Here is a 562,301-nt window from a genome sequence, read left to right as displayed (position 1 = left end):
GACAGAACCCCTTCCCTCAAGGAGCTCGCAGAGACCAGATGACTTGCACAGCAGTGTGAGGTAGGTGATACGATGTACAGCAAGTCCCCTACATGTGAACCTTCAAACTTTCAAAGATGCAAATGTGCCCAGGAAAGGATGTAGAGAGACAAGAGGAAGAAGAAGTAACTGAAGAACTGAACAGATTCACAACTAGGAAACAGCAGGGGATTTTCTTTATTTGAGGAACCACTGTTAGTTTTTGAGGCACAGAAGTCCATGAAGGTTGTAGCAGCAGTTCAGAATGCAGTCCAGTGCTACCATGTCATCTATGACGAGAACCAAAGAGCTACTACTCAGACATCACTGGATCGTTTTTAAGAAGGTAGATAGAATTGAATCCAACAAAGAACCAAAACCTGTGCTAACAATGTCAGGTGTGAGTGACATTGCAACTTACCCTCTGTCTCCTATTGCTGACAGTCCTTCAGCTCTACCATCTCCCACCTCCTCTCCGTCCTCCAGTCAGGAACTCTTCTTTCCTGTTCACTTGATGCCAGCCCCTATATGCCAGCTGTTGTGCTGTACTGCTGTGCTTTTCAAGGTACTGTACTGTAAGATTTAAAATGTTTTCTTATTTTTTGTGTTTTCTATGTCTTATGTATGTGAAAAGTATTATAAAGCTATTATAGTAGAGTGCTATATAGCTGATTGTGTTAGTTGGGTACCTATGCTAACTTTGTTGGATTTATGAACAAATTCAACTTTAAACGTGCTCTTGGAATGGAACTCATTTGTATGTAGTGGGGCTTACTGTATTAGGGATGGGTCACTGCTGTCTATAACAAGGAACCCTGAGAGTTCAGTGCCTTGACACAATGAAAGTTTATTTTTCACTCAATGAATAGTTCATAGTTCTGTCATTTTCTTTGTTGTTCTATAGGGACCCAGATGCCTTCTATGTGTGCTTCCATCTTCCTCTTGGGCTCTAGAGTTTTCTCTTTTTAGCCAGTGTGTGGAAGAAAGAGAGAACTGTAGAGAGGATACAATTTCTCTTCACACTTCACTTATATGTATATTTCATTTCCTGGAATTCGGTTATATGGCAAGACTTAACTCCAAGGGTGAGTGGGACATGCAGTATAGCTGTGAGCTCAGGAGGAAAAAGTTGTGGTGAGCACAGCATCTGTCAGATGGCACAAAGCCAGGTGGCTCTGAGAACGTACAGGCGTGCATGCTCAGTTGCTAAGTCCTGTCCGACTCTTTGTGACGCCATGGACTGTAGCCCGCCAGGCTCCTCTGTCCATGGGATTTCCCAGGTAAGAATACTGGAGTGGGTTGCCATTTCCTTTTCCAGAGGATCTTCCCAACCCAAGGATCAAACCCTCGTCTCTTGCATCTTCTGCATTAGCAGGCAGACTCTTTACTATGGAACCATCTGGGAAGCTAGAACATATATGATGAGCATTTAATTCAGACTGGTGATCCACGAAGGCATCATGTAAGAGTCTCAAAAGAGGGACAGGTGTTAACCACGAAGAAAAGGGTGTTCCAGGCAGAGGGAGCTGTGTGTACGAAGGCAAGGCAGGAAAGGAGCAGGCTATCTTCTGGGAATTAACGATGGAGTGAGTGGAGGGGAGGAAGTGGGCACCAGGCTGGAAGAGAAGCCCTTGTATGTCCTGAGAAGACATATAAAACAGAACCCTGCAATTACAGCCCCTTTAGAGATCTAAGCACAGTGAATCTAAGTCACTTCACTAGTATTCGAAGAATGGTTTATATTCTCCCAATTTTTTTCCCTACCTCCTGGAAAGGAAATGCCTCACTGGAAGAGTGCAAACAAGTGTTCCTGACATGAACCAAGCCTGCTAGTTTAATTTGTTACACTTTGGGCGTCTGCTTGGACAAAGAACCAAAGCTCAGAACACAAGGGTCTAAACCCTGGTAGACAGGAATCCTACCTGATCATGTGAACCTTTATCTATCCTCAACTCTTTCTTTTGGAGGGGAGATATCAGGGGCCCAAGGTGACAGAGGTGCAAGCCCCCCTTTTCTTTAGCAAGAAGGCTTATTAGAGTATAGAAATGAAGAGTTTGGAAATGAAGCTGAAATATCCAGTTCCTTTTGAATAAGAGTTCTCAGTTGAGTTTATTTAACAATTCTGAAAAATCCCTGAGTCTGGGAAAGACATGCTCCAAGTACAGCATCTTCATGGCAAACTGCACCTTCAGAGAGCCCTGCCATATTGTTTTATAAATATGAAGTGCTCTGTAAGTGCCAGGATAAGTGTTTGCAGGTATTGGAGTGGTTTTTCCCTCACTGCATTTTCTTTGAAATGCTGAATAAAAAGTATCTTTGAGAACAAGATTGTAACCCAGGTATACCTTCATTTATTTGCCCTGAAATCCTCTTAATAGATTTGGCAGAAAAAAGGAATTGGCACAGACACTGTAATATTTTCAAGATTCACCTGTGAGTATCCTGTGGCATCATAAGCAAAAGCTACATCAGCAGAGGACATAAATATTATATGTTTGTGTGTATGTGTAAAATATTTATGTTATCTGCTATCTTGCTTATGATATGTAAACATATACATATTAAAAATAAATACAGTAACCATTTAGAACATAGGCCAGGAGAATTTTGGGGTGGGAGGAGGGGCATTTTATCATAGACAAATGTCTGAACAATTTTGGAGTGCTGATGCATGCTGATAATAAAAGCAGACTGACTTTTAGTCAGTTGTATTAATGTTTTGAAATTTTCTAACAAGAATGCACCTTTTAATTTTGTACCTGTGTGAACCACTCCTGTCCTTGGTATCTCAGTGCTGAATAGGGCACAGGTCTCCACCTCTGCATTAGACTTCATCAAAGCTATGAGGCTGAAAGAAAGCCAAGGGGAAGAAAGATAATGCTTGGGGAGTAAAATAAAGGGAAAGCAAAGCAAATGAAAGACAGATACAGAGACTTGTGATGCAGGACCTTTGAAATGCAAATAAAATTGGCTTGAACCTCCATGCATGTGTGGTGAGAGTCTGCATCTTGATCTTTCTGGAGATTCTGAGAACCAGAGGTAATGGTGGAGGAATTGATGTTTTTATTCTAGTCACTCCTGGCTTTAATATACTTCCTAGGAATTAGTTTGATGGAAGAACCATCTAGTTCCTCCCCTCAGCCCCCCTTCCTACAAACATGAGGCATTTGTGCGTGTGTGTGTGTGTGTGTGTGTGTGTATGAAGGATGGGGTAGGAAGGGAAAAGGATAGAATTTGTAGACTATTTAGAAGGATGAGAGCTTTGAAATAGTTTATATCTAGGGCCACACATCATACAACACTAGAGGACATCATTCTTGTAGTTTCTGCAGAAGATGCCTCTTGGAGTTTGTGAAGCTGCTGTCCTGCTCACAGCTTCCCGCAGCACTGTCTACTCTTGCTCTCTCAGAGTCTTCCTCTCCCTTTTTGGAGATCTTTTGTTCTGCTGGCTGAGGGAAAGTTAGTAGGTGGGAACTGTGGGGGTCCTGCCCATGTTCCTAACTCAGGTCTCCTATCCCCTACACATCTCTCTTCCTACCTCCTGTTTCTGTTGTGGGTCTAGGCCAGCAGTTTTCAACTGGGTGCGATTCTGCCTCTGTCCACAGGGAACAGTTGGCAATGTCTAGAAACGCTTTTGGTTGTTTCAACTTGGGAGAGCACCTAGTAGGATCCAGGGATGTGTCCAGGACAGCCCCCATCACTCAGAATGATCTGGCCCCAAGTGTCAGCAGTGCCCATAATGAGAGCCCTGCTCTAGAGCACCCCCTCCATCAGTTATCCAGAGCTCTGCAGCCTTATCACCACTACCAGGAACACTTCTTCACATGGCCAGAGCTAGTTCTGCTAAACTAGTCTGTCTGTTCCCATATGTCCAGGGTCCAGGCAACAAGGTAAATGAATGAAGTGAGTCCAGAGTAAGAGGAGAGAGAGCGCTGGCCTATCTGCCTTAGTGGTGGGGAGTAGTAGGTGGGGCTTGTGACAGGTTGGAGCTTGCACACTGTATCTAGAAAGGCAGCTCTAGACTATTGCCACCATACAGGCTCCTGATTTCTGAGTGCTTGAGAGAGGTTCAATATCTCATCTCCCTTAACCCCTGGAGGGTCCCTTTTTGTTATTTTAAATTGAGGGTTAGCATCTATACATACATACATGTACCAATTTTTAATGTCCATCCCAGTGAATAACCAAGATAATCTTGAGGCAGAGCGGATTGGAAGACTTATACTACTAGATTTCAAGACTTACTTGAAAGTCACAGTAATTGAGAATGTGGCGTTGTTGCAAATATTATATGAATAGATCTAGAGGCCAGAATAGATGAATAGAGAGACCAGAAACATCCACACATCCACGATCCCTTGATTTACAATAAAGACACTATCATAATCCAGGGGGAAGGGCGTTGGGGAAATAGCATTTTCAATAAATGGCACTGGAACAATTGGATATACACATGGCAAAAAATGAACCTGGATCCCTACCATGTCCCCAAATTATTTCAATATGGGTCCTAGATCTAAATGTGAAAGGTAAAACAATAAAGCTGCTAGAAGAGAGCATAGGATAATAACTTCATGAATTTCATAAAAAGTGTTTTTTTAACAGGGCATATGAAGCAGTCACCATAAAGGAAAAGATTGATACATTGGATTTCATTGAAATTAAGAACTTCTGTTTATCAAAATTCATAAGAGAGTTTTGGCATGCTGTGGAACAGTAGAAGTTATTTACAATACATCTGTCAAAGGATTCCTGCCTATTTTTGAAAATATGTTGGCCACTATTTCCAATTTAAAGCATTGAGGGGGAAAGAAAACCCCACTGTGCAGGCTAACATTCTGTAGGCCAAACAAAACATGTCTGTGAGCCAACTCAGACCCCAGCATGGCCAGTTTGCAACCTCACCTTTAGCAGCATAGAAGAGTGAGACAAGCGTTCACATTTCCACATTTTCTCATTCTTTCCTTGCCAGCCTCTGTAAGGGAAAGAAACAATGTAGAGATATTCCTCATTAATAAGAATTTTTTCCTTTGATGGCAGATTGGCTGATAATGAATTTAGCTTCTAACTAACACTTCCCTCTGCCCGATAGACATAATAATTTTAAAAAATATTTAAAATATAACTTGGTCAAGCTTTTGAAAATTGAAACATAGTTGGTTTACAATGTGTGTTAGTTTCTGGTATATAGCAAATTGATTTGGATACATATACATGTGTATGTATATATACACACATGTATATATATTCTGTTTCAGATTCTTTTCCATGATAGGTGATTACAAGATATTGAGCATAGTTCCCTGTGCTATACAGTAGGTCCTTTTGTTGTTTATTTTATATATAGTAATGTATATATCTGTTATTCTCAAACTCCTACTTTATCCCTCCCTCCCCTTCCCCTTTGGTAATCATAAATGTGAGCAAGAATTTTTAATTGGCTTCCACTCTGTGTTCAGTCTGCCAGGTTCTGTGAAATCCACAGCTGATCCATTTTTCTGTCTGCTCTCTGACTCTGAAATTTCTCAGCATTCCTGGAAGTCAGCTTCAAGCTGCAATGACGCAGAAGATATGGAGAAACAGAGCTTAAACTTACAACATTTTGAGCTCATTAATGTCCAACTTCCTTACTTTCAACCTTCTTCTCTAACTCTGGTTTCAGCCTCCTCCTTTTATTCTCCCAAGCACCATTCTTCCTAATTCTCTGATGGTCCAGTTGGAGGCAGTAGAATTGGGTAGGAGTGTAATTTTCTCTTGTCACCTCTTCTGACCACACTGTTAGAATGAATAAGAAGAGGTAACCTGAAGGATGGCACTCTGGCAGCATAACATAGTGATTTAAAGCATGAGATCTGGAGTTCAGCTTCCTGGATTAAAAATCCTGGCTCCATCTCTCTCTCTCTCTTTTATTAACATTCTTTTCTTAAAAAAAATTCCATATGGTTTATCATGGAACATTGAACATAGCTGTCTATGCATACAGTAGGACCTTGTTGTTTATCTCTTCTGTGTATAAAAGTTTACATCTGGCAATCCCAACCTCCCAGTCCATCCCCCCCCAAGCCCCTCCCCCTTGGCAACCACCAGTCAGTTCTCTATATCCATGAGTCTGTTTCACAGATTGGTTCACTTGTGTCATATTTTAGATTCCACATATAAGTGACATCATATAATATTTGTCTTTCTCTTTTTCTGACTTACTTCACTTAATATGATTATCTCTAGGTTCATCCATGTTACTGCAAATGGCATTATTTCATTCTTTTTATGGCTCAGTAGTTTTCCATTGTATATATGTACCACATCTTTATCCATTCCTCTGTTGATGGACATTTAGGTTGTTTTCATGTCTTGGCTATTGTGAATAGTGCTGCTATGAATATAGGAATGTGTGTATCTTTTTGAATTATAGATTTGTCTGGATACATGCCCAGGAGTAGGATTGCTAGATCAGATTTAAACTAAAAACTCTGTTTTTAGTTTTCTGAGGAAACCTCCATACTGTTTCTACAATGGCTACACCAACTTACATTCCCATCACAGTGTATGTAGAAGGGCTCCCTTTTCTCCATACCCACTCCAGCATTTGTTATTTATAGAATTTTTATTGATGGCCGTTCTGACTGGTGTGAGGTGATAACTCGTAGTTTTGATTTGCATTTCTCCAAAAATTAGCTATGTTGAACATTTTTTCATGTCTGGTTCTGTCTCTTAATACCTATGTGATCTTAAGCAAGTTACTTGCTTCTCTGTGCCTCACTTCCTCATCCATAAGTTACCAATAATAGTGCCTATATGTTAATATAAATAAAAAGTACTTAGAATACTGCCTAGTAAGCATTAGACATGTGTTTGTTAAATTAAAAATTGACAGTTGGTAGTTGTCAGGCCTTGGCATTGTGTCCCGTGTTGGGAAGTAGAAGACACAGGAGCCCCTATGTCAGAGATCATCTCAGAGCCCAAAAACCCACCCCTGGTTTCAAGTCAGGCAAACAGGTTGGCCAAACTGCTCCCCGCTTCCTTGAACTGGCCAAAATATGACCACTGGGTCATTTGATGACATTCTTCTTGTGGAGCCTGGTAATGGCTGAAATCCAAAGCCAATAGGAAGATGGTTAAAGTCATTCTATGGAGGTTTCTCTCTCCTAAAATTTAAAACTACAATTATGCAGACAAAGTTTTTAACCCTAAGAAGTGAAGTGACTTACCTAGGACATGGCAACATGATAGAGAAAAGCCTAGCTTTCCTTGACCAGACTGTTAGTTCAGTTCAGTTCAGTCACTCAGTCATGTCGAACTCTTTGCGACCCCATGGACTGCAGCAAGCCAGGCTTCCCTGTCCATCACCAACTCCTGGAGTTTACTCAAACTCATGTCCATTCGGTCGGTGATGCCATCCAACCATCTCATCCTCTGTCATCCCCTTCTCCTCCCACCTTCATTCTTTCCCAGCATCAGGTCTTTTCCAATGAGTCAGTTCTTTGCATCAGGTGGCCAAAGTATTGGAGTTTCAGGTTCAGCATCAGTCCTTCCAATGAATAGTCAGGACTGATTTCCTTTAGGATTGACTGGTTTGATCTCCTTGCAGTCCAAGAGACTCTGAAGAGTCTTTTCCAACACCACAGTTCACAGACTGTTAGTAGAAATATGGATATTAAAGACTTCTGATGGGGACTCAGAAGGATTAAGGACAACTAAAGAGAAATCCTAAATCACTTTAGAGAAAGCCTAAGTACCATAAAGAAGCTTAGAAGGAATCTGGACTTGGAGGCCGTTTGGAAATGGATGCATGTAGAATAGATCCAAGTCATGGGGGCTACCAGAGGGTAGATTGTCATAAGCAGAATGTTGGACCACAGGGTCTTAGTTGTCTGATATTAATCCTGAGTTTACATTGCAAAAGGGACTTTGCACATGTAATTACACTTGCTAATCAGCTGACTTTTAAATAGAGGGATAATCCAACAGGCTTAATATGGTCACATATGTCCTTAAGTGCAGAAGAGGAAGATAGAAAGACATGAAGCATGAGGACTTGCAGGTGGAAAGGGCAGTGTGATAAGGAATACAAGTGGCCAAAGAAGTTGAAAGAGGCTTGTGGCTGACAGCCAACAAGGAAATGAGGACATCAGCCCTGTAATCACAAGGAACTGATTCTGCCAACACCTTGAATGTGCATGGAAGTAGATTCATCCCCAGAGCCTCCAGAAAGGAATACAGCCCCGCCAACACCTTGATTTTGTTTTTGTGAAACTCTAAGCAGAAGACTCACTTGAGCCTTGCTGTACACAGACATCTGACCTCCAAAAGTGTAATATTATAAATTTTTGTTGTTTCAAAACACTAAATTTGTGGTAAATTATTACAGCAGTGATAGGAAACTAATTCAAAGTCCTTATTCTACCAAGAATTTTTGAGTTTGGGGTAGGAAGGGATAGGGGAGAGGCCAAGAGATAAAAAGCTGTTTCTGACCTGTCTCAACACTCATGGTTTATATGAGGCTATCTTGAAAAGTTTTAAAAAAGTAATAAAAGTACAATGGGTTCTTCTAGTGGGTTTCTAGAGGAGATTCCGTTCTTATCTGCATCAGTCCTGCAAGGTTATTATTTACTCCATAGTTCATGAGCCTGGCCATGAAAGCGGCATTTCTTAGCACAATTATAAATAGAAACTGTAACAATGACTTTAGAAAAGCAAGCATCAGATAGCCTGCAACATGGGGGTGGGAGTTAGAAGTCCCTAGAGACTCAGAAGTTTTTCAGAGGTGAACTCTAGGGTCAAGTACTGGCTTCTGGGCCTAGATGTCCAAAATAGAGACAAGAAAGAGAAAAGGCAAGTGGTCTGGGATCAGAAAGCCTGGCTGGAGGTTTGAGGATCACTTTTAGGCTATGACTGTGTGACATTCACTTCTCCTGGCTTCCTATCTTAAAATGAAGATGAGAAGACCCACCTTGAGGAACTGTTGTTGTTGATTAGCTGCTAAATCATGTCCAACTCTTTTGTGACCTCATGGACTGGAGCCCACCAGGCTTCTGTGTCCTTGGGATTTCCCAAGCAAGAATACTGGAATGGGCTGCCATTTCCTCCTCCAGGGAATCTTCCCGACTCAGGGATTGAACCTGTATCTCCTGCATCTCCTTCATTAGCAGGTGGATTCTTTTCCACTGAGCACTGTAGCCCCAATTAAATAACATGATACATGTAGAAGCTTTTTGTCAGCTATACAGCATCGCATAGGTCACCTTGGGATTTGTGACAACTGTGATACACAGAACTCAAGTCAACAGACATCAGTTGAGTTCTTCATGTAAAAATGTCTTGGAGAATACAAAGGAGACCATGCTTTGACTCCTGTTGATGGCAGATGTGGCTGCTGACATGGGACTCCCCCAAAAATCTTAGCTCCAGTATCCTGGAGGATTGCTACCTTTCATGGATTCAGTGTAGGGCAGGGGCAAGAAGTGACAAGCTGCCTCCCTATCTCTTTTCTACTTCCACCCAAGGTGGTTTTCTTATGAGGGCTGCGAGAAGGTGAGGTAGAACTACACTGAGAGATTTGTGGTTTCTGAGTGATTTTTCAGATAAAAACTATTTCTCCAGGAGCATGGTTTCAGGTGCTGTGAATGTATGCATGCATATACATATCTAGTGGTGAGACTGGGAAGGGGCATCCATACATATATGGAAACACTGAAATTAATTGACGTGAGATTGGGACTAGAAAGAGGGATCTCTTCTGTTGAAGGTCAGGTTTCTGCTGACTGGGGAATCTCAAGTGCCAGTGGACTGCAGATGGGATCTGGATGTGATGCACCTGTGTGCTGTCCTACCTTGGCCTCTGATTCTGGGAGAGCTGGAGTAGTCAGATTCTGTAAGTCGTTAGGTTCACGGGCTTGCCTTTTATAACAACAGCAATGGCACATGTTTGGTTTCTGCAGGTAAATAGAAGTGTTTTTAAAAGCTGAGGTGCCTGAAAATGATTATGGGAGTATCTGGAAATCATTCAGGGAAATTTACAGAAGCCTGCCAGCTTCCAGGCAGCAAATATAAATAAAAGGGAAAAAAATAAAAACATTTGGTGGACATTCCATCCCTAGGATGTCTTAATAGGGGAATTTATTATCTTACAAAATAAGAAGTCCTGAGCAAGAGTGGTTTTGTGGCATATCAACTGTGTCTTGACATCTCATCCAGAACCCAGGTTGCTTCCATCTTTTTGCTCTGCAATCTTTAGAAGGTTGTTATTCCTCAGACTTGTTTCTTCCTGACCACAGGGTGGCTTTAGCAGTCCCAACCACTTTATTCTTAACAACAAGATAGGAAAAGCTACTTTCTGTCTTGTGTTTATTTTTTTTTTTAGATTAAAAAAATTGAAATAGCCTCCAACTAATAAAAATAAATGGAAAAAAAATTTTTAATAAAAAAATTGAAATAAAGTTCACATAACATAAAATTCACCATTTTAAAGTGAAGAATTCAGTGGCAGTACACTCACAGTGTTGTATAACCACCACCTTTATGTAGTTACAGAACATTTTCATCACACTGAAAGTAAACCCCATACATTAAATGGGGTTTAATTGAGTAGTCATGGCCCATTCCCCCACCCCAATCCCAAGCAACCACTTAGCTGCTTTCTGTCTCTGTTGATTTGCCTATTCTAGACATTTCAGGTAAATAGAATCATACAGTATGTGACCAAAGCGTTTTATTTTTTATTTTTTTGCCTTGCAATATCTAATAGAAAATCTCTTGAGGAGAAGTAAAAGACTGGTCAGCACGATACTGGATTGCCAGTTTCACATCATCTGCATAAACAGTAGCATTCTTAGCATTACCTGAATGAAACTTTGCATCGTCTAGAATCATGATTATGTATCGGAAGGCAAACTCCAACATCTGATTTATAACTCTTGGCTTATATCTATAATACCCGTATCCTTTAGGACTTGTGCCATCATGAGTATGTTTTGGCATGCTCTTGGGAAAAGCCATCATGATAGCACTCCACGATATCCAGTGATCAGACATTTTGAGGTGATCATTAAATCACCCATGTTAATGTATTTCAGTTCTGTTATTGGTGGAAGCTTTTTGCCTGGTGAAATTGTTATAGTCCTTGGTGTACTGGTGAACAAGATGTTCGGAAGCAACCCAGTCCTCACTGCACTGGCTCAGGACGCCTCTGCACATGCACCCTACATGCAACAGGGAGATGCCAACCAAATTTTTGGCTCTTGAAGTTCTTGGTAGCTTTTCTATTCAAGAGAAGTATGTTCCTTAGCTATTTTTTTCTAAGAGATGCTCATTATTCACTAAAAGTGCCCATTAAATATTTGTCTTAGTTTGGTTTCCCCCAGAAGCCAGCCCTGAGACAAAGATTCAAGTGCAAGTAGTTTATTTGGAGGTAAAGGAAACACCAATAGGGAAGTGAGGAAATGAAACAATTATGGGATGGCAACCAATAAAGGATACATTATCAAGTCAGGTACTTCTGTAGGCAACTAGAGAGCATAATCTTGTGGAACTCTGGAAAATGGTGTGGAACACTTATTTCAGTTACTGTACCCAGAGGATGAGGAAGCTGGGTTATTTATACACCAATCAGTTTCCTGCAGAGATGGGTTGAGCCATCTGGTTGAAGGAAGTTGCTCTGGGGCCATTAATTTGCTAGCACTTCTGGCCAGACATATGAGCAGGCAAACTCGGCTTCAGTAGCCAGAGAGATCCATCAGGCAAATGCAGGTGCTAGCTGTTGGAATTTGGAAGTGGTCAAGGTGAGGGCATAAGGGATACTTGAATTATAGGTATTAGGACAGTTCCTCTGCCTACAGAAGGTTGCCTTCTCTACTTGAGTCAAGCAACAAATTGACTTTTCATTGGAGAATAAAATGCATTAGATTAATACATTTTCCAGTGATATTAAGGTATAATTTCCATATAAGAAACTGTAGATATGTAAAGTGTATAACTTGATGAAATGGACATATGGATACACATCTATGAATTTTGCCTGCAGCAGTTATTGCTGTGGTGTTCTAAGGGTGTGGTGTTCCCTTATTCTTTCTACATAGGTTAATTAAAATTCTTCTGTAAGGAATATTTAATTTTTTCATACTCATTTATTATTCAGTCATTTATTTATGTTTTGGAAACAAAATATAATCCTCCACAGCTACATATATATTGTGAAGCAACAACAGCCATTTTTTTCTTCCACGCCTTTTGCTATGTCATCTCACTTCTGCCCAAGATTGTAGGCACCCTTTAAAAGTGAACTGCCTGGGAATAATGTCATTGGGGTGTTGAGCAAGAACATCCAAAAATTCTCTCCTCCATAAAAGCAGTAAGAACACTGGCCTAATGATCAAGATCAACTGTTTCAGAACTGTGGAATTACCCAGAAGCTTACAGCAATCCAGGGAGCTATATAGTAGCAAACTTTTTGTATACCAGTGAGATTAAGTTGGTATTAATCCAAACTAGACTGTTATAAGTAAAGATATTAATTATAATCCCCAGGGCAATCACTAAGAAAATAGCTCAAAAATATAATAAAAGAAATAAAAAGATAATTAAAATAGTATAATAAACATATCTATTTAACACAAGAGAAGGCCATAATGGAGGAATATGGGAACAAAAAACCCCCATAATTCATATAGAAAACAAATAGCAAGATGGTAGATGTAGGTCCTGTATTATTAGATATAAATGGATTAAACAATAAAAAAGCAGAGATTGGAAGAATGGATATTCTAAAAATAATCCATGATAGTCTATCTACAACAAGCATACTTTATCTTTTTGAAATAGTTATTTTCATTAAACAATAGTATTAGTACACCTAATAATAATTTTACTGCTTCTACAATTACTATCACTGCTTTTCCCAATTTTAGCAACTTGTGGAAGCTAATTGGTGGAGAGAACAGGACTTTGAATAGAGCAGAATGTATTTGTGTGTGTGTCACGTTTATCTGAATTAACTTTCAATTGATTCAAGAGTTGGTATTGCCATCTGTCACCTTATCACTGCTCAAAGCTTGGTTTTCCATTTCACATAAATATTTTTTCTTTTTTATTGAGGTATAGTTGATTTATAATATTATATGAGTCTCAGGTAGACAATGTAGTGGTTCACAGTTTTTAGAGGATAAATTTCATTTATAGTTATTATAAAATATTGGTCTATTCCCTGTGCTGTTCTATGTATCCTTGTAGCTTCTTTATCTTATACATAGTGGTTTAAACCTCCTAATCTCCTGTCCCTGTCTTGTCCATACCCACTTCCCTCTCCCCACTGGTAACTATTAGTTTATTCTCTATGTCTATGAGTCTGCCTCTTTTTTGTTAAATTCACTAGTTTATTTTGTTTTTTAGATTCCACATATAAGTGATATTACATAGTATTTGTCTTTCTTTGTTTGACTTATTTGACTTAGCATAATGCCCTCCAAGTCTGGCAATGTTTCATTCTTTTTTATTGCTGAGTAGTATTCCATTATATAGACCACATCTTCTTTATTCATTCGTCTCTTGTTGGACACTTAGGTTGCTTCTATATCTTGGCTATTGTAAATAATGCTGCTGTAAACCTTGGGGTGCATGTATCATTTCAAATTAGTGTTTTTGTTTTGGGGGGGTTAAATACTCAGGATTGGAACTATTGTATCACATGGTAGTTCTATTTTTAGTTTTTTTAGAAATCTCCATACTGTTTTCCAATGTGGATGTACTAATGTACATTCCCACTAACAGTGTGCATGGGTTCTCTTTTCTCCACATCCTTGCCAACATTTATAATTTGTGGTCTTTTTGTTGATAGCCATTCTGACAGATATGATATCTTATTGTAGTTTTAATTTGCATTTCTCTTCTGATTAATAATGATGAGCATCTTTTCATGTGCCTGTTAGCCATCTGTATGTCTGCTGAAAAATGTCTATTCGAGTCTTCTTCCCATTTTTTAATCACGTTGTTTGTTTAATGTTGGGTTGTATGAGCTGCTTATATATTTTAGGTATTAACCCCTTATAGATCATATCCTTTGCAAATATTTTCTCCCATTCAGTAGGTTGTCTTTTAGTTTTGTTTATGGTTTCCTTTACTCCACCAAAGCTTTTAAGTTTAATTAGGTCTCATTTGTTTATTTTTGCTTTTATTTCAATAGGCACACTATAAATTCAAAGACACAAATTGGTTAAAAGTTAAAAAAAATAACATGAACATGTAACCAAAAATAACTAGAGTGTCTATACTAATAGACAAAATATACTTTTAGACAGTCATTGGTACTGGAGACAAGGTAGGATATTTTATAATGACACAAGGGTCAATTTATCAGGAAGATAGCACAATTATAAATATATGTGCATGTAACACCAGACTCCCAAAATAGATGAAACAAAAGGTGAAATGGAAGAAACAGGTAAAACTGGGATGCAGCTCAAGCAGTGCTTACAGAGCAGTTTATAGGTATAAATGCCTATATTTTTTTTTAAAAAATGATCTCAAATAAATAACCTAACTTTCTACCTTAAGAAATTAGGAAAAGAAGAGCTAACTAAACATAAAGTAAGCAGAAGGGAGGAAGTGACGGAAGATTAGAGTGGAATTTAATGAAACAGAAAAACAATAGAGAAATGGTGAAACCAAAAGCTAGGTCTTTGCAAAAATCAACAAAATTGACCAATGGTTATCTAAATTGAGGAAGAAAAAAAGAGAAGACTCAAATTACTAAGGTGAGTAATAAATGTGGGCACATTACTACTGACCTTATGAAAATAACAAGGATTAGAAGGGAGTAATATGAACAATTATATGGCAACAAATTAGATAACCTAGGTGACATGGGTAAATTTCCAGAAAGATACAAGTACTGAAACTGTCTCAAGCAGAAACAGAAAATCTAAATACAAGTAAAGACATTGAATCAGTAATCAAAAAACTTCCCACAAGGTAAATTCCATGACGATGACTTCCCTTATGAATTCTATTGTGTTTAGGGAAGAATTAACACCAACCCATCACAAACTCTTCCAAAAAATAGAGAGGAGAAAATATTTATCAACTCATTCCATGTGGCCAGTATTACTCTCATACCAAAACCAGAAAGATATTACAAGAAAACTATAGACCAATATTCATTATGATTATAGATGCATAAACACACACCAAAACACTGGGAAACCAAATCCAAATATTAAAAGGATTTAACACTATGATCAAGTGTATGTATCCCATGTGTGCAAGATTATTTCAATATATGAAAATCAATCAATGCAATACATCATATTAATAAAGAACAAGAACCCTATGATAACCTCAATAGACAAAGAGAAAGCATTTGGCAGAACTCAAGATCTTTTCATGATAAAAATACTCAACGAAGTAGGAATAGAAGGGAATTTTCTTAAATTGATACAGGGCATCTGTGAAAAGCCCACAGCTAACATCATACTTGTGACTGAAAGTTTCTCCCTAAGAACAGAAATAAGATGAGCACGTCCACTTCTTGCTACTTCTATTCAGTATTTGCTGCTGCTGTTGCTGCCAAGTCGCTTCAGTCGTGTCTGACTCTGTGCAACCCCATAGATGGTAGCCCACCAGGCTCCCCTGTGCCTGGGATTCTCCAGGCAAGAACGCTGGAGTGGGTTGCCATTTCCTTCTCCAACTTATGAAAGTGAAAAGTGAAAGTGAAGTCACTCAGTCGTGTCTGACACTTAGTGACCCCATGGACTGCAGCCCACCAGGCTCCTCCATCCATGGGATTTTCCAGGCAAGAGTACTGGAGTGGGCTGCCATTGCCTTCTCTGATTCAGTATTTAACTGGATGTTATTGTTAGAGCAGTCTGGCAAGTAGAAGAAAAGGTATCCAGATTGGAAAGGAAGAAGTAAAACTATCTTTATTTGCAGATGACATGATCTTGTATATAGAAAATCCTGAGGAATTCACACACACACACACACAATTAGGGCTAACCAACAGGTCAGAAAAGTTGTAGGACACAAGATCGGTATTAAAAAATCAATTGTATTTCTATGAACTAGCAATGAGGAATCCAAAAATAGAATAAAATAATTCCATTTATAACAAAAATAGAATAAAATGTTAGGAATAAATTGAACAAAAGATGTGTAAGACTTGTACTCTAGAAACTACAAAACATTGAAAGATGTTAAAGAAGACTTAAATAAATGGAAGGACATCTCATGTTCATGGATTGAAAGACTTAATGTTGTTATGATTATAATATTGATCTATAGATTCAGCACAACCCCTATAAAAATCTTAGCTGCTTTTTTTGTTTGCTAATATTGACAAGCTTTTCCTAAATTCACATGGAAACGCAAGCCCAGAACAGCTAAAACAATGTTGAGAAAGAAAAAGTTGGAGGACTCACACTTTCCAATTTCAAACTGACTTCAAAGCAACAGTAATCAAGATGGTGTTGTACTGGCATGAGAGTAGACACATGGAACAATGGAGTAGAACTGAGATTCCAAAAACAAACACTTACATTTATAAGCCATTGGTTTTCTATAGGGATGCCAAGACAATTTGATAAGATATGAATAGTCTTTCTAATAAATGGTGATGTGGTTGCTAGATACACATATGCAAAAGAATGAAACTGGGCCACTACCTCACATCATATGCAAAATTTAGCCTAAAAATGGACCAAAAACCTAAATGCAAAAGCTAAAACCCTTAGAAGAAAGTATATATATTAAACTCCATATCCTTGAATTAGTGAATAGTTTCCTAGCAATAATAGCAAAAAAATAAAAGAAAAAATAGATAAATTAGCCTTTATCAAACTAAAAACTTTTGTACTTCAACAGACACTATCAAGAAAGTGAAAAGACAACTCACAACATTGGACAAAATATCTACAAATCATTTATCTGATAATGGGCCAGTATCCAGAATATGTAAAGAGCTCTTACAACTCAAAACAAATAACCCAAATTTTTTAGATGGGTGAAATTTTTTAACAGATTTTTCTCTAAATAAGATATACAAATGGCCAACGAACATGACAAAATGTTTGACACTATTAGTCCTTAGGGAAATACAAGTCAAAACCATAATGAGATACTGCTTCATACATGCTAAGTTGGTAATAGCAAAAACAGAAAGTAAATTTTACAGTAATGTGGAGAAATTGGAACCCTCATACAATGCTGTTAACATTGTATAATGGTGCAACTCCTTTGGAAAACAATTGGGCATTTCCTTAAAGGTTAAACAGAGTTACTAAGTGACCTAGAAATTCCATTTCTATACATATACCCAAGAGAACTGAAAATATATGTTCATGCAAAAACTTGTACAAAAATGTTCATAGCAGCATTATTTATATTGGCTGAAAAGTGGAACCGTCCCAAATATCCATCAATGGAAGAACAGATAAAGAAAATATTGTGTGTCCATACATATTCATAGAAAGGATGAAGTATTGACAAATAGGCTACAGCATGGATAAACCTTGCAACATTATGCTAAGTGAAAGAAGTCAGACACAAAATGCCACTTTTTAAAATTGAAGTATAGCTTATTTACATTGTTGTGTTAGTTTCTGGTTTACAGCAAAGTGATTGAGTTATACATGTAAAATATGTATTCTTTTTCATAGTCTTTTCCATTATGGTTTATTTTGTATGTGCTTAGTCGTTCAGTCATGTCCGACTCTCTGCGACCCCATGAACTGTAGCCCACCAGGCACCTCTGTCCATGGGGATGCTCAAAGCAAGAACACTAGAGTAGGTTGCCATGCCCTCCTTCAGGGGATCTTCCCAACCCAGGGATTAAACCCAGGTCTCCTGCATTGTAGGTAGATTCTTTACCGTCTGAGCCACCAGGGAAGCCTTTATGGTTTATTATAAGATGTTGAATATAGCTCCCCATTCTATACAGTAGGACCTTGTTGTTTATCCATCCTATACATAATAGTTTACATCTGCCAATCCCAGACTTCCAGTCTTCCTTTCCCCTCCCCATCCACCTTGGCAACCACAAGTCTATTCTCTATGTCTGTGAGTCTGTTTCTGTTTCATAGGTAAGTTCATTTCTGTCTTATTTTAGATTCGACATATAAGTAATATATGGTATTTGTCTTTCTCTGCCTGACTTGGTTTACTAGTATGAAAAGTTATATATGACACATATTGCATGAGTCTCTTTATATGAAAGGTATACAGTACCTTTATATGAAAGGTATACAGTAAATCTATGAGGCAGAATGTAGAGTAGTGGTTGGAAGGAGAGGTAAATAGGGAGTGACTGTTGATGGGTATGGAGTTTCTCTGTGGGGTGATAAAATATTCTGGAATTAGATAGTGATGGTTGTAGAACTTTGTGAAATAGTAAAAATCACTAAATTGTCCACTTTAAAAGGGTGAAATTTATGGTATGTGAGTTATATCTCAATAAAGGTTAAATAATAGAAATAATGTGCCTTTTCTTCTCCACTTTAAACTTTCTCTTGGTCTCCATTCTGTTGGCTTGATTGTGGATATCTTATTTTGAATGACTACCAAGATGGACAGTTTGACGGATGCTACAGATCACCCCACTCCCATTCCAGCCCTCTATAGCACACCTTACTACATGGTAGGGATTTGAAAGCTTGAGTCATTTCTCAGTTTCTGTTACAGCTTGGATTCCATATGTGTCCCAGGTTTTGCCTCAAAGATACCCTCCTGAGAGATTTGCTAAATGGAAATGAGGTGGATGCCATACTTCTCATAGCACACCCAACTGTAGAGTTCTGTTCCTCTGAAGCGGCATTCACAGTGGTCCCTGCTTGAAGCTCTCCCTTAATGAGTGTTGAGAGACAGATCATGGGGCTTTTGTTTGGTTGAAGCTGTATGGTACTTGAACAGGAGTCAGCAAACTTTCTCTCTAGAAGGCTGGTTTGTAAATATGTTTGGCTTTGAGGGCCATGTGGTCTCTGTTGCAACTACTCAACTCTGCCATTGTAGCATGAGAAACTGGCATATACGGTACCTAAATGAATGAGCATGGCTGCTTTCTAATAAACTTTTATTTACAAAAATTTGACTCATGGGCCATAGTTTGCTGACCCCGTGTCCTGGAGCAATACTTGTGGTGATGGTGGTTTTATTATTGTTTATTAGCTTTTTTGTTGCAGTATCCATGCATGCTAAGTCGCTTCAGTCGTGTCTGACTCTTTGTGACTGTATAGACTGTAGCCCACCAGGCTCCTCTGTGCATGGTATTCTCCAGGCACTAGAGTGGGTTGCCATTTCCTCCTCTAGGGGATCTTCCCAACCCAAGGATCGAACACACATCTCTTATGCCTCCTGCATTAGCAGATGGGTTCTTTACTATTAGTGCCACCTGGTTCCACTCTGAGATTTAGGAAACTCCAAGAAAAAAGGCCAGCGCTCTGCCTGAAAGCAGACAACTGATAAACCCAGCCCACACATAAAGAACTATGAAGTTGGCTTTTTAGTACCTTAATAAGAATTCTTAATAAGAATGGATGACCTTTCCAACTTTCTGAGAAAGCCTTCAGAATGGGAGACACAATCCAAAATAAATGAATACAACAGGAAGTTCAGTTCAGTTCAGTCGCTCAGTCGTGTCCAACTCTTTGTGACCCCATGGACTGCAGCATGCCAGGCCTCCCTGTCCATTGCCAACTCCTGGAGTTTACTCAAACTTATGTCCATTGAGTTGGTGATGCCATCCAACCATCTCAACCTCTGTCATCCCCTTCTCCTCCTGCCTTCAATCTTTCCCAGCATCAGAGTCTTTTCAAATGAGTCAGTTCTTCACATCAGGTGGCCAAAGTCTTGGAGTTTCAGCTTCAGCATCAGTCCTTCCAATGAATATTCAGGGCTGATTTCCTTTAGGATGGACTGGTTGGATCTCCTTGCAGTCCAAGGGACTCTCAAAGAGTCTTCTCCAACACCACAGTTCAAAAGCATCAATTCTTCGGTGCTCAGCCTTCTTCATAGTCCAACTCTCACATCCATACATGACTACTGGAAAAACCATAGCCTTGACTAGATGGACCTTTGCTGACAAAGTAATGTCTCTGCTTTTTAATATGCTGTCTAGGTTGGTCATAACTTTTCTTCCCAGGAGGAAGAGTCTTAATTTCATGGCTGTAGTCACCATCTCCAGTGATTTTGGAGCCCAAGAAAATAAAGTCTGTCACTGTTTTCACTATTTGCCATGAAGTACATGGCACTTCATCTATTTGCCCTTAAGTGCAAATAATGCAGGAAATAGTAAAGATATGAGAAAAAAACCCATAATCATCCTCATGAAAATGAAACAAAAAAGATATCTTAGAAATTAAAAGATACAGCTAAAGAAATTCAACAGAAGAACTAGATGAATAGAAAAAGGAAAATTACAATACAACTTAGGGAAGATTTTTAAAATTAGAGGATTTTTTGCAGTAGACATAGGATCTCCTTCATCAGTCATGTAGTATGTTCTAAACAGTAGACTATCTTTTAGTAGTTGCTTTAGGGATTGCAAAATGCATAATTTCCATAGTTTATTTAGAATCAGCGTTTTCCTATTTCAGTGAAATTGTAGCAACCTTACTACTATATGGATCCATTTCTCCTCTTATGTTATAGTTTTATGTATTACATTTACATATGTTGAGATCCCCACCAGTGTTATGTATTTTGCTTTCAACCTTCACATATGCTTTAAAGAACTATACCTATATTTTTACCCTTTCTGTCTCTAGTTAACTTTTGCTCTTTCCTCTAGCTTCTAGAATATATGTAATACAGTTATAACAACTGTTTTAATGATTGCGTCTACTAATTCAATCATTTGTGTCATTCTTGGTGAGTTTCAATTGATTGATTTTCCTGCTTCTTTGCTTTCCTGGTATTTTTAAAATTTGGATTCCAGACATTGTGAATTTTATCTTATTGAGTATTGGACATTTCTTTTAGTTCCTCTAAATTGCTTTCCCCTTTTATGGGGTATGGTTAAATTACTTAGTTTGATTCTGGTCTTGCTTTTAAGATTTGCTAGGCAGGAGTGGGCAGCATTTACTTTAAGGCTCATTATTTCCTACTCTTGAGTCAAAAGGCTTCTGAGTACTCTACCTGATGCCCCATGAAGTCTGAGGCTTTTCACTCCACTTGGTGGGAATGGACGCTGTATCTTGCCTGATGTGCGCTCCGGGTCCTCTTGTTTCTGATTTTTCCCTCCAGCTGCTCTTCACTCTCTTGAAAATGTCCTCAACTCTATGACCTCATTGTCCTATAATTGCACTTGCCTGACAAAACCCCACTCTGAGTCAGTCTGGGGCTCAGGCTCATTCAGTCTGTACCTGTGCCCATGGGAAAAAATAAAACAATGGCACATACAAAGTTAGATTGTCCAAGTTAACTGGGGCCTCAAAATTGATTTGCAGTCATTTTCTATGTCCTTAGATCCTTCTCCCAATTTCTACCAGAATTATTTTCAGCCTTCTCCATTTTCTTCAACACTGCCCTCCACCAACACACACACGCACACACACACACAGACCTGCACTGAATTTGGAGGAGATGAATTTGTCATCATTTTCATAGAGAAAATAGAAGGCATCAGATGGAACTTCTTCAGCTTCTGACCACCACACTTACTAAATAGCCCTGGTTTACTCCACCTGAGGACAGATCCGGTGAGTCAGTCAGACTGGGAGAGAAGCCTTTGGCAATGACTTTTAAAAACAATCTCTCCACATTTAAGTGAGGGGTGGACAAACCAGTTGGGAGAAACTAAGGGAACATGGACCTTTGCCCACTGCCACCAACGGAACCAGATTGGATCCTGGCTGCCTCACTTGGGATGGACTCGGAGATGAAGTACCTATTTGTTTGCTTGGAATCTTGTTCTCCTCTTGGGCGTTTAAAGTGAACCCAACATTTTCATGTGACTTTACCTCTCCAATTCTGTTTCAAGGGCTGTCACTCTCTCTTACCCTCATCAGTGGGGATTCTGGTTATGACCAAGTCTGCACCCTTGTGAATTGTCCGAGAGAAGAGTGGAATGTGTTTTCAAACAGACTATGCTTTGGAAAGTTCCTTGGAGTCTGACATTAGTAATGCTCTGGCCTCATGTTGAAACGTGATCCTAGGGAGATGGTTACTCATTACCCATTGACCTCCATGCTTGTGGGGGGTGGTATGGAGGGAGGTGAGCTTGGGTCGAGGGAGGAAATAGAGCAAACTGGAGAGAAAACTTATTCCTCATGGAGAGAGGATATGCCCTGTCCTTATTCTCAAAGAGAAACGATGTGTTGCTGTATGCAAGTAACCTGATCCCTTCTTACAAAAGTGTATTTAGACACTGAGGTGTATATGAGCAAAAGAGATGTTCTTTTTTTCCCCTGTATGCTTCATTAATTCTTTCTTTTAATTGAAAAATTTTTATTAAAAAATATTTATTGAGCTATAGTTGCTTTACAATGTTGTGTTTGTTTCTGCTGTACTGAAAGACAGCAAGTGAGCAAGCTGTGATTTCATCTAATGTTCTAGTTCTGCAATTCCTTTAAGCCTTCTTGATTGTTACACACACTGTTTTCTAATCCTGTACCAGCTTTCAGCACAGGAGGAAGGTTAAGTGATTCCCAAACTCTATGTTGTGGCTCTGCTTCTCACCCTTGGCATGGGCGATAATGGCCGTGGAGGACTTGGAAGTGGCTGGTGGAAAGAAAGGTGAGGGAGGTGTTACTTTCTTTGTCACCCACAGAGGATCTGTGAATGGATTTCTCCTCTGCTACCTGAGGGTTTGTGTTGCCAGAAGAAAGAGAATCACAGTGACTGAGACACAGAGAGCTTGGTCTTCCCTGTGACTCCAGTGACCATGGACTACTTCCCAGGAATTGCTTTGGTTTCCACAGCCTGCTGTTCTGGGGGAAAATAAGAAATGAGCCCAGAATGTTCTGTTGGGTTTTAGCTCATTTACTCGAAAGGCTAAGGTATAATTTCCCTGAGATTTTTATAGGCATGACCATCTGCTTAGAGGAGCCTGCAACATCTGCAGCACTTTTAGTCATTCTTTGCAAAGCACCATAAAGTTAATAGAAAAATGAAGCCACCCAGACATAGAGGAGACCTGACCGAGCCACCTTCTTGGCTGAGAAGCTGGTTATTTTGTCTTGGGGCACAGGCAGCAGAACTCAGGGAGCCCATCCCCAAACACCTGAGGAAGAAGACAGAGTCTCCCCATACCCCAGTCACATGTCCACCCAGCCTTGCTTTGGGGGCCCCTGCTGCATGCAGGGAGATATCTCATGTATGTTGTCACCTTTTAACCTTTCACGGTGACTCTGTTGGCAGCCATGATCTCTCTCCAGACCAATGTTTGCATATGGAGATGGACAATTTTAAGAGCACATACTGATTTGGGAAATCTGAAGCCCCAAACATGAGTTTCTTGTCTGTACTTATAGTTGTGTGGGGACGAAGAGGTAAATAGAGGCAGTGATGTGAGGAAAGAGCACTGGGTTAGGAATGGGGGACCTCCATTCTGGTCTCAATTCTAGGGCCTTGCTATGTCCCTTGATTTCTTTGGGTCGTCTGTTTCTCATTTATATAGTGAAGAAGTTGGGCTCATTTTTCTCCGTCTCTTCTGGCTCTTATGCTAAATAAACCAGGAGTGACTTCAGTCATGTAACATAAATGTGTAGGAGGAAGGCGAGAAGGAATTATGTCAAAATGTTTTCAGTGGATACCTTTGGGTGTAGGATTATGAAGGAGTGCTAGCTCTATTCCTTGTTCTTTTTGGCTCTTCTATAATGAGCATGTATTATTTTTATGGTCAGAAGGACATTGTAAAGATATGGAACCTTTTGGTGAAGATGGTGCCTCCTTTTATTGCATCATCTCCTTCTTCAGCTCAGCCTTCATTGTGACCTGAAGACCAATAAACCCCCTCCATTGAGTCTTCTCTGCATAACCATCATCAACCTAGATTATGTCCATGGCACCACCTTAGACATGCTTACTTTTAGACTTTATGGTGTGTGTGTGGTTTATATACCCAATTAAAAAATTTTCAAGATTGGGGACAGTGGGTCATCTGTTGGTTTTTGTTTGTTTTTTACACCCCCTCTAGCACTGCACATGGCAGGTAGCTGCAGTTACTTGTTGAAGGAGTGTTTGAGTGAAAGATGACCATGTCTTAGATTTAGGAGTTTCTTCCCTTCCTCAGCCAACAAAACCAATAGGACTTTGCAGTAAAGGCTAACATAGGAGTCTACAAAGTTCCATCCAATGTGGCCACTGTCCTCCGGGAGCTTGTAGTCTAGCAAGGGAGATTATACACATATATGAATGTCTGCAATTAGAAATAGTATATCATTGGCACTACAGAATGATGAGAGCATAGGATCCCTGAGAAGGGAGCATTCCCCTCCAAGCAGACATCAGAGAAATTATACCTAACCTCTTTGGTACCTCACCAAACATTCTCTGGTCTCTGAATCCAGACACAGCTGTAATGGATCATTCTAGGCAAGCTCAGGGTCCCAGCTGACAGCATCCCACTTCAAGCCTGCACAAATATCTTTCTGCCTCTGGTCTTTCATGCTATGGAGTTGACTTGGTCCACATGCAAGAGCAGCCTGAAAGTGAAGGGAAGATACTGCTCCCTGGGGTCACCCTCCACCAATACAAATGAGAACTGGTGAATAAAGGCTCCATCTTCACGTCTCTGAAGGGTGGACAGTTCTGAGAGGCATTCTGTAGCTGAGCAGATCCCTATGGAACCAGCTTTTATGCCCGTAGCAGTGATCTCAGCAAAGCATCCTGAATAATGGCTTTTCTTGCATCTCTCTTCTACTCCCCACACTTCTTCACTCAATATTTGCACACAAACCCTTGTCTCAGACTCTGTTTTGGGGAGAACCTAAACTCAGGCAGAAGTCACTATGAAATAAGAGGCATTTGAGCTGGAATGGTCCACAAGCAAAGACAAAGAGGTGGGGGAGGTTTTAGGTAGATGGCACATGGAGACTATCACATGTATCTGGTGGAGTCACTTTGAAGCTCTTTCTATCAAGAGGTGGAATCTATTCTCTACTCTTTGGATCTGTACTCTAATTCTGGCTTTTCAAGTAAAGTGCTGCAGAAGTGAGTGAGTTTGGATCATGGGCCTTGGGAGGCTCTGCCCTTTCTTCTCTCACTCTTCCAAGCCCGCTGTGTCTACGAGCCTGGACTAGGCTGCTGGAGGATGTGAGACCACAGGAAGCAAAGGCAGGCCAGCTGAGCTGAGGAACCCTTTAAACCCAAAGCCCTATCCAACCTGGCAACTGACCACAGACACATGAGTAAGCATTGCTGAACCAGAAGAATCTCTCAGCTGAGCTCAACTGAAATGGCCAATATGAGGAATTGTGAGCTAAATAAGTGGTGGTTGTTTTAAGCCACTAAGTTTTAAATGGTTTGCTTTGCAACAAAAGCTAACCAATATGTTTGGGGGAAAACTAGGTCATCCTGACTGGCTAAAAGATGGTCTTCAAGACTAAAATTGGGGCTAAATTGAATGCCACCCTAAAGAGTTTGAAAGCAATTCATTGGGCAGAGAGATACTGTGGAATAGATGGTTGACTTATGACCAAACATTTGGGTCCCCTGTTGCACAGTATTGAGTTGCAACAGGCAGGGAACAGACTGCCAAGCCAGGGACTGTGTTTTCCCAGCTCTCTTTTCATATGACCTGTTCTCTCCCATGGGATGTGAGCAGTAGGGGTGTGTGTTACAGGTTGAGATGCCTAGGTATTAAGTATGGGATCCTCCATACTCTCTCTCTGTCCTGTCTGGTAGCTGGTGATATCAGGTCAGATTTGAACACACAGGATGGTAGAACCTCAAGATGGATACATCCTGGATTCCTGAGTCCCCCCATAGAGGAGAATCATTTGGCAGAGTGGGCTTTGCATGAGTAAGAAATAGACTTATCATGTTTTATTTTACTTTATCATGTTAAGCTTTTAGATCATTGAGATTTAGGGGTTGTTTCTTACAGCATCTGGCATTACTCACCCAGACTAATGTAGGTACCACTGCAAGCTTTTGAGTGGAGGTATTGGAACCCTCAAAGCAGTGATGTGGGTGTTGGCTGGGTTTAGCAGCCAAATGCAGGGTAAAAAGGCTTCTGTAGTGCTCTAGATCTAAGAAGACTATGACCTGGGTGTGGCCTTGGCCATAAGAGCAGAAAGGATAGCACTGAAGTAGACAGTCCTTTGATGTTAGACGCCTTCCTTCTGGGGAGGAAACTTGTTAAACTGTGGACATTCCCACATACACAGGAAAAATATATATCTAAATTGTTTTCCACCTTGGTATTTCAGGATTAGAGTCTGTAAAGACCAGTTTTTCAAAAATAAACACATCAGAATTTTTTTTTTTTTTTTTAAGGATGATGATGGTGATGGTGATGAAGCTTGGCCCACCAGAGAGGTTCTATTTCTCCTTTGAGTCTGAGGATATGTGGCACCTTCCTCCTCATTGTGACCAAGCTTCTGATTTAAACAAGAAGGAATGCACCATTCTGCTGCTTAGTTCTTCGTGAGAGTGGGAACAGGTCCTCCTGAGGAAACATGAGGATCCTTCAGGAGTTTTCTTGAGGAAGATTTAGATGGATTTCATTTTATACCCTGTTCATCCTGGGAGTAGTTCTATGCCTGTCCCTGGAAGTGTTCTGGAGCCACATGCTTCTGAGGGAGATCCATCCCTTCAAATTGCTCTGTGGGGCCACAGGCCGTCCTGAGCATGTCACAGCTGTGCCACTGCTTCCAATAGCTTGGCTCACTTGCCCTGTCAGTGCTTGGCCTAGCCTCTGCCCACCCCTCTCTGCCAGACTCTCAAGGCCAGGTCTGTCCCAGGCAATGAAAACTTGGTAGGACGTCCCTGACTCCATCTGCCTGTCTGGCTGGCCATTTGCCTATTGCCTGTGGCCACACAACTAGATACCTGACCTGTAGATCCCCTGATGTTGGCTTCTCCCCTGCTTCAGTCTGTTTGTCAAGTCTCCTTGGCCTGGCCTGCCCCAGCCAAGCCCAGATTTTGACATTATCCCAAGGGCAGCTGTAGCTCTTCAGCTGTGCTTCATGGTGGCCTTGGAATGCTTCCACCTCCCACCCAGTGCCCAGAGGCCCCTGGAATGTTGAGAGAGAGCTTTGACCTAGAGCTGGCTCACCTCACACCGTAGCTAAGCAGTTTAGTGTAGCATACAACCAACCTCAAACCAGCTTGACTCAGATTCTTAAAGGGTCAGTTCCAACCACCTCATGTCACCCAGCAGAGCATAATGGTAATTATATATAAGAACCTCTTTCTACCATTGAAGTAGGCAAAATATGCCTTCAGGAACCCACAGCAACCTATAGAATCCACTTTAGGTCTTTTAAGGGATGTGATATTCCTTTTAATATCTGTATTAATATGCTATCATTATAATTCCTATTTTTTTTGCATCTATCTTGAAAACTGAACCTAAGAACAACACAAGGACTGAAATATACTGCTACCCCTACAATGGCTGGTTGGTTAATAATAATAATGATGATGATGGTAAACATTAACATTGATTAAACACCTATTGTATACTAGGCTCATTTAAAAATAAATTATATACACTGTCTTATAGAATCTCCATGATATCCTTACTTTATGAGGTTGATATTATTATTCTCCCATTTTATAAATTAGGCTAAATACTTTGCCCAACTTCATAAAATACAACAATTGGGTAGTCCAGCTTGGAATCCAGGTCACATGGTACTAGAATTTGTGCTGAAAGCTCTAGGTTATTCTGGTATGTCTGTGCATGACAGACAGACTCTGTGTGGCTAGTTTCCCCCTGTTAATTCAATCTGGGAGCAATGATGGTGGGATTTTTTTTTCAATAATCAAAAAAATAATTGGGAGTTATTTATTTTGTTTAATTGCACCAAGAAGTGTTAGCTTTTCAAAGCAGAAAAATTATAATAGCTTTCTAGAATTCTAGAACATAGAATTCAACCACAATTTTACCACCCTGACATAACCAGTTAATACTTGAATATATTATTCAGTGTTTTTCTTTTCAATGTTTTCTAGTCTTATATTAGTAATGCAAGTAATTTTATAAGAAACAGAATTGAAAAGAAGGAAATAAAAGTCCCCAAGTTCTACTATATTTGCTTTCCAAATTCTATGTTTCTGGTGGGTGTGTTGGATCATATTGCTTTATAATTTAATAAAATTTTGTAAATGTTTTTCATGTAAGAGAATATTCTTCCATAACACCTTTATAACTTTCTATTTCAGTGTAACAAATTATTACATACTGAGTGGCTTATTTATTATCTCACAGTTTCCATGGGTCAAGAGTCCAGGCCTGGTTTAGCTTGAGCCTCTGCTTGGGGTCTCACAAGGTTACAGACATGGTGTAGGCCAGGCTGCATGCTCATCTAGAGACCTGATAAGGGAAGAATCCACATCCGAGCTCATTCAGGCTGGTGGCAGAATTCACTCTCTTGAGGCTGTGTGTCTGAGGGCCCAGCTTCTTCCTGGCTCTTGGCTAGGGACTGCCCTTAGGACTTAGAGGCCAACCATAGTTCCCCATCACATGGCTCTCTCCTTTGGCAGCTCATAGCATGATGGTTGTTTCTTCCAGGCCAGCAAGAGAATCTCTCTAGTGTGTCCTGACAAGATCAGTGTTCTACCTGTGTCTGTATCCACATCTACATCTCTATCACTAGAATAATCTAACCATACACCTTTGCCCTATTCTATTGGTTAGAAGTTGCAGGTCCTACCCACACTCAAGAGGAGGGGGTTATGCAGGGTATGAACATGAAACCACCCTAGAAATCTGTTTGCTACACACTTTGTAATTTATTCTAAATTTATTTTCAAATTTTATTTTATTTATGCTTGTTAACGATTTTATTTAAGTAATTAATCAGTGAGGGAACCAGGAAGATGGTATAACCAGTTCAAAAGAAAATCCAAAGAACAGACATTTATAGATCAAGAATATTGGCATGAATGTGTGAATGGAGGCAAAACTAGCCTCTTCCCCAGTGGGGGAGGGCAGTCATTTGAACCTCTGTGGGACAGGACAGGGCAGGATTTGCGTGTCTCTAAGCAAGAGGTGTTCACATTGCTATCACTTATAATATTTCAAGAGTTGTAAAATAGCTCCCATGGAATCAGAGTCAGATAACATGAAAGGGTGTGCCATACACCATTTAAAACTGAGCCATGCTAGTTCAGTTTTTTGATGTGCTCTCATTTAACAAATCCCTTATATTCAAACATTAGTGTTTCCATTTTGTCATTATAAGAACTACAGTGATCACCCTTGTGTTAATTTTTTCAAAGACATCTTTATTTATTTCCGTTGCATGACTTATGAGACTTGGCTTGGTCAAAAAGTTCACACATTTTAAAGGCGATTGCTGGGGCTGCTAAATTGTTCCCCAGAGCAATTCTCTGCAGGGGTGTAAGAAGGCACAGGGGGCTATTTTAGTGAACTTAGCTGAGTTCGTATTCTTGAAGTGCTAGAGTAGTGCTGAGCACAGTAGAGGGCCGTATGCAGATATAAAGTAAAATAAAGAAAATTGAGTTGTTTCATCTTCACAACAACCCCGTGAGGTAGCGTATTAATGATCTTATCATTTTATAGAAGAGAAAGATAAGGCTAGAAGGGTGAAGAGAAAGATGACTGAGTTAAATACCCAAAGGCCCGGGTTGTATGCTGGCTCCTTTGCTTACCAAGCACATGACTTTAAGCAAATGATTTATCCTGTCTGAGTTTATTCTCTGCTCTGTCAAATGGGGCCAACCTCAAGGGAACTAATGCCTGAGTGAGAACTAGGAGGCTGTAGCCCAGTGATTCTTGCCCTTGGCTGCAAAGTGGAATCACCTGGAGACCTTTAAAGTCCACCTCCCCCAATTCCACCCCCTGATGCCCAGGTCCCAGCCCCGGAAATATTGATGTCATTGGCCTGGGTCATGGTCTGAGCAGCAGGCGTTTTTAAAACTCCCAGGTGATTCCACTCTGCAGCCAGGGCTGAGACCCACGACTAGAGCCACCCCCACTCTCAAGGGATTGTTTGTGTCTACAGCCAAAGAAGCAACAGTCAGCTCCTGCTCTCCGCTCCAAGCTGTCAGGAAATAGCCTGTAAGGATCAGGCCGGAATCAAACCTCTGTCTTAAACTTCAGAGTCAACTCAGTCGGCTAAGTTAGTTTGGAAAGCCATCAATTACCTGCTGTTTTACCCTCCGGTGTGGGTCCCCGGGCAGCGGGGCGTCAGCATCAGACGTGCTGGCAGGGCTGCTTTCCAGTGGAGCCTGCTGCTGCTGCTGTTTTTCTAGAAGCCAGAGCAGATCTTCAGCTCCCTGCTGCCTGTCAGTCACAGCTGCATGACTGAGGCCAAGGGACCAGACGCCTGGCTGCCCGCCACTGGAGCTGGGTAGCAGATTTGCTGAGGTGTCCTTGGGGCAGGGCCAGCCTTCCAACTCTCTGTGAGGGCTGGGGATGAATTTCTCTGAGCTGCCAAACGACGCTCGAAATGAACGTGATCCATCAGTGGAATGAAAGCCTTGGTCCAGTTCCTCTAGCATGACACAGCAGGCCAGCACCAGGCCCTGTCTTTCTCCTGCACCTGATAAATTGCAAGAGGTATGTGTTTCAGTGATTTCACTGAGGTCAGACACCACCAGTGATTATGGGGGGAAATGGTAGTGTGGAGAAGTTTCCAGAGAAAGACAAGAGAATGAAAATCTCCTATTTAAGGGGGACACTGGGTGGACACTAGACATGTCATCTCGTTGAATCTGAGTGTTACAACAGAGCACAGAAACGAGATGTGCTTCTCTGTAGCTTACAGGTGAGAAAACTGTGCCTTAGAGGTGAAGTGTCTAGTTTCGAGGTCACACAACTAGCCAGTGAGCAAACTAGATCACATGTTGGCTTGTCAGCCTGCATAGCACTTGGTCTTTGTTCACGGCTTCTCAGACTGGCAAGGAGACTTTTGGATCCAAGTAGCTAGTTTTTTTGTTGCTTTGTTTGCTTCTCAGGATTATTGTCTGGGGGGCCTGTCCTTGGCCCAGTGGTGAAATATCAAAGTTTGCTTTAGTCCTGGTTCAAATTCCATGGTGAATTAATTGAGGTAATGTCAGCTGCTAAAACAGAGAAACCCATTAATGTCCAGCACTTAACAGTCGACCTTGGTTTCTGGCTCATACACAGCCCAGCTGGTGGTGTGGGGATGGATGTTCAGCTCCACTGGGTCATGCAGGGACCCAGATTCCATCTACCTGCATCTCTGCCCTCCTAAGGGCTTCACTTCTGCTGGCTAGATTTTCTGTCTCTGGAAGGCAGGCAGGGGAGGGGAGCATGGGTGCTCCCGGAGGAGGTTCTGGGGCTCAGGTTAGGACAAGTAGACCACAATTCTGTCCACATCCCATTAGCAAGAGCTCAGTCACTTGTCAGTGCCTAACATTCTTGCCTGGAGAATTCCATGGGCAGAAGAGCCTGGCAGGCTACAATCTATGGGATCGCAGAGTCGGACACGACTGAGCGACTAACACACATACACAAAGCAAGGGAGTCCGGGAAATGGATCTCGCTGTGTGCTGGTGAAGACAGGAGAGGGAGTGAGCAAGCATATGGCAGACCTGGCCATAGCCCTACGTGCCCCTGGGGTCTCTTCCTGCCTGAGTCCTCTCCCTGTTGACTCTCCACACCCTCTCCTGAACCCCATCTTGTGCTTCAAGTCTACTCTTTGGTTGACAAGGACCTTCTACTGAGTTTCTACCCAGGATGCATAGATCAAGGCAGGAGCCCCAGGGCTTCCTGGCCATGGCTTTGCTAAGTCTTCGGGAGGCACTGGGGCCACAGTTTGTGGGCTTCTCACCAGCTACTGGCCCGCCTTCCGCCCGCCCTCCAAGGAGGTAGCCAGTAATGGAGGTTGCCGACCCTTGGCTTAACTCTTCATTTGCCTAATGATGATGAATGTCGGCGTCTCTGAATCTGAAAGCCCTGGCTGGTTTTCCTGCAGGGTCTCCTCCTTGCCTTGTTTTCTTTTTCCTCAGCTCTGCTGGCTTCGGACCCCAGGGGGAAGATGAGTTTTGCAGTGATGGACGGTAGGGATTTTTCACACCTGCCAGTTCTGACATCCCGAGTCAGCAGGATCTGTGCTGCCAAGAAACATGATTTAGAGGCACTCCATTCAGACTAGAAATGTTCCTTAGTGCATTCGTGATCCTCTGTGGTCAAGGACGCCTCTTAACAGAATTTCCTTCAGAACAAGCAAAGGCTCCAAGTGGACTGAGAATTCTTTGGTTGTCTCCCCTCCCCCGGAGAAGCGCTCCCACAGGATGAGTGATCAGGACTCAAACTTTTGTGTTATCTCCTTGTCACTTTGCAGAACCATTGGGGCTTGCCCGCACAAATTTGACTGAGGAAGCTCCTTCCGATGGCTTCTAGGAAACCTATTAACATTTGAGCTGAGAAGATCTTGGCCCAGAAAGTTTGGTGAGCTTACAGTACTTTGTCAAGATTGGGGAGAAACAGGGTCGTTGGTGAGGGGAGCCGGGCCCTGGCACCGGGTAGTGGGAACAAAGGCCAGAGACTTTAAGCAGTCAGCTCCCCCCTGCTCCTCCCCGAAATCAAGCCAGTGGGACCAGCAGCCACCCCTAGTCATACTCACCTTTTATCTTAGGCTGGGTTCCCTGAAAGCAAACTCTGGCCTGAGGCTTCATGGGACAGCACTGTATTTAAAGACCAGGCAGGGAGTGGGAGGTGGAGCTGGGGAGGGGCAGGAGCCCAGCGAGGGCAAGGCAGCTGGCAAAGCCCACGGGGGCGCCTGGCTCAAGCCTGCAATGATGCTCTGGAGTTTGTGTCTGCATTAAGGGACAAGGAGTGTTTACACCCTATACCCATCAGTATGTCACTGTCCCTAGGCAGCTCATGGTCGACGATTAGAGTAACCCACCAAATTAGACACAGACACCATGTGCCAAAATGGGGAATGGCCCTGAGGGGCTCTGAGGGGATGACTGATGTCACTGACTTTGGGCCCATGTGGTGGCTGCTTTCCCTTGTGGAACAGCCCTTACTAGCAGCTTTGTCCTAAGAGCACAGAGTGAGTTTAGCCTGGGTCAGGGAGGTGCTTTGTGGTGAGTGTGGGGCCTCCCCAGCCCCTCTCTATATAGGACAGTGGTTGCCACTAGATAAATTGAATGCAGACTAGGGTGGTGGCCTGGCATGTGGTGCTAGGCCATTAGAAATTTAGAAGCATTTTCAAAGGAAACTTCAATGTAAGTCACATTCCTTTCACTGTGGGAAAGGGACTGGAATCTCAGATCTGACACTTCACAATCTGTTTTAAGCTGAGCTGGCACTCTAGGGATGGGAATCTGTGTGTGTGTATGTGTGTGCACATACGCATCAGTAATCCACATTGATGATGTCTAAGCTGGCGCTCATCTCCATTCAACCCCATCTGCAGAGCCATTGGCCTTCTGGATCCAAACCCTATAGTGTCCCTCCTCAGAACTCCCATAATGCCTTACAAGCATTTCTGTCGTCATGTGAACCACATCATTTTACAGTGATTTGTTTATATGCCTGTGTTTTTTTAATTGTGGTTGATTTACACTGTTGTGTTAATTTCTGCTCTACAAAGTGATTCGGTTATACACACACACACACACACACACACATATATATATATATATATATACACTTTTAAAAAATATTCTTTTCCATTACAGTTTATCACAGGATAGTGAATATAGTTCCCCATGCTGTACAAGAAGAAGACCTTATTGTTTATCCATCCTCTGTACAGTAGTTTGCATTTGCTAACCCCAAGTCCCCAGTCTGTCCCTCCCCAACCTTCTCCTCCCTCTTGGTTGCCACAAGTCTTTTCTCTGTCTGTATTCTGTTTGTGTTTCCTAGGTAGGTAGGTTCATTGATGTCATATTTTAGATTCCACATACAAGTGATATCATATTTGTCTTTCTCTGTATGACTTACCTCATGTAGTCTGATCATCTCTAGTTCCATCCATGTTCCTTCAAATGGCCTCATTCTGTTCATTTTTATGGTTGAGTAGTATTCTGTTGTATATATATGTACTACATCTTCTTTGTTCATCTGTTGGTGGACATTTAGGTTTTTTCCATGTCTTGGCTGTTGTGAATAGTGCTCCTGTGAACATATGGGTGTATGTATCTTTTTGAATTATAGTTTTGTCTAGGTATATACCCAGAAGTGGGATTGCTGGATCATATGGCAACTCTTAATGTTTGTATTAATCAGGCTAAGCTTCTTGAGGGCAGAGCCCATGTCTTAAATTTATCCAAGTTCTAGCCCCCAACTCAATGTCTGGATGTAGGGTAGGTGCTGAGTGAACAAACTGTGAGAGAACTGATGAGTTAACCAAGGAAAAAGCTAAGGTCATGAAGCTAGAACCCTGACTGAAAAGGAAACAAAAGGATTGTAGGAACTGGAATAGATAAATCCATGAGACAAGGATGTGGAACAACAGGAAGCCTCACCTACTGTTTGCTGGTGAATGGTTGAATTTAGACTTTCATATTACCAAGTAGAGCTGCCCATGTGTACACTCTACAAAGCAGCAATTCTGTTCCACAGGGTATGCCCTAGAGAAACTCTTGCACACATATACTAGGAGGTGTGTGCAAGAATGCTTGTGGATGCATAATAGCTCCAAACTGGGGGAAAAAAAACAAACCAGTGTCTGTCAACAACAGAGTGGATGTTGTGATAGTGTAGTACATATAATGGCATACTCTACAACAGTGAAAATGAGGGAACCACAACTATCTACATCAACATGGTTGAATCTCAAAAATTAGACGTTGCTGGGAAAAAGTAAGTTTCAGAGGGAGTCATACAGAACAATTACATTTGCATGAAGTCCCACAAAGGGGAAATGAAAAAATTGTTTAAGAATAACTGTGTATATGATAAAATAGAAAGCAAAGCAAGAGGGAGATTAATACACAATTAAGGGTAACCTACCTCTGGTGGGGGTGGAGAGGATAGTTCAATTATAGGTGGACATAGGGGGTGCAGGGGCTTCTGTTGAATGATAAAGTTGAGATTCTTAGGCCGTGTGATGGTACCTTGGTACATTGCTATTCTGTGGACTCTACATATGTTTTATAATTCTTTTGTACATATACATTTTATTGATACTTTTATTTTTTAAAAAAGTAAATAAAAGAGAGTTCTGAAGCATCTCTCCTCTCAAAAATTTCACACAAAAAGAAACTTCCAAATTGTGAACAGCTCCGTGAAAAGCAAGGGATATTCTACAAGAGCTCTCAGCTGCTAAGAAGCCAACCTGCTCATTTCTCTAAGAGTTATTGGGAATTTCTCCCCTTTGAGAAGCTCAGTGGAAGCATGGGTGGGAGGGGAGATTGGGATAAAATAGTATTGTTTCCATGAACGCATTCACCTTACCTTTTGGTAAACCATGGCTTGGCAAATTATGGCTTGCAGGCCGTATCCTGCCGGCCATCTGTTCTTGTAAATAAAGCTGTATTGAAACACAGCCCTGCTCACTCATTTACACCTGGTTTGGGCTCCAAAATCACTGCAGATGGTGAGTGCAGCCATGAAATTAAAAGACGCTTACTCCTTGGAAGGAAAGTTATGACCAACTTAGAATATTAAAAAGCAGAGACATCACTTTGCCAACAAAGATCCATCTAGTCAAAGCTATGGTTTTTCCAGTGGTCATGTATGGATGTGAGAACTGGACTATAAAGAAAGCTGAGTGCCAAAAATTGATGCTTTTGAACTGTGGTGTTGGAGAAGACTCTTGAGAGTCCCTTGGACTGCAAGGAGATCCAACCAGTCCATCCTAAAGGAAATCAGTCCTGAATATTCATTGGAAGGACTGATGTTGAAGCTGAAACTCCAATACTTTGTCCACCTGATGTGAAGAGCTGACTCATTTGAAAAGACCTTGATGCTGGATGAGATGGGTGAGATGGTTGGAAGGCATCAGCAAACATGAGTTTGAGTAAACTCCGAAAGTTGGGGATGGACAGGGAGGCCTGGCTTGCTGCAGTCTATGGGGTCACAAAGAGTCAGACACGACTGAGCAACTGAACTGATGGATGCTTTCACTTCATATTGAGAGTACTCATTAGTTGCCGCACAGACCATACCTGACCCACAAAGCTGAAAGTATTTACCATTAGGCCGTTTAGGAAGAAGTTTGCACATCTTGCTGGGCTTCCCTTGTGGATCAGCTGGTAAAGAATCCGCCTGCAATGAGGGAGACCTGGGTTCCATTCCTGGGTTGGGAAGATCCCCTGGAGAAGGGAAAGGCTACCCACTTCAGTATTCTGGTCTGGAGAATTCCATGGACCGTATAGTCCATGGGGTCGCAAAGAGTCGGACATGACTCAACGACTTTCACTTGCACACCTTGCAGGCAGCGGGTCCCGAGCGCGCATGCGCGGTGTGCGGGTGGGGGGCGGGGGGCACAAGCATTACTGTGGACGGGAATCACTTGGGGGCGGGGCCGGCGCTGCTGCAGTTCCGACAAGCTCCGAGGTGGTGCTGATGAGCTGCTTCCGGGACCGGGACACGCCTCCTGGCTCTCGTTCATTCTGGAAACTTTTGTTGAGTGTCTGCAAGGTACAAGGCCCTGGAGATGCAGAATTGGGGGAAGTTTCTTCTAACAGTGGAGGCAGAAACCCTCCAAAGTGACTTAATAATTCTGTATTAGCAGCCAGGGCAAAATGTAGTGTGGGGGAGGGAAGCATCTTCCTGGCGTTGCTTCCTTGATGAGGTGAAATTTGTGTGGGGCTTGAAGGAGAAACCATGCACTTGGAAAACAGTTGGAATGAAAGGAAAAGCAGGTGAGTCCATGGTCATGGGGGGCAGAACTGTTATAGCATGTTCTGAGAATGTCGAGTTCAGTTGACGTTGGGTGAGCCACCGGAACCCCCCAACCATTTCTAAAACTCGTGGTAACTTCAGCAGGGTTCCTCACCTTCCCCCCACTAAGCCTTTCCTGAGAGCTACCACAGGAGGCTGGCTTCCTGTAGTTTGCCCTCCCTCGGATGACAGAGACACTAATGAGCCCTGAAAAGTGCAAAGTCGCTGATGAAGAAGGACAAGCTAGAGGGCCCAGGCCTGAGGCTGCAGTTGGGGAAGTAGGGGCCTTCAGCTCTGCCCCAGAAGCGAGGGTGAGGGGCTGGCCTGAGGGCTGCCTCCAGGCCACAGAGAGGCAGTGCAGTCCACTTCTCCAATTCTTTTCAGCTCTGGTGGCCTCCTGCTATGTCAGGATACAGTCACAGAACGTTAACCTTAGGAAGTAACATGGAAGATCATTTGGCTCACCCTCCTCCTGATGCACATGATAGACTTCAACACTTGCACAGAGGGTAGGCCAAAAGTTATTATTTGATCCTCAGTGAGTCTGCTAGGGCCCCACTTGCTTGTTGGTGGGCAAAAAGTAAATGAAATGTCCATTCTGGTTTTAGCACCATCAGTTGTGATAATATAAATGGGCCTTGAGGGAGATATTCAGACTTTGATTTGATGAAAACTTTGTCTCTCAGGGCACTTTCCCACTTCCAGGAGAAGAGGAACTTAGGTAGGTTCCTCAGCCTCTTCTGGACATGAGAGAGATGTCTTTTTTGCTGGTGCAACTTGGGTTCGGACCATTCTTTGGATGTAGTCAAGGCCTGTGGCCCTCCCAGGATGACCAGGCATCCCTGGAGTACCTGCTGAGGCCTCTGTGCAGCCCCCCGCAAGGTGAATTTGTCCTGCCAAGGTGGGCTTGTGGTGGACCCTCCAGCTCTAAACCTAGGTGTCATACCCTTCAGGGACTGAAGGCAGCTTGGGAAGACCAGAGACCCCTCTTGATGCCATTACCGCCCAGTTGACTTTGAGGTGACTGAGGTTTGGGAATTCCCCAGTGGTCCAATGGTTAAGACTCCACACTTTCATTGCCAAGGGTGTGGGTGCCATTCTTGGTTGTATAAGCCATGCAGTGTGGCCAGAAAAAAAAAGTGACTGAGGTTTGTCTTAGTTTGGAAAGGTGCGCTCAGGAGCTACTCCTGTGACTGTTTCCTCACCTCACAGTCTCCTACTTTTCGCAAATTCTTGAGCTGGGAAAGGGGTGGGCTTTTGTTTCCCATCTGTCATATTTCCTTCTTCCTATCTCCAGCTATGCCTTCACGGGAAACAAAGGTCTCCCCTTTTCCACCAAGAAAATACTCAGGAGCGGAGTCATTGAAGTTCATTTGCTGAGTGACTCCAAGAGGAGACAAAGTATTCTGGAAAATCCTTTCTGAAGATCATCTCTTGGCATGCAAGCCCCTTTCCTGCTGCATATTTCAATTTTGATGCCAAAAGCCAAATACTACTTTCGTCTTTTCTTGCCACATTCCCTCTATAGGAAAATCTCAATCTCTTACCCAGCTCTACCCATCTCCTGGAAGACGGAAGCCTTGGACTGACCAGGGCGAAGTCATGTCCTTGAGAAGGTACAGGAAAAATGTACCCTAAAATTGTGCAAAACAAATGTCCTGGTGGTCTATGTGTGAGACAGCTGAAGATCACTAAGTTTGACTGCTTTGCCCAAGGTTATTGGTAGGACCCCCATTTCTCAGCCACTGGGAGTTTTGGTTGATAACTCATAGCTGCTCTGCAAGCTCTGCCCGTCCCTTACTTAAATCTCTACCCCAACCCCCCTCAATTAGTCACGGACTGGCATGGGGGTAGAAAAGCCTTGTGGAAATTTGACTTACTTGCTGGTGCTATTTATGATCCAGAGCTCCTCATGGGATCAGGCTGAAGCTAGTCTCCAGTAGAAACCACATCCTTGGTTAGCTTCTCTCCTCTCCTGCTCCTTCCCATCAAAATCACTTGCACAAAAATCCTCCACTCAGGTTCCACTTCTGGGGAACGTGACCTAAGACCAATTTTCTCTTGCTGCCTTAAAAATGACCACAAACTTGGTGACTTGAACAAGACAATTTTGGTATCTTACAGCTCTGTAGTCTGTACATTAGAAGTCTGACGTAAGTCTCCTGGGCTAAAATCAAGGTGTTGACAGGGCTGCATTCCTTTCTGAAAGCTCTGCTGCTGCTGCTAAGTTGCTTCAGTCGTGTTCGACTCTGTGCGACCCCATAGACGGCAGTCCACCAGGTTCCCCCGTCCCTGGGATTCTCCAGGAAAGAACACTGGAATGGGTTGCCATTTCCTTCTCCAATACATGAAAGTGAAAAGTGAAAGTGAAGTCACTCAGTTGTGTCCGACTCTTCACGACCCATGGACTGCAGTCTACCAGGCTCCTCTCTCTGTGGGATTTTCCAGGCAGGAGTACTGAAGTGGGTTGCCATTGCCTTCTCCGTCTGAAAGCTCTAGGAAGAAATCAATTTCTTCAATTCTTTTTAAAAAAATTTTAGCTTCTAGAGGCTACAACATTCCTTGGCTTCTGGACCTCTTCTATCACTTTCAGCATCACATCTCTCTAATCATTCTTCCTTCCTGTCTCTCCACAATTGGAAAAGATTTCCTACTTTTAAGGACTCATGTGATGCTATTGGGCTCATTTGGGTAACCCAGGATAATCTTCCTATCTCAAAGTCCCTTGGGTAACCTTAATCACATCTGCCAAGTTCCTTTTGCCGTAATGTAACAGATTCATGGGTTCCAGGGATTAGTACATAGACATCTGTTGTGTGTTGAATTATGTCTCCCCCACAAAGATGTGGAAGTGCTCACCCCAGTACCTATGAATGTGACCTTATTTGGAGATGATCAAATAAGGATAAGGTCGTTATGGTGGGTGCTATTCTTATATGACTGGGTCCTTACAAAAAGGGGAAATTTGGACACAGGCACATGCACACACACAGGGAGAACAACCATATGAACCCAAAGTAGGAAATCAGGGTAATGCATCTACCAGCCAAGAAACATCAAAGATTGCAAGAAAATATTTTCTCCCATTCAGTAGGTTGTCTTTTCATCTCGTTGATGGTTTCCTTTGCTATGCAAAAGGTTATAAGTTTAATTTGGCCCCAATTGTTTGTTTCTGCTGTTATTTCCTTTGTTTTAGGAAATGGATCAAAAAAATATTGCTGCTATTTATGTCAGTGTTCAGCCTGTATTTTTCTCTAGGAGTTTTATAATATCCCAGCTAACATTTAGATTGTAAGTCCATTTTGAGTTTATTTTTGTATATGGTGTTAGAAAATGTTCTGATTTCACTCTTCTTCATGAAGCTGTCCACTTTTCCCAGCACGGCTTATTGAAGAGACTGTCTCTTCTCCATTATATATTCTTACCTGTTTTGTTGTAGATTAACTGACCACAGTGCATGGATTTATTTCTGGGCTCTCTATCGTGTTCCACTAATCTATATTTCTGTTTTTGTGATGATTGTAACTTTGTAGTATCGTCTGAAGTCAGGGACAAGGACTGTGATTTCTTCTTTCTCAAGATTGTTTTAGTTTTTTGGGATCTTTTGTATTTCCATACATATTTTAAAATTATTTGTTATAGTCTATGAAAAATGTCATTGGTAGTTTGATAGGGATTGCATTGACTCTGTAGATTGCCTTGGGTAGTATAGTTGTTTTGACAATACTGATTCTTTCAAGAACGTGGTGTATCTTTCCGTCTGTATGTGTCATCTTCAATTTCTTTCATGTGTCTTAGTTTTCTGAGTACAGCTCCTTTGCCTCCTTTGGTAGGCTTATTCCTAGGTATTTGATTCTTTCCCATGCAATGGGAAGTGGAATTACTTCTTTAATTTCTCTTTTGCTAGTTCATTGTCTGTGTATACAAATGCAACGTATTTCTGTATATTAATTTTATATCCTGCAACTTTACCAAATTCATTGATGATCTCTAGTAGCGACTTAGCAGCAGCAGCAGTAGTTTTCTGGTAGCATCTTTAGGATTTTCTATGTATAGTATGTCATCCACAGTGACAATTTTGCTTCTTTCCCAATTAGGATCCCTTTTATTTTTTCTTTTCAAAAAAATTTTAGTTGAAGTATAGTTGATTTACAATGTGTTAATTTCCACTGTATAGCAAAATGACTTAGTTATACACATATATGCATTCTTTTTATATTCTTTTCCACTATGATTTATCCCAGGATATTGGATATAACTCCCTGTGATATACAGTAGGACCTTGTTGTTTATTCATTCTGTATGTAATAGTTTGCATCTACTACCCGCAAACTCCTACTCCATTTCTCCTCCTCCCCCTCGGCAACAAGAAGTCTGTTCTCTGTGTCTGTGAGTCTGTTTCTGGTTCTTAGGTAGGTTCATTTGTGCCATATTTTAGATTCCACATGTAAGTGACATCATATATTTGTCTTTCTCACTTAATGTGATAATCTCTAGTTGCATCCATGTTGCTGCACATGACGTTAATTTGTTCTTTTTTATGTCTGAGTAGTATTCCATTGTGTGTGTGTGTATGTATATCTTCTTTGTCCATTCGTCTGTTAGTGCATATTTAGCTTGCTTCCACATCTTGGCTATTGTGAATAGTGCTGCTATGCACATTGGGGTGCGTGTATCTTTCTGAATTATAGTTTTGTCTGGATGTGTGCCCGGGAGTGGGAGTGCTGGATCATATAGAAATTCTATTTTTAGCTTTTTGAGAAACCTCCAAACTGCTTCCATAGTAGCTACAGTAAATTACATTCCCACCAATAGTGTAGGAGGGTTTCTCTTTCTCCACACCCTCTCCAGCATTTGTTTTATACACACACACACACACACGCACACACACAATGAAATATTGGAGGAGGAAATGTCAACTCACTCCAGTATTCTTGCCTGGAGAATCCCACAGACAGTGGAGCCTGGTGGGCTACAGTCCATGGGGTCGCAAAGAGTTGGACAGGACTGAAGCGACCTAGCACAATGAAATATTAATCAATAGAAGAGATGGAAATTTTGCCATCTGCAGCAACATACGTGGACTGGGTAGGCCTTATGCCAAGTGCAATAAGTTAGAGAAGGACAAATACTATATGCTATCACTTACATGTGGAATCTAAAAAATACAATGAGCTAGTGAATATAACAGAAGAGAAACAGACTCACAGATTTAGATAACAAACTAGTGGTTATCAGTGGGGAGAGTAGGGGAGGAGCATTATGGAGGTGGGGGAGTCATGGGTACAAATTATTGGGTGTGAGATAGGCTCAAGGATATATTATTCAACACGGGAATGTAGCCAATATTATGTTACAACTGTAAATGGAAAGTAACCTTCAAAATTGTATAATTTTTTAATTAAAAAATAAAAAGATTGGCAGAATGCCACAGAGGCTAAGAGAGAGTCCTGTAACAGTTTCTTCCTCACAGTGCTAGCAACCTAATACATTTTGGGGTTGCTAATATTCTACCTGTGCTACCAGGCCCACGAATTTGGGAATCAACTAGAGGGCATCCTAGAATCAAGTAGTGTCCTATTTACAGCTCACAAGACTCTGAAAGGATATCAGGAGTGGGGGAGATGTTGCCATAAACCTTGGGCAAGAATGTGTCTGCTGTCAGAGTCTGGTCTAAGTTCCACAAGCCTAATCCTCCTGAGTGAAGAAGGAACTGAGATTTGGGACTCTATTATGGGGTTAGCATCCACGCTGTTGGGGGGTGGGGTAGGAGAATGAAAGATGGGAGTGGGGATTGTTATTTGAGACAAATCGTTCATAGTGTAGTTAAATGCTCACCCCCAAATAGATGAAGGCTGTGGCTTGTGTTTGGGGTAAATAAATGAGGCATCTGTTAATAAGTGGAAGAAATAAAGGACAATTTTTAAAGATAATTTAATATTCTGAAATGCACTCATGGCCTCACTCTGCACAAGAACACACTTACCTCTTGGGCTTTGACCATGTATCCATGTCCATTTGTGGGCTAAGTAGCTTTCCTGCTCCAGCTGATCTTTTGTTCCTTTCATCTCCTGGTTTGAACTGCTCCACTCTGTCCAAACAAAAATGTAAAAAAGAAGAAAAACAAAAAGCAGAACTGAGTTATTTTACTTTTTCGCTTATGGTAGTATGAATGTGTTGAGGCTGAATGAAAACTCCCTTCTGGGGCAAGTGGTAAGTGATGAATGGGCGCAGCTGTGCCAGACTGCCATCCTCTGGGTGGGGCTTGGTTGCCAAGACCATTCAGAAGTCCCTGTTGGTCCTTAGCAACCTTGTCCTCAACCGTGGTATGCTATAGGCAGAAGGGGGCTTTTTAAGTCATTGGATAATCCTAGTAGGTTATTTCCATAAGGTTTAGTTCACACTTGGCCCGTGTTCAGTTTTTCTTTGACTTGATTGCATATCCCAAATTCAACCATGCAAATGCCACTAAAACACATCACATTATGAAATGAAAAACAGACCAAGGTTTGAATCTTAGTTCCATTACTTATTAGCAATGTGATCTTTGGTAGGACTATATTTTCAAAAGATAGGATGGCTGCAACAATATCTTCCAGCCCACATTCTCTTCCAAAACCTTGCCCTCCCCATCAGAAGATCAGAAGGTAGAGTCTAATTCCCCTCCACTTTGATCTGGGTGGACTTGTGACTGTTTCCACAAATAGAATGTGGTATAAGTGATGCTGCATGACTTCTGAGGTTAGGTTATAGAAAGATAATGTCATTTCTGCCTAGTTCTTTTGAGACACTCATGCTTATAAGCCAGCCACTATGCTGTGAGGAAGCCCAAGCAGCCTATGGAGTGATGGCCCAAGTGGAAAGGAGTTAAGGCCCCCGACCCACATGAGTTCCTAGTCAATGGCTGACAACCGCTTACTAACCCTGTGAATGAGCCATCTTGAAAGTGGATCTTCCATCTCCCAGTTGAACTGACCCAGCTAATCCCACTGAGAACAGAGGCGATCCATCCCTACTGATTCCTTCCTAAATTGAAGATGGTTTGAGGTCAAAAGGTAATTACTGTTATTTTTTTAAGCCACTAAATTTTGGTATGGCTTGTTGTACAGTGATAAATAACTGCACCTTTTGGGACCAAAAAAACCTACATTTCAGAATATATTCTATACATGCACAATCATTGGTATATAAGTAGATCTATAAAGATTTATTTGTGTAAAGGCTATAGGGGGAAAAAACCCTGGAAGTAGCCACAACACCAGTCAACAGAAACATGGCTGCATGAATTGTGTATCCTGTTGACAGTGTGTAGGCTGTGCAGTTCTTACAAAGAATTAATAAGATCTCTATTAATTGCCTTAGAAGGATGTTTGTGATTTATTGTTTTTTTTAATTGTATTAAACTATAGTTGATTTACAATGTTGTGTTAGTTTCGGGTGTACAGCAGTTATATGTGTACATATATCCATTCTTTTTTAGTCTTTTCCCATAGAGGTCATTACACAATGTTGAGTAGAGTTCCCGTGCTCTACAGTAGGTTATTATGAGTTATCTACTTTATATAGAGTGGTGTGTATATGTCAATCCCAGTCTCCCAAATTATCCATCCCCACTCAACTGCTGGTAACCATAAGTTTATTTTCTACATCTGTGACTCTGTTTCTGTTTTGTAAATAAGCACCTTTTTTTTTTTTTTGGTTCCACATATAGGTGATATCATGATATTTGTTTTTCCCTGACTTCACTCAGTATGATAATCTCTAGGTTCATCCATGTTGCTGCAAATAACATTATTTAGTGTTTTTTATGGCTGAGTAATATTCCATAGTGTTTATCTAGCACATATTCTTCATTTGCTCTGTCAGTGGACATTTAGGTTGCTTCCATGTGTTAGCTATTATAAATAATGCTGCAGTGAACATTGGGGTCCATGTATGTTTTTGAATTACAGTTTCCTCTGGATATATGCCCAGGAGTGGTGTTGCTGGATCATATGGTGGTTCTGTTTTTAGTTTTTTTGGAACCTCCATAATGTTCTCCATAATGGATGTACTGATTTACATTCCCACCAACAGTGTAGGAAGATTCCCTTTTCTTCATACCCTCTCCAGCATTTATTGTTTGTATATTTTTTTATGATGGCCATTCTGACTGGTGTGAGGTGATAACTCTTTGTACTTTTGATTTACATTTTTATAAGTAATTAATGATATCGAGCATCTTTTCATATGCTTTTTGACCATCCATAAAGAATCTGCCTGCAGTGCAGGAGATCCAGGTTCGATCCTGGGTCAGGAAGATCCCCTGGAGAAGGTAATGGTTACCCACTCCAACATTCTTACCTGGAGAATTCCATGAACAGAGGAGCCTGGCAGGCTACAGTCCATGGGTCACAGAGTTGGACACAACTGAGCATCTGAGGACATGTCTTCTTTGGAAAAATGTCTGTTTAGATCTTCTACCCATTTTTTGATTGGGTTGTTTGTTTTTTAATATTGAGCTGCATGAGCTATTTGTATATTTTGAAGTTTAATCCTTTGTCAGCTGTATCATTTGCAAATGTTTTCTCCCATTCTATAGGTTGTCTTTTCATTTTATTTATGATTTCTTTTGCTATGTAAAATCTTTTAAGTTTAATTAGGTCCCATTTGTTTATTTTTTAAATTTTTCATTACTCTAGGAGTTGGAGCAAAACAGATTTTTCTATGATTTATGTCAAAGAGTGTTCTGTGTTTTTTTCTAAGAGTTTTATAATATCCAGCCTTACATTTAGGTCTTTAACCTATTTTGAAGATTTTTTTTTTGTATATGGTGTTAATGTTCTGATTCTTTCTTTTGCATGTAGCTGTTCAGTTTTTCCAGCACCGCTTATTGAAGAGACTGGCTTTTCTCTGTGTATATACTTGCCTCCTTTGTTGTAGATTAGTTGACCACAGGTGTGTGGTTGTATCTCTGGATTTTCTATCCTCTTCCATTGATCTATGTTTCTGTCTTTGTGCCAGTACCATATGATTTTGACTACTGCAGCTTTGTAGTATAGTCTTAAGTCATGGAGCCTGACTCTTCCAACTCCATTTTTCTTTCTCAAGATTGCTTTGTCCTGTATTGTGAAGAGAAGCCATTTGCAGATTAATTTATCATACAATTGAAGTTTTGTAAAAGTTAGTAAAAACAGTTAATGCCCTCTATACATGCGTCCATATGTTTATAGGAGTAGAGAAATGTGGAGAAAGATACACATCATGTTGATAACGTTGATTACTTCAGTACAGTGGAGGGGGGCAGCCAGGGACCATGGTCATGATGGGTGATACTGAGGAGAATGGGGTCCTAGGGTAAAAATACTTATACTACATCTTTGGATTACAGTAAGCTCATATTGTCTTTGAGATAAAAATAATGCAGTAAAGGGAAAAAAGCCTACTATTAAATTTAAGAAAGGAAGGAAGGGCATGGAACTTGAACTCTGACAGATCTAGTCTTGAATCCTGGATCTGCCACCTACTAAGTAACCTAGAGCCACCCAGCTGACCTCCCTGGACTTCTGTTTCCTATGCTATGAAGGAAGAATAGCACCTACCTTACAGAATGATTGTGAGGATAAAATGTAGAACATCATTTTCTGTGAGTAACCCCAGTGGAAGCCCAGCTCTACATCTCCAATCTTGGCTGATGTCCCACTTGAAGAAACACAGTCTGGCAGACAGAGAAGAAATAAATACTTCAGGTTTTTGTTCTGTCTTTCTCCAGGATATGTCAAAAGGGAATTGGGGGCAAGTGAAATTTTACAAAACTTCATCAAAATCCTCTGTCCTATCACTTCCCCTCTGAAACCTCCACGCAGATGATGGTGACTGTGATGATTCACTGACCCTTGATGATGTGCTGGGAACAAGTGTTTTACATGCATTAACACATGCTAATTGTTATCCACGTAGTCTGGCTGCAGAACCATTCTTAACCATATTGTCTCTCAGTAACACACCAAAATTCACTCTTTCTCTACTTTTCATGTCCTTGTTACTGCTGTGTTTCCCCCTCACTCTTCTCTTACTCATAATTTTTCTTTGTGTCAAAATATGCTGCTGTCATTCCAGGCTAGAGGTGACCCCTGGATGTCTCTTTGTGTCTGTGGACCACATGGGGCTGCTCTAGTGTGCTGAGCTATTCTGGAGACGTTCTTGGTCCTCCCAGGCTCTCCTCAGGTGAAGCATAAGGAGTCTCAGCATGGCTCTTCTCTTACCATGTCCCACTTCTGTGAGAGATGATTGTGGGTCTGGTGAACAAAATTTGACTTCTCAGGCTGCAGTAAAGCTGCAGAAAATGACCACAAATTTTTCCCTTCCCTGTGTCCCCACTCCTACAACATTTGTGGAACTTGTCTGATCCTGTGACTTAGTTGGGACCAGAGGATGATAGCAATCATGACATAAGCTGCTGCTGCTGCTAAGTCGTTTCAGTCATGTCCGACTCTGTGCAACTCCATAGACGGCAGCCCACCAGGCTCCCCTGTCCCTGGGATTTTCCAGGCAAAAACACTGGAGTAGGTTGCCATTTCCTTCTCCAATGCATGAAAGAAAAAAGTGAAAGTGAAGTCTCTCAGTCATGTCCGACTCTTAGCGGCCCCATGAACTGCAGCCTACCAGGCTCCTCCGTCCATGGGATTTTCCAGGCAAGAGTACTGGAGTAGGGTGCCATTGCCTTCTCCGCATGACATAAGAAGACACTTCAAAAGTGCTGAATAATGGGACTTGCTTCCTATCATATAACCAGAGACCAGGTTGGGGAGAATCAAGGTACCCAAACCAACAGTTGGCTAGCCTCAGCTGATCTGGCAGCTGACTGCACCAGCCAGCCCAGCTCTCTGCCCTGCTGAATCTTCTGCAAATTGCCTTCCTGAAGAATCAGTATTGATCCACAGTCAGCTTTGTGTGAAGCATCCAGGGCATAATATGTGTGTGTGTATGCTCATTTCGCCAAATCATGCCTGACTCTTTGCAATCCCATGGGCTATAGCCCACCAGGCTCCTCTGTCCATGGGATTTCCCAGGCAAGAATACTGGAGTGGGTTGCCATTTCCTTCTCCAGAGGATCTTCCCAATCCAGGAATCGAACCCATGTCTCCAGCATTGGCAGGCGAATTCTTTACCAGTGAGCCACCAGGGAAGCCCCAATAGGTACTCATAATAGGTGCTCAATAAATGCAACTTTATTCTTTCTCTTTCCCCTGTAATCACTCTTTCTCTTAACCTGATGAAAGCAGGGCCATTCGTGTAAAGCTACAAATTAAACCAGCTCAGGTGGACTTGTGACTTTCTGTTCCTGGTGGATATCATCTCCTGGGCCAGCAAGGTCATGCTTCAATTGACTGGCTCTTGTCATCTGTGCCAGAGCATATTTTCCCCAAATAGCCATAATATTTCCAGTCCCACATGTTTTCCCAGAACCTTCTCAGTCCCTCATCCCAAAGGTGGAGTCTGTGTTGCTTCGCCTTGAATATCCGGTGGGCCTGTCTGACAGTCTCAACTAGTAGACTACAGTATTAGTTGTGACTCGTCTGTGACTTCCAAAGCTGGGTCATGAAAGGCAATACAGCATCTACCTGGCACATGTGTGCTCTCTCAGGTTCTCTCTCTCTCCTCCATGCCTCCCCTGCCCTCTTCTCCTCTCCAGGCACTGTTGGCGTCCTGAGCTACCATGTAAGAAATCTGGGTACCCTGTGGCCACCATGTTGGAGAAGCCACAGGGAGAGATCACAGAGAGATAGAGATGCCTGAGGAGTCCCAGCTGGTCAGGTCCTCCCAGCCCAGGCACTGAACATTTGATTGAGTAAGTCTATAAGATGACCTCAATCCCAGTCGCTCTCTAAGTGCAACCTCAGAGCTAGCTTTCTGACCACCTCCTTTGAAGAGGCAACTTTTCTGCAGCCATGCCATCTCTGGCATAGTCATCATGCAGTGTGCTATAGATGTGGTTGTCCTTAGCTCTGCAATCCACAGTTGAGAACTCAAGGCTGGTGCTGGCCAAGTGGACAGTGAGAGTGAGAACCAGGCATAAGATGACAACATGTAGTCAGAATTCACAGACCCAGAAAATTAGGAGGGGAATACTGGATTAGGGAAAAATCTGAAATATGATTTTCTGGGGGTAATTTTTAAATGAAATGCGATTCTCCACCTTTCAAATAGTCACACCAACAAAGACATGTAGCCCAGTGGTTGGCATCCTAAAGTCCCCTACTGTGTACCAGAGCCTATTCTAAGCACTTTCTGTGTGTGAGATAATTTAAATAATTTAATAATCACAACACCACCATTTGGGAAATACTGTTATTACCTTATTTTTAAAAACTTGCTAAAGATCACTTGAGTAATAAATTGCAGAGTTAGAACTTGGACCCAGCAGACTGGCTCCAGAGTCCATGATTTTAATCACCGAACTCTACTGTTTATCAATAATTGTCAAACATGTTTCCAAATTAATTTCTAAGAAAACTAACATTTTAAGGAAATGATTTATAAGCAAACGTTTATCTTGGGAGACGATAATGGGGATACTGGTTTAAAATGTTCGAAATGATTTCTGAATAGAAAAAATTTAATTCTGTTCACAAAATTGTGAATATAAGAATTATGAACAAATACTCCATTCTGTTAATATATACAACCAGATGTTGGATTTATGTTTCATCCACTTTTAATTATAGGGAAGACCTCATGCACCTATTAATAATTAACAATAAAAACTGGTATAAAATGCAAGTAAATTTAGTACTTATTAAAAACTTCTGAATAAAATTTGTGGAATAAGCACATGGAGAGTAAAAGCAATACCAATGACCTAAACTTTATTAGACATATGGCTCAAATAACAAACTTTGGTTTCAAGCCAGTATATGTGTTTTAAGGATGCTTTCCCTCCAAAATAGTTCCAGGATCTGACTCCTTCCCCTGACTGCCACGATAATTACCTAGTCTAAGCCAGCTTCTTTGCTCACCTGGAATTTGCAGTAGCCTTCCACTCTTGGCACCGTATGAGCCATCCTTCACACCCACACTGTGGCTGGAGTGACCTTTCAAAGATGGGACTCAGATGGCATCTGTCTTCTGTTAAAACCCTCTCATGGCTTTTTGCTGTTCTTTGCCGACTTCTTTGACTCCCCTGGCCCTGTTTTCATTCTCTCTCCAAACTTCAGCCACACTGGCCTTGGTTCTCTTTCTTGAAAACACACCTTCGAGGCTGTGCTGACAGCTTCCTCTGCCCTCAGCTCTTTTTTTTTTTTTTTTTTTTTTTTAGGAATTTTTCTACATTAAAAAAAATAGAAGTATAGTTGATTTATAATGTAGTGATAATTACTACTGTGCAGCACAGTTATTCAGTTATACATTGTTATTGTTGCTCAGTCACTAAGTTGTGTCCAACTCTTTGTGACCAAATGAACTGCAGCACTCCAGACTTCCCTGTCCTTCACTGTCTCCTGGAGGTTGCTCAAACTCATGTCTGTTAGAGTTGATGATGCCCTCCAACCATCTCATCCTTTATCACCCCCTTCTCCTCCTTCCCTTAGTCTTTCCCAGCATCAAGGTCTTTTCCAGTAAGTTGACTCTTTGCATCAGCTGGCCAAGCTATTGGAGCTTCAGCATCAGTCTTTCCAATGAATATTCAGGGTTGATTTCCTTTAGGGTTGACTGGTTTGATCTCCTTGCTGTCCAAGGGACTCTCAAGAGTCTTCTCCAGCACAATTCCAAAACATCAGTTCTTCAGCACTCAGCCTTCTTTATGGTCCAGCTCACATCTGTACATGACTACTGGAGGAACCATAGCTTTGACTACATGGACTTTGTCAGCAAAGTGACATCTCTGCTTTTTAATATGCTATCTAGCTTTGTCATAGCTTATCTTCCAAGGAGCAACACCTTTTAATTTCATGGCTGAAGTCACCATTCATAGTGATTTTGGAATCCCAGAAAATAATGTCTGTCACTGTTCCCACTTTTTCCCCATCTATTTGCCATGAAATGATGGGACCAAATGCTGTATTCTTAGTTTTTTGAATGTTGAGTTTTAAGCCAAAGCCAGCTATTTCACTCTCCTCTTTCGCCTTCATCAGGAGGCTCTTTAGTTCCTCTTTGCTTTCTGCCACTAGAGTGGTATCATCTGCATATCTGGGGTTCTTGATATTTCTCCTGGGCGTCTTGATTCCAGCTTGTCATTCATCCAGCCCAGCATTTCACACAATGTACTCTGCATAGAAGCTAAATAAGCAGGGTGACAATATATAGCCTTGACGTACTCTTCCCCAACTTGGAACCAGGCTGATGTTCCATGTCCAGTTCTAACTGTTGCTTCTTGACCTGCATACAGGTTTCTCAGGAGATGGGTAAGGTAGTCTGGTACTCCCATCTCTAAGAATTTTCCACAGTTTGTTATGATCCACGCAGTCAAAGGCTTTAGTATAGTCAATGAAGCAGTAGATGTTTTTCTGGAATTCCTTTGCTTTTTCTATGATCCAATGGATGTTGACAATTTGATCTTTGGTTCTTCTGCCTTTTCTAAATTCAGCTTGTACCTCTGGAAGTGTTTGTATATATATGTGTGTGCATATATGTATATATAATAAAATACATAATTTTTTCTTTTCCATTATGATTTATCACAAGATTGTTAAAAATTTTTTAATTGAAGTATAACTGATTTACAATGTTGCTTTATAGAGTTTTTTCCCATATTGGCCATTGCAGAGTATTGAGTAGTTTCCTGTGCCATATAGTAGGTCCTTATTAGTTATCTGTTTTATATAGTTTGTGTGTATCAGTCCCAATCTTCCAATTTATCCCTTGCCCTTTTACCTGCTGGTAACCATAAGTTTGTTTTCTACATCTGTAATTCTATTTCTGTCTTATAGATAAATTCATTTGTATCTTTTTAGATTCCACATATAAGCAATATCATATAATATTGTCTTTCTCTGTCTGACTTACTTCACTAAGTATGATAATCTCTGGGCCCACCCATGTTGCTGCAAATGGCATTATTTCATTATTTTTTATGCCTGAGTAATATTTCATTGTATATATGTACCACATCTTTTTTATCCATTCCTCTGTTGATGGATGTTTATTTTAGGTTGCTTCTGTGTCTTAGCTATTGTAAACAGTGCTGCAATGAACATTGAGGTGCATGTATCTGTTAAAATTATGGTTTTCTCCATATATATGCCCAGGGGTGGGACTGCTGGATCATATGGTAACTCTATTTTTAGTTTTTTAAGGAACCTTCATATTGTTCTCCATAGTGGCTGTACCAGTTATTGTAGGATATTGAATATAGTCCTCCGTGCTATATAGTAAGACCTTGTTATTTATCCATTCTACATATAAAAGCTTATATCTGCTAGCTCCAACCTCCTATTCCATCCCTCTCCCAACGTCTTCCCCCTTGGCAACCACCTGTCTCCTGTGTCTGTGATTCTGTTTTGGTTTCATAGATAAATTTGCTTGTGTTATATTTTAGATTCCCCATGTAACTGATATCATAAAATATTTGTCTTTCTCTTTCTGACTTTACTTAGTATGATATCTCTAGTTGCATCCATGTTGCTGCAAGTGGCACTATTTCATTCTTTTTTATGACTGAGTAGTATTTCATTGTTGATATGTACCACACCTTCTTTTTCCAGTCATTTGTCAATGGGCATTTAGGCTGTTTCCATGTCTTGGCTATTGTAAATAGTGCTGCTATGAATATATGAGTGCATGTAAGTTTTTGAATTATAGTTTTATCTAGACATATACCCAGGAGTGGGACTGCTGGATTAAATAGTAACTCTATTTTTAGTTTTCTGGGAAACATCCATACTGTTCTCCATAGTGGCTGTACCAACTTACATTCCCACCCACAGTGTAGGAGTGTCTCCTTTTCTCCACACACTCTCCAACATTTGTTATTTGTAGACTTTTTGATGATGGCCGTTCTGATAGTGTGAGATGGCACCTCATTGTACTTTCAATTTGCATTTCTCTAGTAATTAGTGATGTTGAGCATCTTCTCATGTGCCTGTTGATCATCTCTGAGTCTTCTTTGAAGGAATGTCAATTTAAGTCTTCTGTCCATTTTTGGATAGGGTTGTTTATTTTTTTGTTGAGTGGTATGAGCTGTTTGTGTATTTTAGAAATTAAGCCCTTGCCAGTTGCATCATTTGCAGGTATTTTCTCCCATCCTGTAGATTGTCTTTTCATTTTGTTTATGGTTTCCTTTGCTGTGCAAAAGCTTGTAATTTTGATTAATTTCCATTTGTTTCTTTTTGTGTCCTTAAGTCTTCACCTTGCTTGCTCTGTCCTGTCATTTGGGTCTCAGCAAAAATGTCACCTCTTTAGAGATATCTTCCCTTGACTACACTTTCCAGATTTGTCACACATAGTCCTCCATTACATGACCCTGTTTGCTTCCTTTATTTTTCATGTCACAATTTGTATTATCTTGGTCTTTTAAAAAGTTTTTTGCTTCCTGGCTTTCTGTCCCCCACTTTAGTATTTTGTTACGAAACAATCCACCCCAAAACTCAGTGATATAAATCATCACTTATTTAATTGCTCCAAACTTACTAGGCTGCCAATCTGGTCTAAGCTCAGCTGGATCATTCTTCTGCTTGGGCCAGACTTTTTTGATCTAGGCCTGGCCTTTCATGCTTCCACTGTCAGCTGCTGGGTCAGCAAGGGCTGGCTGGTTTATAAGAGCCTTCAGTGGGAGGGAGGGCACTGGGCCTTTGTCTCCAAGTGCTCTCTTGTCCTCCTGCGGATTAGCACAGGCTTGTGCCCATGATGGTTGGAGTGTTCCAGGAACTTTAGAGTGGGAGTTTCAAGGCTCCTCCACGTCTCAGCCAGGCGTCAACACAGTGTTAACTTCTATTGCATTCCATTGATGAAACAAGTCACAAGTCCGGCCCAGATTCAAGGGGTGCAGGAAGGGACCACCTCTTGATCAAGGGAGCTGCCAAGTATGTCAGCCTTTATTCCATGTGACCAACCACCCCCACCCCACCACTACCAGATTGCAATTCACTGTAACTGGGGCCGACCCTGCTCCACAGTGTTTGGAAAGTACTGCTCAAAAGCCCAGGACTGTGCTAGCTACTGGTCAGTCTCATATTCAGTCCTCCCTTTGGTTTAAGTTATTCAAGATGTGGCCATTCTGCCTTTCACATTAACCCTCTCCGGAATGCAACCACCAACTGAGAAACTGGCACTTTAGAGAAAAATTACCCAAGCCGGAATGGCAAGAGGAGAGGGGGGTAATATGAGAAATTTCAAATGAAAGAGTGAAGCCGAAAATCTGTCAAGTTCTGTAAGATAAAAATCTTCTTGAAAGGGCACCTCTGCCAAGATTGCACTTTCACAGGCAGCCTTGCCGGGAAACGAGGTCAGAGGAGCGAGTGTCCTCTCTGGCAGCCAGGCTCAGGGAAGAGGGGAGGGATTTTGATGTGAACTCAGTTGCATCCTCCAAGGCCCCTGCTCGGTAGCCATATCAGAAAATAAAGAAAAGAAACCTGCTGAGTTGGCGAGCAAGGGCAGCCTCATCCCTGCTGAGGACTTGGAATTAGGCTCCATGGAGTTTCCTCTCCTCTCACCTGGAAGATTTAAAAGTAGATGCCAGTGGGGACTTGCCAGTAAGTCCAGTGGTTGGGACTCCACACTTGCACTGCTGAGGGCCTGGATTCAATCCCTGCTGTGGGAACTAAGATCCCGCAAGCTATTCAGCATGGCCATAAAACAGTTGGTGCCACTGAAGTACACCCCAAGTTTCCGAAGTAAGTCATTGAATGAGTCAGCCCATCTGTAAGTATTTAGAGCAGACCTTGTATACTTGCTGGTGTCCTGTGGACACCAAGAAGCAGAAGGTTCTGCCTTCAGAGAACTTACTAGGGACATCCAGGCCCCAAAGGCAATGACATTGCCCAGCCTGCTGGCTATATTCCTCATAGTTGGGGCCCTGAGGCTGTCTTTGAGAGAGGATTTCAGGTGCATGGCTCCATGTCTATCACAAACATAATTTATTGAGTAATTCAAATGTGCAGGCATTCTTCCAAGTGCTTCATGAGATCACAGTTGAATTTTGACAACCGGCCTCTCTTGAAGGGGGTACTGTTAGTATCACCATTTTATCAGTAGAAATTGCAGTCCAAAGTTAGTGACTAAGCCACAATTTCAGCCCATGTTTGTCTAAATCCAAGCTGGGAACACCATCTGGGCTGCCCCCATCTCAGATTTTCAATGGTAAACATAAATATTAATATTCATTCTGACTATGTGCTAGGCTTTACATGTATTATTTTACTTAATCCTCACCATAATATGTCTATGTCACAGATGGGGAAACTGAGGCACAGAGAGACACAGCTCTTGCCCAAGGTCACAGGGCAGGTCAGGGTGGCCCTGAGTTTCCTCATAATTTCATGAGCTGATGGTGACCCCGCCACCCCCCACCCTGCACCTTCTTGTTCTGGGTGCTGATCTGGTTCAATGGTAGGAGAGCTGCCACCCACCCACCCACAAGTACCTTTAAGAACTTTCAAATGGGAATCCTGGCTCTTTCCAAGAGACTTTCCCATTGACCCTGGGCACATTCAGAGTAGGCCTGTTATGAATTCCATTCCTCTTGCTGCCCTCAATCCCCTCCCAGCTGGAATCCTTACAAGGCTTCCCTTTTGCTCCTTTCTTGTTGGAGGATGGCCCTGTGGAAAGCTCTTCCTTCCCCCTCCCCCTTCTGTCATGGTCTCTCCTCCTAGGCTGGCTGCAGGGCCCAGGGTGCACAGCTGATGAAGGGGAGGAGACTTGAGAGTCCAGGCTGCCACCCAGGCCCTCTTTGGAAGCTTCTGAGCAGGTCCCATGGAGGAGTGGCCCTGGGTCCAGCTGCCTCTTGTCAGCTTTATTTCAGGCAACAAAAGAGGACTGCAGAAGAAGGGGGCCAAAGACGTCCAGTCCAGCACATTTCTGGATGTAACACCCAGCTTCTACCTAGAGGACTCCTGCTGGACAGGCTCCAGACATGACTGCAGCAACCCTCTCATTCTATGTAGGATGGGGCCAACACTCAGAGAGGTCATGGCTATCGCAAGGTCACAGAGCTCTTTAGTGACAGAGCCAGGCCTAGCACACTGCTTCTGAAGTCATTGTTCTCACCACTCACCTTATAGCAGAGTTTCCAGCCTGTAGCCCTTTCAGGATCGTCTTGACAATTTTTGCCACGGCTGTGTGCCATCTGTACCATTGATTGCTTAAGGTTTTCTTGAAATTTCCTACTGTTTTAAACAAATAAAATGGATTGAAAAGGGAAGCTTCAAAGCTCTAGTTTGTTCCGGATTTACATTCTGCTAATCAGTATATCAAGCATGAAATAATTTGGCACGCTGCTGGCAGTGTGCCTTCCATATCTTGGAAAACAGGGTGTTAGAGGTAACTGTGAGAAGGAGCTCTGAGTTCAAGCTTCTCCTCTGTTACTTACCAGCTTCCATGTCATGGGCAAATCTCTTCACCTTTCTGAGTGTGTGTTTCATTGTTTGTGAAGCAAGACTGACTGCAATCCTGACAGCGTTGTTCTGAGAGTCAAACACAGGAATACACCCGAAAGAGCTTTACTTGCACAAATGAGCTAAACCATGAAAATTTTCAAGTCATTCTACTTATGAGATTTATTATTTTCCTGTTTACACTAGAAATAGTTCTTTAGTTGCTCATCTTCAGGGAGATGTGGAGGTCTCTAAGTGCCGGCTCTGCCCTTTTCCTGAAAGAGTGTCTTGGGCCAGATATCTTGCTGTCCTGTGGGGCTCTGCTCCTCCATGGTACCCACAGTAGCCCCAGGTGGGTGATAAAGGAAGGTTTATTTCCACACAGCTTGGTGGAAGGACTCTTCTAGACAGAGATTAGGTATCTGCAGTCAGAGAGAAAAATCTAGAGAAGGCTGAGGTGGTCTAGCCCTGGACAGGGAAGGGAGAATACTGACTTAGAGCTGAGCAGTCTGGTCTGAGTTGCTGGTTTTGAGTGGGAGGAAGAGCCCTGCTCAGCAAATATTCTCAGCCCTGCTGAGCCCTGCTCAGCCCACTGCTTCCTGGTCAGTGGGGGCAGGGAATGTGGGACTTTGTCAGTCTGCAACCCTTGCTCACTGGAACCAGGGGTAAATTTCACTACGGATAAGAAAAAATAGGTTAGTAGTTATCTAGTGTCTACATTAAAAATCTCATGGATCTAAAACTGGTGAAAGACTTGTGTGTGTGTTTGTGTGCATGTGAACACAGTTACCATTTATAGTGCTTATGTACCTGACAATACTCTAGAGTTTTACAAATATAACCTCATTTAATCCTCTCAACGCCCTATGAATCAGGCACTGTTAGTTGCCTCATTTTATGGATGAGGAAACTGAGGCACAGAGATGTTAAAGTGGCTTATCCAAAGGAGGCTTCCCTGGTGGCTCAGTTGGTAAAGAATCTGCCTGCAATGCAGGAGACCTTGATTCGATTCCTGGGTCAGGAAGTTCCCCTGGAGAAGGGGTAGGCTACCCACGCCAGTATTCTGCCCTGGAGAATTCCATGGACTGTACAGTCCGTGGGGTCACAAAGATTTGGACACAACCGAGCGACTTTCACTTTCACTTTCATGAAGTGTAAACATATTGAACATCTGATCTGTAACATCTTTCAAGGCTTAGTTTTAAAGATCCCTGTGGCCTGGAACCTCACCTGGAGTCTCTCCTGAGCTCATAGAAGAGAAACCTTGTCTTAACTCCATGTGCCCTTCCTCTGTACTTGTCTAAAGGGGCATACCACTTTCTGTATTGTAGTAGAATGATTTTTATGTGTTATCTGTGTGTGTGTGTGTGTGTGTTTATGCCTCAGTAGTCATTAGTGCTCTTCACCAAATACTTCTGACTCTCCACTTCCAGTTATGTGGTAGAATAGCATTTTCTAGCCTGCTTCTGGTGGAGTGGCATCATGTGTCTTGTTCTGGTCAATGCTTTGTGAGTGGAATGCATGTGATACTTCTGGACTGACCAGCGAATATTCTGTGAAAAAATTTCTGGAATTCTCCTTTGCTCTGGCATAGTCACAGGTAACATTTAAGACAGTGACTGGTCTATCTGCCTGGGCCCCTGAGAGGCCATGGAGGGTATAGTACTCCTGTCAACCAAGAATGGATATATACTATGAGCCAAGATTGTACAATTTTTTGTTGTAAGAGATGTTTGTTACTACAGCAAAACCTAGCCTATTCAGACTACTATACTTTAGTGGTCCCCAGCTTTAGTTATTAGCGTAGAGTATATGAGAGAGGCAACATCTTAAGAACTGCAAAGTTTGGCTTTTGGAAGGGAAAAATTTTAACCAGCCATGGGATTGACCTTAAAATGCATATGTAAAATGCCTCTAAATTGGAAAGGAAAAAAATAAACTTGTTTATGTTTACAAAAGATAACATTGTCTATATAGAAAAGTCCCAGAGAATCTACCAAAAAAACTCCTAGAGCTAATAAGTAAGTTTAGCAAGGTCATAGGATACAAGGCAAATATATAATAATTGTTTGCATTAACAATAAACAATTGGAATTCAGAATTTATAAACAGTGCTATTTACAATAGCAACAAAAGTATAAAACATTTAAGTGTAAGTATAACAAAGCACACATAGGATCTGAATGCTGAAAGCTATAATGCACTGAAGAAGTACGTCAAAGGAGGTCTAAATAAATGGGAAGAGATAGCATGTTCATGGATTGAGAAATTCAATGGGATTTAGATGTCAGTCCTCCATAAACTGATCTATTGATTCAATGCAGTTCTACTAAAAATCCCAGGAGATTTTTGGGGGTAGATGTTAAACTGATTCTAAAATTTACATGGAAGAGCACATGGACTGGGTTAACCAAAGCAATTTTGAAAAAGAACAAAGTCAGTGGACTCTATAATTTCAAGACTTACTATAGAGCTGTATTAATTAAGACAGTGTGGTATTGGTGAAAGGATAGAAACATAGAACAGTGGAATAAAACAGTCTATAAATTAACTAACTCAAATATAGTCAGTTGATTTTCATCCAGGTTGCAGAGGCAAGTCAATAAAGACAGTTTTTTCAATAAATGGTACTAGAACAATTGGACATCTATATGCAAAAAGATGAACCTCAATCTAACTTCAGAACTTATACCAAAATTAACTCAAAATGGATCATATATACAATTAAAAAATGTAAAAATAAGGCTAAGATGTTTCTAGGAAAACATAAGAGGAAAGCTTTGTGACCCAAGGAGTTCTTAGATATGACATGAAAATGTTGATCCATAAAAGAAAAAAAATGGATAAATTAGACATTATCAAAATTTAAAACTTCTGCTTTTTAAAAAGGTACTCTTAAGAGAATGGATGGACTGGTTGGATCTCCAACCAGTCCATCCTAAAGGAAATCAGTCCTGAATATTCATTGGAAGGACTGATGCTGAAGCTGAAACTCCAATACTTTGGCTGCCTGATGTGAAGAACTGACTCATTAGAAAAGACCCTGATGCTGGGCAAGATTGAAGGCGGGAGGAGAAGGGGATGACAGAGGATGAGGTGGTTGGATGGCATCACTGACTCAATGGACATGAGTTTGAGTAAACTCTGAGAGTTAGTGATGGACAGGGAGGCCTGGTGTGCTGTAGTCCATGGGGTCGCAATGAGTCAGACATGACTAAGCAACTGAACTGAAGAGAATGAAAAGACAAGCTATAGACTGGGAGAAAAAATTTGCAAATCATACTTCTGACCAAGCCCTGATATCCAGAATATAGAAATAATTCCCTAAATTCATCATTATTGCAAATAAACATCTCATTTAGAAAATGGGCAAACGAGTTGAACAGACCCATTATCAAAGAAGGTAAGGTGAAAGGGTTAGTTGGAAGCCCTTCAAAGAAGATATGTGGACAGCAAATAAGCACATGGAAAAATGCTTACCTTCATTTGTTATTAGGGAAATGCAAGTTAAAACTGCAATATGCTACTATATACTTGTTACAGTGGCTGACATTTTTTGAAAGTGAAAATATTAAATGTTGGCGAGGATGTAGAACAAGTGGAACTCTCATGCATTGCAAGTTAGAAAGCAGTACACGCATTTTGGAAAACTGTTGGTGTCTTATCAGGTCAAACCTATACTTATCAGCAATCCCACTTCTAGGTATTTGCCTAAGAATCTAAAACGTGTGTTCACCTGAAAACCTATATGTGAATGTTTGTAGCAGCTTTATTTCATAATTACCAAAAACTAAGAGTAACCCATATGTCTTTAATGGGTGGTTAAACTGTGTTCCTTCTATACCTAGGAATAATATTCAACAGTAAAACGTAATGAACTATTGATCCACACAACAACATGGCTGATTCTCAGAGGCCCTATGCTGAGTGAAAGAAGTCAAACCCAAAGGACTCCATACTGTATGATTCCATTATGTGATGTTGCTGAAAAGGTAAAACTGTAGGGACCATAGGGCTGGAGAAGGGATGAGCATTGTTGATGTTGAGTGTAACAAGTAGTTGATTACAAAGGGGCACCTCGAGGGAATTTTTGGTGTGAGAGAACCATTCTGTGTCTTAATAGTAGTGGTGGTTAAACAACCATATGCATTTGTTCATATGGTTGTTCATTTGTTCATGCATTTGTTACTCTTATACAACTATGTGCTATGAAGAGTAAATTTTACTGCATGTCAGTTAAATAAAAACGATAAATGCATACATTGTGTGAGGTTGACACACCCTGCTGATTTGTGTTAAATCACTATCTCTCATTTTAAGTATTTAAATCCTTCTGGAATCAGTGCCTGTCAGAAGTAGATCCCTCGGTATGTGTGTGTGTGTGTGTGTGTGTGTGTGTGTGTCCCCAACTCAAGTTTCCAAGGGAGCGGAAATCATCCGTGCTCAAATAATTCCTCCATCTCCGCCTCAGTGTGAGTCACCCTTTTGTTCACGGGAGACAGGAAAAGTCTCTGGAGGCATTTTAGCATGAAGTGCTTATCCTGCCTCCAACTGCTGTGCCAATCTTTCATCTGCTCTCCCACTAATTATGCCTAATATTGTATCAATTTGGCTTCCCCAAATAATCCATTGGGTGGAGCAGTCAGCTGGCTCTGTCACACATGTTGGTGTCCACCAGATCCAACGATGAGGTGGAGGAAGGCAGGAAAGAAGGGCGGCCTGGTCCAGTCTCCCCTGAAGTGAATGGGGAGCAACTCTCCCTTGCATTTTTTGACTTCTAAAATTTTGGCAATATTGTTTATATAGTGAAAGGCATAAAGTGTACAAATCTTGTCTTCTGCTTGATGAATTTTTAACAAGGTATATACTCAAGCAGCCACCCCCTAGATCAAGATGAGGCACCCTAGATGGCTTCTCATGCTCCTTTTTAGTCAGTTACCGTCTCCTATTCCCTCTGGAAGTAACCATTTTTCTGACTACTGTTGCCATAGTGAATTTTGCCTGTTCTTGAACTTCATGTAAATGGTATCACACAGTATGTAGTCTTGAGTTCAGCCTCTGTAAAGTTCATCCAGGTTGTAAATATCAGTAATTGTTTTCTGCTCTTTAGTTTTCTGTTGCACAAATATTCAATACTTATTTATCCATTGTCCCGTTGCTGGACATCTGACTATTATGAATAAGTCTGCTGTGAACATTCTTGAACATGTCTTTTGGTGGACATGAGCATTCATTTCTTGAATTTATGCCTAGGAATCAATTGCTAGGTTCTAAGAGATGCATATTGTAGTTTTAGTGAAAGTGAAGTGAAAGTGAAAGTCACTCAGTCTTGTCCAACTCTTTGTGACCCCATGGACTATACAGCCCATGGAATTCTCCAGGCCAGAATACTGGCGTGGGTAGCCTTTCCCTTCTCCAGGGGATCTTCCCAACCCAGGAATTGAACCCAAGTCTCCCGCATTGCAGGCAGATTCTTTACCAGCTGAGCCACAAGGGAAGCCTTTGGTAGACGTTGCCAAACAGTTTTTCAAAGCAGTCGTCCTGTTTTGTGTTCCTATCAGCAGTGTTTGAGAGCTCCTGGTTGCTTTACCCCTTGCCAGCCCCTGGTATTGCCAGTGTTTTTAGCTTTAACCATTCTAGTGAATGTCTGGTCGTCTCTTACTGTGTTTTTCACATCCCCCCTTTATACATACACATGCCCCTGACTGTTGTCGCAATTTCTGATTGGAATTGTTCCCGTAATTTAAGAACTTCTGATTGATTTCAGGGGTATGGAGTGGGCATGGCAATTGTATGTGATGGGCTGATGGGAGAAGCACTTTACATAGGAGAGAGGATTGAGGAACTGCCCCAGTACTGAAGTCCAAAAGGGGTAACATCCATGTGCCTTTTTTCCCAAAGGCTGTTCCATCAGAGAGCTGACTTATTATTGACAGGCATACTCATGCCTCCAGGAGACTCACTTGAGTTGTGACAGGCACAGTGTGTCCCTCCCCTGGGCAGATGGACTGCTCTGAAGCTTTTTCTGGAACTATCTGAGCTGGCGTGGCATTTCCAGTCATTTGTTTTCAGAATGACAGTGTGTCAGCTTAACCACCACTCCCCTGATACCTTTGTCAATTGGCGGAGAAAGTGGGAAAAGAGCACAATAAGCAGTTGATTCTTGATCAAGATGGGGGAAACCAAATCTCACCTTCATCTCGTTACTTGGTTTGTTGATGACCCTCTGAGCACAGACAGGCTGCTCTAAAACAGAAATCCATCGAGCAGGTGAGATACCAGGCATTTCACTGCCCAGTTCCCCAGGCCTGTCCTGATTTATGGTGGGAAAATAATGAAGAAACCTGGGGTTGCATAAATAAGCCCTAAGTGCTCTCACTCTGAGCTCATTATGGCCAGCCCCGGCCCTGATACCCAAGCTAGCCCAAGGGAAGAACCATCAAATCAACTGGCAAATAGCACTCATGTGCTTGGCCCTTACAGACCTGATTATGAATTCTGATAATGTCACTTACCATTAGTGTGACCTTAGCATGTTAATTGGCATCATGGAGCCTCGGTTTCTTAATATATATTATAAAGGCAGATATCAATATTTATTTCACAAGGTTTTGGGGGAGAAAAGGTTAGTTGGGACAACACATATGAAAGTACCTAACATATGTAGTTCAGTTCAGTTCAGTTCAGTTCAGTCACTCAGTCGTGTCTGACTCTTTGCAACCCCACGGACTATAGTACGCCAGGCTTCCCTGTCCATCACAAACTCCCGGAGCTTACTAAATCTCATGTCCATTGAGTAGGTGATGCCATCCAACCATCTCATCCTCTGCTGTCCCCTTCTCCTCCTGCCTTCAGTCATTCCCAGCATCAGGGTCTTTTCAAATGAGTTACAACATATGTAGTAGGTGCTTAATAAATATTACTAATTTAACAGTCCCATACTGGAAACAGTTCAGGTGTCCTTCACCAGGTGAGTGGTTAAACGAACCATGCTACGTCCATCCCATGGAAAACCACACAGGAGTGGAGAGGAAGGAACTACTGATACACTCAAAACTTAGAGAAATCTGCAGAGTATTATGCCAAGAGAGAAAAACCATAAAAAATTATATAATGTATGGTTCCGTTTATATAGCACTGTGGAAATGACAACATTTTAGAAATGGAGAGCAGATCAGCAGTTGCCAGGGGTTCAGGATGGGGTTGGGAAGTGAGAGAGATGTGAGTGTGGTTATAAAAGAGTACCAGACACCATTGCAACAAAAAGAATAAAATACTTAGGAGTATATCTACCTAAAGAAACAAAAGACCTATACATAGAAAACTATAAAACACTGATGAAAGAAATCAAAGAGGACACAAACAGATGGAGAAACATACCGTGTTCATGGATTGGAAGAATCAATATTGTCAAAATGGCTATTCTACCCAAAGCAGTCTATAGATTCAATGCAATCCCTATCAAGCTACCAACGGTATTTTTCACAGAACTAGAACAAATAATTTCACAATTTGTATGGAAATACAAAAAACCTCGAATAGCCAAAGTAATCTTGAGAAAGAAGAATGGAACTGGAGGAATCAACCTGCCTGACTTCAGACTCTACTACAAAGCCACAGTCATCAAGACAGTGTGGTACTGGCACAAAGACAGAAATATAGACCAATGGAACAGAATAGAAAGCCCAGAGATAAATCCACGAACCTATGGACACCTTATCTTTGACAAAGGAGGCAAGGATATACAATGGAAAAAAGACAACCTCTTTAACAAGTGGTGCTGGGAAAACTGGTCAACCACTTGCAAAAGAATGAAACTAGAACACTTTCTAACACCATACACAAAAATAAACTCAAAATGGATTAAAGATCTAAATGTAAGACCAGAAACTATAAAACTCCTAGAGGAGAACATAGGCAAAACACTCTCCGACATAAATCACAGCAAGATCCTCTATGACCCACCTCCCAGAATATTGGAAATAAAAGCAAAACTAAACAAATGGGATCTAATGAAACTTAAAAGCTTTTGCACTACAAAAGAAACTATAAGTAAGGTGAAAAGACAGCCGTCAGATTGGGAGAAAATAATAGCAAATGAAGAAACAGACAAAGGATTAATCTCAAAAATATACAAGCAACTCCTGCAGCTCAATTCCAGAAAAATAAATGACCCAATCAAAAAATGGGCCAGAGAACTAAACAGACATTTCTCCAAAGAAGACATACAGATGGCTAACAAACACATGAAAAGGTGCTCAACATCACTCATTATTAGAGAAATGCAAATCAAAACCACAATGAGGTACCATTACACACCAGTCAGGATGGCTGCTATCCAAAAGTCTACAAGCAATAAATGCTGGAGAGGCTGTGGAGAAAAGGGAACCCTCTTACACTGTTGGTGGGAATGCAAACTAGTACAGCCACTATGGAAAACGGTGTGGAGATTCCTTAAAAAACTGGAAATAGAACTGCCATATGACCCAGCAATACCACTTCTGGGCATACACACTGAGGAAACCAGATCTGAAAGAGACACATGCACCCCAATGTTCATCGCAGCACTGTTTATAATAGCCAGGACATGGAAGCAACCTAGATGCCCATCAGCAGATGAATGGATAAGGAAGCTGTGGTACATATACACCATGGAATTTTACTCAGCCGTCAAAAAGAATTCATTTGAACCAGTCCTAATGAGATGGATGAAACTGGAGCCCCTTATACAGAGTGAAGTAAGCCAGAAAGATAAAGAACATTACAGCATACTAACACATATATATGGAATTTAGAAAGATGGTAACGATAACCCTATATGCAAAACAGAAAAAGAGACACAGAAATACAGAACAGACTTTTGAAGTCTGTGGGAGAAGGTGAGGGTGGGATGTTTCAAAAGAACAGCATGTATACTATCTATGGTGAAACAGATCACCAGCCCAGGTGGGATGCATGAGACAAGTACTCCGGCCTGGTGCACTGGGAAGACCCAGAGGAATCGGGTGGAGAGGGAGATGGGAGGGGGGATCGGGATGGGGAATAAGTGTAAATCTATGGCTGATTCATATCAATGTATGACAAAACCCACTGAAATGTTGTGAAGTAATTAGCCTCCAACTAATAAAAAAAATTAAAAAAAAAAAAAAAAAGAGTACCAGGAAGGAATTTTGTGGTCTTTTTTTTAATTGAAGTATAGTTGTTTTATAATATTATCTTAGGTATTCAACAAAATGATTCAGTTTTATATATATATATATATACACACACACACATATATATATAAGTATGTATATATATACACACATACATATATACATATTCTTTTCCAGATTCTTCTCCATTATAGATTATTACAAGATACTGAATATAGTTCCCTGTGCTATACAGCAAATCTTTGTTGTTTATTTTATATATAGTAGTATGTATTTGTTAATTTCATGTTCCCAGTTTATCCCTCCCTCCCTTCCCCTTTGGTAACTGTAAGTTTATTCTCTATGTCTGAGAGTCTTTCTGTTTTGTAAATAAGTTCATTTGTATTATTGTTTAGAGTTCATGTGTAAGTGATATTGTATAATACTTGTCTTTCTCCGTCTGACTTACTTCACTTAATATGATTGTCTCTAGGTCTATCCATGTTGCTGCAAGTGCCATTAATTCATTCCTTTTTATGACTAATACTTCAATGTATATATGTACCACATCTTCTTTATCCATTCGTCTGTTGGTGGACATTTAGGTTGCTTCCATGTCTTGGCTATTGTAAATAGTGCTGGAATGGGTGCATGTTTCTTTTCAAATTAGTGTTTTAATTTCTTCTGGCTATATGCCCAGGTTTTTTAAGGAACCTTCATATTGTTTTTTAGTTTTTTAAAGAACCTTCATATTGTTCTCCATACTAGATGCACCAACAGTGTAGGAGGGATCTCTTTTCTCCATGCCCTCTCCAGCATTTATTGCTTGTAGTTTTTGATTATGGCCATTCTGACTGGTGTGAGGTGGTACCTCATTGTAGTTTTGATTTGCATTTCTCTAATGATTAGTGATGTTCAGCATCTTCTCTTGTGTCTGTTGACCATATGGTGTGTCTTCTTTGGAGAAATGGCTATTTAGGTCTTCTGCCCTATTTTTATTGGGTTGTTTGTTTGATATTGGGTGTATGAACTGTTTGTATATGGTGGTATCTTGACTGTGGTGGTGAATTCATGAACCTACAAATGTGATAAAGTTGCATAGAATTAAGCAGACACACAGAAGTACTAGTAAACTGGGGGAATCCAATTAAGATTTGTGGATTGTATCAATGTTAATGTCCTGGTTGTGATATTATACTATAGCTTTATACAGTGTCACCATTGGTGGAAACTGGATAAAGTGTTCACAGGATATCTTTGCATTATCTCTTATGACTTTGTGAAAATCTATAATTATCTCAATTAAAATTTCAATTAAAATACTACTGATCTCTAAGTATTACATGCCATGGATTATAAGTATTATTTAATATCAAGCTCAATTTAATAACTTAAGAAAAAAGAAGAAATACACTGCCTCATTAAATCTATGTATAGATTGCAGGATAAGTCCTGAGGAGAAATTATTAAAATGTGTGAGAGAGGGAGAAATGAAAACTTAAGGGAATATGATAGTTTCTAGCAGCTTCTCTACCTTCCCCCAACTTTCATTTTCTATTTCTCTTTCTTCTTCCTGATCTCTCTTCAGACACCCAAGGTTCTCATTGAGCCTAATTCTCAAAGGAAGGAAAACTGCTGGCAAGATAGTCACACTAAGGTATTGGTGACTTAATTGATCAATTTGTTTTTTGCTTCTCCCTCATCTCTTCATCCCTCCATCCCAACTCCTCTTTGCACCCTAGTATAGTGAATTGTATATAGTGCTCTTTAAATATTTGATCACAATAAACTGTGGAAAAATCTGAAAGAGATGGGAATACCAGACCACCTGACCTGCCTCTTGAGAAATCTGTATGCAGGTGAGGAAGCAACAGTTAGAACTGGACATGGAACAACAGACTGGTTCCAAATAGGAAAAGGAGTACGTCAAGGCTGTATATTGTCACCCTGCTTATTTAATTTATATGCAGAGTACATCATGAGAAACGCTGGGCTGGAAGAAGCACAAGCTGGAATCAAGATTGCCGGGAGAAATATCCATAACCTCAGATATGCAGATGACACCACCCTTATGGCAGAAAGTGAAGAAGAACTAAAGAGCCTCTTGATGAAAGTGAAAGAGGAGAGTGAAAAAGGCCTGGCTTAAAGCTCAACATTCAGAAAACTAAGATCATGCCATCTGGTCCCATCACTTCATGGCAAATAGATGGAGAAACAGTGGGAGCAGTGGCTGACTTTATTTTTTTGGGCTCCAAAATCACTGCAGATGGTGACTGCAGCCATGAAATTAAAAGATGCTTACTCCTTGGAAGAAAAGTTATGACCAACCTAGACAGCATATTAAAAAGCAGAGACATTACTTTCCCAACAAAGGTCCGTCTAGTCAAGGCTGTGGTTTTTCCAGTAGTCATGTATGGATGTGAGAGTTGGACTATGAAGAAGGCTGAGCACCGAAGAATTGATGCTTTTGAACTGTGGTGTTGGAGAAGACTCTTGAGAGTCCCTTGAACTGCAAGGAGATCCAACCAGTCCTGAATAAGTCATTGGAAAGGACTAAAGGAAATCAGTCCTGAATAGTCATTGGAAGGACTGATGCTGAAGCTGAAACTCCAATACTTTGTCTACCTGATGTGAAGAGCTGATTCATTTGAAAAGACTCTGATGCTGGGAAAGATTGAGGGCAGGAGAAGGGACGACAGAGGATGAGATGGTTGGATGGCATCACTGACTCAATGGGCATGAGTTTGAGTAAACTCCAGGAGTTGGTGATGGACAAGGAGGCCTGGAGTGCTGAGATCCATGGGGTCGTGAAGAATCAGACACGACTGAGCAACTGAACTGAACTGAAAGCTCATAAGGAAATTTTAAAAGAGACTTGCTGATTTGGGTAATTCTGAAGTTAGAGGAATACCTCTCTAATGGTGAAATGTCATCACCTTGGCACCTGGTTGGGGAAGATAGTCAGGGATGGAGACCTTCCCTGGTTCTGTTCAAATAGCCCAACAGAGCCTCCTGTCCACTCTAGTCTCATCCACACACAAAACTCCTCTTTTCTGAAATACGTGTTTTCAGGTTAAGAAAAAATTCAGCCTAGAAGTATAACAGCATGTACGCATTGGAAATCAGACTGTCCTTAACCCAAATGTGACTTCTGGTGAGTGTTCAAGGCCTGAGATGATGATGATGAGAATGTTGTCTTCTAAATTCATCGTCTCACTGCTTCTGTCCTGAGAAGATACTTGTCAAATGTTGTACCTGGCATATTTCAGGTGATATTTAAAGATGGAGAACCCTCTGGCTTCAAAATTCCCCCATGGATAATGACAATTAACTTAAATTTGGATTTATACAAAATGTGATAAAAATAACTTAGTATTTTAATTATTGGCAAACCTGTTTTCAGTTTTTAGAGTAGATATAATTTAAAATAGAAGCCAGTATGCCACAACTTCTCATGATGTTACTTTTCCACTTAGCTTATTAATAGATAGTAGGAGAATATTTTAAAATACCATCCAAATGTGTTTTCTTTTTTTTTTCCAAATGTGTTTTCTATGTTTGTAGGTACGTTTTATTTAAAAAAGAGAGAGAGAGAGAGAAAAAAAAAAAGAATCACTTGCTGTTCTTCTCTCATGAAGATCATGCCAGGAGATGAAGGCTTAGTGTCCTGGGAAGAAGTGGGTATGGTAGAGGACACATGAATCATTGCTTAGCTTGACATTTCATCTAGACTTTTAAAAGCCCTTCCTGGAACAATAATCTTGAAAGGCAGACTAACAAGGGAAAGCAAAGGCTTTTCTCAGGATTCCAAAAGTTGGGCTCTCATAAAATAGAAACCAAAGCTTAGAGGGTTGACCATGGTAAAGTCATAGTGTAGGAAGGATGAAGAACCAATGTAAGGAAGGGGAGCCCCTACATATGAGAGAGGGACCACCCTGCCAGTTCAGGGAGTTGAAGCTAGAAGAAGCAAGTCCCCACCCTTCCCACCTTCCAGATAAGACATGGGGGCCAAAGAAAGGCATGGTAGAAGCACCCACTTGGGCTTGGGAGAACCTGAAAGCATCGGGGTAAGTGACCACCTCACCAGGCACATCCTGAATTACTACGAGTATTTCAGGAACCTGCGACAGCATTGGCTTTCATCTTCTGGACACAGAAGTAAGGTGATGTCAGTCTCACAGACTTGTGTTCTCTGGAAGGAAGGGGGCAGTTCCTGGGTGCCTGACTCAGGCATGGAAGCACTGGGAGGGCAGAGGTACTTGTGAAGGCCTGTGGGGGCCTTGCAGAGTTGGGGGACCTCCCAGAAGAGGCAATGGCAGCAGGGGTTGCCAGCACAATATCTAAAAGACCAGGCACCCCTCAGTGGAGACCAGGGCAGGATGCCACGTAATCAGGTAAGCCAAGCCACCTTCCACGTTGAGAACAGCAGGAGGACCAGGCTACCTTCTCCCAGCCATAAAAATGCGCCTAGTCACCATATTAGAAAACAAGAGAAGGAGGAATCTTTGATAAGGAGGCAGAATTTGGAAAAACTAAATAACTATCCCAAAAAACCAATGAAAGCTAGAAGAAACTGAGATGTCTATAATTAGCACCATCAATGGAGGTAGGTGCTCAAGAACAAGAAGTAAAGTTATATTTCTGTGCATCTCAGTTTGTAAGTTTTCAGTGTTCAATCTGGTACACTTTTTTTTTCTTGTGGCCATGCCATGCCGCACGTGGGATCTTAGTTCCCTGGCCAGAGATTGAACCCACACCCGCTGTACTGAAAGTGCAGAATCTTAACCACTGGACCTTCAGGCAAGTCCTAAGACTGGTACATTTTTTTTAAATAAGCCTAATTTATTCAAAGAAGCATGGGTATCAGAGTTGTGGCAAATGCATGGGAATGAAGAAGAGTGTTTCAGTTTGAGGGCTACTCCTCAATTTCTTGGCTGATTAGTGCTGCTAAAACAAGAAATAAGGAGAAAAAATGCAGATTGGCAGAAGGAGAAGCTGTGGCCGTGAGTCTGCAACAAAGGTTAGAGATGCTACTGGAATAATGAGTCGGAGACTCTGAGGAGTCAGGGCCCTTCTTGCACTCTGCCTGACTGATGCGACCACCCACTGTTTCTGGAGTATGAGCTGGGCTCAGGAATGGTGACAAACTGAACCTATTGTCCCTACACATTTGAGCTTCACATTCCCCTGGTAGGCTTCCATCCACTGAAAGCTTTTCATTTCTCCCTAAAAGACACCAGCTCAGTTTCCCCCAGCTCTTTTTAGGAAGGCTTTCCTGCTCCCCAGCCTGGTTGTTATAGTCATCTATTGCTGTGTAATAAATTACCCCAAACTCAGTGACATGGAACAACCACATATTATGCTTTTGCATTCTGTGGGTTCTGTGGGTCAGGAATTTGGACAGGGTACAGCAGGATTGGTTGATCTCTGTTATATGGTGAAACCTCAGAAGGTGATGATGACCTGGCCTCATGGTGCTAGAATCCTCTGTAGACTTGTTTACTAATGTGTTTGGGACCTTCCCTGAGGTTGTTAGCCAGAACATCTACACATGACTTCTCTGGGTAGCTTGGGCTTCCTCACAATATGGTGGTTCAGTCTCAAGGATGACTATCCCAAGAAAGAGAGAAGTGGCTAGAAGATATGTTGGCTTTTCTAATCCAGAAGTCACACATCACTTCTACTGCATTCTATTTGTTGAGGCAGTTACAAAATCCCAACCAGTTTCAAGAGGAGGAAAAATAAGAGTCCACCTCTGGATGGGAGAGTGGCAAGTTTCTGGAAAAGCAGATGGAGATATTGTTAAGGCCATTTGTTGGAAAATATCATCTGCCTCACATGTCTATTCCCTTTCTCAGTACAAGAATAGAAACTATTAGACACCCTTCAACCCATTTCTTTTTCTTCCTGTCATTTTACTGCGGTCTTATTCCACATTCTTTGCCTTTCTATCTTCTTCCAAAATGAGTGTTACTCTGTATCATCAGGGGTTTGATCCCTTGGTTGGGAAAATTCTCTGGAGGGAGAAATGGCAACCCACTCCAGTATTCTTGCCTGGAGAATCCCATGGACAGAGGGGCCTCATGGGCTACAGCCCATGGGATCGCATGGAGTTGAACACAATTGAATGACTAAAACAACAGCTATATCTTCAGGGCTCACTCCCCCATACATTCCCTTGATCCATCACTGCCCACCCCAGCCTGCCCCTGTTACTCTCCTATAATGAAACCTGCCTGTGTATACAGGTCCCACCTGGTCCTCTTCACACGCCTCTGTGAGACTTGAGGCTTGGGAAACTGATGGGAAAATGCTGATAATCTGGCTACTATTATTCCTGTAAGAAACTGTCCATCTCTGACCCAGGAGTCTGTCTTCTACCAGTATCCATAAAAGCATGGCAGGCTAGCTTGGTAGTTTGCAAGCAGGCTGGACTCTTAGGCCCTTTACAGTTCTTGACACCTGCTTTGTGCCAGGTGCTCCATATACAATATGGGTATTATTCACAATAAATCTGTGGTCTAGATGTGAATCGCCCCCATTTTCTAAATAAGGAAATCGATTCTAAGAGGTTTAGAAACTTGCTCAAGTGAGTGGCAGTGTCTAGAGTTGAACTCAGGACAGTCTGTTTGCAAAGCTGAGTTTCCCACAGTCCTGGAGCAATTCTGCTTCCATAACTTCTTTTTGCTTCAGGGAGACAATGAATCTTGGTTACTTAATCACTGGCCAGTGTCCCAAAGATTATTCACCTACTGTAGAGGGGAACAAAACTATTTCAAGATTGCCTTCTACTTGACTTGTGAAGTCTTTGGAAATTCAGGGCTATTTGAAACAAAAATATGAGTCTTCACTGTATTTCATTTCTTTGTGGCTTTTAACATATATTTTCTCTCTTTTACAAAGCTCTATGTGGAATTTGAGAACCTGGTAGTTGGTAATTTTTCTCAAGGAAGAGAAACATTGAGACATTTGTTCTTGAAAAAATAAATCCATGTATGCACATGTATACCCACACATATATACAATGGAGCAATCTATTCAGAATTCATTTTTATATAGAGGACTGCTGTTATGCAAATACACACAGACCCACTCTATGCCTTAAAGACATTTGGTGTATGAAGAACCAAGAATGGCAGGAAGGAGAAGGAGGCAGAAAGAAAGAGACAGGATTGCAGAGACACACAGAATAAATCTCCCTTCTCTGGGCTCTTAGATGTCTTTGGAATAAATACTGTATGGTGACTCGAAAGCATATTGAATATTTTAACCCTCCCTTTAGAAGTGGCTTCTCTGGTGGCTCATAGAGTAAAGAATCCACCTGCAATGCAGGAGACCCGAGTTCGATCCCTGGGTTGGAAAGATCCCTTGGAGAAGGGAATGGCTACCCACTCCAGTGTTCTTGCCTGGAGAATTCGATGGACAGAGGAACCTGGGGGGGCTCCCGTCTGTGGGGTCGCAAAAAGTGGGACACGACTGAATGACTAACGCTTTCACTTCACTTTAGAAGTAGAGCTCCACGGGCTGGGGAATGGCTGCTGGGGCTCCCTCAGGCCCACATGCCCATAATTCCCCAGTAGCATCCACGCCCCTTTGTTGAAGAAATTGAGTTGAGGGACTTCCCTGGAGGTCCAGTGATTAAGACCCCACACTCCCAATGCAAGGGTTGCAGGTTAGATCCGTCTCTGAGGAGCTAAGATCCAACATACTGTGTGGCACATGTGCCAAAAAATAAAATAAAAAAATAAAAAATAAACTGAGTGAGAGTAGCAACAACATTTGAAGCACTCTAGATCCCAAATCCAGTTTTGATGCCCTTCTAGAAGGATTCCCTCCCCACCCACCCCCCAGCATTGGTGATGACAGATCAGGTTAATGGCAATGGCATATCTTGCTGTTTGCTACTCCACATTCTGGGTGGACTCTAAGTGGCTTCCATGACCCAGGAAAATAAAAAGAAGGGTGGGGGCAAATTGGCCTCATACCTAAGCTTTGAATGCAAAAACAACTAATACTGTCTCCATGTGCTTTCCCATCCCCCTTCAGCCTGCTGACTTGGGGCTGACTTCACTGGGTTCACCGGAGCCCCCAGGTTTAATTAGCATAACTGTGGCTGTGAGAGCACATGGCAAAGATTAGGGTTTCCATGACCTCACTGATTCTGGAGAACACTGATATTTCTGAAAATAAATATATTTTTTCCTTCTGGGATTAAGAACAAATCTAATAACACAGGACGCCTCCTCTGAACCTTCTCTTACCGTCTCCCCAGCCCTCAAGTACAGATCCTCTTATTTCCTTATCTGCAGCCAAGTTTAAGAATGTGTTTAAATGAAGTCAGGGTTGAGAGGTACAGACATGGGCTGCTTATCAACACTCTACCCAGTAGTGTGGTCCTTTGTCTCCTGCATCCCCCATTTTGGAAATGACTGTACGAGGCCTAGTCTGTAATGTACAGGACATATAGTCCCTTTCCCCAACAACCGCATTTGGACAGGTAGGTCCTTTTCTCCCCCATTTAATTCCCCTCTTGGTGAGCTGCTGTCATAGGAATCAGAAGTTGCTTCTTAGCAGACTCTGTGGGTTCCCTGTCCATAACCCTTGAAGTCTGCCATGCTACAGTGTTCCCACTGGTTTACATTTGGCAGCATCTACATCTCTTTGCCACATGGCTTTTTCTGGAACAGTGGGGGTCACCATGCTCTTACGTGTGGCAGGCTTGAAGTACCAAGGAATTAACACCCCTGAGAGCAGCCTTCAAACAGTGAATCTTGGTTGTTGTGTTAGAAGTACCTCAGCAACCTTTCTCCTCATGTGGGATAAATTTGAAACTTGTGTTTTATACCATTTCCCAGGCTTCTTCATGGGATTCATTGCCAATTACCTATTGTGGATAGAAGACTTAATCATGTACTCCTTATTGGTGGATGCCTTCTCTTTTCTGAATCACTTGTCCACTCTCCTCTTTGTTTTCACTAAACCTCCCAAAAAGACTATTTGTACTGAATTCTTGGGGGGAACCCAAACTAAGACACCCTCTAAATATTATATAAGACCATTAAAGAAGCTTCCATTAACCCTTTATCTGTAAGGGTAAGGAAGCATGGGCTCATGATCCCAATAGCCTTAGAGGCTTCAGCAGAGGGGAGAATCTTTGGCTAAGAAGTTCCATGTGAGCAAATGCATTGGTCTGTTATCCTCAAAACAGGCCAAGCAGCTCCAGTTGAGTATTTTCAAATACTTGCTCATTGGTCAGTTTTCTTTACCCAATTTCATCTCTCCCAGTGGTAAAGTCAAGATTACTTCTGCGATAAGAATAGTCCACTGCCTTTATAGGTTGGGGATCTGGGTTTCAATCCCCTCTCTCCCATTTGTGGTATAATTGGACATGTTTTTAAATTCTTTTGAACTTTAGTTTACTTATTTCTAAATTCAGGACAAAAATACTTATTAGGTAATTCATTTAACAAATATTTTTGTGTTAGCTCCCTGAGGATATGGTCATGAATAGTTATAGTTTCTTCTCTCATGATACTCACTGCATAGATGTGGGTTATGGAGTCAGGCAGCTTGCCTTTAAATTCAACTTCCAACTAACTCATTGACCTCACAAAACCTGTTTTTCTTTGTAAAATGGGGCCAATTTTCTCACAGAGGTGTGAAAAATAATATCTATGATCAAGGTAAAAAACATAATACATTATTCTCAGTATGCATAAAATGTTTTATTAGTCGGTAAGTCATAAGAAGTTTAGAATAATTAATATTTATTGAGTGTATACTACATGCCTGTTGTTGTTCAGTCACTAAGTCATGTCTGACTCCTTGTGACCCCATGAACTGCAGCATGCTAGGCTTCCCTGTCCTTCACTATCTCTTGGAGTTTGCTAAGATTCTTGACCATTGAGTCAGTGATGCTTTCTATCATTTCATCCTCTGCCACCCCATTCTCCTTCTGCCTTTAGTCTTTCCTGGCATCAGGGTCTTTTCCAGTGAGTCAGCTCTTCATATCAGGTAGTCAAAGTGTTGGAGCTTCAGCTTCAGCATCAGTCCTTCCAGTGAATATTCAAGGTTGATTTCCTTTAGGATTGCCTGGTTTGATCTCCTTGCAGTCCAAGGGACTCTCAAGAGTCTTCTCCAGCACCACAGTTTGAAAGCATCAGTTCTTCTGCACCCAGCCATCTTTGTGGTCCAACTCACATATCCGTACATGACTACTGGAAGTGATGTCTCTGCTTTTTAATACCTTGTCTAGGTTTGTCATGGCTTTTCTTCCAAGGAGCAAGCATCTTTTAATTTCATGGCTGAAGGTCACCATCCACAGTGATTTTGGAGCCCAAGAAAATAAGATCTTATCTCTCACTGTTTCCACTTTTTCCTCATCTATTTGCCATGAAGTGATGGGACTGAGTACCATGATCTTCATTTTTTTTGAATGTTGAGTTTTAAGCCAGCTTTTTCTCTCTCCTCTTTCACCCTCATCAAGAAGCTCTTTAGTTCCTCTTTACTTTCTGCCAGTAGAGTGGTATCATCTGCATATCTGAGGTTGTTGGTATTTCTCCTGGCAGTCTTGATTCCAGCTTGTGAGTCACTGATTAAACATTTTAAATACATAAACTGATTTAGGTCACCCAGGAATCCTTGGACACTATTCTTAGCCATTTTTACCATTCCCATTTTACAAATAAGGAAGTGCAGGAAGGCCAGGTAGCTTGTTAAAAGTCACACTGCTGATATACAGAGTCAGGGTTTGAACCCAGCTGGTCTGGATGCAGAACCCACACTCACATCCTTCCACCTTCACTTCTCAAGATGTGGTTCTTGGAGGAGCATGTTAGAAATGCAGAGTCTTGGACCACCCCAGACCTACTGAATCAGACTCTGCAGTTTAACCAGATGCCCGGGTGATTCACTTGCACATTACAACTGGAGTCCTCTATTCTGTCCCATGCCAACTGAAGTTGTTGAGTTGGGGGCTAAAGTCTAGAAAGGCCTGAATTGAAGAAAATTAAGTGAAATACAGTGTGCTTTATCTTAAAGTCTTTGTTATATAGGTGCTTAATAAACACACACACACACACACACATGCATATACAAACACATCCACAAATGTACCGCCATTGTGAATATGAACATGTAGCAGTGACTGGTGAAGGCTTAGCTTCCTCCCCTACCACAGCTGCCCCCACAGCTGCCTCTGGCCCTACCTCGTTCAGCCACTAGGCATTACTGCGATAGCCCGAGTCTCTCACCTTGCCAGTTCAGGAAGGAATTTGCATAGGCATAATTGGCTTGTTTCCTTCCCTTCTTTGTTGTCATGGTTACTCAGTTCATTTGCAAGCTCCTTTCCTATTAACCTGAGAACCACTCAGAGAGTCTCCTTCCAGGGGGAGGGGAATCATACATGAAGGTTGAGGCAGAGTCCTAATTATCAGGGATCTGGGTGATGATTTTAGATGAAGATATGTCCAAAGTAGAAACAATTTCTAAGATCCAGCCTGAAACCAGTTCATCTGGAGACCTCTTCTTCTGATTTGGGGTGGAAACTCTGTATCTTAACCTGTGTGCAGAGTATGTGTTCTGAAGCAGAAAAGAAGTCATCATTGTACTGTGACTCAGCGTAGAAACTCTAGGCAAAGACACATTTCCCAGGGCAATTCCATTCTTCCAGTTAGTTGCTCAGGGGGAAAAAAAAGTTTAGCTCATTAAGCCTTTGCCCTGAATGACGTGAATCACAAAAGAAACTCAAGGTACCCTAGTCATCCCTCACTTACTTACCCTAGACCCCAAATGACTGCGTATCCCTGATTCAGCCATCTGCTATACACACACTGGGGTTTCCAGGTGTCGTAGTGGTAAAGAATCTGCCTGCCAATGCAGAAGACGTGGGTTCGATCCCTGGGTTGGGACAGTTCCCTGGAGAAGGAAATGGCAACTCACTCTAGTATTCTTGCCTGGAGAATGCCATAGACAGAGGAGCCTGGAGGGCTACAGTCCATGGGGTCGCAGAGTTGGACACGACTGAGCATATACCCAAACCACTCAAAAATTGAATGGCTTAAAATTTGTTGTTGTTCAGTTGCTGAGTTCAAACTCTTTGCAACCTCATGAACTTCATGCCAGACTCCTCTGTCCTCCAATATCTCCTGAAGTTTGCTCAAATTCATGTCCATTGAGTAGGTGATGCTATCTAACCAACTCTTCCTCTGTTACCCCCTTCTCATTTTGCCTTCAAACTTTCCTAGCTTCAGGGTTTTTCTAGTCAGTCGACTCTTCGCCTCAGGTGGCCGAAGTATTGGATCTTCAGCTTCAGCATTAGTCTTTCCAATGAGTATTCAGGATTGATTTCCTTTAGGATTTATCTCCTTGCTGTCCAAGGAACTCTGAAGAGTCTTGTTTAGCACTACAGTTCAAAAGCATCAATTCTTTGATGCTCAGCCTTCTTTATAGTCCAACTCTCACATGTGTACATGACTACTGGAAAAAAACATAGCTTTGAATATACAGATCTTTGTCATAAAAGTGATGTCTGCTTTTGAATACACTGTCTAGGTTTGTCATAGCTTTCCTTCCAAGGAGCAAGTGTCTTTTAATTTTGTGGCTGTAGTCACCATCCACAGTGATTTTGGAGCCCAAGAAGATAAAACCTGTCACTGCTTCCACTTTTCCCCCTTCTATTCGTCATGAAGTGATTGGACTAGATGCCATGATCTTAGTTTTTTGAATGTTGAGTTTTAAGCCAGCTTTTTCACTCTTTTCTTTCACTCTCATCAAGAAGCTCTTTATTTCCTCTTCAGTTTCTGGCATTAGAGTGGTATCATGTGCATATCTGAGTTTGTTGTTATTTCTCCTAGCAATCTTGATTCCAGCTTGTGATTCATCTAGCCCAGCATTTTGTATGACATACTCTTCATAGAAGTTAAATAAGCAGGGTGACAATATGTAGCCTTGTCTTATTCCTTTTCCAATTTTGAACCAGTTGTTCCATGCCCAGTTCTAAATGTTGCTTCTTGATCTGCACACAGGTTTTGCAGGAGGCAGGTAAGGTGGTCTGGTATTCATGTCTCTTTAAGAATTTTCCACAGTTTGTTATGATCATCCACACAGTGGAAAGCTTTAGCGTAGTCAATGAAGCAGAGGTAGATGTTTTTCTGGAACTCCCTTGCTTTCTCCATGATCCAATGGATGTTGGCAATTTGATTTCTGGTTCCTCTGCCTCTTTGAAACCCAGTTTGTACATCTGGAAGTTCTCAATTCACGTGCTACTGAAGCCTAGCTTGAAGGATTTTGAGCCTAACCTTGGTAGCTAGCATATGAAATGAGTACAATTGTATGGTAGTTTGAACATTTTTGACATTGCCCTTCTTTGGGATTAGAATGAAAACTGACCTATTCCAGTCCTGTGGCCACTGGTGAGTTTTCCAAATTTGCTAACATACTGAGTGCAGCACTTTAACAACATCATGTTTTAGGATTTTAAGTAGCTCAGCTGGAATCCTGTCACCTCCACTAGCTTTGTTTGTAGTAATGCTTCCTAAGGCCCACTTGATTTCACACTCCAGGATGTCTGATTCTAGGTCAGTGACCATACTATTATGGTTATATGGGTCATGAAGACCTTTTTTGGGTAGTTCTTCTGTGTATTCTTGCCACCTCTTCTTAATTTCTTCTGTTTTTGTTAGGTCCTTACTGTTTCTGTCCTTTATCATGTACATCCTTGCATGAAATGTTCCCTTGATATCTCCAGTTTTCTTGAAGAGATGTCTAGTCTTTCCCATTCTCCTGTTTTCCTCAAATATCAGTCTCTTTTTTTAAAATTGCACACATTTTAATGGGTTGATTGAGCCAAGCCAGATGGTTCTTCTGTTGCAGGAGAAGGGGGAGCGAGAGAATGGTTGTATTCCAGATCTCATCCAGGCTGCCAACTGAGGGTTCTTGGCTTCACACAGAAAAGAATTCAAGAGGGAGCCAAAGTAGAGTAAAAGTAGATTTATTCAGGGAGATACACACTCCATAGACAGAGGGCAATCAGTCTCGGACAGCACGAGAGGCCCCCGGGGTATGGGATGGTTAGTTTTTATGAGCTGGGTAATTTCGTAGGCAAACACAAGGGAGGACTATTCTAACTATTTTGGGAAAGGGGCAGGGGGGAGGCGGGGTCTCTTGGAATTGGGCCACTGCCCACTTTTTGGCCTTTTATGGCCACCCTTGAACTGTCATGGCACCTGTGGGTGTGTCATTAACCTGCTGATGCATTATAATGAGCATATGATGAGGCTCAAGGTCTACAGGAAGTCTAATCTTCCACCATTTTGGGCCTAGGAGGTTCTAATCAATTTTTTCAATTATGTTCACTTTTTTGATTGAGGTATAATTAATTTACAATATTATGTTAGTTTCAAGTGTACAGCAAAGTGATTCAGTTATATATATACACATGTATATGTGTATATGCATATATACTTTTTCAGATTCTTTTCCATCATAGGTTATTACAAGATATTGAATATAGTTCTCTGTGCTATATTTGTGGAATCTTAAAAAAAATGATACAAGTGAACTTATTGACAAAGCAGGAATAGACTCACAGACATAGAAAACACACTTCTGGTTACCAAATGGAATAGCAGGCTGTATGAGGAGGTAAATTAGGAGTTTGGGACGTAACCAGTTTTTGTCGTATCCCATTTTTCTCAGTGGCTATGTCATTCTTTTAACAGTTGTGCCCTTCTCCCTTTCTTCCTGTCTCACTTCTGCTGATGAGGTTAACTGGGGCAGCAGTCCTCTGGGTGCTTGATTGGACTGGAATAGCCGACATGACTTTCTCAAGTGGCTGGCAGTTGACACAGGCTTTTGGCAGAAAGCTCCAGTGGGTGGTTGACCAGAGTTTCTTGGTTTCCGTCTGTGTATCGTCTCGATCTAGCTGGGACTTCTCACAGCACAGTAGCTGAGTCCCAGAGGGTGTAGCCCAAGGAAAGCAGTACCCTTTGGTCAAGTGACAGCAGTTCATGGGGAGAAGAAACAGGCTCTCCACCTCTTGATGAGCATGCTGGGAAGGCAGGACTTATTGGAGTTCCTTGGATACTAGCTCACATACCTGGCTTCCTGACCTTTTTGTCCACCTTTCCCCAACTCTTTAAACTTTTCTACTGTGCCATCTGGAAGTCTTGGTCAATGATCAGTAAAATTGCTTCTGTCCTAAATCTCCTCTGTGAATACTTCCTTTATCTTCTTGCTCTCCATGAAACCTGACTTTGTCTTGAGAACACAGCTTTTCATGCTATCTTCTCAGTGGTGGCTGTTTTCTCTCCCATGTTCCTCATATCTCTGGACTGGACAGTGGAGTAGGTACCTTTCCTTGCTATTTGTTTCTTAATTCCCAGACCATTTTCTCTTCTTCCTCACTAATGCCACTTCTGTCTCCATCTTTGAATGTACCACCCACCTCTCCTGGTTACAGTCATCTGCCAACCCTGGGTCACTTCCTTCTTTCCGCTATGATTTTACATCCTCCTCACTGTCACTCTTGCTGATACTACTCCAGTCCTGATTCTTGGGGACTGTCATATCATGTCAGTGACCTTTCTAATAGGTCTGCCTGTCTGTACTTTGACTTTCCTCCTGCAGTGATTTTGTTTCTCCCCTCTTTAGCTACACTCTCCTATAGTCATATTCTGGAAGTATGTCCAGTTCCTTCATCTCCTTCATAATCTCTGTTCTTCCAAGGCATCAGTCCAAGCAGTTGTTTGGATTCTGTATAAAACAGAACTGGGACATTACAAAATTACACACAGTACCCTTAATGTGGGATGGCTTTAGCTAGTTTATTTAAGAGCTGCTTCATGGAGATGAGCCATACTTACCAGTAGCATGTTCAACACTGGAATGAAGAAACTTGATAAATCTGCAAAAAACGGTGTGGGGCACTCATGGGGCATTTAGAGGCACAAGGGCTGGATTTGAGATCCAGATTTGTGTCTTGGGTATGGTGGTTTATTGGGTGATTCACTTCATTCCTGTGAGTATCAGTTTCCTTACATAAAATGATGAGTCTACCTCCTAGGATTGTTTTGAAGATTAATTAAAACATATATGGGATACCGTACATTGTAAATGTGTAGAGAATGGACTGGAGGGGCTAGTAATTAAGGTGAGCAATGCTGAAAGTTTGTGGTAGCTGCAAATAGACATGGAAAGATAGAAGTGAGATATATGAAGAGATTCAACAGGATGGGGTGATGAGTGGTCATGAGGCTTCAGTGAGAGGGAGATGTGAAGGGTACCAGGAATACCTAACTGGTTTCAGCCCTGTATCCCTGGATGAATGTTGTGCTGCTCACTGAGATAGGAATAGTGCACAAGCAAGGATGAATTTGTTCGGACTCTTAGGAGTTTGATTTGGAAATGCTTGGCTTGGGGTACCCTTGGGCACCCATGAGAAGGTGTCAAATAGGCCACTGGTAGAGGTCTGGAGTGTAAAAGAAATGTGTGGGCATCATCATACACATATCTGAGGCATAGGTGGGGATGAGACTTTTTTGGGAGAGTGGGAACAGGAGACAGTCAATGTCCAAGGATTGAGGAGCTCCAAAATCTAACAGCTTGTTAAGAGGACCAAACTGCCCCGGAGACAGAGAGCCCAGAAAAGAAGGAAGAAGACCAGCAGGGTCTTCACCACTGAAGCCAAGAGAAGTCAAAGTTGTGAAAAGTAGTGAGTGGTCCATAGTGGCTACGGCTTTTGTGAAATCAAATCAGAGAAGAACAGAAAAATGTCTCTTGGGTTTAATGACATTATCTAGTAAATTCTTCAGAAGTATGGGACTGCCTCTGCCCACGTATTTTTTTCTTAGTTTTGGAAATAAGAAACTGAATTACAGTAACAGAAAAAGCTGAACCAGGTTGAAATCACAGAAACCTGGAGTGCGTGGGACCAACTTCTGGTCTGGAGCTTCAGTGTCCTGGCACCTGTGGCCACAAGCTGAGCTCATGGCCCCCTCCTCTTCCTCAGGGTCCAAAGGACTTACAGGAAGTGCGGGACTCTATGCACAGTTGACACTTAAGAAATGTTTGATGATTGATTACATGCACAACCCAGACATTTCTTCCTGCCATGTATTCATCTTCCCCACAGGAATTGGCAGTTTTTTCCCATTTACTGCCTCAAGGTCCTGAGTCATAATCAAACAAAACTTCTGTCCTACTCATTGAAGTGTGCTTTTTAAAAAACCACAATGGCTCTTATGTTCTCACATGCCCGAGAGATTATTTTCTTATTGTGTGCTCTTGGTCATTTCCTTCTTATGTGCAAAAATGTTTGGGAACGGTTCTTTGTGTAGACAAGATGAAAAGTTTGTTTGTTTGCTTTAATGGGAGAAGATGTTTTCACTGTGGGAGGGACAGGAGGCAGGGCACCAGAAGTTTGCGCTCTCTGCCTGGCTATGAAAAATCATCATGAACTAGCTTCCTGCCAATTGCCTTTTATTTTTGAAAAATGGGCTCAGGGTGGTTGCTGCAACTGAAGGCAGCAAAGAGAAGTTATGAAAAGAAAATGAAGCTCTGTGCATGGGTATATATGTGTGAATAATGTGGTACTTTAAGAATGAAGCAGATCCAACAACATTTTCATTCCTACCCTCATGCACATGTGGACGAGTTATGTACTAGAATGTTCATAGCAGCACTACTGCCAGAAGACCCAAACCGAATGCTTGTTCTGTCAGTTAGCTTCTGCTGTGTAACAAACAATTCCAAAATGTAGCAGTTAAAATAATCACCTGTGATTCTGCAGGTCAGCAATTTGGACTGAACCCCCCTGGGTGGTCTTTCTGATCTGGTCTAACTGAGATCAGCCGAGTCTGGCCCAGATCAGGGAACTGTCCAGAAGAACATAAACTAAATACTGGTTGTTGTTATATGTCACTACATTTCAGGTGGTTTGCTGGACAGCAGTGGATCAGTGATACAAAGCTACCTCAGTTCATAGTCTAAAAGGGTATAGGAAAGTTTCTCAAGTTCTTGGAATAAAAGATGTAGTGATGATTCCCCCCCACCCCTAACCACCACCAATTTTCCATTCTCCTTTACTTAAAGATAGATTCATGTTCTTGGACACAGGGCAAAGATGGTAACTGCTGAAAATTTCCTTAGTGAATTTAGTTATAGGCTGCTCTAAAATCAAATGGTTTTCTTAAATATAGTGCCCGGCCAATTTGAACAACCACCTGGAGCTTTATGCTGCTGCTGCTAAGTCGCTTCAGTCCTGTCTGACTGTGTGACCCCATAGACAGCAGCCCACCAGGCTCCCCCGTCCCTGGGATTCTCCAGGCAAGAATACTAGATGGGGTTGTCAGTTCCTTCTCCACTGGAGCTTTCTAAACATCTTTAAATCAGAGTTTCTCATCCTCAGAACTGCTGGCACTTTGGACCAGATAATTCTTTGTTGTTTTTTTGCATAAGGTGATGTTGGGCAGTATCCCTGTCTCTACTCACAAGGTGCCAGTTGTGTCCCCTCCTCCAGTTGTGACAACGAAATGTCTCCAAACACTATCAAGTGGCCTCTGGTTAAAAACCATTGCTCTAGAAAAACTGTTTAGGGAACAGCAGCTGGGGAATTGCTCTGCAAACTGAGGAGGGTGATGATGAGTGGGCACCAGTGAAGCAAGTAAAGAGAGAGGGAGAAGAGGAATGCACGTTTATCCACCCCCCCCCCACTGTGTGTCTTTCTTATGTGGTTCACGTCTCACAACGCCTCGCACAGATGAGCTGGAGGCTTGGGGACAGAAGGAACATGTATCTCTGAAGGTGGATCTTGTGATCCAGTCCAAGGCTGTCCGACTCTAGTACCCATGTGCTTTCCACCAAGAACCCAGGGCCACCTCCCACTGTGGCCAGGAAAGGGCAGAGACGCTGAGTAGCAGCCACCCAGTGATGGCTGCCAGTCCCAAGGAGGGGGCACCGGCTCTTATGAGCTCAAAGCCAGTACCCAAGGTCTTCTGGGAGAACAAGACGCAGACAGGGTTACAAAGTAGGACGGCACTGACCATCCCAACTGTGGGTCACGGGGTGTTCTCTAGGCCTAGATGTAGGATGTGGAGGACTGTTACCAGCATAGGAGGGGAAGCATATGGGCATTTGAAACCCACCAATAATACCCATACCTCATTAACCTCTGTACTGCTCCTTACAAGATTTTTTAATGCTTAAAAACTGAATTTATTATTTAATAGATAAGGCATGCACATAGTACAAAATTTTAAAGATGCCAAAAATGAACAATAAAGAGTAAGTTTCCCTCATATCTTCATCCCTCAGATCCTTATCTCCTATCCCATAAGGCAATTACTGTTAGCGTTTTTGATATATCCCTCCAGAGAGAGTCTGTGTATCGTCAAGCAAACATATGTATTTTTTTTCCATCATGGCAGCACAGTATATACCTTATTGAGGACCATAACACACACACACTCTCTCACTCTCTCTCTATTGATCTGTCGATCTACCCATCTAGGAGCACCTTTCCTATCAGTACATGAAAATCTGCCCCATTCTTTTTTTTTTCTTTAACTTTTTGGCTGCACCAGATGGCACGTGGGAATCTTAGTTCCCTGACCACGGATCGAACCAGTGTCCTCTGCAGTTGAAGCACAGAGTCTTGACTGCTGGACTGCCAGGGAAGTCCCTGCTTTGTTCTTTTTAATGGTTGCCTAGTATTTAATATTAGGAATGTGTCATAATTTGGTCAACCAGACTTTTAGTGATGGACGTTTACATTGTTTCCACTCTGTTGCTGTTACAAATAGAGCTGCAGTGAGCAGCTAGTTCTGTATATCCATCACCCCCTGACCACCACCACATATGTAAGTCTGTCTGATCACTTGATTTTGTTTCATAACCTTTCATTTTCCCCTTCTGCCTGTGGTGTCAGTGTACTGAGATCAGTATAACTTTAGAAGCCAGGAAAGGAAATAGAGCATCTGAATAAAATATCAAGTATACAATTAACCATGATAAATCAAGCCTCAGAACTAAAAATAGAAAAGAGGTTGATCACACGTGGTAAGTTAAATATTGCATCAGCTGGCTTCTCAGGCCCCAGATAGCTCATCTAGAAAGTGCTCAAGTAGGATGGGACCATAGATACTTTTTAGTACATCCCTCCCCTCCCCTGTGTTTTTTGAGGACATTGGCATCCTGAGATGCTTGTAAATAGTCAGGCTTGGTTAGATTGAAATGTAGGTCTTCCAAGTTCTAGTTCTGTGCTCTTTCAAACACACTATGACAATATTTTTGAAACTGAGGAAAAGTATTATTTAAAACCCAAACTGACTGTATCCAGATCTGCCTTCTAAAGTGGTGGCATAATCCACAGCAATAAAGAATGGAATGTCTCCTCCCTTCCGTCAGAGAGTCTGCAAAGTGAGGCACAAGTCAAGCGTGGGTAGTTCACTGTCTTTGCCAGTGGAGTGTTTGGCCCATTGTATAATAAAACATAGAACAGTGATGTGTGGAAATGGCTGTCCATCCAGTGGAGGTGTCGAGAGTTCAGTGACTTTGCATAATACTATGAGAGGAATGGGGCTTTTGGGGGGACCCTGAGATGATGATCCCTAAACTGGGTAAGCAAAGAAATTTAGAAGACAAGCAGCTGGGCTAAGGAACTCAGAGGGTTGGCCAACATATTTTATAAAGACAAAACTCATAGTCAGTTTTATGTTGTTTCACTTTGTTGTGGTGTAGACTCAAAGCTTAAGTTAGCTTCACACATAACTGTGTCTGGTGGATGGCTCTAGGATTGTTTCTTCAGCTGTCTCAGGTCAGAGTGCTGGTTTGACACAGTGTGATTCTCTTGATGCTTTTCTCCCTCACGAGATGGCTGCCCTAGCTCTATTCCAAGCAGTGTTTAAAATACCTTAAAATTCAAGGTAGGAGGACCAGGATGGGAGAAATGTGTTCTTTTAAGGGGGAGAAAAATCTTCCCCAGAAACTGCCCCCACCACCCCCAAGAGGCTTTCCCTCTCTTTGACCAGAACTGACTCTCATTGCCATCCTTAGCTGCAAGGTGGGCTGAGAAGTACCCCAGTCTCTCACTTTATGATTTTCATTCAGTCTTGAAAGCCCTGCCACTGAGTCGAAAGCTATTCATTTTTTTTAATTCATTAATTTCTGTGGGAAAAATGACAATTTAGTCTGTCTCAATCAAAGATACCCAGATAATTTTCATAGATAAAAAATATATCGAGTGAAGGTGAAGTCAAATTTTCATAAGAAATGAAGAACAATGTGAAAGTAAATAACTGATGTTTGTACACAAAATATAATGTAGAAACACTAGACTTTTGATAGGAATGGTGGTGGAGAGAGTGTGTGAGTCATTCTTTGGAAGGTGAATTCTTTTGTCTCCACCACTTGTTTCTCCAGCTTTCCAACTTTAGAGAGGGAGTTCTTGGTTATTTTGTTCTTAAGTGCACTTCAATATGAAGTTACAGCCTAGAAATAATCTTTAGTCAAAATAAAAAAAAAATAAACACGAGAGTGGTTTGAAGCTTGGGAAATTGCACATGCACAAGGACTAAAAGAGATGGAGCTGACACCTCTTCATCCCTTGCGCTTGGTTTCCATATGCAAAACAGAACATTGTGGACTCATTCAAACATGATGCTCAATCCAAATTCATTCCATATGATATGCTCTGACAAGTAAATATATGTCGAGTAAAACTGGTGAGCGGGACTCAGCCTAAGACTGCAATGATGTCATATCACGTCTTACAGCATATTTGTTTAGTGTGTTTTGGGGTGGAAAAGGTCAATCTGTTGGGGGAAAAAGGGAGTCATTGTTCACAAAGTGGTGCAACTTTTCAAGAGCCACGATAGCAAAAAGTCTGACTGAAGACTGAGCAGTCGTTATGTGAGGTAAAGCAGTACCTGCAAAGGGGGGATGGAATTATCACAATTGTTTTCTCATTTATCATAGTCACCCTTTAGGCCTGGGCCCATTGCCAACCCAAACCAATTAGAGTGAATGTCTTCTCACAGAGAAGGATGGCGGGAGTGGGGGTGGGGCGCAGAGCAGTGGATGCTGTGGGATAGGCCACTAAGCATGTCTGCCAGTGATGCATCTGGTCACTTCCACGTTGCTTGAAAAATGTGCACTTTGTGAGCAGTTAACTGAGGTTGGTAATATGACTTGAATATAATCTTAATCCTGGAGTTAGTAGTTATTGTGGTTCTTAGAAATACTTCACTAACAAGGAACTAATGGCCAGGTGCTGGTGCAGAGTCCTCAGTATCATAGAGACAGGCAGTAGCCACCCTCCACGTTGCAGAAATGGAGCATGGGCACTTGCACTGAAATCTGAAGATCTATTTGCAGCGTTGTCCCTTTGGCTCTTCAAAGTGACATGCCCCGTTCTGCTTAACAGGCTTGCTGGTGGCTCTGGCAACCATCTCTTAGTACCGTTCATTTGTCATGGGTCTGAAGCATACTCCAAATCTCTTTCCAGATGATCATATTTGGAACTTTCTTTTCCTTGTTGACTTTGAGTTATTGATTCAATGACCATTTGCTGAACATCCATTCTGGGTTAGGCACTTTTCTCAGTCCTGTGGAAAATTCAGAGACAAATCAGCCATGACCCTTTTTCTCAAAGAGCTTGCTGTCTAACAAGGTGATAAAACATGAATAATAATTGTAAAAAGTGTAAAGTACTATCTATACTGTAAAAGTGGGACAGATGTTTCTAAGTGCTTTAAAAAATTAGGACTATTTATCATTATCCTTGAATTTTGTCACATCTCTTGACCTAGTGATTGAAATATATTTAACCTAGGGATTCTTGGACCCCCAGGAAATCCACATGTGAGCTTCAGGTAAATTTCTATGAAGTGTATGCATAAGTGTGGGTCTATGTTTGAGTACATTATTCTGGGAAAAGAATCCTTAATTTTGTCTAATTCTCAAATAAAAGTGTTGTTTAATTCATAATAATACACTTCTAGAAACCCATCTTTAGAAAATAGACATGTAGAAAAAGATTTATTATTAAGGATATTTATCATAGCATTATGTGTAATAGTATGAAACTGGAAACTACCCAAATATGGAACAACTGAGAATTACAGTACATATGTACATAGAATTTATGTTCATGTTGAAATGAGACATCAAAAAATTAACATGAAAATATGCTCATAATAAAATGTTAGATTAAAAAAAACTATATCCATAGTATGCTCTCAATTATGCTTTAAAAAAATGGAAAAGGCTAAAGGGATAACAGGAAAATATTAACAGTGATTATCTCCTCTTTAATCTTTTCCATATTTCTCAACTCTTCTACAATAAGCATGGATCACTTCACAATTAAGAAAAAATGAAAGTTGTACAAAAACTAGTACAGATGAAGTCTCACAGCAGTTCTGCAGTGAGATGTCTTTTATTTGGGATATCAGAGGGGCCTCTTAGAGGAGGTGGTCTCATAATAACTTTGAGTCCTGGTCACAGTCTTGACTTTCTGTGGGGCTGGGAGAGGGCAATCAAAGAGAGTGGTTAAAGATGTCAAGAGTTGAAGGAGAGATCTCCATGTCAAAGTTGAGGTGTGGCAGTGACCTAATCCCTCTCCCCAGAAGTCCTGGAGCAGGCAGGGCTGGCCTGCTTCCTGGCAAGCAGCAGTTTGGAGTGCAGACTGACTCCAAAGGCCTCTCAGAACCCCTGAGATATAGCCTATAACATCCAGGGACCCTTCCCATTCTGTGCTAGAGAGTTCAACATGGGGTTACACTGGATAAATGATGGAAGGATAGGAGTAATCAGAAGTTTGGCAGGTGGACTTTTTGGGGAGGGATTAGCCAAAAGTTGTGAGTGGGATTGTTAGACTCAGGGAAGAATGGTGAGAAAGCTACACACACACACATGTATCTTTGTGACTTAAACTGTTTTGAAGCCAGATGTCTTCGTGTGAACCTATACTTTTTAATCCCTTATATACTCAGAGGAAAATAAAAGCTAGTAACAGATTGATTAATGCCATATGGTGTAAGATTATTCTGTGTAATGTTTATTAGTACAATTTGCTATTCTACATTAGCTTTAACAAGACAGTATCTTTTAAGGAACTGATTATGTACTTTGACCTATTAATTCTTTGGGAGAATGACACTGAAGAAATTGACTCAAAAAGAGGGAAAGTAGATCTTCGCAACTTTGTATGGCAGTGGAAAATATTAGAAATCCCCTTGTGTAATTACAAACTCAAAGGTGCTTACATATATTAAATAAAAGAAATATATTATTACTATGAAAATGATCAATTTATGGGTTTTGAGAGTTATATGGCTACATCAGTAAAGTTGGGTTAGGAAAAAAAGAGCACAAAACTAGTATGTATAGATAGATTGACTGCATTTTGTTACAAGATGTCCATACACTATGGGATCACAGTCTTAAGAATACTGCATGCTATAAGGTTAAGACTTCGGGGTCTGTGCTAAATGGTTTTATTTTGACAAGTATTCATCCTCATTTCTTTATATGCTCTCCCCTCTACTGAAGGTTGCCAAGACTAGTAGCTACATCTTCTAGAAACCCTTGCCAGCCAGCTTTCATAATAAAGTCCTCCAATGATAGGGATGTTTGCAAGATTTGAAAAGCAGAAGAGAAGCAGAAGTTATTAGAATGGCAACAGAAGTTGTGTGTGCTTTTTGAGACAATAGATGTGAGGTTTGCCAGCAGCTTCTAGACATTCTTTTGTAGATTACCCATTTCAGTGTTGATCTCCATGAATGGGAGCTTTCTACAATTTTTGCCAGTTCCTGTTTTCTTGGAAGCTAGGGACAACTTTTCCTACCATCATTTCTTGAGCCCTTCCAATGGTTTTGTAAACATTTAATTTTATGCATTAAATCTTTTCCTTCTCAGAGTACCTAGAGTGGTTTCTGATTTCCTGACCAAACCCTGACTGATGTATGATATGCGTGTGTATACTCATCAGCTAAGTCGTGTCTGACTCTCCGACTCTTTTATGACCCCATGGACTGTAGCCTGCCAGGTTCCTCTGTCCATGGGATTTCCCAGGCAAGACTACTGGAGTGGGTAGCCATTCTCTTCTCCAGGGGATCTTCCCCACCCAGGGATTGAACTCATGTCTCCTGCATTGGCAGGCGGGTTCTTTACTGCTGAGCCACCAGGGAAGCCCCCTTTTGCACTCATACCACCATCATTTTTGTCATCTTTGGCATATGTACCTTACACGAAATAATAGACTGGATCAACATATGTTGTCATAAAAGTAAGAAAGTGAAAAGAAAATCTTATCACTTCTAAATATTTATTACATAGCTTGAAAATATAATGAGTTTGTGTTTGAGTATGTGTGTATTTTATGGGGATTATATAGATCAGCTTACAGATTGATGTAAAAACTTCCTATCAAATGAAGTCAAGGTTGGGAGCATTTATTTATTTGATAGACATTATCAACGCTGCTTTCACATTCAAACAAAAGAGGTGTCCAGACTCTGTACTAGCATGTGTCATTATCAAAATAACACAGTCTGTATGTGTATATACATAATTTCTCTGTGTATATACATACATATAAGATATACATATGTGTGTGATTTTGTTCTTGTAAAGATATGGAAATGTAATTGAAACAATACCCTCTGGCAACTTTAAGCACTTCACATCTTTTCCTTTGTCTCCTCCAAACCATTTCATTTTACCGGAGGCAAAGCATGAAACATGGAGTCCAACCAAGCCTGTTACACTGCCAGCCAGATGCAAAAGAGTCCTTGCATGGGCTGCTGTCTCAAACAGCAACAGGGCTCTGGGAAATTATTTGCAAAAGTGGCCACAACAACTCTATCTTCTCCTACATGCACCCCTGTCATTTTGCAGTGTGACTCAGCAACAGTTCCTACCCAGGTATGGAGTCAGTTTTTCCACCCCTTGAATCTCGTCTTGACCTTGTGACTTGTTTTAAGCACTGGGGTATTAGAAAACATGGTGGAAGCAGAAACTTGAGAAGTACTTCCGCACTGAGGTTGTCCTCTCTTGATGCTCCTGGGAATCCTGAGAGCTCTATCATGTGAGTAAGCTGGGGCTGGCTGGCCAAAGATGTATGGCTCAATTACCCACATGGTCCCACGTAAGCGCCAGCATCAACCACCAGCCGTGTGAATGAGTCTACCATAGATGACCAGATTCCAGTCAGTCCTTTAGCCAACAGCAGCTGTATTCCTAAGTCTAGATGATACTACCAGAAGAACTGTCCAGTGATCTCAGGCCAGATCGCTGACTCGCAGAACAGGAAACTAATATGTGCTGATTATTTTGAGCACATATTTCCTTTTAGAGTGGTAAGAATTAGGCCCAGTATAAATTTGTGAGCCTGGGTCAGATCTGGAGACCTCATGTTTTTTTCTTCCCTCTACCAAGCGAAATAAAGAATGAAACCAAAAAACAACTGAGAAGGTAGCTAACTGCATAAATTTATGACCTCTGCCTTAGAGGAAAGCAAACGAGACAAACCATGTTGAAGACTCCTTTCCTTTCTGTGCTAATTAGAAAATTCTGACAAATGAGTAGCTCATCACCGGATTACCATCAAAACTCAATGAAGTGAAAATGATTTTGATTCATGGAGAAATGGAAGGAAATTGAAATGAACCAGAGTCGGCATTCTCTCTTCAGCAAGACTGCCACACTTTTGCCTGAAAAGAGTCCATCAGTCAGCCTTGCCGAGCCTCTTGAGACTTGCTCTCCAACCCCACTTTCTTCACAGTTAGACCACAATAGCCCAGGTTCACGGTTTTGCTTTGTCTACCAGGTTCTGTTTCTTTGCCAGTGATGAGTAAACTAGAAACAGAAGAGAAAGGGAGCACAGTCTGTGGTGATAGTAATAGTCTTCCCCTCACCTAGGTCCGGAAGACCCCCTGGAGGAGGGCATGGCAACCCACTCCACTATTCTTGCCTGGAGAATCCCATGGACAGAAGAGCCTGGCGGGCTACAGTCCATGGGGTCACATAGAGTTGGACATGACTAAGCACCACCACAACCTATCATAGTTTTTTCCCCACCAGTCCATCTTGGGAGTTACATAGCCAAAGATTCAAATAAGCCTCACTTCTATAAACCAGGAGTCACTTTCTTGGAGTAAGCACAGAGGTCTTCCCAAGTGGTGAATTAGTCATCTGTGTCATTCAAAAAAGGAGCGTCATGCCCAGTGCTGGTGGGAGGAAGGGGGCAGGGTTATCTCCCCCTGGCCCCCAGCTCCGAGGCCTGACTCTGCCCCATTTTCACACGGTCATCAGTGTGAGATCCCTGCTCAAGGTTGACGATCATATTCCACTTTTTCTCTTTTTATAAGACCCACACATTTTCTTGGTCTTCTAGCAGGCAGGAACCTGTCACTTTGTTTTGAATTCTGCAGGGTTGTCTAGTACTGGTCCAGCTCCAGAGGGGAGAGCAAAGACGCCATTGGGAGTTCCTAAAGGCTGAGAGCTGGTTCAGGAACATAATTCACAGTGGACTGGTTATTTATGATGCCTTCAAAGTAGCAGGTCTCAAAGATGTATTTCTTCTCACCCCATCCCTCCATCAGTAGATTTGGAAATTTACCTACACCCAAAGTTGTCTCTGGAGATAAAGGTTAAGGGATGACTGCAGTGTAGACAGGCTTTGGGTAGATTTGCTTCAAGACATTCAGAGGATTCCCCTCACAAAGGAACTTCACAATGTATTAAATAACTGGAGACAAGCTTGGGGGTGAGCTTGGGCAGGGATAAAAGGGGAAAATGGAAATATATTCCCCATGACATTGCTTGTGTTCTTGCCTGGAATTCTGATCTAGTGCTTGTGTAAGTATTTAATTCTTACTGATCTGGTGTTTTTTTTTTTTTTTCCTCATAATGAAATTGTGGCTTCCCTGAGGTTAACAAACTTACTTCTTTCTTCTCTGAATCCTTCATATGACTGAGCACAACATAAGCTAGATAGCAAACTCTGTGAAGACAGGTGATATATCTGTCTTGTTTACAATCATATCTCATATGTGGTAGAATATCTGGCACATAGTAGGTACTGAATAAATGCTGAATGGATGCCTAGGTGTAGCCATCTGATAGCTTATAACAGCTGTTGATCGAAAGAGTAAACTGACGAATTGAAATCCAGTGCTGGTCCACTTGGAAAGCCTGGAGGTATGCATGTGATTGCAATACAGCCCCCAGGATGCAGGGCTACTAAAAGCATACGGATGCTTGTATCACTCATGTACAGAAGCCCATGATTTTCATTGCTTCCTGGTTATTAAAAATTGCTTCAATCATTTTCGATTCATTTCAGTCCTTTGCTTAGCTTGTCTGCTTTAGGGTTTCGTTTCCCACTAATGGGGCTGGCTGTCTCTCGGCTCGATGTGACACTACTCTGAAGACCTTGGAACAGTTTCCATGGTTACTTCTTCTGGAATTTTCCCTTTGGAAACCTTGTGTTCTTTCCTTACCTTTAACTTCTATCTCAGAAATTTAAATACATACCTTAGGGTTCTCGGGAGTGTTCGTGCTTTCCCTGGAAACATTTCAAACCACAGAGCAGAGAATCAGGGCCTGCACACTGCCTTTCTTCTGTTCTGTGTGGAAAGGGGGCAGATGGTTTGATGCTGAAACTCTTCAAAGCCCAGAGATCCAGAAATTTCCTGCGAAAAACACACAAAAGACCCCCCAGGTTGCCAAAGCCACTGTCTCCTTATTTCAGTTGGATTCTTATCACAAAAATGAGCATTGCCACCATAATCAAAGCCTTTTCTTCTTTTCTTTTCGCTTTTTAAGATGAGTCTTCCTGCTAAACTAATTTCTGGTGCGTCTCGCCTTGAAGTGCCTTAAACGCATGTTGGTGACCAAGAAGAAACTCAGAAAAGAGGAAGGCCTAGTGGAGATGCGGAGACAAAGGTGATTGCTTTTCTTTAAGAGGAACTTCAGAAGCAAAACAGATTTCTGAATTACATTTTATTCTGTGGAATCCTCCACTCTTTCTTCTCCTGGGATTATTATCTAAGATCTAGACAGAAGGAGACTGCTAGGGAATCTAGTTCTGAATCAGACTCACTTGGGTGCACCTGGGATGCACCTGTGGCTCCCAGGGGGATTTCAATGTAAGCGGTATGCAGTCAACAATGCAAAACCACCCCGGGGGAGCAGCCTCCTCTTTTCTGGCCCCCTCCCCTCCACATGTCTCTGCCTGTCTCTCCAGCATCCTCTCTGCGCTCTCATCTCCCCCTCACCACCCCTCACTGTTTCTTCAAACAGCTCCCAGCAAAGTCTCTTTCCAGCTTCCAAAGGCCCAGACATCAAACATGAGAAGGAACCATTCCTGATTCTTTCCTGTGAAATCCAGTGCCCTGGTCTGTCATACATGTGTATCCCAGAAGACTCTGCAGCCAGACTCACCTCCTGGCCTCAGCACTTCCCAGCGCTGTGATCTTGGGCAAGCTGCTTCACCTCTCTTTACATTTGTGTTCTCATCAGTGAAGTGGGCATGATGGTTATCCTGGTGCCTGGCCGCTCCGAGCACCAAATGGGCGAGCTGTGTAAAGAACTTCGTCTGTGTGTGGCATGTAGTAAGCACCTGAAAGTGTAGTCTGTTATTATTATCCACGTCAAGGCTGCTTTTCTTTGTGGGCTGAGGACTGCCTCGGTCATGGTCCTGCTGCTTTGGGGCAGTGTAGTTTTAGGGCACCTTCCATGACCTATGTGAGCCTCAATTTCTCCAGGACAGTTGGGAAGGTTAAATGGCTACTGGGAGTGCAGGCACCTGAAAATAATAATCATATATTTTCCTTCGTACTCTTTATAATCAAGTCTGGATAACATTCACATCTTCTTTCTCTCCTGTTTTTTTTTTCTATCATTTTTTTCTTTCCTTTGTTCTTTGATTCCCTTTCTCCATCTCTGACACTCAATTCCTGATGTTCCTTTTTCCTACTTAATCTCTTATAATTCTCATTTTATAAAAGGGGCCTGAATAACCCTTGAAAACCACTTTCTAGCTACCCCCTACCAAACCTTACTTTGGTGAGAGAGAGAGTGGCTGAAGGGAGGAGCCCAGTAGTTATTCTGGGGTGCAGATCACTCTAGTGAGGCCAGGGGCAGCAAGGACCTAGCATAGGGCTCTTATTTCCCCTCTGCTCACTGGCCGCCCATCCTCCTCAGCCTGCTTGCTGACCACCACTTCTGGGGCTGTTGCAGATCCTTCCCATGGTCTGGAACATGATTTTACAGCAGCTCTGGTCTTCTTTCCTGCTGTCTCCACCATATACGACCACAAAGGATGTTGGTGCCAGGGAAAAAACAGCCATTGTCTTCCCTCCTGTATCAGTTAGCTTTTGCATAACAAACTATCTCCAAACTTGTGAAAAAAGTGAAACTATAGTTACTCAGTTGTGTCTAACTCTTTGCAGCCCCATGGACTGTAATCTGCCAGACTCCTCTGTCCATGAGATTCTCCAGGCAAGAATACTAAAGTGGGTTGCTGTTCCCTTCTTCAGGAGATCTTTCCAACCCAGGAATGGAACCCAGGTTTCCCACAATGCAGGTAGATTTTTTTTTTTTTTTACCATCTGAGCTACCAGGGATCTTAGTGGCTTACAACAATAAGCTATTTACTCAGTTTATAGGGTTGGTAGTTTGGGCTGGACTCAGTGGGGTGGTCCTACTGCTGTCTTGACAGGACTCACTCATGTGCCTGCAGTCAGCTGCCACCCAGATGAGTGTTCTGCTTCTGAGGGTTGATTGTACAGATAAAGGAGGTGACTGGATAGTATGTTTCTTATCCATCAGGCTAACCCAGGCTTTTTCATATGGAGGTGGTGGCAGGGACTCCAGTAACAGTAAATATGAGGGAAATAACCAATATCTGAGTATTTTTCAAGTCTCTGCTTCTATCACAATTGCTGTTGTTCCTTTGGCCAAAGCAAGTCACGTGGCCAAGTTCAGAGTTAGTATGGGAGATGTAAGGGCTAGATTGATATAGACATATAGAGGAAAAAATTGGGGGTCATTACTCCAATAGTCGACCATGTCTCCTGTGGCAACTAGTTCCAAAATCTCCTTCACATATTTTTTTCCCATAGGGCCTAAGAGCCCTCGTGAAAATAAGGACATCTGGTGTGACATATGAGAATTCACAAATTGGATATGAACATTGGTTCCTCAAAATAATACACTAGCCCTCTGTCAGCTTGCCTTCAAATGCAAGAGTATGCTTCTGTAAGAAAATCTAGGCTTTGAAAACATCTACATTAGCAGTGGCTCTTAAGTCGTGTATATGTGTGTAGGTAGGTAGGAGGGCAATTATAAATTCCTTTCAAAACCTAATGAAAGCTTAGTTATTTTCTCAGAGAAATTCACATTTACACATAGAATGTTGCTTCTAATTTCATGGGATTCACGGATTCCCTGAAGCCAAATTCCAATTTAAGGAATCACTCATCACAGGGAGAATATATACTTTTATAATAAAATTCCTCTGAACCCAAAAGGATTTGCCATGGGCTTGCTTATTTAAAGGAAGACTTATTGTTGAAAGTGATTCATAAGCTATCATGACCTCAGGTTTATCCAGAACACTTCCATCTAATTTAGTTCACTTGCTCTTCAACATAGAAAAAATTCAGTTTCCACACGACTTTTTAGGAGTTGTATTAATTAAAGGCCAGATGGGCTCATTTAGATGTGCTCCTGTGTCTCTCCAGGCTCATTCTTACAGACATTACATGCATAATGACGCTATGCTAGAGAATGTGGCCAAGCCCAAGTGAAATATATGGGCCATTAAGAACATTTGTGAATTAAAATCATTCTCTCATAAGTACTTTTTTAAACAAAGTTCTAAAGCATAAGGACTTTATCATATCATATTGGGCTTAAACAATCTGATAGGTTGGCTCTAGGGTTGGTGGAAACAGTGGCTCAACAACACAGTGACCCTAGTTCATTTCTTTCATGTTCTGTTGTATTTTCTTCATGATTCCAAGAGGATTATGGCAATTCCAGATGTTTCGTGCAGGTAACAATGTCCAGAAGCAGAAAAAAGATCCCTTTTCATGAGCAAGGCCTACCTTGCCCTGGGCATTCCCCAAGTCTCCTTGGCCAGCGTTGCCTACCCAGGCAACGTCTAAATCAGTCACATGCAAGGGAAAGGCTAGCCCCTGATAGGCTTAGACCCAAAAGTACTTCTCCTTTGATCTTGACCTGTCTGAAGAACATGCCTTTTTCTGAAAGTTTAAAAAAAAAAAAATCAGTGTGTTCCTGATAAGAAGGGGATGGAATAGCCATTGGCTGAGCAATCCACAGTGTCTGCCTCAGTGCTCTTTTCTTTAAGACTCATTTTGCATGGTAACCTGCCCTTTCATGGAGCAAGAGAGAAATGGTTTTGCTAACATAAGTCATAGGAGAAGAGACGTCTGAAATAGCACAAAGACTGACTCCTGAACAATTGGAAGTTGATGATCGCTAGAGAGTGGGAAAACAAAGAGTAATGACTGCAACATGAGGGAACTGAGGAAAAGATGTTGGATAGTCATATAGTTTGGGTGAGAGAGGAGAGGGGAGAGGACTGTAGTGCGGAAAAGAGATGAAGAGTGATGCATCAGTATATAGAATTTATACAAGGACCTGTATAGTACAGGGAGCTCTACTTAATATTCTGTAATGGCCTATATGGGAAAAGAGCCTGAAAAAGAGTGGATATATGTTTATGTATGACTGAATCACTTTGCAGTCCACTTGACACTAACACAACATTGTACATCAGCTATGTGCGTCTGCTCAGTAAGTCATGTCTGACTCTTTGCGACTCCCTGGGCTATAGCCCACCAGGCTCCTCTGTCCATGGGATTTCTCAGGCATGGATATTTAAGAGAATAATGCATCGGGATTACAGCAGAACATGATGATAGAGAAGAATGGCAAGTGCCTCACACATTGTATTCGGCAGAATGGCGGAAGAGTCTTTGATGGGGGATGGTTTGGCACGGCAGCAAGAGAGTGGGGCCAAGATACTGAGTGGCACAGGCTGGCTGCTGAGAGCGGATGCTGTTAACACCTTGCTCATGGTCCAGGGTGCTGTTGGGGCACTCCGGCCCCCCTCCACCTGCCAGCATCCACATCTCCAGGCTGGAGGGGCTCATTCCTGCCCCCTCCAGCCCCCACAGCTGCGCACTCAGGGAGTGGCTCTCAATGAATGACTCGCAGGAACTGGTCCACAAATAGAGCAGTTCCCTCACTCTTTGTTTGGGGTGATTCTGAGCTGAGGGCCTCATGCTCATACTGTTTCTGCAGAATGAGGTTCCCACTGCCCACAGTGGCGGCCAGCTTAGCAATGCACCCTGCCGTGGCTGCCCTCCCTTCCCAGCTTTAGTCCTCCTGCTTCCCTGCCCTTCTTGTCTCTGCCTCCTGAATAAACTAGTGGCATCTGAAGCCTGGGATCCTGGTCTGCTTTATGCACATTATTTTGTTCAGTCACTCTAGCAATCCTATGGGTAGTATGTAGTATCAGCTCCCACTGATGGATGAAGTCACAGACTCAAGCCAGTCAAGTGACCTTCTCAAGTTCCTTCAGCAGGTCAATGGCAGAGCTTAGAGTGAAATCTGGGTCTGTCTGGTGAAAACTCTTTCCCTGATAACTATTTGTATCTTGGTACTGTTGGACAAGAAAATGCAAAGATGGGAGGGCCTGGATAAAACCAAGAACTGTGGGGCTGTGGCACCCCGTGTCCACAACCTGCCCTAGGTGGCCACTAGTTGCTTTGGGATTTCAAGCTCTTAGGCCTTGCCAGGCTAAAGCTCAAACAGCTCATGCAGTGTACCTGTTTATGAGCATGATGACATGAAGCATCTCAAAGGCTATAATCATCCACAGTGATCAGGGGTCCATAGAAGATGTGGACCCTGGCTTCAAATTACAGTCTGACCCAGAACTGATAGGAGAACTCAAGCTCTGCCGACCGTTGCCTGGTAGTGCTGACTACATGGAAGAACTTGACGAGTGATACACTTTATATGTGTCTGAGCTATTGAGAGAGAGTATAGATGGACAGGTTAAAAGATGGACTTTGGAGTGTGGCATGCCTGGACCAGAATCTTACTCTACCACGTTCTGTTTCCAGCATGCTGGCAGCTTCCCACCTCAAGAGCCCGAATCTTCATTTCTTTGCTGTGAGCAGTCTCTGACACCACTGAGGTCTGCTCAGCCACAAGTAGGTACAACCCAGAGCTGTGGATGAGTTAACATTCCTGAGGACTCCTCAACCAATGAGGAATTGGAGTCAGTATAAATGCTGCCACCTCTCCATCCTCAGGTGGGATGATTCTGACATGTGTTTCACGTGGTTTATCAAAGGATCCCCATCAGAGTTGAGGTTCAGTTGCCTAGAGCTGTAACCCATTCATTAATGAGCTCTTTAATTGATTTTTGTCCTTTCCCTGTATCACTGTCACCACATTCCTTAATTTTCTTAAGCCTGTGAAATTAGGAAAACATCTTCATCGTGGGGTTGTTATGAGTATTAAATGAGCTCCTCTGTATAGAGTGCTCTCTACATAATACACGTTCAGTAGGATCATGGTGTTAGTTAAATTATTCATCCCTTCTTTTCAGCCTTTAGGCTCCATTGCTGCAGTTCCAGTTCCTCCACTAGGTGGCAGAATATCAACAGTCATCATCCATGGAAGGCATGCCTCTTAGAAAGAGTAAGTAAAATAAGTAAATAAGAGATCCCAAGGGACGATGGTCAGTGTGACTTGAGAAGGGCAAGCCTATGATTAAAACCCAATCTAAAGAAAGAAAGCAGTGCCCTGAAATTCCAGCCTCAGTCAGATTGGTGTCTGATTCAAGGCTTTGAAAAGTAGAGATTGTTGGATGAATTCCCAAAGCAACATGGGGAACCTGTATGAGAGAAGCAGGTAGAGTCTGTTTGCAAGAAATTACTGGGTGCTACTTTCCCAGGCCTGGGGTAATCCTAAGTCATGGGAGATGACTAGGAGGTGGAGAGATGGCAAGGAGCCAGGGGAAAAACCAAACAATCACCTGAACAAAGTAGATCTTGATAAGATCCTCCAGTCAGCTTGAGACAGAATCTTTCAGGATTATTTGGAATTCTTTTTGTTAAGATGTTCACAGAATTGGACAAACCATACCAGCTGGGGGTTCATCAATTCTGGTTTGTTGATGGGGAGAATGGGGCATTTATCTGCTGGCTTCAGTCCCTCACTGATTGTGGGTTTACCCTGTGGCATCAACTCCACTTGACTTGCCAGGAGTTAAGATGCCGGCAGTCGAAGCTGTTTGCCTGTTGGAAACTGTCTACCGTATCTGCTGATGAATTCAGGTGGGCAAATGAGATACGGCATGAGGTCATCCACAGTGACTGCTACAGCAGTGCTTCTCAGATTTTAGTGGAGATACAAATTACCTGGTGTCTTGTTAAAATGCAGATTCTGATTCTGTAGGTCTTGGGTGGAGGCTGAGATTCTGTAATCTTAACAAGCTCCCAGATGATGTTGATGCTGCCGATCCATAGATCACATTTTGAGAAGCAAAGGCTATGTTGTTCTTTAAACCAGTCCTGCCATTTCTTTCATCTTCCCACACCATATTGGAGGCACCAGCATCCCTGAGCCTTGCTCTTCACATCTCTGGACCTCAATGTCTTCATCTCTGAAATGGAGCTCTTGGATGAGATGTGTTTAACTAGGGTGGTGGATGTGGGGAGGAGTGGAGGGAGGAGTTTTGAAATAGCCTTTCAGTGTTTAGAAAACATTATGATTGTGGTGTTTGTTTTTTTTTTTAATAAAACTACCCCAAAAGCAAAGTAGGAACAAATCTGAGCTGGGTAAGATCCACAGAAGCCAGCCAGCTCCATGTTCCTAAAATATTCGTATCTTCTGGGAGTGGGGGATAGTGTTGTGGTTTCCTGAAGGGTAGCCTAGAGTTTTTGTTTTTATATAAAAAGGAGGTATTGGTTCTGAGAGACTGACTGGATTTGATAATCTGTGAGACCTCATCCAGGTCTAATATCTTTCAGCTGAATTTTACATTAATCACTTCTATTATACTATCAAATTGCTGATTTGTGTCTTTCTTCCCTACTGATCTGGAAGCTTCTCTAAACAGGGACTCATTTCCATCTGTCTCACCCATTCTAGTGCCTGGCACCCAGCTAATGCTTAGTAAATCATTGAATGTATGGGTGAATCTGTAGATTCCTTCCAGGTCTAAAAAAATTGTGACAGCATGAGGTTCAACTGCACACTGGCTTTTTGAAAGGGCTTTTTAAAGAAATATTTTTGTACCTATATAGATGGGGAAAAAATGGAAACAGTGACGGACTTTATCTTCTTGGGCTCCAGAATCACTTCAGATGGTGACTGCAACCATGAAATTAAAAGACGCTTGCTCCTTGGAAGAAAAGCTATGACAAACCTAGGCAGCATATTAAAAAGCAGAGACATTACTTTGTTGACAAAGGTCTGTGTAGTCAAAGCTATGGTTTTTCCAATAGTCATATATGGATGTGAGAGTTGGACTGTAAAGAAAGCTGAGCACTGAAGAATTGATGCTTTTGAACTGTGGTGTTGGAGAAGACTCTTGAGAGTCCCTTGGACTGCAAGGAGATCCAGCCAGTCCATCCTAAAGGAAATCAGTCCTGAATATTCATTGGTAGGACTGATGCTGAAGCTGAAACTCCAATACTTTGGCCACCTGATGCAAAAAACTGACTCATTTGAAAAGACCCTGATGCTGGGAAAGATTGAAGGCAGGAGAAGGGGACACCAGAGGATGAGATGGTTGCATGGCATCACCTACTCGATGGACATGAGTTTGAGCAAGCTGCAGCCCATGGGGTCGCAAAGAGCCAGACACAACAGAGTGACTGAACTGAACTGATAGTACTGTCTCCTTTGAAGCTTTATGTAACAGAATTCTAGCCACATACAACCCCTTGTCCAGTATTTAATAACCCTGTTAATTAATGTGAGCTCCTCCAGAGCAGATACATTTCATGACATCCCAGTGATGATTCTTTGGCTGGAGAATTGTTGGAAAATGATTCTTTGGAGGAAGAAACATCTGCCCTGGTTTGCTGTGGAAGAGGATTCTGTGCAGTACATTTGGATGGGCTCTGCCTGATTGAGCTTGCCAGGGAGGGGGCGGAGGCACCACTAATTACATATCCTGCATTATGAGTTGGAAATAGATACACAGAGCAAATGTTCTGGCCCACAAAGCCTCAAAAAGCGATGAAAGCAACATAGACTTCAAGTTCATTTTCAAAATTCCCAGCATTGCAGAGCAGACATACAGTTTTTTCTCTTTTTCACGTGGCACTTAAGACACAGAAGAGTGAACCAACAGAGGATCTGGAGATCTACTTGTAAATTCAGAAAAGAAAAGAACCCACAGTGGCAAAAAGGATATAGAAAGTGACAATGTTAACATGATTTTCACTGGAGGTATTAATTAGTAACTCCCTCAGGCCCTTGATATTCTTGAAACGGGTCAGCACCCTTGCTTGACTTAGACAAATTTGATTGCTCTCAGAAATTGCTCTTCTCTAGGTGGGTCTTAGTTATTTAAAGATCACAGAGACCTTCCTACAAGGAAGGCGAGTAGTACAAGCAGCGAGCAGAATGAGGAGCCCTGCCCCTAGGTTCAGATGAGGAAACCTAGTATTTACAGGACTGGGAGGCCATCCTGGCAGCAGCCCATTAAGATAAAATCTTGTAGTGTTTGGGCAGCAGCAAGCTTAAGAAAAACCATCAGTGGGATGCAGGTGGCCAGTGGCTAAATATCTGGGGCAGAAATCATTGGGTTCCTTTTCCCAGCCTCCTTTGCAGTTTGGTGTGGCCATGGGACTGAGTCCTAGCTAACAGAATGTGAGGTGCTCTGTTTCCTGGCCTATAAATGCTGCCCACACACAATCCTTTAAGTTCTGTCCCCTTCTAGCTTGATACTGATAGAAAGGGTGACTTTTGGACTGTAGAGTATGGCAGAGCCACAAGTTGGAAGGAGCATGGGTCACCAGTACTTGGAGGAGAGAGCTACCTGTCAGTTAGAACTTTATGTGAGTGAGAGATAAACCTTTATTGTATACAGAGGCATTGAGATATGGGGGTTTATCTATTCCTTAGTTTGATACCTAGTCTTTGTCTTTATTAATAAAGGGATTGTAGGGAAAACAAAGGAGAGTGTTGCTTTGCTGTTCTTTCCTGGAAAGTGAAGTTGCTCAGTCGTGTCCAACTCTTTGCAACCCCATTGACTATAGCCTACCAGGCTCCTTGATCCATGGGATTTTCCAGGCAAGAATACTGGAGTGGGTTGCCATTTCCTTCTCCAGGAGATCTTCCCAACCCAGGGATTGAATCCTGGTCTCCCACATTGTAGGCAGATGCTTTACCATCTGAGCCACCAGGGAAGTCATGACCCTATAAGAGGGATTTTTGTCAAACTGGAACATGTACATAAACGAGAAAGAAGAGCGACAGCACTGCCCCAAAGTGGAATGGCCTTTCTTACCAAGTAGAGCTTTGTCCATTTTTAGTGGGTACTGTTGAGTTACCACTGAGTATCCATTTGCCCTGCTTTCCCAGTTCTTGGAATACAGAACCCCAATTTTGTCAAAGTATCGTTTGGTATATGGCATTCTCTTAGTAGTTCTTACTGGTCTAAGAAGTTGGTATACCATAAGCTTGCCCAGTCAGACCTAAAGGAAGGTCTGTATCTCATGGTTGGGGAAGAGATTTTCCTTGTCTACTGCTGGACATGCATCAGGACTCATTAGCCTGGGTTGTGAATAATCCTGGGAAGGTTGACTGCCAAACCAGGAATGTGTGTATTGGACAGTTACATGCCTGGAGAATACACTTCTGTTGTGTTAAGCCGTTAAACTTTGAGGTTTGTGATAGCACTTAGTATTGCCCGACTAACATATCCCCATTGGGCATAGTTTTAGTAGGAGGGCAGTAGCTATCTAAGCCTCCTGCTGATGGTCTGATTATAGAAGGCAAAGGGGACAGCTCCTCCTTCTGTCTTACCCCTGGTCCTCTAAGGTTTAAATAGATGGTTAGACACTTGCTCCTGGGAAATTGTTGTTCTTCACTTGTTAAGTCATGTCCGACTCTGGGACCCCATGGACTGCAGCATGCCAGGCTTCCCTGTCCTTCACTATCTCCCAGACGGAGTTTGCTCAAACTCATGTCCATTGAGTTGGTGATGCCATCTAACCATCTCATCCTCTGTCCCCCTCTTCTCTTGCCCTCAATCTTTCCCAGCGTCAGGATCTTTTCCAGTGAGCTGGCTCTTTGCATCAGGTGGCCAAAGTATTGGAGCTTTTGCTTCAGCCTCAGACCTGAGATACTGAATCCTAAACAAGGGCACAAAGATGTAGGAAAACTTCGGGAACAGGTACATAGCAGTGATAGCAGAAACAAAGAGAGTACTGTGCTGCCCGCACCTGGGCTTCAGCTATAGTTTCTGTTACTTCAGCAGCAGCTTTGTATCCTGCTGGTTGTTCCAAGCCTTCTCCTCCAGCTTCCCATTGGTTCTGTTAGCCCTTGATAGCCTGCTAATTAATTCCTTCCTTTTGCTTAAGATAATCCTGAGTTTTTTTCTCTTACATGCAGTCACATGGAGGATTGTAATTTTTTTCCTGAAAGAGGCCTGTCTCAAACTTAGGCATTTTATTTAGTTTTGCCTTTCATAAATGAAGTATTTCTCTTAAAAAATTCTGTATTTATCTCGGCATTTGCCTCTGCTTTATTATCTTAGATTCATGATCTAACAGCCATTGATGCTGGCATCCCTCAATTTCCTCCTTGTGTTGACTGCCTGTCCAGATAATCAAATAGTAGTTACTTACTTTATCCTTTTGTTGATGGTTTGGTCTCTGTCCTAGCTTTCACAATTATTTTCCTCTTGTCTCACTAACAGATTGTCCTTACCTTTACATTTATGTGGCATTTCTACTCATTAATAATTTCTGGCATTAAACTGTGCCATCCAGTTATCAATCTGTAATGTTTTTTGATGAGTGGCATAGTTGGTGGAGAAAGCACTGGATTTCTAGTCTCAGACATTTGCTTCTGTTTCTTATAAGATATGTGACTTTGGGTGAATCATTGAACTTGTCTCTCCCCAAGACTTGTTTTGCTCAGTAATGAGAATGGGTGAATACATGAAACTCTCAGGGTCAGTTACAATGACAGCAGTTAATTACAGGCTATGTGACTAGAGAAATACAGTTGGAGGGGAGGTAGGAAAGTCTGAAGTTAGGAGATCCACAGCCTCTTCTGGGAAGCCAGGCTGTGTGGGCTGTGAGGCAGTGAGGGGCTCTTGGTTAGTGCTTGCAGGCCACCAGCAGCTGATGGGAACCACCCACCTCCTTTTTCTTTTTCAGCCAGTTTTATACTTTTGGTTTGTTTTCAAATACAGTCATTGAAGAGAATCCAAACAAGGCAGTGGGCCAGCTTCAACATTTTATCCAGTCCTCCCTCATCATGAACACAGACAGATTTGACACCCTTTACCGACCATTTATATAATGCAATGTAATTTCTCCATGAGCAACTCTTCTGCACCTCTGATCAGCTGTCTATATTTGTGACTGAACTGCTTTAGGAACTTCACTCCACCTCCCAAGGGCGGTACTGGGGACCAGATTTGGGGACTTCCAACACTGGGCCTCAGTTTCCTCATCTGTAAAATGGGGTGGCTCAACTGATGCACCCAGAGTTGCTCTCCAGTCCCGGCCCACTATGATGCTAGAAGGTAGTCTTGTGACCCCTCCCTTGAGTGTCTACTGAGATCTCTGATAGAGTTAGCTTTCTTTCCCAGAAGCCAAAGAACACATCTGTCTGGAGCTTCTTTCTTTTTGAGAACCTCCTCCTCCATGGAGGTGGAGCTTGTTGTCATGGTAACCTGCAGCCAAAGGCTCTGAGGACGACACTGAATCCAGCCTAACGGATTCACACCCATGGCTTCAAAAGGTCAGAGCAAAGTATTTCTCCAAACCTGATGATTCATTAATAGGAAACAAAGTATTTAGCTGCTCTGATACCTTTTTCACAAATTTTTTCCTTTTTTTCTTAGTGGTCACTTGACAGAATAAAAGAGGACTGAGGCCAGTTTGGTTTAATTTGCTTATCTTTTAAAATATCCTTGCGGAGAGATGCATTTATCTTATGCCATTTTTGACTTGGAAAAGATTCTCTTAGACTAAAACATATTGAATGCTTGAATTTGAGCCAAGGAAAGAAAAAGACAGGGAGCACAAAGTTAGATAATCATATTCAGATAATAATAATCAAATCTTATTTGATAACACTGAAATCAATATTCTGTGCAATATCATCTCCTCGCACACCTACACACACACACACACACACACACACACACGCACGCACGCACACACTCTTACCTGCCTTCCCATATAATGGGATGAAACTTGAAGAGTAACATCTCCCACAGAGTTTGAAAAGTGCTGGACTAAGTCTACTTTCTTGATCACTGCACAGAAGTCCAAGGCCAGGTAGAGAAGCAGTTGGTTCAGATGATGTGGTAACAGAGGGGAAGTGGAGGGTTATTGGAATGCCTGAGCCAGACAAATTCATTTCACATGGAGCCTCTAAACAAGGAGGCTGAGAATATAGGCATATCTGCCCTTTAAGTGCCACCAAGAAAGATTAAGAGCAGCCCAAGCTCCCAAGATGCAGGCAAGCTCTTCATCTGATACTTGGAATAAAACGCGTGTTGCCAACTGGGACAAAGTGGGAAGGATCCACGCACACAAGAGATGGTGGCTGGGTTGTCAGGCTGTATTTGCATCTGCCTGAACTGTTCTGAAAAGATCCTCCATTTCTGAATTGCTGAGACCCCCACAGACAATAGAAGGATGGAGTAGCGACGCGCCCTGTGCTAAGCAACAGATTGGCGATGTGGGAGTGGAGCCTTTCATCTCAGTTCTGTTCCTAGTAACTACCCCTGAGCCCAACCCTAATGGCCTTGGCTTCCTCGGCTCCTGGCGTGGGAGGGTGAAGAGCCTGGGCCATCCCATCAAAGATGGTCCAAGACAATAAATCACCACTGCAGCTCCCTCTGCTCCATGCCTCATCTGGGTGTCTCCCTGGCCATCTCTCATGGGCTCTCAGGGCCTGTCTTCCACTCTTGCCTCCCGAGAGCTGCCTGTTCACCCTCTCTCAAACCAGAGCAGGCCTCTCAGAATCAAGTGAAACTGAGTTACCCTTCTCAAAACCCTCTGATGGCTTCCCGTTATTTTTATTCTGACCTACCAGGCCCTGTACAATCTGTCCCTGACTCCTGTCACCTCTCCAGCCCCCTCTCCTGTGGCTTTCCCTCTTGGACTTTGTTCTAGAGACCTTGGCCTCCTTGAACTTGCTCTTTTTGTTTCCACCTCTGAGCTTCCATTGCACTTGCTGTTCCTTCTGCCTGGAAACATCTTTCACTAGTTCCCAGCATTATTTGTTGCTTCACCTCATTCAGATCTTTGCTCAGATGCTGTCTCCCCAGCGAGGGCTCCCCTGATCACCTTATTTGAAACTGTGACTCCTCTGTGCTGTCAGCTCTTACCAGAATTAGGAAGCACCCCTAAACTCAGTGGCTTACAGCAAGCACTTATTTCCATACTCCTGGGGATTGAGCCTTGCTTGCTCTGGGGTGGGCTTGTCAGCTCTGCTGTGGGGCTGGGGTTCAGGTCTGCTGTTTGTGTGCTTGTGTGGAGGCCCAGAAGGAAGGGGCAGTGGTTCCCCAGGGCATGCTCTCCTCCTGATCTGTCACCAGGGTCCAAGAGCCAATGCATGATCTTAGCTTGTTTCACACTCCAGGAATATTCTGTTGGTCAAAGGAAATCACATGACCAAGTCCATCATTAAGGAGTTAGGGAAGCAGACTCTGCCCACAGTGGGAGTGGGAAGAGAGAATTTGCTGATCAATCACCCAGACTTTCACACTCTCTCTCACACACACACCCCAGCCCTGCTTGCCCTCCTCACCCTCCAGTCGTTGTGCTTTTTCTCTTCAGGACTTATTGTCACCCTACACATGATATTTTATTTATCTTTTTCGCTTATTGTCTGTCTTGTTGGCTGAAATACAGACTCTTTGAGAGCACAGAGTTTCATTGGTTTTGTTTACTGCTGTATCACCAGCACCTCAAACAGAGCCCAGAACAGAGTGGATGCTGAATGAATACTTTTTGAATCACAGAATAAGTCCACTGAACATTGGCAAGACTCAGTGAGGAGGTTCAGAAATGAATTCTAGGATCTTGCAGCCTTTGGAACAGAGACATAATCTCTGCAAGAGACTAGCCTTGTCCCTATATTTTACCATATCACCATGCTGCCATTGTTAAGTGACTGCCTTCACTGCCACCACCATCATCACTGTCACCATTACCATCCTAATCTCCATCAACATCACCACCATCGTTGTCAGCACTATCACCGGTACTCTTAAATACCATTACTGTCACCGCTCTTGCCACGTCAGCATCACCAGTGTCTCTACCACATTGTCACGGTCACTCTTCCGGCATCATCTCCTCTACTCTGTCATCATTGTCACTGCCATCACCACCCCCGCTTCCACCACCATCCCATGCCTACCACCATCACCCTCATCACTCTCATCTCCAGCATCAGCGTCACCGTCGCTGCCACCCTTCTCTCCATTAGACGAGGCTGATTGGCGGGGGTACTCATTGCACAGGGGTTGCAATGAACCAACTTGCAGTACAGGAAGCAGAAGGAACAATCACTTCGTCCTGGTGGGCTAGCTGCCATGACAAAAGCTCCATCTGAGAAAATGATCCCAGTTAAGAGTCCCAGAGTAAACCTAAAGCAGTAATATGGTCAGCGTTTATGGTGGCTTCTAAAGGGCTACCCACTCTTTTGGATCTTCAGAAATGATCACACCTCAAATCTTACCTCCTAAAAAGTCCTGAAATGTCTCTAGCTCTTCTTCCTCTTTTCTTCTTAGAGGGGAAAAAAGGTTTGTTTACTAAGCCATTTCTTTCAGCACTTACTTATAAGCCCATTGCTTCTTGTTGCATAATAAGACACCCCCTGACTTATTGATTAATTGTTTCCATCCTGAAACCAAATATTTTTTTGTGAATTGCTGTTGCTTCTCTAGTTCTTTGTAAACATTGCCTGATAAAAATGTTTGGGTGCCATAAGGTGCCCAGATGCCAGGGGTAAGGTTAAAGTCCATCAAATCTCCACTCCAGATTGATGCTCCTGCTTGTGGAGCAAGACAGGACAGTCTCTCCCACCTCTATTTGGTTGGTGTTTTTTAAATTCTTCTCTAAGGCCAGATTTCACCTTCATTTTTACCTGGTCTGTGACTCTAAAATGATTTGCTTAAGCCCCCACTTTATTTATTTTTGCTGAAGGCTTCAAATGCATTGATTTAAAACATGGAAATATTCAAGATATTCTACAAGATGATTGTCTTCTTCAAATAATGTACCATGGGTTGGGGAAGGGTCTGTTGAAGACGGTATAAGGAAGGAGAATTATGGTTAATTCTTGAAAGCAGTTTTTCTTTGAAAGGGAGAAATTGCCACTGTTTGGCTTTAGTCCCAAACCTGCTCTTACGATGAAACATCAAGAGTACAGTTTATGCTATCCTGATGTCAAAGCATCTGATTTTGATTCTATCAAATACAAAGAAAAACTTGTATTGCTTGAGAAAGGGATGGTTTAAAAAGGAATGGAAGTGTCTCCTGAGAAGGCTTTCTTTTTTTGTGGGCGTGAGAGAATGTTCCACAGACAGAGGGGGAAAGAAATGAAAAGGCCTACATGACTAATGAAGAGACGTTTGCACAGTGATACCCAGCCAATTGCATGACTGGTGTTGGATGTTTACTGCTGCATCTGAAGTGACGAGCTGGCGGACAGGTCAGGGTAGAAGTGAAGGGCCTTAGCTGCCCTAGCTATGAACTGAAAACCAGTCAGGTCACACCTGTGCCTGAGCGTTCCCATCATCTTAGTCCTCTCTGTGATTCTCATCTCTGCTGGGCTCGGGGCTAGACTAGCCGAGCTCTGCCCAGGGGCAGTGGGGGCCATCTCCTTCACAGGAATTGCAAAGCCATCCCCAGCTGAGAGGAGCCCCGAGTGGTGGAAAACCCAAGCAGCAGCTGGTCTGTGCCAGGGGCCTCTGCCGAGCTGAGGGTTTTGCTGTATGAGGCTGGGATTAGAGCTTAGGGTGTCTCAGCTGTGAAAAGATATTGGAAGCAGGCGCTTCCTGTAGAGGGATTTGGTTTTAACTACACGGTGTTCAGTTTACAGTTACTTTGGCCCAGAGAGGGAATTTTCATCTATTTGGATTGTGATCGTTAAACAGGGTGTCTGAGTAGGGATGTGAAGATGTTTCTAGATGAGTGGGCAGGAGTGGCGCTGGGGAACAGAGGGGTGTCTTGTGAGTGAGATGGTGGCCCTGTCTCCTTATGTTCTGGGTGTCTTTAGTGAAGACTCAGCTCAGATGTAGATCTGGTCTCCAACAGGCATCTGTGTTGTATGGCTTGGGTCTGAGAAGCACACGTCTCTAACAGCGGTTGGAAAGCATTGCCTGGCCTGCTCCCCAGAAAGCAGACTCTGGTGGAGAGATCAGTCTGCTGAGTGTATTAGGGGCGCTCTTAGCTTCCCTTGTAGCTCACTTGGTAAAGAATCTGCCTGCAGTGCAGGAGACCTGGGTTCGATCCCTGGGTTGGGAAGATCCCCTGGAGAAGGAAATGGCAACCCACTCCAGTATCCTTGCCTGGAAAATGTCATGGACAGAGGAGCCTGGTGGGCTGCAGTCCATGGGGTCACAAAGAGTCAGGCATGACTGAGTGACTAACTCTTACTTAGGATTAACACCCGGGAGAGAAGAGAAAGCAGTGGAATGAGGCCAGGGAGAATTTGAGCTTCAGTGCTGTGGCCACATAGGCCTCTGTTGATGCTGGAGCAGGGAGGACCTTTGCAGAGTTGTGTGGGGGTGAGGACGAGGGCCCAAGTCTTCATCTCTCTACATGGACCCTCAGGAAGGGGTACAACATTGTTGAGGCAGCTCTCTTCCATTAAGTGGGGAATGCTGGGTGCCCAACACTCCAGTCAGGGAGCTGGGAGTGGAATGAGCACTCCAGTCCTGAAGGGAGGACTGGAGAGGCACAGCATGGCCTCCACTGCATTGATCTAGAAACAAAGGCAAAGAATTTTCTTTAGAAGGAAGCCAGCGACAGGTGGACATGCTAATTTGAGTGTTCACTGAGGTCTAGTCACTGGATATGCAAATGAATAAGACAGGATTCTTGCCTTTGAGAGACCCATGGTTTGGTGGAAAGACAGATGTATCAGAAATTAATCAGAACTCGACATGATGATAGAGACATTGAACAGGTAAAACGGGGTGCAGAGGAGGCTGTCAGCTTAATGAATATGTGATCATCAAAGTTTTGTGCAGTATTATCCTACTGAGCACACAGCACCAGATAAAGACATTATAATTTAGAAAACAACCATTTCATGAAGTTTCCTTTGTCCCATTAATTATGGAGGAGAGATTTTCTCCTACTGAGTGGCAAGGCAGTTGTTGATAATGTCAGAGAAGCCAAATTATTTCCAGAAACATTTAGACTTCCTTTTGGATAAATAAATGTTTGTTGACTGAAATCTTTAAGAAAGGAAGGAAAAAGGGAGATGGATGACAGCAAGAGGAGGAATAAAAACAGAACATGTCATAGCCACTGTATGGAAATAGAACTAAAACTCACATTTTCTCTCTTTTGTTCAGCATTCGTTTCCCCCCTTTTCCAGCACTGAATATAATTTTCCCCCACAATAGCTTTCCTTACATTAACTGATACTCTTTTTTGCTAGAGTACCTTCTGTATGCTTGGTTAGACAAAGCCTCCTGATGATCATGGACTTGATCCCCTCTGAGAGTCACCAGCCTTCCTCTCTTTTCTGGCTGCAAAGTGCCGTTCTTGTTGAGATGGACTACTGGACCCACTGCAGAGCAAGACGAGAAAGGGCAAAGAGATCAGCACAAACAGATTAACAAGACTCAGGTGGAAATTCAAATTATTTATCAGTTGTGCAGCACCGCAGCCAGCCATTCAGGCTGAGAACAACTGGTCCAGCCAAAGCTATTGCAAACAGGCTGAATACTAGCCTGTTCAGAATTACTTAGAAATTGCAAATGCTTATCTTTTAAGATTAATTTCTGTTTATAAACAACATTGTTGTTGTTGTTCCCATCTAACCACTTGTTCTTCTAATTTACTGAGCCACCGAATTATAGCACTGACCAGAAATTTATTAAGGGTGAATCCCTAGAGCAAGGATTAAAGTGTTTCAGCTGTGGACAAGAGGTCTGGAGAAGATGCCAGACTTATTGATGGGACTTCCAGTGAGTCTTTAACAGCTGCAAATCTGAAGCCCCTGTTTCTTTACCTCTTTGTTTCTTTGTCTCTATAAAATGAAACCAACAATATTTCTTGGTTATATCTTACATTCATCAAAATGATACTTCTGTGGATTTGCAAATAAGCTTGTTTTTATTCTTTGAAAAATGTTATAAATTTAAAGAAATAGAGACAAACTTGAGTATAATGTAACAGATACCTGTGGTCTCACCTTCTGGAATTACACATCCTAACATTTAGTAATTTTTTCCTTCAGATTTTAAGTAAAGTTGGTTTTCTCCTGCTAATTCCATGCTTTCCCCTCCCTCTGCAGTGGCAGCCAACACTGATTTCTTTAGTCTCCTTTAGGCCCAGTGGCTCTTAACCCCGGATACACATTCAGGATCACCTGGAAATCTTTTAGAAATCCCTTGTGCCTGGATCTCAGCCCAGACAGATAAAATCAAAAAAGAGGGGAGGGAAAGAAGGGAAGAACTCAAGCATCAGTTTTTTTCCAAGTCAGAGTAATTTTTATTTGCTACTTCAGTATGATTTTCCAGAGTCCTAAGCATGTTTTTGTGTGTATTTTGAAACCCCTATTTAGTGTAGATGTGAATAGGTCTTAGTTTTCTTTCTTGAAACTAGGGAGTGCTAGGTGGCCAAAGAAAGGACTGTAGCTTACTTTCTTCTAAGATAGCCTGCATCAGTAGCTTTGAAGGCTCTTGAGTGGGTTCCACGGTGCAGCCAACACTGAGAACCAAACCGCTGTCTAGCTCAGGTTTGTATGTTTTTTGGTACATATCTATCTATCTATGAATAATGTTTTTCATTGCTTATGTGTGTGCATGCTAAGTCACTTCAGTTGTGTCCGACTCTCTGCAACCCCATAGACTGTGGCCTGCCAGGCTTCTCTGTCCGTGGAATTCTTCAGGCAAGAATACTGGAGTGGGTTGCCGTGCCCTCTTCCGGGGGATCTTCCCAACCCACGGATTGAACCTGCGTCTGTTATGTCTCCTGCATTGGCAGGTGGGCTCTTTACCACTGGCACCACCTAGGAAGTGTGTGTGTATTTTAGAAGAACATGTAAACAAACTCATAGTGTAACATTCTGAACTCTTTTTAATTCAACATTGGCTCTTTTAAAAATTTCATTGAAATCATTTTAGATTTACAGAGAAATTGCAAAAATGGTGTGATAATATTAATTGATAAAATACTATTAATTAGTCTATAGGATTTATTTAGATTTTTCCAGTTGTCCTACTGATGTCTTTTTCTGGTCTGGGATCCAGTTCAAGGTCCTACATTATGTTTAGTTGTCTTGTCTCTTTAGTCTCCTGCAGTTTGTGACAGTTCCTCAGTTTTTACTTGTCTTTCATAACTTTTGTACTTTTGAAGAGTTCTAGTCAATTATTTTGTACAGTGTCCTTCAATTTGAATTTATCTAATATTTTTTCATTTTTTAAAAAATTGAGGTTTGCATTTTAGGCAAGAATTCAACAGAAATGATGTTGTGTCTGTTGTCTCGGGGGTTCATGATGTCAGTGTCTTATTACTAGTTATGTTAACCCTGATCACTTAGTTAAGGTGGGATCTACAGGGTCATCCAATGTAAAGTTACTAGTTTAACCCTTCTAGTTAAAAAATGTCTTGCAAGGAAAGACATTGAGATGATGTACATATCTTCTCCTGATAACTTGTGCACACTAATTTTATCATTCATATTAGTCTGCTAGGGCTGCCATAACAAGATACCATAGACTGAGTGGCTTAAACAACAGAAATTTATTTTCTCATAGTCCTTGAGGCTGGAAGTTCAAGATCAAGGTGTTGGGAAGATTGGTTTTTCTTGAGGCCTCTCTCCTTGACTTGTAGACGGCTGCCTTCTCACTGTGTCCCCACATGGCCTTTTCTCTGTGTATGTGCATCCCCCATGCCTCTTTCTCTTCTTGTAAGGATATCAGTCTTACTGGAATAGGTTGCCATTCTTATGACTTCATTTAACCTCAATTACCTCCTTAAAGGCCCTGTCTCCAAATACAGACACATCAGAGTCAGGGCTTCAACATATGAATTTTGAGGGAACACAGTCCACAATAGCACCCATCAGTGATTCTTACCTGCAACAAGAATAACTGTGGTCTTTGCCAAGTAGTGTTTCTCAGCTTCCAACATTTCTTCTACATCTATTGATTGGAGTTCTACTGCAAGGAGTAGCTGATATTTTACTTATTTATACATTTACTTATAAATATATAAAAATATCAGTATGGATATTTTTCCTGTGGGTTATAATCTATTGCTGTGATTATTTCATTGGTCAGATTGTCCCAGATTTGACCCTGGAAGCTCCTTTGAGTTGGTTCCATGTCCTTTCAACACAGTTCATCATTTTCTGAGCACTTCCTTACTTTCTGGCACCATAAAATATGCCAGGTTTAACTTATATTTTCCCTATCCTAGCTCTGAAATCACCATTTTTCTAGGGAACTTTGGTTCTTTTTATTGAAGAATGGTATTTAGAAACCAAGATGTTGGGATAGGTATGCTTCTTGCTACTGGGGTGTCATTACTTCCCCATGCTCTCAGTAAATGGAAGTAGAGAACATATGCATGTATGCTCACACCTGTAACACATACCTGTATTTATTTCTCTTCATCTCGTCATGTACATGTGTTTAAAAAACCATGTTTTCCTATTGATATTTCCTCCAGTCCATCGTTACAGAGTTCATTCAAGCTTTCCTCTTTTTCTTGTTTGTAATTCCTTTCCCCAACAGTGAGAAATCTGTTTCTCATTATCCATGATAAATTTATGTACTTGCTTAGTCCTAATACACACATAAAGTAGTTTTGGAAGTGCTAAACTAAACCTCCATGAAAAACAATTTACTAACTAGAGAATAATATACAGTTCTTTATGTCTTTAACTGTAAGGTATATAATAAAACTTCTGTTTAAAATTTTACTTGGGTTAGTTATTTTCCCTTCAGTGTGGTTATATTGTTCACTTGTAACAACTTACACTTATTTGTTGCCAGTTGCATACCATCTTGAACTCCTTTCACATCCTGGTTTTAATCATTTTTTATGGTAATCAAAGCACTAACAAGGTTCTAAACGCCAGAACTAAACAAAGATGTATACTCATAAAAATGTCACTTCCCTCTCATCTCTACTACCCTGTTCCCAGTCCCCCATTTTCCCCACTCTGTTCCCTCTTATCGCCTATAGTTACCCAGTATCCTCAGTCTCTAGTTTATCTTTTCTCCATTTCTTCTGCACAATTGAACAGATACAGGTGTATTTCCTTTCTTAAAAAAATTATCCCATGTTTTCTAGTTTGAGTCTTTAATTAATTATTCTTTGACCGTGCAGCATGAGGGCTCCTAGTTCCCCAACCAGGGACCAAACCCATACCCCCTGCATTGGAAGCACGAAGTCCCAACCACTGGACCACCAAGGAAGTCCCCATGTGTATCTTCTTCTTCCTCTTCTTTCTCACACAGAGGGGAGCTTACTATGGGTACTATTTTGTACTGTGCTTTTTTTCTTTTCACTTACCATTACATCTTGCAATTCATTCCAAGTCAGTTCATAGATATCTTCCTCATTCTTTTTTTTTTGCATCTGCATATAGTACTCCATTGTGTCAATGCCCCATTTATTTATTCAACCAGTCTCCCATGCATCAACATTAAGGTAGTTTCCAATATTTTGTAATTACAAATAATCTTATACATATGTATTCTTGTATTTTGGGATGTTTTTCACAGAAGAGAGATTGCTGGATCAAAAGCAAACTTGCATTTGTAATTCTGTGCATATTGCTAAACTTTGCTGCAGAAGGGTTGTACCAGTTTGTGTTCCCACCAATAATGTAGGAGAATGCCACTTTCCTCACAGCCTTGTCAACATAATAAACTTTTACCAATCTGATAGTTTAGAGAGCATTTCTTAATATTGCTGTATCTTGTATTTCTCTAGTTATGAATGAGTTTCAACATTTTTCTTACATTTAAGGGCCATTTTAATAATTTCTTTGTGAACTGCCTGTCCAAATATTTTTCTGATTTTTCCATTAGGTTTTTTTTGTCCTTTGTCCTTCATTTTGCAGTGATTAAAAAAATGTTTATAGTGGTTATATATGTGTGTATGTACAGTAGATATAGGGGCTTCCCAGGGGGCTCAGTGGTAAAGAACCTGCCTGCCAGTGCAGGAGAAGCAGGCGACATGGGTTTGATCCCTGGGTTGGGAAAATCCCCTGGATGAGGAAATGGCAATCCACTCCAGTATTCTTGCCTGGGAGATCCCATGGACAGAGGAACCTGGCGGGCTAAAGTCCATGGTGTTGCAAAGAGTCGGACACGACTGAGCACATGCACGTGCAAAGTATATATAGACATACATATATATAGCCATAACACTTGCATTTTATCCATTTTAAGTGTACATTTCATTGGCATTAAGTACATGCATACTGTTGTGCAACTATCCCCAATGTCTATTTCCAGAATTTTTCCATCATCCCAAATAGAAACTCTGTAACCATTAAGCACAAACTCCTTAACACATCCTTCCCCAAGCCCTTTGTCCCCCCTCCATTTTCAAGAGTTATTTGTATATTAGGAATAGTAATGTTTTTTTTCTATGATTTGTTTAAGAATTTTTCTCTCCATTTGTCAGTTGTGCTTTGACTTTGTTTATAGTATCTTGGGGCATGCAAAATTTTGTTTTTAAGTAATCAAACTTGTCAAACTTTTCTTTTACTGCCTCTAGATTTTGAGGCATAGTTAAGGAACCTTTCCCTACATCCAGATTGTAGAGGATTCACTTATATTTTCTTCCAGTATGAGTGTGGCTTTTTTTTTTTAACATTTAGATCCCTGATCCACTTGGAATTTATGCTTGTAAGATAGAGTGAGATATATATATATAAAAAGTTCAAATGAGCCACACTTGTACTGGGAGAAAATATAAGTGAATTCCTCTACAATCTGGGTGTAGCAAAAGGTTTCTTGTGTGTGTGTAGGCTTCCCTGGTATCTCAGTGGTAAAGAATCCGCCTGCAATGCAGGAGACACAGATGTGGATTCGATCCCTGGGGTTGGGATGATCCCCTCGAGAACGAAATGGCAACCCACTCCGGTATTCTTGCCTCAGAAATCCCATGGACAGAGAAGCCTGGTGGGCTACTGTCCATGGGGTCGCAAAGAGCTGGACACAACTGAGTGACTAAACCACCACCACCACCACTATATTTAGAGGCACCAATTCATGGTAGACTAGATCTTGTTGAACTCAGCCCCGTCCATAGCTGCCTATAGTCCTCAAAAGCAGTGATTTGCTCCCCCAGCACTTCTGTTCCAAGCTTGTTGTCTTCATCTACACACTGTATTGGAACTTTTAAAATTCCATAGCCTACTGAAATTAGTCTAGAAGAGCCCCAGAACAAGCCATCTGCTTGCATGCTTCTGACACAACCCTCTAGTTTTGCTGTTATCTGTCTCATCATCCCAAGATTTCACATCTAATAAGATGGATGACTTGGCAACAAGTGCTGGTCTTTTGGCTTTCTTTGACTCATACTGTCTGAGGCGTTCTTCCCTTAGCTTCTTGGCTTCTTCACTTTCCTCCTCATCAGATCCCAAGAGATGAATGTCATCAATCTTCACTCTGTGTAGCCCCACTTCCTGTGGTGTCTTCCATACTAGCAGGGCCATACTTGCCCAAAGCTTTCTTTACTCCTCCACCAAGTAGTTGTTTAACACCTGGAGGCTGGTGGTGCTTTCTGAGTCTCTAAAAACCCATGGTGACAGCTGATTTGGGAACTAACTAGGTGGAAACGGGAGAAAAAGAGGAGTGCAGGTGGATGAGCTGAGTGCTAAGAGGAAAAAAGGGCCAATACTATTTATTAAGAGTGTCTGCTTTCTCTCCTGATTTATAATACCACCTCATTCACATCACAGGATTCTATAAATGCTGAATTGTGTCTAAAATTGCATTGATTTTACATACATATTACCAATTTATAAAGTAATTGAAAAGAGGTAAATAGTTTTCTAGACTCGAAGAAATTTTTTTTATTGAAAGGGCTCCAGAAGTCACCCTGGTAGCTCAGCTGGTAAAGTATCTGCCTGCAGTGCAGGAGACCCTGGTTTGATTCCTCAGTTGTGAAGATCCCCTGGAGAAGGGGTACGCTACCCACTCCAGTATTCTTGGGCTTTCCTAATGGCTCAGCTTGTAAAGAATCCTCCTGCAACACAAGAGACCTGGGTTCGATCCCTGGGGAAGATCTCCTGGAAAAGGGAATGGCTACCCACTCCAGTATTCTGGCCTGGAAAATTCCATAGTCCAAGGGGCCACAAAGAGTTGGACACAACTGAGTGACTTTCACTCCAGGTGCCACCTCGGTCAACCTTCAGTGGCTCCTCACCATTATCAAGATAACCTCTCTCCTTAGCCCAAGAATACCTCCTGATCTGATCTGTGCCTGCCTTTCCGGCTCTGAATGCCATTGCTTCTCCTTCTCTGAGCGTCTTAGCATTCAGATCTCATGACACTGCCTTTAGGAAGCCTTCCCCAACCTTTCCATCTGAGTCAGAACCCCTTCTCCTGCGCTCTTGCGGTTTCCAGGGACACTCGAGTTATGGCCTCATTGTACCATATTGTAGTCACGGGCCATACTTTCTTTGTTCCACTAGACTATGATTCCATTGAGACAAGGGAGAGTGTCTTAATCTTCGTGGTTTTTTTTTTTTTATTTCTAGATACAAAGAGAACTTGATAAATTTACAGCAGTGTATCTAGGCTTGACTTGAATTCTTCAAAGAACAGTTTGCTGCCCCAAAAGGCAAACTGTTCCATTGTTACGTTACTTGAAAATTCTTGTTCACAGCACACTAAACTGCCTGCCTGTAATTTCTGCCCACTTGTCCTTGTTATATCCTTAGGAACCAAGTCTCTCATTAAAGGGTGGTGATCTGCTCCCAGAGCTGGGCCTTGGCTGAGGATGCAGCTATGACTGGTGCCTCTTTTTGCAACAATTCACTGCTGCTGTTTGGGGTATGAATTCTTCCCTGAAGATTTGATTTAAGGTAAGAAAAATCTGAATTTCCCAGAAAGTGCTGCTGTTTGTTATGCCATTTTAATGTGTTCCCACAGACGGCTTCCCTGAAAGTCTTCTGCATACTCACATTCAGCGTGTTATTTATCACCTCAGTGATGACATTTGCCCTTTCTCTCCATCTTTTCATTGGGGACTCGATGGGTTTAATCAGAGTCTTTGTTCTCTGTTCTTCTGGGTCGTCTGTGGTGCTGACTTGCTAGCAGTTATGGGCACCATTACAGTGCTACTTGATGCCCCCAGCCTTTGGCTTCAAAGGCCTGGCCTACATCTGCCCATGAGTCCCAGGACCACATCTACAATGTTCTAAGAAAACTCTACCCCTGCTACAGATTAGAGTTTCTCAAAGGACAACATGAATTGGAACCTCCCAGTGAGTTTGTTAAGGGTGCAGATTTCCCGAGTCCATGCCCCTGATGTTCCAGATCAAAATCTCTGAGGATTGGGCCCTATGATGTGCTTTTTAAACTAAAGCCTGTCTGGATGATTCTCATTCAGGCTAACATGATGAATTGCTGCCCTAGGTGTTTGCAAAAGAATCACTGTATACACCGTCATTCATCTGTCCTGGATGTTCATGGAGAACTAAGCAGACTCACACCTTGATCGGCGGCCCATGTACTGCTTTTCCTTTTCCCATTAGCTATAAGCTTGGGGAAGGCAGGGATTCTACCGGGTTTTATTTTCATTGCATTGCCAAGGCTCAGCACAATACATGGCACATAGTAGGTGCTCAGTGAGTAACTGTTGAATGAAACCAAAGGGAATGAATGTTTCATTCTCCCTTCCACTGCCCTCATCCTTGAAATGTGGAGAGAGGCTGTGGTGTAAGTGAAAGGAGAGGCATTGGAAGCAGGAAGAGTGCTGAAATGCACAGGAATGCACCCCTTGTGTCAGAGGCAGAGCTCTGAAGAAAGCTGTGCTTGCAGCTAGCTCCCTCATGAGTGAGAAGTTCTGTAGGTGCAGGGTTATTAGGCAATTCTCTCTGACTATGACAGACGAGGCAGCTAGCATCTGAAGAGACAGGGACATCGGTATGAATTTCTCCCTTCACGCAGACCTCAAAGTCTATGAAGTTTTGGGAATGAAGGAAGAGCAAGAAATGGTAAAGGCTTGTATTATCGCGTCTCTACACAGTAACTCATTAATGAAGGCCTCAAGGACTCTTAATAAGATTGACTGTGACAAGTACCCCGGGTAGCTAGTATGTGGAGTTGCTGTGAATCAGACAGCCTAGTTTCATATTCAGATTTGTACTAGCTTACTTTCTCTTTACTCAGTTTCTTTATTGGTAAATGGGAATAATTTAAATATATAATCCCCTTGCTAGTTAAGATAATGCTAACTACCGTTAACGGAGACCTTCCCATACTTCAGTGGCTTTACACAACTGAAGTTTATTAGTTGAATGTGTGAAGTCCAAATGGATATGATATTTTCATATGGTGGGTGGCTCTCCTCCATGTGGTGATTTGGGAACCCAGGTTCTTTCCATATTGTGGCTCCACATCCCCTATGGTGTTGGTGTCCTTTGCTGGAGCCTGTGCATCCATTCAATTGACAAAGGAAGAAGAAGCAAGAAGGCACACCAGCTCCTAAACTGCTTTGGCATGAAAGTGACACATGCCACTTTCTTCTCACATTTCATTGGGGTGAACTAGTCACATGACCAATTTAGGTGCAAAGGAGCATGGGAAATGTTGTCTAATTGTGTACTCAAGAAGAAAATGGCTTGTATTACAAGTCATCGCAAAAGCATAGTGGTTGAAAACCACCATCCTTTATTTAGTTCGTAATTCTGTGGGGCAGCAATGTGTCCTGGGATCTGCTAGGCAGGTCTGCTGATCTCAGTCAGCCTGCCTGCTCAGCTGACTCATAGGCATGAGGTCAGCTGCTGTGTTGGCCTGGGGCTGGTTGGGCTAGGGTGACTCTAGCTGGGAAAGCATGGCTTTGCTTCGTTTGTCCCTCACTCTCCAGTAGACCAAGCCAGGTCTGTTTACACAGCAGCTGGGCTGACTCCCAAGAGTAGCAGCAGAAGGCTGCACCATCTCTCGGGTCCCAGGCTCAGAACTCACACAGTGTAGTTTCTGTCATGTTATATTAGCCAATACCTGGAATCCAAAAGTTGAGACACAGAAGCTGGGCTAGTTTTGTAACCTGTCACCTAAAGGAAATACATTTGGTTAAACAGGTTGTCTGTTAACATGCTTAACAGAATATCTGACATCATAGGAAGTGTCCAGGAAACATCTATCATCATTATGAATATCATTTGTTGAATACCTACTAGGGGGCAGATTCTGTACTGTACTAGGCAACTCACATGCATTGTCTCATTTCATCACCACAACTATCCCACTTTATAGATGAGGGGACTGAGACTCAAAGAGAGGAAAAAAAGCTATTGAAGGTCATTCACCTACTTAGCGGTGGTGCCCAAGCTTATTCTCGTACTGCCTTGGGTCTTAGCTTTCCACCCCAAATGTTGAAGGAGAAACTAAGCTTGCATCTGGGATGCTATTAAACCTTTAGGAAAGTCTAGGTGATTATATGAGAAGACAGACCCTGGCCAGATGACCTGAAGTATGAGAGGCAGTTTGGGCAGATGACCCTCATGTTGATCACAGCTCATCTCAAGGACAAAACAGTGATGATTGTCATTACTCCCCTGCTGTCGTCTGCTGCCTGGTTCTTTCCCCGTCAACCAAGGTTGTGAGATTCCTTCCGGACCAATAGAAACCATGTTAGTGTTAGAAGAATGAGGTTTGAGGGAAGTGGGTAGGGGAGAGAGAGAAATTCAGCCTTAGGGTAGAAAGTTCCAGAACAGAAGAGGAGTTTGAAATGCCCTTGACCAGATGTTCCCGTTCTCTTTTGGGAACCAAGATAGTGATAAGATAGCACTTCATTGATCCTAGAGACAAAGTTTGGTAAGTGTATGACTTAGCATCAGACATTTTTCAGTAACCTCACAGGCTCCCAGGAGTCCGCACCAAATGCTGGGAACCAGTAGTCTAGTTCAGAAAAGTGGATAGGTTTCATTTTGAGAGTCAATTCTGTTAATTTGGTAATGGTCACTGGAAGCCCTGTGTTGAGAGGGACTCAGAGAACACTAGATGTTCCTGTCCAGATGTTACAGGAAAGATCGCGCTGACTGATGATTGATGTATCTCAGTGGCCTGGACAGAGCTGTTGGTGTCACATGTGCTGTTTTTGCCATCTGCGATCCACTTACATTCTCATAAAAGGAAACTGGAGCCCAGAAAGATGATGTGATTTTTCTCCATCTTACATGGTCCCTTAATAGCAGAAGCAGGTCTATATCCTCCGTCCCTCAATTAGTGCCTCAGGCATGTATTACTTTTTTAGTTTTCTTTCCACATTTACCCATGTTTTGTCCTGGAAGCCTGCTTCCATGCCAGATATGGTATAGTTTGCTTCCTTCATTTATGAAAACAAAACTAAACAAATCTTTTTGGGGGATTTGCCTGCTGAATTCAATTGTCTGTTGAGACAAGGCTTTCAGTTCTGCTCTATCTCCACATCTGTTCTCCTTTTCAAAAACATTTGTGCCCAAGCATGAGATGTTTGAAATCAGAGGGCTAGTTTATTGTTGACCTGAAATCTGGTGCAATTCAAGATGACCTAGTGAACGCATTCCACCTCCTGTTCTCTTCTCCAGCCTCCAAGGTCTCTCACTCCCTTTCTATTTTCATACTTTTCCAGCATCTGAGATTAATTAATTTCTACTTACTGGTCTGCTCACCCACACACAACCCCATAAAACTCCTGGGTCCCCTAAAGCCTCATTTCACCAGAGCTAGAAGGGCCTTGGGCTTCACCTGGGCTATTTTCTGAGAAGACCAACACTCAGAGAAGAGCTGGACGTTTTCAGGGTGGCAAAGTTGAAAGCCAGTTTCCCAGAATCCAGCATTGCCAACTTGCTGAGTGGCCTCCTCCCACTAATGGCTTGTTCTGTGAACTCTTTTTTTTTTTCCTTAAATTATTTATTTTTGGCTATGCTGGCTCTTTGTTGCTGCACGAGCTTTTCTCTAGTTGTGGCGAGCAAGGGCTGCTCCCTAGTTGCAGTGTGCGGGCTTCTCATTGCGGTGGCTTCTCTTATTGCTGAACACAGGCTGTAGTGCAGGAGATTCAGTAGTTGTATCGCGAGGGCTCAGTGATGCATGGGCTTAGTTGCCCCTCCTTGGCATGTGGGATCTTACCAGATCAGGGGTTGAACTCACGTGTCCTGCATTGGCAGGCAGATTCTTTACTACTGAGTCACCAGGGAAGCCGAGTTCTTTTGTTTAGTTCTCATTTTGTCTCCACTTTCAGGAATATTTCATCTGCTTCCACCCCATCTCCCTCCTTCTGTAGCTGTGTGAGCCTGGGGAGAAGAGAGAGACAGGGGTGGGAAGAGCATGAGAAGACTAGAGAAAAATGTGAATAATTTTATTGGCGTTGTTGTTGTTCAGTCGCTAAGTCATGTCTGACTCTGTGACCCCACGGACTGCAGCATGCCAGGCTTCCCTGTCCATCACCAACTCCCAGAGCTTGCTCACACCCATGTCCACTGAGTTGGTGATGGCATCCAACCATCTCGTCCTCTGTCTCCCTCTCCTCCTGCCTTCAGTCTTTCCCAGCATCAAGGTCTTTTCCAATGAGTCATTTATTAGTGTATCCTCTATTAATTATATAAAAAAGGCTGTGTATTCAGGATGTATTTTTGAATAAGGCTCTATTAATGAAAGATATTAATAAGGGAGATTTTTATTTTATTTTTAAAAATTAATTAATTTATTTTAATTGGAGGCTAATTACTTTACAATAGTGATTTTTGCCATATATTGACATGAATCAGCCATGGGTATACATGTGTCCCCCTTAAGGAGCATATTTTTATGACTACTTTCCTCTCATGAGTCAGGGTAGGAATAGGTTTTCCCCAAGTGTCTTAATCTTCTCTCTCTCTGTCCTTCAGTCCTAGTGGCATTTCGTCATCTTCCTTCAATTCCCTCCAAACAGATCCTTTCCTGCCACAGCCTTTGCACTTGCTGTCCTCTGTGTCTTGACCACTCTGCCCCCTTCTAGCATCCCCATCTTCCTGGCATCTTTTAAGACTCAGTTAAATGGGCCCTTCTTGTGAGGCTTTACCTGACCACCTAATCTGATTGTGCTCCTTTAGCCCATGTGTCGGTTAGCCTTTGCCATGTGACCATCCGCCAAATGAGTGGCTTAAAGCAACCATTCATTTAACTCAAATCCTCAGACATATGAGAGGGCCAAGCTGAGATCAGCTGAGCTGACCCAGATAGAAATTTCCTTGTCAATCTACAGAATTGTGAGCTAAACAAAATATTTATTGTTTTGAGCCATCTTGGTTTGGAGTGGTTTGTTACACAGTGAAAGCTAACCAGTATAGGGGCCTGGATTAAGACCCCAGACTCAATCAGGTAACAATATTGGCCCTCTATGTTTAGATCTTATAGCAGACAGTTACAGTGCCCCACTCTTAGCCCTTGATGTCTTACCATTTCTGTCCATATTGATCTGAATTTCAGCTGCCAACTTATGCCTTTCTTTGCTTGAAGGCTTTCTCTGTCTGCCAGATCCCACCCTGCCTGCCCACACAGTAGAACAGAGTTTCTGGAGGATTAACACCACCATGATCAGCCTTCAACCAGTGACCCTTGGGAGTTGGCATATAAATGCCCCAGTTTCCTCATAATTTGGGTGGGATCCCATCCTCTCTTCCAGAGTTCCCCAGTGGGATGGAGCTCTGAAAAAAGAAGTGAAAGTGTTAGTCACTCAGTCCTGTCGGACTCTTTGCAACCCCATGAACTGTAGCCCACCAGGCTTCTCTGTTCATGAAATTCTCCAGGCAAGAATACTGGAGTGTGTAGCCATTTCCTTCTCCAGAAGAGCTCTAAGAGTTGGTAAAGAGCTTCCATCATCTCCCTGCTCTTGTCTTTTTCATTCATAGCCTGACCTGGAAGCATGTAACCCAAGGTTGAGCCTAGGATGCTCATTTCGGTGTGTCTCAGGTGAAGCTGTCCGTTTGCACCCAGCAGATTTGGCATGGTGGTTTTGACGGATGGTGAAGAGCTTTTGCTACAGTTATCTGAGGTGGAATGGAGGTGAAGGCTAGATGAAGCCAAGAGGTATAAGTAAAGAATGAGTTTGGGAAAAATCTGCTTTGTAACATCATGTGGAAAGAAACAAAAGCTACAAGTTTAATGTATCCATTTCCTCTGTAATAATCTTTTTTCTCCTAATGCCATTTGTGTGTGTGTGTGTGCACTCAGTATGTGTGTTTGAGGTATAATTTACATGTTGTGAAATACACAGTTCTTCACTATACTATTCAGTGAGCTTTGACAAATGTATACAGGCAACCCTAACCTCACAAATCAAGATACAGTGCATTTCACTCACCCTGGAATGTTCCCTTGTGCCCATTTTCAGTCAGTCCCCACCCCCCCGAGCAGAGGCAATCTCTGCTGGGATTTCTCCCATATATTTGTCTTACTTCTAAAACTTCACACAAATGAAGTCATTCAGTACGTACTCTTTTGTGTCTTGCTTTTTTTTTCACTCACTGTAATGCTTTTGAGATCATCCATGTTGTTGTATATGTCAGCAGTTCATTCCTTTTTTAAAAGTAGATGTAAAAAAGCATTTCTTGCTCAACACATTTTCTGGAGGTCAGAAATTGAGGAGCTAGTGGTTTGAACTCAGGGTGTCTCGTGAGTGTCTCTCATGAGGACTTGCTTCCAAGCTTACTCACATGACACTTGGTAGGAGAATTCAGTTCTTTGATATTTGGTACTCTTCTTTGGGCTGCTCATAGCACAGCTTCTCCTCAGTCAAGTGACAGGCCTACTGGAAGTCATAGATTTTTATAATCTCAAGAGTGACATACCATCATTCGTGCAGTGTTCTGTTGTGTGCACAGAACAACTCTAGTCTGGTACAGTGTAGGAGGGAACTATGTACAGTGTAATACCAGGTGGCAGGTTCATTGAGAGCCATCTTGAGAACTGACTACCATATTTGTCTTACTTTGTTCCATGCCATCTTGTTATAGGTAGCCTTTGGAACAGTGATATGGCCAGTTCATTCCTTTTTATTACTGGATCATATTCCTTTGTGTGACCATCGTGTAATTTATTTACCAGTTCCCATCACATTGGATATTTGCAGTATTTCCTGTTTTCATCTACAATGAATAAGCAACCATGAATATTCATGTACAAGGGTTCTTACAGGCATATATTGTCATTCCTCTTGAGTAAACATCTAGGAGTGAAATTGTTGGCTGGTAGGGTAGGTGTGAAGCCTTTGCTCTGGCTGCCTCTATGGCTGGCTCCATTTCCCCAGCCCTGCATCTGGCTTGCCTTCCTCCCCCTCTGGTGGATCTGGTGGCTGAAGCTCCAGCACATATTCTGTCGAGGGGCCTCATGTACTTCCTTCCAAGTTTCAGAGCAGGGATTGCAGCAGGAGGGAGCATAGGGCTAGAGGTTGAGCCCAAGTGGCTGACAGTCCAGGGTCCATTCTTGGTTCTTCATTAATAAGTTCCAGGAAAGTAACTTTCCGAACTTTGGTTTTCTTGTTTGTTGCTCTTCAGGATTCCTTCCAGATGGTTCTGTCTTGTGAGTACTTAGTAGCTGTTCCATTCAAACTTGTTTTCTTAGGCAGGACAGAGACAAACATTAAATTATTTCTATTCCTCCTGACTTCAAAAACATGAAAATTGTTTCTATTTCCCTGATTTTCCTGCCTTGTAATAAGAGGTGATACTAAGGATGGTCTTTTGTTTTCTGTGACCTGGATATCCTACAGGAATACAAATGGGGAAGGGGATACAAGAGAGCTGGGACTAGAAGAGGAGGGAGGCTGCAGAAGAAGAGAAAGAGTAGAAGGGGGAGACAGACCCAAGAGGAGAAGGCGGAGGAGGGGTATGTGTGTGTGTGTGTGCCTATGTATGTAGCATAAGAGCAAGAGAAGGAATGAGATACATACACACAGAAAATGATAGTTGCCAGGGAATAAACTTTGAGGAGGAAAAAAGTTGTTCTGAAGCAGTTTGACTGAGTCACGTGCAAGGTCGGTACATCCTATGCACATATACTGCCCTCTAAGCCCCCGTGAAAATTTCAGGGAAAACAGCCATCATTCTACAGTCTTTTCAGAGTTCTATATATATTTTGATTTTTTTTATCCATTAGTATTTAACTTTGGCCTCATGGTGACCTTGAGACCAGAGGAGAATCTCCCATAGGGGCCCTACAACATTGAGGTTGAATGAATGAAAGTATTAGTTAAGGCAAAAGGCTAAGTTGTTGTCACAAAGAGACTTAACAGCACAGTAGTCCACAGAGCCAAGAGGTTTATTTGTCTTTGAGGTAGAAATTCAGAGGGGCCTGGTTCAGATAGTGAAGCAGCTCTGCTCCCCAGTCAGTCAGAAACCCAAATTCCTTCTACTGTGTAGCTCTGGGATCCCCTGGGGATATTGTTGTTAGCTGTTTGGTTGAAGCTAGGTTGTGGTGGCTTCCAGGTGGTGGGAGTGAGAAAGATAACATGGAGGAGGCATGTCTGCTGTCTTAAACCCCAGTTCTGGAAGTGGCATTGCTTCCTTTCACATCCTACTGGCCAGAATTCAGTCGACATGATCAAGCCTTATGGCAAAGGAGACAGAAATGCAGTCAAGCTCTGTGCCCAGGAAGAAGGGGACAGTTGGATTGTAATAGGCATCTGGCAACCTTCATCCCAAAGAGCAAGCCCTGAAACTCCCGGTGGGCTACTTGGGGAACTGCTGCACCCGTGCTTTGAGGGAAGAACAACATTCTTTAGGTCTCAATGAGAATTTTCTCTACTCTGGCCTGCTCTTCCCCTGGCCTGTGGGCCTGCTCACACATGGGCTTTGCACAAGAGGGTTATTTGCTAGTTCTTGAGCAGTCGGCTGATCCCAAGTTAAACTATGTTTCAGGAGCTGAGTAAAAACAGGAGAGGAGTGAGCTGAAGGGCCCTGTTCCTTCCCCCGCATGTTTGTCTCACAGCGGGGAGCTGAGATTCCTCTCAAATCTTTCTCTCTTTCCCTGGAAAATCCTCCCAAGCCAGATGTGCCCTTCCCCACCTCTGTTCCCCAATAGTCTTTTCTCTGCCCTCCTCCCTCGCAGACCCCAACAGTGTTGGCTGCCTATGACAGTATGTAATTGAACACAGCATCTTCCCTGTGATTAGTCACACTTAACCCCAGATGCAGTTGAATCAACCCTTAAAAAGATGCAGCTAAGGTCTCTGGGCTACAAATTCCTCCTAAAGTGCCAAGTGCTGTGTGCCTGGGTGTTGCTCCAGGGTGACAACAGAGCCCGTTCTATTATTTGAGACCTTCCTCTCTTCTCACTTTCTTCCTCCCTCTTCCCCTCTCCTCTTGCAGGACTTGGACACTACCGTCTTTCTTTCCTTCAGGCCCACCATGACCTGGGAGCCAAATCCACCCTGTCAGCAGGTTCCTTGGCATGTCGTCCTGGATTTGGCTTGAAATCGGACTCCGTTGGGGGGCGGGAGGTGGGGGGGCGCGTCTCCATAGCAGTCAGTAGCTGCTTAGTCAATAGCTGATTAGGGCAACAGAGAATTTTCTCTTCAAGAGAAAGAGCTAGAGTTTAATTTATCTCAGGGCAAAATGGCTCATCTCAAAGTAAATGATATTCTCTAGCTGCTAGAACAGCTATTGAGCAAAACACATTCTCCAGCAAGTGAGAAGAGTGACAACCTGCAGATCTTACATGAGAAGAAAATTAAAAAACAAAACAAAAACAAACAGATGCAGTAGAGTATATGAATGCTAGCCCGCAATACTTCCCCTGCCCCTGGCATGGCAGCTCTTTGCATCCAGAGGTGGAATCTGTTTCTTCTTCCCTTTTAGTCTAGTCTGGTTATGTGACCGGCTCTGACCAATGGGAAATTAGCAAACATGAAGTAAGCCAAGGGTTTAAGCATGCTTGTGCTCTGGGGCGTGCTGTCTTGTGGCTTCTGGCACCCTGAGACCCAAGATGGCCTGCCCAATGGTGAGAGACATGTGGTTTCCCCTGTTGCCCTAGCCAATAACTTCCCGATTCTAGACACGTGCATATGGCCGTCCTAGATCACCCAGCCTCCAGGTTAGCCAATTGGCTGCAGGCAAGTGAGAAAACTCAGCCCAGACCAAAAGAACTACCTGGACAAACCTCAGAATCATTGTCTGTTTAAATGGTGGTTGTTTTAAGCCACTGAGTTTTAGGGTGGTTTGTTCTGTAGCAAAGGCTAACTGATACAACCAAGTCACTGGTACATGTATGTGTGCCTGTGTGTCTTACATCGTTCTCCCATAGGGTTGCCATTTCCTTCTCCACAAGCTCCCTAGAAGTGTGCTTATATGTCAGATGTGAGTACTGGTAGCTAAAACCACAGATGTGGCTTTTGTGGGGGAGTCTTCTTTGGTTAGACAAAGCCTTCATGAGATTCTGTCTTTCATATTAGTTTTATGTATTTGAAGAGGCATAGTTTGGCTTCATTACTCCTTATCTTGTATCAAATATATTGGTTTTATTTTGGAAGAGACTGTAGTAAACATAGTTCTCATGACTCTAAAAGAAAGTGAAACGGTTACTCGCTCAGTCGTGTCCAGCTCTTTGTGACCCCATGGACTGTAGCCCACCAGGCTCCTCTGTCCATGGGATTCTCCAGGCAAGAATACTGGAGTGGGTAGCCATTCCCTTCTCCAGGGGATCATCCTGACCCAGGAATCGAACCCAGGTCTCCCACATTGCAGGCAGATTCTTTATCATATGAGCCACTAGGGAAGTGACTGGCAATAGGAATCCTTTGCTTCATGATTTTCCTGTTGTACTTATTTCTGTGTTTCTCTTTTATACACTTGTTTCAGCTATGAAAATGGGTTTTCATATTTATTGAGGCATAGTTTGTATACCATAAAAGTTACCTGTTCAAAATGAATACTTTGGGAAATATAGAGAGACTTACAGCCATTGCTATGATCCAGTTTTAGGATATTTCTATTACCACATATATTTCTGTCACTTTGGGCCCATTGCAGTCAGTCCCCATTCTCTCCCTCAGTCCAAGGCAATCACTAATCTACTTTCTGTCTCGGTAGATTTGCCTATTCTGGACATGTTATATACATAGAATCATAAAATATATGTTAGCACTGTTTTTGATCAAGACTTAGAATAGTTGTTTTCTATAGACATAAGAATATTCACAAAAGCTAGTTTTCCTTTGAAAAGTTGATCCTTGAATAGGAAGAAGATGCCCTATATTGATTGGGGTTCCTTTAAAGCACAAGCCGAAGCAAGGACACGGGACAGGTAGTTTAGTTGGGAGATGATCACAGGAAGCAGAACTGAGGGAGCAGGGAGAATGAGACTCAGAGGGGAAAAAATAACAAAATAGTTAAAAGCATGCAGTGAGAAGATTAGCACTGTGAACAATCAGGGCTCAGTCCCACTGAGGGTTGCCTGAAGAGCCACGTGGACTGTGCTTATGCACAAGCTGGGATATTCATCCACCATATTAGTTCCCTAAGGCTTTGTGACTAGTTACCCTAAACTTAGCAATCCAAGGCAACAATGGAAGTTTATTATCTCTTACAGTTTTAAGGGTCAGGAATTTGAGGTTGGCTTAGCTGGGTGATCTGGCTTGGGGTCTCTCATAAAATATCAGATGCAGTTACCTGAAGGCTTAATTGGGACTGAGGATCCACTTCCACGATGGCTCAGTAACTTAACTGACAACCAGTGCTGGCTATTGGCCAGAGGCCTCAGGTCCTCAACATGTGGCCTTCTCCATAAGGCTACGTGAGTGTCCTCATGACATGGCTGTCAGCTTCCCCCAGAGAGATCCAGAAGAGAGCAAGATGGAAGCAGAAATGCCTTTTATGATCTAGCTTTAGAAGTCACACACCATCACTTCTGCTGTACTACATTGCTTACCCTGGTTAACCACACTCATTGTGGGAGGTAACTACACAAGGGCATGAATAGCAGGAGGCAAGGTTCATTGGGGCCATCCTGGAGCCTGGCTACCTCATCCATTGCCTTCTGTCCCACTGTGGTTGAGGATTGCATTTTGTGGGTTGAGCAAGCTTGAGGATGGGTAGGTGAAGACTCAGGCAGAGGGTTTATATGTTTGTGGTAAGAAGCTACCAGCCTGCTGGGAAGTATTTGTGTGGCTGTAGGTGAGCTCAGAGGTGGGCCTTGGGACTGTGGGACCGAGCCTCACTAGCATCTGCTACGTGCCCCAAGGCTGGCATTAATGGTATGGTTTTGCAAAAGTGAAAGTTGCTCAGTCCTGTTCAACTCCTTGCGACCCCATGGACTACACAGTCCATGGAATTCTCCAGGCCAGAATACTGGCATGGGTAGCCATTCCCTTCTCTAGAGGATCTTCCCAACACAGGGATTGATCCCAGGTCTCCTGCATTGCAGGCAGATTCTCTACTGTCTGAGTCACCAGGGAAGCCCAAGAATACTAGAGTGGTTAGCCTATCTCTTCTCCAGTGGCTCTTTCTGACCCAGGAATTGAACCAGATTCCATTGCAGGCAGATTCTTTACCAGCTGAGCTACCAGGGAAGCCCCCTGATTTTGCAGGCCCACCCTTAATAATGAAGAGAGATGTCTTCCACAGGTCAGGCTTACAGGTGCAACAAAATGATAGCTTGTTGGTGAGGTATTTATGCTTTGGTACACGCTCTAGGTGACTGCCAGATCAATGAGCTTTGGGCTTTTAGGACCCCTATCCTCCCTGAAGAAGAAGCTTCCAGAACAACAAAGCCAGCCTGCTCCTTGTATTGCTAAGGAGTATAAAATCACAGGGCAGCCCCTGGGCAGAGGCCCAGCCACATTGTTGAAATATGGGGAGGGAGCTGGAATCAAAAGCAGGAGGCAGGATTTAGAGTCTCTGTGTGGTGAAGGTTCTTTTCAAGGTAACCTGGAGTAGGAGGAGGTGACGACAGTTCAGTGCCTGGCAGTGCTGCTGAGTGCGGGATTTAAAGCACTGACATCAGTGGACTCCATCACTCAGACCACCCCACTCTGCTCCGCTGTAAAGGAGCACCAGCAGGATGACAGTGGGGGTGGGTGGAAACAGAGTCACAGAGGGAGGGGAGGAGGGAGCCTGTCAGCTGAGGTCCCTGGCTGCATGGCCAAAGCTTAGAGGACCCATATGACCCAGCTGGCCCAGGACAGTCCTAGCTTCTCCTGCTCTTCTGGAGTAGTTATTTATAGCACCTCCTCTTACTCTCAAAAGCATCCAGGTTCAGATGGCAATTACACAGTCATCCTACCCATAGCACATTATACTGCCTCTCACATAACCTTCCTCACACAGAATCATAAATGTTGGACGTCTGTCTTGTCTACTGACCTATAATTTTGGGGAGGATGGGGGCCATGTGTGACTTTGGCATCGCTGGAGCATTTGTGAGGTGCTCAGTGTAGACTGCCGTGTGGACTGAGTGAGTGAGTGAGTGACTGTGTGGATGAATGAACGCACTAGGTCTGTTTGAAAAGGTGTGGTGTGGTTGGAATGACCGAAGGGGAAAGAAAGGGGACATCTTTAAATCTCTAATTCCAGAAGGAGTCTTAGGAGGTGAGTTTTCAACCCCCACGTCAAAGCTCTGTTCAAGTACATTTCCTTCAGTTAGCTGCAGGGCTCTGGGGCCAGATGGTGTATGCTCACACACAGAGCCACCACCGCTGCCGTGAGTATGGGGTTGTCAGATACTCAGAAAAGCCCTGAGTGTGAATCAACAGGCTTGGCATCTCTCTTCTCCCTGGCTCTGCTCTGTCAGCAAGTGGTCTGCAGGCCAGGAAATTGTCCTCTCGACAGCACGGTGACCATAATGCACATTTTCTTCAGTATTTCCTTTTTAGGCAGAGGGAGCCAAGTATTTTGCCACCAGACAATGGCCATTTATGGACGACTCGGTCACATTTGCTGAGAGCCGCTGGGACTGCCACGTGATCTTAAGCATAAACCTTAGCCCATCTCCTGGAGCCAAGAGCACAGGCTCAGTGCTCGACAGAGCAGAAAAAATGAAACCGAAAAGCTGAAGCCAGAGTTCTGCACAGACTGTTTGTTATATGGTGGCTCATTTAAAAGGGAGACTTCACATCTCCAGTGGTGAGGCTTGATTTATCATCCCCAGCTTAGCCAAAGCTACTAAAAACGCCTTTGCACTTGGGTCTTAAATTCCTTAACAGAAGATTCACTTTTTTGTTGTTGTTTTAGATCTTAGAAATTGAGTGAGGACATTTCTTCAGGAATGAGACATTGGGTCATAGTACCTGGCTTCTTCTTGTTGCTCTGCCATTAGGTAATTTGGTGTGGCTTTTTCTTCTAGGATGGGGATTACTAGGCTGCCCACATCATTATAAGACTGAGGCCCTGTAGTCTATTATTAGGAATATTTACATTCTCCCTTCCACTGCTTTCCAAGCATGATTCCAAAACATACACTTTTTAAAAATCCCCCCTGAAGTAGAACACTTCTTAGCCAATGGTTCAATATTTATCTAGCATTTACTATACTTAGTTGCTCAGTCGTGTCCAACTCTTTGCAACTCCATGGACTGTAGCCCTCCAGGCTCCTCTATCCATGGAATTCTCCAGGCAAGAATACTCAGTGGGTTGCCTTGCAAAAGTTTACCCCCTTCTCCAGGGGGTCTTCCCAACTGAGGGATCAAACTCATGTCTCCTGCATTGCAGGTAGATTCTTTACCATCTGAGCCACCAGGGAGAATACGTGTCATTTTAGTGCATTAACAGCAGGCTAAGACAGTAGATGATAAGCAGTAATGTTGTAGCTGAAAGATAGAATATGGACAGAATTTAAATAGGGGAGCAGAAGAGGGAGCCTTCCAGAAACAGAAGCACCATTGGCAAAGTCACAGACCAGAGATTGGCAACAAGCAGCTGTTGGGCCAAACCTGGCCTGCTGCATTTTTGTAAATAAAGTTTTATTGGAGCACAGCCATGCTCATTCACTTACATGTTGTCTATGGCTGTGTTCATGCTATGACAGTAGAATTGAGAAATTGTGAACAGAGACTGTACTGCCCCCCAAAGACTGAGATATATTTATTACCTACACCTTTGTAACAAAAGTTTACTGAGTGCTGGCTTGATGAACTGGATGGGGTATTCAGAAAAATGTAAGATTGAATGGGAGGAATAGAGCTTCAAAACCATTTGGTAGGAAATCGGAAGCAGGCTCAGCCCCAGACCCAGACACTGAGAATCAGGGAAAATGGAAACTGCCTAAATGTATCAAATACACCTATCCATCTACCCATCCGTTCATCATCTTACATTTATCCATTTTTACAGAATCATATTGTTACTTAGGGCTTCCCTGGTGGCTCAGATGGTAAAGAATCCACCTGCAATGCAGGAGACCCCTGTTCAATTCCTGGGTCAGGAAGATCCCCTGGAGTTGGGATAGGCTACCCACTCCAGTATTCTTGGGCTTCCCTGGTGGCTCAGATGGTAAAGAATCCACCTGCAATGAAGGAAATCTGGGTTCAATCCCTTGGTTGGGAAGATACCCTGGAGGAGGGCATGGCAACTCACTGCAGTTTTCTTGCCTGGAGAATCCCATGGACAGAGGAGCCTGGTGGGCTGCAGTCCATGGGGTTGCAAAGAGTTGGACACGACTGGGCGACTAAGCATAGCACAGCACAGCATTGTTACTCAAATATAACATGGCTATTGTAGGGAAAAAGATTTTTTTAAATATAGAAGACCCCCCTGCCAAAGGAGCAAAACCAACCATAATCCCACCAATGTTAAATAACCATGGTTACATTTTGTATGTGTACTTCTTATCTTTTTTTCCCTACACAGAAAAGAAAGTCTTTATTGAGTGCCTCCTACATGCCAGGCAGTATGCTAAGTGCTAAGGATACAAAATGCTGGAAGCTTGGTCTTGATCTCACAGTTGGAGAGCAGTGACCCAAAGCTCAGTGACCCAGTATGGGGTGAGAAGTGCAGTAAGTGCCCTAAGAGATATGAAAAAAGCAGGGCTGAAGGAGGGAGTGCCTCTTCTTGGCCTGTTATATTCAAGGCAAGCCTTAGAGGGTGCCTGGGGATCTGCCACGAGAGCAAGAGTATTCCAGACAGTGGGGAAAGTAACTGATGTTTCCCACATGCCTATGAGGTACCTAGGAATTTTATAGAGAATATCTCATGTAATTAGCACAGCAACTCTGGGAGGTAGATATGATCCTTCGCATTTTACAGATGAGGAAAATTGACACTCTGAGAGGTCAAGGCATTCGCCAAAGCCCACACAGATAGCTCTAGGTGGAGGCAAGATTTGTCTATTGCCCATACTTTTTTTTCCTATTTGATCATGCAGTCTCCCCAGGATAACCAAGTGGCCACCTTCATTGAATTTATTTAACATATATTTATTAAGCATCCAGTGTGTGCCAGATAAAGAATATTTGAGGATCGTGTCCTCAAAGGGTCCTATAGGACCTCTCATCATGTGTGTGTATGTGAATGTGTGTGTTGGAGGAGTCTGTGTGCAAAGTCAGGTTGTGCTTTGGCTTCAGACAGAACTTGAAACTGATCTAGACCCCAAGTATTAATATATTCATTGAATTTTTCCCTCGGTTGTAGGACTCTTGGCCCCTTCTTGGAAGACATAGACCAGTCATGTTGCATTGTTTGCCAGCTAGAGTGAAAGTCACTCAGTCATGTCCAACTCTTTGCGACCCCATGGACTATACAGTCCATGAAATTCTCCAGGCCAGAATACTGAAGTGGGTAGCTGTTCCCTTCTCTAGGGGATCTTCCCAACCTGGTGATCAAACCCCGGTCTCCTGCATTGCAGACGGATTCTTTACCTGCTGAGCCACAAGGGAAGCCCGCCTGCTAGAGAGGCCATATCAATTATGGTGATTTGAATACACCAAAGATGGAGGTTGCCAATCATTTGGTAGATCAGTCAACTGATTTGCAGGGCTTTGATGGAGTTGGGCTAGATATACGGAGGAGAGGAGGAAGCAGTAGAGGAACACCCTTCCCTCATTGCTACTCAAGAGGAATGGTTGTCTCGTGGCCAACAGAAGACACAGGCTTGACAGTCAGTGAAGTAGGAGTTCTCGGGGAGGTGCCTCTCAGTGCGCAGAATGAATTAGAGGTGCCTTCCTGGAGCGGCTGCATCTCCTGCATTTCTTCTCTTGACTGGCTGGGTAGCCCCATAGGAGCATGAAGAGAGGATAACCTCTCCTTTCAAAACCCGGGAGACGCTTTCACTTCCAAATTCCACTGGGAGGGGTGTGTGTGGGTTGGAGGGTGGGATACAGCTCAGTCTCCCTTTTGCCAGAACACACAGAGAGCCACCCACCGCGTTAGGGAGCTGCAGCATGAAATATGGCACAGCCATAAATGAGATTATAAAGAAGTCACTTCCAAAGGCTTCACCTTGAAACCTTACCTTTGGCGTTGCGTGCACCATTTACTGCTGCAGCTGCTGGGAAAGGAAGCTGTTAGTGTAGTACAGGGGAGAGGAGCCAGTCTCGGGAGCAGAAAATGACAAGATTTATTGTGGGAATAAAACCCCAGGCAAAGTGCCTCTTGTTAAGTATGTGTGTAGGGCCCAATGTCAAAGCAGTTCATGCCGGGCAAACACAGTGGTCTCGCTGAGAGATTCTCTTAACTGCTCTGTGCCTCTGTTCCTCTCTTTGTGGGATGGCATATTACATGGTTGTTATGAAAGGATCAGTGAGTGGACAGAGACTTGATTCTCTTTCAGGTTCCTTCATCCAACCATCCCTTCACCACTGTGCTCATGACCATGTCACCTGGTGACCCCCAAAATGGTGATGCTGATCACCTCACAGCTTCTCCCCAGCCCCCACCTACTGACGATCTGTGACAGCGCCCCAAGGATGCTGCTCATCACCATTGACTAGAGCTCTCAAGGGCCTCCTGTGGGCCAGGTCCTGGACTGGGGACAGGTGATGAACAGGAGAGACTCAACCTTTCCCTCCAGAGGTCTCCCTGAGCTTGACTTCAGGTGCTGGTGGTAGTTTAGTTGCACAGTCGTGTCTGACTCTCGCGACCCCGTGCACCGTAGCCCACCAGGCTCCTCTGTCCATGGGATTCTCCAGGCAAGAATACTGCAGTGGGTTGCTCTTTCCTTCTCCAGGGGAGAAGGACCTCAGGATCTTCTTGTATCTAGGAGGTTGTGCAACCAACCAACTTAATCTTGGCTTTCACCAACTTGAGGGGCCATCAGAACTTCCTTCCTTCCTTTTATTTTTAGGGAGAATTCAAGCCCACAGTTCCAGCCTAACTACAGATCCTAGGGTTCTTTTTTGGCTTCTTGTCAACTACGTCTCCTACCCACAAGCACTCTAAATTGGAGCAGATGACACTAACTAGACCAGCGGTGTCCAATAGAACTTTCTGCAATGATGGAAATGTTTCACTTTGTGCTGTTCAGTATGGTAGGCAGTCCTACCTGGACTACCAGGACCAGCTGGGTCCTGAGTGCTTGAAGTGTGACCAGTCTGAATTGGGATGTGCTGTAAATGAAATTTTCAAAGCTATAGTATCTAAAATGCAAAATATCTCAGTAATCATTTTTATGCTGATTCTGTTAAAACTCTAATAGTTTGAGCATATTGGGTTGAATAAAGTATGCTATTAAAGTCAATTTCACCTGTTCATTTTACTTTTGAAATGTGCTACTAACATTGAAAAAAATTACATAGGTGGCTTGCATTACATTTTAATTGGACAGTGCTGTTCTAAACCTTTATTTTCTTATCTGGAAGATGAGGGGGATATACTAGAGATCAGTAAGGTGTACTCATCTCCAGGATGCTATGATTCCCTCCACACCTGACTCATTGTGCGGATTGACTACCCAGCAGTGTGAACTATGGTCAGGGTTAACGTGGCAGGTGCTGTCAGGGCCCCACTCACATCCCCTCAGCAGTTACCATTCTGAAGGCATCCTACTTCAAGCACCAAAGCTCTTCCTCTTAAGGTTCTCTGTGCTACTTCCATGGGGAGGCCAGTGATGCCTCCAGGAATAGCCCTCAGCCAATGACAGATTGGAGTTGAGGGTAAATACCCCAGTTTTCATGCCCCTCAGGTGACACACTTGAATATGTGTTCTGCAGTTTCCCAGAGTTCTCCAGCAGGACTGAGCTTCAGCAGCCACAGTGGTACCCTGCTCAATATATCCTCCCTTTATTGGCTTTCTTCCCTTCCCTATCTTACTTCCCCATTCGTCTACAGGCACTTTTCTAGGACTACTTCCTATGTAAACTACCACACTTCCGTCCTTTTAGGAGTCTGCGCCTGGATACATGCAACCTAAAATAGTCAGTTACTGGAGCTCGAAGAGAATGATATTTAAGGGCACTGCCCAGGCTTCAGTGGCTTCTCCTGTTTTATCAGCTCATCAGCATCTCTGGCCGGTTAACCAACAAGTAGGAGTTTAATGTGGTTCTTGAGTTTGTCCTGTCCACAGAACTACAGACACAATGACTTGGCGTTCTTTGCTTGCCCTCCCAAATATGCTACCTCAAAGGAATTGGCACTTTCAGCTACATTTTAACTACACTAATGATTTCTATTTCAGTACTAGTTTCCAACCTCAGTTTTCATCAGTTTGAGCTCCTGGTTTCATTTTCTCCTAATTGCAGTAAGATGCCCCCAAGACATCTTAGGCATGATGGGTCCTGGGTGGGTGTAAATTGTTTGCTGCTGTTGAAGACACTCTGGGAGGGAACCTTCTGGGATCTGACAGGAAGTTGTTCCAGATGTCAGAAACTCAATGCCAAAAAATAAAAATAAGCTCCAGTTACTAAACAGATCAGGGTCTGGCATTTTAGAAATAAGAGCGTCTCTAAGATGAGCAAAATCTGAAATCTCTGGAAATGGTCCAGAGATACAGCACATACATGGCTTAGGAGTATTCTGGAAGTTAGAAGATGGATTATGGCCATTTAAGGAATCACTTTCTCATGTCAAATCAGGAATTAGAATCCTTGGAGAGCAGGAAGGGATCTTAGGAATTCTCTTATCCCCTCTCCACCCTCTAATTTTATAAATGAGAAACGCTGAGGCCCAGAGAAATGAAATGATGCATCTGTAGACACACAGACAGTAACTGTCCAGTGCTTTTCCTACAACCTTGGAGTACCATGCCTAGTCTTTGTACAGAAAGAAAACCCAGTGACTCCAGAGCAACAGCCCTTGCTTCTGCCTCAGGACTGGAGACAGCGCAGCCAAAGACCAGACCCCTCAGAGCTGTCTCTTAGCTGTACAGCATGAAGGGAACTACATTGGGTGACTCCCCAAGAGGGATCCCTCAAGGTCTGTCTAGAGGGCTGGCATGTGACATGCACTGCCTTAAAAATTACTCCAACCTGCGGAAGCAGCATGAGAACCAGAAGAGTATTTTTGGCACACCTCATGACACTGGGCTCTGTGCTAGGGCCCCAGGGATCTGAATCAGCCGTAAACTTGGGCTCTGCTCTAAAACTGTTTCTAATTGAAACAGTGGAGACAAGACAGACAATGAACCAATTCAAAATATAGAAATGTGATTCCTGAGTTTCTCCCACCAAATATCTGGTTGCAGTCTGGCATGTGTCTTGTACCCTCTCCCATCCCTGGAATTCTCCAATAATTCCATGAATATGAATTGTATCTTATTACAGTACTCATAAGTTCTTTAGGGACAGAAATCATGTTTTTATTCATTCATGCACACATGCATTCATGCATTTATTCAACAAATTGATTGAATGCCTACTATGAGTCCCTACTATTGAATCTCTGCTAGGGATGGGAGAGAGTGCTCAGTGAAGTGGAAGGAGGGGCAGAAGACATCCGAGCCCGTCCAGTGCCTTCCCACTTGACTCAGAAGCCAAGCCCAGGTCCTTATAACCATCTTTAAAATCTGTCCTGATTCCCCTGTCCTTTCCTACTCCACTGGCATCTTGGGGCTGGCTGGAAGTAGAGAAAGCTGTTATGTGAAGTTAGAAGGGGCAACTAGTTTTCATTAATTTAATTTCAGTGACTTAATTGATGTATTCATGCATTCACTTATTAGACACACATTTATTGATTATCACCTCCATGTCAGGGCCTCTTCTAAACACTGGGTTATTAGTGGTAGGTGGTGTTTCAGTTCTCATGAACCTTATAGTCTATAGAGAGGAACTCAAGCAATAAACTGATTGGCAAATATCTAAGCAATCCTACCTGTTCATAAGCTCTCTGAAGAAAAAACGAGACAAAGGGTCAAGAATAATGGGAGAAACCTGATTTGTATTGAGGGTCAGGAAAGGCATCTCTGGGGGAAGTAACCTTTAAATTGACACATGCGCAAAGCAAAAGAGTAGTCAGACAGGGGTAGAAGCGAGAGAGGTGGTCTTTCAGGCAGAGGTTCTGAAGATCGCCGGAGAGGTTCTGAACTTGGCACCCTGACAGCCCTCTGCTCTGCCCTTGAGCTTCGGATCCCCTCTGCATGAGGCATCCTCCAAGGAGCACTCTGCCCTGGAGAAACCAGCAGAGGCAGGTGTGTGGAAGGAGGAAGGTTGAAATATAAGGAAGGTCTCACAAGATAGAATCAACCTAACACACAAGAGTTCTGGGAGAAGAATTACAGAGAGTGTCCATTACATGAGGCTGAGTCCCTCTACAAACACACACACACACACACACACATCCTCAAACTCAAACACACACATCCTCAAACTCAAACACCCTTTGTCTGGGAGAAGAATTACAGAGAGTGTCCATTACATGAGGCTGAGTCCCTCTACACACACACACACACAAAATGTGCAAATCAGGAAAATTGCTCTTTGCTTTCTTCCTCAGCTTCCCTAGGATTTCATCCCACAAAACTGACCTCTCTTCTCTGCCCTCTGAACTTTGAATCAGAAGGCTCTCCCACTTGTTACCTTGAACTTGAGGTATAATATGTGAAGCTTAATTTTCCTTGTCTATGTCTTCACAAGGACTTTTATGCAAAAGTTTTAGAAAATATAAAGCACTTAAAGTGCTATATAGTATTTTTAATTTAATAAACTTTTAAATTGTGTAGATATTTTTACTTGAAGTATGGTTGATGTATAATATATTTTATCCTTAGAAGCAGTTTTAGACTCATAGTAAAACTGAGTAGAATGTACAGAGATTTCCCATATAATCCCTGCCCCTTGCCCCAGCTCACACTGTCAGCAGCTCCCCGACCCCAGAGTGGGGCATTTGTTAAAATTAAGAAGCCTGCACTGATACATAATTATCATTCAAAATCCATAGTTTATATTAGGTTTCATTCTTGGTGTTGTACACTCTGTGGGTTTTGAACATTATAAGAAAATAATAGTAATAATTGTGGTGGGTATTCTTCACCCCCTCACCCCAAGATGCATCCTACATCCTTCTTTGCCTACCTCTGTGCCCCAGGAAGCAGACTATATCACCCAGGTTCCCTGGCAGCTGCCTTCTGGTTGAGTTCAGCCAAGGAATGGGCCCAGCAAGAGATCAGAAGGCAAGAGGAGAGAGAGACTGAAACATTTCTTCCCTGCTCCTTCCCTGTTTTAGCACCCCATCTCTGGCAAGAATTGGGTCCCTCTATGACCACAGATCCTGACCAGTGGCCCCTTGTCCATGGTCCCAGCTCTCACTGCAATCCAGTGACACCATTTGTCCCCTCAGCACATGGTAATGGCTCCTTGTCATAGTCTCTGGCCTTTGACGTCTCTTGTTGGTTCCCTTAACCTTCCCACAAAGTAGTCCCTTCACTGGCATTTCTTCATTTGAACCATTTGGGCTGAGTTCTGCTTCTTGCTTGTAATCTCATTCATCTGATCATAACAACAAACCAGCAGTAACAACTCAAGAACAACTTTATTGTTTGCCATGTGCCAGTTGCTGTGTTAATTCCTTCCAAAATATTGGCTGGATTTAAGGTTAATTTTCAAAAAAGCTCCATCCGTGACTTTCATACAGATATAAAATGAACACATGTTGACTGACAAAGACTCTCTCCTCAGCCTAACTCTAGTCAGGCTCCGATAAATCCTCAAGGCCCTAGCTTTGGGTGCTGTCCTTGGTCTCCTTATTTGAGAATCTCACTGGGTTCAGCCACAGTCCTCCATTTGAATCCCACTGCTCTTGTATCTGATCACATTTCTCATCCCCTCACCCTTGATATCTTATCACCCAGACCTGCCTCAGCAAGAATCCTGTCAAGTCAGCTTAGCCAGAATCTCCCTCAGCCCTAAGTTTGCTCTTAGTAGTTTTCCATCTACTGACCCGCACTTCCACCCCCACCCCACCTTTGGCTATAAATCTTCACTTGTCCTGGTTTTGGAGATGAGTCTGCTCTCTCTCTCTCCCTGTACAGAACCTCATTGTTGTAATCCCCCTGGATAAATCTGCCTTACTGTCTTTAAGAAGTGTCATGATATTTTTTCTTTACCATGACAGAAACTCTTTGACCAAACTTGAGACAGGCTCCTCTGAGGTCTCCTTTTGATTAGGCCTCATCTTTGGGCCTTGTCTTTGGCCTGCCTAGCCCAGTTTTAGCAAGAATCCTGCTAAGTCAGGTTAGTGAGAATCACTCCATTCCTGACATCTGATCACCCTTGATATCTGATCAAATTCCTCAACTTCTGTCCTTGATATCCCATTACTCTGGCCTGCCTTCATCAAGAATCCTTGTATGCTTGATGTTTCCTGTTGGTATTGATAATTTTATGCCCATTAACTCCTTCACTCTGATCATTGGCTATAAATCCACATTTGTCTTTGCCTGTATTCCAAGTTGAGCCTGATTTCTCTCCCCTGTTATAATAGTCTGGACTCCTATTGCAATAGTGATGATACAGTCTTCCGTATCAGTTTAACAGGTGTCAGAATAACTTTTTCTGTAACAGTATTAAATATTTTGCTCATTAATGAGGGAATTGGTAGGATGGTACAACCAGTTCAAGAGCAGACACATTTATAGATCAGGAATATTGAAATGAATATGCAAATACTGGCAAATTTGATCTTTTCCACAGGGCTGGAGGCACATCAAATTGAACTTCTAAAGGACAGAATTTGCATGTCTATAGACAAGAATGATTTTGCAAATACAGAGTTGTAAAATGGCTCAATGGCAGCAAAAAGCTAGAATGGTAAAACCTAGAAAACTGTGCGGGAGACTGCTGCCCATGGGCCAAATGCAGCCCACTGCCTGCTGTTGTAAATAAAGTTTTATTGGAACACAACCACATGTGTTCATTTGCGTATTTCCTGTTGTTGCTTTCATGCTCCAATGGCAGAATTGAGTGGCCAGGTAGTCCACAAAACTTTAAATATTTACTCTCTAGCCCTTTACAGGAAAGGTTACTTGACCTCCCTGCTATGGAGACTGTATTGTTTTCCTTTGAAGCAGAATTTTTCCTACAGCTGATAAGAAATATACCAGTATTGGCTCCATTTTACAAGTTAAAAAACCTAAGACCAGTTAAGTGACACAACCTGAACTCTAACCCTGGTCAGCCTGATTCCATCACTAGTGCTAGGATCAGCAAGCAATTTAGCTGACTCTAATAACAAAAAGTCCTGAGGCTGAAGTACAGACCAAGCATCAGAACACCTTAGAAATTATTTCATCTTGAAGAAAGAAAATGTTGTCTTCAGAAAGGTATGTGTGTGAAGGGGTCTGTGTGTGTGTGTGTGTGTGTGTGTGTGTGTGTAGTTGGGGGGTGGTTAAAAAGAGTGTCTGCTTTGATAACTATTTTTACTTTGGCCTAATTTTACTTGTATTACTTGGGTTGCAACTACTTTCACAGAGGCACATGAGCTAAATTGTAGCAATTTTGGCCAAGGCAGGACATGGGTCCTGAACAAGAAATTGAGGCAGAAACTGAAAATTTTTTCAGTATTGTACTGGTTTTCTTTAAGGTGTTTGCTCTTTCTGAACCTACCCAGCATCAGAGTCCTTCATAGTCAGTGTAACGCCTTCAATAGTCAGCTCCTCCCTCCCTCCCCATTTATTACATTTTTCGTCTATTTTAAAGCCATTGAAAATGCTAGTCTCTGAAAGGGATTAAGTGGGTTAATTAGCATTAAAAAGCCCCTTTATTTAGTCAGTCTTTAAAACCTCTAAACACCGCCTGGACTGGCCACCCCTCCCCCCATTTTGTGAATGGGAAAGGGAGCTGGAAAAACTCCAGCTATAAGAGAGTGTCTGAGACTCAACCCAGCCCAGCCCATTCCCCAGTCCAATGTGGAAATCATGTCTTTCGTATCAGGTTGCATGTGAAATCTTTGTCAAATCTTTTTCGGTACATGCTCCTGAATAATACTTCCCAGAGTATCACTAATAGTCACAAGACGCAGTGGGTGAATTTCAATGGCTGAACCGCTGGGGAGAAAATGAATGGACTGTTAATAGGATCGCTCTGGAATAATAGCTAAATTATTAAACTATAGTGTGGTGGGTGTCACTTCCTGAGTGTGGCAAATTAGATTGGAAGGTGCCACTGTGAATGTCTCAGGAATATTACATTGCACAGCCCTTTGGAAGGATTTAAACCTTTTGTATAGCCTTCTCTTCTTTACCAGAGCTTTTCTTTCTCTTTCGCATTGGGTTTTATTAGCAGAGGGTGGAGGAGACAGTATTGGTTTTCTGCCACATCCCCTGGGTGTCCACCTCTACACCAAAGGCTCTTTACTAGAAACACCTGCAAGGCTTGGCCAACAGGACCCTTTTGAGTCCTCAGGGGGAACCCAAATGCCAGAGCACTAATCCCTCCATGGCTGCCCTCATCTAATGATGGGTGGGAGTTGGCGGATAAAAAAACCAGCTGCCTCAGCCCTGCACTGGAGCCAAGGTGAATTCTGCTAACTCTGGGGTGCAGGGCAACCTCTGGAAGTTCCCCAGCAGGACTGTGCTCCAGTGACCCCCAGTGTTTGATAATCTTCTCTTTCTTGGCTGCCACACCTTCCTATCTCACTTCCTCAACGACTGTTTCCTGGAATCACCACACAAAGAAATAGTTTGCACTCACATTCTTCTCTTAGGTTCCACTTCTAGGGTAAGCCACACCAAGACAGTAAATAGAAAGATTTTTCCTCATCATTTATCCTGCAGCAAAGGTGCCACTTTATTCTTCCATTTCACAGAACCAGTTAGCCAAGTCCCCTGCTCTGACCAGAGGGTAGCACGTTGCAGTGGGAAAGCCATGAGCTTGGGTGAGATTCAATCTGGAGTTCAAATCCAACCTTTGCCATTGACTGGCTGGCTGACCTGTGTGACCTTGCTCAAGGTATTTTGCCTCAGTGAATCTTCATTTCCCCACTTATTAAAGAGGGCTAGTAACATTTCCCTCCAGAATTGGTGAGAGAATCAACTACGTGATGTATGTCCACAGCTCAGTACAATGCTTAGCAGGTAGGAGCAAACCAGTAAATGGCAGTTCTTTGACTTCCAAAAGGCTGCTCCACAGTCACTGCCAAGAGAGTGTGATGTTCTTGTCCTTGTAGCTTTTGTCACGGGAGAATAAAGTGAAAAGATACCCAGAGCAAGAATCTATCAAGATTTCAAGTTTCCTGTGATTACAAAACAGTAGCAAAGACAACCATGAGGAAAACCTTATCTGGCTAACAGTTTTTCCAGTCCATCTTTTAATTAGTTTTTGAGAAATTTCTGACATCATAGACTAAGCTGCATTGTATTAATATTCTAGTCTTCTAGTTCTGTGACAAACAAGAAGAAATTCATGACCATAAAACCCCAAAATAAAACAAAACAGGGAGAAGCTTATAAAACTAAATATGGAACTCAGCTCTAACAGCTGAATGGAGAAAGGAATTAGAATAATTTAAAAGTCACAAGTGGATGGTAAAGTGTAAAGAAATGGAAACTTACAGACTATTTAAAACCTGTAAATGCTGACTGTTCAGAAACAACACAGATGGATCAAGAGTGGTGAACAGCCAGAGAGGATTGCAGACGGATCTGCATTGTCTTAGCGGCTCCCTGTGCCACCTGTTTCTGAGGACAGTTGGACAATTAGATACGGAACCAGGCTAATGCTGGCGGCAGATCCAATGATGGCCACTGGCCTAACGGTAGGTCCTTCCTTTGAGTTTGCAATGATGAACCATGCCCCAGATGTCTGATGACTCTTACTGATTTGGGCACCCTAATGCCCCATTGTGTGGTGGTAGTGGGGCTTCCCTGGTGGCAGATGGTGAAGAATCTGCCTGCAGTGCAGGAGACTGAATTCTATCCCTGGGTCAGGAAGATCCCCTGGAGAAGAGAATGGCAATCCCTTGTATGGTGGTACCCATAAGAGGTCAATGAAAATGCTTGAAATGATGAGTCCGTGAGTAGTCTCAGTAGATACATCTCTGGAGAGTTGATTCAATGTCACTGAATCCAGGGTTGCCATGCCTCAGAGAAAAACAAGATTTTCACATAGCCAACAGGGGAAGCTTGTAAAATGTGGCTGTGACGTAGCAGCCTTGAATTCTGGAGGCCTCCAGGGTTGAGGCACATGGATGGGCAGTAGAATAGGGATGAGGAAAGCCCCTGCCATTGCTGCCTGTGTCTTATGTGTCCTGATTACTGCAAAGATGACCAGAGAGCTGGATGGCCTTTGGAGTCAGGGTGACTCCAACGTGACCAGAAGGGCTTGTCAGTTACACTCAGTGATGGCTTGCATCAGAGATTATAATGGCCTGGTCACTCGAGTCAGAAGGCATATTCCCTGACACCTGGCCCTGAACCCCTCTACTCCCTCGTCATATTTTGTTGATCTCGAAACCACCTTTCCTAGTGAGAGAGCCGCACTGCTAGCAGGGACCACTAGGCTCCGGGTGACCGGGGTGTGCTGGCAGCCGTGCTGATGTCCTCTTCCCGTTCATCCATGATGGTAGCAAAGGCTTTTAAGATGGCATTCGTGGGTCCAGCCAGAGTGGTAATTCTCTCAGCACAATTCCCTTTGGAGATGTTGATATGTACATTACTCTCCCCATACATCATCTTAACTGATTCTCTGTTCATTCTGAGATACTGCCAACATCCTTTCCATGCATAAGGAGCTGTCTGGTGAAAGTGACATTCAGTCCACTTGGAGTCATACACTCTATCCACCTGAAGGGCCCCTGTTGCCTTCTTGACAACCCCTCTGGCATGGTGCCCTCCCCATTCCCACCCATCTCCCTTTTCTTCTCCAACCTGTAGTTTTTGGCTTTGACTACTACCAGTGACCAGTGACTTGACTATTTAAAGTCCAGCTCCTCAGAATACCACTGGACACAGAGACAGGTGTTATTACAGGTGTCACACTAAGAACTAAGCATAAAAGGAAAACAACTGATATATGTGATTATGTTTAAATGAAGAACTTTTGTTCAACAGTAGACCCCATTAAGAAAGAGAAGAAAAAGCCAGAGAGCAAGAGAATATATTTGCAGCTCCTGTACCCAATAAAAGACTTATCTAGAATAGATAAAGAACTCCTGTCCATTAAAAGAGAAGTAGAAACTCCATCGAGAAATGAGCAGAAAGCTTGAACATGAGCAGCACAAAAGAAGATATACAAATGACCAGTAAACATAAAGAAATCTGCTCAACCTCCTTACTAAACAGAGAAATGCAAATTCAAAGCTCCACTGTCCATTGAGTAGATGGCAGAAATGAAAACATCTGCTACTGAGCAACTGGAACTTTCGTACCCTGGCGATAGGCATGTCAGTGGGTACCCTTTCCCTCGATTTGGCGAAGACTTTGACATTATATGTTAAAGTTGAAGAAACTTACATCACCTGCTCCTCCAATATGTAGCATGTAATTCCATTTATATAGCTTTCAAAAACACACAAAACAAATCTCCATTTTCGGTATATATACTAGGTGGCAAAACAGTGAACACGGCAAGGAAGTTACTACCATGAAGTCAGGGCAACGGTTCTCTCTCGAGAGGAAGGAGGAAACCCTGATGGATTAGGAGTGTGCAGGGGTCTAGTGGAGGTGTTGGCAGTGATCTGATTGTTGATCAGGGTGGTAGCTGCAGGAATGTTTGGTCTATAGTAATTCATTGTGCTGCATGTTTGTGCTTCATGTACTTTTCCATATGTATGCTGTATCTCACTGTCAGAAAGTTTTTTAAAAAAAAACTTTCTCAAAGCATTCTCTGAAAAACACTGGTTAATGAGGATTTAATATATGTTGCTCACAAAAAGAGTTCCATGGTCATATACATCTCAGCACTGGAATAAATGAAAACAGTCAGGACTTTAGTATACCAAGGTACGTAGTGAAATTCCAAGAGGAATCAGGAGTATCTAATAATTTATATGACCACAGAACCCTTTTCCTAAGGGAGATTTTACAGAGCGTATACTTCGGAAAAGTAGATGGAGCAAAGTTATAGAACAGGTTTCAGTTTCACAAGTCAGTTGATCTGATCCAATCAAGGGCTTCAGGAGCTTTGTGCAAAGCGTGAAATGCAAAATAGTGAACAAATGAAGTTTTAGGTGGTGCTGAATGGGAGGCTCTCAGTGTTCCTAAAATCCTCATAATTTCAAGTGTTTACTCAACTGATCCCAAACACTGAATAGTGAAGGGTCAGCCCATCCCTATCCTCTGTGACAAGGTGTATTCTAGTTTTCCTAATCACCGTGATGTACCTGTGTGTCTGTGGATGGATGGACCACCTGGTGTTTACTCACTTTTGGTTGTTTTAGGTTCATGTCCTTCACAGCTGTTTATAAGCAAAATCATTTGGATGGAGTCCAACTTCTGCCCCAGTGCTGGTGCAACAACTCTGCTCTAACTGGGCCACTGAGTCAGTTAACTTTCACTGTATAACAAACCTCCCCACAGCCTAGTGGCTTAAAAATAACCCCCACAATTTTGTAATCTGGAAATTTGGACTGGGCTCAAATGGATGAGCTTTCTGCTGGTTTCAACTGGGTGTCACTCCTATGTGTCTACAGGTGGCCACTGGGTCAGCTAGGATGCTGGCTGGCTGTTAGCTGAGGCAGCCATTTAAGTTCCAGCTTAATGTCTTATCTTTCATCAGACAGCCCCAGATGGGTTTGTTCACGTTGCAGCTATAACAAGAGTCCTAAGAATAGCAAGAGAGGGAGAGCTCCAGTGTGCACGTGCTTTTGAAATCTTTGCTTGCATCACATTTGTTTTTAAGCTGTGGATCAGACAATCACACAGCCAAGTCTGGAGTATAAGTATAAGGAGACTCCCCAAGGGTATGGATAGAGGGACTTGAACAAATTGGGAGCCGTTGCTGCATCAGTCTGCCAAAGGTGCTTTGGGCACCAGAGCCATTCATTATCAAAACTATCTCTAAAACTGCACTGATTTATGGTACTTCTGATACCAGTCAAATTCACTGCCGAGATGTATTTTTAAAAGCAACCATGTTCATCAGCCTTTCAAAGAAATGATCCAAGTAAGAAAGGTTGATTAAGATAGAGATCGATTACCTTTTCAAAGATATGATGAAATGTAAACAGTTTCCCCTCAGTATACAAGATGGTTGTTCAAGGAGAAATTTAATTACAACCCAAGGAACAGATGGATTCTCACATATACAGCTTATCATTAGATTGCATTTGGTACAAAAATGATGACGTTTCCTTTAGTTTCACTGGTTTTTGTTTAACAAAATCTATTCCTTGGCTTTCTTCAACATGACTCTGTTGCAGACTTCAAATTATAATCTAAGGCTGCACATATTAACCCTGTCTGTTGGAAGAAAAGAAGTGGGGTTATGTGGGGCAATAACAAACAGGCAGAATAGGTCCCGGCCAGCTTTCTATTGTCCTCAAGCACTGACAATGGATGACTGTGGCCATGCTGAGTTGGGAAAGGATAACATCTCTAAGTCACAACAGTGTTGGGGGTGGGGGGGGGTAATTTCTCTCAGGAAATGACAAGTTTCATCAGGTGACTCCAGATGGAATTACCAGTCTTGATTACATTTGACCTCCTGAGGCCACCATCTTGTACTCAGTTTATACTATCAAGACCACAAGAAAGGTTTGTCACCAAAAACTTTAGACTCTCAGTTTCTGTCTTCCATGGTGTAGATCAATGTCTTTGCTTCAGATGACATTAAAGTCTCTAGATAATTTTGAATGTGATGAAGTCATAGTTTCTAAGCTTTTTATTAAGTTGAGATATTGATGATAATGATCGAGAGTAGCAACTCTGGCTGAATTCTTGACAAGAATTATATCATTTAATCTTTATGATGCCCTCCTATCTCTATTTGACACCAGGAGACCCACAAGTTGTAAATGGTGGTAACAGGATTCGAACCCAGGTCTACTCTGACCCTAAAGTTCTGCTTTTAACTAGTCATCCACATCACCCCTCTTTTGAGCGTTTTCTAGGTAATATGCCTGAGCTGCCTCCTCCTCCTCATCTATACTTTTGTTGAACATCTGCTCTTTGTAGTGTATACAGAGCTGTGCTGGTAATGGGGTATAAAAACGCCTCTTGCACAATAGAATGGGATGAACAACCTTGGGAAAAACAACCTTATAAATAGCTTTCTATAGTTGGTGGTCTTGGTGGGGAGGGAAAGCAGAAATTATAAGAACTTTGTCAGTTGACAGACCTGCTTTTAGTTAGAGGTTTCATGTCGTCCATCTCCCTCAACAGATCCCTCTCAGAGAGTGACAGCAAGTGGCACAGTGGAACCATTTGACAGATAGCACTCTTTACCACCACATCCACCCTGGCGCTTTAATGCTTGATGAAACTGCATGAAGTTAGGAAACCTGCAAGAGACCAGGGAGCATGCTGGATATCTCACAGCTGTAACTTTCAGACACCAACTAATTAAGAAATGATCTTTCATACTTATATATAGTTTTTTCTATCTTATGCCAGTTAAAAGCACAGACTCAGGAAACAGACTGCTAGGGATCAACCACAGATCTGCCATTTTACTAGCTGTGTGACCTTGAACAAATTATTAGACCTCTCTGAGCCTCAGTTTCCTCAGCCAGAAGAAGGAAATGATAATAGTATTCTTTGCAAAAGAATGCAAAACACATGATGCCTTGGCATACAGCAAGTGCTGTTTAAATGTTAGCTATTAAGACTGTTACTCTGTTAAACAGCTTAAATCAGGCATAGGTTTTCATGTTTTATTTTAAAAATTTAAAAGGTCATTAAATTGTTTTTATATTCTTGGTGGCCGCCAATTTATTATTTTATTTGGAAAGATTCATTTAGCATCCAGTGGTTGTATGCTAAGTCTATCTTGAAATAAGTCTGTCACTTAGATATTGATTTACATACGTTATTGTTGCTTTTAGTGAATCAACCATTTATGTCATCTGTCCACTTTTCTTTGGAAGGTCCTCTTTTCATTAGAAAGTTAATATTTATTGATGCCTTACAATGTGTCACTATTCTAAGCCCTTAGCAGTCATTACCTATTTTAATATTCATCATTACCCAATGAAGTTATCATTATTCTGATATTGGAGATGCAAAACTAGAGGCAGAGTTGCAATAATATGGATCTTGTAAGTGCTGTAGCCAGGATTCAGAACTAGGCAGAGAGATCCCATAACTCAGTTTCTTAATCATTCTGATCTATTCGTTGTTCCTGTAGTATTTACTTATAAGAGCTTTTTGTATAAGGATATCAATTTTTAATATGTATCGTACATTTCCCCAAGTCTGTCCTTCTACTTTTTTACTTTCCTTTTGGTGGTATTTGCTGTACAGAAATTTAAAAATCTTGTGGATGCACTTTTCTCTATGACTTTTTCAGCTTGATTGAGGTTTAATTGAGAAATAGAATTGTAATTAAAGTGTACAAAGTGATGATTTGATATACATATACTTTCCTGGTGACTCAGATAGTAAAGAATCTGCCTGCAGTGTAAGAGACCTGAGTTCAAAACCTGGGTCAGGAAGATCCCCTGGAGGAGGGCATGGTAATCCATTGTAGTATTCTTACCTGGAGAATCCCATGGACAGAGGAGTCTGGTGGGCTAGAGTCTATGGGATTGCAAAAGAGTTGGACATGACTGAGTGACTAACACTTTTTTTTTTCATACATTGTGAAAGGATTCTGACCATTGAGTTAATTAACATGTGCATCACCTCACATATTTACCTTATCTTTGGTGTGAACACTTAAGTTCTACTCTCAGCGAATTTCAGTTACACAATATTTAGTATTGTCAACTAGTCACCATATTATACCTTAGATCTTTAGAGCTTATTCATCTTATAACTGATAGTTCTATACAGTTTAGAAATATTTAATATGGTCAAATATTTCATGCTTTTTCTCTTAGTGGATTTTGTCTCTGATGTCATTTTCAGATGTTTCCTATCTAAAGGATATTAAAAATATTCATTCTATATTTTCTTCTAGATAGAACTTCAAAATTGCCTGTATTAATGAAATATATGTGCTTAGGCCCCAACTCAGACCTGTTGAATCAGAATTTGTGCAGTGAGAACTAGATGTTTATGCTTCTAAAAAGACACACAAAATTACAACCAAGAGGACTGGCAAAGGCAGACATTTATCTCTTTTTATTTCCTCAAACACATGAAATTGACTGAAGAAATAATAAATTAAGAATATATCCTCAAAATCAATTCCAGATGGGTTAAGAAGTTAGTTGTAAAATGCCGAACTTAACTTTTAGAACAACACATAGGAGAATATCTGTATTAGAGTTCTCCAGAGAAATGGAACCAGTAGGAGTGTATATGTATAGATTGGTGTATATCCCTTATTGGTGTATGTGTGTGAATTCGTGATACATGTATATGTATATGTATGCATGTATATACATAAATATATATATATATATATGAGAGAGAGATTGATTTAGTTATTTAGATATTTTAAGGAATTGACTGAAAACATTGTAGGGGTGGGACTGGAAAGTCTAAAACCCCCAGGGTAGGCCAGCAGGGTGGAAATTCTGGCAAGAGTTGGTGTTAATAGTCTTGAGTCTAAAGGCAGTTTGGAGAACAAATTCCTACTTCCTTGAGGAAGCTCAGTCTTTTCTCTGAAGGCTTTTAGCTGATTGAATAAGGCCCCTACACACTATGGATGGTAACCTTTATCAAAGTCTACTGATGCAAATGTTAAATCGCATTTTTAAAATGTCTTCACAGCAATATCTAGACTGGTGTTTGACCAAATAACTGGGCACCATAGCCTAGCCAAGTTGGAAAATTAGCCATCACAATAGCTTTATGACCCTGCAGTAGGGAAGGATTTTTAAACAACACACACACACACACACACACACACACACACACACAGAGGCAGAGGCCTTGACACACACACACACACACACACACACACACACACACAGAGGCAGAGGCCTTGGTGAATGGTTTGAACAGGGGGAAATGTATTTTCCTACCTGTGACTTTCTTCCCCTCATGTGAGATGCCCCCAAGCAGACCAGAATCCATATTAGATAATATGCCTCTTTGTATTATTACAATTTGCTTCCTTGCCAGAGAACTCTTTTCCTTCTTTCACTTCTGTGATTCCAGACAAACACCAGGAAACACAGTACAAGAATATAAAACAGTGTTTTAATTTAGGTTCCATAAACCTAGATATTAGCTGTGGTCCCACAGAATCCCAAGCCAAAATACCAAACACTGATGGATTTATTGTTGCCCTAATTTAAAACAAGCCTGATTTATTTTTAAAAGTGGAACCTCAAAACAGAACTCAGCAGACATGATATGGAATGTATTATATGCCTAACCAAAAAACAAAACACTACTCGGTACAGTGGACTTGAAAATTATCTTGCTATTAATAGATCTCCTGGATGGCTGTGATCGCTTGGATTTGACATGTTCAGGTTTTGGCAGCTGCTGAGGACTGAAAACAAGACGTTCCATACATTATTGCTTAATAAAGAAACTAGGCCATGAAGTAGCCCTTTGGTAATTTTTAAAAAAGATTTTGAAGAGCCCAATTCCATCTTTAATAAGTCCTCGTCGCCAAGCATGTTGCTCAGCAGTCTGATGAGCAGATTCATCCAAAGCTGTGTGAAATGAGAGCAACTCGGGGCACCCTGTTACTGTCGTCTCTCCGCCTGGGATGGATGCCTCAAATGCTGTACACCCACGACAGATACTTGCTGAATCGTGACACGTCCCTCTCTTTCCCTTTATATTTTGAGGGCCTGACACTGAGGTAATGATTCAAAGGTTTAGGTTGAGGCCCTCTGAAGAATGTAGCTGTTGGACAGAGAACACCATTTTCAAGAGTATAAGGTAACACTGATCTGTTCTGCTAGGCTCAAAATATTTTTAAATGTTTAATTGGAAAATATTTCTGCCCACTGGTCTCTTGGAAAACAAGGTTAAAAAAAGAAAGATTACAAACAAACCAAAAAACCCAAACAAGGAGAAGAAGCTTTAGAGGATTTTAGTTCTTTTTTTTTTTTTAATTGTGTGTGTGCTTAGTCACTCAGTCGTGTCCAACTCTTTGTGACCTCATGGACTGTAGCCTGCCAGGCTCCTCTGTCCACGGGATTCTCCAGGCAAGAATACTGGAGTGGGTTACCATTTCCTACTCCAGGGAATCTTTCCGACCCAGGGATCAAACTCATGTCTCTTGCATCTTCTACAGTGGCCGGCAGATTCTTCACCACTGTGCCACCTGGGAATCCCTTTTTGAGTGTAAGAAATAGTTCTTTTACATTGGATTCCTCAGTAGTAGACTCTGAGATGAAGGTTCATAAAAACCAGTAAGGAAATGGAACTGGATAGAGAAGAATTGCAAGGAGGAGTCATACTTCAAGCGAAGGCCCTGGGAGGGTAACCCGGCCTCAGTCCTTGTCTGGGGATAGTGTAAATCCTCATCAGGGGACAAGGGAGCTGGAGTAGTTAGAGACCACCCACCTCACTGTCTTGCTAATCACTGGATCAGAAGTCACTGCACTGTAGATTCCCAGGCACTCCTGGATCTACTTGCATAGACAAAGCAGGTCCCTGCAGCCTGAGGACTTTCCTGCAACAAAGAGTTGCAGGTCCCAGCTGGAGGGGATTGGGGAGTGACAGATGTGCATGAAGATGGTGAAGGCCTCTAAGGGGATGTGTGCAGACCTCTGACAGCATCTGCCTCACTATTCCATGAGGAGTAGTTTGTCAGGGTCTCTCCACAAATTCAGAGCAGGCCTAAGGATGAAGGGAAGAAGGGGCACGAGGTCCATGATGTAAGGTTTGCAGCAAGTCACCATGTTTTCTCTGGTGTCCTTACCCCCTGGTTGAGTCAACAGGAAAGAGATTAAAGAGGAGTTTGGTTTGGAGATGGACAAACTTTGTGATCCTTTCCACCAATAGATCCCAAAGCCTGGGAGGTGGTGGACAGCAAGCAGGTCTGAAGAACAGAAGGAAAATCAATCCTGTAGGGCAGTGGTCCCCAACCTTTTCTGCACCAGGGACCAATTTCATAGAATACAATTTTCCATGGACCAGGAGTGAGGGGATGGCTATAGGATGATTCAAGCACATTACATTTATCATGCACTTTATTTCTAATCTCATATGCTGCCACTGACCTGACAGGAGGTACTGGTCCATGGCCTGGAGGTTGGGGACCCCTGCTGAAAGGGATACTTGAGTCAAAGACAGGAAAATGGTCTCAAGTCAGGGCTTCACTGGGGAGAAGAAGAAGAAGGGAATGGGGAAACACCTGGCACTGAAATAACCATTCTGTGATTGTATTGCAATTATAAAGCTGTATTGAACAGCATGTGTAACAATGCAATAGATGAGTTATTTAGGTAACTCTAATACATATTGAATGCACTATCCACATTGTAAGTACTCAGTAGCCACATGGGGTTAACAGCTACTGTATTAGAAAGTGTAGCTCTAGAACATTCCATCATCATAGAAAGTTCTGTTGGACAGTGCTGGCCTAGAGCTTACTCAGTGGATCAAGGGTCAAGATGTAATGGGCCCCATACTCATTTCAGACTCTTATTTTCTTCCTTCCCATATTCAGCTTATAAAATTTGCCCTTAAGACTTTGCTGAAAAATTTGGAGGGCAACCATATAAAGATAATTTTAAAATTTGATGTCTGGAGTTACCTTTGTTAAATGACTTTTGCCTCCATCGATCTAACCCGAGTTTTTAGCAGTTACATGTTAACTCAGATTTAGTATATTTAGCTGAGCCATTGTAACAAGCCAACAATCATGTTCATTTTTGTCTTGGGTTGCAGCTTTCCCTGATCTTATCATTTGTGTACATGTTAATCTTTACATGGAAAAGGAAGAAAACGTGATCTTAAGAGGCATGAGGCAAGAAGTTGCACCGGAGTAGAAAAAGGGGTAGAAGCTAACTTGCTCACTCTATCTTTGGTTTCCATTTTCTCATGACCAGGGCTGGGCAGTTCTGCTCAGCTGCTGGGACAAATTCTTCCCAGACCCAGTGACTCACTCTGATTTGGGCAGAGTATTTCCAACAGTGTGGGATCTGCTGCTGCTTCCACTGCTATCCAGGAGCATTTTTCTTTTTGGCGCAGATTGCTTCCTGGGCCACCATCAGAAGTCCACATTTGAGGAGATCCTATGTTATAATTGCTCACCCTTTTCCCCACAGCTGAGTTCCAGAGTATCTTAATTGGGGTACCCCCGAAGAAAACCCTGACACAGAGATTCAAGTGCAAGTACTTTGTTTATGGGGTAACTGCAGGAAACACCAGTAGGCGGGTGGTGGGAAAGAGGAAGGAAAAAGAAGGAAGCCTACTAGGATATAGTACCCCGCAAGTCTCCCCATGGGAGCTCTGGAAGCCAAGGCCTCAGAATTACCCATGAAGGGTGAGAAAACTGGGGTGTTTATCCAGCATGTCTCATGAGGAGTGGGTTGAGGGATACTGTAGGAGAGGCAGTACAGGGCCTATTGCATGCACGAGCTGAGAATGCCCTCAGACAAAGAAATACAGATCCAGACATTAGGGTTGATGTGCAGGGAAATGAGAGTGCGGAAGGATATGGGGGGTGTGGAGGACATCTCCAGAGTCTGCTGCACACTTATTTTTATTTTTACATGGACAAAATACACCTGAGACTCTTAGAGTCCAGCCCATCCACGTCCACAGAGGGCTGATCTACTGCAGCAGAGGAGATAATGAATCATTGCCAAATGGAGAAACAAAAGGATCTTTAATGGGCAAATAGACCTCTGGTCAGAACATCCCAGACAGTGGAGAGTGAGGACAGAGCCTTTGCTCTTGAATGCCTCTGGACTGAAAGGGCAGGGAGGCAGCTTTCCCACTTTCACACTTAAGGCAAGGAACAACTTCTTTTAACCACTTGTCAGAGGATACATGAGCAGCTCTTGTGTTCTTGAATTTCTGAGAGAGACTTACCAAGTGCTTTCTGCTGAGGCTGACGAAGCCAAACTGGGGCATCTGTGTGCCAGGAATATATGGTTGCATATGTGCCACTGTTTATCTGTTTGCAAAATATGCCATATGTTGACAGCCTGACATATGTTGAGCTATAAGCAAGATTAGTCAGAGAGAAAGAAGAGCCAGAGTGTAAGAAAGAGAGGGAGAAGGAGAAACAGGGAAATGAACACAAACCCTGGTGACTTTGGCGAGATAGTGAATTCCTCGAGCATGAGTGGTGTGTCTTGATCACCTTTAATCCCCAGTGCCTACGGGCACCTAGTAGATGCTTAGATAGTGCATCCTGAGGCTGAGAAGAACACGTGCAAAGTGCCTAGAACCACGTCTTCTATCATGTATGATGCATGGTAAGTGTAGATTGAATTAATGCATGAGAGGATGCTTAGAGCTATAAAGACTTGCAGTTTCTCTCACTCTTTTAAAAACTGATCCTTGGATGTTGGAGCTGGTCCCTGCATCCCAAGGAGTTATCCTACATCCTCTCTGCTGCACTCCTCTGGTGTCTGGACCCTGTGTGTTCCTGCTGCAGCTGCCCCCAGTGCCCCTGGGCTTCTCACTGCAAGCCAAGGCCCTGTGGAACTGGGGACATACAAAATGCTAAAACTCCTGGAAGAAAACAAAGAGAAAAGGCTTCATGACATTGGATTTGGCAATGATTTCTTGGACATAACACCACAAGCACAGGCAGCAAAAGCAAAAATGGACAGCCTGGACAGCATAGAACTCCAGAACTGTCATTCATCAAAGGACATAACCTACAAAGTGAAAAGGCAACCTGCAGAATAAGAGAAAATAGTACAAATCATATATTTGATAAGAGGTTAATATCCAGAATATATAAAGAACTCCTACAACTCAAAAAAAAAAATCAAATGTCCCAATTAGAAAATGGGCAAAGGACTTGAATAGACATTTCTCCAAAGATGATATACAGACAGCCAACAAGCATATGAAAAGATGCTCAGCATCACTAATCATCAGAGCAATTGCAAATCTAAATCACAATGAGATATCCCCTCACACCCATTTGGATAGCTGCTATCTAAAAACCAGAAAATACAAATGTTGCTGGGGAGGTGGAGAAGTTAACACTTGTGCACTGTTAGTGGGAATGTAAAACAATGTAACCACTATGGAAAACATGGTGGAGGGTCCTCCAAAAATTAAAAATAGAGCCACCATATGATCCAGAAATTGCACTTGTAAATGTATGACCAAAAGAATGGAAACCAGAGTCTCAAAGAGATAGCCATATCCAGTGCTCTCCATTCTTGAGTGAAAAAACTGAATCCAGAGGTCTCATGGGCCAATGAATAGAAGATCAGGAGGAGAACACCCAAATTACTGACTCCAACCCCAATTTTCCTTTTCTGCTTGGCTTCAGTGTCTCACAGGCCCATAGAACAGCCCATCTGCATCCTGTCTTATGCCTTGTCTTCTCTCATGCAGCCTTCCAGGCCCTTGGGCTCCTGTCCTCCCTAATGCATATTGTGCTCCAGCTGAGCTCCTGCCTCCTCTCTTCCCCAGGCATGACGTTGCCTCCATTTCCTCTGGGCTTTTGTCCCGTTTGTTTCCTTCCCTCCTAATCTATCAAAATTCCAGCCATCTTCTGGGTCAATCCAAATAGCACTTCATCATGCAGCCTTCCCTAGAATACCAGGCTAGAAGGAATTTCTCCATCATCTGTATTTCTATGACACTCTGTAGTCCATTCAGACCATCCATTAGTTCTGCCTTGTATGATGGTGGTTTATGCTAATTTTTCTCTATAAATTACAGTCCACTTGCATGCAGACATCTTTAGAAGCTTCAAGACAGCAATAATTGTTACTGTTCAGTTGCTTTGTCCTGTCTGACTCTTTGCATCCCCCTGGGCTGCAGCATATCGGGCTTTCCTGTCCTTCACTATCTCCTGGAGTTTGCTCAAACTTATGTCTATTGAGTCAGTGATGCCATCCAACCATCTCATCCTCTGCCATCCCCTTCTCCTGCTTTCAGTGTTTCCCAGCATCAGGGTCTTTTCCAATGAGTCAGCTCGTTGCACCAGATGGCCAAAGTATTGGAGCCTCAGCATTGGTACTTTCAGTGAATATTTAGGATTGATTTCCTTTAGGATTGACTGTTTTAATCTCCTTGCAGTCCAAGGGACTCTCAAGACTCTGCTTCAGCACCACAGTTCGAAAGCATCAATTCTTTGGTGCTCAGCCTTCTTTATGATCCAACTCTCACATTCATGCATGACTGCTGGAAAAACCATAGCTTTCACTATACAGACCTTTGTTGGCAAGGTGATGTCTTTGCTTTTGAATATGCTGTGTAGATTTGTCATAACTTTTCTTCCAAGGAGCAAGTGTCTTTTAATTTCATGGCTGCAGTCACCATCTGCAGTGATTTTGGAGCCCAAGAAAATAAAATCTATCATTGCTTCCACTTTTTCCCCATGTATTTGCCATGAAGTATTGGGACCAGATGCCATGATCTTAGTTTTTTGAATGTTGAATTTTAAGCCAGCTTTTCCATTCTCCTCTTCACCCTCATCAAGAGGCTCTTTAGCTCCTCTTCTTTTTCTGCCATTAGGGTGGTGTCATCTGCATATCTGAGGCTGTTGATACTTCTCCTGGAAATCTTGATTCCAGCTTGTGATTCATCCAGCCTGGCATTTCGCCTGATGTACTCTGCCTATAAGTTAAATAAGCAGGGTGACAATATACAGATTTTATATACTCCTTTTCCGATTTTGAACTAGTCCATTGTTCCATGTCTGGTTCCAACTGTTGCTTCTTCACCTGCATACAGGGTTCTTAGGAGACAGGTAAGGTGGTCTGGCATTCCCATCTCTTGAAGAATTTTTCCACAGTTTGTTATGATCCACATAGTCAAAGGCTTTAACATAGTCAGTGAAGAAGAAATAGATGTTTTTCTGGCATTTCCTTGCTTTTTCTATGATCAAATGGATGCTGGCAATTTGGGCTCTGGTTCCTCTGCCTTTTCTAAATCCAGCTTGTACATCTGGAAGTTCTCGGTTCATGTACTGCTGAAGCCTAGCTTGAAGAATTTTTTTTTTAGCTTGAAGAATTTTGAACATTATCTTGCTAGCATGTGAAATGAGTGCAACTGTACACTAGTTTGAACATTCTTTGACATTGCCTTTCTTTAGAATGAAAACTGACCTTTTCCAGCCATGTGGCCACTGCTGAGTTTTCCAAATTTGCTGGCATACTGAGTGCAGCATTTCAACAGCATCATCTTTTAGGATTTTAAATAGCTCAGCTGGAATTCCATCACTTCCACTAGCTTTGTTCTTGGTGATGCTTCCTAAGGCCTGCTTGACTTCACATTCCAGGATGTCTGGCTCTAGGTGAGTGACCACACCAACATGGTTATCTGGGTAATGAAGACCTTTTTTGTAGAGTTCTGTGTATTCTTGCCACCTCTTCTTAATCTCTTCTGCTTCTGTTAGGTTCTTGCTGTTTCTGTCCTTTGTTGTGCCATCCTTGAATGAAATGTTCCCTTGGTACCTCCAATTTTATTGAAGAGATCTCAGTCTTTCCCATTCTATTGTTTTCCTCTGTTTCTTTGCATTGCTCACTTAAGAAGGGTTTCTTATCTCTCCTTGCTCTTCTCTGGAACTCTGCATTCAGTTGGGTATCCTTTCCTTTCTCCTTTGCCTTTCACTTCTCTTCTCTGTTATTTGTAAGGCCTCCTCAGACAACCACAACATTGCCTTCTTGCATTTCTTTTTCTTTGGTCACTGCCTCCTGTACAGTGTTATCAACCTCTGTCCATAGTTTTTCAGGCCCTCTGTCTCCCAGATCTAATCCTTTGAATCTATTCATTACCTCTACTCTATAATGATAAGGGATTTGATTTAGGTCATACCTGAATGGTCTAGTGGTTTTCCCTACTTTCTTCAATTTAAGCCTGAATTTTGCAATAAGGAGCTGATGATCTGAGCCACAGTCAGCTCCAGGTCTTGTTTTTGCTGAGTGTATAGAGCTTCTCCGTCTTCAGCTGCAAAGGATATAATCAGTCTGATTTTGGTATTGACCATCTGGTGATGTCCACATGTAGTCATCTCTTGTGTTGTTGAAAAAGGGTGTTTGCTATGACCAGTGCGTTCTCTTGGCAAAGTTTTGTTAGCCTTTGCCCTGTTTCATTTTGTACTCTAAGGCCAAACTTGCCTATTACTCCAGGTATCTCTTGACTTCCTCCTTTTGCATTCCAGTCCCCTATGATGAAAAGGACATGTTTTTTTGGTGTTAGTCCTACAGGGTCTTGTAGGTTTTCATAGAACCGTTCAGCTTCTTTGGCATCAGTGGTTGGGGCATAGACTTGGATTACTGTGATGTTGAACAGTTTGCCTTGGAAACAAAATAATCAGTAGCAATTATTGAGTGTTTATGTTAAGCACCACATGAATTGACTCATGTACTTTTCCCAGTAACCGTATATAGCAAATACCATCATTAGTCTCATTGTAAACATGAGGATCCTAAAACACAGAGAAGTTAAGAAACTTCTCTGAAAAAAAAAAAAATAAACTTCTCTGAGATAATACAGTTGGGGAGTTAGTCTCAGAGTTGCTGATGCCATACAAGCTATTATCCATAATGCTACACTTCCTTCTAAGGACTATCTGAGGATTTGGATTTATTTCACTGTTAGCAAATACGGAAAAGGTAATTTTTTAAAAAAGCAGTTCAGTGTTCAAATCTATAAGAACAGTTGTCCTGCCAGAAAGAAAGCAAAAATGAAGCATAAAATAAAAGGTTAATAGCTCAGATTTTCTTCAGTAAATAGTTAAATGAGCTTCGTCAGATTATTTAACATTTTAACATTCTCGTCTCCCTGTCTAAAGAGTAATGTGTAAGTCCTCATCCTCGCTGCATAAATGATTTTATGAAGTGTCATGTTATTTATGAAACCTTTATAATCTAAGGGAAGATAGAGAAAAAACATGAGTCTATTAGTTGACTTAAATTTTGTGAGCCCTCTTATGGCCTCAGAAGGGGAGGAATCAGCTCAGAAGTCTGTCACTCTTGGGTGGATGTAGGCTTATTATGCTTTATTTTTTATCACTTCAAGTTGAACATAGCCAGCTACAACAGTGTCAGTTCTGTGGGAGCCTAAAGGTTAGTACAGGACTCCTTTCCTCCCCAAACTCCTAATCTACCAGCTCACTGAAGAGATTTTAAGTGCAAGGATATATAGGCAACCACTCCTCAAAGCCCAGCCTTCTAAAGCATTTGGCCTGAAAGAAAAGAAACTCGAGGAGTTAGATCCCAGTTGGTCAGAGTTACTATTATATTTTTCTTGAAGGAATGACAAAGTGGTGGGTTGGAAGTGGGATACAGCCTTGGGTTTACCTGAGAGGCTGTGTGGCAAAGTGCTAAAGCAGGGGACCATCCAGCCATTTAGTAGTTTGATGATACTTGCTTAGCTCTCCAGACTCTACACTGCAGTTTCCTCCTGTGTCAAATGGGGAGAATGATACTCATCTTAAAAGGTTATTATGACTGAATAGCACAGTTCAGCTTCCCAAACTTGAGTCATGCACATATATCACTGTATCAGTCAGGGCAAATTGAAGGAAGGTTTAGTAGAAGGATCTGTTAAAAAAGCATGGGCAAGGTTCAAAGAAAGCAGCTAAGGGACAGTGCAAGGACCCAGAACCAGCAGTTGTGGGGAGCTCTGATCATGCCAGGCTTGAAGAAGGCAAGAGAGGCAAACATGGGCTTTACTGGGGAGTGTTTAGAAAAGGCTGCAAGACTGGGGCTCAGGCAACCTGCAGTGACACCCACGGGAGAGGCAGCAGAAGACTGAAGCAGTACATCAGCCTCACTCTTCTCCATCGTCCCCTATCTCCTGCTGGGACTCCCCATTGGCTGAACCCAGCCAGAAGCAAGGGAGCCCACCAGCCTTCAGGGAGGAGGACTGAGGAGAATGGGTGGATGGGGCACAGCAAATGGAGCCCCGGCTGCTCACCACCTCTATTAGCATTTTTCCCATTTCCCTTTTCAACACAACCCTCTTTCCCCCTTTAACAGAACCCCCTCTTAGTAACTGAAATATGGTACTTTAAAAAGGCAACTCTTACATTTCATCTTAAGCAGAGATACCAGTGAAATCACAGATTGGATGTGCTGGTTTTTCCTCTGTGACGTATGCGTTGGGGAGCTCTGCCGCAGTTCAGTACTTGGAACGTAGTAAAGACTCAGTAAAGTCACAGATGAGTGTGCAGTGGAGCCCATTGTGCACATTGAAACTAGCTTTTAAAAACATATATTACTATTAACAATGCACTCTTTTTCCCAATATATTTTCTAATTAGAGATGGCTAGTTTATAGAAAAGATGATAGAATTTCGTATATATGTTTTATAAATGGCCCACCTTAATGAATTTGATTCTGGCCCATTGGTTTTTCATTAGATTCTTTTGGTTTTTCAGGGCAAACAAGTAAATTATCTGGGACTGTTGATAAGTTTTTCCACTTTTTGCTGTTTAAGGTCTTATCATAGTGGCTAGAACCTACAGGGCAGTGTTCAGTGACCGTGAATAATAATGGTGATATCAGGACTTCTTTGTGTCTTTCTTGCTTTAATGAAATGCTTCTAATACTTTTGTTGCTTGTTTGGTAAGATTAGACATGATGTTGGCTGTTGGCTTATGAGAGAGATTCTTTATCTTGTTAAGGAAGTGTCCGTATAGTCTTAGTTGGCTAAGGATTATTATTAATATCAAGAATGGGCATTATGTCTTAAGAAATACTTCTTAGATGTCTGTTGAGACTTTACAATCCTAGAATAAATTCTGCTGGATTAAGATGTTTAATTCTTTTAGTATTTTGCTCTACAATTTTTTTCTAGAAGAGTTCCATCTTGGTGGGACTAAAGGAGGGTTCATATGTCTAAAATCATTTTCTGGATTTTGAGAAACTAAACAAAGTGCATACAATTAAAATTTTTTTCTGATAAAGAAAAAATATGTAAAATTGTATATTATTCATATAATGATATTTAAAATAACATTGTATGAGAATTATAGTTGTAGGCTCCAAACAAAATGGGAGCATTCCCCAATAGTCTATAGGTCAGAGTCTCCCTTTACCTCCAGTACTTTAGCAGTTTCTCGAAGGATATAGAGACTGAAAAGTTGGAAGATTCTGGGTATTGACAGCTGAATATTCAAGATAGAATTCCTAGCAGAGATGAACTGAGCCTTTGCAGATCTGCCCCTGTTTCTGAAACTGGATCCAACATAAGGCTTTTGTCTTTACTTAGGGTAGGTAAATTTAGCCCAGTATGAGCAAGCACAACTAACTAAACAAGTAAGAAGCCAAAATATAAGAAAGTTAAGCATATGTCGTAACATATGTGGGATGGGGGGCACACTCTAGACTTGTAATCTGCATAAATCCTGGCCACCTTGATGTCCATCTCAGCTCAGTGCTACATTCGCAAGAAACAACACTCCAGCAACCCAAAATAACTAAAAAGCTATTTAAATTTTCATGTCATATCAACAAAACATAAAGAAGCACTCACATTTGTAGCACACAGCCATCTTCTTCCCTTATCTTTTGCCCCAGAACTCCATTTCCTTGCAACCCAAAATTAGCTCCTCTTTTTCCCAGGATCTCTCTCCCAGTGTCCCTCAGCTTTCTCTCCAACTCAGTCTGACCTGGCCTTTGTCCTCTCTCCCCTTCTAGATCCATTCTTTTCTTTGCCCTTCTCATTGTGATGCGGTCAAGTTCTTTTTGGTTCCATGCCTCACCCATTGCCCAGATCTGCACATTAAGGCCCAAGAACTATCAGGCAAAGACAAACCCTTTAGTGGGCAGGATTTTCATTGTGTTTTGTTTTCCTCTCACACACGCAGAAACAAAATTCCCAAGCATTTCCCCAAAGCTCTGCTTTCCTGGGACTTTCATTTTCCTTTCCCAGTGAATGGTTCACCATGTTCTAATCTAATCTCCCCACCCCCACTAATTTGATGACAGAACTAATAAACAACAAGGATGTCAAGAGCACGGAGACAGAGAGACCTGGGTAGCGCAGGACCTGGGGAAGGAACTTTGTGAGTAATGGAGGGTTGGGTCTGTTGGCAAAATTATGGTCACAAAAAGTGCCGTTTCTTCTACTTGGCCTGGTTCCTCTGAAGCTGAAGTTTCCCCAAAAGTATTATTAAGGCCTCAAGAAAGAGGTACAGGAGGGACAAGGCGGCATTAAGCTGTCTTTCTGTTTCTTAAAGCTGGAGGGTTTTCCACGGCTGAGATGCAGAGAGATAGAGGAGGAGGGTCGGTCCTCCCAGCCTTGGGCGGTCTGGCCCTTGCCCTCTGTCACCAGCTCCATCTCTAAAGCCCAGACACCCCCTCCAGCAGAGTGTGGAGCCTATTTTTAAAAGACCAGGCATACTCTGAATGAATAATGACTTCTCTTTTTCTCTACCCTGTGCCAATCAGTGACTCATCAACCATTTTCTAAATGACTATGTTTTCATTCCCCAGTTTCCTTCGCACTGCGATATTAGAGAAGATTAAATGCAGCCCCTAGTTGCCTCTGCTTTTCTGCGTCTTGTTTTAGAGATGGTAATGCCCCCAAAATAGAAGTGTTTCATTTAATGCTGATCATTTAGTGACAAGCAAAAACACACATACACACACACCCACACACACACACACCCACACACCCTGCGGCATTAGGGAAAGCTCTGTAGGACTTCCGGGGGGACATTGGGTGAAACAGAAGGAAGTGAAGTCTTGGACTATGAAAAACGTGATATCTCAACGGGAACTCATCCCCTGCCCCCCACATCACTCCCTGATTTCAGGCCAAGGCCCTTTATCACAGACTCCAGCTACACATTGTCCAGCCACCTTCTACTCCATGCTGTTCTCTGCCCAATGTTTATTTTCCTTTATGAGCTCTTCTGCTTTCTCCTCCACCCTGGCACCTTTTCTTGCCCCCTGATAGTACCTTTTCTAGTTCCCTGTGGTCCTGTTAGCACCCTTCCCCCAGGAAAACTCTGCTTCTTTGCCAGGGTGTTCTCTGCTTACTCCTGTATGTGGCTGTTTGCAAAATGAGGCTTGTCTGTCACCCCAAGAGTGAAGAGAGAGTTTGGATGGTGAATATAAACCCATCATCATTTCTGAGACAAACTCAGTCTGTCCTGCTGCCGATGGGCTGTGGTCTTCTCTTTACACACACACTCTCACACACACAAACATCAAAAAACCCAATACAAGTTTCTCCACTATCTGAAAGTAAAGTGTTCCTATGAAAATTTTCAGGAAGCAATGACCTTCAGACACATCTTGCTAAGGGATGCACCCAGTAAATCGAGGTAAAGCCCAGGTGTTCCCAGACCCAGGTGAAAGCATGGTGACTGGCTGCTGAGGTGCTGAGCATAGGTCCCAAGAAGGAGTCTGGCAGTGACCCTCTCACCTCTGGGGGTGCTCACTGCCTCTGTAACCTGCTCCTTGCAAAACAAATGCTGAGCACTATTTCCCCTTTTTGCCCTTTCTTGTAAAAGTGAGAATCTCTTTGGATTTCTTTTGGTTAGGGAATACAGGTGTGGATGTATGTCTTTTGTAAAAGCATAGTGGCCTCAGGCGAACTTCCCAAAGCAGGGCATGGTGGTGGGGGGAAGTGGGGTGCCTGCTCTGTGGCCTGGGTGCTCTGTGGATTATGTCAACATGGTTCCCTTGTGCAGAGACTTCTAGCTAGGTTTAAATTATTGAGAGTTCTGGAAGTAGATCAAAAGGTGGGAGTACCGTGAGGTCCAGACATTGATTCTGCTCAGTCACCTCTTTGGGCTGACTGTCCCTTGACCTAAGGTCACTGCTTCGTTTAGGGAAGCCTGTGTGATCGTCTTCTCTGGATAACCTCTCCCCTCGTCCCTGTAAGCCTGGGGAGGTAAGCTCTGTAAGAGGTAAGCTCTGCTGCCTCTTGCTCTGAGTTCCTGCGTTTTCCCACCCACTGCCATTGGCCCTGCCCTCTGTGAAAGAACCCTCTGCAAATCATCCTCATGGGAATATCCCGTCTGTTTCCTGTTGGGACCCTGACTGGCCTTATCCTCCTCTCTTCTCCATTCCCATCCCACCTCTTGGCCCTGTTTGGCTCTGATTTTTCTCTTGCCTCCTGCAGCATCTTCTGCCCTCCTCAGGCAGTGGTTTGAGTGGGAGTTACATGAACAGCAGTTGGCCAGCATACACTTGCTGGAAAGGAAGGCTAAGGACTGATTTGGAGCTGGATTATTGACTGTGTCCTCAAACCCTCCACATTACAATCTACTTGTTCTAAGCCTGCGGGGCTTCTTCCTCTGTGAACCATTCTAGGATCATTTAAGGCCACAGGATATCTATAGCAACTGAATCTCAATAGTCATAATCATCCTAACCATTGTCATGGCTGCCAATTGCTGATTGCCAACTCTGAACCAGGCACTGTGCCTGGTGTCCTGCCTCTGTACATCAAATGGAAGTTTCCATCTCACTCTTCAGGGTTGCTTCCCCATGATATGTGGGAAAGGGACGGATTGATTCCCAGCCCCCTCTCAAGTTGTCCGCCCCTATCACTCCACTTCTCTGTGTATTACTCCCAACTCCACCAGGAGGCGTTACAACATCCCCAAGGATACATGTCCGACTCTGAGAAGGACCTTCCTCTTGGTAAGTTGCTGTTCCCTCTGCAAGGATCCCTGGGAGCTTTAGGAAGTAACTGGGAGTCCCAGCTCTCACTTTCCTCCTTTGCACAGGTGCATCCTTATGTGGGTCTCTCGGTCTGTGCTCGAGGTTGGAGGAGCAGCAAAGGGGGAAAAAACATATGTGAAGGAAAGGCTGGAACCTCAGAAACACATGAGAAGTTGAAGTTTTCTTGGAGAGGGTAGAAACACTTAGAGGAATACCCCAGTTCCTCAGCTAGCTCCCTTGCCCTCTCTGCAGAGAGGGCTCCTCTCTGCAGAGTACCGTCCTTGTCCTTCCACATGCGCCTCCCACCTTTTGGAAATGTTTATCCACTGGAGCTGTTCTCACCCAGGACACATTCCTTTCTCCGAGCGGGACCTTTCCCCAGCGTGAGTCAGTCAGTGAGTCAGTCAAGCAGTGGTGTTCTGTCCACTGGTCCTCCAGAGCTGCCCCCCAGGAGAGAGACATACATGTGTTTACTCTTTGGATTATCCAACAGTAGGTGTGGATCTTGTTTCTCTCTTTCCCTACTACTCCCCACTCCCCAGCATGTGGCAACAGGCTCTTTAGTGGCCTCCCCTTTAGCGAAATAAAGACCCAGCCCAGGTCCGGAAATGACCTCTTGTGAGAATCATTGCATTTCTCAGCTAAGATCCCGCCTCTGTCCTGAGCTCTGTCTGAGATGGCAGTTGCTTCCATTGCCCCAGTTTCACATGCTTTAGCTCTAGACCCTTACAGCCTTCTGAGTTGGTTATGGTTCTTCTCTCACATTCTGTCCTAAGTGAATGACCCTCAATCTTGGGAATTGGCCTTCTTCCCTTTCTCTCTCACCCCTCTATCATGTCCATCACCAAGTCCTGGTGATATTATCTCCTTGTCTTTTTCTTACTGGCTTCCCTGAGGTCTCAGATGGTAAAGAATCTGCCTGCAATGCAGGAGACCCAGGTTCAATCCTTGGGTTGGGAGGATCCCCTGGAGAAGGAAATGGAAACCTACTCCAGTATTCTTGCCTGGGAAATCCCATGGACAGAGGAGCCTGGTGGGCTGCAGCCTGGTGGGGTCTCAAAGAGTCGGACACAACTTAGTAACTAAACCACATGTACCTCTCTCCTTTCTCTACCTTCTCCACCCCTCCTCCTGCTGCCTTCATGTTGACTGCCAGACACTCTGTTATCTTCCCACCCTTTTTATGATGTTGCTGTTTTATTTTCACTCCCTTAACTAAACTATAAGCTCCACAAGGGCAGAGAGTCTGTCCATCGAATTCACGGCTGTACCTCTGGTACCCCGCCTGGTGTCCGGCAGATAGTAGGCACTCAATACTCATTTGCTGAATGAATAAATAAATTACTGAGTCCAATTCACTTATCTTGGAGGCTGTAGAGATAAAGTCCCTAGCACTATCTTGCATACAGCAAGCTGCAAAGGAATACCTATTGGATAAATGAATATTTCTTTTGCGCAAGGTCACAGAACTAATTAGTGACAGTACTTAAGTCAAAGCTTGTAACTCCAGTTGATTCTTAGCCTTGGTTGAATCTTAGAAACATCTAGGGGGTTTAAACAATTCGCATGCACCTGGACCATGGAATCTTAGAAACATCTAGGGGGTTTAAACAATTCGCTGCACCTGGACCATTTAGACCAGACCTTCTTGGTGGAGTTGGTGATAGGAAGCCAGGTATCGATCATTTTCAAAGCTTCCTAGGTGATTCCAATGTGCAGACAAGGTTGAGAACCACAGAAAACCCTGAAGTAGGCCCAAGGTAACCCCCTGTTTCTCATCCTGCATCTAATAGAACATTTTTGAGAAAAATCAAAAACCTTGCTGAATGGATTGAACCCTGGATTCACATGTGAAGAAATAGTGGTAGCCGGGGGAGAAGGGGAGCTCACCCTCATGTTGGCTTGGAATCACACCATGGTGAGAAGCAGCATGTACTCATTTTCAGAAGTGTATCTTGAAGACAGAGAAGTAGTCTTGTAAGGTGGGTGGAGGCACTGGAAGAAGTGGTGGGAATGTGTTTGGGACTGGTTACCTCCTGGGAAGCTGCTGCCTAATAATCCTCTTAGACCACAGAAGAATAACTCCAGAGAGTTAGTCCAGTTCAGTTCAGTCACTCAGTTGTGTCTGACTCTTGCCTTGAGAACCCCAGAGTTAGGGAGGATTCTTTTGTTTGCATCATTTGAAATGGACAAACCTCCAAGCATGTTTAGACATGGAAATCAGTTTAGACAGTGATGGAGAAAAGGCTAGAGGAGTCATTTTTTCCTTGGAAAACATCATACTGGAGTTACCAGTACTTGGCAGTTCATTTCTTCTTCAAATCACCAAACTCTTTTGTTGAGGCTTATTTTCAGAACTGTTGTATGTAAAGATGAGAATTATGACTTGAAAGAGAAGCAAGAAAAGAAAGGATGAGTAGCTTGTCCAAGGAATGTCACTGAAGTCACTGAGAGAGTGCTGTTTTCTGAGATTCTGACTCTTGAGTCCCAGGCTCCACCCTTTGGATCCTACCCTAAGCATGGAGGGCTAACTTCATACCAGTTGAACTCCTTACAGTGACAACTTTTTAGACCCATTACAGGCTTTCTTAAAATGTGAGGAAAGAGAAAAGTAAACCACCATTCAATAGCAAAGATTTGAATTTGCTTTTGTCTATTTACAACATATATAATAAATAGATGTCAACATTGACATATAAAGAACTCATATAAAGTACTTAAGTTTGGTTTTATAACTCAGTATAACGTTTAATCAAAATGCTATCTTTTAAAAATAGACCCAAATCTCTATTTACAAAAAATCGCCCAGGGGGATTTTGCAGAGTTTTGGCAGTGCATGAGCAGACCTGTCAATTAGTTCTAGGTTTTAGCCATTTGGTTGGCATCTGTGGGAGAAAGAGACAAAGGAGGGGAAAAGGTCATATGAATTTCAGGGCTTTAATAAGATGGAATCCCGTGTTTTGGGTGGGAAAAAACACAGCAGTTATTATAAAGTTGATGAGTTAGTTTCTCCAAATGGAAACTCAATTTGGGTATCTTATCTTTCAGATCATGGTTCTCTCTGGTTATCTTCATTGCATGCACTGCTTTGTGCTTGTGGTCTAGACTCTGTCTATAATGTGCGTGCATTTCATGGGCTTTAACATTGAAGACATAAAGCAGCATGGAATACCTCAGCTTGGATTAATATTGAACACCAATGGTTGGAAACATGTAGTCTTAGAATTGAAAGGGTCATTTAGTTCATTTCCTCCCCTCTAAGTATTTGAATGTTTAAACACCAGATATTGAGATGAGAAACATTCTATTATATCTCTAAAGCTGGAGATTCCATAAACTCAGCTCAGGTTTTCCAGTCAAGAGACTTGTTCATCTCACATCTTGTGTACTTTTTTCCTTGAGTAAGTCCATCACTACTTGTTCCAAAAAATACAGTATGACAAGACAGGTTCTAGGAGAGAGGAAGGCTCCATGAGCTGTGGAAGTTGTCCTGTGTTTAAGTATGTAAGGACTGTTATCTGACTACCTACTAATATAATGGCTGATAAATCAAGGGCCCCAGGCATGCTACAGCTCCTACATCAACTTAGGACAGGACAGTCACAGTTATTCAGATCATGTGCAACCCCAGAGATCAACTTATTTTAGTATTTCCATTTCATGGACACTTCAACCACTTTGAAAATGACCTGCCATCTTTTCAGTCCCTTAAAATGTTTTTTTTTCAGTCCCTTAAAATGTTAAAAAGTCATTTTATCTTTTTTTGTGTAGTGAATGATGAAATATCTGAGTTTAAGCAAATACTGTTTAACTTGGGATTAACAGATAATTCAAATTTATACTAGGAAATTCATCTTAATGCAATTTTAACATTTCAAAAAGCTATAAAGATTAAATTTTGATATTTTTCTACTCGACAGGTGACACAATTTATTTACCTTTAAGTTGTTTATATAAGAATGTCAACAAATTCATTTTAAATTGACATATTATTTCCTATGTGGTCTTAGACTGAATGTATATTAAAGTTTAGTGCAAATTTAAATTTATGTTCAAGCATCAAAATAGACAAAAACTATTTTCATGACATGTTAATAATTCTTTCATTTTGTGCTTTTTATTGACACATTGGGGAGTTTTAAAAATAATATGTAATGTTACTTGGAGGTAAGGTCTTTGGGAAGTGATATGGTTAACCTGAGGTCATGAGGGTGGAGCCCGCATGATGGGAAATCAACCCTGAACATTTGTTGGAAGGACTGATGCTGAAGTTCCAATACTTTGGCCACCTGATGCAAAGAACTGACTCATTAGAAAAGACTGAAGGCAAAAGGAGAAGAGGGCAGCAGAGGATGAAATGGTTGGATGGCATCACTGATGCAATAGGCATGAACTTGGGCAAGCTCTGGGGAGATGGTGAAGGACTTGGAAGCCTGGCATGCTATAGTCCATGGGGTTGCAAAGAGTCAGACACAACTGAGTGACTGAACAACAACAAAGGAAGAGAAGGGCTTCCCTGGTGGCTCAGATGGTAAAGAATCTGCTTGCAATGCAGAAGACCTGGGTTTGATCCCTGGGTCGGGACGATCCCTTGGAGAAGGGAATGGCTACCCACTCCAGTAGGAAGAGAAAGAGACCAAATAGCCCTTTTCTCTCCACCATGTGAGGACACACTTAGAAGGCAGCCTACAAATCAGGAAAAGGTTCATCAGCAGAACCCAACCATGCTTGCACCCTTATCTCAGACTCTCAGCCTCCAGAACTGTGAAAAATACTGGTCAGCCTGAGCTGACCAAGACAAAATATGAAATTTTTTGCGCTATTGTTTATAACAAATCACAGTATGAATAGTATTTATTCCCAACAAATGCCAAATGCGTACAATCATCATGATACTTTTAACATTAGTTTCTGAGGTACCAGCCGCATCCTAATGTGTACCTAAGATATGAAATCAGTTGAATACTGATATAGAGGAGATTTTCATAACTTTTCTTGTTTTTATACTTTTCATGACATTCTTCTTCAATATTCAGAAGCTTTATGCATCTTTTCTTATCTGCTGATCAGTTGAAGGTGAAAGATTAATGGCCTGTTATTATTAGTTAGAGATGGTGGGGGACAGGGAGGCCTGGTGTGCTGCAGTCCATGGGGTCGCAAAGAGTCAGACACGCCTTAGCAACTGAACAACAGCAACAATTTATTAGAACAATTAGGGTGTTGTACTGGTCAGAACGAACATGGTAGCTAGCTGTATTTAGTTGAATGATAATACGCTCTGAGTTATAAGTCAGCCCCTCTAATTTCTATGAACCTTAATTAAAATGAGAAAGTGGTCAGATGGTTTATTCAAGCAGGGGAAATGAAAAAATTATACTCTTTATCAATGAAAGAAAAATGGACGCAGATCCTGTCATACGTGGTGTTCTCAGCAGCAGAGCCTGAGGAAGGGAACGTTTGGTGCAGATGATGTCATGAGAGAGAGCTCTCAGGGATTAGTGGGTGAGGGAAGCAGGGCTGGCAGGGGAAGGAGCTAAGCAAAGATGTAGATTCAGGACAAAGCAGCCTCAGCCTGATGCCACAAAGAGCTCTAGGGTGTGGATAGCATCACAGAGAGTGTTCCACCCTGTACAACTGAGTCGTTGGCCCTGCCTGCCCTTCCAGAGGGATGTAACCTCACAGGTAGCTCGAGTGGGACACAGGAAATCCTCCAGAGCAGCCTACATCTACAGCCGTGTGAAGCTGAGTGCTCCAGCCAGGTGAAGGCGTTCTGCAAGGGACTCAGCATCACCTGCTACAGACATCATTTCTTTTTTATTATTTTAAGTATATGAACCCAGTAGAATCATCTTTTTTCCTTCCATTTTTATTGAGGTATAATTGACATGTATAATTTTATATGTTTAAGATGTACTGCATCATAATTTGACTTACATCCATCATGAAATGATTATCGCAATAAGTTTAGTGAACATCTGTCATCTCATATAGATACAAAATTAAAGAAATAGAAAAACTGAGTCTTTTTCTTGTGACGAGAACTCTTGGGATTTACTCTAACAACTTTCATATATAACATACAGCAATGTTAATTATATCTGTCATGTTCTACATGACCTCTGTAGTACTTCTTTATCTTAGAACTGGACTAGCACCATGTTTTGAATATGTGAACTGTTTGTTATTGGACAATGATTATTTAATGCTGTTTAACTGGAAGGGAAACACCTTGAGGGCATGTCTTTGTTTTGTTTAATTCAAAGGCGATTCCTTGGTTCCCAGAATAGTCACAAACACATAGTAGGTATTTGTTTGTTGCAAGACATCTGTGGAATGAATGAATGAGGAGGAATGAATGAATGGACTGTTGGAGCAATGCTTTTGTAAGGAACTGGGACTCCTGTTAATCAGAGCTGCATCTGACCACATGTAGTAATTGGCTTGCATAGAGGCTTATTTTTTTCACAGTGCAAGAAATCTGGAGTGGGGGAAGCCAGGCCTGGGGCATCACTCTGCTCCATTATTTACACTCCAAGAGGCTTCTGCCTTTGCTTTCATCCTTGTGTCCGTCACAGTGGCAGAACAGCCCTTCCCTCTCAGCCTCCAGTCTATTCCCCAGGGCCAAAGGCGAGAAGGGAAGTCTTCATCCAGAACTGCATCATCTGGACCATACTGAATGCAACGGAGTCTAGGATGGGGAGCAGATTGGCTGGTGCCATTGCAACCAGAACACAATGGAGATGCTGTTAGAAAAGGAGAAGGGGTTAGTGGGGAGGCAGATGACTGTGTCTGTCACTGTAGCAAACCTGAGCAAGGCTCTGGATGCTTAAAAATGAACACTGTCTCTCCTAAGGGCAAAGAAAGGCAAAATTCAAAGAAAAATGGAAAATGATTTAAAACCCTCAAATTCTTTTTTCTCTTTTTCTCCTTCCTCATCCATTTTCTTATGACTTTCATAGCAACCAGGGTTGAACTTCTTCCCAAAACTCACAGGAAATACTTGAAAGTGAATGTTGCTCAGTGGTGTCTGACTCTTTGCCACCCCATGGACTGCACAGTCCATGGAATTCTCCAAGCCAGAATACTGGAACGGGTAGCCTTCCCCTCTTCCAGAGGATCTTCCCAACCCAGGGATCAAACCCAGGTCTCCCGCATTGTAGGCAGATTCTTTGTCAGCTGAGCCACAAGGGAAGCCCAGGAAATACTTGGAACATGTTTCAAAACAAATCAAAATGAGCCTGTAATCCAGGCACTTGCTTACCACTTTTTTTTTCCCAACAGAATTCTTGGATAACTGTTTTATTTTTCACTTAGTGGCCTGATATTCTGTCTGTACCCTAGTGAGTGTGGACGATGATCACCTTTAAAATTCTTTTTCTTTTAAGGAGGAAAATCGGACTGCTGCAATGTTTCTGCTGGTGTTGCCGTTACTATAGGCGACTCCAAGGCGCTGCTGTTTTCGTATAGTGAGTCTTGTGTTTCTCCATGGAGAAGCTTTCATTATTTCCAGACTCTTATTGAACCCATTATGAGACCATTGAGACAAGATGAGAAATAAAAATGTCTACTTTGTTCACTGGGCTGTTATTCCTGGATCTTTACAATTGAGGTGGAGAAAGAAAACACCTCCAGAAAAATAATTTAAGAGGCATGGCTGTCAGTTGTATCCCATTTGATCCCAGGAGCCCTGTAGTTCACATGCAAATATGAAAAGGGCCACAGAAGTAAATTTCAGTGACATTTTTTATTTAAAAAATCTCCCACTGACAAAACCACCTTTCCCATCAAGGGTCATCTCAGCGCACAATTCAAAGGCTGGCCTGTCCAGTAAAGTTCCTTTGTGCCAAGACTTCTGGATTTTCCTTTACAGCGTTCTTCCTCTGGGTGGTTCTGCTAGGTTTGAATTAGTGCATTCACTTTTTGAGCCTTTGTCTTCCCCATTCATAAAAAAATTGGCCGTACTTTTGGTTATATTGACATGGAGGCACTGAGTCAAATATCCTGACCCCAAAATACTTACCTCACACCAGCAGCATTGTTTTCCCAGAAAAGACACCATTTCTGCAAGTAGATTTATAAGTCAATTTTATCCGAAGGGTGTAACAATTCCTTCAAAAGAGCCAGGCTCTCACCCATTATTGCTAATTGGCTAGATATTGGGGGTTTTTGTTTGTTTTTTTGTTATAGCCTGTTGAATGCAATATCATACATTATTATCTTGGTGAGCTTTCTATGGGAATGTTAACTTGTTCTACACCCACATAAAATACTTTATTCTCCAGTTTTCTTATTAGATTTACTAACATGTCACTGCTGTACCATTACCATTTAACAGCCTGGGAGGCAGAAAGAACACACTATTATACAAGTCTTGGCAAAGCCAGCACCAATGTAGGGAAATCATTAAGCTTCAGGAAGTTTTAACTTTTCTTGCACCCAGTGTCTTATCATTAATACAAGGTTCGTATTCTTCCCTGACCCCCTCATCTTGTAAAGGAAATAGAGGGAGAAAGGGGGAGAGGGAGGTGAGGAAGAGACACAAATCAAGCTGAGCCATAGCCATTTGCAGTGCCTGCACTTACATCAGTGATTAATCAAACTAATGGGGAGTTCTAATTCGGTGCTCTGCTACCCTTAAGCCCTGTAATTGCGGTGTCTCTGAACCCAAAGGAAACACGTTGTGCTCTGCGTGCCCAGGCGCATAGCTTTTAAATCTTCATAACTCTGTAATTACTCCAGTGCTTTCCTTCAAATCTGGCTTAATTTCACTTCCTTAATGAGCACAACGATCTTGATAAAGTTTGAAGTTTGCTGCCTCCGCTGTTCACAAGGACTCCATCCCAGACTGATAATGCGAGTCATAGATTTCACTCCCTCAAGTTCTTCTCTTCGAGCTGATTTATTTCAGGACCACCACAGTCCAAAGCACTTCCTCTGGGTCAAGGCCAGGGCTGGGTGTTTTCCTCACAGAAGGGTGCTTGAAGAGCAAACTCTGAACAGTTTAAAAAAAAAAAAAAAAAGGCGGTGCTGGCGGGGAGCTTGTGAACCCTTGGGGAATGGCTGTTTCACTTTATTAGGGCCATGTGCTCCAGAGATGGTGGTTCACTTAACCCAGTCGAAGACTTTGCTTCATAGTAAATATATTAAAAATCCACTTCATCTTTCTAAAGCAAGCCTTGCCAAAGAGTGAACTTTTTAAGTCAGCTTTCAAAAGAAAAGCAACATAATTTCCACATTCTTTCTCCTACCAACTGGTTTGTAGGATTTTGAAAAGATTTGTTGCAAATGCTCTTTAATGATACTAGTCAGAAGCTCCTCTTCCCTTGCAGCTGGTTGGAGGGTCTCAGTTTGGGCCACTGTGTTTTGCTTTTAACCATGTGGTGATGCTTGGTCTCAGCTTCAATCTTTCTGTTTCTAAGCTGTAAGAAGCAGCACTGAAACCCGAGTTGCTTTTAGCATCCCTGCTCCAGTCTGGATTCCCCCCAGACAGTGGTAGTCGCCCTGGGATTCTGGGCAGCACTTAATTCCTCTCTCTATTACAGCTTGCCCGAATTGCTCTACCATTGTTTGTTTACCTGTCTATCTACCCTACTAGATTCCACCCTTTGAGAGCGATGTTTGTGTCTTCTTTTCTTTTATGTCCCTGGCAGCAAAGAGAGGCCTGAGCACCCGATAAATGTTTGCACTCAGTAAATAAAGCTTCCGGTAAATGTTTGTTGCATAACCAGAGGGACGAATAAGTGAATGAAACTCCCTGGTTGTTTGCTATCACCATCTGCTTTAACTCTGTCCGTTATTTTGATGTATTTGCAGTTCTGACTAGATCCAGATTTAGCATGTTTAAAATTATATTCAGTTTTAAAATGTGAGGCTAGGATTTTTGAAGATAAGAAAGAAGTTGAAATCTCTCCCATTGGAAACAATGTGAGTAATCAACAGTTCTTTGCAGGAAAGATAAAAAGGCTGGTTGGAACAGTCTTTGGATTTGCTGTCTTTGGCATTTTGGGAAAACCATTTAATAGCATGATTTTTTTTCTGCCCATGTTTCCCTGCCAGTAAAATGCAGGGGAAAAAAAAAACAAAAACAAAATGCTGTGTCCTGCATACTTCATAAACTAGATGAAGATTTTGAGGAAGAAAAGTACAAACTAAAACAAAGGAAATCCTTCTGTTGTGGTATATAGCTTCACCACCCCCCGCCCTGGAAATTATACACATGATAGTTGTCAATAGGCAGGTACCTGAATTTAGGTGTACGGTGGATTCACATTTTGATATTTAATGAATTTTCCCCCCTGGTGTTTCCTGGGAACATGGATTGTTGTTGTTGTTTAGACACTAAGTCATATCTCTTTTGCTACCCCATGGACTGTAGCCCACCAAGCTCCTCTGTCCATGGGATTTCCCAGGCAAGAATACTGGAGTGGGTTGCCGTTTCCTTCTCCAGGATCTTCCTGACCCAGGGATCAAACCCATGTCTCCTGCATTGGCCAGGCGGATTCTTTACCACTGAGCCACCGGGGAAGCCCTGGGAACATGGGTACATAAGACCAAATTTAAGGTTCTTGAACTAGAAGAACTTGAACTTTTGAGTTTCAGAAACTAATTCAAGAAGGCTTTGGACATAATGTCCATGCTGTGAACCACAGATCTGGGAGAAAGCATGCTGGTTCCAACGGGACGGTGTATAAGCATGGGCTTCTGGCTTCCTCCCGTGCCCCAGCACAGCTAAAGGAGAGCGGGAACGGGGGAATCTCAGAGCTCAGCAAATAACACAGCACTGGGGAGAAGATCCCTGGGAGCCCTGATGTGGAGCGAGAGGCCAGTAATACCTTCTGCAGCCTTCCCTGTGGCCGTGCGGATGCCTTCTGCCCATGTGTTTCACGGCTCTCCCACCTTCAGCTTTTCTTTTGCCCCCAAGGTGTTCTTCTGTGCTCTAACTTTATTTGTGGGTGCAGTTTGAGCCTAGGATAACCGTGAGCTCCAAAAAGTGTTCTGCTTGAATGTGAACCATATGACTCTCCAGTAGTTTCCCAAGAATGGCAGCTTCTCATTTATTCTCCACTCCGTGCTCCAAACTCTGAAATCTGTGCTTCCACCTTTGGCAAGTGGAAGGCACCCCCATTACAAGATATCTTCACATTACGTTTTGTGGACAAACCTCATTCATTTACTTTCTAATTGTTGCTTTTTCCTTATGTAAACTTGATAGATGTTCCTATTGCAAAATGGTTTAGGTAACTTGGCTTGAGATGGGAGGCTTATAATTTTGACCAGTAAACCAACTGAAAATGGTTTTTATTTAATAGCTTTTTACTTAGTGGTGGGACTTTTAGGAGTGAATGAAAGAGGAATAGGTGCCACCGAGTGGAGGGAGGGAGACTCCAGTCACTATAATTACATGGTTATTCTAACAAGCCCATGTGTCTCCTGGGATTTCTTGGACAAAAGAAGTATTTTTCAAGTACAAATAATGGCGGTGCAGCATCTATGCCGGGGTATTTGAAACAGAACAGACATTTTTGGTGAAGAATTTTTCGGGAATTTCTGCTTGGTTGCTTGTGAGGTTCCAGGGGCTGCTTGCTGACGGCTCTGCGGAGTGTGAGGCTCGCCAGGCTGGAGGCCAAGGGGCTGGGTGGCCCCTCCATGCCAGTCCTTCAGCAAAGACTATGGCCCCCCCTGGATAGTGTAACTGGGCGGTGGGTGGACACAGTATACTTCGTTCATTTTATAATGGCATAAGGTTTATACTGACCGAACATTTAAGTTTATGGGAGGATTGTGCTGGCCTTTGAGCTGCATGAATGACTGCTGGGACTTCAGCAGTGGGGTCATTTTAAAATGCCTCCTTTCTTCCCCTTTTGGCTGCAAGCTCTTGGTGATAAATATGTGTACATGGGCGGGGGGGAGGGGATCGTGATCCAGAGAGATGAACACGCACATAAGTAGATGTAACAGTCTGGCTTCAGATGTCAATCTTGTTTTCATCAGAGCTTTTTGTGGGAAAACCCGGAGTCAAATGGGGCAATCTGAGATTTGAATAAGAGCGACAGCTCCTGGATGTATGGAAAATTCATTGGCACAAAGAATATTCATGCACCCCCTCATGATGACATGATTTCAGTGTTTCAGTTCTATGAAGTAGGAACCAAACTAAAACCGTGGCTGTTGGGTGGGACGGGGGGGGGTGGCGGGGGTGAAGTTTGAAGTGGGACGGATACGGTGAGGCCCGAGGTGGTCTGAAGTTGCCCTTGAAAAGCTAGCACACAGTTTTTATTTAGACAGTGTCTGGGAAGCCTAACAATCACTTCTCTAAAAGTGCCTTTATTCACACCTTCCAGTGGACTGAGAAACACATCAGCCCACCAGTATGAATGCATATTTTAATTTGTATTAGTTTTATTTTTGGTGACTTTGAAAGGAAAGCTATCCTTCAGACTTATCAAGACGAAAATGCTGAAGTGACCTTGAGAGGTCCCTGCAGGCTACCAGAGGAGGTTTTGGGGGCCACTGAGAATGAAGGAGATCAATAGCCATAATCAAAGCTTTTTACTTTGTCCACGTGGCTTTATTTAGCACATGAGCAGGAGATGTCACCAGGAGATGACAAAAAGTTTCCCTTTTCACACAGCCGAACTGTACTTTGAATCGTTTTGAAGTCCTGACTCTGCTGACCACTTTGGGGCAGACACCAAGGTAGCTAGCCTGTCCGCGAACTTAATTACTTCCTGGAATTCTACCCCTCCTGGGCCTGGAGGACAGCTTCCCCTCCCCATGGGGACTTTTCTGTCCTCCCCTTCAATCACCTCTGTCTGGTGGTCAGGGCCAAGGAAGGAATTCCCCAATAATCTGAAGCTCCCCTTAGGAATGAGACCCCACCCTGCTCATCACCCTGGTCATGTCCTGCTGGCCTCGCAGCACTGGCCCCTGAAGGCTACGACTAGGGCAGTGCCAGGGGAGGGCAGTGAGATGTGGGGCAGACCCATTGCAAGGCCCCCTAACTGGATGCTTTTATATACCCTCATTATTCCTTCTGCCTCAGTGTTTAGGGAGGAGCGGGTGGCTTGGCTACCTAGAAGAACTCATGTTCAGAATTGTGAACATATTAAAAAGTCAAGCTGAATTTGAAAACAGCCAGCTCTAAGCTCTTTAGATTTGTGAGATAAACAAACAAACTCCCAAAAGATGCTTTTCCAGAATATTCTCTTTTTTCACTTTTTATTTGGAAACAGACTCAAAGTTTCAGGAAATGTACCATGAATCCCAATATGCCCTTTACCTAGACTCACTATTTTGCACATTTTGTCCTGTTTTCTTTTTCTCCTTCTTTGTCCATATACATTATCACCATCATTCTTGTTGCTACTGGACTACTTCCATGTGTACCTTGAAGACATCATGTCCTTTTACCCCCACATCCTCAGTCTGGATCTTTTATGAACAAGGACACTGTCTTGACAAAAATGTTATTTTTTGAGGTAGGAGAGGGGTGTCTGTTGAAGCCTTTATAACTTAAGTGTGAGCCCATCCAGAGTGCCGAGTGTGGGGCCTTATGCAGGCTGCTGCTATAAAGGCAGGGAGAGTGGAGAGGAGACCCCACCACAGGTCTGGAGGGCTTTATTGTTGCCATAAAACATATTTTTTCCATGTTCTCTTTAGACACATGAAATGAAGTCTGCATTCCCAAGATCTGGCTTGTGGCTTTAAAATAAAAAAAATATTTTTACAGTATTCTTTTTGGAGAGATGAAGGCATGCATTTTATTAACATTTCTCAAACTCTTTTTTAGCTTTTAGGCTGACAGCATCCAGCCTTAGACTGGTGCAATCGAAATACTGTACATACCTTTTTAGAAATTACACCTTTCAGTTAACCAGAGGGGGAAACTTTATTTTCTTCTGTGAATCATCAGCTCTGTGATGGAGAGCTTTAACATCCCTGTGTGTGATCAGCAGAGTAGGGTGACAGGGAGGTAATCTGGCTTATCCCACCTGACGTGTCAATGAGTTCTGCAAGCAGTTTTCTGGGGTTTTGCTCATGGGTGGTTTGGGTCTCATTCATGATGTTCTATAGAGACCTGGTCCAACCCAGCGGCAGACGAATACCCAGGAAGTGGTATAAGCTGCACGTTTGCCGGTCTGGCCACACCAGGATGCACTCTGAGGGGCAGCCCAGTTTTCCCTGCTAGGAACGCAAAGGACTTGCTCAGAGCTGGAATTTGGCGGAAGCAACTTGCTCCAACACGTCAAAGCTGCTGCATCCCCAATACCCCACCTCCTTCTTCCGCACTTACACCCCCAACCCCAACTTGAGGACTCCCAGCCGCCACCACGCTGACAGTCTCAATCCTAACCCCACCGAGGCTAGGAAGTGTCTTTGCATCAGAACAAGCCTGGAGAGGTGAGGCCACCAGTGACTCCCAGCGGCCGCACAGGGCGCTGCGCCCCCTCGCCCCGGCCTCTCCCCCTCCCCTCCCCTGCCCTGCGTCCGCCCCACCGCCCCCGCGCCGCCTCCTGCGCCTGGGCTGAGGCAGATTCCTCTCTCCGGGTTTTCAAAGCGCCTTTCCGAAACCACCTCCCCGCCCAGAGAGGGCGAGAGATCCCGGGCGCAATTGCTCCCCGGAGCGGCCGACGGGCGCGCGGGGAGAGGCCTGTGCCGGAGTACTTTCAAACTGAGGCGCGCGCACACACTCACACCCACCCACCCACCCAGACACACGCGCGTGCGCGTGCTCGCGCGCGCATACACACACACACACACACATACACACACGCCCATTTATATAGGCGGTGGCGGCGGCAGCGGCCGGGGCGGCGGCGGCGGCGGCGAGCGCAGGAATGATGGAGCTGAGCCAGCCGACCCGGGTTGGAAGCAAGTGAGGAGAGCCTAGGCGCGCCCCGGGATTTCTTTGCCCGGTGCTTGTCATCCTACTCAGGGAACGGTGCACGAGGAGGAGGGCGGGGAAGAGGAGGAAGCCAGGTGAGCGAGGAGCCCCCTGCATATCTGGACTGCCCGAACGCACCTTCCCTGGACTCCAGCCGCCTCTCCACCCAGGTGGGCGCGCCCGCTTCCCCACTCGCCAGGGGTGCTTTGAGGAGACCAGAAAGTCGCGGCCCGGCTGCGCGGGATGCCTTTCGCCAAGCGGATCGTGGAGCCGCAGTGGCTGTGCCGGCAGCGACGCCCGGCGCCTGACCCGGCGGAGGACGCGATCGGAGGGAGCGCGGAACCGCCGCCGCCGCCGCCCCTGCAGCTGCCCGGCCGACGGGACGAGGCCGTGGCGCCGGGGCCAGAGGAGCCTCCCCGCGCACCCCCCGCGCCTCCGGGGCCGCCGCTGCCCGCGCCAACCGACCAGGCGCCGCCACCGCACGGAGAGGCGCCCGCGGCGGGTGAGGAGTGCGTGGCAGGGGTCTTGGAGGCGGCGTCTGTGGCTGGCGAGGCGTCCTCAGCGGCAGCCACCGCGGTGTTGCTCATGCTGGACCTGTGCGCGGTCAGCAACGCGGCGCTGGCCCGCGTCCTCCGGCAGCTCTCGGACGTGGCCCGGCACGCGTGCAGTCTCTTCCAGGAGCTCGAGAGCGACATCCAGCTCACCCACCGTCGCGTCTGGGCGCTGCAGGGCAAGCTCGGCGGCGTGCAGCGCGTGCTCGGCACGCTGGACCCCAAGCAGGAGGCAGTGCGTGAGTACCCGCGCGGTCCGCCCGCCTAGCGCTCGCTCCGGCGCCGCACCCTCGCGCCCTCCGCGGTCGCCGCAATCCCAGCCCCGCGGCGCCGCGCCTGCTGCGGTTTACACCTTACTCTTGCTTCCCCATCCCTCCCCTCCCCTGGGACTCACCCCAGTCTTCCCGGAGTTCGGGTGAGGGATGCAGACGCCAGGGGAGAAAGTTAAAGGGGGCGGTCTCTGACCTCAAAGGCAGCGGTGGACAGAGAGGGAGCATTTATGGGGACAGAGGAGGGTGAGGGGTCTGTCATTGACTTCTAGGGCTCGATTTTTCCTTCCCTCCCCGGGAGGCAGAGGGTTGGTGCTACTTCTGTGGTTTCCAACAGCCCGTCCTGAGCCCTGTGTAGTCCTCCCACCCCCACCCCAGCGCGTGCTTGGGGGGGGGGGGGGGCTAGGGAAGTAAAGTGGCCTTTTAGGGCTTCTGCTCTGCTGTGGCAGTTTTGGCCCTCTTGTGACCTCAGGGGCTGCACCGAGCTCCGAACTTGTGCCCCGCGCCTGTGTGCGCCATAGCGCTGCGCCGCACGCCTCCCGGAGTGAACTCCGAAGCGCTCTGCTCCAGCCTTGTGGCCTGGGAAGGGCGTGGAGGGAGAAGTGTCCCGGACCCTGGGGAGGTCGAGGAGACCCTTGGGCATCTCTCCTGCCCTGACCACAACAGGGTTCCTACTGACTGACTCTCTCTGCCATCTGCCCTCCAAGAATCTTGGAGGTGTTCCGCGCCCCACTCCCACCCCCCACCCCAACATGTACTCTCATCCAATTTCACCCGAGTGTGCAAGACCCCTGGGCACCTTTGCTGCCTGTTAACTTCACTCTTGCGACATCCCAGGGCTCCCAATAAATGTAATTCTGGCGCTCAGGAGGGTCCCCTGGCGCACTGTTGGCCAAATCAGAAGGTGTCGGAGTCATTTAGAACCGAGCGGACGGTGGGCGGGGGCCCTAGGCTAGCATGCCGGTCCTTTGGCGCCTAGTTCAGCGGCTGCGACGCTCACAGCGAAGGTGATGTCAGCGGCTCTGACTTACATAAGAAGCTTCCCTGGTTGCTGCAGCAGCTGCGCCGGTGCGCGGTGGCCGCTGAGCGCGCGGGGCGGGGGCGCTCTCGGCATTCTTCCCCGGGGACTTCCGGGCACCTCTGCCCTGCAACCTGGCCCAGCCTTCTAACCAACCCTTCCCGCTCGAGCACTGCCCTCCTTCCCCAAAATAAAATAAAGTAAAACCCCTTTGAACCCCGGCCCGGGGATTCGCTGCTTTCTGCAATAACAATAATAATAAGCGTAATGAATAAATGATGTGCGCGATCGGTTTTCGCAGCTATAAAAGACCCGGAGTTGGGTTAATGACTGGTTGTTTAAAGGGCAATTCCGGGGATGAGTTCTGGAAAGAATTAGGACTGCCGTGGGCCAAGTCGTATTTTACTTTTGGGACTTGAAATGAGCGCTTTAATCCTACCTCCTTTTTTACCCCAAACCACACAGCAGGGACAGGCCCTTCACTTTCAACAGCGCTGATATCTAGGGAGTGCGGTCGGGGGAGTGGTGATTTCACTTCAAAAGGAGTGGAGGGAAGTTTTGCAGACTGTTGAGTGGTGCATACATTTCGTGTGTGTGTGTGTGTGTGTGTGTGTGTGTGTGTGTGTGTGTGTGTGTGTTGCATACATTTCCTGTGTGTGTGTGTGTGTGTTGCATACATTTCCTGTGTGTGTGTGTGACACACACTGCCCCTTAAATGAGATTTCTCATAAGTGAAACTCAACACTGGAGCAGAATGAGTTTTCTCCCTTTTTTCTTTAGAGGCAGGGGTGGGTAGTTATGTACCCAGAATTTAATACAATCCTTTACACTGTTTGGAGTACAGACTAATGGTTAATGGATAAAAAGGGATTTTTGGTGTGTGCTTACAAGTGATGAACATATAATGAACATATACTCAGTTTAGGCGATTCCCTGGTGGCCTAGATGGTAAAGAATTTGCCCACAGTGCGGGAGACCTGGTTTCAGTCCCTGGGTCCGGAAGATCCCTTGGAGGAGGGAATGGCAACCCGCTCCAGTATTCTTGCCTGGAGAATTCCGTGGACAGAGGAGCCTGGTGGGCTACAGTCCACGGGGTCACAAAGAGTTGGACAGGACTGACTACTTTCACTTTTCACTTTCTTTCATACTCTATTTATATGTATTTATATATGAATAAATAAATAAAGATGGATCTCATATAATAAAAGGGATAGACTTAAAATCTCCTATTATTTTTACATTTTTCTAAAACATGATCTCCATGCTTTGTACCCATACCTCTCTCTTCTTTTGTCCATATAAATTTAGGATGACATTGTTCCTGTTTGATGTCATAAAGGCATTACCTTTGGGAGGAGAAACACAGTATTGTGTCTTAATTTGGGCTTCTTAGTGTGCAGAGGTGGAGACAAGGATTTCTGTGCAAGGAGTTTCTTTGAGAGGGGATCCCATGAAGCACGGGGAATGAGTAGGGGAGTGGGCAACTGGGGTTCAATCCAGCACATACCCGGAAGTGTTCCGCTGAGGAATGAGGAAGCTGGAGTATTTCTCCATCAACTTCCACCACTCACTGATGAGAGCACTTGGAGCCTGAATTCCCTGACTCCTGAGACCCACCCCAGGTGTGGGCTCAGCAGGCTCCTGGGCCATGCGGAGAGGTGTCAAAAGTCTGTGGTGTGGCACGCGGGACCTTTTAGATGTGAAGATCCCGCATGCCACAACTTGGACTTCGTGTAGCCAAGTAAATAAATATTTAAAATAAAATGTCTGTGGTGTGTTTGGGAATCTCTGCTGGGGTTACCTGGGAAGGGGAAAGGGGCTGTGTGTGGGTGGAGAACCAGTGGCATCTGCTATGTTATGCGTCTCCCTTCAGCGTTGCTCAAAGCCTAAGGGGGTTTCAAAGGGAGAAGAAGCCTAAAAGTGACCGGACTTCCTTCTTCTCCCTCCTTGAATGTGTCTGGATGCCTCCATACCCCTGTATAGCCTTTCCACCCATGTCACCATTGTCCATGCTGCTTCATCCTTGGATAGCTGCTTCCTGTTGCCCTGAGACAGACAGGAGTGGTTTTTGCAGGGGTGATATCATCTGACACACACTTCAGCAAAGTCACTCTGGAGGCAAGTCTGGAGGCTGGTAGACCAGTTAGACAGTGCAAGTGGTGCCCATGGCTGGAACTCAATAGACAGTGAGAAAGGCTCAGATTGTAAATTCATTCTGCAGATAGAATTGACAGGACTTACCAATTAGATTGGTTACATGGTATAAGAGCAGAAAATAATAATTATTATGGATGACTCCTAGTGAGTTTTTTTCCTTGAATAGCTTATAGAAGGTCCATTTCCAAAAATGGGTAAGGTTTATGTAAGAGTAGATCTTTTATGGTTGGGGTAGAGGGTAGTGGAACTGATACTTTTCTGTTTGTGCTATGTTAACGTGAGATGCTTACATCTAAGACAATTAGATGTGTGAATTCAGAACTCAAGAGAGAGGTCCAGGCTGGAGATGCAGATGCGAGATGTAAGGGCAGAGATGATATGTGAAACCCTGGAGCTCAGGACCAGGTAGAGAGTAAAGAAAAGGGGGCCAAGACTTACCCTAGGGCAGTCCAACTTTGAAAGTTTAGTAGAGAAGAAAGAGCAGTGAGCAAGCTAGAAGGAAAATCAGGAGAGTGGTATGATGGAAGCCAGGAGGAGGTGTCTCAGGAATGGAGGGGGAATCATTTTGGTCAAATGGTTCTGAGAGGAAGATGAGTGCTGATGTAAGACCACTGAGTCTGGTACCTTGTTAGCAATGAGTGGCCCTGCTAAGTGCCATTTCAGTGGAGGGGTAGAGAGGAAGGCCACATAAGAGGGGATGAAGAGAACAGGAGAAGTGGAAGAGGAGAGAGCAAGCACAGACAGCTCTTGTAAGGAGTGTTGCTGTGAAGGTAGGGGGGAATGGAATCGTGGCTGGAGGGGAATGCAGGGCCCAGGGAGATTTTCATAAAAGGTGTTGATATTGAGGCATGTTTAGATTCCATGGAGAGGGAAGAATTGATGATGCTGGAAAAAGAACTGGATAATTATGGAAGTCCTTAAGAGGCTGAGAGGGAAAGGGATCAGAGCACCGTCGCCCATAGAAACTGGAGGGAAGATGACACATATGGGCAGAGGGACAGGTGGACTGGTGAACTGGTAGCAGTGGGATGGGGTGTTCTTACCCAAGTCCATCTCTTTTCTCTGACTTTCTTGGAGAGATAATCAGTTGAGAGGGTGTTGGTAATGTGAGGAGAGAGGACAAGGCATTAGTGCTGTCTCAGGAAGGGAATGTGGATGCAGGAAAGAAGTATGGAGGGGTTCCCTGGCTGTATGGAGAGCCTTCTGAGACTTACGGTCATAAACATGGACTCAGTCCAGCTTTTCGGTCACTAAAACTGGAGATTTTGAAATTATTTCATAGGCCTCAACTCCAAACTGTTCATCCTGAGACATTTGAATGACATTGGCTTTTGGGTTGCTGTTGATTGTATTTAGTTTCTGAGTCTTAAAGTACTTTTTATATTGAAGCTGAAAATTCATGCTAAGTCTCTCAGTTGTGTCCAACTCTTTGCGACCCTGTGGACTGTAGCCCACCAGGCTTCTCTATCCCTGGGATTCTCCAGGGAATAATACTAGAGTGCAATGCCATGCCCTCCCCCAGAGGATCCTTGCAACCCAGGGATTGAACCCGCATCTCCTGTGGCTCCTACATTGCAAGCAAATTCTTTACTGCTGAGCCACTGGGGAAATCGACAGAAAAGGGCACAGACCATAAATTTATAGCTTGGTTAACTTTCATAAAGTGAGCATCTCACATAACCATTGCCAAGATCAAGAAAGAAAACATTGCTGAATCTTGAACCACCCTCCCAAGGCCCATTGTATCAGTCACTACCCTCTTCCCCAAGGGAAGACTTCCTCCATCAATTAGGTTTTCCTGTTTTTGAACTTCGTGTAAGTGGAGTCACATAGTATATACCTTTAAGTGTCTCGTGTTCCTCACCCAATATTAAATTTGTAAGAGTCTTCCATGCTGTTGTATATACAGTAGATTGTTCGTTCTCATTGCTGAATAAAATTCCATTGTGTGCATATACCACCATTTGTTGGTCTGTTCTAATGATGAATATTTGGGTTATTTCCAGGGTAGGGCTAGCACCACAGATGTTTTTCTATGTGCTTTCTGGTGGGCTTATGTTTGGAATATAATACACACACACACATATATAAATACACAGTTGTTTGGAATCTGTCTAAAAGTGGAATTGCTAGATCAAAGGGGATATATACGTTTGGCTTTAGTAGCTACTGCCTAACAGTTTTCTAAACTGGTGGTACCAATTTATACTCCCAGAAGTATATGCAAGTTCCAGTTGCTCCATGTCCTTACCAACACTGGTATGGTCTTTTTAATTGTAGCTACTCTGTAGGCAGCTAATAAAAATCTCATTGTGGTTTTAATTTGCATTTCACTGATGGCTTATAAGATTGAGGACCTTTTCATATGTATTTTTGACCACTTGAATATTCTCTTTTCCTCATTTTTTCTTCGTTTTTCAATATGGTTCTTTGTATGTTTTTTCCTTCTCTTGTAGGAGTTGTGGATGTAAGTTATTTGTGAGCTATAGATACTGCAATTACCGTCTCTCTGTCATGTGCCTTTTCACTGTCTTAGTGTTACCTCTTGGTGAGCAGAAGTTCTTGTTTTTATGTAATCCACTTTATGGATCCTTTTCTTTATGGTTAGTGTTCTTTGTGCTCTGTTTTATTTGTTTTTAAATTCTTCACTAACCCCAGGGTCATGAAGATATTCTTCTATGTTCTAGAAGTTATTTTTGTTTGGACTTTGTCATTTAGATCCATGATTCACGTGGAATTGATATTTACACATGGTGTGAAGAAGGGGTCAAGATGCATTTTTCCCTGTGGATGCACAATTAATCCATTGCCACATACTGAAAAGACCATCATTTCCCCATTTTACTACAGTGACACGTTTGTTATCTAACAAGTAGATTGATTTTATTTTTTAGCTAACATTCATTGAGTTCTGCTCTATGTCAAGCCTTGTGCTAAGATCATTGTATGAATCATTGTATTGAATCTTCACAATGACTCTATGAGAGTTATTGTCCCGTTATTTTCCTACTTTACTGAGAGTTAACAACTTACTCTGTGTAGTAACAGCTGGAAAGTGCTGGAGCCTAGAATTAGGGTCCAGGTCTCAGTGCACAAACTATATTTGCAAACATTAGACTTTTCTCCCATGAGTGGCTGCACAAATCTAGAGCAGTTCCAATGTTTAAATCAATATGCTTCTGTCCACTTGTCATGTCCCTCCCTGCCTTCCCCACCTTCCACCCCAGTCCAGTCACACTGAGTTCTACTGGCTGTTCCCTAATTCTCCAGGCTTTCTTGTTCTTCAGGCCAGTGTGTATACTGCTCTTCTCTCTGGAACATTTCACTGGCTCATTTCTGTGCTTTCTTGGCTAATCTGTGGAGTTGTCATCTTCTCATCACAGTGGAATCTGATCCCTTGCCTGCTGCCTTCCACCTGCAAATTTTCTAGGACTGTGTGCTAACCTTTATCTTAGCTTTTCTCCTTATGGACAGCAGACTGTGTGGGTGCTCTGCTAGATTCCTTCAGTCCTCACCTCTCATTCTGAAGGCTACTTACTGCTAACTCCTGTGACTGTGCCTAGGGCTTCTTTTTTTTTCTGCCTGATGGACCATGCTAGGCCCTGAGCAGAGGGCAATTCAGAAGTGCCAGTGAGTTAATGCCCTTGAAGCAGTACTCAACCAGTTATGGATAGGACACTGGGGGACCAGTGGCCCTGCTTCCTTGCTCCTTGGATGAGAGAGCTCCAAGACATGTTCTGTACCATCTTTCAGAGTTCACCAGAGGACTGAGCTGCAGTTGCTCACTGTAGTGACTTGTCTTCAGACACACTGTGTATTCTCTGCCTTCTTTTCCCCATCTCTTACCTATGGGTGCTCCCTGGGGTCAACTCCCATAAAACCTTCTTGCCCTTGAGCTTGCACTTGCGCTCATAAGGTCTGGGAGAACCCATGCCAGAACAGTCTGTTTAATCTTTGAACTGTGAAGATGAAGACCTGGGACCGAGAGTATGGTAGAGGTCACGCTTCTCTTTCTTTTTCCCTAAACTTCTTTCCTGAGGATTATTAGATTTGCCACATGGGCACACCCTTCCAGACGCTTGGTGGTGGGTCTGGATATAACTTACCACCCTTAAGTGGGCTCTCAGTTCAAACCTCTTATTGGGGTGGGAGGAGGTCTTCAGTGCTTCAGAGGTGAGAAGGGGCCCAAAGCAAACTCAGGCCTATAATGATGAAGACACACTCCGTCATTTCCTTGGCGTTCTGTCAGCCAGCCTTTGAGAGTGCCATTTGTCTTCCTGTGGAATTGGGCCAGTGATGGCCCCAAGAGATCCATGCTCCCTATTTGGAATGCATAATTTCAGCCACAGCTGAGCCCCAAACTGCTAAAGCCAGAAGTAGTCTAAGAAGTAACACGTGGGGTGAATCGTTCATTTGGGTTTGGTGTGGCAACACTCATCATGGCTTCAGCCTGCTTTTGGAAGGGTGATCCCTTTCCTCCCCATTCTGTTCATTCTACCACTCACAAAACCCCTTTACAGTCTGGTTAATGTGGGTTTTCTTTGGGGGGGAGGGATGTTTTTGTCGCTGTGGTTAGGTGTCTTTTCCTCCTGGCTCTACTCAGCAAGTTTTTCTGAGACATTATGGAATCCGAACAGCTCTACCGAAAGCTGCTTTAAAACCTCTTGTAGAGCAACTGAGAAGAAAGCAATCTTTCAAAGGTTAATAATCCATGGGTGTAACTTCCTCATAACCAGTAACAGCAACACATTTCTTCCTCGACTTTTCTTGTTGTACTGGATTGGGCTTTTAAATCAAAACTACTGAACTATTTTACCTAGGAAGTACTTGCGATTCTGTTGGGCTGATATTTCTAAGATGGTAACAGTAAAGATTTCTCTCTTTGTGTTTGTGGAAGTGTTTTCTACACAATGCCATCAGGAAGGTGTAAATTCCACAGAAGCACTCAGACACATCTTCAATCTCAGGGCTTCGTTTCTACAATAGTCATCACCTTTAAGTTCCAATTACACATGGCATCTTTCCTGTTGTCCCATGTTAGCCCAAACATCTTAAAGATCACTGACTTTGAATTTATTTATTTTTTGCCACTCTTGTGGGTTTCAGGATCTTAGTTTTCTCACCAGGGCTTGAACCCAGGCCCACAGCAGTGGAAGTGCCGAGTCCTAACCACTGGATCACCAGGGAATTCCCAATATTTTGAAATTTTATAACAAAGACAATTTTAAATGTAGTTGGAATTTTTTTTTGATAGTTCAGTTGAATTTCTTTTTACTCTAATGAAAATCGTGAACCACAAGATTTTGCGAGACACTCTGTTAAAAACAATCATGGGAAGAGTATCCCCAGAACAAACCCTCAGTCACAAAACTTCTTGAACGTTCTTTTTGCATCAAGAATTCCTTATGAATCACATCTTGATAACAAGTGAAAACAAGATAATGAGGTGAGAATGGTTTCTGAATGTAAGGCTCCCATTCTAAGGTCTAAATTTGTTGAAATAAGGTTTTGGCAAACCCTCCTAAGCAGACTGTAAGCCCACAAAGGGCAGAGACCCTGTCTAGCTCATCTTTGTAAATGACTAAGACAGGTGTGAGAACATGAGAAGGTTTGAGTGTACTGAAATAGGACTCTGAGGACCTGATCATCCATATGATGAAAAATCACTCAATTATGAAACACCTAAGTCCTTCAAAGCTGTTGTCATTCAGTTGCTCAGTCGTGTCTGACTCTTTGCAACCCCATGGACTGCAGCATGCCAGGCTTCCCTGTCCATCACCAACTCCTGGAGCTTACTCAAGTTCATGTCCATTGAGTCAGTGATGCCATCCAACCATCTCATCGTCTGTCATCCCCTTCTCCTCCTGCCCTCAATCTTTCCAGGCATCAGGGACTTTTCCGATGAGTTGGCTCTTTGCATCAGGTGGCCAAAGTATTGGAGCATCAGCTTCAGCGTCTGTCCTCCCAATGAATATTCAGGGTTGATTTCCTTTAGGGTCGACTGGTTGAATCTCCTTGCAGTCCAAGGGACTCTCAAAGTTAACCAAGAGTAAAATGAAGTTAACGAGAGTTGAAGAGTCTTGGGATCTTAGAGTTGGGAAAGACCTTAACACCCATCACATCCAACTGCCCACCCAAGGTGGGACTCTTTTTGAAGATGTCCCAAGTGGAAGCCCATTGAATTTCCATGCCCTCCAAGATTCCTAGGAAAGGCCACCCACATCCCAACTTTGTTACTGGTGAGTTACCACTCTAAAACAGTCATTACTTACACTGAGACTAAATCTATCTTTTGGCAGTGCCTGCCTTTTAGTCCTGATCTGCTGTCTGGAGCCATATGGAATCTGCTTATAATCTCTTTTCCAGGACATCATTAAGTGTCTAGAGGTTACTATTATTGTCACTTCTAAGTTTTCTTCATCCCAGGTAAAACAACTTTAGTTCCTTCTACCAGCACTCTTAATGCCAAATTTCCTGTCCTATCCACTCTGATTGTCCCCTGCCACAGGTGGAGAGCAGGAGTGTGCCTATTCCTTTCTCTGTCTGATGTCCCCCTAGGACTAAGGTAGCCCTTGTTGCTTTAACCATTTGCAGGACACTGCTGGTGCCTGATTGCTCTTATGGCCCAACAAGTCCCTATCCTTTATGGTGGCAGTTCTTTTACACGTGGCTTCCTCTACTCCATTTGTGTAGTTGGTATTTTTGAACTTAAATTTCATAAGACTCCCCCATTGTCTCTGTTAAATTGAATCTTGCTTGCTTTGCTCTTTCATTTCCAATCAGTGGTGATGGTTTAAAATCTTGATTCAATGTGTCAGCTACTGCCCACAGCAGTCTGCTCTCTGCAGACATCATAAACATGATTCTAGCCCATCACCCACATCTTTGATAAAATTAATGTTCAGATGGACTCAAGGCCAGAGCCCACTGGCAGGCAATACTAACAGCATCCCTCCAAGTTGACGTCTGTTAATCACTGTTCCTTGGGTACCATTGTTGCAGCAGCCCTGAATGCTCCCCCCACCTTCCCATGCAAACCACATTTCTCCACGTTGCCCACAAGATCTATCATCATGAGTGATTGTCAAATGGTTTGCTGAAATCAAGATACCATATGTCTGTAGCATTCCTTTGATCTCCCAGTCTAATAACCCTACTCAAAAGGGAAATGAGGTTAGTCTGGCTCAAACTGGACTCACTTACAGCCATCAGAGGGGCTATTTAAATGTTCTTGTGTATAATGGATAAAGAGTTTATTTGGGGGAATCTGCTTTGGTGTTGCAGCCATCGAATGACTATAAAGTTGGACAGCAAGGGGACTCTCTGGGTCCTAGAGTCCATCTCTCTGACTCCGAAGTGCCTGGTTTGTCAAAAGCAGAGAATTCACGTGCTTGTCCCTGCCTTTCTTTGAGGGTACCTGGTAAGAACCTTATGTCCCTGTGCTCTGTACCTTCATGAAAGGTTTGGAATTCATGACGTTTGGAGTGTGCTTGGGCTTAGTTTGAGCAAGGTTGTCAGGTATCTGGTTTATCTAATTGTTGAGAGGAAGCGAACATGTGGTTAAGAAAACGGATGCTGAAGTCTGATCATGTGGTTCAAATCCTGGGTCCTGGCTCTTCATCTATTATGGCATGGGGATAAACCCAGTACCTGCTGCATCCGATTGTTGACAGGACCGAGGAGTCAGGTGTTTAGGCACTTAGAGCTGTCCCTGTGAGCCCCTGGTAATTATTGGCTGTTATTTTTTGGAACTAAAATTGGATCATGCAGAGTGGGAGGCCTGTGTTCATTTTTTCCAAGTAAGTATAAATGTGTGCCTGAATCTTTGAATTGCTGGCTCAGGGAGGAGACAGCTGACCAAGCAATGCTCTGTCCCTGTTCGCCTTCAGATGACTCTTAAGATTTCTGTGTCCTTTGTGGCTTCTTTTTTGTCATGCAGAGAAGTATCAGAATAAAAAAATTGACCTTATCATCCAGATTCACTCATTTATTATATGCCAGACACCCTTTAGGCCCTTGAGTTTCATCAGTGAATAAGAAGTTACAAAGTGTTTACAGAGGAGAGAGACAATCCATAAACAACAAACCCAATACTTTTAAGGAGATTACAGAGCATGTTAGTAGGTGATCAGTGGTACAGGCAGAAGAGCTACTAGCGCAGGATGAGGGCCATCCGTAGGATTGGAATGAGGTTGCCATTTTCGATGGGGTGGTCAGGTGAGTCTCATTGAGGAAACAGCATTTAAGTGAAGACTGGGGACATGTGAGGGAATTAATGAGTTCGCGAGCGGAGAGGAAGAGTTTCAACAGAGGAAACTTGAGCTCCTGCCATGGCACTGAGGTGACAGCATGCCTTGTGTGATGGAGGGACAGCTCGTGTGGTTGAACGAGCAAGGAGGAGAGTGGCAGGTGAGGAGGCCGGGGGAGGGAGGGGCTGGAAGGCGGCTGGGCATTGTCAAGTAGGCCACTGTAAGTGAGGACTTTGCCTTTTGCGCTGAGTGAAGTGGGGACTCACTGGAGGGTTTCGAGCCTAGTGGTAACATGACTGACTTCGAGTTTAAAAGCATCACTTTGGCTACTGGATCATGAAGAGACTGTTGAGAGAGGCAGAGGTAGAAACAGACAGTCCAAGTTGGAGGCCATCCTGGTGAGAAGCAGTAGTGGTTTGGTGGAAGTAACGAGAAGCAGCTGGATACAGCTTAGAGCTGTTGGCATCTTTTGTTTCATGTTCAGGGCTAGGCAACTCAGCTTATACAGATGGGCCTAAAACTGAAAATGAGAGGAAAGCCCCCCTCCCCTCTTACTCTACCAGACTTGCTCCAAAAGAAACCAGGCTACAGCGTGTCTTGCTCCTTTTAGGAGAAACAAAAGCAAAATCTCACCTATCTAATGTGTTTTGCAAAGCCATTTCTGAATGTTGAGGAGGCAGGCACTTCTCCTGGAGTCTTGATTAATCTTATTTTGCTGTCTTGGAAAAATGGAAAAGGCATCCTAACTGATAGTCATTTTTAAAAAGTCAGTGTACAATTTCCATCCAGTGAAATGTTCAGCCCTCAAATGTGTAGCTTGGTGAGTTTTCACAAATGGATCCACTGTGTAACCCACACTCTGGTTAAGATAGAAACTGTTCCCTCACTTCAGATAGAGTAAGTACTCTTTTAAGGTAAGAAAGCAGCATGTTAACTCTGGTGCCCTTACCCTAGCCCCTGCCAGGGCTGTTGTGTGAATACGGTCATGGGCAATAATGATTCCACAGAAACTTGTGGGCTAGCTGGTAGGATCAGACTAAGAACTGGGGATTCCATGTATAAGATTTACTTCCAGTTCTAAGCTAAGTAAGTGCCAGGGATGCCATGCAGAGCATGATGACTATGATCAATAATGATGTATATCTGAAAGTTGCTAAGACAGTAAATCTTAAAAGTTCTCATCACTAGAAAAAAAATTGTAATTATGTAAGGTGTGGTGGATGTTAGCTAGGTTTATTGGAGCAATCACTTCACAATATGTGCAAATATTGAACCATTATGTTGTATACCTGAAACTAATATAAATGTATGGCAGTTGTACCCCAATTAAGAAACAAGATTGAATGCCAACAAAAGATTTCTAACACAAACTGAAAACAGTGGAGTTTCCTCACTTCAGTCTGAGGGCGCTGGCTCTTTATGATGTCTTGGTGGCAGGCGTTAGGGAGAGTTCCATTTGACACAAGGATAAGAATCTGGCCTCAGAGGCCCCAGGGGTAACTTAGAAGTAGGAATTTTCTAAGATAGAGCTGAAGTAGCATTTAAAAAGAGATGTGGAAAAAAAGAACTTGTTACTTTTAGGCAAATTTTTAAGTAGCAGAGAATGTTGATTTGCAACTGTTCTCAGCTGATGCTTGAAGCCTGGCTGGAGGATGAAGAAAGTTATTTAAAAGATGATTTATTATTATTACATTGAAGTGCATTTAGATGTGTGTAAAAAAGGAGCTGTACTCTGGAGTTCAGCTACTCTTGATTTTTGCTACTAGACATCTGAGGGAGGAAAGAACTAGGAGCTAGGAGGAAGGATGACAGCCAGTGAGACATAATGTTCATTAGAATATAATATCAATATTTATGTTTCTCTCCAGCGTGCATCTGGACTCCATTCCTTTAGCCTGATTCTGTATTTTAATAATGTGAGTATAGCTGTGTTTTCCATTTGAATTTCACATCAGAGTTCAGCTGCCTCAGCCAGCCCCCTCCTCACCCCTGAAGTTCTTCCATTTGCAAGATGGCGCATGTTTCTCAAGACTTTGACTCTGGAGGTGAACTTTGTGTGTGGTGTGGGGAGTGCAGCATGAATAAATACCACAGATCCTTCTCCATGTGACAACCATAGGGCTTTCTGCCTTGTAAACAGGAGAGAAGGATGCTTCACAGTTTGGGGCAGTGTTGGGGGAGAGTGGGCAAACTGAGGAAAGACACCAGGAAGGATGTCATGGAAAGTTTTTGGAGAGTTTCACTTGGGTTAAATGCCTTCAGTGTGAGAGAAGAGATTTTGGAACCCTCCTCAGGTATCAGATGTCACTAGGGCTCATCTGGCAAAGTTTGAGCCTTCACTTATTAAAACTAATCCAATTGCACGAAGGAAAATATGTTGCATGAGGTTGCTGCTTGTGAGGCTTTATTTTAACCCTTTCCCCATTGCCTAAAACCAGCGAATCTCAGCCTCGTGATAGGGTGAGAGGTGATAGTGAGAAATGAGATGCACTTCCAAACACATTTGAGTAAAGACAGTGAGTGGTGTAGGCTATAAAAGAGTGTTGGCTGGTGAGGGTAAATTTTTGAAGCCCTTTTGGGTTTTCTTGATGGATTTGTCAGTTCTGAGTTTTTAAACAGCTATTGAGTGAGAAGGAAATGGCAGCCCACTCCAATATTCATGCCTGGAGAACCAGGCATGCCTGGACAGAGGCGCCTAGAGGGCTACAGTCCATGGGGTCGCAAAGAGTCAGACACGACTGAAGCAACTTAGCACATTGAGTGAGAAGGAAAATTAAAAAAAAAAAAAAACAACACACCAAAACCTAAACCAAAGGTATACCCTCCTTGACTTCTCAGGATGGACTTGGTTTTCTTTCTAAATTGCTCTGTACTCCTTTCTGTGGCCTGTTCACCTTGGTTGGGTCAATCCCTCTTGAGGAAGCTTGAGTTCAGGGTTTATACCCGGAAGGTTGGGATTTTTGTCCTGATCACAGGCTGCATTCCTGACGCCAGCTGCCTTTCTGGTAGAAGGGCATGTTGGCCTCTGATTCTCTCAGTTCTGATACTTGTCAGCTGTGCGGCCTTGGGCATGTGTAGTCTTTTTGGTCTTAGTTTCCTCATCTGTGAAATGGATGGACTAACCACAGAGAATCTTCACAACAGTCTTCTTGAGTGAAGATTGAGTAAATCAGTCCATGGACAGGTCCAGCAGCGTGTGCTGTATACACAGAATACCTAGTAAGGGCTAATGAATACCTGTGTGCCATCAGTGCTACTATTTCTGTTGTTTTATCATTATCAGGGGGCTTGGGTAAAGGAAATAGATGGAACAATGGGTAAAACTCAGCCTCTATGGCTCCTCAACCAGCATAAATATTCCAGCCAGCTGGATGCATGGTGAAAATGAGAGTGGACTTCCACCGATGCCCTGGCTGAGCACGTGTGCCGTTGTGGAAGTGGTGCTGAGTGTGGGCACCCAAGCCCTCATTTTCTGGGCCAGTCTGCAGCGTGTCCTGTTGCCCAGGGTTTGTGTTCTGCTCCCTGCAGTCAGACACCAGGTGTGGAACATCTAGCAGAAGAAAGAAGAGGACAGATCTCAGCAGACTGTGACAGAGGATACCTAGGGTGCTCACCAGCTCTTTCCCTTTCCCTTTGGGACCATGTGACTGAGTTCTGTCCAGTGGAATGTGGAAGGGGTAATTACTCTGGGACGGGCATATAAAAGCTCCTGCAGGGTCCTCTGAAGTTTATTTCTTCCCTGCATGCAGAGGATTTAGCAGAAGACTCCAAGGTCCTCAGGGATGATAGAGCCGTCAGACAGAAGGAGCCCCGGGTCCCAGAGTTACATCATAGAAGGCTGCCTGCCACCACCTGATTGGCTTTCACATGAAGGGGAAGTGAACTCTTCTTGTGAGATTTAGGGGATATTTGTTACAGCAGTTAACTGACCCTAACTGACATAGAGGTACAGCTCAGGGCGAAAAAAGTTCTGGTTTTCCTGAAAATGAACAGATGACAAAAGTACTCCAAAGTATTTGGCATCATTTCATGAAATAAAAGAGACTTTAAACTGTATAGTCTTTTTTTTTTTTCCTGAGAGACATAAAGAGCTTCTGTGTGGGACCAGGGCAGTGTAACAGCTTTCCTCAAATAAGCAAATGGAAATAAAAACTTGTTAACAGAATTGTAGTTTCTAGAGAAATGTTACTACCTGGAACCAAAAGAATACATTCATATTCATTCATTCATTCTCTTTCTCTCCCCACATATAAAAATGATATACATATATTTGTAAAACCTTTAAGAGCTACTTATAAAGCAACATGCCCAAGTTATAAGTTTGCAGCTCAGTGAATTTTTACACATTGGACACACCTCTTTAACTACAACCTGGAATGAGAAACAGCATTCACAGCCCTCCGGAAATCCTGACACTTCCTTTCCTGTCACACATCCCCAGGTGGCCATTATCTTGACTTCTAATGTTGTGGAATCATCCAGTATGTGCTTTTCGATACATGAAACTTTTTTTTTTTGGTCAAAATTTTATTTATGTTTTACATAGGTGTAGTTCATTTATTTTCATTGCTATATAGTATTCCTCTGTATGGCTGTACCATAATAGTTTGTCCATTCTATTATTGATGGGCATTTGGATAACTTCCTTTTTGAGCTATTCTGAATAATACTGCTATGCACATTCTATTTCCTATCTTTTGGTGAATGTACCTACACATTTCTTTTGGGTGAGAACTCCCTGCCTTGTAGTTGTACAAAACTCTTCTCTGGTAAGATATTTCAAGGCTGTGACAGTGACTGTGATAGTAGCTATTCTTACTCCTTTCTGTCTCTTGGCTTCTGGACTAAGCAAAAGTCTCATCCTGGAGTGTCAAGATGATGACTGATCCTTAATGGCCAAGTTTGGTGTCTAAAGTGAAGGAAATGTGATTTGCTTCAAATGTGATTTGCTTTGTTTTTCTGCCTCTCTTTCTATTAAAGCACAGCTATGGGGCATTTTGATTCTCAGATGAGGCCTCTTCACAAAGCTAGGTTTCAAGTTATTTGCAAAATCTGTGTCATCAGAGTTTGAAGTTGGAATCTTTATTGGTGCTGCTTCAGCTCTTCCTTTGTGAGGAGGAGGATTCTTGCGGGTTTTCAGATTGCTTCCTTTCTTTGGGGAGGGACTGGAGGAGGAAGAGTCCTGAGTCCTCTAATCCCTTGAAGGGATTAGCTTTAGAACTGGCAGGAGTTACCTGGACCATCAAGATTTTATGCAGAATCTAGGGAAAACAAAACATTTCCTCAGAAGGGCAGGAGACAAAGAGGGGAAAGCCTTTCTGTCCCCCTAACAGGGTTTATTCTTGTGACTCTGTTTTCAGGATCTTGGATTTTGGATCCACAAAGTAGCAACCTGGACTAGATGGAACTTTGTGGCTTCTGGTGGTTAAAAAGGCCTCAAGTAAACGGGGTGGGGGCTTCCCTTGTGGCTCAGCTGGTAAAGAATCTGCCTGCAGTGTGAGAGATCTGGGTTCGATCCCTGGGTTGGGAAGATAGCCTGAAGAAGGAATGGCTACCCACTCCAGTATTCTGGCCTGGAGAATTCCATGAACTGTATAGTCCATGGGTCACAAAGAGTCGGACACGACTAAGCAGCTTTCACTTCACTTCACTTCAAGCAAACTCTTAAAAACTGCCCACTGGACTTTCTTTCAAACCCCTGACATAAGCTAGCTTTCCAGACTGCACTGCCAAGGCTGGTGGTCCTGGACCCCATGAGTAGTGTAATCCCCCTAACCCCACTAACCTCCCAGGTTTCCTCACTCTTTGGCTTGAAATGAGCCTGATGGGAGAGTTCAGGCCTGACTGTTTGAGTCTGAGCTGTCTCCTTGGAGCCTCCTGAGAATATGTGCGACCTCCTGGAGACCCAGGCAGCCCCCTGGGGTGCTGGGTGTTTTGATGGAACGTTTGGTTCCTTTGGCTGTGAAGGTGTGTGATGCCCCCAGGAGACCCTGATGCTGAGTGACACACCTTTGAAAGTGGGTTTTTATAATAAATTTGAACATGGTTTTTCAACTTGACTGTACTTCACTATATTCCCTTTCCCAGCTAGAGGATAAATGAGCTGAGTTTTTCCACGAGGGAACTGCTTTGGAACATTAACCGAGATTTTCTTCAAATGTAGAGGATACTGTAACTGACTTTTTGGCTTTTAAGCCCTGGAGGCCTGGTGCAAGCACTCTGTATGGTCAGAAGTGGTAAGTGGGGTTGTGACAGGTGGGTGGGATGTACTTTTCTCTACTTATCAGATGGGAAATGCAGAGAGCTTTATGCAGAAGAAGAGGCCTTTAAGAATGCAGATTTACTCTTGAGGACCTGGGTACCTCGTGCTTAAATCCACTGCTTACCAGCTACCCTTCTCTTGGGGATGAGGTGCACAGTCAGGACAAGGGGCTACGGTTTCTTCTTCTTCACCCTTTGTATTTTTTCTGTAGCCTGACCCCTCCTGAGTTTCTAGAAAATGGCTACCTTTTTGTCCGAGATGACTGTCATCAAGGGGATTCTTCTAGATGTATTCAGGCGGACAACAAGCAGATTCATGGGCGCACACACATTCCCTTAACATCTGTTGTGTAACTGCTTTCTGCGGGTACATTACAAGCCCCTCAAATTGCTGTGATGCAAATGTGGAATTTTTTTTTTTTTGGTAGTTGAGGAAACGGAGGCTCGAGGCTTGAGGCTCTGCTGGTGGCTGAAAGGGCACACTGCTTAAAAGGGCTTCAGCCAGGATCCACACGTGACGTTAGCTTCAGTCTTTCACTTACCCTGCCCAGCTCCTGTGTGTGTGGGCCTGGTGTCTCCCTCCACCACCACCCAATTGCTACTGCCATAGCCTTCTGCCTCCAGGTTATGATGGGGAAGCAGAGGCAAAAAAAAAAAAAAAAAAAAAAAAACAAGAAACAAACCAAAAAACATACAGACGGTATACAGGTAGGACCTTGGATGCTCAGAAGGGCTGGGATTGTGCCTCTGGACAGAAGGGTTCCCTAGTCAAGGAGTCCCAGCTGTGTTTCCGATGTGTGATGAGAACAGGCAGTGGCTGCACATTTGGCTATAATTAATTCGTTGTTCTGTTGTAACTTAGTAGATTGGATAAGGTGAAAGCGGTGGCTGTAGCAGGAATCATTATCTTTTTTTTTTCATTTATTTTTATTAGTTGGAGGCTAATTACTTTACAATATTGTAGTGGTTTTTGTCATACATTGACATGAATCAGCCATGGATTTACATGTATTCTCCATCCTGATCCCCCCTCCCACCTCCCTCTCCACCTGATTCCTCTGGGTCATCCCAGTGCACCAGGCCCGAGCACTTGTCCCATGCATCCAGCCTGGGCTGGTGATCTGTTTCACCCTAGATAATATACATGTTTCAATACTAAGGCCTTGATTACCTAGACCCAAAAGATTCACCTCCTGGATACACAGGATTCTCTTCTAGTTCAGTGGTTGCCTATTTTTATGCTGTAGTGTTGCTTGAAGGCAGGTATAAATTAATTGTGAGTGACCTCAATTCAGATAACTAATCAACTCAGATTAAAATAAATTGCCATTTTTTAAATTTACTCAAATTGGCCAAAATGAAACACTGATAATGACCAGGTTTGGGGTGGGAATGAGAATGGGGTGGATATAAGGGTACTTTCAGACATTGCTGATGGAAGTGTGAGTTGGTATAATCTTTGGACACTGCTGATAGAAGTGTGAACTGGTATAAATTTTCTGGTAGGCAGTTGCCTGTATGAAATTAATATATCAAAAAGCTGTGTGCCAGAGATGATGTTTCAAAATTTAACCTGAGAAAATAAGTAGAACAAAAGAATGTATAGATGCCTCGGTGTTGCTTAGAATTAAGAGTTGCTGGACATACACTAAGTGATTAGCAGTAGAAAATTGATCGAACAAGCAGCATTACTATATATTGGCACAGCAAACAACATTACTACATACTGGAACAGTGAAATAATCTATTGCCATTAAAATAATATAAATACTTATTGACTCAAAATTATGTTTATGATATATTCCAAAGGTAAAAACACTTACCACTAAATAGTATGCAGATTATTGCATGTCTATTAAGAGGATGTAGGAATATTGGGAAAAAAATGTCTGGAAGAATATATATACCAAATCAGTACTTTGTACAAAATGTTATATCATGATCCACAGTGAAAAACACATTTTACATTTGTGACCCAGTAGATGCATGTGGCTGAAACAATAGTTTTGTCAACAATACTTATTTTTCTCTAATGCATTCTGATGTATTTATTTTTTTCCTTTTTTACTGTCTTATTCTATCTTTCCCTCTTGTATTCTACTTTATTCAAATTCCATTTTCTTCTCTTCTCCTTTTTTCTGTTTCCTTTTTTAAGATGCTGGTCATGACCCACTAAAATGATTTCATGATTTCCTAATGGACTACAGGTCATAGTTTGAAAAGCACTGCTCTAGAATATACAGAAAATTAGAGTGGTTATCTCCAGCAGGTGGGATTATACTATATCATTTTTTTTTGAGAAAGGGGATCCTTTTTGCTTTTCCATGTCACTTGTATAGTATAAGGGCTAATGAAAGTTTTAAAAGGACATAATGATTCCATTGAAAACCAACTTTTATGGAATGTACATATTGATTGCATAAAATATGTACGTATCAGGGCTTCCCTGATAGCTCAGTTGGTAAAGAATCCACCGGCAATATAGGAGACCCTGGTTTGATTCCTGGGTTGGGAAGATCCCCTAGAGAAGGGATAGGCTACCCAATCCAGTATTCTTGGGCTTCCCTTGCAGCTCAGCTGGTAAAGAATCCACCTGCAATGCAGGAGACCTGAGTTCGATCCCTGGGTTGGGAAGACCCCCTGGAGAAGGGAAAGGCTACCCACTCCAGTATTCTGGCCTGGAGAATTCTATGGATTGTATAGTGCATGGGGTTGCAAAGATCTCTTCAAACTCAAAAGGTCACCAGGCATCCATTTGTTGTTGTTGTTCAGTTGCTAAGTCATGTCCATTGCTCTGCACCCCTGTGGACTGCAGCACACCAGGCTCCCCTGTCCTCCCAGAGTTTGCTCAAATTCATGTCCATTGAGTGGATGATACTATCTCAGCATCTCTTCCTCTGCCATCCCCTTCTCCTCCTGCTCTCCATCTTTCCCACCATCAGAGTCTTTTCCAATGAGTCGGCTCTTCTCATCAGGTGGCCAAAGTATTGGAGCTTCACCTTTCAATGAATCAACCCTGATTTCCTTTAGAGTTGATTGGTTTTTATCTCCTTGCTGTCCAAGGGAATGTGGAGTCTTCTCCAGCACCACAATCTGAAAGTATCAGTTCTTTGGTGCTCAGCCTTTATGGTCCAACTCTCACATCCATATATGACTACTGGAAAAACCATAGCTTTGACTGTATGGACCTTTGTCAGCAAAGTGATGTCTCTGCTGTTTAATATACTATTTAGGTTTGTCATAGCTTTCTTTCTTTCCAAGGAGGAAGTATCTTTTAATTTCATGGCTGCAGTCACCATCTGAAGTGATTTTGGAGCCTAAGAAAATAATGTCTGTCACTGTTCCCACTTTTCCCCCTTCTGTTTGCCATGAAGTGATGGGAATGAATGCCATGATCTTAGTTTTTTGAATGCTGAGTTTCAAGCCAGCTTTGTCACTCTGCTCTTTCACCCTCATCAAGAGGCTCTTTAGTTCCTCTTTACTTTCTGCCATTAGAGTGGTATCATCTGCATATCTAAGGTTGTTGATATTTTTCATGGCAATCTTGATGCCACCTTATGATTCATCCAGCCCAGCATTTCACATGATGTACTCTGCATCTAAGTTAAGCAAGCTGGGTGACACTATACAGTCTTGTCATACTCCTTTCCCAATTTTGAACCAATCTGTTGTTCCGTGTCTGTTGTCTAACTTGCTTCTTGACCTGCATGCAGGTTTCTCAGGAGACAGGTAAGGTGGTCTGGTACTCTCATCTCTTTAAAGCATGCCTACTTACTGCTTTACCCCAGTGATACTGCATTAGTTCTCTGGGATTTATTTCTGTTTCTGTTCCAGATTGTACTTTGTCATGCTCATTCCCCACCTTAAAAAAAATAGATATTAAATTCATCAGACTACTTTCTGGCCACATTATCTTGGCTTCCAGCCCTGTCAAACTTAACCTCCTTTAAAGCTAAAGATGATTTTAAATGGAACGTAGTCATTAAGAACTTAGAGCAAGAAGCAGAGGCTTTAACATAGGACGGGAACAGTCCCTGCTCTCAGCACACAGCTGGAACTCTGCAGAGCCCACCCCAGAACCCCACCAAGCCAAAGTGGGTGGCATATGAAGTGAGCTTTCTCTGGGAAAACAGTGGACAAATGGGGCAGAGATTTCTGCAGACAGTTGTGTTTATGGAGGGCATAAGCAGATCTTTGGGCATGCATGCCAGCTGTCAAGTGGGGGAGGGTGATCCATAGGATTGGGTTTGGGAAGAGGCTGGCTGGCATTTTCAAGGTTGGGCCTGAGGAGAGATGCTTCCTGTCCTTGGAGGGAATTAATGATAGGAAATCTGAGAAAATAACTGGGGTTGCTTTCCAAGAGGCACTAATTTAGTTACTGTTGTTTCAGACATTCTGCTGAGAGTAATCTGACAATGCTAAAAATGTTATTGGGAGCCATGGCCTTCCGCTAAGGGAGAAGGCTGAATTCATTCTATCTTTGAAACATTGTGAATAACATGTCACAGTTACTCATGTGCTCATTTACTTATTCATTTATTATCTGATGAATTATCCATTCACGTGGTCATTTGTTCATTCCTTTATTCTTTCATCCATCCATCCACCCATCCATTTAAGCATCTGCTTACTTGATATTCTTGGCTAGATGCTTTGTATTGTGGGGCACGTGGCAAGCATGGAAGTAGGGAAGGAACTCTAAAAGGAGGAAGAGCAGTCTGTGTAGTTGAGTTGCTCGTAGTCTGGCAGCACAGATAAGTAAACAACTACTTACCACATAGTGTGGGCAGTGCTACTAGAGGGGCCAGCCTGGCTTGATTATGCAAAACTAAGTCTCCCCTTCAGGCTTGGAATCATGGGATGTTAGCCCAGAAGAAGCCTTAGAGAAACTGAATGGCACAATGCTATCCAGGCCTGATCCACAGATTTCTGGGGTACCATTTCAGGGAGTGCAGGTGGGAGAAAGATGGCGGAGTTAGAGGAAAGCTGAACAGATGGGGTTTAGCTTCTTTGAGAACCAGAGCAGGTCCTTTTTCATCTGTTTCATATATTGAGGTTCCTTGTAGAATATTTGAGGAAGGGCCTTGTCTACTTAATGATGTTTGCAAAACACTGGACCAGTCCACCATCTTTCCATGTTTCTCTGTTTTCGACACCAAGGTCAAAAAAAATTGAGTGGTTTATCCGAGGTTTTCAAATTGGTTAGTTAGCAATCCAGGAATAGCCCTGGTCTTCTGATTCAGGCGGACATTGCCTCTGTATCAGTTAGCTTTTGTTTTGTAACAGATAACCCCCAAACTTCGTGGCTTAAAACTACCACCATTTATTTAGCCCATAATTCTATGAGTTGGCAATTGGGTCATTCTTCTGGTCTTAGCTGAGCTCCCTCCGGTCAGTGACGAGTTGCAGATTAGCTGTCAAGTCACCTTAGAACAGGCCAGTCTAAGATGGCCTTCCATTTGAAGGATGGCTGGCTATTGGCTGGGGTAAGGAGGTCCCTAAGCTTGGAATCTGTCATCATCAGCAGGATTCCAGCAGAGCAGGGAAACATGCCTCACCTCTTGAGGCCTGGGCTTAGGGCTGGTCAAAGGAAATCACAAGACCAACTCAAACTCAGGTGGTGGAGAAAGAGACTCTACTTCTTCATTGGAGAGTAGTAAGGAGTGTGGATACAGGAAGGAAAGAATCATTGCCCTTTTTGCTATCTGCCACAAGAATACTGAGTTATTACTGTATCTTGTCTCCTTAATTTGGGCATTGGAAAAAGTTCCAAAGCCATCTTTATAAGAAGACCATAGCCATTACTCTGTCTATAGACTATGAAGCCTCTTGCCTACTTGAGTTTTTTAATTCTTTATGTTTTAGACAGGTGGTATTTACTGCTTATGGTAAGGGACACTGTACTCTAAGAACATCCCTGCCTTAATCCCAGTCACAGTCTTTGCATCAATAGCCCTTTTCCATGGAAAGGGCCTTTCAGCTCTTGTTTACTCTGATTTTCATTATTTCCATAAACATGTATTGGGTGACTCCTATGTATTAGACATATCACTAGATATTGAGGATACAAATACATCTAAGAAGGGCCCCTAACCTCAGGTAATTCACAGTCTGGAAGGGAAGGAGGAAAGGTAAATGGATTATTATAGTAGAAATACAATGGGGAAGTAGGCTGCATGTTGAATTTCTTTTTAGTGGTCTTTATTCACTTTGTAATTAGAAGGTGCAGGCACACAATCATCTAAGTAGATGCAGAGAAAGCATCCAAGAAAATCCAGCACACTTTCACGGCAGAAACATTTAACACACTAGGAATAGAAGAGGACTTCCTCAACCTGATAAAGGCCATCTGTGAAAAAGTGATAGCAGGCATCACATTTTGTAGTGCAAAGTTAGGAGTCTGGGGTTAGCAGATACAAACTACTGTATATAAAATAGATAAACTGGATCCTATTGTATAGAGAACTATGTTCAACATCCTGTAATAAATGATAGTGGAAAAGAATAAGAAAAATATATATGTTATATATATATAACTGAATCAGTGTTTGTTTCAACATTGTAAGATGTGTTTTATTTTTTTGTCAGGTGTAGAGGATGTTTGGAAACTTGAGAGAAATGTTAACAGTTTAGAGTCTTCACTCAAACGAATAGGGGGAGGAGCTGTGTGAGTTATACTTGGCCAGCTCCTGCAACCAGCTGCCCCCAACTTTGGGAAAGGTTTCTTTCAACCAGTCGTGTGACCCTGGTCAGGCCACCATCCTCAGTGATCATTCTTCCCCAAATGCTGACTCAGGGAACTAGGTTCTTTCCATCCTTGATCTGTGCCCTTGTTGAGAACTTGGGTGCCCTCTCCTTCCAGCTGTTGGGTGGGAAAGAGAGAGTGGAAGATTGAGTTTGTGATCCAGGCCCAGCTGAGGACCTGCAAGTTCTCTTTCACTCACATTCCACTGGCCAGACCTCTGTCCCATGCCCACGCTGCAATGCGGGGGAGGTTGGTGCCTGCAGTCTGCCTGTGTGTCCGAGAAGAAAGTAAACAGGTATGCCAACCAGCTAGCCAGCCTCTGCCACATGTTGGACCAAGGGCAGGGAGAAGGATTGCCCACTGCGGAGACAGGCCCAGCTTCGTTTCTTCGCTCTGTTCTTGGTGGAACAGTCCCAGGGCCACAGTACTGCCGCAGGGCACGTTCCTGTGATGTCTGTTGCCCGCTTCCCTTAGTAATGCCTGGGGAGGGAAAGGAAGAGCCAGGGCAACCTAGAGCATTTGAGCATCTCGCCAGTGGAATGATAGAGCCACGTTGTCCTTCAGAGGGGAGCCAGAGATGAATTTGGGAAATAAATTGCTGTTTCTTTGCGCTTGGACATGGAATGAATAAAAATAAGGATCTGTCCCCTTTTAAGATTGTGCTTTAAATAGCAATCTGCCCCAGGGCCTTCTTGATCTTTTCTTCTTGGCTCCCTTGGAGTGTCCTTCACTCCTAGACACATCTGCTCCTTTGTGGCCAAGGGGCTTGAGCTCTGCCTGGGGACCAGGTCGCCTGAGTGGATCGCCTCCTCCTCCAAGTGCCTCTGTTTACAGGGCTGCTTGGACAGGTCTAGCTATTTTAGTGACATTTCTGTAGTGATTGTCCCTGACAGGCAAGCACTGCCTGTCTTTCTGACAGCCTGTTTGGTTCTGTCTGGCTGCTAAGGCCATAGTGGAAACCACCTCATCATCCCGTCCTTGTTTTCGGTGGCTCTCGTCTTGGGGTGGGTGCTTAATGAGCTTCATTTATGGCGAATGTAAGATAGAATAGGAGCACCTCTTCCTTTGTAGCATCAGCCCCCGTGAGCTTTGCTGAAAGTCCTGCTGGGACCTTGAGGACAGGCTGGCAGGAAGATGGGAAGTGAAGCACCGGGGCCAGGGGGAAGTGATTCTGCTGAGATTAGGCCCTTAGAGAAGATGGCCAACTGTCCAAATCATGATGGCCGAGGATTGGGGTCATTGCAGGTGGGGTCTGGGCTGACATCAGTGCCCAAGGGTCTGGTGCACAGAAGAGATTTCTGGTTGGTCATCGTGTTTGCCTGTCTTCTTCTCTCCTAATCCATTGCCTACACTCCTGCAGAGTGCATCTGACAAGGCCCAAATCCAGTCACATAACTCCCCAGTTCACATTCTTCCATGGTCTCTTACTGTTCTTCCTGGTAGCATCTAAATGAATTGGTTTCGGAGACCACATGACTGGTCCCAACCTCATCTCTTCATTCATTTCCCTAGACTCATGGCTCTGGCCCCAGGGCTGAGATTGCTCAGAGTCCTCTCACATGCCAAGCTCTATAGCTCCTCCAGCTTCGTCTGGTCCTGGCCTTCAGACCCCTTTCTCTGAGTTGCCTTGTTGACTAAGCCCTTCACTGAGCCAGATGCCACTGTATTCTGTGTCACCCTCTCCACACCAGTTATCTTGCTTTGTTGTAATTTCCTGTTTGTTTTTGGGCTCTTTCACAAAACCAAAAACTTCATAGGCTCAGGGGCCATGTCTTATTCCCCATCATGCTCCCAGCTGCATTAGTGAGGGTAGACTAATTTCTGCAACAAAGAACTCTGAACATCTAAGTCACTAAATAAAACACAAGTTTTATTTCTTGCCCACATAACACTTCGTTGTGGGTGTTCAGTAAATGGTCTTCCACAGGCTATTCAGAAATCTAGGTCCCTTTCTTGTGCAACTCTCTTATCCCCTAGGGCCATTCTCTCTTTCCAAGTCTGCCTCTGACAGGCAAATGGGAGAAGGTACATGTAGATCATATAGGAGGGTTTTTACAGTCATGCCTGGAAGTTGGGTACTTCTACCCATATTCCTTTGGCCAGAACATAGTCATGTGACTGCATATAATTTCAAGGGATGCTGGGAAATGTCATTCAGTGGTGAGCAGGCTGGGTGAGCAAGTAGCTGGTCTCTGGTATCCCAGTGCTTACCTCGCACATGTAGGAACTGAGTAAATCATTGCTGAATTTGTTGAATGAGTCAACATTATATGCTAGGCTCTATCTTGATTCTTAGGCCGTTCAATTTACTTCTCAAAAAGGACATATGTAACAGATCACAGAGAAAGTGCCCAGTGGGTTCCAGGGGCCTGAGCGCCATGGAAGTTTTTCCAGACAGTGGTAGAGGGAAGGGCAGTGTCGTTGGAGAATCTGGCACCCAGACAGTGAGGTGCTACCCTTCCCAGTCCTGGCCAGGGGAGGTCCTTCCCAGTCTCTTACCCTTCCCAGGGGAAGAGATTTTTATACTAAAATTTATTTTCTCAGAGGGGACAAAGGAGATAACAGAGAGGAGGAGCGAGGACTGCTTCTTTAATTTTTAGAAGGTAATGGTGTCAGCTTTCTCTACACGTTGCTCCTAGGTGTGTGGAGGAAGCGCGTGGCATGCCCATGCATGTGCCCAGCTGCCTCTTACTCTCCTGCTTGGGAGGGAGCAGGTATGTAACACATGTGACGTGTCCATTCTCCCTTGTGTGGTCAGAGCATCCCAGAGGCCATGCTCCCTTCTGATTGAAGTATCCACCTGGGCTTCCCCTACACCCCAGCCCCCTAGGGGTGCAACACCTCATTCTCCACATGGATAGGAAGGTGCAAGAGAACCACCTGGCGAGAGCTACTGGTGACCAGCAATTTAGCTTGCAAATTAGCCTCCAAAGACTCACCTTCTGGATGGGCTGGGGTATAATAACTCCTTGCCTGTGGGTGGCTCCAGAATCTTCTGAAGCACTTTCCCACACCTTATCTCATTTCTCTCTCATCACAGCACAGTGAGGTCAGAAGAGCCAAAGGTGATTATGTCCGCTCTACAGATGAGCAAACTGAGGCTCGCACCACTCTGCTGACTTTCCCAAGCCCACGTGGCTGCTCTTCCAAGCTGGCTATTTCCACCGCGGGCCCCATTGCTCAAATCGGCAGACTGCATTCCAGAAGATTCCCCCTTAGCTTGCAATTCATGAGGCTGCAAATATGTCTGATGGCCGCCCTTCCCTGTCAGCACTGACCACGTACTTTCCTGTCTGTAAGCAGCAGGTCTGCAGAAGCCGCCACAAGGTCCTCTCCTGTGTTCAGATCCTCTGCCCTGTGGATCGTGGCCTCCCCCAAGTGTTGGTGGAGAAGACAAGAGACAGCGAAAACCATTTTCAAGTTGCACCCCAGTTAGTTACAGCAGGGTCTAGGAGGGTTGTGCCAGAGGGCTCTTTCTGATTAAAACAAAATAAAACCCCAGAATGCCCAGGGCCAGGATGTTTCCATAACTGTCCGTGTGCATGCTTGCTGGCAAGCACGAGTGTCATATTCCCAGGACCCGTGAACATTCTCTCCTGACCTCACTCAGACGGAAAGCCAACATTAACCTTGCTATCCTGTCTAATTAAAGGCGAAGCCTGTAGTTTGCCCAGGTCTATCATAATCTGGTTTCTGGGCGTTGCCAGCACAGAGGAGGAGGGAAACGCTGCAGGTTGTCTGTAATGTGGGAGGATGCTGGAAGGGGCAGAGGGGTCAGGATGGGGTCCTTACCCACAGAACCCAAAGTAGAGTTTCCAGCATCCAGATCTTCACAGCGCAAAGAAGGTGTCTGGCTGGAGGAAAGGATGGCTGATGTCAGTTCCTAAACCTCCTCCCTCCATCCCACTGGCTCAGGTATGCTAGGAAACCTGCATCTTCTGCCCTGGTCTCCCTTGCCTTGTTTTCCCTGGAGCAGAGCATGACCGCCATCTAATAGAATCTCAGCAAATCTCTTTCCATATTGAAACATTAATGTAGTAAATCCAGAGCTGGGGGAGATTATGGTGTTTAGTCTTCTGCCATCAGAGACTTATTTATTACCACGTTTTTTTTCTGTTTTCCTTTATTTTGCTCTCTACTCATCCCTATAAATCATATTTTGAAGCCTTCCTCCAATTTCTCACTTTTCCTGATAGTAATAAAAAACCCAATTTGGATGACATCTGTGCTTCATCTCCTAGGGAAGATAACCCAGTTTTTCTCAAACAGAGAAGTTACGGGTCTTCTGTGATCTGGCCTAAGGTCCCTTGTGAGAGACTGGCATGAAGTGATGCCTGATCCGAGAGATTTGAGGAAAGGCTCTGGACAGCAGGCTCTCTCTAAGGAATACTTATGTTGCTTTTTGGAGGGATTATTTTGCCAGAATTCAGGTAAGAATTCAAACCTGCTTCTCTTACCCTTCACAAGAGTCTAGTGGTATGCTTACTTCAGATACTGTGCTGTGTGCTACACAATGACCACTTGCTTTGAATTGTATATGAAGACATGTTATCATAGAACCTTTTCTGTGAGTCAAGCATTTGCCTAGTGGAACTCAGGATGAGGCTGTTACTAGTTCATCTTTTGTGAGCCCCTGCTGTTTATTAATACAAGGACTTCCCTGGTGGTTCAGTGGTAAAGAACCTGCTTGCCAGTGCAGGAGATGTGGGTTCAATCTCTGGGTCAGGATGATCCCCTGTAGAAGGAAATGGCAACACACTCCAGCTACTCTTGCCTGGGAAATCCTATGGACAGAGGAGCCTGGCGGGCTACAGTCAACGGGGTCGGGGAAGGATTGGACATGACTTAGCGACTAAACAACAACAACAAGAAGCTGTTTACAAGGCACCATAGTGGTCAGACTTCTTTCATGATCTTCCAGGGTAAGTTAGTCAGTCTGAGACCAACTCAGGGAGAAGATGGCAAGGTTCTGAAGATAATAGTACTACCACGTGGTGAGAAGGCCATGGAGTGTTTGTCATGATTGAGCAGCATATATACTTCTATGAAAACAATGAGTTAATAATTATGTATTACCTAGTCCAAATCCCAACACGCTCATGGTAGGTGCTCAGCAAGTGTTGGTGGGATTGAAGTAATGTGCTTACTCAGTGTATTTTCCATTAGATTGTGAGTTCTTTGGCATCGGGGCCAATGTGTTCATGTCATTGGCCTTTATGTCCCCAGCTTCATACCCAGTGCCTAACACCTATCTGTCTGTCATGGATTGTTCAAATCCCTCCTTCCTTAGGATGAGGTCTTTTTATCCTAGCATCTTAGTCCTGAGAGAAATTCCTTTCATGTGATCAGCAACTCATCTCATTGTATGCCCATATGACTAGTCCCAATGTGTATCAGCATGCCAGAACAAAACACTACTGACTGGGTGGCCTAAACAACAGAAATTTATTTCTCACAGTAATGAGGCTGGAAGTCCAAGGTCAGGGTTCTGGTCAATTTAGTATCTGGTGAGAGTTCTCTTCCTGCTTTGCAGATAGCCCCTTTTTCACTGTGTCTTCACATGGGGGAGAGAGAGAGAGAAAGAGTTCTCTGGTATCTCTTCTCCTAACGACCCTAATTCTGTTGGATCAGGACCCCATTCTTATGACCTTTTTTAACTTGAATTAGTTCCTTAGAGGATCCATCTCCAAATACAGCCACTGAGGGATTAGGACTTTACAGTATGCATTTTGGGGGCAACATAAACATTCATTCCATAGTACAGCGTACTTGTTGCCTATCATAACATCTGGAGTTTCCTGGTCAAGAAAAGGGCGATGAAAAATAAACACAGTACTACACTATTGATGTAAATAAGCATAATGCCATGCATTAAGAGTCTAAAAGGATTCAGGTAGGAGCAGTTAATGAAAGTCTATGGTTGATTGAACCTAATTTTACCATGCCCTTGTCTTTTCATTATGATTTTTTTGAATCCTTGGGAATTTTCCTGAGCATGTCTTTTGCAGAAAGATATTTATGTTTTGGAGACAGGGCAGCAGTAGTCAAAGGAAATGAAATAGGAAAGTCAGGATAAGCTGGATTATGCTGTGATGATAAACATCCCAAGTCCCAGGGGCTCACTGTAACAAATGTCTAGTTCTTCTTTCACACTCCATGTCTAAGGAGTGTCAACAGGGGTGCTCTGCTAGTTTTAATTGTTCTGGGATCCAGTCTGATGGAGGTTCCATTTTGAGACGTGTGTTGTGAAGGGGAATGTAGTAAATTGCCTACTGGCTTTTAAAGGTTTCCTTTCATGCTTAACTCTTGATTGGCTAAAGTAAGTCACATGGCCATACCCAATCCCAAAGAGGTTGATAAAACAAAGGAGGAAAAGCTAAAGTATTTGGCAAACAGTACTGCTTATTATTATGATGGGGTAATAATGAGGCTTAGGTAAATGTGGATAGAACTTGAGCAAAATTGGTGGCACAAATGAGAAGTTTTAAAATTCTTAAAAAAAGAAAATCTGTTTGCAAAAGAGCTCCTGTGTCTGGAATTTCTCTCCTAGCTGAGTGTTTCTGTGCCTGGAATGAGATCCAGCGAATGAAACCATTTTTCATTGAGATCATGAGTTGCCTTTCAAGTGTCCATAGAGTATAAATAACAATAGCCTCAAAGAAACAATTAAAAGCTCTCCAGGTGGCTTATCTCAGATCCACTGAGAAATGAAAACCCCCAAACATGCCAAAACATTAAAAAAAAAGTGGCTATGTCTGAGGGTGGTCTCCTTGTAATGATAAAGCTTTTTCTCCATCCTTCCTGAAAGTGATACCAGCGTGATGTTAGCAGAGTATCGCTGTCTGGAAGGGGACGGCTGAATCTGGTGGGATTACATTTGAGCTGCATAAACACAGGTTGAATTAAGCATGGCGAGTTGATGATGGGGAGCATAGAAAGAGTCAAGACCTTCCGTGGAGATAATAACTAGTTCATTATCTACCCAGATAAAGGTCGCACAGACTTTCAGCAACAGCATCGAAAGGAGACTAGACTGACCTTTCTGACAGCAACTCTCTGCTCCAATTTTTTTGTTAAAAAAACAAAACAGACCTTAGAAAACCAGTGAGTAAGGAGATTACTGTTCCTTCTGACACCCTTCATTCCGCTTCCCTAGTCTCCTCAATACATAGGTCTTCACTCCCATTGATTTTCGAGTGGCCGTCTTTGTTGAACTTACTTTGTGATATAATGGAAAATTCCTGGAAAAAACCTCAAACAAGCCTGTGAATAAATGTTACTGGCTTACATTTCCCCCATTTTGCACTCTCTTTCACATGTCTTCCTCACTCCTACATTTAGTCTTTACATCAAAAGGCAAAACTGCTGTCATGTAGTCAAAGGAAACTTTGGCCTGGATCTTCCAATTGTCCTTCAAAGAGCCCATTATGGTCTGTTTGGAAGGAGCCAGCCTGCCATATTGTCTTTGTGTGAAACTTAGCAAGCATTGTGGTGTGGGTGGGGTACTTCCACTGAGGAAGAGAAATGATAGTTCCAAGTGGCTTTCGAGACATTAGGATATTTTGGAATCCTAAGTTAAGCAATAGCAGCTTAAACTTTTCCCGGGAGATGGTGCTTTTGGCTAAGTGTCATAAAGTGTTACGCCAAAGCCAAAAATTCCGTTGAGATTTCAAGTGAATGATTTTCTCTTATTCATTTTGCATAATCATTTTAATATGCACTCATTTTAATATGTTCTGTAATGGATTGGCAAACCCTGGGCAATATATTTTCTCTCCACTACCTTAGAAACCTTGTCAGTAAAATGAAGACTGGTAATACAGATTTCTTACATGGCTATCATTTTTCTTTGTAAGAGGAGTTGCTTCAGTAAGAGGAATGGGCTATGTTGAATGCCAGATCATAATGAGGCCTCCTGGCTCCAATAAATTACATTTGCTCTAGGTTGACTAGCTATGGAATGAGGTCATGTACCCTAGATCCACATCATGAATGTGACAGGCTGCATCTACATACAGAATAACCCAATCATTGCTACTCTACCTCACTCCATCACCGTCTCTGTCATCTGCGGGGCATGGGTTTGACAGAGGATGACAGTAATGATGTGTATTATGCTCAGCCCTTAGCCTCAAATGGTGAGAGCCTTACCTTTAGATTTTTTAAAAAAAGATAATTTTGTATCACCTAGGGATAATTAATAGGTTCTGTGTGAGAAATGAAATCAGACTTATTATATTTAGAGATAGAGGAAAATATGGAATATTCCTTGAAATAGACTCAGTATAGAGTAACTCGTGACCAGATTCTGTAACAGTTTTGCATCCCCCCCCCAACAGTTGCTTGCTCCATGTTCATATTTGCCCCAAATGCACTTTTAAACACAGTGCATGAGAAAAAAGAACATGAGAGATAAGAACACATACTTTTTTTTTTTATAGAAATAGGATAATCTCATCTTGTAAAGGGTGAGTGGTTGTTATATTCAGGAAAGATGTTTGTGAGAAATGTATTTCACTATGGTATTAGAATTACATGTAGTGTCATAATTTTTGCTACCAGGGGATTTCAGTTGGCTGTTCAGCAGCCTCTGATTGTTATATATCTTCCTGGATTTTGCAATGAGATAGAATGAAGTGATAGTTAATGATAGTAAACATAGTTATAGAGTTGTGTGTGTGTCAGTCCATATGATATAATGGCAAAATCCTGTGCATGTATGAAGCTCTTAAAACATGTTTGAGTAACATTTATGTAGCTCCATTTCAATGATATCTATACACTTAAATAATGTATTTATAGTATATGTTATATAGTAAAGTAATAGGTATCTGTTATAGCATCATTATCAAGAGCATAGCTCAAAAACATTTCCGAAGAAATTAAGGTTCAAAACGAAGGTAGTAATTCTACTAAGTTTCAGAAGTTTCTCTTATCTGAATTCTTAGTGTGTCATAATACTTAACAGTTTCCAGTAATTTGGGGGAAAATGTCTAGAGCTTTTTGAATGAAACCTGAACAATGAGTACAGTCTGACTTATGTGTGAGTGAGAAGGCATACATTGTTTTTCATCAGAGATTGACACTTTCTCTGTAAAGATTCACATAGTAAATTGTTTAAGTTTGCAGGCTCTACAATGTCTGTTGCAACTTCTCAGCTTTGTCATTGTAACTCAAAAGCAGCTGTAGGCAGTACGTGAGTGAACACAACTGTGTCCCAATAAAACTTTATTTATAAAAACAGATGATGGGTTGGTTTGGCTCATGGGCTGAAGTTTGTCAGTCCCCAATCTTTAACTAGGAAGCGTTTTAACTATAGCTTAATTGAAAAGCAATTTATAGATGGCACCTAGTCAGATATGAAAATACCTATATTTAACGCTTGCATGTGCACCCAAATATGTGTGTGTGTGTTCAGATGCATACACACAAAAACACACAAGAATGAGATAGAGTATTTAGAGGAATTTTTCAGATCAGTCTAGAAGAATTCCTGTATATGTAATTTTCTCTTACAGTAAATAAACATGCCCCATTTTCTAAATAAATATTCTGATTCTGTCTGGGATTGTGGCTACCTTATCCATCTAAAGTTTATGCAGTGTTGTCATTGTTGTCTTTTCTCCTCTCAAGTTCATTGCATCATGATCATAGGGGCTGCTTAATTAATACCCTTTAGTGGTGACAGTGCTATTCACATGGACTTTTTTTTTTTTAATGTGGGCTATGCAAGTCACTTTTGTTATGAGTCATTCTCTATTGATGTCATGATACAGTTTTCACTGAGGCATTAATTGAAATGAAACCACAGGTTTGGTCAGATTGATCAATCTTTCCAGACTCTATGCAAAATACTTTTTCCTTCCCAGAAAAAAAAAAATGTAGTTATTTGCCCAGAAATGGGAGAAGACAATGCTTTTCTAAATGATAAGGCTGTTTGTTTTGAGAAGTGGATTTATTGGGATGGTAAATCTGGCTTGTACTATCTGCTCACCTGTTTGTCCTCAGGGGAACTATCACTCTTTATTAATCCTTCTACACTGGAAAGGTTGAAATGATAGACAGTCTCAAAACTTGGACCAAAAAAGCTGATAAGCATTGAAAAAAATGCTTTTTCTACTTTGGATACGTGTTGGATCAGCATCTGGGAGCATCTCCTTACAAGAGACAGTCCGTCAGACAAGAGCTATGGCTTTTTGTAACTAGGTTCTGCCTTGTATTTGAGAAGCTCTGTCTCTAAAGAGATTCAGGCAGTGAGTCTCGCTTTCTAACTGTTGGACTAAACATATCTTTTTTTTTTTTTTTTTTTGTCCAAGGAAATGACTGATCTTTCCTAAATAGGAAGAATTTAAGTTGAAAGGATGAATTTCACTTTGTGAAATGACAAGGGAAGATAAGTTTAGAAGTTCAAATAAAAAGATGCAGATATCATTTGTTTTATTTCTAGGAAGTGATTTTTTATTTTCCTGAAGCATTTTCTTGAGATCACCTCCCTACAGGAAGGGGTATTCTGCCCTCACTCCCACCTTCAGCCATAACGGATGCCATCTGAGTTTTCTAAGGTAACACAAAGCAGATCCAAATTGTCAAAATAACAAAATAAAGGGAAGAGTTAAAAAATAAAAAGAGAAGAGTTAATGTAGCCTTTTTTGAGGCACCCCTAAAAAAACCCCCTCAAAAGGCATCTGGAAACAGAATAACCCCTTCATCATGGGAGGGAGCTCATTTGAAGGAAATCTAAACGAAATCCAGTCAGACACTTCTTAACATGGGCAAGCCTGAGGAAACATTCTCGTAATTTTTTTTTTTTTTTTACTGATCTCCTCATTTCCTTTTGACACACCCCACACCTCCACCGCAGGCCTGGAAAACCACACTGAATGACATTGGCCCATCCTTTTAAAATATTACCACCACTTGGGGCCCGGGCTACTACTTCTGGGCATATTCTCTCCCAGGTTTTATTAGGGGGGACTGGCCCAGACAGTGTCCAGATGAGAGTTTGTTTTCCCTCACGGCCTGCTATGCCAAACCGCCTACGTTTGCTTCACCTCAGTCCGCTTCCTCGTAAAATGAGCTAACCTTTAGCACAGGGCGGCAGCAAGCAGAGATGTGAAAGTCACCTGCGACGAGGAAGGACAGAAATGAATCCGTGTGGCTCAGGGTGCAGTGGTGCCTCCATAACTCCCCTGGGCGCGTGCGTTCGCGGACGTTAGTGACAGTTCAGTCATTCTCATCATTGGCAGTGCTGTGCTTTCCTGTGCTATCGGTTCTGAAAATGTGGGTGCTGTTAGGGCTTTTACTTCATACCATTTTCTCTTGTCAGTGAAATGAGCGGGCAATGCATGGAAAAGAGTGCCTGTTCGTAGCAGTGCCTGTTGCCTCCAAGTGGTTCCTTGCCCTATGCTCAGCAGCAGCAGTAGCAAGGAAATGGTACCCTAGCCGTTTGAGAATGGGATCCACTGGGACCTGGGAGGTGGGCAACTGGGTGGCTGGGGCCTCAGCAGTTTTAGCAGAAGGGGAAAAGGGAGATAAGGACTTTCTAGCCTATGATGTTTTCACGCATGCACTCTGTGAAGCAGGTGAGGATAATGAATTCCACTTTGAGATGCACAACACAAAGAGACGCACAGAGGCCGAAGAAAGAGATGAGAGATTCAGGGTGGAGCAACAGGGCCCTCAGTCATATGTGTCTGGAGCCACCTTTAGTCTTGGTCCTTCCCGGAATGGGGTGGCAGAAAGGCAGAAGAAAATGGAGATTACCTCTCAGCAATAAAAAGAATGAAATATTGCCATTTGCAGCAACATGGATGGATTTAGAGATTATCACGCTTAGTGAAATAGGCCAGACAGAGAAAGACAAATATCATATCACTTACATGTGGAATCTAAAATGATACAAGTGAACTTATTTACAAAACAGAAAGTGACTCTCACACATAGAACCCAGACTGCGGTTACCAAAGGGAATGAGGGGAAGAGGGATAAAGTAGGAGTTTGGGATTAGCATATACCCACTAATATATATATATAAGAGATAAAAAGCAAGGATCTGCTGTATAGCACAGGGAATGATATTCAGTATCTTATAATAATCTATAATGGAAAAGAATCTGAAAAGATACATTTGTATGTACATGTATAATTAAATCACTTTGCTGTGTACCTGAACCTAACACAACATCGTAAATTAACTATACTTCAATTTAAAATGATTATTGAAAAAAGAAAAGAAATTGGCCCAGCAGCAATTCTCTGTTGCCCTTGGCAACACAGTGGGGAGACTGGCATTTTGGGAGCAGGCCTGCCCTGTTCTGGGGTTACGGGACATCACACAGGGGTGGAGACCTCTCTGGGGAGGGCTAAACAGTGTGGTAATCACAAGACTGCCCTGGGAACAAGCAAACCTTCCCTGCTAGACACTGCAGCTCTACCTGGCTCCTTCTAGCACCTTCTGAATATGATCTCTAGGGCAGGCGATAGTGCCCATATGGCCCCTGTAGGACTCCCCGCTTTCAGTGTATCAATTCATCAAAGTAAAAACTGGCCAAGAATAAGAGTGAGGAATGAAACAATCCCCCAGACTCCTCTCTCCTCCCCCTTCCTGAGTCTCCATGGTGTCAGATGGCTGGTTGCAACCATTTACTTCTGATTGAGTGCTCTGATTTCTTTAGTCTCTTATCTTCTCCTCCCCCACCCCATTCCTCACCCGGTCCCCTCTGCCCTCCTCTCCCCACAGCAGTCAGTAAGAAAGAGCCAGCCTTGAATTCAAGCATAATTGCTCGGTAGGGGGGACTTCCTTGAAAAAACCTCAAATTTTTGGACTGTAACAGTGGAAATCTGTTTGAACCCTTGAACTTCCTTTATTGTTGAAATGACCACCTACAGAAACATGCTGGGGGAAAGTAGCAGAAGCACAGTGGTCCCTTTTATGGGAAAAACAGTAGCTGGAATTATTTCACTTTTGCAAGAATTCTGTAATGAGGAGGCATTTCTGAAGGGAAAGTGTGGAGCAAACATTCCACAAGTTGGAGATGTCTGGGCCCCGATTGGGATATTGTACTAATCGATGTTTCTGGGCTTGGAAACAGAGTCTTCATTCTTTTTTGACCACAAGCACAAAAGCTGGTAACTGTGGCATTTCTGTCTACTTTTGTTGCCATTTGCAGGGCTCTGCTGGGGATACTGCGGATTTTTAGACACATAAGCAGCAATACGGAGGAGAAGGGTTTTTTGCCTCTTATGAAGGAAAATTGGCACATTATGACTGTCCTATACTTTCCAACGAACAGATTGTGTGAACTCTCTCTCCGGTTCACCCAGGCATTAGGACATCTTGCATTTATGAAGGCCCTTTCCCTGGGTGTGCTGGGGAGGGCCTGTGGCTGGACACACACTGCTAAATCCGGGAAGGTGTTGCTGTGTGTCTGTCTCGCCTCTCATCCTTCTTCCATCCTATCTCCAATGTTATCTTAAAACTGAAATCAGAGCTTGTTATTCCTCTACTTAAGGAACACCTGTTATAGCTCCCACCTTTAAAGATAAAGGCGAGACTCCTTAGCAGGGCATAGGCCTGACCCTGGCCCACTTTTCCAGCTCATCCCTTGGGGCCCCACCACCGCCCTGGCGCTCCCTGCCGAACATTCGCTGTACATCCCTGCCCCACCGTGTGTGTTTTACTTCACTGCCTCAGCTGTTCCCCTGCTTCCATGCCCTTTGTTCTCCTCTTCACTGGAAACAACTCCTACTCAGACTTCAAACCCCAGGCCAAATGTCACTTCCTCTCTGAAGCCTTCCCTAATTTCTGCATCTGCTTGCTCACTCCATTTGCTACCAAAATAGTCTCTTATTTTACAGATATTCCTCTGGACAGTACTTACCACATGGGTCCATAATTATTTGTGACATGCCTGTTGCAGTTCATTGACAGCCCGATGAGTGTGCGGGTCAAATCTTCATCTGCTTTGTGTTCTTGGGGCCCAGCATAGTACCTGGCATCCAGTGGGTATTCATTAAATATTGAATGAATGAGTGGGTCCCATGAGGAAACTGTGGAAGAGTGTGTATGTGTGTGTGTGAGAGAGAGAGAGAGAGAGAGAGAGAGAAAGAGAGTTACTGCAGTTACTATTATTTATCTAATTTCAAGTCACAGTTTTCGTGAAATGAGCATTGAAAGAGGGGCTGTTTCCTTCAAGAAATAGCAAGAAAATCACATCTACCCCCTTTATCAGCCTTCTGGACAGACACCCATTATTGACAGGAGATGACACAACGCTTCTTTACTGAAATTTGTGGGTTTGTGAATTTCAGAAGACACACACACACACAAACTCTTAAAAACACACAAATTGAGATTTTCTGTTCATTGAGTTATTACATATCAGGGGTCAGCAAGCGTTTTCTATAAAGGGTCATATAGTAAATACTTGAGGCTTTGAGAGACATGTAGTCTTTTTTTTTTTTTAATAACTACTCAAGTTGGCCTTGTAGAAAGACAGAAGCCATAAACAATACATAATTTACACAACATACTTTTTTAAAATAAAAGATTTTTAAATTAACATAATCTCTTTTTAATAGAGGATATTCAGCAATGACATTTAATAAAATTAATTTTTTCCTGCAGCTTTTTGGGATTATATAAACCACGTGAGGGTAGATAAAGTGGGAGCAAATGCCCCGAGACTGGGTGAACAGATTGGAATCAGTTTTGTTTTCACGTCAAGCACGAATATTTATGATGAAACTCTTTAAGCTGCCACAAGTAAAATAAAATGCAGTATAAAATCCAAGTTTTTGGCAACAAGTTTACTTACTTACGCCCTCCATGGTTCATTTTCTCATATGCAATGGTCAGACATTGGCTTATCTGAGAAAGATGAATTTTTCCAGAGATGATTTCTGTTTCTTTTTGGCACTATGTTGATCAGAACAATCAGAATTGGGCATCAAAGATATGTTTGGAGAAGTTTACAGCGTGGTCAAGGTATTTGCATATTTGGTAATAGGGCTGCAGATTATCCCGTGAACCACTCTAGTGATGTGCCTCTGGATGATCAATAAGGGACTGTGGATTCTGTGCATCAGTGTCATGCCTTTGTTTAATTTTGCAGTTTCTTGCTTTGTCAGCCATGGTTTCTTTGTGCCCACATTCACAAATGCCTCATTTTAGGGAATTAAGGAAGGTCTGGATCATGCGTGCCACCTGAGAGCATGGGCATAGCAGTTTGGAAACGGCAGACTTGCCACAGGAGCATAGACTTCAATGTTATTACCTGTTGTGGGGCTGCTCACATTTCCGTAGAAGCATGAAGCCTGTTGACTTCACTGCAGAGTATTTGGAGGGTTGTATCCTGTTCTTGCACATCGAGAGCTTCTAAGAAAACTAAGCAGTAAGAAATCAATGCAAAAAGAAGAGGTAAAGGACAAGGAGCTGAATGATGCCCAAATATTATGAGAAAGCAAGATGGTGCGTTCAGAGAATTCATTCCTTTTATTGGAGTCTTTTCACTATTGCTCATTTATAAAGGGGTTTTGAGGTGTAGAGATGATCCTCTTCATCATGCTTCCAGGAACCAGCCCTTCCCTCCTCCTTTTCATAGTGCTCTGCCCCCCACCCGCATATGGTTGCTCTGCCCTGGGCCTCTCCATGTGTGGCCCAGGCTGGTCTGGGTCATTTCCTCCTTCACGCTCAGGAGTGCTAGTCTCTTCTTCTGGGCCAGCCTGGAGCCTGTCCTCAAGTCCAGTCTGTCAGGACACCAGAGTTTCTTTCTCCTCATGCTTGGCTGCCCTCAACCCAACACCAGGGAAACTTGGAAATTCCCTCAGCTTCTTCCACATTCACACGAACTTTTTAGAAAGAAACATCGCCACCCTTTTAGGATTTGTTAATCCTTCAATCTCCGTGTGGCCTTGCCACCTATGATACATTCTCTCAAAGGCCTGGGCCAAGGGTTCTTCCCAGTGCAGTTCGCCATGGCTTACCTTTGTGATGATATTCATCCAGCCCATCTAATAGTAAGTGAAGGAAAGAGATTGAAAATCAGAGAATGGTTAATGAAAACTAGGAGGAGGAGGAGCCAGTAAGAGGACAAGGAGGGAAAGAGCAACTCTAACAGCAAGGGGCAAATAGAAGAAAACGCTGACGTTCAGGTTGGTGCCTGAAAAACATAAATTTCACAGCTAAGGCTCTCAGAGCAGAGACCTCTCTTTCCAGTTTGTGTATACGTGTTTGTGGATAGGGCCACAAAGAAATGGGATGAATATTTTTGCTGCAGTTTTATCTTAACATCTTCATGGTTTAACATAGATCCTTTCCTTTGATCAATGTATCTTAAAGGCAGCAAACTTTGGTATAGACTTGTAAAAACATAATTTTATTTTTAGTGTGAAGCCTGGCTGTCTAAAGGGCATGATCCTTCTTATGAGCAGATCTTTTGTTTAAAATCCTTGATGACTTGCCATCAGCACCAGGAATATTTTCAAACTGGATTCTGAAGTATTATCCTTGATTTGCATTGAAGTTGTCAGTTGAGACTTTCTTTTTAAGTGGAACTTCGAACTTGGACATGAGCTTTCAAAATCTAGTGCATTTCTGAGAATAATAACACTTAAAGCTTTTGGATGGCTATCATTTCTAGCTTGAAGTAGGAACAAAAATGTAAACACAGTGCACAGGTATAAAACATGAAAAGACAACAGCTATTGTCTTTAATGCCTGGGAAGTCTGGGTATACTTGCTCTGGGACACATATGCTTGTGTAGTGTTGCTTAAACTTGGTTTTAGGCTTCAAGAATCATCTATAGATCCATGTCTACACATGCGTGGTAGACTATCTCTAGATACAGTGTATAAAGAACAATGGGTTGGAAGGTGAGAAACCATTAGTTATGACCACGGTCTGGGGTTCTGCCATCAACCAACTTTAAGGCATGTGCTGTGAAAAGCTAAAATTGTTCCCTGATGTCATTTTTAGAGGTGAAGTCTATGATACTTCTTTCCTAGACATTTGTAGTTTTGAATTATTTAAGTGTTATGCTTATACACACGTTAGAATAAGTAATTCTGCAAGTTGTTCCTAATACTTCTAAATGTGGGGAGCATTTATGTTCACCCTCTTCAGGTTCTTTATGAATTTCCATTTTATCAACCTTGACTTTGTTCAGCCAATCTAATAGCTGAGTAGTGGCTGTTCTTTAACTTTTCTATGCCATAGTATTCTACCTCAGTAGACAATCTACTCATTGCTTCACTTTTGGGAAATGAGGTTTTATTTTAATTCTTAAAATTTACAAGTGTTAACTAAGTACCTACTACAAATCTGACTCTGAGAAATGTTGTAAGTAGATGTCTAATGAAATGGTTTGAGAACTTAAAAATAATTTGCCCAAGTATGTAATCCATTTGATAGTACTTTGTTCATTTATCCATTCACCCATTAACCCGACGCTCATCTTCTCATCCCTCAACCTGCTCTTCCATCCACCTATGCATGCATGCATCCATCCATCCCCCATTCTTTCATCCTTCCATCTCCCCATCCACTCATCCCCCTTCCCCCATCTATTCATCACCCCATTCATCAGTTGTTCATCAGACAGATGCTAAAGGCCTCATGGTCATGCACATGTCTTGGTATTTTAAATGCAAAGTTGACAAAACAGTACCTGTCCTCTGGAAGCTCAAAATCTGAGTAGGGAGACAGGATAAATAAAATAATTCTTTATAAAGACTTTAAACTAGTAGAAAAGCATTCTTCAAATGCATGGTGACCTAATCAATAAACATATATTGGGCATTCTTTAATAGTTATTGTTTTAAAAGACAATGCTAAGGTTGGCTTTGGCAACTGAATATTCTCTTCCTCTTCTCTCTGACTTCTTACATACAGGTAGAGAATTTTTGCAATGATCTATAAAGATATGCTTTTAAAATGGAGATAAGAAAAATAGAGGCAGGTGTTACATGGTGTTAAGGAATTAAGGGGACAGCTGAGAATTTACTAATTTTAAAGAGACCATCTTTTTTTTCAGTAGCAGAAAACTAATGATTTTTTCTTGTTTCTTGGGAGGGAGAGGTCACGGATGGTTTCTTAATTATGAAATGCAATTGCTTAGATTTTAAGTAGCAGTATTCTTGTTATGAGCTGCCCCAGGCAGCCACATCAAAAGCAGCACTGTGTGTGTGTGTGTGTGTGTGTGTGTGTGTGTGTGTATGTGAGTGTGAGTGTGATGCTGGCCTGAATCCTGGAGACAGACCTGGTCTGTCAGACTTGGATTTAATTTCACTGTTTGAATGGGAAATAAGTTAGTGTGTTCTTTTTGGCTGAGTCTTTTTTTTTCCCCTGCCTTGTTGTCTAGCCATTGAGTCTATATTTGCATTTTAATTAAGAAAGAAGACAAGTCTTGTGGCTGAAATTTGGATGAAAGCCGTGCATATTTATCATTGGAAAGAACCTTGTTAACATAAGTCTACCTGTTTAAAAGCTAGTTTTAAACTTTATACTGTGGCTGAGTTTTTCCTTTTTTGTACTTTGCGTTTTTCATTGTTTTCCCTTTAAGTGTACAGCTTGATAAATTTTTGTGTGTTTGCACACATCTGATCACCAACTGATCCATATATAGAACATTTCCAGTGTTCCAGAAAGTTCCCTCATGCCCATTTCAGTCACTAGTCATATCCCACCTACTGCAATAATAAGTGCTCTGACCACTATCATAGATTCATTTTGCTTATTTTTGAACCTCGTGAAAATAGAGTCACACAGTATGTGTCTTTCGTGTCAGGGCTTCCTTTGACGGATCTTATGTCTACGTAACTCATCTATGTTGTTATATGTTGAAGAGCTGTTCTTTTTTTGAGGGGGGATTGCTGTGTTGTTTTTTTATATAATGATTGATTTTTGACCATTTCCCTGGGTGTTTATCTTAAAACTATAGTTTATCTTAAAACTATAATAAAGATAGAGCTAAAATGTTCTATTTCTTTTTTCCTTTGTATTTGGTTGTCTGTTCCTTCCCTATAATGTAATTGAAGTCCATGATCATCCATCAGTTAACAGGTTTTTTTCACATGTACCATGTATCCAGCATCACTGGGGATAAAAGAAGTATACGATGTGATCCCTGCCATAAAACATATCATTGTTGACTTAAAGTAGATAAACCATCAGCTTTTGTTCACAGGCAAAACAGTCAAGATTCCTACCTCCGTTCTAAGAAAGTGGAATTGCTACTTGCGTTGCTCTTCGTTGAGTTTGTCTGATTTCTTTTTCTTATTGTAGTAATAGAGGTTGGTCCCAGGGATAGAGGCAGCTAATGGTTCAGTCCATCAAGCTGTCAGTTTTTATTGAAAACCCACTTACAATGTGCTCAGCATGCGCTTCACCGAGATGGTTGTCATCTAACCCAGCTTCTCACCCTCAGCACTGTTGGCATTGGAGGCAGGGTCATTCTTTGTGGTCAGTGCTGTCCTGTGCACTGTAGGCTACTCAGCGGCATCCCTGACCTCCGCCCACTAGATGCCCCTTGCCCATGCCACCTCCCATGCCAGCTTTGACAACCAAAGATGTCTCCAGACATTGCCAGATGCCCCCTGGGTTCATAATCTCAGTTCACATCAGTCGCTCAGTCGTGTCCCACTCTTTCCGACCCCATGGACTGCAGCACGTCAGTCTTCCCTGTCCATCACCGACTCCTGGAGCTTACTCAAACTCATGTCCATCCAGTCAGTGATGCCATCCAACCATCTCATCCTCTGTCATCCCCTTCTCCTCCTGCCTTCAATCTTTCCCAGCATCAGGGTCTTTTGCCTCAGCTGAGAATCACTGACCTCAACATACTGTTGCTTCCTCCATTTTAGTTCATACACCTTTTTAGATACTTATTGTGGGCTTCTAATAGGAAGAACCGACGAGAGGTTTTGGAGAAACGGGGAGGGTGGTCTCCGAGTTCTCCATTTGCTGGATGGATGTGCAAAGCACACGGAGTTCACCTCTATGAGTGAAGAGTAATTTGAAAGAAAGCACGAGGGTTGGAATGGGTAAGCTTGGATTGTAGCTGTCGACAGGGCAGATGGTCAAACTTAAAAGTGGCAATTCTGAAGTCTGTACTGGCAGCCTGAATCTCTAAGAGCTTTTAAAGCTTTTGAAAATTCAAGAACTTCTGAGACTGCCACAGTTTGGAATTCTGCCTTGAGTAATAAGCCTGGATAGACATAGAGTTCCTATACTCCATTTAATTATGAGGTTTTGACCAGGGTTCCAACTGGCTTTTGCAACTGAGGTTTGCTCAGAAAAAGTCTGGTCCTAAAATATTAGAAAACTTGGATAATACAAGCACAATGCCGAAGGCTTTTCACATATTTAAGAACCTGCCTTGGGTCCAGGAAGGATTTAAGGTGGCTGTCCCTCCGTGCTTACACTGTCTTCAGCGTTGGTTGAAAATTCCCACTGAAGTGGAGCTGTAGAGCGAGGAACATCAGAGTCATTGCTCAGGAGGTGAGTGGAGAAGCTATCTCCCCCTCCTTCCACATCCTTCTCGTCCTCCATCTAACCTTCAAAAAGGACCTCCTCTAACCAGACAGTCAGGTGAAATCATGAATTAATTATAGACTTGAAAGTGTTAGCATGAGAGTCTTGTCTCTCTTGCCTCTGGCTCTCCGTCTGCTTGGCTCCCTCCTAGTTTGGAGCCCTCGGCAGCGGCAGCGCTCAGGTTGGGGATGAGATACCGTGGCAGGCCTGGATGCGCATCAAAGACACCGGGAGGGAGCCCAGCCCAGTTTCTGGCAATTTGGTCTGTCCCTGGGTTTTATGCTGGTGTTCAAAATATTCCTTTTACCCATCTGTGAAATGGAGATAATCCTTCCTCACCTTGCAGGGCTGTTGGGAGGGTTAATTAGCTGATGTTCCTCAAATGCTTTGAAGATGAAAAGGCTTGTGGAAGAACTAAGTAGTCTTAAGGAAAGTCAGAGAGTGCCTGTTGGGAGTGCCCTTGTTTTCCTCATTCTTTTTGCAGCAGTTGTGTCTCTCTTGACTTTTAAGTGTGTCTCGTGGCACAAAGGGCCACACGGTGGGCAGGATGGGGCACTGATCACTAGAGAACAAAGACAGTGCCGCTCGATTTTATGCCTTGGTACTAATTTGACTTATCAGTTGGCATGCCTTCTGAAGATCTTTGACTTGGAATGTTGTAATCATCAAGTTCTGGTGGTTATCCAAGGTGAGCTTAATCTCCTTTGGGGTGAAGGGAGGAAGTGGATTAGAAGAGGTCAAGCCAGATGGCCTTGAGTTGGATCTCTCGAAATGGAGGTCAGTTTTAAAGTTATGAAAAGCAAGAAGACTGCCAGGGAGAGAGAAGGTGTGAGGAAAGCACTCTATTCTCCTCACTTTTACCAATGGCAGTAGGAATTCCACTGTCGTAGCAGCAGCTTGCCTCTCCAGGCTGTCATAACTTCTGATGATGTCTTTCAAGAGGTCAATTTCTCCTTTCTAGCTTCCACACGGTGTCCAGACTGTGAGGAGGATTGATTGGTCATGCCCTTTGCAGCTAATCAAGTCATCCTTTGCTGCCATACGGTTTGTGTATCTGGATGGACCCCGTGGTCACAGGGCTGCTCTGTTGAGAAGTATGTCTCCTACTCTTGGACTGCTGGCTTCTTTAGATCTTGTGACTTTCCCAGGCTCTTTTCTAGGCATGTTATTGTTTATGGTAACTCCCTTGAGCCTGAAAGAAGATAAATGATAGTACCAGCGTACTTGATTTGAATCTTGGCATCTTTAAAATTCAATCTCATGCTTCTGAGAAGTTTCTCTTGTTGATTTTGAAAACCACCTTGCTTTGGAGAATGAGTGTGCTCCTGAAACATTGAGGGCAAACCAGATTTTGGTTAATCAGGTTATCTTAGGGGTTTCATGAGAGTTTGTCATTTAAATGATGCTTAGAGGGAGTCCTTGTATAAGGCATAGTATCTTATGTCTTGTGTATCTGTCAGGAACTTACGTCTGTTGACTTTATCATGAGTGTGTGGGGAGATAAGACTAAAGACCACTAGGCAACACAGGGCAGGATCTCCCACAGGTGACCCTCTGGGAAGGGATGCATATTTGCCACTTAGGTGGAATGGGTCATAGGGTCAGGAAACCAGGGAGAAAGCCGAGAGACTGGCATTTATAGATCTTTCTCTTTAAATGAGGTCTGCTTATGATCTGTCTGGTATTTATTCTCCTCCATTTCTGAAACTGAGGCCCCAGATTCCCTTCTCTTCAAAGGCCTCTTGGCAACCTTCCAAGGAATGGCAGAGTTCATTCTGATCGGTGTCCGGTGAGTGTAGCTCAACCGTTAGAGAGCTCAACCTGTCAAACTCACAGAAAAATGTCCGTTACATATTCCAGCTGTTCCTTAAACACGCTCCCTGAGAGCTATTTCCATTTGTTAGCTGTCAGAACGATGTAAAGGAGTTGCGCCAGACCCTCGGATGTCATCAGCCACCTTTGTTTATACACCAGGTTTTTTTCTCCATTAGCCAATCAATGTTTGGCACAGGGAAAGCACAGGCTAAGAACTTTGCCTGATGAGTTGCTCCCCTCAGCCTTGGAACTCCTCTCAGCGAAAGGAAATTGAGGAGGAATTTGGTTTTTCATGTTTTCCTCCCTGCTTATGAGACCTGTGGAGGGCTGCCCAAAGCTGAATCCAGGCACTTCCATTGACATTGGCAAAGATGGAGGTCTGAGCTCATGCATCACCTTGGAAACTGGATCCCACTGCTGCTGGGAAAGGAATGCTTGGTTGCCCAGATGTTAACATACGTGATGTTGATTCCACCTCTCAACACCCCGCCCGGAGTCATCAGAGATACAGGCAGGATGCACCAAGTGACTTTTTCAAAACTTTGATTCTCCCTGGGCCCCATGGACATTGGCAGTAGAAGGTTTAGGGTTAAATGAGTGAGAAGGGTATGCTGCTAGAATTTTTCTTACATGTTTTTTGCCTCATGATAGAACGGGTCATTCCATCTTGCGACGCAAGTCATTTGGACTTCTCAGAAATTGTAGTAGTGTGCTGGCGTCACTAGTCCAGCCCTTGAGAGCTGATTGCAGAATGTCTCTCCCCAACTTGTGCTCAGTGACCACATGCTGGGAGGTTGAAATCTGCCACCGCTGAGGGTGTTTACACCACAGAAATCAGCAAAGGCTGCAAGTCAGGGCTCCCCACCATCCAAGCTGGTTGTTAAATGTCTGTCTGCACAAACAGGAAGTTATCCTCACTCTTGACATCCCCTCAGCCTCAGTTAAGGGGCTGGTTAGCTTATAGGGAAGAGATTCCCTTCGCTGTGGTTTCATTGAGTGTACCTGCTCTGTCCAGGCAGACTAACCCTTGTTCTCTCATCTACCACAGGCAGCCTGAGACAGAGTGTGGCAGGGCGGGGCTGTATGGTGGAAGATCACTGGGGTGACGCTTCTGCTCCTTTCACTAAGAAGCTGTATGACAGGTCATTTTACCTCTCTAGTCCTCGGCTTCCTCTTCACTATAATAAAAATAATTTGAATCATTAGATGATTGCTCAGTTTCCTTTTAGCTCTGACATTTGGCAGTTCAGCGAGAGCTTAGCTGCTGGGAGATGGCATGTCTTTTAAAGGCTCAGGACCCTTCAAAGCGCTCTCGTTTTCTCTCCAGATCTTAGGTTCCCAGTCATTTCAGTTATATCTAAACTTCTGCTTCCAGCCTGAATGAATGGGGCCCCTCCAGGTGCGAACATTAGTAATTAGTTCCTTTTCTCTAGAGGTGACAAAGCACTTTCAAGATAGCAGCCCTCTCGGAGAAAGGCTGCGTGAGTGTGCCAGCTTTACAAGGGGTCTATCATGGTAGTGAGCTGAGGGTCTGGAATTAGTGGCTTCTCTGCTCTTGATCAGAAAAGAGCCTACTTCCTGCTCTTAAAGAAGTTCCAGTTTTGAGATTAATCAGCTGTCCATAAACCCGGATTATGTGCCTGTCTGCTTTGCCACAGAGCTCTGTATATTTTCCATCTCTCTGAAGTGGAAATATGCTTGAATAGGTTTTTGCTAGTCCAGAAGATTTGGGAACACATACTTAAATAAAGCTTTCTCTTCAAATTGCTTTAAAAGAAGGATGGTATAGATAGGCTTGTTTGGGGAGTTGAGAGTAGACTTACTAGAATATAGAACAGATCCAGTCCACCATGGAGGGCGTGTCTGGAAAGACAAGGGTGACTGATGGGTAAGTTGGGACTGACTGCAGACTTGGGCAACTTTGTGATTTTGCTTAGAATCTTGTCAAGATATGTAAGCCCGTATTTCAACACCTGCAGAAATACAGGTCCGTGAGATGAACCTTCTCTGCCCAAATGTGCACATTGACATGCCAATTCATACCAGCTCTTGTGATTTTGTTTATGAAGCCATTTACTCTTAAAAAATTTTTTTATTGAAGTATAGTTGGTTTACAATGTTGTGTTAGTTTCATGTGTATAGCAAAGTGATTCAGTTACACACAAATATATATTTATATGTATTTTCAGATTCTTTCCCATTGCAGGTTATTATAAGATATTGAATATAATTCCCTGTGCTATACACTAGGTCCCTGTATTTTACATACAGGAGTGCATATCAGCTAATTCCAAACTCGTGGTTTATCCCTCCTCTCCCTTTCCCCTCTAGTAACCATAAATTTGTTTCCTTTGTTTGTGAGTCTATTTCTGTTTTGTAAATAAATTCATTTGTATAATTTTTTGCATCCACAAATAAGTGATATCATATAATATTTGTCTTTGTCTGACTTACTTCACTTAGTATGATAATCTCTAGGTCCATCCATGCTGCTGCACATGGCATTATTTCATTCTTTTTATGGCTGAGTAATATTTCATTGTATATATGTACCATATCTTCTTTATACATTCATTGGTCAGTGGGCACTCAGGCTGTTTCTGTGTCTTGGCTATTGTGAATAATGCTACTTTGAACATTGGGGTGCATGTCTCTTTTTGAATTAGAGCTTTCATCTTTTGTGCATATGTGCCCAGGAGGCCATGTACTCTTGAATCAGGAATCCCGATTGCTTTGCTGACTGTTTACAGGGTTGGTTGCCCACCCTGCCATCCCAGTTAGGCTATTTACGTTCGATGGCTGCAGCCACGATTCCCACATCTGAAGGTTTGGGCCATGGAGTCTGCCACCAGAAACATAAGCTGCATAAAGGGCTAGCAAAGCGGTAAATTCCTCTGGGACTCGGCTTCAGAGGCAAAGCAGAGTTCAGCTCTGCACACATGACAGAGGCAGGATGCAAGCCTCTTATCCTCAGGCTGCCAACCGTGGCCTAAATCAGAGTTGCTTGAACTTTTCTTATTGGAATATTTCCTAAAGATATTTTAAAAAATTCAGCACCCCCTTGTACATTTTATATTTGATATCTGAATTTTTAAATAACTTTAATTCATTGCAAAAAGTACATCTCCCAGCACATTGTATATTCTCACAGTTCAGAGTGTGATTCATGGACCAGCAACATCAGCAGCCCCTGGGAACTTGTTAGAAATGCAGAGTCTGGAGGCCTTCCCTAGCCCCACTAAATCAGAAGCAGCATTAAAAAGATTCCTGGGTGATTTCTGTGCATGTTAAAGACACATATGTGTTTATCATATATGTGCTTTAAGCCTGTCTTCATTAAAACCTTTCAATTTATGAAAAAAGGTCTGCTATATGCCCTCATTGCAGAAGCCATTTCTTTTTGTCAAACCAGTCAGCCCAATTAGACTTGCTTTCAAGTCAGTAAAAAGAACTGACTTTCTTTGTTGACTCAAGTGAATGTGTTAATAGGTGGTGCTGGCCCATCTCCCTTCTAGGTTCTAATTCTGAGATGGATGGGTGGCTGCATAGCTAAATAAATATATAAGACATAAAGCTCCTCTGTGAATTTGTCACCTGAATAAAATATAGTGCCATAACCTTCAATATTTCTTATTGAAGCTTCCTTTGCTCTGGTCTTGGAATTGCCCCTCTAAACCGATGCTGTCTTAAATTATCCCTTTGTTTGGCTGCCAGGAGATCCTTATTCTCTGGGATTATGCACCCTGGTGAGCTTGAGGGTAGGTGAGCAATATACATTACTTTGGGCTTCCCTGGTGGCTCAGAGGTGGTAAAGAATCTGCCTGCAATGTGGCAGACCCAAGTTTGATCCCTGTGTCACGAAGATCCTCTGTAGAAGGGAATGGCAACCCACTCCAGTATACTTGCCTGGAGAACTCCATGGACAGAGAAGCCTGGCAGGCTACAGCCCATAGGGTTGCAAAGAGTTGGACATGACTGAGCAACTGACACTACTATTTTTCATACATTACTTTAGGAAGGGGGGGCGGTGAAGCATTGGAGGAGGTAGGGAGAAGCAGGAGACCACAGATCTGGCAGGTCAGCTTTAGGGAGGCAAACACATGGAAGCTGATGATCTGCACACCCAGTATACTGCCAGAAAGTCTTTGGGGATGCCTGTGGTAGGTGAACCTCAGTTTAAGAATGTTCCATTGGAGAATATCGATGCCCTTTTGGAATTTCCTAGATGCAAACCTTTTAATCTGCCTTCTGCCCTTGAATTCGTGTGTGTGTGTGTGTGTGTACACATGCACACACATGCAAGTATTTTAAACAAAAGATATTTAGCTCCAGTTCACCATGACCAAAGCTTCTGCCTTTTGTCTCATCTGCTCTTACATTCCAAGTTGGGGATGTAGAGGTGACCCATGCGTGCACAGGGAATGTCATCCTTTAGTAACTAGTAGGGAAACACTTGTGAGACTCAAATAGAATTTTTCATAGGAATCAGAAAGAAGGGGGATGGCAAGAAACTCCCATTGTTAACCTAGCATTTCAGCTTCCTTAGTAGGGGAGAGATTCCTTAAGAAGAGATGGTGAGGTATCTTAGAGAAAAGCTGCACCTCTTCTGTGTGTGCGCGTGCACGTGTGCACAATCATATGTCTTGTAGCTCAGACCATCACAAACCTGCAGTATTATCTGAGTGCTTTAATGTTTAATTCCCTTTGATTTAGTCCACAGTAACATCAAGTATTCCTGTGGGCAGTTCTAAGGCATCGAGGAGCCTTGCTGGGAATCAAAATCCAGTAAGACTTTTGGAGAAATTGGAGAAGGGAAACTTAATTGGTTTTTTTAGGTCAGTCTTATATGTTCATTCTGTTTTCTGTCTGAGACAAACATGCACAGAATCTTTCTTCACCTGTTAGGCGTGTATTCTGCCAATCATAAGATTTAAGATGAGAAAAATAAGCAAATATTTGATTGGGATGAAAGCTAGGCCAATAAGGCCCTGGGGCTGTACATGCACTGGGCAGTCAGACAAACCCAGGATCCGGGCATCAGAAAAGAAATGCTCTAGAGCAGCGGTCCCCAAATGTTTTGGCACCAGGGATGGGTTTTGTGGAAGACAGTTTTTCCACAGACTGGGGGTGGGGAGGGGGGATGGTTTCAGGACAATTCAAGCACGTTCCATTTATTGTGCACTTTATTTCTATTATTACATCAGCTCCACCTCAGATCATCAGGCATTAGATCCCAGAGGTTGGGGACCCCTGCTCTAGAGGCTCTAGTGCCCTCCTGGAGCTGCGGTCTGGTCAGGGGGTCAGGTTATGGCCGAGCATTATGGCGGAGCATTATGGCGGTCATTAGCGTTAATGATTTGTAACATGGCACTCTCGTTTTGGTACCTAAGGTAAGGTCATTTTGGGTGCTGGTGGGGACAATGTGCTCTGGGTGGCAACACAGGACTTCTCACCAGGGCTGTTGGGGGGCCCCTTGGCCCCAGACGCCTCCCCTTGAGGCCTGCCAGTGCAGCCCAGGGAGCAGCACTTCTGCTTCTGCCCCCACCCCCTTTGGTTAACTTGGTTGAAGGCTGGGGAGCTTATGAGAGAGGCTCAGGTCTGTAAGGGAGTGCACCCAGATATCAGAAGCGGTCACCACCAGGTCTCTTTGTCTGTTTTTAGTTTGATAGTTTAGCATTTTTGTATCATTTCAGACTTAAAGAACAGCTGCCAGACTAATACAAAGGGGCCTTTCCTGACACTGCCTTTTAGAACGTGGACATTTCTGAAGAACCAGTTACATTATAGAATTTTCCTTATTTTGAGTTTGCCTGATATTTTTGTGTGAAATACAAATGCTCATTTGAAATGCTCACTCATATACTTCGGTGCTAGATTCAGGGTTGTGCAGTCACCCCTACAATCTAGTTGAGGCAGTTTTCATCACCCCCAAAAGAAACCCTCTACCCATTCGAAGTCATTCCTCACTTGCCCCTCCCCCCAGCCCCTGGCAATCACTAATATCTCTCTGTCCCTATGTATTTGCCTATTGTGAACATTTCACATAGATGGAAGCACAGAATATTAATACATGACCTTTTATGTCTGACTTCTTTGACTTAACATGATGTTTTCAAAGTTTATCCATGTTGTAGCATTTATCAGTATTTCATTCCTTTTTATAGCTGAATAATATTCCATTGCATGGATCCACCACATTTTGGTTATCCAATCATCTGCTGTGTTATGTTGTTTGTACTTTTTGACCATTATGAATAATGCTACTATAATCATTTGTGTACAAGGTTTTGTGTGAGTACATATTTTCGTTTCTTTTTGGTATATGTCTACAGGCAGACTTACTTGCTGGCTCATATGGTCACACCATATGACTTTTGGAGGAACACGTTGTGCAGTTTTGACCTGTTTTTGTCCATTGTGGCTTGAAGGTAGGAAAAGGACGGGTCAGTCGTTACAGGGTAGCCATTGGTGGATCTTGGCCATGCCCAGCCTGGCTGTGCTCATCCTCCTCAGGCCCTCATGACCTTGTTTTCCAGAGACTAACAACCCTCCTGGGTCTGTGACCTTGCCCAGAACTAGGGAGTCTTTTTTATTTTTAACCTCTCTTGAGGGATGCCTGTGAAACACGAGCTCCTGTAGTGCTTGATGGACTGTCAGCCCCTATCTGTAGGGAATGCAGCTCCCTTAGTTCTGTCTTATCTCCAGATGCCTTTTTTAGGTCTTCCCCCCAAACAGTGGTCCAAGTTAGAGCCTTGCAGGTGCTGGTCTCCTTTAATTGGGTCTTTCATTTCACAGCCTGTTATTTGCATTGTGTCTGGGCCATGACTGGAGGGCCACGCTTTGTCTTAAACTCAATAGTTTAGTAAGATGTTTGGTGGAATCCAGTGATGAATCTATTCCATAAGAATGGGAGGAGAAAGAGAGAGAGAGTGTGTGTGTGTGTGTATAGTGGTGAGGAGGTGCGTGGTGAACCAAGGAGAAGTCACCTTTAAAACAGTCAGGTCAGGCTGGAAAAACACCTCTACTTTCCATACAGGACCTTCTTCTCCCCAGGGGCTTTCATTACTAAAGAAGGAAAGCTTCTGGTAGTGTAGTTTCACTGTTCAGTGGCCTGCTGGTGTGAATTTCCATGGCACTGGCCGAGAAAAGCAAGACCTTCATCACTTACATTCTGGGCACCTAGAACCATTTTCTTGTGCTTTGTTGAACTGTCCTGCATTTGGGGTGGAATGCCTTCCCTGACATGCGCCACTAGCAGGTTTGCACAAGTTTCCTTTCTGTGTCTTCATCCCATGTGTCGTCGCCTTGGCTCAGATCATGGCAAAGACTGGGCTTGAAATTCTCTGCCCAGGAATTCCAGACCATTCATGATTTAGGGTGTGGTGTATAACAATGAAGGCCATGGAGAGGACTGCCTGGGGCTAATCCGGCTCTGGGTGACCCTGAGCAAGTGATTTAACCTCTTGAAGCCCAATTTCCTCATCTGTAAAATGCAAATAAAAATACTTACCTCTTGTTGTTGGGTAGATTAAGTAGGTTGACAGACGTAAGACACTTAGAAGGTGCTTAGGAAGTGCTTAGTTGTCTTTGTTGTTGTTGTTATCCTTTGTTCCGTCCACTGAAGGCTGCTGGCCCCGCTCAGGTACCACCTCCTTTGTGAAGCTGCGCCTGCGCATTTGTCTGTCTGGCTCACTGCTGTGCAAGCAGCAGCAAGCATGGTGCCTGGCATATAACAAATGCTCAAAAAATATATGTTGACTGAATGAATGCATCCATTTTCCTGTCTGGGAGCCATCCACTGCTCCTTGGCTACCACTTTGTCTCTACCTCCTTTTATGGTGTTTCCACGTTTAACCTTTATTGGAGTTAATTGTGCTTTAAATGTAGTTTCCTTATCCAGATGGTCAGCCGTTGGAGTGTGGAGCCTGGGTCAGTCGTTTTGGTATTTCCTGTGAGGCCTTGCTTGGAGGGCAATAAGTATTTGGTAAATAATTAATCCCTTTTGAAAATGATGGTCTTAAACCATGACATTTCTGGGTGTTGTTTTTTTTTTTTTTTTAAGACTAAATGCAAACACAGAAACATAGGCATACAGAGAGGATCTCTCTCAAACAATTTCATGGCATGTGGCTTTGCTTTCCTTTTTGCTAAAGGAAGTGATAAAGGTAAAAGTTAAAGAGGTGAGTGACAGTGGGTGCCAGAGACTCATAATAAATAAAACTGTGAGTTCAGTTCAAAGAACAGGTTGGTGTTAAAGTTTTATTAGACTTTGGCAATTTTAGAAAATATATAGGTTTCATTCTGCTTTGAACTCCTGCAACTGTTATGTTTAAAAAAATAAAAGCACATGAAAATCCCTTGGTTCTGTCTGAAAAATAGTGGATTATTTGCATTGGGTCCTGGACTTTGAAAATAATCACAGTTGCTTCTTTAGTTCGTGGTTGGAATGCTCTGGTTGTCTGCTTAGGAGCCAGGGTCTCTCTTCTTGGGCATGGCTGGTTAGAGAGAACACCAGTGGTGAAGAATTAGGCAGATTTGGTCCCCATTCAAGCCTGGGTCCTTCCTGGATTCCAGAGGACAGGTGACAGGTCAAGAGGAGATGGATGCCAGTGGCACCTGAGGACACCTCCCCACTTGATTTAGTAACACTTGGCCAGGCTGGAGGTAGAGAATGAGATACCCTGAACCAGTTCCCACATCTGCAGAAAGAAGCCTGTTCATCAAAACAGCAGTCCCAAGTAAGTCAAGGTGATTTTTCTGCACTTTGACCTTTGAATTTATGGATTCCATGTACCCTGAAATTTTGGTAAACTGGTGGAAAAAAAAATTAAATCCAGTCATCCTTTAAGAACACAAGTTTGAAGAGCACTTTCACGTGGAATGTTTTTGGACGATCTGTGGTTGGTGGAATCTACAGATGAGGAACCTCAGATACAGAGGAACCGCAGACAGGGAGGGCCGAGTGTCAGTTCCACGTGGATTTTTGATCACTGAGAGGGTCGCTGCCCCTAATTCTGGCACTGTTCAGGGGTCAGCCGTGTGCTTCCCACGGTCACCTCCTGGCTGTAACACCCTGGAACCTCAGTGACTTACCCCAGTAGATGTTTGTCCCTCACACCACTGTCCAGTGTGGGTTGCCAGGGGGTGGGGGAAGGTGAGCGCTCCCTGTGGTCATTCACGGCCCCAGGCTCCTTCTGTCTTGTGGTGCCACCCTCCTTTAGGGCCTTGGAGTCCTCCAGTGGATTCCCAAATTCAGCCAGCAGTCAGGGGACAGGAGAGAGCAATGTGGGGAGAGTGAAGGAAGTGATTTTGATGGGCTAGGCGTGGAATCGCATTGCTCGCTTCCCCCACATAGGGAGGCCCCAGTGGGGAGGCTGGGATGCGTGGTCTCGCACTGAGCCCAGAGGGAACGGAGATAGTTTGGTGAAAAACTAGTCAATCTGTGCCGCAAAAACCAAACTGGAAACGTCCCCTCTCAGTTGCCCTATAGAGGGTCAGGGTATCCTACTGTGGTTTGGAAAATGCTTGATTTAAAAATTGCTCCCAGTGTGTCCCAAGGGCATTCATTTGTTCAGTTTTCTGTTAAGCATCTCCACTGGGTCAGGCCTCTCTTGGGCCCAGGGTCTGTGGTGGTGAACAGTAGCACAAACGGTCCTTGTCCTCCTGGAGCTGGTACCTGTCACTTGGCAGGCAGGTATGAGGACTGTATGGGGGAAAGTTGGGGTGCTATGGGAGCACATAGCTAGAGACCTAGGCTAGCCTGGGAGAGCTAGAGAAGCTTCCAGAAAAAGACATTTATGCTGAGACCCAAACCAGGGGGACTAAGACTTAGCCAGCAGAAGGGAGGCGGCACAGGGGTGCGGTGAGGGTGTGCCAGGCAGAGGGAACAGCTCAGAGGTCTCTGCCTTGACTGCACTCTGGAGCTACTTGGGGTAAATTTGGCCAATTAACTCTGAATCTTGGGGGGTAGGTCGAAGCATTTGCTTAAAAAGAAGCTCCCCAGTGAGTCTGCTGCACAGCCAAGGTCAAGAATTGCTAGAACAGCAGCTTCAAAGAAAGGCCAGGAAGAGAGCACCCGCCTGTCCTCCCCGTGTTTGTGTGTGTGTGTGTGTGTGTGTGTGTGTGTGTGTGTGAGGAGAGAGAGACACTGAAAGCTTTTCGGAATGAAGTTGCTTCCATACTGAGGTTTGGGGTTGGCAGAGGGCAGAGGGAGACATGCTTAGTGGAGGAGAAGCTACTTCCCAGGATGTAGTAGGGAGGATTCACTTCTCCCCAGAGCTCTCAGCCTGGTGGGGCTCCACCATTGCCGAGACCCCCACCCCCACTCCCGTAGGGCCCCATGAGCTGATTGCATTTGGTGGTTTGGGGGAAGGTAGGGCCAGAGGAAGGATGGAATATCTAAAACCCAGCCTCCCTCTCTGGTTTCTGAAACAGAGAAGAGCCAACATGAGGCCATGCCTGCCTCTGGCTGGAATCTATGTTTCCCAGGGTGGGGGTGTGAGTGCAGCCAAAGCTGTCCAGCAGCCTGGCAGCCTGCACTAGGGTTCCTTTAGAAAGAACCTGTTAGGATTTACCTAGCCAGATGGAGTCCTACCCAGGATGCACTATTCTTCTCATGTGTTTGGAAGCCCTGGTACCTGCTCGCTGGCAAATATGCACCTGCTCACTCATGAAGAGTTACCTTAGCAAAATTGTGCTCCTGTTTAGAAAGCATAAAGCCTTAACCTTATAATTTGATCATTCAAACTACCAAACTGGAGGCATAAAAATGTTGCGGTCAGGTATGGAGCCAGTCAGAACTGTGTCTCTCTGAAGTCTGTGAGGTCTGAGGGGATTCATCCCAGATATAGAGGTTGGCTTGTTTGAGATAAAACTGAATGCAAAGTTTAGACCCATTTTTAGCCTTTTCCTCACAGAATAACTATGGCTATTTGGTTTTCCTCAGAGATAAAGCAAAAAAATAAAAAAATTCACCTCTCTTCTATATCTGAGCTCTGCCCTTGCACGGTGCCCTCTTGGGCACACATTTTTTCCCAAGCACCCTGGATGCTGGGTATGGGAACAAAGATTTGGAAATGGTTTATATCTGAATACTTACGAATATCTAGAAACTGTCTTAAAATTACAGTGATATACTGAAGCCATTTGGCCAGGAGATTTCAGGGGAACATTTAGGCTAAAAATATCAAGCCCTGCTCTCCCATCAGTTTCTGGTGTGGCTGGTCAGCCAATCTGGCAATATGGCGTGGGCTTGGACTTTCTCAGATGTTATAACCTGACACCCAGCTGAATGCCTCGGTTGCCATTGCCACACAGCAAGAATGAGGCAGACAGGAAAACTTGCTGGCATCCAAGATGTCCAACAGTCAACTTAGCTTGTCTGCCAGAAATAACCCCTTCGGCAACTCAAGGTCTCTTACTTCTCAGTTCTCCCACTTGACACATGGGAAAACAAAATTGCTGAGACATCAACGACCTGGTCCTCGGTCATATAACTATTTAACTGCAAACCCAGGAATAGAAACCCGGTCTCCTGAGTTTCACAGAAAGTTCGTTACCTTAACACCAATGGCGGGCAAGCTTTCAAAGGTGTGCCTATCTTCTTCATTTGATAGTGCCTGTGGAAGCACTGTGTTGAGACGGATTCTGAGGCTTGATATTCACTGACTCAGAAGAAGTGCCATGAGTCACTAGCTTGGTCTACGTCAGGTATAGGTGGGAGGATTTGCTGAAACTTCTGTGTGTCTCCAGCTGTTATGCCACGCTGTGGTTTTATTTTTAAAGTAGGATCTAAAGCTCTTGTTGCCTTCACTCCTCTGGTTAATGTAAGCCCAAGCTTCTTCAGGGTGACCTGACAGGGCTCCGCAGGCAAGCCCCGGAGGAGATCAGCAGAGGGTTCTCATCCTACTGGGGCTCTTCCTCTTGACGCTTCTGAATGAGGCCCCACAGAACTCCTGCTCCTAGAATGTTCCACTCGGTGTCTCTAATGTACCTTTCAGGGAGTGGAAAATGAGATCAAAACAATGCTCTCACCCACCCTCCAGATGCAGTTTTCCCTCCGTCTTTCTTCTTTTATCTGATGGTGGTTGGCTCAGGTCTAAGCAGGCAATCACTTCAGTTTTACGTCAATACACACACACACACACACACACACACACACACACACACACACACACACACACACACACACACACACACACACACACACACACACACACACACACACACACACACACACACACACACACACACACACACACACACACACACACACACACACACACACACACACACACACACACACACACACACACACACACACACACACACACACACACACACACACACACACACTGTGGTCCAGGAGCACTAGGCAAGCCTCTCATCTGGTTCATTTTTCCTTTGGGTGACTTCAGGTTGGAACTCCCCTCTCGCTGCCCTCTGCTCTCTCTCCTGATTGCCTGGAAGGCAGGCCCTTGGGCTTAGGGTCAGAAACACCCTCCCTTCTGTCCCTGGGAAATGGGACAAGGATGAAACCCCTCTGGCCTCTCCCTGGGAGGTTTGTTTTCAGAGTCAGAGTCATCAGCTCCCAGGCTGCATTTTTTTGTTTTATTGGCCCAGCCATGAGGTTTATGGAATTTTAGTTCCCTGACCAGGGATCAAATCTGGACCCTTGGCAGTGAGGGCACAGAGACCTCACCACTGGACCGAGGGAGTTCCCCTGGGCTGCATTTGGATCACTTTTTGGGGGGGAGGCACCTGGCAGTCTGGTTTTTGCCTTGTTAGCCATTAGCACTTGCTGGAAGGCTCGAGAAAGTTGCCTAACCATGCTAAGCCTCAGTGTCCTCATCTGTGAAACAGCAATAGCAAAACTTCCCACATCCCGGAGTGTTGTGAGGGTTAGCAAGTGCTCGGCATGTGTCCAGTAAGTGCTCCCTGGAAGGAGGGTCAGTCGTGCACACGTTATTTTGCATCTGAGCATTGTGGGGGTGGCGGAGAGAGAGAGAGGGAGAGGGAACGTGAGCCGGCAGTTTGTACCCATGATAAAGGCAGTGACACCATGGAGGACTGCTGTCTAGTACATCAGATTGTGTATTGGTTAGGCTAGTGCATCTGAAACCTTCATGTGCGTGTGGGTCATCGGGGATCTCACTTAACATGCGGATTCCAATTCAGTAGATCTGGAGTGAAGGCCTGAGACTGGGCATTTCTAAGGAGCTCCCCGGGGATGGTGATGCTTCTGGTCTGTGGGTCCCACTTTGAGATGCAAGAGTTCAGAGGACTGTGGGCCAGGGTTGCCCTCTAAGTTGGGAGCAGCCAGAAACTTCATGGCCAGTTTGCTGGCTCGGTGTATCCAGCAGCAGAGACGTGCTGTAGATGAATGGATCAGTACTGAAGCACAGCTCTGAAGAGCCAGGTTCTCACCCCGGCAAAGTACTGAGAGAGAGGGATCAGGTCCTTCCCATCCCTCGACCTTGGCAGCTTTAGAGCAGACGGCAGTTTAAGGTATCACTCTTGATCTTTCCAGAGTGCTTCTCAGCCCAGGGTCACTGGGCTGCCTCAGACCTCCTGCACACAGAGCTTCACTTTAACAAGATCTCCAGGGGATTCACTTGCATGTTAACATTGGAGGAGCACTGGTCTAAGGCTCCTTCCAGCCAAGTGATTCTGTTTATCTGGTAGGTTCTAACTCTAGCTGTGAGGACAGAGATCTCAGAAATCAATCACTATATTTACACAATAGGTCTTCATCAAGAAATAGCCTCTTTTAGTTCAACATTCTCCTTGGCAATATACAGAGAAGGTCAGAGCAGTAACATTTATTCCGAAGCAGCATTTGCCTGAATTCACACAGTATGGGAGAGAGTCGAGAACCTCCATAGAGTTAAAAATGAGGCACTGGGTGCCATATGCATCGTTAGAGATGGCCCTGATTGACAGCTGACTTTATGGTTCAGATTCTGTGGCTCCTCTAGACTGTGTTCCCTGGATTAACGGCTTCCACACTGACACATTTCTCAGATCCTTGGTGAATTGTGGCATGGTCTCCCCATCTTTCCTGGACCTAGCCCCAGCTAGGTGCTAGTTTTTCAGGGCAAGATTTTTCAGAGTGTGTTGTGACCCATTGATGGGTCATGAATTCAAACCAAGGTGTTGTAACTGGCACAGGAAAAAAATGAAGTTGAATCCGTAATAGACTTGAACACATTAGAAAAAAAATCAGAGTATGTTCGCCATGGTGAGAGGAGTTACTATTTCATTAACTTGCTTTAGTCACAACCATTTTCCTTCAAAGTTGGTGTGCCTTGGCTTGATTGGGAAGAAAGGTGGTGGCATGTTCCCACAGGTCTATGTTCTGGGCTCGCCTTCTGTCCTCCAGTGGGAATTGGGGCTGAAACTGGAGAACTTTTATTTCACTGAATCCAAAAGGAAGAAGCAGAGTTGTCCCAAGATTGCCATCCCCTTGACAGATTTTTTAGTTATAAAAATTTCAAATATGTGAAAATGATAGAGAATGATATAAGAAACATCATCCAGATGAAGAAATAAACTATTACAAATAAAGTTATAGTGTAGACTCCTTGGCAGCTTCACCTTCTTCAACCATACCCTGAAATTTGTATTAATAACTCCCTGGCATGTGTTTATATTTTCATGTATATGTATGGATTCCTAAGCAGCATTTAGTATTGTTTTGGCTGATTTTAAATTTGTGTATATTGTTTATAATGCTTGTATATTTCCGCAACTTGCCTTTCGAGGCTCAACATTCCATATGGAGATTTATTCATGCTGTTACTGAGAGCGCTACTTGATTCATTTTTAATTACTGTATATAATTCATTATATGAAAGTACCTCCATTTGTTTATCTTTTCTGTTGATGGACAAGTAAGGTGTCTCAAGTTTTTCTTCTTGTCTCAAGTTTTTCCTCTTCTAGACAATGCCACAATGAATGGATGTCATTTTGTGCCGGTATGTGGCAGTTTTTCAGGGCAGGGTTTTTCCCAAAGGGCTGTAACTGGCATGGGAAAAAAATGGAATTGAATCAGGAATAAAATCAAACACATTAGGAGAGATCAGAGTATGTTCCCCATGGTAAGAGGAGTTAAGTGTTTCTTTAAACTTATTTCAATGACAGTGTGACACAGCTTACTTTGACACCCAGTGGCCTTGTCATTGTAATGAGCGTGGTGAAATGAAATTCACTGTGGATCACGGTCAACCTGGGGGATGGGCTTGCTGGGTTGAAGGCTGCGTATATCTTTGACTTTGCGAGAGCTTGGTGAATTCCTCTTCTAAGTGTTCCCACTCTTCTCTTAAGTCAAAGAACTCAAGAAAAATGGACCCCCACCCCAGGTCAGAGGGAAGCTGGAGGATGAATAAGAAAAAGAGTCAAGCTGACAGTTTTCATGTCCCTGCTTGTCTTGCCTGCCTCTTCACCCGAGGCAGACATTGTGGTTTTCTTGACCTTGTAAATTTGCTTCTCATCTTAAAATATGAAAAGAAGTTTGGAAGGAAATTCCTTGTCTTCCTGTCTCTCTCGCCTTAGTTCAGGAAGAGGCGAGCTAGAAGGAGGTAATAAATAAGCAGCCCCCTTCCTTTTTGGAATCCATTAATAACAAGTCTGAGGAGAGCTGTGTCTAACCTCTGCACTGTAACTGCTGTGGGCAGTTTTCACAGTTGGACAAAGATTTCTCTGGTCATTGGCAGTGGTGCCTTCATTGTTGCTTGTTTAGAAATGAAGCAGGGGTTTGGGGAGTCTGGTCAGTTCCCGTCCTGAACCCTTCTGGGAAGGCCAAGCCCTCCATGAATGAATTGCTGGCTGACTTGCACTGTATTTTCCTAGAAATGTGTACCTGTGTATTCTCTCCCCCGACTCAGGATTGCACAAGCATGACTTCAAGTTGCAAAGAAGGCCAATTTGGAGGGAAGGGAAACCCCTGAGCCCTTGACCTGGCCCCTCATCCACACTAGTCCCTACCATTCACCATCTCAATTCATCCTTACAACATCCCATTCTATAGATGAGGAAACTGAGGCTCAGAGTGTAGATGACTTGCCGAGGTCACCCTAGAATATACTTCTTAGCCTGGTGCAACACTTTCTGTACACCAGGCATTGTTCTCAGCACTGAACACAGTTTCTCTTTAAATCCTCACCACAGCCCAGTGAGGGTAGGTACCACTTTTATCCCAACTTTACAAGTGAGCAAACTGAGACAGTGAGAGGTTAAATAATCAGTGTGAAACTGCACAGCCAGTTAGTACAAAAGCCCAGATTTGAGCTCAGAAAGTCTGGCTTTAGAACCGACTGCAAAACCCCTTACTGTGTCCACTCTCTGCTGTTGCGAAGACATCAAGCCTCCCAAAGCAAGCATGTTACTAAATTACAGCCTGACACACCACCTAGTCTTCTGGTACTTAACATTTTCCATCTGTTGAATGGAGATGATCAATGACTTGATGATCGAGGGTTGTCCTGCCCTGTTCTGTATCATGGGTATGCCCCTCTCTCCCTTTCTTCCAGCATTTACCAATAGGTAAGGGAGATGGTCTCTGCCCATGGAAATTTGGGGCAGGGGAAGCACAGGGGAAGCAGTGTGGTCAAGCATGTGCAGTTAAGGGCAGAAATGAGTGGAGGGCACAGGAGTCAGAGAAGGGGGAGCTGGATGAGGCGTGGAGATCACCTTGGAGACATCCTGGTACATCTCAGTCCACTTAGACCACTGGGCATCCAGCTCGAGAATGCAGCAGAATCATCTGGACCCCCACTCCCTGCCTCCCCAAACCAAATTGCTGATTGTGTAGGGTGGGAGCAAGGCCTGCACATTTGCATTGCTAGCCAGCTCCTGCTGCTGTTTAGGGACCACACTTGGGAAATCACTGACTTAAGCAATAGGGAAGATTTTGAAAAGTGCAAGAAATAGGAAATGAGTGTGATCTGTGTATTAGAGTAGGTTAAGTCTCAAACAAGCCCTAAAATCTGTGCAGTAACGCAGCAAAGTGTTACTGCTTTTCTTTTCTTTCATTCATTCTTTTCTTTTTTTTTTACAGTCCGGTGTGGGTTGGTCAGGGAATGACCTACTCCATGCAGGTCTTCAGGGCCCCGGGCTCCTTCTCTCTGTGGCTCTGCCAATCCCTGGGGACTTGGAGTCCTGCATTTAGAGCATCTGAATGTAGCCAGCAGTTGAGAGAAGAGAGAATGGAGCATTGTGCAGAAGGCTTTTATGTTCCAGGCCTAAAGGAGAAAGAAGCATGTCATTGCTGCCCGTGTGCCCTTGGCCAGAATTCACATAGTTCTGCTTAACTGCGAAGGAGCCTGCGGACTGTGTCTCAGCCAAGCGCCTGGGTAGAAGAGGGAACACAGAAGGAATATATGGCAGTCTTTGCCGCAGCCTATTTGAGGATCCTCGAGGAACTTGATTTGACTGGAAAGGAACATTCGTGTTGAGAGAATAAATAAATGTTTCACACTCTTCCAAGGAAATATGCTACAGACAGTTCAGATCGTTATTTAGCATCATTATAGTGGAGCTACAGAAGGGGAAAAAATAATCACCAGATTTAGGTCCAGACGCTCTTCACTGAAAAACTGTTAACGTAACTTCTCTGTACCTGTTTTTTTTTTTTTTCCTATAAACATTGGGGTAAGAGATATGAACATTACTAGCCCAGTGCCAAGCACATAACAAGAGAGAGTAGTTATTTCTGCGTTTCCTGCACTTAGATGGACAGACGGAGCCAAGCTGTTGTGGCATTGGGAGCCCCTGCATGTGGACAGCTGTGGGATCTGCTTGTAAAGAACACAGACGCACGCCCATCTCGGCAGCCGGGCGGCTGTCCTAAAGGCTGCAGTGAGGTGCCTCAGACACGGCCCAGGGAGTCAGGCCTCAGGGGGCGGCCCAGGCCTGAGCCACAGCGATTCACTTCATACTTGGCTTGTGGAGTTGAACTGCCTGGGATCTTTGGGCCTTGGCTGCCTCCTGAGTCAAAAGGGGCTGATCGTATTACCTGCCTCCTACGGATATTGTGATGGTGGGATGGGAAAAAGCTAAGGACCCTAGTGAAGAGTTGGGAGAAAGATCCGTGAATGGCCTCGTCTGCTATTTCTCCCTCCTGACATCATCAGCTGAGGCCAGTGTGCAAGTCCTCGGGGGCATATAAACCCCTTAGCTTTTGTTTGCTCTTAGGATGACCGTCGTTGACTTGGCCAACAGGTCAATAGGCCAGCAGGTCAATAGGATGACCTGCCTGCCTCCCCACAGCTTGAGTGCCTTTCAGTTAGCCAGAGGCCCCTGCACCGTCCGGGGACCTGAGCGCGGTGTGCAGGAGGAGGCAGTGAGGAATGCTCCGCGCTCTTTCTTCAGGCTGTGCCTGCATGTTTGATCAGTGGACCCTGCAGCAGAGATGAAAGTGTCCCGGCTCCTCCTGGGGGGCAGTCCTCATGCCTCGGAGGGCCCCTCCCCAGCCCAGTGCCAGCGCACAGCTCCTCCACTGCACCCTGTTATTGACGCCCCTCAGGTCTGGGCCCTTTAAAGCCTTTCTCTCCCCCTTGTTCAAATGGTGCAATTGTGGGTGATTGAAACCACATTTTTATATGTGTCAAAATCAGTTCAGCCCTTAGAAAGAAATCATAGTATAAATTGGATCATATATCCTAAGTGGATGCCACCAGCTAATTCATTTGTTAGACTGTTCAGCTCCATAGGATTAAGTGAGTGTTTATTCTTAAGCAGTCCCATGTGGGTGTCATTAATGCAGACTCTGGTCTGGCTTGTGCCTAATATCTTGTCAAATAGGGGAGCGAGAGAAGGCCCTTGCAAACCACCAGCGGCAGGGAGCCCTCACTTCTTGAGCAGCCTCTAGTGATGAATGGGGTGGGAGCTGATAGGGGGCTGGCTGCCTTTCTCTCATGTGATGTTCCAGACACCTGGTGTTCTCCACTTCCAATGGCCTCTCTCTAAAGCAGAGGAGGGAAGAAGCTGCCCGCACCTATGCAGTAGCCCAGGGGACACACATGTGGCATCCCATCATGTGTACGTGGGCCTCAGGGGCTTGAGAAATCTGTTGAGGAGCGTTCTTGCCCCTTTTTGAAATGCCCACTCAGTAAGTTGGCTTGTAGCTTCAGGCTGTGGTCTGGACCTTCACTCACTGGTCCCAGCAGCATATTCATTCTCAGCTTGACTTGTCCTGGGCAATGGATGCACATTAAGGTTTCGGATGTGCTGCTCTAAAACCATTGCTCTCAACCTGAGCTGCCCAGTGGATTCATCTGGAAGGTTTTTGAAATGCTAATGTCTGCATCCCACCCCCCCAAGACCCAAAGGCCATTGGTCTGGAGTGGGCCCTGGGCCAGGAAGCAGTACACTAAGGCTGTGCCTTGGGCCCCCAGTGCTTAGGGGAGACTGCAGTTCGCTAAGTCGTCCCAGCCTCCTGGACACTGAGCGTGAGGATGTTGGGAACTGGTGCCGAGGAGGGTTCAGGAATCCAGAGGCATTATTTTCATCCAGAACTGTCTTGTTAGCTATCTTTGTGTTTTTTGCAACCTGACAGCAAAAGCTTCATTTGTGTGTGTGTGTGTGTGTGTGTGTGTGTTCATCCCTGTTTCGTTTCTCCATTGTGATTTTACACAGCCAGCCAGTGGGAAACCAAGTGTACGGGAGAGTGAGTTGGGAAACGTTCCCTCGCTGGTACCTGCACTGGAATCCAGACTCACACTGTGTTTGTGAAATTCTGGATATGCGTGTTGTTGGCTGGTCCTGGTGTTAGGTCAGAGCCCCGAGGGCCCAGCAGGCATGTCATTTGGCCACCAGATCTGTCTTTTATAAGGGGTAGGTCGGGTGTTTTTAAACAGAACTCCTGGCCTGGGCGGCCCACACGAGTTGGCAGAGATTCATTTCTCCCAGCTCCTCCCCACTAAGTACAACTAGAAACACTGCAAGACACTAAATCATGCTCTGAATACTCACTTAGCCCCAGGGCAACTTCCCGCCCTAAGTCCTGACATCATACTGTTGTCTTGTGTTTTAGGTAACTGAATCATTCACTTTCTATGCTTTTGTGTCTGGCTGCTTCTGCTTGGTATTGTGTTTGTGAGATTCACTGTGTGTGTGTGTGATTGTAGATCATGGTAGGGAAGCATTTCAACCAAATATTGATCTTGGACTCTCGGTAGAGTTAGGACTTCAGTAAAACTTAAATGTAGCTGCTTAATTTTTTTTTCTTAGTATGGAAGCCTAAGACCTGTAAAATGAACCAAATTTTAAAAATAAAGATCAACAAAATGAAATAGTAAAAGTAATCTCTGCATCTTTCACCCAAAGAGAATCACTTTTAATGTTTTGGTGTATATTGTCCAGTTTTTTTCTTTGACGTATTGTAATAAAATGGGATTATAATCTATATATTGCTTTATAACTGATTTTTTTTGTAAACTGATTTTTTTCACTTATTAGAACTAGAATATCTTTCTGTGTCACCAAATATTCTTCTCTAACATCCTCTTTAATAGTTCCATTATTTTTCTTTGTGTAGCAAAATTAGACTTAATCTATTAAAAAAATTTTTGGTGTGAGGTTTGTGAGCTGCCTTAAATGGCTTTTGCTGTCCTAAAAATGTAATCAGTAAGTCACATTGCCAACTCTTTTGAAGGAAAGCAGGCTTTAATTTGTGTCTTAATAATGTGTTTGCCTCAATCTTTTGGGTGCCAGTTGGTATCTGCTGGGTGGGCAGAGTTGTCAAAATGAGGAGGTCTCCATGTGATTGTGAAATCAAGGCCAGCATTAGGTGTCTAATGTCCTGATCTCTGGTTATTTTCAGAAAGTAAAGAGTGAAGGGGTGATTTTTCACTAGCTCACCTTTAGGTTGGGATTAGGAATTTTCTCATCCCTGCTTGCCAAAGAGTCAAAGTGTATTTGCTAGACATTAGGGTCACAGGATTCTCAGTTTGAAGGCACACCTTTTTAATTTTATGGAGTTATTCACTTATGTTAACTAGCACCTGCGGGCTTTTGGTTGACCTTTTACCTTTTTACCAAAAGAGATTAAATGTTAACCAGATCCCTAATTCTTATGCAGTCTTCTGAAGGTCAGACAGACAGGTGGACATTGTCGTTTTTATTGGGGATGCTATTAGGGTGTTTATAAACCACGGAACTATTTGGAGAACTTTAAAGCACTTTGAGGCAATGAACTCATTAATAATGAGGAAAAGGAAATAAAATTTCATTGTATCTATACAAATGCTGTGGCAAAAGTCCAAGTCAGTTTGACTCATATCAACATTTTCTGGCTAGCACTTTAAGAATAGACAGTATTAGCAAGATTTTGAGTCAGAAGTAAAATTGGGACTGTGGTCATACACACATGCATATGCATGCACGTACATGGTTGGGGGGCAGGGATGAGAGAGAGAGAGAGAGTGAGAATTTTTTAGTCCTTTCTCCATTAATCATAAAACAAGAAGAAATTGCCAGATCTGAAATTCTTTGAGGCCCTTCCTTATGTGTGCCCTAAAGATGTATAACTATTTCTGCCTAGCAAGGTCTTTTAAAATTTCAGGCAATAAATAACTGGCCTTCCTGGGTTTTTAGGAGTCTTTAAACTCCATCACTGTCCCAACACCCTGACCCTCTGACCCTTGCCCCTTGTTGAACTGACCTTTAAGGTTGGATTTTGAGTTGCTTTTCCTTATGACCCTCCTGGGGAGTAAATATAACAGTATATTTTTGCTCCATGCTCACCTCCTAGGTGAGATGCCTGAAAGAAATATGTTACGGGAGATTTGTGATAATACTAGAAAATGTTTTAGTAGGAAAGGTTCTTACTGTGTTCATGGCATCTCTGAAAATTCATTGCTGTCTAGAAAAAAAAATCTTTAGAGGTACGAAATGTCCCTTGATACTGTCTAATGTCACTTCCCCATCTCTCGAGCCCTGGGGTTTTGAGACATTTTGTAGGTTGTATGGAGTTCTAGAGGTGGATGGAATTTCTAAGATGATATTTTGGGACAACCGGATTTTCGATTTAGTGTTTGCTGTCATGAGAATGACAGTAACCCACCTCCCTTTCTCTTGTGAACACCCGCTCTGGTTTGGGGCCAGGAGTCTGGTCTCCGGCCAGAATGTTAGGGGCATTTTGTGAAGTCCAGCTCACACAGTATCACCTCAGCGTGTGTGAACCCAACATCCATTTAGGGAGTGTGATGTTTTCATTCCCCACACCTGCTTGTGTCAGAGATCTTCCTTTATGAATGAGGTTTCTCTCCCTGTTTTATGCTTCCTTGACTTTGATCTTTTGCCTCCTGATTTTAATAAACACGAGCTTTCCAGGAAGGTTGGAAGACTTTTTGTCATCTATATCCTGATAAGAGGGGAGTTGAAGGTGCATATTTGTATGAAGCACTGTTCTAGGCATTTACTCCTTGTAAAGTCTGATGAGGTAGGTACTGTTGCTATCCCCATTTTTCAGATGAATGCTCCGAGGCACAGAGAAGTGAAGAAACTTACCTGAGGTCACACAGCTAGGAAGTGGCCAGGCTGACTTGAAACCCAGGCTGGCTTGTAACTTGCATGTTCGACTGAAAAGAAGGTCCCAGGAGAAGCAAGGCCTTACCTTTCCCCAGATAGAGCGACATCATGTTGAGCTGCAGCTCAGCGCCTGCTGGCTGTGGACCTGACATCCTCCAGCGTGGTACCTGGGAACCTAGGAGAGTGGTGGTTGCGTTGCAGTCAGGGGACCTGAACGGAGTGTATGGGATGTCATCCTCTAGGGCAGCAGTCTGCAGCCTTTTTGGTACCAGTGACCAGTTTTTGGAACAGAATTTTTCCATAGACTTAGGCAGAGTGGGTACAGAGAAGGCAAGGGCACCCCACCCCAGTACTCTTGCCTGGAAAATCCCATGGATGGAGGAGCCTGGTAGGCTGCAGTCCATGGGGTCGCTAAGAGTCGGACACGACTGAGCAACTTCACTTTCACTTTTCACTTTCACACATTGGAGAAGGAAATGGCAACCCAGTCCAGTGTTCTTGCCTGGAGAATCCCAGGGACGGGGGAGCCTGATGGGCTGCCATCTATGGGGTCGCACAGAGTCAGACATGACTGAAGTGACTTAGCAGCAGCAGGCAGGGTGGGGATGGTTTGGGGATGATTCAAGTGCATTACATTTATTGTGCCCTTTATTTCTATTCTTATTACATCAGCCTCACTTCAGATCATCAGGCCTTAGATCCCAGAGGTTGGGAACCCCTGCTCTAGAGGGCTGCTTTGCGGGTGCCCTGTTTGGGTATCAGATTGTATAAATGAGACCAATCTCGTGTCCTTAGTCACTTTCTATTGCTCCCTTTTCTTCTGCATCTCTGCTATAATTTGCTTAAGTACATGCTTGAGGACTCAGGAAACAGGAGGCATATCATTTATATGAAGTCAAAACTGGGCAGAGCTAATCTCTGGAGAAAGAGGTCTGAAGAGTGGTTATCTTGGGATGGAGTCTTCTGGAGCGCTGGGTGTATTCCATATTTTGACCTGAATGATGTGAACCTCACTGTAGGTGTATGTAAAAAAGTTTTGAGTCATGCACCTAAGATTTATGTAAGTGATACCTTAAGAAAAAAGTAAATAAAAATGAATTGACCTGTAACCGTATCGTGGAAACCCGGCCAAGGAATGCCAGGGATGAGACATAGACCTATCTGAGCATCAGGAGTTCAGAGATGTAGATAACTCTTCATCTGTAAGAATCAGAGGTGCTTATATTCAGCAGGCACTAATTTTATTACTCTTAATTTCTCCTTTATTTTCATGATCTGTATTCCATCCTCTAATGCCCCTACCCACTTGTGTGTTGGTCTGCTTGCATTTGATCCTGGCTCTGCCTTTTAAAACAGTTGCTGCTGCCACCTCTCCCAAATTCAGAATGACTTGCAAATGTTTGAACAGAGAAACAAAGACAGAAAGTGGGAGACATGGTCTGGTGTGTTGCAAATGACTTTTCCTGCCAAGCTGTGGGGAATGGTACTGGGGCGAGCTTTGCCTTCCTAATTGGAACCATAGTTCCTCAGCTTCCCTCTAGAGTATAAACTTGAGGGCCCGCCACCCTCCAAGGGACTGTTTCTCTCTGGGATGCCATGTCCCAGGACTCTCACTTGCATTGGCCTGTAAGGCAGGACAGCAAGCATTACCTAATCGGTTTGGGTGACACCAAAAGGGAAGTGGCAAACCTCTAATCCTCTATAGGTTTTCCACTTCTCCGCCACTCTCTCCCCACCCGCTGCTGGAGCTGTAATAGTAACACTGTTACGTCTATTGAAAGCTTACTACATGCCTGATGCAGTTCTAAGCATTTTGCTTGTGTTCATTTCATCTTCGCCCTCTCTGGATGCTGGTATGGCTGTGGCCCTGTCACAGATGAAGGAGTTAGGCACAGGGAGCTGAAGTCACTTGCCCAAGATCAGACAGCTGGTAAGTGACAAAGACTGCATCCAAACCCAGTTTGGTCCCAGAGTCTGAGCTCTTATCCACTGTATAAATAAAATGTTGACAATCTGATTTCCAGTGGGGTGGTCCCCATAGCTCTCATCATGGTAGGTGGCCCTGTGCTGTCTAGCATGGCAGCTTCCAGCCACACATGGCCATTGAGCACCTGAAATGTATCTAGATCACTCCACATGTAAAATATACACCTGGCTTCTAAGAGTTGGTATCAGGAAAAGAATGTAAAATACATCATTAATAAATTTTTATATTGATTATATATTGAAATAATATTTTTGATTTATCAGGTTAAATAAAATATATTATTAATTTCCCCAGTTTCTTTTTACTTTTTTTACTGTGGCTACTGGAAAAGTTACCATTATATATATGACTCATGCTTCATTTCTGTTTTGTTTTTGAGTGCTGAGCCAAAACTTCTTTCCGGCCTGCTCCAAATAGAGTAAAATTTGGTTGCATCACATGGGTCATGGGTAGAGTGGATTTAGGTATAGTAATATGCCACAGATCACATTCCTGTCTTCTACAACCACCACCTTACTGACTATGTACAATTTATTTTGTATGTGAGGGAAAAGATCTAAACCCCATGAATGTCTCTTATGTACCGATTAGGTGTTTTCACATAATGGTTGCATTGAATCTTCCTAACTCTTCTGTGAGGTAAGTATCATTAGCCCCATTTTACAGATAGGGAAATGGAGGCTTGGTTTAACAATTTGCCTAAGTTTCTTTTTCTAATAAGTGGCAGGGCCAGGATTTGGATATAGGTCATCTGACTCTATGCTAATGACAGTTTCCCCTCAAATGATGTATCCTGGACCATATGTATCTCATTGTATATGCATTGTTTTTAAGCTATGTCTTACTCTCTCATATTATTTAATAGTTAAATCCTTACAGGAAGGGAGTGTGACCTATGGTAAGTCACAGTAAATGTTCCTTGAACTGAATTGCCTTAATAGCTGTTGTGCGAGAGGCCTTAATGCTAATATTTTCCTGTAAGGTTTGGTATCTGCTCCATTATTTTCCTCTTTAGAGCTGTGGTTTGGTCACTAAGCTTCCATCATTAAATTGTTATTTTATGTCCCTATGACTTCCTGTAGAAACTTCATTTGTTGATTGATTCCATAACATTGGAAACTACAGTATATACTATAGTACATTTACTTTGCCACACCCTGGAAATCCAAAGGAGACCAACAGGGGTCTGGCCCACAAAAAAACTTAGGGTCTAAAGTGAGATAGAGATAGGTATGCATTACAATGAACATTGTCCCTCTGTTGTTAAGAGGAGGTGAAAGGGGCTTGGGAACTTGTTCTTGGGGCACCTCAACCAATCTTAGAGGTTCTAGAAGGCTTCCCAGAGGAAGGGGAAGGAGATGCTAAGTTTCACTTCAGGTTAGTGATATTTAAAATATGATTTTCCCCCCCATGGACCCTCTGAATTCCATTCATAGATTTTACTTTGGAGACAGGAGGTGGAAGGCAGGATGAATCTGAGGTCACCCTAGAGACCCATCATTGTTGCTCATGGTCTCCAGTGCAGCTCTCCACCATTAGCTGCGCTCAGATTATTTCTGGGTTCTTTCCTCTTAGGACCCTGAGGCAAACTCTGGCTTGCTTCTTTGTTTTCTTTTAGCTTTGAGTTCCACTTAGAATTGCTTCCTTACAGTGTGTCTCACTTCATATTCTCAAGCAGAGCATGAGGAAGAAAGGCTGTTTGACCTAAATCACTAAAAAAAAAAAAAAATCAAGCCCTGTCATTGGCTGCTGACCAGCCGATAGTTAGGCTGCTCTTGAAGCTGATGCTCACTCTTGATCCAGTCAACTATGATATAAGGTGCAGCAGGGACAAGGTACAAAAACTGGCCATCAAAGTCACCCTCCTACTCATATACCTTTTATGGACTGTGGTGGGTTGGATAGTTTATCCAAGGATGTGCCATGACAGGCATGATCACTAATCTAGAAAGTTATTTTAATACCGAGAGAAACAATATAATGGATAACAAGTTGAGTAAGTTAGAAGCCTGCCACTTTCGTTTTACCAGAGCAGGTGTCCGTATCTCTTGCATTGGGATTGCTTTAGCTGTGGTTTCACCATGCTTGTAATGTCATGGCCCAGAACATCATTTTTTCTTCATTGTAAGGGGAGCTCAGAGTGTTATTTCAGTATTTATAAATTGTCCCTCCACCCTCCCCAACAACAACTCTTTGTTAACATACCTCTTATTGGTACACATGGCTCATTCATGTCTTCTGCAGCAGTCCATCAGGGCTAGCCCTTCTCTAGGGCAAGAGTTGATCTAACCTGAAATGACCCAGCTCAAAGTAGTCTGTGGACAGAATTCAGAAAGTTTGAGAAGAAATGACATCTTCAGTTTCACTAAGCTTAACCTAAAATTTGGCATTTCCTTCAATTCTAAATAAAGCCACCAACCACAGGAGTGTACCTGTGACTTGATTGCTAATAGAACTCATTGGCATTTCTGTATCATGTTACAACTACTAGAGAGATCTCAAAATAGGCTCATTACTTTAAAGTCGTGGTGGTATTAGACTCACCTAGATCTTGTTGTTTCATGTGTTAGAGAAACAAGAATACATAATACTCTGTTACCAATTTTCTGTTGAGTATTTGGATAACTGCATTTTGATATGATTGATTTACTTTATGAGCCTATGTATTTTCTTTTATCATTAAGCATTCTGAAAAGGGCTTCCCCAGCCTGCTGAAGAGGGCGTGGCACAGCAAGAATTAGGAACCCCTGCTCAAGGAAGTGATCCTGTGATGCGTGTACTCACTGTGGAGGCTGCTGCTCACCCTGGGGTCTCAAATTCATGGGACCTGCATTGGTGTGTGTTAGTCTGAAGGAGGGAAAGCCTGAAGCTGAAATCCTGCAGTGGTCCTGGGGAGAGTGAGTCAGGTGGTTTGTAGTGTAAGGACAAAGCTATCAAGGGGTGGAACAATGACTTCAAGAGGACAGTGGCAGGCAGCCTTTAATTAAAGCCCCCCCCACCCCGATGCACTCACCCCATGGTATGTGTATGAACATGCACCATGGAGTGCTTGTCTCCCTGTCTGGCATTAATTGGCCCCATATGCTTTGTATTGTGGGATGAACTGAGACTTCAGTTGTTGCCTGTCTTTTGTGGTTGAAAAGGAAGTAAATTGGGCACGTTTTTGTTCAGGAGCCTGAGCCTGAGTCTTTGGACCTTCGTTGATTTGTAGGCCAAGTCATGTCATTAGAGCTCATTTAGGCTGGGTTATCCTGGGCTTCTCAGGTGGTGCTAGTGGTAGAGAATCCACCTGCCAATGCAGGAGACACAGGAGACCTGGGTTCAATCCCTGGGTTGGGAAGATCCCCTGGCAAAGGAAATGGCAACCCACTCCAGTATTTTGCCTGTAAAATCCCACGGATAGAGGAGCCTGATAGGCTGCATCCATGGTGTCGCAAGAGTCAGACACGACTTAGCAACTAAACCATGCAGGACTTAGCCATTGCAGAGCCACATAAAGGAAGCTATGGGGTAGATGATGTGAAGGGATAAATTCAGGGCAGAAGGGGCCACAGAAGATGTGGGCTGGAGGCAACTGAGAACTCTGCATGGGCACCATCTTGTTGGTGTCCCCGGCCATTGCCAATCCCAGATGAACTCTGAACCGCCCCTAGTATCTATACTCAGAGATACTGACTCCTCCTCTAGTCTAGTCATAGGCATTCCCTCCTCTTATTCTGCTAGTGAGGAGTCTATAAGCTCAGTTCAGCAGCTGAATATTGACTAGACAACCACTGGGGAAAAGGAACACAGGTTTGGTGTTTGGAGCCTGAGGTTCTAATTGTTCCTGTTCTAGTGACTGCAGCGTGATCTTGGGAGTGCTGTGTTGCCTCTGTCCACTTCAGCTTCCTTATCTAAATGAGTTCGATCAAGGCCCTGCTTAGAATTCTCAATGAGCACTGAAGGTTATGAAAGCACATAGAGAAGAACAGAACTTGGTGAGAGCAGAAGGGAATCTCATAAGGCACCTATGGGCTTCATCACAAGAGCCTCTCAGTGATTTAATGTTGTCTTTCCACTGAATGTTCATTGAAGAGTCTAAAGACCTGAGGTTTGTTTTCTGCCTGGAATACTTCTAGTGGTCAGCTGCCAGATTACAATGAAAAGCCTTTATTTTATGCTCTATTACAGCAAGGTCCCAGTTGGTTTCTCCCCTTACCAGGTTGAGCACTAAGCTTGAGGATGAGGCTCTGGTGAGTGGGTGGATTTTCTTCTATTCAGAGGGTCCCAGAAGAGAGAGGACTGTAGTTAACAGTGAAGAGCAGAGCAGAATCCCCCATTTGATTTCCTTACCTACTACCCTTGTTGGGGGCTGTCTTCCCCAGAAACTGGGAGCTGGAATCTCAGGTCTTGGCAAGGAACAAATGTAGTTTTTCATCCAATAAAGGCTGGGAATCTTGGAGCTGGAAAAGGAGTTTCCCAGGACTCCTTAGCCAGATCACTAGCTACCAGTGGCTTCATCCCAATACCCAAGAGCAGTCCTCCTTGTCTTCATCTTCTTCCTCCTCTTCATTCTCATCATCTTTATCGTTGCATCACCATCACTATCATCACATATTCTATAGTTAATGCTGGTGTGGGGCACTGTGCCGAGTGGTTTACATACATAGTGTCATTTAGCTCCCACAACCACACTCCATGGCACTCAGGCACCTGAAGCTTAGAGAAGGCACATGACTTGTGCAGGGACACAGCTGGTCAAGTGGTAGAACTGGAAATTGAGCAGGTCTCCTTGAACACAAAGCCTCTACCCTCAACCAGCATGCCCTATGTAGTCTCTTTGGTGCTTGAATAAGTTGTGATGAACACACAAGCAAATGGATAAAAGAGTAAATACCACAGCATGCAGAAAGGACTGGAGATTGTGGTAGTAGTGGATTTACTGCTGCTGCTGCTAAGTTGCTTCAGTCATGTCCGACTCTGTGCGACCCCATAGATGGCAGCCCATCAGGCTCCCCCGTCCCTGGGATTCTCCAGGCAAGAACACTGGACTGGGTTGCCATTTCCTTCTCTAATGCATAAAAGTGAAAAGTGAAAGTCAAGTCACTCAGTCATGTCCGACTCTTAGTGACCCCATGGGCTGCAGCCTACCAGGCTCCTCTGTCCATGGGATTTCCAGGCAAGAATACTAGAGTGGGGTGCCATTGCCTTCTCTGAGTGGATTTACTGAGGTGTCGTTTATTCTTTTATTGTCTCTTCACTTCCCATCCCCAATAGTATAAACAGTGTTGCTCTGTTCCTATAAATCTCACCTTGGAGTTTGACTGCTTTTGCTTCTTGTGGCAGTTGAACTCCTCCCTAAGTGCCACCATGTGGCTTCTAAAGGGCTCTTGAGCCATAGACTGCAAGGTGGCGCTCAGTCTGTGCCAGGGCCGACAGAACTGAGTTTCTCACAGAATTTCCTGGCAGTACTTGCAGGCAAGTAGCACCCCCCCCCCCCAGCCCCATCCGAGAGGAAGGAATTTAGAATTTGCTGAGAAAATGTGAGATCCATTTAGTGACCTATCCTGTCAGCTGGCCAGACACCAGGATGGACATCATGTCTTTTTGAGGTGGGCAGGCCAGGAGTGCTTCATATAAAATGTGAGCTCTCAGCCCCGAGAGGCCTTATGCTCAATTATAAAATGAAGTCCACTTGTTAACCCAGAAGATTTTGGCCTTTTGGTTTTTAGAAACATGCTGAAGGCCAGGCCTCTGAGCTAACCTCTGTTTAACTAAACAGAGATGGCAAATAATTGTCTGCAGACCTGGGATCTCAGGGCAAGGTAGAGGGAAGAAGGCCAAGCAGTTCTCTCTTATCCCAGTCATCTCAGTTCCATGTTGGGGACCAAAATGCTGAACACAAGAAGAAAAAGCTCCAGAGGAGAGAACCGGATGCGGCAGCCGGTGGTGGCAGCAGCCTGCCATGGCAAGTGGCAATGCCATTTTAATTAGGCAAACGCCTGAATGGGAGTCACGTGAAGGCCTTCTGCCGGGAGCCTTGGGTCGCTGGGAGAGAGGACGCACGCCCTTTGTGTGCTGTGCCAAAGCCCACCAGCTGCCACCTTGCAGGAGGCTTACATCGGAGTCACTGGTTTCCAAAAGGGTGTCAAGTACACTGTGTGTGGCTGAATGAGAGGGGCCCGACTTGCCTGAATCCTGCCAACTCAGGCCTGGACTCGAGCCATCGCAGCCATGGCCCTGATTTCTAGACGGGTAAGGTGTTTCCAAAAGCTGTTGCAAGAACACATTGAACAGGAAAAGTAAGGGGAGAGGAAGGAAACGATAAGACTTAGGCTGGACTTTTGAAGCTCAGAAGACTTGTTTTCTTTGTCTCCAGACTTCTGAGTTTTGCACTTTATAGGCTGATAGCATCTTGTGCTCCTGAGAATGTCAGCTTTTGTTGATGATGATAATGATGATGAAGATAGCAATGGTGGTAATAGTCATGATAATAAAAATAAGCGAGCACTTAAGAAGCACTTTCTATGGACCAGGCACTGTCCTCAGTGCATCTCCAGCTGCACTCTAGTCCTTTCGCAGAATGTCTGCTGTTATTCCCATTTTAGGGATGAGGAAAGAGAAGCGCAGAGAGGTTAAGTAACTTACACTAAGACTCAGGTCCAGCAAGCCAGGATTCAAAGCCCAGGACCATGGCATGCCAGCCAGAGGTAGGGCTCAGAAAAGGCTCCAATGAACTCTGGACTCAAATGTGGAGAATGTCAGCTTGAGGAAAGCAGGAACCACATATGTCATGCTCACTCTGGGATCCAGGACAGAATGTTCTAGGCACAGTCCTTGTGCTCTTTCAGTACTTGTTGACACATTGATTTTTGACAAGGCAGAAAAATACCAGGACCTGCGATTTTGTAACATACAATTTTATGGATGGATTATTCCATTCATTCTCTCATTCACTCTGGAAACATTGCATTGAGCTGTGTACCAGGCATTGTACTAGGTATTAGAAGTAGAAAAATGAATACAATGAGGTCTTCGCCCAGGAAGAACTCGTGTCTGGAGGTAGATGCACCTGGACGTAATGTGCGCAAATATGTCTTTGGCCCAACCTCTTCTCTGCATTTCCCACATTTGCTGTCTGGGTCTTTCCTCTTCTCTGCATTTCCCACATTTGCTGTCTGGGTCTTTCCTTAGGCTAAGACTTACCACGTTTTACACGGTGGTACATCATTTTGTTTTGTGCTCATACATATCTTATGTCCAGTAATAGATTAATGACTGCTCAAGGCCAGCTGCACATGCTACTAACCATTGTCACCTCTAGAGCAGTGCCGCTCAAAGTTTGGTCCATGCCCCGGTGGTGTTAGCATCACCTGGGAGCTGGTTAGAAATGCCGACTCCTACTGACTTAGGAGCTCTGGGGTTAGGGCCCAGGAATTTGTGTTTGCCTATTTCTCCCAGTGATCCCGATGCAGGTTCAAGTTTAGATGCACTGCTAGGGTAGGGAGCCCAGGTCCCGCCATGTGTGGGTGCTCCATAAATAATCTTTGAATGATTGCATGCATATTGACACTGAGTGGAGGAACCGGGTTGGCCTTACTAGGTCTGGGCAGGACTCCAGGTATCTGTTTTGCCAAGTCTGAGGAGACTGTGGGGAGATGGAGTCATATTTCTCTCCCTCTCAAAAAAATTTGGATAGATGTACTTTAATGACTGGGAAGATTAACTCCACCAGCATCAATGAGCATGTGACCTGATGGGAACCGAGTGGCCGGCCAGTTTATAATGAAGGCCAGGAGATAAAACAGGGCGGAGTGAGAACTCCACACAGATGGTTCAGGGCATGATGGTAAAAGCCACAAGTGGAGAAGAATTGTATGGTTGGGGCTCTTGTCTATTCCAGGACCGTATTACAAATGAAACCCTCCCTGTTCTTGCCTATGTGGCAGAGCCTGGGTGTAAATCTCTTTCAAACTGGGATTTCTCTCCCATCCCTTTTGCCTTTTCTCTTTCTTGAACTTGCATCCCTCCCCAGCTCCTTCCTTCTTTCCGCCCAAAGGGTATTGTTGTCCAGGCTTTGATCAGGATTCAACTACCCTGTGGCCTGACATTTGTCAAGGGCAGGGATGTGTGGGCTTCTGTGAGTAATCAGCAGCTGTTTTGGAGTCATGGTTTTAAGGAATCTCCCTCCCTTCATAGTGTGATGGTTCCCTCCTCCCAGCACCTCCCCCCACCACACCCGCAAAACCTTGCCTAAGAGCAGTTGGCTCAGTATAATAAAACACAGCTTGGCATCAGGAGCTACATAAACAAGAGACATTTAATAAACTGTGTAGCATTTTGGCAGTGGGAGGGACAGTAGCAGCCAAAGAGACACATATGGCGGACTTAACGGCATCCTGGATTCATGGGAAGAGGATCCCTGGGTTTAGCTCTCCAAGATGAGGAGGTGGGGTGAATAAGGGGTTAGAAAGACCAGGCTGGTTCAGCATCCTTGTGAGCACTGCTCTCCCTGGGTTTTCTCAAGAATAAGGCTTATTTATGTGATTTGATAAACATTTAGGTGGTGCTTGTTCTGGGCCAGGCACTGTTCTCTAAACCTATGCGTATTTTTAAACACCTTTCTTGAGGTGTAATTTATATATCAAACCATTCACCTGTTTTGAGGATACCATTCAATGATTTTTATAGTAAGTTGATAGAGTCGTGCTGCCACCATCACAGTCTGACTGTGGAACATTTCTCTCAGCCCTCCTGCCCTGCCACAGTCAATCCCCAATCTCACCGCAGCCCCAGGCAGCTACTAACCTACTTTCTCTCCCTATGAATTGGCCTTTTCCAGAAAGCTCATATAAATGAGATCCTGTAATATGTGATCTTTGGTGATTGGCTTCTTTCACTGAGTGTAAGTGCATCTGAAGTTGATTCCTTTTTATTGCCAAGTAGTATTCGGTGGTATAGTTACAGTGCTTTTTATTCATTATCTCAGTTCCTCCTCATGACAGTCTCACCATTCACAGATGTGGAAACTGAGGTGCAGTCAGTACTCTGGAGCACAATGATTCTTTTCTTTGAGCGACCACTGAATTTCTAAAACCTCAATACTTAGTTTTATGTGATCAGTTAAGGTTTCCTTGAATGCCTAATTTGTGCCTGGAACTTCACTAGGTGCTCTGAGGGATGGAAACAGATTTCTGTTAATACTTTCCAAGAATTTAGCACTCTTCTGGTAGATAACATGCAGATGCACATAGTAACGTAGCTCCCCGAGGGTCACATAGGATCACATATGACCTAAAGCCTAAATGGTACTCCAGGTAGAGGAGATCAACAAGATGAGGCTGATGTCAGTGTGAAGAGCTGAGAAAAACGTTTCAGAGGCCATGGCCAGGAGCCAGTTCTAGCCCCTTGGCCTAATCAGTCCCCAGTTTCATGAGTGGAAGCTTATAATTGTTGAGAACCCGCCCTGTGTTTTAATGTCCCTTCCACCCACAAACTTTTCTGCTTGTTATGTTCCAACTTTTAGATCCCATCTGTGTCTATAATTATACCAAGAAGCTTTTCCTCTTAAGCTGTTTTTAATAGAAATGTCTTGAGGGGGTTTTGCTCTCTTTAGAAAAACTGGTTAGCCAAGGCACAGGACTTAATATATGTGTGTGTGTGTGTGTGTGTGTGTGTGTGTGTGTGTTTATTGTAAAATGCCTTACAGCATCTAGTTCTCAGGTTGGCCACTAAACCCTGGCAGACAAGAATTCAGAAGTAAGAATAATACATGGAAGTGCATTGAAATCTCTAGAAGGCCTGGTTTAGGTAGCTTGTGCTATGTAACAAACCACCTCAAAACTTCATGGCTTAAAACAGCACCATTTATTTGGCTCATAATATTGTGGATTTTAAGGGCAGTTCGTCTCTCTGGACTGGCTCAGCTTACCTCCTTTGGCCTCATGTGTGTATCTGTGGCCAACAGGCAGGTCGGCGGTTCATGGCAGGCTGTTAGTCAGGGCATGGCTCTTGGCTCGGGTGCCTTACTTCTCTTCCATGTGGCCTCTTATCTCCAGCAGGCTAGCTTGGGCTTGTTTACAAGGTGGACACAGGGCTCTCAAGAGCAGCAACAGAGGGCAAGTCCCAGTTCACAGGCACTTTTCCAAGCCACTGCTGCGTAGTGTTTGCTAACAGTCCATTGGTCAAAGCAAGTCACGTGACCAGCTGCAATTCAAGGAGTGGGAAAATCAGTTCCACCACTTGAAGGGAGATCTGCAGTGTCAGATTTCAAGGGTGTGAATGCAGGGAGAGGGTGAATCTGTAGCCATTTTAATAATCATTCTCCAAGTCAGAGCATAAAATAGCAATAAGATTAGCCAACATCTACTAAATGTGTACAAGCTGCAGGCACTGTTAGAAGTACTTTATATAGGTATCTTAAGGCGTTTCAATCACACAGTGGCCCTGAGAGCTAAGTATTACTATTTCTCCCATTTTTCAGAGGAATAACTTCTCTGAGAAGTTAAGTAACTTGCCCAAAGCCACACAATTAAATTAGTAAGAGGTGGCCCCAGATTTTCATGCAGGCAGCCTTGCTCCAGAGCCTGTGGACTCTTACTCACTGTGCCACCTTGCTCATTAACCGGTTAGTGAAATTGAGTTGATGTGCTACCAAACTATAGGCCTAAGACTAATATTTACTAACATGTGTTGAAGACTTAGGATATGCCTGGCTCCGTTCCAAACACTTTTAACATATTGTGGCATTTCATTCCTACAGCTGTCTGCTCCATCAAGGACTGCTTCCATCCCCATTTTCTAGATGAGGAAACCAAAGCTCCAAGAAGTAAGTTATATGTCTAAGGCTGTACAACTTGTATACAGGCAAGCTAATACTCAACTCTCCAAGGAGTTTACACTCTTATCTAATTTACAGCATCATTTCACTTACCCGGACTTTATTTCATAGTCTCAGTTTGCAGTGGTGGTGGGGGTGAGGGGTGGGATCTTGAAATTCTCTGAAACATAGCTGATAATAACAAGGAATAAAGGCATCTAGAGATGCAGCAAGAGTTGTCCTCACAAAACCCATGCATTTGCCAGGGGAGTTTACTAGTTTGTTGTCCACTGTACCTAGTGGGGCCAACTAGGCTCTCAGGGATCAAGGTGGTGGCCCAGTGACCATTTAAGACCTGTGCAAAAGCAGCTTTTTGCCTCCAGAGGTGGTTGCTTCCTCACTGAGAGGGTTTGCACCTGGCCTTCAGGGCAATTCTTCGAGGTAGATAGAGTCTAATGCTCTGGTTTGCAGTATTTGGACATTGGTATAATGTTGCAAAGTGCTTCAATTCCTGGGATAAAAGATACAGAAGATGGGCTGGATCATGAGAACATTCACTGCAGCTGGTTAAGTCATGGACATACGCATGCATCTTCAGTGGAGCCAGGAGAGAAAGGAGACCCACGTTACAAGGTTTGAGCGATTACAAATGTGGATTGTAGGTAACTGGGTTGCAGAGTTTGACTGGGACTCAGGAGTTTTAGGATGGATTTGGTGAGAGTACAATGATACTACAGGGCGATGAAATGATGCAATTGGCTGTTCAGCTCATTAAAGTCTTCATAAATGCCCTGGAGCCAAAAATATGGAAAGAATTAGAGTAGCACTTTGGAGGAGGCCTCCACTGAAATTTCTTCTCTGTGTGTCATATATGGTCAAGACAGCAGCAAACAGCATGGAAGGAAAGGGCTCTTTGTGCCCTTGTTGGTGTGGGGCTCAGATGGGGCTGAGGTTGTTCATTGTTAATCTTTGTACTGGTATTTGTGGAGGGGAATAAAAATGAAATTCCCTTTGGCTAATTTCTCAGATTGCTGGAGCCATTCATTGCTGGGGGCTCAAGAACTGGGTTGCCTGCATCTTAGAAGAATCTGCTCTACCAGTGGGGAGAAAGCATACTCCATACACAGTGGAGGCTGGCATCTCGGGAGCATTTTCTTTCTCTGGAAACACACCATTTGTATGTGTTCTTATTTTTCACCTCTACATACTTGTGTGTGCAGAAATTTCCATTGGTCTGTTTGCCTTGTCTATTTTGAAAGCATCAAGTTCTTCAGTGTACGGTGCTAGTTTATCATGAGTAGCATCCAGCATGCCTAAGCTGCTTTATATACATTTCCTGGTGGAGTTGAAGTCTGGCTAGGTACTTATCCAGCAGTGCCCTTTTGGCCCCCAGGAGAAGTGGTCTTTTGCCCATCTCTTCTCTCATGTTTGGCCTGCCCTCAGTATAGAATGGGATTTGTATGTCTAGCATATGGGAATTAGCTGTGACACTGGGTGTTCACACGTGGGCTGTAAAATGACATGTATATGCATGCATGTGCCTTCCTCCAAAGACATACAGCACACATACGCTTATCATGGGGGTAATCAAAGTTTTGCCCTCCTGTCCTGACGGGCATCGTATTTACCTCACTGACCACGAGAAAGCTGCAGTGGGTTGGACAGGCAGGTGAGGCTGGGGAGGGGGAGTTTGAGATGCCATATGGAAGTAGTTGGAAAACAGATGGGGGAAGTCTGGAAAAATCCAATTTGTTGTCCTCAGGTATTTTAAGGAATGTCTTGACATTAGGGTGTTAGAAAGGATTTCAGAGCCCAAGTTAGAATTAGATGATACAAAGCTTCCCCGGTAGGATTGGTATATAACTAGCCACTGAATAATAATGTTTCATTCAGGGCTGAGGGATCAGTGGAAAGACTAGGTCTATGTATTGGGCAGAGTTTGAGTGAAAGGAGTTGGCTAGAGTTGGGGTAACCAGGCACCTCTTAGTGGAAAGAAAAAAGTCTGAAAATAATCTTACTGTAATCTTGTCAACAATAAAATGGAAAGGGGGAATAGAAAGTTGCTCTGCATCACTGGGAAAGGAGCCTGTGCCAGTAGATCTGTTGTTACCCCGCATCAGACCCTTAATACTTCATTCTTAATTATCATCTCTGAAAGGGGTTTTGATGTAGTCCCAAAGCATAGACCTCACTGCCCTGGACCATGCTCCATCCGACTTGGATCTATTGACTGTACCTCTAGAGGTGATGGAAGCTCATTTGATGTGTTTGATCCCATGATGGGAGCAACAGCATGCCCTCTTCAGAGGATTCTTTCATGGGCTTCTATTGAAGAAGTCATGTTTGCAGTTACATATAAGTCCAAGATGTTCCTATGAACCAACCGTTAAGGGATTGTGGCCAGTGGCTCCACGTGGAGTGAAGACTTTCTTTCTATTGGCTCCTGTACACAGCATCTAGTCTTAGGGCAGGAGAGCTTAGAGGACCTGGGAGGGCTTCAGACCCCTGCATCTTACCCATGGAGACACGATGGAAACAGTCCTGGGTCTCCGCCTCCACTCCTGATCCACTGCTCTTTCTATTCTGCTGTTTCCCAGTTTCTCTTGTTCCCTATATTACCCTAATGCTCCTAAGGAACAAAGATTATCCCATATAAGTTGCCTTTTTTCCTTTCAGTTTCAAAAGAAGACACAGAAATGTTACTTTCACTTACTACAGGGAGTGGCTCTAGTTTCCCCAAACTCTTACTCTTTCCTTTCAGTGTCAAACATGGCGTCTCATCTCTTGGTTTCATTTGAAGCTAAACAAATGAACTTAATAACATTGCATTTTAATAAGAGTTGGACCTATAGGTTCCTGCTACTTCAGGACTTTTTCTTGAGGGTGGGGGATCATGGTGTGGTGACATCAACTTTCAATAGTGATTAACATTGGAGTTTTGGTTTACCATTCTTCCAAATGATACTTTTGCCAGTTGTAACTGAACATGTTTTTGGAACCTCAATTTTCTTGCCTAAAGTTATTCCCCTAGATGTACTTTAAAAAATTTTTAATTACCATTTTACTGATTAATTACTTAATTGGCTCTTAACCCAATAATTGAATGGTTTTAACAGAAAAAGCAAAAAAGAAAACAAAACCAAACAAAGTCCACACAAGGACTTTTTTCTTAACTAGAAATATTTCTGGATTGATTGGACAGTCACGGGGCAGGGTGGGGGGAGGGGCACATTGTTCCCTCCTGCCCACAGGAAAATCATTATTCTGACTTCTAACACCATGGATTCATTTTGCTTATTTTTGTACTTCACATAAATGAAATCATACAGTATGTGCCTTTTTGTAGCTGGCCTCTTCTGCTCCACATATGTTTGTGAGATTCAAGCCTGTCGTGGATATAGCAGGGCTCATTCATCCATATCGCTATATGGCATTCCATCATGGAAATAGGCCGCAATGCATTTATTTATCCAGCCTGTTGTCCATGGGCATTTGGGTCTTTTCTGGTTTAAGACTATGCCAAATAGTGATTCTGTGAACCTTCTTGTCCATAACTTTTGGAGAATATGTGTTTATATTTCTTTTGGATAGATACATATCCCAAAGAAGAAATTCTGGATCATTCAGGAGGGATTATTTAGCCAGAAATCTTGTTTTGTTCCTCTCTTCCCCCCTGCCATCTTCTGTAGGTGATGGTAGTTTTGGGAGTTCAGGCCTGGATGGGGCCTCTCAGAACATAGACCTGGCTGGTATTTTTCTGATTCTGCCTTCAACTGGAGCAGCACCCCTTTTATCTGGCTCAGAGACAGTGCTAGAATTCCACACAATATTTTGTTTTAAGAACAAGTTCTATAGTTTAAAAAAAATGAGTTTGGAAACAGATGCTTTTTGTTAAGAGAGGGGAAAACAGGCCTCCATGACAGCCTTGGGAGGGCCAGTGCGCCTGGACGGTGCTGGCTCTTTATGGCTGTTTGTTCACTCAGCCCTCCCATCCATCCTAGGAAGCCGCCATGTCCTTCTTCCTCTTTTATAGCTGAGGAAACTAAGGGGCAAAGCAGTTAGGTAACATTCCAAAGCACAGACATCTAAAAGAGAGCTGAACCCAAGCAGTCTGACTCCAGGACTCCTCTCCTTAATGATCCAAACCAGAACATTCTGCTCCCATGCAGTCCATTTCACAATCTCTCACAGACTGTCAAGAGCCAGTGCGATATGTTATGGTCACAGTGTTTGACCCTTCTGGTCGAAATTTTCATTTCCCTGGTAAAGCTATTGCCCAAGGAGCCACAGTATCATAGAGACAGGCCCAGATAAGGCCCCTTAGTCTCTTTTCTTCCCCTTTCTAAGCCCACTTCAGAGCAGGATCTAATCCTTTGTCTTAGCCCTTCTGCGTGCTCATTCCTCTGCGATTATTGCTCAAAACCTGGGAGATAAGCATGATTAATATTACTAGCCGTTATTTTATCCTTCTTCCCGCTCAGATACCGCACCCCCCTCGCTGCGCTCTAGCCACACTGGCCTCCTCAGTATGCCTCAGAACCTTTGCACTCACTGTCCCTCCAGCTGGAATTCTCTTTCCCACATATTCTCATGGCTTAATTTCTCGTTTCCTCCAGGACTCTGCTCAAAGTCACCAAATTAACAGAGACCTTCTCTGACCTCCCTGTATCAAATTAACTCTTCATTGCTTTCCACTTCCTAACCTGCATCACTTTCCTTCCAAGTATTTCTGCTACCTGGCATGTGATAAATTGATTTGCTTTGTTTGTTTTATATCAGTTTTCAGACAAGGTAGGCTTTTGATCCTTGTGCATCCTGGGCACACCAATAAATACTGAATGAATGAACAAAACTGTCTTGAGAATTCAGAAAATTGATACCCAAAGAAGGTAGCTGGAACTGACATTGAATGGGGGAAATTCTTAGGCGCCATATCCTTTTACATTTCCAATATTATTTTTGCATTCTTTCTTTTTTCTTGATTGTTCTCGTCAGAGGTTTATCTTTTCATTAGGCTTTTCAAAGAACCAGTTTTTGGTTTGGTCGAGACTTATTTGATGCCTTTCTTCTTGTCCAACTTTGTATTTATTTACTTTGGTTTGTATATGTCTGTTTTATCTCCGCACTTTAAAGATTGTTTGAGTGCTGAGACTGTAGCCAACCACAACTGTGATGAGGCTTGCTGACTCGGTTAGACCTTGAACCTCCATGTTTAGGAGTCCGTGGTTTAAGCCTTTCCTTCTCCTGCCCTCCTGGTTTTACATGAGCCACTGGAGTGGAAAAGAGCAACACTTAGATTTTTAAAAAGGAACAGATTATCCAGTTATCATTTAAACTAAGCTATTTTTCAACAACATCTCAGTTCCTTTGGATTGGTTTCTAACCTGTGAGTATGATTGCTATTATAGTATCATTTGTTAATGCCCTTCCTACAAATGTCTTCTATTAATTGCAGTGTTGCTTATATGATTTTACTGTTGTAATTAAAGCTATGGGGAGATGAAGGTTACGCTAGAATGAAAAAGTTCAAACCACATTTCGAGGCTCTTTGCTCTGGCTCTCAGTGAAATCTAACTATGTTAGAATAATAAGACAGGAAATCTATCTTTATAATTAGGAACGAGTGGAGTCAGAAGGAAGTGGTAAGAAGGTGCAGCGCTAAGGGCTGCTTCTCCCAGTGAGCACAGAAGCCAGTAGCAAATAGACTTATGTGGACCAGGAGAATCCTGTGCATGGATCTTCACGAATGGAGGTGTGTGCTTGGGGAGCAGGGATGGGATTGATGGCGGCCTAATATCTATTTAACACCCTTAACCTCTGGGATAAAGTTGTAGTCCAGAGAACACTGAATGGTTTTACAGGAGAAATGTCATCTGAGGAACCCTGCCTTATAAAGCGGTGGAGAAGTGGTCATAAATTTGTTTGGAGATTTTCATGTCTCATTCTGGCTTTGGTTTGCAATTTGATAGGCTTGACTTTCTCCAGGAGTCCCCTGACACCATGTCCACTTGTGTTAAGATCAAGGTATTTAGTTGCTATGTGAAATGTGATCAGGGAAAGCACAGAGGATTCTGCATCTTGGAGAGATGGTCTCTGACTTGAAGGAAAATTGGGGGCAAAAAAGAACCAAAGAGAAAGTGAAAGGGGGAAAGAGAGACATGAAGAGCAAGAGTGGGAGCCACGGCACCAGACAGATACATTTGGGCTGTTGAGGATAATGAAAAAGTAGACCAGTACTGCCCTCCTAAAGATGAACATTTCACCCAATTCAGCTTTTCAGGCTCCCACCGTTGAGTTGCACAGTGAGAGATGAGTTGATTCCTAATGTTCCTTCCAGCTGGGTTTGATTTGATTCCAGATACAAGTAACACCTTGTCTGTGAGGCAGGACAGCTTTCAACATATGTTGAGAGATCAGAAGTCAGTGGTTGTCACCTAGTGCCATCCAACTGTGAACATAGGAAGTGTTCCCTGCAGGTCCTGTGTACAAAGGCATTTGGGTCAAGTGTCTAGACAGTCAGACCCAGGATAGGGGACTTTGTTGAGTCCTGTGGTAGTCAGTCTGGATTCTCTGGACTCCAGGTACGATGACCCAGTGGGATGGTGTAGCCACTATATGCAGAGCTGTTTTCACTGATCAGTCCCTCAGTGTGTAACACTGAGGCAGTGTTCTCTTTTAGCAAATGGCATTCAAGTTCCTGATAGCAGCTGTAGCAGGAGGAACAGGTTATGTTCTGCTTTTGCAAAGGTGTCAGAGAACAATGTGTATTATGTATAAGTTCGAGTAAGGAAGATTCAAATTTTCTAATGATATGCAGAGAGTGAAAACTTTGAGCAAAAACACACATGACTTATTTACCACACAATATCAAGAATATCAAGCCAGGCCAGGAAGCATGAGTGTGCCAGTAAAATCTTGACAAATACCAGAAGGAAAATGAGAACCCAACTTAGTAAGTGGTGGGAAAGAATCTGTGGTGACAGATAGAATTCTTTTTATAGAGCCCATGTAGTAATAAGTGTAGTGTTCTTGAACAGTAGCCCATTTATACTGGAAGATTTCTCTTTGACATATACAAGCAGGCCAGTTCACTGAGAAGGATGACTCTTCCCATTGGAAGAGTAACTTGATTGTTTTTTTTCTCAGCTTAATAACCAGTTTACTGCTGACCAGAATATTCAATTGTCAATAACTCTAAGGCTGTACTGTCTTAAATGACAACCACTAACCACTAGTGGCTATTGAGTACTTGAAATGTGGCCAGTGTGATTAAAGAGCCAAATTTTAAATGTTATTTTAATTAATGTAAATTAAAAGACTGACACTTGATTCAGTTTTTGGAAAAGTTTTAGTATCTTTGGAGCAATTTTGGTACTGTGAATCTACTTTTCCAGCTGTCGATTTCATGAAATCAAAATACAGGTCAAGTATCCATATTTCTGATGAAAATTTATCACCCAAATTGAGATGTCCTTTGGGTGTAAGAAAAACACATGGAATTTCAAAGACTTAATATGAAAAAGAGAATGCAAAATACCTCATTAGTATTTTTTTTACATTGATCACATTTTGAAATGATAGTATTTTAGACAGTGAGTTAAAATTCATTATAAAGCGTCATTTCACCTGATTCTTTTGCATTTTTCCTTTTTAAAATCTGGCCACTGGAAAAAGTAAAGTTACATATGTGGCTTGTCTTCTTGCATTACAGTTCAATTGTATAGTGCTTTAGGTGCCATGTTTGGTGGTTAAAGCTAGCTTTGCCACTGAAGATCGAAATGATTGGAATCTCAGGATGATGGTGGCCCCTCTAGCCTCACATGGAACTGAAAGTTTGCCTTGTTCTTTTCTTTGGTTCCCTGAACCCAACCACTAGGTGATTTATCTAATGCAAATCTCTGTATGCTAAGAAAGCTAGCTTTTAGTGGATTCTTATGTGTTCTGTTAAAGCCTTAAACTCGGTGAAGGATCTCTTTGGTAGATGGTTTCAGGATGCTGGGCTTCTTCCTAGAAACTATCTGAATCTGGGTTCCCTGGCCAGACTCTGAGACAGGGGTTTGTGTCCAGGAAACTGACTGGGGATGCTGGCAGGATCAACACAGGCTGGAGGGAAGTAAGGGGACCAGCAGGGGAGGACTGGAATGGCCATGCCACACAGTGGAGACGTCCACTCTGGAGGCGAGTTGACCCTTTGGAGTCATCCCAAATTAAGGTGAGGAGATTGGGCGTCTGTGTCCACCAGTTGACCAGTCTTTGGACGCAGGTTGCCCCTAGGGAGGGGATGGAATAAACCTTGAGGGAGGCAGCTCCATTCCCATTTGGCAATTCCCAGAGCAGGAAACAGCAGCCGGCACTCCCAGCAGCTGGGGGAAGAAGCCCTCCATCTAGGACAGGGAGTCTGGGCAACCCGCCACAGCATCCACCATCTCGTCTCAGTCTTGCTCTAACCATCAGCCCCCAGCCAGACTTGGCAACACCAAACCTTTCGAGTGCCATCATCCTAGACCTGGAGAGTGAGGAGAAGGGTATGTGTCTTCTCAAATTCCTCTCCTTCCTGTCCTGGAATGAACCCTAATGTCTAGAACACAGAAAGATTGAGGGGTTGGGAGAAGGGAGAGAGGAATGGAGAGGGAGAAGAGAAGGGTGAATCCACAGCCTCCAGTATCCTCAGTCCCATGTTGGTCGAGGTCTGCATACCGATGTCTCATCCTCCTCTAACTGCCGAATCTGTCCCTGGGAGCTTGACTCTGATTTTTCTCTGTGTCTATCTGTCCATCCATCTGGTGATTCTGTTTCCTCTCTTCAGTTGTGTCCTCTAGGCTACATTTACATCATGATCCTGCTTCTTCCTAAGCATTTCCCCTGCGTGTTTATAAATGCCCAGTAGTCTGTGATCACTAGACAGGTACATTTCCCATAGGCCTCTTCTGCTTCTGCAGCTCATTATCTGTAATTTAACAGCTGCGCGTGTCATGTGTGTCTGTGCTCACTCAGGGATGCTCACACTTTTAACTCCCACACACCTCTAAAGGTGTGTTAGCATGAACTGGGTTAAAGCTGCCCCCAGCTACCTCATTTTCCCTCCTGCCCTCCTCATCCCTTTCCTATCTCCAGTCACCTCACTCTTTGCCTCTCATTTCACGCTGCCTCTGAGAGAGAAATCTCATTATTTCTGATTTAGGGGCTCCTATGCCCTCCCCTGGTACGTGTCATGACCATTGCCAGCTTGTTACAGCATCACAAGAGAATTTGGAACTCTGATTTATCCACCAGAGGGAATGACTCGAGGGAGGATGGACTGTGTGGGATTGGCAGGGAAGGACCACAGTTTTCAGAGCTTTAGAATGCTTGGATTAGCTGGGTTAGGTTACAAGATGAATCTGATCAGTAGTCTAAAGGAAAAGCAAGGCAGCCTTTGTTTGTTTAATTTTCAAGATGGGCTGAAGACACATCACTGGGGCCCTGGACAGCTGTTGAGGAAAGCTATAATGAACTTCTTAATCCTCCTCTTTCTTTTCTCGGAAAGTGGTATGTAGTGAGGATGGTCATATGGTTCATAACAGCTTCATAAGTCTCCCTCTGCCCTGCTCATCAGGCAGGAATCAGACATCTTCTGTTGGGCTCAGTTCACGGGTCTGGCACATAGTGGGGACTCAGAAGATGTTCACTCAGTGTGCAGTCAGTCAGGTCGCTCAGCTGTCTTGATTTTGGTTCTCTCGGAAATAAACTTGAGACAGTGAGCCTAGTATAGGCTTCCCTGGTGACTCAGACGGTAAAGAATCAGCCTGCAATGAGGGAGACCTGGGTTCGATCCCTGGGTTGGGAAGACCCCCTGGAGGAGGGCATGGCAACCCACTCCAGCATTCTTGCCTGGAGAATCCCCAAGGACAGAGGAGTCTGGCCATGGGGTCGCAAAGAGTCGGACATGACTGAGTGACTAAGCACATAGGTAGTTTATTTGGGGGATTTGGAAACACTAGTACATCATGAGGATATGACACGGAAGGGGGGAGCCCGTGAAGGGGTACTGCCAAACTTAGTCCTGCAGGAGATTTATCTCTTGCATGGGGCAAGGGAGCTGGAGTATTTATACTCTGGCTTCCTGAATCAGGGCTTCCCTAGTGGCTCAGCTGGTAAAGAATCTGTCTGCAATGCGGGAGACCTGGGTTTGATCCCTGGGTTGGGAAGATCCCCTGGAGAAGGGAACGGCTACCCACTCCAGTATTCTGGCCTGGAGAATTCCATGGAATGTGTAGTCTGTGGGGTTGCAAAGAGTCAGACAGGACTGAGCGACTTTCACTTCACTTCCTGAGTCATTGATTGGAGGCTGCTTCTGGGGGTGTTGGTTTCCCAGCATTTCCAGTCCACCTTGTGCATGGTCTGAGTAGCCTTTTACAGTACTGGTTCAGGAACATTGGCCCTCAGGCTCAGAGATGCACGCTGACTGTTGAAAATCTACTGGTGCTAATCTCAAAGGTCTGAGGGATATGTATGGAGCACTGACAGGATCTGCTCCAATAGCTAAGTTTTATTCATTTGTTCACTGAACGAGTATTTATTGAGCTGCTTCTGTGTTCCTGTCACTGTCCTAAGTGTTGAGTATACAACAGTAAACAAAGCACATACAGATCTCTGCCAATAGAGAACTTACAGTCTAAGCAGGAAGCTAGATTCTAAGGAGACCAACATAGACAGAATACGTAAATTGTATAGCTTGTCAAGTGGTGAGAATGCTGTGAAAATATAAATGTGGAGGATGTGGCTCGCTGAGGGTGCCATATTAAATCAAGCAGTTGGGGGACACCTCGTTGAGTAGTTGACACGTGAGTAAAAATCTGGTGGGAATGTATCATGTGGAGATCTGGGAGCAAACGGTTCCAAGCAGAGGAAGCAGTAATGCAAAGGTCTTGAGGCAGGAGTGTGTGCCTGGCATGTTCAAGGAAACGCAAGGAGGTGTTGCTCTTGTGTGCGAGGGGCAGAATGGATGAGGCATGAAGTGATGGGGTGGGGGCTACACTGCAGCTCACACAGAACCTTTGGGTGATTGTAGGCCCTTTGCCATTTACTTGGAATGAGACAGAGAGCCACTGAAGGGCTTTTTAACAAAGAAGGGACTTCTTCTGGCTTATGTTGCTGTGCTGAGGACATACCGAGACAGGGGAGGGGTCGATGGAAGCAAGGAGGCCCATCAGGAAGCACATCTTCTAGAACCTTCCATGTCACTCCATATTCACTCCATGAATAAAAGTTGAGAGTCAGAACAGACCTCTTGAGGCTACATGCGGCATAATACATTTTCTGCTGCATTCTGTTGGCTTAAACAAGTCAAGATAAGCCTAGATTCATGGGAAGGAGAAATAGTCTCACTTCTCGATGGGAGGAGCTGCAAAGTAATTTTGTATGGGGTGTGGAAACTGAAAAGGGTAATTACCATGACTATTTTGGCAAACAGTCCTCCATGGTGAACAATGTCATGTTGAACTGCCAGTATCCCTGTTCTTAAAATATCCTTGGGTCAGCTCACCTCATATGATGGAATAAAATGGAAGGTCCAGAAAGATGTCCCATGTTGAATGCAGATCGTGGTGGCCATGTCTGCCAGTGGGTATGCATATACCATACCAACTCAAGATTCAAGATGGGGTGTGGGCAAGTTGGAAAAGCACTTCCATGTAATGGTCTTCTTCCTTTTAGCACCATGAAGTGTTTCTTTCTCAGCTTCTTTCTTCCCTTCTCATTGCTGCCTCTTCCAGGTCTCTGTGTCCTTCTTTCTTGAGAATACAGATCCATCTTTTGTATCATAAAGAGAACTTTCCAGATCTTTAGTAACTTCACTCTTGACCATTTTGCACTGAATCTCCCAGTTCACTTCCAGTAACTTCCAAGGGATTTTCCCAACCCAAATCAGGACCCCCACCTTAACCCCCAAGATGAATTCTGTGCCAGTTGTTAATACTCCTTTTCTATCTGCTTTACTAATGGATGAGCCTCATTTGAGAGTGAAGCTATTTGGGGTTGTTCTCTGAGTAGTGCAGAGAGAAGTATTCTGAAGGTGATATTGACCAAAAGGTCTGATACTAGGTTCTTGTATTAGAATAACTGATGGGTATGTTTCCTCACGGGGCTTCCCTGGTAGCTCAGCTGGTAAACAATCTGCCTGTGGTGCAGGAGACCCTGGTTCAATTCCTAGGTTGGGAAGATCCCCTGGAGAACAGATAGGCTACCCACTCCAGTATTCTTGGGCTTCGCTGGTGGTTCAGACAGTAAAGAATCCGCCTGCAATGCGGGAGACCTGGGTTCAATCCTTGGTTTGGGAAAATGTTTCCTGAGGTCTGTACCTGTTTGTTTGTTTGTTTTTTAATTTTCCTCCCAACATCTAAAACCTGGTAGACTTTCAGTTAATATGACTGTGGAGTTGAGGTCAGTTTCTCCAGTAGTCTATCTGATACCTCAGACCTTCCCCTCTTCTTCTCAAGCTAGGGGGGAAGGATCTTGAAGCACCGCTGTAGATTAACCAGATTTTTGTAATCTAGACCAGCACTGTCCAATAGAACTTTATATGATGATGGAAATGTTCCATATCTGCACTAATTTGGTAGCCACCTGCAATTTATGGCTGGCTACTTAGCACTGAACATGTGGTTAGCACAACTGAGAAACTGAATTTTTAACTTGCCTTAATTTTATTTTAATTTCATTTTCAATTTTAGTTAATTTAAATTTGAACTTCAGTACCAGAGTAGACTTTGCAGTTCTAGATAGTACTTCTAAATTTTTCGACTGAAGTGTTCCTGGTGGTAGAGAAAAGAGAATTAATACCTTGATAGTATGGCAGGTACACATTTTCAAATACAAAACTACTTGGAAGTCTTGACTTTAGAACGCATGATGATTTTTGCATTCATGATATATGTGATTTTAAATATGTCTCCTCCACTGTGGGGCAGAGTGGATGGACCTCCTTAGCACACACTGCTGTGTACTCTTGTGGATTCATATGTGCCAGCTGAGATAGGTGAATGCATTGCGAGGAAGCTGCCTTAAAGTTTAAATACCACATTCTTCCTATTTTGAGCACAGCCTGAGAATGAAAACATCTCATGCACCGCCCATTCCATGTTAGGAATGACCTTCTGGCTGGTGTGAGCTAGAAGCCTCTCACTGCAATGCAAGTTGTCTATCTAATAAAAAAAAAATCCCACCCCCCCCAGAAAGCTCTTCAAGTGCATTTGATGAATCTGGTGGTGTCCATAACTTTCTGTGACATTTACTTTAACAAGCCGTGGGGATGGCTTGGTGGTCAGTGGGCACTGACATTTAAGGAAGAGAAGACAAACTTTGGCTGCCCCTGACATGACTTTTTTCTTCTCTTCCTGACTCATGGCCTTGCCTCCATGGAAACTTAGTTTCCTGAGAGACGTCTTGTGTTCTCTAGGTTTTGGAAGTAATCTATTTTTTTTCTTTCAATATGCAGCCACTAATTAATTTCTCCGTGTGTGTCTGGCACAATTACTTGTAGTGAGTTGACTGTGTTTTCCACGGTGTTTGAACTTTGTCTTGTTCTGAGGGATGTGCGTGTGTGTGTGTGTGTGTGTGTGTGTGTGTGTGTGCGCGCACATGCTTTTCCTTAACATGGAATTTGCTCCATCTTGTTTAGAAGAAAAACATATGGAAAAAAGAGGATTTAAGGAAACAGATTTTACAGTATTACACAGATGCATTGTAATGACACCTATAAGCAGGGCTGTTCAAGCATGTAACTTCTGCACCAATCTAGACAAAGAACCTTGTCAGCACTCCCAGGAGCTTCTCTTTTGTCCCCTGCCAGTCCATATATCCCACCCAGAGGTAACTATTCTGACATCTGTCACCAGAGATTAGTTTTGCTTGTTCTTGACCGTATATAAATGGAATCATACAAAATGTATTTTATAGCATTATGTCCATAAAATTCATCCATGTTGTTGTGTAGATCAGTACTTTATTTTTTAATTGCTTGGCAGTATTCTCTTCTCTGCTGTGCTTAGTCGCTCAGTTGTGTCTGACTCTTTGCGACCCTATGAACTGCAGCCCACCAGGCTCCACTGTCCATGGGGATTCTCCAGGCAAGAATACTGGAGTGGGTTGCCATGCCATCCTCCAGGGGGTCTTCCCAACCCAGGGATCGAACCCAGGTCTCCCTCATTGCAGGCAGATTCTTTACCATCCGAGCCACCAGGGAAGCCCAAGTATACTGGAGTGGGTAGCCTATCCCTTCTCCAGGGGAACTTTCCGACTCAGGAGTCAAACTGGGATCTCCTGCATTGCAGGCAGATTCTTTACCAGCTGAGCTACCCAGGAAGCCCTCTGCAGTATTCTACTAGATGAATATACCACAGTTGATTTATCCATTTCCCCATTGATGAATGATATTTGGGTTGGTTCTAGCTTTTGACCGTTAGGAGTGAAGCTACTGTGAAGATTCTTGTCTTCTGATAAGTTTCCGCCCTCCATTGTTTTGATGTACACCCAGAAGTGGAATTACTGGGTTGTCAGGTTCAAAGGAAGATTGGGTTGCTCTAACAGAGATTCCATCTAACAGTGGTTTAGACAAGAGAGAAGTTTACTTCTTCCTCAAACAGTTGTCGGAGACCCAGGGTCTGTCCATTGGGGTGTTCTAGCATACCCAGGGAAATATCCTTGTTCTGGTGGTCCAAGATGGCTAACCACCATGCCTACATTCCAGACTGGAAGGGAAAGACAAAGGGAAAGTCCCTTCCTTGCAGAGACAGACCTTCTGAGAGTGGGGCATGCCACTTCACTGAGACTGTGCACACCAGAACTTGGTTCAATGCTGCCCCCACCAGAGTGCCAGAGGGCATCTTTATTTTGAAGAGCCTTGTGCTAGGAGATAGATACTGGAATATTATGAAAAGTCTGCCACAGCTTACTTCTTGGGGTTGGCATACACCCCATTGGGGGAATGAACATGCAGGTGTCAATGTTCTGTTCTTTTACACCTGGGCTAGGAGAATTTCTGAGAATTTTTCTTCACTCTTGGGAGCACTTACACTAGCCATCCCCCCCCCCAAACTCTTTAATCATGGATGGAATTCACTCATCACTTGTATACAGATGTCTCCCTGATAATGTTTTGCTTTTGTTTTTAATATTCTGAAAAGAGAAATTGCTACTCATTATTTCAACGTTATTATTTTCCTACTAGGAGACTGTGTCTTGGCTCAGTCATTTATATGTTTGTTCGGTCTTAAAGTAGTTGCTTATTCTCTCTGAGCCTCTGTTTTACCATCCATGAAATGGAAATACAAATGCCTACCTTCATGAACCATTTTAAGTAATGGAGATAATATATTTTATACCCAGTATAACTGGAGTGCCACATGGTCCAGTCTTGGTGTACTGTCATGACAAAAAATATCTGGCAGCTAGAAGAGTAAGTGTAATTCTTGTTAAAGAAGATCCAGTTTATAACTCACAGCAATAGTTCTCAGTACTTGCCCCGGAACCTGCCTCCTTTCGTCTTTTAGACACACCTAAACATCTTAGAAGGTTCTTTCTCTCCATGTCCTCCGTTCCTCTCAGTTCTCCCAAACTCTCCCAGTCTCCAGCATCCCACCTATGTGGATTCTTCTCTTTTGTCTATCTCCCTACCTCTATTCTTTTTCTTTCACTCAAGTAAGTCTGAGGGAAAGAGGCTGTGATTTTTCTTATACCCTTAATGTTTTCTCCTGTAACACAGGGCAAATATCTGCCGCTTAGTAGACAATCAGTGGTTGCTATTTTCATAATCATCCAGATGATGAAGACTGTTAGCCCTCTTTGCTTATCTAGGACCCTCTTGAGCATTTGAGTGGAGGTGAATGCCATTGAGGTTGACCCTGAAAGCAGGGGTATGTGGTGGGTGGGCTACTGTTAGTCATAACAACAGCTGTTATGCAGTTTGCCAAGTGTTTGCATATCATTCATTTATTCTTTTCATTTATGTGGATTTGTTTATGTATTGATAGCCTGGAAAAGTTTTGAAAGAGTTGACAGAAAAATATCTAGTATAAGATGTCTCTAGGCCAGAATACTGGAGTGGGTAGCCTTTCCCTTCTCTAGGGGATCGTCCCAACCCAGGGATCGAACCCAGGTCTCCCGCATTGCAGGTGGATTCTTTATCAGCTGAGCCACAAGGGAAGCCCAAGAATACTGGGGTGGGTAGCCTATCCTTTCTCCAGTGGATCTTCCCAACCCAGGAATCGAACCAGGGTCTCCTGCATTGTCGGTGGATTCTTTACCAACTGAGCTATCAGGGAAGCCAAGATGACATCAGTAAATAGTAAATATGATCAAAGGGAAATAAAATAACATCGAGGCTCAAAAATGCCTACCTCAAGCTGATGTTCATCTCAGAGGCTTTGGGGAAGCTGGAGGTGCGAGCCTTTTAGTTAGTTACTTTGAGGAATAAACTGTGGGGGAATACTTCCCACGTACAAAGTGCATGACCACTGCATAGTAGAATGAACTTTGTCCCTTTGGTGTACAGCTTTAATGACTGTAGTACATGCCCGGGTTCTTTTGCCTGATCCCTGCTTTTGCTGCCCTAGCAGTTGGCTTTGAACAGAAGAGGTACAATGCTATCAGCTCCCAAGATCTTGCTGCTCAGCTGGGTCTCAAATACCTTAATCACTTGTTATTCACCACGGACTCAGTGAGTTTTTGGTGTTCTGAGAACTATTAAAGGATGAGGTTTTTCATAACACATTTGGGTGCTGGGTCCTGGAGTCAGCTTGTGCTGGTTCATAGGAACCAACTGTGCACATGTCCTGCCAACTTAGTGTTTGGTGACTTCAAGTCAGTAGCTGCAAATCAGCCAAGGTGTGAGTATTTACAGTGCAGAAATCAGCAAACACTACAAGTTAGGGCTTTTTTATTCCCCTATGACAGCCCGTTGTTGAACATTCACTAGTGTGTCACTGGTACTCAGCACGTGATTGTGTCAAGTAAAGTTGATGCCACTGGGATGTCCCTGGTGGTCCTGTGGTTAAGACTCTGTACTGCCAGTGCAAGGGGTGTGGGTTTGATGCCTGGTTGGGGAACCAAGTTCCCACATGCTGTGCTGTGCAGCCAAAATTTTTTTAAAATATTAAAATAAAAGTCACTATATGGGAAAGGAGATAACTACAAGGCATTTGGTGAACTCAAAAGCACTGTGAAGAATTGTAGAAGAATTCTGATAATGCTTATATCAATGAATCCATCAGAATTTTAGAGTGGACAACTCAGAGGTGGACCATGGTGATGAATGTTCTTGATTTGTTTGAAAGTCACATGAGAGAAAGGAGGTTGGGATTTTCTGCTGAAGCTGGAAGCAGAAAGTCTGCAACCACCAAGGGGCAAACTCTGGAGCATTCACCTCAGGGCCCCATAGAGTTGAGCTGAAATGATCCTTCCTGACACATCCCTCTGGGAGACAGGCAGGGTGACAAAGGACCAGGAAGGGTTGTCTCCATGCAGCTGATGCCCTCGTCAGAGTAACTCAGCTGACAAAAGCACCCTTTGACTCCCGGCTGTCAAGTTAACTTGTTCTTTGTCCTCTTCAAGTTCAGTATCCAAGGCTGATGCGTTGACTATCATCAGAGAGTTATCCAGGATCAGAAGTCCACTAATTTGAATAAAATACCATGCACCTAAATGTTCACAGTGGCACTGTTTACAATAGCCACAATATGGAAGCAATCCAGGTGTCCATCAACAGATAAATGGATAAGGAAGATGTGGTATAAGTATACAATGGAATATTATTGAGCCATAAAAAGAATGAAATTCTGCTACTTTAAGCAGTGTGGATGGACCTAGAGATTATTATACTTAGTGAAATAAGTCAGAGAAAGACAAATACTGTACCAGGGTTGGTCAAGGAGAGGGGAAAACTGTGAGTAAGAGCTTTTATTGTGATTTTCCAAGAGAAAGAATGGATGAGAGAGAGAGAGTAAGCCACCATAGGATTGGCAACTCAGAATCATGTCAGGGGGCTCTGGCATATAGGAACTGTGTCTCATTGACCTGGGGTGGTTCGGGCAGGTGGATCATGGCCTAGAGAGCAAGAGTCCATAAAGGAGGCAGTTGGGCATCTGGGCTGTGGACTGGCTAGCTTGCATCAAAGAGACAGGCTCCCAGGGGAGTGGTTGACTGTTGAGGAGTTAGCTAGCCCTAGGAGAGGCAGTCCCTCCAGGGTCATCAAGGCCCCAAGGTGTCAGAGCATCAAAAATAGAGAATAAAACGACATGATTAATACAGAATCCCGCATTGTCCTGAGAGTGGAAGGCAGCGGCGTTACATTGGTGTGGTTTCCAAATAAGTAGCATGAGCTGCCTCCCTGCTGCCTCAAGTTCCATGATGAGAGTGTCTCATGTCACACACACTGGCAGCGACAGCTGCCCTCAGAAGAAGTGTGACAGGGAGTCCACGTGGAGATTTACAGCCAATTTAATGCTTGAGGTAACTGTGCTGTGATAGGTCTACGAGGTCCCCAGTCTTAGCCCTCTGTGTGTTAATTCCGACTTGAGGGGACACACATTTAACATTTCCAGAAACCAAGTGAGTGTTTAGAAGAAATAAACACTCACCAAAACACTCACCAGTTATTTTTATGTAACCGTGTTCTGCGTTTCACTTAAGAAGAGAAATATGCTTTCTACAAAGTTGTACACAGGCTGTACCCGAGGCCCATTATTCCCAGGCTCGCAGTGGAGTCCTAATGGAATAATCTGCAGACTAAACCCTTTCTTTATCCCCAGGGCTGAGGCAGAGGGCAGTGAGGGCAGCACGGGTGAAATGGCTTCTGAGGGGCTGTCTGACTCTGAAATGTGCTGACCTGGAGTTTTGCCAGTTGGCGCAGGTTGGATAATAGACTCTTAGATGGCCTACATCGAAGGGATGATAAAAGAGCGACCGGGCCCTTGATCCCTGCCCCTGCCAGGTTCTAAACAGCATCAGCTATTGCAGGAGTCTCCAGACAGACTGCTCTGTGATTCCCTCGAGGCTCAGGAAAGAAGTTGGCTGTTACAGACTGGGATTGCTAATAGCCTGAGGGTGAGAGGGATGCAACTCACGGCCTTTCTCATCCCAGGGGAGAACTGGGTTTTAGCCAGGAAAAAGATGGCAGCACTTTGGATTCTGAATATCAGTGGCAATTTGGAGGCTGTAGAACTTTCTACAGGACTGAGAGGATCCTGAACACAGACAGCCTTTGTGCTAAGCAGACACATGCCTGGCTAAAGACTTTGGTGGATTCCACTGGTGATCATGGCATGCCAGCCTTCCTCCCTGGCCAGGACTCAGGCATCACAGGGCACAACTTGGCTTTCTAAGAACCAGCATGTTAGGCAGCAAAAGATGATTTAGCTGCAGGAATTAAATGCAGATGTCTCTGAAGCATATGTTTCTGTAGCACCTATTGTGGTATCTGCATGTAGTAGGTGCTCAATAGATGGTGATTGAGTGAATGAACAGATGCTTGTTTTATGTATCCTATAGCAGAAAGACAACAGTTCTTCTTGTTTGATTTTTAGAATGAGAGTTGTCCAGAAATGGAATGGAGTACGTTTTAAAATTTACTGTTAAAGTCCCCCCCCCACAAATGTCCAAGCTGTAGCTGGCTTGTAAAACTAATGATAATAACTCTCAGTCAGCCATGACTACATAACAGATAACCCTCAACTCAGTCACTTAGAACGATGAGTATTATTCTCAAGCTTTCAGTTTTGCACATTGACTGTGGTGACCTTACTTTGAGCTGCAGGTCTGCAAATTGGCTAATCTCGTTTGGGCTTGTCTCTAGTTTTCAGGTTAGATTCCAGTCGGCTTCACAGGACCCTCATCCTTCTAGGACCAGTGGGCTAACCAGAGTGCATTCTTTTCATGGCCATCACAGAAGCTCAAGAGGGCCAGCCCTGCAGCTCAAAGCAGGGCATTTTAAGCTTTAGCTCACATCAGATTTTCCAACTTCCCTTTGACCAAGCAAGCCCAAAAGCCATGGGTGGTAAAGTATACTCTCCCTTCAATGGGACCATGAGGGCGATGGATGATCACTGAGCAATAATCCAGACTCTCATAATAGTCATCATTTATTGGCTGTTACTCTGTGCTGGGCACCACACTATGCATTTTCTGTGAATAAATTCATCTAACCATCAGACAACCCCAGCGGGTAGGCACCATCAGGTTTAAAATCTACTTTACAGATAAGAAAGTTGAGGCACAGAATTTCTGATGCACTTCTGGGAGAACACCCAGTAGGAGGCAGCCGAACCAGGATTCACATCCCAGCAGTCCAGGCACAACGCCTGCTCTCTTAACCCCTGGTCTCCCACTCAAGACAGCGGGAAAGGTGCTGGCAGATGTTGGCGCGCCTCCAGGTCAGCTGCACGCTAGCATAGATCCTGGGCCTCTAACCTTTGTGGGAGCCCGGGTCGGGGAGGTTTTGCTCTCTTCGTTTCCTATGGGTGAGGACATTGAGGCTCAGAGAGGTTAAGGGACTCGCCCAAGTCACACAGCTGCGGAGCGGCTGAGCCAGCATGGCGGCCCAGGCCTGGCTCCTGGCAGGGACCCCTCCACAGACTGAGGAGCGACTCAGCAGTCACCCGACGGCTGCTGCTTCCTCATCCTGCCTTCGGTCCTTGGGAGGCTTCTGATTGAGGGCTCCCAGCCTACAGGCGGCCTTTTATTTCTTGATTTTCCAGCTAGGGGATCACGCCCTGGTTGGTGCATTGGCATGGGCTGGGTGCCACGGCCCAATAGCTGTGTGCTAGTTCTCATGGTCTCCGAGCCCTTTCTCATGACATGGCATGTCCCCAGTGTCCCTGGGCACCCCGCCCTGGCTGTCTTCCTCCTGTGGCAGCCCTGGCTAGGCCCTGTGGTGTCCGGTTACAGGCTCCAAAGGGTGAGGCCAGTTGTGAGGCTGTGATTTTAGTGCTGCGTGAGAAGTCAGGGGAAATGAAGGGGCCTCTTTATGGCATGTTAACAGATGTCCGTAAGCCACAAGTCTCCGTCGCCTAAAGCCAAGGAGAAAGCAACATTTTCACCCCAAAGACGGGAGAGGGTCCGAAGCCACCAGTTTGGGGGAGCTGCAGGGAATTGAAAGTTCCCAACCCCCAATAAAGTGCCCATCGGCAGCTCTGTACATAACCTTGGTCTTGCTGCCCATCAGCCAGAGAAGTTGTGCCGGTGTATACACCCACCCTAGCAACCGGGTCAAAAACATCTCCAAGCCAGCAAAAATCCAGTGCGAGTGTTTCTGCTCACCTGTTTCTCCTGGCATCTCACCTAGTCCTTCCATCCCGCCTCCCAATTTCTGTCCTGTCACAATCTGACGATGACACCCGTCATGCAGGAGTCTTCGCTCCAGGTAGAGATTCTCATAGATAAGGCCCCAACGATCCAGAAAGAACAAGCAGAGAAGAGTATTACATTTCTTTGGCCTGCTGCCCAACGTTTCTTAACCCGTTGCCTGAATTATCTTTCATACTAAAGTCAAGACTTACCTCCAAAACACTAGAAACTTCCAGATGCTTCCCCATTCCCCCCCTCTTCTGAGTGCTGCAGTCACAGTGACATTGGGGCTCGAAGGCTGAAGAACCTACATTTATTTTGGAGGGGGAAGGGATGGGAGATTTATGACTGCTGCGGGCAACACTGGCTTCCTGTGGGGGTGCAGGGGCACTGGTGGGGGGACAGCATTGCTTGGGCAGGTGGGCGGTCCCTTTGTGTCCTGACCTAGGTGCAGGGTTCCTAACCTTCTTTTCGCTGTGGGCCCCTCTGGTGGCCTGCTGAGGCCTGGACCCTACTCCAACTAAGAACTGAAAATGTAGAAACATCTAGAATTACAAGAGACCAACAGTTATTCAACACAGTGGCTAAAGAAATACAGTTATTAAAATATTAATATAGGAATTGTGAGGTAGTGAAATATGAGCTTCTTATTAACCCACTGATGATCAAGCTCGAGTTGAAGGGCTTATCGAAGTGATATTTTGAGAGTCCTGAAAGGACAGTGACTGTGACATGAAAATGCCAGTGGTTTCTCTCGGCAACAGAGTCATGGTAATATCACAGTGGTTTGCTGCCTCCATCCATAACTGGAAGAAATGCAAGCTTTCAGTTAGAGATGAATGAAATAAAATGTAAAATTCCCCTCCAGGTCCCCAGACCCCTTGAATTCTAGGTGAAGAATCCCCGACATAGAAGCAGGCTGCATGGCAGTTTGTAAGTTCCTTGAGGGCAGCTATTATGTTCACACCACTTACATTCTTTTTTGTTTGTTTTTTAGCATAGCAGAGCTTTTAAAAAATACGTTCATGTATTCATTTATTTGGCTGCAGGTGGCATGCAGGATCTTTTTGTTGCGACACATGGACTCTGTCTAGTTGTGGTGCTCTCTAGTTGTGGTGCAGAACTAGTTGCGACACATGGACTCTGTCTAGTTGTGGTGCTCTCTAGTTGTGGTGCACAACTTAGTTGCTCCGTGGCATGTGGAATATTAATTCCCCGACCAGGGATCGAACCTGCAACCCCAGCATTGCAACACTGATTCTTAACCACTGGACCACCAGTGGTTACATGATGTTCTTTAATTCTGTTTTTTTTTTTAAATTGGAGAATGTCCAACACAAAATAAGTAGAATATGATGACCATCACCCAACTTCCACTCTTACCGACTCCAGCCAGTTATGTTTCACCTGTACCCTCACTCACTTCCCCTTCCCATATTATTTTGAAGCAAATCCTAGACATCGTATCATTATAGCAGGTAGGCCACTAAATCTTTATGGATCAGAGTCCCAGGAGCATAGCGCTGGGTCACAGAACCTGTTGTAGCCACACATTCCGGGAAACAAACTCACTCAGAAGGACAATGCAGATAGTGGAGTTCAGTTTATTACACTGGTGGGCCCAAAGCAGAGTCTCCTCTTAGCAAAGGACCCTGACCAGCATTTGTGAAAATCTTTTATACCCCATGTGTACATGTCCGAACCCACCACCCCAAATTCCTTGAGACTTACATAAACTAAGGAAGGGTAAATACAATCCCAGTAACCCCATCACTCATGTGCCATGTGCTCAGACCATTAAACAATTAGCCAATAATCAATAAGCACGAGGTTACACTCCGACAGGTACAGAAAAATGTATGGCCTGTCTGGAGGAAGGGGTGATTAGTGTATGTGTTCTCTTAGGCAATGAGTAACCTGGATACGATCTTCAAGATTCCCCTGTCCGGAGGGGGTCTTATCCTTCTGTTGTCGTTTCCATAGACACTAAACACAGAGTTCAGAGTCCATTGGAGAGGTTGCCGAGCATGATCAGCATGAACAGGCCTGAGATGGAGCCCAGGCCCTATGCATTCCTTCTTCAATCCCTGTCCCAGTCACTGTCTCTCCAGTGCTTCCCAGCCTGTACCTGATGATGATTTCTTTGTTCACTTCCATGTGGATTTTTTTGTCTCTTTCTACCACATGAGAGAGAAGGCTTGGTCTATCTGTTCATGGCTGCACTGCCAGCTTCTAGCACAGTACATGGCACAGAGTAAGCACTTAGTAATCACAAGACATTTTGAATGAGTAAATAGCTGAAAAAAGGTAGGTGATGGGGATATATGAGGTTGCCGCTCAAAGTGGGGTCCCTGGACCACAGCATTAACATCTTCTGGAAACCTGGAATCTCAGGTCCCACCCCACACCTCTTGCCACAGAATCTGAATTTTAATAAGATTCCCAGCTGATGCTATAGGCACGTCACAGTTTAAGGGTCACTGCTGATTTGAGCCCTTCACCAGAAAGAGGAAGCATGCCATGCCGGCCAGGAAGAGCTTCCCACTGTGATTTCAAAGACCCCACCCACCTGGGGGAGGGATGGCTAAGTGCACTCATCCGTGAGTCAGCCATCCTTGATGTGATGCATAACTCACCTTTGCCCACTTCCTAGTTCTGTAGGCCTCTATTTTCTCATCTGAAAAGTGGGATGAATAAGGCATATCTCCCAGATCACAGAAAGATGAAATAGGGCAGCAACTGGGTATGGAGTACAGAGAAGGTTATAAATCACTCCTGGGCTAATTCTACTTGGCTGTCTTTCCAAAATATGAGGGAATGACAAATTTGAAAAGCTCTGATAATTTTACTTGCATTAGAAATCTTTCCCCCTCTTGTTTGATCATGATAACTGAGAATGCTTAGAAAACCTGTGAAGTGTGAAGTATGGCTCAGGTGCCCCAGCGCCTCATGTATGCATCTTTCCCCTTTTCTGCAACATCCTTCTCCTTCTAGGACATCAGTCACCTTGTCTCCTAAGATCCTGCTCCCAGGCAAGACACCCCATATTGTCAGTCACAAAGCATTCCATTCCCTAAGAACTTTGGGCTTCTGATCATGGAATAAAAGTTTGTTTTCCCCCTGATGTAGGTATCAGAAGAAAAGAAATCTTTGCATATGTGCATGTGTCGAGAATAATATCCCATGGAGAGGTGCTTGCTTTCACCCTGGGTGTTTGAGTCCTGATAGTCCTGTCTACTTTTAGCAGTAACCATGGATCAGCAAGTTCGAGTCAGTTCCAGCTCAAGGGTAATTAGACAGTTTGGGGCAACTTTTCCCTTTTATAATCTGGAGGGATTTTCTACAACTGAGCCATGCAGGAAGGCGGAACTCAAGCTTTTTCGTGATTCCAGGGAATAATGATGGCCAAGGTGAATGTTTCAAACTGCCTGCCCCCCACCCCATCACTCCCTGGGCTTGCCTCACACATCCATTACATGATACATTGTGTTTACCTGGGGCTTGTTCCAACAGAGCTCAGCAATCCTACTTCTAACTGGGCCTGGCTGTGTATTTACATGGTAAACATTTCTATAAAAGAAAGGGAAATATTCACTTTGAAATATCTTATAAAAATTGCCCTTTAGAGGTGAGTGGATAGGAAAGAGCAAACATTTCATATTTGTAAAATGAGTCATTTTATAAAAATGTTACCCATAGACCAAAAACTTAGCAACAACAATATTGCCGAGAGGATAATAATACTTGCTTAAGTTTCTTTAGCATTCTGTAGATATAGAGGTCCTTTCCTATCATCATTTCATCTAAGCTTCTCAGCAGTCAATCCAGTAGACAGTGTGAATTTCATTTAAAAATGAGAAAATTAAGCCTTAGAAAGGTTATGTAAATGGCCGCTGTCACACCCTTTGGCAGTGAGAGCAGAAATATGAGTCTAGGTCTTCTGACTCAAAACCAAATGCCACATCAGCCAAGAGTAACATACAAGCCAGTTATAAACCCAGTGGTACACTGCTGCCTCAAAGTGTGTGTACCGTTCAGCATTTAACCAGGATAATGGAACCATTCAAGGTATTTACAGAGGGAGAATTTAATACAGGGAATTGGTAACCCTGACTATGGAAGAGCTGAGACGCCAAACAGAATGGTGAGGGAAGTCAGAATTTAGTGATGGCAGGAAGCTGCTACCGTCCTGAAAGCTAGAGGGACAGAGGTTAGGGGCTGGAGGCCTCCTGGACAGGCTGAACCAATGGTGTGCCAGCCTGGTGGCAGTTGGGACCACACAGGAGACATGGCCGTGGGCTGAGAATGAGAGGAAGAAATACATCTTTTCTCCTCCTGCCCTCCAGCCTCATCTCAGGCCCTCCCATTGACTGCACCTAGCTGGCAGCCACAGGCCCTGGAAGATGCAGCAGCCCAGCATGGCATCTCTACACTTAGGCATGCATATCCTCCCAGCAATAGCTTTGTGGTTTGCAGGCAGATTCTTTACCATCTGAGCCACCAGGGAAGCCTTTTCCTCCCTCACGGATCCCCAGTTCCCCTGGTTTCTTGAAGATGCCCCCTCCCATTGACCTTCCTCCTTCTCCAGCAGGTTTGGCAGCTATCCACTTCTGACTACTCTTCAGGGCTGCCCCCCACTGCACCCCCCCCCCAAAAAAAAGGAGTTTGCAAAGGTGAGAGAAAGTGGTTTAGATTGGTCCATTTACACATTTGAGACCCAGATAGAAACCTCTTGTCACTGTGGGAGATAGAGACCAGAGCTCCAGTGACCCCACAGAGGACTGTGTCAGTGAGCAGATGTCAAAGAGAACACTGCCCAATGCCCTGCCCGGAGAACTGGTTTGGCAACAAAGTTGATATGCCCCAAGGACTGGCATCCATCACCCATTCTTCTAGATACTGCCTAGTTCACCTGATGAAAATATTCATTTCAACCTTTGTAATTTTGTCAAATCCTCTCCTGGTGTGCTGGATTTTGCAGGCTTGTTGTCTCCCTCTGTTTAGCACCGCTCCCTCCACCCCTAGGGCTCTGTTCCGTCTGTATTTCTCTCATAAAGGTGAGTTTGTTTGCAGGACATGCCTCCCCCTTTGTTCACAACCTTCTGTGTGCATAATTGGACACATCTGATGCCCTTAAACCAAAATGGGAGAACCCTGGCACAAGAAAAATCATTTCTGTGGTTCCTAGCGCAGTTCTGTGAACTCTTAGCAATGAGAAGGGAAACTCATGGTCATTTGGGTTCACAACTGGGAATAGATAAAAGGGAAACTCTACACCTCATTCAGGGCCAGGCGCATAATAGCGTCTCAAAAAAGAAACGCTCGCTAAGTGGATGGGAACATGCAAAATGTACAGTACCCTGTTCATTTCCTTTGACAGGTGTCTTTTTGTGTTAAATACACACGGCAGCATTTGGTAGCAGGCAACCAGTGTCATGGAGTTTTTCTAAGGATTTAATAAAGCCTCAAGAATAAAGTCTCCGCGAGGTTTTGTTTGGTTTCAGTTATTTCAAGGAGTTACTACCTGTGCTGTCTGTACTGTTCAGTTTATAATGGATTTGGAGGCTTACGTATATGTTGAGTCATTTTAGCAGTTTGATCGTTTTTATGTTCTGTAGCTTTAAATATTTATTATGCAAGCTTTCAAACCAAGAATAACATAACAGCCATGTACCCACCATCCAATTCTATCAAAGCTAACATTTCTCCCAGACTTGCTCTATATTTGTTTAAAGAAAGAAAATGTTACAGTAGGAATCGAAAGCTCCCGTGGCCCCTGTCTAATCTGATGGCCCTCTCCTTCCCCACTGGGAACTATTATCATCATTTTGGCATTTCAAGCCTTGCCTCCATCCATTTTAATACTATTACTGCATATGTAAATGTTCAAAAACATTACTGACATGTTTGCAAATTTGCATAAATCCTATGATACTGTGTGTCCTTCTATAACTTGCTGTATGATCCAAGCATATTGATCTGCACAGCCCTGCTGTCTTCACCTTTCACTGCCCTGAGGATGCTGTGAGAGGAATACATTGCAGTGTATTTATGCCCCCTCCTCTGGATGAGTATTTAGTGAAGTGAAAGTTGCTCAGTCATGTCTGATTCTTTGCAAACCCATGGACTATACAGTCCATGGAATTCTCCAGGGCAGAATACTGGAGTGGGCAGCCTTTCCATTTTCTAGGGGATCTTCCCAAGCCAGGGATCGAACCCAGATCTCCCACATTGCGGGCAGATTCTTTACCAACTGAACTATCAGGTGTCAGTATTGAGGTTATTTCCAATTTCTTGCTCCTGCAAACGGTGCTGCCATAAGCCATCTTGTCAAATGTCCCAGTGGCCCATGGGAGAAAAAAGGACTCGAAGCAGTGGATCTCAACTTTTTCTCCATATCAGAATTGTCCAGGAACTTTGAAATGTCTCAGGGTCAGGCTGCACCTAGCCCAACTCCATCCACAGTGCTGGAGGTGTGAAACAGGCACACACCTCTATATTTTTAAAGCTCCCTCAGAAATTCCCAGCATGCAGCCGGCATGGACACCCATTGCTTTAGGGTAGCTAGCTGGAAATGAAATGTCTGGGTCTGAGGGTTTGTTCCTCTTCAGCTTTGTAGATGTTGCCAAGTTACTCCCCGAAGTCATCCTTCAGGTGCTGAGGCCACCAGCAGAGTATGAGGTCGCCTGTCCCTGTGGCGTCACCTCCTCCCCGACACTGTATTGATCCCTCAGGGATCTCCAAGAAGGCAGAGAGCTATCCCTTTGATGGCCTCCCATGCCTGCCTCCACCTGATTCATCTGTTGATAAAATCTTGCCGTGCCCCAAGGTTGCAGAGGAGGAGCTGTTCTCACAAAGCATAACTCAAAGCTTGGGGCTCCTAAAATACCACATAATTTTGCAACTGAAGGTGCTGTGATTGGGAGGCTCCTGCCATCCGTACTAGTCGGTGTAGTCAAGGAGGCTTTTCAGGGTGTGGTCTGGCGCTTACCTGTGATGTCTAGTTTGGGGGGGGGGGTCAAGTGACAAAGGGCACAGACCAGGTGGTTCTCCTGTTGCTTTGCCACAGGTCCAATGCGATCGTTCCCTGAGCAGCTGGAGAAACGGAATGTTGAGCCAAGCCCAGACTGCCAGGGTGGTTCCCTCAGAACTGTGGCAGAGAAACATCAGAGAGAGCCTACCTCCAGCCCTGGCAGTGGTGACATATCTTTCTGCTCTTATGTCCTTTCGCTCGGAATGTTCTGGATCCTTCAGTGAGGCTTTCTTACCCACTCACACACTAAAAGCTTATATCGATCTTCATCTCTCTGGATTTGTGAAGATTTGGAAAGTTGAACAGGTGAAAATCAGAGAGGCTGTCAGTGTTTTCCACTTGGAACTTAGCCACCTTAACCCTCATAGAGTAAAGTTCCTCATGGTATACAAGGGAGAACCCCAAAATGACTCAAACATGTAAAATGCTGGGCCAACAAAGGGGGGCAAGTCTACATTGCTCCCCGGCCAGGACTTCAAGGAGTGTGTGTGATCCCAATCTGTCCCAGTGCAGTGTCTGGTGGCGTTCTCTGCTGACTGCCGCTCTCTCTGGCTTAAATATCAGTGGGGCCCATGCTGGGTCCCATGGCTGGCTAGGAATCTCCTGGTCAGTTGGCACCTCTTTTATTGGCCTCTCTGCCAAGATTGGGCAGGGAGAACCCTGGGAACTTCGAGGACTAACTACCTTTGCCCATTCCATCCTCATCTTCCCATCTGTATTCCTTCCACCCCTACCCCCACCTTGGCCCTGTCAGAAAGCACAAATTATTTGCACCCAGAATCTCGTCTTGGGGCACCTCCTTGCAGGGTTTTACTTAGCTGCTTAACGTTGCTTTTGACTTCACGTCCTGGAGCAGGTGCCTAATCAGGGATGCTAGTGCATGCGGTTTACCAGGAGAGCAACCTCAGGAGAAGCCAGTAAGGGTGTGCAGGCAGCAGAATGGGGCAGGTCTGGTGTCTTAGAGAGAGGGCTTGTGTACACTCACCCAGTCTGGCGGTGGCTGGGAGCTGCCCGTGAAGAGGGAGGGCCTAACCTCCCAGGCCAGGTGGCTCTCCTCAGGGCAGCTGTCCCAAGGGGGGGACAGTTGTCAGCCACTAGCAGCCCCCACTCCCAGCAGCCGGGGGATAAAAGCTCTCACACAGTGCTATGCAGGGCCATGGGTGGAGACAGGCCTCATGTAGGTAGGGAAATAGTGAGCATAATTGCCATGCACATCGTTGAGAGGACTCTGCCGAATAATGCATCTTTCTTCTGGCTCCAGATCTGAGTCTAGCTTTGCTGTTTTCCACCGTAACCCTGGAATTGAGTCTGGGACCTGCAGCGTGCCTAGGAGCCACTTTGTATGTTGAAAAGTGTTCTCGGGCACACGTGTGACCCGAGAAGCAGGAATGTGGTGATGAAATTAATCCCCTAGCAGATGGCAGAGGAAGGCCACTGCCTTTCCTGGTCTGGGCTCCCAAGCTAGGTGGTGGTTCCCAGCCAGGGCTTCAAGGCCTGGAAAGCAAACAGCAGTTCCGAAAGCTTTGGATGCAATTGCTTCCTTAAGCCATAAACCTGGGCAACCCAGATAAGTGCACCCGAAGTTTGCTGGGCCCAGATCAGGTTTTCTTTTGCAGGTTTTCAGCCTTCCTTGATTCCAATCGTGTCTTCTTGTTTGCTTGTCTGCTGGGGGTTCTGCAGGTAGAGAAAAGGGTTCATCACAACATCCCAGCTGACATCCCATTTTTGCCTGTTGTATTGTGTGGCCACGTTTCCTCCTGGGGTGCCTGGTTAGAACTTGCACTCTGAAGAAGCGACACTAGATAGAAATAGCAGAGATTGTGGCTCCCTTTTTGTGGGAGGCCAAGAAAAGGAGTCCAGAGTTTTCCATACAAACTCAGTATGGGGGATTAAGCCTCTGTGGACATCTCCAGCTGCTCCTTCAGCGTGTGGGGCTGGGCTTGATCTTGGCTCCACCACTCATCAGCTGTAGGAGCTTCTTTAGCAGAGGCCCTTCACTGCTCCCAGGCACTGTCATTCTGCCTCAAAGTGGGGAAGATAATACCTGTCTTAAATTGGGGGTGGCGGGTGAGGGATTAAATGACATAGTGTGTAAAGTGCCTGTCACATTGTAAATACTCAGCAAGTGGCAGTTGTGATAGCTTTCCAAGGCAGTCCTGTTGCATCCCTGGTTTATGGGAGTGTAGACAGTACAAGGGTATTTTGAGAGTTCCCCCTGAGACCCAGCCACGGCAGGAAAAGACAGGTCACAGGCATCCCATCCCGAATGTGTGGGCACAGTGGCCATATGTCTCAAATATGTCTGGAGTTACAGTTTCAGACATTCTGCCTCAGTGGGCAGCCAAATAAATGTACAGATTTGGGGTTCATAAAGTATGATCACTGTTCTTGTGGGGAAAATATAGCTCTGGGCCAACCTGCTGGGGAGTATTAGGAGTCCTTGGAGCATCTTGAGAGAAAGCAGTTTCCTCATGGGGTTACTTTTGGTGTTTAAAACTCCACTTTCAATTATTTGGTGGAGAGTTCATGTAAGTCAGTTGATTCTTTTTTCTTTTTAACCTCAGTGTTCAATATCATAGGCCAGTCTGTTAAGCACCATGTTTAATGGATGCCCATGTCAGCTCAGGAGAAAAAGATCCTGTTTGTCTCTCTGGTTCCTGCCATCTTTTTCTGTCTGCGTTGCTTGACCTCCCGTTCTTCTCACCGAATATTTGGAAGTGCTCTTCCAAAGCTTAGGAGGGGCCCGTTTGCCAAGGACAAGCAGGTGAACGAGGTCTCAGAGGCAGTTCGTCATCCTTGCCCCGCTTTTCCCTCTAAGCTTGGGGAGGGTGAGTGGGGGACAGTGGACAGACGGCCTACTGGCCCTTCCTCCCCACCCCCTTCCTGTCCCTTCTCTTTCTGGAACCTTCTCCACGCTCCAGTTAGCAAATCCGCATTTCAGCATTCAGGCTGAAACTCCAGTGCCAGCGCAAGGCAACTAATGCCAGATGACTTGAGGAGAACCTGACGTAAGGAGCCAGAGCTTCCTATTTGGCCCAACACACCTGCCTAAACACAGATTCAATGGGAGAGAGGAACCGCAGCCCTGTTTAGATCCTGACTGGATCCACTTTGCTGCCAGAAACACCTCCATTTTGCTCTGAGTTCCACCGACATATTGACCCTTCCCTCTCCCATCCGTCCTGCGTTCCACATCTACAGTTGCTACCCTCCAGTCCCCAGCGCTATGAACATCCTCTTTGAAAATGACCTGATCTTTCTAGAACCTTAAGCCTGGAAAGAAAAAAAAAACATGAATCCCTTGCCTTCCTGGCCCATATATGTATTTTTTAATTGCGCAGAATGCGTTTCTAGAGGGAGAAGTGTTATTTGAATTGTGGAGCTTCGCTCTGGCAATGGTGCGTCTATAAACTCCCCATTAACATTGACTTTTTGATCATGGCCAACCCATTATCCTTTTGATTTCACTTTATTAAATGAGTGTTTTAGGAGAAGGGCAGTGTTGGAATAAAGATGCCTCCGTTTGGGACCCCGAGGGCACAGTAACGTCGTTTTGCTTAAAGAAACACTTATCTGGCACCTACTCTGCACCAGGCACTGGCCCGTGTGCTTTACAAATACCAGCTCACTTAATCCTTATCTCAACCCTCTGTGGTAGAGACTACCATTATCCTCATTCTTCAGATAAGGAAGTGGAAGCCAAGAGATGTGGACCAAGTTGCCTGAGGTGCTGCAGGATCCTGGGGTTGGAACCCAGGCCTTCTGTCCCCTGAATCCCGGCTGTGAACCGCTGGCTCTGTTCCCTGTGGGGCGTTATCTGGGGCCCTATTTCCTTATTTGTACAACGGATTGAGGGCTGAGCTGTATTCTTCCTAAATTCTATTCCCAGACAGCAATAGCTTCTCAGGCTTTCTTTAGCCACGACACCTGACTTTCATCATTTTTGCCCCAGTCTGCATGTTGAAATAGTTCTTTCAGCTACTGTGTTCTGTGGCATAGGTCCTACTTCTCATTCCCGTTCTGCGATCTCAACATTGAGGAGGAGAAATGACCCCTGAATGAATTGGCTTCTCAAAGTGCATTTTGAGGCTTGCCAGTCCAGCACCAGGCTCAAAAGGAAGGGCTCCCAGGCAGGACTTTGGGGAAGCCCTGCAGACCATGTCTCACCCTCCGGGAATTCATAGTGCATGTGAACTTGTTAAAGGAACCTAGATGTTCCCAGTTGAAAAAATGATTCTGCTTAGATTACTCAAGTGTTTACCATCCCTGTTTTGCCATGGAATCCAATCTTGGGGTAGCATTTTATGAATGTCCCCCAGAGCCGGGGTTCTGGCACACTCTAGGGCCACATGGCTTATGCATTCTTGAGTGGTGTCTCCAGTTTCGAATCTGCAAGGACTTGAAAGTTCAGGTCTTTGGTGCTGGTACCATATTAGAAACAGTAGGAGTCTCCTGGAAAAAGCTTACATATCTGCTCCTTCTTTATATTCTCAGCTAACAAGAAATATATGCTTCACCGCAGCCACCCTGATGGTGAAAGTAGTCACTTCAGTGCAAACTGTACATTCAGATGTGAAACTGCACCCCACCCCCCGCCGGCATCTCTCCCGTCACCACCCTATGTCAGCTTGAGAATGTGCTTCTCTGTTGACTTCTCCTCACCCTCTTCTTACCCCTCATTTTCTCCCCATTTATTCTTGGACTCTTGCCATATTTATTCTTCTTGGCTTCCACTCCAGTTTCTCTGGAAGCCTCTACCTTTCAGGATTCCTGAGACAGGGACAGAGGCCCGGCTCCTGGGAGAGCAGTTTCCTAAACCCTGAGCCTGGGCCACCTCGCGCGGTGTCTCAGTGTTTCCACCAGCTCGCTCTTTATTTTTACAACACCCACGTGCCAAAAGGACTTCTTTACTCCATTTGCTGGTTTTTCTTTTATGTTGTGTCATTTGAGATTAAAAAATAAAGTAGATGCCCAGGATTACAAATAAAATCTCCAACTGGAAACAAAGGAAGAAAGGAAAATGAAATATGCAAGCCTTCCTCTCCCGAGTTGTTGTTCTTCTCTCCAAAGATAAACACCGACAACAGACTCACATGTATTGTTCCAGGAAGGTGTTATGCAATTACCTGCCTGTGTGTGTTTGCATGAATATCTCTCAGTCTATCTCAGTACACAACGATATTCATTATCTGGCTTTTTGGTTAACTTAATAACAAACCTTCGGAATCTTTCCAGATCCAAATGAGCTACTTCTTCTTTTCATCAGATGCATAGTATTTACTCTATAATTTATTGAACCAGTCCTCACTGAAAGACATAAGATTTTCCATCTTTTGCTACCAACATTGCTGCATTGTATGTTCTTTTGCTCAGAACTTGGCTTCCTCTTGTAAGTACATCTGGGAATTGGCCAGTTTAAAAGGTGCTGTGTTTTCCAACTGGAGAGAGAACTGCCAAATTGCCCTCTGATTAGGTTGACCATTGATGCTTCTCTCCTGTGCGGAGCAGAACCTTCCATCTTCCAACCTGTAGCAACTCCGGGTACGACCAAGCTTTTAACCTTTGCTCACCTGAAATAGGTGACACAAGCAATGTGTACTGATTTTAAATGACAGGTCTTAAGTTTAGCGTGATTTCCTTTGCAGAATACCTTAGACTCCATTCTGTCATTTAATCTGCATAATGAATAGTGATGTTGGGATTAGTGTTATTTTCCATACAAAGAAGCTGAGGCTCAGAGGGAGAAAGTGACCAGAGCCAAGCACTGAGGGAACAGTGAATCAAAACCAGGTTTCCTGCCTTGAGACTTCATTTGTTTTCACTAAATTGCATTGTCTCTCCAGCAGGGCTGAGGGTGGAAACATTGTGTGAATATGCGGGTAATATGGCACCAGGACCTGAGAAGGAAGATGGCTGAACACAGGCTCTTTCTCTTCTGCTCCCAGCCATTCCCCCTAATACCCTGCAAACCTCACATTTGAGCCTCAGATCCTTCCCTCTACATTGTCTGATTTAATTCTCACACCAAGCATTCTTTTTCCTCATCTGACTTCCAGACAAATCATCTCTTTGTGGATCCCACTGAAATAGAACCAGGGAATAGGGAATTAAGTACCATGTGGTGTGAAATTTAAGTTAGAATCACATATGAATTTTGTCACCTTGCATCTCCAAAGCACTCAGTCCTAGAAGCAGCATTCATGGGCCACCTCCCCCACCTCTTATTTTCCCAAATGTATTTGTCAGAAAGATGGGAATGTTACACATATCATGTGATTAAACACAGGTGGCCCTCTGGTTGATAGCACTGGAGAACCTTTGGGGACTTTTTAATCTTCCCTCTTTCTCCTTGTGACTGTTGGTAATTCCTTGAGAGAAAGGGGGAGGGAGTTACAAGAATTTCTGCCTCACTAATTACTGACAAGATGGTGCATTGGCCCCGGCAGCCAGTTTTACCTCCTTCCAGCAAGCCTTCCTGTCCTGTCCTGGAGGGCCTGGAATGCTCAAGGCTACTGTACATTTCCCAAGCTCGCCTGCAGAGGTCCGAGTTGGAAATCAGATTTTGTCAACTAGACGTAGCTGTGCCTTTTGGAATCTGCTGGGTGGGGTTGGGGGTGGGGTTCACATTCACTGTTTTCTAGGGAATAAATCTGGGATGCATCTTCCTCTGGACACTCTTAAAGCTGAGAAAAACACCATACATGTTAGAAGAGCAGTCTTATACGATGGAGTATATTTTGAAGTGTCTACTTTTAAGGTTCCATCCTACCTTTTATAGTTTTCTTTTCTGCAGCCTGTGTCTGGGTTTCTACAATCCCATTGGCTAGTCTTATAAGACTTTTTGCTAAAACAAACAATCCCTAAATAGCCAGTAAACTAAGCTGGTATCCAGAATGTCTGTGCTTTCATTTGTAAACAGTGACATATTCAGATGCCATGTTTCCTGGGTCATAAATGAATACTTAGCTCATAGGTCACTGATAGCCCTGAAATGAGTAAAGAGAGGGCTTTATTGCTGTTTTGACATCTGGGGTCTTTATGTGATGACATCTTTTCTACTGTGACTTGTACGCTCCTGTGAACTTGTCTGTCACACCTTTCCCCGTCTTTACTTGTGCTGGATTTTTGCTTTGAGCTGGAGAAAGAGAAAAAAAAAAAAATGCAAATACCTAAAACCACACCTCACCACACCATAATAAAGATCAAAGAGAAAAAATGAAGAATGGCAAGACATCCCAGGTGTGTCTTTAAATCTCCGGAAAATTCCGCCCCTGGGGATTCTCCCTGCTTCTTGCCAGAAAGGGCTTTCCTTTTCAGAGTGGAACAAACAGGCGCTTCTCTTTCTATTGCTGATGGGGAGTTTGAGTGGAGACTTGGCATGCTCTCACCTTGCCTTACCCAGGGTACCTGGTCACTGTTCATACTGACACTTGCCCAAGACTCAGACAAAACCGCTGGAGAGCCGTGGGGTGCGTGAGGGGTGTGTTCATCTGGTTTTAGAGTGCAAGGTAGATTAGCCCTTTTTTATTAGGAGCCAAGAACAACGTTCGCTGTGTATATAGTTCATCTCTCATAGTGTCACTTTGCTGAACGTTTCACTGTCTTTCTCTGAAAGGTGGAGGCAGGAGAGATAAAGGTCGGCATTTGTTGAGTGTTGACTCTGTGCCAGGCCTAGGGCTAAGCATTTTACACATACCATCTCACTTAATTCTCATAGGCAGCCTGAGAGTGGTGGTGTTATTATTTTTAGAATTGTATTGTATTCATCGAGGTGAAATGTACATAATGGAAGAGGCAGCCTTTTATTTTATGATTCTTTTGTAAAGTTAATGGCTCAGTGGCATCTAGTACATTCACTGTGCTGTGCAGCCAACCACCTCTATCTCTAGCTCCAAAATATCTCCCTCACCTTCAGAGGAAAGCCCAGACCTGTTAAGCAGCTGGGCCCCGTGTCTCCCTCTCCCAACCCTGGCAGCCACCAGTCTGCTTCACAACGCTCTGGATTTGCCTGTTCTTGACTTTCCCTAGAATTGGAGTCCGACAATATGTGTCCCTTTGTGCCTGGCTTCTTTCACAGGAGCATGAGTTTTCAAGGCTCCTGCACCTTGTAGCCTGTGTTGCTACTTCATTCCTTTGGATGACCGAACAAGGCTCCATTGTTTGGAGAGGCCACGCTTTGTCGATCTGTTCATCCACTGACGTCCCTTTGAGCTCTTTCTCCCTGTTGGCTGCTGTGGAGAGGGCTGCACGAACACAGGTATAGAGCTTGTTTGCCTACCAGCTTTCATTTCTTTGGGGGTATATATGAGGTTGGTATTATTTTTGTCCATATTTTGTTTGGAAGCTTGGTACAGAGAAACTATGTGCTAATAAGGGTTAGAGATAGAAGTCAACCCAGAAACTTCATGTAACCTCCAGTTACTTACGCTACTCCCCACACCTATACTTTGGGGCTGTCCCTGGAATCCTCCCTGGGGAGCTATCCTGCAGCACAGTCTCTTTAGTGTTGACATTGAAAGTCTAGTGGCAATCAATTCAGTTCAGTTCAGTTCAGTCGCTCAGTCATGTCCGACTCTTTGCGACCCCATGAATTGCAGCACGCCACGCCTCCCTGTCCATCACCAACTCCCGGAGTTTACTCAAACCCATGTCCGTGGAGTCGGTGATACCATCCAACCATCTCATCTTCTGTCATCCCCTTCTCCTCCTGATAGAGGAGTTCAAATGGGTTCACTGCTCTCCAGTTAATAGTGTCATTGGGAGGCCTCTTGCTTTATTCCTGAACTTCAGGTAGCAGTTGGACTTAACTCAAATCTCTGTGGCATGTTACTTTTATAAAAGATCTCTGCATAGGATTTTCACTTGGCCCTTCCAACAACCATCTGCGGTTGGAAGGGCCAGCTTTATAACTTGCATCTCCATATTGCACATGAAGAAGCTGAGGCTCAGAGAGGTTAAGGAACTTGCTCAAGGTCACACAGCTTACAGGTGGGTGATCCCGGGCTTCTGCTGGGTCTCCTTTGGCCTTTCTGCTGTGCCATGCAGTTGTACAAACTGCCTTCTTTCTTTTTTTTAAATTAATTAATCATTTTTAGTTGGAATACAAACTGCTTTCTTTAAATGAAAACCCGCTTATAATAAAGGGATGTTACTGTAAAGCAATCATGCCGTGATACTTACACAATAATAGCTGCAGTAAATGGTTCCGGCATCTGTGCTCGTACAGTCGAGCATGGGAACCTTTTGCCAGTATGTGCCCAGCAGCACCTTTGTATCTGAAACAAGCATCATAAAAGCTCTTGTCCCCAAAAGGTACACCCCATCCCCCAGGGTCTGTCTCAGAGTTTGTCTCTGGAAGCCATTCACCCTTGGTGACATTACTCTTGACTACAAGTGACAACTGTTATTTTTTTCTCTTTTTAAATGCCTTCCCCATGATTTTCTCACATCATAGGAACCATCTCCTTTTTTAGATGAGGACTCTGGAAATGAGAGCCAGCAGGTGGACAATAAGAGCTGCCCTCAGAATTCTGGGTGCCTTTCTAGAACTTCCCAGCTTGTTGTGCCTTTCCGGTGGAGGGCCAACCCCACCGCAGTTTGCCCGGAGTACCGGATGTGGGCTTTTACACAGTCTCTGGTCTCATTCCTCATGGCAGGTTTACAGGTTGACAGCATTCCCATCTCCTGCTTTCCTGTTGGCATATTTGTTCAGAAGATGTCACGTGGAGAGGGGCTCCATGTGACGAACTGCCATTAATGAGCAGTGCTTTCCAAGATGCCTAGTACAAACACATGGCCAAGGTTAACACTGTTTCTGTAGCAGCAGCCGAGGTAGTACTTAAGTAGTGTGATTATAAACTGAGTGGTGAAGCTGTTTAGATTTTCCCAAAGGAGCCTGAATGGCTGGTCCCTCCATCTCCCCTTCACCATGAGGGACGATTCTGTCCTTCTGACTCATACACTGTTGCATGTAAAAATAAACTCCAGCCTCATTACTCTGACATTTTATTTTTGGACTTTTTGGATGCAGCCATGAGGTTTCGATGGCCAATTTAACTGATGGCCTAGATTTATTTTACTTATCAACTCGAGAGCAACATTTTCCATCCAGTTATTTCATTCCGTTTCATAGATGAGGAGTCTGTTGACCAGACTTGGAAGTGAGCCGTCTTTTGGGTTAAGGAAAAATAAGGAATTGAAGCTGATGCACCAGAGCTTGACCCTGGTGGTGGATGGGCTGGTTGTCTGTAGAATTCTAGCTCTGTGCCTGAGCTCAGTAGTGAGGTGCAAGTCCCTTGGCCTTAAGCTCTGGGAGATTAAATGTACAGCAATTTCCTGAAGCTGAGTTATCTCAAGGATGAGAGGAGCTATTCTGGGGCCTTATGTGACCTTGCCTGTGGGTGGGCAGGATGTAACCTTGGACAGCAGGCCTGCGTGCCTGGCCCCTTGCTCTCCAAAAGCCTCTCACTGCTCTGGAAGATTAAGGAGACAGACGAAGGACCACAGCTGGCCTGCCACCTCGTTGTCGTCTGAGAGTGGGTGTAGTGACAGAAGGGCGGGGGGCTGGGGGCTGAGCATCCCCTCGGGCTTCTGCCACAATGATTTCTTGTCTCTCTTCTGTCCCCGGGGCTCGGTATGGGGACTTCTCCTGGGGCTAGTTGGAATCTGGCAGAACTAGTGGATTGTTTCCCGGGCTTGTCGATGAGACAGTCATCTTCAGAGGGTGGTGGTGAGGAGGGAGGGTGGTGGTGGGGAGGGAGGGTGGTGGGCCATAAAGAAACTCCCTGGGCTCTTGTTCTGGAGAACCCTATTCAACAGATGGGGAGTGAGACCCGGGAATCTGGACATTAACAAGCCTCAGGTGGTTCCTGGGAGCAGGCATGCTGGGGAGATGCTGGCCTGGAGTTGGAGGCTTTGCAATGAGCAGTCCCATGATCTTTCTTGCCTTCTTTTCTTCTGCAGTGTTTTGCCCGCTTTTGCCTTTATGACTCCTCAGGAGATGACTCACATCCCTTGGGTCTCACCACTGCAGTGTGCTCCAAGGGGGATTTCCATCTGTCAGTAAGTGCATCTTCTTGCCTTCCTGAGGGCTCAACAGGCTGGAATGAACACCCCCAGGAGTGGCCCTCAAGTGGGACTGGTGAGGAGTTGGTGTATAAATACCGCAGCTCCCTCACCTCTGAGGTGGCATAAAATCTGAGCTGCATTTGCAATGTTGCCCAGAATTTCCCAGTGGTATTGAGTTCCAGTCTCCCACAGTTGTAACAAGCATGACAGTGCACTCTTGCAGGCTGCCTTGCTGTACTGTTTCCCTTCCTCGTTTTCCTACCAGCATTGCCTTGCCACTCAAATTCTCTACTGTAACGTGATAGGAGTTCCTAGAAAAGCACCGTGCCGTGCACAGTTATGCAATAAAGCAACAGGGCTTATAGAATAAATGAGATCAGTGGCACGCCACTCAAAAACTTAGTAGCACATAAAAAATAAGATGGAAGCCTAATAAAAATGGTAGCACAGTTTTGTACATGTTATATGGTGAAGAAATGCATAAGTCCAATCACAGTGGCACTCTACCCAGAAAAAGCCCTGCAGGTGGCTGCAGAAGTGGGCATCAGAGGGATTGCAACTCATGAGTTATTGTGAAGGGGTAGTTGGAGGATTATCGGGAACTGGATGGACAGTTGTAACCCCAAGGGTGGATGGTCAGGGCTCCTAAGGTGAAATGAAGGATCTAGTAGATGTTTGAGGTGTGTGCATTTTGTAAATATGGCTCCATTCAGCTGGGCACATTTTCTTGTACTCCTGTACTGTTTCTTACAGACAAAGTTGCATATAAGCAAATGCAATATTTGCATGATGTTCAAATCTTTCCCTAATACATCCATCAGGTTGGAAAATATTTGTGTTTTCAAGACAAGTATGAAAGCAGAGCAACTGTACTTGCATAGGCCTCCTGGCTGTAGAGCTTGTGTCTAAACCTAAAGTAAGATACCTATTAATGGCAGCTTTATGGTGGTTTTATTTTGTAATTGGATCTTTCTCGTGTTGAACAGAAGTGCTCTCAGATGAGTTCAACAGAGACTGCGGCTGGATGCAGGAAGTGACGTCTCTAGCTAAAATGTCCCCATGGAAGAGTCTGCACCCCCCCCCCCGAAACTGTACGGCCTCAGCTCCTCATTATCTTGTACCTCACTAGGGTACTCCAACCATGTTGTCCAAGTCCTGAACATCTTGGTTGCCTGTTTGCAATTTCTCGGAACCAGTTTAAACCTAAAATCGGATGTCAGATTATGATGAGCTAGAGCAGAATTTTGCACATGCTCAGCTCCTTCCTTTATTACGAAAAAGAAAGATGAACATAGAACCTGGGGAGATGTATTATTCACCTGCATTCAGTGCTTCCCAGGAGAGAAAGTTCCAGCATGAGCTCAGCTCATTCTTAATTTCCCATGGTAGATTTCCAGTGGGTTCTTTTCTAGTCTACGGCTTCTTTCATCTCAGCACCTGGTTTCTCCCACATGTAGCTCTGCACAATCAGGCAACTTTTATATCGCACGGCTTATTTGTTTAACTGGTCCTGCTTTGGTTTCAGATTCATACTTTCTGTAGCCTTGATTTTTGACCTGGGCGTGCACCCAGGCTGCAAGATCGGTGTTTTTCAGAGTGTGGACTTCAGACCACCCACATCAGAATCCCTAGGGAGCTTGTTAGAAATTTACACAGCTTCTTGGGCTCCACCCCAGGCCTCCTGAATCAAAATATCTTGGGAGTGCGCCTCAGGGCTATACCTTTTCTACCAGCTACTACGTGATGCTTTTGTACCGCCTAAGCTGAAACTGAAAGGTTCAGACTAGTGAGTCTCCACTGGGGCCAGCTGCGCCCCCAGGGGATATCCGGCTGGGTCTGGAGACACTGTGGTTGCCACAGTTCCGAGGGGAGTGGTGCAGCCTTCTAGTAGGTGGCCATCCGACAGCGTGCAGGACAGCCTCACCACAAAGCATGATCTGGCTCTGAGTGTCAGTAGTGCCAAAACTGAGAAACCCTCGTTGGGACCCTCAGGGATTTCTCCAGAGTCGGCTGCACTTATAGAGCTGCTTCCTTTGTCGTTATTTCCCTTGGTTTCTTCACATCTGAGTGGTTTAGAAGCCAAAGAGTTCTCTGGATGAGCATGTTGGACTGACTGGCAGCTTCTCATAGGTGGAATCGGATGGTGGGGGTAGCAGCTGACTCTTAAAGGTGCCTCCTCCAGCATCCAGGAGTTGAACCGTAAATCAGGTTACCTCAAGCCATCCTAGGAATTAAAGGCTCTTGTGGAGTTAGAAAAAATACCACAAACTTGGAGATGCAGAAATGAGCTTTTTCGTCAGTGTGTGTAGAGTTTTTTTGTCAAACATAGTCGATTTTTAGTACCTACCTGATCTGTGATCTGTGCATGAAAGCTGGCCCTGTTTGTCACCTAGGATAGTGCCTACACGGGAACATCCATGCCTCATTTGTTGTTGACCCTTGCTTACTGAAAGACCTAGAAGTACTTTCTAAATCACTAAAGAGAAGTTAGTGTTCAGTGCCATTTCAACATCGGGAGTTGAAAATCAGTGTCATTTCAACATCGGGAGTTGAAAATCAGTGATTCTTGTATAGCGTCTCTGTTATAGGCCAAAGAATATGTATCTCTATTATAAGCCTGTTATGCAATGATAAGCTGTGTCAGATAATCTACAAAGAAGGATGTTTGGAGTGCTACTTAGTAATATTTTACAAATTCCTGTTTATCATTAAAATGTTTTGTGTATGCTCTAGTTCGAAGGTGGAACCTCTTTCATCTGTAACCTGTTAAAAGTCTGGAAAACCCTTTGGGATCTTTTTAAATTCTGGAAAAGTCAACATGGTTTGGATGATTCTAATACCTAACATCAATTGAGCAATCACACCTGCCAGATGCTGTTCTAAAAATTGTCCATTTATTTTGCTCATTTAATCCTCACCACAACTCTGCAGGATAGGAGTGTGATAATTACAGATGAGCTTATATACCAAGGATACACTTAGTTGTTTTACTGAAATCTTAAAGAGTAAGTGCGTTTTCTGTATCTTTCTAGTAGAAGACCACAATCCCTGACTGATAAATGAAATGCACAGAGGTGCCCTTGAACACTGAGACAGGCCAACAAAAGCACTAGCCATTGGTATTGTCATCTTTCCATTTATTAAACTCATGGCAACAAGTAGCTCTTCTAGAAAAACATTCATAATCATTGAGAAACAACATACTCTAGTGAGAAGGTCATGGACAAAAGGTCTTGAGCTCTGCCATTAACTATTTGCCCTCCATCCCTCTGAGCCTTTGAAATAAGAAAGGGGAGTGGGATTAAATTCCAATCCAGGATGCCCATTAGAGAAACCAGGGTATAGTTGAAAATGCTGATGCCCAGGTGCTCACTTCAGCAGCACATATGCTAAAATGCTGATGCCCTACTTCTAGACCAGAGAGATCAGAATCTCTGGGTTTGAGGTTGTCAGTGCTGGAGATGAGCCTTCCCTTTTTTTTTTGGTGGAAAATCAGAGGACCAGAGAGAGAGAAGTGGGGCATGTAGGCATCTAATTTCAAATGCAGTTTGTTTATAATATAAGAGAGAAAATCCATTTATTTTAATTTCGGTTAGGCCCTTTTTCGTCTCAGAAAGGATTTAAGGTGTCAGGGAGGGGAACTAATATTGGATGTCACCATCCCTTCCTCCTGGGAAGAGTTTCATAGAGAAGTGAATGCTCTGGTGTATCTCATCCACTCTAAAGCATAAATGGAATCAGAATCTTCTGCAGGTGGCTGATCATATCAGTCAGGATAGGCCTGGTAACAAATGACCCCCAAATCTCAGTGGCTTACAACAGTAAAAGTTGATTTCCTGCTCATGAAAAATGTCTGTCAGGAGTCAGTTGCAATTCTGTCCTTCATCACCTTCACAGTCAGACTGAGGCTGATGGGATCATTATCGGTCTAGAACACTGCTGATCCAAGTGGTAGATGAGGCGAGGGAAAGTAGCTATCACTCACTTGCTTTCAATGCTTATGTTCAGAAGTGACACATTTCTGCTTATACTTGACTGGCAAAAGCAAGTCATGTGGCCAAGCCAACTCTGAGTTCAACAGAGCACAGCTGGTGATGTGTCAACCCTCTGCAGGGCTAAGGGTGAGAACAACAGTACAGTCCATCACCACAGCAGAAGATGCTGGAGTCTGAAGCATTCCAAACTCTCATCTACTCAAGGGGTGCCTGAGCAGCCATGACCCAAGGTTAGCTCACAGCTGACTTGGCGGTCTACTCGATTTCACTTGCACTCTGAAAACACCCAACAGGAACCCCTGAGGCCTATTATAGCAGTAACTCCTGTCAGACTGGCCTCTGCGAACCTTTGACCTTTCCGAAATCTTTTCATCTGCTGAAAGATGCCTGTTTGCTCTCCACTCCGAGGTCCTCTGGTGCAGAGTACCCACTTCTGGGCCCGCTGAGACCTGGGTTCCAAACTTGATGTCTCCATTTCACAGCTGTGTGACTTTTGCCCCAGTAACTTTATTTTTCCACTGCTTGGTTTGGGGAGACTTTGGTGGTGATGATTATATGAGAGGTGGCTAACACAGTAAGCGTTGTATCGTGGGTCAGCACTTGCTGGGTGATCAGTCCAGTGCTTTTTGTTATTGTGGGCATGGCTATTATCCGGCTGCAGCTTGCTTCCTGGAGAATCCAGCTGTTCTCAGAGGCTGGCTGCAGAAGTCATGGAGCATTGTGATCGCCCTTCGCAATGCTCTGGGTTAAGGGAATGAAGACAGCTCTAGGCTTCCCCTGGCTTCTCTGGGCCTCAGAGAGGAGAACCAGGTGGAGATCTCCTTGGACTCTCACTGCACTTCTTTAGCTAGTCGAGTGAAAGTTGCTTAGTTGTGTCCAACTCTTTGCGACCTCATGGACTATACAGTCCATGGAATTCTCCAGGCCAGAATACTGAAATGGATAGCCATTCTCTTCTCCAGGGGATCTTCCCAACCCAGGGATCAAACCGGGGTCTCCTGCATTGCAGGCGAATTCTTTACCAGCTGAGCTACCAAGGAAGCCTGCTTCCTTCGCTGGGGGAAGCTTTTATGGTCAAAGAGAAAAAGAATGAAAAGGAGCCATTTCAAAATGTCTTTCTGTGGCCCTGCTGCTCCTTTGACTTTCCCGCATGAAGGAGCAGGCTTTTGGGAAGCAGGCAGGGCAGCACCTCCCTCCCTTCCTCTCAGGACCTCCCAGGCCAGCTGGGCTTGGACCCCAGGAGTACTCGCACGAGCACGCTGTCCCCAGACGTTCCTGTGTGTATCTAGGTTTCACTTTGAAATGTTTCAAACACAAGATGTGGGAAGTGCCGGGAAGAGGCTGGGTGGCGACCAGCTTAAAAGAGCTCTGACCTCTTGCTTTTGCTCTGAGTCCTATGGGAGGGGAGAGCTTGTCAGTGTGGCATCTCTCTCATCCCTGCTTCCTTTAAAATAAGCCTGCAGGACTGTTCAGCCTTTGAATGTTGATTTGGCAAGTTCCTTGCCTCTTAGTGTCTCAATTCCTGAGATTAGATTCCTCCCACCCCCGCCACCCCATTTTTGGTTCTGGAGCTTTGAATAATTTAACGAGCCAATGTCAAGACTTACATTTCTGTTTCCAGGATCTCTTTCCTGATCATTCTTAATTCTTTGCATATGATACACACATCAGAGAGTTAGTTCCGTTTGACATTTGTGAATTTATGGGAAATCTCATCTTTGTAGACATTTAAAACTTGGCTGCACCCGTTGAATCTGCCCTAGGGAACAATTTTGCAAGAGTCCCCGAAGGAGCAGGCCAGATGACCAATAAAATGCCATTGCTGTAAATTCTGATTTCTGTGGGCTTTTTGTGAGAAAGGTATGTTTTCATTTTTTGTCTGCCCCCCCCCACAAACATAGAAAAGAAGAATGTCTCCAAATGATGAAGATCTGAGAGCCGATAACGAAAGGACAGACTGTGATAGTTCCACTGACTGCCAAGACAGCCAGCTCTGTGGGGATTCAGGGCTGGCTCAGAGCACAGCCTGAATTGCTCACATTCTGTTTAGACAGAAAGGAGAACTGTGGGACCCGCACTGTTTTACCCCTTTTAGGAATTGCTTCTAGAGTCATGGCCCTCCAGCTGGGCTGGCTGTGGGGCATCAAGTTTAAGGTGGTGTTGAGAGGAGTCATGGGGAAAAGAGGGAGAGGGTGGATGGAAGGAAATTAGCAATTTGTACAGGAAGTTTTCCTAAGAATGACTGGAAAGCAGAAACACATTTGCATCCATCCCAGATGAAACCCTCAGTAAGGACCCCACTTTTGTAATTGACAGTTGGATTGAAAGATGGGGAAAAAAAAAAGATGGGCAAGAGACCACTGGAAGGAACAAGTGCCTCCCTAACCTTCATCCCCTTCTCCAAGTGGGGTCTGTGAAGCCAGCAGCATTGTATCACCTGGGAGATGATGAGAAATGGATGCTTTCAGCCCACCCCAGACACTATGAGTCAGAATCTCCATTTCAGCAAGAGCCTGGACTGGGTGGTCTGTGTGCACAGTACAGTCTAGGGAATCTTGCTCTTGGGATTTTTAAAAAGCCACAGAGAGTTCTCTAGTCAGTTACATCTCGTGTGGGGGCCCAATTTGACTCTTCCTTGGGAGTGTGGAGTGCTATGTGCTCCACCAACCCACCTCCAAGGTGGAAATAGGCATGCTCGGCCTCGGAAAGCTTTGTGGGAGGGGCAGCGCAGCCGAGGTGGCAGGGGGTCACCTCAAGGTTCCTCTCCTGGTCACATATGACCCATGCAACCTTGCAGGATTAAACTGGCTTCTCTGTCTTCTCTGGTTTTGCTGCCACACAAAAATCTAGTACATTCTACCTAAGTCCTCTACTCACTGTCCCCATCCCTTGGCACACAGATATTTATTGTCTAACACCTTAGGTTTCCAAAAGCGCATCTTTGGGAAGAGCGGGTACTTGTGCTGGCTGAATTTTCTTCATTTATTCATTTTGCAAAACCAAATGTATTTTCATTTGCTACTGCTTCATTTTAAATGTCAAGCTGAAGGCCAAGTCACCATAGCTGAAGCAAAGTGGAAAAGGAAGAAATGTCCTCCATTTCACTGAGTGACCTTGGCAAATCAGGGTCTGGCTCCAATTCTCTGGACAGTTGCCTCATAACTGTGTTTTGGTTTGTTTGGCAGAGGAAGCTGCCCACACGCTCGGCCTGTAACTGGGTTCTGTCCGGTCAGGACACCTTGGTCTGTGTTCCCCTGGGGGCCGTGGAGGGAGGCCCAGGCTTGGTGGACAGAGACTGACAGGTCCTGGGCCATAGCCACCTCCAGTCCTGGGCCACTCGGAAGATGGAGTCCACCATTCTCCATGGCATTTTAAGGTCGTTCTTCCAAATCTTCACTTTGTCCAGCCCCCAAGTCTCCTGGAACAAGCTGTCAGGTTAGTGTGTGGTTCTGGCCTCAGAGAAGTACAGGGACCCCTCCAGCTACCGGACTGTGCTGTCAGATGTGTGGGACCTGGGGAGCTGACTTGGGAAAGTTTTGGCTGTTGGAGGATGGTGTGGCCTGCTGGGTGCCATAGCCTCTGAAGGGAACTTATTTGTGGGCTGGGGTAGGGCTCTGTACTAGGCCCACCATTCCCCCTGGGACAACTCACACACATCTGCTCAAGTAGTAGCCGGAAGCCTCTGAGAAGCAGCCCGGGGCCAGGCCGGGGCCCGTCTGTGATCCAGGTTTCAGGAGCTCGCCTGTCCCAGCCTGGGTGAGCTCTTCTGAAGCTCCTGGTTCTGCTGTCTGGGAAATCTGGACTGGACTCTGCTCAGGCCCAGCTATGGCCTTGCCTGGAGTAGGGGGAGCCTTTCTTTGTGAAGCGGTGGTTGACAGGCCTAGAAGGCTACCTTCTGACAGTGGCTGCCAGACTGTGAGGAGCTGTCTCATGACACTCTCCCCAAATCTCTCTTTCCTCTCCTAGAATAATTCCTCTCAAAGGCATGTGACAACCCAGCAATGGAAGTTCCAGTATCTATGCTTGGGGAGGTGCTGTGGCTCGTTGGTGCAGTTATGGTGGACCTTTTTCCCTGGTGCCTGCCTGGTCGCACCTAGAAGTCAGATTTGCACTGGCATATGACTCTAGAGGTCAGGGGTCATCTCTGGGCTTACTGGATCCGAGGCTTGTTAGGAAAAGAATGGACAGGGAAGATCCTTATCTAGGGAAAATTCTCACGGTGACTGTCTTTTGAAGGATTGTCCTTGCAGGGACAACCCTGCTCTGGGTTTGCTTATCCTCACTGAGCAGATGAGGAAGCTGAGCAGAGCCAGTAATGGGGACAGTACCTCCAGGAGAGCTGCCCATAGCGGGTCTTTCCGCCAAAGGGAGAAGACAGTCGAGATAGGGCAGCAGCAGACACCCCAGGGGCTCCCCTGTGCCTCCATGAAAGCAGAGTCTCTCTTACACCGGTGCCAGCATGGAAAAGCCACAGGAAGCAAATGTTCAAAAAGAATCGAACTGTGGCCTGGAGTCGTTTCAATTTCCTGACTTTCAAGACGCACATCATCCCAGAGTGCCAGGGGTCTGTGGTCACAAAGGCTCCATCTCAGAAGATGCTGAGAGGGGGTCCTTTCGAGGGGAAGGCACTGTGGGAGGTGGCTGGAAGGGCTCCTGCTCCCCAGTTGACTACTCTGAGGGTCCAGCCTGGCCATGCCTTCCAGCGGCAAACCTCTGTGTTTATGATGCTGTTTGTTTTACTTTCTGTTTCTAGGAAACCAATAGGAAAGTTATGTGAACAGTATGAAGAAGTCCTGGGTACTTTTACCTGGATTTACTGCCACATTTTTCGATCTCTTTGCTCTTTCTCTCTGTTTTTACATGTACTCGATTTGCACTCATACACGTATTCATGTGTATGTGTAAATTTTTTCCTGAAGCATTTGCAAGTAAGTTGTTAACATCAAAATCCCTTTCCCCTTGTATTTCCTAAGAACAGAAATATGCCCTTCTGTAACTGCAGTCATCAAATTTAGGAAGTATAATATTGATTTAATACTTTTGTCGAATCCAGAGTCCGTATTCCAAAATGTCCCAATAATGCCTGTCATAACACTTCTGTCTCAGTTTATAAGCTAATTCTGAATCCCACATTACATATTAATTGTCCTGTTATGTCATTTCTTTTAATCCAGAGCAGTCTATGTCTACCTTTATTTTGGATGACCTTGACATTTTTGAAGACTGCTCCCCAGTTATTTTATAAAATATCCCTTAATTTATGACTCTCTGATGTTTCCTTGTGTTTCAGTTGAGAAATGTGCATCTTTGGCTAGAATGCTATATGAGTAAGATAGGTAACTTGTCCTTCTCAGGGAGCCATATCAGGAGGCAGAGACATTCATTTGCCCTTTACTGGTGATGTCAGGTCTGATCACTTGGTTAAGGTGGTTGCTGTGTAGTCACTGATTTCCCCTTTGTAATGAACAAGTACACTTTGTAGGAAGATACTTCAGTTCTTTGTAAATATCCGATTCCTCCTCAAATTCTCTCCACCTAGTCTTAGTGCTCTCTGATGATTGTTGCCTGAATAATGGTTGACTCTGATGGTTGCATCCATTGTCCCTCCTATCCTTGTGAATCCAAAATAGTTCTGGATGGGGTAGGGAGCCACATACCCACTGTGGAGCTGATTCATGGGGCAGGAAGGGCCTTGACATCCTCCTTGAACCCTGTAAAGCAGTCCTGGTCGGTTGGGTGTGTTTTGACATGTGTAGTAACTCATTTTGGAAATACTTATTAGATCTTAAAGCTCAACATTCAGAAAACTAAGATCATGGCATCCGGTTCCATCACTTCATGGCAAATAGATGGGGAAAGAGTGGCTGACTTTATTTTGGGGGGGCTCCAAAATCACTGCAGATGGTGATTGCAGCCATGAAATTAAAAGATGCTTGCTCCTTGGAAGGAAAGTTATGACCAACCTAGACAGCATATTAAAAAGCAGGGACATCACTTTGTCAACAAAGGTCCGTCTAATCAAGGCTATGGTTTTTCCAGTAGTTGTGTATGGATGTGAGAGTTGGACTATAAAGAAAGCTGAGCGCAGAAGAATTGATGCTTTTGGACTGTGTTGGAGAAGACTCTTGAGAGTCCCTTGGACTGCAAGGAGATCCAACTAGTCCATCCTAAAGGAGATCAGTCCTGGGTGTTCATTGGAAGGACTGATGTTGAAGCTGAAGCTCCAATACTTTGGCCACCTGATACGAAGAGCTGACTCATTTAAAAAGACCCTGATGCTGGGAAAGATTGAGGGTGGGAGGAGAAGGGGACGACAGAGGATGAGATGGTTGGATGGCATCACTGACCAATGGACATGAGTTTGAGCAAGCTCCAGGAGTTTGTGATGGACAGGGAGGCCTGGTGTGCTGCAGTCCATGGGGTCACAAAGAGTCAGACATGACTGAGCGACTGAACTGACTGACTGATTAGATCTTAGATGACTTTGGAATAAGCCCTTTTTTCCCCAGTTTTATTGAGAAAGATGACATACATCACTGTATAAATTGAAATAACTCTTTAAATGCTTTACAAAAAAGGTGGGATTTTGGTCACATGTGTGATAAATAATTTTTGTGGCATCTGCTGGTAAAATCACACCTGGATCTTTTACAAAGTGTTGATCAGCAGAAACTTGATCATAAAGAGAGTATTATAATAGTACCTTCTCACCATCTGAACCTTGCTCCAGAGAAATGGGGGAAATTAGAAAGGTTGATTGAACTTTGAGAAGGATTCTTAGACTGGAAAGGAAAACTAGCTATTAGAAGCAGATGAATTAAGTAAAACATGAACTTCAGGAATGCTTCAAAATGCTTGTGTAGGAGCTCTTTTGTGGGGCTGGGGGCTGAAGCAGTGAATGGTATTGCTAGGTATTTTGTTTTTTTTTTTCTTTTTTTTGGTATTTTGGTTTTTTATTGATTGGATTTGAAATGAATCATTAACCAGTTTCTAGCCTGTTCACTTAGCTCCAGTTTCTGCAAGCCACTGACTGCTATTTGAGGAAGGGGTTTCTGTGGGTGAACCTCTGTTGTTTTACTGGGGCAAGAATATGAGGTTCTTGGTCTTGAGTTTTGCCTTTTCAGATAGTTCTATATAGCCCACCATAGGAACAAAGGAACTGTTTGGGAGGTTGCTCAACTCCTGTGTGTTGTTAGAACACCAGTTGTTACAGTTCCCATTAAGGTAACTGTTTTCAGAACGGCAGTGAAAGCTGTAAGTGGACATGAAGGAAAAGCAGCTGTTTTCCATAAAACCTACCAATGAACAAATGCTGGTGAGTCCCAAGATGTGTGATCTGGAGCAGTCCCCCCCTTGAGTGCCTGTGTTCCTTGGGATATGCCCGTGTGCAGACCTGGAGATGAGAGAAAAGAGAAAGGAAGCTGGTGGTCCCATCCATTTCAAACCCACGGCAAGTCCTAATCCCCTCTCAGAGAGTCAGCCAACAACAGAATTGAGTCCATGCTCCTCATGGTACACCTCTGCCAGGGAGCAAACAACCCCACGACTTAGTGGCGAAACACAACAGGCACGTATTCTAGTCTACGGTTGAGCTGGGTGGTTCTCACCCGGGCCTGACTCAGCCCCTCTTGACTGGGCTCTGTCGTGTGTCCACAGTGAGCTGGCAGGTTGGCTGGGGACTGACCGACCTCGAGTGGCCTCATCTGCAGTGTTTCTCCCGGAAGTGTCCGCCCATCCTCTCGCACATTCGCCCAGGTTTGCTCACGTGCTGGTCAAGGCATGTGACCAGAAGGCCTGTTAGGCTCAGGCTTAGAAGTGATACGATGCCACTTTCGCTGCAGTGTATTGGCCAAAGCGAGTCCTCTCTTTTGTTAAGATTTATTTATTTGTGGCTGTGCTGGATCTCCATTGCTGCCTGCGGGCTTTCTGTAGTTGTATTGAGTGGGGGCTATTCTCCAGTTGCAGTGCTCGGGCTTCTCATTGCAGTGGGTACTTTCGTTGTGCTGCACAGGCTTCATGGCACATGAGCTTTAGTAGTTGCAGCATGCGGGCTCAGTTAGTGGCAGCTCTTGGACTCCAGAGCACAGGCTCAGTTGTGGCTCCTAGGCTTACTTGCTCCACAGCATGTGAGATCTTCCAGACCAAGGATTGAACCCACGTCGCCTGCATTGGCAGGTGGATTCTTAACCACTGGCCCACCAGGGAAGCCCAGACTCCATCTCCGTCTGGGAGGGCCTACAAGGTCTCCTTGCAGAGGGGTGGGGATACCAGGAATGATGCCTGGAGACATTTTTGCAGTCTTCACAGAGACCAACTCAATTGAGCCTGGCTATTCTTTTTATCCACGTTTCTATATTTGAGAAAATGCGTAGAGAAGGAAGAAAATTAGATACAGATAATTTATAATTACAGAAGTTATTTTGAAAGCTTTGGTTTGTGTTTAATGAGTGAATCCAAGTAAAGTGCTTTGAACTAGTGTGCAGTAAGTGCTCTGTAAGTGTTGGTGAATGAGTGTACAGTCTTACTTAGCAACGAAGCTGAGGATTCACTTGACATAAGGTGAACAAGCTTCAGATACATTCGCAAAATGGGTAATCAAATGCACTGCAGAAACAATGAGCGTGGGCCAGACAAATTCTTCCCTTGGGGCCCAATGCTTGAAAAGACATCTGTGTCGCCTTCGCTGACCAGTTCACCCTGTTGGGCTTGTTTCTGACGGAAGGCCAAAGCTTGGCAGGTTATGGCTAAGCTGGAGTCTGTAATAAAGAACATACCCAGGTGTGAAGGTTTTTATTTTCTCTAGACTTTTTCTTTGTTTAGTTAGTTAGACTTTATTAAGCCTTGGAGGCACTCTGCAGGCTTCTTTGTTATTTGATAAAGGCGGCGCCTCATTTTCCACTGTCTGATCTGGCTCTTGAGTGGGAAAGAGAGAGGGCCAGGCAGCTTCCCCAGGTCTGTCCCTTGCAAGTGCTTGGGGGAGCAGACCACTGCCCACACTCTTGACTCCAGACAGGGGACGAGGAGGAAACCGTCCTTCTTTCTCTCCTTCACTTTACTTCTTAGTCTCAGGGGTCCCCCTGTCCTCTGTCCTCAAATCCCCGTGCCATTCACATCAGCACATCCTCTCTCTCTCTCTCTGTGTGTGTGTATGTGTGTGTGTGTGTGTAGCTGACAAATTCTCTGAGTATTAAAAGCAGACACAATAGAGGGAGTGCTCCCTTTTGCCTTAATCATTTCAGGCTCCCATGTGTTGACAGAAAGTTTGGTAAGTCTTCAAGTTTAAAGAAAGGAGCATTCAGGGTGGCACTTGGAGTTTTTTTTATTGCTTGGAGTTCTCAAGTAAGTTTGATAAGCTATCTGCTGAGCCATGAGACACTCCCTTCTTAATTGGCTTTTCTGCCCCTTTGGCCTGCTCACAAACACACAGCTGACTTCCGTAGGACCCATATCCAGGCGAATTTTGGTGTTGGAAGGATCTCTCCACAGCTCTTATCTGCAAGTTGAATTAGAACTTGAATTCTTCTTGGCTGGAGCCTGTGCGGTCCTCCTTACATCCATATATCTTTTCCTTCTATCTCTGCTTCTCCATCTTGAGGTTTCTTCCTTTCTTCTCCCTCCTGTCCCCACCCCACCCCACCCCCACACTGATGGATGCCTGCTGACTGGTTGCACCATCACCTCTGGTTTCCTTTGGCTTTTGTCTACGGCCCTGCTTTCCACCCGGGGATGACTCTGCCCCCACTTCCAGTGTGGCTCCTCCATCCTTCCATCCAGGAGAGAACTGTTCTTGGGTCTGGTGTTGGCTCCCTGTAAACAAGTATGACCCACAGAGGGAAAGGACATTCCGCTGAAGGATTCTTCAGTTCATAAGAGTAACTGGGTCACTTGAGCACTAGGAATTGGGAGCAGGAGTTTCAGTTCTGGTGGCTCGGGGAGGGAACTGTACTGGGCTGACCCACAGGGAGCTCCATGGCGGCTGATCTCTGTGCTCTGAGGAACCCGTTCTCACTGGGCGTGCTGACTCACTCACTCCTTCAAAGACTACTTGTGTGGCTTTAGGGTAGGATTGCTGGCTTTAAGAAAAAAAATTTAAAAAAAGGAAGAAATAAAAATAAGTGAAAACACCCACACTTCAAGGCAACCCCTATGGACATATGTTACACTGGAAATGCCCCATTTCTTAAATATTTATAAATAGATGGTCTCCTTGGAATGTTCCAGATCTGTCATTTGCAAACGTTAGCCAGCCCTGGGCCACCATCTGTCTTCACAAGCACAGTGCACAGTAACCAACAGCAGACTGACAGCTGAGGGAGGCCTAGGATGGTGAAGGGTTGACCAGTGTCGACCCAGACCCAAGACCTGGAGCTGTCCTGCCTTTCCTGACACCAGCCCGGCAGCAGTACTGTCTGGAAGATGTACACTCCAGGGATGTCTCCTCCTGCCTCCTTCCTCATCTTCTCTTCTCCTAGGGTCGCTGCAGTAAACATGGAGGAGTGTCTGTGGCATGCTTCCTATGTGCCAGGCACCACGGGAGGCATTGCAGAGGTGGCAGTGAACACAGCTGTGGAGACAGACAATACAGGAGCCACAAAATGATGGGTGATATGAGGCCAAGTTGTTCTGAGTGCTGCGAAGACAGGTGACCTGGGCGTGGGGATAGACTGTGGTGGCGAGGGCTTCAGAGAGACATTTTAGGGGAAGTGATATTTGAGCAGAGACCTGAAGGAGGCAGAGGAGCCAGTCCTGTGTGGCTTGCTCTCTGGGGAAGAGCATTCTGGCAGACAGACGTGCGAGGGCAAAGGCCCTGGGGTGGGAAGGTTCTTGGCAGGTCCCAGGAGCAGCACAGCATCAGATGCTGGTGGGGCCAGAGTGGGGAGATGAGGGGTGAGCCACCGGAGATGATGGAGGAGAAGGGAAGGGGCTATTGGGGAGCACTCCTATCACTGGTCCTGGGAGACTGGGACAGGAACTTGGATGTTGGCTCCAAGCCTGAGGGGGGCCAGTGGTGGCTTTTGGGGTGGGGATCGATGTGCCAGTCTTGCATCCCAGCTGGAGTGCTCTGGCAACAGCTGGAGGCTACATAAAGGAGAGACCAGGGCCCCGGCGGGGAGCCACTTGGGAGCTCCTGGCCACAACCGGAGAGAGATGCTAGTGGCTAGGACTTGCCAGCTCTCGGGCTCCCAGGCTCTGTCCGTGGCTAAGTGGGCTCTTTTGTTGTCCACTCCCTCCAGAGAAGGGAGTTATGGGAGGTGGAATCGCCATTTGCAATTTCTGTCCATCTTCCAAGTGTCCTCCTGGGGTAGACTGATGAATCTTGAGAGCCGTGTCGAGATGCTGCTGGGAGAACGAGGATCTAGCAGGGGTTTGTGCCCCTCACTCCCACTTGATTTTTCTTTCTTTCTTAGCACATAGGCATGAAGAGAACACAACTTGACTTTCCAAAGCCCATCAACTATTAGTACTACGGGCTGCTTGTCAGGAAGCGTGCTACGTAAGCTGAAATGCTGCTCTAATTTCCACATTATCTCTTCCTGCTGCTTGGTGAGTTATTTAATTAGAAGACGCCTTATTTTCTAGGGAAAACACTTTGAACAGAAGACCTGATTTAGCTGGAAACGGATGCCTTTATTATGTGTCAGAGAGCTAAAAATTGCTTGTGAGCCGTCGATGTGTGGATGTCTCCGAAACTCAGGACAGCATGGCATGAGAGCCATCAGAAGAGATGGGGAGGGCTGGGCACAGTGGGTGGCTGGATGCCTGCTTGGGAGCGGGCAGGCTTCAGTTGGCTCCAGTCTGGCTAACACCGCGGTGCCTTTAGTGTCTCTGAGTTGGTCCAGAGAGCTGACACACTGCTTTTCTGGGAGAAAAAAAACCTTTCCCTCTGTACTCTCAGTGCAGACAAGCAGCAGAAAACCGAAATGAGACCCCACTGCCCTGAGTCCACACAGACTCCAACTCAAAGTCTTTAAATAATTTATTTGATTCTTAAAAAAACACAAAAAGGGCCTTCTTGTCAGGATTTGATTGGTCCCAAGAGGGAACTTGTAGGTGTCGTTCTCATGAGGAGATTTCATGTTTGGGAGATGATGATGTGAATTTCACAGAAAAGGAAGTCAGCTGAAACTCACCTGCATCCTGTTTACCTCTGTTGTTTGTTTGGTTGGTTTGTTCTCCCCTCTGGGTCTCCTGTTGGCCTGTGCCCTTCACTCCGTGTCCAGACTCCCTGCATGGCTGTGCTGCTTTGTGGTCTTTGGTGCTTTGGTGGCAGCCAAGGGGGATTGGACCGCTCTATTTCTGGGTTACGGAGAAGGAAGAACAGGGGTGCTTCCTCTGCAAAGATGCTTTCTCTGCAAACTTGAGTTAATAAAACTCCCCTCCTAAAGGAGCTAACAATTGAAAAATAGCTTGAGGAAAACTTGAGAGTGAGTTTCAGCAAACACATCTAGTAGGTCTGGATTCAAATCTCTTATCTCCTCTCCAGCCAGGTTGGTGGATGGGGTGGGCTATCCTTATCTCCTAGGTAGGTTTCTGGCCCTGCTGAGTGAGGGACCTTTTCCTGGGCTGGGCTTTCCCTGGAAGAAGTTTGGCTAGAGTTGTTGTTGTTTTTCAGTCACTCAGCCATGTCCAGCTCTGCAACCCCATGGATTGCAGCACGCCAGCCTTCCCCTGTCCTTCACCATCTCCCAGAGCTTTCTTAAACTCATGTCTATTCAGTCAGTGATGCCATCCAACCATCTCATTCTCTGTCATCCCCTTTTCTTCCTGCCTTCAATCTTTCCCAGCATCAGGGTCTTTTTCAGTGAGTCAGCTCTTCACATCAGGTGGCCAAAGTATTGGAGCTTCATTTTCAGCATCAGTCCTTCCAATGGATAGTCAGGGCTGATTTCCTTTAGAATTGACTGGTTTGATCTCCTGGCTACAGAGCGTGCCAGTTTTCAGGTTTCTGGAGAGATGATGATCTGGCTTTATGTTGTCTGCTCTTTTGTCACTGGTGAGCAGAGGGAGTGGGAAAGATGACGTGGGCCTGGATTCCCAGGCAAGACGTGGGTAGGTACTTAAGGGGGATAAACTGGCTACCCTAAAGAGTGGGATCAAGGGAACAAGGGACCTCCAGGTTAGTGAGGATGGTTTATAAGGAGACGGGAAATAAGGGCTGACTGCAGGTCCAGGGATCTCCAGGTGTGACCGTAGACTCTAGTCCTGCAGCAACACCTGGGAACCCAACTTCCCAGTTAGATTGTAAGTCCCCTGCGGCCCTCCTTCCCTACCCCCCACTTTGTCTATCCCCTGGTCATTCATCTCACCTCCCAAGCATCTCTCCTCCACCCTGACCACCTACACTGTGGTCTCCCCAGCAAGTCCTCATGGGGGACTGCTCATGGCCTCACTTACCTTCATCTAGTCTCTTCCAGCCTCATGGCCCAGTGGCCTCTTCAGACTCTCCCCATCATCACTCCCTCTTCTCCCCTGCCACGGCTTTCACCCTTTCAGTGGCTAACCATTGGTTAATACCAGCTGAGCTCTCCTCTAGGGGGCAAAGATGGAGATACATGTCCAGGAAAGCATTTTGCACATCTCATGAAAAGCCTTGTGCAGCCACCTGATGTGTTTCAGATCCACTGTCATCTTCATGCCTCACTCTGAAGCCAGACTGGGCTTGAATTCCAGCTATGCCACTTCACTCCAGGCAAGTCACTTAACTTCTCTGGGCCTCGGTGTCCTCATCTGTGAAATGGGGATCTTAGCCTACCTTGCTGAGCATGGCCCAGGCGGCATTGCGGGTGGGCCCTGCCTCCTTCTCCACCAGCTCCCCTGCTGCCCTCACCTGGCGGCTCTCCTCTCTGCTCCAGCCATAGTCCCTACTGTCAAGTGCCACAGGGCCTTGGCATGAGCCGAGATACTCCCCACCTCACCCTCACTGGAGCAGTGCCTCAGCAGTGCTTGAGATGACTCACTAGGCTGCCCCAGGGAGGCCTGTTTTGACCCCTCCCCAACTGAGGGGTTCCCTCTGAGCATGATGATGAAATCAGTGGGTATCTCTGTTCCTGTACTATACATTCTAAGAAACAGGACCTGATTCATTTGTGTTGGTCCCTGTATCTTCAGGGGCTTCCCAGGTGGTGCTAGTGGTAAAGAACCCACCTGCCAATGCAGGAGATAGAAGAGACCTGGGTTTGATCCCTGGGTTGGGAAGATCCCCTGGAGGAGGGCATGGCAACCCACTCCAGTATTCTTGCCTGGAGAATCCTATGGGCAGAGGAGCCTGGTGGGCTACAGTCCATGGGGTCACACAGAGTTGGACACGACTGAAGTGACTTAGCATGCACCTAGCACTGTATCTTCAGAAGCTGGCATCCACAATGCACCCAATAAATAGCAGCTGTGGAGGCCACTGGGATCCTGTGCAACTCCATGCGGTGGCATGCACGCGGGTGCAGCCCTGGTGGACTGTCTGCCTGGTGTCGGGAGGGTGGGGGAGTACAGGTCCCCTCAAATATGATGCTGAGAAACAAAAACCAGACTCGCCTCCAAACTTCTAACAGCTGCCTTTTTAGAATGGTCTTACACATACAAGAATTCGGCTCTAAATGTCTCCATAATTGGTAGCATGAGTCGGCCCTCGAGGTCAGGAAGGTTTCTTTGCTCTGGCTCTAATTAGGATGAGCGGAAGTCATCGCTCTGTGAATTAACCAGGCCATTGACAGACTCTTCTTCAGCCCTGACTACATGCGGGGCCTCGGACTGGAGCCCTAGGAGATGGAGCTGCATGATGCGATTTCTGCCCTTGTGGGGCCGGGCAGCAGATGGCAGGCCCCAGAGAGTTTAATTGGAGGGAAGAATTCCGAGATGATGTGGACAAGGGCATGAGAAGCACACGTCAGCACTCCCCTTGCGAGACCGTGAGCCATCTCCATGAGAAGTCTTCTACGGGATGTCTGCAGGGGCGGGGGAGATTTGAGTAACTTCAGGGAAGATGTCAGCGTGGTTGGGAGAGGTCCAGACCAAAGAAGCAGCTGGGACTGGGGGCCTCAGGCAAACCAGCTGCTCGCCCGGCAGCAGTCCCAACCCTGTCACTCACTGGTGCCCAACTCGAACACTTTTCTGAACTTCTCTGAGCCTCCCTTTCCTCATCTATGAAATGGGAATCATAATATCTACCCAGAGAGCCATGGCGAGGAATAAACAAGTTGATCTATGGAGCACACTTATTACTGCGCCTATAGGTAGAGAAGCTGGAAGTATCATCATGATCCATTTTCAGGCCTGCAGAGCAGTACCTACCAGAGACGTATGTGCAATTTTCTGTGGTGAACAAAACCCATCACCTAGCCTATTAAATTGCTGGCAGGCCTCTGCCTTGCCCACCACATAGGACTGCTGGCGCATCAGAGAGATACAGGTGGGTAAGTGCTCTTGAAAGAGTGAAGGTCATTGATGTGGCTTTATATGGCATCTTCTCCAGTGCCTGAGTCCGTGTGGCTTGACTGTTTATTACTCTGAGTCATTGATGTATTTTTCAGCAAGCTTTTTTTGTAAAACTTCTTGTTGTCTTTTAAAATTATGGGTTAAAAAATATGTTGAAAGCCATCAGGGAAACATGACTTCCAAGTATGGAGCACAAAGTGCCTACTCCTGCTAGGAAGGGCCTTGGGTCTTTGAATCCTGATGCAGTCTCATGGATCTGTGACCTCAGGCAGGCCCCAGGGCCTCTCTAAGTCATGTTCTGTGGCCTGTATGATGCGGTTTATAGTCATGCTTATTCCAAGGGCTGTTCTGAAGAGTAAATGACATAGATACAGAAGTGTCTAATAACCAGTTCAATGAACTGTCAGTTTCCCTTCTTTTCTGTTAATATGCACTTTCTGTGAGCAGAAGTCTTGTCAGCACTTAAGAAAATTCATTACAAAGCCAAATTATGGGAGTCTGTGAGTGTGATAGTTTACTATTTTCTCTTTTTGGTGACGATTTCTCTCACTTTCTGAGGGAACGAAGGGCTTCAGAGTCAGTTGTCTGAAAAGCCTGTGTGTCTGTGTCTGTGTGTGTCTACCCCCAAGTTAACACACTTTTCCCAAGACATACTCATGATGCCCTGGCAGCTGATGGGCCTTTGGAAAGATTTCATAGACTTGGGACCACAATTTAATTTCATGAGCTGAAAATTATATATTTTGATGACAGAACATTGGAGGATACTGCCTGAAGAAGAAGGTCACAAGGAGGCCAGTGTGGCTAGGGGTGCCTGGGACACTGGGGCTTCTGTAAAGTGATGCCATGTTTTTCTTCCCCCTGCCCCATGGCTACCTTTGCTCACCACGCACACACCCTGAGGAACCAGTGTGGTTAGAAACCTTGGTGGCTTTTGCTGGATTCTGTGCTCCTGTTTGGACAGTTAAGGACTAGGGTTGGGAAAGCTAGCAACCACTTCAAAGAGAGAAATAAAAAGTGCAGTTACGGCTCTAGTGGCCCCATAAATGGCAATGCCCCAGTGTCTGGGGCTTCATGAAGGACCCTTGAACAAATCTGCTTTGGGGATCCACAATTGAATGTTATAAACTGTTGCACACATAAAGGCAAGTGTTAAAAAAATTATCTTCAGCAGTTTCTATAAGCCCAGGCTGTTTGATGCATGTACTGAATAAGTGACCGGATGCACTTTTCAGTTTAGGTCTTTACATATGCTCATGACACCTCTGCTCTGGTGCATACCTGGACAGCGTCCCACTCCAAGGAGCTCCATTTCTCAGCCTGAGAACTTTCTCTCAGCCTGCAAACAGGGCAGGCCAGAAAGTGCCTGGGAATTAATGCTCCTGGGAGCAACCTTGAGCCAATGAAGAATGAAGCTGGAGGATCAATACCCCAGCTTTCGCACCTCTCAGATGGGACAACTCTGAACTGTGTTTTACAGTGTCCCTGAGTCCCCCAGTAAGTTGGAAACCCCACGCCCATGGTGGGAACCTGTTTGCGATCCTCCCTTTTATGTCTGCCTTCCCTTCCCTGTCTCACTTCCCCCACTGAGCTACTGTGCTTCCCAAATATGCTACTTCCCAATACTTGAATCTTTGTCTCGGGGTTGGCTAATCTTTGTCTTAGGATTCCCAGGGGGTACCTATCCTAAGGCAAAATTTCTGAATGTCCCTAAAAGATAAAAGTAATAATCTCATTTACTGCAATACAATATAAAACCTGGGTTACCAACCCCAGCCTCAGCATTGTCTCTGGCCTTGGCCAATTCACCTCATTTCTTGAGATCTCTCCTCTTCTGTAAATGAGGGTCATGGGCTGCTTCAGCTGGGATAAAAGAGGTGGTTTGGCTAGGACAGTGACTTGTGTGGAATGAACTGGGCATCCCAAATCATCTTGCATCTGTGGCCATGCCTCCTGAGACCAGTGTGGGGGCCCCTCCCCTAGTCCTGGTGAAACAAACCCCCTCCTCACCCCCCACATCCTGCCAAATTCCTGCAAGAGACAGTGCCACCCCTGGTCAAGAACTGCTTCCAGATAATTTCTGAAGTCCTTTCTGGTTTTGACATTCTCCAATTAATTTATCCAAGAACCTCAGACATGGAGCAGCACCCACCATGGCATATTTCAGTTTTTGAGGTGGGGATTCAGTGATAGCTCTATAGTAGATTCTGTGATATCAGGTATAACCACTGACTTGCCTCCTTCTTAAAACAGTGAAAAAAGGAACATTTAACTCAGGCCCTCTGCCTCCTTAAATTCCTTGACTCATTTCCCGCTTTATTCATTTGACAGGGTTTTCTGCCCTTGTAGTCAATGAGGAACTTTACAAAGCTTGCCTGCAGACATACACATGCTCTGAAGACGTTGGCTCTTAGAGCTGGCTTGTCCTTGGATAACAGCTTCTTTGGTAATCTCCACCTTGTCAGAGACCCACAGATATAGTATAGAAAAAGAGAAAAGGAGAAAGCTCTAGAAGGTTTGCTTTGTCTGAGAGTCAGATTTGCAGTTTATTCCTGAGTCATTTATTGTTCTACCACTGAAGTGATTTGTGGCCACCACCATTTTCCTCTTCATTTCTTACAAAGGGATTTGAGGAGCCCAATAAAAACTGTTTCTTGAAGAAAATGTAAAAATATGTCCCAGTGTGGGAAAGACTGGTCTCATTATGCCACAGACCTAGTCCCTGTCTGACAGGCAGGAAACTTTCCATAAATGGGGACTGGATTGACTATAATCAAGATGTTCACTACATGAGACCTTTGAGACATTTTCTTTGCAAAGATTTTTTTCTCTTTCTAGAAAGGTCTTGGAAGACCATGCTACCATGCTACTTTGGTGTGAAGTGAGCTTAGTATTTCCAGGAGAGAAAGTCTAAGGGAATGTTTATCTTGATTTTCTGTAAAATGATTGAATTATGGAGATAAAGTGAAATGTGAATCATAAAACCTATGGAAATAACAGGAAATGCTTGCCAGTAGGAAGCAAAGCAGTGACTCTCGTCATGTCTAGGCAAAACAAGGGCGCATCCAAAAGGGGAAGAAAAAAAACATTTTGCTCCCATCTTTAAGGCAGGTGCAGGGCATCAGCCTTGAAGTGGAGTTTCTGGGAGACATGTTGCCTGTTCTGTTAGTCATCAAGAAAAGTCACCAGCAGAACACTAGCTGCAGCCTCACAGGGAGATGGCAGAACTTGGGCTCTAAGTTGGATTCCAAGCATAATGAACGATGAAATAGCTGTGATGACCATTTTTAAAAATTAATTTATTTATTTTAATTGGAGGCTAATTTAAGTGGGGGAAAATCTACCTCTCAAAGTAGAACAAGACAGAATCTCTTTGTATAAGGTGGAGAAAGTAAAATGAGTTAAAAGTCCGTTATGTAGAAACTGAAGAATTTCTGAAAAAAATTTGCTTCCTAGTCTGTCCCAGGTAGAGGTAACCACAGGGTCCTGTCTGGTCTTACCTGATCCTGTCTGCTTGTCACAGATCAGACCCTGTGGAGGTTAATTTCTATAAGAGAACAAAGCTAACCTTGAGCAAAGGAAGGCTTTGGGTCACAAAAAAATGGAGGCTCAGCACAGGGGCTCAAGCCCCAGGAAATGCAGTGTCTGGCCTGGCGGGGACAGGGAGCTCACAGAGAGGGGGTGAGACAGAGGTCAGCAGAGCCCAAGGGTTGCAAAGCGGCGGGCATGGGGACTGTCCCGCTCAGCGTCCTGCCCCGCCAGGCTGATGTCAGAGGGTTTATTCAGATTTGAGGGCCTTTGTTTGGGGGGATTGGAGTGATTCCTAAGAGACAATGCCGGATTGGAGGCTGGAGGCACGCGACGCCAGAATTGAATTTGGGCAGTTGCTGAGCAGATGGGGATCAGAGGGGCAAACAAAGGGGAAACTGTTCCCAGCGCATCCACAGGAGCGGGGGGTGCGGCAGAGCCAGCCGCCGGCAGGAGAGCTTCCTGCGTGGCCTGGCTGGGGGGCTGGGGGCCCCCCATCTTGTGTGAGACAAGCCTCCCCAGGGCTGGTGGGGCTCTGCCTGCTTCGCAGAAGGAGAAGGACAGAGGAGGGGAAGGGCCAGGTCCATGGACCTGTCCTGCTACTCCTGTTGCAGGGAGTTTGTGCCGTGGCCTCTTCTGGGGTTCTGGGGAGGTCACTGGCAGATGGTGGCCCCATGGCTGATCCAGTCCCACACCCTCCTTTTAAATTGTGTTGAAGGAAATGAGGCTCTGGAAGTGAAATGCCTTTCCTGTGCTCAGGCGATGTCTCCGACTGGATTCCTCTAGAACCTGGCATGGGACAGGAGCGGGCACCTCCTGGAGGCTATCCCAGGAAGCCACTCAGGGACAGGGGGGTGGGGGGAGTGGGGAGGCTGGACCTCAGTCTGCTCCTCGGGAGACTGAGCAGGGTGCCCTGCAGGGGTGATTGATCCACAGTTCCTGCCCCTTCTCGGTTGAGAGCTGCCCCCAGAGGCCTGGAGCCCCTGGCACTTCTGAGAAAGCCCTTGGGCAAAACACCACAGGTGCCCAGAGTGTGCAGAATAGGGAGGACTTTAGCCAAGGGGCACCTAGTCATCTCTGGCTAGTGGGGAGGCCAGAGTCCAGGCAAGCACCTCTCTGAGGGCTCAACATCCCACAGATCAAAAGCGCTTTTCTGCATTCTCCATGGTGTGCACGTCTCTGTTCCTGGGAGCACGTTAGATGTTCAAGTGAAATGTCCAGCGACTCTCCCTCCAGCTGCTGCCCTTGTCTCCCACCCCGCTTTTAGCTAAGCTTTATCAAGCCCTGTGGCTCCCCCCACCTGGCGGCTTTTCCCTGTATTTCCCATGGTTCTGCCTCCTCTCAGCTTGCCCTGCCTGACCGCTTCATTTAAAATGTGACACATCCACTCACCTCCTTGACCCTCCTCCCCTGCTTTCTTGTTCTCCATTGTCCTCACTGCCCCGTGGTACACTGCCAGATTTGTCTAGTTTCACCTCACCCATCTCCTTGTCTGTTTGGCCTCTCTAGAATAGAAACTTCATGAAGGCAGGGACCTGTATCTGTTTGGTTGATGGTTGTATCCCCAGTGTGTTGGATCGAGCCTGGCATATGGTAGATATGAAACAAGATGGCTGACCGAAGGCGTAGGACCATGGAGGCCCATGGAGAGTAAACGACATTCTTCCCACCCGTGCCTTTTTCTAGCTCTTAGCGTAGTGCCTAGAAGACTGACAGACCCACTCTGTCCTAAAGTTTAACCACCCACAGAGGCTTCTGTGCAAAGGACAGAACAGAGGCTTTGAGAGCCCGAGCAACCTTGACTGGAATCTCTAAGTTCAGAGCCCACCTCCCACAATGTTCTAAATGTTATTCACTCACCAGTATCGAGCTCTCCTTCTAGGTACAGGGAAGATTACATTCCTCAGCCCTGTTCAGTAGGCCAGGGCCACACGACTGCTTCTGGCCAATAGGGTTCAGTGGAAATGGCTTGTTACTTCCTGCCTGAGGTATAGTAGAGCAAGTGTGAAGCCTCCACATGTCCTGTCACCTACCTCAGGAAACTCTGAAGCCACATATAGAGATGGTGGAACATATGTCAGCCTGGGTCCCTGGGTAATGACTCAGAGCAGAGCCCCTGCTTTCTTGCTTTAGACATATGGCGTGGGCCAAAACAAACCTTTAATTTGGGGACAATTTGCTACTGCAGCATGACCTAGCCTATCCTACCTAATCTTATCAAGTATTAGTGGTGTTGCTGTAGGTAAGTCACTTCACTCTGAATGCCTATTTTCATATTCACAAAGGAAACAATCTTTGTATTGGAAGGCAGATATTCACCATTGGGGTAGGGGTTGCATGGGTGATGGTGTGCATGATTTAACTTGTGACTTCCACAGTAGCCCTAGGGAAGATACAGTATCTCATCCAGGTGAAAAAATAGCACACTGCCTTTGGAATCAGAAAAGGAAACAAATTTCATGACATCAAACTCTCAGGGCATCAGGAGGTTTCTTGGTGAATTTGTGCCCTGACCTGGCTTTTTTTAGATTGAAGAGATTGACACCAGAAATGGCAGAACTGATTGTGAATGATAAAAGCTAAAGCGTTCTGGGCTGGGACAGTTAGATATGACATCCAGGCCGTAACAGCAGGTGACTTTGTATTTGAGAAGGTGGAATGTTGGCCCAAGGGAAAAAGAGACTGACCAAATCAGAACTACCAAGCAGCTGACTTGGGTGGTGGAGAGAGGGCGGATGAAAGGGACGGAAATGGAGATCCTTGTTATTGATAAACAGACAACCCTCTGAAGAGCTTTGCAAGTTAATTTCACATCTCTGAATCCTGGTTAGGGCAAAACACCAGGCATTTCCAAAGAGGCTATGAAGAGTCGGTGTGTATGTGTGTATATACATATGTTCTCAGTCGTGTCTGACTCTGCAGCCCCATGGACTCATCTGTCCTCCTCCCCACTAGGCTCCTCTGTCCATGAATTCTCCAGGCAAGAATACTGGAGGAGGGGTTGCCATTTCCTGGAGGTTGCTTGGGATCTTACCAACCCAGGAATCGAACCTCCATCTCCTACATTGCCAGCTGGGTTCTTTACCACTAGTGCCAGCTGGGAAGCCCCAAATGTTAGTCTTTCAATCATGTCCAACTCTTTGCAACCCCATGGACTGTAGCCTGCCAGGCTTCTCTGTCCATGGAATTCTCCAGGCAAGAATACTGGAAGTGGGTTTTCATTCCCTTCTCCAGGGGATTTTCCCAACCCAGAGCTCGTTGCAACTGTAAGAGTTCCCACTGAGTGACTGTTCACTGTGGGCCAGCAACTTAACTTCAGTGGGTCACTTGAGTCACCTCATGTTGTCCTCTCCATAATGCTCTGAAGGGGATAGTGCTAAGATCCCCATTTCATAGATGAGGACATCGAGGCCCAGAGAGCTTAAGTGATTTGCCTGGAGTGAAGTGGCAGAGTTGGGATTCAAACCCAGACAATCTGACTTCAGAATGAGGCATGAAGGTGACAGTGGGTCTGTACACATCAGGTGGCTGCACAAGGCTTTCCTGTGAGATGTGTAAAATGCTTTTAGTTGGAGAATCTCTTTCTTTCCCTCCAATAGAGGCGTTACTCACTATTTGTCTTCCATCTTCCTCATGAAGGCATTGTGAAGACAGGCAGCTTGGTCTCAAGGTAGCCCATGTCTCAGTGCAGTGAGCATGCTCAAGGAGACTAATAAATGTTGATCATGATAGTGATAATTTTTAACTCACAGGTAACACCATACTTTTTTGTTTTTTTTAAATTGAAGTATAGTTGATTTACAATGTTAATTATTGCTGTACAGCACAGTGGCTCTGATATATAAATGTATATATATATATATATATATATATATATATATTCTTTTTTTCATATTCTTTTCCATTATGGTTTATCATAGGATGCTGAGTATAGTTGTGTTCCCTGTGCTCCACAGTAGGACCATGTTGTTTATCCATTCTCTGTACAACAGCTTATGTGTGCTAACCCCAACCTCCCTTTCCATCGTTCCCCCAACCCACTCCCCCTGGCAACCACCAGTCTGCTCTCTAATTCCATCATCACATGTTAATAAAATGGGAGGAAAGGTGTATGCAGTAAAGAATGTAGGTGTCTGTTTAGACCCCTGTAATTCTTTTAGGGTCCTGCCAACACTCTAGTTGTGATCTCAGTGGCAGGTGCCCCTGGGCTCATCTTCTGAGAACCATCCATGGACTCCTAGACCTGCTTTGCCCACAGGCTGGCAGAGACCAAGTGCCTGCATTGACTCTCACGTGTGTGCGCCCATACACACACACAGGAGCACCCATGGACAGGCACACATACACACAGGCCTCAGCCAAAGACTGAAGAGGACGAGAGCCCAGCTCCCTTGCCCCAGCTGTGACAGCTCTGAGCTGTAACTCCCCTCCTGGAGTTCCCTCAGCCTTGCAGGAGCTCTGCCTGACACCCACTTTTGCTCGGCTTTTCTCTTTTCTTCCTGCTGCTTCTGCCTGGCCTGTCTCTCCTGAGAGCATCTCTCTGATAAACCATGTGCACGTGAATCATCTTTCAGGATTCTCTGAGTCTGCTTTCGGTAGAACATGACCTAAGAGTGAAATGCCAAGGGTCACAAAAAGCCTTTCCATGGAACTTCCCTGGCGATCTAGTGCTTAAGACTGCTATCACTGTCAAGGGCCCAGGTTCAATCCCTGGTCAGGGAACTAAGATCCCACAAGCCTCTCAGTGCAGCCAAAAAGAAAAACCTCTTCCTAGTACCTTATAATGCCAATTTCAACAGGAAAGGACGAGAAGAGGAAACACTGAAAAAATACCCCTATAGGGGCATCTATCTAGGAAATGGCAACCCATTTCAGTATTTTTGTCCAGAGAATCCCATGGACAGAGGAGCCTGGTGGGCTACAGTCCATGGGGTCGCAAAGAGTCAGACATGACTTAGTGACTAAACAACAATGGGCATCTAAACCTTTCAAAGATGTGTGACGAAGAGAACTGAATCTTCTTGGTGTGGGCAGGCATTGTTCACTCGTGGTTGCAGAGCTGGGCCTGCCATGAACTGGTCTCTGCCTGGTCCCCCGTCAGCACTTTCCTGCGTGTTGGCCAGAGCCTTTGCAAGCCGCCTGCGGAGAGCCTGCCAGGGTTCACTGTAGTTGCACGTCTGCTCCCCAGTTGCGAGAAGCTTTTTTACATTTCTGCCACTTGCCTGACCTGCTGTGGCAAAGCAGCCCGCTGGGGAGACTTGGCACCCCGGCCTGGTGCGGGTGCCCATTCCTTCCTGGCACTGGCCCATGCCAGCAGGAACAGGGACAGTGCCAAGCGTGCTCCCATGGCTGTGCCAAGCAGTTCCACAAGAACAGAAGCCTGAGGATGCTTGAACCTGCCCGGTTGTCATTAAAACTAATGACGAAGGTTGGCTCATTTTCTTACAGCTTCCTGTCTCCTAGCAGTTGGGGCTTCCTGGGTTAGCCTCATGGGCATGTTATTCAGATGCATGAATCCAACAAGGTGACTCACCTGGGAACTTTTCCTCCAGGAAGTCCTGAGTTGAGAGCGAGAAAGAGAGAGAATGTGAATGGGAGAAGAGAGAGGAGGAGAGCAGTTGAGATGTATAGGGCTTTTGCATCAAGCAGCCTTGATTCAGGCTTGTGATCCATCATTTCCAGGTTGGGTGACCCTGAGCAAGTTACATGACCATTCTAATGCTCAGTTTCTGTATCTATGAAATGGGTATAATAGTTGGACCTAGATTACCAATTGTTACCAGGAGTAAAGGAAATAATGAGTAAGAACACGGTTTATAGCACATAGGAAGTATTTGTTTCGTGCTAGGTCTTATTAATAACATTTTCATGAGTGCTTGACCATCTAGGGAAGGTGTTATAAATAAACTGGTGCTTCTCAAACTTCAGTATACCTAAGAATCATCAGGAGAGTGGGTAAAAATGCAGATCTCTGAGCTCCATCCTCAGAGGTTCTGATTCCAGAGGTCTGCATTTCTAACAAGGTCCTGCTGCTGCTGGCCCACGGACCCTACTTTGAGTAGCATTGGTATTATTGTAAACCACAAGACAGTACTATCATTATCTGCAATGGATATTCTGCAGCCTAGAGGGACGGATGCAATGCATTTCATCTTAGCTCACACCACAAGCTCCACATGGAATCACGTGACTTTGATCTGACTGCAGTTTCTATTCCATTTGGCTGCAGAGTTCACGCTTAACGTTGTCCTAAACATTGATAAGATAGGAAGGCAGAAGCTAATGCTGAGAAAAACGGACATCCCTAAGAAATGCTGAGGGCTTGCAGACTGATCCTACTGCTGAACTGGAGCACTGCTTAGGAGTCAGAGCATGTTCCCATCACAGAGAAGGGAGGGTTCCCTGTCCCCAGGGAGGCAGATGGAGCTGATGGAGGCTAACATGTTCTCATCTGCTTTTCTTGCACAGAGTTCATGCAGAGAGGAAAATAAGAGTGCTTCAGAAATATTCTTCAGGCAGTTCTTGATTTTTTTTCTTTTGTAGTTACGAGACATGAAAATCAAATACCACTGCTATCAAAATAAGGGGCTACATTGCCCTCGGTGTCCTGTCAGTTTCCCCTTACATCTTTGAATGCAGTGCCTTCCCGGAGAGTTTGGGATTTTGCTCTCTTCTGTGTATCCCCCCTTTTTTCTTTGACACCGGAGGCTCCTTCAGCTCACAACTGCCTGGGTTTAGGGAGTTCCTGAATTTGGGTCTCCCTGGGGACAAAATGCAAGTGAAGTGGAGCCGTAGGGCATCTGGAAATCATGGCCTCTTTATTTTTGTGGTGTCCTGCCCCATTTTCCTAATTGCCTACCATGAGGAAATACCACTTCTTTAATCAGAAAGCCTCACTGTTTTTTTTTTTTCAGTCAAGATTGATAATTCTGTCCATAGCCTACAGCAACAGCTGACATTTCACAAGTGCTTTGTCTCAGCCGGTCAGACACTGTGCTGAGGGCTTTCAGACATGCCATCATTTAATGCTTGCCACAAGGTAAACGAGATGTGAATCGTCCCCATTTTACAGATGAAGAAACAGAGACACAAAAAGGTAAAGTAACTTGTTTATGGCTGTAAAGCTAGGAAGGAGCAAAGATAGGCTTCAAGTATGACATTTTGAGCTCAGTTTTTAACCACAAGGCTTTATTTGTGCATAATCATAACCATGTGAAAAATATAAGTCAGGCAAAAATTCTGGAAGGAAATGCAGCATTTTGACAATGATTTGTTTGGATGGTGCAGTCGTACAACTGTGTGCTTTTTCCTCTCCGATTTTCTAATTGCTTTCCCCTTTGCGATACATTAATTTACAGTAAAATAGACTTATTGGTTGAGTGAAAAATCACTGGCTCGATCTCTTTCCTCCTAGTTCAATGTCTAAAGTCACTTCAGGCAGGTGATCTTCTGTTGTTCTCTGAAGGGTCATAGGGATACAGACTCTGCTGGAGCCAGTCAATTCAATTAATCATTCTGTAGAGTTACCTCCGTGAGGCCCCCAAAAGTGGCTGACTCGATTATCTGGATGGAAGGACTCCTTGTAATCATGTGCTTTTCTGCCAGCTAGGGACCTGCTCTCAGGAGACTCTGCCCTTCGAGCTGTTCCTCCAGTTGTTACAGTGAACTTCTGCTGATCACCCAAATTCCTGTTTAGCCACCTTATGCCCCAAAGCAGAGAGCTGGAGGGCCAGGGCTAGAGATCAACCTCGTGCCCTTGGCCTCTTTATTGGTTAGGGTTTATTGCTGCTGCCAGCAATGCTCAAATCTCAGCAGCTTAGTACAATAGGCATGTATTGTGTACTCAGCTAACAGTTTTACTTCATCATTTTCTATTTCCACATTTGGCAGGAGATCCTCCTCTTGGTCTGAGACCAGGCCCCTTCACCTTGTGGTTTTGCTTTACAATCTTCCTTATCCTATAAATCTGACCGTTGGACAGGGGAGTCTCACCCATGGTCATGGGCCAGGTCTGGAAGTGGCACAGATCACATCTGTATGTTCCATTGGCCAGCATCTGGTCATGTGGCCACCTTAACTGCAAAGGAGGTTGGGAAATGTAGTCCAGCTGTGTTTTGAGAAGACGAGGTAACAGGTCCTGGGGACCAGATAGCAGTGTCTAAGCTACAGGTACATTTATTTGTTCAGTGAATATTTTTCCGAGATCAGAGGAGATCGGGCACGTTCAGGGTGGTATGGCCGTAGACCGGTGAATATTTTTAAAGTGTCTGCTGTGTCAGGCTCATAGATGCTGTGTGTGTCCTGTTGGCTGTGGGCATGAGGCAATTTTGTCGTTTATCTTTTGGGTCATAGCTAAATTTGGAGGGTCCTATTCCAGACTACATAGAGGTCCCTGTGCCTGACTTCAAATCCTGGGAGGAGTGCACAAGGTGCTTCTGCCCCGGAAACACCCTGGTTCCCATGTCAATCAGGATGCAGCCAGGAGAAGAGCAACCATGCCAGTTATTTTAACAGAAGCTGTTGGTTAAACAGGCATTAGAAGACTGAAAAGGCAAAAAGTGATACAGAGATGGGAAGTGCAAGAACCAGTGACCGCCCCCAGGACTGGGGGAATAAAAGGAAGGGGTTGAGGTTATCAAAACTTAGAAGTGTGGAGAGGATACCCAGCAGAGCTGAGACTCAGACCCTGAAGACAAAATGCTGCCTGGCTAGTGCTACTGTCTTGTAGGTGTACAGTGAGACTGGTTCTAAGATTGCCAACACAAAGCAAAGCAAAACAAAACAGCTTGATTCTGGAACCAGATTCTGGCCACTACCCTAAAAAGGGCTGTTTCTAAGGGGTTGCTCCTGGGACTGGGAAGCCAAGAGGCACAAGTCCTTTCTTCCTCCAGTGGCCAGCCTCCCTCTAGCTCCCCCTACTGGCAGAGCCCAGCAGGGAGCAGCTGGCAAAGCAGAAAGGTGTGCAGAGTCTCAGCCCAGGTATTACAGAGCAGCATATAGAAAGGGTGGATTTGGAACTGAGAGACAATAACTTAATAACTGGCACTGGAGATTTTGTTTCAATCTCACATGATTTGTGCCTTGGTTACATGGTGTAACCACAGTGGAATCTCAAAGGGTCACTCAGAGAGACTTCCGAGTACTGTCCACTAATTCATTCATTGGTTCACTGAACACAGATTGTTGTAGGCCAGGCATGTGCCTGGTAGTGGGGATAGAGCTATAAATAAGGCAGCTCTTGCCCACAAGAAGCTCACACCACATGCATGTGGGTATACATACGCAGGCATGCACACTCATTATATAAACAAGGAAAGGACTAGTGAAGCACTGATAGCTGGGCTTGAGAGCAGAGTGTGGTTCTTCTTGGCTGCCTCCATTGGAGGGGTGTGTGGAAACGAGGTTAGCTCTTCTCACTGGAGAAAAGAGAGGAGGAGCAAGTGGCAGTGAGCACGTCCTTGGCCTGGCATGGAAAGCTTCAATGATTCTGCTGCCTGAATTTGCTCTCCCAGCAAGCAGCCTTCCTGATCAGGGGAGTAAATCAAGGGGAGGCTGACCTTGATTGAACAGAATGAGAGAAGTAGAAATTAAATGAGGGCAGTCAATGCACATTGGCCTCTTGGAAGCCTGTGCTTTTGTCCCTGGTGCCCAGAGGAGTCCCTTTGATTTGCATCTTTTAGGCATTTGCTGCTGAGCACTCAGAGCTACATTTTTTCTGACACTTTGGGAAGGTGGTACATTTTCTGTGACTCTGTGTGAGGGCAGAGGAAGGACCCTGCAGTTATGAACTGTAGATTTGTCCTTTAGTGTGGCAAGTTTTCCACATGCATGCCCTCATTCGACCTTGATTGAGCACCTACTGTGGGTCAGTGAGGAAGAACCAGAGAGATCCTGTGGATTTGGATGTTTGGATGACTTGTAGCCCCATCCCTCTGATACAGGAAAATTACAAGTCATCCAGACACCCCTTTTATGAAACACGAATGTCATCTTGCAGAGGAGGCCTGCCGTTAGTTTTGGGACTGATGGAAGTCATTAACCTCTTTGGGCCTCTGTTTTCGTGTCTTTAAAATGGCGAGTCAGTTAGTTCAGGATCCAGCCAGTTTGCATTGAGGACACTCTGCGCCAAGCATTGTGTCATTTCTAGGCTGTTATTATGGTTACTTGTTTAACTTGGCATTTCTGAGACAGTCCTGATTTCCTATATCTTGATTCATTTCAGTAAAGTCAGCTTCTAAATACAGAACCCAATGTGATTTAATGTTTTCTCTTTTCTGTAGACTTTTGAACTGAGTCAGCAAATGGGCAGGTCAAGTGTAGAGGTGGTGGCTGTGGGGAGGTAATGGAGGTTATGTATTAGCTTTTGCTGTAACTTAGTGACCTACGGCCACACACGCAGACTCTGTCCTGTGATCCTGTGGGTCAGTGAGCAGGTCAGGTCTGGGCTGGCCTGGCTGAGCTGGAAGGTCTAGGCTGGTTTGCTCCCAGGGTTGGGGACTCAGCCTGAACAGCTGCGTTAGCTGGGCCCCCTCCCCACGTGATCACTCATCCTCCAATGGCTTAATCCAGACTGGTTCATGTGGTAGGGGTGAAAGGCCCCCAGTAGCAAGAGAGGGCAAGCCTCCAGGTCCTTCTGCCTTTCTCTCTTTGAGTCAGGTTTGCTATTGTTTCTTGAACCAGAGCAAGTAGCAAGGCCAAGTCAGAGTCAGCATGGTTGGGGATGACTCAAAGACCATTGTACACAGTTTCCATAGGCGGTAAGGGATGCTTCAGACATGTTGGTAGCTTGTTTATTTACATGTGGCACCAGTGAGAGAGAAGCTGGCTGTGACAGTGTTGGGGCGAGAAGCTGGGTGAGCAGAAGGTTGAGGCCACTGGGAAGTAGAAAACCTGAAGGAGGAACAGATTTGCTGAATGAGATTTTGTTTCTCTGCATGTTGGGGTGCTGATGCATCTCACCCCACCACTGACAGACTACTCAGAGTCATTCCACAAAGATTTGCTGAGCTCAGATCCCCTAGGACAGAGCCTGGGTTGGGGCAGCAGTGGACTGTAAACATCAGAGTTCTTGCCATGGAGACGACGGGAGAAAAGGTGGACAATCTTGAGCCTCTACTGGAATCTAGAGACACACACGTGTACACACATGCATGTAGCACATGCACACACACATCCACACCTGCATACAGGCACAAGTGTGCATGGACCCTACACGTGCATGCTCACTCCCCCGGCATATCCACACACCCACATCTGCATGCTTGCACACCACACACGTACACACACCACGCACATGCGCAATGTGTACCTGTATGCGCGACCTTCCAAACAACCTCTCAGGACTTACGGAAACCGATCCTAGGGGATCCTTGAATTGCCAAATGGAAAGCAGGCTGTGCAGACACGAGAGGGAAGAGGGCGACAGTAGGCCCTGAGGGAAGGCTGCCCCTTTGCCTTCAAGGTGAACATTGATTCAAGAAACCCCCACACTCAGCTCTACAGAATGATTCCTGAAGTACATTTTTGCGTATCAGACTTGTCCCATTGTTTAAAGAGTGGGGTTGACACACCTCTGTTTAAATGAATTTTCCCATCTCTGTGTACACACTTGGGGGAGACAAGTCTTCAGGCCGATAACAAAGAAGCAGGTGACAGGGCAGGAGGAAAAAGGGGAGGAGACCCATTTTAAAAGGTTTCAAGATGAGCAGGCCTCTCATTTAAAGGGGAAAAAGAAAGGCTGTACATTAGCATCAGAAAAGCAACCCTCTCTGGTGCCTGCTTTCCATTAGGGCCTGTGGTGGCCACTTATGTTAGAGGCTGTGAAAAACTGGCTCTTGTGGAAACTGGGAAAGTCAGCAAGCCTTGTCCCTGCTGCCCTGCGGGGCTGAGTTTTTCCTCTAAGTCTTCCCCTGGTCTCTTCATCCCGGATACTCATTGACAGTCAAAACATGGGCCTCACCCCACTGGATGAGAGAGAAAGGCGCCCCTCCCGAGCAACTCAGGCCATCCTCTTGTCTGTGTTTAGAGGCTGTAGGCTCACAGGAGTGTCATCTTCCAGCCAGCACTCAATGGCTTTACAATGGTGCTGAGTGTGAGAACGCAGATGGCAAGAAAGCTGGGTTCTGTTGGGCAGAAGCGAGAGAAGCCAGGATGGCAGCTGTGGCCAGACTCCCTCCAGAAACGGGCTCTGTGAGCCTTGAGTGGAAGCTGATTTCCTCAGGCGCGCTGCTATCAATACCCAGGGAACAGCTGGAGGACTTCGGGGGGGACAGTGGATAAAATCAGAATTTGCAAAGCCCTTGAACTCCAGCTCAGGAACAAGTGTGTTCAAATTGAGCCACATGTTTGATCTGCAGGAGAAGACTTGCATGAGACCCCTTGAGTCTGGAAGGGGTGTGCGATAGAGATCACGGAGGCTTTGGAAGAAACGACTTCATTCCTGCCAATGAACTCAAGTTCAAATGTAAAGCATCTGCGCCACTCACCATAGGGTTGTGGTGTTTCTTAAGAGAATGAAAATCTATGTAAAGAAACAGGTGAGGAGGTAATTTCTTGATACTCTAAGTGACCAGAGACAGTTAACTGTTTTCTCTAGTTCTCTCAGCATCTTGCATGTGCATTTGTGGACACACACACACACATACACAGTCCAGGCAGCTGGCTCTGTGAATCAGAAAGAAATTCACCTCAGAGGACGAGCTCATCTTCTTCCTGACCACATGCTTAACACTTCCTCCTTAAACATTATAAACCTTCCTTGGACTTGGCATTAACTCTCAAGGTCACATCCTAGGGAGATGACTGTTTTATTGTTTGGTTGCTTGTCAAGATTTTGGTTAAAGATCGGGCTGGCAGTTGGTGGTTCCATGGTGTTGCAGCAGTGAGCAGTCCAAGGAAGGATGTGGCCCGGGACCCCTGGCTTTTGCTGTCACTTAGCTATGGGGTGGCCACTGGACACCCATGTCTGGAGGTGATGAGCTCTGGATGGAGCCTAGTGGGGCCCCCAGAGGGACAGAGGTGGTCTTGTGGATACCCACAGTCTACCCCAGCACCCTGGACCTCTGGCCCCCATATGACTGTAACAGCCGCCTCACCGTTGCCCTGCTTCTGCCTTTGCCTGCATCTAGTCCATTCTGCACCCGGCTGCTAGAAGAGGCCTCATCCAGAAGTCCTGTGTCTCACTCAGGGGGGCACAACTCCTCACTTCAGGGCAGCCCCCACGCCCAATGTGATGGGCCCCAGCGTCTCTGTCTCCACGTCCCCCCGACTCTCCTGCACTGGCAATTTCAACACAGCCAGCCCTCCCACCTCAGGGCCTCCATTCTTGCTGGTCCTCTCCCTTGGAACATTCTCTCACCAGTTACTCGAACAGCTCCCACTCTCGTCTCCTTCAGAATTCACCTTCACAGTGAGGTCTTTGCTGCCCATCCTCTAGGCCCCCTGAATCCCCCTTCCTTGGTTAATTTTTCTCCATAGCATTGATCACCATCTAACAAACTGTATGAATGGACCACACCCGAGGCTGCCTTTGGGGATGGCACTCAAGTTGTCATAAATCTTAGTGCCTCCACTGAGGTGCAGAAGCCAGCTCTTTCTCACCCTTGAAGACTAGCACAAGTGGGCTCGTGTCTCCGGGAGACCGTCCCCTTTATCCACAGTCTTGATGTTAACAGCTGCGCCCAGAAATGGCCAAAACTGTCTGGTCTGCTCTCGCTCCCGTGGACACACATCTCAGCCGTGAGAACTTCTCGGTCTGGTGATGAGATGGTTTTCCCAGAACATGGCCTGAATCCATGGCTTCCTGGCTGTGGGGGTGCAAGGGCTCCAGCCAGGAACCTGCTGTCCCTGTAAGTGGCAGCACACACTAGATTCTCCAGGGCAGGTGATCAAATGGAGAAGGGTGGCCTCTGAACGTACCTCCCTGCACCCTTCAACCGATGTCCCCAGCTGCAGCCTGGGCCTGACGCCCTGCAGCTGTGGGAGGAGACGACCCTTATCTTCGCTACAGTCCCAGACGGGTGCTCCAAACAGACGGCAGCTCAGATCGCGTGCCGTTCTCTGTAATAATATCTGCTATTTATAGCGTGTCTGCTACATGCCAGGTGTTTTACTCTTATCTTTAATCTTTACAAGAATCCTCCTGAGGAGGCATTATTATTTCTCTTTAAAGAGAGGGCCTTAAGGCTCAGAGGGGTACCATAGCTGGACCAGGGCTGATTAGGAAAGCAGGTGATGGAACTGGGTTTCTACCAAGGTCTGACTCCTAAGACGAGGGACTGCTCCAAGACTGCCTCATACGGTAATGCAAGTGGTGCACTGCACAGCTCCAAGGGCGTCGTGAATGATGCTCTCTAGAATACACAGCCACCCTGACTGTTTGCTGGAGTAGTACTTGGCTTAGGGAGACCAGTGGTATCAGTTAGGAATGCTTTGCTTTGGAAGGAATAGAAAAGCTGAGCTTTCATGGAGGGAAAAGTGAAGTGGCTCAGTCGCGTCCGACTCTTGGTGACCCCATGAACTGGGGCCTACCAGGATCCTCCGTCCATGGGATTTTCCAGGCAAGAATACTGGAGTGGGTTGCCATTGTCTTCTCCAGGGGATCTTCCCGACCCAGGGGTTGAACCCGGGTCTCCCGCATTGTAGGCAGATGCTTTACCATCTGAGCCACCAGGGAAGTCCCTTCATAGAGGGAGGGGGATTAAACGAGGCAGGGTTTTAGTGTTCTCACACAGGCGAAGGTCTGGAGGTCAGTGGCTGCAGAGATTGTATCAGTGGCTCAACAATGCCAGGCTTTGTACCTCATATTGGTCCTTTCCTCATGGCTACTACAGCTTGAAGCTTCACATTTGTGTTCTAGGGAGAAAGAAGGTAGGGAAGGGGGTGTCAGTCACATTGGTTCCCTTTTTATCTTGAAAGTTAAACTTTCCCAGTCTTCCATCTCCAGCTGCCAGAAGACTTCTGCTTATGGTTCATCCACCAGAGCTCAGGCACAGGGGCACCCCTAGCTGTAGACTGGGGAAGAAGTGTTTCCAAAGTTTGAGGCTTTGAAATGGAAGGTGACAACGGAAGAGGGTTGGAGAGGGAACTGTGGCCCAACAGTGCCTACCACACCAGTGTTTCCCACTTCCTGGCCGGGATCACCTTCTGCAGACGCCGTGACCAGCAGTGCCCCATTCTTTAATTGGCTGTGCCAGGGCAGTAGGATGTACTTTTCCTCCTGGGCTGAAATATGGCATGAGAAGGCAGAGAGATGCTCTTCTGTGGAGTGTGAACTCCCTCAAATACGGAGTGATCCTGGATCTCTGATTCAGCATCCGCCTTTGAGCAGGTGCTCCTTATGCATATCAGTGGTCTAGAAGTGCTGTTTCTAGAACATGGACTGAGAACACGGAATCTTCTCCCTGGCCTCCACCAACCCTCCCAGCCCTCAGCTCTAGGATAGCCAACAACCCCAGTTGTCCCAGGGCTGTCCAGATTTTAGCACTGACAGTCCTGCGTGCTGAGAAGTTTCCCAGTCCTGGACTAGCCACCCCATCAACTCTTGTCTGTGGAGGGGGCCTTCTCTCCCTCTGCCTGTACAAAGGCAGAACCAATAACTAAACGCCTAGAAAGCTTCCTTGCAGAGCTCAGGAAAGATAGCTAGAAGGCCTTTCCCTTGGGATACGGGATTGCACAAGACCTGAGCTGGGACTCCTCCACAGGGGAACATGGCAGGGGCCCTGCCCTCTTGGGAGGAGGTGTGGAGAGCTGGCAAGGAGATGCTGAAGAACCCGGTGGGCTTTTTATCCGGGTGGTTTGGAGGTATCATTACTGGACTTAATCACACATCAACAGCCAGGATGAATGGGCTTTGGATTAAGAACCTGTAACACAGCAGATTAACTCTTTCCTCACTCCTTTCTTCCACCCCTTCATGTTGCTTTCTTCCTTCTGCCAAGAAAACAGAAGAGAAATGCCTGAATCCCACACAGGAAGCACTTGTCATGAGTCGCATTGGTGACTCAGAGTTATTTTTTAGTCCTGCCAGCCAAGAGCAACAGGAATGAGCTGGAGTGATCTGATTTATTAGTGGAAAAAAACCAACTTTTCCTGACCTTGAGCCTCCTCCGAGTCCTCCCCCTTCTGCCTTCCAGCCTCCTGCTTCATGCTCTGGGCGGCCCATGTGGCTGCCCGGAAACTCCTGTTTGGGGAGCCTGGAGGCTGGTGGATTTCTCAGGCCTCACGCTCCATTAACAAGCATGCGCCATGGACCTGTGGGAGTAGAAAGGAGAAGACGGGTTCCTGGCTACTAAAGGCTGGTGTCTAGGAGCCACTTAGCAAGTAGCATAGTGCCACATGCTAGGACTTCTCTATGCCACCCTTGGGAGGGGGCAAGAAATTCCAGAGTAGCGGGGGCAACTTCCTGAAGAACTTGGATTTGGTCCTTCAGTACGGCCATTCTGGGATCTCTGTGGCCCTCTGCCACCCAGCTCAGGGAAGAGAGAGCTGTCCCGGGACCTTAAGTTGGCTTGCTGAAGTTAGTGCCTCTCTGTTTGTCTCCTTAACCACTTTGCTTTTGTCTGAGCGATGTTTTGGATCCAGGCAAATGGTACAGCCCAGAGTCTTGCTCTTACATTTGCTGGGCTGCTTCAGACTCTTGTGCCATCTAGAAAGACAGCTGTGGGGTATCAGGGTGTAGTTCCTCAAGCCAGACCTCTGTGACTGAGTTTCTCCAGTGCATTTTCTCAGAAAACTTGTAAATGTCCCTTATTCCCAGACACAGGCCGGAGCTGTAGGGGGACATAGGTCATGATGGTGGACAGGGGTGACCAGGTGAATGGAGTAAGGACAGTGCCTGCCAGGTGACCCCCCCCCCCCACAGACTGTGGAAGCTCTCTGTCCTGCAGAACTTGGTATGGCGGTGCAGCTGGCCTGGTAGGACCATTCTAGAAGGAGCCATTTCTCACTGACTGGGATCTGGTGAGATGAAGGGTTGTCTCATTCTTCAGACATTGTTTTGTCTATAAGAGTTTGAAGCCCAACCGGAAGACATGCGCTGCTGTTTGAGTACTGTAGGAACAGCTCTATGTACAGGCTCTGTGGCCATGTCCATGTTTCCAACCGCAATGACCGTTCATCCTCTTCCAGTCAGAAGACCCTTCCTGTCCGTGAGTGCGTCATGGGACTGTGGTGAGAGGCTGTCTGGGGCCTGCTGAGTCAGTGGGAGGGGCTGCAGTGGACTGTGGTCTTTTGGACCTTGGTTTTGATTTTTGAACATTCAGTAGTTCATCTGTCCCCTCACAAGATGGCAGTGACAGAGTTGAGCTCCAAGGTCACAGGTCTCCGCTATGTGTGGCCAACACCCCGAAGCAGGGTGTCTCCCATGGGAGCGTGCATAGAATCACCTGGAAAGCTTGGCAGCACCCAGATGGCTGAGCCCCACCCTCAGAAATTCAGATCCAGTGGGTCTGGAGTGGGGCTTGAGAGCTGACATTTCTGAAGACTCCCAGATGATGCCCAGGCTGCTGATCTGTGGGCCGCACTTGGAAGAGCAAGTGTCCCCAGAGAGGTGCCAAGTGCTCTTCCCCTCACTCTACCCCTCCCCCCTTAGCATGGATTGACTCTGTCAGGATCAGAACTCAGTGTGATTGCCACCTTTCCTGTTGAGCACTTCATTTCTACTCCCCCAATCCTCATTTATGAGGGCAGTTAAGATACTATCCCGAGTGTGGAGCAGGAATCTGAGGTGCTAAGGACTTAGCCTGGCCATCCCCCAGGCTCCCCCTCCCACCACCCCCCCCAGGGGACCTCAGGGGCTTGGGAGTTCCTGCTGGTGCAGCAGTAGCAGGCAGCTTGCATCTGGAGTTACACCCTTCAAAGGTCTCTGGAGGAGCAGGAACAAACCGGAGGAGAAAATTACATTTGAAATAATTTATTTTCACATGCAGGGGAGAAATCACATTTGGTCTAGATTCATGTAAAGAAAACACAGATTAGATTTTAAAAAATGTGTTGCTGGCAAGAGAGGAGAGCAGACGGGTTTGGATAAAATACACACTCTGTTGAACCTGGCCTTCAGTCCCAGACTGCATTTAAAGGGGCTTGGAGTTAGACTATGGAGAAGAATCGAGTATGCATTTCTTTTTTTTTTTTTTTTTTTAATACTTCCTAGGTTGGGACTGGGAGTTACAGAAGCATTTGCTCGTAGAAAAGGTTGTTCCTAGAATTTCAAGCTTTTGGGGTCTGCTCTGGAGGAGGCTGATTTAGAAGTCTTATCTGAGGAGATGAGGGTATCCCCTTGGGATTTCTGGCTAAAGCCTGTGGAACCATCCTGGGGAAGGCAATGGGGGAGACTCCAGGAAGAGCCCCAAGCCGAGTGAAAGCCACACATGCCAACGGCCACACCCTAAAGGCTGCCTCTGTCGACCCTCAGGGTGGAAATGGGTCATCGTCAGGGTAAACCATCACAGGCATGATTAAGGAAACAAGCAGAGCACCAGCTCATGTTTGTGGGCCCTCACCATGTACCTAGCTGAATGCACGTCTTCATATTAAACCCTCACCTAGCTCCATAAAGCAGATCCTTTCATTTTCTCCATGTTGTAGATAGTGAGCATGAAGAGAAGTCAAATAATTTTCCAAAAGCCACACAGCCATCTGACTAGCATTATCACTGTTAATAAAAGGCCCTGGTTTACATGTATGACAGTATATTAGTTTCAGTGACATGAAACAGCTATTTTGTAATTTAAAAAGATGGTTGAATATTGGCGACTTTATGTGGAGTGGGAAAGGGAATCTGACTTACTGGTGAACAGTTCCTCATGTCCTCCAGGGTAACAGAAACCTCAGAAGTGGCTCCAATCTACCTCTTTTCCCTGTGGCTACTTGGGGAGGGTTGTTCCATCAAGTGAAGATGCTCATATGAATGCCAGCCTTTGGGATTTTTGCTGAGCGGAGGAGGGAGCTAATGGCATGAAGGCAACACAGCACTGTGGATGGAAGTCCAGGTAGACATGTCTTCGGTGGAGTCCTGCCTGCCATTAGGACACACTCCATCCTCGCTGGTTGACCGAGAGCTAGCTATTGGCCTCGGCATCTGAAGGAGGCTGTAATATTTAATTCTGGAGACCTTTAAGCAGAGGCTTGATTCTGGCTTCTAAGCTAAGGTGAGGAGAGATACTTTAGCCAGAGCATGGTTAATGTAGTGGCCTCCCTGCAACCTGGTCACTGTAAAAATAATAGAGCCCATAGTAGTTGCCGAGGAGTTATATGCATGGGTGACTGTAGTAATATGGTGCTTTTTGTAGCAGTTCCTGCCTGTCTTCCTGAGCCTTCACACCTAGGGTAAGCCATCTGATAGCCAACTGCCAGATTCTCCATCTCTTTGCCTGTGGGCTTGCTCTAAAGATGTGGAAGACCCCTCCACAGGCTCCCTGGGCAGTCCAGAAGTGCAGGAGAACTCACATACCCCTGGAGAGCCTCATCCCATTAATAATGGAGACTGGTGTGTACATGCCCCAGCTCCCTTGCTCCCAGGAGAAGCACTTGGAGGTGTCAGTTCTCTGTACTTTTGCAGTCTCCCAGGGGAAGTGAGCTCTAGTTAACTTGCTGCCTTTCTTGACTGCCTTCCTTCCTTCTTTCCTTATGCCCCTCCCAAATAAACTCTTTACCCTTGAATCCTTGACTCTGAGTTGCTAGAGAAACCCAATTTACTTATATTTCAAAACAATTGCATCTTAAAAGACATGTAAAAATAGAAAATACAAAAAGAGGAGATGAATATACGTACATACATCCGTGGTCTAGTGTTTTTCTTTGCATACAATCTGCTTTGTAAAGGCCACTGGTTTAAGGAAGCTGAGCAAGCTCCCCTTCTGGTCTTCTTATTGGTGTTATGACATTGATGTTCCAGTACCCTCTCCCTGGGCATCTGCTTCTAGGATCCATTTGACTTATTTTGGGCAGCTTGGTGGACTTGCACATTGATTTGTAGTGGCGGTTTGGGGAGCCACAGACTAGCCGACTGGAAGGAGATCTTCAGGACTGGTTGCTAAACTCTCTGGTTTTAGAAAAAGTGATTGTCCTACCTTGGACTTCCAAAGACAAAGAAAGAAATCTCCAAGTTGTGAATCAAGAGAAAGTTCCCTATGGATGCTTGGCTGCCCATGGGAAACCCATGGTTCTCTCTGCCAAGCTCTCCATGTAAGGGAGCCCAGGCAACGTGTACATCTTGAGTCATCCTGCCAGTCCGTGATGAGCGGCCTCATGCTATCAGGGTGGCGTGAATATTCTCATTGGCAAGCTATAGCTCCAAGACATGGTTCAGCACTGTGTAGACATATAAACACACTTCAAACAGTCTCTGGCTTGAAAACAGATTCCACTGGCCTCAGCACAGAGATCTGGGAGGGCTGAATGTTCCTTTATTGTTTCTCTTCCTGGAACAAAGCCTCCTATTGTCTTTCAGGTGATCACATTTTTTCAGCCTTTCAAATTTGAACTGCAGAGGCCCACTCTGCTGGCTTGGCCAGGCTGACAGGGTAGCACAAGCTGATGTTCTCCCCAGGGCCTCCCAGTGGCCTTTAAGTGAGATGGCCTTCACCATCCTGAGAACACTCCCCCAGAGCACTCACCTGCCCACCAGTTCTGCTCAAGAACAATTCCCATGTCCTTAAAAATAGCTAGCTTAGTCTTTTTGCAATGAACTGAAGCAGAGGGATGTCCAGTGAGGCCTATTTATAGGGAAAGCCTTGAGCAGCCCTCTGCCCCACCAGGTTGACCATCCAGGGCACAAGGTCCCCGAGCCTTGTCTTGCTCAGTTCTCTTGAATTTCCCACTGACTCCATATTGCTCAGCTGTGTAGTGAGAAACAGGATCTGTGATGATGGACAGGCAGAAATAAAAACCTTTCTCTTGCTGTTTCCTCATTACCAACCGACGTGGACCTCTCTTTTTACTTTTGCCAGATTACCCACTTGGAAGGGATACAAAGGTGCCGTTTCTACTCTGTTGTCTGGGAATGGAAGGAGGGTGCACACAAGTTTCAACTCCTCCACTGTGGGGCCTTGGAGAGAGGGAGAGCAAAGAGGAGTCCATTTTCCTGCACTCCTAGTTCTTGACTCCTTAAGTCAGTGGGTAGGGTCACAGACATGCAAGTGTACCTACACACAAACACACACAAATCATGCCTTCTCAAAGCATGGTTTGGCTTGGCAGGGCTAGGTTAGGGCTTGGAGAGCTGCCCACTATGTGGTGCCAACCTTTAGAAATAACACAGGCTCATGGGCAAAGTTTTTAGCCAGGAAAAGAATCATCATCCAGATGAACCAGGGTCTGAAGTTTCTGGCTTTCATCTTTCCTACTTTTTCTCAACCTTTTCCTTAGTATGTGTGTATGTGTACAGAATGTAGAGAAACCCTAATGCTACTGTCTTCACTAGATATTATAGATGGTAGATACTCTAAATGGATTGTGGATGACCATCTTTGTTTGGGTTCCCCAGAAGTAAACCCTGAGACAAAGGTTGAAGTGCAAGTAGTTTATTTGAGAGGTGAAAAAAACACTGGTAACAGAGTGGAGAAGGGAACAGGTGGAGGAATTGAAGCTATGGAAGGGTGATTAAGCAAATTACCACTGTGAGCAACTGGAACTGAATCCCAAGAGAGATACGGGGAGTGTAGAACACTCAGAGTGCTCCCACCTTAGGGGTGAGGGAGCTGAGGTATTGATACTTCAACTCCCAATAGTCATTTGTTAAGAGATACTTCCTAGGGTTGCTGAATCCTCAACATTTCTGGGTTACTGGTGTCCCAGCACCTGTGGACAGAGTGGCCTTCATCAGTTATGGGGAAAAAATCCAGACCCAGAGACACAGACAGAGGCCTTTGGAAGTCAGCTGCAATGCACCAAGGTGTACGGTCCAAGGGTTGTAGGGAGGAGGGGAGCCTCTGACAGTGGCAGCTACAGTCTCATAGGGGTATGTACCTAGATTGTTGGGGAAGGGGACTTTCTCACAGTTATGGTCTCTATAAACATTTCTAATAAACCTTTAATAAGATGCAGAAGAAGATTTGGGATAATAAATAAAAAACTTTTTGAAGAAAGAGATTTTCAAAAGCCAGAGGATGGTGGTAAGGGTTCCATGTTACATACATTTGTCATTACTTATGTTGTGCATTTCAGATCTGCACATTTGACTCCATGTGAGTTATACCTAAATATAAAAAGAAGCCAGTATGAAATTCTAGATTTTAATACCATTCAGTAGAATCCTAAGTTCCCGCATATTTGGGGTTTACTTGCCTGCATCCTTAAAATTCTGCCTGTGGATCAACAAGTGAAGCCTTTTCTCTAGAGTTTCAGTCAGGAAATGCTAAAATTGGGGTTCTGGCAAACCAGTGCATTTTACTCTGGGTAGTGACTTCCACAACCAGGCAGGCTCCTTCAGCTACTTCTGGGGCATGGTTTGTGCCCATGCAGCCCCAGCTAGGTTCTCCTGGTAACCGTGGCCTGCATTTTGCAAGAGCAGTGGCCAGGGATTCCATATCTGAGGCCACAAGTCAGACATCTGCGATGCAGAAGAAATTGATGGAGAAAGAGTCTGATCTTATGAGGCTATATCTGGATGGGGAAATAAGGATGGGATGATGTTTTAGGATGGGCACTAGGTCAGGTTCAGTTTCAGTGACTGGCACATAGTAGGCACTCAATAAATGTTTGATGGAATGAGTGGATTCCTTCCAGTTCACTGGTAACTCCTTGGACCAGCCTTAGTTGAGAACAGAAAGGGGTGCAGGGAACAGAGGAGGGAGAGATGCTGATACAGGATACAGTGGAAGCTGTTGAGCCCTTCTGTTCTTTCTCAATAGCCCCAGATCTGCAGCTGGCGAGGTAGGCCTTCACAGCGGAGGGCCTTTCTAATGACTTTTCAATTAATTGACTTGACGCTGGTGGGGAGAGTGCCAGAGGCTGCAAAGGATGAAAGACATTGAGAGGAGAAAAGCTTTGATGTCACTGCAATCCTGTTCAGATTCAGAGAGGTTTTTTCAGGAACTTTATATCTTAACCACAAAAGCCTCACAGGGTTGATCAGTCACGCAAGAAAATTTTTGTCATTCTCTAGAATTTGTGGGTGATGAGAGGGTGAATGGAAAGCTCAGAAGCAGGGGCATGGGAGTGGGTGCTGGGGGGGCTGGGTATGGTTTCTGTGGGTGGTGAGTGTGTGTGATGGGGGGATGGAGGGGGAGAGCAGAGGTGCCCAAGGAGGGGGAGAGGGCAAGGCGGTGTGTAGGTATGAGTCACATTTGCAGGGCAGCACTATGCCTATGCTACAGAGTTTGGCACAGACCTGTGTTTTTCCAACAGGTTGTGTTCTCCCGGACTCGGTATCTTCTTACTATGTTTGTTCCTAAAGCTAATCTAATCTACATCTGTCAACTGATACAATCTGGCCATTTCAATACACACACCCCTTGGCATCTTATTCACACAAAATCTAAGTAATCAGAAATCTTGAAGAAGTACATTGACATTACAGATATGTAATATGTAGAATTCCTAGACTAGGACTTCTTAACTTTGGCACTAGTGACATTCAGGGCCAGGTAATTCTCTGCTGTGGTGGACTGTCTTGGGATAGATGTTTAGCAGCATCCCTGGCCTCTAACCTCTTGATGTCAGTATCACCTCCCTTGAGTTGTTGCATTCAAAAATACCTGCAGACATCACCTGTAACCCCTGAGGGCCAAAACCACCCCTAATTGAGAGCCACTGGCCTAGATATAAGCCTGGTGGGTCCTAGAATCCAACACTGGCTGTACTGCTCTGTGCAATTTGGGGGTTCAGATGGTGCCTCATATGTCTTCAGAATCATGTACAAACATTTAAATGAAATGATTGCACATGTGGTGTGCAAGAGAAAATTGGCAGTGAACACATGACTAACCAGGAGATTCATCTTAGCAGGCACTCCATTCTCGGAACAGCTCTAAATCAGGTAGGATTTTTTTCAGCATGGGTTCGTTAGAGCCTATGAAATGGCCACTTTTTGAGGCTCCAGTGGTCAAATATCCGCAGTGTTTGTATGGTTCAACCTAAATGCAGGGCCTTAAGAGATATGTCCTGAACACCTTTCAAAATTCCCCAGTTCTGGGATGTGGAAATGTTTGCTTAGGCTCAGGACTCTTCACAGGCACATTTCTCAGGCGAGTCCAATGTTTTCCATGCAGAGCCTCATACCGCAAGCTAACCACATTGCAAAACTCCCCTCCAGAGTTCTGTCTCACTCTGTGGTGAATTCAGTATGGCCACAAAGTCCTTTCAGTGATTCCCATTAAGGAGCAGAGACTGTGCTCCACCCAGTTGACTCTGCGTTGACCCTGTGACTTGCTTTGAGCAACAGAATCTGGTGGAAGTGCCATTGTTCAAGTTTCAGAGCTTAGAGCTTTTTAGAGGCCTTGCAGCTTCTGCCTTGGCCCTCTTGACCACTGTCCTGAGACCTCCCTAAATGGAACCTGGTGTCATTTACTGGAGGATGGGTGGCATGTGGAGGAGAGCTAAGACACCCCAATAACAGCCAACACCACCAAACGGACATGTTGGACCTTCAGAGTCCCCTCCCCCTAGCTAAATCCAGCCACATGAGTGAGGCCAGATAAAACCAGCAGAACTACCCAGTTAATCCACATAATCATGAAAAATGATGAATCATTGCTGTTTTAAGCCACAAAGTTTTGGGATGGTTTGTTATGCAGCAGTCAAAAACTGATACACACCTATTGGCACTATTACAGTTTTTAACAATCTGTAAGAGTGTGACTTCAAATAAAGAGCAGCAAAGCCTTGCTCCTCCGGACTGCCAGCTGGTTGGCTGGCATCACTTACCTGCTGAGTGTCTCAGGCACTCACACCAGCCTCCCCTGTGAGCACTGTTTGGTCACTTTCTTTAGGAAAACTGCTGTGTTCTATATTGGGGGACCACAAGAAAGGGTCCAAAACTTATGAGTAAAAGCTACAAAGGCCAAATGTCTGCACTATAGAATGATGACCTGCATAGCATGTGTATGTAGAAGATGCCTCACGTGTCCATCTCCTGTATATATGCCATGTATCACACAGGTAGCCATTTTCACCATTCTTGACTTGACGACACATCTAGGCATGGTAACATGCTGGAAAATATCTTAAGCCTCCATTTGCCATTGTCACATTTTGGAAGTGGGTAGATCACACTAAGAATTTCCTCACAAATGGTGGGCAGTAATTGACTTTTCATCTTCATGCTTTCACTGAATATCACTTTTGATCTAAAGCAGATGCCTTAGGAAGCCCTTTCTTTATTATCTAAAGAAAGCTGTAGTTAGCACTCACGACAATAATTTTTTGTGACTTCTTTCTTTAATGTTCCATACCAGCCCCCGCTGGGCTTTACTTACATCAGAAGTTCTGTCTTTCTCTCTGCTCATGACATCCCCAGCACACAGCAGGGGGTCTGATTCCTGGTTGTTCTCAGTACAGTTGTGGGTGGATGGATGGATGGGATGGATTAATGAGTGAATGAATAAAGAATGAATGGATGAGAGAAACTGAGAGCTAGGGAGAGCTTGGAATTCATTGCATTCAGTCTCTTGCTCCAGTTGATGAGCGAGGACCCTAAGATTCAGAGATGATTAGCATTTGTTTTTTTTTTTTTTTTTTATTCCAGGACTTCATTCCTTTAAAAAACCACTCGACACACCTGATTATCTGATCTGTCACAGTGTGTGATTATGGGAGAGGAGACATTGAGAACTCCTTCTTGGGCTCAGTGGGACATGCCGTGAATACCCCTGACGTGGGCTGGCTTGGTGCCCTGGGGAGTAGGCTTTTGCCCACCCTGCTTGGCCCCGTGACTCCTTGAGGGGCTGCCAGGCCCACCCGGGCACTGGGCAGGCATAAGATCTACCTCTCAGAGTTACATTCTTCTTACTGTTTATCTGCCTGTCAAGCCAAGTCCTTTTCTCAGCCACAGAATGGGAAAGCGAAATGGCCTTTTCTGATATGAAGCTAATAATAGTTCTCATCTTGATTCTACTTAACACTGAACTGAAGATTTGGCCTCTAGGGTGAGGCTTATAGTTAATTCATTTACTTTAAAAATAATTACAGAAGCCATAAAAGAAATGTCCCCATGCGGGCCAAGAATGGGCTGATTTTCCGTGTTTCTCAGTAACCACTTGTGTGCTGGGTGCTTGGAGGGATGAGACTGGGGCTACCCTGCTGCCTGGGGCAGAAGGCGGAGCTGCAGTGGAAGTGCTCCGCTCTGGGGGTAGCTAAGCCCAGCCCCCTGCCACCCACTCACTCTGTTTTCTCTGCTGACCTAAATGAGAAAGACAGTTGGTTTCCTGCCCCCTCCTCTCAGTCCCCCACACAGACAAACAGGCCATGGCCCCGGCCGACTGCGCTGGGGTTACGCGCTGTCTCCTCTACTCAAGGGTGATCTATAGCTTCGAAGGAAAAAAAATCAACAAACAAGCAGAGTCCACCCTGCCCTTTGTCTTGGAGGAAATAGATGGGCTCCCCGGCTTCTACCACCTCCCCTTGGTGTCTCCCTGCCCTGAGTTCCAGGGAGAGAGCAGCCAGGGGAGAAAAGAAGCTGTTTCAGTTGTACATACACACACACACACACATACACACACACACACACACACACACACACACACACACACATGTGCACTGTGAAAGGGGGAAAGAGAAGTTGGGGAGGGGGAGAGAGGAAAAGGGACCCCCTTAAAAGAAGGGAGAGAGGTGATTCAAATAGTTTTCAAAATGTGAATAAAGCTGTTTAAAGTATCTTTCCCCTTGCTGTTTCCCCTCCTGTCCTTCCAGATAGAGTTGTAGATGCACCCCCCCCCACCCTGTATTTCTCCTCAGAAGCAGCAGATAAGTCAGGCCTCCCCATGGGAGTTGGCCCTCTGCAGCAGTGCCACGTGGCCCCAAAGGTCAAGGCGACAGGATCCCACATTCCCTGTGTGTCGGCTAGCTCACCTGAAAGACCATTGGCAGGCTGCTGGGCACGCCTGACAGAGCTGCCCGTGTCTCAGCTCTCACAGTCCCAGAGTGTCACCCGGGTGCCCTGTCCTGTGTAGAAGGCAGTCCCAGAGAGGGCCTTCGCCTTGCACGTGAGCTGGATGGAATGTTCATACTGGCACCATGGAGAGCCCAGGAGGTCTGCCATATGTATTAGTACCATTGAGGGTAAACCCTGGGTTTCCCTCAGATCTCAGTTGGTTAAGAAGTCACCTGCAATGCAGGAGACCCCGGTTCAAGTGGCTACCCACTCCAGTATTCTTGGGCTTCCCTTGTGGCTCAGCTGGTAAAGAATCTGCCTGCAATGTGGGAGACCTGGGTTTGATCCCTGGGTTGGGAACATCCCCTGCAGAAGGGAAAGGCTACCCACTCCAGTATTCTGGCCTGGAGAATTCCATGGACTGTATAGTCCATGGGGTCGCAAAGAGTTGGACACGACTGAGTGACTTTCACACACAGGGTAAACACTAAGTAAGAACATCCATGTCACGCATATGGCACGTGTGTAGTAAGTGGTCAGGAAATATTAACTCCTATGATCTCCTAGTGCCTTGCCCATCGTTCAGTACCTGCCCCCCTTCCCCATTCTTCTCTATCTCAGCACCTTCTTTTTATCCTTCTTTGGTCTTCTCACAATTGACAAGTATTTTTATTTGTTTGGTCACGTCCTTGCTGTTATTCTACTTCCCTCACTAAACTGCAAGCTCATAATCAGGTTGACAGTGTTTGCTCTTGTTTCCTCAGCAGGGCCTGGCTCCTGGTAGGTGTGCAGGCAGTATTTGTTGGTATGTGAATGGCTGGCATATCTGGAATGTTTGCAATGTGTGCCTGGAGATGTGACAGGCTATGGCAGGGCATCACCTTGCTTCACTTTCTCATCCTGCCATCACATGCTTCAGACCCTAGTGCAGGCCTCTTTCCCAAAGGAGAAGCTGGAGATCCCTATCATATGCTCCTTCCTCACTGTCCTCAGCCACCTAAGGAGCTGGGTCTGCACCCACACCCTAGTCCGTCATGTATATATTCACCCTCAAATAATATTACAGACTGTGAAGCAATAAGCTAATGCAGTGTCCATTTGAGAATTTAGCTTGGCACCATTGGCGGTTAATTTCTCCTTTGTGTTACTGGAGACACTCCGATAAAATTAGAGAGGTGGATAGATTTTAGCTCTTTTCACCTTCCAGACATTCCCTGAATTTTTCTCAGAGTGATTGATATAAGACAAATCTCATTTTTTTGACTTATCCTTCCCCCAACCTTTGTCCCGGCCAAGGGGTGAACTATGGGAAAATCTCATGGGTGGTGTTCCAAACAACTTTCCCTTGATTAAATAACCCTTCTCCCAAGGGCTACTTGTGTGGTTTAAATTACTTAAAAAACAAAACTAACAATCTAGGGTAAGAGAATCAGTCTGAAAAAAATAGGAGGTGACCAACAGACTTGCCCTGTACAGCTGGAAAAGATGTGAAAAGCATGGGCTGCAAGCACCAAAGAAGATAAATAAACATGTCGCAAGTGCCATTAAGAAAACACATCTGCACACTGTCAGCAGTGAGGATAAACACACAACTATTTTCCCTTTCACAGGGAGTGGTGATCAGGAGAGACGACCTGGCGGACCCCATCCAGATTCGCTCCATTTACATCTTCTTAAGACTGAGGGACGGGCACCTATCTAGCCTTGATGGGTTCCCAGAATCTCTGAGCAGAAGGAAATCTTCAAAGAAAACAAATAGTATATTCATTCTGATTGCAGCTTACAGACAGGAGAACAAACAAGGAAAGAATGAAAAGGTTATCTGGTAGACCTCAGTTGCCCAAGATTGGGATTTTGGACGTGACATCCTTCTCTGGTTTTCTTCCTTCTCCTAATTGCCCTGCCAGTAGAAAAAGCAAATGGAACCGACCTGACTGTCTCTTAGAGTTGCTGTGTATAGCCAGGATTTCTTCCCTTAGCCCACAATCCAAGATGTCCAGGGCCCATCAACTTCCCCAGTGTCTCAATGAATAGCTTTATAAGTTGCTATGAACTGTAATCAGAATTCATGAACAATAACTAGGAGCCTAGGGAATTGTGATGGATCCATTGAAATCCTTATGGACCTAATTTGAGAAAAAGTTCAGATACACAAGGAAATGAAGATGACCTCTGGAGATGCCAGCATTCTGGAACCTCCACAACTGTACATTCTTAGGGTTACTGAGAGTTCACTATTTAAATTTTAAATAGAACCTTCTTCATTTTGATTAGTTCCATATCTCTTCTATTGTGTGCTTAAATCAGGGAATGAAATATTATGACTATCTTAAAGCAGGCTTAGATTCTAACGTCTATATGTCCTTAGTCACCTAAGTTTCAAAATTTGGTCTAGAATGAATGAAATATAATTTCAACCTCAATTTTTCATGCTATTAGAAAATGGCCAAAGACATATACGTGATTTCATTTTTGTGTGGCATCTTAAAAATGATGCTGGAGGGCTTATTTACAAAACAAAAATAGACTTACAGAGATAGAAAACAAACTTACAGTTACTGAAGCGGGGGTGGGGGTGGGGAGAGGGATAAATTAGGAGTTTGGGATTAACAGATACACACTACTATATATAAAATAGATAAACATCAAGGACCTCTACTCAATATTTTGTAATAGCCTACAAGGGAAAAGGATCTGAACAAGAAGAGATATATGTGTATGTATAACTGAATCACTTTTCTGTACACCTGAAACTAACACAACTTTGTAAATCAACCATACTTCAATTTATATAGATATAGATATAAACATTTTTTAAGTAACCAAAAAATTGCAAGCACCTCAGAACTTACATTTGATTTTGGAAGGTGCCCCTGGTTTATTAGCTGACATGCTGAGTGTTGCCTTCAAATACCATCATAGAGAAATGGCAGAAACCAAGTCAGGTAGAGTTAGAAACCTGTCTCCTCTCCCCTCCCCTACCTTCTCTTCTCAACTTCATCAAACTGTTTACTCATCTGTACAAGAGGGTGGGAGTAGAAAGATTAGAGTATGTCTAAGGACTCTTGCAGTACCATAGTTCTGCAATTTAATGGAATATATATATATATTCCATATATATATATTCCATATATTCCATATATATATATTCCATATATTCCATATATATATATACCATATATTCCATATATATATATATATATATATATATATATATAAAAACTAAACTAACAATCCAGGGTAAGAGAATCAGTCTGAAAAAAATAGGAGGTGACCAACAGACTTGCCCTGTACAGCTGGAAAAGATGTGAAAAGCATGGGCTGCAAGCACCAAAGAAGATAAATAAACATGTCATATATATATATGCCCTGATTTAAATCTGAGCTATTCATTCATCTAACAAACCTGTTTGAGCGCCAATTCGAGTGCTACTATGTTAGTCAAGAAAGATAAAAGATGAATGAGATACCATTCTTATCCTAGAAAGGGTATACACTGTTAAATATGCAATGAACACTTCATAAATGCTGATGAAAGGCATGCAAAGTTGAGGTCACCAGCTGTAGCGAATGATCCTAGGATTAATGATGCTCTTTAATTTTGCCAACATTCAGTGTCGCCTATAAAAGACTTTTAGCATTTTCCAGCTGTTGGAAATGATCAGAGAAGTGTATACACCCAATAACTATGAAGAATGCTCTCGGATACAGAAGCCCAGAGGGATTCCATACTGTGTCGCAGTCACACATGGGTAGAGGTCTAGCCTGGACTAGGATCCATCCAGCCCTCCAGGCAGCCCAGCGTTGGGTGAATTGATAGTTAAGGAAGTGGACTCGGAGCCCAACTGCCAGGTTCAAGTTCTGGCTCTGCCACTTGCTGGTTGGGCGACCTTGGGCAAGTTATTTCACTTCTCTTAGTTCCCCCCTCCATCAAATGGGACTAGGGAGTAGTTGGTCGCATAGGGTGTGTGGATTAACTGAGTTATGACATGTCTAAATGCTCAGTTTCATATTTAATAATAGCTGTTAGCAACTAGAAGTAAGGCTAGCATGCATCCTAACATACAGCCTAAAATCAGCTGCCGGTATTAAATAATCAAAACTCATGTTATAGCTGGATCTTAGATATGTCTAAGATATTTCCTGAGTAAATTGTGTCTATTAAAAATAAAGACCCTGCTTCCAGTGGTGCCTGGCACCTATTGAGTGTTCAAGAGGTGTGAGCCTTAACTATGTCGCGATAATGTCTCCCTTCCCTACAGTGTTGGAGAAGGGGTTTTAAGAGCTTCATTGGAGCTCAGAGATGATGCTCCCTGGCCCCACTCTGTGCAGGCATGTGTGAATGTGTGAGTGTGTGTTTGTGGACAAGGTGTGTGTGTCTCGTGGCTGAGATCAGTCAGAAGTTCCGTTGCAGGAAACCTAATTCAGCTCTGTAAGCCTGGTGAGATTCAGATGCCTTTTCAACATTTATTGCCATTTCTAGGCAAGAAACATTTCCCCTGATCAGATTGTTTTGGCCAGGAAGTCTTGCATTTCCAAAGCAAGTAAGAAGTGAAAAAAAAAAATCATTCTCAGTACACGACACAATTTACAGTTAGCTTCTCAGGAATGTGTGTCATGTTTTAAACTTGAGTAGGTTGATGTTCTGCAAACATCCCAGTGCTCCATATTTATAGCGTGCTTTATTTTAGTGTTAACAATGAATGAGAAAAAAAGCGGAACTTTCCGCAGGCAATCTTTTTCCTATTTTTTGTCTTGATGCTATTTTGATTTGGAAGCAGCCTTGTTTCTCCTGTCTTTTTCAAACACTGCAGGATTCCATTCTCTTGCTCGCTCTTTTTTTTTTTTTTTCCCAAAGGAAACACTTCAATTGCTTTTATTGATGAGGAGAGGAAAAAATCTAAACAACAGGCAACCAAGCTAATGAGAGGCAGGCTGATGTGACAGCCAGCACAGAGCAAAACCAATTATGCCTCTTCATGTAGGTGTACCAGGTTCAGAAGGAGGCAGTGAAGATGTGTAGCAGGTGCAGTCAGCGCCCTGCCCCCACCCCAGGCCCATCAAGAGGTTTGTTCACCTCTAGCGCAGTAGACAGCCCGCTGCCCACCTCCAGCTTCTGACTGCAGTGCACCCACTGCAACCTTTTTGTCCAAGGCTTTCTCAAGACTGTGCTCCACACCTCTCCACACACCCAGCAACCTTCACCCAAAGGGTAGGGGGGGGTTTGCTGGAGGGATACTCGAAATTCCTCCTCCCCACTCAGTGGGTCAGTCCTGAGAGGCACTCCACGCTCTCTCTGCTGGTCCCCTGCAGAATCAAGCTCCCATCACCCACAGTGACTTGCACCGGCTTCCTTCCTTCCCCTGTCTCACCCAACCCCTCCCCTCCCTTGCTGGGCTTTCGAGAATCACCTCGTGCTCAGGGACTGCTTTTTCAGGGAATCCAAAATAGGACAAGAACCTAAAACTATTTACCCAATTATACCCCGTATCCTGCCCCTCTTCCCCACACTGTGTGAATGCCAGGATCAAAGTTGGGGAAATTGCAGCATTTTTACTGCTGTACTCTCATGTGGAATATGCAGTTCCCTTTAGGTTGTGAAGCTAAGGCTTCTTTGGCTGCTGATTTTCACTCATTCACTTGGCAAATCTTTATTGAGCACCTACTAGATATCACATATGATTCTGGGTGCAAATCTTTATTGAGCACCTACTAAGACACCACATACGACTCTGGTTTCTGGCTTTATACCAACGATCAAAGCAGACGGAACCTCTGCACTCATGATGGCAGTCTCATGGGAGGAGACAGACCATCAACAATTAACATAATGAATGTATGAATGTGTAAAGTCTATTGTGTGTTAGAAAATGGTAACTGCTTGGGACCAAAGAAATCACGTTTTAAACAAGGGGCATTGGCAGCGGGAGGTGTGGGGGAATGGTTTCAGTTCTAACTCAGCTTGTCAGTCACTTTTCTGTCTCCTGCAGAGGGGAGACGGTGGAGCTTGATTCTGGGACCAGCTGCCCACCCCACCTACCACCCTCGGAACAGCCCTCTGCTTTCTCCTTATTTTCCAAATCAGCCTCCAAGCAGAAGTTAACATTATTAACAGCCACAAAGGACAGGAAACAAATGTCTCTCTTCTCGGCAGATGAAAATTTTTACTCACATTGACTTCTTTGCTCAAACCTAGAGCTTAGGTAAGTCCTTCATTGGAAGGACTGATGCTGAAGCTCCAATACTTTGGCCACCTGATGCGAAGAACTGACTCATTGGAAAAGACCCTGATGCCGGGAAAGATTGAAGGCAGGAGGAGAAGGGGACGACAGAGGATGAGATGGTTCAATGGCATCACTGACTCAATGGGCATGAGTTTGAGCAAGCTCCAGGAGTTGGTGATGGACAGGGAAGCCTGGCGTGCTGCAGTCCCTGGGGTCGCAAAGAGTTGGACATGGCTGAGTGACTGAATTGAATTGAGAGCTTGACTAACAGAAGATACCAAGAAGGAAATGGTCAATTAATGATGCATGTGTGCCAGGAACTGCCTCTCTGAAGCCCAGTTGAACATTCGTGGCCAACCTTGCAAGAGCCCAGACCCCTAGGGCAGGAAGGGCACGGCGGAAATAGGAGAGTGTGCTTAGTCCCAATTCCCCTGTAATTACTCATGAAGCTTAATCATTAGTTTCAAGGGCAGGGAGCAACGCTTGTGCACAGTGGAGAAATCTGAGTTTCACCCTCTCCTGCCTCCTGGGGCCAGGTGTACATAATACTGGAACAAAGGGCTGGTCTCAAAGGTGCAACTTTGGATGCAGTTACCAGGGAGACAGGGAGCAGGGGGCAGTTTTAATATCCCTCCCCACAAGCAGGCATCAGTGGTTAAGGATGGAGTTCAGGTTTCTTATGATAGCACCTTTTTCTGGGATTATTCCCAGGGAGGAAGAAGAGTGTGGAAAGAGAACTGGCCCAGGTCAGTGGTTGGGAAGGAAGATGTAGGGCTGGTGCTGGGGCAAGAATGGCCACTTTCACCAAAGGGTTGACAGTAGAGAGGCACCCCAGGAGTGGAAGGAGACTGAGAGCAGAATGGGGTGGGGAGGAGCCAAAGAATCCACCTCCGAGGGAAGGCGTTCGGGACACTGGGACCACCAGCTATGAAGTGAATTGAAGGAAGAGAGACAAGCCAAAGACACAATAGAATCCTGTTGGAATTGGCTAATAATTCCAGCAAAGTGAGATTGTCTGGGTCTGGCTTATCCTCTACTGTGTGATTTTTGTGCAATTGCTTGGGGAAAAGGCAGGCTGATCTAGTCTTCAAAATTAAGGAGTTAATTAGGAAATGGGGATTTCCTGCTTTTTTTGAGTTGCCTCTCACCTCCCCCTACCCCACCCCCTTCCCCGCTTACTGACTTGAGACTGATGAAGGCAAGATCCTATGTGAATGTGTAGGATGAAACACTTTGTCAGGAAAACAAGCAAATAAATTTGACAGCTGCTTGATGTAGGACAGTCATTAAATTTTCAAGAATGGAGGTCTTCTATTATTTAGTGACATTAATCTCTCTTCCAAAATAGAAAAAACAAATGAGCTCCAGAATTGCAGAGCAAGAAGTTGTGTTGTTTGCTTTGCTGAAAGTTGCCAAGGACTCCGCCTCCCCCTGCTCCCTTTCTTCACGGGGCTACTAAGCTGGGCTTGTCAGGCCGGCATCTGTCAATGATTTGCTTGGGTTTTCAGGGGCTCGCGTTTAGATCTTGGTTTCATTCGGTTCCCTCACTTGCCTCCTCTTTACTCTTCCATTACCTGACTCTTTGAGTGTGTCCCCACTTTTTAGAGTTGGTGATGGACAGGGAGGCCTGGCGTGCTGCAGTCCATGGGTTTGCAAAGAGTCGGCCACAAGTGAGCAACTGAACTGACTGATGGGGGAAATGGGATGAAGAAATAGAACTCAAGTCGGTCATTTATTTTCCTGCTGGGGGTGTTTCTGGGAAGAAGATTTGGTAGGAAGTGCAGCTGAAATGCTGGCCAAAAGGAAAGTTTAGAAAATTCTGTGGTTTTCTTTGTGCCATTACTTAGGAAGGATGACTAAGAATTGATGTATTTCTTTTCCAAGAAAGGCTGAAGTACCACAGGAGATTAAAACAAACAAACAAAAAAAAGATTATAGAGCGATGTTCCATCTTGACTCTATGCAAGTCTGGAAGTGAGAAGAGATGTCTGATGGGGGCAGGATCAGGGCAGGGATGGTCGACAGGGACTGCTCTGCTGGTGACTTTGTGAAGAGAGAGACCTTTGAGCTTTTCCTCAGACACAGAGGAGAATGGCACTCTCCCTGGGCCGGCCAGGGCAGAGCTGGACTCTGCACAGAGAGGCTTCGTGGTGTCCTGTGTGGTCCCCCGTGGTCTGAGTAAGTGCAGCTCAGCACTCAGGGGTGAATCCTGCCTTTGCAACTTACCAGCTGCATGACCTGAGTCTAGCCCCTTAATCATTCTCGGTGTGCCTTTGTTTCCTCTTCTATACAATAAAGAAGTTCTAAAAGCGTGTGTCCACAGGCAGACACACACACCCACGTGTGAATGCACACTACTGATGGCTGCCAGGTTAGGTGAACCTGTGACTGTGAGGCTGAGTTAACTTGATCAGGATCAAATGGGCATCAAAGCCATACCTTGACTACCACTGGCACCACGTGTCAGCCTACTGATTGACTCACTGGACTTCCTGTCATGGTTTGGGGTTGAATTGTGCTGGGGCGCACCTGAACATGTGTTTCATGGCCTTTGCAGTAGAGCATTCCATGAGGGTCTCTCTTCATGTCACTTGGGGTGCCACTCTCCAATGATATCCCATAGCCAATTCAGTCATGAGTATCATTCAACATATATTTATTAGACACCTGCTGCATAATTCTAGGTGTTGGAGATATTAATACAATAGGCTGCTAATCAGATAAGGCCCTGACCTTATAGAGCTTATATTCCAGGGAAGAGAGGCAGACAATAAACTATGTCAGATGGTGATGTGTGTCAGGAGGGCTGTGGAAAAGATGTCACAGATCCATCGCTCAACAAGGAATGCCTTCACACTCATTCCTTCTTATATTCAGGTCTCTGTAGGGCAGTTGGGAATCTAAAGAGCTGCCTGCCCTCCAAGTGTTTACACAAACCGTCCCTCGCCCCTTCCTCTCCAAACTAGGCATCTTGTGTTCAACAGAATGACCTGGGGCAGTTAATTTTGAGTCAAAGTCATTCAGCGTGGCGGGGTCCGCCAGGCATGGCCACCCAGACAAATTATTTCCGGCAGAGGCATTACACACGTGCGTTTTGCAGGCCTTGAGCTGAACCGGCAGCTGGGGGAGGAATTCCCAGCACATACAGGACTCCAAAAGGAAATGAGGGGAAATCCGCCTTCCTGCTGCCCCAGCCTGTCCCTCTTCATGTTCAGGCCAAAGGTGCCCCCAATTGATTGTAAAGCTCCTTGTACCATTTCCTTTGTCAGGCCAGACTGGGGATAAATACCATCTCTCTAGTCAGGATTCTCTGCCATTGAGTGAGTTGTAAGTTGACTCTGATTGAGTTTTCAGGACAATGTTCATGTAAAAGTTCATTTAGGCTGTTTGCAAACTAGAGGTTATTGATCCAGTTGTGCACATGGATGTGGCAACGAGCAGATGTCCCCAACTCTTCCTCTCTCTCTTTGTTTTCTGAGAGGGCTGGAAGTTGGCACAGAGGTAGCCTTGATCAACATGGATAAGCCCGTCACTGAGACAGGCTGTTTGTGTCTGTGCAGGAAGACAGGAAGCTTTCCTTTTGAGGGGATGATGGGCACTGAGGAGAGGTGGGGCGGCCGAGTTTTCTAGATTCTCCGATTTGAAAATCAGGGACTCAAAGGAAGTCTGTCCTTCCGGAGTAATTGCATCCCGACACTGCTGAACTTCCTCTGGGTTTCAGCTTTCACCCCAACCAGGCTCTGAGGCGGGAGGACAAAGCAGAGGGTGCCCAGCGCACCCCCACAGGCTGCTCCATGTGGCTGCGGCTCCGCTTCCTGGGCAGAGTAGCCAGGTGTCCTGTTTCTCCTTCTCCTCTTGCCAGACACCTCTGTGTGCCTCTCATTGCCTTGTGCACATTGGTGTCTACAAGGTAGCCGCCACACAAAGTTGTGTTCTGCAAAAGGAGGTGGTACCACAGGCAAATAACTGCTTCTGAACTGCAATATTGGAGAAGACTCTTGAGAGTCCCTTGGACTGCAAAGAGATCAAACCAGTCAATCCTAAAGAAAATCAACCCTAAATATTCATTAGAAGGATTGATGCTAAAGCTGAAGCTCCAGCACTTTGGCTACCTGATGCAAAGAGCTGACTCATTAGAAAAGACCCTGATGCTAGGAAAGGCTGAAGGCAGGAGGAGAAGGGGACGACAGAGGATGAGCCGGTTGGATGGCATCACCAACTTGATGGACATGAGTTTGAGCAAGCTCCAGGAGTTGGTGATGGACAGGGGAGCCAGGCGTGCTGCAGTCCATGGGGTCGCAAAGAGTCAGACACAACTGAGTGACTGAACTGAACTGAACCACAGGCAAAAGTTGAGTTTGGCGCTAATATCAGCGTTAACTCTGCTGCTCTGTTTTTGTAATACAAACAAATCTTATTAGACTGCAGGTTACTCGGGTGGAATCTGGGAGGTTGATTCACCAAGAACCAGAAAACGAATATGCTGGGAGTGCTGATAGAATGCCTAAAATGCTTCCAAAGAGAAAGCATTTTAAGCATTCCCAGTCACTTAAGTGTCCCTACTTTCAAACGCCTCTTTGCAAACAAATAGTTGCCCAAGAAAGTCTTCCTGCATGGTATTAGGTTGGCCTGGCGTCAACACTTAAAGATGAAAAACTATACTTTTGAAAATAACTTTTTCTGTCTTACACTCATCACTAGTATAAGGACTTACCATTTTTCCATTTAGTTTGAATTAGGCTGACTTTACAGTTTGCCTGCTGTTGTTGTTTAGTTGCTCAGTCGTGTCCAGCTCTTTGTGACCTCATGGACTGTAGCCCATCAGACTCCTCTGTCCATGGGGTTCTCCAGGCAAGAATACTGGAATGGGTTGCCATTTCCTTCTCCAGGGGATCTTCCTGACCCAGGGGTCGAATCCTCATCTCTTGCACTGCAAGGGGATTCTTTATCACTGAGTCACCAGGGAAGCCCACAGTTTGGTTACATCATTTTAATTAAAAAAGTAATATTGTTATTTGCTTATGGCAAAAAAATACATAATAAAGATGAAAAAGTGATATATACAATTTTTCAAAAGTGGAAAGTGGCCCCTCTCCAACTGTTACCCAACATTAACCATGGTTTATTGCTCCAGCTGTATGTCCTTGGGCAGGATACCTAACTTCTGTGCCTCAGTTTATCCGTCTGAAAAAGGGAGCTGGTATTAGTACTTATCTCAGAGTTGTTCTGAGGGTTTAGTACACCATTTGACATATATTCAGACTAAACCAGTGTTAGCTGTTGTTGTCAGTAGTATGTACTTTTTTCTATACATCAGTGTTGATTTTGCATCTTTCTTGGATTCAGACCTTTCAGGGTATGGCACAGCCTTAGTGAGCAGTATTTTGTCAATAGCATCTTCACTCAGTAGATAGAGCTCATGTAAGTAAAGAAGCCCTGCCTCTATTTGGCTGTGTCTAGACAGGGACTGCGGAGCCTGGTGGGCTGCCGTCTATGGGGTTGCACAGAGTCGGATACGACTGAAGCGACTTAGCAGCAGCAGCAGCAGCAGAGGGCTCCAGTGTAGTTCCATTTTCTTCATGGCTTCTAAGAAACACCAAGCCTTCTTGAGTAGGAAGAGGCGATGACTTAGAATGCATCTGTGGCTCTGAGGAGGGACCTGACAGATAAGTCTCTTCCTTCCCTTGCAAGCCCCATGGGGCCTTAATGTGGGTGCCATCACCCAGAGGAAGCTCCACTTCCCAGGAATATGATGGGGGATTTATGGCCCCAAAAATACCTCAGAGCAATGTAGGTGGAAAGAAGAGGGAGCCAAGATCTCATACTAGATGAGCTGATGGAGAAGTACTTGGGAGTTTAGTTTTGTTTTTGTTTTTTTTAATGAAGTGGAAAAAATAAGCTTTTTTTGTTTTTGTTTTGTTTTTTTTTTGGTGTGTGTGTGCCAATTTCACTACAAAAGCCAGAATAAAAGCATATCTGTGTGGGTGCCATCTGAGAAAAGGCAAGACCAGACTGGAGAGAGTTGGTTGCTTGCTTGTGTCCCTCTCCAAAACCAAGGGTGTTTGTTATCAGATCACTTAATTTTAAAAGTCCGGTGAAGGAGTCAGAGAGCCTGTCTCGCTGGCTTTGTTCCACCTTGTGCGACCTGGACCGTGTTACTTAACCTCTCTGGGCCCATGTGTCTCATCTATTTAAGAAAGTGAGGCTAGAAGTGCTATTTTGGGGGAATGAGAGATGTGACAGTGGGTCATGCTGTCACCTTTTTGGGTGAGTGTGGGCTTATCTGTCCGTTCTCTCTTGGAGTCTTCCTTCCCAGTATGGAGAGCTCCGGGTACCTGCATTGAAAATGGCTACAAGGAAAGCAGAGGACGAGCCACTGCCCTTAAGGGCCTTAGAAACCAAGAGACCGCAAAGCACAGGTATAAAAGCTGCCTGAATACTTACTGAGGCACAGGATAAAATGAGAGTCACCAAAAGAGTATTTCAGAGTAAGATGATAGATGCTGAGAGAAAATATGGCAGGAAACCCACATGGAGTTGACAGAGTGACAGGATACCTTGTCAGCTGCTTTTTCAGTAAAGAGATCAGGTTCCCTATTTAAGCCAAATACCCCCGGCCACCTTCTATGAACAAACACAGTCATTTACTTGAGTTCTGAGAGTGCCCCCTGATGTCACTTGACCTCTGATAGGACTAGAATCCACGCCTTGCCCTCTAATCAACCCTCCCTGTCGACCAGGACTTGGGAAGCTGGGCTGAGATCCCATAAACAAAAGCCCGCAACACTGAGAAACGCAGGCGCACTGCTCTATGACCACGATCAGCCCTCCGCTATGCTGTAGGCTTTGCACAGGCATCGGAGGTTTCTTTTCTGAACCTCTGAGGTTCACAGGACAGGGAATGATAATAACATTTTTCTCTTAACTTCTTGAGTGATTGGTTTATTAGTGAACCATTGGGGGAGGGCGAGGACCTAATGATTGGATTTCCTCATACCCAAGGCAGTACTGATTTAGTAAGTTGGCATTCCTAGGGGAAGATACAAATACTGTACACTGACATGTATTAACTTACTGAGTCATTCCTATATTCATTACTGAGTCATTACTATATGCAACAACTGCAAATCTGCATTAAAGAATACAATTTTTTCACTTAATAAAGATGAGATGCCTCTCACCCTCTTCTTTAGCTTCTTTCAAAAACAGACTACCCAACTGGTAACTGTCCAGTTGGAGTCAGTCGAACAGGTGCCTGAGCTAATTATTGAACTGAGCAGTATAAAAACCATATAATACCTCCTAGCACAATGCATGCCTTCCCCTCCTCAGCAGGTCTGGGGGTAGGGGGTAGGACCCATGAGGTTTAAGTCCTGCAAAAATCAGTTTGCTTGACCACGTACTAAAAGTGAGTCCTGTATGCAATGTCTTTTGGGCTAAAGTCAATGGTCCACTGAATCTGCTTGGGAACTCATTTGTTAATTATTCTTTTCTTTTTGTGACATTTTTCAAGATAAACTTACTTGGGCCAGCCTCCTAGAAAACCTTTTAAAATGCTAATTGTGCAATTGTGCGAATAATGTAAAAATGAGTCATGTGGCGCACTCAGCACTTGACTAATTAACAAGCATTAAATAAACCCTTGCCTAGAAATTCTGTACTAGACTGTAGGAATGGCAGAATGCTTCATGGAGCCACAGTTGGGCGAGTCTGGTTTTAAGTAAATAGGTTCTTATAGTACTTGGCCAGAGGAAATCAGCTATTATTGGGTACAGCACTATGTTTCTACCAATGTTGAACATTGTTGGTGGTTTCAATTCAGGGAACATTTGCTAAGCCCCTGAAGGGTCTGTGATTGGCCTAAGGAAGAGAGATATAAGGATGAATTAGACACAAAGGATGCCCTTTAAAGTTAATAATCTAGTGAAAGATAGATGCAAATAATCAAAGATAGCAGTAGGATGCTTTGACAGAATACCCATCTAATGGCGATTTAAATGATAAAGATATTTAATTATCTTAGAAAATATAGTGTCTGAAGGGAGATGGTTCTAGGGTTGGTTCAATAGTTTGACAGTATCATTCACACCAGGGTCTTCCCCTTCTTTTGCTTTGCCATCCTCACCATGTGGGCTTTTTGTAGGCTTGTTGTCTCGTGGTTGCAATATGATTGTCTTACTCCAAGTATCATATTCTCAAATGACAGAGCTCATAAACAGTAAGCAAGTAGAAGATTATGTTCGCTCACATGCTATTTGCCAGAACAAGTCACCTGGCCACACCTACCTGCAAAGGTTGGCGGTGAGGCGGGGGAGGGTGGTGGTGCCTGCAAGTCCCCTTGGCTGGGAAGCCACTTTCCATCATCATCCCAGTTCCTGTGATCCCTGTAGAAGGGATTTTAAAAGTTTATTGGACAATGGGACATCTCTGCCACATAATACAATAAGTGCTCACGATACAGTAAGTACAGATGTGTATTGTTCAGTCGCTAAGTCATGAATAACTCTTTGTAACCCCATGGACTGCATCACGCCAGGCTACCCTGTCCTTCACTATCTCCCAGAGTTTGCTCAAACTCACATCCATTGAGTATGGAGACAGTTAATTCTGCCTTGAAAAATGATGGAAGGTTTTGCAGAGGGGCTGACATTTGAGCGGCATCCCCAGGTAGATGGGGAGAGAAATTCAATCAGGAAATCCGATGGGTGGAGACACAGAGACATGAAAGAGCTTGTCAGATTCTTGTGCTGTTTGTATTTTCTTGTCCTCTTTCCCCCATCTTTTGGTGAAACCTCCATACCTAGCAAGTCGTTGAACTCCTCAGGGTCTCAGAGTCCTCATTTATAAAAATGAGGCAGTGGGATTCTGTAATTGTCAAAAGGTCTCCAAAGTGCTCTCATTCATTCCTTGTCTACCTTCTGAGTTTTAGGAAGATGATATTACCAAGCAGTCTCACACCATTTCTTACATGAACAGTAGAGATGTTTCTTTAATCTTACCCTCTCTATAAAAATACATTTCTCAAGGGGACAGTGTGGTATTGTAGGCAGAGTGTGAGATTGGGAATCACAGATCTGAATTGGACACCAAATTTTGCCATTTACTCACTATGTGACCTTGAGAAGACACTTCAGATCTCTACGTCTCAGTTTCCTCATCTGTAAAATAGAGATGACGGTATTTTTCTTGCTTGGTTCTTTGGAAGACTTAGTTGTTGTTAAACATGTAGCACAGTGCTAGATAGTTACTAAGATCTCAATAATTCACCATGAAATAAAAATGGCTAATACACAAAGTTTTAAATGTTCAGTGAGGAATAACTTCACATGCTAGTGTGTATATTTCACATGGGCAAAGATTTTTTTAGATTGGTGACCCCAGACTGGGTGAGGGTCTGGTCAGACAGGGACTCTCATGGACAGCTAATGAGAAGATGAACTGGTAATGACACTTCTGGGGGACATTGTGGCCATTAGAATCTGTCTGTTTAAAATGTTCAAATCCTTTGACCCACTAATTCAAAATCTAAGAATTTATGTTTGGTAGATAATCAGTGATGTGAATATATGGTATAATTTCATGAAGTTGTTCATCCTGATGTTATTTGGAATTAAAAGCATTGGAAGCAACACAAATGGCCAACAATAAAGTCATTAAATGAATTAAGCTCCATTCATAGATTTTAATATTACCCAGATATTAACAATCATGTTATTGGAAGATATTTGATGATATGGGGGAAACAGTCATGATATAACACTAACATAAAAAGGGAAGTCTTTAGAACAGTATATACACCAGGGTCTCAGTTTTGTAAAAGTAAATAAATATCATGTTAAGAAAAGTGACTGGAAGGTAAAACACCAAAATGTGAAAATGATTATCTCCAGGTACCAGAAAAACAAGGTGTTTTAATGTTCTTCTATGTTGCTCTGAAATCTCCAAATTGTCTTGCACTACACATGTAAATGACATGGGAATACACTTATAAAATTAAGAGAAAATATCAGGTTTGAAAAATTAACCCCCAGAATCAGAATACACTGACCCTAACTCTGCAAGATTACTCACACGTCCTAAAATAAGAAGATTAGAAGGAAATATGTCCAGATTATATCAGTGAGTTTCTCTGGATAATGGAATAATAGATTATTGCTATTTTCTTTATACTAGTTTGTATTTTCCAACCTTTTCATGATTGGCATATATTATTTATATGAGCAGCAAAAGAAAATTATCACCAAGTAAAATCTATAAAAAGAAGTCCTGTATTGCACAAAGTCATCAGTGCTGGTAGCCACCTCCAAAATAAGGAAGTCTGAAGGCCCAGGCTTTTCCTGCCCCCCAGCCTGAAAGTCCTTGAACCAGTATGGGGACCTGGTACCCATGTTTGTCACCTCCTGAATACACCAAGTCCCGCAATCTCAAAGGCAGGGGAACAAGGCCAGAGTTACTAGTGACAAGGCAGATGACTGCATTTTGCTGATATAAGAAATTGTTGTAGAACCTGTGCTCCAGGCTGCAGGCACTGAAGGGCAGTCTGCTTTTTAAAAAAACCTGTGCTTTGCTGATCAAATAGGTGCCTCTGGCTGGATGCATGGAGCTCTCTGGTGGCCAAGAGGCGTCAACGCAACATTTTTTGTACTTCCAGAACTAAACCCAAGATCTACTAGGTAAACCAGGATGTTTAGAGACTGCTGCAGCCTTGCAGATGAACTTTCAAGCCCTCATGAGGGGTAGGAAAACACCTGTCTCCATCATGGCCATAGCATTTCCTGTGAAGGAGGAACCCTCTGTATTTGCCAGATACAGTGGCGCCTTCTCTGACTCCATGGCCGTGTCCAAGTCACTTGCTACTGCTGCGTTTCATTATAACTTTTTCTTAAATTGCACAAGGCACACCAACTACGTGTGAGCCTTGATCACATGTGTGTCCCAGCACTCCATACTGTGGGAAATTCCCCTTGTGGGTTGTTCCTCAAGTGGGTCTTGATAGCATCATAGAAGGTTAGAGCTGGAAGGTGCCTTAGAACCAGAGACTGAGCCCCAGTGAAGTTAAGCAGCTTAAAGAAATGACTCATTACTGGCTGATCCAGGAATGGAACCCATTCCAATCTTAAGAATTTTCTCCAGCAGACTCCCCTATTTCCCTGAGTCTGCCTTTATCCAAGGTCACCAACTTGAAACCCAAACTAAAGCTTCAGACTCTTCCTTGTCCCTGGGTCATCTTGTGTTTCTCTCCATTTACATCACACTGACACTGTGACTGTGTGTGTGTGTGTGTGTGTACACATGTGCATAGTACTCTGCAGTAAGTCTATGTATGTAACTGTCAAGGTATTTCTGTGTATTGCTGTATTTTCACTTGGGCATATTCCGTACACTCAACCATATTATAAATTCCTTGAAAGTGATTGTCTGCATCTTTTGTGTTCCAATATAATATTCTCTAGAGGTGTTGGGGCCATTGACGCAGTTCATTTTACTTTCTTTGTAAGCCATGAATAGGAATAATGTTGGAATCATTTGGTTCCTTAGACTCAGGACTTTGTTTATAGGATATTGTTCTATATTTAACTTTTGTATTGGCACTGGCTTTTAGAGAAGCCTGAAAATTAGTGGGGACTTACCCCTGGGTATTCTAGAATGTTCCAGTGAGAGGTAATTAAGGGAAGGAAAAAGAACAATTTGTACTGCCCACCTGGCAAGCCAGCTACTTGGTTATGTATTTATTTTTGCTGGAGTAAAAGTGCTTTGAATTCTATTATACTCTAACTTTGTCTCAACAGTTACCAAGGTAGCTTAGTGATGGGACTGTAGACCTTTGCCAATTGGAAGTCTGAGGTTAAGCTTTGAGGTGCTCTCTACAGTCAACTTGAATATTATGAAATTTATTAATTGCGATGACTTCTTTCTAAAAAGAGAATGACACAAACAATCACATAAAGTGGGCTGAAGTGCTGTAAGAGGGCACAGTGCTGGGGAAAGAGCAGGAGTCAGCATGGGAAGGGGTCTTGAAGCCAACTCTACAAGGTTTGGGTTTTTGCATTGCCAAGGTGGGAGGGCGAAGTGGACAGGGGTGTGAATGGCACAGATGAACCCTGGATGGTTGTTGCATATGTGTGATGAGTACATGGAGTTTCACAGGTAAGTTCTGTCAACTTGGGGTATAAATTAGAAATTTTCCATAAGAACTGAAACTGCTTCCCCCTCCCCTGAAAAAGAGAAGAAATAGAAGAAACTTGACCAAGATCATTTAGCAAGTAAGTGGCAGAAAAAAAATCAACATATTTATTACAAGACTATAGTTATTAAAACACCATAGCACAAAGGTTATCAGAAGCACAGACTTTGAAGAAGGACATGAGTTCGAATCATGTCGCTTACTGTGTTTGTAACCCTGGGCAAGTCACTGACCTTTGGTTCCCTTGGCTGCAAAATGAGGATACAGCATCCACCTCCCAGAGTTGCTGGGTCCATGAGAAATGAACATGTATCAGTTACCTAGAACTCTACCTGGCCTTGGTAGGCATTCCCTCCAAGTAGTCCCAGCTTTTATTATTAATCTTCTAAGTGGATTAAGAGCCCCAATGGGTTCCAGTGGGCCCACTGGGAGGAAGCATGTTTGGGAGCAGTTATTCCTTCAGTCTTCAGGAAAACAGGAGCTCTCAGGTTCCACAGAGAGGACTGGCCCAGCAGTTCCCAGTTCTTGGAACTTGATGATTTGGGAGCTTCCTCCACGTTTCAGCAAGAATTTAATGAGGGAGAAGCTCCCATCAAATCCCAAGAGATACCTAGTTGTTTCATTGAGTGGGAGTGCAAGAATCCTATATACAGGAAAGATTTCTAAAATAAATGATTTCTCAGTGTGGAACTGAGCCCCAAATCTCCTGTCTCCTCCTCTTTCCAGATGTCCCTGGACTCCCAGGGGAAGCAGCATACAACTTTGTCATCAGTGAACTATGAGCTTCTTACATGGAATCTGTATCTAATTTGCTTCTGTATTCCTAATATGTGACTCACAAGGAAGTCTGAGGGTTTTTGTGGGTGGGTGGATAGAAGGTTGGGTGGATGGGTGAGTGGTTGGGTAGATGTATAGACGGATGGATGGTGGAACTGACCCGAGGCAGGATACCTATTTTCTCTGTGTGCCAAGAGTAGAGTTTAATTTTTCAGTTTCTTTTTTATATCTCACTTGTCTTAAAAAAATTCCCACTAAGAAGAGCCTATGATATACCAAATAGTCTACCATTGGGTACCTTTTGTGTACCAGGCAGGGTATCAGTGAACCCTGAGTTTTTGGATCATTTAATTCTCACAGCACTCTATAAGGTTGGCCTTATTAATATCATTTTACAGATGAAGTGGTCCATGCTCAGAAAGACTGAAGAAACTTGCCCAAGTTCATGTACCATGTAAGTCCATACTCTTTCTGTGTGTCATGCAGTCCAAGCATAATTATAGCAAAAGCCATTGATACCAGTACAGAAGTAAGAAAGAGAGTCACTAACCCAAATATATTGTTAAGAGGCAGGGGAGTCAGAAGAAAATTCAATGGAAGGAAGAGAGTCTTCACTTGGGCATACATTTGAAGGTGGGTAGCAGATGAGAGGAGTTCATGGATCCATGGAGAGAGCAGAGAGGGTCCAGCCAGTCTTGCAGTCCCAGGCTGGTCCTCTATATGGAGTACAGCCATTGGCTGGAAGGAGTGAACTGGATTTCTCTGCCTCAGGTCTGCTGGGGACACCTCTGGGACCAGACTGTTGCACCTGCCCACAGGGGCAGCCTCTGCAGACAGATTCTCAGATGACCTGGAACCAGTGAAAAGAGACCAGATGTCTTGCTTTCCTGCTGTCCTTGCCCAGATTCAGAAAAAGAAGCAGAACAGGAGCAGAAACTAAGACATTGATTCTTGTGCATGTGCTTCATCAAGGGAGTGCTCTCAAGAGAGGGGAGGAAGGAGAGCAGGATAGGCTAAAGGGAAAAGCTCTGAGCATGTTTGTGGTCTTAGCTGGAGACCAGCTTCAGCCTCACCTCGCAGGAGCAGGAATTGCACTGCAGCGTTGATCCCACCTTGAAGCAAGAACTGGCCTTTCATGTCCTCGGGTCGGTCAGTCATTGGCTATGGGCTGCCACTGGGGAAGCAGGCATAACCTCCTGGGCTGGAGGTTGACTCCCATTGACTAAGGTCAATTCTCCAGAGAAGGGATCAACCTTTTCTGGCTTCTGTTAGTAGCCAACACTCATAGCAGCTGGGGACGGGATTCCAGCCCAGTTAAGGGGATCTGGGTGGGGCATCAACAGTATCCACCATACCCAGCAAGCTCCCATCTATGCTCCTGCTGTCCTGGGGTCTGTGTGGAATTTCTGCAGGTATCTTGGCCTCTGCCCTTCTCATCCAAAGAGAGACTGACTTGTTGGATGGGGATAGTTAACCTAGAAGTTCACTCTTTGACCCTGGGGGAGAGGGCTACCAAGCAAGGGTCTCTCCCATGAGCCTGCCAGTCTGGAGACTTTCCCCAGCCACTCTTTGTTGGCCGTCTGCTGCTGAGATCCCCTGCTCATACCCAACTGAAACTTAATGTTTTGGGTTAAGTATGTCCTAGGGTTTTGTACGGACACGACTGAGTGACTTCACTTTCACTTTTCACTCTCATGCATTGGAGAAGGCAATGGCAACCCACTCCAGTGTTCTTGCCTGGAGAATCCCAGGGACGGGGGAACCTTGTGGGCTGCTGTCTATGGGGTTGCACAGAGTCGGACACGACAGAAGCGACTTAGCAGCAGCAGCAGGGTTTTTTACTCTGACAGCATTTGTCATGTATGGTCCCCTTTGGTGGAGTTCAGCCAACATCATCACCTCTAGGTGATAGTTCCTATTCCCAAGTTTTATTTCTCCTCTTAGTTCACATGTTCCCCATATTCTTGCTAAGCTCCTACCCAACCCTTCCCTCTCCATTCCTGTTAATACTTAACTGGAGGTCAAGGTTTCTTTGGGTGAAGAACAATGAAAAAGCAATCAAGCTGCCTTGGAGTGCTAAAGGAGTGAGTATTAGTTATGTGTTCAATTCCTAAGAGTGTGCCTTTCCTTTATGCTCAAGATTGAAAGAAACCAGTGGAGGTAGGCTTTTTTCTTGCTTTCAGGTCTTAAAGATTAGTCATAGGATTGTGTTAAAATGATTCAATTCAGAAATTAGTGATTAACATTTAACTTTCTTAATGGGCAGTTACTCAACACCTGTGCCAGTGGGTAAATATTTACCCATCATCTATTCCAAGGAGTGAATGTTGAGTCAAACAGTTGCTTGTGTTGGTTCTTTAATAATGGAAAAGTGATTTTTATGTAGCTCTTAGAGCTCTAATTTCCCATTAAGTGAGAACTGACAGAAGGATGTTCAGAGCCCTGAGCTGGGCTTAAATTACGGATAATGTACTCACCTACTCCCCTACCCCCCCCCCAAAAAAAAAACCCACACACACAAAACACCAAAGATTTGCTATACCACCACTATTCATTGAAATCTGGCAGCCCCCAAACTCACAAAGTCAAATATAATAAATCTACTCAGTTTTTCAGTCTGTAGTTCTGTGTCAGTCTCTGTTTACCACAAAGCTGCCTGTTTCTTGTCATTATGGATGCAAGTCAGGGTACAGGCAAAGCCAAGATGCTGAACGGCTTTTTCTTTGTAATGTGCTTGTAATTATTCTGCTTCAGAATGGGAAGGGTGGCTTGGGAGAAGTTGTCCAGCTTGGAGGGAGTTGGCAGCTTCCAGTCTCTCTCTTTTTTGTCTACACTGCAGCCAGTGGGACTAATTCAAGTATCCTGAACATGCCCACATGGACACACACAGCATATGGCCTGAAGACTCCGTTAAGGGAATAATGGGCATCATTTCTGAGACATTCAGTTCACTTCCAACAAGTACATTTTAATCAGCAGGCAGAAAACCATATTTAAAAGTTGAAACCTGAACCAAGGTTACAGGTGGAAGGTCCAGAGTTTGATGCTAATCCTCTCGGTATGGTCTGTCACACAGAGAGGTCAAAGCCACCTGTGCAGGAAACCACTGAGAGACAGGACTGGAGTTCCACCCTGGTAGAAAGAAATTTGAGTGTCTGGAACTTGGTGTAGTACTCAGGATAGGTGAACTACTGTGCCAACCACTCCAAGTTTTGGGGCTTCACATAAATCAAGGCTTATTTCTTGTTCATGTCATGTTCCAAGGAAAGAGGGGCTATGTTCCTGGAGGCATTCAGAGACCAAAATTCCTTCCATTTTATGGCTTCACTATCTGCTGAAACCTTCTAGTCCTCTCTACCTCCAGAGCTCCTGCATCCAGTCAGTAGATGAGGCAAAAAAAAGAGCATGGAAGATAGGGTGGGAAGTTTGATGGACATGCGTCTCTTCTGGCCAGAGCTATCACATGACCCCACAGCCATGCAAGGGAGGCTGGAAATCCATGTGCCCAACATGTAAAGGGAAATGGTTTTGTGTGAAATCAGCCAGTCTGTTGCACGTGGTTTGAAGAACTTGAGACCCTTCATCTAAAAAAGGAAAAAAGGGGGGGAGCAGGGGGAGGGGGAGACGTTCTGTCCTCCAGCAAGCATTTGGAAGAAAGCTAGAGAAAGAGCCCCAAAAGAGGACAGGCAAGAAACTAGTTAACAGTGAGTGGGTATTCCAGGAGAGTTGCCAAGTTAGAGTAGATTCACTTACACTCATAATAGGAGATAAAAATTGTTCTCATTTGGGTTATTTTGTTCAGGCACAGGCTTCAGAGGGTGAGTTCAACTTCCCGAAGCAAAGGATGAGATGAGAGGGAACTGTGCTTTGATTGAGGACCCAGCTGAGTCAGAAAGTAACCGGGAGAGCAGAGCAGGGCAGCCCTACCGCGGGGCCTGACTGTGGCCGACTCTAGGGGTGGCCTGTAGCACCAGAGGCCCCCCAGGCCCTTCATTCACTAGGGTTGTTCCAGGAAGAACAGACTCTAATGAGAGAGGGGCCAGGACGCACACAGGCTCATTTCTGGAAGGCTAGGCCCTTCCTGCTCGATTCTCTTTTTCTTTTCTTTTCCTGTCTATGAGCGCAGCCACGTCCCAGGCAGCTTTTTTATGGGAGGAGACTTGTGATGGAAGGAAAGGTTCTGGCAGGGAGCTTAGGAGAGGCAAGGGCTTAGGTAGCGTCGGGGGCCTCCAGCCTGGCGCAGGGCCTGGTGTGGCTCTTGACTGCGTCGTGTTCTCCCTCCCTAGCAATTCCCACAGGCCCTCTGGGGCGGACCCTTTTGTGGCAGTTTCTGGCAGTCCCCAGTGTGGCTCGCTGTCAAGGCTCTGGACTGGTGCCCGGGAGCTTGTTGGAAGTCCAGACTCCCAGTCAAGAAGAACAGAATTCATGGGCCAAGTGCCAAGATGATATTTTTTCCCTCATAATCAAGAACTCTGCCTAGGAAATAAGTTCCACCCCCTCTGATTTTCTTCTTCGATCTCCTTTAGAGTAGTGATCACTGAAAGATTTGTTTTTAAAGTGCACCCCTCTTCAAGAAAACTGTTTTATTTATTTAACAGACACTTAGGGTACTTTGGGCCTTACACTATTCTAAGAGTTGTACCAATTTGAGCTCATTGGATCCTCACCATAACCCCATAACTGTTATTATCCTTACTTGACAGGTGAGGACATTGAGGTAAGAAAGGCTTAATGGCTTCCCCGTCTTCATGCAGCTCCTAGGTAGTAAGCCAAGAACCTGAACCAAGTCCATGTAGTTGGAGTCTGTATTTGTAACTCAACTAGGCCAATTCTTTATATGTTCTTTCCCCAAAGATAATGTGGTTTGCTTTTGTAAAACAGTATCACGCACATACAGAAAAATGCACAAATCCTAACTATACAGCTCAGTGAATTTTCACAAATTGAACGCCCCAAATACGCAACATCCCCCCAAACAGAACATCACCAGGCCCAGAGGAGCCCCCTTACCTCTGCCTTGACCCTGAGGATAACTCATATTCTGACTTTTACCAACATGGATGTGTTTGAACTGTTTTTAGAATTGTGTACAAATGGAATCATACAGTATGAATTCTTTCGTGTCTGATTTCTTTCCCTCTGCAACAACTTTTCCTCTTTTTGAAATGTATTTGTTTTTATTGCTATGTAGTATTTCAGTTTGGGGACATATTGCAGTTGATTTATCCATTTTTTGATTGATGGGCATTTTTCTGATACCCAGTTTGGAGTGTTATGAATATTTCTGCTGTGTACACATCTTTTGGTGAACTCAGACATGTTTCTGTTGGGTATATACCTAGAAGTGCAAGATCAGAGGGAATATAAATATTCAGCTTCAGTAGATACTGCCAAGCAGTTTTCCAAACTGGGTGTGCCATCTTATAATTTTATCAGTAGTATGCAACAGCTCCAGTTGCCCTACACTCTTGCCAACATTTGCAATTTTCTGTCTTTTTATTTTTAGACATTCTGGCAGGTGGCATGTATCACTTTTCAACAAAAAATTGCCTATTTATAGAAAAGTTTTAGACTTACAGAAAAATTGAGAAATGGTACAGAGAGCTCCCATGTACCCTGCACTGGTTCCCCTACTATGAACACCTTACATTAGTGTGGTACACTTGTTTCATGAACCAGTGTTGATACCTTCCCATTTGTGTAATGCTTGTTAAACAGCAAACACACCTGAGAAATGAATAGCAATGTTAATATCTTCTCCTAATGTCAAATCGAGGACTATTAGGTAACAATGTCACAGTCAGCTTTTTCAAATGGACCAGAGGTGGGTTGATAACTCTAGTGAGTTCTTTGCTCATTAAAGTCAAACCCAACCAGTTGATGTGTGGGGCCTTGTTACCTGATGTAAGCCTTCATGATCATTGTTACTGATCGGGGATTGTCCAGACATGGACCCTAGAAGCACATGATGCTCCTGTTAAAATGCCAGTTGTTGGACCCTATCCCCCACTAAGAATCAAAACCTCTGGAGTTAGAGGTCAAGAATGTAACTTTTGAACAAGAAACTTCAGTTGGTTCTAATGCAAGCTAAATTCTTATAGCCTGTGTTCTAGATGTAGAAAATGATGCCCAATTAATAGTGCTGATAATTTTTTAAAATTTTTTTATTGAAGGATAATTGCTTTACAATGTTGTGGTGGTCTCTGCCATACACCAATGCAAATCAGTCATAATTTTATATGTATATATATGTGTGTGTGTGTGTGTGTATATATATATATATATATATATATATATATTTATATACCCTCCCTCTTGAGCCTCCCTCCCCCCTACCCCATTCCACCCATCTAGGTCATCATAGAGCACCAAGCTGGGCTTCCTGTGTTATACAGTAGCTTCCTGCTAGTTATCTATTTTATACATGTTAGTGTATATATATGTCAATAATGTTTTAAATCCAGGAGGTATAACATTTCCCAGTCTGGGCGTCCAGTACTAAGACACTCATGTGATTCACATTGTGTCTATTAGGTTGGCCAAAAAGTTCATCCAGGGTTTTCCATATGATGTAACAAAATCTCAAGTGGTCCTTTTGGCCAACCCAGTATTTTAATAAAATAAAGGCTCATGGGCAAAAAGGCAGCCTATTAATACCAGAGTCCTAAGGAGGATGGCTCTTGAGTTAGGTTTCCCAAGACCTTGACTACAAAAATTGCACTGGAAAACATAAATGATGCAACTGGTCCCCAGTGGGTAAGGAGACTGAGGCAGAGAGTTAGGGCTCTTGGCCTCATTGGAATCTCAAAAGGAACTTTCACATCAGAGAGAGTGTGGAGGACAGCAGGAAGAGATCAGTGTATAAAATATTCCAATGGCAAATTCCAGAAAAGCAACAGTCAGAGCTAAATGGGACAAGAGACAATACACATTAATTGAAGACGGCGACGTCGTCAGTTTAGTGGCATGTTTATTGAAACAGCCCTTCGTGTTCTAAAAAAAGCACTGGGCTACAGACCTCTGAATCCCTGCAGGAAACTCTGCAAATTCCTGGGAGGGAACAGCAGCCCCAATCCTGACTTTAATAACAAAAGGCAATTATTTTTAGTATTTTCCAGTAGATCTCAGCTGTCTGGTATTGTCAGACTCTATTCCTGGAGAGGTGGCATTTAGAGAGGCTGAATTAAGTGAATGGGGATGGGAGGAGAGAGGGGATAAAAAAGGAAAGAAGATGAAGGAGAAGATGAGTGGGTGCCTATGAGCTGGTACGTCATGTGGCATGGTGGACCCTGAGGCAAAGGTGTACCAGTCATATCACAATAAATGCTATGATCAAACACACAGGGACTCTATATCAAGCCATTTGTCAGACTGGTTTCAGAGTACAAGGAAGTGCAAAGAAACTAGAGAGAAAGTAGGTCAATGAGAAATTCTGGTGGAAACACCTGGGAAACTATCGTGGGTGCTGGTGGTGTAACTAGCTACAAAGTGGTAAAGCCATGGGAGCTGGTGGCATTGCAGGAGGTGGCAAGTCATGGAGAAGAGACAGGGGATGGAGTTCGTTTTTTAAGCTGCTTGGAAATCCCCAACCCAAAGACTCAGCCAATCTGATGATTGGTGTGGTGAAGCAATGGGCACCCTGTCTCTTTTCGATGTTTTGAAAAATCCTGGGGAAGTGGGAAGTAGAGAGATGGTTTTGCAGAGCATTTGTCTTTCATGAGGTGGTTGGGCAGCACATAAAGACCAGTCTTGCCCATTCCAGGTCAGAAAATGAGCATTAGTTCCCTATCGAAGTACAAAGTAAACCCAGAAGGAAAATAGTAAAAGATCTGGGCATGGCAGGAGTGTTTGCTGTGGGCAAAGACTCATCTCAAATCAAGATAAATGGATTTGATGATGGAAAAGAGCAGTTATCTTCAAAATTACATAATTATTGGATGAGAAGGAGGACATTATGTCTGGAGCTTTAAAAGATGTTTCTGCGCTGTGTCAGACAATCTCGCTTGAAAAACTCCTTCAGATTGGCCTGGATACCAGCAGTCTCACGTACATTTTTAAGTGGGTGAAGGAGCATGGCCCCCAAATGATAACTTACAGAGACATTTCCACCTAGGATGAACATTTCCACTTAAGTACTTGTTTTAGAAGGGTTTGCTGTTAGCCGGCACTTCCACTGACCTCACCCTCTGACTCTGGGAAAAGAGCACCAAGCCAACAGGTGAGAGGGGCCAGCCTCCTTTACCTATGAGAAGGTTTCAGCTGAGAGGCGAAAAGTCTGTCTTGAGTCACAAAGCATATTAAAGAACCCAAATCAAGTTTTGACTGCTGTTATTTAAACATCAGTTCTCTTGTAAATTGGACTTGAAAGCGCAAATGAGAAGTGGCCTGGCATGCTAGCGAGGAACTGGGACCAGAAGCAAAGTCCTCCCAAGGAGCTTTGAGCTGTTAGCTAGGACAGTGAACACTCCTTCTAAATAATGCAGGCTAGGCTTCCTAAAGAGCAGCTCCACCCACCCACCGCACTACACACAGCATACACACACAAGCCCGACCGAGAATCAAACCTATGTGATTTGCAAGCTGTTCCTTCGTACACTAAAAGATAATCTGAGAAATCCTTTGAGAGTCTTCCCAGGAAAGCATCCTGAATACTCAGAATTGGTGAGACAGAAAAAGGATGGCCAGTCACAGCTTCCTTTCACGCGAGACTTTGGCCTTTGGAAGAAACTGAGGAGGCCTCCCGAACCTCATCACAAACTGGGTCAGATAGGCTTCTGGCTAAAAAAAGGGAAGTTCGCTCTGCTGGAGGCAGCCAAGTCCTCTGGAAGGAAGGAAGGAGCCGTGGGACAGCACTAGAGAACCGGGGTGTGTGTGCTGTCCAGGGGAGACCGGGTGTCTTGGGGAGGGGCATGTGGCCGTGATGGCAGGCAGTATGGGGGTCCTGGCATGGAGGCCGAAAGCTTCCTGCTGCTTGCTAAGCCACTCAACTTTTCCCCTTCTCCGTCTGGGAACAGCAGTTAAGGAAAAGAAACAAGTTCAAAGAAGAAAATTCTTTACACTTCTTGAAGTGGGGTTTCTCCTCTGTGTAGGGGGTCCCTTAGAGCACAAGTCTACTTGGCAGCAACCCAGCTACTGTTAACATGATAAGCTTATTAAACATTTCATTTCCATTCTTACATACATTCGCATACAGACTTGCTTTTTTTTTTTTTCTCAGGCATTGAGCAGCAGTGATTTCAGGCTTGGGGGTGTAAATCAAGATAAACTACTTTCCTTCTTTCTGAAGAACAGGATTCAAGAAGTATGTCGGCCAAGAGCCAGAATAGCCTCAGACAAAACATGCTGGCTTCGTTTGGGGACATTGAATTGATACTTGTAACCATTTCAGACTTCTCTCCAAGATATTTCAGAGCTCAGAAAATAGAACAAAAGGAATTTGCATTCTTTTTTTCTCTCTCCAGAGTCCACAGCTTCTCACGAATGCCTGCCAAACCTGCTATATAGTTAGACATTCATTCAGTCATTCCCATTCCCATTATTAATGGTTCAAACAAAGAATGTAATAAAATATAGTTATAAGTGCTAAAAGATGTTTCTGTGACTTCACACCATGGCTGAACACCATCCTAAAGTTACTGCTTCCATGGCCAAGTCATTCAGCCTCTTTAGTCCTAACTCTGACTGGCACCCAAAGCTAGAGTGGCAGTAAGATGGGGGCACATATTTTAAATAGCTACTAGATCTTTCTTTGCCCAAGTCCCTGGGACCCATGGCCCAAGAGGAAAAGAATGTGGCTTGGCTTCAGTGACCTCTCAAAGAAGACTGTAATTTCCTTGAGGGCCATGAATTTGCTGCTGTAATGATTTATTATCTGTACCCCACAGCATGCTACTCTGGGACCTTAAGGATCTCACTTAGACAGTGTTTACATCCTGATAATAAACTATGTTAACAGTACTTTTTAATAAGAGTTAAAAGACATTGGTCAAGTTGATAGTAATGTAAGGCATTTTATGTATGTACATGTTAATAAACACATCTCCAGATTGGGAGACAAGTGTGGGGTGCGTTGATTTAGTGAGGTGTCTCCCCCACTACATGGGTTCCTCAGGATATCAGCAGGTCATGCACACATGCTCAGTTTCTCAATCAGATTAGTAGGGCGCACACACATTTCTGTGGTCAAGGTTTGAGAAAACTGGATGAGTTAAAAAAGAAAAAAGCTAAGTTTCTTTATTGCAGAACGGGTGAGAGCCTTTAATATCCTGAAAGACATTGTGACTTTAAAAACAAGACTCAGTCATGAAGCATTTCCCAAGTTCATTTGACCACAGAGCTTTGTTAACACATTTGAGTCTCGGGTTCCATGAAACATTTCAGGAGATGCTGTTTAGAAAGCAAGAGTGATCCTTTACAGAGCAGCCAGGTCAGGCCTCCAGCGATAGTTTCTGGGACTTCTCAGTGGGAGGAAGGAGGGGAAGGAGTTGGCGAGAGAGGGTAATCAGGTATCTGAGTTAGCAAGGTCTTGAACTCATTGAGGCCAGAAACTCCATGAGGCCCTTTGAGGTCACTTTTAACAGCATGTAGCATGAGCCTTGGATACTTGGTTGTTGGGTGAATGAATGAATGAATGCTTTCTCCAAGCTTGAGTTAAGCCAAGCACCAGCTAATCCTGATTATCCTTTGAGTTAAGGTCATATGAGAATATAAAATACATTTGGATTTGAGACCCCATACACTAGATAAATAACCAAATCTGGTGAAGAAAATACCAGAACCAGCTCACCTCGGATATCCCAGAACTGTAGCCTGACCCCAGGAAAATGCTCAAGAGCAGTGCAGGTTGGAGCAAGAGATGCCTGATCCTCCCCACTTAGACTTCAGAAAGATGAAGGCTTGTGTGCTCACAGCTTGCGGGGGGCTTTGAGGGCAGCACAGGCATAGTCTCCCTGCCCCTGTGCTGATGTGATGGGGCGCCGATTCTCAGACACAGGTCCTGACACATCCACGTGTCACTCGTAAGCTCAAGTTGTAAGCCTGAAGTACTTTGTTATTCACGACAGACATTTGGGAACAATTTACTTTTAAATATAAATTAGGGTGGATTTAAGGCTACAGCCAACATCACTTTCATCCATTTTGATATGCTTTCTTGAGTGGGAGAGAAACAAGCTTGCTTACTAGGAACTGGAAATGTATGCTCCATCCTGCAGCAGAAACAATGAGGGTGAAAGGGTGTTCTCCAGGCAGACACTGAGCCAGGAAACTAGGTTGTTGTTCAGTTGCTCAGTCATGTCCAACTCTTTGCGACCCCATGGACTGCAGCACACCAGGTTTCCCTGTCCTTCACTATCTTCTGGAGCTTGCTCAGACTCATGTCCATTGAGTCCGTGATGCCATCCAGCCAGCTCATCCTCTGTTGCCTCCTCCTCCTCCTGCCTTCAATGTTTCCCAGCATCAGAGTCTTTTCTAATGAGTCAGCTCTTTGCATCAGGTGGCCAAAGTATTGGAGCTTCAGCATCAGTCCTTCCAATGAATATTCAGGACTGATTTCCTTTAGGATGGACTGATTTAATCTCCTTGCAGTCCAAGGGACTCTCAAGAGTCTTCTCCAACACCACAGTTCCAAAGCATCAATTCCTCAGCATTCAGCCTTCTTTATTGTCTAACTCTCACATCCACACATGACTACTGGAAAAAACATAGCTTTGACTCTTTGGACCTTTGTTGGTAAAGTAATGTCTCTGCTTTTTAATATGATGTCTAGGTTTGTCATAGCTTTTCTTCCAAGGAGCAAGCGTTTTTTAATTTCATGACTGCAGTCACCATCTGCAGTGATTTTGGAGCCCAAGAAAATAAAAATCTGTCACTGTTTCCATTCTTTCCCCATCTATTTGCCATGAAGCAATGGGCCGGGATGCCATGATCTTTGTTTTTTGAATGTTGAGTTTCAAGCCAACTTTTTCACTTTCCTCTTTCACCTTCATCAAGAGGCTCTTTAGTTCCTCTTTGCTTTCTGCCATAAAGATGGTATCATCTGTGTATCTGAGGTTATTGATATTTCCCCCAGCAATCTTGATTCCAGCTTGTGCTTTATCCAGCCCAGCATTTCACATGATGTGCTCTACATATAAGTTAAATAAGCAGGGTGACAATATACAGCCTTGACATACTCCTTTCCCAATTTGGAACCAGTCTGTTGTTCCATGTCTAGTCTAACTGTTGCTTCTTGACCAGCATACAGATTTCTCAGGAGGCAGGTAAGGTGGTCTGGTATTCCCATCTCTTGGAGAATTTTCCACAGTTTGCTGTGATCCATGCAGTCAAAGGCTTTAGCGTAGTCAATGAAGCAGAAATAGATGTTTTTCTGAAATTCTCTTGATTTTTCTATGCTCCAACAGATGTTGGCAATTTGATCTGTGATTCCTCTGCTTTTTCTAAATCCAGCTTGAACATCTGGAAGTTCTTGGTTCACATAGTGCTGAAGCCTCACTTGGAGAATCTTGAGCATTACTCTGCTAGTGTGTGAAATGAGTGCAATTGTGTGGTAGCTGGAACATTCTTTGGCATTGCCTTTCTTCGGGATTGGAATGAAAACTGACCTTTTCCAGTCCTGTGGCCACTGCTGAGTTTTCCATATTTGCTGGCATATTGAGTGCAGCACTTTCACAGCATCATCTTTTAGAATTTGAAATAGCTCAACTGGAATTCCATTACCTCTACTAGCTTTGTTCGCAGTGATGCTTCCTAAGGCCCACTTGACTTTGCACTCCAAGTGTCTGGCTCTAGGTGAGTTATCACACCATCTTGGTTATCTGGGTCATGAAGATCTTTTTTTGTATAGTTTTTCTGTGTATTCTTGCCACCTCTTCTTAATATCTTCTGCTTCTGTTAGGTTCATACCATTTCTGTCTTTCTTGTGCCTGTGTTTGCATGAAATGTTCCCTTGATATCTCTAATTTTCTTGAAGTGATCTCTAGTCTTTCCCATTCTGTTGTTTTCCTCTGTTTCTTTTTATTTATTGTTCACTTAGGAAGGCTTTCTTATCTCTCCTTGCTATTCTGTGGAACTCTGCATTCAGATGGGTATATCTTGCCTTTTCTCCTTTGCCTCGGTAAAGAGTCCTTAACTGCACTTAGGTCGGCGAGTAGCTTGGTTAACAGAGATTGGCTTTCCTTTCTTTGGGGTTCCTCTAGTTTGTCCTGGGGTGAAAATCATGAAGCTTCCTCCCTGTGGGGGCCAGTACTGTAGCAGTCCTGAGGACCTCTTGCTCGTGGCTTTTCCGTCAGAGGATCAGCCCTGCTCCAGTCCTCGGCATTTGTGACCCAGGAAGCCCCACCCCTCTCAGGAATTCCGAGGGCTACCCTTTGCTCCCAGGCCAGGATGGGAGTCCTGCTTTTCCCCATTTGGCAGGGACTGGCAGGCTTCCTTCTATGGAAGAGTCCGTCACTGTGGATAAGGGGTTAACAGAACTCTGCCCCTTCTCTGTGGAAATCGGTCCCTGTGTTAACTTCCTAGCTCTGTTGCCCTGGAAACCTGGTAAAGGTGGAGTGTCAGCTGTGTTACCAGGCAATATTGCTTATAGTAAAAATGACCCAGTTGTGGAATTGCTTCTGGTGCAGCAGAATTGTAAACGAATCTGAATACCTGGCAGGAAGCCATAACTTGGGGCTTCCCCGAGTGCACAGCGCTGGGTGCCAGCGTGTTCCTTCTGGAGCCCCTGGAAACTCCAGTTTCTCGCTATATAGATATTTTTGCTCCCGTGGGGCAAGGGGGCTTCTAAGCCAAGATGGACCCTGCCCTCTCCGATGTGCATCTTGTCTGTTGGCACGTGAGCACCTGTAAGGACCACCACAGATGAGGAATCAGCACCAGAGGCTGCCCTGCCAGCCAGGGCGGCTCCTCGTCAGTTCCCTTCTCAGTTGACTGGCTGTGGCCTGTGGTGGTCTCAGCAGTCAGACTGTTCTGTTGAACCAGCAGAGGTCCCTGGTAGGCACTGCAGGTGCAGAGGCTGGGCATGCCCTCCGTGGCTGCCTGTCAGCTTTCAGAACCCGTGAGGGTCTGGCCCTTCCAATCTCAGTTTGCGGCAAGTCCTTCCTCTGTCACTGGGAGACACTCAGAGCCCATGTCCATCTGAAACAACCCGGTTGATTTATCTTCCTGCCACAGAAGTGACCAGTTGGAGGGACAGAAAAGGATTTCTGCCCTCAGTTTTTCTACAAGTTTTATGTTTCCTATTTATGGAGGAGTTCCTTCTGCTTTTAAATCTCTCAAATACCTTGGCACTCCCAGAAGCCTCCTAACATACGGGCTTTGGATAGCTGGAACAGATTTTCAGTGTTTCATTTTATTCGGTACATTCAGCTCTGCTGCTCTTGTGGGTTCATTGGCAACAGTTCGGACTGTCTTGCCTCGTTTAGCAAGATGGGCTTGGCAGGGGCATTTCAATCACTAACATTTATTGAGCACTTATTATGAGCCCACAACTGCCCCCAAGTGCATGATGTGGTTGAACCTATAAACAATATCCCTATGAGGTGGGAGCTATTATTATTCTCATTTTTAAAGACCAGGCAGCTGAGGCTCCGAGCAGGTGAGATGGCTTCCCACGGGGCCATGCAGCTCATAAGTGACAGAGCCAGTGTTCGCACCCACGGACTCGAGTTTTTATCTCCTATGACAAGCTGCCCCCCCTAGTCTCACAGTGAAGGCAGGATTGTGCCCAGCTTTGGGGAGTTGAGGATAGAGACTGACTGAGAGGGCCTCTGGTGGTCCCTGGTGTGCTTGTTCGGTCCAAACAGCAGCTTCCTCACCCAACTCCAGCCACGCAGAAAGTGGAAGAGGTTTTAGTTTCCTGCCTCATAGAGGAAGTTAGTGACATCCCACCCTGCTGGGAGCACTCATCCCACCACTCAGCACCTGCCTTTTAGTGCTGCAGTGCTGGAAAGACTACAACAGTGAGCCGAAGGGCTCCAACTCCCTGCCCTTGAGGAGATGCCATTCTGGTGTACATCCTGATCATATTCTTCCAGCCACAGAGATGAGGGAGAGGAGAATCAAGGATGGAAAAATAAATAGAAAAGCAGGGAGCAAGGAGGAAGGAGAAATGTTCCAGGAGTTTCTGTCTCTCTGCCATGATGAGTTTTCTATTTCCCAGCCAGACTCTGCCTCCCACCCCCAAGCCAAATAAAGTCTAATCACTGGTAGCACTGCCCAACATAATTTTCTGGGCGACGGAAATGTTCTTTGTCTATGCTCTTCAACAGAGTAGCCCCTAGCTTTAAGTGGCTGTCGAGCATTTGAAATGTGACTAGTGCGACTAAAGAATGATTTCACTTTAATTAATTAAAATGGAAATATAAATAGCTATGTGTGACTAGTGGCTTCTGTAGTGGACTGCATAGCCCTAAAACTTTCCTGCCTGAACATGGCATCAAGCCCTCTCCTTCCAGCTTAGTCCACACGATTCTAAGTTCCTAAATTTAACCAGGGGAAGTTTGAACAGGAGGCCAGAACTGCAGCTTTCAAATGTGCACTGTTGGAATAAAACTTAAATCCATGAACATTGGCCACAAAACCCCCAATTCAGTCTTTCTCTTCAGAGTTGAATTTCTTCCCACTGCTACTTACTTCAAACACATTTCCAGGTAGCTAAGTAAAATAGGAGCTGCTTCAAATAAATCTTGTTTCAGGCAAGTGGAAGGTAAGAGAAAGGGCAGGAGGAGAGTAAAAGAAAGGCCGATATTGTAGCATCCTACCAATCTTTGTTTCTAAATCGCAGCAGCCTTGAAAGAGAACATTAAGATATCTTTTACTCTCCAGCCTGGCTTCCCAGAAAGAGAGAAACATAAATGAAAGCCCGCTTTGTGAGGCTCTACTGTGACCACAAAGACAATGAAAAACTTTTTTGGGGGGAGGAGGAATATCAGTGTGTGTGTGTGTGTGTGTGTGTGTTGAAGGCCTTATTACTACAAAGCAATCTTACAGTTAGGTACTGTCCATCATGTCGCCATCTTTCTAAAAATAATTAATGAGAGTAACTTTTTTTAAACCTGCTGCCTACACTCAGGGCAATATCTTGGAGCCTGAAGAATTTAACCACCAGTACCCAAAGCCTTAGGCCCTAGCTGACCGAATCACCTTGAAACCTTAGCATTTTTTAAAGACAGAATCAGACGTGGAACAGTCTGAGCTGTGGCCAAGGTTGGTCTTCACTTGAAATGCACCCGCCCAGCCAGGAACCCATTTGATTGGTCTGAGCCCATACTGTATAGTTATTAAATATCTGTAATATCACCCCCGAACATTGTGGCTTTGCCCAGCCTCCAGGCAATGAAATTATTTCAGTGGGAAGGCACAGAGCCACCCCATCATTGATTTCTTTAAAGTCAAATTGAGTCAGACAGTGAGAGAGACAGATAGGCAAACAAATAATCACAGTATGGAAAACCCTGAGCCAACGCTAAAATGGAAGTGGTTATAAAAAGCTGTGGGAGGCAGAGGAGGAAGTCTTTACTCTGACATGGGGGTATTTGGAAAGTGTGAAGAAGAAAGTGATATTTGATCTGGGTCTTGAAGGATGAGTAAACATTCATCAAGACATGGGGCATTCCAGGCAGAGGGCGAATTGAAAAGCCCCAAAGTGTAAAAGAACAGAGAAGAATTACAAGTGCCACGAGTTTGGAGCATAAAGGTTGGTGGTGGTAGTCAGGGTGGGGAGTCCAATAGGAGATGAAGTGGAGGGTCTATGTTGGTGGCATGTTGTGAAGTGCTTGGAATGCCATGCCAAAAATAGACTTAAATCTGTAAGCAACAGGGAGCCAGTCAAGTTTAGCACAGAAGTGATGGCGGGGTTTGAGTTGAGGGAAGATGACATATAAAGGCCTGGAAGAGGGAGAAATGGACTTCTGTCAGGGAAACCAGCCAGGAGGCCATAGTTTACATGACAGTTAAGGGGACCATTGGCCTCTGGCAGCAGCTGAGGCAACAGAAAGGAAGAAATGAATAGAGTTGAGAGCCATTACGAGATAGGTATCAGAGTGATTGGTTGTTGTATTCAGAAGGCAGGGAGGAGATGAGGTGGCTTTAAGGATTCCAGCTTAGTGGACCTGGTGGGAGTGGACATTCTTAACTAAGATGTAGCAGCTTAGGGTGGACATGGGATTTTCAGCCCCAGATAGGAGGTTTTGGAGGTGCTTGCTTCAGAAGGTGATGGTAAACCCATCAACCTGGTATTCGAACCCTACAGTTGGGGATGAAGCCTTCCCTATTTCAGTTCTTTCTGAGTTGTTAATGATCTGCTATATTTGACTGACTTTCTTCATTCGTCTAGTCACATGATCAAGGTCCCACAGTGACTGTACAGTTTCTACTTGAGAAGGACTTAAGGATGACTGCCTGTCTGGAAGAGGGCTTCTTGGGAAGTGCTATTGTATAGGAAGCATGTTGCCCTTAACTGAGTCGTATATTACAGGTTTATAAAAACAGGGCAAGGAAAAAGACAGATATAAAAAAGTCATTATAGAAATATTATCAAAACACAGTTCTTTACTTCCTACATGAGTAATGTCATCAGCTGTCCAGGACTGATCAACACAAAATGAAGGAAACAGACGTGATTAATGAAAACGCTTAGCTCCACACTTGTGCTCATTTAAAAGGATACTTAAAGGGTTTATAGAGGCAGAGTTATTATTCATTCATTTCAGGGAGGTTTTGGTGGGAGTTGATGGAGACTGGGAGGGATGAGCACCCCTCCAAGCTGTCCTTTGGCGCCACCATGATAAAGACTTCATTTCAACGTGTCAAGCTGAACAGTTTCTTTGCGGACATCCAGATTTATCAACTGGTGGCCGCATTGCTTCTTGAAAGATCCTGTTTCCACTGCAGACATTTAGCTATTGGAACGTTGCTTGTTTCTCTGGGCTGGATTCTATATCTGTTGAAGTGTTTCTCTCACGAATCATTTACAGGATATGGCCAAAGTGAAGTAACTTTGTCCCCCTGTAGTGAGGATTTTATTCCCTTTTGTCTAAGCAGAGATAACCCTTGCCTCTGGAGAGGCTGTGAGACGGCATTGTAGGCAGTGAATTCAGACCCCTTCTTGGTTGGGGCTGTGGTCTGCAGACTTCACTCCGTGTAATCACACAGATCTGTAACCACTCCTCGTGTATGAACTTTGGTGAAGTCTGCTAAAGATTACAGCACATATGCCCATTTAGAAACTTTTACTGGCTACTGTTTTGTTTCAGAATGGCTGGCGGAACCACAAATTGAGCTTAAGATGTATCTTGAAACCCTTTAGCCATGCCCCACATTTGATCAGAATCAGCCAACTCCTTTGAAAGTTATCAGGAAACAAATAGGGGAGATAAAAGCAAAATGCTGAGTGGCTGAGGTGAAACAGACCCCTTGTTTTGGTTGGTTATTTGATCTCCAACCATATCCTGTCATTAGGCACATTGTCAGATTTAAGAACTAATTCCAGACTTGCATTTATGTGAGGTAAGCCAGTGAACTCAGTGGAGGAGAGGGGGAAAGCCACACCATTCATTGGATTCCTCCCCCACCCTCTGTTTTCCTTGTTCTTGAGGCGCCTCTCCTGCGCTCAGGGCCTCAGCTATGCCTGCAGAAAGGGGCAGAGGGACCTAGATCAGAGGGCAGACTGGGGACGGCCCTCCCTTAACTCAAACATAGCATTTGATTCCCTGGGCAGAAGTTGAGGAGAAGAACTATCAGAGGGAAAGAAACCGTTTTTAAAGTTTTCCTTTTTACCTAATAAAAACGTGCTTGGGTTTTTCACGATAAAGTTTGGCTTAGCAGTGTGAGTTCCATTTAAATTTCCATTCATTGGGAATTTAAGGAAGACTGTAGGGCAGAAATCTCAAACTTCCCATATCTTCAGCAAACAAGAGCCAAATGACCCAGGTGTTTAGAAGAGTCTGTATCAGGTGACTGAGTTTTGAAATACCGTCTTACCAGCAGAGAGCGCTTCTCTTGGTTTCTTTGTGAATGGGTGAAAGAGCGTGTCCCCTTGAGTCTCAGATCCACAGTGTCCAGCCATCAGGCAGGGGAGCTTGTCAGAGCTGCATGTTCTCTGGAAGCAGAGACACGGCCGGTTAGAGAACTGTCAAGGAAGCAAATGATGTGTCTCAACCGCTGTTCGGATCCTGTGTGCTGGAAGTAAGCTAGAATTTAACTTTCAGGAGAACGTAAATGCATGTTTGCTCGGCGAGATTCAATAACAGTTTCTTCTAGGACTGTGTTCTCCCCAACCCCTCACCCCAGCATTTTATTATGAAACGTTTCAGACAGACAGCACAATTTTTCCAGAGTACCCAGCATCACCTAACTGGAACAAACAGCAGGAATTCGAATCAGATGAATTCGGACACCAAATTTACTTTGTGTAGAGCTCCCCATGAAGCTTTAGATGCTTTTTGTTATTGTGAAAATGTGGTTGTTCGTCTTGTTGAAGTAGACAAACACCGCCTTCCGGCACTTGGAGCACCATGTGTATGAAACGTGCCCCCTCTGCCCCGTCCCCCAGGTTCTGCCAGTCATCCCTCCATGTTCCTCCTTCCTAGACCCCAGATTTCCGAGCCCCCTTTGGTGTTCCCAGGGCTTCCCTTGTGGCTCAGCTGGTAAAGAATCCATCTGCAATGTGGGAGACCTGGGTTCGATTCCTGGGTTGGGAAGATCCCCTGGAGAAGGGAAAGGCTACCCACTCCAGTATTCTGGCCTGAAGAATTCCATGGACTGTATAGTCCATGGGGTTGCAAAGAGTTGGACACAACTGAGCAACTTTCACCTTCACTTTGGTATCCCCTGTCCTTTTCTTCCCCATGACCAGCTGGATCCTGACAGGTCACCCATGGGAACAGCCCTCCCAGCCTTCTCTGATCCTTTTGGCTACAGCTACCCTTCTGCCCCCAAATTTGTTGACTGTTTTTTCTGTACCAGACCCCATGCCAAGCACTTTCCACATATTATCACATTTAATCCTCGCAGCAATTCAGTGGGTAAGAAAATTATTATCCCCATTTAACAGATGGGAAAATAGATCCCTATGACTTTATTCCCAGACTGCTGTGCCATTTATTCTCCACTGGACCCTGGACATGCCTAGTAGCTTCCTATTTCTGGGCTGTTGTTTCCCATGTTTTATGTGCCTTCCTCTTGTCACTACCATCCAAATTCTACTCATTTCTCCAGGCCAGCCCTGGCTTCCACAGCTGGAAATGATCTCCCATATCCCCTTCAATTATAGCTCAACTGCCTGTACCACTCCCCCGGTTCCTCTCAGACACAGCCTTGTGGGTCTTTTTCCCCCATGTGCATGGCTCATCTCCCAAGCTAAGGGCATGCCCTCAGCTGTATGGATATATTGGCTGGTTATTTTTCAAAAGTGACCAGTGTTGTCATCACTCTTGCACACCTCTCACAGGAAGGGGGCAGTAATGACATTGAACCAAGAAGTGCTGGTGCTCAGGGGCTGGTGAGGGCGGAATCTCACTCTCCATCTTCTAGATTCCAGAATCAAGATCTGACTGGCCATTTTTACTAAAAGTAGTAACTCCCCCAGGTTTGGTTCATTTGGGGCCCAGGTTTCATATCCTTTAGACCTTCTACTTGTTCTGATTGTCATAATGTTTTCAATAAGGGCTCTTCGTTTCTGCCTTTGCTTGTGAGGAAAGCAGCATTTTCCAGCCCTCTTTGCAGTGCTTGAGGAACTGAGTTTCTGAAGGTACCTGTCATGGCACAGTGGTGAGGGCAAAATGATCCGTGGTGTCTGACTTCAGCCCAAGTCCGTGTGTCAGCACACCCCCACTTCTGTCTATTTCCCCTAAGAGAGGACCCTTCCCCTCCACAGGACAGGGGCTTCATTCGGTTCCTCTCGGCATGTCCTTTTAAAGACATATTTGTAATTGACTGTGACAGTGGGATAAATACATAGAGCGAAGTTAAGCTCTAGGGGCTTGCACTCTGGCTGATGGTTGACTAGATCATTCTGACCAGTGAGTCTATTGAAGACAACTAAAAATAATGGCTAAAACATAAAGTTTCAGCTCCCACAGCTCCTGTGAAATGGAATTAATTAATGGTTTTGTGGTTTATCTGCTGGTAAACCTTCTCTTTCGCTCGGTCTGCACTTTTCTTTGGGGGGTGGGAACAGGAACAGAATGTTTGGCTTGTTCTTGTGAGATTAAAAGCGACGCCTGGTATCACTTAGTATGGATCGGGGTGGGGAGGTGGTGTTAAAAATGCTGAGCGTCTCTCCAGAAGGTCTGCATTGTTGAGAAGTGATCCGGGCCGAGAGAGAGGATGAGTGATCGCTTGAAGCAGTGGCCCTCACTTTTCAGAGGCACGGAGCTGTTGACAGAACAAATAATCACATCGAAAAGACTTTGAAGCTCCCCACATGGTGAGCAGACAAGGGGCCACAAGGCTCAGCCGTAAACGCTGGAATTAGTTCAGAGAGCAGAAGGAAGGACTTGCCTTCGCTTGAAGCCAAAACCAATCTGAAACCACAGAGCCTCAGCCCGAGGGCTTGGCCAGAAGCTGGCTTTTGAAACCTGAGCTCCTCTTGCTGTGGGGGTGGGCAGCTGGGTGGAGAGGGGGGGGTCGGTGTCTGTTCCACTTGTATAAGCAAACCTCTGATAATTCTGACCCTGCAAAAATTACATAATCCTTTCATCACAGTGGGTTACATTTTCCAAGGGCAGAGCTTTGACTTTCCACCAATCATAGGTGTATTGTTAGGATTCAAGCGCCCATGCTTAACGTATGTTTGTTCTATTTCCAATGCCTCACATATTAAGTGTCAACAGTGTACACTCATGGTCCCTCCTGTTTGAAAATGAACTCAGGAAATTCCAAAATGAAGATATCCCCCCTTGGCAATTTCCCATCTTCGTCATGTGATGAAGGATTTTGGTAACAGCTCAGGTGAACACTAGGCATACATGGGTCTGTGGGTCTATTATCAGTGTCCTGTGTTAATCTAGGCTTTCTTCCAAGGAGTTTGCTGTGCTGGTTTTTTGTTTTTACACATTGTGTCAGATGTTTTCTTCCTCCTGTGTTCCTTAATCTTGCTTCATGACAACACCATTAACTCCTATCCTCTCTTCTCTTACTGCCATGATAGCCCCATCTTCCTCCATGGTGGCATCTGCACGTGCCCTTCCTTTGCCATTTTTCCTTCTGCCATCCCAGGGCAGGCTCCAGTCGTTTCTCACTTGGAATAATGCCGTGATCTCTGTGACCCTGTCACTCTTGTCTTCTAACACTGTGCTTGTCCTAAAGGACCCTTTGGTGTGTGTGATTCTCAATCATCTGGCCTCTTTGGACGTTTCCAGCATCATCCATTGGGACTTCCCTCCTTCACCCCCTCACCATTCCCTGAACACACCGTACACTCACCTTTGTCCTTTCTTGGGCTCAGGCTGTTTCTGTCATGTGTGGTTCCTTCTCCCCCCTTTCCCACCAGGAAAATCCCCCTTGTCTATCAAGGTTCCTCTTGCATGCTACCCCATGGAAAGCTCACCCTGGGTGGTGAGCTCCACCAAAGTCTCCATGGGTGGAACTCATCACTCTTCATCCTGTACTTCTGGAGCCCTTGGATGTGAGCTCAATTTCAGCATTTATTTCAAGCTGAAACAACTAACCAGAATACAACCAGCTACTGAAGTAAATGCATGGAAACAACTCGACTGCAAAGCCAGGATGTTTCACTTTTCTCTGGGCCCTGCTATAGCATCTAGCAAGTGGCTGGGCCGTAAGGAGAGCTCATGAAATGAACTGAGTGAGTGAACGATAGCCCTGTTGGGGAGGGGCTCACATCCACTGTTCTAAGGACAGATAAGTGGATTCTCTTATTCACAGCCCTTCAAAGGACAAGTCAGGTCAGAGACCCTATCCCTTCTGTCACCATCCTCAGTGGTTGGGCGATGCCACCTCTTCAGAGATCTTGGTTCTAGATGTTCAGTTGTCATTTGTTATCTTACACATTGAGGTGGGGACTATATAGATGTGTATGTGTGGGAAGAACTTGGGGAGGCAGGTAGATAGCTGTGTGAGGTTATTTTTAGTCTTGAGTGGCACCATCCCACAGAAATGCAATGTGTACCCTAGATGTAACTTAAAATTTTCTAGTACTCAAACTTGAAAAGCAAAAAAAGGAGTGATATTAATTTTAATAATATAGTTTATTTAGCCCAATACATCAAACCTATTAGTTTAAGAATACAACAAATATTTTAAAATTATTAATGAGATGTTTCACATTTTTTGGTACTAAGTCTTCAAAAGCTCTATGTATTACATACTTAGAACAAATGTTCATGCAAATGCTAAATTTTTATCAGAGTACACTTGATCTCTGTTTACATTTCCTAGAATTTACAGTTGAAAAAGTAGACTCATGTATCCAAGGTCTTCAAAGTGTGTTTAATATTTTTCCAGTAACTGAGCAGCTTTTAAATTTAAGCTAAATAGAATTAGAGTTTTAAAATTCCATTCCTCAGTTGCACTAGTCTCTTTTCAAATACTCAGTAGCCAGATGTGGCTAATGGCTACCATTTTGAGACACAGATTGCTCAGTATCATTTAGCTCATTCCTCTTCTCCTACAACTTAGTTTTTTTTTTAAATAAAGAAAAAAATGTGATGGAGAGTGGTATTAGAGAACTCTGATTAGCCAGCCTTGCCACCAAGTTCTTCATGAAACTGGGGCCTGTTGCCTGCTGCGTTCCTGGGCCTGCCATGAAAGGTAATAGGATTCTGTTGATGAAGCACTTGAAAATCCAGGGGTGAAATGACCTGTGTAATGGCCAGACTTGTTGGTGAGGCGGGGTTGAGAATCGGGGTCTGTGTCTACACAGTCGCCGCCCTGCACAACTACTCTGATCTGTGTTTCCTTCTGCAGTGTGTGTCTACACCAGTGTCTGATGGTACATGTCGACTTGCATGTGTCAGCTCCATACTTGATCACCCATAGCACTGGGATGACTCATTTTTCAATGCTCTCAGCTTTTATCAGATTAGAACATATTGCATGTTTCAATGCTTAACTGCTTTTGAGTGATCAAATATGTGGAAAACGTCTTTCTCAGCCAAACAGCATATTTTCCAAATCCAAAGTAGTTGAATATATCTTTTTTTTCTTTCTTCAAGTTTCCCATTGAATGGCACCCCAGAGACCACTTTAGAGCTTGAAAAGTTGAGAGCAAAAATGTTCTGGAGCAAATGAAAATGAGGTGTGTCACCTCACCCAGTTTCTAGCCACTGTGTCTCATATAAATTGTGAAAGCATTCGGCATTACTTATTTATACTAGGAAACCGGGGTTAGACATCGACTTCCCCAGAATTCTGTGAGGGTGGGTCATGGCCCCATTGTTGCTCTGATGTGAGATTTGAGACCTAAGGGGAAACTTGAGGTGACTCTAGAACCTTCGGGGTCTTGAAGCAAATGCCATTTCCCTCTCCCTCTGGGAAGTGTGCTGTCCACAGTTGGCAGAGTACTTCAGCAGCAGTTCATTGAACTCTTGGATGAAAATAGCAAAGTTCTCCCCAAATGCGCTTATTATCTGCTGCTGTTGGGTGCAAGGCATCCTTGAGCTATGGCAGGAATTACAGCTTCCATCTGTTCCCTAATGTGAAAAATGTACGCAGGCCTCTGTGCTAGCAAGCTCCATGAACTTGAGCCATTCAGATCTGCTGACACATTGGAGTCACGGCCCTCGGAGTGGCTTTTGTCAATTATTTCATTACATATCCAAATAACCATCCTGAGGGTGGTCTGGATTTGTGATCTGTGACAGTGTGGTGCTAACACATTTGGAACTATCTGTTTTTTGGCTTGGTTTAGGAGTTGATGATATATAAGTCCTCAGTATATTTAATCATTATTGCTTTTGAAGTTAGCACAGTGCCGCCAGTATGAAGAATTCTTGAGTAAAGTTATAGCAGATCTACATCATTAATTCTTGGCTTCTTCCCAGCATCTCCAGTCTTTCACCTTGCTCCATGATTTTGTTCCGACATCAAATAATACTTTGTGCTTAGAGAGCAACTTTAATCAGAAAACTGCAAGGCCCTCTGCAAACTTTTATTTTTCTAAGTACAAATAAATATCTTCAGAGAACCGTGTATATTTAAGCGTGTTTATTCGTGCTGGGATTTTTTAACGGGCTGAGAAAAATTATGGCTTTCTACATGTTCACTTTGGAATATAGACATGTAACATGCAGACTTAAATTTGGCTTGACATATTTAATAAATATCCCTTGAGTAAGTGATTAGATACAGAGTCAGGTATGCTCTTGAGAATTTAGCCAAGCATTCGTTTCTTCTACTAATTTCATATACGTGAACATTTTCAGGGTTACGTCCTGTAACCTGAAAAAATTATTTTCCTCCATTAACAACTGTTTCCGATTGTCACCTGGAAGAGAGAATGCTTTGACTAAGTAAGCAGGATTAACTCACCAACTGGAAAATCAGTTACTCGTGATTTAATTCTTTGTGGACAGTGGTTGATGGTTTGGTTTACACAGTACCACTGCTCTATTTTCACTGCACTGACTCGTTCTGTATTTTATCTCACTATTAAATGTCTGATGGCAGAGACAATGCTAGATGTTCACCCAACCCCATTTTCCTTTCTTCCCAGACACACAGATAGACTACATTTCCCAGCATTCCTTATAGTTAGAAGGACCCCTGTGACCGTGTGCATGCTTAGTCGCTTCAGTAGTGTCTGACTCTGTGAGACACTATGGACTGCAGCCTGCCAGGCTCCTCTGTCCATGGGATTCTCCAGACAAGAATACTGGAGTGGGTTGCCATTTCCTCCTCCAGGGGATCTTCCCCACCCAGGGGTCGAACCTATGTCTCTTATATCTATGTGCATTGGCAGGCACTGCCACCTGGGAAGCCCTATGACTGAGTTATGACCAATGGGATGTGAGCAGAAGTAATAGAATCCTCTTTGAGCCCTGGCCTTAAGTCTTTCCTTCTCATCCTCCACACACTCTCTTCCTTTGCCTATTACCTAGGTGCAGAGTCTGGTGGAGGGCCCCAGGCCCCTGAGGGATGATGGGGTCACAGGATAGAAATCTGGGCTCCTGAATGACTGCATGGAGCAGAGCATCTCAGCTGAACTGTCTCAAGTATGACATAAGCAAGAAATCAAACGTTGTTGTCTAAAACCAGTGACATCGGCAGGTTGTTTGCTATACAAGTTAGCCTACCCTAACTAATATTCTTATAGTTGTAGTGGAGAATCAATACTCTCCTTATACATGTTCCCTAACTTCCAAGGGGGCATGGAACAGGCAGAGCACATTACTGGTGTTGAACAGTAGGTTGTGAAAATGTGTAACCAATGAGCCATGGGGCTCTTTGATCACCATGCCCAATTAAGCCACACAGTTACTGTGATTTTCCTGGTTAGAGTCAGCCTTTTATCTGGGGCAGATGTAACTGTGGACAGTTTGACGTAGTGGAAACTGATCATCTCAGTAAGCCGCTTCCCCAGAGGAGGGTGCAGAAATCCGTATGAATTACAAAGGACTCCAGGTTTTAGCTTCATTTTTTTTTCCTCTGAAGAGACTTTCCTAATTCCCATCCAGGTCTGGGTTGCTTTCTTCCCACTCTGCAGTCTTATCACTACCCATGTGCCTCCATCAGACTCTTATCTTACTGGCTGGTCATGTCTTGCTCATGAGCTTGCCTTTCTTCCCCCAGTAGACCGTGCAAGATGGCAGAGGCCATTTCAACTGCCTTGCTGATGTATGCCCTCCATTCTGCCCAATGCCTGGCCCATACGTGTTGTTTGTGATGAAGGCAGTGAATTACAGTGAGATTCTGGTGATCAGGGATGAGCAATAGCCTTAGGGTCGTCATGAGCTGGTCCTCAGACCACTTAAGTTAGACAGGCGGGATAGAGTTTTCTCTTTTTAAAAGCAGGAAACTTAAGAAGATAAACTGACTTCAGCTTAAACAGAAATCTGTATTAGAAACAAGAACAGGATCCATTTTCAGATTTTATTTTTCCCAACCGCCATGAGGCTTTGAGAGCTGGAGCTCAGTCAGTTGATGGCTCAAATCCCTTAGTGAAAACATTTGAGAACAAACATGCAAGTAGCAGTTAAAGCCAAATCACCTTATTTAAGGCCTAGGACCGATCTTGTTTTATGCATCCATGCATTCACTAGGCCGGTATTTCTTGAACTTCTCTCAGGGCAGAGACTGTTTCTAGGTGCTGGGACACAGTGGCCCAGCCGTCCAGGAGGTTTCAGTCAAGTGGGGACAGACCAACAATAAACACACAAGAAAATGTCAAATGGAGATAATGTTCTGTGAAAAAAAAAATCCAAAGGGGTCAACATGATGGAAAATGCCCAGGTTAGGAAGATTCCATCAGTGGTCAGAAAGGCCTCTGAGAAATAAGTATTCCCGTGACATGCAAGCTGAAGACGGAATGACAAGAAGGGGCCAGCCACATAGGGGAGAGAACGTTCCAGGCAGAGGGACACACTCAGGTTTTCTCTGGCCATGAGGTGAGAGAGTATCTTGTTAAGGATTAGAACATGGCTTGAGTGGTAGCGGAGGGTGTGTTGGGTGTGGAAGGAGCGGGGTGGGAATGGAAAGGGAATGATGGCAAGAGAAAGAGGCAGAGGGTCATTTCTGAAGAGCCTTGTTTGCTCCGGTTCCACAGTCTGGAGTTTAGCTTGAGAGCAGCGGGAACCAAGAGAAAGACTGAAGCGGAAGAGAGAAGTGAGCTGATTTGTATTTGAGGAAGAACATCACACCGGCTATTCTGTGGTGAAACTGCCCCACCCCAAGCCTCCATTGGAGGCCTGATTAGAGCAAGGGTCAGGGGGATGTAGAAGGAAGAAGGCAGTTTCAGAACTCCCTAGATATGGGGACTGAAGGGCTCTCAGGTGTCTGGCTTGGGCTGTGGATGCAGAGGTGGGGGTGCTCTCCTCTGAGACAGGAAACCCTGGTGAGGAGCAGGTGTGCATGGGCCGCCGAGGGGTTCTGGACACAGTGAAGCCGACATACCCATAGCCTTGCCAGCAGGGAATATGCAAAAAACAACTGAACGTGTGGCCAAGCCAAGAGAAGAGGAACACGTTCTGAGGAAGCAGCCAGATGTTAACAAAGAGGAGGAATACCAGGAAAGAAAGGTCGAGGTCAGATTCTGAACCTTAGCCATTTGATTTTAGGTGACATCATTTTTTTTTGCTTCCTTGCCCATCTCCTTTTCAAGATGCTGTAGAGTCATTTCTGCCTCTCCAAGCTAGTCTGCCCCCACCCTTTTTTAAAATTGAAGCAGAGTTGATTTATAGTGTATAGCAAAGTGATTCAGTGTGTGTGTGTACATATATATATATTCAATATATATATTCTTTTTCATATTCTTTTCCATTATAAGTTGTTACAAGATATTGACTATAGTTCCCTGTGCTATACAGTAGGACCTTGTTGTTTATTTTATATATAGTGGTGTGTATCTGTTAGCCCCAAACTCCTAATTTATCCCTCACCCTACTATCCCCTTTGATACTAGTAAGTTTGTTTTCTATGTCTTTGAGTCTGTTTCTGTTTTGTACATAAGTTCATTTGTATCTGTTTTTAGATTCCACATCTAAGTGATATCATACACTATTTGTCTTTCTCTGTCTAACCAACGTCACATAGCGTGATTATCTGGTCTGTCTCCATCTTGACTTCTCCTGGTCTCCATGATGCTTGTAGCCAGTGACTTGTCTTCTCAGGGGCCGTCACGTGGTCTTGCTGCTTGTTCCTCCTCCTCAGCAGCTCTGAGGAACGAACCCCCCAGTGATGGCTCTGAACACCACTGATAAGTCAGGCGTCACTGGGATCTGGCTGCAGTCTAGTTTTAGGTCTGAGCCCCGAGGCCCCTTGCCATGTGATCCAGGCTCCTTTCCCTCATCGGTAAAATGAGGGGATTGGCTTGAAGAGTACTTTGAGCTCAAACGTTTTCTGATTCTAAGTTGTCTCGGCCCACAGGGTGAAGTGAGTGGCCTCTTACAGAACTGGCAGTCAGAGCTGGTACAATAGCCATCAATACCTGGGAGAGAATAGCTTTTTGTTCTTTTGTGCAAGGCCCTGTGGAGGCTGGGTGGGCTGCAGCTGTTCAGCTTCAATTAAAAACACACAGAAGCCTCCCACTTTGTTTCGGCTTCAAACCTTGACTGTCTGACTGAACACATCTGAATTCCTTAGGCTCCAGTGAAGGTGTGAGGAGGTGCCAGTCCACAGGCCCCAGTCTACCCCTTCTTCCACTTCCCAAATTTCATTTATTGAGGGCAGGAGAGATTTCAGTCTTGGGAAAATGAGGGGAGACCCTACATCGGCTTTGAAGCCGTGGGCAACAGATTCCAGTGCACGTGATCTATTTCCCATCGAGGGCTCCTGAAAGGCCCCCAGATGCTTATGAGCCCTGGCATCTGGGCAAATTTTCAGCCCTGGTATCATTTCTTAGGAGCTGGAGTGAGAAAGTGGGTCTGTCTGTGATGAAGACAGTCTCCCAACTCTCTGCCGTCATCCTGAAGCAATCTTCCCTCCTCCAGCTAAGACCAGGGTCAAGCTTTCCAAACGGGGTCTTGTTCGGGAATGTCGGGCTGCTGTCTGCCAACCTCAGGGTGGGCCTGCGCACAGGCCTGAGGTGGTATCTGTCCCCACCCGGGGGTCATCTCCAGGCTTGGGGAGCACATGGGGTGAGCCAGGAGGAGGCAGAGGTGGTCTAGGAGGCTGCTTAGCAGCCGTGGAGCCATGAGGATCTGGGCCAACATAGGATGGGAAGAGTCTTGTGGTCCCGCTGGCTCCAGATTCAGTGAAGGTCTGAGAGGTGAGGTGCGGGGGTAGGGGTGGGGGGCTGCAGCCTTGGGGCCAGAGGCCAGGTGACTGGGAACACTCTGACTGGATCCCAGTGCCCCAACTAGGGTGGGAGGGCTCTCTTTTATGGCTTCTACCAAGTGTTGGCTCTCCAGGAAGGAAGGAGGGGGTCCCCAGGAGGCAGAGGCAGCCCTCTCAGCAGTGTTCACACTCTCCTCCTCTGGGCACACAAAGACCAGCTCCACTGTTCCCCTTTCCTTGCGGCATGTGGAGCCAGGCTTCTCCCTGGCCTACCTGCACCCTGGCCTCTGTGGGTGTAGAGGGGACTGAGATGAGGTTGGGGGGGGCGGGTAACTTATGTCCATTTAAGGTAAGGGTTAGGGCGCTGGGACTACTGAAATGTCCTAAAAGGTGATCTTCCCTAGAGGCACCCATGAACAGCTGGATACAAGCACAGGTCCTGACTGACAGGAAACCCTATATTAGAAATGGTTGCAATGGCAGAAGTAGCCTCTTGGTGGAGGGCTGTCCTGGGAGACCAGTGGTCAGAGCATGTCCACATCCCCTTGACAGCAAACCCTGGTCTGTCAGTCCATCTTCCCCAGAGGGCCCCTCTAGAACACAGCACCCCCCATGCTGCTCCCCCTCACACTAGCACCCCCTCCCTGCCCCCATAGCCACATAGCCACCCTTGGCCATCAGTGTCGGCGCAGTGAGCTGAGTCTTCATCGCCCAATGGCCTGAGTCTCTACTGGAATCATTGACATTGTAGGCCTCAAACTCAGGTGCCTTCAGGGTCAGGCAGGTACCTCAAGTGTGGGACAGGGCCACAGGCATAATAACAAGGAGCGGCAGGGCCCAAGATGCTGTGTGCGTTCTAAGGAAATAAAAGCATTGCAAGTAAATTCAAAGTAAGCCATCGTGTTGTCCAGGCAAAACAAGCCGCCCCAAATTGCCCACCTCCAAATTAAATCTTCTACTTTTCTCTCTCAGAGAGACTGATGTAAAGGCAGAAACCAGGAACCATGTCTGAAAATTTTATTTTATCCCCTCCTGTGCCTAGCAGAGCACAGTGTAAAAACAATAATAAAATAGTTGATTTTTTTAACCTTTTTAATGATGTCTAGCATTTATACAGAAAAGTACTCAAATCATACAGATCAATGAATTATTAAAAATTGAACACACCCCTGTACCCCCTAGACAGGTCAAGACCTAGAATATTATCAGACCCCAGCACCCGCCACAGGCTCTTCTTCCTGCCCAAAGGCAATTACTATATTGATTTCTAATAACATCAGTTAGATGTGCCTGATTTTTTAATATGTATTTGTCTAGTTTACCATTTTTAAAATTGAAGTATAGTCGATCTACAGTGTTGTGTTAGTTTCAGGGGCATGGCAGAGTGACTTAGTTATACATATACATATATCTCTATATATTCTCCTTCAGACTGTTCCACCATAGGTTACCATAAGACACTGAGTATAGTTCCCTGTGCTATACAGTAGGTTCCTGTTGTTCATCTATTCTGTGTACAATGTAGCAGTGCACGTATGCTAATCTCAAATTCCCAACCTGTCTCTACCCCACCCTTCCCCTTTTGTAACCATAAGTTCTGTTTTCTATGTCTGTGAGTCTATTTCTGACCTGCGAATAAGCTCATTTGTATCATTTCTTTAGATTCCACTTATAAATGATATCATATGACATCTGTCTTTCTCTGACTTGGCTTTAGTATCATCATCTCTAGGTTCATCCATGTTGCTGCAAAGAGCATTATTTCATTCTTTTTTATGGCCAAGTAATATTCCATTGTATATATGTACCACATCTTCTTTGTTTATTCATCTATTAATGGACATTTAGGTTCCTTCCATGTCTTGGCTGTTGAAACTAGTGCTACTGTGAATACTGGGGTGCATGTATATTTTTGATTTAGAGTTTTCTCTGGATATATGCCCAGGAGTGGGATTGCTGGGTCATATAGTAGTTCTGTTTTTAGGTTTTAGAGAAATCTCCATACTGTTTTTTACAGTGGTTGCACCAGTTTCCATTCCCACCAACAGTGTGAGAGGATCCCATGTTGTTGTATGTAGCAGTGCCTTGTTCACCCTTGTTGCTATATAGTATTATATTCATGTATTATATAATATAGTATTATATTTCATGTATTATATAATATAATATTATATTCCACGTATTATATAGTATAGTATTCCATGGTGCGAAAGCACTGGAACTTACCGTTCAGCCTATTGTTGATTGGTGTTTGGTTGTTTCTAATTTTGGACTCTCACTAATAGTCCTACAGCATGAGAGAAAGCCCTCAGGCAGAGCAAGAGAGATGCCTGGGTGTTTGAGGTGGGAAAGTGTTCACAGCAGCTGTAGGAGGACTCAGACGTGCACCTAAGAGCTAGGGGATGAACCATCAGCAGCATCTGCTACCAAGTCTTTCTAGGATAACAGTTCTCAAAGTTTTAGATCTCAAGATACCTCTTCACTCTTAAAAATTATTGAGGACCCCAAAGAGCTGTAGCTCATATGAGTCAATATCAATATTATCACATTAGAAATTAAAACTGAGAAGTAAAAATAATTTACTTGATAGTTTATTTCAAAATTAACAATAATAAGTACATATTCTACATATTTTGAGGAAAAAATAATCATGTTTTCCAAGACAAATGTTAATGGGAAGAATGGCATTCTTTTACTTTTTTGTGTGTGAGTATCTTGCATAGTAGTTGGCTTAGTAGAAGATCACTGGATTCTCGTATCTGCTTCTTTGTTCCAGCTGGCATGGTGTCACGTGGCATCCAGGAGAGAATGAGAGTGAAACGACCAGGAATGTCTTCAAATCATGATGATGATAGTTTGACTTCACAGGTTCTCTGAAAGGGCTTCAGGGACCCCAGGGGATCCCCTGACCAAAACTGGAGAACTGCTTCTCTAGAATGCCCCAGTCAGCCCAACTTTGGCTGTGAACAAATTTGGAGCAAAGTTCCAGTGAACAGGGGCCTCCAAGTTAGCCCACTCACTGAGGGGTTTTGGTAACTTAATGCAAACCACCATGAGTTAATTCTCTTCCTAGCTGATTAAAAACTCATATTTTCTTCTCAGCTTATAATTAATACATTTAAAAACAATGATTTGAAATGTTTTGAATCTTGTTCATTCAAAGCCAGTAATGTCCATTAGAAATACAGTGGAAGTCATTTATATAATTTAAAAATGTTAGTAGCCACTTCAAAATGTGAAAAAGAAATGACAGAAACTAATTTTAATTATATATCTTATTTAACTCAATATTTATAAAAGAGTATCATTTTGGCATATAAAATCAATGAAATTCCATATGGAAATCAAATCATATAAAATCTATATGAAACATTAGTGACAAGTTTTTACACTCTTTTTCTCATATCAAGTCTTCAAAATCCAGTGTGTATTTTCATGTATAACACATTTTAACTTTGATGCTAAATATCCATCCAAAATACTTCATCTGTACTTATATCTCATAAAGTTCCACAAAATTAGAAAAAAATGGTTCTTATTTAAGTTCTTCTAATAATTGAATGGAGTATTCAAATTAAAAGAAATAAAAAATTCAGTTCCTCGCTCATACCAACCACATTTCAAGTGCTCAGTAGCCAGATACAGCTAGTGGTGGTCATTACTGGGCAGAGAAGATCTCAACCTTATCCTGTGCTTTTCTTATCCATCCCATCCTGTGGTTCTTTAGTGCTTAAAAGCCTGACTACGAAAGGTTAATCATTTTTACTGTGTTTCAAGCTGGTGCCACAGTGGGTTTCTTCATAGGCTGGTTGGGGTGTTAGACCTCTCAGACTGAAAGAAGCATTCAGCAGCCATACCTAGCAATGGCAGCTCCCCTTTTGACTTGGCTTCTAGGACCTTCTCATTTGATGTTTTCATGTATGTAGAGTAATCCCACATGGTTACCGATGCAGCTGTGATGTATACTGCTGGTCACAGCCAGCCCTGGAATGGACCTCTCTCTGGTTGACATGGTGGGAGCTTAAATGGGATGCCACCATGGACTTGGGCTGCTGTGTTTGTTGGAATCAAGCCCTAGGAAGTTTGCTAAGTTCTTAGTGACAAACTCCACATCAGTGTCAGCTTGCCCTTTGTCTTCCTGTCTCCACATTTCATTCCATTGCTTCCCTTTACCTTTTGGACAAGAGATGGAGTGAAATTCCAGGTCAGACAGACTCAGGGTAAAGATGCAGCAGTGAGGTTAGCATCTTGTAACTCAAAGGCAGCAAAAGTACTTTAACAAGGCTCAAAGGACAGTGCCAGAGAAAGTCGGTACAGCATAAAGACTTTGTTCTGTTTTGAAATGACATCATCTCCCAACCATTTCAAATTCAGGAGAATGAAAAGCTATCCCATTTTATACATTGATGGATCTCTTACTTATACTTCCCAAATGAAAAAGATTAGAATTCCAAGTCTGACCATTGGGTCCCATTACTGCAAGTTTTGTGGCTGGTAAGGTTTGTTTGAGTCTTCTCATTGAGTGGACACATGAGAGAAATGACTTTTATCCCTTTCAAATGTTCTCCCTTTTCCAAGTTGACTACTTAACCTTTTTGCCAGTTTTCTCACTCAAGAATCCTGCATCTGAGTGCATGATGTCATTTCTAATAAATCTAACAGCAATTGGAAAGCTTCTGGAATTTCCTTATCTGAGGTAGCCAAACTAAATAAACCTAATTCACATCCATCAGGATCTCAGTGAAGGCTAGCACCATTCTGGTTGAAGTGATTTCATGCTAAATGACATGAGAATGACATGAGAAGACTGTTTTCCTGGACTCCTTATTGAACTGGATACCCTACTTTTCTGCCCGCAGGTCCACACTGCAGAGTGTCAGAGGAGCCAGGAGTACACAGTGCTGGCTGGACACAAATTGCCTTTCAATTAATACACTCAACTGTTAGGGTCAAGAATTGCCTAAGACAGCAGTTGTGCCACCATCTTGAATGCATTCGGATTTGGGGAAGCCAAGTCTTTTCTTCAGCATTTGCACTAAAGGAGCTAGAGTCATTAAAAGATGGGGAAAAAAAGAAGTTAAATCATAATGATAGAACTATTAGGAACCTTGGAGATTATCCATTGCTGTTTCTCTGTCCTGAATGATCTTGCTCTTAAGGTCATTTTAATATTCTTTCCTCTTCTGGGTAAAACGTAGTTTTCTTTTACTAAGGATCCTCAAGAAATCTTAAGTGAAGCATTAGCTAATTCTAAAGCTACAGAAAGCCCCAATGGTTCTTCCTCCCCTTTCCTGCTCAAATTCTCTTCCACCTGCTGACTTTGAGGTTTATCCTTTCAGCATTAGACTCCATCTCTACACAAAGTTCCTCCTGAAACACTCAGCAAAGCAAGCACCAGGTATTTCCTGTGGGTAACTGGGATTTCTGTCCTGTCTTGCCTCATGATTAACTTGGGTTTGGACGTGAATGATGAGAGATGGTGAGTCTGCACTTTCCAAGGTAGGATAATGAGTTCCCTAACGTCTGTCATTGGGGTAACCCAGCATAGTGGTTAGAAGGCCAGGCTGTACCATTTACCACCTCCAGGGCCTTGAACAAGTTATTTAACCTCTCTGCACCTCAATTTCCAGACCTGTAAAGTGGAGGTAATACCAGTATGTACCTCATAGAATTGTGAAAATTACAGAGCATTTAAAATAATGCTTGAAAAAAAAATTAAAATAAAATAAAATAATGCTTGACACCTGCTGTGTGTATTAGTCACTCAGTGGTGTCCGACTCTTTGTGACCCATGGACTGTAGCCCACCAGGCTCCTCTGTCCATGGAATTCTCCAGGCAAGGGTACTGGAGTGGGTTGTCATTTCCTCCTCCAGGGGATCTTCCCAACCCAGGGATTGAACCCTGGTCTCCTGCATTACAGGCAGATTCTTTACCATCTGAGCCACCAGAGAGGCCCCTAAGATGAGTTTCCAAGAGGGAAACACACCTACTAGGTGCTCAATGAATATCTGCTGAATGAATAGACTCTTTGTTTTATCATGATTATGTAATTCCCAGGAGAAAACTCGATGTGGTGGCTTCAGCTTTAGTGGGCAATCTGAGAGCCCTATTAAGAATCACTGTTTTTGTTCTCATGGCTGGGCCAGATTGCCACACAGACTCATCTGCAGAGAGTTCTCGGTTTATAAAGGAAAGGAAAAACAACTCAGTGTCTCAAAACAAAACAAATGATGAAATCTGGGATGAGACGGAGATGGGGATTGACATCTTACAATTAAATTAAGGCATTGCCACACAGCAGTTTCTGGAGAGAGAGTTGAGCCAGGCCTGGGTTTTTTATTTTTCTAGCTCCAGACTCTGACTGGTTGAAAGTGTTGAGTTTCCACTTGGATTTGAATGAACCACAAAAGGAAAACATCTCATTCCCCCCCTTTTTTTTCAGCACTCCTCACTCTTTCCTCCCTTCTCGGCTTCTTTTCCTGGAACTCTGCTCCAATACAAGAAACCAGAATGGTGGCATTTCCTTGATGAGAGCAGAGACTGAGTCTCTGTGGAGCTCCTTAGGGGGTTGGAGTGCTCCAGACATGGTTCTTGGCTGATCTCTGGATGGAAAGCAGGTGACAGATGGGGAACTGAGTTGTGCTTTATCATTGATGCTCCCCATTTCCAAGGTACCTTCCACAAACCTTGGCATTAAGCCTGGTGGGGGCAGGAACAGCTGTGGGGCCAGGCAGCTCCAACTGGGGACCTACTGGGCCTTTAATTTTCCCCACACGTGCACTCAGGTACAGGGATGCAGCAGATGGGCAGTGAGCAAGCTTGGTACTGATTTCAGGACACAGTAGCAGGAACTCTGAATAAATGACGGTGGCCTGGGCAGCAAGTTTTGCTCCAGGGGGAGAGACTTAAACCAGGAGAAAAGGCATTCACCTAGCTTTTTCCTGAAGTACCAGGGGGAGAACAAACAGGTCAGCGGTGAATACAAAATTAGCTTTTGGCCAGTCTCCAAGGTGATTTGACCCATTTAGGAGTCATTGAGAATAAGCCAAAGGGAGCTCTGTAGCCTGCATCTGGATTTGTCAGGGTTGAGAAGGAAGAGGGGACGGACCACCAGGTGGCTGTAGTCCTCTAAGTCGCTTGTTCTGGAGTCTGAGTGAATATGGCTGGAACGCCTGAGAAGGATTCTGGGACACTGACTTTGGGCCAACTCCTGGCAGAACTTACCAAGCAAATGATAACCCTGGCAGTTTCGTTGGTAATCGGTATACCTATTTGGGGGTCCTGGTCCTTGAAAGGACCATATCAGGTTCTGAAAACCTCCCTCCAGGTTAAACTCTTCTTCAAGAGTGTAAATGGTAAACTTGTGTAAATGGTAAACTCGGACCGAGTCAGCAAAGGGAGTGGAGACATGAGGGCTTCCGTGGAGAACAAAGCCACACAAGTACTAAGGCCGACTCCACTCCAGCCTAGAATGGTGGAGTTGGGACTGGGTGCTGTTGGTGCCCTGCCTCTGTCTTCTCCATCAGCTGGCGTGCTCCTCCTCCACTGAGAGTATCCCCTCCATACAGCATTTCAACAAGAATCCCCATCACAGACTTTGCTAAGTAACCCAGACCATCGGGGGCTTCCCAGGTGACTCAGTGGTAAAGAATCCACCTGCCAATGCAGGAGATGTGGGTTTAATCCCTGGGTCAGGAAGATCTCCTGGAGGAGGGCATGGCAACCCACTACAGTATTATTGCCTGGAGAATCTCCTGGACAGAAGAGCCTGGAGGGCTGCAGTGCATAGGGTCAAATAGAGTTGGACATGACTGAGCGATTGAGCACATAGCAACCCAACCTAAGAGAGAGTTGGGGAAACGGGGGCATTTCAGAACAGTCTCAAACTTGAATACACATCAGATCACCAGGGAAGCTTAAAAATACAGATTCCTAGGCCCTACACCCAGAGATTCTGATTCAGTGGGTCTAGGGTGGGGCCTGAGATACTGTAGTTTTCCCGAGTGCGTCCTTCATCATCTGAATGCAGCCAATCCTTTGACCTATGAGAACCACGCCTGCTAACTCATGGCATTTATTTCCTTCCTTAGATCTTTTAGCAAACATTTATTGATCAAGTTCAGGAACAAACCACACAATCTGTCAGAGACACTAAGAAGCAGAGATTTAAGTAAAAAGATCCACAGTTCTTGGCAAGTCTCTTGAAGTCCAGCATACTATGCTGACTCTCAGAACTTTTTAAGCAAATTGTTGTATCTTTACATTTTTTTTTCCTCGTCCTGCAGTGTAAAGGTCTGTCTGGTTGGGAAAAGGGAGTCTCTTGTGGCACTGAGTTGCCATGGAGCTTTGCAAAAAGGGACATTTGACCCAACTTGGAATTTAATTAACGCTTCCCAGTCACCGTGCTCAGACGTGTTAACCTCCTAACCCCCACCCCCTGTGTCACCAACAGGCCTAGATTTTCAATGTTATTGTTTATGTGGATGATTTGGTGATGAAATTCAAAGAGGACCCTGTGATAGGAAGACTCTTGATCAGGTTCTCATGAAAGACATAATCCTAAGGAATTTTAAGCAAATTGATTAAATAACTGAATGAAGACAGTTCAGGCCTGACAGGGAACATTTTGGGTTTTAGTAATGGTAATGATGACAGTAGTCATAAGAATAGCAGCAAAACATGATTGCTAAGATTTGTTGGAGTATTCACTATGTGTAAGGCCCAGCACTAATTACTTGGTCTGCATTATCTTTATAATCCTCCCAGCAACTCTTTGAGGTAAATATATCCATTGGAGATTAACAAAGGCTTCAAAAAGATGGAACTTTATTTTTCTCTTATGTATAAGAAGTCCAGGGCTAGTCCAGAGACCAAGACTTCTCCCAGCTCTTGGTTCTGCCATCCTTGTGGCCCTCATCTTCTCAGTCCAAGATGGCCACTGGAGCTCCAGCCACCACATCATTGGCCCAAACAGGAGAAGGGGCATGAAAGAAGGGGCATGTCTCTTGTGTTCTAAGGAGACTTTTCAGAAATGCCACACCACAGTTGCTTTGATCTCATTGGCCACATAGCAGCCCCTAGTTACAAGAGAGGCCTGGAGATAGAGCCATTTGGTTGTCTGGCAATGGACCCAGTTTAAAAAATTGAGGTTTTATGAATTCGAAACAGAGGGTACATATGGAAGATCTGGTAGGAAGTGAACAGTTTCTGCCATAGTAGGTAATGCTTTTCTCACCATTTTACAGATGAGGAATATGAGGTACTGGAGACTGACTGACTTAGTTGTGTTCATAGGCAGCAGGGTCACAGTAGGACTGCAGTCTCTCTGACTCAAGGCTCCCTCTTTTAACTACTACTTCCTCCTCCTCCTTCTGCTATTTTATAAAACAGTTGTGTTTCCTTAGGGGTGCATTTATTCATTTCCGGTTTTCTTCCCAGTGTGCCTTTTACCCTCTTTGTGTAAATCCCAGCCATGCTTCATAGTTCATCTCCAAGGCCCCCTGAAAGCCCTTCCTTGCACCCCAAGTGGCTTTTTTCATTCAGTAAAGATTTATTTCACACCTACTATGCACGAGGCTTTGTTCTAGGCACTTGGGCTCCATCAGTGCAAAAACAAAGACCCCTGTTAGCTTAACAGGTGTGCGATCTTGATCAAGTTTTTTAAGCTTTCTGAGCCTTGGTTTCCTCATCTATAAAATGGGAAAAATAAAACTCACTGCATAGGGTTATTGTAAGGGTTAAATAAGACACTGTATGGAAAACACAGTCCTTAGTGCATCATTACATTTTGAAAAGTGGGACCCATAGCTATTATTAGGATTGGTGTTGTTCCGAACATGACTGTCCTGCCCAGCAGGCTATAATGGACAGGAATAGTAGCCAAGGCCTCTGTTATCACCCAAATAACTTGCTTACCAAAGTGTGTGTGTTTGTGTGCCAGGGATGCTTAGTAAATGTTCGCTGAGTGGATACAGAGGGTCCTGGAGTAGAGAGAACTTCGTCTTTCCTTAAGCTGCTGAGTTAGGAAACTGAGAAACAGAGTGAGCCCCAGAGGAACTTTTATTTTTCCCAATTTAAGCAGTGAGTTGTGGTGGGTGGTGTGCTAAAGAAAAACAAGCCTGACAAAATGGAATACTAATCTCCTCCTCATACTCTCCTGGAAGGCCCCAGAAAGAACATGTAGTTTTTTTCCTTTCAGGATTTGTTTTCACCTTCTCTGATAGATTGAGTGTGCCAGCAAGCCCTGCTGACCTCTTCTTGTGTTGCTTCTGTCTCCTCATCCTGTCTTCCCTGCTTTTCTGTCACTCACCGTGGTCTCTGCTGCCTATGGGAATAGTGCCTCGTGTACTGTCCACAGCAGAAAGTTCGGGAAGTCCAGAGGCACTGCACATGCAGGGTCGCAAAGCTGTTGTATTCCAGTCCCGCTGGCAGCCCCCCACACAGACCCAACCAGCGAGTCCTTCAGAACCGCACGCTGGGTTTGCTGACTGCCCCACTCCCTCCATCTTGTCTTCTCAGTCCAGCCTGGCCCTTGGCCCCCCTGCAAAGGTGAAAGGCAAGTTCACAGGATGCAGGCCTTCTTTCTTCCCTGACATCTGGTTTGATTCTGGGCAGCTAAATAGTGGCTTTGCCATGAACAACAAAAGCTAATTCACTGTGGTTTTTAAACACCAAGTGCAAATATTTTTCCTTTTCAGCTTGGGGTCACTGGAAGGGAAAAAACAGGGCTGAGAAGGAGATTAACCTTTTAAAAACTATTATGACTTCCCATAGAAAATAAAACAACAGCCTCATTTCCTTCCATCCGTGAGTCTTTTTATGAGTGATTGTTGTTGGAGGCAAGACTGGGAATCCACGGATTTTTCAATTCTGTCTCAGCTTGGGTCTCTACCCAGAAGCCCACCGGGAGTGCTTTTAAGGGCCCTCTCGAACTCCAGCAGAGCTCAGGCCCACCCTCTTTGCCTTCTTGCTTGTCCGTCATCATCCCTGGCTGACTTTTCCTCTTCCTTCTTCTCCCCAGCCCTTTGATTTCTTCCCTCCAGCAGGGTTCAAGGAGGTGAGGGCCAGGCCCGCCCCTGATGCCGCTGACAGGTGCTTGCAAGGCTGGGGAGTCTTTCTGTTGAAGTCACCCCCTCTGACTCTCACCCCATGTGGCTGTGGAGCAGAAGCGAGGAGCTGACACCGTTAGTTCTAGTGACCTCACTGGACTGCAGCACCAGCGCTGTTCTCAGTCTTTCCCTCCATTTGTCTCCTTTCTTTCCCTCCTCCCTCTAGATTTTGCACACCGATTCTGTTGCTGGGCTCAGCTGGGAGGTGAAGCGCGTGCCGTGACAACATAAAGGCTGTGAGGGCAAAGCGGTGGAAATCTCTGCCTTCTCCCTCTGGTGCCAAGAAGACGCTCTCAACAGACCCCGGGATGGTGGATGTTTGTGAAAGGGCTCGGGGCGCTGTTACTGTTGTTATTGGCATCGCACTAGTCTAACATGTTGATACAGGTGGTGTGTGCCTTGGCGGTGGGAGGGGATCTGAAATTGATTTGCAACCTGCAAAGAGCAAACTCCACTTGTGTGCTGCCCCTCATCCTTGCAGCGGGTGTGCAAATATTTGCAGACCTGTTGAGCGGCTCAGCCTCACACCCACCTAACGTTTTTTCACAGCCAAGTGATCCTGCCCCAGCCTAGTGAGAAGAAGGGTGGGGGAGGGGATGGGGGTGCAGAGGGGCCGGCTGGGGTGATGAGATGGGGTGTGTTCCTTATCATGACTGGACAGTCGCCCCGGGGCTGGGCTGCTGTGGCTCCCTGGCTGTTAGCCTTGGGCCAGCTTCCTGTGTCCAGCGGCGTGCTCACGGTTTCCATAGCCACGTGGCTCTTGGCAGAGCTTCTCCTGAGAGTCTGCATTTCAAACCAGCTCCCAGGTGATGCCAGTGCAGCTGTAGAAAGTACCGGGCCTTCGGACGTCCTCCAGGGCCGAGGAAGGAGAGTGCCGCTGAGCCCCTCCTCTGCAGACAGGGTGTGGCGGAGGCTGCCCTGGAGTCCTGATTTGCCATTCAAGTGAACCCCCGAGGGATTAGCAGCTGGCCCAGCGCTTGCTTGGGTGAGACCATCTCCCCCTCCAGGGGGGAGTCCCGGAGGCAGCGCAGATGTCGAGTGAGAATCTGCCACCCTCCTCACTGAAGGTTGCCCTCCTTCACCCTCCCACCCCCCCTGCTCTGCCTGCCGACTTAAGCAGATCAGCTTTCAGCTCCCGGGACTCCAGAGGGCTTTGGATGAAAGAAAAGGCCCGGCCTCAAGAAGCAGAGCGGGAATCCAAGCATGCCTCTCGCCTGCTGCATGCCCAAGAATGCAGGTACTTGGGGGTTTGCAGCATTTCCTGGCAAGACAAAGGGGGAGGGAACCGGGGGAGGCTGGGCCCAAGGGAGCGCAGTTCCAGCAATGATTCATCTTCTGGGGGGAGTGAGGGAAGAGCAAGGGGAGGCCGTGCCTGACCTGCAGAGATGACCCTCACTTTTGTGCTCGGCAGCTCCTGAGCTCCAGGGAGTTGGGGTGGTTCTTCTGGGCTGGCCAACTTGGCAACTTTGTGTTCCTTCTGAGGTGCTGGGCCACTTAAGACAGAGAGGACAAGGTTTCTCCCTCCTCCTCTTCTGTGCCGACCTTGGCCCCTTGGCCCGCCTTCCAAGAGGGCCCAGAGGGTGGCCCACGGGGAGGAGTCAGGGCAGGATCGTCAGGCTGCAGTCTGGGTGGCTGGGGAGGCCGCTGTGGGCTTGGCCTCACGTCTTGCACCGGCTAGCACCGCGCCTGGCCTGCTAGTCCATTGCTTCTCCTTCGGCACCTCACCCCGCCCCCCCCCCCCCCCCCCCCCCCCCCCCCGTCTTGTTGGAATTCTTCAGTATCCTGTCCTCATCCTGAGATCACAAGTAGAGGTTTATGTCTCTCCTGGTGGCCCCCAAACAGCCTTGATCTGGGAGTTCCCAGAGCCAAGTTCCCCAGTGTCATTTCTGTTCCATCTGCAGTGGCCTTAACCCACTCTGGGCCATCTTGACTTATTTGGTCCAAACCCCTGCTTCCTTTTAGTTCTTCGCCACATCAGCTCGGCCACACCAGCGAACCCTGTTTGAAAAGTGTCAGACTCTTTGCAGTATCCGTCCTGCACCATGGTTAGTCCTTCCATCTTAACTCGGGCTCCGGCATGGCGGGGACGGGGCCTTTTTTCTAGAGATGCCACCACCGTGTTGGTCACCATGAGCACGCAGCAGGGCGGTGTGCTGGCTGAAGCTGGCGCTCTTCTCGGCCTAGCTAAGCCACCATGGTGCGCATTTGCCTCCACTGGGTCTGTGGAGAGTGGGGCAGTGTGCTGTGGCCACGCGTTGGCCTAACCAATATGGTCGTCTGCAGCCTCACTCATTGACAATGCTATTCTGCTCCACCATCTAACAGCGCTCCCTCTGAGTTGCTTCTTCAGGTGTGGTGATGAGGAGACACTGGTTTGTGTCACTTAGTTACCTAAGATCTGTTAAGAGGGGAAGGAAACAGGCCTGTGGGCCTGGCAGCTTCTGGTGGGCACCACTGAACCTGTGTGTTTCTTCAGGGCATCATGGTTTCTGAACTTGGGAGCAGAGAGGTTGTTCAGTCCACATCTCAAATAGCTTATATATTTGTAATGAATCACCATTGTTTGACATGCAGGCCGCTCCATAGGCCAGTTCAGTCAGACCCTCTGGAGATCGATCCAGGCATCAGAGCATTTCTTTAGAAAGCTCCCCAGCTGAATCTCTGCGTGCAGCCAGGGTTTAGAGTCACTGCCTTAGGTAAGAAATCAGAACTTCACTCCCACCCTAACCCCTGCTTTCCCTCAGGGAACCAAGTACGACAATCCAGGACCTAAATCCACCCAGTTTCATGAGGATCAGTGGATTCAGGGGAGAATAAACAGCCAGGTAGTGTTTTATCAGGACAGAAGGACTAAGTCACGGGAAGGAGTGTCAAAAAAATAAGGCCCCTGCAGGTGCCTGCCAGAAGTTTCCAGGCGTTCAAGGAGAAAGATGGTGGGGTGGGGTGGGGTGAAGACCTTTAGGATAGCCTGACCCAGTTTACCTTGGAGACGTGAAGATCCAAGGCTGAGGTGTTGGGGGCAGGCTGGGGTCTGGGGGCGGGGGGAGGTTGAAGGGCTCACCTTCTCAGAGCCACTGGCACTTTGTGAATGGAGCCATCTTCTGGCATTAGTTTCAGCAAGGTCATGGCACCTCTGCCAACTCTGGACAGCTCACCAGTGGGGGAAGACCAGGCCCTTAATCAAAGATGCCTCCAAGTAGGACTTGGCAGAGATTGCATATGGCACAATAAAAGCAGAGGGGAAAATGACTGCTTTTTGCTTCAACACAAATTTTATTACACCAGGTTTCATTATAAAAATGTTATAGTTTTGGGTGTGTGTTTATTACATAAACAATGTAGTTACTCTGATCTTCACCATCTTTCAAACCGGAGTCTCAAAGGGAGTTTTACTTACTAGATTTAAAGCCATGGAACAATTGTTTCATACGATTGCCTTATAAGCATAGGAATAATTCAGGGAAAAAGCAAACTCCCCGCATTCTTTCCTTCTCAGCCCCTGCCGAATCTCCGCAAACTAGAGGCAGGCATAGCCACCAGCTGACCATGCTAGATCTTGTAGCTGCTAAGCTGCATGTGGGTAGACCTCAGTGGAGTAGTATGGTCTTCAGAAGGAGGGCAGAGCGGGACTTAGGCTTAAGGCTCCTGCTGCATCTAGCCTATAAGGGTGTCCTAGTGGCTTGGGTAAATGTGGGAACCACCTAAGCTAATCAGGCTGGCTCTTGGGGCCCAGACCCCTATACCATCCCATAGTCTGGGGCCACAGGGCCCAACAGCTACTGCCATTATTTATGCCCTAATCTCTGGGCATTCATATTTACCAGAAACAAAGCTTTCACATTAGTATAAATATCGTCTCAGATCCCTTAGTTCATTCCTGGGAACTCCACATTCAAAGGAAGTGCTGTGTAGACTGCCACCATCTTATGGAAAAGTCTGTTTTGTCCATTTTATTAGTGTTTTCCATTTTGATTCATTTATCTGATTTTATAGTTGCTGACTTCAGATTGTAAACTTTTTTTCTAACCCTTAAATTGAATGCTTAATTTACAAAATAAATATGTGAATTGCCAGCTATAAATTTACCTCAGAGGACAGCTTTGGTAATTTCCACTGGTTTTACTAGTTGGGTTCATTGTTATGGGTTTCATCCTCTTAATAGTTAGGTTTTGGAGAGGCAGCATGGTGTGGGGAAAATAGGCTTTGGCATCTACCAGATCTGGGTTTAAATCCTCACTCTGCCATGTATCAGTTGTGTGACTTTGGTCAAGTTACAGAATTGCACCTTCCTTATTTCTAAAATAGAGATGGTAAAATCTGCCTTGTATATTCTTTAAATGAGGATGAAATGAGTGAATGCAGGCAAAAGGCTTAGCATAACTCACCTAGGAACTGTTCAGTCTGTAGTAGTTGTGGATAATAAACATATTTAAACTAACACGCCTTTGGCTGGGAAGCTACTCTGCATTTGCATGTCTTAGGCAGGGGGCCAGGACAGTGGGTGTCCTTTCTGGATCAACCCACTTATCCTAACGTCCTCCAGAGGCACTAGCAGATGGGACATGAAAATACCAACAGTGTGCCTAGGGAAGGGCATGCAGCCAAGTGTTACACTGGATTGAGCTTGCTGAGGCAAGCCAGGAAAAAAACTCAGCATAACCCAAAAGCGCACCATTGAGAAATTCCTCTGAAATTCCTTAGTCTGCCTCTCTTGTGGAATGTTCCTCAATAGAATATTGGAGCTGCTCTGTCCCAGACCTGGCTTCTTTCCCAGCTACCCAACTGGGTTGCTTCTCTTCTCTAGGGCTTTGACTGCTTGGCATGGCCAGGGCCTTGAAGGAGCTGAGCATCTGTGGAGCTGAACTTGATGTAGCAGCATCTCTGTGCTGGGCACCAGGCTTGGCTCTGGGCCTCAGACATGACTAAGACCCTGCTCTGCGCTCAAGGACTTACAAGTCAGGAGGATACTGACCCACGAGCAGCAGAAAAGCTGATCATAGTACCTCAGGGCCCATCCACAGGAAGGAGGGACCAGCTCTCCCTTGTGGGGTGTGGCTGACAGAGCAGGGGACCTTTGAACCTACTACGTTCGGGTAAATGGGTTAAGGTGTATCAAGTTTTGGGTGGATTTTTATTTGTGGGGTTTTTGTTTGCTTGCTTGCTTGCTTGTCTGTTTTGTCTTGTTCTGTTTTTGAGAACATGGTAGAATGAGCTCACTCTGATCTTCAACATGAAGAAGGAAATACCTAGTCTGTAAAACCAAGAGGTTTTGCCATCTTTAGGTATCTAGGTATTATCATCTTTTATAGAGGCAATATTTTGCAGAAAATGAAAGCCTATTTGCTTGGGGTTGATTCTTGCATTCTCTGAGTTGGAGGTGAGGGTATGGAGGTAGAGGAGATGGGAAGGTTAGGAAGTGTTAAGGCTGCCGGAAAACAGAAGCCAGTGTAACCTGCTGTCCACTCTCTACCCTGCTCAAGTTCTCTGTATGTAGACTTAGGTAGACATTACATGTCTGTGTTCAAGGCAGAACCTTCTAGTCTTCTCCAAAGCTGACCTGTGCTTCTGAACGCTCTGTTGGGTTGCATGGCTTTCTTCCTCCTGGGTGCCACATTTGCAGTCAGGAGGGATACTGAGAAAGTCTACTCTCCTGAGGGTAGCTGGCCTTACGTGTGGCTCTAACTCAGTGACCTTGAGTGTGGTGACACCCACTGGCTCCTGAAATGGCAGAAACGAAATGTGGAAAGGAATTCACCTCAGTCATATGCTCTCATCTGAAACGCAGACCTAGTTGTTCAACATCCAGAGGCCAAATGTCAAACACCAATAAAGGAAAAGATGCAAATGTTTCCTCAGCTTTGAAGAACTGAGGCCTCCCAGGAATGTTATCTTTTCTCCCTCTGGCCCCTACTCTACAACCGAGCAAGGAGGAAGTTTTGATTTATTCTTTAAGACAGAGTAAATCACTCTTCTCTCACCACCTTGTCTCTATGTTATGCTTGCCATGGATGGCATTTGGCCTTTAACAACTAGGATCCCTCTTCCATCTAAGTTTTTATCCCTGGAAACCTTCACCAGCAAGATAGAGCTGGATGATTAATTTTGAAATAAGGCAAAGAGAATAGGCATGAGAATGTGCTTGAGAATAGGCAGGGGGCACACATCAGTAGCCACAGGGCCCTTGGCTTAAATGGATGACAAATTACTCATCCCACCTAATGCAGGCCTCTATAGCTCCTGCTCTGAAAGCCAGAGGTGATAACGGGAGCCATGGGTTTCTAGTACTTTCCACAGCTACCTTGGAAAGCCAGCAAAGTGGCCGGCTGGGAGAATTAAGATAATTGTGTATTGAATGCTATTCCTTGAAAAGAAGTTGATTTGTAGCTTCACTTGATGAGCCTTCTCTTTTTCCCCTCGGCCCATCTCTTCTTGGCATTTCCTTGTTCCTGCTGCTGCTTTTTTGTTGTTGTTGGGGGTTTTGTTTGTTTGTTTGTTTTGTTTTGTTTTTACACTAACGACATCATGGACAAGGAGAGATTTTATTTTGAAGAACAATGATCACATTAACCAGGTGACAGCAGATAAGCTAAAAGTCACTCCGTTTTCTCCTGGGGAAAAATGTTCTTTGCCGCCAAATCGCATTCCGCTTCTCTTTGTCTGGTCTCCTCTTATGGGAGGGTGGCAGGGCTGGCTGCTGAAGGACTCAGAAGAAATCACTGGCAGATAAGATACACCCTTGATTCATATAAGAAGGGAAGCTTTTGAGTTCAATGATAAAAAATGACTTCCTTTCCTGTTGCACAACATTCTTGTGGCTGGAACTCTCTGTAGAATGGTGACATTTCTCTACCCTTGGTCCACAGTATCAAGCAGAAAATAACTATGAAATCTGAAACTTGGTAAAGGATGAAAACCCAATTCATTGCAGTTTAATAGACGTGTAGGCCTGGATCAGACTCTAGCTACAGAATCTGCCTACATCCTGCCCTATTTTCAGAGCAAAACTGAGGACTTGCCTACGTTCAAGGTATCACAGCCACATACAAAGACCCAGCCAGTGCTCTGTGCAGGAGCTGGCAAACCCAATTGGTGTGTCACCGCAGGTCCAAGAGCAGCTATTAGAAAACAAACAGACCAAGCTTCCAAGTGACTGAAGAGAAAGTGAGTGGGGGACGGAGGAGGAAAAGGGAAGGAGGCGCCCTGAAGGGAGTGACGTTTAGTTTGATGGATTTCTAGGAATTTGTTGGCCCCCAGAAGCATTCTGGGGTCACAGCTGTCTGAGCTGTGGTTTCTTTGGCAAGATCTCATAGGCCTGTTGTGAAGACTAGAGGATGTAATGAAAACGAAGCACATAGTGCAAGGCTCGGCCCACAATGCAGACTGAGTAACCGTTTGCTGTGTTGTCATTATCAGGAGATGGTGTTGTGTGGAGAACTTGAAGGCCCTCAATCACAGGCCATGAAAACCCTTTGCCCTTTCTAAGGGCACTCTAACCCACTCTTTCTAAGACTTGACTCTCATTTCTCATATCTTGGCAGACTTTGGCTAATATTAGTTCACCTCTGGCAAAATGAAAGCAGATTCAACCAAGTCTCAAAAGATGTTTTGAACCCTACTCCATTTCTCAATATAGCATCTTGTACTCCGGGTTTATAATTTTAGGAGTGGGTGGATATTTGTGTGGAGGTATAGATGGAAAGCCAGTGGCAGATGCGAGCATTGCTCTTGGGTCTTTGTTTTCAGCAACTCATTTCCGCAACTTCAAAAAACATTCACTTGGTCGTTTTTTTCTTCTAATCTGTTTATCCTCCAGTGCTTTTGTTCGGGTCACAAAAGGAAAGGTATTTCTGGCAAAAAGCAATGAAACTTATTTCTTCTAAAGTTTAGCATTTACAATAGAAGGCGAAGTACTGTTGTATCATAAGTGATCAATATAATGTTTTTGAGAGGAGTCTGTCCATTAACATTGGGGGCTGAGGAGATTTGGAGCCCGGAGCATGGGGAAAACCAGGATGTTAAGATTAAAACCCATCTACGGGCTCTTTATTATGTGCTCAGCAGAACTGTGTGGGTCACAGCAGCTACTCATAGCAACCCTCTGATGCAGGCACAATTATGTTTGTTCCCCAGAGAAGAAAAATGAGGCTTAGAGCATTTGCCTAACTTGCCCAAGATTATAGCTCAGTCGATGGGAACCGGAACTTGGACCCATGTCTGTCTGATCCCAAACCCCAGGCTTTTACCACCAGGCCATACTGACTGTGAGGATTTGAAAATAATGATTCCAAACTAAACTTGGGGGTGGTATCTTTAGGTTATCGTACAGGTTAAGAGTTAAAAGATGTGCCATGGCCTATGCTCTAGTCTCTGCTGAGGTCATCCAAAGAGAAGGAAACTTAGTTTTTATTTGAAGGAGCAACACCCGATCAGCAGAGATAGGCCTGGCACAACATGAGACTTGAGCTAAAGAAGAGGTGCCAGAGAAGGGACAGAGCCAACAGTGTCCGCCCACCACCCCCCCCCCCCCCCGCAACCCCATGTCTTGAGAAAACAGAGTGGTGTAGGGAAGGCCTTTGACTTTCTCTTTCAGTCCTAAGCTAGTTAACCTGACTGCCTGTAACTGATATATTTATTATCCAGCATTGTTTATCAGTGACATATTGTTCAAATATTCATTTCCTAGGAGAGGGTTGTAAATGTCTCCTGCAATCATAAAAGGTGATGGATTAACAAGTCGGGGAGGTTGCGGCAGGTCAAGAAGTTACCACGTGGGGTTTCCCACACCGTCGCTCGCGAGGGTCGGCAGGTCACGAGTAGTCTCTCAGTGGCGAGAGAGAGGAGAGTTGGTCCTCTCTGACTTCCTGACTTCAGCATCCTGGTGAAGGTCCTCACAGCGATTATACTTCATCTCATTCAAAGGTTTTGAGCAAAGTAACAAGTAGCAGGTACGATTACAGCTCTTCCTGGATTTGCAGGAATCTGATTGTAACTGTCTCCGTTCTCCACTTGGCCATCTTCCCACCATCATCTGCTTTCCCAGAGTTCTCAGGTGCTCACCCTTCAATAGCAGGCCAAACCACGCCTTGATCCTCCTCCAGGTCACATCCCACCTGGCTTCTCTAGCGTTGCTTCTGGTATATCTTATGGTCATTTCTCTATTGTTTGACGTCACCCCATCCTTAAATGACAAAACCTTCCCTCCCAGTTTGGCATATGATGCTATTTTTCTGTCTTCTCTGATCTGGAAGTTGCAGTTCTGATTCCACCCTAAAGGCACCTCACGGAGGTCCCAGCCTAGAGCCAGAATCCCCGTTCTCACACTGGACAAAGTGGTTGGGAAGCAGGGTCAGGGCCTGAACTGGGGGAAGCTGCCACCACTGGTGTAGAGAGGGTTTTTTTTTTTTTTTAATTTCTGAAGTTTCTCAGCAAAACATCCCCTTTTCTGGAACATAATTAGTATGTGTTGAACCACAAATGTAGAAAATCGCTGAGGGTACAGACCAACATATGTTCACAGGGCTACAAAGAAGGTTTCTTTCTTTCTCCCTTTCCTTTATTTGCTCCTTGCAAAGCCTTGCCAGAGTCAACTGAAAAGAACCCCTTTTCATCATATACACTTTTTCCCAAGAAGTAAAATGAACTAAATTAATTCATTCACTCAGCACTGTAAATACCAAATGAAGAAACCATAGATGTATAGATGTAAATAATCCCTCTGTAATTATTTTTTGTGTTTATATAACTAGAGGGCACCAGTAGAAAGAAAAGAGAAATTACCCTAAGTTCAAAGGTTCCCAGATTTACTAAGAAAATTAGGAAAGAAAAGAAAGAAGCCCAAGCATCTCATGCAAAGACAGCCAAACAATCAACTCATATGTTACTCACCAGCACTTTCTGCAAAAGAAATGACTTTTGATGAAACTGCTAGGAACTCTGAATGCTGAGCATTTTTCCTATTAAATAAAGTTAGTAATTAATGTAGCAATTAAGAGTGCAGGGGTTGATTTCACCATGTTGAAACTGCGTCGTGCAGCCAAGGTTGAGCACTTCTGTTGAGGTATTTAGTTGTACCATTGTTTCTTCCTGTCTCAGACTATTGAGTGCGGCCCTAATTTAGTTTGGAATTGTTCCTTTCTTCCTTTTGAGAGTCTCCATCTGTAAGTTCCCCAAGTGTGTGGGAAAGGGAGGGTGTGCATCTCTTCTCCCCTGGCCGCCTGTGTCTTTGGCTGCCCCATCTTCTTAAGAAGACAACTTGACTGTTGTTGAATATTACGAAACTGGTTCTTGTTCTCAGGCTTACTCCTCTGTTTGCCTGAGTGGGTTCTGGGGTCGAACACACCATCTCTCTTTCTCCTCCTCCTCCTATGCACTGACCATCTCCTGGGGGTGACTCTGGGCCACTCCCCTTGGAGATGCTCTCCCCCAAACCACACGACCCAGCATCAGGCTGACAAACCCAGGGTTGAGGAGGGAAGGTGGATCTCCATGACTGAAGGCTAGTCGTAGGAAGCCTCTCTGGCTTGGCACTTTCACGGGGCATAAATGAGATGATGTGAATACTTTAAGCTATGGCAATGTGTGGAGCCACAAAAAAGAATTCATTTTGTTTTTAGGAAGGTTTTAGTTGATTGATATCTGCATTTAAACCAGGTCTCAACACTTAGTATCTGTTTTGACAAGTGGCTAGAAATGGACAGAACTTCCTCAGTTGGCCTTTTCTGTGTAACAAACCCCCCTAGTATTTAGTGGCTTAAAAATCAGTGGGTGGTTCTTCTGGTCAAGCCCTGCAGGATGATCTAGGGTGGCCTCATTTACACATTGGTGGCTAGCGGGCTCGGGGTCAGAATGAGGCGGACAAGTGAACCCCATGTGTGTCATCTGCCAACAGCCTAGCCCAGCCTAGCCTAGCCCTGCTCTCAGTGGCTATAAGCCTGGGTAGGCACCATGATCAGCAGAGGTGTAGCAGCTGGAACACATCTTGAGTCCCAGGCTCAGAACAAGTTCAGTGCCATGTCTACTACATTCTATTGGCTAGATGAAGTCACAAGGACTTGCTCAGATTCAGGGTGGAGAAATAGATTCTACCTTTTGACGGGCAAAGCTGAAAAGTACTACAGCTCTATTTTGAAATCTATACAATAACCAAGCTCCTTTATTTGTAACTTAATATATACTGAGATACACACACACACACACACACACACACACATATATGAACTTGGTGTTCTTCCACTGATAAGGTAACTCTCACTTGCACTCAAGTAGACTTTGTAAGTGGGAGAGAAGGGGTAGGAATTGTCCATGGCCATGACAAATGAATGATCCATGTAAATACTATCTGTCATGTGAGTCATATTGTTAAAAGGTTGTGAACAGCTGTCTAGAAGGCAATGTGGTGAGGTGGAAAGAGCACAGACCTTGGAAAAAGACAGATCTGAGTTCAAACTTCATCTCTGCTTTTAGCTGGATGGCCTTAGGCAAGTTACTTAACCTCTTTAAGCATCCATTTCCTCAACCATAAAACTGGCATAGTGATACCTGAGGCTGTTGTGAGGATTAAATGAGATTATGTATAACGCTGTACATAGTAAAGAGCCATTTCATGCTAGCTTCCTTCCCCCTCCCCTTCATTTAAAAAAATAATAATTTTATTTATTTATTTATTGGCTGCACTGGGCCTTCTTTGTGTGTCTGTGTGCTCAGTTGTGTCTGACTCTTCTGCAACCCCATGGACTGTAGTCCGCCAGGCTCCTCTGTCCATGGGATTCTCCAGGCAAGAATATTGGAGTGGGTTGCCATGCCCTCCTGCAGGGGATTTTCCCAACCCAGGGATGGAACCCGGGTATCCTGCCATTCCTGCATTGCCGGCAGGTTATTTACCACTAGCTCCACCTGGGAAGCCCCGTCCCCTTCCTTTTTTCTTTCTTTGAAATTCACATGCAGTGGGCATAGTGGCTTCTACTTAGAATCACAGCTGCCAAGTTCCTTTCTCTGCCAGGTACCAGGTTTTCTTTTTCTACATCCTGCCTATTTTAGAGAAATGACTTTGATATAGTATTTTTCAACCTGGGATCTTGGCAGTATTTGCAAACATAAGCATACAGCTAACAGTTCCAAGACAATTCTTAGTTTTGGTGCTATACATGATGTCACACTCTTGAACTGTGCATAGCTTGGTTTTCTTTATGGTCTGGATATCCTGAGGAATTCTGGAAACTCACCACCAGAAAAGCAGACTTTGAAGTAATAAAAAGTGGGCAGCAGTGTATGGGAATGGAGTTCTCTCAGAAAGGACGTATTTACAGTGGGGAAGGTTTGCAAACACATCTAGGGGCTCTAAGTGGTGAGCCGGGGCTTTGGGGGCTGGGGAGGTGGGGCAGATGGGGCCAGACCTCTGCTTCTCAGATGCATTCCATGGGGCTCCATTTTGGCTAAATCATCATAATTCCCACCAAGACAGCACAGAATGATAATGGTTTTATTTATTATTTTATATGCATTGCCAGGATATGCAAAGCTTTATAGCTTGCCATAAATCGAGAGGGATTATCACAGCTGTTACTTATTTTAACAGGTCACAATACAGTAGTTTGTGCCAGATGGTTTTGAGAATTTTGAGAGAGAAATTTTATACAGGCAGCCATACAGACACTAGCTTGGGTAGTTGGGCCCTGAAATTAATTTACATTTGTTATGATATAAAATGTATATGAATAAACACATAGTTCCTTATGAACGAGCAAGCCATTTTAGAGCAGTGGTGTCTTGTGGAAGTCACAAGATCTCCTGTGAGCAGCGGTGGGCTGGCACCTGTGATGTGATGTTGCCAGGAGCCAGGAGGAGTGAGACTCTGCCACACCCGCCTGATACCAGGGACATCCAGCTTGCTTCAGGGAAATAAATGTTGGAGGTCAAACTGGGTTTCTGTTATTGGAGCCCAAGAGAGGAAAGGAGGGAGGCCACCTTAGGGAAACATCTGAGGAGGGTGTGTATGCTGGAGAGTGAAACTGGAATTGGGATTCCCCAGGTAACCAACAAGGTCAGTCTGGGACAAAAGGGTTTCCCAGACTGGGCAGATTGCAGTTCATACTGTTGTTATTATTATTTACAAAGATTTATTTATGTATTTGGCTGCCTCGGTCTTAGGTGTGGAACAGAGACTCTAGTTGTGGCTCGCAGGCTCGGGCTCAACAGTTGCATTGTGTAGGCCTAGTTGCTCCACAGCGTGTGGGATCTTAGTTCCCCGACCAGGGATCACACCCACGCCCCCCTGCACTGCAAGGCAGATTCTTAAGCGCTGGACCACCCGGAAGTTCCCCCACCCCAGGTCATATTATTGCCCTTGCAGATGCTGAAGTTTATGTGTAGAGTGGTCAGTTCTGGAAGATAAGCAGAAATGGCAAGAAGAAATAAGAAGTGATGATGAAGAATCATTTCAGAAGGTGGTTTTGGTTCCAGGTGTCATAAAACAATAAACTTCCAGAATGAGAGACCTAGAGAAAACCTCTCAGATCATCTCCACTGTCCTTGTTTTATAGCTGAAGAAACAGACCAAGAGGATCACTTACATTCAGTCATCTTGGTTCTTTCAATTAAAAAAATGAACACACACACAAAAAATGAACACAGACTGTCAGGGTTTGTGGAGTCTGTAGGCCTCTCCCCACACCTCTCTTTGATTTGCCTCCTCCCTGCACCAAGTATGTCTCCTGCTGCCCAACCTTGTGCTGGCAAAGGACTGCCCCCACCCATCAGAATAATGCAAGTGTTAGTCACTCAGTCATGTCCAATTCCTTGGGACCCCCTGGACTGTAGTCGACCAGGCTCCTCTGTCCATGGGATTCTCCAGGCAAAGAATACTGCACTATGCTGCCCTGCCCTCCTCCAGGGGATCTTCCCAACGCAGGGATCCAACCCAGGTCTCCTGCATTGCAGGTGGATTCTTTACTCTCTGAGCCACCAGAGAAGCCCAGGTCTAAAGCACAGCTGGGTTTTCTTGGTAAACTGCCCCAAGATATAAAGATAATCACTTCTGGAACAGGACTAAAGTTTTTTAGCTTTTTCCAATCAATTTCTTTAGCTCCTATAAGATAACAATGAAATAATTAAGCAAGAAAGGCAAGTTTAGAACAGACTTGGGGCATATATTGGGTATCATCTATGTCTAGAAAGTCAGGAAGTGACAGTATTTTGAAAGTTGAATAGACCATGAATGTCAGGGGACAGAATTAGAACCTTTCTTATAGATTCCCCTGAGATGACGAGTAGAAGCATTAAAGCTTTAAAAATCTGGAGGCTAGATAATACCGAAAGGGCCCACTGTTTCCAGAGATGCTGAGCTTCCAGTAACTTTATCTCTGGAACACAGCACTAAGCCTGAAAGTAAGTGGAAGGAGCTTCCCTGGACTGCAAATAGTTGTCAGCAAGCCCATGCACCTTGTCACTTAGATTCTTGCTCAGGCCACTAGTAACTCTTCCTTAGTGGGCGGCTGTTACCCAGCCATGATGTCTATTTCCCTCAGCCCACTGTGGCTTCAAAGAACAGGGAGGGAGCTAGAAGACGGTGAGGGGAGTGACAGTGGGGAACTAACAACCATCAGGGAAAGAGCTTGGAAATCCAGAAAGGAGTCTTTGAAATGTGTTGCCATAGAGACCGATAATAAGCCTTCCTAATAAAGACCCTAAGTAATCAGCAGAGCATTAAATTGTGTTTTGTATCATCTGATTAAAGAGATAGGAGAGTGACTTGTTCAAGGTAGGCTAATTCTGGTAACCAACCCCCAACATTTCAGTGGCTTCTTTCTGACACTGCAGGTCTAATGCAGGTTGGCATGCAGTCACTTGCGTCCCCAGGCTCTTTCCATTTGGGGGTTTATTTACCCCAGGGTCTCTTAATATATGTTGGAATGGGCAAGAGCTTTTCTGGGCCTGGCCTAGGACACACAGGCCTTTCCCACCTCCCACTGGCAACACGGAGTTACATGGCTGCGCCTGATGGCCAGGGAGGCTGGCTGGAGGAGCAAGACAGGGACAGTCGGTTGAATAACTAACTAGCTAGTTTCTTCCAGGGAAAATATAAGACGTGCTCTAAAACAATGAGGGGCTTCGGTGAACTGCTCTTGGTCGGCTCAACTTGAATTGAATGGACGATCTCCGATAATTGAATGAACGGACTTACACATTTGAGTTGAATGGATTTACACATTTCCTGTCCTGTCCTGAGTCACGTGGTAGATTCAGAGGCCGGCAAACTATGGCTCTCAGGCCAAATCCCACCCCCTGTCTGTTTTGTGCATAAAGTTTTATTGGAACTCAGCCACTTCCATTCATTTATGCCTTTTGAGCTATAACAGCAGAGTGGAGTCATGGCAATGGAGTCCTTGTGGCTTTTGAAGCCTAAAATATTATCTGACCGTCGACGGAATGAGTTTGCTGATCCCTACTCTAGATCATCACTGTCCTAAAGGGACGACACATTTGCCATTGTTTTCCTCCTGAGACCTGGTACCCTTGGCTTCCAGAAAAAAACAAGCAGGACACCCACATGGGCTGGGACGTAAACTCTGCCTTTAGAATGCTAGCTCCAAGAGGGCGGAGTCCGCTCTGTCCACTCTAGCACCCAGCACAGTACCTGGCATTCAGGATGTTCAATAAGTACTTCTGTTTGAACCCGTGAGCCATAGGAAGCATCAGGTACCCTAACCACCAGAAACAGGGTAGGGACTCAGAAAAACTACAATCTGAGCTTGTTTGGGAAGACCTAAGACACAGGAAGGAGCTTTCTTCGTTGGGCGTTTATTACGTGCCAGGCACCATCATGGTGCTTTGTATCTATTATTTTATTTCCTCTTCCTAACAACCGTATAAATTCACATCCTGTTTGCCTTTTACAAGTGAGGAAAACCAAGGTTCAGAAAAGTCAAATGATTTTTCAAAGGCCATACTGCTAAGAGTGGAAAAGCTTAGATTCCAACTCAGGTCTTTCTGGGACTTAAGTCCAGGGTTTGTTTGTTTTTTTCTTTTCTTTTTCCTCTCTCTCTCTCTCTCTCTATACCACAGGACTTGCCAAAACCATACCCAAATGTAAGTGATCTAGTTATATCATTATTTTCATTGTCACTGTTAAGAACAACCTCATCGCTGTAAAGATGAATGCAAAGGGGAAGACATGGATGGCCATTTTCATCACTTTACAGAGCTCTGCGGGCCTCACTGCTGAGGCTCTCCTTTGGTAGAGCAGCCCTGAAAAGCTGGAGCAAGACAGTCCATCTCCTTGGGATGTGTGATTAGTGACTTGGCCACCAGCTCCCCCTGATCTTGCCAGGGATGGCTGTAGAGGGTGGCCATTTTGCTCACTGGAACATAAATTCTCATTTCAAAGCCCGAGTGGTTTGAGTCCGCACAGGCAGGGCTTCCCGTGGCCTGGTGGAGTCTGTCCCAGAGCTCTCAGGGTGCTTTTAACAAGCTCCCGGGTGCCTCTGGTCCTTCGACAAGCAAGTCTAAGGGAAAGACTCCTTTTTTTCCTTTTTTCAGCAGCAGTTGCACACCTGCTGTGGCCACTCCACCAGGCTCCCCCTAAGCCAAGGGAGCGGTGGGCTCTGCTCCCACTGACTCCTCAGGGAGGTCTGGCATTCTCCATCATGCCGCCTTCGTGAAACCCTGTGGTCCTCTGGTGTCCAGGAGAGGCCGTCCCTCCTTCCCTGGTCTGCTGCTTCTCTGTCTGATCTCCCTGGCAGGCTCTTTTCCTTTGTTGACCCACCCCTTGAACTTTGGGGTTCACGACTCTTCTCGGCCTCACTTGGGGGAGTGACCGTGCCACCTCCTCCCACCTTATCCTTCCTGACCTCACCTCACTGTCTTCCAGCGGGGACTCTAGCCCATGCTGTAGGCTGGCAGCCCTTGGAGGAGGTTGGTGCGAGCAGGGTCAGAGGAGAGCAGCCAGCCTGGACTAACTTGGCTTCCACGTGATCCTTTGTGTGATCACAATCGTAATTCATAGTAATGCCAATTAGGAAATACTCTCTACCAGGGCTTGTGCCAACCCTGTGATTTCTTCTGACCTTGGCAAGTCGAGTGTTTCACCACAATTTGTGAATTATGGAGGGGTCAGAGGCCTCGTGGACACAGGACTGCTCTTGCATGCAAATCTGCCCAGGACCTCGGTCTCCCTGTTTGAAAACAGGTAGCCTGGTCAAAACAGGGGCAAGTTTTCCCTAAATGGGTTTCCAAGGCTTCAAGATAAAGTACCAGAAACTGCCTCCCACAAGGCATATTTTGGATAATTTCATTCACTGCTTTCCCCCTGGTTATATATTAGGATATATCCCATAAGTGTTGTGTTTTTAGTGGCCCTAAATGGCTTTCTGTCTTCTGCATGTGGTGGTTATATATAGAATCTGCCAGCCTAAGGCATGGGTACACACTGCCGTGGTTTTTAACCCCGGTTTCTTCTCAGAGCTGGTTTAGTAAATTACCCATCCCTGGAGATGAGCCCGTCGCCGGGAAGGCATTGTCTTTGCAGTGTTTTGGAGCCTGGGCAGGCTGAGTTGTGTCCAGCCTGCGAGGTTTCGCCAATGAAAGGGGGGAGGGGAGGCAATGTTACAATATTCGGCCGCTCTAATCCTGTTACGCACGCGGGCACATGCTCCGCGCCAGTCTCCAGCCTCCCTCTTGCCCCGGCTGGAGGAGTTGGCACGGTCGGCATCTCTGATTCCTCTGCTGTTGGCTCGAGACCAGGGAGCGGGGAGGTGAGAAGGGAACCACGGGGGTGCGGTGCTGAGCAGCCGCGGTCGGTCCAGCCTGTTGGTGATGAGCCGAGCCCGCCGCCTCTCTGGGCATGGGTAACGCGCAGCGCCAGCGGTCGTGCTACCGGAGAAGGAAACGCACAGGTACCAGAAATCCGGATCCAGGATCCTCCGCAGCCCCCGGCTCCTCTGAGCGCGCAGGGCCCGCTTTGTGGCCAGCTCCCGCGCGCCACCGAGTTTGGGGCTGGGGTCTGAGTCCTGCAGCTCACTGCGGCTGGCAGCAGGGGACGGATTATTTTTAGCAGGTTCCCTTTAGCCCAGTGGAGCCAGGAGATGTTCACAGAGCCGGGCGGCTGTCTGCAGAGCGTTGGTGCAACCGTGCCTGCTGCCCGGGAGGTTTGGCTGCCGCAGTCCCCTCCATTCACTGGGCTGTAAATCGAAGCTGTCTACACCGGCAAGGCGCTCGATCCCAGCGTGGCCCTGGGGCTACGTCCCGCCCAGGTCTCCTGGCACCTGATTTCCCAGTGGTCAATTAGGTGTCTCTGCCTGCAGCATTGAAGCAGTGGAGGGGCCAATGCCCCGGCTTTGATGGAGCGCGCCGTGCGCAGAGACCTCCCCAGTCGACTTCCTCATCAGAAGGCAGCATCCATTCATAATTCTCTCTCAGCCTGTGGACCGAGTTTGGCTGGAGCTGAGCATGGACTCCGGCGATCTCCCTTTTTGCATCTGAAGCAGAAACTAAGATAAAAGGGAGAAGGAAGGGGGAATGCGGTCCTAACGCAACAAGGCGCTGGAAAGCCCCCCGGGAGGCCTCTCCTTTGCAGGGAGAGGGAGAAGAGGCAGATCGCGAGCCCAGCGCCTCAGCCAGCTGCTGCTTCGCTGCGGAGCCGGCACGCATGCCTACCTCACCTGACGGCCGCATTCCCGGGGAGCCGGCGCGGGGCCCGGCGGCGCGCCCAGGGCGCACGGGCGGTAGGATCTCTGCACCGGGGGAACGAAGCGCGGGCGGGCTTACCAGGGCCGAGCCCGAGCCTGAGCGGGCGCCCGGGGAGGCCAGCCTCGGCCCGGAGCCCCACCGCAACCCCCCGGGATGTTCCGGTGTGTGTGAGACGGGACCGGCGTGGGGGGAGGGGGGAGGGGCAGGTGACATCATTTTTAACTAATTTTTCACACCTCTGGGTGGTGGGTAAACTTGGGGAACGGAGGAAGCAGGAGCCGCAGCCCCGCCGCGCGCTAGCCTGAGAGGAAATACCCCCAGCCGAGGTCCAAGAGCCCGGTCCCCTTGGCAGAGCAGAGTGAGGGGGAGTGGGCAGTCAAGGTGGACCGCGCATAGCTCTGAGGGATGAGGGGAGCCCCTCTGGCTTTGGGGGGGGGTGGCTTTTTTTTTCTTTTAAAGCATATTGCAGCTGCAGCTTTGAAGTTTGCCGCCTCCTCCCCACCCCCATCCTGGGTTTTGGGGCGGGGCGCACTCTTCCACGCGGCTGCCCAGGCCTCCTTGCTCGGGTGCAGGCACTGCAGGGGCTGGAGGCGACAGGGACTCGAAGGCACTGGAAGTAGGAGGGCACCCCGAGGCTCGGCCTTCTGGGAGCTCTAGGGGCTGGGAGAAGTCGGGGGCACCTCTTGGTGCCTCTTCCTGTTTTCCTGCCCTGCTGGAAAACTGGGTGTTGGGTGACATTTTGCCTGTGCTGGGTTCTCCCTGTCACAGATCTGGCTGTGATGCTGTAAGGCAAGTGGACTGTCAGGACGAGCTGGACGAGAGAGGCGGCCGAGCTGCAGCTTTTGCTTTTGTGGCAGTGTTAACCCCATCAAGCCAGCTCCCTTGGTGCACCTGTCCCCCTGGGTCACTGTCTGGGGGGACGTGAGTCCGGCTTCTGATTGACTAGTCGCTGGCGGGTCAAAGTGGGATTTGCCCAGGGCCTGCCAGGCCAGGGATGGGGGGACAGTAGAAGAGCGAAGCCCCCCACCCCCACCCCCGGTACCCCCCTCAGGGGAAGGTTAAGCAGGCCCGCCATGATGGTGCCCGGTTGTGGCCACCGTGTGCTCTGCTCCTGAGTTTGGGAGCTCTCTTGTTTTATGAGGTTTTTATTTTCCAGTTTCATGCCTCCTGGTCCCCAGTTTGTTTTTCACAGCTGCTTGTGAGCAAGGCAAAGATAACAGCATCTAAAAATAGCCTTGCGGGCTGGAGATGCAGCTTAGCCGGACCCCACCATCACAAGGATGGGGTCTCCCTTCCCGGATATGTGAGAGTGAGCCCCGCTGAGCCCCCAGGAAGCCTGAGGCCAGGTCCACACAGCCTTCAGAGGCAGTGCCGCCTCCAGTCTCCGGACAGGGTTGGGATGCTAGGACACTGGTCTGGGTGAGAGAGCAGCTGCCTGTCCACCCCTCTGTGAGGGCCAGAGCTACTGGGCTGCAAGATTGGGGGATGGGATCCCAGACAGGGACCCCTCCCCAGCCCCCAGCTGTGGGATTCTGCAGCTTTACATTCTCTGGGAGTTCTGCTTAGCCATCCATGTGGGGCTTCCTCCTCTGTGCTTCAGGGGCTAGCAGACCACACACCCCCAGAGGCATTTGGCCTGGAAAATAGAGGGACCAAAGGGTCCAGGTGGTATTTAAATCATGCCAGCTCCATGGGTGCAGATAGTAGCTGGGGTGCCACTCTTTCAGATGGAAATCTCTGGACAGTTGAGTGAGGAACCTCTTCTTGGTAACTGCAGGGTACCTGGTCTGTCTGAGAGGGGCAGCCCCAGCTGATGGGGAAGGTACCACATGGAAGGGAGGAGACAGGAAGGGACTGAGGACTTCAGTGATGCTAGTGGATGGCAGGAAGCCATGGTCTCCTCCTGGGTTCCTGGATCCCTTGAGCCTGCCAGGGCTCTCCTGTTATTTATTTCCATAAACCTTCATTTCCCCCATGTTTGCCTTCTCTTTGGTGGCAAAGATAGCAAAGTCCAGTGTGAAGAAAAAAAAGAGACCCCATCTGTTCTTGATCTGATTGAATCATAGGATTTTTTTTTATTTTGGCAAAAATGCATTGGTAACTGCTGAAAAAATGTAAATGCCTAACCTTTTAACATTGAAAGAAATAAACTAGAGTGTATGGGGATTTAGGAGGGAAGGTGCACATTCCCACCATCAGTTCCCTATTCAAGATAGAACCTACTGGATGAGTCTCTCTTCCTTTTCAAAGTGCATTTTGATTTTTAAATTGTACATTGATTTTCCTTGGACTTCCCTGGTGGCTCAGATGGAAAAGAATCTGCCTGCAATGTGGGAAACCTGGGTTTGATCCCTGGATCGGGAAGATCACCTGGAGGAGGTCATGGCAACCACTCCAGAATTCTTGCCTGGAGAATCCCATGGACAGAGGAGATCAGGACCGTATTAAGATAGCTTTTGATTGGGGGAAAGGAAGAGATTAGGAAACCAAATACCTCTGATAAATCCTCTAATCATTCCTGATTAGTCTTCTAGTAGAGGCCTCAGAATATTTGCTGGTTCATCTATGTCCCTCACCTTGATGTTCCCTACAGAAGATGCAAGATTATTGATGATTCCATTTAGCCCAAAGGCCCAGTGCAACAGTAGCTAACTCTTTGACCCCCTTGGAAGAGCATATGGGAAGACCATGAGCTGGGATACAGAAGTCTTTCCTAAAGACTCACTGACTTGGCTCTGCCTGTAGCAAATAAGATGTCAATGATCTGTTATACCAAAACAGAAAGGTGCTGCTTCCTCTTGAAGTTCAGAACCTGGATCAGCAGTTAACTGGAGACTCACACTGAGAGCATTGGTTAAGGAATACCATAACAAATAAGTCCCAGATCTCAGAATTTTAACACAATGCAGTTTTTTTCTTTATCATATAAAGTGTAATAAACGTTTAGCTTGTGATGACAAGGAATCTGGTCTCATGACCTCTTGCAGCTCTGCTATCCCCTAGGGCCTCAGAGTCCCTCCTGAGTTTCTTTGCATCTAGCCAACAGAAGGGGAAAGAGCACTGGGGATTGGAAGTAGCACATCTCATCCCCATCCACATTCCACTGGCTAGAAGTCAATCACGTGACCACAGCAAACTGCGAGGGAGGCTGGGAAATGTAGTCTGTGCCTGGAAGATGCCCCTTTTTTGCTCTCCTTTAGGATTGGATTTGGCTCTGGGCAGGTCATGTAGCCAAATACATATCTGTCTCTTTAAAATGGTGGTACCTGCCCTTTCCTGTCTCACAGGATTTGGAAAGGTGTCAAGACATAACAGACTTCTGGAGGGACCATCTGGTCATTGTCATTATTCCCCATGTTATAGATCACTTGCCCAACGTGATACAGCTAGTTTATGGCAGAGCTGCAGTTAGAACCTCGGTCTCCTTCTCTTAGCTCTGTGTTCCTTCTGCCATGTGCTGATCACTCTGCCCTCATAGGAAAATAGTTACATAGGGTAGAGTTTCAGAAAGCTGATATACAGTCCACTAGATAGCCTTCATCTTGTATAATCACTAGAAACAGCCATTCATATTACCTAAAATTGATGTGAGATTCCCCCTCCCCCCGCCAGTTGTTACTGTAGAACCAGTTAGAGTTAGTCTCAGAAGAGCCAGGCATTGGTCTATCCCCTGTACATAGATGAACTCACTTAATCCTCATAAGAAACCTGTGAGGGAGGGATTATTATCATACCAACTTTATAGATAAGGACGCTGTGGCACAGAGAAGTTAAGTAACTTGTGCAGGGTTTTACAGGTAACACGTGACAGATCTGGGATTTGATCCCAGGTGACGTGGCTCCAGAATCCAACCCTGGACCATCTGGCTACATTCTGTCTCTGCTTTGGTGGGCTCTGGGTTCTGGCCTTCTGTGATGTGTACAGTCAACATAGACCCTGATGCTCAGGATGTAATATTCTGAGTTTCTTCTCTTAGTGAGTGACCTTGGAGGTCCACAACAGGGAGTCATTTGTAAATGGACTGAGGCATGAATTTGAGGCCCCAGCATATGAAAATGATAAACAGGATTAAGCTATGTAGCTAGTGAGACAGCCCAGTTCCTCACCTCTGGCTCTGACAGTCCAGTGAAGCACTTTTTTTCCCTTCCTTTTTAAAGTTTCGGTCTACTCATCCCTGGATAGGCAGTATCTACTATGAAGTCATAAAAAATGTTTCTTCCTTGTGAGAAGTGGCCATCAAATGAGAAAGGGCTCTTCAGTCCAATCTGAAAAGGCAGTTGACTCAAGATGGGAGGGGCAAGGCCAGCATAGCCATTTGACTCTTGAGGTAATTGCTAGTTGCAGTTATGTTGTCTATCTACTGTTCTGTAAGAATCCACTCCAAAATTCACTGGCCTAAGAAACAACTGCCGATCTGTTGGTTCAAGATTCTGCAGGGTTGGGTAAGCTCCCGGGGGCAGTTCTTCTGCTAGTCTTACTGGTGGTATGTGCCCTGGGGGCTCGGCTCTGCTTCTGTCTCTGTGTAGTCCCAGGGCCAGTCCAAGTGCCCTTGCCGAAAGGGTAGCTGGACTTCTTACCTAGTGACTCGGGGTCCCCAAAAGCACAAAGGCAGAAGCTTCCAGGCCTTCTCAAGGCTGAGCCTGTGACTTGTTTTGCCAACAGGCCGTGAATACTAGAGGGGCGGAGACAGGCTACCACAGTGGTGAACTCTGAAGGCTCTGTATTTACAAACTTGAGGTCTCAGGAGAGGTCTCAGGAGAAGTTGACTGTACATTAAAATGTAGGTTAAAGAAATCTATTCCTTGTACTCCAGTGGACAAAAACGGCTACACGTGCCTGGGTCTTTCTCCATCCCGAAGTCATGACCCGTTTATGACCATGAAAGCACTGAGGCTGCGGATGTAAGTGCCCAAAAGGAAAGGGGACTGAAGTATGTGACTTCTGTTCTCTTGCCCTTCCCAGACAGCGTCTCACAGGTATCGATTATTTTTTTACACAGTATCAGTACCCACCCTCAAATAAGACGCATACCAGTTGGATCAGGGCACAAAAGTCCCTCTGATGTCCACCTCCTCTTTCCCAGCCAGACACACATTCTGAGATGACTGAGCACACACAACGGAAGCACCTGGCTGCCTCAGGAGGGACAGCTGCTCCTGCAGAAATGGGCTCGCAGGTTCAGTATGTCGGGGTTCCATTTCGGATCATCCTCCCCAGGCCCTTGCATCACTCCAGCCAATGGAGGTGGTGCAGCGGCTACTTCGATGCACCCACACAGCCCCTCCTCCTCAGGACTCGAGCGCTCATTCCCCATTGCTGGGCACAGCTGGCTGACGGCTCACAGCCCAGCCCCTCTTTGGGAACCGTCCTTGAAGAGAGCTGCCTCGCCCAAGGTCACACCCCTTACCTTCCCAGGTCAGCACAGAACCAGCGACTGGCCACACCACCTCCATTGAGGACAGTTCTGTGCAGCCACCCCAACTCCAGACCTCCCCCATGGGGCTGGCTGACCCTTCGTTGTGACGGGGATCAGCAGAGGATCCCTCCCACAAGCGGAGAGAGAAGCTTCTCTCTGCCCAGTCCTGCTCAGTTCCCTCCCTGACCCAAAGAGCTTTTCCTACAAAGCTTCCCCCACTTCAGAGTCTATGTGACTCCAGTGCCTGCTTTCCGGAAACCTGACCCAAGATAGGTGGCTTGTAGACCTGGTCACCTCCTGCTGAGGATTGGGCCACTGTGAGCACACGTAGAAGCAGGCCACACAGCATGGGCCATCCCCAGACTCTTCCAGTTGGGCAGAGATGACAAGTGCTGAAGCAGAAATGTGAGAAAAAGAGCAAACAGGAAGTGACGGAGTCCTAAGTCAGTCTGATGCCTCCGTGATTTTTTTTCCCCTCCTTGCCCTACCCCTCACAACTTCCCCCAAAGTTATATTTTTTAAGGGCTGGGTGATTCATGACATTGATTATATGGTTAACAATTGTGCCTGAGCGCTCTCCCACCTGATTATTTCTTCCTTTGGGCATGGCACTGGCAATCAAAATTTATCTTTCAAATTAAGGCTATAATTATATTTTGATAAAGATCTAGCAATTCAATGAGAATGAAATTTTGAGGGTTGCCAGGATACGGATGACTCTGGGTTATAGAGAAGGGTTTGCATGCAGAATACTAATAGGTGGTTCAGCACTCTTATCTAGACCTTTCCAATAGTGTCTGATAATGCAGGCCCATCAAGCACTGTGTCTCTGCTATTATTCTAGCAGGATAAAAGCGATGAAAGATATAAGCAGGGTTTTATGAATGAAAAGGTGATTCATCAGATGTCTTTTGGTCTATCGCACTAGAGTTAAGAAATAGAGTAGTAATTATGTGGTGTTACCTCAAAATATAGGAGACAAAAGCTTTCTGTTATTTCCTTGCCTCCTCTTTTATTGTAAATAAAAGCAAGCTGTCTTAGATATTGGGTTATTGTTACATGTTGGGAGATAGGGACCTACATTTGCAGTGGTGTTGACTCATGGGAAAATGGAAACCTTGGAATTATGTATGTGTTGTATTCTAATTTTCCTGTAATTCCCTTTTACACTGTGATTATTACTCACTCATTGGTTCAACAAATGTGGAGCCCCAAGTATAGTGCAGGACCTACTGAGGGACCTAAGAAAGTTTAAAATGCATAACTGCATATGAAAATAATAAATAACAGGACATTACAGTAGTACCCAACATGGCTCTTGGGGTGGCAGCAGGGGTAGTTTTAAAATTGAGATATAATTTAACAGACAATTAAGTTGTGTACACATCTTAAGTGTTGAGTTCAGTGACTCTGACACGTATATCTGTGAAACCAAAGTAACAAATAGTAATTACCATCACCCCCCAAATTTTAGTACCCCTTTCCAGTCAATCTTCCACCCTCTTTGTCAACCATTATTCTGATTTCTGTCCCATAGATTAGATTTGCCTCTTCAAGAGTACATATAAATTGAATGATACAGTATGATGCTTTAAAAATGCCTGGCCTCTTTCATTCAGCATAATATTTCTGAAATTTACTCATGTTGTTTTATATATCAGTAGTTCATTCCTTTTTACTGCTGAGCAGTAATCCATTGTAAGAATATACCACAATTTATTTATCTATTTAGTTGAGCTGTTTCCAGTTTGGGGCTATTATGAATAAAGCTGCAAAGAATATTTTTGTACAAGGCTTTTTGTGGATTTACATTTTCATTTCTTTTGAGTAAATATCTGGGAGTGAAAATGCTTAGTCATAGGTTAAGTGTATGTTTCGTTTTATAAGAAACTGGCAGAGATTCTTCCAAAACAGTTGTACTATTTTACACTCCCACCAGCAATTTATCAGTTCTGGTTGCTTTGTATCCTCAGTAACACTTGGTATGTCAGTAGTCATTACAGTGGATATGAAATGGTCTCTCATTGTGGCTTTAATTTTAATTTCTCTGACAGATAATGTTGAATATCTTTTCATGAGCTTACTAGACATTTGTATATCTTCTCTTGTGTACTGTCATGAAGCCTTTTCTTCATTTTTATTTGGGTCGTCTTTTTATTATTGATTTGTAATATCTCTTTATATACTCTGAATGAAAGCTCCTTATCAGATATATGGATTACAAATATTTATTCCCAGCCTGTGCCTTGCCAATTTGTTTCTAAATAGTAGACTGTTGCTATACAGACATTAAAAAATATTTTTTTACAAAGTCCAGTTCATCAGTATTCTCTCGTATGGCTTAGTCCCTTTGAGCCCTGTCAGAGAAATCCATTTCCCTTAAGTTCATGAAGATTTTTGTCATGCATTTTGTTCAAGAGATTTTATAGTTTGAGCTTTTATGTTTAAGTCTGTGATCTTTCTGTAATTACTTCTTGTGTATGGAGTGGAGTAGGGATCAAAATTACTTTTTTTCCCATATGTATATTCAGTTCCAGAACCATTTGTAAGACAAAAAAACTTTGTTTTCACCCCCATTGATTTAATGCCTTTTTCCAAAAAATCAAGGGTATGTGTGTGGGTCTATTTCTGGACTCTGTTCCACCCCATTGATCTATATGTCTACTGTCTTGCCAAAACCACAGTCTTGACCTCTGTAGATTTATAGTAAGACTTGAAATCAGGTAGCATAAATTCTCCAAATTTGTTCTTTTCTTTCAAGATTATTTTAGCTATTCTAGAACCTATGCATTTTCACATACATCGCAGAACCAGCTTGTCAATTTCTTTTAAAAAATACTGAGTTTATTGGCCATTTATTTGGACTGATAGATAAATCTGGGGAGATAGACATCTTTAACAATGTTGTGGCTTCCAATCTCCGAATATAGTATAGCTTTTGGTCTCATGAGTTGTCTATAATTTCTCTTAGCTTTGTAGTTTTTAGTGTAGAAGACATGCAGTCTTTTGTTAGACTTAAATATTTGATAATATTGTAAATGGTATACCTTTTTATTTAATTAATCCTCCATTTTCCAGTATTCTTGCCTGGAGAATTCCATGGACAGAGGAGCCTGGTGGGCTACAGTCCATGGGGTTGCAAAGAGTCGGACATGAATGAGTGACTAACACACTTTCTTTAATTCTCCATTTTTCTTTACTAGTGTATGTGTATGTGTGTATATACATACATATGATAAGTTGCTTCAGTCATGTTCAACTCTTTGTGATCCCCTGGACTGTAGCCCACCAGGCTCCTCTGTCCATGGGATTTTTCAGACAAGAATACTGGAGTGGGTTGCCATGCCCTTCTTCAGGGGATCTGCCCAACCTAGGGATTGGACCTGAGTCTCTTAATCTCCTGCATTAGCAGGTGAGTTCTTTACCACTAGCACCCTGGGAAGTCTATATATATATATCACACACTCACAGAGAGATAGAGAAATACAATTGATTGTTTAAAAATAATTATTTATGTATTTGACTGCAATGTGTCTTAGTAGAGGCACACGGGATCTTCAGTCTTCATTGCAGCATGCAGTATCTTTGGTTGTGGCATACAAACTCTTAGTTGCAACATGTGGGATCTCGTTCCCTGACCAGGAATCAAACCAAGGACCCCTGTATTGGGAGCCCAGAGTCTTAGCCACTGGGCCACCAGGGAAGTCCCCCTCAACAAATGATTTTTATATATTGACCTTATATCCAGTGACTTGTAATTTTACTCTTTAGGTATTGCAGTTTTTGTCAGTTTCATGGGCTTTTAACCTACACAGTCATGTTGCTGATAATGACAGTATTTGCTACTTCCTTTCTTATCCTTGTTTCTTATTATACTGGTGAAAGAGGATGTTTTGATTTCCTCCCAATCTTAGGGAAAGCAGCCAATGTTTAATCATTAAATATGATGTTAGCTACAGATTTTTTTGAGGTGTCTTTCAGCAGGTTTTGGTATCAAGGTTATACAAGCTTCATACAATGTGTTGGGGAAAGTTATCCTCTATTTTCTGAAAGAACTTGTGTAAATTGGCTTGTTTCTTCCTCAAATGCTTTATGGAATTCACTGGTGAAGCCATCTGGACCCAGAATTTCCTTCGTGGGAAAAGTTTTGATTAAGAAATCAATTTCTTTAGGACATATAGGACTATTTATATTTTCTATTTCTCCTATGTCCTATGCTAGTTTTTTTCCATGAGGAATTGTCCATTTCATCTAAATTGTTGAGTATATGAATACTATGGAGTGGAGTAGACAAAGATCAAAGATACCACTTGAGGTGGGACTTTGAAGAGAGGAAGGGACTTAGGCAGACAAGGAGGGGAGTCCTGGGGAAGCAGTGGTGTGAAAAAGAGATGGAAGTGGGGTCACCAGTGGTGTGGGTTGTTGGCCATGGATTATGCCAATCTGGCTGAAGAAGTAGTTGTGGGTAAAGGAGAAGTGGAAAATAAGGTTAGAAAGATAGCTCAGATCTGGATCAATGCCAAATTGAGGACTCTGGACCTTATGTGGGCAACGAGAGACCCCTGGATGATTTTCATACAGGGGCATGATCTATAGAAATGGTACTTGGGAAGATTGGTTTGGAATGATGGGCCACTAGGAAGGAGAGACTGGTGGTAAATGCAGTTTTTTGGTTTTTTTTAAGAATGAGTGCGATATGCAGGGGTGGGCACTGTCTTAAAAACAGGAGTCTGATAAAGAATGAAAGTAAAAAGAGGATAGTTGCATTTTTTAAAGGTAAAGACCTCTGAATATTTATTTCTCTGCACATAACAGAATGTTACGCAGCCAAGACACACTTAGCACCCTGTATTATTATTGTCTCTGCTCCCACGTCCATCTCCTCACCTGGATATACACCTGTTCTCTAGAGGAAAAACCCAAGGTGTCTTCATGCTAAAGTACTAGCCAGGTAGTGGGCACTTAAGTACTATCAAGTGAATGAATGACCTCTGAAAGGGCAAATGAATGAATGAATGGATGGATGGTTGAATAGGCATAATAAAGGAAAACTGTGTTAGTCAGGATAGGCTACACTATGCTATGCTAACAGATAAACCAACAAAGCTCAGTGCTTTAATACAATAAAAGTTCTATTTCTCCCTCACACAAAATCTGATATAAGCCTAGAACGTGTAGTTCTCAAGCAGTGGAGGAAGAGAAGCAAGGCTCCTGGGAGGTTTTATAAGGAGCAAGCCTTGAAGAGGTGTACATTAATTCTGCCTGCATCCCACTGGCTAGGAGGCGACACTCTGTCATCTGGCCTCAGTCTGATGACATAGGAAGCTGAAAATGTAGCTGTATACGTGAACATTTGGTGAGCACTAAGGACAAGACAGGTAACAGGGAGCCCTAAAACCTATTTGTTATCGCTTCCAGCCTGAGAGACGCCGAAAGCCTAGAGATGCTAGGGACTCCTAGGACCAGCTACACAGAGAGCAGGCTAGTTCTGCCAACAGAGCTCAGTCTCCCTGGCCTACCTTTTAGTTCTTAATAGGTATCACCTCAGGGCTCGCTTACTGCTAACTAATTTTTAGATGCCAACTCCTCCAGAAGGAGCTGTGAGCAGAATGAAGCACTAATAGACTCCACTGCCGGCTACCCAGTAGCTGCAGCCAGAACCACAAATGGAGAGTCGTGATGTGGGTCAGGGCAGGAAGTTTTGATGATGAACCTCCCAGGAGGCAGCAAAGCAGTCCTGCTCCGGGAGGCATCTGTGCTGAGCTCATGCCAGCCGCCTAAAAAGAACTCCAAATCCTCTGTGATCTGGAGTCTCCTATTTGAAATCAAAGCAACCGCATCAGCAGGGCCCCAAATACATGGCGAGGGCGCTGTGGCCCTGGGAATCACTGCTGCGGTGTATCCCGTGTAGCCAGGGGCACCTGCCTGGAGGGGGAAATACAAAGAAGGTAGCCTCCCTGGGCTGTAGTTACTGTTTGGTTTTCAGAGCTGGCCTAAGGGTCAGAGATGATGAAGGTGAAACAAATGGCCCAAAGTACAGCACAGAGTGGTTTCTTAAGAGAAGGTGTCCTTGACGATGATGGTTGATAGAGCAGGAAAAGAGAGTCCGTCTCCCACCTTTTAAGAATATCTGGGGTGGGGCACCCCTGTGGGGAGCAAGCTGTTCCCTCTCCCACCCCAGGCCACCTCCCTAAGCAGGGCTGTGGACAGTCCCCACGGCTCCACGCCAATCAGTGGTAGATGTGTTTAAATAGAGTGAAATAAAAAGTGCTATTTCTATTTCATTTATATGGCAGAACTCTCAGAAAATGAGCCATCAGAGCAATGAGAAGTGAAGCAATTGGAGGAAATCGCGACAGAAAGAATTCCAGGCGCTATGGTAACTATGAGAGGAGGAAAGGGAGAAAGCTGTTTTCTCCTGCCCTTTGCCTCACGCTTTCTGTCCTTCCCTCCCGAGTTGTGCTGCCCCTCAGGCATTCCAGCAGGAGCCCACCTCAGGGCCTTCACCTCCGCTGTTCTCTCTGCTTGGGACTGCCTTACAGCACGTCTCCCTCACTGGACTAGGCGTCTGCTCCAAGGTCACCTTGGCAGAGACACCCTAAGTTGCCATCTTAGTTTGGATTCTCCCCGAAGTCGACCCTGAGCCAACGGCTGGAGTGCAGGTGGCTTAGGGAGCAGTGCACGCGGTGAACGCGGGCCGGGTGTGGGGAAGCCAGCCGGAGGGGCACAGGCTGAGAGGGCACATGTGCTGGCCAGCAGTCACCGCGGGGACCACGGAACTCAGGCCTGCTGAGCACCTCGGGGAGAGGGCCAGAGCACTCTCAGGAGTTGGCCTAACCTCGAAGGACGGGGCGTCTGTTATCGCTGGGGCCACTCCTACTGGCGTGAATCCTCTCATACTTCTTGCTTACCCTGCTCGAGGGCCAAGCACTCTCCCAGGGCGGGGAAGACAATCACCAAAGGCAGAGGACCTCCCTGCATCTAGGTAAATGCTGGGGGGATGTCGGCAAGGCACTGAGCTTGTCTGCACCTCCCCTCTTGAGCCCTTTGGCCCCTCCCTTCTTGAGCCCTTTGGCCCCTCCCCTCTTGAGCCCTTTGGCCCCGCCCCTCTTGAGCCCTTTGGCCCTGCCCCTCTTGAGCCCTTTGGCCCCGCCCCTCTTGAGCCCTTTGCTCTGCTTTTTGACTTCATCCCAGAACGTGTACCACCTGATCCCGGATCTGGGTGTTGATTGGTCCGCTCCAGGAGGCCAGATTCCCTCTGCCTCAGGCAGGGACAGCATCAGTGGCTGTTCAGGGACTATCTGCTGAATGAATATTCAGAGGAAGATGGCTCATTGTTGTCCTTGACAGCACTATTATCCTCAGTGCAAGTGGGAGGAGCAGGCCTGAAATAAGTTGCAGGAACAGAGGTGACGTTTACCCAATGGTGGGCCACGTAGGTGCTGGCTGAGTGACCTGCTGAGCGGGCATTGTGGTTTATGTGCATGTGTGTCAGTGGATACAGAGTGAAGAGAAGAGAATGACTAGTCATTTGTTTCTTGGTCAGATTTTTCTCGGTACTTAATAATTTCATTTTTGTCATGAGTGAAATTATCATAATAGCTATTACTCTAGTCCCATACACCTAACGGGAAAAAAAAACCAACACCGGGACTTTCCTTAGAGGCTGAAAAATGTAATGTATCCAAAAAGAGCGGGCTAGTCTTGATCTTGACCCAGGCCCTCGCTCAGCACAAAAGGGAAGGGAGTATGAAGGGGACAGAGGAAGGGAGTGACAGAGATGTGTGGTCCAGGGAAGCAGGAGGCAAAGTCGGGGGAGGGGTGGGCGGGGGGGGGGGGTGGCTAGCGGTCTGTGAGTCCTCTTTCACAACTATAGTCACCTAGGTAGGATTTTCTTAATTGCTGAGATGAGAATTTTATTGTTGTTGTTGTTCAGTTGCTAAGTCGTGTCCAACTCTTTCCGACCCCATGGACTGCATAGAGCCTTCCGGGGTCTATCCAAATAAATACAACCACCCAAAAGGCCCAAATCCACACTTGTTACTGAGACAGCCCCAACAGTCCTACAGTTCAGGCCTGGAATAGTCTACTCCTGGCCACTGGCTTGAACTCACCCCAGGAGGAGGGAACTTCTGGCATCTGTTACCTGGGAAAAGGCAGTTTGCTTGGACAGCCCCCAGCAGAAAACCCTACCAGATAGGACACTGGTATTTCTGCAGTGGGCTTTAGCCAGTAGCCAATACCTAAAAAGGACTTGGTTGAGCACACTGACACAGTGGTAAGAAAAATGGGAATCTGAACACCTCTGTGTGTCACTTGTCCCAGGTGGCTTTTGTTCTGGAAAGAACATTAACTTGGGTGGATGCTGATTCATGTCAATGTATGACAAAACCCACTGAAAAAATAAATAAATTAAAAAAAAAAGTTACATAAATGTTGTGCTCACCAAAGCTATTGATCTGACAGCCTTTAAAAGAAAGTTTAAAAGAGAGAACACTGGCTGAAGTTCATTCTTAACTGAGATCACCACATTGAGTTTAAGTACTACCTTTGCTCCACTATCATTACCTCTTCATGTAAACCTCCTGCCCTAATACCTAATTCCCTGCAGAAGTGACAGGAGGGGCCCCCATGCCAGCCCAGTGAGAGAGGTCTGTCCCCTGCCTACACAGGACTGCATCTGTACCTTTCAATTCATGGGCAGCTTTGGGGAAACAGCCAGTTTAAAAGGTGTGGCTTATGGGTTGTGTAAGTGTAATGAAGTAATAAATGCTTCTCATTTATTCCTGAAAAAAAAAAAAAAAACAGATTAGTCACCTGTTTTTTCAGTGGGTGAACTTCTGTCACAAATGCCTCATTCTGAGGTTGATCTCTTGTTAGATCAAGCGAGGTGACCTCTGTGCAACTTGGACCACTGCTTGGGCTCAAAACAGGTCTTAGAGCTGGTGTCTCATGCCATTCGGGTTGATTCATGCCATTCGGTTTGCAGGTTTAGTGGCATTGGTGTTTTAACCTCAGTTCCTCTTGCAGCGGGGGTCTGAGGCTGTGAAAGAAAAACCACAGTAAGGGAATTCCTTGACTCTTCATGGTTATGGATTCTTCACCCATTCTTCTGCTTTGTGACATTCGAAGAAAGTTTCTATCTGGAGCGGGAGGGGAGTGTGGAGGCGAGAGCCTGTGCAGGGCTGGGCCACTAGCTCTGAGGGCACAGAGGAGGCAGTGTCTTGCTCTCCAAGGTCAGTCCCCTGTCACATGAGCACTGCCTGCCTGTTGACCTTGGAGAGAATGGAGCCCAGTATTGGGCTAAGTGGGTGCGCGCAGCTTTCACAGGGTAGGTGACTTAGGGAGGCGTGTGTCAGGATAAAGAGTGTCTCTGCCTGTAGATGCCTAGAGATAATTTGGAGGTAGAGTCTGAGAAGAGCGAGCAAAGTGAGGAGGGTGGGGGGAAGCCAGCACTTAGCCAAGCAGCGGGAGAGCACAGTCCTGCTTCGCGTGCCCTCCACACAACCCTCATTTCTGTGGACGCCCCAGAGCGCCTCGTAATTCAGCCTGACTTCTATGCATTTGGTTTTCAAGGAAAAGCTTTTGTTAATGCTGACTGTAAATTGAGGGGGTGGCTTTAAAGATGTTTTCTGAAGAACAAAAACTGGTGCAGATTATCTCCCTCAAATGCCAGTGAGTCTAGCCACAGTAAATAACCCTGCTCCCTATTCGTTTCCTCAGCCAGCAGGTACTGAGCTCCTACTCTGCGCCTGCCTGTGCCTGGTGCTGAGATAGACACCTGAGAATGCATACAGTCTGATGGAAATAAGCAGCTCCCCCTGTATGAGCAGGAACTGTCATACCAACCCTGGCCCTGCCAATTCAGGAATGATCCTAATTTGGGGAAAGACTGAGATAAGGATTGTGTTGTGGTAGTCGAGAAAACATACCTTCTAAGCACAGTGAAAGAGAAAGCATTCAGCATTTCCCTAAAAGTACAAGTGACTTAAAGGGCCATAAGAGAATCCATTGACATGATGTATCAGTGAAAGCAGAATCCACTCTGATGCACAGATAAGGTATCAAAGTACTCACCCTAGAAGGGCAGGCCTCTGGCTGCACCATGGCCATCTGAGTTGAGGGGCTAGGACCTACAGAAAGCAGAAGTGAACTAAAAATACAAAGGTAAAGAGGAATAGGAGAAAACCATTTCCTAGGCTGAGAACGGGTCAAATCAGTAGCTATGGCAGCAAAACAGTGACTTCAATGTATTCATGTAATGTGAGCTGCCATAACAAATAACCCCCAATATCCCAGCGCTTTAATAAAATTCAGGTTTATTTTTCACTTGTGTAATGTCAAAAATGGGTTTTTCTTCATGGGTGGGTGGCTTCTCTCCTAGCTGGAGTTCAAGGATCTCTTTGTATCTTGGGAGTCTACCATCTTCCGTGTATGGCTTCTCAAGAACATGAATGATAACGTATGACAGATTTCCATGGGCTGTGCTTCCTGGCAGTGGTTCCAGTCGCTCCTGCTCACATGCTACTGCTAGACTGCCACAGAGGGCTATACCCAACTGCAAGGGAGGCTGGGAAATGTAGTCCAGCTGTGTGCCAAAAAAGAAGAAATGACTTTGGTAGCCAGCTAGGCCACACGGAGCTAGAGCAAGCGGTCACTCCACCAGGTTGGCTCCCTGTGGCCAGGTACCCTCTGTCTCACTTTTACTTTGAGATCTCTGATGGCTAGTTGAGACTCTCAGGCCTCCGTGGTCATCTACTGTTATTACTCTATGCCATGCCTCCATGTAGTCTTGCTCTCTCTCATACCCCACTGTTTTATTTCATCAGAGTGCTTATTATTACCTGATTACATCCTTCCTTATCAGTCAGTCTTTACTTCCTCACCTACCTCCAACCTGGATATGAGCTCTGTGAGGGCAAGGCCTGTGTCTATCATGTCCATCCCTGTATCCCCAGTGCCTAGCATGGTGCCTGGCACATGGGAGATCCTTAATCACCCATTGTTCAATGAGTGAATGAATGTGAACCTACTAGGCTCTGGAGGTCCTAATGGCTTCATGGAGGAGGTACAACTTGAGTTGGATATAGAGTAGCATTTTTCTGGGAGAAAAGAGATCAGGAGAAGAAAGGAGGCAGAGTAAAGGGGAGAGAAAGGGCCACAAAGATGTGTGAAAGTGAAAGTCGTTCGGTCATGTCTGACTCTTTGTGACCCCATGGATCATACAGTCTGGAACTCTCTAGGCCAGAATACTGGAGTGGGTAGCCTTTCCCTTCTCCGGGGGATCTTTCCAACCCAGGGATAGAACCCAGGTCTCCTGCATTGCAGGCAGATTCTTTACCAGCTGAGCCATAAGGAAAGCCCCCAAAGATGTATCGATTGAACCATTTATGAAGTTAAGTCCCATCCATCCAATTGAAATAGTTGAGCTTCTACAACATATAGGTCCGTGTAGATTGTACCATTTATGAGGTTAAGTCCCATCCAGTCAACCAAAATAGTTGAGCTTATACAACATATAGGTCCATATTCTAGACTTGCTTATATGGAAGGTGCAAAAGTACAGAAGGAAGCCCCTCTCTAACCTTAAACAGCTTGTCATGCACTCGGCTGTGGGACACGGAAGCTACTCCCCCTGATACAGCAGGTTCCTCGTCCCAATCCACCAGGACTTTCCATGGAACGGCTTCAGTCTTCCTGTCCAGGATGGCCGTGGCCTTCCCACACAGATTCCTGCACCTGTGTGGGGCAGTGGTATGGGTTAGAAAATGGGGGAGCAAGGCAGAATGTGGTGTGGGTCTTTGGATTCAGTGGTGGTAACTCTGAGTTCCTGGCTCTATCATTCATAATCTTTGGGGCCTTGAGCAATTTCTTAACCTCTCTGTGCCTGTTCAGCACAGTAGATATGATCAGACTGCTTCCTGGGCTTACTGTGGGAACCAAATGAGATGGGCTCTATCAGAGGCTAATGCTGTGCCTACTCCATGCACATGCTCATTGGTACCATGATCTTCCTTCTTGGCAGCCCCTAACCTGCCCCCTTTGCCTCACAAGCCCTGGTCCAATGGCAGTCAACTCCTGGGACCAGCCCTGACCGACTCTTTCTAGCCTTCCTCTTGGGTTGCCTCACCAGAAATTGCCAACAGTCAGATCTTTCTTACCTCAAAATAGAAATCTCCTGTGGCTCTCTTCCAGCATTTTCCAACCTCCTGGCAAATCCTGTCCATCACCTCTGGCCCCCACCTCAAGACCACCTCTTCCCCGGGTCCCTTTCCAAGCGGAGAGCATTTCTCCCACACCTGGCCGGCCCTCTGTACCTCTCTCAGGGTGCACGCTTGAGCCCATTGGGCTCATCATCTCGTCTGTCTCACGTGGCTGCCAGGTTTGAACCTCCTGAGGGCCCTGACGGCATGAAGGGCCAGAAGGCTTGTATGTTTTTCTCAAATAAGCTGTAACTTACCAGTGCAGAAACTGTCAATGGATTTTAGTTAGTGATGAACACCTGAATGGGGCAATCAGGAACCTCTCTCATTTCATGTCCCCAAAGGATTATTCAGAACCTTAACAATCGTCGTATTCAACACCTTCAGTCATGTCATTTGCCTTTTAAACTAAGTATGTCTTGCTATATCCATTTCTAGTAGAAAATATCCTAAAGACACAAAGGAAAACAAAAAGATATCTACAACTGACATCAGTTGTCTGTCATTTTGAGACTATTCAAATAGGAAATTATGGCAGTGTCGTGAAGAATCAAGATTTTCAACACAAAAGAGATCAATTATAAAATCAAGTAAGTTAAGTGAAAACCTGTAATCTTAGATTTGAATTGGAAATAGCAGTTTCAACTCAGCTTTTATCTTCACCTTCTAAGACTTACATGTTTTCTAGTCCTGTCAGTTGAAGCAGCTTAGAGGCAATGGGCACCTAGAAACAGTGAATATCCCCCGGCACGCACAACGTGCTCTTTAAAGCCAGTTCCCTGGGAAGAAGCCCGGACTTCTTGGAGATGATCCTGGGATACCACACCAGGCCAGAAACTCCCACCAAGGAGGAAGGAGACCAAGAGGCCCAGAAATCTGCTCAAGGGCCCACAGGAGGCCGCTGCCTCTGCCCAGCCTCCTGGCCACGGCCTTCCTGCTGATGTTCCAACCGGGATCCAGATTTGTCTGACCAGGGCTTTTCACTGCCAGACCTGGGGGATTTTGACAACAAATCCATTTTAAGCTACTTTGGCACTGGAGAACTTGTCAAAGTAGCCTGGCACACAATCCAGACATCCCGAATCTGAAATGCAAATGCTTGTATGCTCCAAGGGTCACAGTCCTAAAACCCCCAGGCCAAGAAGTGCCCTTCCCCTTATCACCTCAGTGCACAGCAGGCAGCCTCACTTACAGCTCCCATGACAGACAGAGGAGCATGCTTTTCTAGAAGTAGAAGGAAATACTGTTCTGGCCCTTCAGCAGCCTTCAACCGATGGCTGATAGGAAGTGGGAGATAAATATCCCCACCCCCTTGCCTCTAAGGTGTGTGTTCTGCACTGGCTCCTAAGGGGTTCCAGCCTGTGCACCCTTTATTGGCTTCCTTCCCTTTGCTGTGTCACTTCCCCACTCCCTGTACTTCTGACTTCTTAGTATCACCTCCTGAAGCTTTGTCTCAGTGCCAGTCATGAGGAATCATTCTCAGAGCCTGTCTTCCCTGGGCTGAAGGAGAGAAAGAGCCACTGTCCCTGAAGAGCGGGTCTCCCTCAGTCTTGCTGCAGACTCGGCTAGACTCAGGCTAACTGAGTCAAAAGAGAACACATCTTTTCTGACTCCAGATTCAATATATCATGTGTGTCTTTTGCAGAGAGCACAGAACACATAAATCTCTAGGCTTTGCGGGTGGAAAGGTCCTTGGAAAAGAATTCCTTTTGGCTTGCAGGCTCATGTATTTATAGCTTCTTTGTGGGTCCAATAAAGGGCATTACTTCTCTACCTATGAAGATACTAACTAGCAAGTAAGTAATAAGTCTTAGTGGAGTGCAGTGGAGGGGTATGTGGGACCTTCTGTAAGTCTGGATATTTTTACATTTTCCATTGTTGCTGGTGATCTCTAAGTAATTTTTAAGAGTCTCACCTCTATCTAGGAGAAGAGATTTACTAGCATGTATAATCGGGTGTCATGTGCTAATTACCTTACTGTGTCATGATTTACTCGAGCCCAGGGCACCTGTCCAAGCAGACCAGAGAGTCTGGGCACCATACTGGTGATAAGTATGCAGTGTCTCCTGAGCAGAAAGGTGATTTTCATATGCTTTCTCTGATCTGTCTCTCCCACTCCAGCTCCACTGTCTTCCCTGGAATGCAAGAGGTACTTGCATTCATAACATCACTTCTGTAGCCTGAGCGGGAGTGAAGGGACTTTAAAACACCATATGTATCTTTGTGGTTAGAGTGCCTTCTTGCATCTCCATTTTCCTGCTTTCAAAGAACCAACCTCACCTGGTTCTTTGCAAATAATGAAAATAGCTTTGTGACAAGTCACCCTTCTCTGAATCTTAGAAGCATTCCTTAGTTATCCATCAGGCTTTCCTGAAAGATCCAATTCCTTATTTCTGATCTGTATTATCTTTTGTATACTGTAACTTGTTTGCCACCATGTAAAAGTGCCAGTGTCTTTTTAAGGCCTGTGGGGCTGACAAGATAAGGGCAGAGCCAGGCTCCTACTCTGGTTTAAGCTCAGGCATGCAAGTCTTGCAGACTGGCACAGAGGTGTAAGGACTTGGTGATGGAGTGGTTGCTTTCAGTCCAGGTTGCTGGAAGCAGGTGCGTTACCGCTATCTGAGAACACGACAGCCTCTCTAGTGAAGTTGGCCTTGGGGTTGATCTATTTACTATGTTGAACTCTAGAGAAGGTTTGTGTAGAGCAAAATGGTTGAACATCACTCGTTTAATGTGATTTAGCCGAGTACCTACGTTGTTGCCTCAGTATCTCTTTCTGGAAAGCAGTGGTCCTCACTATATGGTCTGCAGACCGGGAGCGTCAGCGTCCCTGGGAAACTTGTTCTCTGCTCCCTGGGCTGAAGTGTTGCTGGCATCCTCAAATTCAAATGGCTGCTTTCTCAGACAACAGGGGAAACTTGTGTGTGTCGTGAGTTGAGAGTTTTGGTTTTGGAAGGACAACTTAATAGATGCAATAGATAGCAAATAGTCACCAACAGAGAGGAAGGGAACAACGGCCGGGCCAAGTGACGGCAGGGAAGCGGAGGAAGAGTCTGCCTAGGGAAGTGCATGGACCTGGCCTCAGGAGACCTAAGCTTTGTTTCCACCTCTGCCAAAAATCAACTCTGGGATCTTCGGTCATACCTTGGAACCTTGATTCCTTCATTAGTACCTGAGAGCGGTGGTCTAAGCAGTAACTTTCCATATGTTGACTGGTACCCAGAGCAAGAAGTACATGTCTGCATCACACCCCAGCATCCACGCACACACATGTACAAATGAATGCATATGTAACAGAACCAACAGCTTCACAAAACAACACTACATGTGATGCATGTTGGCATTTTCTATTCCAGTCTCTTGTATGTCTTTGTTTTAAAAATGCTAGTCCTGATCTGCTGAATGGATTTCACAATCCTCTCAAGGGTCATGCCCTGTGGTTTGCAAAAACACAGAACTCCGTCATTTCCGAGGTCTCTTCAGCAGTAGAATCCAATGGCGTTGCTCAGTGCCCACAGGAATTTTCCGAAAACAATAGCCGAGCTGTGACAGACGGGTGCATGCTTACATACTCTGGAAGAAGTGCATGGTGTAGAACACAGCAGCAGAATGACCCCCAGATAAACAAGAAAACGATAAACCATTTCCAGGGAGAATGTATAGTGCTGCAGCTCTCACAGTGACTCAGAGAATTAGCATCTCGAAGCTGCCCAAGTTAGCTAATATCAGAGACCGGGGACATCCTACCTCTCAGAGAGGCCACAGGCTCCCTGGTTGTAGGCAGCTTTCTTTACAGTTTCCAGAAGGTAAGACACCCTATCCCCCCACCAACAGTCATCTCTGGTAGCCTCATGTTTGTTTACACATGACTCACCATGAAGACAGGAAAATAAAAAAGGAAGAGAGCTCCAGACTTTGGTCTTTGACCCCAAGCCTGGCCCCTTCATCTCATCCGTTCCCACCACAGCAAGGGGAACTAGTATTTAGTAAGCAAAGACATGTCAAGGAATGATCATGTCATGATCATTTCCTTGGATTCCTTGGATTGTGAAGGCTCTAGGAGCCCCACTTACAGAGGAGGGGACAGAGGCCCAAAGATTTCAGTCACCTGCTCTGGACCACTGCAGGCAGGCAGAAACCCGTCTCTCCACCCCAGAGCCCAGGGCCTTACACCAGTGCATCCTGAAGTTTGGTGGTGGGTAGAAAGGAGAGGCACAGAGAGCAGACAGCCCTCCTTCAGCCAACAGGAAGGCCAAACCCTGATTCGTAAGGATGGGGAACTCGAGTCCTAGGCACGGTCAGTGACTTGCCCCAGGGCAGAGAACTGTGAGTAGAACCCAGGCTTCCGCTGGTCTTTCTCCAGGATGTCGGGTGTGCAAACAGCAGCACTAATAAGTAAACAGTACTCCTGGTGTGAAGCTCCGTTTTATTTTAGAAGTTAGAGAAGTTTTTATAGGGGAAAAATCGTTCTGGATCTGCGTGGTGCATAAATAAAAACACAGCCAGGTTTTCCCTATTCCGTCGGTGTTAGAAAAGTCTAGGCTTCCTGACAAGTTCTGACACTGAGGGCGTCCATGGTGGATGCTGTGTCCATAGCACGGAATGACTGTGGTTCTCTCGAAAAGGCTGCCTGGCAGGGACAGACCGTGGACATTGGGTTGCTCCCTCTCGCACACTGCCGAACAGTGTGCGGGCAGGACGCTGGGGAGGAAGGGATGGAGCAAGAGGGAGAAAGAAAGGAGTTTCACCTGGTGACATGTGCAAAGGCACACAGCTGGTGCCTGGAAGATCTGGGGTTGGAAACCAGCTCTGGCTTCCAAGCTGCTGTCTGTTCCCCAAGCAACATTGAGAGACATTGGCCTAAAGGAAGGCTGACTGGGGGAGGGGGTGTGAAGTGATAGTCATATTCCAGAAGTACAAACAGCACTGCAGACAGAAACCAGAGAACCAAAGTGCTAAAAGAACTGTCCACAGGGCAGTGTGACGTCTTTTTAGGCTGAACTTACTGTCTATCCCCTGGGAACTCTGAAGGTCATGGGATTGTCTAGACCTTGACAGATAGTGATGTATCGACCACAAGGTTATGGTCACTGGGTTCATCTGAAGTTGGTGTCCACCCATCTCGTGGGAAGGTGAGGTTCATCTCTAAGGACAGGTGGAGGCTTGGGTTTAGGATCTGTTGGGAAATATAAGAATCAGGAGTAAGTAGAATCCTGCACTGAGTCTCTCTGGCCCCCAATCTGGGGTTAGTACTGGCCTCTCTTCATAGAAAACCACTGGAGCCCAAGTCTCCATGCCACCAGTGCTCTCTCTGCAGCTAGTCCTCCTCCCAGGATGAAGCATGTAAAAAGGGGGAATTCCCTGGTGGTCCAGTGGCTAAGACTCTGAGCTCCCAATTCAGGGTGCCAAGGTTCGATCCCTGGTAAGGGAATGAGATCCACATATCCCGCTACCAAGAGATCGCATGCCGTAAATAAGACCCGCTAAGTCATGTCCAACTCTTATGACCCCATGGACTGTAGCCTGCCAGGTTCCTCTGTCCATGGGATTCTCTAGGCAAGAATACTGCAGTGGGTTGCCATTCCCTTCTCCAGGGGATCTTCCTGACTGACCCAGGAATCAAACCTGTCTCTACTGCATTGCAGGCAGATTCTTTACCAACTGCGCTCTGAGGGAAGCCCTAAATAAGACCCAGCACAGCCAAATCAAGAATTAAAATAAGTACCCCCATGTACCTGTAAGTTACACTTACATCATCACTTTTGCACTGTCCAACAAAGAATCCATGTATCCACTATGCACTAATATGGTATGGACCTGGCTTCCTCACTCCTCCACTCCCCCCCCAGGAATCAAACCCATGACCCCTGCATTGGGAACCAAAGTCCTAACCACTACACCACCTAGCAACTCTCAAACGGTAATCACACCCCCCCCCCCCAACTCTGAGCACTTACCCTCAGTTTACAGCTCAGTGGGTAAAGAATCTGCCTGCAATTCAGGAGACCCGGGTTTGATTCCTTGGTTGGGAAGATCCCCTGAGAAGGATATGGCAACCCAGTGCAGTATTCTTGCCTGGAGAATCCGATGGACAGAGGGGCCTGGCAGGCTACAGTCCATGGGGTCGCAAAAGTTGGACACAACTTAGCGACTAAATCACTGCCACCACAGAGGTATATATCCTACCAATTCTGATGCTCGCAAGGTGCTCAGGAGTTCTGCTGGAATTCCAAAGGCGTTGTCATGCCCCTTTCCTCCCCAATACTATGTGTACTTTCCCTTCCTAACACACATCACCCCTGTAATAGGTTATTTAATAAGTTCTTTAGTTCTTGTGCTCTTACTTAGGCAAAACCAAGGAAGCTGAGCAGTGCTTTGAATGATGGGCAGATAGTTTGGTGGATAAATATATGGCTCAGTGGTAAGGTCTGGAGATAGGAAGTAAGACAAGGGCACTGATCAGGTAGGCATTGGGAGCAGCTGTGCAGAACTCTATAATTCTGAGGCCCGGGACCAGAAGACTGGTCCAGTCCTTCCTCTGGTGCTTCTCTGCCTTCCTACAAGGCAGGACCTCACCCCACTCTGAGGCCTGGCTCAAAGAGCCAGGGTCTCTTGTCCCTTGCTTTGGGGGGGCAAAGGTTGTCCCTGTCTGTACTGGCAATTTGAAACCTTTCTCGAGGTCCTCTGGTCAGTGCAGCGGACTGGATTTCCACTGTGCCCAGGCCCCACTCCTGTTCCCCTCTCCACCCTGGGACAGTGCAATGCACAGCTGAAACCTGCTCCTGTCTAATGCCCTATTTCCCTCTTGATCTCACAGCTGTCTCCAACCTGGACGTCGAGAGCAAGCTGAGCGTGTACTATCGTGCACCGTGGCACCAGCAGAGAAACATCTTCCTCCCGGCCACCAGGCCACCCTGCGTGGAGGAGCTGCACCGCCAGGCCCGGCAGAGCCTGCAAGCCCTGCGCAGAGGTGACTGATTTCGGGCTTGGGGGCTTTTTGGGGAGAGAACTTGGAGCTCGTCCCCACAAGGGCTTGTTCTGTGTCCCTTTGGTCCCAACACCTCCCGTCGTTAGAGCCAGTACTTTGAAATGCTCCCTTTTCTACCCTGAAATGAAATTCTTGGTTAGTATAACTTGCCTATGGATATAATTAATAATAGCATAATGGCCTGAATATAGCAATAAAGAGAATTAAAAGGAAAATTGGTTTATAATAATAATACTTGCAGTGTATAAATGGCCAGACATGGCAGCACTAGAAGACGTCATGGAGTCAGATGTTTATGTCTATCGAAAGTAGGTTCAGATTAAGTAGAGACAGGAGTCATTCTGATCAAAAAGTACAGAGACACGAAAGTGTCAAGAGGCCACAACCATAGAAACTGGTGCATTCAGCACGTATTAAACATGAACCAAAAAAATAAAACACCTCTGGATTACAATTACAAGAGAATTAGGTCTGACTCAGAAATACGTTCTAGGCTTTTCCCTGAAAAGAAGTTTTGGTGTGTTAGCTGTGGAACGTGGGGCACCGATTCACTGTTCAGCACTGTTCTACGCATTGTAGGAGGGCTCCTGTCCTTGGCTCCAGCCTGGTCCTCTCTGAACCAGAAGCTTCCCAGGGTTGGGGTGGAGGCTTCTGCTCCTGTTGAGAATCAATGATGTGATCCATTCTACATCGGAGCACATGGAGGCCGAGAGAGGGCAAGACACCTGTGAGGGTCACACACAACAGGTTAGGTACAGTGCCAGGGCCCAGACCGGAGCCTCCAGACCCCCAGCCAGACTTGTTTTCCTCCACATCACACACTGTCCTAGGGAAGTAAATATTTTCAGTCCTCTCATAGTCCTGTGAAAGTCAGAGATAGGCACACAGCCTCTTCTTCCACTGCCTGCATTTTTACTGCTGTAAAGCCACTCTACCTAGGACAAGGAGATTAAAACCTGGCATCATCCTTCCAGAGTCCCCTCCATTGGTGTCAGAATTTGGCATGCCAACTTTTTTGGCCTTTAGATTTTTGCTGTGGAGACACATGGGGCCTATACAGTCAGTGTCTTTGTTCCAGATACCCTATGCTCCTTTAAGGAATGGTATTTGGTTAGAGTGTTAACAGTCACATAAAAGGCTTTCATGTTACTGTCAAGATGGAGAAATAAAATGGCAAATGTTTTCAGCTTTTTTCTTCCTCATGTACATGACTTGTCCCTTTTTCCCATCCCTTGTCTTTTTCACCTGTAACAAAAGAGCTCATGTCCTAATACCCCTAATACAATTGTTTCTGACAATTCTCCTTGGTTATTAGTAGCTGATACTATCAGCCTTATCATGAAGGCTGACGGTCAGTATTCCCTCGACCTACCTCTGGCATTCTTACTATTCACTTGGATTTGATAGTTGGCTGAAAAGTTCTTTACTGACTTTTTAGTGCCAGCCACCCTCCAGAAAGCTTCCTTAACAACACTCTTCCTGTTCCTCTGTGGCCTGGATTAGGCACTCTTCTCATAATAGCCTGTGCATCCTCCCATTGTGCCACTTAAAAGCTTATATCATCACCAACCACTTACCAGCCTATCTCCTACCATCAATCCATGAACAAGTCAAGGATGAGGAAGATAGAAAAAAAAATTTTTTTGACCAACTGTATTGAATGGCTTGTGGGATCCTAGTTTCCCAACCAGGGACTGATCCCCAGCCCTTAGCAGTGAGAGTGCTGAGTCCCAACCACTGTACCACTGGGGAATGACCATAGATTTTCTTTTTTATTCAAAGCATTTACCATAAGCCTGACATAATAGGTTCTCACTCATAGTAGGTCCTCAATGAATGTTTATGTACCTGAATCAAATTCTGCAGAAAACTGCTTGAGCACTAGCGGGTAGCGAATGATGACCGAGGAATCTGATCATTCTTACTAAATACTTCCTCTGATCCCATCATTAGAGAGCTTCAGTAATGTTAGCCCTTTAGACATAATTATTTTTATCCCTTTATTTTTATTCATAAGTCATCTCTGATTAGATTTTTCCAGATTCAACCAGATAACACTAAGCTGCTCATAAGCTACCACATTTCGCTGTGTTGTCAGATTTGGACTTAATGGCAGAACTAAGGAACAGCAAGTGCCAATATCAATTTTCTCAGAACTTCCTCCTGGGGGGCTGAGAGGGATATGGGGCCTCCTGGGGTTTTTAGGAAAGACGGAGGAGCTGCGTCTTGCCCTCTACACACAGGCTTGCTTTGTGGTTGTCTCCATAGCAAATCTTGGGTGTAGTAGTTTTAATAGCACTGCAGAGAGCCATAAACAGGAATTATAGGCATCATAGAATTAAAAACATGCAGTGTAGAATTGAAATTAGAAAGTGACTTTTTTTTAAAGCTTGTCCAAGAAACAGAAGGTTACTAGTGCATTTGTCAGAATACCACTTCCGCCATCTGGTGGCCATGACTAATACTGACCTATCCGACAAGCCCTTGCTCACAAATGATCTTCCCTGTAGGTGCTCTATTTAGACAGTTGGAATATCCTGAGATCAGAACTGAGAAATCAGCTGCCTTTAAGATCTACTCTGCAGTAACCCCCTCAACAAAGTCAACTGAGGGGCCAGGCACTGTGCTAAACCTAGGGTGCAGAGAGCAATAGCATGTGGTTCTTGCACACAAAGAATTCCTGGTCTAGTAAGGGAGAAGGGCAAGTAACCAGGTCATTTCAACACAGGGCCATGGGAGCTCAGAGCAAAGGCACTAACCAGGCCATGGAGCTTCAGGGAAGGCTCCTCAGAGGAAGCAAGGCCTTAATGGAGTTCAAGTTATTAAGCCTCTGATTCTTCTTCTTTCCCCTTTTTTTCTTAGCAGTTCTTTATGCTCAGAGCCAATAATGGCTTGAAGTGATGCCAATGTTTACATTTGTAAGACAGCGACAGAGAGATTATTACGAGGCTATAAAGAGAGATTTACATTTTATATTTCCTTCTCTTTCAAGTTTCGGGGCTGGGGTCTACATTTCATTGGTCTAAGGGAATAAGGACCAAGAGTCTACTGCAGTTTCAGGCTCTAGTTGATAAATGGTCTCCCCACACCACCACCAGAAAGAAGTATTAAGGAGCCATTAATCTGCCTGCCTCCTGCAGGCCTGGGGCACATGAAAGAGATGAGCTTTAGAAAGAGCAAGCAGAGAGAAGCTGAATGGGAAACTGAGTTGATATCTCCCTCCAGACTCCGCCCTTCCTGCTACCTTTTCCTAACCAGTGACACCTATCTTTTACTCTCATTATGATTTTAAGAATGTAGAAGCTTTTCCTCCCACCGCCCATTTAGAAAAGCCAACTTTCTCCTGGTAGAGAAAAATGAGGGTGGCACTAGAGGTAGACACTTTAACATGGCAGACATTTATCTCAAAAAACCTTCCTGGAAAGGAGAGCAAGGAGGCAGAGTAGGACATGGAGCCCACCTCCCTCCACAAATGCAGGAAAATTCCAGCTGCATCTGGAATAATTCTCACAACATACCAGCTAAATGCTGTCAGAAGAGCTCAACCAACCAAAGAGCCCCCTATACCTGGGTAGCACTAAAGGAGAGAGACCTGCACCCCTGGGAGGGAACTATGAAAGAGAACTGGTTCCCGCACCTGGGAACCTCCTTCACTAGCTGGGAGGTCTGCCAGGACAAGGGAGCTTCAGGGGTCTAGAATTTCCAAGAGAGGAATGTGCCTGTGCTACCTTGCTGCCAAGCAAAACACAGAGGGACTGGCATTGAGCTGCCATTTCACTGCCCGGCCACTGCCGGTCTGCACAGTGCTGGGTGTGGAAACTCAGGCTTTAGCGGACAGACATGGGGAGAGGACTTGGTTTGGCTATGCAGAAATATCCAGAAGAGCCTGGAGTGTGGTCTGGGCTATAAGTGGAGGCATACACAGGACGGGGCACAGGCCCACCAAAGGAGCCCCAGTCAATACAGGAAGGGCTGTGTGTAGGTCCACCATAGACACCTCATTCTCAGGGTGCTCATGGTGGTGTGTGGCTCCAGCCACACCAGACTTTGGGAGCACACACACACACACACACCCCAGGGCTGACATCGGAACCAATTATCAGTGCTCCCACCACGGGGCACTGCTTCAGCAGGCATTAGGAGCTCATGCTTTGTGAGCGTGCACACACCGAAGGCAAGGCTGCCACCCGAGCCAATTATCAGTGTTCTCACAGCCGAGACGGGTCTCGGAGTAGCTCCAGCAGCAGCTGATTTTGTAGGCATGCACACTGGCTGGCAGGATACGTCACAGAGTCACATGTCCCAGCACACAGCTGAGTGCTCTGGTCTTACCTACCTCGCACTACAGCTGAGAACCAGATTTCAGGGTTTCTATTCCAACAACTGGGGAGCAGACCCTGCCCCCAACAGAGCTGTGGCAAGTACAGAGCAAAGAGGGGGCCCCCCGCAACATTATAGTGCAAGCTCTGGGCAGCACAGGACCAAACACACCCTTCATCAAGGGAGAATAACGGGCAGCACATGCTGAGGAAAGATGTGGCAGGCATCCATACCAAATACAGCCCTCACATCAAAACGACTGGACTCAAACAGTCTACACCAGAACACTCCTACAGGAAAACAGCCCTTCAAGATCACAGTAGATAACTGTTCCTCCTAAATTCATGGAGTAAGAGAAATATAAGTAAAATGAAAATGCAGAGGAACTGCTGCTGCTGCTAAGTCACTTTAGTCGTGTCCGACTCTGTGCGACCCCATAGACGGCAGCCCACTAGGCTTCCCCGTCCCTGGGATTCTCCAGGCAAGAACACTGGAGTGGGTTGCCATTTCCTTCTCCAGTGCATGAAAGTGAAAAGTGAAACTGAAGTCGCTCAGTTGTGTCTGACTCTTAGTGACCCCATGGACTGCAGCCTACCAGGGTCCTCCACCCATGGGATTTTCCAGGCAAGAGTACTGGAGTGGGGCGCCATTGCCTTCTCCGCAGAGGAACTACTCCCACTTAAAAAGAATAAGAGAAATTCCCTGAGAGAAACAGACCTCGCCAGTCTACCAGACCCCAGGTTCAAAAAGGAAGTGATAAAAATGCTAAAGATCCTCAGAAAGTCTATTGATAAAAAGGCAGATCACTGTAACAAGGAACTAGAAACCAGAAGGAAACCAAAATTAGACAACTCAACTGCTGAGATAAAAACCAAGCTAAAGGCAATAAACAGCAGACCAAGTTTACATAGCAGAACAAATAAGTCATCTGGAAGTTAACACAAGGCACCCAATCAGTAGACAGAAAGAAAAATGAAAGAAAAAATGAAAGTGACATGTGAGACCTACAAGATAATGTAAAGTATGCCAACCTCCACACAAAAGGGATTCCAGAAGAAGAAAGACAAAAGGGGATCAAAATGAAGTTGAAAACTTGTGGCTGAAAACTTCTCAAACCTACAGAAGGAAACAGATATCTAGGTACAGGAATCACAGAGGGTCCCAAATGAGATGAACCCAAACAGATCCACACTAAGATATATAATTGGAATGGCAAAAGTGAAAGATAAAGAGGGATTCTAAATGTAGCAATAGAAAAACAGAGTCATTTACAAGGGAATATAAAAAGGCTATTAGCTGATACCTCTACAGAAACTCTGCAGGCCAGAAGGGAGTGGCAACATATATTCAAAGCTCTTAAAGGGCAAACTTGCAACGTACGATACTCTATCCAGCAAGATTATCATTTAGAATAGAAGAAAAGAGAAAGAATTTCAGACAAGTAAAAACTGAAAGAATAGAGCAATACTCATGAAAATATGTTCAACATTGATAATGACTAGAGAAATTTAAATAAAGATTGCAGTCAAATATCACCTCACACCAGCCAGAATGGCCCTCATCATAAAATACACAAACAGTAAATGCTGGAGAGTGTGTGAAGAGAAGGAAGCCCTCCTGCACTATTGTTGAGAATGTAAATTGGTGCAGCTACTGTGGAGAACAGTATGGAAGTTTCTTTAAAAACTAAAAATAGAGCTACCGTATGATTCTGCAATCCCACTCCTGGGCATATACTTGGAGAAAAACATGATCCGAAAAGATACATGCATCCCAGTGTTCATAGCAGTACTGTTTACAATAGCCAAGACATGGAAGAAACCTAAATGTCCATTGACAGAGGAATGGATAAAGAAGCTGTGGTACATACAAAAGAGAAAGAAATAATGGCATTTGCAGCAGCATGGATGGACCTAGGGATTGTCATACTGAATGAAGGAAGGCAGAGAAAGTGAAATATCCTTATGATACCACTTATATGCAAAATCTAAGAAACAGTGATACAAATGAACTTATTTACAAAACAAAAACCAACTCACAGACTTAGAGAATGAACTTATGGTTACTGGGGAGGGGTATGGGTAAAGGATAGGGAGTTTGGGACTAACATGTACACTGCTATATTTGAAATGGACAACCAACAAAGACCTACTATATAGCACAGGAAACTGCTAATATTATGTAACAACCTAATGGGAAAAGAATTTTAAAAAGAATAGCTACATGTATAACTGAATCACTTTGCTCTACACATGAAACTAACACAATATTGTTAATCAACTATATTCCAATATAAAATAAAGGCTTAAAAAAGAATACAGCAATACTAAACCTTATCCTAAAAGAAATATTGAAAGGTCTTCTTTAAGTAGAAAAATAACAAGAATCTATAGGAAAGGGAAATTCACAACAGGAAAGGTAAATATATGAAAGGATTGAAGATCACTTAGATAAGCCAATACATACATTTAAAAACAATTAAAATTGTGAAAGCAATTAAAATTATAAGGAACAGCAAAAGGATAAACATGAAGATGTAAAATAGGACATCAAAATCACAAAATGTGGGTGAATAACAAAATGTAGATTTTTTACAATGTGTTTGAGCTCACATGACTATCAGTCTAAAACATGTAGCTAAAGTTACAGTTTAACACACTTGAAAACCAGGGTAACCACAAATCAGAAGCAAACAGTGGCCTCACAAAAGCTAAAAAGAAGGGAACTCAAGCACAATGCTAAAGAAAACCATCAAACTACAAAAGGAAAAACAAAAAGGAGGAACAAAGATGACATACAAAATCAACTGGAAAACAAAGTTTAAAATGGCAGTAAATACATACTATCAATAATTACTTTAAATGTCAATAGACTAAATGCTCTAATAAGAAGATATAGAATGACACTGGATAATAAAACAAGAACCTACAATATTCTGCCTACAAGAGACCCACTTTAGGGTGAAAGAAATACATAGATTGAAAGTGAGGGGATGGCAAAAGGTACTTCATGCAAATGGAAATGTCAAGAAAGTGAGGGTAGTGATACTCATATCAGACAAAGCAGACTTTAAAACAAAGGCCATGAATAAAGACAAAAAAGGACACTATATTAATGATACAAGGATCAACGGAAGAAAATATTGTCCTCATTAACATATATCCACACAATACTAAAACTCCTAAATACATAAATACTAACAGACATAAAAGGAGCAACTGATGGGAATACATTAATAGATTTTAACATCCCACTGTTATCAATGGACAGACCTTCCAGACAGAACATCAGTAAGGCAATAGACACATCTAAATGACACTTTAGAATAGTTAGATGGATTGATATCTACAGGACACTACGTCCAAGGAAACCAGAATACACACTCTTTTCAAGCACACATGGAACATTCTCTAGGACAGATCACATACTAGAATATAAAATAAAATCTGAACAAATATAAAAGGATAGAAATTATCTCAAGCATCTTCTCTTACCACAATGGCATACTAGAAATCCATCACAGAAAGAAAAATGAGGAAAAAATGATCATATGGATACTAAACAACATGCTACCAAAAACCAATTGGTCAACAATGAAATTAAAGAGGAAATTAAAAAATACCTCAAGATAAAGGACAATAAAAACACAACCATCCAAAATCTTTGGGATACAGAAAAAGCAGTCCTGACCTGAGAGAAGTTCATAGCAATACAGGCCTTCCTCAAGAAATAAGAAAAAATCTCCAATAAACAACCTGACCTTCCACCTAAAAGAATTACAAAAGAACGTTCAAAACCTAAAATCAACAGAAGGAAGGAAATAATAAAGATCAGAGAGGAAATAAAATATATATTAAAAATAAAAAATCAATAAAACCAAGAGCTGTTTTTTTGAAAGAGTAAGCAAAATCAATGAATCTCTAACCAGGCTCACCAATAAAAGAGAGAGGACCCAAATACACAAAATAAGAAATGAAAGAAAAATAATTACCAATATTGCAGACATATAAAAAATATAAGAAAAGTACTATGAACATTAATATGCCAACAAAATGGACAACCTAGAAGAAACTGACAAATTTCTAGAAACATACAGTCTGCCAAAACTCAATCAACAAGAAACTGATAATTTAAATACACTGATTACTACAAGTAAAATAGACTCATACCTACCCTTCTCAAACTCTTCCAAAAGACTAAAGAGGGGGGAACACTCCCCAAATCATTTTATGAAGCCAACATCATCCTGATACCAAAATCAAAGACACTACAAAAAAAGACAATTACAGCTCAATATCTCTGACACATGTATCAACAGATGCAAAAATCCCCACCAAAATGTTAGCAAATCAATCCAACAACATATAAAAAGGATTATACATCATGATCAATTTGGATTCATTCCAAGGATGGTTCAACATACACACATCAATCAAAGTGATACACCATATGCCATAAAAAAAAGACAAAAGCAACATGAGCATCTCAATAAAGTTAGAAAAAGCAGTTGATAAAATTTAATACCCATTCATGATAAAAACTCACACGAAAATGGGTGTAACAACATAACGCTGAATAACGTCCATTTACAACAAATCCAGAGCTAATACAATATTCAGTGGCAAAAAGCTGAAAGCCTTCCCACTGAATTCTGAAACACCAACATGGATGCCAGCTCTCATCATAGTATTGGAAGTCCTAGCCACAGCAACTAGGTGAGAAAAAGAAATAAAAGGTATCCAAACTGGAAGGGAAGAGATAAAATTGTCATTGTATGCAGCTGATATGATACTCTATATAGAAAACCCTAAAGACTCCATATAAAAACTATTAGAATAAATGAATTCAGCAAGGTAGCAGGGTACAAGATCAATATATACAAATCTGTTGCATTTCTTTATACTAACAATGAAATATAAGAGAAAGTAAAAAATTTATTGTGTATTTAAAATTGTGTAAAAATTATATTTTTTACACAATATTAAATACCTGGAATTAAATATTAAATACCTGGAAAAAAAACCTAACTGCTGAGGTATAAGACCTGTATGTAAGAACTATAAAACACTGATAAAGGAAACTGAAGATGATATAAAGACATGGAAAGGTCTCCCATGCACTTGTTCTGGAAGAATTAATATTGTTAAAAACAGCCATAGTACCCAAAGCTATCTACAGATTTCATGTGATCTTTATCAAATTACCCATGACATTTTTCACAGAGCTAGAACATATAATCCTAAAATTTATATGGAACTACAAAAGACCAAGAATTGCCTTAAGAACAAAGCTGGAGGCATAACCCTTCCAGACTTCAGACAGTATTACAAAGCTACAGCAATCAAAACAGCATGGTACTGTCACAAAAACAGATCAAAAGAACAGAAGGGAAAAAGGAGATAGATCAAAAGAACAGAATAGGCAGCCCAGGAATAAACCCACACATTTACAGTCGTTAACCTTAACAAAGGAGGTAAGAATATACACTAGAGAAAAGACAATCTTGTCAGCAAGTGGAGCTGGAAAAGCTGGACAGCCTCATGTAAGTCAATGAAGTTAGAACACTCCTTCACACCATACACAACAATAAATATAAAATGGCTTAAATACTTAAACATAAGATATACCACCATAAAACTCCTAGAAGAGAACATAGGCAAAACATTCTCAGACATAAATGGTAATGCTTTCTTAGATCAGTCTACCAAGGTAAAAGAAATAAAAGCAAACATAAATAAATAGGACCTAGTGAAGTTTATAGATTTTCTCATAGCAAAGACATAAACAAAAAAACAACATTAAACAAAGAAACCATAAACAAAAAGACAACCTACAGACTGGGAAAAATATTTGCAAATAATGAGACCAACAAGGGCTTAGTTCCCAAAATATACAGACAACTTAATACAAAAAAAACTCAATAAATAGATATTTTTCCAAAGAAGACATACAGATGGCCAACAGGCACATGAAAAGATGGTCAACATGGCTAATTATTAGAGAAATGCAAATCAAAACTACAACAAGGTATCACCTTACACCAGTCAGAAGAGCCATCATGAAAAAGTCTACAAATAATAAATGCTGGAGAAGGTGTGGAGAAAGAGTACCCTTCTATCCTGTTGGTGTGGATGTAAAGTGGTGCATCCACTATGGAGAACAGTATGCAGATTCCTTAAAAAACTAAAAATAGAGTTACCATATGATCCAGCAATCCCACTCCTGGACATACACCTGGAGAAAACTATAATTCAAAAAGATACTTGCACCGCTATGTTCATAGCAGCACTGTTCACAATAGCCAAGACATGGAAACAACATAAGAGTTCATGAATAGATGAATGTATAAAGAAGATGTGGAATATATACAATGGCATATTACTCGGCAACGCAGAAAGAATGAAATATTGCACCAACATGGATGGACCTAGAGATTATCATACTAAGTCAGAGAAAGAGAAATATATGCTATCACTTATATGTGGAATCTAAAAAAAAAAATTACTTATTTACTAAACAGAAATAGACTCATAAACATAGAAAACAAACTTGTGGGTACCGAAGGGGGATGGGTAAGAGTATGGGATTAACAGATACTCAGCACTATATATAAAATAGATTAACATCCAGGATTTACCTGGATAGCACAGGGAACTATATTCAGTATCTTTTTTTTTTTTTTATTTTTTATTTTTTTTATTCTTTGAATCAGCCATGGATTTACATGTATTCCCAATCCCGATCCCCCCTCCCACCTCCCTCTCCACCTGATTCCTCTGGGTCTTCCCAGTGCACCAGGCTCGAGCACTTGTCTCATGCATCCCACCTGGGCTGGTGATCTGTTTCACCATAGATAGTATACATGCTGTTCTTTTTATATTCAGTATCTTATAACAGAAAGGAATCTGAAGCTATAATGCCTGAAACTAGCACAGTATTGTAAATCTACTATATATAATAAATACTTTTTTAAAAAGTCTTCCTGATGAGCAACAGCTATGGAGGCAGTTTAGCAAAGAGCACCTACATGGGGTTGAGGACTTTTCGCTGGTTGTGAATGGGAGTCAACATTTGTCTCAAGAACCCCAAGCAAAGGAAGATTGAGTAATTCTGCCACATTTTCCTGGCAGACAAAGCTGGCAGTTGAGGCAGGGAGGCCCACAGACAGGCAGATCAGCCATGAAGAGAAATCAGAAGGCTGAAGAGTGCTCAGGTACTGGTTTAGAGCACAGCACACTGAACACAGCAGAGAAGAAAGAGGTCAGCATTAGGGAGGCCGGTGTAAACGGGCAACAAGACCCCGAGAAGGACCTAAGAGCAAGGGTACAGTGAGGGCACTGACTCAGTACCCAGCCCATGGGAAAGATAGGGCTTTAGAGTACATTCTGCGGTTACAAAAGCAGACCTTCATGAAAGCATTAATTTGTTCTTCCTTTCAGTCACTCCACAAACATTTACTGAAAATCCACTATATCACAGGCACAGCAGGGCACAGTGATTGAAAGCTGACTGTAATCTCTGTTGTCCAGGAGCAGACTTCTATACAGAGGCAGACACACAGAGAGATCCTGACTTTTATCAGTACAATGACAGAGATGAAATGGGCCCTGCGCACTACAGGGCCTTTAGAGAAAAGACACCTGACGCCGCCTGAGAGGGTTAGTGTAGTTGGCTGTTTCCTAATATGGGTAAAGGGCTTCCCTAGTGGCTCGGTGGTAAAGAGTCTGCCTGCCAATGCAAGAGATGCAGGTTCGATCCCTGGGTCAGGAAGATCACCTGGAGAAGGAAATAGCACCTCACTCCAGTATTCTTGCCTGGGAAATCCCACGGAGAGGAGCCTGACGGGCTACAGTCCATGGGGTCGCAAAGAGTCAAACACAACTGAGCAACTAAACAACAATACGGGGGAAAGAATACTGTCTTATGAGTAGCCAAATATTCTATATTTTCAGTCCAAAGAATTAGAATGTGATAAAATGTAATTATAACAAATATACTATCAAATGCCAGCAGTCTTGCTCTGATGAGCGAGGTGTGTTTAGATCTTCTAGAGCTTACAAGTCAAGGAGTGGTCATGAGCAGGGCCCTGGGGCCAAGTGTGTACCAGTGACAGCTTGGCAATGACTTAGCCTCCCTGACCCATTTAGGCATCTGCACAAGAGGGACACTATCGGTGCCTGCTTCGTGCAATTGTCAAGATAATGCACCTACAAGCTTTTGCAAAGCATCTCGCTCATTGCCCAACAAACACTGGGCATCACAATTATTATTGTGGATGTGCTGAGTAATGGCAGTTTTAAACAACAGAAGGCAATTTAGGATACCTGCTGCACAAATTTGTACCCTGGTCATATTGGGTGGGGGTCACGAGACTTTAGGCCCTGGGTGTGAGTGTGGGCTGGGTTTTGGCAGGTAGTACAGTCTTTGGTGTGGCCAGTTTGTTGGGCAGGATATGTTGGGTAGGCTCACTAAGATACCCAAAAAGCTAAACTGTGCTCCTGGTGTCCCTGTGATTCTTATTATGCAGTTAGGATCACTTCACCCCACACATGGAAATTTCTTGGTTTTTCCCAAAAGTAGCTTTATTTCTAAATTAGACAGTTGCCATCATTGGGATTCTTTTGCTTTCTCTAGGAACCCAGAATTTGAAAACCATCTGGGTGTTGTGGGTGACAGAGCTTAGATGGGTGCAATGGTGTGCTGGTCACAGTCTCTTTTTAAAAAAATATAAGTAAGAGTTAGTTGCTCAGTTGTGCCCAACTCTTTGTGACCCCATGGACTGCAGCCCACCAGGCTCCTCTGTCAATGGGATTTTCCAGGCAAGGATGCTGGAGTGGGTTGCCATTTCCTTCTCCAGGGGATCTTCCCAACCTAGGGATCAAACCCAGGTCTCCTGCACTGCAGGCAGATTCTTTACTAACTGAGCTACAAGGGAAGCCCAAAAAATGTAATAAAGAAATGAATGAATAAGGCCCTAATGTGTAGGACTCACCAATTTCTGTGATATAAATATTCCCACCATAGCCTATTTCAAGTTACTGACAATTTAAAAGCTGGCTTGCAAAATTCCTGAACGCCTAACTATCTATGCCCCTGAGCCAATGTGAGCTGGCTCCACTACCCACTGGATAGCTGTGAGCATCTGTCCTTACCACGCCCTGGGAGGCTCTTGCCTGTCTGTGCCTATGGTCCACTCCAGGACACATGTAAGCAGATCTTGCACTGCTATTCTAGATTTTTTTTTTTTTTTTTGGTTCATGTAGTTTTGAAACAAGTTGTGTTGAGAAATATCAAACTCAGAGTGATCCGTCTTGAGACGGACCCACTGAAATGTAGGCATCCAATTTCATATTACTATGAAGTAAAAGTTTAGTTCAGAAGCATTCTGAAAATCTTATTTGGTATACAAATGAGCTAGATTAGCAAAAACTCACTTTTTTCCAGCCTTTCGCTCATCCTCCCAAGGGGGAAAGAGAAATTGAAAATGCCAAGTGTGTTTCTGTACTATTGATTTTTCTGCCCCCAGAACACCGGAGCCGGAGCGATCGTCGGGAGCAGAGAGCTGCTGCACCCATCTCGGTAGCAGCTCCTCCGCTGCCCGCCTACCCCCCGGCCCACAGCCAGAGGAGACGCGAAGCCAAGGACCGGCACTTCTTAACGGTAAGCTTGGTGGCCGAGCAACCACCCTGTGCCTGCTCAGTGGGAAGTCTGAGTGGGTCTTGGGAGTCAGTGTCCCTTCTCCTACCAAAGGAGACTGGGCTGCCTGAAAGAGCTAGTCATGGGCATTTGACAACTGAATTTTTCCCCTTTTGTTTCCGAAAGGAATGCCTCTTTCTTTGGAATAGAGTGGGGATACAGATTTGTTTTTCAGTTAATTGGCTGCACAATGCTATAAAGCAGTAACAGTTAAGGACTCTAAAGTAAGAGAAATTACGAGTATGGGATTAAGACGTATACAGTGCTATATGTAAAAAAAGATTAACAGGATTTATTGCTTAGTTTTGTTGTATACCTGAAACTAACATGATATTGTAAAGTAACTATACTTTAATAAAAATAAAGTCAGGGGGGAAAGTCCTTCAAATCCTAATTCTTCTGCATACAAGCTGAAAGATTTAGAGCTGGTTATTTACCTTATTTGCCCTAAGCTTCCTCATCTGTAATATGGGGATATTAATAGTAGCTAGCTTATAGAGTTTGAGGGTTAAATGAGATAAGGCATGCAAAGATCTTATCACAATGCCAAGCATAGAGCAAGACTTCAGTAAATGTTAATTGCTGCAACCACTACTGTTGTTACTAGCGAGGTGATAGCGTGGCCGTCTTGGTAAGGTGAACTGAGAAAGCACTTATGTGATGTGAAAAATTACTGTTAAAGATGAATCATGTCATAATTTCATGCTTCCCCCATTCTATGGGTGTTCTGAGTAACCAGTTCCTAGAGTGATATCACCACCACTGGTGATGTCAGCCTTTCCTGGGTGGGTGTGGCTGTAACTTGGCTCAAGCCCCCAGGTATGGATCAGAGATGATGAAGCTGAGACCAGCTCAGAATACCTGGAAACACCAATACTCCAGGTGTGTCTTCTGAGGCCTCAGGAGGGACAGGTGAGCACTTTCTGCTATCATTGAGGTGAGGGACTGCTATTTCTGTGACCAAATCAGCCCACAGAGCCTGCCTGAGTGGTTGGACTCCTGTGCCCTTGTCATGCTAGTGTGAGGCCCTAAGTCTAAAGAAGTTATAATAGTGTAGGGAGAGGTTGAGGTTTTATTTGAAATTAAGGTTGTATGTATGAGTATAAACCCTGTACCCTTATGGGTTTTATAACATGCAAATTAGATGCAAAATATCTGGGTCACATGATGCCAGACACCCAGATGAGAACAGATTTCATCTAAATGACTCTCATGATATATCCAGATAAAACAATGAGTGATATTTAACAATAGACAGACTTTTTCCTACCTGTGGCTAGACAGTAGGCTTCATGTCCTTCAGGTTCATCAAATGTCTGCTAAGTGCCATGTCAAACCACACTGGCTGCAATGCAGCCCAGGGACCAGAAAGGAAGGTAAGAGCCTCTGAGGGCTTTCCAGGTCTTTATATAGAACAGTTACACATGCTAGTGATTTGTCATAAAAGCCCCTGCTTGACAAAAGTTCCTATTAAGCTCAAATCTGCTTGCTGAAGCATTTGCTTTTAATGAGGCATTTTCTGCATAAAAATGCTAAAAATATTTTCCCCATTCATTATAACATGTTTTGTGGCTCATTAAGTTGGTTTTTTTGATGGGGGGAGGTGGGAGAGAAGAACGTTAAACATTTACAGAAATGACATAAAAATATTACCCTTTGTCTTCATCTGCATAATTTTTAATAATGTCTAAATTCCAAAGTAAGAGTATAGGAAAAAGCTTAGACTAATGAATAGCAATGAGGGTACTTCATTTTCCCAATAGACATTAATAAGAGGTCATACTTATATAAAGCAGAAAATTTACCCATCTCAATGACACTATTTAGTATATCTAAGTAATTTGGGAAAACTTTAACTGTTTCATTTGTTTGATTGGGTTTGGGTCACCATGGTCATTGGAAGATTTTCCATTCAAGTTGAATCCCTCAGACCTGGAGCTGACTCACAATAGAACACAGTTCTGTACATTATGCTAACAAAGGCTATACACTAAAAGAGAAAAGGCTGTTGGTATAGGGATAGGAAATTTGTAGCCAAATTGCTAGACAGACATTATCATAAATGGCAACTCTTCTTTCATTTACAAGACTTTAGTTAAATCATTTTTTTTCCTTTAAAAAAGCATTCATACTGAGATTCTGATATATAATCATCCACAATTCTACAAACTATTATACTGTACCTTGGTCATTAAAGACATGGACTGTGAAGCCAACTGCCTGGAATTGAAGACCAGCTCTGCTATTTAAGAGCTATGTGACCCTGAACAAGCTAATCGTTTCAGTGTCTCAGGGATAATAACAGCTGCTGCTGCTGCTGCTAAATCGCTTCAGTCGTGTGCGACCCCATAGACAGCAGCCCACCAGGCTCCCCCATCTCTGGGATTCTCCAGGCAAGAACACTGGAGTGGGTTGCCATTTCCTTCTCCAATGCACAAAAGTGAAAAGTGAAAGTGAAGTTGCTCAGTCATGTCCGACTCTTAGCGACCCCATGGACTGAAGCCTGCTAGGCTCCTTTGTCCATGGGATTTATCAGGCAAAAGAGTAGTGGAGTGGGGTGCCATTGCCTTCTCCGATAATAACAGCTAGTACCTCATAAGTCTGAAATAAGGATTGAATGTATTAATACATGTAAACAGCACCTGAAGCCTAATAAGCACTTAATATGTATTAGACATCATCATCATTACTACAATTAGGCAATCAAGTCCCTGAGGTTATCAGTGATACAGTGATAAGACCATGGGTCTAACTAGGTTTAAATCCCAGTTCTGTAAGCTGAAAATTCAAGGGGTATCTCTTAACTAAAGCCCATATGGAAACCCTCCCTCAGTAAGGGTGGCAAAGGAGGTGATTTCAGGCCCAGATGGTTTCCCAGGGGAATTCAACTAAACCTTCAAAGTCCAGGTAACACCAATGCTCTATAAGTTGTTTCAGCACATTGAAAATGAAGAACTTCCCTGATTCTTTTATGAACTTTTTCTGAAGGTTTGATATTTAAACCTGATACAGATGGGAGGGAAGGTAGGAAGGACAGACCAATACCAATTCATGATTATTGATGCAAAACTACTAAATTAGGACTTCCCTAGTGATACAGTGGATAAGAATCTGCCTGACAATGCAGGGGACACAGGTTCAATCCCTAGTCTGGGTAGATTCCACATGCCATGGAGCAGCTAAGCCCGTGAGCCACAGCTAATAAGCCCACGTGCCACAACTACTGAAGCCTGCGTGCCCTAGAGCCCATGCTCTGCAACAGGAGAAGCCACCCCAATGAGAAGCCTGTGCACCTCAAGAAAGAGTAGCCCCTGCTTGCTGCAACTAGAGAAAGCCCACACGCAGCAATGAAGACCCAGTGCAAAGCTAAAAGAAATAAAATACATTAAAAAAACTAAATTAACTTTGAGCAAACAGAATACAGTATCACATTAAGAAATTAATATACCATGACTAAATGGGATTTAATGCAGGAATGGAAGGTTGGTTCAGTATTAGGAAATCTATTAGTATCATATACTGTGTTAATAGATCTAAGGAGGAAAAATCCATATGATTACTTCCATAGATGATGGAAAGGCCTTTAATAAAATACAAGACCTATTCTTTATGAAGACTTGAGAAAATAGGAAGTGAGTGGTACTTCATTAACAGGATAAAATATCTCTGCCTTAGTCCTAAAGCCAATATCTTACTTAATAGGGAAACATCAGAGGCATTTCTACTAAAATCAGGAAGAAAGGAAGGATACTCACGATCTGGTACTAATTGGCATTATATTAGAGGGATTAATCCATGCAGTTAGACAAAATAGATCAATTACAGATATAAGAATTGGTAAAGAAGAAGTAAACCTAAGTCTAGTTGCAGGTGATGTGATGCTGTACCAGGAAAATTGTAGAGAATCAATGATAAAACCAATTTAAACAATAAAAGAATTCAGTACAGTAGCAGGACATAAACACACAAAAATCAATACCCTTCATTTACACAAATGAGAGACAATTAGATGACCTTGTGCTATAGAAAATTCCATTTACAGCAATAACAAAGAAGGTTACTTAGAAATTAGTTTTTCACAAATGTACAAAACCTATATTGGAAAAACTTGAAAGCATTCCTAAAAGACACAAAATTAGACTTTCTCAAATGGAAGGACATCCCTTGTTCTTGTATAGAATGATTCAGCACTATAAACAAGTCAATTCTAAGTTAACTTAGAAATTTAACACAATCCCCCCAAAAATTACTCATAAGTTTTTTTAAAAAGGGAGTTAGATCCATTGATACTGAAGTCCTCATGGAGAAGCAAACCTACAAGAACAGCTAGAGAAAATTCTAGCCAAGATGGCAGAGTAGAAAAACCCTGAGCTCACCTCCTTTCACAGCACACCAGAACTACAACCATCTGCAGAACAACCATCTATGAAAAAGACCAACACCTACCAGAAAAGATCTTTAACAACTAGAGACATAAAACACACACACACACAAACACACACACACACACACACACATAAAGAAGGAACCACAACAAGATGGGTAGGAGTTGATTTGTGATATAATTAAGTCTCATACCCCCAAGGTGAATGACCCACAAACTGGAGAATACTTCCATTGCAGAGTTTATCCCACAGGGGAGTTCTGAGTCCCACATCAGGCTCCCTAGCCCAGAGGTCCTGCAATGCTCTGGGAAGACAAGCCCGCAGAGCATTTGGCTTTGAAGGCCAGCAGGGTTTAACCACTCTTAAAGGACGCACACACAAAAACCTCATGCACACCAAGATCCAGGGCAAAAGCAGTAATTTCATAGGAGCCAGGGCCAGAACTATCTGCTGGTCTTGAAGAGCCGCCCAGAGAGTTGGGGGCAGCTGTGGCTCATCCCGGGGACATAGACACTGGCAGCAGCCATATTTAGGAACTTATTCTACCCCATGGAAGTCAGTGCTGGCAGGTGCCATTAGCTCAGTAGCATCAAGCTGTGGCCCTTACCCAGTGGCCTGTAGGCACCTGTTTTGGGGCATCTCAGGTCAAACAACTAACTGGATGGGGACACAGCCCCACCCATCAGCACACAGGCTGCCTAAAGACTTCGTGTGCTCATGTGTGCTTAGTCACTCAGTCGTGTCCAACTCTTTGCGACCCCATGGACTGTAACCCGCCAGGCTCCTCCATCCATGGGGATTCTCCAGGCAAGAATGCTAGAGTGGGTTGCCATTCCCTTCTCCAGGGGACCTTCCTGACCTAGGGATTGAACCCAGGTCTCCTACATTGCAAGCAGATTCTTTACCGTCTGAGCTCATATGAGCCTGAGTTCATAGCCCCCTCTAGACACACCTCTAGGCATGGCCCTGCCCACCAGAGGGCCAAGACCCAGCTCCACCCACCAGTGGGCAGACACCAGATGCCAAAAAACCACAATCCCACAGCTTGTAGACCCAACCAGCCAAAAGTACATCAGACCCAATCCTTGGACAAGCCCTGCCCACTAGCAGGACAACACAAGTTTTGGGACACCCCAAACCTCACACTCAGCTGTGTTAGGAACTATGCTTCCACCACCCATCAGTGATCTGACACTAGCTCTGGATCCCTGGGCCCTGCAGCCAGGCTCCAGGACCAGGCTCCACCTGCCAGGAGTTTAGCACTAACCCCAAGAACTGCCTTCACCCACCACTAGAGAGGACAATAATCCCTGAGTCTTCTGTACCCTGATTCCGCCCACCAGTGAGCCGGCACTAGCCCCAGGGCCCCCTGGAGTTCTGCAGTCAGACACCTCATAAACAAGTCCCAGCAGCCAGTAGCATCCACACAAGGCAGGGCCTGACAACCAGTTGGACTGGGGGCCTTCCAGACCACCCACATAGTCAGCCCACCACAAAAGAAGGACCCACACAGCCGTCTTAGAGGGAATCCCTAGAGCATATAGCTTGGGTGACAAGAGGGGAATGTGCCTCAGGGACGCATAGGACCTGTCCTACAGAGGACCACTCCTCCAAGGTTGAGAAACATAACTAACCTACTACGTATGTAAAAATACCAACAGCAACTTAGACAAAAATGAGGTAGCAGAGGAACATGTTCCAGATGAAGGAATAAGATAAAACCCTAGAAGAACTAAGCGAAGAGGAGACAGGCATTCTACCTTAGAAGGAGATCAGAGTAATGATCGTAAAGATGATGAAAGAACTTGGGAGAAGAATGGATGCACAACACAAGTTAGAAGTTTTTAACAAAGAGTTAGAAAATATAAAGAATAATGAAATAGAGATGAAGAACAATAACTGAAATGAAAAAATATACTTTAGGAGGAATCAATAGTAGACTAAATGATATCAAGGACTGGATTGATAAGCTGGAAGACAGTGGTAGAAATCCATCACTACCGGTGAACAGAAAAAAAAAAAAAAATGAAAAGAGGACAGCTTAAGAGACCTCTGGGACAACCTCAAGCATACTAAAAATCACATTATACAGGTCCCAGAAGTAGAAGAAAGAGAAACAGGCTGAGAACATATCTGAAAATCTAATAGCTGAAAACTTGCCTAACCTGGGAAAGAAAACAGTCACCTAAATCTAGGAAACACAGAGTCCCATAGAGAAGAACCCAAAAAGGAACACATCAAGACACACTATAATTAAAATGACAAAAATTAAGGATAAAGAGAGAATATGAGAAACATCAAGGGAAAAGCAACAAGTAACATTAAGGGAACTCCCATAAGGCTATCAGCTGATTTTTCATCATAAAATCTGCAGGCCAGAACAGAATGGCACAATATATTTAAAGTGATGAAACAGAAGAACCTACAACCAAGACAACTCTACCCAGCAAGGCTCTCCTTCAGATGTCACAGAGAAATCAAATGCTTTACAGGCAAGCAGAAAGAGTTCAGTACCACCAAATCAGATTTACAACAAATGGTAAAGGAACTTCTCTAGGCAAAAAGAGAAAAGGCCCCAAGTAGAAACAAGAAAATTACAAAATGAGAAAGCTCACCAGTAAAGGCAAATATATAGTAAAGGTATGAAGTCATCCACACACAAAACTAGTAGGGAGGTTAAAGACAAAAGTAGTAAAATCATCTATATCCACAATAAACTGTTAAGGAATACACAAAATAAATACATAAAAATATGATATTAAAAATAGTAATTGTGGGAACTCCCTGGCAGTCCAGTGGTTAGAACTCTACGTTTCCTATGCATGGGGCACAGGTTCAATCTCTGGTTGCAGAATTTAGATTCCATAAGCTTTGCAGCAAAAATAAAGCAATCATGAGGGGAGGATAATATAAATGCAGGATTTTTGAAATTTATTCAGGGTGCCCAGGCTTGCCACTATTATTCAACATAGTTTTGGAAGTCTTGGTCATGGCAATCAGAGAAGAAAAAGAAAAGCAATCCAAATTGGAAAAGAAGTAAAACTGTCACTGTTTGCAGATGACATGATACTGAAAATCCTAAAAATGCCACCAGAAAACTACTAAAGCTAATCAATGAATTTAGTAAACTCACAGGATATAGAATTAATACACCAAAATCTCTTCTATTCCTATATACTAACAATGAAAAATCAGAAAGAGAAATTAAGGAAACAGTCTCATTCATCATTGCAACAAAAAGAATAAAATACCTAGGAATAAACCTACCTGAGGACACAAAAGCCCTGTATCCAGAAAAACTATAAGACACTGATGAAAGAAATCAAAGATGATACAAACAGATGGAGAGATATACCATGTTCTAGGATTGAAAGAGTCAATATTGTGAAATGACTATACTACCCAAAGCAATCTACAAAGTCAATACAATCCCTTTCAAATCACCAATGGCATTTTTCACAGAACTATAACAAAATTTTTTTTACAATCTGTTTGGAAACACAACAGATCCCAGAGAGCCAAAGGAATCTTGAGAAAGGAAAATGGAGCTGGAGGAATCAAACTCCCCGACTTTAGATGGTACCACAAAGCTAGAGTCATCAAGACAGTATGGTGCTGACAAAAAAACAGAAATATACATCAATGAAACAGGGCAGAAAGCTCAGTGATAAACCCACGCACCTATGGTCACCTTATCTTTGACAAAGGAGGCAAGAATACACAATGGAGAAAAGAAAGCCTCTTCTATAAGTAGTGCTGGGAAAACTAGACAGCTACATATAAAAGAATGAAATTAGAACACTTCCTAACACAATACACAAAAATAAACTCAAAATGGATTAAAGTACAAATTGTAAGGCCAGACACTATAAAACTCTTAGAGGAAAACATAGGCAAAACACTTTTTGACATAAATTGCAGCAAGATCCTTTTTGACCCACCTCCTAGAATATTGAAAATAAAAACAAAAACAAATAAATGGAACCTAATTAAACTTAAGAGCTTTTGCACAGCAAAGGAAACTCTACATAAGATGAAAAAACAACCCTCAGAATGGCAGAAAGTATTTGCAAACAAAGCAACTGACAAAATATATCTCCAAAATATTATCCAAAATATTATCTTCAAAATATATAAGGAGCACATGCAGCTCAGTATCAAAACAACAAACAACCCAATCAAAAAACGGGTGAAAAACTTAAATAGCCATTTCTTCAAAGAAGATGTACAGATGGCTAATAAACACATGAAAAGATGCTCAACATTGCTCTTTATTAGAGAAATGCAAATCAAAGCTACAATGAGATATCACCTCACACTGGTCAGAACGGCCATCATCAAAAAATTGTACAAACAATTAATGCTGGAGAGCATGTGGAGAAAAGGGAACCTGCTTGCACTGTTGGTGGGAATATAAATTGATACAACCACACTGGAGAGCAGTATGGAGGCTCCTTAAAAAACTAAAAACAAAACTACCATATGACCCAGAATTCCTACTACTGGGCACATACCCAGAGAAAACCATAATTTGAAAAGACACATGAACCCCAGTGTTGACTGCAGCACTATTTGCAATAGCCAGGACATAGAAGCAACCTAAATGTTCATTGACAGATAAATGGATGAAGATATGATCCATATATACAATGGAGTATTACCCCTGAAAAGGAACCAACCTGGGTGATTTGTAGAGATGTGGATGAACCTAGAGTCTGTGATACAGAGTGAATAAGTCAAAAAGAGAAAAACAAATATTGTATATTAATGCATATATATGGACTCTAGAAAAATGGTACTGATGAACCTATCTGCAGGACAGGAATACAGACAGAGAGAATGGACTTGTGGACTCAAGATGAATTGAGAGGGTAGCATATACACCACCACGTGTAAAATAGATAACTAGTGGGAAGCTGCTGTGAAACACAGGGAGCTCAGTTTGGTGCTCTGTGATGACCGAGAGGGTGGGAGGGAGGCTCAAGGGGGAGGAGGTATATGTATACATATGGCTCACTCACATTGTTGTACAGCAGAAACTAACACAACACTGTAAAGCAAGTATACTCCAATTTAAATAAATAAAATAGACACCACAGAGATAAAAAGGATAAGAGACTACTAGAGCTTCCCTTGTAGCTCAGTCGGTAAAGAATCTGCCTACAATACAGGAGACTCAGGTTTGATTCCTGGGTTGGGAAGATCCCTTGGAGAAGGAAATGGCAACCCACTCCAGTATTCTTGCCTGGAAAATCCCATGGACAGAGGAGGCTGGCAGGCTACAGTTCATGGGGTCGCAGGAGTTGGACACAACTTAACAACTAAGCCACCAAAAGACTACTACAGACAACTATGTGCCAATAAAATGGACAACCTAGAAGACACATGAACAAACCTTTAGAAAGGTACACTCTCCCAAGACTGAACCAGGAAGGAATAGAAAATATGAACAGACCAATTTCCAATAATGAAATTGAACCAGTAATTTTAAAGCTCACCCCCCCCCCAAAAAAAAAAAGTCCAGGGCTAGATGATTTCACTGGTGAATTCACCAAACATTTAGAGAAAAGTTAAGACCTATCCTTCTCAAAATATTCCAAAAAATTGCAGAGGAAGGAACACTTCTCAACTCATTCTATGAGGCAGTGTCACCACGATACCGAAACCAGACAGAGTTATCACAAAAAAAGACAATTACAGACCAATATCACTGACGAACATAGATGCAAAAATCCTCAACAAGACGTTAACAACACAAATCCAACAATACATTAAAAGGCTCATACACCACGATCAGTGAGATTTATCCCAGGGATGCAATGAGTTTTCAATATCCATAAATCAATCAGTGTGACACACTACATTAACAAATTTAAGAATAAAAACCATATGAGCACCCCAACAAATGTGGGAAAATCTTCTGATAAAGCTCAACATCCATTTATGAATAAAAAAAATCCAGAAAGTGGGCATAGTAGTAACATAACTCCACTAAATAAAGGTCATACATGACAAACCCACAACTAACATCATGCCCAATGGTGAAAAGCTGAAAGCATTTCCTCTAAGATAAGGAACAAGGCAAGGATGGCCACTCTTGCCACTTTTATTCAACATAGTTTTGAAGTCCTACCCACAGCAATCAGACAAGAAAAAGGAACAAAAGGAATCCAAATTGGAAAGGAAGAAGTAAAACTCACTTTTTGCAGGTGACATGATACTATATATAGAAAATCCTAAAGATGCCACCAGAAAAGTACTAGAGCTCATCAATGAATGTGGTACAAAATTAAACTACAGAAATCTGTTGCACTTGTATACACTAATATAAACTATCAGAAAGAGAAATTAAGGAAACAATCCCAGTTACCAATGCATCAAAAAGAAAAAAAAATACCTAGTAATAAACCCACCTAAGGAGGTAAAAGGCCTGTACTTGGAAAACTGTAAGACGTTAATGAAATAAACTGAAGACAACACAGATGGAAAGTATACCATATTCTTAGACTGGAAGAATATTGTTAAAATGATCATACTACCCAAGGCAATCTACAGATTCAGTGCAAGGAAGGGAAAGAGTGAAAGTGGCTCAGTCGTGTCCAACTCTTTGTGACCCCATGGACTATACAGTCCATGGAGTTCTCCAGGCCAGAATACTGGAGTGGGTAGCCTTTCCCTTCTCCAGGGGATCTTCCCAACTCAGGGATCGAACCCAGGTCTCCTGCACTGCAGGCAGATTCTTTACCAGCTGAGCCATAAGGGAAGCCCAGGAATACTGGAGTGGGTAGCCTATCCCTTCTCCAGCAGATGTTCCTGACCCAGGAATCAAACCAGGGTCTCCTGCATGGCAGGTGGATTCTTTATCAACTGAGCTATCAAAATACCAGTGGCATTTTTTTAAAAAATGAGAATAATTTTTAAATTTGTATGGAAACACAAAAGACCCTGAATAGTTGAAACAGTTTTTCTTTCTTGAGAAAGAAAAATAAGAGCTGGAGGAATCATGCTCCCAGTCTTCAGCCTATACTACAAGGCTATAGTCATCAAAACAGTATGGTACTGGCACCAAGTACTGGCACATAGATCAACAAAACAGAATAGAGAGCCCAGAAATAAACCCATACACTTAAAATCAGTGAATCAACAACAAAGGAGGCAAGAATATACAATGGAGAAAAGGTAGTCTCTTTAATAAGTGGTGCTGAGAAACCTAGACAGCTACATGTAAAAGAAATCTCTAACACCATATACAAAACAGATTCAAAATGGATTCAAGACCTAAATGTAAGACCATATACTATAAAACTCCTAGAGGAAAACATAGACAGAACACTCTTTTTGACATAAATCACAGCAATATATTTTTTGATCCACCTCCTAAAGCAAACATACGCAAAAATAAGCAAGTGGGACCTAATTAAACTTAAAAACTTTTACACAGCAAAGGAAACCATCAATAAAATGAAAAGATAACCTACGGAATGAGAGAAGATATTTGCAAATGATATGACCAATGGAGGGTCATATCTAAGAAATGTAAATGGCTCATACAGTATGGCAGAAACCAACACAGTAATTGTAAAGCAATTATCCTCCAGTTAAAAATAAACAGCTCAAAAAAAAAAAAAAAACAGCTCATACAACTCAGAATCAAAAAACCAGACCACCTGATTAACAAATGGGCAGAAGACTTGAATAGACATTTTTCCAAAAGGAAATGCAGATGGCCAACAGGCACATGAAAAGATGATCAACATCACTAATGATTAGAGAAATGGAAATGAAAACTACAATGAGGTACCACCTCACACACATCAGAATGCTATAATCAAAAATATTATTTATTATAAATAATAAATGCAAGGGAGGGTCTGGAGAAAAAGGAACCCTTGAATACTTGGTGGGAATGTAAATTGGTGCAGCCACTGTGGAAAACAGTATGGTGATTTCTCTAAAAACTAAAAGTAGAACTACCATATGACCCAGCAGTTCCACTCCTAGGCATATACCTGGGAAAAAAAACAACCCCAAAACACTAATTCAGAAATGTACACACACCCCAGTGTTCATAGCAGCATTATTTACAGTTGCTAAGATATGGAAGCAATCTAAGTGTCATCAACAGATGAATAGATAAAGAAGATATGGTGTGTGTGGGTATATAATGGAATAGTACTCAGCCATAAAAATAAAATTTTGCCATTTGCAGCAACATGGATGGATTTGGAAGGCACTATGCTAAATTAAATAAATCAGAGAAAGACAAATACTGTATGATAATCACCTATATGTGGAAACTAAAAACCAACAAACTAGTGAATGAAACAAAAAAAAAGAAGCAGAATCAGAGACAGAGAGATCAAACTAGCGGTTACCATAGGGAGAGGGAAGAGGGGAGGGGTAACATAGGATATTATGGGGTTATATGAAATTGTGTGTGTGAGACTTCTGAAAATTGCAAAGCACTATAGAATTTAAAGACTCATTCAATTAAAAATAGTCTATTACATTAAAAAAAAGAAATAGCCAGTAAAATTCTGAAAGAAGACACCTCTAAGGGGGAACTAGACCTAACAGATATTAAAATATCTTTAAAGCCTAAATACACTGAATTACAACAGTGTGATACTGGCACAAATATACCAGTAGAATAGAATACAAATTCCAGAGATGGACCCAAGTATACATGAAAACATCTGATAGAGGTAGTATTGCTAAACATTGAGGCAAAAAGATAGAGTTTTTTTTTTAATGTTGAAGAAAAAAATTTTTATCAGAATTTCTCAACACTACTGACATTTTGAGTCAGATCATTTTTTGCTGTGGGAGTTAGCCTATGCACTGTAGGATGTTTAGAAGCATCCTTGGCCTCTATACACTAGATGTCAGGAGCACTCCTTCCCCTAGTTTTGACAACATGAAATGTTTCCAGACACTGTTACATCGCCCCTGGTTGAGAACCATTTAATTATAGAGTTATACTTCACACCTTATATAAGATTGAACTCCAAAGGGATCAGAGACCTAAACATAAAAAAATGCAACCATACAAGTACTATTACAGAGTAGGGGTGAATTATTCTTTGCCCTTGGTCTAGGAAATGGCTCTGTAACTCTGACAACAGAGGCAATAAAAGAGACTACTGATAAATTTGAACATTAACTTTTTGCATGCTGAGACACCATAAACAAAGTCAAACAATAACCAAAAACTGGGAAAATATATGTGCAACATATACCATAGGGGAAAAGGACTGATATCACTAATAGATAAATATCTCTTAAAAATGAGGGACAAAGAGAGGAGCAAAAATCTGGTAGAAATGTCGGTGGAAAGCCTTGAACAGACAATCCAGAAGAAAACATGAAAACATTTATTAAACTTAGGGGAAATTGTTCAAACTCATAATTAGGGAAATAGAAACAATACAGATACCATTTATCACCTATTAGATTAGGAAAAATTAAACAATACAACAACATACTCTATTCCATTGGTGCAATTGGAGAGAAAACAGGTACTCACAAATATTGCTGGTGGAAATGCAAACTTTTTGGACAGCCTACCTAGAAGGGAATTTGGCGATCTCTAACACAACTGCATATGCACTCACTTTCTGCCCTAGAAATCTTGCTAAACCTTCACCTCCAATAATACAAAAAGGTTATTCATTGCAGTGTTGTTTACAATTATGAGATACTGGAAGGTGCCTATAAACAGATGGATATATTTAAGAGGTATTTAGTCATTAATGATATTAGCCCTTTTTCTGTGGTTCTGTACATGTAGTGATGGAATACACTATAGGACATCCACATAATGAAGTACTATGCAGCTGTAAAAAATATTTTTATGAGCTAATAAGGAGTGCTTTCCAGGACATACTCTTAAGGGACAAAGGCAAAGCCCAAAAGAGTATCTACAGTATGCTACCCTTCATGTTACAAAGAAGGATATATAAGAAATTATGAAGGTATCCACTTGTTTGTATAAAAGAAATAGTCAACTCTGCTATAGCACAACATAGCCATCCTTATAAATCTTCACATTATGCAGAACTGCACAATAAAAATCCAAAGGTTTATGGAGAAAACAGCACAACACTCAAAACATTTCTGTCATACACACATATACAAAGACAGGAACCTAATAAACAGTAGCACAGGTTTACATGTGCGAAATGGTTAAGTAATGCATAATACAATAAATATGTCACTTTCCCTAGAAAAGGCCCTAAAGTGTGCTTGTGGAGTGGGCATCAGGAGAAGGGGGAGAGGCAGGGGTACCTGAAATCAGAAGGCAGGCTGCAGTACCAGATGTCGATGGGTGTGGCTGCTAAGACAAAGAGTGAACCAAGGGGGCTCAGAGATGATTGAGGTGTGTGCATTTTGTGTTTTTCCACAGTTCAGGTCAGCTGGGTCAGTTCCTGCATTCACCCAGAGCTTCTCATGCACAAGATTGTGCATAAAACAAACACAAAATTCATGCTGAGCTCAGATTGTTCTCTAAGATAGCAGTCATGTTGGGACAAACTCACTTTTTCAAAACAAGAGTTATGGCAAAACCGACTATATAGGGGAGAGAAACCAGAAACGAATGAGACAGGTTTACCAACAGGGCGTGGGTAGGAATGGGGTAGAAAATGTGGGGGGTGGGAAGGAGGCAGCAGGGTCAAGGGAGCATGTCTTTGAGTATATTTTGGGGAGCTCTAACTCTTAGAACCCAAGTAATCTTTCACATGCATGCATGCATGCTAAGTTGCTTCGGTCATGTCCGACACTTTGCACCGTTATGGACTATAGCCTGCCAGGCTCCTCTGTCCATGGGGTTCTCCACGCAAGAATACTGGAGTGGGTCGCCATGCCCTCCTGCAGGGGATCTTCCCAACCCAGGGATCGAACCCATGTCTCTTATGTCTCCTCCACTGGCAGGAGGGTTCTTTACCTCTAGTGCCACCTGGGAAGCTCCAGTGTATCACATACCCAACCCGATAAATAAATAATTAACATCAGCCTGAATGTAAAGAGAAGCCAAAATGGAAAACAGGCGATAACAAATAAACCTAACTATATTACAAATGAGTATCATAACCACACTGAAGGAGATGGGGAAGAAAATAGCTAACCTAAGTAACTTTGGAAAGACCTATGTTTACTTTGTTGTTTTGTCTTAATCACAAATATTTATGGATGGACTGATGAATATAATTTTAAATATAAGAATAAGGCATGACCAAGGATTTAAACAATATGCTATGACTGCTAAAAGAGGGCAAAGCCATAAACTTAGGAACTTTAAAAATTCAAGTCAAAGAGCCTCTGAGGTGCTGAATAGATGCTTATCAGACAGTTATCCCCTTGTAAACAATTCCTGTGTTATATCACTTCATCAGAAAGCCAGAATGATACATCATACAGAATTCCTCATTTGTTTGCACTTGAGCGATCTCTCCCAGCCACTCCCCTGTCCCCCATTCCTTTCCTTTCCCTTTGCAGTGGTGTTCTTTGGCCATTCCTTTTCTAAAGAATTGCTTCTTCCCAAGCAAGGAAGCACACAATGAGTCAGAGAAAATCCACCAGTTCAGTTCAGTTCAGTCACTCAGTCGTGTCCAACTCTTTAAGATCTCATGGACTGCAGCACGCCAGGCTTCCCTGTCCATCACCAACACCCGGAGCCTGCTCAAACTCATGTCCATTGAGTCGGTGATGCCATCCAACCACCTCATCCTCTATCATTCCCTTCCCCTCCCATCTTCAATCTTTCCCAGCATCAGGGTCTTTTCCAATGAGTCAGTTCATCGCATCAGGTGGTAAAAGTATTGGAGTTTCAGCTTCAACATCAGTCCTCCCAATCAATGTTCAGGACTGATTTCCTTTAGGATGGACTGGTTGGATCTCCTTGCAGTCCAAGAGACTCTCAAGAGTCTTCTCCAACACCACAGTTCAAAAGTATCAATTCTTCAGTGCTCAGCCTTCTTTATAGTCCAACTCTCACATTCATACATGACTACTGGAAAAGCCAAAGCTTTGACTAGACAGATGTTTATTGGCAAAGAAATGTCTCTGCTTTTTAATATGCTATCTAGGTTGGTCATAGCTTTTCTTCCAAGGAGCAAGCATCTTTTAATTTCATAGCTGCAGTCACCATCTACAGTGATTTTGGAGCCCAAGAAAATAAAGTCTCTTACTATTTCCATTGTTTCCCCATCTATTTGCCATGAAGCAATGGGACAGGATGCCATGATCTTAGTTTTCTGAATGTTAAGTTTTAAGCCAGCTTTTTCACTGTCCTCTTTCACCTTCATCAAGAAACTTTTTAGTTCTTTGCTTTCTGCCAGAAAGGTGGTATCATCTGCATATCTGAGGTTATTGATAGTTCTCCCAGCAATCTTGATTCCACTGTGTGCTTCATCCAGCCTGGCATTTCACATGATGTACTCTGCATACAAGTTAAATAAGCAGGGTGACAATATACAGCCTTGACATACTCCTTTCCCGATTTGGAACCAGTCCATTGTTTCATGTCCAGTTCTATCTGTTGTTTCTTGTCCTGCATACAGATTTCTCAGGAGGCAGGTAAGGTGGTCTGGTATTCCCATCTCTTGAAGAATTTTCCACAGTTTATGGTGATCCACATAGTCAAAGGCTTTTGCATAGTCAATAAAGCAGAAATAGATGTTTTTCTGGAACTCTCTTGCTTTTTCGATGATCCACCAGATGTTGGCAATTTGATCTCTGGTTCCTCTGCCTTTTCTAAATCCAGCTTGAACATCTGGAAGTTCATGGTTCACATACTATTGAAGCCTGTCTTGGAGGATTTTGAGCATTACTTTACTAGCATATGAGATGAGAACAATTGTGCAGAAGTTTGAACATTCTTTGGCATTAGCTTTCTTTGGGATTGGAATGAAAACTGACCTTTTCCAGTCCTGTGGCCACTGCTGAGTTTTCCAAATTTGTTGGCATATTGAGTGCAGCACTTTCACAGCATCATCTTTCAGGATTTGAAATAGCTCAACTGGAATTCCATCACCTCCACTAGCTTTGTTCATAGTGATGCTTCTTAAGGCCCACTTGACTTCACATTCCAGGATGTCTGGCTCTAGGTGAGTGATCACACCATCGTGGTTATCTGGGTCATAAAGATCTTTTTTGTATAGGTCTTCTGTGTATTCTTGCCACCTCTTCTTAATATCTTCTGCTTCTGTTAGGTCCATACCGTTTCTGTCCTTTATTGTGCCCATCTTTGCATGAAATGTTCCCTTGGTATCTCTAATTTTCTTGAAGAGATCTCTAGTCTTTCCCATTCTATTGTTTTCCTCTATTTCTTTGCATTGATCGCTGAGAAAGGCTTTCTTCTCTCTCCTTGCTATTCTTTGGAACTCTGCATTCAAATGGATATATCTTTCATTTTCTCCTTTGCCTTTAGCTTCTCTTCTTTTCTCAGCTATTTGTAAGGCCTCGTCAGACAACTATTTTGCCTTTTTGTATTTCTTTCTCTTGGGGATGATCTTGATCACTGCCTCCTATCACAATGTCACAAAACTCCATCAGGTATTCTGTCTATCAGATCTAAACCCTTGAACCTATTTATCACTTCCACCATATAATCATAAGGGATTTGATTTAGGTCATACCTGAATGGTCTCATGGTTTTCCGTACTTTCTTCAATTTAAGTCTGAATTTGGCAATAAGGAGAAAATCCACCACAGGCAGATATATGAATGAACAGATTTAGGTGTTAGGATGGCAACAGCCTTTTGGGGTGAGGTCTAAACTAAGCTGACTTTGGCAAAGAAGCTGCTCTGACTCCTGGCTCGCTGAAAGGTCTACAGTGCTACCTCGGGTTGTGCCACCACTGCCAGACTCCTTGATTCTAAGCAATTACCAGTGGAGGTAGGAAGCCATTGTAACCAGACAGCTAATGTGACAATATAGTCAGTGCTCTGGACCTCTACTGGGAGCTGACTGTGGCTTCTGACTTAATTATTTGCCAAGTGCAAAAACCTTGAGGATACTAAGGATGATCTTGAAATCCCTTGGACAGGATGAGTTAGGCATCTCCATAACTCTTTCCACTTGGAAACATGAAGTGAAAAACATTCCAGGGCATGCAGTACCAAGTTGTATAAAGCATGCTGCAGAGGTGGGAACACAAGAGGCTCTTAGGGTGCCCGGCCTTTTTGTTCAGAGAGTCCCAGGCAGACTGTCAGGGCAGCTCCCTGGGTTGTGATAGTGCCCCAAAGCTGAGCAGACCAGCAGGCATGTGGCTATTTTCTGAAGAAACAACACTGTTCTAATGAGTACCCACAGAGTAGCCACCCTTCATGTGCAGAATCAGAAGCCATAGGTCAAGCACCCATGGCAAGCCACCTGGAAGACTTGGCTCGATACCTTTCGAGAAGAACATCTCCCTCCAGCAGCCCTTTGATGACAGAGCAGAGTACAAGCGACAAACAGATGGTCACATTCTTCTGAGACAAGTGTTGGCTCCCAGAATGCTCCTGGGGAGACAACGTCCCAGAGCCTCATTTATGAGCAAAGGTAAATAAAAGCTGCCAGGCCACAGAAGCATCTTGTCAAGTTAGACATATATTTAAGAGAGGAGATTTGGAGGCATGACAAAGGGCATGCAGACTGAAAGATCGAGGCGATGGTTGACTGGGTGACAGAGAAACAGGAAGCAAACGCCACGTGGAAAAGGCCGAAGTTGCGTGCTGAGGAGGGACAATGGGATGGCCACGGTCTGTATCAGTGACAGAGCTCGCCTGGCTGCTTCTTGGCTTGAGTTGCTGTCTCACTTTCTCACGCTGGATGGATGTGTAGCATTCAGCAGCATAACTGCGGGGGGGGGGGGTGATATTTATAAATGGGGAACTGGTGAGTGGATACTGAACAGAAATGGACTGGGTGTGCTGTTCTGTAACGCCCCGTGTACACCAAAGGGAGGTTACCACACAAAAGCTGTAGTATCTTGGATAGATAATAGGGAAGAGGGAGGGCTGGGAGATAGGAGGACGCTCACATCCAGTTCTTAGATACTAGAGAGCAGGGAACAGTCTGGTCTTGGCCTTTCAGTCAAGAAATCAGATGTTCACTTTCTGCTTGCCGTCCACCTTCTCCAAAGCCTTACCAAATTCTTCAAAAGATATGGCACCATCCCTCTCTAGATCAGCCTCCTGAATGGGGAGTCTGTGATGCCACCCAGTTGCTCATCCGAGACATTCACTCCAGCCATCATGTGAAGAACCTGGAATAGCTCATTGTGGAAGATTTTGTCATTTTTATCCAAATCATATAGTCGAAAAGCAAAGTACAGTTTGTTGCTTTGGCTGTTAAGTGGTTCTAGTCCATTCTTATCTTTGCATTTTGCACTATCTTCAGTGGATCAGAAATGAGCCAAAGATTTTATGAAGCCACGGGAGCCTGCCTAATCTTTTCCCTCTGGAAAGAAGGCACTGATGAGCCAGTCCCCCAATGGCTTGATGACAAGTCTTGGAATCCACTGGAAATCTTCCCAGCTGAGGGTCCCATTCTCACCTTTGTCCAGGCTGGTGAACTGGCTGTAGAGGTAGATGATTTGATTGTGGGAGAAGCAGGTCTCCATCCGGATCCTCCTCAAGCTCTTCCCTCCACAGTGACGTGGAAGCCCAAGACCCCATTTGCACATGAGAGCTCCTCGGGGAGCCCCCACACCTTGAAGAAACAGTGTAGACTAAAGACAAAAGGAATTGTACACAAATATTGTACTTTAGTTGGTAAATTTTTTCTTTACAAGAGAACAAGTTAGAAATTCTGAAACTACTTTTTGTGCATACTAGGATTGAACAAATACTTTGTGGATAACTAGAGTTTGCCACCTTTGGAGAAAGGAGTTCCAAATAAGGAAAGAGGAACATAAAGAATGAATCCCTTGGTGCTAGATTAGAATCTAAAGTACCAGTATAAATTCATACATGTATTTTCACACATATACATATGCAGGTAGTTAGGTGCAAAATATGTGCACATATGCATTTGTGAGTATTGAAATGTACTTCCTAGCTCTGTCATCTGAGAGTGCCTTAGAAGCAATGACACTCTGGTAACATTTAAGCATATTTAGTGCCTAGAACTTGCTTCTATATACCACTCTATAATAAAAGAAGCCAGGACTCCTTTCTAGGACTGGGCCGGGGGAAATAGAATACAAACCTGGAATATCTTGAAAGGCCAGAAATCAAGAAAGTACTAAAATAATAATAATAATGCCATGTGAAAAGGGCACAGGAACCAACTTGAAGGAGCTCCCAATGGCCAAATCTGGGACAGTAAAATAATGATAGTAATAGATTATAAGACACAGCATAAAAGAAATATTCAGGAGTCTATATTGACATGAGTAAACTGGGATAAGCAAATAAATATATTGGGGTGAGTAGCTATTCCTTACAGAAGAATTCTAACTAATAAATGTAGAAATAGTGATGGAAGGTGTTTTAAATCACCATTTAGCCAAATGTGACAGCAAAATTTTGTACAGGCAATAATCACTGGATGCTAAATAGTTGGGTTATTATGTTGAGAAACAGGATACTTGCGTAGTTTCAAAGTTTCTCCCCACAAGATACTTGTTGATTACAAAGAGAAAACAGTAACTTGAGCTGCAAATATCTGGCAGACACAGTCTTAACCCAGGGATCAAAATTAACATCAGCAGTAAAAAGGCATGCCTATGTATGAAACCCCTGACAGGAAGCACTGAGATAACACTTCTGTGGGGTTCTTGCCAAAAATTAGTAACTTCAATCTAATCACAAGACAATATCAGACAACTCCAACTTGAAGGACATTCTAGAAAATAACTGGCTAGTACTCTTCAAAAATATTAAGGTCATGGAAGGCAAAGACTGAGGGAATATCACAAACTAAGGAGACTAAGGAGATTTGACAACTAAACCCAATGCGAGATCCTGGATTGAATCCTGGACCAGAGAAATGACATTATTGGGAAAACTGATATTCCAAACAAGGTTACTGTATTAGTTAATAGTATTTATCAATGTTAATTTCCTGGTTTCAATAAGTGTACTATGGTTATGTGAGATGTTAACATTAGGAAAACCTAGATAAGGATTATATGTACTCTGTTGCTTGATGACTTCCCTGTTAAGTTTAAAATTGTTTCAAAATATAAAGCTAAAAATAAATGTATACTCTTAGCCATAGATATTTCACAGTTGAGACCTATACCCCAATGCCTATGCTATATTTATGGCTTCAGGAAAAGGTAAGTTCTACCAGGAAATGCTTAGTACACAGTTTACTTTAAATAGCAAAATTTAGATGACCACAAAAATCTACTCTCTGATGAGAAGTTGCCATGGTATGTGACACTTTGGCCCCTAATGTACCATCATGGCATAGATTCTCATTTCAGAGCGTGGAGTCAGTTTGTCAGAGCAGTTCACTCTGATCCCTTGCTGAATGCTTATCTGTTCTCATCAGTCAAGACCCCTGGTCCAGGCTCAGATCTGCACTTACTTGGAATATGCACATGTTCTTCCCCTACACAAACATTCCCACAAAGCGTCCCTACACAAAGCATTCCCAAGAAGGTTACAACACTCTTTCCCACATAGTCCCCGCCGCCCCAGCTGATCAGAGTCAGCACTCAAGCTGAACAAACTATTGCTGCGTTTGGCCTGCAGTCAAGTCTCCAGGACTCTTGGAGTCTAAGTTCCTGCTTAGATTCTGCTGTCTAAATAGACAGGCATGGAAGTCACTCTTCTGCAAATGTGGGAAGAGGCTCCAGCAGTCTCACCAAGTGTCCCTCTTCAAGCCTCCCCGGCGATGCAGGGTATGATGTCAAATGGGCTCTGTGGTATGGGATGGAGATGCTTGCTATGAGATGGCAGAAGTTGATCAGGTTCCAGAGAAACAATGAGACCTAAATCCGTATCATCAGGGTTGACAGTCAACTTATTCCAATCACATTCACAGTAATTCTTTGTCAGACTTGATACAATGAACCAAGAAAGAATATCAGAGATTCTTTGTCATTTCATAGCCTGATAGTAGTTTCCTTACTTACCACACTGTGGCATCCAGGGATATTAAAATAAGAATCTGTCAAATCCTACTTTTCTTCTTACTAAGGGGGTGCATTTGAAAGACAGGGGACATTTCAACAGCCTTATTCAGAAGTAAACGGAGGACATCATTCAAATTCTGATCCATGCCCCTTTGGTTGTAGTCCAGAGCTATAAATAATGACCGCATTTATTCTTTTTTTATCAAGAAGAAAAAAAATCAGCCTTATCAGAAGGCAGCTTCTGAGAAAAACTAATCTAGCTCACAGAAGAATTAGAATGCTGAGAATGGAGTTTTGAGCCATGAGAGATTAAAGACTAGAGTTGGCAGGAGGGGTGTTTCAATACTTTTTACCTGACCTGGTGATAAAGAGGTACACACTGCTTCACCCTCTCCCCCATCCCTAGCTCTGTCTTCTCTCATCCAGTCTCTCCCTTTCTTCCCTTTCTTCATGCATTCACATTGAAGATTTCAGTATTCTACTGGTTTGTAAGAGTTGGGACTAAGAAATGCTACCACGCCTTTCCTTTTCTATAAAAGAATTAGACATACCACAGTGTCCTAGACAAGTCTTGTTTTGCTTTTACAAAATATCTTCATAGTTTTGCAAGCTTTCTCAGAAGTATCCTGTTATGACCTGTTTCAAAAAGGTACTGTCCATAGAAGTCAAGTCTGTCTTGCTTCAGCTTAGGTATTTCCCTTTATCTCATCTAGTTTGCTCCTTTAAACCAGTTAAGAAAAATTTCTAACTTTGGTATGAGAACCTTTGACCTACAAATTCTTTCCTAAACCTAAGCCTTCTATTCCTCCATTCTGCCTAAAGAAATAATTTCAAATCCTTAATCCAGCTACTCTCCAGCCTCTGTTCAATCTGGTCCTAACCTACCTTTCCAGATGGATTTCCCACAGAACCTTTGTGCAGACCCTAGACCTCAGCCAAACCAAACTCCATATGCTTCTCTAGAAAATATCCTGCACTCTCAAAGCAATATTGCCACTTGGTATGCCCTCTCCCCTACTGTAGCCTCTTATTTATCCCTTCACTTTGAAGTAAGTACTAGGAGGATACAAAAATGAATGAGACATAATCTCTGCCATCGAGAGTGCATGACTACTAGAGGAAATTATATGGTATTGAATGTCAGGTGTTAATACCTAACTTGTGTAAGGGTGTTAGAATTGAGTCAATTGTTAGGATTAAACTTCACGGTAAAGGAGCATTTGAGAAGACCTTGAAGGATGGGGTGGAATTTTGAAAAGAATTACAGGCTGAGGAAACCACAAGGGCGAGCACACGGAGGCAGGAGAATATGGAGTGCATATACATGAATTTTGAAAGTTTGGTTTGGCTGCAGTGCTTCAACAGACCAGATCCTAAAGGATCTTGCGTGTTGGACTAAAAAGTTTGAATTTATTCCATAGGCAAGGGAAATTATTGAAGGGTTCTGGGCATAGAAATAACATGATCACAAAGAGCAGTGCTTTATGAAGATATGAGGCTATGTATGTACAGGATTAATTTCCTCCATTTCTAGAGCTTCCTTCATAGTATCCCAGGGAGAGAAAAGCCTGGCTTGAGTTTCAAATCTAAGACTGGAGGAGTGGTGATGCCTCTCACACTCTCCTCTTCACTCACCCGTTTGGTCTTCACAGCAGACAGACAGACATCTGGGAAACTGGCTGTAAGTAGTTTGTGACTTTGTAGCTGCCATTCCAATACAGTATTTTTCTTGGAGCATGTTCGCATAGCACCTAGCATGTGGAGTGACCCCAGCAAATACTTTTTTCCCTCTATACCCATTTTCAAGGGCCATCAGAAGCAGTTAGCTTTTGACAGTATGTCGGCTCCCCTGCTCTCCGCCATAAACTGCAGAGAGCATTAAAATCTTGACATCCCATGGAACATCACACGTGTTCATTTTTTCCTCCTTTGACTGAGGAACTGGAGGTAGCAGGCACTTCAGAGGCCTCAGACATCAGCAAACCAGGAGCCAATGCTTGGTACCTTATCAGTCAAGATCCAGTCAGGAAAACCGAAAGCACACAGGTGTTTTAAAAGAGAGAAGGTGTTATAAGACTGGCATGGCAAATGGGAAACGGAGGTGACACAGAGACAGTAACTGCAGAAAGTGGCTGACACTCTGAGGGCAAAAGCTAAGAGGGAGCAGCTGGTGCAGAAATGTTTGCAGAGTCCTGGCAGTACCAGTGCGGTGTGTGGAAGGACAGGCTTGGAATGGACAGACACAGCTTAAGGGCCTGCATGATAGCTAAGGAGAGCATTAGCCAATGAGTCTGGTTTATATTAAATGTTGTGAGTAACAAAGAAAATTCCCTGTTGCAGACTTTAGATTCTTTCTTCGTAAAACATTACCCTGGCTGTGGAACAGCCAATAAAATTACTTGTTTGCACACATCATTACAGAACATTCTCAGGTTGACATTCTCTTGCATGCCTGAGACATTTCATTGTTCAAAGTGTAAGCAGACAATAAGATATTAATACTACTCACAGTAAAAAAGGAACAAATTGCTGATAATACAATAACTTGGCTGGATCTCAAAGGCATATTGGGTGAGTGAAAGAAGCCAGTCTCAGAAGGTATGACACATTTATATGACACTTTGAGAAAGACAAAACCATAGTAATGGACGACAGACGAGTGGTTGCTAGGGGTAGGAGTAGGGGGACTTTGCTGGGATGATGGAAATGTTTTGAATCCTAAGTGTGCTAGGATTACAGGAGTCCATGCGTGTGGTAACATTCATAGATCTGGAATTTGAAAAGAGCCAATTAAAAAAAAGGAGGAACTTCCCTGGTGGTCCACTGGTTAAGACACCCTGCTTCCACTGCATGGGTTCAATGCCTGCCCAGGCAACTAGATTCTGCATGCCACATGGTGTGGCCAGTTTTTTTAAAAAAGAAAAGAAGAAAGGGGGGGAAAGGTAAAGAAGGAACATGCATAGCTTGTGTGTGAGAAGGTTGGCTTTTTTTTTCCCCTGTGGTAAAGTCAAGTAGGACCCTATCCAGCTTTTGCCTGAGTCACAAGGGGTACATGTCCCTCAGCAGGAGACTAGATGCACAAAAGCTCTTCAGTCACCAGGGCTGACGCAACTGAAGCCCCCGGCTCAGCCTCAACCTTGGAGCCCCCAGCCAAGGGCTGAGGGGACACAGAGACAGTAACTGCAGAGGATGAGGGAGGAACCTGCCCACATCTCAGGGCTGTGCTGGGACTCACGCTGCCAGCTCCTATGGTCTGGGGAAGTTATTTGTGCTGTTTGCAGCACTTCAAAACCTGGCCTGCTTCTCCCCCACTCGTGTCTTTATTTGGTGCCAGCGACCTTTGAGGATTGATGCGGAGTGGCCCTGGGCAGTGACCCCCACTAATTGGCAAAGCTAGCCACCAGGGAGGAAGGAGGTACTCACTGGCAGCAACATCACAGGGATTGTGGTTCAGTGAGCCTTGTTTTGGGCTCTTCTGGACAGGCCAGAGCACTTCCTGTGAATAAACAACAGAGCAGTGGTGGGAAGTGTGTTCCCCCCTCCCCCCCAGTCTCCCCAAGGCCTTCTTTTCCATCCACGAGGAGAATACTTTCCCCATATGCTTCAAAAATAATTTTATTGTGCTCTGTACATTTAAATTACTTCATTAGTAGGACTCCATTAAACAAAGGGTTGTTGAACTTTGAAATATACAACGTCATTTTGCATTCCATCACGCTGAGAATTTTTGTTCAGTTCTAGCTGAGATCAAAAGGAGAGCGATTCTCTGTGGTTCCACAGGGTCTTTCAGAAAGCCTCTCTTGAGGCACCACTGCCATTGCCACTGCCGTTCAAGCTCTGCTCACTAGGAGCGGATCTCATACACAAACTATCAATCTGTTGATGGTATGTGATTCAAAAGTGAGTGAGCAGGTACTCTTTTGTATCTGGCTTCTTTCAGCCCACATGCTTTTTTTGGAGGTCAATATTATGTGTATCAATAGCATGCTCTTGTTTATTACTGTGTAGTATTCCATGGTGTGGATACAGTACTCCTCAACTTGTTTATCCATACTGCTGTTGGTAGTTATTTCTAGTTAGAGGTTTTGGGGGGGCTTTTATGAAAAAAACCTATTATACATATCTCCGTGAAAGGCTTTTTGTGGACACTCATGTTTCTCACTTCCATATACTTAAGAGAGAATTAAAAGGTAGACACAGTCTGCAAATAAATGCTGGAGAGGGTGTGGAAAAAAGGGAACCCTCCTACAATGTTGGTGGGAATGTAAATTGCTGCAGCCCACTCTAGAGGACACATACTGTCCTTTAAAAACTAAAAACAGAGCTACTATATGATCTAGCAATCCCACTCCTGGGCATATATCTGAAGAAAACTCTAATTCCAAAAGATACGTGTACCCCAATGTTTATAGCAGCACTATTCACAATAGCCAAGACATGGAAACAACTTAAATGTCCATCAACAGATGAATGGATAAAGATGTGGTATGCACACACATGTACATACACAAAATGGAATGGTGGAATATCACTCAGCCCTTAAAAAAGTGAGATGCTGTCATTTGCAGTAACATGGATGGACCCAGAGATTATTATACTAAGTAACTAAGTCAGACAGAGAAAGACAAATGCTATATGATATCATTTATATGTGGAATCTAAAAAATAATACAAATAAACTTATTGACAAAGCAGAAACAAGGTTCACAGACATAGAAAAAAACTTATGATTACCAAAGGGGAAATCAGAGGGAGGGATAAATTAGGAGTATGGAATTAACAGATACACATCCTTATATATAAAATAGATTAAAAAAACAAGGATTTACTGTACAGCACAGAAAATTATATTCAGTATCTTGTAATTACCTATGATATAAAAGAATATGAAAAAGAATGTATTTGTGTATAACTGGATCACTTTGCTATACATCTGAAACTAACACGGTATTGTAAATCTACTATACTTCAACGTTTTAAAAGTAAAAAAATTAAAGAGAAGGTAGACACTTGTTTAAGTTCAGACACTACTAGTCTCTGAAGTGGCTACACCACTTTCAGTTCCCCCCAGCAATTTATGAGAGTTTGAGTTGCTTTACATCTTTGTCAACACTTGGTATTATTAATCTTTTAAATTTTGGCCCCTAGTATATCACTGTGGTTTTCACTTGAATTTTCCTGATGAGAAATGATACTGAGTGCCTTTACATATGCATATTGGCCTTTTGTAAAGTGCTTCTCAGGAGAATTGAGGAAATGGTGGTGTCAATTATCAGGGAACAGAAATGAACGTATGACTTGGAAAAGCAGACATAACAAGGATAAGGCCATTTTTCCCAGTGTGAATATTTGTACATGTGCTTTAAATAGATATTAGTGTGTAGAGTGGTTAAAAGAAGAACTCAATAGGCACCTATTCCTAAATATCTTCCTCTTAGCCTACAACCACTGTCCAGAATTCTGCTTGAGAGATTTATTTCTGTGAGTTTATCACCAGGAGTTCTCAGCATGGAGATGTGAGCTCATCTGTGGGCTTCTTTCCAGCTTCACAACTGGCCAGAAGTGTGGTGTGAAGGCTTTGGGTATGTGAGGTGCTGCACTCAGGCCCTCTGGGGAAGTACGAAGGCCTCGCTTTGCCTGGTAGAGTGTGATTATGAGGGAGAGACCAGGAAAGGGACAGGGAGAGCCTGGGATGGGCCCTAGACTTTGACTTACCTCATCCTTTTGTTTTCCCCATGGTTGTGCACTTTGGTAAAGGTTGGAGTTGAGAAGAGAGGAAAGAGAGAAGCACAGTATGAGTTTAACATGATGTTATTAAACATGTTGGGAAGAGAGGAGCCCAGTGTCAGCCAGCAGGAGACTTTGGGACAGTCTCAAGGGGATAACAATGCTGTGTAATTGTAGCAGCGAGAGTCATATGTGAAGAAGGTATGCCAGACGCCTTTAAGCCTTTCAGAAAGATCACAGCACTTCCTATTTGTGTACAACACATACACACACTCCAGTGAAGAAAAATCTAAGGCAGACAAGTTCCCCTGTATCTCGCAGACAGGCCATACTCCATACAGAAATGCAAAGACTCAGTCTAAGGACAACAAGCCCCAGGGCAGGATGTGAATAAGATCTCAGATCACCTCACCTCACTACTAGGAGCCCAGAGTGGCTTGCAGTGGACAGTTTTGCTGTATTCAAATGTGCCGCAGCATTGATTCTCTAGTAAACATTTCTCGTGTTTAAGGCAGCATTATAGTAATAAATCAGCTCTGAAAGTTGACTGCTATAAATGCCATGTGGTATCGGTTAGATCACAAACCAAAGCCAATTTTTCAAAACATTTCCTGCTGGAATACCCACAACATTTTAACAGATGTCTTTTGGAAAGATTTGAAGCAAAACAAGCCCCCATCAGCATATAAAATAAAACCAAAAAGAAAGTAAACTGTGGGTAGATTGTTTTTTTCTTTTGGCAGTAACAGAAAGATAGGAGAAAGTCTTGAGATCTTTGGAGAAATACTTGTTCATAGCCATGAAAGTGCAGAAATGAACTTTTTCTCACACACACCCCACAAGAGAAATTGGGGTTTTGGAAAATATCCCTTCATTATTCATGAAAGACACTTCTTTGACAGCTGTTGAGTATAATGTCTGTTATTTCTTGTTCTGAACACTGGTTACAACTCCAGCTCTTGTTGAAGCAATTCCACAGGAAGCTAGGGAAAGGGTCTGAGGCTGTAATTGATGGGGCCAGCAGGGACAGAAATGCAGCAAAAGCATCAAAGAAGCATCTTTTGTCAGGGACAAGATGACTGGTGGTGGCTGATTCTAAAATGGTGCAACATGGAGTCTGAGGCCTCGCAAACTTAGTGGGAGGGCCAGAGTGGAAGCCTGCAAAAGGAAGGGGAAACACCGTATGAACTACTGTTTTCGCCATAGAAAACCTAATCAGAAATAATCCAAATGATTTTAATTCCTTTGACCAAATACCCAAGAAAGAGGAAGGTCTAAAACATTATGCTAAGGCAGTCACTAAATCATGGCGAGAATAAAACCATAGCCCACATGAATATTATGAACTTAAATACTCTACATAGACAGACCATCTGCAGGGCCTTGCATGCTTGTGTCTAGGTGGTGGAACCAAAGAACACAATCCTTACACACACAAGCTCAAGAGTACCTAGTTTCAGCCCTCACAAGCTGGAGGCTGGAGCTACTATCAAAGGAATAGATCGTACACCTGGAAACTGATACAATATTGTAAATACTGCAATTTAAAAAAATAGTGGACTAATTACTTTACAATATTGTAGTGGAATTAGCCTCCAACTAATAAAAATAAATGGAAAAAATAAAAATAAATAAAAAAAGAGTGGAGAGGCTGATTAGCTGAGAAGGAATCTTCTGTGGAGTATAACCCATGGAAACCTCGATTTAATGATGGTGAACAGTCAGAGCTCTCTCTGGACGTTCCATCCTTAGTCATTCCCAGGTGTCACCTCATGTTTGTTTAATGGGATGGGGTGTTTCTCAAACAGATGAGAAATAAAAATCACTCCTCATCCCTCATTCCCGGAAAAAATATTCAACAGGAAAGCTGACTAAGGAGATTTAAGACAAACTACCCAAATTACTATATTATCATTAGTATCACTAATATATTTTCTGCCTTGCTGCTTCCTGCTGTGTAATTTTTTGAAATCCTTTCATGAGCACTTTTGGTTTGGCTTCTTGCAAACAGGTTTGATTTCCATGTACGTTTTGCATTCAGGTTCCTTTTTTCCTGCTTCCATGAGTTCTCTATTTTGCACGCTCCAGTGTCTTACTTGAGACCTGCACGTCACTACATATGACTGATTCTTATGATAGAGCCCAGTTAGTCTCTGTCCACATACACCACATCTTCAAAACAATCGCTTTCAAGGAGACTCCACATAGACTCCACATAGACTCCACAAAACTATGTCCTTAAATAAGATCTGGAGCAAAGTTAACTGGGCAGAAGGAGATGGCTTTTGCTTTGCTCAAAAGTTAATGAGCAACCCTGTCAGTTAAAATTTACAAACTTAGAATAGAATTAGATCTGGAGTGTTCCTCCCTTCCGAAACACGTCTGCCACAGGCTCAAGAACTAGAACTTAGAACTGCATACACCAATGCTAAGCCTCTGATGAAACCAAGAGTTGTTTGTGGTTTCTTCTATGTTTTCACCTACTTGCCTTAAGATGGTAAGTACCCTTGGAGTCTGTGGTGTCTGCTTCCTTCTGAGATATTGAACGTGACCCTTACTTTATTTGGGTTTCCCATCACTGTTAAGACACAAAGAGCTGGTATCATTCAAATACACAAATAATTTGTTGAGCTCTTACAAATGAGGAGGCATTTTGCTGGCATCATGGATAACTGAAAGGAAGGTTAAATACGGCGCCTGACCTCTAGGAATTAATAACCTTAATAGATGAAAAGACACATCCAGAGATAATTCATGTTACATTAAAGCAATATTGTATGCCAAATGCTGTACTAGAGGGCTAATTGAATCCAAAGCTAACATGGTTCAGAGTTAAAAAGAGTTTGACTGTCCTTCTCAGTAGATCTTGAAAACGGGATTCTGGTTACTAGATTGTTCTAACAGGATTGCCTATGTGATTTGTGGGGGTCCAGTGCAAAATGAAAATACAAGGGCTCATTACTCAAAAACTTAGAATTTCAAGATAGCAACAGCATTAAACCAAGTATGGAGTCCTTCTAAGTGTGGGGTCCTATATGACTGCACAGGTCACATGCCCATGAAACCGGCCCTGTCTTCAAGTACAGTCTATGAATATGAGGAAGAGGCAAATTTTGAGGAGTCCAGCAGAGGAAATTATACACAAGACATTTTCCTCCAAATAGTTCACAGGAAAATAAACTCACTCTAAGAAAGTAATTTGGTCTTTCCCAAATTATCAAGTGGGACTGGGATCTAAAAGGTATCAAGTTACAATGTACAAAGATAATTTCACAGCTACTTCATAGCTACAAAGTGAGGATAATAATAATAGGTAATAGTATCTGATGGCTAACATGTAGAACTTATGAAGTGCCATGATTCTTCTAAGCCTATTACATATATTTACTCATTTGACTCTCAAAATGGCCCTGGAAGGCAGATACTATTCTTCTCTTGCCTTAAGGATGAGAAAACTGACCTTAGTGCTCCCGGCCACACAGCAGATAAGAGGTAGAACCAGGATTCGAACTCAGTCTAGCTCCAGAATTTGTGCTGTTAACAACACTATGCTGCTTCTTAGAAAACAAAGATGCATTCAGAAAGAAGGAAGGAAGGAAAGAAGTTATCCTGGTATATTCATTCATTCATGTCATAGATTTGGCTTAACCAGACTGTGTGTTGTGTGCATGTTTTTAATTTTCTCTCTTTTTTTTTTGCATTTCATGTTCATAGTTTAACAGCACCCGTTCGCCCTCCCCTACTGAATGTTGCCACATGACCCCATGGAGTAGAAAGGTACTGGTTTTGAGAACATTCCGTCACAGCCTATCCCATTCTCTCTATACACTGTCATTTTCTCCTCTCTTTCTTTATGGAAAACTCTGTTGTTTCTAATTAACCAACAGGTATGCTTTTAAATCAGTTTAAAGAGTAGCATTTTCCTAACTTGAATTAAATAAAATATAAGGCAGACAGTAATGTCATTGGCTGTTCTATCCCTCCCCATCCCCCAGTTGCATGAAGGCTCTGTTCAAAGCCTCACCTAACAACATTACTGGACTTTGTAGTTCAGAGAAAAGAAATTTCAACTTGCCCTATATTTATCAGAACTGTAAAGGTTCAGCTTCTCAAATCAAAAGAGAACAGGACAAAAGGATTCTCTGGCAGCCAATTGTCCCTGTCACCGTTAAATACAAAGTGCTTTTGGCTGCCGGTCAGAGACTGTAGTCAGGTCACTATTCTTTCTTTGTTTCCCAGTCCATTGTTATTCAGGGAAGGAATCGCCTACAAAATGTGGCCTCTGGTGTGTGTGTGGGGAGGGGGGGTCTCTCCAGCTCCTGCTCTCTCCCCCTCTCTGTCTCTCTTTCTGCACGCACCAAACTTTTTTTTTTTTTCCTTTTTGGAAGTTACCTAGGAAACAAAGTCTTTTGTGCTCCAACTTTATTTGAGCTATTCGCTTCGCTGGGAATCTGCACAAAAGCTGAAGAGAGAAAGAAGGTTGCAATGTTTTGCTAACAAACGTTCATGGCGAACACATTTTTCTCAAGGGGGTAATCATATCCTGTTGGGTGTGTTGGGGGGCTTTGCAGATACCTCTGACAAGGTAAGCAAATGCTGGGGGTTAATTTAAAACAAGTGGCTCTGGAATCTTCTCTTTAAGGGGACTTGAGGACAGTTCACTTGATGATATGTGAAATCCTCTGAGTCAGCAGGGTGTGATGCTTCCAAATGTGAGGATGAGAATTTATTGAATGATCCTGATTTTTTAGCACAGAGTATTATTAAAACATAACTGGATTAAGAGGGGGAAATGCTTATTTTATACAGCCACCTTCCTGCCAATTGTGGAAAGAAAGAAAACTAGGTTCAGTGGTGAAAACAGTCTTACTAATCTGGTTTAGAAGCCCAACCCTGAAATCTAACTTGGGATGGAGCCTTTTTAAAAATCTGGGCTAGGAGCCCAACCCTGAAATAAAAGTTAGACAATATTAATATCAATCAAAGGTTTGGATGGAGAATTTTCAAACATCACATGGAAGTCAAGGTCTTTAAATACACAGCTGGAAGAAAAGCTTTGCATGCAGAGGTGAAGGAAAATAAACTAAGAGTGTTTTACTCTTCCGAATCTGAAGAAGAAACCCACTTGAGTCTTTCCCACCAGTAACAGAATTTGTATTTTCCACTATCAATGGTGGGAGGAAGTTCTTCACTTTTGTTTTTCCATGTGTATAGTGTTGAAAAACTGCATTTTTAAATGTCATTCACAAATGCTATCATCCTGCAGTAAAATTAACTCCTTGTATTTGAATCTGGCCTCTCAGATTAGGTCAGCTTGTCCTTCTGGTGATGTGTTCTGGAATGTCTTCTGACTCCAGGCTTTCTGGCCACTTTTCCAAACCTTTTCAAGGGCATCTAAATCATCTTCTGTCTGTGATCCTAGTCACCTAGAGCTTTCGAGAGTTTGAGTAAGAATTTATGGGGAGACAGATATCCAGAAAGTGAATCTACCTCTCAGCGGGTTAGAGACTCACATCTTTCTTCAGTTTCAAGTTTGAGGATTTCTGGCTACCTGGTCTCTCCTCTTAATTCCCTTTGACCTGAAAAGCATGTTTAGCCGATGTTTTTTTCCTTTGTGTTGCTTGACTGTTGAAATTGTAACTTTCAATTAGTTGTGCTTACTAACTATGCCTAGGAATTCTTCCTTTGACCTGAAAGCTTATTTCTGACCTCATTTTTCTTAACTAAACTCTGAAATTCCTTATATGTGTGTTTGTGTATAAACTCTGAGAGCTGAGTCTGAACGTACTTTGTTTGCAGTCCCATCCCCCAGAGGATGAAGATACAGATGTCATGTTAGGGCAAAGGCCGAAAAACCCAGTACACAATATCCCCTCAACACTGGACAAGCAGACCAACTGGAGCAAAGCACTGCCTCTTCCGACGCCAGAGGAAAAGATGAAACAAGATGCCCAAGTGATTTCTTCCTGCATTATTCCCATCAACGTCACTGGTATTGCTCTGTTCGTTTCCTTTGGGGCAGTCGGGTCAGAATATTCAGTGTATTAAATATGGTCAAAGCCTGTGCTGGTGGGAGTACCCGTAAGAATACCACTTTGTAAACAAATAATACCTTTTTCATCAGGACACAACCCAGAAGATGTTCAATATGCTTTTGTCAGGTTTTGAACATCAATTTGCATATGTTCTGCTGGGCTGCTTGTTATGTAAATGATGGACAGTTTCTTTCTGGGGGAAAAAAAAAGTCACCAAATAGCTCTCTGGCCAGAGCTGACTGAAATAATGGAGAAAGCGGCAGTGATTAATCGTATGGTAATGATGTGGGCACTGCCAGAGAGAAAGCAGCAAGCCCCAGGTTTCTAAAACTACAAGTAATGATCCTATAAAATCTATTTTCTTGCTTCCTTCGATGGAGGTAGGCTTGTTCAAAAGATCATTTAGACTTTTGCACTGCTTTTATGGATTTTTGACCCAAAAATACATGGATTCATAGATGAAGGCTGAATTCTACTCGAAACCCAGCAAGCCTGTCTTCTGTTCACCCTCTGCTTTCCTCCTCCTGTGTACCGACAGTTGGGATATTAGTCTAAATCAAGGGCAAGCCTGTGTGGACTTTTCTTGGAAAGTTTATTGGCAGCAATTGAAAAGTTCAGAATTGGTGATTTTCCAATGCGGTAGCCTTAGCTGTAAGCAAAATGTTGCTGTAAAACAGTCTCACTTTCAAAGATAGAAATTAAATGATCTATCCATTGGGGTTTCTTTAAGCATCTCTAATAGTTAAATTCTAATTTACATTGAGAAGCTCAAAATGGCCATTTTATGACTGACTTCCATCCTGGTAATATGTAGTAACTGAAGATTGTATGTTGTTCAGGATGCATTTTGGACATGGCCATTACTAACCTCACTCAAATTTCTCTCATATAAAGTGGGGAGCAAATGATGACCAGGTATCAGGGTAGATACTGTTTTCTTCCTGACAAATAGGAGTTCTAGTTGATTGGCTGATTGTGAACTGGGAGTTAATTTTCCTGATGACCTATTCAACTTGTAGGATAAATTATCCTAGAGATGTACACTTTATCTGATCTCCATAATTTAAATGAGATGGCTGTCAAAATGGATCATTTTGGCATCCTCTTAAACTAACTTTCAGTTCTGGAAACATCTGATTATTAGCAGCACCTGCTTTCTTCATGGCACTGTAAGTAAAATTTTGTTTTCAAATTTAGTCCTCTGATTATAGGTCTTGTGATTCAGGAAAATGAAAGATCTTTCCTTCTGCTTTATTTCAGGAACTCTCAGGCTCAAGCCTAGATTATATGTTGATTTCAAGAACTTTAATGAGAAAGTTGTCAATTATGTCCATATGACACAAAATATCTGTGTCTGTAATGTAATTATTATGATTAGAAGGAAGGATTTTAGTCTCTGGTTGGAACTAAAAAAGGAAAATTTCATTAGTATGAATTCTCTGATAGCATTTGAAATTATTCATCATATGATATCTCATTCAGATTTTTCAACATGAGTTCTAGAAACTGTTATTACTGTGAAGCTAAGCAGAACTCAAACCGTTTCATTACATAACTGAACCAAGGTTTAACAGACCATCCCGCCCCATGTTTAACAATTAGGATACATGATGAGGCAACCAGATTCCAAAGCACTTTTGGCTTATGGCAGTTCAAGTTCCTCACCTCCTCCACCATTCTAGTTTTGAAAGGGCTGCATTAGTGTGTCAACAGACTATGGAAAGAGAAACTAATGAGAATCATGCTTTGCTCCCTATATTTACAAAAGAAAACAGACACCTGTGTAAAGACTGGGAATTCCAGCTTTACTGACAGTCGGCACAGAAGGTAGGTCCACTTAAGTGAAGAACTGGGGACTGCCTTGTATGTTTTATTGATGAGACACTGTTGCTAAACCAAAAGGTGTCCAATTTAGGCAGCAGAGGAAATAGGCAGTTACATATGGCTGATTCATATCAATGTATGACAAAACCCAAAAAAAAAAAAAAAATAGAACACACACACAAAAAAGTGTAAAGTGAATATGATGCACCCAAAAGTTATTTTAAAATCTGAATTATTAAATAGGTAATATAAAAAAAAAACACATCTCTAGGTTGTTGTTTTCCTCACAGGTAGTGGGGTGTGTGTGTGTGTGTGTGTGTGTGTGTGTGTGTGAGAGAGAGAGAGAGAGAGAGAGAGAGAGAGAGAGAGAGACAGGTGGTGTATGTGTCTGTCTGTACTATGCAAAGATATCCACTTCAGAAAGCCCAGAAAGAGACCAGTAAGTAGTAGTAACTAAAGGTTGTAGAAGTCCTTAAGGAGCCATTTCTGTGTGAGAGTGATTCTTTGATGTTATTTTTCTCTCCTCTCTCTTTTGATTTTCCTTCTTGGCTTGTTACTTTTGGCAGTGCAAGCTATTGTGGCGAGCTGCATTTAGAAGCAAAGCTTAATGTACTACAGCATAATTTAAATAAGAGCTGAATAAGGACTCGCTTATATTTGTTTACAGGCTTAATCCAAACTCTTCCTTCCTTCCAGTCAATAAATATCATTGTGTTCTAAGCAAATGAAAATTTGTTTGCCATTCCTAAAGGCTAATGAGACCTATTTGTGGGTTGCAGGAGTCGGTTTTGACAGAGAGGCTAGTATACGCTGCTCTCTTGTTCATTCACAATCTGTGCTACAGCGGAGACGAAAACTGAGGAGGAGGAAAACCATTTCGGGTATCCCCAGGAGAGTCCAACAAGAAATAGGTGTGGTATAAAACTGTTAATGGTTAACATTCTGTCAGGTGCCAATTATATGGACACATAATGAAAGCCAGCCTTTAACCAGCTTCCTTAAAAACATCCACTATTATTGTAACTCACAGAGGTTTTGAAATGATGTGTACTTGTTTTGTGTTCAGTAGGCCAGGTAGTATTACTTTTAAATTTGCATTCTTGACTATGAAAGCTTGACTTTATGGATTTACTCATATACGTTCAGATTTGGGGCTTACCAGGTGGCGCTAGTGGTAAAGAATCCACCTGCCAATGCAGGAGACATAAGAGATGTGGGTTCAATCCTGGGTCAGGAAGATCCCCTGGAGGAGGGCATGGCAACCTACTCCAGTATTCTTGCCTGGAGAATCCCATGGACAGGGGAGCCTGGCAGGCTACAGTCCATAGGGTCACAAAGAGTCAGACATGACTGAAGCAAATTAGCATGCACAGCATGCACATTCAGATTTTATGGCTGAAATATAGTATTTTGCTAACTTGTAAAAGCATTCTTAAGGTAGAAATTAAGCAAAACAAGATTCAGTGAAAGACTCTTTTAGAAAAGTATAGATTTGTCTGAAGAGAGATATACTGTATGACATTAATTATTTTAAAAGGTAAACTTTAAGCATATTCAAATATTGAATATTGATAACACGATACCCTTGGTTACAGTTTTTCTATTTTTTTTGTTCAATGTGTTTAAGATATCTCTTCCTATAATTTTAAAAATTATTATGATAGTATTTCTTATATATAAGATTATATCATAATGAATTCTATGATTTTTATTTCATTATGCTTATATCAAGAAATAAAAGTGTATAGTGGCCAAAAAAACAAGATGTATTTTACTTAAAAAATATTAGACCTACTGGGGTAAAGTAATTTGATCGTGAAGAGAGAGAATTCACAAGAGATCTAAATACTTATCTTCTCTTAGTATATATACATACATACATACAGTATGTATTTGTGTGTATATAGAGAGAGAATCGGAGAGGCAAAGGGACAGAGACTGCCCAAAGCAGTCTCTTTGTATCTTTCTCCTCATTTTATACACTGGTTTTTTTTTCCTGTAAGAATAACTTCAACATGCTAGCATCCAGACTTGTGGACAGCTCTCAGAATGTCTGTCCATCTGTTGATGTATGAAGTATCTCACTGTGCTTTCCATGTGCCCTAGATTCTGATGAATCGCCCGTGGCCAGGGAAAGGAATGTGATTGTGCACACAAATCCGGACCCTTCCAACACTGTCAACAGGAGGTCTGGAACCAGGGACTCAGAGTGCCAAACTGAGGATATTCTGATTGCTGCTCCATCCAGAAGAAGAATCAGAGCTCAAAGGGGTCAGAGCATTGCAGCTTCTCTTTCTCATTCTGCTGGCAACATTTCTGCACTGGCAGACAAAGGTGACGCCATGTTTACTACTGCAGTGAGCAGCCGCACGAGATCTCGGAGCCTTCCCAGGGAGGGCAACAGAGGTGGGGATGCTGAGCCCAAAGTTGGTGCTAAACCCTCAGCATATGAAGAAGGGGAGCCTTTCGTGGGAGACCAAGAAAGAACCCTTCCCGATTGCAGTGAGGCCCCCAACAGCCCCAGTGCACAGGAGCACCAGCCTGCTTTGAGCCTGGCCTGTTCTCAACATCTGCACAGCCCCCAGCACAAGTTAAATGAGAGAGGGAGGTCTCGTCTGTCGCGGATGGCAGCCGATTCTGGCAGCTGCGACATCTCCTCCAACTCGGACACCTTTGGGAGCCCCATCCACTGCATTTCTACAGCTGGCGTCCTCCTCAGCAGCCACATGGACCAGAAAGATGACCACCAGTCATCCAGTGGCAACTGGAGCGGGAGCAGCTCCACATGCCCCTCACAGACCTCAGAGACGATCCCTCCTGCAGCTTCGCCTCCCCTCACTGGCTCTTCACACTGTGACTCGGAGTTGTCACTCAACACGGCCCCTCATGCTAACGAGGACACCAGTGTCTTCGTGACAGAGCAGTACAACGACCAACTGGAGAAAGTGAGAGGCCACCGGACAAACTCCTTTACCTCCACGGTGGCAGACCTGTTGGATGACCCCAACAATAGCAACACGAGCGATAGCGAGTGGAATTACCTACACCATCATCATGACGCCTCCTGCCGCCAGGATTTTAGTCCTGAGCGTCCCAAGGCAGACAGCCTGGGCTGCCCAAGCTTCACGAGCATGGCCACTTACGACAGCTTTCTGGAAAAGTCTCCGTCGGACAAAGCCGACACCAGCTCTCACTTTTCAGTGGACACAGAAGGATACTACACCTCCATGCACTTTGACTGTGGTCTCAAAGGCAGTAAGAATTATGTCTGTCACTATGCAGCCCTGGGCCCGGAGAATGGCCAGGGCATTGGGGTTCCTCCTGCACTTTCAGACTGCACCTGGCAGGACTACTTAGACCACAGGAGGCAGGGGAGACCAAGCATCTCTTTCAGGAAACCAAAGGCAAAGCCAACTCCACCTAAACGTAGCTCATCATTGAGGAAGTCTGACGGAAATGCAGACACTTCTGAGAAGAAAGAACCAAAGACAAGCAGTGGCCAGCTCCTGCCTCACAGTTCCAGGGAAATGAAGCTGCCTCTCGATTTCTCCAACACACCTTCTCGAATGGAAAATGCCAATCTTCCCACCAAGCCAGAACCTTCGTGGATGAACCAGAATGAACATGGTATTAAGGAACCTCAGTTAGACACTCCAGATGTTCCACCATTCAAAGATGAAGGTGCTGAATCAACTCACTATGCAGATCTCTGGCTTCTAAATGACTTGAAAACAAATGACCCTTACAGATCTTTATCGAATTCAAGCACTGCTACGGGTACCACTGTTATCGAATGCATTAAATCTCCAGAGAGTTCTGAATCCCAAACATCCCAGTCAGAATCTAGAGCCACCACCCCCTCCCTTCCTTCTGTCGACAATGAGTTTAAACTTGCTTCACCAGAAAAGCTGGCTGGCCTGGCATCTCCATCAAGCGGCTATTCCAGCCAGTCCGAAACGCCAACATCCTCTTTCCCTACTGCTTTCTTTTCTGGCCCATTGTCTCCTGGAGGTAGCAAAAGAAAGCCGAAAGTCCCAGAAAGGAAATCTTCCCTCCAGCAACCCTCTTTAAAAGATGGCGCTCTGTCACTGAGTAAAGATCTGGAACTTCCAATTATACCTCCTACCCATCTTGACCTAAGTGCTCTTCATAATGTCTTGAACAAACCATTCCACCACCGCCACCCCCTACACGTCTTCAGTCATAATAAGCAGAACACAGTAGGAGAAACTCTGAGGTCCAATCCTCCACCATCTCTTGCAATTACACCCACGGTCCTGAAATCAGTTAACCTTAGGTCCATCAGTAAATCTGAAGAAGTTAAGCAAAAAGAAGGCAACAACACAGATCTCCCCTACCTGGAGGAAAGCACTGTCACCACGGGTAAGATTAGGCCACACGTGATGAAGAAATCATTACCATGTCAGTACGCCACTGAAGATACCATCCTGTCCTTTTTAGACTCCTCTGCAGTTGAGATGGGACCAGATAAACTACAGTTAGAAAAAAAACATACTTTTGATGTGAAGCATCATTGTGATCCAGAAACAGTAACCTCAGCTGGTGGCAATCTTCTAGATTCAAGTGTCACAAGAGACCAAATGCATATGGAGAGTGAGCCTGTTTCAGAAAACAAACCAAGTAAAAGTTGTGACTTTCTCACAGAAGGCTTTCAGAGGGTCTCTGCTGCTCGCCCAAATGATTCAGATGGTAAGACACTGCAATATGGAGCTGGTCCGGATGGAGCCCTAGCGCAGGTCCAGAAGTTGTCTTTTGTAGATCGCGAGGAAGCTGCACCCCCAGAGTCTGTGGATGTGCTCACACCTCAGTCAGACTCTCCAACTCGAGTCACAGACATAGGCTATCAACTTAAGCCTCAACTTGGGATGAGCCACCACCATGACAAAGTGCCTGGGAATATCAGCTCCGAAGTAGAGATATCAACTATAAATCCATGCCCTGAAAAGTGTTCTGAGCAGGAAAATATTGCTTCAGGGATTTCAGCCAAAAGTGCCTCTGATAACAGCGGAGCAGAGGAGACCCAAGGAAGTGTGGATGAGGTTTCGTTGAAAGGTCAGTTGTTGACACTTTTGTCACAATGGAAAGGTGTCTCATGGCACTTCCTGAAGTGTTCTTTCTTCCCTTCCCCATAATACAGTACAGCCCTGGGTATTGCTTTCCCTCCTCCTTTTTAACTTATTAAAAACAATTACGATCAAAGCTTTTGTTATGGAGGGACTAAGTGTGACAGATAGCTCTTTCATTGTAAAAATGGCAGCCATGTCACTGCTGTTTATTGTTCCCCGAGTCAGTGAAGCCCAGCAATGTGTCAGGTGACTTCTTCCTAAAGGTGCTTTTGTTCTTAATTTAAGAATCGTCACCGAGTGATGACTCTGTCATTTCACCATTAAGTGAAGACTCTCAGGCTGAAGCAGAAAGTGTGTTCGTGTCTCCCAACAAACCTCGAACAACTGAGGATTTGTTTGCAGTTATTCACAGGTGAGGCAACGACACCGAAGGTTTTGCTTCTGATGATGCTTCTCATCAAATGCAAATATGGAAAAGCCTTGGGTACTTGTAATACATTCCTCAAAAAAAACAATGAAAAAAATTATTTTTCCAAATCGATAGACATATTCAACTTGAGAAATATGTGGCTTTATATGTAGTGAGGTAGACTTCAACTGAGAGACTTTCCTAAGAACTGCTGAGGGAAGCTGTTTTTCCCCCCAGAGGAAAGACATTCTAGAACACGTTTTTATTTGAAAACAATTTGTGATCAAGTAAATTAAGAGTGAAAACTCAAACTCTAGTGTAATCTCTGACTTTCAAATAATTCCTTAATCTAAAAATCATGCTCCAAGCTACAACCCTACACTAGCAGAGATAAGTTGACTCACTATGCACAGCCCCAGATTTCAGACAAGACAGTGTAGAAGCCTGCCCGTTTCACAGTCCACAACAACAAATCACTACTCTCTTTTCCCCCCTCTCTTCCTAAAACCTAACATTTCTTTAATAACATTGGCCTTCTCTAGATTTAATGCTCCATACCAGGCTCCTCCGTCCCTGGGATTCCCTGAGAATCCCAGGGACGGAGGAGCCTGGTGGGCTGCCGTCTGTGGGGTCACACAGAGTCGGACACGACTGAAGCGACTTAGCAGCAGCAGCAGCATCCCATGAATAGGGGATGTCCTCTGGGCTGCTTCCATGCTGATCATTCATATTCTCTCATCAGTCCCTGCACCCCTGTGATCAGGGCCCCTATTTGCAAGAACACTCCTTACAAGCTGTGACCAAAGAACAGAGCTGAACTAGCCCTTGGAAACTGAACCCATATCAGACTGAGCTGTCCAGAGCATGCCTACTTCACTAGGTCTCAGTGACCTAGATGCGGCTCCCAAGGGACAAAACTTGGGGACTGTCTTTGTCTTCCTCATGGAGTTATACTGTGAAGCAAGTTCTTCTCAAGTAGCTTACCACTGTTTTTTCCCAAGGATCATACCTCCTAGGTGAAGTCGTGTTTTCTCTTCATGTGGTTCTCTCATAAAGAAGGAGCACTGCTCACCAACAACATTTTTCTTTTTTAAAGCAGCCAATCACAAGCACATTCTGTGTAGACCTTAGCAGGCTCACCTTTCTTTTCGGAGAATGAAGAATCATTATTTTCCTTTGTCCCCAATTATATTCCCCTCACCTGCTTTTATCCCCAACCTTGGGACAAGTTATTAAGTGCTGTGTGAGTTAAAGAACCAATGCTAGTGTCTAGAAGAGTGGACAGAATGTAAGGAATAGAGTCAGAAAGACACTGAATTGAAACCCAATGCTGCCACTTCCTATCCAGTCTTGAGTCACTTAAAACCTGTGTACCTATCCCCTTGCTGTAAATAGGGTACCTATAGCTCATGCATTCAGTTCTGATGATACAGTATCATGTCATTGTCTAGAATATGATAGATACTAAAAGCAGACATTATTTTGAAATCCCTGCCTTATTGGAGTGCCAGACACTGGCATACACAAGATAGTAACCACAGAGCTTCCAGTGAATGAAAATCAGGCTGGTCTCCAGTTGCAAACCTGACATTTTCTCTAACCTACAGGTTTTTAGGTTGGTGAGAAAGCTAGTCGCCAATACGTAGCAATGAACTGAAGTCATGCTGACTCATGATTAAGTTCACTAAATTTATGCCTGTTTATTTTTGCTAAAGAAAGAATACAATGATGGATGGGGTGCCTAGGTTTGGTAGACTTAACAGAGTTTGGTAATCTTAGATTTACATTTAGGCAGCATTTATTTATGTGCAGCACAGTGACAAGAAATATTTTCTTTTCTTGAGAGCTTATAGTACACAGAGCTTTAAGAGCTCCAGAGGTGGCCTAGATACTGATTAATAGAGCGTTGACATTCCTAGGTAGCTATGGAAAATGGTATTTGCAGCCAAAATAGATTGACTTATTTAAGGAGTCATGCAAGAAATATCTTTATATGGAGGAATTTTAAAAGTAGACAGAGCAGTATAATGCACCCCCCCCCACCTAAACACACACAGAGACCTGTCTATCACCCAAGCCTATTAACCAGCAGCCTGTGCCTAGTCCTGTCCCATCCATACCTCCATCCACTTTGCTCTCCCACCCAGTATTCACGGGAAGCCAGTCCCAGACATCAGAGTGTTTCATCTGTAATACAGAGACAGACTGAATGAAGGGGACAGTCCTTCACCATCTATATGCTAACCAGAAGTCAGAGAGCAGTAGTTTTTTATACTTTTGTGAAACATGCCAGTAAGTCCTCCTCTAAAACCTCTAGCCTCCACATGAGTCATTATTTGAAATGGTCCCTTCCATAAACCTAATTCCTATCCACTGGTTATTGGAGAATTTCCCGCAGGCTGCAAGTACAAGGGTTGGGTCTTACTCCTCATGCCCATGGCCCTAATGCTTAGTATCCCAGCAGACAGGGGGCACTGAACTGCTCTTTAAGGGGATGCAGGAATGTGACTTAACACTTTTAGTTTCATTCAAATGTATTGTGGACTGAAATTTTTCCCTTTCTTAAAAGGTCCAAGAGGAAAGTACTTGGAAGAAAAGATTCTGGGGACATGTCTGTCCGCAGTAAATCGAGAGCTTCCCTGGGCAGCAGTAGCAGCAACAGCGCCGGTTCTGTCACTTCGCCCAACAGCAATGTGACCACCCCAAACAGCCAGAGGTCTCCTGGCCTCATCTACCGAAATGCCAAAAAGTCCAACACGTCCAATGAAGAGTTTAAGCTGTTACTGCTGAAGAAAGGCAGTCGCTCAGATTCCAGTTACCGTATGTCTGCTACTGAGATCCTGAAGAGTCCCATCCTGCCCAAACCTCCTGGGGACCTCACCGCGGAGTCCCCCCAAAGCCCCCATGAGGCCCATCAGGGGTCACCGGGAACTGAAGCACTGTCTCCCCTCTCTCCGTGCTCCCCACGGGTTAACGCAGAAGGGTTTTCCTCGAAGAACTTTGCCACCTCGGCATCGGCCAGGGTGGGACGTTCCCGGGCTCCTCCTGCGGCCAGCAGCAGCCGCTACAGTGTCCGCTGCAGGCTGTACAACGCGCCCATGCAGGCAATCTCCGAGGGTGAGACCGAAAACTCTGACGGGAGCCCGCATGACGACCGATCCTCCCAGAGCTCCACGTAGGCGACCCCGCCAGGCTGGCTATCCAAGGCCAAAACCTTACTCATGAGGATGGAGGAACAAAACGGAAGACGTGGGACAAGTCAGCATGTGGTGGGGTCCCATTACGTTTACCAACGAGTTCCTAAATATTTGCTGGAGAAATGGAAGGTGGTTCGGTCTTTCTTATTTTCCATGTTTTTCAGTAGCTGCACTGTCTTTCATATTTTTCTTTAGCATAGTTTGATTTACCTAGTCTCATTCCTTTTGATAATAGAGAATTTAAAAATGTGTGCTTTTCACAAAACCTAGAAAAATTTTTTCCCAGAGCTGCCTATTCAGAAAACAAAGCCCTCACTGTCATAATTCATATGAAGATGAAATTACTCTGGAGGTTTGGTATATTTTTACATTCAAATGAACTAAAGCAAAATTTAGAAGAACTACACACATGTAAATACCATATTTTTGATAAAAATGTGTAAATAGATTTATCGACGACGAGTGGACATGTGGCCAACTATCTACCACACACCAACTGTTTATAGAACACAACAAATACAGTGTAATAATTGTATTCTGTGAATACCATTTTCATATCAAATACCATATTTAAATGTCCACCAATATGATTTCTGAGTGATAAACCTCAAATATGACTTTTAAACTGGTGAAATAAAGGAAATCTTGAGGTCATATAGTGAAATGTGATTAATTTAAAACAATGAATTCAGACTTAACCATTTTTGTGACAAATTGCAGCACCACACAAACTACTGGTAACACATGGCTGATTCGCTGTGTGGTAATCTGAACAGAATTAAAAGCATGCTTTTGATTTAAAAAACAAAATTAGTGAGAGAAATCATCATTTTCAATACAAAGCCCTGAACAACAGCACTTGACAGTGTCCTTTTAACTTCAATTTTTCAATGGATTGCTTTAAAGAGAATAAGTAGGGAAAACAGTAGTTAATTTTAGGTTACATTTTATATTATACTACTGGGGACATAAATAGTCATAATCTGATGACTATTATCTTTAAACTCCTTCAACAGTTTAGCAATTAGCTCCAGGTTCTTTAATAAACAAAAATAAAACATAAGCATGCCACAGAGCTGTGGATTTATCAGTAAGTACCTGCAATGAGTTTTCAGTGACGCTTTCTCTCTGTGCTGACAAGATTCATGCTACCTAAAAATTAACAGAAATGACACTGTGAACAACGTAGTTGGGAAATAGGTATGTGTATATGCATTATTTATATTCACTGTTAAATGGGATTGGGGAGCATCTCTGGTTCACAATGCTATATACAACTGAGTTTTTGTCTGATTTTACTCTATCTGCTTGATGGCAAAATGGGAGGGTGGTGGGTGGGACAAGAAATGTCAGGGCAACTGCTCTGATAAAATGAAGGCAGGGAAACAAGCTGAATTACTTGAAATTACTTGAATTTTCTTGTCTTAAAACTGAAAAAAAAATGTAGTTACAAGTTGAAATCTGCCAATGGGTTATACACCTGTGATTTTAACATGAACTGATACTAATGTTTGAGATGATATGTCAGAAATATAAGCAGCTATGAACTTGGAATATGTTTTGAATGAGAGAAGGTAGAAAGTAGAGAACTAAGAAGGAATATGGCCTATAAAAGAATAGAATGTGATTAGAATGATAGAACATACCAGAGTTACCAAGAAATTGACAAGCAGCTGGTTTTAAGCTTATGCAAGTGGTATTTGGGAAAGTAGGATGTGTGAAAGGGGGTTTGTGGTTTTGGTTTAATTCATGCAATATGAAGGAGAAAGCCTGGTCTAAGAAGATGCTGTCTTTCAATAGAAAACACTTTATAAGACATTACAGAGTAAGAATTACAGAATCTGATTGCTGTTGGGTTTCTGTTTGTTTCTTTGGAAAGAAAAAAAAATATCCAGTTTATTCTATTTGTTTTTGCTATCAAAATGTGTTTCTTAATTTCTTGTCATCCTTGTATGTAAAAGGGGTGCTGGGGGTGGTGGGGTAGAGGAGGGAGAATGTGTGTGTGTGAGTGTGAGTGTGTGAGTGTGAGTGTGTGTGTGTGTGTGTGTGTGTGTGTGTGTGTGTGCTTGTGCAGGGATAGATAAGCTACCTGGTAAATGATACATTTGAACATTTATAAAGTGTTATACTTTTTATTAAATGAAAAATGTTTGGGGGTTTGGAAAAAATGGACCATCATTTCTCATTGGAACCCATTAGTTAAGAAAACCAGCATGGTTTAACACCACATGGGAACATGAATAACTTTTTTCTCATGCTTTGAAAAGTACACTTGGCAAACTTTTAAAAATAAAGTTTTTAGACAAATGCGATAAGTCATTTCCAGTCACAATAGGTGATCTTTTGTAATTTTCATAAAAGCAGTTCGTTTGCAGTATGGCTTTTGTGTAATTAGGGGTTTTTTAGTGTAAAGAAAGGTATGTGGGCTTTAAAAGTGATTCTAAATCTTGAACAGAAAACACAAATTGGCTTTAACAAATATGTCACCTTATTATTGATATTAATTTAAGTAATGGTACCATATATATTTTAAAATACATATTGACTTGAATTGTGAGGCAATAAGATAGCATCTATATGTAATGATCACAGAACTAACCCTTAGAATATAGTTTTACTTATTTTGTTTACTCTAAAAATCTATAGCAGAGCTTCTCTATTTTATATTTCATAGATTAAAAAAAAACCCAGATAAAGATGGATTTAAAATTCACTGTGCAAAAGAGTATTGAATAACAAACTGAGTTTTAAAAAAAGCAAGAAATTCCTTTGTAATTTGGGATAGTCTACATGGCTTTATCACATAGCATATAAGACCAAGATTTAGAGGGCTGTCTTCAACATCACTGCCATCTTGAAGCAGGGTACACACATTAGGTATTGTGAGGAACATCAACCCAAACTTTTCTTCTGTTGTTTGCACTGATGCTATTTTTTCTTCTTTTATGTTATACAACATGTCTATGTTGTGTGGGGGAGATATATTTTCCTTATTTTTTGATTTTTTTCTTTTTTTTTTGGCTAAGTAGAGGACATGGACTAGTTGTAGCAAACAAAAACACGCTGTTTGCTCTTGCCAAAGTTTAGTGAGAGAGTACATATGCTGCAGTGGTGGCAGACTTAGAGAACTAGATCATGACAAAGATTTACAACTATGAGGAAGGTTACAGTGTAACTCTTTTGGTACTAGAACCAGTTCATGCTGGCCAAAAGACAATGGTTTATGGACTTGCCTCCATTTTGTATTTTTGTAATATTTGTAAATATGGACTTTTTAAATTGTTGCAAAAATGGTTTCTTTTGTAAGATGTTTTCAACGTTTACATTCAATTCAAGCCTTTGTATATTTTAGAGCTGTGCAACACTTTAAGTCTTGTATTTATTTTTAGTAACAATGGTGACAATTTCATTGTGAACCCCTCTCAAAAAAATGTACCAGAAAAGTTTGATTACCTAGAAAGTGTGTATAGAAACTGCAAATAAACGTGACTGCAATTAAACAACTGGCTTCTCTGTTCATTGTTATGTAATTGCACGCCTGGGGTTTGCAAACAGCAAGTGTTTCATAGGGGGCCTGGGCCTAAGCGATGGGAGCTGCTGCAGTAAAAGTATGAGCAAAATAACAATGGTAATAATAAACACTGTCTCTGTAATGGGCTCTAATTTTGCTTTGTATTTGAGAGGAGAAAGAATACATTTCCAACATCCAGTATACTTTCCTTGTACCTCTCCAGGCCAGGAAATTACTGATGGCTTTTCTTTAAAGTAACCTGCTTGGTTTCTGATAATTACTGATTGTGATGAGCAACCTTGACACACCACTAAGTAATGTCACGAACCCTTTATCACGCAAATGTGTGTGCCAGATACGGTTCCAAGTGCTTTGCTTACTCTAACTCAAGAATACCCACCCCCGCCATGCTGTGCCTGTTTAACAGATAGGGAAACTGAAGCACAGAGCCATTTACCTGAGTTGCCCAAAGCCATAGAGCGCTTAAATGTTGGGCCTAGGGTACAAACCCAGCAAATCTGGCTCCAAGGTCTGTTTTACCTCGCCCCATGGAGAGAGAACTTTTTGAAATAACTTCCCCCATATGAAGAAGGGGACGACAGAGGATGAGATGGTTGGATGGCATCAACGACGCGATGGACATGAGTTTGAGTAGACGCAGGGAGTTGGTGATGGACAGGGAAGCCTGGCGTGCTGCAGTCCATGGGGTGGCAAAGAGTCGGACACGACTAAGCCACTAAGCTCCCCATTTGTACCAAACCACAATTGCTAAAGCCTCCGCTCCCTCCCGCTTCAAATTCCAGCACTGCCCTGTACACCTAGGATTGAGTCAAAGTCAACGTCTGTGGTGCATCACAGAGGGACTGCGAGGGAGGGGGCAGAAGGGGGAATTATATATATATATATTTTTTAAAAAGCTTCAAAGAACTAGCCAACAGGTGGTGAAGCGGCACACTAAGCCTCAAATCCGCACTGTCGCAGGAAGTAGCCCGCGCAGGCGCGTTAGAGCAGCTGCCAAAACCCCTCTAAGCTTTAGAGGCCAGTGTTTTCAGTCGAGCGCAGTTAGCATCCCACCAGCCTCCGCAAAGAAACCGGAGGTCCAGTGCGGCTGCACTGTGCCCATCCCCCAGCGACAGCTCAGGGGTCCCCTGATTGGTTGGCTGATAGCCACTCTGATTGGGTGGCTGATAGCCACTGGATTGGGAGGCGTGTCTTGTAGCGGCCGCTGATTGGTCAGCGGTGTGCATGGACGAGCCCTACTTCCGGTGCGAGGACCGTTTACCCGCCACCGGTAAAACCTAACCGTCTTTTTCAGTTTCTGCTGGGGATACGGCCACGGCTAACCGGTTCCCACCCCCTTCCGAGGCCGATTTCGCGGATTCCGGACCAGAAAAGGTCTGTCAAGTGGCACTTTTTCCTTCCCTTGAACTTCTTTTCAGTGTGCGCTAGAAGCAATTGAAAAGAGGTTTAATTTTAATGGCTTGGAGGGCTCCGGAGCGAGGTGGCAGGGGGAGGAGGATTTACTTAAGGGAAGAGAAAGGATTTGCCGTTTCAGAAAGAGCCAGTCTTTTCTGGCTCCGCTGGTGGGTTGGTTTGGGATGGTTCGGGATGGTTCGGAGTGCTTTGTCAAGGTGGTTCCCACTGCTGCTCCTGGAATGCCAGTGCATAGGCACTTGAGATTTGGCCTCTTAGTGGTACCGGGTGCTGATTGAAAACAGTTGATCCTTTTCCATCCTTTCTCTTCCTTGGTATGGGAGGGGGCCGAGGGGGACGAACGACCGAGGCTCTCACGCTTTATTTAGATTCTTCAAACTCAAAATCCTATTAACTAGCAACTTTTGCTGTAACACTTTTTGAGATGTAAACTTTTATTTTGAGACATCTGATTGTAACCGGCATTAGTCAAACACAGTGCAGCTAAGCTATTGGTGTTCTAAAGACATACACGAGGCGAAACCGGGGCTTCCCAGTAGCTCAGTTGGTAAAGAATCCACCTGCAGTGCTGGAGACCCCGGTTCAATTCCTGGGTCGGGAAGATCCGCTGGAGAAGCGATAGGCTACCCACTCCAGTATTCTTGGGCTTTCCTGGTGGCTCAGCTGGTAAAGAATCCGCCCACAATGCGGGAGACCTGGGTTCGATCCCTGGCGAAGGGAATGGGCTACCCACTCCAGTATTCTGGCTTGGAGAATTCCATGGACTATATAGTCAATGGAGTCACAAAGAGTCAGACACGATTGAGTGGCTTTCAGGCGAAACAAAGTAAAGATGTGGTTTGAGCACGGTCGTTTGGTAACTTCATCTGTTGGGGATCGCTTCCCTCCGTTTACCTGGCTCTCCCTGAAGTGGTACTGCTCTAGCGTTTTAAACTGGTTTAATGTTTATGCATAGTGATTTTACAAGCAAAAGTTTTATGCATAGCATTGTATAAAGAACAGTGCATGGGCTTGATTCCCTGTCAGCTGACTTTATAGCCTCTAAAGTTTGATACTGACGGCAGAAAGGCTGCTTTTCAGAGTCCTGGCAGGACTTTTATAAATGATCAGTGCATTGACACAGACTTGTTTAAAAAAAATTTTGGTGTGGTCTGGCGATTGTAATCTGCCCTGTCTTGCCAAATATTTCTTGCAGTGGTTTTTGGATAAGTTGATGAGTTGATGGCAAGGGAGAGCTAAAGAGCAGAATCCTCAAGTGACTTTTGAGGAAATGTCTTTGCAGTGTCTTTTTTAATTTTTAAAAATTGTAATGTATTTTGGGGGGCTGTGGTGGGTCTTGCTTGCTGCGCCGGCTTTTCTCTAGTTGCAGCCACTGGGGGCTACTTTCTAGTGGTGGTGCAAGGGCTTCTCATTGTGGTGACTTCGCTTGTTGTGGAGCTCAGGCTCTAGGGGTGCAGGCTTCAGTAGTTGCTGCAGCTGAGCTCAGTAGTTGTGGCTCCTGTGGTTGCACAGGCTCAATACTTGTGGCACGGGGGCTTAGTTGCTCCCTGGCATGTGGGATCTTCCCAGAGTGGGAATCAAACCCCTGTCTCCTGCATTGTCAGGTGGTTTCTTCACTACTGAGCCACCAGGGAAGTCCCCTTTGCAATGTTTTTAATGTCTAAACTGTGTCTGTTTGAAAACCGGATGGTTTTTCTTAATGTTTTAAGAGATTAGACTTCCTAGTGTAAAATGTAAGTGCACTTCTCTGTAAGTAACCTGATTTTGCAAGATTTTGAATTTAACAAATTATATTAATTTTGCATCATCTAGTCATAGTTGGGCTATAAGAAAATGTTGCAAAACCTTTACTTACCTTGTAGAAAGGAGAGAAGGGGAACGAAAACTTAGACTTGGCCTGCTGTGAACCAGACATGATGCTGAGTGCTTAAATGTAATTTGGTCTTTCACAGCTCTATGAAGTAGCTATTATTCCAGCTTTACAGGTTAAGGAATTGAGGCACAGAGGGGTTAAATCCCTGCCTAAGCAAAATAGCAAATTTTGCAGTTTGGATTCAGATTCATATATTTCTTAAAGTCCAGTTCTTTGCACAGTGGCTTGCTAGTTAAAATTCATTTAGGGGAAATGGTTGCTATACCTGCAGTGCATGGTGCAACATAAGTGATAATTACATGTTATGATCCTGAGCAAAAAAAAAAAATATGTGAAGCAAAAAAGAAATCCTTGACAATTGTTTTTTTGGTGGTGTTCCAATTACCAAAAGGATCTCATAGAAGTTACAGTTCTTTATTGTTGGGTTGATTTCTGAAAACCTTGAAACATTTATTGATGTAATAAAACTGTTTCAAAGGTTACTTGAATGTTGCAAAATTATGTTTTCATCAGATTGTAGCTATCAAAGGAAAAGCTGACATAAAATAATGTAGAACATTTTTATATTTGAAATGTATCCTTTTCAAGGTCCATTTTTGCTGTTGCTCCTAGTGAAAGGAAAATCTCTCTGTAAAAGGAGAAAAAAAAGACTTAAATTTTTTTAGTTTATACTAAAATATACAGCAATATTGCTTTTTAATTCTTCTAATATCTATCCTATGTACTTATTGTAGATGGTATACATTCTTTTAAATTATAGCATCTATGTAGGCTTCCCCAGTGGCTCAGATGGTAAAGAATCCACTTGCAATGAGGGAGACCAGGGTTCCATCCCAGGGTTGGGAAGATCCCCTGGAGGAGGAAATGGCAACCCACTCCAGTATTCTTGTCTGGAGAATCCCATGGACAGAGAAGCCTGAGGGCTTCAGTCCATGGGGTTATACAAGGAGTGGGACACAACTGAGTGACTAAGCATACGTGATCCTGAGGATTTGTTGTCCATGTGCTCCATGACAAGTTGATTCTTTGAGAGGGTGTCATGACTACCTAAATAATAATAAGGTGGCTTTGCTATGCCAGTCATTGTTCTAAGCACTTGACATATATTAATTCACATCATCCTCATAATTCCATGGTTTGTGCTATTATCCCCATTTTTACAGTTTCTTTTTTTAGCACAGAGAAGTAAGTTGTCCAGAGTCACCCAGCTAGTAAGTGGAGGAGCTGGGACCCACACCCTGTATTCTGGTCCAAACTCTAAGGTCTTAATGCTATTTGATGTCGCCTCTCCTGTAACTAGCCAGCATGTGACAACTGCTTTAAAAGTGTTGCAGTGTGAGTGTTCTGGTACTTCTGGGAAAGCAGTTTTACTTCCAGATGGTGTGACATTGCACCCTTGCTTTGTGGAGCTTGGAAGTTGAAGGAAGCCCTGAAGTTTTGAGGTGGTTCTCCTCTGTGGAGTGGTCTCGTGGAGTGCAGGGTATCGGGGGCAGAGGGCATGGCAAGTGCAGAGGTTCAGAGAATGCCAGGTCAGCACTGATTTGTCCGTGTCCTACAGAGACAGAGGTGCTGGGTGGGTGTCTACTGGGTGACTCCATGTACGCCGCCTCTGTGTTTACAGCAGAGTTTTAGCAGCATTGTAATTAAGCCGGGTGGGGGGAGTGGGGGACTGTCTGACTGTTAGAGCCTCTAACAGTGGTTGGCAAACACTGTTTATAAAAGGTCAGATTTTAAGTATCTTAGTTTTAGAGCAAGGGGACAAGTGATAAGAGGTGACGTCTGAGCAGTGTGGAGAGACCTGACTGGAAAGACCTTGTAGGCCAGGGTAGGAGTTTGGGATTTTATTTTGTTCTTGGCTGAGAAGGGATTCCAGGTGATTTTAATGAAAAAGTAAAGCACCTAGACTGAAGCCAGACTGCACCATGTACTAACTATGAGACCTAGGTAAATTATTAAAATTTCTTTGCCTTAGTTTTCTCTTAAGGAAAATGGGGATGATAATAGAGCCTGCCCTGTGGGGTTGTCAGGAATACTAAATGAATTAACACACATCAAGTGCTTAGAACATTGCCTGGCACAGAATAAGCAGTAAAATCTGTTAAATGGTATTATCTGTACCTTGTGGCATAGTCCAAATGTCCTATAGTGAAACTGTATTTAATGAAAAATTATATATTTAAATCTATAAAACAAAGTTGTTGAAATACTCCCTAGAGCTGGGGTCCCCAATCCCTGGGCTACAGACTGGTGCTGGTCTGTGGCCTATGGCATGGCTGCATGGAGGTGGTGAGCAGCAGGCTAGGGAGCAAAGCTTCATCTGTATTTACAGTTGCTCCCATCACTTACATCCCCCCACCCCAGTCCATGGAAAATGTGTCTCCCACAAAACCCCTCCCTGCTGCCAAAAAGGTTGGGGACTGCTGTCCTAGAGTGGAAACTTTAACTCACTATTCTCATTCTTTGTGCGTTTGAGCAGATCCTGCTCTGCAGTGTCTTTTTTAAGAGCAGGACTTGGGGAGTGATTTTTGAATATCTGTGACTTGGAACTAGGTAAATAAATCATAGCCTATTTGCAAGATGGGGAATTGAGACATTGTTGAAGTGACTATGGTATATCTAAAGGTACTGATTTAGAAAGACATCTTTTCCTTTTGTCTCTTTTTGAACTCGTACATTGTATTCTTTTCTGCATCTGGGTTTTACTCATCATGGCGGTTGTGAGATTTCTGAGATTTATCCTTGTTGTGTGTATCAATAGTTGGTTTATTCTCACTGCTGTGAGAGTTGGCTTATTCTCAGTGCTGTGTAGTCTTCCTTTGTATGAAACCCCAGTTCAAGTATTCATGACTTGTATTAGTTGTATAATCAGAAAAAATAGTCTAAAAAAAGTAAAATTTGGTTGAAGTTACAGCTCAAACTGAAGGTATCGAATAACCTGAATTTATTTTACATTAGTAGACTGCATTTATCTAACTTGAGGGGGCTTCCCAGGTGGCTCAGTGATAAAGAATGTGCCTGCCAAGTAGAAGACAAAGGTTTGATCCCCGGGTCAGGAAGATCCCCTGGAGAAGGAAATGGCAACCCACTCCAGTATTCTTGCCCTGGCAGGCTCCTCTGTCCATGGGATGGCAAAAAAGTAGGATGTGACTTAGCAACTAAACAAAAGCAATCTAACTGGCGAGTTACTTTTCCCTTCATTCTGCCTCTCATTACCGCTCAGGATCGATAAAAGGGCATTAGCTCTCCCAGTGTTCAAATCTGCTACAAAATATGATATGATAGCATTATACTCAATATCCTTTTCTGATTGCTAAGAAGAATGACTCAACCATAACTGAGCCTACATAATTCTAGAAGAGGTGTTGACCTATTTTTCACATGCAGTTATTTAGGTTTTACACAAAATTTAACTACGGAAGCAATCATAATCTTAGCGCTGAAATGACCTTAGATGTAATTTTGCCCACTTTTCACCTGGCAGGGGAGGATCTTTAGTGGTCTGCCCAGGCCACACCTTGGTGGAGGCCCAAGCTGGACTCTCCTGACTTGAATTTGGAGGCCTGCAGCCTCCCTGAGTAAAAAGCCTCTGAACTCCTTGACAAAAACAGTTAGAACTCACACTCTGCTGTTCATTTGTCTCCAGCACTTACTCTGTAGCCTTTAGGTTGTAAAGCATTCACTTTACAATTTGCAACTGTGTTTGCTCTGGATTCTTATTCCTACATGTGAACAGTAAAGCCCTTCAATTTTTAAGTTTATCCTAAATCACTAACGAAAGAATTCTCATTTTGTTGCTCTCTAAAATTCAACCAGGACTCCAATTCAACTTGAGTTGGCATTCTGAGAATATACCTATGTTAAGTTTGCTAAGGCAATAAGTGTGTGAAGTAACTTTTTTATGCATTGCTTTTCAGGAGTAAGCTTTACCAGTCCTAGACGTTCAAGCATTTTCACAAATAAATCCTCCAGCAAGTTTAAAAATAATTAGGAAGTGGAGTTTCTCTGGTTGCACAAAAAAGATGTCAAGCGGATCTAGTGAAGTTGATGTGGTTTGTATTTCAAGTTGAAAATCTGCTTTTGTTCGTTTTATTGTGTTCTGTTTCTTTTCCAAATTGAGTTTAATTTCATAAAGTGCAGTGATTGTAAATGTACAGTTCATGAGTTCCAGACAGTGATGTTTAAAGTATTTAAATGATGAGCATATGTGTACAAGTTTTAAAATTTTTACTATCTACCAAGATTCATTTTTTCTGACTCTTTTCACATAATTATATGAAAGCATTTTGAAAAGTATAAGGCCCTGTATACAAAGGTAACATGGGGTCTGTCTGTCTATCTATCTATCTATCTCTCTCTCTCTATATATATATATATAGTTAAGTACTAATCTATAACCCAACCCCACATTATCTTGTTTATGGCTTTTGAAACAGACATATGTACTTTTAAATGGTTAAAATTATTCCTGTAGCTCATAATCCATTCTTAGAATACACTCTTAGAATATCATGGTTGTTTACTTATCTATTTACTTATTTATGCCCTATCTCCTTCTCCCCAAAATGTTTTAGGTGATTTAGAGATTAACTTCTCAAGAAGAATAGGTGTGGGGAATTCCCTGGCAGTCCAGTGGTTAGGACTCTTGAGATCTCACTCATAGCCGAGAGTCCACATTCAATCTCTGGTCTGGGAACTAAGATCCCACAAGCCTCGCAGTGCAGGGGAAGAAAATAATAAGAAATATATGCTCAAGTGTTTCCTATTTTGTCCACAGAGTGGCACTGTTGGATTATTTTAAAATATCAAAAGTCATGAAGAGGATTCTTTGTAGTTGCTTTTAGAAAACGCTTATTTTATAGCAGTTCTGGTGCCAAATTACTAGAAGAATAGACTTTCTACCTTAAGGTACACAGGAGGAAAATGATGTCTTATGTGTGGTTGTGATAATGTGAAGTTTTGAAAGTGCATCTTTTCCTGTAGTCATAGTATTGAAAATAGACAAAGGTCCTTTGATATCACCAGTTGACTTTTGGAGCCTCTTGGAAGTGAAGTAAGTCCTCAATTTTTCTTAAAGTTCTATCATCATTCCTTTTAATTTGTTAATAAATCTTCCTTAGATAAGAACACGAATCCCTGCTTATGATGATGATAACATTGTTCTTTATGCATATGAACCAAATACTGCATATTTCAGTAATGTAAGTAATGTTAATTGCCATTTGCCAAATACATTAACATTTAACCACTTTAAAGGAAAAGATTTCAATTCTTCATAAACTATAGATTTCCTCTACACTCACTCAAAAAATACTAGTCTCTCTCAAATTTGTCCACTTCCTTTCATTAAACAGTGAGCAAAATCATTTCACTTCCTTTTTTCCTTGTAGGAAAGTCAGAGCAGTTTTTACTTATTTTTCAGTGTAAAACTCTAAACCTAAGTCCCTGCAACATTATGAATTCTTTCCATACTCCCTCTCTTAATCAGCAGTGGGTATTTTCATTCTCATATTAACATGGTTTTTTTTTTTTTTTTTTTTTGTCTCTGGTTTAGATTAAGACCTCTGAAACTCTTTGTAAAGTTGGTTTAAAATAATAAGTTAATATTATTCTTTCCTCTCATTGTTCAGTCTGAATTTCACAGAATTATTAACTGTTCAATTTTTAAACTATTAGCAGGAAACTGCTGCATCTGAGACATCTTACAATGAAGAAGAACAAGGAACAATTCAGGATATCTTTATTCATTGCCAGGTACAAAAAGTTCTGTCTGTCTCAAATGCAGTTTTCTAAAATACTAAACTAAAATTCTCTTTATCTCATATACAGTATATAATTGAAAGTATGCTGTTTTGAATTATTTATGATTATCACTCTCATTATGCTCTTTTAACAGTTTTCTTCGGTGAAAGTTTCAAAATAGCAGTGTGTAGTTTTTATAGCCTTTTGTAAAAACCCTTAATTGATCCAGTGTAGTTATAGCTCTTTCATCTAAACTGTTCGATACTGAATTAATTTCCCCTACAAATTCTTTAAAGGAAGTTGGCTGATATAGATAAAATTTAGTATGTACCTAAATGTATGTCAGGATATTTCAATTGAAATGAAATGACAGCCCACTGTTTATTAATGAGTTTATCTTACATAGTTTTGAGGGGATTTTTTTTAAAAATTGACATGTTGGTGGAGACTGGTAGAGGTAGCTAACTATCAAGGATTTTGTGAGCTGCATACCCTAGCAATAATGAACATTTATAAGAAGTAAATGTTTCTTAACATATAAAATTTCTGTGATACAATGAACTAACATACTTTGAAAAGTAAGAAGTGTCTATGAGAGTCTTTATCATGCCTTTATCATGAGAACAGTGGAACACTTAAAGGGGACTTGTGGTGTCTTCTGGGGAAGGATGTACAGAGAGCGGGAAGGTGGGGGCCAAGTAGGGAGTTCTGATTTTGAGCAGCAGCAGCTCAGCCTGCTTTACATCAGCATCCACGAGGTTGATGAATGAGGTTGACACGGCTCTGCCAGGACCTTCTGAACGATTGTGCAAGATGTGGTGGGATGAGCATCTCCCATAAGACACACCCAGGTTTCAGAGTCACAGCCCTGCAGTGGGCCCTGGGAGATCCTCTCCATTTCTCCTCTTGTGCCGGCTCCCTCCTGTCTTCGGCACCTTCCCTTCCCAGTCTAGGCCACATGGGGCAGCACTTCCACCTGTTCTTTTTTATCCTTCCCAGCGTCCCCTTTAGTAAAACCCCAGCCCTGTCCAGCCAGGCTGGGAAACAGAGGGCAGGACCTCTGCTGGGGACTGGTGGCCCTCAGACAACCTCAATCCTTCTCGCTTATTTCATGGAGAAAATGGGGAAGCGTGGAGCAGAAATCCCCCCCAAGTCCCAATTCTTCTCACAGCCCACAAACCTGCCTAGTTCCATCTCTGCCAACCTCCTTCCTGACCGCTGGAGTGGGAAAAGGGTTCCCCCTGTAAGGCTAACACTAACACCTCCTCTGGTTTCTGCATCTGATCCGATCCTCTTTCCCTGTGTTCAGACACCTCCATTCTTCCATCACCTCCCTCTCTCCCGGATCTTCAGCCTCTGTCTCTCTCAGCATACTCATTCTCCCACTGTTATTTATTAAAATCACTGCTTTTGGCCTCCTATCCCTCTCTCCTTCCCTTTATAACCCAGCACTTTGAATGTCATTTATGTTCACTCTGTAAACATTTGACTTCCTGTTTGGGTATTTGGGGGGTTGTTTTCTATTGAAGTAGAGCTGATTTATAATATTGTGTTAGTTCCAGGTGTAGAGCATAAATTTGGGGTGTAATTCCCTGTGCTCTACAGTAAATCCTTGTTTCTTATCTATTTTATGTATAGTAGTTAATATCAGTTAATGTCATGCTCCTAATTTGTTGGGTATTTTTTAATATACTCTTCCTTCTGCCCTGTATACTCTTGGATGCATTTCTACCTGGTGGACACTTTCTCATCTTTTCACTCTTAACACAGATAACACCCACGACTGCCCACCTAGATTAGGTCTTGCCCTTCTGTGCACACTTAGCTTCTTATTCTTATCTGTATTATGGCCATAATATTAATAACGCTTGAACACTACTGGATTAGCCATTGTGCAGTATTATTATTATGTTAGTAGTGATACTATAGCACATTGCTTTGTCCTTAAGAGAACTAAGAGATATTTTCATCCTGATTCTATTAATAAGGAAATTGAATAGCAGAGAAGTAACTTGAACCCCACTGTGTTCCCCTCAAGCCTGTGCTGAGAGCCAGCAGGTCTCACACTTGATCATGTCAGAATCACCTAGAGGGCTTGTGAAAACAGGTCGCTGCTCTCGCTCTCAGACTTCCCAATTCAGTAGATCTGGGGTGGGAGATGTAGCATTTCCAACAAGCTAGTAGATGGTGCTGTTGCCTCTGACACTGAAATCAATTGCCCCTCGCTGCTAATCACTCTATTTACCTTGTCTCTTTACTTGTCTCTCTCCAGCTAAAATGGGAGTTCCTTAGGGCAGGAGCTGGTTCTGTTCTTTTTTTTTTTTTTAATGTCCACATTCCCAGCATCTAGCAAAGCAGTCTGGCAGGTGGTAAGCTCTCAATAAATGTTTAGTTGAATGAATGATGTAATGGTTCTGGCCTTTTTATTTAAGTGTATTTTTGCCAAAATGAAATTTCTATGTATTTCAAGAATTCTCAGGTTTTATCAATCACATACCCGATTGGCATACAGGGGCTGTGTACTCAAACATTTTATAAAGTTAATTGTTAATTGCATGACTTTAATCTGGGGACTTCCCTGGGGGTTCAGTGGTTGATTCTACACTTCCAGTGCAGTGTTCAATCCCTGGCCAGGGAACTAGGATCTCACATGCCACATGGCCAAAAATAAATAAATAAAACATGCTGATGCCAAAGGTCACATCTGTTGTATTTGGTTCACTGTTCCTTCCAGAGTGGACCCTTCACTGCCTATTAGTTTATACCATCATTATGGGAAGAGGCTCTTTTGCCTTTTAGCAGATTTTAAATTTTCTTTCCTAAACTATCACCTTCCTTGATGTAAAATGACTCCAGCATAAATGTGATGGCTTATAGGAATTGTGGAACATTTACTTTCCAGTATTCAAGCTTCTTCAAATGCCTGTATGATATGGAGGAGTTGAGTAGGAGGTTGGGGCACTTTAATCTCAGCCAGCTCGGCCCTGGATCACTAACAACCAGGCATTAAGTGGGAAATAAGAAATTTCTGATGGCTTGAGAACTTTCTTTGTTTCTGGCAGTCAAAGGTTGGCTTAATGGTATTTTTTATGTTACTTTTCTTTTGAAGTAGAAATTAGTAACAGTTTGTACTATAATAGGCCATCTATGATGCTATTCAAGACCTGGATAAGAAGTTTGATATTATTCATGGAAAGGTTTCAAAAATTCACCGTTACCGTTGCCGTATGAAGTCAATGTGGCAAAGCCGTGTAAGTGTTACAAAAATATTTTCACAGCTATAATAAATAAACCTCTGGGTTCTAAAGATGTCAATTAGAAGTGAGAGAGAACTAATAACTCTTAAAGAGGAATAAGGCTGATCTGTACTTGCTATAGCAGCAGATGGGAGACTAAACCTCTGCTGGAAAAATGCTGATGTTTAGGTTTGAGATATGTATGACAATGGGTATTTTTATATTTGTAACCATAATATATAAAATGTGATTCAAATGTAGGGGTGAAGAGAAATAGAGCACTTATCTTTAATAATGTAAAGCAATCTTCCATAGAAAATAACTATCAATGTATTTACTATATATGTCTTTTTCCTTTTACTCACAGTTAATTTGTGCTGGGTTTGTGTCATTTCAGAAACTACATGGACATAGATATAAAAAGTATAATTGCCAGCATTCTAGAAAGAGCAAACGCCTGAAAAGGAAGAGAAGAGACCTTACCTCTTCATTATCTCTCACTGAAAGTTATAGCCCCACTATACCAGTAAGCAGGCAGGATAATGATTCCCAGAGCAACACTTCGGGAATACCTATCGAGTCCCAGAAGTCCCCAGAGCGGGAGCAGGAGTCATTCATCCAGGATCAGGAGCCAGAGCGCAACCTGAGCCCAGGGATCCCTGCCATCTTCACACAACCCTATGAGCCATATGAATACACGCAGGAGGAATCCAGGCAGGTCCCTTCTTACTACGACAGCCCACAGGCCCACAGCACCACCAATTTCTTCACACCGAACCAGGCCGCTGTAATTCCAACTGCATCCATACTGACCCAGATGGAACCTGAACCAATACCTACCCCTGATGTTGTGACCTATCCACCTTTATTTGATACCCAGCCCTCCAGGCGTAATAGCTCACCTCCCTACACGCCGAACACTTACGGTGAGTATGAACTGACACCTGTTATAGGTAGCATTATTTACCCTATAGTCCTCAGCACTTGGATGCAAGTTTGTGGAAGCTGTTTGTTTCTCATCTTGAGTACTAGTTTGGGGTGATACTCTTAGCGATGACTAACACTTCTTGAGTGTCTCTAATGTGCCCGCACTATGCCAGTCAACTGACACTGCCTCTACACTAATACTCATAATGATCACACTGTGAGTTTTTTCATCTTGTTTTTCTTTACCCTTTCCCTGTGTAAACAATCACATGTTCCTAAAATGGCTAGAGCCCAGATGACAGAAAAGGAAAGGCACACTTTAGGTTAATTCACACAGAGGTCAAACTTGTGTTGACATCTTTGGTTAGAGAAATAAATCTTCCTAGCAAATTACAAAACCCACTTCCATTACAACACACTAACTTTAAGGAGTCGAGCACTCTGGTTGAATAACTGAGTACTTGTCTGGACACAAAGAAATTTGAGTACAACTTAGTTTATGGCATGGGCTTCCCTGGTGGCACAGGCAGTAAAGAGTCTGCCTGCAATGCAAGAGACCGGGGTTGCATCCCTGGGTCGGGAAGCTGCCCTGGAGAAGGGAATGGCAATCCACTCGAGTATTCTTGCCTGGAGAATCCCATGGACAGAGGAGCCTGGTGGGTCACAGTCTGTGAGGTCACAAAGAGTTGGACATGACTGAGCAGCTAACACTCTCACTTTTATTTTATAGCATAGCTAAAACTTCTTGAGGTATGAGCACTTACATTATTTCATGTCTCAGTTACTTTTTAAATATAAACCTCCAACCAAATATCTATTACTATGCAATGAAACTTGAAAGAGATATTCAGTGTAATGTTAAAGTTACTTTTGACCTAGCTAAGCACAAAATAATCTTGTTTTCTGCAAAATTCAGATAAGCATTTAAGCCTTGAGAGACGGGAATTTTAAAGCCATGGTAGAGGGTTGGTAAGAGAACTCATGTGGTTCTCAAAGATAATGGAAGTTATTGAAATTCATTAATTAAAATGAATAAATTTAAGCAACTTTAGAACTATAAATTCTGGAAATTTCCCACTGAAATTAGCTAGTAAAATAAACCTCATCTGGAGAGACCAAGAGGACAGAAATTGAGAGAAATTCATTGAAATTCTTAAAGGAAGAGAGCAGTAGCTTGGCTTAGATTAACTTAATTCAACCTAAGTTACAGGTCTTTTTGCTATATTTGCCTGTGGCCAAAGAGGCCTTGGGTTGCTCAGTCTGTTTTATGATCTTTGAAACTCTAAGTTACCTTCTGAAGTTGCTTTTGTTGTTTGGGGGAGGTCATGTGGGACAGCAACCCACTCTGGTACTCCTGCCTGGAGAATCCTATGGATGGAGGAGCATGGTAGGCTCTAGTCCATGGGGTCGCAAAGAGTCGGACACAACTAAGCAACTTCACTTACTCACTCACATGGGACATTCTTGGGTCGCTAGCCTAAGGTCATCTTTAGTCTTTCATTACATTTTACCTTGAAGTTCTGGGTCCATGCTGGGGTACTTCACAGAATGTTCCAGGAATGATACAATTACTCCCTACTTAACATCTCTTCTTTCAGGATAATATCAGGTCAAGTATGATTTGTCTTTTTCCCCTCTTTGAAGCTCCAACTTCACCAGTTAGAAATCGCCCGGATTTCTTCAGAGAAAACTTCCCTGAGGACCCCTCAACCTGGTCCGTGGATGAAGTGATCACGTTTCTGCAAGATGTAGATCCTCTGACACTCGATCCCCTGGTTGACCTCTTCAGGAAACATGTAATGTGTCTTTTGATCTGGTTTTTCTGCCTTAATGACTTTGAATTATCTCTTTGCAGACCCTTCAGTTGGTTACTGTTTAGTATAGATGGTGGGGGAACCCTATCAACTGATTTTTCCATATTTGAGAGAGTTCACTTTGCCCAAAGTCAGATCCTTAAAGGGTAGAGGGTGGATTTGTGCTTAAATGGTTACCCAAGTACCTAACATACTACACGTCTTCAAGTTCTCAAGAGAAGATGATTCAGCATGGCCACTCTCAGGTGTCTTCTCCTTTGTAAGACCAGCTACAAAGATCCTCTTCCCCACCTGCTCCCTGCTTGGCCCTGGGATTGTGAGTAGGAGGGAGTGACCACTGTTGTAATACATTGTCCTCCTTGTTATGATTCCCAATGAACCCAGTAACTGATTCCATTTGGCTCTGTTCTGTTGACCTTACATGATTACTGACGATTTGGGATGCTGATACTCTCATGCCATTTACAAAGTAACATCATGGGCTAAATTTTTTAAGTTCTAATTTCTTTAATTTCTACTTTTACTTACTAGAAAATGTATAGAAGGTACCTGACAAAAGCAGTACTGTGAAGGACTTCAGGTCCCTTCAGCCAGTGATAAATGATTCAGCAGTTTTATTTTTAAACTAGATCTCATAAAAACCAAATAATATGCTTCAGCAGCATCACTTGGCCAATTAATTCTTTTTTACACTAGGAGGATGGCTTGTGACTATCAAGTAATATTTTTGTAGTTTCCTAATGAATAAAATTAGTGCCCACATATCTGATGTACCATTTTCAATATGGTAAGAAAATCAGTCATTAGTTTTTAGCATCTAATTAGCTTCAGACAACTAACTGATTACCTTCCAATGTTAAGACAGCACTGTATAGCACACTAATAGCTGAGATACTCATGTTCCAGGCCTTCTAAGAAAGTCAATGACCGTCTGAAATTCATTTTTATGATTCATTAAGTTTTTACTCTCTTTGTCACAGTTATGCAGTATTTTGTTTAACATAAGGTATTTAAAAATAGGTAGCTTGACGCTTAGGACATTTTTAAGATATTAAATTTCCTTTTTCTTAAAATTTGAAGCAAATTTACAAGTGATTAAGTGATGCTTCACTGTACAAATTAGATTTTTGATAGTTTCCATCAATCAGTTGCAGATTCAGAGAATATATAGCTGGAATGAGCTGCTCTCTAATTGTGTTACATGTTCTTATATAGAAAGGAGAAACTATTCTGATTCAATATGAATGCTTTATTAATTATTTTAATTTCCTTTGCTCTGTAGGGCATTGATGGGAAAGCTCTGCTACTGCTCAAGAGTGACATGATGATAAAGTACATGGGGCTTAAGCTGGGGGCAGCCTTGAAGGTGTGCCACTACGTCGAAAGGCTTAAAGAAGGAAGATACATCTACAATTTATAAACCACGTATAGGTTAGACTGGACTTAATTCTGGGAAGACCAATGCTGTCTTTGCTCTGCCCTTAGAAGTTTTTGTTGCATAGAAGATTCCTTTAAGATATGGTGTATCCAAAATAGCAGAACCTGGGATAGTCCAGTCTACTTCTTTAGAAGCCATTTAATGTACTAGTGCTAGCATAGTCAAACTGGTTGTTTGTTCTTATCTTTTCATTATTTTCATTGTATAGTTTACAGATATACTTCATGCAGGAAACAGAAATACCTTTTGATTTTGGTTAATGTTTATATGTAAAACCAAAACAGTCAAGTCCCAAAGGGCAAAATATCAGGCACTGACAAGCTTTCTAAAGAAATCCATATGACATTTTCCTTAGAAGAAAATTTAAAGTTGCAACTATAGGTATCCTGTTTTTCTCAAATATTTTATGTCTGTTACTGCAATGTTCTGTTTGTATTCTACCAGTTTCCCAAAAGGGAATAGCCACATAAATTATTTTCCTTTATGTTATTATTTCACTGTATGTTTTATCTGTCCCTACTAGAAGGAAAAAAGCAGCCTTTTAAGATTTCATGAGGCGTTCTTACCAGTTTTTAAAAAAATTATCACATAGTCATTTCATGCAAGAGATACTACACTACAAGGGTGGTTTGGATTGAGTCTGACTATATTCTTTTCAACTAAATACATGTTATTTTACAACTTCCATATTTTGTCTAAACTTGGACATTTAACTAGGCATTCATTGCTCACATCTCTCCATGAAGATGCCTATGTCTGAGTTTTTTAAAGATGTGTTTTATTGTCTCTTCATTCCTCATATGGATACTGTTTTGTGTTTATATTTTATTCTGTACCTGAAGTATACAGATTTAAATTCTTTTTTAATTTAAAATGGCACTTTACACTTCCACTGAGCTAAAGACCATCTCTATATATAATGAGTTTTTTAATTGTTTAAAACACATGCAAAGTGTTTGCTATCACTGGTACCTCTCAGCTCACACTTCAGGGTTTCCGTACAGGGAAGTTCTATCTTGTGCAATGTTTCTAGTTAATTTCCTTTCTGAGCCATTTATCTTTATAAACTTTAGACAAGTACATTAATTCTGATTTGAACTTTACTTTAAAAATTAGAACCTTCATGTGAAACATTCATTGTTATTTTATTTATTACATCATATGTTGTATAATATTCAGTGTAATGTTAATAAGTTATGAGAAATGGTGCTGATTTTATTAGCCATTTGTTATAAATGCCAATAAGATGTTCACCAGGGGTAAGAATATACATTATCTTTTTAGAAAACCAAGTGTACCTTATAAGCAAATATAACTATTTACTGGGCATATATGATTTAAAGGACATTTTCATCTATATTATTGCTTTTGTGTTAGAAGATTCAGATTTCAACTTCGTCTTCTTTCAAACTGTTTATGTGAAGATGCTGTGCCCACTTGAACAGTCCTCAGGCGTTTGTATAAGCACTATGTTTTACAGTTTTTAAATATAATAAAGTTTAATAATTACAGCCATTAATGTCAAAGCCTCAGATTTGGTTTTACTTGCTTAAAGAGTTAAAGCCAGCAGTGATGCATGTCATGAATCGTTATGCTTTGTGACAGCCTCACTAGAGAATTCTCTTTCCATCCTGAATATCAAGGCAAAAGTATGGCTAACACAATAACTTTCATAAATACAGACTTCAAGTACCAGGACTAGAATTTCATATCCACTGAAACAAATTTTTCTCTCTAAAATTACTCTCATCTTCATGAAACATAGTCAAATCAAGACTAAATTTGTTCACGGAATGGTCAACTCATCAGTTGACCACATAGGCTCCTCCAAAGTGGCTGTGGTGGAAATCCTCAGGATTCATCTCAGAACAAACTCCCAAAAGGCCTCTCAAGGCCAGGAAAGACATACCAAAGGCTTGCCATCAGGCTGCGCTTCAGTGGATTTCACTCTTCTACAGAATCCCTAAAACGTGATTCCTGCACGTGCCAGCAGGAATCCCATTCACCTGCTACAGCTGCTCAGCACCCACGAGTTTCCAATGTCTGGAGGGACCAGGCAGAGAGACGGAAAATGTTTCAATCCTACCCACAGGTGTAGTTTACCAAAGTGCTTTAAGTCACAAATAATTTGAGGGGAAGGGCGTCCCTATATCTGGGAAACACAGATCAAAACCAGTAATATTATAGGCAAAAACCATAAAAATTATAACCATATTCACCACTTCACACAGTAACTATTTGTTAACTTTTTCTGAAGGCTCAAGTTTTCCATTAGGATTTTTTACTATCTTACCCAGTTCAGCTATATGATCTGAAACTTACCAGAGACCTATATTTGTCAAAAAGGTCTTCCTATGTATATCATCTTGAAAATGAAGCATTTTTGCAAAAGCATCAGAGTAAAATAACTGCCTATAAATAACAAAAGACTTTAAAAGGCATGGACACCTGACTATAATGTAATCGCTAAAGAAACTTGGTTATGATAACTAGAATTATAACCAATGATAATCTTAACCCTTGAAACGTTAATCACTGGCGAAAATCAAGAAGCAAGTAACTGTGAACTGTTCATCATACCAACATTTACTGATTGGAAAACTTATGCTCTCATCTTCCTCTAAGAAAGCAAAGGTAGGTAAACTTAGACCCACCCAGCAATTAATGTTCCACTACTTTATCCTATTTGAAATGATGTAGGTAATGAATAAATTCTCTTCATTTAACTTGGTTTAGTATCAAGTTACCAAAATCTGGAAAGACTATTTTTTAATTACTTATTTTAATTGGAGGATAATTACAATATTGTGATGGTTTTTGCCATATATCAGCATGAATCAGCCATGGGTATACATGTGTCCCCCCCATTCTGAACCATATATATGCGAGCTCAAATGGTAAAGAATCTGCCTGCAATGCGGGAGACCTGGTTTTATCCCTGGGTCAGGAAGATCCCCTGGAGAAGGGCATGGCAACCCACTCCAGTATTCCTGCCTGGAGAATTCCATGGACAGAGGAGCCCGGTGGGCTACAATCCATGGAATTGCAGAGGTGGACACAACTGAGTGACTAACATGCATACAGTATTTGTTGGAAAGACTATTTTAGATAAACATTCCTGATAGCTTACAGTGAACGATGTCAGATTCGTGATCTCCAAAGAAGAAGATTTAGCTTCGGGACCAGGAACCAAGCTTGATCACTCAAGAGCTTTTGTATAGCAGAGTTTTATTAAAGTATAAAAGGGACAGAGAAAGCTTCTGACATGGACATCAGAAGAGATAGGAGAGTGCCCCCACTAGCTAGTCTTCTCAAGGCCTTATATACTTTTACCAGACCCACTCCTACAACATACATCTTAAATTAACAAGATTAGAACTAACTAAAGAAAAGTCTTACCAGACCCACTCCCACATAAGATTAGTCAGAAGGTTCCTATTAAGAAGGAAAAATATGTCCTTGAGCAAGATACATTGTTGTTATATAATCATTAGTACAGAGTTTAAAGAAAAACATTGAGCAAGATGAGTTGTTTTCTGTGTAATCATTAGCTCTGGGCTTAAAGAAAGTTAGTCTTCAAGATTCTTGTCATAACAACTCAGAGTTTAAGAAAAAGTTTGTCCTTTTTCTCCTCCTCAAGATTCCAGGATCCCTTTCTCCTGGAGGGCCCCAGACTCCTTATCAACCTACCCAAGAATTAACTCTCATTCCCAAAACATATTTACTACTATAGCATTTACCTAAAAGTTTTATCTCACTTATGTTTACTTAAACTTTCATCATATTGTTATTATCCTTGCTGAAAAATTTTCAACAGATGTAATAAGGTGTTATTTGCTCTCTAATAAACTTAAGTACAACAGAAGTGTTTGCACTGATGGGCTTCCCTGTTGGCTCAGTGGTAAAGAATTCACCTGCCAATGCAGGAGACATGGGTTCGATCCCTGGCCTGGGAAGATTTCACATGCCATGAAGCAACTAAGCCCATGGGCCACATCTATTGAACCAGTGCTCTGGAGCCTGTGAGCCGCAATTTCTGAGCCCACATACTGCAGCTACTGAAGCCCAAACATTCTAGAGCCTGTGCTCTGCAACAAGAGAAGCCACAGCAATAAGAAGTTCATTTGCCACAACCAGAGAAAAGCTTGTGCATCAACAAAAACCCAACACAGCCAAATAAAATTACTTTTGAAAAAGTATACCACTGATGACTCTAAAGACATGTCTATATTAATTAAACTAACAAGCTTAAGCTAGCTAGCTTCAATACTAGACATTCAGTAAGTACTGAGTATTTCTCAGGCCACATGAACTTGAAATTTATTCAAGCCAGTCTTTTATATTTCTGAGAATTTACACAAATGTTAAATTTCTTTTAAACCAATTAAACATTTCTTTTAAACCAATTCATCCAAGAACCCATCTTGGCAATGCCATTTGGAGGCAGAGACACTTTAAAAGGTACGCATAGGCATACATTTATCTATATAGAGAAAGAGATCTCAGTTTTCCTGCTAAAATGTAAAAAGACCTTTTTGAGTGAAATAATGCCACCTGCAGCAATATGGATGGACCTAGTGATCATCATACTAGGTGAAATAAGTCACAGAAAGACAAATATCATATGATATCACTTTTAAGTGGAATCCATAAAAATGATACAAGTGAACTTATTTATAAAACAAAGAGACTCTCAGACATAGAAAACAAATTTATAGTAACCAAAGGTGAAAGGGAAGGTGGGATATATTAGGAGTCTAGGAAGCAGATGAACAACAAGGTCCTACTTTATAGCACAAGGAACTATATTCAATATCTTGTAAATAAACTAATGAAAAAGAATAGATTTATGTATACCTCAATCAGTTTGCTATACACCTGAAACTAATACATTGTAAATCAACTATACATCAATTAAAACAATAAAAGATAAAAATAATTCTTAAAAGTCCTCTTTTTTTCTCTTCACTCTGGGATCACAGATGATTACAGTTCCAGAGAGCCCAGGTAGATCACATGTATTGCAAAGTCACAGGAAGAGAAACACCAATTCCTTCTAGAAAGCTAACTTCCTCTGAGGGCATATGGAAAAACCAGTTTTAGAATGTCAAAAGAATCCCATCTTGGATACTTTCAGGATTTTTTTCTTTGCAGTTTCTAAAAAGCCAATTCAGTATAAGCAAATAACAGTAATATACAATAATATATATCACTCACTCACATGCATGTGCCTTACTTTCAGAGGAACAAGAATCAGCATTCAGGTTAACCTTCACCTCAGCTATTAGCTCAGCCTCCATGGCCTCTCTCAATATAAAGCTGTGGGCACCTGCCAGTCCACAGCTGTGGCCACTTCGTTTTCCCACCATAGTGATGCCAATATCTCCGCTGTGGCCTTGGGGTGTCTATGAGTCCTCAGTACCCTCTTGGCCTTGCATTCATCAAGGACAGCCGCCCCAGGGCCCCACTTCTAGTGGACGGCCACCCCAGGATTTCCCCTGCAACTATCAGGCAGATTGCAGGCAGATTCTTTACCATCTGGAACTTTCAGGCCCCACAAGCTAGTGACACCCCGTAACTTTCAGAATCACCCCTGAAATTTTCAGTCCCCACAAGCTAGGTGACGCCTGGCAACTTTCCGTTCCCCCATCCTTATTTCCCAACATCTCGGCATTCATGGGCATTTGCTTGGTCTCCTGGTGGCTCTGCCAATTGGGCTGCACCCCACAGGCCTACAAGGCCTGCACTTGCCCAGCTTCAAGACCAAAGAAAAGGCCCGGAGTCGGTGACGGAGACATGGTTTAATGGCTGGGGGAGCCTACCTGTCTGAAGCAAGGTCCTAGAGCAACAACCTGCATGTGCAGTGACAGACAGTGGGCAGAACATGGCAGCAGGCTACTCTACGCTCCTCCAGAGAGAGGGAGGGTCTGGGTTACAGCTGAAACTGACATCAGGTTGGCTCATCAGTTACCATGGAAACCAGCTGAGGGGCATGTCCCTCACCTCCCCTTTGATAAGCTATCAGGTGGAGATGTTTAACCTAAAGATCAGATGAAGCAGGCACTGTCCAAGCAAGGGATGTACAGAGAGCAAGACACAGCCATTTTGGGTGGCCTGACCACACAGATTCTTAGCCATGAGAAAGCCATGCCCTTCTGTAATAATATTCAAAATTAAACATCACGACTAGGAACAGTGATTATGAGAGGAAAAGCGCTGCATTTTCAAACTACATAAGAAACTGTAGTCACAGTTGGCTGAGTAAATGAAGTAGTTTTAAGTTTCTGGGGCGGTTTTTACAGTGTGATGCTGCAACTTGCTTATATTTATAAGCCCTCCAAGGTTGAGGATTCCTGATGTTTTCCCTGTTTTGTCCAACAGCTTGGTGAACTTGAACCCTGAAAGCAACTCTCCGCAATCAGGACGTCCTCAGGCCAAGCTCGCCCACTCTCCCTGGTGTGCTTAGAGGCAACTTGGGCATTACGGGGCCACCTTCTCTGGCTTTAGGGGTGCTGTCAGCACTGAGGGGAGAGCCTTAAAGATATAAGGGGGAAAGAAAATGGAATCCTTTTCTCTAAAGAGGTTCAATTCCATCAAGTTGCTGGAGAAAACGGGAAATATCAACATTGTGAGAGAGAGGAAGCAAGCTGTCCGCCAAGGTTTGTGTATCTTCCCTATCCTGGGGTGTGTGTGTGTGTGTGTGTGTGTGTGTGTGTGTGTGTGTGTTAGTCACTTAGTTGTGTCCGACTCTCTGTAGCCTATGGACTGTAGCCCGCCAGTCTCCTCTGTCCATGGAATTCTCCAGGCAAGAATACTGGAGTGGGTTGCCATTCCCTCCTCCAGGGGATCTTCCCAACCCAGGGATTGAACTGGGGTCTCCGGCATTGCAGGCAGATTCTTTACCATCTGAGCCACCAGGGAAACCCCCCTACCCTGGGGCCCTCCCCATTCCCTGGATCAGCCTCAGAACACTTATAAACACAAGCAAGTCTCTCACATACACCAGAAAAAGCCCCTCGGGGTTTAATTTTGGCAGTATACCCTGCTCCCCGTGAAGTATGGTCATTCATGTCTTGGCCAAGCTCTACCTCTTGCTTTTTCCTTCAGTGATATCAATTCCAACCCCCTGCCCAGCAAACCATTGGGAAAGAAGCTGAGGAGACTATGCTATCCATGGAGCTATGGTGAATGCCTGCTCTAGGTCACAGATACAGCACAGTACGTGGAATCTGAGCTGAGAAGAGCCCTGCTAGGAGCAAATGTTGGGAAAGTTTGTGTGTTTTTTAATGTGTTTTTAAAACTGGAGTTAGGAGAAAGTGCCCCCAGAAGGGCACTAAATGATTGGCAGGAAGCTTGGCATTTAAGAATAAGCAAAATAGGTGAGATCCCTGACCTTAGACTGCTTCCTGTCTGTCTGGGAGGACAGCATTAGAAAATACTGCTGCTGCTTAGTCACTTCTGTCGTGTCTGACTCTGTGCAACCCTATAGACTGCAACCCGCCAGGCTCCTCTGTCCAGGGGATTCTCCAGGCAAGAGAACTGTGGTGGGTTGCCATACCCTCCTCCAGGGGATCTTCCTGACCCAGGGATCAAATCTGGGTCTCCTGCATTGCAGGCAGATTCTTTTACCGCTGAGCCACCAGGGAAGCCCAAAAAAACACATGCATTTTTGGTAATTGATGAGTGAATGAAAAGAGGCAAAGGTGAAGTAGCCATGAAAAGCATGACATCTCTAGAAGATTCCATTGTGTGTGTGTACAGATGTGCTTATCCGCTTGGAAGACATTTGGGAAGAGAAATACAAACATGTTTACAGGGGGGCATCTATGGGTAGGTAGGATCCTGAGTATGTTTCTTTTCATTTTGCTTATCTTTACTTTCTGATTTGTCTGTAGTGTATGGCTTTTATAATAATTGTTTAATTATAAAAAACACAGGCCATATCATGTTTACATCACTGTGGAAGATAAAAGGAAATAACACAGTGCCATTTAGTGGGAGGCATAAACAGCAAAACCTTAAGAAAAAAGCATAGCATGTTTCAGGAAACCAACTTAATTTAATATTATGTATAAATAGATTAAACGCACACCCATATTAAAAAGATTCAAGGATGGATCTTAACAATTATGTGCTTTTACCTACTGTGTCCTTTGCTTTAGACACTAAAAAATAAAGGGCTGGACAGAAACTGATCTGCAAATAAGCAAAAAGTAGGCCACAAAGATAATACTAATCCTTGCAAGGTAGAATTAGAAACACCTTCAGCCAGGTGATCAAGGTCAACATCAACAGTGAGAAGTTTTGTTCATAATATGTACCCTTGATATGATAGGATGAGAATGGCCCCTTATTGTGGTTTCCCTCCCCCAAATCTATGAGCCCAGTTTCATCATGAGGAAAATCATCAAACAAATCCCAACTGGGGAACATTCTGCAAAATACCTGACCAGTCCCTCCTCCAAACTACCAAGCTGATCAAAAAGAAGCAAAGTCCGAGAAACGATCACACTCTAGAAGAGCCCAAGGAGAAAGGATGAGTAAACATACTATGGGATCCTGGAACAGAAAAAGGTGAAAAGTGAGGAAATGTGAATACAGGGTAGGCTTTAGTTAATGATAACACACCAATACTGATTCATTAGTTGTGGCAAATGTACCATAATGTAAGATATTAACAATGAGGGGAAATGGATATGGGTACTCTCTCTACTATCTTAGCAACTTTTCTGTAAATTAAAATGGTTCTAGGGACTTTCTTGGGGGGTCCAGTGGTTAAGAGTCTGTGCTGTCAATGGCAGAGACATGGGTTTGATCCCTGATCTAGGAACTAAGATCCCACATGTCACACAATGTGGCCCAAAAAGGGAAAAAAACTCTTTTAAATCAAAAGGTTATTAAAAAAATTAACAATTCCCTTCTATGATCCTACATTCATGCAGTAGTCTGCTTAAAGTCCTGATCTCTCAAATCTGAATTGTGAAAATCTTTGTCCAAAGTCCCAGTGAGATTCTGAAGGAGTGACTGCTTTTCTTTAACAGGAAAATATGCAAAGTTTCTTCGTGGTGCATGCAATATTTGATATGTGCAACCTGCTCCAGTAGTTATTTTTAGATCTCTCTCATGAGTGCCTGGGTCTTATTTTCACTTGTCTTTCCATGTTTGTTTGTGACTGAATGAGGTCAACTCCCAGGAAGAAGGAGTTATAGCATATGCTTAACGGAGAAGTTATGTATGTCCATGTAGATTGATTTCTTCTTTTCCTTTTCTTCCTTTACAAAACAGTCTGTTGTTGGTTACTTTTCCCATACGTGAGTATATATCTCATTTCTATATGGAAAATTGATCTATAATGTACAATTGGCATAGGAGTATCAGCATTTAGAAGTGTTCATTAAGAGATGCTTACTGGTTTCCAATGGTGCATCTGGCTTTATTAATTTTAGTATAAAAATTACAGAAGTTAGCATGGATGCTGGCAAAATCAATAGCAACATTGCTATTAGAAAAAGTACAGGAATGTAAGGAATGACTCTGGTCAGAAAAAGAGTGTCCTGATATAATCCCCTCCTGAAATGCTTGAGTTACTCAATGATTCCCCACCACCACCACCCCACCACCAGGGGACTATGAACAGGACCTGACCAGGATGGGGAACGGTGGTGCTCAGCATTGAGTTCCATTCCAGACATTGCCAGTGTTTATAGTACCTGTTAAATGGATACACTCATGACCAGAGTGCAAAGGATTTTATGCTTTATTATTATGTAATAAGTAAACTGCCTGATTAATAAGATGTGATTTTGGTCACTACGCTTATATCAGTCAGGATAAACTGTGCTTCATCTCTTAACAACAAACCCTGACATCTCAGTGATTTTGTTTTCCTCCCAGGCAAAGTCTGATTCTCCAGAGATACACCTTTTGTTTTTCTTTCTTTTGGGGGGCTTGCCATGCAGCATGTGGCACCTACACCCCCTGCTGCAGAAGTGCAGAGTCTAAGCCAGGGAAGTCCTGAGAGATACCGCTTCTTTTGTAACTCTGCCCATGTAACACATGGCCTCCAAGAATCTTTTTGTTGCCCAGAGCTGATATGTGGCACTTCTACTTGGAACCCACTGGTAAAACTAGTTACACAGCCCTGCTTAAGTGCACGAGAGTTGGTTAGAGTGGTTTTAACAAGAAGAGCAAGAAGAAAATAGAAGATTCCGTGAACATACAATATGGCTTCCACCACAAAGCTTTAAGGATTTTTTTCAAGCTAAAATGATTGCAGACGTGCTTTGGGGCTGGGCCAGGCTGGTGGCCTAACTGGGAGGAGCTGCTTGGGTGGAGTGCATAGGTGTGCACAGGTGACTGGAAGGAGCTGTGTCTGACTAGAGCCCACCTGTTGCCATGCAAGGTTGTGAGTCTTATGTTACAGTTCTTCCAGTTTTTCCAAAGCAAGTGGAAAAGCAGAGGTTAATGTGAAATCTCCCAATTTTAAAATGTAGGCTTAAGTATATGAAAATATAAGGCCAAACAAAATGTGCTTGCAGGTCTCACTGGACCTATGTACCACCAACGTTAAGATCGTAGTTAGCTCTTTGGCCCAGGAACTTGGGATCTTAATTGACCCTTTATTTCTCTGTGAGGTACAGCTGATCCCACATTTCTAAGAATCAGGCTCTGCGTGGGAGCATCCCCTCCGCTCACCCTGGTTCAGGTTCAAATCCATCATCCTCACACAAGCTCAGCTGACCACTGAAGCACTTTGAGCCACACTTAAAGGACAAGCTTCCCTGCATTGGGCTTCCCTGGTAGCTCAGACGGTAAAGTGTCTGCCTACAATCGGGAGACCTGGGTTCAATCCCTGGGTCGGGAAGATCCCCTGGAGAAGGAAATGGTAACCCACTCCAGTATTCTTGCCTGGAAAATCCCATGGACGGAGGAGCCTGGTAGGCTACAGTCCATGGGGTCACAAAGAGTCGGACACAACTGAGTGACTTCACTCTCACTTTCTTTCACTTTCCCTGCATTCTAGGTCATTGCCAGGCTAGGACATCTTCAGGCATTGAGGAGACCACAAAGTATTGAGAGAGACTGAAATAGGAATTGGTGTTGGGGTGTCATTATGAACTCAGAATAGGAGGGCTCATATGTCAGTTTCACATGAATCTCAAGAACTGTGGGTGGGAATTAAAAGATTATAAATGGGGCAGGGGTCACACTAGCAGACCTACATTATGGACAGATCATCCTGGCAGCCAGCGGGAGTGGGGAGTCTCAGCAAACAATACCCATAGATCATCCACAGTATGCAGAGCCTCCGAGGCACCCCCGTCCAGGTTATGTCCTTGGGGGCGACTCCAGTGGTTTCATTCTACCCTTTTCTGAGCTCTTCTCAGAGGAGGAGGTATCCCTCTGAGAGATGCCCGAGTTGTTTGCTGGGTTCAGCACTGCCCACAAACAATCCAGCACAACCACCTTTCTCTTTCAAGTGACATTAGCGGTTCCTTTCCAGATCGCCGAGGTCTGGGAGGCCCAGCTTTTGGCAGGGGTCTCAGATGAGCTTTTGGGCCGGGGAAGAAGCCAGGAAGGCACCCAGAAGCCTTGACCGCTGGCCACGTAGGTTCCAGGCTCAGGAAAAGAAAGTTCTGGGCCCAACGGGGAGGGCCATGTATGCCGTGGCCGCTTCCCAGCACAAAAGGGCAACGGGGTGCAGACAGATCTCCCCACCTCACCCAGGCACCCAGGAGCCATGCACCACGGCCAGGAAGCCACGTGGGACTTGCGTCACCGCCACAAAGAAGGCAGGTGAGGAGAGGCCCCGAGTCCTGTGTCTTCCGGTGGCCACCACCTGGAGGGGAGAGGGTGCTCCCCGGAGCCACCAGGGTCCCAGGCCCAGGCTCGGCTGGGGAGGCAGACAAGCAGTTGTCCCACTCACCTCACCCGATGCCATCTACAAAGTGTAGGCCACACAGCAGTGAGGAGGGGTTGGATTTATTTCCCTCCATGTCCTTTCTGGAGTGTCTTTCCTATTCTTAGCCCCTGACGTAGCCCCATCTTCCCCTAGTTTCTCTCACACACCCATCCCCACTTTGGCCTTAATGGGATCCAGTTTCACAGCTGGGATGTAGGCTGTGTTCTGTGCCTCTCCTGGGCCTTTTCCTGTCTTTACTTTTGTTTATTTATTTTTTAATTGGAGGATAATTGCTTTACACTATGTGTTGGTTTCTGCTGTGCAACAACATGAATCAGCTATAAGTGTACATATGTCCCCTCCTTCTTGAGCCTCCGTCTCCACATCCCACCCTCTAGGTCATCACAGAGCTGAGCTCCCTGTGTTACACAACAGCTTCCCACGAGCTAGCTGTTTCACACACGGTTGTGTGTATATGTCAGTGCTACTCTCTCAATTTGTCTCACCCCCTCCTTCCCAAAGGAAACCGATAAGGTGAAAAGACAATCCTCATGATGGGAGAAAGTATTTGCAAAGGAAGCAACTGACAAAGGATTAATCTCCAAAATATACAAGCAGCTCAAATCAAAAGAAAAAAAACAAACAACCCATCAAAAAACGGGCAAAAGACCTAAACAGACATTTCTCCAAAGAAGACATACAGATGGCTAATAAACACATGAAAAAATGCTGAACATTACTCATTATTAGAGAAATGCAAATCAAAATTACCATGAGGTAACATCTCACATCAGTCAGAATGACCGTCATCAAAGAATCTGCAAACAATAAATGCTGGAGAGGGTATGGAGAAAAGGGAACCCTCCTATAGTATTGGTGGGAATGTAAATTGATACAGCCACTATGCAGAACACTACTGAAGTTCCTTAAGAAACTAAAACTAGAACTACCATGTGACCCAGCAATCCCATTCCTGGGCATATACCCTGAGAAAACCACAATTCAAAAACACACATGTACCTCAGTGTTCATTGCAGCACTATTTACAATAGCCTGAACATGGAAGCAACCTAGACATCCATCAATAGATGAATGGTAAAGAAAATGGGGTACATATATACAGCGGAGTATTAACTAGCCAGAAAAAGGAACAACATTGTGCCATTTGCAGAGATGTGGATGTACCTAGAGGCTGCCATACAGAGTGAAGTAAGTCAGAAAAACAAGTAGATTAACACACACACACACACACACACACACACACACACATATATATATATGGAATCTAGAGAAACGGTATTTATGAGCCTAGGTGTAGGCAGGAATAGAGAGGCAGACGGAGAGAACCGACTTTTCCTATCTTTACAAAGAGAACAGAACCTGGGCAAGGAGCCAGTGCCAGCACTGCATGGAGGGCAGAGTCATGCCCCCCAGGAGTTGTTACAGCTCCCCTGGCGTTGGTGGGCGCAGCCCGGTTTGGGAACGTGCGTGAAGACAGTGAGCAATGCCTCCGGCGACCTCCCTTGGGAGCCGTGGCTGGAGCTGGGCCCCGTGCTCCCCAGCCTGTTCCTCCAGCTCCCTTAGAGACCCTGCTTTCCATCCCCCTCTCTGTTGCCTCCCAAGAGCCCCGCCTACCTTTCCCGACTCTGTTTTTCTCACTCTGGCAAACGTTGAGGTCTTCAGCTCCACGCATTGTGCAGCGGGCGGTGCCCTCAGCTGGTAATGTCGCCTGTAGGGGACGCTAGAAAGGCCTGGGTCCTCAAGTCTCTCTTCCTGGCTTTGCCGGAACACAGTTTTCTGTCACTAAAGGGTGAGGAGGCTCCTTCCTGAAAACCTGGGCCCTCGAGGATTTTCAGTCTGGATCCTTCCCACGGATGTCCTGAGATGCCCCCAGACCAGCTTCCTCCAGAGGACCTGGGTCACTAGTGAGGTGCCTGTGTCAGGGCCCCTATGCACAGAGGCCCCATGTTGTTGCCTTGGCTGTCGGCAGAGGGCGCTGTGCACCCCCGGAGCAGGTGGCGCGTGGCCCCGGGGGCGGGACTCGGGGTGGGGGGAGCGGTGGATGGGGGGGGGTTAGGCGGGTGGGGGGAGGGGGGAGGGGGGAAGGGGGAGAAGTGGGAGGGGGCGGGTGGGGGTGGGGGTCAGGGTCGGAGGTAGCTTCTCCCCAGCAGGCCCTCAGAGAAAGCAGCCTTGGTCCTGACTTTTTGACAGTTCCTTTGCTGCCAAGAGCAGGCTCCTCTTCCTGTGATGAAGAGATCAGTGGCTCTTACACAGGGTGAGCAAGGGATTCCTTTTCTAGCCTAACCTCACAAACCCTTTAGGGTAGTTATTTCAATTACAGATGCCCCCAATGTGTCTAGTGTCTGGGTTCCTGAGAGGTTGCCCAGCTAGACTGGGCTTAAAGGCTCGAGAAAACTCTCATTGAAAACAGGAACTTCTGTTATCTCTTGTAAAGCAAAGTTATATTTCTAACTCAAATAAAAGTTTTCTCTGAGACATCAGACATTTATAGAAAGGGGCTGATAAAAGGGAGTACAGCTCTGTATGTTGACCTGGGGGAAGGTTCTGTTCCCCTGGCTTCAGTGGGCCCCGGGCCTGGGTGGAGGCCTCTGGATGTGGCCTCTCCTTGTGCCCTGCTCGGGGGCCCATCCGCTGTGGGAGAGGAAGGGAATGGTGGCCCTTCTGTCATCAATCCCCAAAAGGCAACAAGTCATGGTTTTACAGATGAGGAATCCAAAGCAGAGTGATGCTTAATAACAGGAACCACTGCTTTTGTGGCCAGTCTTGCCCTTGAGATCTTCCCTCCCTGCTGGTGTCTCTTTTTCTCCTTTTCTAACTAGTCCATTTCCTGCCTAGGTCAAGTGATCAACCCTGCTCTCAGACCCAGAGGAAGGACTATGAGACGACATTTATGTATTCTGGAGGAAGGCATGAAAGTGCCTGGCTAGAGACCCATGTTTGTGGAGCAGAGGGGAAACTAAAAGTGTCAGTTGCCTTGAGAGGCTTTGTCAAATCAGGCATTTCCATGACCCTTGATGGCTGCGCTCTCTGTTACTCTCTGTAAATAAGTACAAAAGGAACTTTTATTGAGCACTTATTGAGCACTCTGTCCTGGGTGCCCCAAATGTTCTAGCTCGAGTGCTTGCACATATTGTATTACTCACACTTCACAGATTAGGGGTAGAGAGGTTAAGTGAACTGCCCAAAGTCACACAGTTACGTGACAGCGGAGGTGGGAACTTAGTTCAGACTCTGTAGTTCTAAAGCTAGCACTTCTAACTCTGCTCCGGGTCCCCAGCCATCCCCTTGCTTAGATGTAGTGACCCAAACTGTTTCTAGTGCTGCTACAAAAACATCTTGTGCTTGGGGGTTTTCCACATTTTAAGCCAAAGTGATGCCTGGATTGAAAGGTTCGTTCATTCAGTAGAAAGATTTAGAATTTTCTCGTTTTATTATAACCCAGTAGGGTACATAAGATGAATTGGGGCATGGAAAGAATATATTAAACCTCATTATATTTGTTTCATTCTCTCACAATTTTGATTTTTGCAACTGTTTTATAATCTATGCATTGATAGTCCATGCCTGTAACTTATAAGTAAATCCTAACTCTGAGGAGGTGAATGCCAAAACATTTCCTTTGTACACCTCTGAAGAGATTTTGACTATGGCTTGCTTTATGTTCTAAGTATATTTCTAGAAGATTCCACCTTGTTTTGAAGCATAGTGAACCATATGATTTGAGAGAATCAATCAGTACATCTTTTTTTGGCAAAGTGAATGATAGATTTCAGATTGTCTGGATTTCCACATGCCATACTGATCTGGTTAACAAGGGCACACTGTACTTTCCCTGTGGGTTCAGTTCAGTCCACACACATTTGTTGTGTGCTTGTGTTGTGTGTCTTTGTTGTGGGTCCCCTAAATACCAAGCACTGTGCTAGGTGTGTGAGACGCAGGGGCCTTGACCTTGGGCCTAGAGGAGCGTGTGGTATAGTGGGATGGACAGAGACCCACTTTCTCTGGAATTAGGCGGACAAGATGATAGAAGCATGCATGTCACTGTGGGCTGGCAGATGGCTCTTAGCTTATGCAGGAGCAGTCATGGAAAGTCATCTGGAGGAGGTGGTGTTTGGAGTTAAATCTTAAAGGATTAGACAGAGTAAGAAGGTGGGAAAGGAGCATCAGGGTACTCAAGGGTAGAACTACAGAGGCTTGTGCCTGGTGTGGGAGGCCTCTGTGGGGTATGAGGGTACATCTAAAAGCAAACGCTTTTAGGCAGCAGAATGTTTTTACCAAAACTATTCTGGTGAAAGTCTAGAAGAGAGATTGGGGGGCTAAAGATAGAGGCACAGACCCACCCAGTTTTGAGGCTGTTTCAAAAGTTCAGGCAAAGGATGATGTGGGTTGACTGAAGGATGGGAAGTGTAGAGGAAAGGAATGATGGATTAGAAAAACACCAAGGAGGCAAAGTCAGCGAGATGGGGCATGTGGGAGGTAAAGGTGAGGGAGGAGTCGTGGAGGGCAACCCAGGATGGGGGCGTGAGCAGAGCATAGGTCGTGCGGTGGGATATGGGCCAGGGGCGATGCAGAGAGAAGCTGAGTTTAAGTTTTAGGGGTGATGAATCTGAGGTACCTGTGTGACCACCCTGTGAAGATGGCGGGCTGGACCTTGGGTGTTTGAAGAGAGAAAGACAGGGAGCGGGGAGATGATGAGAAAAGGATCAAGGGAGGGAAACGTCAGGGCTGGCCTAGAGATAGGGAGGAATAAACAAAGGTATTGGACACAACTAGGAGAGTGGATGCAGTCCCCATAGCAGGGGAATGAGAGCTGTAGGCCTGGGACAGAGTCTGTGATGGAGGGAGTAGGAGAAAGAAAAGGGGCGTCAGGAGCATCATCTGAGGAGGGAGCAAGTCAGAGAGGCAAGAGGTTGCAGAGAGAGATGTGCCCAGAAAGCTAAGGAGAAAGAGCAGGGTAAGAGTGTCCCACACCTCTGAAGGGTCAGGAAGATGAAGCCCGAGAGGCAACGAGAGCTCCTTGGATAAGTGCTGTCACTTGTAAAATTCAACAGGAGCAGGATTTCTGGGAGTTTTTTCAAAAAAAGGGAAATAAAGAGAGGAAGGGATGAAGAGAGAGAGGGAAGGAAGGAGGGAGGAAGGAGCTTCAGTAAGACATTCGCTAAAATGCCATTAGTTTGGAAATTTGCACTGTCTCAGGTGGGCTCTGCTGGACTTGAACCTTCATGGTGACAAGAGAAGGGTCTAAAGAGTAAACAAATAGGCCAGGTAGGCTGCAAGTGGAGTGTGTAAAACCTAGTGTCCAGAACTAAGATCCAAAAGAGGCCCACAGCAGAAGGGCCCGACCCTGGCCAAGCCCAGAGCAGGGACCAATGTAGCCACCAAGTGCTCAGTGCGAACATAAAGAAGGCATGCTGTGTTCCAGGTCACTAAACAGCCGTGGAGGCCAGAAGCTGAGGACCCAGCGATCACGTCTGTGTCGCGAGTCTATCTCAGGAGGCTTGCGGCCTAAGGGCCGGAGACTCGCTCGGGAAGACGGGAGAAGGCTTCCCTGGCAGTGTCACCCCCCTGCAGTCCTTCTCAGAGAAGCCTGCGAGGAAGGGAGCTGGGGAAGACCTGCCCAGAGGTGCCCCTGGGGCTGGGCCCGGCCGGGCAGTGAGGAGACACTTGCCTGGAGGCTGGGGGCCGTTTCATGCTGTCCATCAGCTTGTGAATGAAGCCAGCCGGCCAGCGCCCGTGGTCCACGCGTGCCCCGCTGTCCTGCACGCTGTGAGAAGGGACACAATTGGAAGAGCTTTTTTTAATGGAAAAGAAGAGCGGCACCAGTGTGGAGGGAGCGCTGGGGACAGGAGAGCCACACTGTTGGGAGACAGGGGCCCCCCCATTTCCCCGGAGGGTCTGCACGGCATCACGGCCAGCCCCCGAGGCCAGAACAATGACGGAGTCAAGACCGGGCTTCCTCTGCCAGATGCTTGATGCATTTTGAAAAGATTCCCATTGAAAACACTTGCAGTAAAGTCTCGGAGCTTAAAGAATTAGCCCTCCCTTCTCTGGCTCGCCCACTGCCTGTGAGTGGCCATTCCTCAGCCACACAAAGAAAACAGACTGTTCACATCCACGCTCAAGTGCCAGAGAAGCACCATTCACTTACAAAGGGTTGATACCCTCTTTACAAATAATGTTATCCCTGTGTTAAGACGAGTTCCCCTCCAAGGACTTCTGCCAGGCAAGACCTTGTTAGCTGGTTTCCATTCGTGCAGCACTTGAAATCATAAAGCTGCATGAAAAAAAAAAAAATCACTTGCTGACAAAAAGCTGTTGACTCCAAGTGCTGGCCTGGCCTCCAGGAAGACTGAATTCCTGGGGGCATTTTGGTTGTCTCCAATGCCATCACGTGGCCATGCTGGGGACTGACACCTGCTGACATCCTGTAATCAGGGGCTGAGTTTTTGTTCTGTGAGGATGGCACTTGGATCCTTGGAGACTTGACTGTTTCTCTGGCCTGGGATTCAGCTCCCCTTCCAGGGGAGGGAATGATGGGTGAGAACCTGGCCCCGGAATTCTGAGTTCAGAGGTTATTAGAGTATATGTGGCCTCTATGTCCCTCCTACTCCTGGATGGGACATACGAAGAAGCAGTAGAAGGCACACACCCCAGTATCTTGAGTCCTTAATGGAGAAGGGGCTGCTGTGCTAGGGCATGCAGGGTGCCCCATCACTTAGCAGCTTTCCTCTGCCCTGTGGGCAGCCCCTGCAGGACCAGGGGGGACCCCAGACTAGCACAGCTGTTGCTCTCTGATCCTTTTTAAAAAAATTATTTATATTATTTTGGGCTGCACTAGGTCTTTGTTGCTTTGGGCCAGCTTTCTCTAGTTGCAGTGAGCGGGGGCTACCCTTCGTTGTGGTGCATTGGCTTCTCGTTGTGGTAGCTTCTCTTATTGCAGAGCACTGGCTTAGTTGCTCCACAGCATATGGGATCTTCCCGAATCAGGGATCAAACCTGTGTCCCCTGCATTGGCAGGCGGATTCTGATCCACTGAGCTGCCAGGAAAGTCCCTGTGATTCTTTCATATACAGGTCTTTTACATGTGATTTCCTCTGAATTAAGAGGCCTATGGCCAAATATACTTTAAACCTTGGTAGATAGATTGTGAGGACCAAACTCCAGGACTGGGAAGGCCTGCTCATGACAAACCACTTGGAGGACGGTATTCTAGATTCTAAGAAATGAGACATGGCAGATGATGTTCCAAGCAAAGTTTTGACTGTAAAGAAAAACTAGGAAAGTCAGCTGAGTCGGGTTCAAAAGGGAGTGAGGATGTATTGCAGGCATATCAAGGGTGGTGGGCGCAGGGATGTAGCTGATCAAAGGTGGGCAGTAACTGTTCATTTTAGGAGGCTTTTCTGGAACCCACAGTCAGTTCCCAATTTCTATCTGGGGTTATTTTATTATTTTTAAAAAGATAACAGCTTTATTGATATATAATTCACATGCCATACAATCCAACCATTAAAAGTGCACAATTTGATGTTTGGGTTTTTTTTTTAGCATATTCACAGAGTTGTACAGTCATCACCACGATCAATTTTAGAACATTTTCACCAACTACCTGGCGTTCTTGACTCTATGAAGTAGATGGAAAAATTGGAGAAAGAACAACAATGATGACAAAAGGAGTATAAAGAGGATCTCAGAGAGTGTGAGAGGAAATGGGACTTTGGAGTTGAAGAGAAGGAGGCTGTGAAAAGGTTTGGTGTTTAAATAGGAAACTACTCAAAGGAGAAGATTTGGCCTTTGTTTCCATTGAGGACAAACAAAAAACTGGCTCAATTACAGCAAGAAGGATTTAGGTAAAGCATGAGGGAAAAAAGACACACTGAGCTTCCTGGCAATGTTGGTGAATTCCTGGGTTATGCTGCCCTTGGAAATAAGACTGATGAACAGCCATCACCAGGCGAGTTGTGAATAACGGGTCCTTCCTGCTCTGTGGTGTCAGTAAAGGGGTGAGGTATCCCTCCAGAACTGGCTGAGCGAGTGCCTGCCCTTTCTGTGAGGGGGAGTAGTGTTGCTGAATCCCGGTGATGAGGGAGAAGCTTCAGGAGGACCCTGTAACATGTTGGATGAGTGATGGCCCTTTGGATGGATGAATGGATTTTCCCAATAAAGTTTCCTGGTCAGATCAGCCTTGAGGTAGTAAACCAGGAAATATGAGGGACCAGAGATCAGAGCTACAGATCTCTTTCTGATTGTTTCTTGATTAAATTCATCCTTCAAAGAATTTTTGAGTTCCTGCTGTGGGCCAGGTGTTAGATCCTAGAAATAAAGTAGCGGTTCTCAACCAGGGGTGACTTTGCCCCCAGAGGACTCTTGCCAATGTCAGGAGACATTTTTCTTGTCACAGTCGGGGCAATGGGAGGGGTACTGTGGGTGTCTCATGGATAGAGACAAGGGATGCTACTCAACATCCTACAGGGCACAGGACAGCCCCCCAACACAGAACCCTTCAGTCCCAGATGCCAATGGTACTGAGTTGGAGAAACCTCGAGATAAATAAGATTCAGCCTCTGCTCTCAAAGAATTTGGTCTATTCATTGTGCTGCTTCTTAATATGGCTTGAAATGAGTCCTAATGAAAGTTTCTGCACTGAAAACACTCTTTACGTCCCTTGTTGGAAGAGTTATAAATAAAACTGAATTCCTGACACCATTTGGGACTAACAGCATGGTGCTATCAATGTAAAGGGGCTCATCACATTCTTACTAATTGACTGGGTTATCAAACCTTATGTTTTAAAAAATGATTTAGCAGAGGGAGGACAGGATCCAGGTGGCCTTTACCATCATTATCAGCAGCACAAGCCTACACTTTCGTTTGAGCCTCTATACAGAATAGAGTTGGATGGAAAATAACCTATGAGTTGGGTTAATATAGTAAACCTCAACAGTTCATCTCCTTTAACTTGAACTTGTTCATAATTTTGGCAGAGCATAGCTAAAATCTCACTTCACTTAAAAATCCCCTGGCTTAATAACAGTTGCAGATGGATTATTTACAATATTTTGGAACTAGTTCTTTCAAGCACTCATATATACTACTTACTATAAAATAACCAATATGTTAATTAAAATAGAATCTCAATTTATTAAAAATGGCACCCTAAAGACTTCAAATATACCCTATTTTGTTTCGCTGATGTGGGAGGTCAGTTATTTGACCTGGTGGTAGTGAGCTGTTCTGGAAAATTGCCTTTTTTATTTAATGAGGAGTAAAGTCGGCCAGAATGACCTCTAACGCTTTTTTCCCCTGCTGTTAAAGTTTTCAGCTTAGCAGCTTTTGAGTGTGACTGTTAGAGGCTTGGCATCCATACACTTCAGCTTGAAATCTCCCCTTTACCGTTGTGCCAAGTGCTCTGGGCGTTCCAGTTAACTGGAATGGTCTTGAAAATAATTGAAAAAAAATCTGTAATTCAGACTCTTCACTAATTCATACTGGTTTTTGCCCCCAAAGGATCCAAATTCCTGTGGGTTCATCAGGCTTCAAACCCAATATTTAAGAATCATTGCAAAGTACATATTTTTGAGTTGTTGATGCTTAAAAACTGGAAGCAGAAAACTCTTCTGAGCCTCGATTTTCTCACTTGTAAAATGAAATCTAAATCCTTTCCCACTTTATTAATTAGGCTATTTATAAAGATAATGACTATACTGACACACTCTCTCAGTAATCGGCCACCTTCATCTTTCCTCCTTCCTCCCATCCCTTCCGCCTTCCTCCCTTCCTCCCTTCCTTCTTCTTGAAGTTTTTAACCATTGCAGACATTTTTTTTTTCATGCTTAAAGTGTGAAAGTTTTGCCTTTGAATCTAAACAAATGTTTGACCTCACTTTAGTATTTTCTACTCACTGTCAAGGACTTCCTCGGTTAGGATAGTATCTGTATCATCTTTAACTATTTCTTCTTTTCTTCTAGATCATCTAGTTTTTACTTTACCAGGAGGATTGCTCTCCTCAAATATGAATCTTAGTAACATGTTCCAATTTTTATCATTTCTGAACTGGAGCCAACTGACGCCATCTTGACAAGTCTGAGCAAATATCAACATTCCTGGGGACTAATCATATTTCCTGAAAGACTCTGAAAAGCTGTTCTTTAGGCTAGTTGGCTAAAACATTTTTTTAAACATTTTTTTTTGAGAAGAGATGGGAAGTTAAGTCATGAGAAAAAACCTGATGGAAATCCTGCAGGACTGAAAGCTGGAAGAAGGGTAGCTGGAGACAGTTGTTCCCTCCAGGGAACCTTAGGCTCATTCTGGCCACAGCAGCAGGCCCTTTTTCCTTCTCCTAATTCTCGAGCAAAGTAGATTTGGGTTTCCACCAAAGGCTGGGAAGGGGGGCAGGTAGAGGGTGTCACTGCCCCTGCAGCGCAGCCCTGGTCCCAACACAACAGCTCTGTGTTCAGCCTTCACAGATCTCAGTGAGCAAGTCTCCCAACCCGACAGCCAGTCTCCACCACACAGGCCTCTCTTCCCAAGACCCAATGATGACTGGCAAGACCTATGGATGGGCACGGCTGAGGTGAGGAGCAGAGGCTGGTTCCAGGGCTGGGGGATGGCCCCACGCTGGCTCAACACCCACAGATGGCCGTGGAGCCAGCCTTTCTCACCCAATCAGAGCTGACATCGGAAGAGAAAAGGGCATCTCCAGATACCACAAAGGGAAATTCGTAGACTGATGTTTATAATGTGATTGCAGGTTATAAATGCCTTCCTTTCCACCTAGCTATCTCTCAGGTTTAAGCACTTGCTTCTAAAGCACAAAGTGAGAATTCTGTTCCCTCAAAGCCAGATAAACAGCAGCTTTCCCCAGTACACTGTGAAAACAGGGACCCTTGCTGGCTGGTGCAAAGGCTGCCTAGCACTGTGGGGGCAGCAGAAAGAACCACAAACGTGGTGAGAAGAAGACAGCAGGTGAATGGGAACTGCTTGTCCCTAGGCACATTTGTGTTGGTTGTATTTGAAACTGAACTACACACACCATGCTCGGGAAACATGGCCAGAAACCCACAATGGGAGTAAGACTGGAAAAAGATCACCCCACGTTGAAGCTGAAAGGATGGAGTCTGGCTGGTGTAAGAGAATGGGACTAGTTAGCCTCAGGAGAAACACACACTTGGTTATTTCCCATCGTGTCACACTTTGAAAGAGACATTTTAACAACACAGGCAAAACACAGGAAAAAGAAAACCCACTATAGGGGTATGGTACAGGACCAGCTAAAACTGTAACCCTAGACACAGAGGGTTTGGTAATAAAGAACAGTCTCACAACTGCTTCCCCTCCTGTCCATGTTCACAGTAACAGCTGGATACATACTAATTGCAAGAACTGAAAGAAAGAGCTTTAAGTGTAAAAGCAGGCATGCTGGAATCAGTTCCTCACCGGCACAGCTTCAGACCCAGGTGTGCTGTGCCTCCTAGCAGGTCTATTGTAAACGTGCACTCACAGTTCCTTGGTGTGGATGACTTCATGCTGGTCTCTGCTTCCAGGTGCGTCGCTTCTGTCCATTGAGAAATGCTTTAAGCGTGGGTTCTCGGCTTCGGCGCTGTGGACATGGGGTTGGATCACTCT

The 562,301-nt window shown here is 44.0% G+C and overlaps 2 protein-coding genes, 1 long non-coding RNA gene and 1 pseudogene across 6 annotated transcripts; 3 read left to right on the top strand and 1 right to left on the bottom strand.

Annotated features, from left to right (window-relative positions):
* The first annotated feature begins 36,730 nt into the window (after positions 1-36,730).
* Positions 36,731-96,091, top strand: LOC122690709. The gene is made up of 3 exons (XR_006340083.1): positions 36,731-36,921; positions 94,407-94,526; positions 96,035-96,091. It is a non-coding gene; the product is annotated as an uncharacterized LOC122690709 (long non-coding RNA).
* An 87,746-nt stretch (positions 96,092-183,837) lies between these two features.
* NHS (NHS actin remodeling regulator) lies at positions 183,838-522,284 on the top strand. Of its 3 annotated transcripts, none has more exons than XM_043897610.1 (9): positions 183,838-185,042; positions 459,860-460,012; positions 473,877-474,010; positions 505,947-506,009; positions 508,032-508,224; positions 510,871-511,002; positions 512,198-515,164; positions 515,464-515,590; positions 518,157-522,284. In XM_043897610.1, exons 1-9 carry the CDS (start codon positions 184,496-184,498, stop codon positions 518,764-518,766), a joined length of 4,926 nt encoding a protein of 1,641 aa, XP_043753545.1. In that variant the 5' UTR covers positions 183,838-184,495; the 3' UTR covers positions 518,767-522,284. The 3 variants fall into 3 exon arrangements, with proteins under 3 accessions (XP_043753545.1, XP_043753547.1, XP_043753546.1); XM_043897612.1 differs by lacking the exon at positions 183,838-185,042 and adding an exon at positions 417,362-417,978; XM_043897611.1 differs by lacking the exon at positions 183,838-185,042 and adding an exon at positions 433,270-435,583.
* Positions 493,507-494,094, bottom strand: LOC122689384 (annotated as a pseudogene).
* Positions 522,285-523,566: 1,282 nt separating the features above from the next.
* On the top strand, positions 523,567-540,269 carry SCML1 (Scm polycomb group protein like 1). Of its 2 annotated transcripts, none has more exons than XM_043897233.1 (7): positions 523,567-523,690; positions 529,517-529,651; positions 531,279-531,353; positions 534,482-534,592; positions 534,975-535,503; positions 537,149-537,300; positions 538,601-540,269. In XM_043897233.1, exons 2-7 carry the CDS (start codon positions 529,622-529,624, stop codon positions 538,736-538,738), a joined length of 1,035 nt encoding a protein of 344 aa, XP_043753168.1. In that variant the 5' UTR covers positions 523,567-523,690; positions 529,517-529,621; the 3' UTR covers positions 538,739-540,269. The 2 variants fall into 2 exon arrangements, with proteins under 2 accessions (XP_043753168.1, XP_043753167.1); XM_043897232.1 differs by having other exon boundaries at positions 531,276-531,353.
* Positions 540,270-562,301: the final 22,032 nt, after the last annotated feature.

The sequence above is a fragment of the Cervus elaphus genome, chromosome X, assembly GCF_910594005.1.
Source record: "Cervus elaphus chromosome X, mCerEla1.1, whole genome shotgun sequence".
NCBI lineage: Eukaryota > Metazoa > Chordata > Mammalia > Artiodactyla > Cervidae > Cervus > Cervus elaphus.
This window is presented reverse-complemented; position numbering and strand designations above follow the sequence as displayed.

Excerpts from the sequence above, each read along its gene's own strand:
- NHS (XM_043897610.1), top strand. The coding sequence starts at position 184,496 with ATGCCTTTCGCCAAGCGGATCGTGGAGCCGCAGTGGCTGTGCCGGCAG. Across the intron at positions 185,043-459,859 it reads CCCCAAGCAGGAGGCAGTGC|CTGTCTCCAACCTGGACGTC; the intron begins GTGAGTACCCGC and ends TTGATCTCACAG. Across the intron at positions 506,010-508,031 it reads TGACCCCATGGAGTAGAAAG|TCCCATCCCCCAGAGGATGA; the intron begins GTACTGGTTTTG and ends CTTTGTTTGCAG.
- SCML1 (XM_043897232.1), top strand. The coding sequence starts at position 529,622 with ATGTCAAGCGGATCTAGTGAAGTTGATGTG. Across the intron at positions 531,354-534,481 it reads ATATCTTTATTCATTGCCAG|GCCATCTATGATGCTATTCA; the intron begins GTACAAAAAGTT and ends GTACTATAATAG. Across the intron at positions 534,593-534,974 it reads AGTCAATGTGGCAAAGCCGT|AAACTACATGGACATAGATA; the intron begins GTAAGTGTTACA and ends GTGTCATTTCAG.